The 576,716-nt window shown below is 36.6% G+C and overlaps 1 long non-coding RNA gene and 1 pseudogene across 1 annotated transcript; one reads left to right on the top strand and one right to left on the bottom strand.

The window, feature by feature from the left end:
• Positions 1-418,911: 418,911 nt before the first annotated feature.
• LOC138845217 (uncharacterized) lies at positions 418,912-424,529 on the bottom strand. The gene is made up of 2 exons (XR_011382105.1): positions 424,328-424,529; positions 418,912-419,460 (listed from the first exon to the last, which is right to left on the bottom strand). It is a non-coding gene; the product is annotated as an uncharacterized lncRNA (long non-coding RNA).
• A 104,407-nt stretch (positions 424,530-528,936) lies between these two features.
• Positions 528,937-529,974, top strand: LOC100347322 (eukaryotic initiation factor 4A-I-like; annotated as a pseudogene).
• Positions 529,975-576,716: the final 46,742 nt, after the last annotated feature.

Raw genomic sequence — 576,716 nt, 5'->3', positions numbered from 1 at the left:
TTCAAATGACCAACAGATACTTGAGCAAATGCTCAGGATCACAGAAATGCCATCCAAAACCATCACAGAAATGCAAACCAAAACCACTGTGAGGTTCCACCTCACTCCAGTTACCATGGCCCTCATATAGAAATTAACAAGCAACTAATGCTGGCGAGGATGTGAGGAAAAAAGGACCCTAATCCACTGCTGATGGGAATGTAAACTGGTGTATTCTCTGTGGAACATAGAGTGGAGATGCCTCAGAAATCTGAATAAAGACTTATCATATGATGTAGCCATCCCACTCCCAGAAATTTACCCAACTCAAAGAATTCAGCATATAAATGAGTTACCTGTACTCTCATGTTCATTGAAGCACAATTCACAATAGCTAAGATATGGGATCAACCAAGATGCCCATCAACTGTTGACTGGATAAAAAGATTATTGTATCTATACATTATGGAGGACTACTCAGCTGTAAAATATATTAATGAAATCCTTTCTTTTGTTACAAAATGGAGAAAACTGGAAACCATTACACTTAGAGAAATAAGTCAGTCACAAAAAGACAGATATCATATGTTTTCCCTGATCCAAGAAAACTGAGTGCCTAAAATGTTATATATTGAGTGAAATAGATATTTTGAGATGTGGTGATTATTTATAGTCCTGTTCTCTTACACTGAGGAATAGTTTTTTCTTCTTAATACTATTTGTTGGACTCTTTTTCTTAATGTAGGGTTAACTTATGGTAATCAAGTAAACTGAAAATAGATCTTTGTAAAAATTACTAGTGGAGAGATCAGCTCTGTGGCACAGGGGGTAAAGCTGCCACCTGCAGTGCCAGGATCCCATAGGATACCAGTTTGAGTCCTAGCTGTTCCACTTCTGATCCAGGCATTTGATGTGGCCTGGGAAAGCAGTAGAAGATGGCCCAAGTCCTTGGGCCCCTATACCCACATGGGGGACCTGAAAGAAGCTCCTGGAGCTTGGCTTCAGATCAGCAGAGCTCCAGCCATTGTGGCCAACTGGGGAGTGAACCAGCAGATGGAAGACCTCTCTCTCTCTCTGCCTCTCCTTCTCTCTCTGTGTAACTTTGATTTTTAAATAAATAAATAAATCTTAAAAAAATAGTAGGAATGGGAAAGTGTGGACAAAGAAAGATGGGAGAGTTTGGACAAAGAAAGATTGGAGTATGGGTGGGAGGTAGGGTAGTATCACTATGTTCCTAAATATATATATATATATATATATATATATATATATATATATAATATATGTAATGTGTATAACTTAAAAAATTACAAATTAAAAAAAAGTATCTTCTCTTATTAATTTCAAAGAGGAAAAAGGGTGCCAGAGTATAGCAGATTGAGCTATAGTTTAGAGTCCAGGCTTCCCCTCTGGACGTGCCATCTTGAGTCCAGGATGCCGCTAACATACCTAGAAAGGCAGCAGATGATAGCAAAGTAGCTGGTCCCTGCCACCAACATGGGAGACCAGGATGGAGTTCCTAGCTCCTGGCTTTGGCCTGGCTCAGCTCTGACTGTTGAGGTCATTTGGGAACTGAACCAGAAGAGGAAGGATCTCTCTCTCTCTCTCTCTCTCTGTCTTTTAAATAAGTAAATAAATAAATAAATAAATAAATAAAAATCTTTTTTAAAAACAAGGAATTTTCTTTCTTTTGATGTATTACTTGCTTTTCTTTGTTGAAATATAGGTATCCAGTTCAATTCAAAGGAGCTGAAAAGCTTGTTACTGAAAAATGTAAAACACCAACAAAAGAAGTCAATCAGACAGAAATAAGTGAAAAGATATTCCACTTTAATGAGCTATAAAAATTAATACTGTCAAAATGAATGTCCATAATGCTCAAAATGATATACAGATTAAATGTAATCCCAAAAAAACTCAATGACATTTTTCAATAAATCAAAAAAGCATAGTAAAATTCATATAGAACCATGGAAGATCACAAACAGCCAACACATTATTTTTTAAAATTATGTTTAGTTATTTGAAAGGGAGAGACAGAGTTAGAACTCCAATCCATTGGTTCACTCATCTCATAACAGTCCCAAACTTCTAGGACTTTGCTGGGACCAAAGTCATGTGCTAATAATGCTATCCAGGTCTCAGGTTTCAGGAGACCAATTTCTGGAGTCTTTGCAGCCACCTCCTAGAATTGGCATTGGTGGGGATTTTGAGTCAGGAGCTAGAGTCAGGAATCAAACTCAGGAAATTCAATGTGGGATGAAGCATTTTAACTTTTAAGCGAAAACATTATCTTTGTCAAAGGATTCCTGACCATGAGCACAAGACCAGAGACATTAAACTTTCTGATTTCAAAATATATCATAAAATGACAGCAATTAAAATGTTATAATATTGGGAGAGAAACACACATTGACCATGAAATCTATAAAGAACTCAGAATAAAACTCACACATTTACTACAAAGGTAATTACAAGGGATATGAGGATATATAATGGAGGGAAATAGCATTTTTAATTACTGATGTTGGAAAAACAAGATATCTACATGTAAAAGAATAAAATTATACACCATTAAACTCTACATAGTAATCAACTGAAGATTGATGAATATTTTTAATGCTAAACCTGAAGAGGTAAAATTCCTTAAAAAAAAAAAAGAGAGTGCAAAGCTCCTATACATTGGCACTGGAAATGTTATATTTTGCGCAGAAGGCAATAAATATGTGGGACTATGTCAAACCTAGTATCTTTGTACAGCAAAGGAAATCATCAGAAAAGTGAAAAGACAGCACAGAAGAAAATATTTATAAATCATATTCATTAAAAGGGTTAAATATCAAAAATCTTTAGAGTCCATATAACTCCTTAGAAGAAAGTAAAATAAAATAGACAAAGCATCTGAATAGCCATTTCTCCAAAAACACATGTAATTCATAGGTATATGAAAAAGTGCCCATTAACATTAAAAATCAAGCAAAAGTAACCACAAATCACAACGAGTTCACCTCAGACCTCTTAGGATGGCAGTTAAACAGCAAACAATAACCTGTGTTTATAAAGGTATGGAGAAACGATAACTTATGTACACAATTGGTAAGAATGTAAACTGGGACAATAAGGAAAGTGACATGGAGGTTCCTCAAACATTTACACATTGAATTACTGTTTAACAATCACAATTCTGGTTTAAACTACTAAGAAGCAACATCAAGATTTGGATCTGGAAGAGCTATACACAGTCACGTGTTCAATATAGCATTATTTACAATAGCAAAGGCAGGGAAATTTTCTAAATTTCCACTTTTAGATGAATGGGTAAACAATTGCCATGTACATCAACATCCACTAAATCATGGGTGTATTTGAGAAATATTATGTTAAATAAAATTAGTCACATAGAGAACAGTTACAACGTGGTCTCAATTATATTAGGAATTTAGAATATCCAAACCCACAGAAGGAGAGAGTAGGATGGTAGGTACCAGTGATATCGGAGATGACCCCCTAAAGTCTATACGAAAATGTGGCCCCTTAAAGTTCCCCAGAAGTGCCATCTGGGCTGCTGCATACGCTATCAAAATTCAGGGTACCAGACAATATCACCACATGCTTATTAATAAATCCCTGATATTATTAAGCCCAAGATGTTCTTGCCTAATATTTAGAGGAGAATTCTAAATACTGGCATCAATAAACGAGGCAGCATGGTACATTTTAGACTTTTATTTAGATGCATAGGAGAGTGAGAGCTTTATTTAAGAGAGGTAAATCTGGGTTTATACCAAGCACCAGGAACCAGCCACATGGAAGAGCATCTAGGCCAGGAAGCCTAGGGCGGGTGACCCAAAGGCCACACACCCTGGAAGCACAGGGCTACAGCCAGTCCCCACCTGGCAAGAGGCCAGGGAAAAGAGAAGGGCAGAACACACCTAGTCCCAGGCTTTTAACCCACTTCCAAAGGGGAATGGTTAATTAAACTGATTGGCTGGTGGGCACTCAGGTGTGGCCAGGTAGAGGCATGAGGTCACACAGGGGCGTGGTGAAGGCATGGTCTTCCAGCTCACAAACCTAATCGTTTTTTTTTTAACTTTTATTTAATGAATATAAAAACCTAATCGATTTTAACCTGTATGCTTGCCTACTTCACCAGGAACTAAGAGGGGGGTGTTTTAGCAAGGTGTTGGCCAAAGGGAATGTGGTTCTATTTGTCAAGATGCAAATGTTTTGGAGATCTACTCTACAGCATAATGAATACAGTTAAATCATAAGATATTGTAAACATAAATTTTTAAGATGATAGATCTTTTTATAAAGATTCCTGTAAAAACACAAAGGAGGAAAGAGTCTTTTAAAGATCATGTTCATGTTACTTATACTTTTTTTGTGATTACTTCCCTGGTGTATACTTATCTTTAATTTATCAAGATATAAATATATACAGCTTAATACGCATGCCAATCTGTGTAACTTTTTAAATTTATTTTTTGAAATACAGAGACAGAGACACACCCATAGAAACAGAGAAGAGACAGAGATCTCCTATCTGTTGATTTACTTCCCAAATGCCCACAATAGCCAATCATACTTAAAAAATAAATAGATGTATAAATAAATAACTAGAAGTCATGAGGTAAGTAAAAAAAATTATAGGAACAAAAACTGTTTTTGTTTTCAGGAGAACAGATTTTTGAGAAAATTTAAAATGTATCCATTCATCTTGATAGCATGGAATCCTTATTCTTAACTAGAAAATACGTCAATGACTTATTGAACAATAGAAAAACTACACAACTTTCCCTAACACTGTCAGCTAACAGAACAGTCACTTTATGTTTTCATGGATTAGAAAGCTCAATCTTGACTAAATAAATTTTTGACCCTGTATTTTCTTGCAAGCATTCCATTCCTGCTCAAAGACTAATCTCTCCTGAGGTTACTGACCTCCATTGGGATGGAAATCTTTCTTTGCTCACAATCTTTATCTATTGCACAACCCACTGTAACCTTGTTTTATAAGAATTATGAAAAGAAATCAGAAAAATAATAAAGAATATGGCAAATATAAGAGATATGTACCAACTATTTAAAGATATGCATTTATAGAACTATATCTAAATCAGACATCATATTTTTATGCTTGTAAAAAATATAAATTATATTAATATCACTGAAAATGGGAATGGCAATTATTTCAGGAGAATTTTTTGAGTTTCATAATTTCAGGTTAACACACAAACAGAACTTCATTTTGTGAAGAGTTTGAGAAAATATCTAGTAGACAATCTTTAATAAAGAATTTATTTTTTCTCTTGAAAAATGGACATTTAATTTTACCACATTTGAGATTGCTTTCCCTGTCATAAAATGAATTGTAGAAATGCGCATATGTAAGAATTTGATCACTTTATTATACTGTGAATTGATTTTAAATGAAGTTTAATAGTTTGATTACATTCAATTAAGGACTTTTGCTTTTTAAAAATGTGTCTGTGAAGGATATGATTACTAAAATATGAGTTCAGAACTCATATACTGTTAATTATAGTATATGATGCTTTCCAAAAATCACTGTACAAATTCAAAATTGATTTTTATTTATATACCTTTTTCCAAATACGTTAATGAAAGTAAATTTACATTATCATTTTTAATTCAGCATAAATTAAGCTTTTACCTTTAAATACAGAAGTATACTCTGTTTTAGGTCCTTGTCGATGTTACAGCCACATGGTAAAACTCACTTTTTGTCTTTGTTCAATACAAACATTATAGCATATTTCTCCTATTATTTATATGAATTTATGTGCACCACCAACAAAATCAGAATACAAGCATATGCAAAAACATAGTAGATTAGAAATAAACCCAAAGAGAACACCAAGTTTTAGAAGATAACAAGTCCAAACTTCTTGTTTGTAAAAGGTTTCTTTTCTTAAAAATAAAATCTTGTGTTTACGAGCTTGTTTCTGCTCCAGTTCATGGTGTTCAGATATTATTTGTTTGGGTATCAAGAGTAAGCATTTAGCCTGGTGATTAAGACACTTGCCTCCCACTTTGTAGAGCATGGGTACGATTCTTGCCTCCGGCTCCTAACTCCAGCTTCCTGCTAATGCAGACCCTGGGAACCAGCAGTGATGGTTGAAATAACTGAGTCTATGACACCTTGTTGGAGATCTTGGTTGAATTCCCGGTTGCAGCCTCAGCCCCAGGCGAGTCCCTACTATTATGAGCATTAGATAAGTGAACCAATGGATGGGTGCTTTCTTCTCTCTGTCTTTCCCACACATACATCCTCCTCTGCCTCTGCCTCTGCCTCTGCCTCTGCCTCTGCCTCTGCCTCTGCCTCTGCCTCTGCCACTGTCTCTTCCTCTCCCTCTCCCTCTCCCTCATTTTCCCTACCTGTCCACATAATAATTAAAAGCTTGAATGTTACATATACAAGGTCTATCAACAAATGACAACCTTGGTAGTTAAAGTTACTTTTCTTGTGTTCTCTAATTCTGTGTAGAGATTAGATACATACATAAATAATTTCAAGAAAAAACTATCCTGTGATTTGATTATTAGATAACATTTTTGTGGAGATCTGGACAATTTTGTAGTTATGAGTCAATGACTATTATTAAAATATTCATAATATTTTAATTAGATACATTATCTATGTCTAAAGTGCATGTATAACCCATGAAATCAATTTAATTCAATCTAAAATATGTTGTGTATGTGTGTATTCTTACTTAAACTTTATATTTCCTGGAAATCTGTTCATAATGTCCTGAGGTGATAAGTTTTGTATTTCTAAATACTTTATTTTTAATTAGAAATAGCCTTTATTTTTATTTTCTTTAATATTTATTGATGTATAGATTTATTTGAGACAGGGTGGGGGGAATTCCCATTCTCTGGTTCATTCCCCAAATGCCCACACAGGCAGGGTAGGGTCAGGTACAAGCCAGGAGGCTTGAATCCAATTCATGTCACCCATGTGGGTGAAAGGGCACATGTGCTTGAGCCATAATCTGCTGCTTCCCAGAGTGAACATTAGCAGGAAGCTGGAACTGGGAGTTAAGCAGAATTTGAATCCAGGTACTGCATGATGGCAATGCAGGCATTCCAAGCATCATCTTAACCCCTGGATCACATTCCCACCCCTTTTAGCTACTTTAATTTGAGCAAAAGAAAGGAAATCAGCTAATATATAAAATGTACTGTTTGCTTCTTAAGAACCAGAAACTCTTTTCATGTTTTGTTGCTGTTATTGACACACCGTCTCATTTAAACCTCATAGCAACTATTCAGAGGGCTATAATATAAAAAATGGAAAAGCATGCTACTTTTTAACTTTCCTAACATTAAAATTTTCCACTAGACCAACTATTAATAAGCAATAATAAGAAAGTTGTTTGGAATAATTGACTATAAATTTACAGAGTTTATAAACAGAAATATGTGTTCGTGACAATCATTCTTACCTAGGAGGAAAATATCTCATCATAATAATGTTTGAGACACTTATAGAAAATTTGTTTCTTTAGCATCTTAACACCACAGTCAATGAACAGCCCCCAAAGGCTCATTAACAATGTCAGGAATGGCAACGCATTTATCTGACATTTACTCTCAGATCAAGAGTCTATCTGGATTTTTCAAATTGATGTACCAACAGAGAGGGCACAGTCAGATCTATTTAACAGTGAGATGGGATTTGAGTCATTTGCAATTGTTTTTCTCATTATATTTAGAAGCAACCTAAGAAACACTCCTATTTTCAACTCCATGGTGATACAAAGGGAAAGGGGGAGAAAGCAGTGATTTTTTCATGAGGCAAAGGTTTCTTTTATTCTCTAGTGTAAACCTAATGAGAGAATAGCTTTCTCTGCAGTTCCATGAACTGAAGGTCACCATCAATTCTGTTTACTCCTGTTGCAAGTGACTCCAGCGCTGGTAAATAATTCATGATGCTATGTTATAAATAACATTTTATGTAAAAGAAAGCCATGCCTGGGTTTGCTAAGTGTTTCTTTAATCTTTCCAAATATATCAACGAAAACAGATCCACCTTAGTACATAGCCATAGCTTAGTCTCATAAGAATTGCTTTCAGGATCTTTATGTGAAAAACATGAGTTACCTTTCTGTTAAAACATAGAAGAATTTGTTGAATCAAAGTCAATTGTCATTAATTCTGCCTTAATATATTTTCACATTGTAATGTACATGGTGTATTTAACTGAATAACAGAAATATTCTATGGGCTTAAGAAAAAATATTATAAGTTAAATTTCATAAACAAAAAGTCATACAAAAACAAACCTTCACAGTTCTGAAAAGAAAACTTTTTCATGCATTTGAAGACATCAAATAAAAATATTTTTAAATAATTGTCTTGGGACTGGCACTGTGGATTAGCAGGTAAAGGCCCTCCTGAAGTGCATGCATCCCATCTGGGTGCTGGTTTGAGTCTCAGTTGCTCCTCTTCCATTCCAGCTCTCTGCTATGGCCTGAGAAAGCAAAAGATGGCCCAAGTCCTTGGGTCCCTGCACCCGCATCTCAGACCTAGAAGAAGCTCTTGGCTCCTGACTTTGGATCAGACCGGCTCTGGATGTTGCGGCCATTTGTGGAGTGAACCAGTGGATGGAAGACCTCTCTCTCTCTCTCTCTCTCTCTCTCTCTCTGCCTCTGCATCCCTGTAACTCTACCTTTGAAATTAATAAATAAATCTTTTTTAAAAAACTGCCTCTTGCCATTTTTCTACTAAAATTAATTTTTGCAAGCCCTCTTAAAATTTACATAATAAAGTATTTTCCATAAACTTATATCTAGTTTTAATAGATGAATATATGTTGTTATTCATTCATAAATAGTGGCAGCATTTATAAATATTTTCCTTATGAGAAACATCTTGGAAAGACCTCTATAAATATTAAATGAAGTACATCAGTTTTCAAATAATTTCACTGGCTTTTCTCAATTAAAGTAATCAAAATTTGGGATTAAGATATTTCTGAACTATCAAGATAAAAAGAATATTTGAAGAAATAGTTGTCCTTACCACCAAATGAAATGATTGTTTTACTACATGTAAAATTTTAAAATTTAAATGTGTGATTGTATACATATCTCTCAGTTACAAAATTTGACATCTTAAATGCATGTCTCTCAAGAAACCATGCTCCATGACCATTTCCACATTTATAGAAAATCACAGCTTTCTGAGGAAGAAAGATCATTTAAATTGACAATGTGGGTTAAGAGATGTTGAACATCAGCCTTTCCTTGGAGGTTAGAGATTGCGTATCTCCATAGAGACACTGATTTTATTCTGACCATGATAGACCCAGGGCAATTTGCTCTATTCCAAGGGTGATACCACTTTTCTCCCTAAACCAAACGACCACTTTAAAGAATTTTGAAGGTCACCATCTTTCTCTCCAGATATGTATTGTGCAAGAAGCTCCTCTATAAGCATCAAGATTCATAGTTTCATTTTTCCTTTCCTGTAATAGAGAACTCTTGATTTCCTCTCATAAAATCAGAAGTCATTTACCCAATTAAGATTTATTCTGTTAGTCTGTGAGGGTTTAGAACTTGTGAAACAAACACTACAATGATCTGTGAGGGGACAGCATTGTGGCACACTGGGTTAAGACACTGCCTGCAATGTCAGCAGCCTGTATGTATTGGTATGTAATGTATGTAATGGGTGTCATTTCATGATATCCCTGCTCCACTTCAGATGCAGCTCCATGCTAGTGCGCCTGGGAAAGCAGCAGAGGATTGTCCAAGTCCTTGCACCCCTGTACCCACTTGGGAGATCTGGAAGAAACTCCTGGTTTGGGACTGGTCTAGTCCTATTTGTTGCTACATCTTGGGGAGTGAACCATCAGATAGAAGATGACTTTCAAATAAATAAGTGAACCTTTTTAAAAATAAATAAAATTATCTGAGAATAAAATATATTTTCCTATTCCAGCAATCTGGTTTTCTAGGGATACAGGTGAATTATGGAGTTAAAAAATAGGTTTATTTTTCTACCAAAAACTCTGTAGTCCATTCATAGTTTGTTAATAATACACATTTACATGGATTTTTGAAGCCTTCTTGTTATTATCTATATAAGTAATATCTCATATTCTTCACAATTTCAAATATAACACTATAATGAGCATGACTTTCCTTTTCATAATAAAAATGTAACAGTAAAAATAATTAAAATTTAAGATATGGATTTCTTCAAATATAAATGCATATTTTATCCATTTTCCTAGACTCCATTTTGATCAACTATATGGAAGTAGCCATTGATAATCACAAATATATTATTCACATATATATTAAATGTATTTTCAAGACTCATATATGTTAAAAAATAGATTAGCCTATCAGTCATCTTAGTAACAAGTCCTTAAGGTAAGAAGCAGTCGTTCTCAGCAAGGTCTGGTTTTATAAGCAGTGCAGGTTACCTGAAGCCTTATAACTTTGGAACAATGAAGTCAGGTCTGTACACCTTATTGTGTTTCTTCCAGCAGAGGGAGGAACTGCAAATCCTTCGGGTCTCAGAACTCAAAGTGAGCTCCAAGAGTCTGAAGAAGACAGGCATAACCCAAGCTTTGCCACTTCGATTTTAACCATGTGGATTTGCTCAACTTATATCTAAAAAATTTAAATTATCTTATTTTTAATTGGATGTCAATAAAACTTTGGTTTATGTACATGTACTATTTTAGTTTATAGATACTTAAGTTATTATTGATGATGGACATAATTTATTTGTATTTAGCTAAAAATTCTTTGATTTTTATAGGAAGGGAGCAAATTTCACATATGTCATATATACAGTTTTTGTTTTTTTTTTGTTTGTTTTTTTGACAAGCAGAGTGGAGAGAGAGAGAGAGAGAGAGAGAGAAAGGTCTTCCTTTGCCGTTGGTTCACCCTCCAATGGCCGCCGCGGCTGGAGCGCTGATCCAAAACCAGGAGCCTGGTCTCCCATGCAGGTGCAGGGCCCAAGGACTTGGGCCACCCTCTATTGCCTTCCCTGGCCATAGCAGAGAGCTGGCCTGGAAGAGGGGCAACTGGGACACAATCCGACACCCTGACCAGGACTAGAACCCGGTGTGCCGGCGCCACAGGTGGAGGATTAGCCTATTGAGCCGCGGTGCCAGTCTCATATATACAGTTCTAAGAACAATATGATACTTCCCACTCTCCCCCATCCCTCCATTGCTCCTACCCTCCTTCCTTTCTTATCTTCTTTTATGTTTGCTTTGGCAAACCTTCAATTTACTTTATAATCACAAACTTAATCCTGCACAAAATAGAGAATTCAACAGGCAGTAAGCAGAGAGATCACTGTTCCTCAGGAGCATAGACAAGGGCTATAAACAATAATCAAATTTGAAGATGTCAACTTCACTCATAATCATTAATTTTTTTGTACTCCATATATTGCCACAAATCAGAGAAAACATGTTTGTCTTTTTGAGACTGACTTATTTCACTAAGCATATTGGTCCTTAATTACATACCATGTACATATTTTGATAGTCTCTACTTGGAAAATTTGTATTTCCAAATAAAAACTGAAAATCTAAAAAATAAATGTTAAAAATTATGTAAGACAAAAAATTATGTAAGACAAAATAAAATGGCTGCTGAAACTTTTAGGTGATGTTCATCTTTTTTAATCAGTTATAATCATTTTATTTCAAAAATGCAATAATCTGCCATATCTTTTCATTCTTGCCCTAATTTGTAGGGTTCTTTAAATGATCTATGAGTGAAAATTATTATCAAAACTTTTCATTTCAGCCAAAATCTTTAACCTACAAAAGAAAAATAATATTGTTTCTACATCCCAAAAAACATCATTATAGTTGACCTATGATGAAAAAAATACATAATATTCTTGAAGAATACAAATCCTTGATTTACCTAATGATATATTTCCTTTCCAGTTTTATAGTCATACTTTAAATTCAATTTATTCTTATTTTAATGTAATTTATATGTTAATAAATGTATACAGATACATAATATTTATATTACAGAATTATATGTAAGGACTTAATACATTTGTCTTGAATATGGAACATTTAAATTTAATATAAACAAAGGAGCAGAAAATCATAAGTCAGCTAAAAAATCTATGAAGAGTAGATTGGCTCAAATAGTGAAAATATTATCCAAAAATAATTTTTAAGATTTTATTTATTTATTTGTGAAGCACAGTTACAGACAGAGAGGGAAAGACACAGAGAAAGGTCTTCCATTTGATGTTTCACTCCCCAAATGTCCGTGATGGCTGGAGCTGGTTTGATCTGAAGCCAGAAGCCATGAGCTTCTCCTAGATCTCCCATGTGGATCCAGGGGCCCAAAAACTTGGGCTATCTTCTACTGCATTTCCAGGCCATATGTAGAGAGTTGGATCAAAAGTTGATCATCCAGGACAGAACAGGCACTTGTATGAAATTTAGGTGCTGTAGGCAGAGGCCCAGGAGTGCTGGCCTCAAAAAATAATTAAAAATAAAGTTAAGGCAGAGAAGATATTATTTTTCCTGAGACAAGACCAGTAGGTTTTAACTTTGGCTATATAAAGAGAGTCATCAGGAAGTTTTAAATATTGTCAATTTCTAGATCAATCCTATACAAATTAAAACAGAAGGATCAACAGTATGAACTAGGTATTCATAATCTTCAAAGATCCACCTGCAAATTTTATATATTATTAAGTATTAGAAACAATAGAAAGATAAAGTTCTGGAAAGACAATCAAGAGGAAATCCTGTGAGCTGCTCTTCAGTGAAACTGGTGAAAATGGTATAAAATTAATAAATCACTATTTATATCAAAAAGTTATTTTAGATGACAGAAAAATTGGTAAAATGATGAATGCTTATGGATTGAACCAATATGGTCTCTCTCTCTGAGCTCAGTGAGGCTGACTTCATTCCAAATGCTGTAGCTAAAAATATAAGGTTACCTCTCCACTCTGCTTGTATCTAGAAGTCTTTCTTCCAAAATGAGTAGGACCTCAGCAGTTTTTACCCATCACCCATAATGACAAAGGTTAAGTCCCAAATTATCCCCACTTGCATAGAAGAGGCTCTATAGTGAATGTGTTGTGCCCAGAAGCCCTCCTGGAATTCCCTGCTTTTGCAATGATAATTGTGCAGTCTGACTGGCAAGCAGAAGGGACTCCTGGCTGCTGGATCCCAGCCTCTTCCACTGAGCATTCAGCACCTGGATAAAACTTTATCATCGCCTGCACTGCAGCTCAGTAGGCTAACCCTCCGCCTGCGGCGCCGGCACCCCAGGGTTCTAGCCCCGGTGCTGTCCCGGTGGGTGGTTGCTCCTCTTCCAGTCCAGCTCTCTGCTGTGGCCCAGGAGTGCAGTGGAGGATGGCCCAAGTGCCTGGGCCCTGCAACTGCATGGGAGACCAGGAGAAGCACCTGGCTCCTGGCTTCGGATCAGTGCAATTCGCCCACCGCAGCGCGCTGGCCGCAGCGGCCATTGGGGGTGAACCAACGGAAAAGGAAGACCTTTCTCTCTGTCTCTCTCTGTCTCTCTCTCTCTCACTGTCCACTCTGCCTGTCATAAAAAAAAAAAAAAAAAAAAAAAAAAAAAGGCAGCTTTATCATCAACCCCAGAGCCAGAGATCAGAAGTGTGGCTTAGGGTAGAATCAACAGTCATACAAACATTTCCTGCTTTATTCCTAGACGACAGCAGTGAGTGGACACAGAGCATAGAAAAATTTAAAAACTTAAACATCCTCTCAAATTCACTGGAGTTGTGGTGAAATGTGGGATGAAAATTATGGACAGAGTTATATATAGAGAGATCTTCTATCCACTGGTTCACTCACCACATGGATGCAACAGTTAAAAGCTGGGCCCATCCAAAGGCAGGAGCCAGGAGCTTTTTCTGGGTCTCCCACGTGAGTGCAGGGGCTCAGGCACTTGGGCCATCCTCTACTGCTCTCCCAGGCACATTAGCAGGGAGTTAAATTGGAGGTAGAACAGCCAAGATGCAAACCAGCACATGCATGGGATGCTGCCATTGCAGGCAGTGGCTTATCCCATTATACTACAATGCAGAATCCTTAAAATTTAATTTGAACACTTTGTCAACGTTTTCTTTTTTTCTGTATAAAGCATTGAAAGATTGTATTCTAAAACTATGCATTAACACTTTATTTATTAAAAACTGTCATCTTATTCACCAGTATTGGTTACAAATCCTAGCAGTGCATAAATGGATCTAAGTTAAATTAAAGTAAAATTTATTAATCAGTTAATAAAGAAATGTTTATTGTTAGGAGTTATTTTCAACATTTGATCATTGAAATATCCTAGTTGATCAAAAAAGTTATGTTAGTATTTACATCTATATATGATAGGTAGATGGAAAGATATATTTATGTCATTACAAGAAGTTTTGCTGTGTGTAAAGGTTGTACTACCTAGTTGTTAAGTACACATAACATAACTTTGACCTGAAGTAAAACCTAGCATGCCAATGTCGTTTTCTTTCTGTTCAATTAATATATTGAATAGTTTCCTGACTGCTATTAGCATTGGTATTACTGACTTTGAATGCCAAGAAGCTACTATCTTCAGGATTATCTATTAGCTCCAAAGCAGAAACCTTACCCTCCTTGAAGGATAACGTTTTATTAATGAAGAGAAATATTTTTATACTCAGAGCATAGGCCCAGCACTGAGAGATAGAAGATAAGATGAAAGGTATGTGCAAAACTTCAGAAGCTTTTTTTTTCTTCTTTTAATTTACTGCTTTAATGCTGATCCTCAAAGAATTTTTCATATCTCATTAAGGAGTATTAGTGAAGGTATTTCAGAAATGGTGTAATTGGGAAAACATTTGAGTGAGCCTTTGACATTTAAAAAAACATTCTAATTTGGTGTAGGATTTTGGGAAATCTTGGATCTAGTCATGTTTTACCCCTAATTATCTGTTAGAAGAAGCATTTCGGTTGCAATTTTCCTCTGACATATTCTTCGATTCTGTTTCTTAATTGCAGGCTGCAGCACACTGGGACAAAAGCGCCTAACAAAGCTAGCATGTGTCACAAGAACTGGAGCAACTCTGCTGGAAGAGCCCTGAACTACCAAGAAAAGTGGGACTCTACCATGTCTGTGCAGCAAAGACACTCACTGCAGTTTCATTCAGGTGCAAGAATTCCTGTTGCACAATTCCTTACACTTCTCTATGCCAGAATCCTTAGAGGTTACATTACCTGCACAGTGTTTACTCAGATCCCTTTATTTAAAATGACAAGCTGGAGAATTTTGTCAATGAAACAGTACAGAAAAAAGGCATTCTGTTTTTTCACTTTATTTCTCATAATTGATAGAAAAAGAAAGTCAAATCAAAAGAAATTGCCTTCAAAATATGAACAACTTCAGAAATAATAAAAGTTGCTTTGCCTAATTAACTATGGATATGAAATAGTATGGTATGCCCACATTGATTAATTATAAGGCTAGGTGGAGATTATTGAATTCCATGAGTTTATGGAAAAGAAAAACACCACATAATTTTGTTGGAGAATTTTAATAATTTCCAATTTTGTACATTCAGACATAAGTACAAACCTTACCCCTAATATATATGCAAATTGGAAATTTTACTTATTTTATTTTATGAAAATAACATCCTTATGTTAAGGCTTTTATTTGATTAATTTTGACAATTTTATAGTTTTCTATGCTAATTATTAGGTATGCTTTATTTTTAAAGCTCTTCTTTCTGAAACTGATAAACATTCAGACTTGCCAACCTTATATTTAAACTTAACTATTTCATTTAAATATTATAATTGTAATATTGTTTTATTTTAAATGATACTTTAATATCTAAACATAGTTATATTGGTTTCTGAATAATCCTGTATTCAAAATATTGAAACTTTTTATCATATATGTAGACCCAAATAATTTGTAAAGTAATAAGTTGCACACCACAAGATTTCTGAAGAGATTATATTTTTCAATTTGTGTTTACTTTAATGAGCACCATATTCTTTTAATGATTAACCTATATATTCTGAATTCTAGTTGAAAATATGTTTGTATTTTATGGATGTAACTGTCTTATGGTATGGTGGCAACTACTATGGTCATTTAAGAAAGAAAATGTATTCAGAATTACTATGCTAATTATTAACTTGAAAAATTATTTGAACATTAATTCTTACCCAAAAATGCATGCTAATATTATTTAAACATTAGATGAAAAAAGTATAATTCATTTAAAATCTACTAATATTGTGTATATCATTTATTTATATTTTTCATTCATGTTTAGCTCTAGAAATGAATTTCACTTGAGTCTGTAGTGATTTCAATGAAAATCATAATAATTTTTTTATTTCAAAAGAGGCATTGCATTTCTCTTGAATCCTCTTTCCCTATCTTTTCCAGTTAATTTTTCAGTCAAATATTAGCTACCATTTCTAACTGTTATATTGATCCCCCAGGAACTGTGATGTGTATATCACATGAATACTTTTTATGATAGACATAATAACTTGATAATACATTACATACCACACAGTGTAAAGTATACCTTATTAATCAATTCATTTATTTGCTTTTGAAGACATCCAAAGATAAATTCTTTACTCTGAATTAATTTCTGTTGACAAAAATCATGATACCAGTGAAGATCAATCTACAATGAGAAGATTGCTGTTTCACATTGTCAAACACAATAAACTTCTTCGTTCATTTATCTATTCATGAAATCCATTTAATAAATATGTATTAAACCCCTGAAATACGCAAGATGATAAGAACTTATACAAAATCAAATCAAGGAGTAACATTTGAAATAAATTTTGAAGGATCAACAAAATTTAAAATGTGGAGATACAAGAAAACAAATATGAGGAATTTGAAAGGCAAAAAATCGTGATGCAAAACCAGGGAACAGAAAGTATTCAAACTTGGCCTCATAGTCTGGGTTTTAACAAATATTTGCCACTATATGTCCAGAGAGAAACTGAGAGTAAGGCACTGGTTATGCCATCAAAGTAAACATTCGGAAGCCTGCTCCGGTTTGCTCACAAATTTCTTTCACCAGTGGGAAGAAAATTGATTGAATATATACTACTTTGCATATATTATAATCATTCCTCCATCTTTTCAAAGTCTTTACTATGTTGTACAACTCTCAGAAGTGACTTATTATTAGTGGAGCACTTATAAAAAATACCTGGCACATAATAAATACTATATTAATAGTAAATAAATAAAATATATAAATTAAACATTGAGCAACTCTTTTGCTTACAGACATATATCAGCAACAATCAGAAATCACGCAACCGTTTATGTTGGAAAATTTCCCCATGGAACAGATTTTGTTAAAGAATTCAATTTCTTAAATAAATCCATCACTATTCGGGTTATTTACTTTTGTGTCAGTTTGTTATTTTATGCCTTTAAAGAACTTTGTATATTTTTTGTGGATTTTAATGCATTTGTATAAATTGGCACTTCCCACATTTTTTATGACTTCTGATCTGTAGTCCTAATCTTTTCAGTTTTAATTATTTAAATGACAAAAAGAGTTTTTCAAAGCTTTAAAGGCTAGAAAGTTCACCATCATGGTGCTAGTAAGATAGATTTTATTATTTTTTAACCAGTATACATACATTGTAGATTAAGTCCAGCTAATGAGCATATACATCCCCTAATAGAGTTTTCATTTTTCTGAGAACATAGTATCTATCTCAGGATTTTACAAGAATAAAATGTATGTTAAGTATGTTGTTATTTAGGCATCAAGGCAGCCTTGCAAGCAGTGGAGAGCATGTGTTGTACCTCTATTTTCCAGGTAAAGAAAATGTTAAAATGTTTCAAAGATGTTAATCAACTTCAACTATTCACATGGTAAGAAAATAGGTGGTAATACCAGATCTTGAGTTCAAGGCTCAAGCACCTGGTAAAACAAAAAAACCTCACAATGTGTATTTGAATAACTGATTTTTATAACAAGCTTGTTTATGTCATTTTATGTCATATAAGTTTTCCAGCAGACAGTCATGAGCTCATATAATGGAACTCAGAGGAAGAGAAAAACAACAAGCCAGAAGCAGCAGGACAAAATATATATTTAAATACCAGACTTTCATCCTCTTAAATACTTTAAGCATATGAGAAGAAATCGATGTTTTACTCAGCAGCAGGATCCAAATTTCAAATTGCAGTTCAAGAATTAGGTTATGGTAGGGTCAAGCATAATACATTCTTAGCAAGACACTGAGGGGCATAGCAGGTAAAGCCACCACCTGCAGTGCCGGCATTCCATTTGGGCACCAGTTCAATTCCCAACTGCTCTACTTCTGATCAAGCTCTCTGCTATGCCTGGGAAAGCAGTACAAGATGGCCTAAGTCCTTGGGCCCCTGTACCCATGTGGGAGACCCGGAAGAAGCTCTTGGCTCCTGATTTGGGTCAGTGCAGCTCTCGCCATTGCAGCTACTTGGAGAATGAACCAGTGGATGGAAGATTTCTCTTTCTCTCACTCTCTCTCTCCCCTCCTTCTGCCTTTCAAATAAATAAATACATCTTAAAAAAAATCCCTTTAATAAAAAGACATTGCTGAACTTTGTGGAGATATAACAAAGGATGTATCTTTGAAAAATAAATATCCTAATTCAAATCAAAAAGAGTAAGATTTATAAATGGAGAGGAAGAGGGAAAGAGAAGAGAGAATGAGAAGGAGGGGGAGAAAAAGGAGATGGGGAAGAGGAATGGGAGGCAGAAGGGGAAGAGAGGGAGAGAGGGAGAGGGAGGAAGCAAGGCTAATTGGTTGTTTTACTGGTTTGCTAGAGCTTAACAAAGTACCGTGGATTTGGTGGTTTAAGCAAATGAAATAGAATGCTGATAAAATATCTGCTGGGGATTAATCCTGAATTGTTGTGGTCAAAACTGTCAACTATCATAGTTCAGTTCTTAGGAAACAGAGCTTGAGACACAATTTGGAGTGCAACAATTTATATTACACCAGTGTAATAATGAAATGTAGTGCTAGGCAGAGAGAGAAGTCAGTCAATGTCAGCTTGACACACAGCCTAGGGAGCAGGTAGCACTAGAGCCTGTCCGAGTTACGCTGCATCAGGAGAAATGGACAGGCGTTTATAGCCGTGTTTCACTCAGTCATTTGTCCAAGCTCCTCTGCAAAAAGAATAACTTTTGGCAAGGGTCTCTTTGCAGCTACGCCAGACCTTTAGAGAGCTGACAGAAGGCTGGAGGCTGCCTGCTGACTCTACTACCTACCCACATTTATATGGGCAGCCAAATTCTTCTCTAGAGGGATGTAGTTCTACCAGATGTCAAAGCAGAGCTGCAATTTGAAGATTAAGTATTCGGCATTATCATTGCAATTTGGAACTATTTAAGTGCATATAATTTAAAAATTTTCTCTGGCAATAGGGGGAGAATCAACTAAGAAAAATATACATATTGCAAAAAATATTGATTCTTTTGATAAAATGTTTATAAAAATTTTGATAAATATAGTAGAGAAAATCAACTACCCAGTAATGGAAAGAAAAAGCAAAAAACAGGAGCAGGTATTATGGTCCAGAAGTTTAAAACACTGGTTGGAACACCAGCTTTCCATATCAGAGTGCCAGTTCAAGTACTGGCTACTCAGATTCCATTCCAGCTTCCTGGGAAGGTGGTAGCTTATGGCCACCTACATAGGATAATGAAGTGGAATTTCTGGCTACTGGCCTTGGCCTGGCCAGACCTGGCTGCTGTGACCATTTAGAGCATGAACCAGTGGGTGGAACATCTTTATCTGTCTCTGTTTCTGTGTGTGTGTTTGTGTGTGTGGGTGACCCTACATTTCAAATAAATAATTTTATTCAAAACAGAAAAAAAAAAAAAAACAGCAGCAAAGAAGTAAATAGACAGTGTTTGCAAAAATGAAGTAAAAAAGTCTCAAACTCCACTGAAATCATACCAAACTCATTATAAAACAAACACATATTAAACTTTAATGAGATGCCAATTTTAGCAATCAGTTTTGTGATTTGTGAAATATTTATAAAATGCACAGGATCAGAAAAATTTAGAAAAAATATAATCTTCTACATTATTGAATCACATGATAGATTAGATAAATTGTCCTTGCAGGACATTTGGCAATAGCTTACAAAATTAAAAAAATGTACTTTTTGATATTCCCAGAATTTCTACTTCTTTTCAGCATTTATTCCAGTAGCGTACTTGAATTTGGACATAAAATAACAACACTGGGAACTATTGACCATTGGTAATAAATGATTTTAACTATAGTATTTTCAAATCATAAAATATGACATCATCAATATTAAAAGATAATAAAAGAACAATGCATATATGCAGTGATAGGAAATGAACTCAAAGATTTATCATCATTTGTAAAATGGCACAACTCATTAACAGAATAGGGTATATAAGTGTGTAGGTATATGTACTGTTATGCTAAATAGATGTACATAAAGGGGGCCAGCACTGTGGTGCAAGGGCTTAGACCCAGCATCCCATAAGGGTACTGGTTCAAGTCCTGGCTGCTCCACTTCCATCTAGCTCCCTGCAAATGTGCCTGGGAAAGAAAAAGAGGATGGCCCAAGTCTTTAAGCCCCTGCACCCACACAGGAGACCTGATAAAGCCCAGGCTTCTGTTCCAGCTTTGCCCATTGAGGGCATCTGGGGAGTAAACCAGCTGATGGAAGATCTCTGTCTCTCCATCACTGTAATTCTGACTTTCAAATAAATAAAAAATGTTTATAAAAAATGTTTATAAGGCATATGTGAATAAAAAACAGACATTTACTCTTTGAGAAAGTTGTATTTTCTCTGTTCTTAAACTTATTTCTTAAAATAAGCTCTGTTTCCATTAACAGCATAAAAGTTCATCTTATTACAAATGAAAACATTTGCTCCTATTAAAACAAATGTTATTTTCTACTATTTATTGTTCTATTATTTTTAAACTATAAATAAATACTTTTATTTAAAAGGCGGGGAGAGACACACACAAACAGGGAGCTCTCAACCTCTGGTTCAGTCTTCGGATCCCTGCAGTGGCTAGGAAGGGGCCAGGCTGAAGCCAGCAGCCTGTAACTCACACCAGATGTCCATTATGAATGGCAAGTACCTAACTAACTGAACCTTCACCTGTCCCTCCAAGGTTGTACATTAGCAGGAAACTAGAATTGGGAGTGAAGTAGGACTTTCAGGCACTTTGATGTAGTACACACAAAGCCCATCCATCCATGTGCTGATTCCTTTTCCTTTCTTTTTTTTTTTTTTTTTTTTTTGACAGGCAGAGAGGACAGTGAGAGAGACAGACAGAAAGGTCTTCCTTTTCCGTTGGTTCACCCTCCAACGGCCACTACGGCTGGTGCGCTGTGGCCAGCGCACCGCGCCAATCTGAAGCCAGAAGCTAGGTGTCTCCCATGCGGTTATAGGGCCCAAGCACTTGGGCCATCCTCCACAGCACTCCTGGGCCACAGCAGAGAGCTGGACTGGAAGAGGAACAACTGGGACAGAAGCCGGCACCCCGACTGAGACTAGAACCCGGGGTGCTGGCGCCACAGGTGGAGGATTAGCCAAGTGAGCCATGGCGCCGGCTGTGCTGATTTCTTATGCATATTTTGCCAAATTCTGCTTCTGCATATGCTTAGCAATTTTTACCCTGAATCACAATTATATCCACCTCTTCGTATTCATGTTTTATAAAATCCCTCCTTACTGTGTTGACTGGGCCTATTAACTTGCTCAGACTAAAAGAATTTGGCAGATGTGATAGGATGTCATTTTTAAGATTAAATTTTAAAACAACATGGCTTCCATCTTGTTTACATTCTCTTTCTGGAGTTTTTGTGTTTTATTTGTCAGGAACCTATTGGAAGCATCTAGCTGACAGCTAGTAGGAAGTGGAGGCCCTCAGACCAATAGTCCACAAGGAACTGAATCCTGTCAATTTGAAGGTATCTTTCCTAAGCCAAGGCTTTTTACATGAGATCACAGAACCTGGAGAGACACTGTATTTTGGGGAGACCCTGAAGCAGAGAATCTAGCTAGGTTGGTTCCAAATTCTTCACTCCCAGGAACTATAAGATAATAAATACCACTGTGATAAAATAGATTTTTCAGGTATTTAAGCACATTTGAAATTTTAATAAAAATGAATTGTGATTGCACTGTTGAGAAAGTTATTGGATATTTAAAAGTCTGACATTAGGAGTAGGTGTTTAGCCTAACAATTAAGACGCTGATTAAGGCATGCATGTTCCACATCATACTAACTGAATTCAGTTGCCAGCTTTGACTTCTAACTCCAGCTTCCTATTTAACAGAGGATCTGGGATGTAGTGGTGATGGTTTCAAGTAACTGGGTCTGTGCTACCCATGTGGGAGACCTGAAGTGAGTTCACAGCTTCTGACTTTGGCTCCAGCCCAGTCACCCTGTTATGGGTATTTGAGGAGTGAATGAAAGTATGTAGAACAAGATTAAGATCTCTCTCTCTCTCTCTCTTTAAAAAATAAATAAATAAAATTCAAAAATAAAGTAATTATTTACTACAGAAATATTAGCATTAGCTTCAAATAGAAATCTTTGAAATTTATGTTTTATATTAGTTAATGTAGATTCATTTACATTGCATGTGTCCCAGCCCCTGAGTGACTACCTAATATTTAATAGTTTGACCTCAGCATTTTTCCACAGTATCTGGATTAGGAAAGAACAGCAGAAGAACCTAGGACTATTATATATTAGTCCTGAAACTGTCACAGAATTATTTTAACTGTGTTATATTGGAAAAGAAAGATACAAAACTGTTGCTCCCCCTCTTCGTGGAGGAACGACACAGGACCCTGCATTGTTCTTTTGCCTGTTCGGCCCTCCCCGGGTTTGCTGCTGGTTCTTCCCGGGTTGGCTACCGTCCCTTCCACCTCCGTGGAAGGGCGGTTCCCCCTGCCACTTTCCCCACTTCCGCAGGGGAGTGGCACACCGCCGGCCGGCTCTCTCGGGGGCTGCACAGGTGTTCCTTCAGATAGATGTTCCTGGTGCATGTTGTCTCTCTCCTTCTTTATAGTCCTCTTCCACCAATCCCAACTCTGCTACCCACACGCCGAGTACACTGCTCTCCTGCAATCAGGAGCAGGTCCTGCTGCTTATTGGTTGAACTGGAGGCAGCTGTGTAGAAGCTGTTTCCTCCTCTCCCAGCGCCATATTGTGGGAGAGCAGATGCATAGAATAAGTCTTAATTCCAGTAACTTAGTCTAGTCCGAGTTGCTCCCAGTTGCTCCCCACACAAAACCTCTCAAATTCTAGGGGACAAGAAATAAATATTATCCACTGCTGGATCAGGGGAGTGGTGAGTGCATGCAAGGATGAGGGAATTGCTAGCCTGCCATATTAAAAAGCAATCTAATAAGGAATTTATTGTAACAGAGGATGAGTGTCACATACTCACTTACACGTTTTGGCCCAGTAATCACACACATCATGTCCCTCAAATTTTATTACCTAGAACCCTTGCAGGAACATGAAATCCTTGAGGTGTCCTGAAGAATGACCAGGTTGCTGAATGTTAACAATCTTCATTCCATAAAGAGTCACTTTCATCAGAGATGGGTAATGTTGATTATAATGATATGGTTATAAAGTCATTTTTTTCCCTTTAATACTAAGACAATGTCATATCTACTCTTTAATTCCCAGAACTGAAGATTTAGCTGTTGGTGAAGTTATTTGTGTTTGATGTTTTATAAACCAATGCAGTGGTGCTAGTTATTGGAGATTCATAAAGTGATATTTGGTGCACTTATTTAAAATGTCATTTGTCAACTTTTGAGCCATCTTAAAATAATCACTATTTTCCCCTAGTACTTTTGCATGCACTTTGTGATTTGTAAAACCTCTTAAATAAAGTTTGTCCTGAAGTACTGGATATGAAAATTACAATATAGCAATATAATTGGCTACGAAAAAAAAAAAAAAACCTCTGACTTTCCATCTTCTTTTCAGATTTCCTTTTGTGTTCACCAACAATAGCAGCTGAAGGATGGGATAGAGAGGAGAATCTTTACAGGAGATGTCATATGAGAAACACATACATTCTCAAAGCATCATTTGGTTTCTTGCCCAGTTTGAAGAAAACAAACTAGTTTTATTGAAAACAATTATTAGAATGGCTACCTATGGGATTTTTAATATATAGTAGATGCTACTTCATCCTGTTTTAATCCTTGCAAAAATACATAAAAAAGAAATTTGTAAGTCTTTAGACACCATATGCTTTGTCTTTGATCTACTACTAAGGAAACAAGCTTGTCATCTTTCCACTCATGGATGATAACATTGCATTGTTATTTATTTATTTTTTTACAGGTAGAGTGGACAGTAAGAGAGAGAGACAGAGAGAAAGGTCTTCCTTTTGCCGTTGGTTCACCCTCCAGTGGCCACTGCGGCCGGCACGTTGCGGCCAGCACGTTGCGGCCGGCACGCCGCGCTGATCCGAAGGAGGAGCCAGGTGCTTCTCCTGGTCTCCCATGCGGGTGCAGGACCCAAGCACTTGGGCCATCCTCCACTGCACTCCCGGGCCACAGCAGAGAGCTGGCCTGGAAGAGGGGCAACCGGGACAGAATCCGGCGCCCCGACCGGAACTAGAACCTGGTGTGCCGGCACCGCAAGGTGGAGGATTAGCCTATTGAGCTGTGGCGCAGGCTACACTGCATTGTTTTTTATATATTTTCTGAAAGTCAATTGCGAAGAATAAACAAACCATTACAAAATTATGCTTCTAACTTCACACATCTGTCATGCTTGTCCACTGTCAAGGACAACTGCATGTCACTTCCCATTATTGATTTTTCATTCTATCAATAATTGTTCAATTCGATTTAACATTCTGATAGCTGTTCACAATCTAGAAATCCCTTAGCAAGCATGTACAGTTGAAGGAGATGGCCTATTAATCTAGTAAATTGTTAAATGAAGAAAAAAATCATGGTAATTTATGCATGTTCCGCTGATGAACACAGTATGACAAATACTTTTGTTTTTAAAGATTTAGTTATTTATTTGAAAGTCAGAATTAAAGAGAGAGAAGGAAAGACAGACACATGCACACGTACACGCACACACACACACACACACACACACACACAGATCTTCCAACCTCCGGTTTACTCCCCAGATGGTCACAATGTCCAGGAATGGGCCAGGCCAAAGCCAGAAGCTGAGAGCTTCTTCCAGGTTTCCCAGGGACTTGGGCCATCCTCTTCTGCCTTTCCCAGATCAAAAGCAGAGAGCTGGGTTAGAAGTACAGCAGCTGAGACACAAAACAGCGCTCACATGGGATGCTGAGGTTGCAGGCAGCGACTTTTTCTGCTATACCACTACACTGGACCCTACTAATTTTTATATTACTTTTTAAAATTTTTATTTACTAATTTGAAAGTCAGGGAGACAAAGAGAAAGAGAGACAGAAAGAGATTGTGCATCTGCTCTTTCACTCTTCAAATGCTATAAGATTTCAGGCTAAAGCAGGCCTATCCAGGAGCCAGAAATCAATCCAGGCCTCCCAGGTGGGTGGCAGGGGCACAGTTACTTGAGTCATCACCTACTGCATCATCAGAAGGAAGCTGGATCAGAAGCAAAGGTGAGCATCTAATCTAAGCTCTACAATACTGAATACTTAAGTAGCATTTTTTTTAAAGATTTATTTTATTTATTTGAAAAACAGTTACAGAGAGAGGTAGAGCTTAAGCAGCATCTTAACTGCTGCACCAAACGTCCACTTCAGTTGTTTTGAAAAGCTTAAATATATATATATAAAAGTTTAAATATATATATGTATATAAAAGTTCCAGCATAAAAATATATTTTTCCATTTTTGTGGAATTATGGGTTTCTGGGAGTATACAAGAATATAATAATACTGGGAGTTTATGTCCCTCTCTTTTTTTTATGATAGTATTGCACTTTCTCTTAAAATACTTTGCTTATTACTCATTTTCTTTCATTCCTCTTTATTTCAAAATTCCTTTATTTCTTTTCCTTATTTCCCTGAAGAATAAAAATAGATTATGTGCTTTTTGAAGGGGAGAAGGAGACTTTAAGATAGACTATATAGTAAAACACATTAAGTTTATCCATTAGTTTACTCATGGAAGAAGTAGACTGAAAGAAGATTAAATAAAAGCCCCAAGGAACTGGAAATGGAAGTCAAAAATAGAATCTAGGACTGGAACTTGAAAGCTTTATTGAGGAATAAGTAGAAGAGGCACCTTAAAACTATTTGATCAAAATACAGTAGAGAAAAATCACAAAGAAGAATAGGTTTTTTATTTTTTTCCTTCTTATTTTACAGTCATCAGTGTAGAAAGGCAAGTATAGTATTGAAGAACAAGCAGTAAAGAGCAAATTATTTCTGTAAATATAGGTTGGAAAATTATGTGGGGAGTAAAAATAAAGTATGAAAACCAATTTGTAACAGAAATCCACATGGTGGATGGACTGAACATATCAGTTAAAACTTTCATTATTTATTAACCTTTGGTTTTTATGTATTTTATTTATATTAAAATTAATGAAAATTATCCATAATTTTAAAGTAATCTCCATGCAATTATCAGGGAAGTGTGGGTTTTTGATTTAGTTATGTTATTGATTTCTTATCCATTTAAAAATAGAATGATCTACAATTATACTTTTTTTTAAAAAGATCTCTTTATTTGAAAGGCAGAGTTACACAGAGAGAGAAGGAGAGGCAGGGCGGAGAGAGGTCTTCCATCCGCTAGTTTACTCCCAATTGTCCACAAGGGCCAGAGTTGCGCCGATCCGAAGCCAGAAGCCAGAAGCCAGGAGCTTCTTCCAGATCTCCCAGTGGGACTTGAGCCATCTTCCACTGCTCTCCCAGGCCATAGCAGAGAACTGGATTGGAAGTGGAGCAGCTGGGACTAGAACCGGCGCCATATGGGATGCCGGCACTGCAGGAGGTGGCTTTATCTGCTAAGTCATAGTGTTGGTCCCTACAATTATACTTTTATAAGGTAGTTTACATTCTGAATTTTGCCAAGATGTCAATTATCAGTTATATATTTTAGATAATACAAAATAAATATGAAGGAATTATTTTTTAATTTTCTATTGTTGAAGAGGTCATTTAGAATTTCCTTGATTTCTAAAGAGCATTATGTAATTAGATCAGTACCTATAAATATAATTAACAAAACATTGTTTTTAGTGTCTAGAAATGTTAGTGCAGCAGGTAGCACAGATAGGATTCAGTGAGGTAAGCAGATGTTCCCTGAGTGGTACTCAAGACCAGATCTATTCTACCTTACACAATTGTTGGAACAAGTGCAGAATTGTCCACAGGTCAGCAGTTTAGGCACTCAGGCAGAAACCCAGCAAGAGAAAAGGACAGCCAGAAAACCACGAAACTGAAATGACAATCTAAATTCTGTAAGTTTAATTTTCAAGGAGTGACAGTTGCAGTTTCACACTCATAGACAAATATCTTTTGTGTCAAATCTTAATATATTTCAAGCATGATAATAATCTTGGAAAATAGCCCAGCCTGGGTAAATTGATGCAATAAAAAACACAAAAAGGCTTTTGACAACAGGTGACGTAGATTCAACTGTCACATGTAATACTATACATGACTTATGCAAAATATAAATTACAAAGTGTTGGATCTCCTGTTTAACATTCAAAAGTTGTACAACTCCTTTTTCCTCATCCTAATGAATGATCTAAGCCAAATCTATTGATTTTTATAAGAATATGAATATTTAAATACTTTAATGGGAAAAATAAAGATTCTAAATACTAAAGAGAAAACAAAGAAATCTTGAAACATGAGAAAGCACATATTTACGGTTTTGTTTATTAAATACATGAATGTATTCTCATAGAAATATAAAACATATCTTTGGCCGGCGCCGCGGCTCAATAGGCTAATCCTCCGCCTTGCGGTGCCGGCACACCGGGTTCTCATCCTGGTCGGGGTGCCGGATTCTGTCCCGGTTGCCCCTCTTCCAGGCCAGCTCTCTGCTGTGGCCCGGGAGTGCAGTGGAGGATGGCCCAAGTGCTTGGGCCCTGCACCCCATGGGAGACCAGGAGAAGTACCTGGCTCTTGCCATTGGATCAGCGTGGCGTGCTGGCCGCAGCGCTCCGGCCGCAGCGGCCATTGGAGAGTGAACCAACAGCAAAGGAAGATCTTTCTCTGTCTCTCTCTCACTGTCCACTCTGCCTGTCAAAAAAACAAAACAAAACAAAACAAAACAAAACAAAACAACATATCTTTGTCAAGTGATGTGTTTATTTTTATTTGTTGAATTATTTGTTACCTTTTTTTATTAAGTGAGCCTAAAATTATGATTCATTTGTCTTTAATAACATCTCAAGAAACTAGCAACTAAAGAAAGCAGGTGAAGATTAAATCTTGAGATGTATGTAGTTAGTGAATGCTACTTGCATTAGTAAATGAAAGTCTATGAAAAAAAAACTGTAATTATGGTAAATATGTTCCATTTTCAAAATAGTTTACTACACCATGGAATATACAGTGTATGCTGTCATGTGCATAAGCATATAAGGTACAGATTTCTTATTGTCAAACAGAAAGTTTGAATTTTAACATAAATCTCACATAAAAATTGATTGCTCTCATATCCTTGTTTTCATTTTTAAATATTTTATTCTTGGACATTTAAGTAGCTCATGTCAGCAAGCATTCAAGTAAGCACTACACTTCCATTGTATTAGAAGAGTTGTTTTCCTTACCTACTGCTACAAATTCTTATACAGAAACACAGAAATGTCATTTACAACCAGGGAAAGTTTAACTCACAATGCCCAGAGATGAGAAGAACTATGAAATATTTTTAACATTATTATTTTTTTATTTTATTAAGGAGAGGAAAAAGTACCTAAATAATTTTTAAAATATCTAAGTGTCTTGGCATTAACAAATTAATTGTTGTAATATGGGTTGGATGTTGTGGCATAGCAAGTTAAACTGCATCTTGGAACATCAGCATCTCATAGTGGAGTGATGGTTCGAGTCCTGCCAACTCTGCTTCTAATTCAGGGTCCTAATAATGCATACTAGGGGACTGCAGATGATGATTTAAATGATTGGACCCATGCCACCCATATGGGAGGCAAGGTTGAAGTTTTAGTCTAGTGGCTTTAGCCTGGCCCAGCAACCATATTTTTCTCTCTCTCTCTCTGTCTCCCTCTCTGTTTCCTTCTCCCTCTCCCCTTTCTCTCTCTCTCTCTCTCTCTCTCTCAGAAAATTTGAGGGAAGAATTGAACAACCAGGCTCTCACAAGAGTGATGGCCAGTAGTTGGCCATCACCCCATCCTTCCCAGGCTCATTAGCAGGACGCTAGATCAGAAGGGCAGTGAGGCCTCAAATCAGCACTCCAGTACAGGATGCAAGTGTCCTAATGGCAGCTTAACAAATTAAGCCTTGTTATCATCTGCTTTTATGTATATCAACTAGTAAGTTGAAAGTGAAATAATACACGCTTAATTTGCAAATTCACACATTCCTAAAAGAAGTCAGAAATTTCTGTACAAGTGAGTAAACTTGTTTGGGCATATTCAAACATTTCTGTGATTATTACTTTGGTAAGGCTATGGTTCCCAGTTGTTTTCTCAAACACCCTCTAGATGTTTCAATGACAATCTTTTTAGGTGAACTTAGCATTTAAATCAGTAGTCTGTAAGCGGAGCAGCTTACCCTCTGAAATAGAAAACCTGAGCTTCTCTCCTGTGAGCATGTTCCACAGTTTCCTAAAGCAAACTTCCTTCTGCGTTTCTGTCTCCTGGATGAACTTTCCTCTTATTATTTCACGAACCTTCAGGATGTTCAAGATTAATATGTAGGCTCAAGGCAATTTTGTTTAATAAACACAAGTCTTATATCTTCAGTAACTTATTAAGTCTAGACAATCAACAAAACAAATAAAATCCTAAGTTGTATCATTTGTTCATGTCTGTAGTGTGGAAGCTTCCCTCATGGCTAATTTCAAAAAAAAAATTTTTTTTTTGTTTTGACAGGCAGAGTGGACAGTGAGAGAGAGAGACAGAGAGAAAGGTCTTCCTTTGCCGTTGGTTCACCCTCCAATGGTCGCCGCGCCTGGAGCGCTGCAGCCGGTGCATCGCGCTGATCTGAAGCCAGGAGCCAGGTGCTTCTCCTGGTCTCCCATGCGGGTGCAGGGCCCAAGCACTTGGGCCATCCTCCACTGCACTCACGGGCCACAGCAGAGAGCTGGCCTGGAAGAGGGGCGACCAGGACAGAATCCGGCACCCCGACCGTGATTAGAACCCTGTGTGCTGGCGCGGCAGGCGGAGGATTAGCCTATTGAGCTGCGGCGCTGGCCTTAATTTCAAACTTCTAATCTGACTTAGTTAATGCAGAGCTGGGAAGATATTTTAGTGGAGCACCCTTCCACAATATCTCCACTCTAAACATACAATCAATGGAATTAATCCCAACCTTGTAGACCATAGCAAAAGGTAATAATAAGAATTTCTTATTGCCAAGTATGTATCACAATTGTTTTAAATATAATTTATTAAATTGTAAGTTTTATGATTTAATTGTTAATACTTACTTTGCTGATAACAAACCCACAAAATTCAAGAAACTATAATAAATAGTTCTGATAGGTTATGTTCCAGCTCCAGAAAGACACTGGAGCCACCTGTTTGACTGCAGTGTGGTCTGTTTTTCTTAATTTTCTTAATTAAGAAATTTCTTAATGATGCTAAAAGCATTTCCTGTTCTCACCTATGCTAATTTTTATATGGTAAATCTGAAGAAATGGAAAATAGAGGTCAAAAGACGAAAAAGGAAGAGAAGGAAAAGAAAAATAAATAAATAAAAGTAAATTAAATAAATAAATTCAACTCCAAACAGGGCATTCTACAAAGCTTTCCTCTACACAAGTATACACAAGTTATATGAATAATATAATTTATTATATTATAATAGGGAGGGAGGGAGGGAGATTAAATTCCATTTTTGATTCATTTTCATTTAAAACATTCACCAAGGAATGAAATGGTTATATCCCAGTAAAATAAGACATTGTACAATGGAAGAAATATATCATTTTAATTTAACTCCTTCTATTATCATTACTGAGACTGTTCCCTAAAGTCATTTATCTTCAATATGAGCACCATGCACTTCTAACAATCCCATCATTACCATCCTATTTCAAAAATTGATTGGCTCTTTCAGTGCTTCTTATATTTTAGCTGAATCTCAAGTTAACAAAGTCAAATCATGTTATATCTTATGAAAATTATGAGAGAATATCCTTTTAACAGTCTAGAAAGTCATGATATAATTATATGCTCCCTCCCTTAAATAAAAGACCTTAATACTGTAAGTTTATAAACTTTCTACTTGGCATTTAGAGTTCGTTATCATACTCTAGTTTCTCTTCAAATCGTATAAATCTAGAGTTCGTTATCAAACACTCATGAGAAAATTCAAGTGTACTAAACTATAGAAGACATAGCCACTAAAAAAAAACAGTGATCATAAATTATTTTACCATAGATAGAATTATTATTTTTCTAAAATCCAGCAACTAATTTCTTCTAACTTTTCAGTTTCCAATATAAATTCATCTGTTTCCAAGAATATAATTCTTTTAAAACATTTTACTAACTATTAGGAAAATAGTTGCAGATTGGTGCCTCCTCACACCGGGCACCAGAATGTTAGGAAAAGAGGCACATTAGAGATAATGTGATGTATGAATTTACGGCCAGACCGAATTTATTCAGAGAAAATAAATTCATAGACCAACTGCCCGCATTCACACTGATGGAACACTTGGCAAAAGGCCCCGACCCCCGGGGGCTGAGCATTTTTATATTTTAGGAACTAGGGATGGGGAGGGGTAGGGAGCAGCAGGTGGAGGGGAATTCCTGGAACTGGTCTTTCAAGTGTTCTGAGCAACTGGTCTTTCTGGTGGCCTTGCTGAGTGGGTTATGAAGGCAATAAGATGTAAGGCACAACTGAGGGTCAAAGGCAAGGAATACCGTCTAATGTGTATCTCTTTTGGGCAATGAGCAAGAATGGCTGAGGCTTATGTCCTTGTTCCATCACTAACAATAATTGTACACATTTATGTAACATTTCAGTACACGTATACAATTGTACTGACCAAATTAGAATAGTTAACATTTACCCTTCATTAACATCAAGATTGAAGCCTTGGGAGTCTATTATTCTATGGAAGCTAACTATTTTTTGACTATTGCAATCAAACTCATGGCAGTATTTCTTTTTTCATTTTATACCTCAGTAAAGTACTGAAATAACATGATGATGGTCTATGTGATGCATATCTACAGGGAGTATTAAATAATCTTATTATAAGTAATTGCAAACTGATAAAAAACTAAGAACCAACTTTAAGGAAACATATGTGTTACCATTTTTGTCTCTAAAGACTGTGCTATAATAATCTCTAAGTATGACTGTAGTAAGAGAATGAAATGAGATAAGAACTTATTGACTTGATTATGTGTAAAGATATTGATCTTTGTTTACGTTAAGGTATCAATTTTCAATAGATTTTCCTTGTACAGTCCCAGTGCAGGTTAGTTAAACTCTCTATTATATTTTATAATATGCAAAGTATAAGCTTTATTAGGCTGATTTCAACAGTCATTTGAACTTCTCTGTTTGAGCCACTAGAAAGAAGCCTGTAAAACAGCAGATATTGTTTTTTCTTTACCTATTATATTCTCAATATCTGGAAGTTTGTGGTTTATGATAAATAATTACATTTATTTGAGTGTGTGAAACTATTCTAACTATATTTATTGTTTAATAAAAATTATTTTAATAAATTTTAATATAATAAATAAATTAAAAAATGTTTCAGATAACAGGATAGTTAAAATAAGTTTGTAAATGTGAAGAAACTGTAATATAAGCCACAGTGACTTTAACACATTTAATTATTTATTCCTTTTTTTCTGTCTTTTTAGTTGAGTAGCAGAGAAAGAGAGATTTAGGCAGACAGACAGACAAAGATTTTTCCGTCTTTTGATTAAATCTGCACTTGCCTGCAATAGCCAGACTGGGTCAGGTCAAAGCAGGAGTCAGGAACTAAGTCTGGAACTCCCTCAAGGGTGGCAGGGAGTCAGTTACAGGAGTCATCACCTGGTGCCTCCAAAGATAGGCATTAGCAGAAAGCTGGAATTGTGGGCAGAGTCAGGACTCCAATCCAGCAATTCCAGCATGGGCTGAGGGAGTCCCAAACAGTAGCTTAACCACTGCACAAGCACCACAACCCCTGATTCCTTTTTCTTCGTCTGTAAAATAATATGGCATTTCATTTATATAAGGTTATTATATTACACTATATAGTAAGACAGCTTATAAGCTCCCAAATAAATCTGTATATTCTTTCATTAAAATGAATTTCCCTTAAACTAATTTTGGATGACTTTGAAATTTTATTAAAATAAAAATTCTGATACTGTTCCAATCCACTTTTATAAAATAGAGTTAAAATGAGTGTTATTTATTTGAAATGTAACTGTATAAAAATAATCATCTTTTGGCTTTGTTCTTCTACATCAGTCTCTTGACTCTTAAATCACAGTATTCAAATTCATCAGTGAAAATTTGTGCTGTTGGAAATTAGAATTCTCTTCTTTACCTAAGCAAAATAGGGAAATGTCCCTTATGCTAAATCTCTAGAATAAGCTTTTTGATTGCAAATGATTAACAGGTTTCAGAGATGTATGAGTCATTAGAAACTACAGAAGTAGCCTTGTGTGAAGCTTGTAGATTGGTATAGAGACAAGAGATACCATCAAATTATTAAAGGATTTCAGAACACTCTTAAATTTAAGAAGTAATGCTGCAGCAACATTATCCTATTTTGTAGGATTATGGGCATCCTTTTTCCAATAACCAAGGTATCAGAGTGAATAGAAATTTCCAGCTCAATGTGCCTCTGGGAAGAGATAATTTGTCAAAGGTCAGGGACACAAATGTCTGAGTGCATTTCAATGCATTCAGCCATCATTGCCTTTGTTTGGCTCAGTGTGGATACCTTTCCTTAGCTTGTTGTGGATATCGAAAAGTCCTGTAGTAGTGGACTAATTTGTTTGTTTGATCATGCAACTCTTGGTCAGGCTATTGCTTGGAGGAGCACAAAGAAACAATTAACAATTCTTGAGGTGCAGAGTACCCTGTACATTAAAGCATGCTATCATTTTAATGTATTGAACAGACACATAACTTCTCCAGGATCACTACTCAGTAGTTCTGATCAAGTATCGGTAGGTAACAGGGAAGGATTTTGGTGAAGCAGCTAAGAAGTTGCTTATGATGATCTCATTCTCACATGGGAGTACCTGGGTCAGAGACCTGACTAATTCCAATTCCAGGTTCCTGTTAATGTGTACTCTGGGACACAACAGATAATGGCTGAGGTAGTTGGTTCTATCACACTCACATAGGTAACTTGGATAGATTGTGAGCACCTGGATTCCGCCTGATCCAGTCCTGTCTCATGCAAGTATTTGATGAGTTAACTCTCTCTCTCTCTCTTCCCCTCCCTCCCTCTGCCTTTCAAGTAAATGAAACTTTCTGAAAAAAAAAAAAAGGAAGGTAATATATACAGATCATTTATATTAAGCATCATTCTAGTGCTTTATATCATGTATCTCATTTAATCTTTCTTATGGTTTGAATCTGTCCTCAAATCTCATCTGTTGGAAAGTTGGTTCCCAATGATGCAGAGCTGAGAAGTGCAGGCTTTAGGAAGTCCTGAGAGTTCTGAGGGTTTTGCCATCATGAATTGATTCATGCAAGGACTAATGGGTTGACATGGCAGTAGTATTACTATAAAAGTGCCTCTCTCTGGCATGCAAACTCTATCATGTCATGTGATATCCTCTTATGATGCAGCCAAAGCCCTCAGCAGGTATTAGTGCCATGAGTTTGAACTTCCTAGTTTCTAAAACTGTGAGTTAAGTAAATTTCTATGCTGTTGTAGCAACATAAAACAGATCAAAATAATCCTAATAAGAATTAGGACAGCTATCATGAACAATGCTATGGAGTTCCTCAATGCACAAATACGTAGATCTTCCATATCAACAGCTATTCCTCTTCTGGGTATGTATCTGAAGGGAATGAAATTATTGTATGGGTGATACCTGCATGATATATCCATGGTTCCACTGGTTTTAAATATTATTAGCTGGATATCGCCGTCTTCTCCCTCTTGGATTATACCTTTGTTCTTCTGAATAAAATCATATATACATTTCTGAAATTTGGATGCCAGGTGGGATAAATGTGCAGTGTGCTTAGTTGTATAAAAATGTGTTGATGCCCTGTATGGATTGTTAGGTTGTATATAATAAAGTCTTAAAATATTTGCATTTAAATAATTCAAAACATTATATTATTATTTTCTACTAGTTGTTGATTTTTAATAAGGTTTTAATGTTTTTAAAATTTATTTATTTATTTGAGAAGCATAATGATGAGGGGAGAGAGAGAGATAATATCTTCCACTAATTGGCTCACTTCCCAGATGGATGTAACATCTAGTGTTGGGCTGGGCTGAATCTAGGAATCCATGCTCCCATCCACGCTCCCTCCCACATGGGTGATAGAGGCATATGTATTTGAGTCATTGTCTTCTGCTTCTCAGGCCCATTAGTCGGAAGCTGGACTAGAAGTGGAGTAGCCAGGACTCCAACCAAAACTTCCATATAGGATGAGGGAATTCCAAGTAGTTGTCTAACCTGCTTTACCACAATGCCAGTTCCTGATTTTTTTTAAAGATGCTTTTATTTATTTGAAAGTCAGAGTTACACAGAGAGAGGAGAGGCAGAGAGAGATAATGGTCTTCTATCCAATGGTTTACTCCCCAGATGGCCACAACCTGCCAGAACTGGGCTGATCATAAGCCAGGAGCCAGGAGCTTCCTCCAGGTCTTCCCACGCTGGTGCAGGGGCCCAGGACTTGCCATCTTCTGCTGATTTCCCAAGCCACAGCGGAGACCTGGATCAGAAGTAGAGCAGCCAGGTCTTGGACCTATGCCCAGATGGGATCTAGCACTACAGGCAGCGGCTGTACTTGCTACACCACAGCTGCTCTAACCCCAGTCCCTGCTATTTATTACTGATATTTCAAGCTACAGTGCTATCCTGGTTCTCTTTGTGGTTTGCCTTATTTATGTTCTGTTCTTTTTTTTTTTTTTTTTTGCTTTATTTGCCTCTGGAATTATGAAATAATATTGATTGATTTTGTCTCTGAAAGTGAATCACCGTAAATTTTCATGATTAGGTTGGCAGTTTGGATGAGAAATTAAGAAATGAGTTCAGACACCTGCAGCTCATATTGCAATTGTTGAAGTCCTGGCTCCACTTCCATTTCCGGCTTCTTTCTAATGTGAACCCTGGGAGACAGCAGATGATGGCTCAAGAACTATTCTACCATCTCCATTGAAGACCTGGATTGAGTTTTGGGTTCCTGGCTTTGGCCTTTCCCAATCCCTGCTCTTGCACTTATTCGGGGAGTGAATCAATGAATGGAAGATCTCTCACTTTCTCTTTTCTCTCTCCTCCCCACATTTCTCTCTCTCTCTCTTCTGCTTTTCAAATATAATGACAATAAATAAAAATTTTAAATATAGTTTTATGATATCCCCTAATTCTCCTTTTCTATTGATAATATTTAGCATACTATTCCCTTATACTATACATTTTCCTTATACTATTAGACATCTTAAATCTCCTGTGTATGTCTTGTAATTTTCCTGTGTTTCCATATGCTTCTTTTTAGTTGTTTTTAATTTTTCAGTAGAGACTGCTTCACATTTTCAATCTTCATTCAATTTTATTTTGGGGTTCAAGAATATACCACTTACAAAACATTATTATTATAAAATAATACATTAGATTACTTAAGTTATGAGTAAAATATCTTCCTGACACTCTGAATATCTTTATTCAAAATTTTACAATTTTGCAATCTTTATGTGCTTTAATGTTTCTCAATTGTCTATACTCTGGTCAGTTTATTGTTACTATTTTTTATTTGGCTTTTCTCTTGTGCTTTATTTTTCTTAATTGCTTGATCATAAAGTCTCAAAAAATTTAGAGTTCTGTGAATTTACTTTGCTGCTATATATCCAAGCTAATAACATTAGATTTTCTAGATAGTCATTCAATTTATTAAGAGAACACCTCCATTTCCTCCCAGAGGCTTATGCTGCTTCACTTAATAGATAAAAACAGTCCCTAGGTGGAATAGTAGTCCATTTAGGGACCATCAATAAAAATGGTTTTTATTGCTTTTATTCTAGACATTTTTTTTCACATTCATCTGCTGTGAACTCAGTGTCTCTCTGTTATACTATCTTAAATTTTAACTATCACATCTCCTTCATTAAAGGCTGTTACAGAAATACCACTCCAGCACTCCAGCACTTTTTCCATCTCCCATAAACCCAAGACAAAATGCTATAAATGTTTTGTCTTATCAAATTTTTGAAAAATTTAAATCATGAAAATTTCTAAGAAAACTTCCAAAGGTAAAATGTTGATTCTCATAATATCTGAAAGAAGGACTTTAAAAATCTGTAAACTTTACAGTAAAATGTCTGTGCACAGATTTTTCTGCATATTCATCCTTATGGAATTTTTGATCATTCAATGACCTCAAGGGAGAATTATAACTTTTCATCCAATCTTAGAGACTAATGAACTAGGATGTAGTTGTATTTCTAAATGAATCTACTTAAAATAAATTATCTATTTAATATAACTTAAACTTTACTTATATTGTGTATTAAGTATTAATGCCCAAAAGATGCAGAAAAGGGAGATTATTTCCTTAATAAAGGAGAAAAAATCTATACATTGGACAAAAGAGTAATTGTATGGAACAAAAAGCAAACTGTTTTCATTGACACACAGTTGATCCTTTGTCAGCAATCTCACGATGGTTTACAGCAGTGAATTGTTACTTCCAGAACATTATCCTTCAAAATATTTCAACTATAATTTTTTCTTTCACTTCAGAAAAGTGTATGACCCAACTGACAGTAATAAAACAAAATCTGCTAAATGATCACTGCCTATTTGATCTTAAACAAAGATTATATTAGCTGAATAGTGACTTGGTTCACTGGGAGATACAATTTATCATTCATCTTGAAAGGTTAAAAACAAGCAACTAGATATAAAGGTGAGTGAAGAAATATTTTGTTGAAAATTCATAACAAAATTCAACTCTTAGGGCTTTGCACTTACTGCCAAAGGAAAAAGAGAGATATGCTATACTTAAATGTCAGAAGCGTTAAAATCAGTCCTAGACTAAACATTAACAGATTTGAATATTTTTGGTCTGGTTTTTTTTTTTTTTTTTTTTTTTTTTTGACAGGCAGAGTGGACAGTGAGAGAGAGAGACAGAGAGAAAGGTCTTCCTTTGCCGTTGGTTCACCCTCCAATGGCTGCCGCAGCCGGCGCACCGCGCTGAAACGATGGCAGGAGCCAGGAGCCAGGTGCTTTTCCTGGTCTCCCATGGGGCGCAGGGCCCAAGCACTTGGGCCATCTTCCACTGCACTCCCTGGCCACAGCAGAGAGCTGGCCTGGAAGAGGGGCAACCGGGACAGAATCTGGCACCCCGACCGGGACTAGAACCCGGTGTGCCGGCGCCGGTAGGCAGAGGATTAGCCTAGTGAGCCGCGGTGCCGGCCTGGTCTGCTTTTTTGCACAAAACAATGTGTTCTTATGAACCAGATAATCTTTTTATTTGGATTTTAAGAAGTAGGGATATGGTAAGCATTTAAAAACCAGGTTCTTTTGCTTTGCAGGGGTGGAAAGAAATCTTGATTATAGTATTATATTATTATAAATATATAGTATTATATAGTATTATGTCACATTTCATGATACAAATAATACATGGATGATTTAGCCTCCAACGTATCCTCTCTGAATGTGGACTAAGATTCTTTCAAGCTTTCTGTTAGCCAGCATATGCTGTCTTCAGTACATTACTGCTTAAAAGTTGCTATGTAAAATTGCTTAAGATTATATAATCTCTTCTACATATAATCAATCATTATTTTATTGATAAATGTGTAATACCTTTGAATATGTAATTGTTACTACTGTATCATTAGTTAGTTCCATGGACAGCTTCATAATCACAAATAATTATGTAGGACTCATAAATGTATGACAGTTTTGTTCAGATTGAATAAATAAGAGAAAATGTGATTAGTAGTCAACTCTATATTCTGCTGCAATTTTTCAAAATTAATGGATTACTTCAATTCTACCTCTGGAGGACATTTTGAAAGATTTATTTACTTAGATGAAGTTCATTGAGAGATTTTATTTTCTCATTAAATTTTACCTAATTTCCAGGAGAGTAGTAATTACTTATTACTGACATAATAATATATCTTTAGGATCATTACGGGTATTATGGCTATGAAATGTACATGGGGTTAAAATAAAAATATTAATTTTGAGAGATAGAGAAGGAAGAAGGAGAAAATAGTGTACTTCCAATTTCTTTTTACTACCACTTAGAATACCACTATTTGTATGTATTTAGAAACATATGCAATATGTTCAGGTTTAACAATGTCGACTTTGAGGGTTGCAAACCCCAGAAAATTGCCAAAAGTATAATTCAAAAGCCATTTATCTATCATCTATGCAATCCTGCATGCAACCATAAATTAGTATCAAAAGATAAATTAAGGCTGGTGCCGCGGCTCAATAGGCTAATCCTCCACCTAGCGGCGCCGGCATACTGGGTTCTAGTCCCAGTCGGGGCACCGGATTCCTTCCTGGTTGCCCCTCTTCCAGGTCAGCTCTCTGCTGTGGCCAGGGAGTGCAGTGGAGGATGGCCCATTGCTTGGGCCCTGCACCCCATGGGAGACCAGGAGAAGCACCTGGCTCCTGCCTTCAGATCAGCGCAGTGCTCCGGCCACAGCGTGCCAGCAGTGGTGGCCATTGGAGGGTGAACCAATGGCAAAGGAAGACCTTTCTCTCTGTCTTTCTCTCTCACTATCCACTCTGCCTGTCAAAAAAAAAAAAAAAGATAAATTAATATCTTTGATGTTTATGTGGCAGTTGTAAAAATATGCAAAAACATACAGAGTAATAGGAGATTTTAAAAGTAAAATATGCTGAAATATCTTCTTGTGAAAAAACAGAGTTGTTTGAATCATTAGTGAATAAGTATATTCTACTGAAATTTCAATACACCTAGCACAAAACCCAGAAAACATTAAAAGTTTTCTTAGAGATAAATAGAAGATAGCCTACAAATGAATACAAGACATCAGCAATAGAATATTTTTTGTAGGGCAGGTCTCTTGCCCGCTGGAAGAAAATATCTGAACAAAATTCTCGATTTATTATGGTAAATTCCGAGGACAGCATTGATTTTTTTTTTTTTTTTTTTTTGGACAGGCAAAGTGGACAGTGAGAGAGAGAGACAGAGAGAAAGGTCTTCCTTTGCCGTTGGTTCACCCTCCAATGGCCGCCGCAGCTGGTGCTCTGCTGCCGGCACACTGCGCTGATCCGATGGCAGGAGCCAGGTACTTATCCTGGTCTCCCAAGGGGTGCAGGGCCCAAGTACTCAGGCCATCCTCCACTGCACTCCCTGGCCACAGCAGAGAGCTGGCCTGGAAGAGAGGCAACCGGGACAGAATCCGGCACCCCGACTGGGACTAGAACCCGGTGTGCCAGCGCCGCAAGGTGGAAGATTAGCCTAGTGAGCCACGGCGCCGGCCAGCATTGATGTTTTTATCAATATTTTGTATTAGTAACTCCTGGGTCTCCCTCTGTATGCTTCTTTGTCATATTCTATTGGAGTAGCTATGAAATATGGTATCTTTGTGGCAGATATTAGGAACTGGTCACATATGTACTACTCTTTCCTGTCTTTGCAGATCAGGATGATAGATGTTGTCACCACTCTCACTTTTATGTGTTAAGTGGATGTAGATGGATGTCTGGAACAAAGGCATCCTTTTAGGATCATATCCAGAAGCCGTTTCTATCATAAATAATGTGAGTAGAGGAGCATGAGTCAACAAGACTTGATTCGTCTTCTCCACAAAGTCAAGCGCTCCTGACAGCCCACCATTCAAAGTCAAGAGTTAGGAGTAAATTAAATTAGTATGATTTGTTCAGAAATCCACACTGTGATTCTGTGGTCCTTTGGATTAAAAATAATGATACCTTCATATTCTTCAAACAATTTTATAACTTGTTTGATACTCAGGATGTAATGAGGATATTATTTGATGGTTTTGTTTGCTTGTTTTTTAATTGTCAGTAATGCAGGCCAGTGCAGCAGGTTAAGCGGTCACTTGCAATGCTAGCATTCTCTTTTGAAGCACTAGTGCAGATCCTGACTACTCTGCTTCTGATTCGGCTTCCTGATACTATGCTTGGCATGGCAACAGAAGACGGCACAGACACTCATCCTCTTCCACCAGTGTGGGAGACCAGTATGGAGCTCCTGGCTCCTGGCTTTGGCCTTGCTGAGACCTGGTTCTTGAACCTATTTAGAGATCAAACCAGCAGAGAGATCTTTCTCTCTCTCTTTCTCAAATAAACAAATACATTAATCTTCACAAAACAGAATTCTATAATGGTTTTGACCAAATTTGAATACTCATTTACACTATTGATTTTCTTTTTTTTATTCCCCAGAAACCTTTTATTTAAGGTATACAGACTTCATGCATTTCAAAAATACAAATTTAGGAACATAGTGATTCTTCCCACCCACGGGCACACTATTAGTTTTCTTGAATTCAGGAAACATGGAAGATATCAGACTGAATAGATGATATACACCACTACATACTATAAAAGACTGCATTGGTCCTGAATTCATTCATTGATTCAGGTACAGTTTCTCCAAATATGTCACATGAGAAATTTTTTCATCCAATATATTTGAATGGTCCAATATGACATCTCACAGAACTTCCATCATTCCATGATAAATAAGCACAGAAAGAGTCATTCTGATGCTCAAACAACAAGAAGCATCCTGGATGAAAATTGTGTTACAGATACATGTCAAAATCCAAGCGCATATTTCAACAAACATACTGATAATAGTTTCAAGGCCCTATAACACTATAAAATAGAAGTCCTATGTAAATAATTTTCAATATTGCAGAAAAAAATAGTAGTTTTTTTCTAACACTCCTATCATCAAACAATTAAAGACATTCCAAAAACTTCAACCTATTCTTTAAAAAATGCACTCACATTTTACTTGGATAAAACAGTACTTACTTTCTGCATGGATGATATTTTATAAACTGAAAGAACAAAATCCATTGCATAGTAATTAAGTACATCTTAAGTAATACACTTACAGTGAATGGTAAATATATCTATGAAATAAAACATAGGTATGAGACCAAGTAAAATATAAAGACTTTAAAATTATTTTAAACACACCTAGGTTTCAATATGCACCCCAAATTTTAAACAAATTTACAAAAGCACATTTTTATCCCATCGCATAAATTATTCATGGAATGTAAATGGAGTGTTGTCAGGCAACATTTTATGGGTATGTAGTATTTTTTTGGAGGGGTATGTAATATTTTATATCACAGGAATAAACAACATGTAGGCATCCTCTTGGACACATAAAGACTGAGAGCTCCTTTTCTGCATGTATTTTGTATATGTTTACCCTACCTCACACATCTAACTGGAGTATCATAGTTGACATTATCTAGAATATCATCATTTCTGATGTAGTACAGATACAGAATTTAGTGCATAATAATAAACATTCTACTGCTAAAATAAATTTGGGTGTACTCCCCTGGTATAAATACAAAAACTCATACAATCATATTGCAGTTCTGTCTGTACTTAAAAGGTGAAAAACAAAGATGATGGAATGCCTACTGAATGCCACTTTAGGTGATGTTTTCGCTCATAGTGTTTTTGTTATGGGGAAACAAGCTGTGAACAGATAGAACTTCAAATAAAACTGAGTTATTGACTACAAACTTATTGATTGTCTTTGACAATCATATCAAGTACTATCTCTGTCATAGTTTCTATAGGATAATTTAATCTTATGGTTCTCTGGCTCAGCAGAAGCATTTTCCTATAGAAATGACAGTTGGTTATGTTCTTCCACCTTGGCTAGCACTCCCCAGTCAGATTCATCTTCATCATTCTGTTAGGCACACAGCCAGCAAGGCCCATCTACCAGGATTTGAGACCACTTCCAACCTTCTTCCTCTGTCCCCCTCCATGTCCCAGTTCCCCATTGCTGTTTCTGAACTCCATTATATTCCTTTCTGTGCTGCATTCCAAAGGGTGGTAACTGGTTCCTGGCAATCTTTAATTTAATTCCTGGTTTAAAGTTTTGTAGCTCAGCTCTCCAAGATTTATGAAAAAAATCCCCACATTAAATTCTCATTGTTGAAAGCGGTGATTAGCTTTAGATATAAAAATTTTGGTTGATTTATTAACTTTGAACCTTCCAAAGGACATTCATGTCCTTAACCACACCTGCCGTAAGGGAATCTCCAAAGAACTCTTCTTCTTATTTTTTGACTTAAATGATTTTATACTTATGAATTAAATTTTCTAATAGCTAAGATTTTCTCTAAATCTTGCTCTTTTTTATAACTTTCCGGAACTAATTATATTTTTCCATTTTAAACATTCATGATGCCATCTTGCTATACACACTCTGGTATGAGAAATTAAAAGTATTTTATGAACACATATACTTCCAACACATTTACAAGAACCTGAATCAGAAATGCAGCAGCTGGAACTCAATCAAACTCTCTACTCTATGGGCTACAGGCATCCCAAGAAGCTTATTAAGTGCTTCAGGAAGCAGTGAAACTAACACTGGTTTGTATCTAGGAACCATAATTTAGAAAGAAGACATGGCACCTGAGCTATTTATTGCAAAAACAGCTAAGTAGAAATATCAAAGAATAGTATTCTTGTTCTTCAAAAACACTCTGTGCCTAAGGCATTTCCTATAGTCCTTTAAAAATTTGTTGTCTTTATATTAATAAAAAAATTTAAAATGAGACATTGTTTAAAAATTTTAAGCAACTCCTTTCCAAAATTATTTTTAAATAAAACTCTCTCGCCTTATATAATGAAAAAATTCTTTGTAAAGTAGACTCATGTCTGAGCAGTATCTACAGCTGAAAATCTTAAGCCTTTGCTTTACTTAAACACATAACATAATATTTAATGCATTCCTACAATGATTCCTTGCACTTTGTTAGCTCTGATTAACTTCCTTAAAATTTCTAAAACTTTTCCTATTTGCATTTTAGAATAAGAATTCAATAAACACAGTGTTCTGAATATTATAATTGTGCATTACTATCTCAAACATCAAAAGTAAAAATAGAAAGTGTTTTTTCCTCTTAGCAATTCATGTGTAAGTTAGATATTTAGAGATGCAATTTCCATGCAATAACTTTAACACATAATTTATCCTCAACAATTATTCATCTGTCATAGAATTAAACCTGCATATATAAAAAACTGGTACAGAAATGGGTCTTTCTCTAGATGGCTAGAAATATTCTCAGAGACCTTCATTAAAGAGCAAATTATGGTGCATATATAGCCATTCCTTAATTCATATTTGCATTTCCTGTAATGTGGGAGATTCTCTGCCAACCTCTAAGGCAATTATCAAATAAGATAAACTATAAGACCTCCTGATTTGACAGAAAAAGGAGAAAATTACATGCATGCAAACACAATTACATATATAAATATACATAACAAAATGTGATGAACGCTTATAATAGATGCAAAAGGGGAAAGTAGAGCCAGTTTTAGAGAGTATATCAACCAAGGCAAAACTTACTTAGGATGGGGCCAGCTCTGTGGCAAAGCAGGTAAATCCACCGCCGGTGGTGCCAGCATCCCATAAGGGCACCGATTCAAGCCCTGGCTGCTCCACTTCTGATCCAGCTCTCTGCTATGGCTAGGAAAGCAGTGGAAGTTGTCTGAAGTCCTTGGGCCCGTGCACCCATGTGAGAGACCTAGAAGAATCTCCTGGTTCCTGATTTCGGATCAGCTAAACTCCAGCCATTGCAGCCATTTGGGGAGTGAATCAGTGGATGGAAGACCTCTCTCTCTTTATCTTTACCTCTCCCTGTAATTCTTTCAAATAAGTGAAATAAATCTTAAAAAAAAAAAGAAAGAACAAAAGAAAAAATATGGAAAGAGAAAGAGGAAGGGAGGCAGGAAGTATTGTTTTATTCTTAGAATTTTATCTATGAACTACACTGAATCTGTTCTGTTTTCTGCTTGAATATCACATTAGCCCAAGGATTGATAAAAAAAAAAAAAAAAGAAATTTTATTGATGATAAAATAATGGATTTTATATAATTCTCATGTGTGATAAAACTTATTTTTCTTCTGAGTTTTTTCAACCATCTGTAATGTAAAGCTTATTTCTTTGTGGCACATAGTCATACAACAACAAATATAGGCTATATTTTGTCCATGTGCAGTGATTTCCTGAAAACTATTCTATGTATTACTCATAAAGACAAAGAGAATAGCTTTTTATAAAGGCACATATAAAAAGATGAAGGAATCTAGAGGAAGAAAACGATCCAGTAGGCAAGTTAAGTGAAAACTAATACAGTACCTCACATGTTCTGGAATATGAAATTCATTAATATATTCATTTATTCAATCAAGAATGTCATACTTGAGGAACCATGGAACTGTAACTATCATACCCACAGGGGTTAGAGCAGCAGAAACAAAAACAACAAAAAACAGGCAAGAAGTATTATTCTTAAGGAACTTGTACTACTTTACCGAGCTGCTTAGTCATCAAACAATTCTCAGCTCCTGGATTCTACAGCAGAATGATATAGAATAGCCATGGAGAGTGCAGTTGAAAACATATCCACTGTATTGTTTGTTTTATTACTCCCTTGTGTGAAAGATCCTTTAATCAAATGCATTAAAGGAAAAACATAGCAACCATCCATAACATGCACTCTACTCAGAATTAGCTTATGTACAATTTCCATTTTTTACATTGTTATTTATGACAAAAGTTAAAATAAGCTTTGTTTGTCTTCACTAACTTGAAATTTCCTTCTGTAGCAGCCATGATCGTGACTTTCTATTGTATCACATGATGATATATGTCATGTGTATGTAGTTTAATCATTTCCCTAGATGTCATCAATATTTATGTTATAAATAAAGGTTAAATATTGATGTTTTAATACTTGAATTAATCACCCCTACATGTTTTCATAAAAAGCACACTATTACATAGTTGTGAATAAAAAGAAAGAAAAATAGAACACTCGTAGATTCTCATGCTGTTCTCTGGACCCTTGTCTAGTGAAGCACAGTAAAAATTCTCTTTGATTCTTTTTTTTTATTATTATTTGACAGGTAGAGTTATTGACAGTGAGAGAGGGAGACAGACAGAAAGAAAGGTCTTCCTTCCATTGGTTCACTCATCAAATGGCCACTATGGCCAGCGTCATGGCTCACTAGGCTAATCCTCCGCCTGCGGCACCTGCACACCTGCGCCAGATTCTGTTCCGGTTGCCCCTCTTCAAGGCCAGCTCTCTGCTGTGGCCAGGGAAGGCAGTGGAGGATGGCCCAAGTCCTTGGGCCCGGCACCCACATGGGAGACCAGGAGAAGCACCTGGCTCCTGCCTTTGGATAAGCGCGATGCGCTAGCCCCAGCGTGCTGGCTGCAGCGGCCATTGAGGGGTGAACCAACGGCAAAGGAAGACCTTTCTCTCTGTCTCTCTCTCTCTCACTGTCCACTCTGCCTGTCCAAAAAAAAAAAAAAAAAAAAAAAGGCCGCTATGGCAGGCGCTGTGTTGATCCGAAGCCAGGAGCCAGGTACTTTCTTCTGGTCTCCCATGAGGGCATAGGGGGCCCAAGCACTTGGGCCATCCTCCACTGCCTCCCAAGCCACAGCAGAGAGCTGGACTGGAAGAGGAACAACCAGGACTAGAACCCGGTGCCCATATGGGATGCCGGTGCCACAGGCAGAGGATTAACCAAGTGAGCCAAGATGCTGGCCCCGGACTCTCTTTGATTCTCAAAACACCCTTACTGGGAGTTATATCTCATTTGCATACATTTCTCACCATTGAAATTTTGAGTACAGACACTTCTAGATTGATAAAAATACCCCTTACAAGTTTTTGGATTTTACACATTAGAAATTGTGTTTCAGATTTTTTTTTTTTTGACAGGCAGAGTTAGGCAGTGAGAAAGAGAAAGAGACAGAGAAAAAGGTCTTCCTTCCATTAGTTCACCCCACAAATGGCCACTAAGGATGGTGCGCTGCTCTGATCCGAAGCCAGGAGCCAGGTGCTTCCTCCTTGTCTCCCACGCAGGTGAAGGCCCAAGCACTTGGGCCATCCTCCACTGCCTTTCCAGGCTGTAGTAGAGAGCTGGACTGGAAGAGGAGCAACAGGGACAGAATCCAGCACCCCAACCGGGACTAGAACTCAGGGTGCCAGTGCCGCAGGTGGAGGATTAGCCAAGTGAGCCACAGCTCAGGCCTGTGTTTCAGATTTTGAATTTGGTATCCCATGGGTAACACCAGGTGTGTATGATGATAGTATCTCATGTTGCTAGTGAGTATCAGTGACACAATTCTCAGCCAGCCGTGCAATCATGTGTGTGTCTACATTTGTGTGTCTAAATCATTTGTATTTATCCTATAATAGTGTATTCAATATGTTTTCAATGCATGATGTAATCAACTTACCATGTGTTTTTTACAACATTACCCTATTATAAGTCAAGGGAAATCTGTATTCTCTCCTTGCTGATATCTCCTTTGCATTTCCTTTAATCTGTTACTTTGGTACCCCTTTCCTCATGGAGTTTTTTACTATGTGCTCCATTACCCTCTGCGGCATCTGTCCATTTCCTTTCTAATGTTGTGATATCAATATGGAAATTTAGGAACTTCATTGACTTCTTAAGTAAGCATGAGATCTTCCAAAAACGTTTCATCTATAACTCCTCCCTTTCACTCTTATTACCTTTTAACTTCCATAAGTCATTTTATTTCTCCTTGAAAAAGATGGTTATCTGTCTTTGTCCTACCTTTCCCTTCTAACAAGAGCCCTTCAAAATCCCTGTGATACTGGAACAATGAGTACTTTACATCAATCCAGATTCTCTTGTGGGCTCAGTGAGCCCGAAAAATGACCACTTAAAACTCAAAACAACTACCTGAGACTGCAAAAGGTACTAGAAATGGACTGGAGTTTTTAAACCTGGGCTGGCTTTTGCTGAAACGACTGTGCAGATTGCCATTGCAAGCTGCGTTATTTGCAAACTATGCTACAGATAAAGGATTAATAACCAGAATCTACAAAGACATCAAGAAACTCCACAACAACAAAACAAACAACCCACTTAAGAGATGGGCCAAGGACCTCATAGACACTTTTCAAAAGAGGAAATCCAAATGGCCAACAGGCACATGAAAAAATGTTCAAGATCACTAGCAATCAGGGAAATGCAAATCAAAACCACAATGAGGTTTCACCTTACCCCGGTTAGAATGGCTCACATTCAGAAATGTACTAACAACAGATGCTGGTGAGGATGTGGGGAAAAAGGGACACTAACCCACTGTTGGTGGGAATGCAAACTGGTTAAGCCACTATGGAAGTCAGTCTGGAGATTCCTCAGAAACCTGAATATAACCCTACCATTCAACCCAGCCATTGCATTCCTTGGAATTTACCCAAAGGAAATTAAATTGCCAAACAAAAAAGCTGTCTGCACATTAATGTTTATTGCAGCTCAATTCACAATGGCTAAGACCTGGAATCAACCTAAATGCCCATCAACAGTAGACTGGATAAAGAAATTATGGGATATGTACTCTATAGAACACTATACAGCAGTAAAAAACAATGAAATCTGGTCATTTGCAACAAAATGAAGGAATCTGGAAAACATTATGCAGAGTGAAATAAGCCAGTCCCGAAGGGACAAATATCTTATGTTCTCCCTGATCAGTGACAACTAACCAAGCACCAAAAAGGAAACCTGTTAAAGTGAAATGGACACTATGAGAAATGGTGACTTGATCAGCCCTTGCCCTGACTATTGATGAACAACTTAATACGTTATCTCTCTTAGTATTTTTTTGTCTGTTCTACTTAATACTATTGGTTTAATTCTGTAATTAATACACAGTTATTCTTAAGTGTTGAAACTTAACTGAAAAGTGATCCCTGTTATATATAAGAGTGGGAATAAGAGAGGGAGGAAATGTACAATTTGGGACATGCTCAAGCTGACTTGCCCCAAGCAGTAGAGTTAGAAACATGCCAGGGGATTCCAATTCATGTACCAATGCCATCTCACTAGTCCATTTGATCAATTTCTGTTCACAATTGATCGTAATGATAGGACTAAGAATCAAAGGGATCACATAAACAAGACTAGTATCTGAAAATATTAACTGATAGAACTAAAAAGGGAGAGAACGATCCAACATGGGAAGCGAGATACACAGCAGACTCATAGAATGGAGGATGTCCTAAACAGCACTCTGGCCTCAGAATCAGCCCTTAAGGCATGCGGATCCGGCTGAAAAGCCTGGGAGAGTATTTCAGACATGGAAAGCCAAGACACTATGGCAAAAAAAAAAAAAAAAAATGACCTAAATGAAAGATCTCTGTGAGTGAGATCCCAGTGGAAAGAACAGGTAATCAAAGAAGGAGGTGCCTTTCTCTGAAGGGAGGAGAGAACTTCCACTTTGACTATGACCTTGTCTAAATATGATAAGAGTCGGTGAACTCAAAAGGCTTCCATAGCTATGGCAACTCATGACAAGAGCCTATGCTGATTACTGATGCCATAAACAAGAGTGTCAATTTGTTAGGTCAACAACAGGAGTCACTGTGCACTTACTCCTCATGTAGAATCTTTGTCCTTAATATGCTGTACATTGTGATTTAATGCTATAACTAGTACTCAAACAGTATTTTTCACTTTGTGTTGCGCTGTGTGTGTAAACTGTTGAAATCTTAATGTATGCTAAACTGATCTTCTGTATATAAAGAGAATTGAAAATGAATCTTGATATGAATGGAAGAGGAGAGGGAGCGAGAAAGGGGAGGGTTGCGGGTGGGAGGGAAGTTATGGGGGGGGGTATGCCATTGTAGTCCATAAGCTGTACTTTGGAAATTTATATTCATTAAATAAAAGTTAAAAAAAAGAAACAACTGTGCAGATTGCCATTGCAAACTGCGTTCCACCTTCTAGAGACTTTGAGCCTCAAAACTAGTAATCTCAACTGGCCAACATTTGGATTCAGAAACTGAGTTTTCAGTCTTCTCCAAAACTGATATAAGGCTATTTTTATTCTCATAGGAATTTTCTATATTAGGTGCCTAATTGTCAGCATTATCTAGCAAGTATCCTACACCTTGAGACAGATGATTCAATTAAACCTTCAACAACAGAAATCTGAATCAAAAACATGTGGACCAGGTTTCCTACATTGTTCAGTGGGTTGCAAGGAAAACTTGGCTTTCATTGAACAAAAGGAGATACTTGTCAAGATAGACTTAACTTTTCCCTCAGCCTATCAACTTCAGACTCTTCTTCCTGCCTCAAGGTGCTCCCCTCCATATTCGAGATAATTGTCTTTAGAAACACTGTAATTGTACTTTTTCTGTTCTCTGGAATATAAATCTTTTTAAAATCCTCTTTTCAGTTTCACAGCCAAGAAGACCCTTTCTCAAGGACCCTGAGAACATTTCTTTGCAGTGAGCTGAGGAAGCAAACTTAGATATGTTTTTTACTCTAAGCAATAGACCTCTTATTGTAACGATAGTAATGAGTTTACTTTTCCTTGGGGTAAATTCAGTTAGGAAACTGAGGACCCAGGATCTCCCTCTAACCACACCTTCAATAACCTTCCTCCTTGCCCTTTGTTCTTGTTGGTCAGTGTTGATATCAAACTGTGCTCTGGCCTTTCTCCTTTGCCATGGTTAAAATATTCTACCTAGTAAATTAAATGCTCAAGTGGCAATGATTTTTCTTCCCCTCACTGCTTATTTGGAGCTCACATATGTAATAATTTTCTGATATTAAATTAATATATTAATACTAATATTTTTAGATTTATAGGACTACATGTAACTAAATCAGTAACTATATACACATATTTGATTTATTATAGTAATATAGAGTTTGAAAATCTATTCCCATACAGCTAAGACTATCAGTAATAGAATATCCTATAAATATTTTAAAAAACTAAATTTTCTCTTACAGAAGTATGTATTTTATACTGTAAAATATCAATGTTAATTTATATTCTTAGAAAAAGAGTGAATTTCCTTACCACTAGATCAGAATTATCAACACTGTGAATAATTATCCAAATATAGACTAATATATGTAATTTCTCTTTATATCCTAAAAGTTTAAGTTGTTATTGGATTTTGAATAATTTCTCTTGGATGATCTACAGTTTTCTTGATAATTGTATGCAAATATTTGTTAATGCTTATTATATGCATTTCAAACATTTCCTTTTTTATTTGTAGTACACAAAAATGTTGACATATTTGTATTTTAAACCATATATATTGCATTAAAATAATTTACCAACATTTTTACACTAACATTTTTAAATGTTTAATTTTTTATGAATTGAGTATGGAATTGCTTTTACTGAGAATACTATAGGACAGACTTATTTTCTTAACAGATTCTTCACATCTTCAAACAACATTTATACAACTATCTATCCTTTCAGTAGCCATTTGTAAGGCCAAACATTCATACTACATTCTGTAAGGACAGCAATCCCTGGGAATTCAGGGGGTTTCATTTTGGGACCTCTTAAAGTTACCACTCTCTGCAAATGACCAAATACCTTGTATAAAATATTGTAGAATTTATACATAGCCTATACACATCCTCACATATATTTTTTTAAATTGTGTTGATTGCATTTATTTTTTAAATTTTTGTTTAATAAATATAAATTTCCAAAGTACAACTTTTGGATTATAGCGGCTTTCCCCCCCAGTAACCTCCCTCCCACCAACAACCATCTCATCTCCCATTCCCTCTCCCATCCCATTCTTCAAGATTCATTTTCAATTATCTTTATATACAGAAGATCAACTTAGTATATACTTAACGATTTCAATAGACTATTCACACAGACACACAAAGTATAGAGTACTGTTTGGGTAGTAGTTTTACCGTTAATTATCATACTACAACACATTTAGGACAGAGGTCCTACATGGGCAATAGGTGCACAGTGACTCCCGCTGTTGATTTAACAATTGACACTCTTATTTATGAATTCAGTAATCACCTGAGGCTCTTGCCAAGAGCTGTCAAGGCTATGGAAGCCTCTTGAGTTCACAAACTCTGATCTTATTTAGACATAATCAAAGTGGAAGTTCTCTCCTCCCTTCAGAGAAAGGTACTTCCTTCTTTGATGGCCCGTTCTTTCCTCTGGGATCTCACTTACGGAGATGTTTCATTTAGGTCATTTTGTTGTTGTTGTTGTTGCCACAGTGTCTTGGCTTTCCAGGCCTGAGAAATTCTCATGGGCTTTTTAGCAGGATTTGAATGCCTTAAGGGCTGATTCTGAGGCCAGACCCTCACATATATTTTAAATCATCTGTATAATATTTACAATGGCTAATACAATGTAAATGTTATGTAAATGTTATTGTTGCTTTATTGCGTTGTTTAGGGCATATACTCAAGAAGAAAAATATCTGTATGTGTTTGGTGCCACTGAAATCATTGTAAATGACCTCATAGTACAGGAAAATGCACCAGCAATGCTCATGTGACAGTGCCAAAGATAGAAAGATCAGCATAGAAGTTAGAGCATGGTATTGTTACTTATCATTTCATTCACATGCATTCAGCATGGAGCTCAATGTGCAGCTAATTCAAATTTTGAAATATTCTGGAAAATTTTTAAATGTTTTTGTTACATGATTGCTTGATTCTGTGGATATGGCACACTTGGATGTGACAATCTAAATCTGTTCAATCTATTTCTGGACCTTGTTCCTTGTTCATTCATTTGTTGTTTTTTTCTATGTGTGTGTGTGTGTGTGTGTGTGTGTGAGAGAGAGTGTGTGTAACAGTAATATCTAAAATGATAAAAATATGTCAATTTTAAGGTTCAGATAGTATTTATTTTGTAATATTTATTTTTCTATATGCAGTGTTTTTACAGTATATATTTGCATAACATAATACATTATAAATTATTTTTTAAAAACAAAGTTAACAGTGCTGATGGTAACAGTCATCCATGCCTAGCTTCTGTCTTGCGTTTAATTTGTGTCCTTGCTAAGCATAACAAGTTATATATTTATTTGTTTATCCCAGAAATCTTTTATTTAAGGTATAAAACCTTTGTGCATTTCATAAAGGGTAATATATGATATCTACCTTTTTGTGACTGACTTATTTCACTAAGTATGTTTTCCAGTAGCATCCATTTTGTTGCAAAAGACAGGATTTCATTATTTTTACCAGGGTGTGGTATTTCATAGTGTGTATATGCCATAATTTCTTCATCCAATCTTTATCCAGTCTTCAGGGCATTTGGGTTGATTCCATAACATGGGTATTGTGAATTGAGATGCAAAAATATAGGAGTACAGATAACTCTTTCATATGCTGATGTCATTTCCTTTGGGTAAGTTCCCAGGAGTGTGATGGCTGGGCCATGTAGTAGGCCTATATTCAGATTTCTGAGGTATCTACTATTTTTACAGTGGCTGCACCAGTTTACATTCCCACAAACAGTGGATATTGGGGTACTTTTTTCCTCATATCCTCACTGGCATTTGTTTCATGTTGATTTCTATATGAAAGCCATTCTAAAGGGAGTGAGGTGAAACCTCGTTGTGGTTTTGATTTGCATTTCCCTGATGATAATGATCCAGAGCATTTTTCCCATTAGGAAAAAAAAAAAAAGAAAGAAAGAAAGAAATCAAAATGATGCAAATTGGGACAGAGGAAGTCAAACTATCCCTATTTGCAGAGGACATGATTTTATATATCAGGGATCCGAAAGTCTCTGCTAAGAGACTATTGGAACTCATAAAAGAGTTTGGTAAAGTGGCAGGAAATAAAATTAACACACAAAAATCAATAGCCTTTGTATACACATACAATGCTATGGCTGAGAAAGAACTTTTAAAATTCATTCACAATTGCTACAAAAAATTAAATACCTTAAAATAAATTTAACCAAGGACTTCAAAGATCTCGATGCTGAAAATTACAAAACATTAAAGAAATAGAAGGAGACATGCAGAAAAATAAAAAAAATCTTCCATGTTCACAGGTTGGAAGGACCAATATTATCAAAATGTCCATACTACCAAAAACAATTCACAGATTCAATGCAACCCCAATCAAAATGCCAAGAGTATTTTTTCAGATATAGAAAAAACAATGTTGAAATTCATATGGAAATACAGGAGACCATGAATAGCTAAAGCAATTTTATACAAAAAAAAAAAAAATGCCAGAGGCATCACAACACCAGATATCAAGACAAACTACAGGGCAGTTGTAATCAAAACAGACTGGTAACTGATGCAAAAACAGATGGACAGAACAATGGAACAGAATAGCAACTCCAGAAATCAACCCGTTAATCTACAACCAATTTGACAAAGGAGATAACATCAATCTCTGGAGCAAGGACAGTGTCTTCAATAATAGTGTTGGGAAAACTGAAACTCCATATGCAAAGTATGAAGCAGGACCCCTACGTTACACTTTACACAAAAATCCACTCAAAATGGATCAAAGACCTAAATCCATGACCCAATACCATCAAGTGATTAGAGACCATTGGGAAACCCTGCAGGTCACTGGCATAGGCTAAGAGTTCTTGGAACAGAACCCAGAAGTTCAAGAAATCAAAATCTCAATTGACAAATAAGATTACACCAAATTGAGAACCTTCAGCACTGCAAAAGAAACACTCAGCATACTGAAGAGGCAACCAACAGAATGGGAGAGATTATTTGCAAACTATGCAACTGGTAAAGGATTAATATCCAGAATATATAAAGAACTCTAGAAACTCAACAACAACAGCAACAAAAATCCAGTTAAGAAATGCGCAAAGGAATTGATAAGACGTTTTTCAAAAGAGGAAATCCAAATGGCTGATAGATACATAAAGAAATAACAAGTTTTGATTTGAGTTACTTTCACCTTATCAGAGTTATGTAGATGGAATTAGTGTTTGATTTTACTTATCAAAATATTATTTAAACTTTTCATCTAATACTAGTACATTGTATTACTTATTTCTTAATGTTTTAGCTTCCATGCATGCTTAGAATGACATTTATTTTGTCAGTGAGTTATAATTTTGTACTGCTAATTCTAATTGCTAACATTTTATTATAGATTTTATTACTAACTTTAATAGAATATTTTGTCAATTGTTTTCTCTCTCTATTTGTAAAGGTTTAATTGTGTTGATGTGCTAAACCTACAAAATCAATAAGGATCTTTTATTTTCTCTTAATAGAGAAAGTAGCACAATTATTGGGATATTTTATAATATTTAAATGAAATAAGCATAAAATACATGCAAATTATATATAAAATTTAAAAATGGTCTACATCATTGTACACACTTATAACATTCACAAGTGAGCATTTAAACTTAGAAAATTAATCTAAATTCTTGTTGTAGTTCTTTGTCAGAAATGCATTCAAGAATGAGTAAGTCTAAATGAATGAGAGGTGGGGAGAAAATTTGTAGCAAAGATAGTCTCTCTCTCTCTGTCTCTTTCTGGATTTCTGTCTCTTTTCCTCTCTTTCTCTCTAAATAGTCTTTTGTCTACATAGATTGAAAGAGAGACACGTATCAGGCTGGCTCTGTAGCATAGAAGGTTAAGCCTCCACCTGTGACACTGGCATCACAAACTAGTGCAGGTTGGAATCCTGGTTTCTCCACTTCCAATCCACTTCCCTGCTAATGAGCCTGGGAAAAACAGCAGGAGATGGTCCAAGTACCTGGGCCCCTACACCCACATGGGAAACCAGAGGAGGCTCCTGGTTTCGAGCTGGCCTGGCCTGGCCCATTGTGGCCATTTGGGAGTGAACGAGCACATGGAAGATATCTCTCTTTCTCTCTCCCCCTTATCTCTGTATTTCTGCCTTTCAAATACATAAAGAAATCTTTAAAAAATAAAAAAATAGAAAGAGGGCATACATCGAGAGAGAAACATATACACTCTTATCACAAAGATTTTTTCATAATTGAATCTGAGAGCCATCAGGGTAAATGGCCCTAGAACCAAGAGGTATTGTGTATGAGGGACACATATGTGTATGTGTATGTGTTTGTGTATTGTGTATGAGGAACCACAGATGCCATTGCAAAACTGGACTTCAGATGCCATTATTATCCAAATCTGCCCTGTCTCACTGCTCACCCACATGTTACCACATTGTGCAATTTACAAGCTACAGTGTGCATGAAATTATAGTTTCTGTTTATTGTTTGAGTCCAATGTGTATTGAAATAAACCAAAAAAATGATCTCATTCATTTAGGAGTTGGTCATTGAATGTGATCATGTTCAAGAGCAAAATGAGAACACTCATCCTCCTGTTCAGGGGTCTACATTCTAATTATTATGGTGCTTGCCATAGCAGTTGAAAGGACCTTTCAGAGGACACCCTCAGAGGTATCCCTGATGATATGTAAGAGTCAGACTTGCCTGTATTGGACAACCGATAAAGGTATGGGAGTTGGAAACAGCTGAAATCCAATTCAATCTTTTTCATTCAATTTTTTCACCATTTTCATCTTGTCAGTACAGTTGGAAAATCTATTAGCTATTTTTATTAATAACCTTCTCTTCAGCAAAATGATGTACTCAAGTAATTGCAAAACTTCATAGATGTTAAAATATTTGATGAAAGAAGTAATAAATTCCTCCAGTTCATTGCCTTCATAACAATATTGTCTTAAAATTTTCATATTTCTAGAGTCACTTTTCTTTGTATAAACTGAGTATACCAATTAAAATAAGGTAAGTTTTTAATGGGTATAATTAATTAATTTTACCTGTAGTTTAAAATAACAAGTATAAAACTTGAGCAGGTTTGTTTTCTATTACAAATAGTATTTTGATAAAATATAGGATTTAGTTATTTCTGCTTGTCTCATTTGCCTATATCCTTCTGAGGATTAAGCAGAAATTTAATAAATTTATAAGAACATATTATTTCTAGAAGTATCCCATTGTTATCTGAAATACATTTGTGATAGGCAATTTGGAATAGTGATAAAGATTTTTTTTCTCTCTGTCCCCCTGAATAAAGAAACAACTTGATCTCTATATCAAGAATCAGATCATTGCCATTATGGCCTAAAATATAATGTACTCAATCTGATTTTTTAAAAATCTTGGTTAATAAAATCAATGTGTTCTTCACAAAATTTCTGCTTTTGTTTAAAAATAATGACACTATGTGGTCTAATCTCATAAGTCAGCCAATTGTACCTTGCAGGGAATCCAAGATTTATGGGATTCTTGTAAAACATTGCTATGTTTGTGCTCTTGAACCTATAATGACACATATTTCCATTTGTATTTCATTGGCTGAAATTTAGTAACATGGCTATGTAACTGATATTTCTCTATGTGAAACAAATAGAAGAAATAAAAATTCTGTTAACAGTCACAAACCTATGTTATATTAAAATATTCATATAAAATATTAAAATATTAAGAAAAACTGAAAAATAGTTATAACCACATGTTGAGAAAGACTAACAGAAAAAAAAAACAAAAAGAGTAGGATTAATCCATGTAATTGAAAGAAGTTCAATAAGAATTTAAGAAGAATGAGATTATCAACAGTGTACAAAACTTTAAACAATTAAAAAAATGAAAAGTAGCAAGATTGTTCAGAACAAAACAAAAATGAAACATATAGAAATAATTGTCATTAATGGTAAAAGTATTTGATACAACAGATTAAATTGTAATTTCCAGAAAAATAATTATAACATACTAATTCAAAGTAAGTATAATTGCAAATGGGCTAAGAATTATTATGCATACATATAGATTTATTAACAAAATTTACCAACTTAATGTAATGACATTCAAGATACAGAAATGTTTATTAACAAGATCATTATATGTTTTACTGAAAAAAATGGATAATAGTTTATAAAAATTTCAACTGTAAACTATGAATGCAGTCATAAGCATTTTCAGTGTAAATTGAAGTTTCTCTGGCAGTTGAAAAATACTGGATATTTCTGCTGAAAATGTTCACAATTTGCTACACAGGCCCAGTTTTCTCTGGACATTTCCTTTTCTCTGCTCCAAGAACAGAAGTCTGCTAGAATGTATTTTTACCTATCATGCTCAGTATTTTATGTGATTTCACTGAAGGGCATTTGGGTTTAGTTTTAAATGTCCACGTTGCTGACTTGGCCACATCGCTAAGGTGACTGTTATATTTCTTAAAATATAGATTTTATGCATATTGCTTCCATAAAGTCTCATTCTTCATGGCTCAGGATTGTTTGTATTTTAATATTTGATATTAACTCTATCTCTATAGATACATTTATTAGAAATATGTCATCTCTCATTCCAATTCAAGACCACAGAAGCCAGAACTAAGTTTCATCATTTGTCAAAAATGTTCACTCACAGAAAATATTAAAGTAGGTAAAACCCTACCTTCATTTCCTAGAACTGCTGCTGGTCAGCCCCACTGGAGTTTCGAATATTAGCTCTGGGACTCATTATTGCTGAATGACTGATTTCCTGTCTTTAGGCAGATGGCAGGAGGCCAATCAACCAACCATTGAGCTGGTTTATGTACATATTCTAGATAATTTTTTTCAAAATCAGCCATTTTAAAACAATCTATTTCTGTTTTTGGCTCTCCAAGTGTATCAAATCAGGAACACTGGATTTTCAAAAGGACCTTTTAGAAAGATAAGAGATGAAAATAATGAAAGCAGAAATGGATATTAAGGTACTCATGAAATAGCAACATGGGAAGTCATCAACACTACGGACATGGACAGACAAAAGGAGCTGGTGGCATTACATGGGCTCCACATTCTAGAACCCCGGAAGATTGTCTAAGAGTTGTCGGATGAACACAGCATCTTCTTGCACTGAAAAAGTCAAGGATGGAGATGGGAAGAATAACCAGACTTTGCTCCTAATGGTCTGCTGTTGCTTTGAAGTCCCACATAGCTGATTCTGTAAATGTCTTCATCTAGCGGGAATTATGGAAAGCGAAGAAGGTAGAGAACAAATCCTGGGATCAAAATGTGATAGACTTGCTTAATTCTCACAATGTGATAATCTTATTATGTGGAAGCTTAAGTTAATTGCTTAACAATTTATGAAGTCTGGAGTTTTCTCTTTTTAAAGCTATATTACACTAGGGTATCTGTTCCAGTGCAGCACTGGCAAAAAGTAGAACTAAAGATCACCGAAATACAGAAGGTAATTTATAAATAGTCCTCACACATAAGTGGTCAATTGATTTTGAACAAAAATTCTAAAGCAATTCAACAGGGAAGGGATGGCACTGTCAAGAAACAGGCTGGGACAAATTACCAGTCAAATGAAAAAATAAATCTTAAAACTCATATCATGGGGCTGACACTGTGGCATAGTGGGTAAAGCTTCCGCCTGCAGTGCCGGCATCCCATATGGGTGCCGGTTCAAATCCCAACTCCACTGCCGATCCAGCTCTCTGCTGCGGCCTGGGAAAGCAGTAGAAGATGGTCCAAGTGCTCAGGCCCCTTCACCTAAGTGGAAGACCTGGAGGAGGCTCGAGGCTCCTGGCTCCTGGCTTCAGATTGGCATAGCTCCCGCCATTGTGGCCATCTGAAGAGTGTACCAGTGGATGGAAGATCTCTTTGTCTTTCTCTCTCTCTGCCTCTCCTCTCTCTGTATAATTCTGCCTTTCAAATAAATAAATAAATCTTAAAAAACTCATATCATACAAAAATTATATTTATGCAATCATTGTCCTAAATATAATCAGCTAACAATGTAAAACATCATAGAAAAACACAGCATAAAATCCTGGTTATCTTGGGTTGCACAAATATTTCTCAAATGACAGTCAAAAACACCAACCACAGTGAGATAACAATACACATCTGTTGTAATACCTATGATTAAAACAACAAAAGATAAGTATTGGCAAGGATATGGAGAAATGAACCTCATACATACTTTGAATAGGCACATAAATTAGTACAGCCACTATGAAACACGGTATGAAAGTTCCTCAAAAAATTAAAAATAGCACTCCATATGATCAAGTGACACCTATGTTAGGTACATATCCAAAAAAAAAATGAAATGAGTATGTCTAAGAGATATCTGGATTCCCCATTTATTGCAGCATTATTCACAACAGGCAAGATATGGAAGCAACTTATGTTTCTATGCTTAAGGGGTGAATGAATAAACGAATGTGGAATATAATATACATATTATAGGCCATACAATATTATTCAGCCTTAAAAGGAAGTGATTTTCTGTGATTTGTGATAACCTTGATGAACCTGGAGAACACTTTAATGACTGAAATCAGTCATTAAAAAAAGACAAATGCAAGACCACAATGGAATGAAGCTGGAAATCAGCAACTCAGGAATCTCTAGACTATACCAAGACTTGTAAGTAAATGTTTTTAAAATCTCTACTCATTAAGTAAAAAACAGAAACTCCCTAATGTGCATCAACTTATATATATAATATATAATATATATTGATATAACTTATATATAAATATAATGTATATTATATAACATATATTATATACACATATAAATTATATAAATATATATAATATAGAAATATATTTATATATAAATTCATAAATTATATAATTTGTATATAATATATAATATATATAACTTATATATAAAGGTATTTTACAGGCAATAGAAAATCACTCAGTAGAGCAAAATATTGGTTTAATACAGGCACAAACACATATAAGCCTCAAATACATATTCCCACGAAGAGGGTTTAGTCACAGTAAATTCTAGATGCGTGGATTCATTTAATTAACATTCTAAAAAGGCAAAAACTATAATGATGAAAAAGCACTTATCTCCAAGGTGCAGTTGGGGATGGGAGAACTGATTTCAAATGGGTTTATAGAAACTCATTTGCAATGTTGAAAACTGTATCATAACAGCGGTGATGTGTAATGGTTTGTCAGAAATAGTTAATTGCTTTACAATACCTATATTTAATAACTTTATTAAAAACTGTTAACTTTTAGCTTTGCATGCGACCATCAATATATAGATTCTCTATCATAACCTGGTTTGTACCAAGTTTGACCAATGAAATGTGAAACAAAATAAATGCTTTCGTTTCCTATGTTATATTCTTAAAATAACACTGCTTTCCCTCCATTTGTCCAAATACTCTGGTTATGGATACAAGAATAATATCCTAGTTTATGACAGCATGATAGGGTAGATGGGACCAAACCCAGTAATGACCCTGCAGAATTACATGAGTATCTTGCATTGCTCACTTTCATTTTCACTACTACATAAAAATGTATGAGAACTGGAATAGCATGCTTTTATCTAAGCACTTATGTCACCTTATGTCAAGCTCATAGTTTTATCACAGTGCTTTTTTGTACACCATAATAACATTGAGTATCTTCTGTGCTTCTTCCTCATACTATATTGAAATGATTTGTGTTTCATATTCAAATATAAAATAAAAGAACAATAGTACCTGAGGATTGAGGTTTTCTTGAGGATTCAGGAAATCTAAGGTGCTACATTAGAACTTTTTTTTAACATTTGGGTACTTTCTGCTTCAAGATAGTCATAATTGTTTTGTTTTTCTCTGGGAAACACTTGCACATTCTTCTTAGCTTACTTTTCATAAATTCATAGATGTATAAGCTAAAAGATCTGATATTGTAATATTCTTCATTTCCATATAAGCTTTCAAAATTTTTCATTCACCCGTTTTTTGTTCTTTTAAAAACTTTAGAGTACAAAAGAAATGAGTGCTGTACACTTGCTCAGCATTAGGATTCTGTTAATTTAAATGATGTTTTGCTTCTTATTGATAGTTGAACTCATTTATGGAATGACAGCCTAAAGATTAGAAATTGAATGACCTATGTCTACGAGACTACATCACTCATTTATGTTTTCATTAAATTCTTGATAAATTAGTATGTGCACAGAGCAGAAAAATTCCACTTTTGTGGAAGTTGAATTCTATGAGTAAAGACTGAAGAGTCACAGATAAAATAATATTTATTTTACCTATGGTGATTATGGATATAACAACAAAACTGTTGCTACTGGAGACAATTATGCTTCATGAAATAAGCCAATCCCAAGTACAGAAAAAACAAAGACATATTGATAATTTGGAGGGCTGTACTGCTATTCATAGGTGATTAAGCTGAACTAAAAAGCTTATGTTGGAGTAGAGAATGAAGAGATGTATGGGAGAGTAGTGCAGACACCAAATATGAAATGTCATTAAAAGTTTTTAATTTAATTATTAACATGTTCAAGGAATAGTAATGAGGTTGATGTCTACACAGTATCATGATGGAAGTGAAAGACTTTAGAGAAAGGGATGGAGAACTGGAAGTAGCAAAATAATTTATAGTGTCTTAACTCACTATATATTTTTATTATATTACATGATATTTATCAATTTTGATGTTAATTGATCTGTATATTATAAATAAATGTTTAAATCTAGGTTGAGATTGGTTTTAATAGTGGCAAGTGGTTTGCAGGGAGAGTGTTTAAGAAACTATTTTAACAATAATTTGGATAACAGTTTGAGCCTGGAGCAAGATGTTGGCCATAAAGGTAACTAGAAGTGGTACAATTCAGAACAGAACTTATTAATGTACTATATTGCAAATTAATATAAGACAAACAACAATGTTTCTATATTTTCCTATAGACTATGGAGAACCATACATAGATGATCAGGGCATGCATTTACTGAAATACAGTAACCTGCAAATAATATGTTTAGTATGGAAGAGAAATCAAGTTTTGTGCCTGATGTGCAGATTTGAGGTGTCTTTTACAAACTAAAATGAAGTTGTAGTATTATTGGTTTTGGTTTTGAAAAAATTTCTTATACTTGAGTGTTAAATCCAAGAGCACTATGATAAAACAACACTTATCAGCATAGATGGATCATTTAAAGCCATGATATAACATACAATAACTGAGGATTGAGTAAACTTTTCTGTATCTCTCAGGCATTAGACATTAGAGAAATGAAGATTTATATGAGATATTGGAATATAACATGGTTAGGAGTAAATCTTGAACAAATGTCATCTTGTTCCAATTAAAAGGGGTAGAAATCTGAGAAATTTTTTCCACTGTGCCTCGGTATTAGAGTATCCACAGAATGCACAACATATTCAAGAGTTCAGTGCAACAGTGCTTTACCCACAGAGATAGGAAACTGAACAAGATTAGCTCTGAGAGTGGGCAGAGTCCCCAAATTTGGACCATCTTCTGCTTCCCCTGGCGGGGAGCTGGTTGTGAAGCAGGACATCCAGGACTCAAGCTGGCTCTCCAGTATGGAACAGGAACATTGCAAGTCACAACTTAACCTGCTGCATCTCAACTGCAGCCACTAAACCCATTATTTAAAAAATTATCTATACCATACTACCTAGAAGTGTTTGCCTATATTATAAAAGTCAGACTTAAATTATACCCAGTCTCATCCCAATGTTATGACTTTTTACTTCTATAGCAAAGAAACCAGATGTAGTTATAGGTATATCAGATTAATTTTGTTCCTTTGTGTATCTTTGATTTTATTATACTGTAAGAAACACCAAAATAGGAAGAATATAGATTAATTTTTTATGCAGTGTGTGTGTGTTTGCTGTCTTTTTAATAGATTTCTAGGGAACAGTCTGTTCAGATTGGAACATTTTGACTTTAGTGTCTTTATAGTAGTTTTGTCTGAATGTTTTGGACACACAACTGCTTACACATATATGCAAATACAAACATGTGGAAACATATACACAGATATACATATATATGTTCATATAACTAAACAAATATACATATATGCATTACTTAAATATGGCAGGACTTACTACCCTTTGTTGACATCAGGCAGTGAAATGTGAAGTAAAAACAAAAAAAGAAAGAGTAAAGAATAACTTGGAAAATGATCATGAAACTTTCTGTTCTTTCCCACAGCCCTATAAAATGCCAACAGTATTTCAGATACTACTTTATCAACTTATTTACTTTTCCAACCCATTTTGTACATTTAACCTCCTATGAGATACATTTTCCTATGTATTTTATTTGTGGATGACAAGAATTATATCTGTTTTGATTTTTGCTCCTAGTTAGCATCATAGGATTATTATTGAAAGTATTGGGCTGGTGCCTTGGCTCACTTGGTTAATCCTCCGCCTGCGGTGCCAGCATCCCATCTGGGCTCCAGGTTCTAGTGCCAGTTGCTCCTCTTCCAGTCCAGCTCTCTGCTGTGGCCGGGGAAGGCACTGGAGGATGGCCCAAGTGCTTGGGCGCCTGCACCCACATGGGAGACAAGGAAGAAGCACCTGGCTCCTGGCTTCCGATCAGCTTAGTTCTGGCTGTAGCAGCCATTTTGGGAGTGAACCAATGGAAGGAAGACCTTTCTCTCTGTCTCTCTTTTTTACTAACTTTATTTGTCAAATAAATAAAAAAATTAAAAAAAAGTATAATGCCTTTATGATGAATAGATGACGTTAGCAGTATATTATTATATAAATGATGAACATAGGTTCAGGAGATACCAAAATTTTGAATTTGTTCAAAATATGAGCACAAATGTGATATTTGAAATAATTTACAACATAGATTTATTATAATATTAAATTAAAAATAGAAAATTATTAATAGGAAAACATAGTTGTCTAAACTTAAAATGAATTTTAGATTTAAATATAAGGTAAAACAATTTCCATTCAACATGATCTATTTTTCCAACACCTCCCTTGGTGGTCATTTTATTTTTCTGTAAAGAGTAATGATGACTTTTTGAAATTTTAAGTAACTTTTCCTAAAAAAGTTTCTAAAGTAATATTGAATGTACAATGTACATCATTGCCAATGTTGAAATAAGAAATGCAAAAAAAATAAAAATAATATATATACACACACATATAAGAATTGGCAACTACAAAAATAGAGTGAAAATTGTACAGTTGAAAATGTTTTTATAGATAAATGAAGTACAATACTTGAGTTCTTTCTTTTGATCTCTGTGTTAGTAAAGGTTGTAATGAAAATTGTCAAATGACTGCATTTTCTTTCTTGTTAAAAGCTTTCTCATGTGGAAAGTTGTCTTACATTGTGTCAAAAGAATAAGCTGTCGGATTGCTAATGTTTAATACATTCTGTGAATAACTGCCATGTACTAGACTAATTTGACCTTTTCAGAACTCTGAATTTGATTGGATAGACATTTCTCTCCCATTTAAAACCTCAAACCCCTGTTGAGAAGAGCTAGAATGACCATCTGTTGAAATTCAGAATACTAAAAAGGTTAAAGTACACAACCAAATGCCTCAGAGTATATTTCATAATTACATTTTAACATTGTATTTCCTGTCAAAAATTATGAAAACCTGAGATGATGGCATGAATTCAATTTTTTGTTATCCAGAAAGCAAGGAATAAAATAAATGAACATGGTTTACTGTTAGGTGTGACATTGGAGGTCCACATAAAATCATATCTTAGATTTTGTTTTTGCTGAGGTGTCAAGAATTAGTCTGAAGATGGCCACCTTCTCACAGCACAATGTGTCAGTCCAGTTCAGGATTGTATTGTGATAAAGAAAAAAGATTAATGCCTGTCCTTCATTCATTCTTAAAAGTTAAACTGTTTAGGGGGCTGGCACCATGGCTCACTTGGTTAATCTTGTGGCATAGCAGCACCAGCTTGTGTTGTCTGTCGTCTGCAACACTGACATTTCATGGGTGTGCTGTTTTGTGTCCTGAATGCGCTACTAGCAGTCTGGCTCCCTGGTAATTGCCTGAGAAAAGCATTGGAAGATGACCCAAGTGTTTGGGCCGCTGCCACCAATATGGGAGACCTGAATGAATCTCCTGACTTCTGGCTTTGGCCTGGCCCTGCTCTGGCTGTTGTGGCCATCTGGGTACTGAACCAGCAAATGGAAGATCCCTTTTTCTCCTTCTTTCTCTCTCTCTCTCTCTCTCTCTCTCTCTCTCTCTCTCACTGTCCCTTTCTCTGTGTCACTCTGCATTTCAAATAAACAAAGCAATAAGCCTTTAAAAAATAAATAAAATGAACTGCTTGAGTAGGTAGTTGGAAATTTAGAACTGATTTCTAAGCTATAGTTCTGCATTTTTTTAGAAACCTTTTATTTAATGAGTATAAATCTCATAATACATCTTTAGGAATATAATGATTCTTTCCACCATACCCACCCTCCCACCCCCACTCCCTCCCCACTTCCTCCATTCTCCCATTCCTAGTCCTATTCTCTATTAAGATTCATTTTCGGGGCCAGCACCATGGGTCACTTGGTTAATCCTATGCCTGCAGCACTGGCATCCCATATGGGTGCTGGGTTCTAGTCCCGGCTGCTCCTCTTCCAGTCCAGCTCTCTGCTGTGGCCCAGGAAGGCAGTGGAGGATGGCCGAAGTGCTTTGGTGCCTGCACCCGCATGGAAGACAAGGAAGAAGCACCTGGTGCCTGGATTCAGCTTGGCGAAGCTTCAGCCACAGCAGCCATTTTGGGAGTGAACCAACAGAAGGAAGACCTTTCTCTCTGTCTCTCCCTCTCACTGTTTGTAACTCTACCTCTCAAATAAATACATAAAATCTTTAAAAAAATAAAGTTAATTAAAAATGAATTTTTTTTTACAGAGTTATAGACAGTGAGAGAGAGAGAGACAGAGAGAAAGGTCTTCCTTCTGTTGGTTCACTCCCCAAATGGCTGCTACTGCCGGAGCTGCACAGATCTGAAGCCAGGAGCCAGGAGCTTCTTCTTGGTCTCCCATGCCAGTGCAGGGGCCCAAGCACTTGGGCCATCTTCTGCTGCTTTCCCAGGCCACAGCATAGAGCTGGATTGGAAGAGCAGAATCCAGGACAACAACCGGAACCCATATGGGATGCTGGTGCTGCAGGCGGAGGATTAACCTACTGTGCCATGGTGCTGGCCCCTTCAATTAACTTTATACGCAGAAGACCAACTCTATACTAAGTAAAGCTTTCAACTATTTGCACACACACACACACACACACAAAATATATAAAAAAAAATGTTTTTAGAACAAATTTTACAGTTAAATCCCATAGTACAACTCATTTAGGACAGAGATCTTGCATGGGGAGTAAGTGCACAGAGACTCCTGCTGTTAATTAATAATTAATAGTCTTATGTATGGTGTCACTGATCACCCGAGGCTCTTGACATGAGCTTCCAAGGCTATGGAAGCTTTATGAGTCCACAGTTTGTCATTATTTAAGCAAAGCCATAGGCAAAGTGGAAGTTCTCTCCTCCCTTCAGAATACAGTACATCCTTTTTTGATGGCCCCTTCTTTCCACTGGGATCCTTCATTCTACATTTTGTTTTGCTCTGCATTTGTACTGCATTCAAATTCCGGTAGGGATGAACATCAAGTGAATGAGTATTTAAAAGGAAATCAAACATTAAATATGGAGCCCTGAAGCACCCAACAGTAAGAGAATAGGAACTCAAGAGGAACTAAAAAAGGGATTTGTTAAGGGTCTACCCATAAAATAGGAGAGAAAGAAGGTTGTGTGGTGTCATGGAAGCTAGGATGGAGCAATATTTCCAAATGAAACTAACAATCATCTAAGGCAAATGCTCATTTGACAAATAAGATGGCACAAGAATATTAGTGTAGACTGACATCTTAGCAGGTATTAGTGACACTATTGAGAGAAAATGTGATGCAGTGTTGAATATGAAGATGATACTGAAATGTTAGAAAGAACAAGAGATAAAAAGCAGCAGAGAAGTAATAAACATTTCCATATGTTCACTTTCATAGACACACACACATTTTATTCTCACTTATATGATAGGACTTCAAATAGTATATAGAAAAATAGAACTCAAAGAAGTTTATTTTTTTGCAAAATTTTTTATATTCTTATACAGCTTTCAGAGAATACACATTTTCCATTAAGTTTTTAAAGAACGAAAAATTGGTCAATTTTTGCAGCAAAATAAACTTATCTTTTAAATCCATTTCTACAACTTTTCAAAGTATATACAGACACATATCTACATCCACACACACTTTGCTTATTTTACATATTTTGGAAAGAAAGTATATATTTGACAGAACAATGGCACTCAAAACATCTGGAATTCTAGTCTGTCAAAATTTGGCTGGGATCTGGATGCCATATTTGGAAATACTTTCTGAGTAAAACCAAGTGATTTGCAGTCATGATATGTACAGGCATATCTTCACTTATCTGAACACAAGATTATTGCTCTCATGTCACTATGTGGACTATGCTTGAACTATTTAAGTCAATTCAGCTTTCTCTGGTAGAATTGTTTTTATAATATCTGTAATAAAGCAAATACTTTTAATTGTCATTTAAGATTGTGTTTCTGATTCTAACACATATATATTCCAAGAAATATTTTCCAGGTGTTTATTAAATAACATGAATTTGATCTATTTTTAACCAAGAAATGTTTGGCAAATTCCTAAAACAATTATCTTAGCCCTGAAAATATTTGGGGGCAACTATATAGTTGAAATATTATAAGAAAAATTAAATTTTAGGGAAAATTCTTTAAAATAAAATAATGTTTTAATTATTTTATTCATTTACAGAAAGTATATTTCTAAATTACAAAAAGATCAATGTGCATGTTTCTTTACTGATGTGTTACCATGAAAAAATCATTCTGGTGATTTACATTTAAATTTCTAATTGCGTCTAAATTTGTATGTTAAGTAAGTGTATTTTAAATGCATAAAATATGCTTTGAATACATAAATTTGAAATTTTGATTCAAGGTTTTTAATAACAATGCATCACTACATTAAAGGTGAATGTATATAGAATTAAAATGAGTATTAAGAAACATCTCTGGGCCAGCGCCACGGCTCACTAGGCTAATCCTCCGCCTTGTGGCGCCGGCACACTGGGTTCTAGTCCGGGTCGGGGCGCCGGATTCTGTCCTGGTTGCCCCTCTTCCAGGCCAGCTCTCTGCTGTGGCCAGGGAGTGCAGTGGAAGATGGCCCAGGTGCTTGGGCCCTGCACCCCATGGGAGACCAGGAGAAGTACCTGGCTCCTGCCATCGGATCAGCTCATTGCGCCGGCCGCAGCACACTGGCCGCGGCAGCCATTGGAAGGTGAACCAATGGCAAAGGAAGACCTTTCTCTCTGTCTCTCTCTCTCTCTCTCACTGTCCACTCCGCCTGTCAAAAAAAAAAAAAATTAAAAAAAAAGAAACATCTCTGAAGCTGTTTGATATGTTAGAAATTTATATTCTGTATGACAAAGAGAATGATTTTTTTCTACTTTTAATAACTATTCCTCTGACATTGATCTTCATGCTTATGAAGCTTGGCCCTTTGATCAGTTATTGGCATCATCAAAAGTGCATAAGACACTATCAAAAAAATCCAGGAACAATTTCATGTGTTCTGTTACATATTTCTTCCTAAGTTGGTAACTTGAGAAACAGATATAATAAAAAATAAACTTTAAAAATATAGGATTTCCCCTTATTTTTAAATTGGAAATTCCTAGAATTCATACCATATGTAACCAGTGATAGACAAGAATTAAATATTTTTCAGCTAATTAATTTTATAGAAAAATATCAAAGGTCCATTGAGTTGGTTGACTCTAATTGTTCAGATGACTGTAAATGTTACATATAGGAGTACTTACACAGAATTTGAATAGCTTGTAATTGTCAACATCACATAAAAACCAGGAACATTTCCCATATTAGAGAGAAAAGTTTAATAAATGTCTGCAAATATTTTTATATGTGACAGCTTATTTTCTTTGGACAGAAGCTTTCCTGAAACCTCAAGTTAAACATTACATAAATTTGAAGTGCTCTATTATTATCTTAAGCAAGAATTCATTACTGAAAGAAAAATTAAATATTAAAATTGTGCATATTCACTTATTAACTGTATTACTTGGCCCTGTATATTTTTGTTATATATATATTCTGATGGGCTAGACAACTTGAGAATGTAATTCAAAATGTAATGCCAAAGTAAATATTTTGTGAAAATCTTCTTTGATTAAGACAACTATACTCTGTTATTGAACTGTTGAAAGTTGATGCATACATGCCAAAAATATGTAATGTATATGAATGAAATTGACATTTTGAGATTTAATTATAGTTACAGTCCCTGTTGGTATTGTTGAGGAACAGTGCTTTCTTCTTCTTACTATTCGTTGAATTTGTTATTTGGTGGAGGGTTATGCTTAAGACTGTAAAATAAACTGAAAGTGTATATCATTTAAAAATTAAAAGAAAAAATAAGAAAGGAAGGAAGAGGAAAGATGGAAACCTTGGCAGGAGTGACAGTAAAGTGAGAAATATCACTATGCTTCTAAGTCTGTATATGTGCATTACATGAAATTTGTTCAGCTTATATAAATAAAAAATTAATAAAAATTTTTTAAAAAAGTTCCTTTTGACGTTCCTAGGTGTGTTTGATATCTCCCCAGTGCTTTTAAGACATAACAATTCATTTCTTCATATTTTCTTGTTCCTCTCTGTAGGAAGACTATGTTATTACCAGGTGGTTCATTAACGATGGAGGTGAAAGACAATCTGAAAAATCGTAAAAGATATCAATACACACAATTAAAGAGTGGATTCAGCTGCCATGGTTTTTCAATTGAGTACATCAAATAACAAGATCAAACCATTTATTTTATTTTATTTTATTTTATTTTTTGACAGGCAGAGTGGACAGTGAGAGAGAGAGACAGAGAGACAGAGAGAGAAAGTGAATGAGAGAGAGCACTTCTGTCAGGACCCTGCCAGAGGAGAGCCAGAAGTTGGCAGTGCAACCGAGATCTCCCACGTGGGTGATAGCAACATAACCATGTGAACCATCACTGCTGCATGAGTCTGTACTAATAGAGAGCTGGAATTGGGCCCCAGAGTTAGACATCAAACCCAGGCTTTCTGATATGGGACTGGGGTATCTTAACTTCAAGATCTGATGTCCATCCCAATTTTTCTATAATCATCATTAACTAAATTTGTACAATCAGATCTTTAGTAAACTGTTGTTGCCTGAATTCATATTCATCAGGTTGAGTTCCAAGTTTGATTGCTTACTCAATATTTTTTGTTTTTGTGTTTTCTCACTAAATAATGAGAGGAAAAAACATGGCTTATTCCTATGCTAATGAATCTTCTCACTTCATTTGCCCATTTGATATGTAATACCGTACTTGCAAATTTTTCCCTGAGAAAAATAATACAATGTTTCTAAGGCTTTTAATTTATTCAGCGAATTTTACATACAGTAAATGCTATGAGAACTTAGAAAACCAAGGTTTTCCAGTATTAATGTTGCGGTCTCATACCATTTTTTTAAAGCCATGATTTTTATCTTATTAAGTAATCTGACTGTATACTTTAGCATGAATTGTTCCACCTTATCTGAAATATTAACGTGATCTTTTGGAGTAGCCTCTCCAATTTTTCACTCAATAAGATTGTTACATTTTGGATTTAAAATTTATAATTACATTCATTTAAAATTACAAAATACCTTTAATTTTCATGTATTTTATTTATGAGTGTCAAAGCAAGTTTGTTCTTTATTAAGTATATAATATCAAGTCTATATATCAATGACACTACAATTGATATTAACATTCTGCTTCAACAGAATAAATTATATATAAATGTTGTTTTGTATATGCCACTCATAACATCTTTAGTGTTTTATGAGCTCTGATATAAAATGTATAGATGTTTACAATTGTTATAACTTCTTGATGGAATAGCTGTATTTGTTATCAGATTTCCTTCTCCCTACATATTGGTAAAGTTTTCTTACTGTATGTTTTGTATGATGTTAATATAGTCACTCTAGATCTCTTTTGGTTCCTATTTGCATGATACAATTTTCCCCGTTTGTTTACTTTCAGAGTATTTGTGTCTTCGCATACAAAGTGTGCCTTTTTAGACAGTATGTAGATTGGACTCTTGTTTTTCTGTAACCAGTTCTGTCAAAATCTGTTTGGATTGCAGACTTCATTTACAGTTATTATTCTCACTGATAGAAATATACATATAAATATATGTATCTGTGAGAATGCTGTTTTTCAATTTAAATATGCTGTTTTGCTATTTGTTTTCTACATGTCTTTTAAAATATTTATGTATTTCAAAGGCAGAGTGACAAAAAAAAAAGTAGAGGCAGGCAGAGAAAGAGAGATATTTCATCCACTGGTTCACTTCCCAAATGTCTATAGTAGACACATCTGGCTTGTATGAAGCCAAGAACTCCATTCTCGTTTCATACATGGGTGGCAGAGAGCAAAGTGCTTGTGCCGTCTTCTGCTGCCTTCCCAGTCATATTAGCAGGAAGCCAGATTGGAAGTAGAGTAGCCAGGGCTGGAACTGAAACTCCAATGTAGGATGCAAGGATTGCAAGTATGGCTTAACTCACTATCACAATGCTAGGCACTTTCAATACGTCTTACATTTCGGTTTTCATTTTTGTTTGTCTATTACTTTCATTCTTGACTTAAATATTTTCTATAAATAATTTTAATTTTGTTTGTACTTTTTCTGTATTTTGAGCAATTTTTAGCAGATACTGTGGATATTTAAATCAGCATCTTAATACAATCTAGTTGGAATTAATACCAACAATTGAGGATATGTTTTACTCCCATATACCTCCATTTTCTCCTTTTCCTCCTATTTGTATTCAAGTTATGTCATTATGCAATATTGGCCCATCAATCCAGGGTTATAATCCATAAACTCTTATCTTTCAAAATAGATACATGAAGAGTTATAGAAGGAAATATAATTATAGCCTTTATAAATTTGGTTAATTCTACTGGAGACCTTCATTTTTATGTAGATTATGGCTACTGTTTTGTGTTCTTTATACTAACCTGAAAAATTCTCTTTTGTACTTTTTGGACTTATTTAGTTTTTGAAAAAGTGACAGAGGAAGAGAGAGATCTTCCATTTGCTGGTTCACTCCTCAAATGTCTGCACTGGGCAGACATGGGCCAGACCAACATCATTTGCTAGATAGTCCATCTGGGTCCTAATAATGAACAGGGAACCAACCAATTAAGCACCATCTGCTGTTTTCCTATGCATATTATCAGGTAGCTGGATCATAAGAGCAACATTAAGAATTCTAATCAGCACTCCAACATGGCGTGCCACCCTGGCAAGTGGTGGCTAAACACATTGGCCACAACTGTGATCCTACTTCTGTATTATATGACATATATGCTAGTGAATATGCTAAGTTTTATTTATTTGAGAATCTTATTTATTTTAAATAGCATAGTGTAACAACTTTAGTATCAGATGCAACTATATTTTACTGTTATTGCTGCTTTTTACTGTTGTTGTCTTTTCCTGTTGATGATAATTTGTTAATGATTTATTTAGGCCAATTGTGTAGATGTAGTGATCTTCAGACACTTAGTTCTCTGATAATTTGTGTAGGTGGGTGGCGTCATGAGGGGAGATAGGGTATGCTTCATTTGTATTTTTTTTATTTTTAAATCTAGTTTCCTAGGATTAATCTCTAACTCAGTACATTTCAGTGGACTGGGAATTATTGGTCAGACATTTTTACTTAATTGTCTCATCTGTATTCTTTATTGTTGCCAAGGAAATTTCTGTGAAGAAATAAAATGTCAAATGTCAAGCAATTCACGTGACAAACCGACCTTTCACTCTTAGCTTCTGCAAGTCTTACAAGCACCTAGGTGTGAATTACTGAGACTTCCTCATGTTGTTCTTTCCTGGAAATATAAGCAAGTATTCCTTATGAACCCAGTCATTTAAATCCCTACAGACATACAGAAGTTTACAAAGTTCCTTGTTGCTGTTAAAAGAAGATCTGTTTATTTATTTATCTGATAAACATTCATGAGTCAGGAGTATGAGAACAAAACACCACCTTTTATATCTTAATTGGCTCTCTCACATATTTCAATACCACCTACTTTTCTTTACTGTTTATATAAATTATGGTTTGTATAATTATTCCATAGAACAGGCCCACTCTCCCCTTTTTTAGATTATCCAAACTGAAAAAATAGGTAGCATGTGATTGAGTCTCATTTAAACTCTCATCTCTTTGTTCTATGGAGAATTAATTCTCTTTCCACACGACTGTAATATCTGCCAAAACAGATACAGGATCAGATCTGCATGACCACCAGAAAATGAAGCAGGAGGGAAACTCCGTTAGTCCATTTTCTCCCCATCTTTCTTTCTCCTTCATCTTCCTCCTGACTCTCCACCCATTCCTTCCAACCGCTCACCAACCCCAAGATGGAACACAAATCAATCACTTCAGTTTAACCATTAGGTTGTGAACCTTGTCGGGCTACTTCTACAAGTCATTGCTCATCCCTGGTACACTTCCATCACACGGTCTCGCCCATAAGTGATTTCTGCATTTGGCTTTAACTGGGAGGACCCCAAGCTGTCTAAGAAATGATATAGAAGAGTAACTCTTCCCTAATGTTATCTATGGATGGGCATATTAACTCAGGAAGCAGTTAACATCCAGTGGTTCAGGGAAACAGATAAATGAGGGCTCCATTTACAGAACTCTGGACAGGACTGAGGGACAGGAAGGGGATAATTAGGCAGCCAGAATGTCAAGATTGGGGAATTACTGCCACTACCAGGCTTGACAGAGCAAAAGGAGAAACCAAATGTTATTTGAGCTGATAAGAGTTGAGCTGCAAAGGAAGGACTCCCAGGGATCTACAATGGTACTTCAAGGGTTTCACGGAAAATAAAACTAACAAATAAATTTATTTTGATGAAAAAACTGGTTTGGAATTCATTCTTTTTTAAAAATATCCATTTCCATGAGCTTTTGAAGACTCTCTCGTATGCATGGATATCAATTTAATTGCACTGAAATTCCCATACCTTTTAATTCCATTTTCCATGAACTTGTTGAGATCACCCTGAATAATCCTGGATGGGCACAGCTAGTGTGGAGTAGGCTCAAAAGCAAAGAGAGGGAAAGAATTATCCCAGCTCTCTCTTTTTCGGGTCTTGACCTTAGTCAGAGCTTTCATTGGTGGAACCCAGCCAGCAACCAGAAAGCAAACAAGCACTCCTAGATGGCTTCCACTGGGCTCTGTCTGCTGGGCAACCGAGCAGGGCAGGGAAGGGAAGAAACACTAATAAGCAGTTCATAGGAGAGATTGGCTAAGTGATCTGACGGTGGGATAGAGAGAGAAAGCCGGTAATGAATCACGACAGCAGGACTTCTTTCTACTTCTCTGGGCTCAGCTTGCAGAAGAGAAGGGCTTACACTGTGAGAATTTGGTGGTGACTTCAGGAAACAGCTGCCATTTACGCTAAAGCTCCTGCCTTGTGCTATGTTGGTTGCAATGTGTCTGAGTCTCCTCAAAGAATTCTCTTGAATATTTACATTCATCTTCACTCAGTCACTAGAGATTTACTTAGTGTTTACTAACTCTCTAGGATCTTTTAAATATTTGACAAAGCCCTTGGCTATCCAAGGTATCAAGACGTTAGGCAGCTTGGTGGTTGCCAAAAGATTTCTGGTAGTTTTCTTGACACTCTGTGAGTGTTTCTTGTTTCTTTCTTTGTTTTTGACCTGACATAGAAATAGTGTTTTGAGAGTGGTACCTTCACAAGGGTAAAAATTAACTCATTTCTTGATGATTTTAAGGCTGGAGATGTTGTAGCCCTCCCACAACACAGAGTTTAGGATACAAAGATAGGAATAGCTTTGAATCAAGCATCAGAGATTCTTTTTTTTTTTTTCCTAATTGAATTGTAGAAGTTTTCCCTCAACAGATGATTTCCAGTTCTATCTGTGATTTGATTATTTCCAATTCTCAAATGGCTACAATTAACTGAATTTCCACCAGTTTCACTGGTTTTTGGGAAAATTAATCTACCAAAGTCATCCTCTACCATTCTAAAGGTCAATCTCTTCCCTTTGTTATATTTTCCCTTTGTTATTAACAACTAGGTTTGCTAATTTTTTCCATACACAGTACTGGCTTACTTGATGATAAAAATCCAAAGAAACATTAATTAAAAGTTTAAAAAAGGGTGCTAAGAAGAAGAGCTTTCCAAGTATGTCTCTGAATTTCACAATTCTCCTTTCTTTTATCCATATGTATAGAGATCAAAATTTGTATGAAAATGACCACATATCAGGTGTTAATTTGAAAGGTAGAAAGGAGAAAAAAAGCAATAAATTCACTTTTGAATACAAAATTTAGGACGATCAGTCACTCACTTACAAAGATGAGGCCACTTTCATGGAAAAATTTCAACTAATTACAGACTATCAAAAATTCCAATTTTTCAGTGTGTGTGGGCAAGTGTTTTCCAGTGATCATGAGTATAATAGGCTCTTTAGCTGCTGCAGTTACTGAATCATTCACTCCATCCGATTACTGACATAAACAAATGGTTTCAGTTATATAAGCCAGGTGTTAATTTTGTATAACTGAAGATAATGAATTGAAAATTCTTACTCGTAAATAAAATCTGTATATATTATGAGTTGGTTGGTCCCAAACACATATTCTTAACACATACTTGAATATACAGTCTTATATACCATTTTGTTAGCTGTCCAGTTTTGGTTTATGTTTATTGAACCTCAATACTACAGAATATATAATAGTAATGGTTCCTAGAGATTTATCTACAAACATAAGATTCAAGGATTTGTTGTTTTGGTCATGGTATTTGCCTTGAGTGTACTGCTAATCTGCATTCCAATATGAGATGAATGCTAACAATCCATTATGCCATAATTAATCGAGTTATTCTTCATGCTTTTTGTTGTTGTTGTTGTTGTGATAAAGTGCCAACTAAGGAGAGATTCTTTCAGGATACAGCACAATCCTATTAATTTGGGAGATGTAATCTCGCCATTACCAGGTCCTTACGTCAGTGATTGATTCTACTTCCTAAATGGAACGTGGGCTAAAGAACACCGGGGTATCCTCTTGGTACCTTTTTTTTTTTTTTTTTTTTTGACAGGCAGAGTTAGACAGAGAGAGAGAGAGAGACGGAAAGAAAGGTCTTCCTTCCGTTGGTTCACCCCCCAAAATGGTTGCTGTGGCGGGCGTGCAGCGCCGATCCGAAGCCAGGAGCCAGGTGCTTCCTCCTGGTCTCCCATACAGGTGCAGGGCCCAAGCACTTGGGCCATCCTCCACTGCACTCCTGGGCCACAGCAGAGAGCTGGCCTGGAAGAGGAGCAACCGGGACAGAATTCAGCACCCCAATTGGGACCAGAACCTGGGGTACCAGCGCCACAAATGGAGGATTAGCCTAGTGAGCTGCAGCGCTGCCACCTCTTAATTTTGTCATGTCCAGTAGTGCATGAAAAAGGAAAATTACAGCAACCTATTTGTTGCTTTGAGTTAACTCTGTTTAGTAAAGAACCTCAACCAGTTCATGTTTTGAGGAATGTAGGGAAAATATAGAATGGACAGTAGGAGAGGCAGAACTATGTATTCATTTGCAGTGAAGAAAATAGACTATAATAATTTTTAAATGAAGTTGCACAAATTTTTCCTCTCTAAATAGCTCTATCCTTTGCCTGAATAAATAAGAGGAAGATGAATGTGATTTTTTAAACCAGTTGGTCAGCAAATTAATTTTCCACACTTGTTATAACTGAAAATTTTTAGACTCATGATACATCTTGCTGTTCAGTATAATCACCACTCCATGCTTTTTCTAAAATGATTGGGAAAATAACTTACTTTGAATTTTATTTAGAATAATGAACAATGGAAAAATCTTTAAACGTTACATTAGTTTCCGCAAAATAGAAAAAATTTAAGCATTTTAAACAACTTTAGGAGCTGGTGTTTAGCCAAGTTGTTAAGACATCTGCATCCCAGACTGGAGAACATGGGTTCAATTCCCAGCTCCAGCTGCTTTTTCATACTTTCTTTCAATGAGACCCTGGGAAAAAGTGGTGATTACTCGAGCAATCAGGTTCCTGATATCCATGTGGGACTCCTGGACTAGGTTCCTAGCTCCTTGGTTTGGTCCTGACCCTGTTCCAGTTATTGTGAAACAAACCAGCAGTGTTTCTCTGTCTCTTAAGTAATTTTAAAACTTAAAAATTAAAGAAAATTTAAAAATAATAGAATAATTTTAGTACATGAGCAATAAACCTTTATACTCTTAATCTATTAACCATTCAATTTTGGCTTTACCAGTAAGTACACATCCCCTTGGTCAAAGTGAGCCATCTCCAAGGATGCTCTCATAGGAGAATGCAGGGGGAAGCCTGTCTTCAGAAAACACTCCTAGAATCTGGAGCAGAAAGTACACATTCCTAAAGTAATTTGTCTGAGCAACCCCACAATGACTGAAGGTTGAGGGATGCTGCTGCAGTTGCTAATTAAGTCGACTTTTGCTCTGGGATGGGTCTCTCCTTCTTATAGATGGTCCTGGCCACACACAGAACCATTCTCTTTCCCAATTTCTTGAGTTACAGCTTTTGATATTAAGTCTACACTTTGGACTTTCTCCAGCCAAATATGCTTGGATATGTCTTTTTGCACATGTCATGAACACATGCATTATTTGGCCTGTGAAAAAGGCCTTGCTGTTATGATCACTCTGTTGTTTTGTGTCACTTAGGTGTCATCTCTCAGTGTGGATACAGCTCTCTGCTTTAGCAGATATATTATTCCAAGGATCTTTCAGAATCTGCTTTTAGTCTTCCATGTAATGTTACCTGTTTTCCATCATTTAATGATTCCATGTATCTGTCCCTCATATTTTCCAGAACTATTTTTTAATTATTTAATATTTATTTATGCTATATTATTAGGCTCTAACTACTTTATCTCTCAGAATTTTTAGTAAAACAAGCTGACAGGCTGCAACATGTAGTATCTTACACTGGAGGGTGTGGCTGATACTTTTACATGATTGTGTTTACAACATTAATTATGAACTCAAATATTTTAAGGTATGCATTGTGGTGCAGTGGGTTAAGCCACTGCTTCGGGTGCCTATACCTCTTATGGGCAAGTTCTGCCTGCACTTCCACCTCAACTCCCTGCTAATGCACCTGGGAACCAGCAAATGATGGCTCATGTACTTGAATTCCAGATACAGTTACAGACTCCTGCCTTTGCCATGCTGTGGCTCTCACTGATTTGGGTACCAGAAGAGTGAACCAATAGATGTAAAACTTCCTCTTTCTCTCTCCAGCTATCATTCTGTCCTAATACACTGTGTGATGAGTGTTCTTGTGTTACCGAAGTTTTGGGTCTCACTGGGTCACCTTGATCAGATGATTTATGATAAAAATATAACATGGTGAGTGCAAAAAAAGAATAAATTAATTAATATTTGAAAATATTAAAAATAAACATATTTTTGAAAATTCTCAATTGTAATTTATAGAAGGTTAAGAATTTATATCCTGTAGTTATTTCCATATTCCATGTTAGTTCACAAGTTTTATAATTCAGCAAATTTCATTGATAGGCATGATTTTTTTGAAACTAAGTAAATATTTTTATAAAAAGTCAATTTGTCTAGAATTAATTGACATTTTGCATCAATATACTTCTCTTTCATCATGTATTATTGTTCTCCACAAGTAGCATTTATTTCTTCATTATTCTCTTAATACTTAATGATTATTATATAGCTTTTTTTGCTTTTATATAGTATTTAGATAAATCGATGCTTTTTTTTTGTACAAAAAGAAATTTTGTCATTGCTTAACTATTTTGCCTTTGCATTTGTTTGGTATCTTATCTCTATACTTATTATCCTCCTCCTTGGGTCAGAGGATTGGGATTATTCAGTTTGAAAACCTTATTTCTGTATAAATTGTCCATAAATGGCTCATAGATCTTGTTATTTGTAGCATTTTGCTTCTATTCTGTGAACTTTGAAGTAGGAGATATTAAAAATATCTATATAACTCTTTATGCTGCAATATCTTTGTTAAACTGAAACTTTTAGAGAGTTTTATATAATCATGAAATCTTTGTTATACTTCCAATTGACTATTAGGAAGTAGCAGTTAAGACAGAGACTCTATTAATAATAAGGGAGTTAAAAATAGAGTACCTACTATTGTTGATTATACTAAGGAGAATATCATTATCTTGTCAATCTTTTTCATGATAGTTAATGATATTCTAATTTTAAGAAGTATCCTTATGATCACTTTGCTTACTTTTTTTTCAATGGAGGCATTTCTTTTCATAAAATAAATTCATTCATTCTATGATGTACCGTGTTCTCAATACAGAAAGGATCAGACTAAAAGTGTGCGACATAAAAATAATAAGGCATAGTGACTTCAGGTAGTGTACAGGTAACATGGAAACAAAAGTGTATTATTGATAAGTTCAATAAGATGTAGAGAAAGTTAGGCGCCTGCATTGTGGTACAGTAGGCTAGGCCACTTCCTGAAGCGCAAGCATCCCATATGGTTGCTAGTTCAAGTTCTAGCGGCTCTTCTTCCCATCCAGCTCCCTGCTAATGCACCTCAGAAAGCAGCGAAAGATGGCCCAAGTACCTGAGCCCCTATACCCCCATTGGAGACCCAGATAACCTTTCTGACTCCTGGCTTCTGCCTGGCCCAGCGCCTACCTATGTGGTCTTTTGGAGAGAGCACCAGTAGATGGAAGATCTCTCTCTCCCTGTCTCTTCTTCTATCTCTGGAACTCTGCCTTTCAAATAAACAAATAAATCTTAAAAGAGAGAAGTAAATAAAACTAGAAGCTCAAGAATTGATTTCATTTTAAAGAATAAAAGCAATTTTAAAATGACCATTCTTTACATAGATCAGAGGGTAATGGAGATATTGATAATAAGAACAACCTGCCTGGGGCTGGTGTTGTGATGCAGTGGGTAAAGCCACTACTTGCCATGCCAGCATCCTACGGGGCACCAGTTTGAGTCCTGGCTGTTCTAATTCATATCCAGCTCCCTGCTTGTGAACCTGGGAATGCAATGGAAGATGTTCAAAGTGTTTGGGTGCCTGCAGCCATGTGGGAGACCCAGAAGAAGCACCTGGCTCCTAGTTTTGAACTGGCCCAGCCCCAGCCATTGCAAACATCTGGGGAGTAAACCAGGGGACTGAAGATCTTTCTGTCTCTGTCTCTCACTCTCTCTTGTAACTCTGGCTTTCAAATAAATGAATCTAAAATAAATAATAAATAAATAAATAAATAAGCAAGCAATTTAAAGCAGTGGAATATGACCCTATCCGGCTTGCAGAGAGAACAGTGATCAAAAAGTAATGTACATAGTTCTCTGTACTGCTGACACAGGTCAGATAAAATTTGACTCTGAACGTTATCCTGCTAATCAAACAAACAGCATAGGCTCCCATTGGCAAACAGGAATTCTTGTGAACAGGGTTTGTCTGCTTTGAAATCTGTGGAGTAACCAAAGCATACTGGAATCAGGTACAGATGATGGCTTTTCGAAGTTGTGAGTATACTAAATGACTTGTACACTTTAAGATGATTATTGGTTTGTTTTATGTTTTGTAAATTTGATTCGCATTTAAAAAATTAGGAGTAGCATACCATAAAGCTTTTATCCTTGGATTCAGCACAGTTGTGCAGAAGGCTAAGCCTCTGCCTGCAGTGCAGGCATCCCATATGGGCACAGGTTCGTGTCCTGGCTCCTCGTCTTCCAGTTCTCTGTTATGGCCTGGGAAGGTAGTAGCGGATGGCCCAAATACATGGGCCCTGAACTCATGTCGCAGACCTGGAGGAAGCTCCTGGCTTTGGACAGGCCCAGCTCCAGCCATTTGGGGAGTAAGCCAGCAAATGGAAGACCTCTCGCTCTCTCTCTCGCTCTCTCTCTCTCTGTCTCTCCCTCTCGCTGTCTATAACTCTACCTCTCAAATAAATAAATAAAATATTTAAAACAAAAATCTTATCCTCTGGCTTTAGGTAAGGTTTTCAGACTCCACTAGCTGATAGTATTCTTTTTTTTTTTTAAAGAAGATTTATTTATTTATTTGAAAGTCAGAGTTACATAAAGAGAGAAGGAGAGGCAGAGAAAGAGAGAAAGAGAGGTCTCTTATCTGCTGGTTCACTTCCCAACTGGCCACAACGGCCGGAGCTTCACTGATCCAAAGCCAGAAGCCAGGAGCTTCTTCTGAGTCTCCCACATGGGTGCAGGGCCCCAAGGACTTGGGCCATCATCTACTACTTTCCCAGGCCACAGCAGAGAGCTGGATCAGAAGTGGAGCAGCCAGGACTCAAACTGGCACCTGTATGGGATACCAGCAATGCAGGCGGCAGCCTTACCCGCTATGCCGCAATGTCGGCCCAGAGAGTTTTCTTTTCATGCTGTATTATTTTTTCAGGCTATTGTGCTGAACTTTTCAACAAGAATCCCCTTCATGAATGACTTTCATTGGAAAAGCAAATCGCTAAAGGAAACTTTGTTGGGAAATTGCTGGTGCTTCAGATACTCAAAAGATCTCCTCACTCCTCTTTGCAATAAGAATAATAAACTACTTAAAGAAAAAAATAAATTTTAGTTTGCTTTTTTTCCCCAAGGTATTTCTTTCTTTCAAAGAAACCACAGGATAAATTAGATTGTTACAGGGCAAATAAATGAAAGATGAAGAGTTAATGTTCTGATTTAGTACACAGATGGTTCATTTCAATCTCTAAAATAGAATATTCCAAATTTAATTTATTGTTTACCATATGAATAATTTTAAATTGTCTGGAAGGTATAAGTTTTAAAGCAAATGGAAACATTAAACTAATTGTATTGAACCAAATGTATATAAAATTAAATATTAATTATATTATTTTTGTAATTATATTTTCAACAAAAATCTGTACAATATGGTGTATATTCTACTGACTGCACATCTGATTTTTAGCAATACATATTTCAGTTCCGAAAAGTCACTTGTGATGGGAAACTGTTTAATTACAAAACACTCTAGCAAGCATATGAAGTGCCAGTAATAATGAACTGCTGAAAAAAGCAAGTTAAAATTATTTAAAATAATATTTCAACTCCTAAGCCTGAATATTGAGTGTTCAGTGTTATCAGACACCATAGATTGAATGTCCTCAATTCCTTTTTTGTTTAAGGATTTATTTATTTATTTGAAAGTCAGAGTTACAGAAAGGCAGAGGCAGAGAGAGAGAGAGAAAGGTCTTCCATCTGCTGGTTCACTTCCCAGATGGCTGCCATGGCCAGAGCTGGATCAGAAGTGGAGCAGCTGGTTCTCGAATGGGCACCCACATGGGATCCGGCGCTGCATACCAGGCCTTTAACCCACTGCACCACAGTACCAGCCCGGATGTCTTCAATTTCTAATGGAAAGAATAATCTCTATTCTAGAAATCAAGAAAAGCATGTTCCTTTACTTCTTTTTTTACTTCTTTTTTTATTTTTCTTTGTTCCTTTACTTCTAAGATTTGGAAAGGCAGGAGAAATCATGAAACGCTTTGTATCTTGGCTACAGATTGCAAACTTAAGTTATGAAGAGGATGACTTTTATATAGATTTGCTCTAAATCCAAAAAAAAAGTTTTGTTGTTGCCAATCAAGATGGTCTATACCTAACACATAGTTATAGCAAAGTAAGATTAACCATACTAGCTGAGTGACTAAGAAAAAATAATGAATCAATAAACCTAAATATTATCATTTTTAAAAATCTGTCAAATTCACTACTGTTAGTTTAATTTAAAAGACATAGAAACAGGGACACACAAACAAAGATCTTCCAATCTTAGCATACTTCTTGAATGCCTGCAATAGAGCTAGTTCTGGCTGAAGCTAGGAGCCTAGAATTCCATCTGGGTGCCAAATACAGGTGATAAGGATTCAATTTCTTGAGCTATCACCTGCTGAGTTCTAGACAATGCATTAGCAAGAAGTAGAATTGGAATGGGAGGAGCCAAAACCATTTCAGGCAGTCCAATATGGGATGTAGGCATTCCCAGCAGTACCTTAACCACTGCACCACATGCCAGCCCCTATACATTTTAAATAAATAATTAGGTAGCATATAGTGAATATAGAAGCCACTTTTTCTCTGAGTGACACAGAGGAAAACTGAGTTGAGGGCCAGTATCTACCACTTACAGCCTTCTGGAAAGATGTAATGGAAACTGACAGTCAAGGTTCCTATGTGCACAGTCCTTATGCAAAGGCAACTGAAAAGTGTGCATGCCAAGGACTGCAGGTTGATCATGCTACCACAGGAAGACCAAAGGACAAGCCTAAATCAAATTACAACAGCAAATTAACTTTTTCTTTCTTAGAGGACAAGAATGCATATCATATATTACCTATCCAGTCTATCCTCATGCTGAGATTCATTACTGTATAGAAGACAAAATAGACAGGAAAATCTGAGCTCAAAGATAAACATTACAGGTGCAGTGAGGCAATCTTTCTGTTATTTATGTTGGATTTTCCAAAAGTTCGAGGAAAATGTATTTTATTAGAAAACTATGTATAAAATTTAAATTTTTGCACCAAAATAACTTATTCTAATTCCATTTTTCCACAAAAAATTTTAATCACCTCCTATATGGACCTTGAAAATAAAACAAAACAGAAACAAAATCTAAAGTACATTTTCTAATGGCAGGTGTTGTGTCTCATTGGGATAAGCCTCTCATTAGAACACAGGCTTTCCATATGAGTACCAGTGTGAAATTCCACTATTCTGAGCTTCCAATCCAGTTTCCTGTTAATGTGCTTGGGGGCAGTGAATAATGGTCCAAGTGTTTGGGTTCATGCTGCTCACTTGAGAGACTTGAATGGACATACTGGATCTTGTGTTTGACCGGACCAGCTCTGGTTTTTGAGAGCATCTGGGGAGTGAATCAGATAGAAGCTATCTCTCTCTTTCTCTCCCACTTTCTTTCTCCTTCCCTCTTACCCTGCCTTTCAATTCTTTAAAGACAGTCAATGTTCATTAAAATAGGTTTATACTGAAGACGGGTGGAGACAGACTTTTTAAATACTCTAAGACACTATAATAACTTAGTTGAAGTGTTCTATTACAACCTCTGGTGCTCCATGCTCAAAGGAATTAAATGAAAATGTATGAATTGAAACTTTTCTTCAAATTTTTGTGTATTATTGTCCCCATGTGATGTCTCTATACCATTATTTAGCAAAATGAATGTGCTTCTTCCTCAAATAGGGAGGGCTTAAGTCAAGCCCTCTTGCATAAACTCTTTTTAAAAAGGGAAAGAAAAAGTTATTCATTGTCATAGAAATTCCAATTCCAGAATTTGATCTTGGTTCCTTATTCTGAGTGTGTAATGAAAATTAACTCAGTTCCCACTTGCTTCAGTTTCACAACATTTGATCTCCACAAGCAAAGTGTGAACTCTTCCTGAAAAGGTCACTGCTAGCAGCCCACCGCTATGCAGGACACTGGTCTTCAAATGAGTGGATTGCTAGCAAGAATGATAAAGTGTCCGTTGACCCTAGAGCCACCCATTGCCATAATCTCATAAGCCTTTTTCCCCCTCACTTGCAAGGAATTAGTATTCAATAGATAGCATGCCCCAAGACACTTATAGGACGAAAGCTTCTGTAGTGTACTTCTTTAAATGATTTGTTTTTGTAGTTATTTGCACTCGAATTCATATTGAACAATTTCAACAATACAGAAACAGTAAATGATGTCTGGTGCTGAGTGCATACCAACTCAGGCACTGTTCAGAGGAATTTATAAACAATGGTTTCATGAATCTCCAAAGCAATTCCTTGTGAAACTTAACATTATCCCTTACATTTTATTGGAATACTTGGAAGTTAAGTAGAGATTAACATAGAATTCTAGGTACATGGAATCCCATACCGTGATTCACAGCTTTCCTTGGGGTACTACAAGCTATGCTGTTTATGCATGAAGACATATCTATCCTATATTCTAATCCAGATATAATTGATTCTCTAAAATTACTAAAGTAGTTCTAGACATTCTCAAAATACAGTTATGTGTCACTTAAGGACAAGGAAATTTCTCAGAAGTGCATTGTTAAGCAAATCCTTCACTGTGCAAACCTTATACAGTGTACTTGCTCAAACCTAGATGGAATAACATTAATTCTTAATCACTTTTGATTTCATATTCAGGTAAATCGTTCAACAAGTACTCATTTTTAAAGGACTCATTTTATTTATTTGAAAGAGTTATGCAGAGAGGTAGGGACACAGAGAGAGGTCTTCACTCCACTGGTCCACTCCCCAAATGGTCCCAATGACTGGGGCTGAATCCAAAGCCATAAGCTTCTTCCAGGTCTTCCACATGGGTGCAGGGGCCCAAGGACTTGAGCAATCATCCACTGCTTTCTCAGGTGAATTATCAGTCAGTTGGATCATAAGCGAGCCGCCAGGACTGAAACCGGCACCCATATGGGATGCTGACGCTGCAGACTGGGGCTTTAACCCACTGCATCAGAGAGTCATTCTCTCATCAGGTACGCTTACTGGAAAAAATAGTCATGGGTTTTGTATGCTTAGGAACCACAATGAATAAGAGAATGAGATTAAAACTAGCAGAAGGAAAATAATTCAATCAAAAGATGTAGTAAACAGGAAATGTATGAGGTTACTGCTAGCATAACACAGTGCACAGTTCTACAGTAAACTTTAAAAAATAATTTGAAGGAGTACACTCTAAAATAATGATAAAAATCTAGTCTAGTCTAGTAAATATATGCACCAATTGCGTAGTCATTTATTATCATCAAGTATGATGTACTAGGTATTACTGTTTGTGCTATACTATTTTTATGACTAGCAGCACAGTAAATTTGTTTGCATCAGCATCACTACATACAAATGAAAATATGGGAAAGAGTGCAAAGCTGTCAAGCTTACCTTCAGAGGGAACACAGGAGGCCCTTCTGTATTAACAGGAGAGAAGGCTGTGCCTGGCCCAGGTGTGTAGATACAAGCAGTACCACACGCATGTGGCAGTTCTCTTTGAATTTCTCATTAGTCTCAATGGAAAGGGAAGTCACGATGCCAGCTGGCAGTCAAGATAGAGAGATGTTGGATATTTAAGTAGACATATAAGGATTCAAGTGAATTCGGAAATTATACAATTTGTAGACATAGAAAATACAGTGAGTTAGTACTGTGGGTTAGTGGATTACTGGTCAGTAATTTGAAACAAAAGTAGTACGCTTATGCATTTTTCTCTATTAGGAGCCCAAGGTCTAGAGAAGGAGAGAATTAAATTCCTGAAAACCTTTAACCTAATTGTGCTTTAATCTGAGTCTTGACCTTTTTTAAATACGTAATTCGAATTCCACTGTTTCTTCTCCATCCTCCCCCTTATTACCTTGCATTCTGTAAAGACTCTTTAAGGCATTTTCTTTAAAAATGTAGGTTTTAGGCCCGCACCGCGACTCACTAGGCTAATCCTCCGCCTTGCGGCACCGGCACACCGGGTTCTAGTCTCAGTCAGGGAGCCGGATTCTGTCCCGGTTGCCCCTCTTCCAGGCCAGCTCTCTGCTGTGGCCAGGGAGTGCAGTGGAGGATGGCCCAAGTGCTTGGGCCCTGCACTGCATGGGAGACCAGGAGAAACACCTGGCTCCTGCCATCGGATCAGTGCAGTGCGCCAGCTGCAGCACACCGGCCGCGGCGGCCATTGGAGGGTGAACCAACAGCAAAGGAAGACCTTTCTGTCTCTCTCACTGTCCACTCTGCCTGTCAAAAATATTAAAAAAATAAAATAAATAATAATAAAAATGTTGGTTTTCAGATCGGTGTCTTTCTGATGTTTCTTTTTTTAATTTTTTTTAACTTTTATTTAATGAATATAAATTTCCAAAGTACAGCTTATGGACTACATTGGCTTTCCCCCCATAACATCCCTCCCACCCGCAGCCCTCCCCTTTCTGACTTCCTCTCCCCTTCCATTCACATCAAGATTCATTTTCAATTCTCTTTATATACAGAAGATCAGTCTAGCATACATTAAGTAAAGATTTCAACAGTTTGCTCCAAAAACAGAAACATAAAGTGAAAAATACTGTATGGGTACTAGTTATAGCATTAAATCTCAATGTACAGCACACTAAGGACAGAGATCCTACATGAGGAGTAAGTGCACAGTGACTCCTGTTGTTGACTTAACAAATTGACACTCTTGTTTATGGCATCAGTAATCACCCTAGGCTCTAGTCATGATCTGCCAAGGCAATGGAAGTCCCCTGAGTTCACCGATTCTGATCATATTTAGACAAGGTCGTAGTCAAAGTTGAAGTTCTCTCCTCTGATGTTTCTTTGCATCTCTATTCAGCAATATTTTTATTATAAAACTGCATTATAAAAAACTTACAAAACCAAGGTAGGAAAATCAAGAATCATTCATAGTTTTGGATAGTTCCCACATATGATGAGCTTGACTTTGAATCTTAAGGGTGAACAAAGTCATACTAATACATCTTCCTTCCTTCCTTCCTTCCTTCCTTCCTTTCTTTCTTTCTTTCTTTCTTTCTTTCTTTCTTTCTTTCTTTCTTTCTTTCTTTCTTTCTTTCCAGCAACTGTATTTTTGGTTGTGAAAACTTTTATGTTTTATTTTATTTTTAACTTTTATTTAATAAATATTAATTTCGAAAGTACAATTTTCAGGTTATAGAAGTGTCCCCCCATAACCTCCCTCCCACTCACAAACCATCCTATCTCTTATTCCCTCTCCCATTCCCTTCTTCATCAAGATTAATTTTTAACTATCTTTACCTACAGAAGATAAACTTAGTATACACTAAGTAAAGATTGCACCTACACAGACACACAATGGATAAAGTACTGTTTGAAGACTAGTTTTATCGTTAATGTTCATAGTACAACTCATTAAGGACAGAGATCTGTCAAAAGAAATTTTCTCAGGGCTGATTCTGTGGTGTAGCAAATAAAGCCTCAACCTGTGACACCAACATCCCATGTGGGCACTGGCCCCAACTGCTCCACTTCTGATCCACCTCCATGCTAATAGACTGGGACAGCAGCAGAAGTTGGCCCAAGTACCTAGACCCTTGCACCTATGTGGGAGACCTGAAAGAAGCTCTGGGCTCCTGGTTTTAAATTGGCACAGCTTTGGCCGATTTGGAAAGTGAATCAGCAAATGGAAGTTCTCTCTCTCTCTGTGTCTCTCTGCAACTCTGCCTTCCAAATAAATAAATAAATAATTTTTTAAAGACAGAAAGTTTCTATTTTGACTAGGTAAAAATGAAATCCAAATATTCTACAACAATTGTGTACATTTAATATATTTTTTGACTAATTGCAATTCTAAAACACTTAATGTCTATTTTTCATACACACACACAAGCAAACACATATACATAAATATACACTATATTCAGTTCTTAGTGCCATAGGATCTACACTGAGACAGAATTACCAGAGTGTTATTATCCTTGTATGTTTCTGGATAGCACAATGATAAAAATTATGAAAATTCTAGGAGACCATTACTCCAGCAAGACAGGTAAGAAAAACATAAATATAGACAGACGTGATTATGGACCACATAATTATATTCCACTAAACTCACAAGAAATGCATCTTCAACTTAATGTATTCTTTGTATGTTATCAAAAATACTGTTGGTCATGTCATACCATGGACATATTAGGAAGTATCACCAAGGGGAGTGGAAAGAGGCTAAAGTTTTAACTGAATAAAATTAGTACAGCTTATATTTTTAAAATCAGTAACAAAAACAAAACAAAAATCAAAATCCAAATATTTTAGATTTTCCAACATAAAAGTCAAATCATTGTGCTAAGCTGTTATGTATACACAAAATCAATCACAGATGAACTGTGATTTTTTTCATTTTTAAAATCCTGTCCTCTTGCCTCCCAATCATATAATTTCATGGTCATTTGTATCAGTCTAACTAATTTATGTTTGTCTAAACTTGATCTTTCTGAAGCTTAAATATCATCATTTCTGTCATGTTTTATTCATTCATTGTAACTTTGCTTTTTGATTTTTTTGCTGAGTCTCTTTATTACTGTTTTAAAGATTCATTTTATTTATTTCAAAGAGTTAGAGAGAAAGGGAGAGACACAGAGAGATCATCCATCTGCTGGTTCACTCTGCAAATGTTCACAGTGACCACGGGCTAGACCAGGCTGAAGCCAAGAGCCTGGAATGCCATCCCTATCTCCCATGTGGGCAGAAGGGGCTGAAGCACTTGGGCATCCTCCTTTGCTTTCTCAGGGACATTAGCAAGGAGCTGGATGGGAAGTGTCCTGGGCAGCCAAGACTCTCAGGGCACTCATAGGATGCTGGCATCACAGGCCATGGATAAACCCACTGAGCCAAATGCTGGCCTCAAGTGCATGTTTTAATGCCTTCTTTTATAAATATTTTATGTACAAAGATCACCTGTGTTAGCACTGTCACATCTGTAAGCATATAAATCCCTACTATTAATGCTAGAGACTTAGCAAAAGATATTTTATTTAATTAAAAAACTAAATTCATTGAAAAAAGGATTTACATCAATTTCCTCCTTGCACTACTTATAAAATTAAATAGGATGTTCTGCATAGTTTTAGCATATATTTTAAATAAATGAAAGAATGAATGCAGACACAATTATAATTTTATGTCTAGATTTAACTTATTACCTTAAAAAGAGTTTTGTGATTAATTCTTGTTCTTAGCTAATCTAATATGAAAACTTGATTAAACCATTTAGTTAAACTTGAATTATATGGAATCTTTAAGAAATTAAAGTAGCTTTTTAACCATGTTTTCTGAAAGCTTTATTAATTAAAAGCTAAACAGTTAGCTAAAATGTTTCATTATAAGCATCTTCTTTTTCGTAAATTAACAAATTTGGAGAGATACTTTTGGGAAATGGATTCTACAGTGTATTGCTCAAACAAACAATGCACATAAACCATAAGCATTTATTCTCCTGATCAATCAGTTTTCATCATGAATGTCAGTTTTTATAATTCAGTGTTGCCTGAGTGATCTTCAGAAATCTGTTTTTGTGTGCTAAAGTGGCCTCAGAAACTTGTATTTTTAATAATCTGATCAAGTAACTATGTTTTTGTATTCTCCGTCAGTAACTGATAGTATCAAATTATTTTGCTTTTGTTTGTATTCTGAAGTCAAAATGAAAATTAAATACAAAGACTTGATATAATGAAGTTTTAATAAGAGTGAATAATTTCTGAAAGAAAGTATTAGATAAGGTCTGCAGAACACACGATCATTACCTCTGGTTATTTACAAGATTCTGTCTGTTGGTCTATCTCAATCAATTCTTATTTTGGATTTTTAACTCTTTATCACATCTGTTCATTTCTTCAATAGTCTAGTCTTAGATAATTATGATATTATTATGCTTTTATGCACCTAAATGATCAGAATTGCTTAACTTCTGGGCTTTCTTTACTGCATTGTTACTCTAATTAATACCATCAAAGACATTGACCAAACATTTACCCTTTTATTTTCCTAAAAGCCCTGCTGAAAATGTACCAGAGTAAAACTTGTTTGTTTTATTTTGTTATGGTGGTTCGGTTTTTTTTAGTTCTTTGATAGTCACCTTATCTTTGGTGCTGTATTGAAGGCTATTTCTGTAAATAAATTTAGGGAAGAATTAAAATACAGTTCATTAAGGAACACTCCAATAATTTGTATTACAGTTGTAAAGATGCAAAACAAAGCAATATCCATCAAACATATAGAAACACCATTATATACATTTTAAGTCACTGTAAACACAATTCCTAGGACAACCGTTTGACTACTAAATGTTCAAGAATCCACAATTCTTTTGAGTAGACGCATGATTGAGTTGAGTACCTGTACAGTGTAAAGCAATATATTGGCTGCTGAGAGTAATTTACTAATAATATGTACAATGTTTCTTTTTATTTATTGATTGATTTTGTAAATGGGCACTTTAAAAATTACTTTATCTATCTGAAAAGCAGAGAGAGATAGACGGGCAGTTAAGCAGAGATCTTCCATGAACTGGTTCACTCCCCAAATGATTCCAACAGCCAGGTCTGGGCCATGCCAGAGCCAGGAGTCAGAAACCCAATTGAGGTATCCCATATTGGAATCAAGGGCTAAATCATTTAAACCATGTATTCTGCTTGTTCTCAGAATGCTCATTAGCAAGAAGCTGGAATCAGGACTGAAACTATGATTCAAAAGGAGGCACTCCAGTAGGGAAATGTGGGAGTCCCAAGCCACAGCTTAACCACTATGCCAAACATCTGCCCTAAGGTTTACCTTTTAAAATGAAAGTTAACCTATGGAGGGAATCAAAAACCAAAAAAAGATTTAAATACGAATATTAAAAATGATTTCAGGGTTTTCAATTTTACTGCAGTATAAAAAAAGCAATGGAACTAAGTCAGTCCTAAGTTTCACTAAAGGTTTCCAATGAGAATGTTAGAGAAAATATAGGAAAATAGTGACAGGGAGAGAAAGAGCTCTTTCATCTTCTGGTTCACTCCGCAAATGACTACAATGGGCAGAGCTGGGCAAAGCCAAAGCTAGGAGCCTGGGAATCCATCCAGGTCTCTCATGTGGGTGGCAGGGGCTCAGATACTTGGGCCATCATCTGTTACTTTTTCACATTAGCAGGGATCTGGATGGGAAATTGAGCAGCTGGAACTGGAACCTGCACTCTGCTATGGGATGCTGTGTCACAGGTGGTAGCTTAAACAGCTGTGCCATAATGACAAACCCATGAAGAAGATTCTTAAATTCTTCTGGCTCTGAATGGACTTTATAATGCAGCCAGAATGAATAGTACATGCCTATATCTCTGAATTGGGAGAAAACCTGCTGAGTTTAAGAAACTTAGCGGAAAAATAAGAGTGGAGAAAATTATGGCATATGGTGAGATGCCGTCAGGAGCCTCACAGTGAAATATTTTAAATTATTTTATGAAATTTGTAATGTTTTCAAAAGACAATTGAAAGATTAATTGAAAAATTTTAAAAGATTTAAAAGCCTATTATTTTCATATTTAGAAGTTTTTTTTTTTTTCCCTGAAAGTATAGGTTATAGTTTGGAGGGAGACTGAGAATGTGCACTGGAAGATAAATTAGAAATATTTAATAGTATTGCAATTGAAAGATGATGATAGGCAGGAGGATGGTAACTTAGCGAGAATTTTCAATCCATTAATATATTTTCCAGGTTATACTATTTAGGAAGCTAATGTTTGATTTTTTCAGAGGAAAAAAATCACATTTCATAATGCGTTCTTTTAATAGGTTAGCAAGTCTGAAATAGCAAAGCTTCACTTTATTTTTGAAGAACTTAGAAGGTGATTACAATTAGGTGTCCCCATGAAATCAATTGTATATTGTCCTCTGCAATTTAAACGATAAAATTAATCCATAAAGAATTACAGAAGAGGTAAAATTACCTTACACTGAAGTAATAGCTTCTAGAACAATAAAGCTTAAACCATAAAAGAATTGCAATCATTAACATCTGTAAAGAAAATGTGCACAATTGATTACTACAGAAGCCAAGTGCCAGTGCAGTGTCAGAATACTTATCAGAATGTGCATTTTTGTAGCAACTATGTCATCTATTAACTATGTGAACTGAGGCAAGTCTCTTGAACTCATGAATGAATTTCTTCATCTGTAAAATGTCAATAGTAAGGGACCTATGCAATGCCAGCATCCCATGTAGGTGTCAGTTTGTCCTGGTAGCTCCACTTCTGATGTAGCTCCTTACTAATACACCTGGGAAAGCAGCAGCAGAAGACCCAAGTTCTTGTGCCCCTGCATCCACATGGGAGGCTTGGAAGGAGATCCTGGCTCCTGGCTTCAGATCAATGCCCTATCAGAGTGGGAATTCAATCTGATTATGATGTTTAGAAGAAAGTGGGCCTAGTGGGAGTCCTTAGATCATTAGGGGTGGGCCCTCAGAAGACAGTACTTATAAGAGTGTTGGTTATAAAGGCTGAGCTATCCCCTTGCCATTCATTCTGCTTCTTGAACAATCATGTGGTCTTTCCTCCATGCATAACCACCCCATTACCTTATATCATCCTCACAGGATGGAAAATCAATGAATCTGACCCTCCCAAACTGTAAACCAAATAAACATTTTTTTTTTCCTCTTCATGGAGTTAGTTGTCTCAGATAATTTGTGGTTTTAATGAAAAGCTAACTAGTGCACTATCATTCTAACAGTCAAGGTAAAAGTGCAAACAATTCTGGAGTGTTCCTTTTGGACTTAACAATTTAAATCATCTTGTTTTAACATAAATGACTCTGATCGTTCCTGAATTTTTTTATATGCAAAGATGAAGAAAGTTAGTATAATATATATTTATGTTGAGGTGAAAAGAATGATTCTATAATTGTGTGTTAACTGCAGAAATACTAGACATTTATACTGTAGACTAAGAGGCAATGGGATACAATGAAAACAGAACATTTTTATGATTACTATTCCAGCAAAACACTTTTAAAAGGCTAATCCCATATGCTCTGTGATGAGTCATGTCTAACACAATAGATTTTGCTCAAACTGCACTCAAAACCAATTATCTATTATTGTTGCATTTAAGACAAATACCTATGAATTTTTAAAGTTTTCATTGAATTAAGACCAGCATACTGTTTTGTTATAGTCAAATATTACAAAATGGTAGCAAGATTCATATATGCAATCTTGACCTTTCAGCTGTAGAAATCTGTACTGCTCATAGAATTTCCTTTTAAGCAATTTTATACACTGCTCAATTCTTATTTGATCTTCCCTATGTAAAAATATCAATTAAGCCATTGGATTTTCCTTAATGAATACTCTAGCCATGACAATCTGCCAAACTATGAATTTTACTTATATCTTATTCTTTCATTGTTATATAAACTATTTGATGCTTAATCAACAGTAATTATTTCAATCTTGCTTATACTTGCTTATTATAGTTTTATGTTTCCAACATAAATTGCAGTATTTTTGGTGGGAATCCTACCTCTCCTGAATATGTTGGATATTTCCTGGAATTTGGGTTTTACCAACATCTAAGTACAGAGTAATTTTGAATTCATGAGTTACTCAGGCAGTGAGGGCATTGCTAAAATAATAGCACCATGGCAGTGATAATAAACTTATTTCAGAGTTCTGAAGAGTAAGAAGGTATATTCTTTATTGAATCTGACAAATTTTGTCACATTGGGTAACTCTCAAATCTTGCAGACTGGGAATAGGACTTTAGAAAAGAAATCAATATTATTCATCCTTGCAATTTGTTTAAATCATCAGTCCTTTTACTTTCATTTTCTATTATATATTGGCTACACCTGTATATAAATTATAGTGTGAATGTCCTTAGTAAATTTGTTTCCTCAAATATTTAAAATAATTTTCAATAAATGGCAGTATGTTTTTATCAACATTCCAAAGCTAATTTTCCCTTATCTTGGACTGAATACATTACATTATTGATGACATCATATACAATCTATAGTTGCATTTATCTTTATTTTTTCTTTTATACAAGAACAGATTGCAAGAGAATTTATGATTTCATTGTTCATGCTCAAGGCTTTTCTTCACAATTGATTGCTCTCACACATCAAGGCATATTGAAATTCATTTTCATGATGACCCTCGTCTTTTGTAATAAGCCATATCACCTTTAGCTTACACTGCAAAGATAAAAATGATTGGCAGAAAAAAACAGCCATTTACTGTTTATGTGAAGGACAAAGTCATACTTTCAAAATGTTAGCTACCACTAGAGAACAGTGTTTGCTTTTTTAAATAAAGTGGTAGAAAAATTGGAGCGTATTACAGTTGAAGTACAACTCACTATTTATACAGTAATCCTCAACACCAGAAATGTAAAGACATACAAAATAATTATACAGAGAAAATTTACATCTAATTTTAAAGTTCACCATTGTTTGTTAAAGTACAAACTAAATGCAATAGACTTCTTTAATTTGTTTAGAATCAGTGGCTTCAAACTATGCAATAATAAGAAACATCTAGTCTCACATGATTTTTTTTGTCTTAAAATTAATTTTAAATTTTATCAATGTCCTCATCCATTTAAAAAAGGGAGCTAACAGTGCCAGTGTTATAAAGGTGATGTATGTGTTCAATTAGCTTATTCCTGAAGATTCTTTAAGCATTGATTAACACATAAGTACTTAATAAATGCCCACAGTAATAAATTTTACCATCTCGGAAGAAAGATATACTGTAAACCCACATCCATCTATATTATTGAAAAGACATCCTAATCACATCTAAAAGCTTAATTAGAAACAGACATTTAAAATCATGCAACCAAATTGTTTCACTTGATGTCCCATTAACATCTCCTGGAAGCTATTTTTAAAATACATACTTAAAGGCAAAACAATGCAGACTTTCCTACTCAAGGAAAATTGAACTTGATATTAAGAGTCAAAAATAAAGGCATTCTTTTTTATTTTAAGATTTATTTATTTATTTGTAAGGCAGAGTTACAGAAAGAGAGAAGAAGAGACACAGAGAAAGTAATCATCCCTCTGCAGTTCACTCCCCAGATGGCCGCAGCAATTGGTGTTGGGCCAGTCCGAAGACAGGAGCCAGGAGCTTCCTCTGGGTCTCTGACATGGGCCATCCTCTGATGCTTTCCCTGGCTTATTGGCAGGGAGCTGGATCAGAAGTGGAGCAGCTGGGCCTCAAACCAGCATCCATATAGGATGCCTGTGCTGCAGGCCATGACTTAATCCACAGAGCCACAGTCCCAGCCCCCAGGCATTCTTAATGTAGTGATATGATAGACACTTGGCAAAGAAAAAAAAAAAAAAAGACAAGAAAAACTCACTGTTTCAGCCATAACATTATGCCTTCATTTACTTAAAACCAGAGACTCTCCCGAGGCAATTCCAAAATTAGTACTCATTGTACTTTGCTCATCAGTTGTTTGTTGTGTTCTAGAATGAAAAATAAATGCAATCAATTTTCTGAACAATTTATATACTATAAGGTACGTTGGTAGTTTCTCTTATTGAAATGCACTCTTGCCAATTGTAGCATAAATAGAAATAGTGGCTTTACTTCTGGTTGTATAAACACAAAATGGTTTCTTTACTTGCCAAAGACATTTTTACTTTTATAGGCTATTAACAGTGCATAGAAGCATATTATTTGGGATTTTCTTGCCTTTGAGTTAACACTGCAAAAATCTTGCATTTAAAAACAGTGATAAATCAATCAATTTAAATGTTTTCTTTCTCTGGATCACAAATGTCTCCATATTCAGAGAATTCATGGTGTTTCTCATGACAATGAAGCACTTTGTAATCCAAAATTATTTATAATCATGAAGCAAGGAAATTTTGCCAACATTGGTAGGTGTAGGTCATTAAAAATTCATGTGTTTAGCACACATTTCTGAAAGGTATTTAATCACAGGCCCTTTACTCATCCCTATCTTTTATTCCCTCTCTTCTATTATTCCTCATCTTCTACTTTTCTTATATAACAACTAAATTGCATTGCAGGGAACACTTTATGGAACTAGAGATATTGGTTGTTGATTTAACTGTTACAGAAATAGTGGCTTTATTCCTTAATTTCAGGTAATTCTTTTTAAGTTCATAATAAGGGAAATAAATTAAAAATTGTACATTTAATTTCAGAAATGCCAGATATTTAACATAGATATATATATACACACAACATATCATATCACAACAAAGGATAAGTTTCTATATCAATAGAAAGCAAAATTTTGGACAATTTAAAGTAGACAATCATTGAATAATTGTAATTATTGTATAATATTCAAACATTTCCTTCCTGATGTTAGAGATCCATTTTGCTTAAAATGATAAATTTCAGGGCTCAGTGCTGTGGCATAGTGGCTAAAGATGCTACAAGCAATGCCAGCATCCCATATGGGTGCTGGTTTGAGTCCTGGATGCTCCACTTCTGATTCAGCTCCCTGTTAATGAGCCTGGAAGGGCAGCAGAGGATGGCCTAAGTTCTTGGGTCCCTGCCACACATGTGAGAGACCCGGAGGAAACCCCTGACTCCTGGCTTTGGACTTGCCCAGCTTTGGCTGTTGCAGCCATTTGCGAAGTAAAACAGCAAATGGAAGATTCTCTCTCTCTCTGTCTCTCTCTCTCTGTTTCCCTCTCTCTCTTTCTGTCTGTCTCTCCTTGTCTCTGCTTCCCTGTAACTATTCCTTTCAAATAAACCAATAAATTGAAATCTGTAACAATAACAAAAAAGACAATGCACTTCAATAAGATGATGTAAAAGAAAATAAGACAGCAAATTTCTAAGTAATATGGCATAACATTAATCATAATTCAATTGAACTCCTTACAAACAAGATTGAACTGTGAGCAAACTTCAAGATACGTGAATTAAATGTCATAAAACCTGTCCTTGTGTGACTGCTTTATTTAACACCTACTTCAGAATCATATGAGGTACTCGTTAAAAATATCTATACTTCCATTCTTTGTTTTTTTTTTTTTTAAAGATTTATCATTTTTTATTTGAAGGCAGAGTTACAGAGGAAAGGAGAGAAAAACAGAGATGTCTCCCTTCTCCCCAGATGACCACAAGGGCCAGGGCTGGGCCAGGTTGAAGCCAGGAGCCAGGAGATTTTTTCCAGGGTTCCCACTTGGGTGCAGGGGCCTAAGCACTTGGGCCATTTTCCACTGCTTTCCCAGGTGCATTAACAGGGAGCTGGTTTGAAAGTGGAGCAGCCAGGTCTTGAACCAGTGCATATATGGGATGCCAACATTATAGGTGGCAGATTAATCCACAGCACCAGTGCCCTATACTTCCCTTCTAGTCTGCCCTGTGAAAATTAGTGAAGGCAGGTTGAGGCTCAGCTACCTTTGTTTCAAATTGTTTTATCAGATGATTCATATGAATATAATATAATATGATTCAATATCATATATTGAATACTGCTGCTCTTAGGAAAAAAAACACACCAATTTAGTTTAAACATTTGCTCTGAATTTATATTTACATTTGTATAGTCTAGTGGGCTCCAAAAGGACTGTATTTTATACTTTTGAAGTTAGGCAATGTTGTCAGGTAATATATCTTCATTTAACTACAATAAAGTTTGCATACAAATTATTGCTATTATATATGAAGATACTTTAAAATGTACAGAGTATTTTTGAATTATTTAATTTACCTAAATATTCTAAAGGTAGGCTCTAAGAAGAAAAGGTTATTTTGAGAATCTCAAATTCTTATCTTAAACTTATGTTTATTTTCTGCTTTTGTTTTTGTGTGTGTAAGTGTGTGTATTGCTTTAGGTGGGGTCTATTCAGAATTCAGTGAGTTGTAAATGACTAATTAATTTCATTCTAGTAGCCAGGATTAAGAATTAAGAAAACAAAAAATACATAAAATTATGACAGTCTTCTAGTTTGGGCAATAGAAAATGCAAGTACAAGATAAAGTTGGGTACCCTGCGCCCTACTGTAGTGGGTAAAGCCACTGCCTCTCTACGTGGGCACCTGTTTGTGTGCTGGCTGCTCTACTTCTGATCCATCACCCTGCTTATGACCTGAGAAAGCAGAAGATGGCCCAAGTGCTTGGGCCCCTGAACCCATATAGAAGACCTTGAAGAATCTCCTGGCTCCTGGCTCTTGGCTTCAGCTTGGCCCAGCCCTGGCAGTTGTGGCCCTCTGGAGAGTGAACCAAAGATGAAAGATCCCTCTCTATCTGTCTCACCCTCTCTCTGTAACTCTTTCAGAATAATTAATATTTTTTAAAGATAAAGCTGGGCATAATGAGATAAATTCAGCTGTTTAAATCTAACATGAAAGAATCATTTAAATTTTTTGTCATATTACCATAAATATTCAGCTTAAAGTTAACTTAATTAAGCATTTGAGGAAATGAATAGAGATATGAATAAAATTGTGGACATAGTTAATATGTGTGAAAATTGTATGTGTAAAATTACTGGGGAACAATATTTTAGTGATATCTCAGCAAAGAATATGAATCTTATTAAAAATGGATGTGAACATTTAAAAAAAGCCAAATACCCCTTTCAATGATTGGTAGATGGCCAGGCATATAGAATGATATGCTGGGGATGACGGGTGAAGGGGGACTGAAGTGCAATGACTTTGGAAGCATCTGCTCTGAACTGTAGTGAGGAACATGTGAAAAATTATATGAGGAGTCACCGCTGTGGAGTTTAAACTGAAGACTCCATTTGCTTTTTCATTTGGGCTGGCAAAATGTCCTCAGGAAAACTTGCCTAAGGGAAAAAAATCTAAGATTAACATATATGTGGTAGTATCTGTACTCTCAGAAAATACACAAAAGAATTTCCATAAATGAAATCTAAGTAGAGCAAAAGAAAAATTGTTTCAGGTCAAGTTTTTTTGCTGTTTCAAAAAGATCTAATGTGTCTGTATAATGACAGGGTTTTTTAAATGTTTTATTAGATTATTTGTATTTATTGACAAATACTAATTGTACATATTTATGAGGGACAGTGTAATATTTCAATACATTAATGTATTTTAATAATAAAATTAGGATAATTAGCATCCATTACTTCATATATTCAAGATTTCTTTGTAGTGTCAACATTCAAAAGTCTTTCTTCTAGTTATTTAGGAAAATACAGTATGTTATTGTTAACTGTTGTTACCCTACTGTGCAATACAACACCAAAGCATTATTTTTACAATAGAAAAAAAGTACTTATTAATTCAATAAAATAAAACTCTCTGAGGTTTAATTTTCATATATATATTTAAAAGATTTATTTATTTGAGAGAGAGTTAGAGAGGCAGAAGCAAAGGGAAAGAGAGAAAGAAAGAGAGAGAGAGAGAGGTCTTCCATCCACTGGTTCACACCTCAAATGGGGGCAATGGCCAGAACTGAGCCAATCTGAAACCAGGAGCCAGGAGCTTCTTTTGAGTCTCTCACATGGATACAGGGGCCCAACGATTGGAACCATCTTCTACTTCTTTCCCAGGCCATAGCAGAGAGCTGGACTGGAAGTGGAGCTGCTGGGATGGAATGTACAGCTAAAGTTCAAATCCAGGCACTAAAAATTATAATTTGGAGTGCCATCGTCCCAAGAGGTATCCTAATGGCTGCACTGATCACTTGCCTGCTGTATAGTGCTTTCTGAAGCTGCATACAAGAATAAAGTTGGCAGAGAATTAAAATTGGTATAGTTGCGAATATAGATAATTTTTTACAACAGAAATTCTCTGGTAGAGACCAAGTACGTGTAAGACATTGTACTGTACAGATCACACGGAAACTACTCCAGCAAATTTGAAATTAAATGGCAGAAGTATATTATATATGCAAACACACCAACACTACCATAATTCAGAGATGGTTAAATCTATATAGTTGGCAAAGCAGAGATGAATTGAGGTATTTCAATTAAGAACAACTTAATTTGAAAAGAAGGTATCAGAGAGTCAGAAATCAATGCAAATTACCATTTCAGCTACAAAACCTGAATGGATCTTAGACCTATTAATACAAGTGAAAGAAAGATGAGAATAAGGAATCCTTTTAGAATGATACTTTCTTCATGTTGCTGAGACTGTCATTGTCACCCAGTTATGCTAAATAACGGGATTTAAGCACATTATACTAGAGTTACTCACATTTCAATCGTATTTATAGTTGATTCTATTGCTCATTTTAGCATCAAATTTGGAAATGTCAATAATCTCTCTCGTCACAACTTCTAATCTTAAAGATAAAGATCAAATCTACTTCCAAGCTAAAACCATAGTTATCTATCATTGAAAATCTCCCTGCTGTTATTATTTGCATATGACATTGATATATTTTTGATATATTGCTTATGTGTATGATAAAATTGTGATATATATTCTATTTCCCTCTAAATTAATAACAATAAAGAATAAAAGACATAATTGTCACATTTATTCATTGTGTTAGAAGTCTAGCGTTGAGGCTGACGCTGTGGCATAGCAGGTAAACCCGCTGCCTGCAGTCCCAGCTTCTGTATGGGTACCAGTTCAAGTCCTGGCTGCTCAACTTCCAATCCAGCTCTCTGCTATGGCCTGAGAAAGCAGTGTAAGATGGCTCAAGTACTTGGGCCCCTACACCCACGTGTGAGACCTGGGAGAAACTCCTGGCTCCTGGCTTTGGATGGAAGTAGCTCTGGCCTTTGCAGCTGTCTGAGGAGTGAACCAGTGGATGGAATACCTCTCTCTCTCTGCCTCTCCTTCTATCTCTGTATAACTCTGACTTTCAAAAAAATAAACAAAAACCTTAAAAAAAGAAGCCTAGTGTTATTTATAAAGTAACAAACTGGGATGCTTGAAAACAATAGAAACTAATTCTTCACAATTCAAGTGCCCAAAATTCTTAAAATCAATGTGTAGTTATGGTTATTTCCTCTGGAAACAGTGAGGGAAGTCTTCTCTATTCCTGTCATGGTGGTTGCCAGGCGGGCATAGCATTCCTGGGCTAGCAGGTGCATCATTGCAATCTCTCCCTCTGTCTTCATTTGGTCTTCCTGGGGTGGCTCTGTCTTGCACGTCTTTACCTCTTAATGGTCACCAGTCATTGTATATAGTGTAACCCCTTACAGCATTTCAAGTCACTCTACTTTTCACTGCTAATCCGATATGAACTCAGTTTAACATAATAAGTTGGGTCTTTAAGGATATTATTCCTAAATGAAATCACCTTCAAAGTTCTCTATGGACTTGAATTTTGGGGAGAAAGTACTTAACCTGTAACAAATACCTAATTATTCCAGAATTATTTGACTTCTGCCTAGCATGTAACAACATTGAGTTCATATTTCCACTTGCTTATCTGTAGCCTCAATAACAAAACAGTAAAATATGGCTTTCATTTGATTTTTTAAAACAACTTACTTTCCATATGTTAAATTGCAGTTCAAATTAAAGTACTTTATTAAACTACATTCTGTGTTCAATTACAGTAATAGTAAATCCACATGTTCCAAAATAAAGATTATTTTTAAATTACTGAATGAACTGTTTAATTCTTAGACTTCCTATAAATTATATTTCCAGTAGTAATTATCTGTCATATTCTAATTTGGAGCGAAAAGTGTTTCCTTAGTTTTATTTTAAAACAAAGACAAGAAGTACTGATATAAGACTAAGTATAAAAAGCATATTAATATGAAAAGGGAAAAATTACATAAAACCCTTCTTATATTTCTGTATTGTATCTTTCAGTTTGGCGGCTTGACTCCCACTAATGCATGTTAGCATTGTATTTCATGCATAAATTTGTGATTTTTCCTGATGCACAAGGCCATAAAACCATAATCTTAGAAAGAAACAGGATAAAAAAACATGTAATAAAATGTCCTACTGAGACATTGAAAGTTGAAATTGTGGCTATAGAGGATTAACATAAAAATGGTCACAGGCAAACCACACTTCTGGGACATTATACAGCCAGCACACCATCATTCATATGGAACACGTAAAGATAATGGGTGATAAAGCAATCATTATATGATATTAAACACAGAAATTAGTCTGTGTGCATCACTGGTGTTGACTTGGAAGTCAATCAAGAAACTCTAGGGACTGCTCTGTGGCACAGGAGAGTAAAGCCACCCTTGCAGTGCCAGCATCCCATAGGGACACCAGTTCATGTCCTGGCTGCTCCACTTCTGATCCAACTCTCTGTTATGGCCTGAGAAAGCAGTGGAAGATGGCTCAATCCTTGGGACACTGCACCCACAGGGGAGACCCCGAGGGAACTCCTGGCTCCTGGCATTGGATTGGTTCAACTCCGGCCATCGTGGCTATTCAAGAAGTGAACCAACAGATGGAAAACCTCTCTCTCTCTCTCCCTCCCTCTCTGCCTCTCTTTAATCCTGCCTTTCAAATAAATAAATTAATCTTAAAAAAAAAAGAAACTCTAACATTAAGAACATCGAAATAATATTTTTGTCTATTCTCACTTCAGCACTGGAACATGGAATCCCAGCTTTCTTAGACTGACTTCATGCAACTAATGAGTTTCATGGAACATTTTTTTCTCTGTTTGACAAACTAAATAATCTAAAATACAATCTCATTTAGCATTGGCAATTTTTTAAATTCTGCAATTTTATCCTTTTATTCATCTTCATTTTATCTCTGAAATAAATTTAAATTGTCAGACTGCTTAGAAAGTGTGAATAAGCACCCCAGCATCTTCATTTAATTCTTAATGCAATAGTTCTGTGAAATGAGATGGCTATGCCAGGAAAGCCCTGCTCTCATTAGTTGACTAAGTTCACTATTGCAAGAATTCATTTGTTACAAAATTTTGAATTAGACTCTATTTTATTTTTTCTTTCTCTTGCCTTCCTTGTCCCTCTTCCATGGGATGATTCAGCAAGAAGGCATTTGCCAAATGCATCCCTTTCATGTTGGACTTCCTAGACTCCAAAATATTGCCTGCTCTTTGGAAGTCTGTTACAGCAGCAGAAAACAGACTAAGACATTAGGGCACGAGAAGTTTGAGAAAGGAAAGATAAGCACCCCCCCAGTTTGGTTACTTTCACTTCCAATAGAGAAGAGATTCCTTCCAGATAAGAATTCCAGAGATCTGAAGACTACTCAGCCATAAAAATAACTGAAATTTGTAACAAAATGTATGCAACTGGAAACCACTTTAATTAATTAAATAAGCCAGTGCAAATATATATTTTCCCTAATCTGTGATAACTAATAGAGTACCAAAAATGTATAGGAATGAAATTATTTTGAAATTCTATGATTGTTTATATCCCTTATCGGTACTGTTGAGGAGTAGTGTTGTTTTTTTTTTTTTTTTTTCTCACAATTTGTTGAACTCTTTACTTACTGTAGGGTTAACCTTGTGAGTACAAAGTAAAATGAAAATAGATCATTATAAAAATTAAGAAAGGGAATAAAAGAGGAATGAGAAGGAAGGGTGGGAGCCTAGGCTGGAGGGAGGGTATTTTGGGAAGTATGAAATTTGTTTACTTTAAAAAACAAAAAAATAGCTACAAGAAAGACAAATGAATTCACATCTCTGAATATAGAGATCTGAAATGTGACTAGTGGGGAAAGAAAGGCACTAGCTTACCAGAGAAGTACACCCCCAAAGTCCTGTGAATATATGTATAAAACTTCATCCATGTATATGTGTATCTGTATAGAATGGGGAACAGAGAGAGGGAGGGAAGGAGAGAGGGAGGAGGGAGACAGGGAGGAGGGAGAGAGAGGAGTCTGAAGATTGAAACAAGAATGGAATGACACTTTTAGAGCAATGTTATTTTAAATCATTGCTTTTCCATATCTAATTAACATCAGGACTCCGATTACCAATTGGATGCAATTCTTAGTTCAGCACATTTCTAATTACAAAATAAATTTGTTAATTAATTAAAGCTCTGTCCTATTGCCACGTTGCAATAAATATTGTACAAACTCTCTATGATGCTTAAGGATTGTAGTTCCCCTTTAAGGTGAGTTGAAGTTGGCTTACTGTGACATAATTCTTCTGTTTTGTGGTTATAGCTTCATTCAATTTGTCGAATAAGAGAATACTGTAAAAATCTCCTGTACCCTCAATTGTCACTACCATGGCATCTTGCTTTATTTTTTTCTTAGCACTGTACTTTACTTTGGCCTTTATATGATCCTCAAGTCATCTTAGGGCTTCTCCCATATGTGCAAAAATATACCAAAGTCAGTTTTCATAGATAAGAGGAGATGAATGAAATTTAATGTATGAAGTAACAACTTTAATTAAACAAGCAAATTAACCTCTAGAATTATTGCAAGCAGTGAATACTCATGATCCAGAATGAACTCCTAAATGTCTATTAGTCAATCGGTATTGACCAATCTTCAAGGGTCAGTTTTGTTCAATTAAAATATATGCTGCTTGCCAGCACCGCAGCTCAATAGGCTAATCCTTTGCCTGCGGCGCCGGCACACCAGGTTCTAGTCCCAGTTGGGGCACCAGATTCTGTCCTGGTTGCTCCTCTTCCAGTCCAGCTCTCTGCTGTGGCCAGGGAGTGCAGTGGAGGATGGCTCATGTCCTTGGGTCCTGCACCCACATGGGAGACCAGAAGCACCTGGCTCCTGGCTTCGGATCAGCGCGGCGTGCCGGCCGCACCAACGGCAAAGGAAGATCTTTCTCTCTGTCTCTCTCTCACTGTCCACTCTGCCTGTCAAAATATATATATATACATATATATATATGCTGAGTCCATTAGTCCTTCATGAAAACTATTCTTTCAATGAAATACCTAGATCAATACTACATATGAGTGAAGAAACAAAGTCATAAACAACTGGAATTTAAATTACATGTAATAGGATACTTCAGAAAACTATAATTATGCTTGAATTATATTCTTAAGAACTGAGCATCAGTGATGACTTTTTAATTCTCATGATATAATCATCATTTTTGTTTTTTCTTACTAACTATGAGGAAATTACACCTCAGCAGCTGTTTCTTTTGTTTTCCCAAATACACATTGAAAAACTATGAAGCAGGTATTCAAATACAAACAACCTTATTCTGATGTCTGATAATTGCTAATGGACATAATATTCAAAATAATTTTTGTCATTACTGTTAATATATTAATTCATAAAAATAATGCAGAACTGTGAGGTGTATTTGATTTAACATTTGATTGGAATATTGAAGAAAGGACTTTATAAATCTATATTACAAAATTGTTTAATGTTTAGAAACTCTTTTTTCAAAGAATCTCTTTGTAGGCTCAATTTATTATAAAATACAAATATATAATATCATAACCATTTCAAGACTAAAATATTCCAGAACATTATTTATTTATTCAACTCCAAAAGGTGTGCATTTATGTATTTAAAATAAAAATGTTAGCATGGTATTGTTTTTGAAATATGGAATCTCTAATTAGCGTAATTCCATTATCTAGAAAGAGAACCACAGAGGTAACTCTGGATATCATGCAATGGATTATCTGATTTTACATCTTGTGCCCCCCCTAATGTATTTCAAATAAATATTTCACTTTTCAAATGTATGCTCCTCATCAGAGAATAAAACATAGTACAATATTTGCAAATATTAGTGATGCATTAATAATGTATCTTCACATATTACTTTGTTTTATAATTGTTACATAGCTTCAACCAAAGCAACTGAATAGAAAATAGTTTGAGATACTTCAAAAATGATCTAAACAAATAGTCTTATAAAAACCCCGTGCATAAACACATTGCTACAAGTTCTGAATAGTAGTGATTATAATGAGGCAGGTGGCTGATGCTATCACTTTCCAGACAGCTGGTAGGGCTGAAGTAAAAATCATTATTCAATTTGGCGTCTAAATTTTTATTTGTTTATTCTGGCATATCATGGCATTTTCTTTCCCATCTGGATTGGGTAAATTCCTTGAATAAGTGGGAGAGTTAAATCAACCCACAAAATTTTCATTTAAACCTCATTATTTCTGCAGAGATGGATTTTGCTTTGTATGATTTTTCTAACAAGTAGATGTAAAAAAGCACCTGGGTAGTTGTGCAATTTTGGATTTCATATGATATTATCATGTGTTGTTCATAATGAAAAATTTGTTGTGTATGATCAGCAATAAAAGTTCCAACAGGTTACATAATGAACTTCATGAACTAATGACAATATAGATGAACATATAAAAGTTTACAAAGTATTGTCAGTGTTTTTAATTGAATTTCAAAAGAAACAGAACAATAAACACTACCATAACATATAAATAAAATATTGTGACATTTTCCTTGAAATAAATTAATGAAGAATGGAAGTGAATGAAGGGTAGATGTAGATTTGTAATGCACTTTCTTTTTAAATTTTATTTATTTAGATGATAGGTAGAGTGTTGCAGAAAGTGAGAGAGAGAAAGAGAGAGAGAGATTGAGATTCTATTTATTTAGTTATTCCCCCAAATACCTGCGACAGTAGACAGGGCAGGGTCAGGCCAAAGCCAAGAACCTGGAGAACCTGGAGCCCCATCTAGACTCCTGCTTGGGCTTTTGGGATCCAAGTATTTGGGCCATTATCTTCCAGGTCTCAGGATGTGCATAAACAGGAATCTGAATTGGAAGTGGAGGCAGTACTTGACCCTCAACACTCTGATACATTATGTGGATGCCCAAATGACAGTTTAACCCATGGTGCCACAATACCTGCACCAAGTAGTATACTTTTAAATAATTTTTTGTAGTTGATACACACAGAAAACATGGCCAAAAAGGATCTATGAAATAGTCAACAAGATAGATAATACTCAGAGTCAAGGACCACAAAGATTGAAATCATACAATGTATGTTTTGGAAAATCAACATTAAAATGAAAAGGGGAGGACATTGTGATGCACGGGTTAAACCACGGCTTGGAATCCCTGTGTCCCATATCAGAGAGCTGGTTCAAGTACTAACTGCTCTGCTTCTGATTCAGCTCTCTGTTAATGCACCTGTGAAGCAGCAGATGAGAGCTGTAGAATTTGAATCTCTGCCACCTGAGTGGGAGATCACCATGGCGTTCCTGGCTCTGAGTTTCAGCCTGGTCCAGACCTGGCTATCTTAGCCACCTGCATAGTGAATCAGTGATCGGAAGATCTGTTTTCTCTCGCTCCCTCTCCCTCGATTAGTCTGCCTATCAAATAAATAAACAAATATTTTCTTAAAAAAACAAAACACAGATTAATAGCAGGAGGATATTTAGAAGTTAGCAACATATTTAGAAACTAAAAAGACACATTTCTTAGTAGCAAATATTTCAATCAAATGATTACATTACTAATTAATTTGTCTTGGTACATTTGTTATACTATAAGAAAATATCATAGACTGGATAATTAATAAGGAAACATTTTCTTATAGGACTGAATGCTGGAATGTTCGAAGTCAAGACAATGCCATCTGGTAGGAGCCATCATGATGCTTACTCACAAGGCAGATGGTAGAAGGGCGAGAGTGAATCCTGAACAAAGACTCTTTTATTTTTAAAGATTTATGTATTTATTTGAAAGTCATAGTTAGACACACAGAGAAAGGAGAGACAGAGAGAGAGAGAGAGAGGTCTTCCATCCACTGGTTCACTCCCCAGATGGCTGCAAAGGCTGGAGCAAAGCAGATCTGAAGCCAAGAGCCAGGAGCTTCTTCTGGATCTCCCACACAGGGTCAGGGAACCAAGGACTTGGGCTATCTTTTACTGCTTTCCTAGGCCATAGCAGGGAGCTAGAACAGAAATGGAACAGCTGAGATTCAAACCAGCGCCCATATGGGATGCTGGCACCGCAAGCGGGGGCTTTACCCACTAAAAGCCACAATGCCTGCCCCACAAAGCCTCTTTAGTTGGAGCCTTAATCCCATTCATGAGGGAGAAACCCTTAAAGCCTAATCACATCTTAAATAACCCTGAAAACTATTATCACATTGACAATACTTGAATTTTTAGAGAATAAGTTCAAGTCATAGCTACTTCTAAATTCAGAACATTTTAAAACCTATTTGAGAGAAACATGGATTATCAACATTAGAAAACACAAATGATTTAACATTACTATTTACATTTCACCTTAAAAAGTTAGAAACAGTGAACAAAACTGGTAAACTGGAGTGAATCCTGCACCAATAAAATAATAAACATGGAAGAACAGGGTAATACTAAATGGTGTGTGGAGTTTGGCTACTAGTGATGTCCCTATGTTTGTTTCTTGTTTTTGATGTTGAGATGTTAACATTAGGAAAACCTGGGTGAAATACATGTAGAAACTGTACATACTGTTTGTGTTCCTGGAAATGTTTCATAATAGTGAAACAGTGACAGAGACAGAGACAATGAAGTTAGTAGCAGAGAAGATAAACTGAAAATAAGTGTTTATAAATACAAAATACCAGAGCAAAAGTAAAAACAAAAAAAAAAAATAGAAGACCAATTTACAATGGAGAAAATAAAAAAAAAGTCATAATTAGTTTTTGGAGAAGGCTTTTAAATTTGATCAATACCCAACAAGATTAATAAAGAATAAGAAAGAAGGAGCTGGTGCTATGGCGCAGCGGGTTAAAGCTCTGGCCTGAAGCGCCTGCATCCCACATGGGCGCTGGTTCGAGTCCTGGCTACTCCTTTTCCAATCCAGCTCTCTGCTATGGCCTGGGAAAGCAGAAGACAGCCCAAGTCCTTGGGCCCCTAAACCCATGTGGGAGACTTGGAAGAAGCTCCTGCCTCCTGGCTTTGGATCAGCTCAGCTCCAACTGTTGCGGCCATCTGGGGAGTGAACCAGAGGATGGAAGACCTCTCTCTCTGTCTCTACCTCTCTCTGTAACTCTTTCAAATAAATAAAATAAATCTTAATAAAAGAATAAGAAAGAAAAAATGCATTTTAAGGGTCCATCCTACATTGTAAGATCCCCAGTGGATGCCTGAAGCCATTGATATTACCAAACTCACAGATCATCCATTCCCTATTTTCCTTTTGTAGCCATCACTGTATTCTCTGTTGCTATGAGTCTATTTTAGATACCTCTGATAAGCAGCAGCATGTGGTAATTTGTCCTTCTGTGACTGTCTTCTTGTTTGGTCCATTTAGTCACAGCCTTCTTTTTAAAGGTTGAATGATATTCACACTCATGTATTCATAGTCATGTATCACATAATGACATACCTATTAATGGTGGATACATATATGTTGTAGTCCTATTAGATTATAAGGTAATCTTGGTGTGTAGTATGCTATATTATCTAGGTTTGATCAAGTACTTTTTATGATATTCACAGAAGGGCAAAATCATCTAATGATGAATTTCTCAGAAAGTATACCTGTCTTTAAATAAAACATGTTCTCCATTTTATGTGTATTTGAATGCTAAACAAGCCTTGAATACATAGGTAAATTCCAGTTACCATGATATAATACTACTTTTATGCATTGCTGCATTTAATTTTCTAAGTTTCCAAAGGCTTTTTTATCTACATTGTAAAGGATATTGGTCAGTGACATTTTTTCTTATAATATTCTTGACAGATTTTCTATCAGGGTTATACTTGTTCATAAAATGAGTAAGGAAATGTGACATCTTCCTCTCTTTTATAAAAGCATTCCCTTAAGGTTGATATTATTTAACTGTGTGGTAGTTTTATTGTTGACAAGCCATTTCAAACCAGACACTATTCTCAGCATTTCTGTCTAATATCACAGTCTCCAATCTTCATCAGAATTTTAGCCTGCCCCTCTTACCCCAGCCCATTGGTGGGTCTAGGTGACTTGATGATGGATTTGGACAGAGGCAGTGAGTGTAGATGATGTGTTTGTTGGAGTGACCTGTTTTCTGTGCCTTCATTGACATGTTGTTGCCAAGCAATTATTACTGCATGTGCTCATTTATATTTAAAACTAAGCATGGGGAAACAAAGGGTGTTCTATAGAACCACCAAGGTTTGAGACAAGCCCTGCCCTGTGGAGGACATGCACTTTCTCCTTGTGAAGAGCTGTATTGACTAGATGGACTGTCATTTTGTATCCACAAGTCACCAGTGTAAGGTGTTTACTAAGTAAATGCTTGAAGTCTGCTTTATAATACCTGGCATGCAGTATGCATACTGGCATAATTACAGTAGGCAACAGGCATAGGGAATGGAAGCAAGGAAGGCTGTGTTCTATGATGAAACAAATTGTCACACCCTCTACTCTTCTAAACTACTTGTGCTTAGTAGTTAAGTACATACTACTAATAATTAATATTATTAATTATTTATAGATAAAAGCTTAACGTTATTTGAATGGAAAAACCTTCACCTAGCACCATAATTTTGCCCAAAAACTATGTCCATAAGTTCAGGAGAAGATTTTTTTCTGATATTCACATGAAGTTAATGAAATAATCAGAGCAAGTCTCAGCAGTTAGCTGGCCATGAGTTCTGTGGGCTTAGGCTCTGGAGAGAATTAAAGGCTATATTACTTCTGAATTTATTTTGTGGTGTGATTTGTTAGAAAGGATTATTATGATATTTTTTGATCCATTTTTATAAGAAGTATACAAAATGTGCTTTGATTGAAAAAAATCTGTGGCAAAATCTGAATTCCTTCTCCTTATGATCTGAAAAAAAGAAAGATTTCTGGTCCCATCTCTTCTGTTAAATATATACTTCTAGATATAACTAATTAAATGATGCAAGAATTAAATTATAGGCATACATTTTACAAGGAAGTTTTTAACTATTAGAAGATATGAGTCTATAAAGATCATTGCAAGGGATCTAGAGATATTTATTTATAATAGGCAAATAAATTTTACAGCGATGTAAGCCAAGGTTATGTACAAAACTGATGATATATCTTTAATAGCAGAAAATAATAACATACTTTTATTTTTATCATGTTTTAAAAAAACTTTAAAATATTGTATAAGTAATAATTATACATATATATGTGTATATATTTAAAGTACATAGTATGGCATTGTGTATGTGTGTGTTCCTAGAAGCATTTGTTTAAAATTTAGATTTAACAATTTCTATTTTTTTTAACTTTTATTTAATGAATATAAATTTCCAAAGTACAGCTTATGCATTACAATGGCTTCCCCCCATAACCTCCCTCCCACCCGCAACCCTCCCCTTTCCCACTCCCTCTCCCCTTCCGTTCACATCGATTCATTTTCGTTTCTCTTTATATACAGAAGATCAGCTTAGCATACATTAAGTAAAGATTTCAACAGTTTGCTCCCACACAGAAACATAAAGTGAAAAATACTGTTTGAGTACTAGTTATAGCATTGAATCTCAATGTACAGCACACTAAGGACAAAGATCCTACATGAGGAGTAAGTGCACAGTGACTCCTGTTGTTGACTTAACAAATTGACACTCTTGTTTATGGCATCAGTAATCACCCTAGGCTCTTGTCATGAGCTGCCAAGGCTATGGAAGCCCCCTGAGTTCACTGACTCATAATTTTTAGACAAGGCCATGGTCAAAGTGGAATTTCTTTCCTCCCTTCAGAGAAAGGTACCTCCTTCTTTGATGACCCATTCTTTCCACTGGGATCTCACTCACGGAGATCTTTCATTTAGGTTTTTTTTTTTTTTTTTTTTTTTCGAGAGTGTCCTGGCTTTCCATGCCTGAAATACTCTCATGGGCTTTTCAGCCAGATCCGTATGCCTTAAGGGCTGATTCTGAGGCCAGAGTGCTGTTAGGACATCTGCCATTCTATGGGTCTGCTGTGTATCTAACTTCCCATGTTGGATCATTCTCTCCCTTTTTTATTATTTTTTTTAACTTTTATTTAATGAATATAAATTTCCAAAGTACGGCTTATGGATTACAATGGCTTCCTCCCCATAATGTCCCTCCCACCCGCAACCCTCCCCTTTCCCACTCCCTCTCCTCTTCCATTCACATGAGGATTCATTTTTGATTATCTTTATATACAGAAGATCAGTTTAGCATACATTAAGTAAAGATTTCAACAGTTTGCTCCCACACAGAAACATAAAGTGAAAAATAATAGATGATTTTTTAAATGATGATGAAATCAGATCAGACCTATTGTCATTTTTAATCCCAGTGAGAATCAAGTTGGGAATTGATAATTTCTTCTTTTTTTTTTAACAGGAGATCAGTTTAGTATACATTAAGTAAAGATTTCAACAGTTTGCACCCCCATAGAAACACAAAGTGAAATAAACTGTTTGAGTACTAGTTATAGCATTAAGTCTCAATGTACAGCACATTAAGGACAGAGATCCTACATGAGGAGTAAGTGCACAGTGACTCCTGTTGTTGACTTTACAAATTGACACTCCTGTTTATGGCATCAGTAATCTCCCTATGCACCAGTCATGAGTTTCCAAGGCTAAGGAAGCCCCTTGAGTTCTCTGACTCTTATCTTGTTTAGACAAGGCCATGGTCAAAGTGGAATTTCTTTCCTCCCTTCAGAGAAAGGTACCTCCTTCTTTGAAGACCTGTTCTTTCCACTGGGATCTCACTCACAGAGATCTTTCATTTAGGGTTTTTTTTTTTTTTTTTTTTTTTCCCAGAGTGTCTTGGCTTTCCATACCTGAAATACTCTCATGGGCTTTTCAGCCAGATCGGAATGCCTTTAGGGCTGATTCTGAGGCCAGAGTGCTATTTAGGACATCCACCATTCTATGAGTCTGCTGAGTATCTCGCTTCCCATGTTGGATCACTCTCCCCTTTATTTATTCTATCGGTTAGTGTTAGCAGGTACTAGACTTGTTTATGTGCTCCCTTTGACTCTTAGTCCTTTCATTAGGATCAATTGTGAACTGAGATTGATCACTTGGACTAGTGAGATGGCATTGGTACATGCCACCTTGATGGGATTAAATTGGAGTCCCCTGGTATGTTTCTAACTCTACCATTTGGGATAATTTCTATTATTTTGAGATATTTACTTCATATTATTTTTATTAATGGCATGGATATTAATGTCACGTAATGGAGAAAATATTTTTAAATCAATATCCTTTATAAAAAGTATCTAATAAAAGATGTTAAAGAACTATATTAAAGTAGTACCAGATTTTAAGAGATCTAAATAAATGCAGAGATAGTCAGTGTTCATTAACTGATAGATTCAATTATTGTTATGACATCCTCTAGGTTAACTTTGTCGACATATTTAGTATAATCAAAATTAAATCCAATTGAGATTGCTGTTGTTGTTTCTAATGTTAGAAATTAAAGGCTCATTCTAAAATATTTAGGTTTCTTCTAATAATTTTATTGATTTGCATTTTACTTCTCAGTCATTAAAACACTTTGATGTTAATACTCTAAGTTGACTCTTTTCAGTTGACTTTTTTCAAAATAGTTTTGGCTAGGGACCAGGGTTGTAGTGTAGTGGGTTAAGGCACTATGTGGGACATTGGATCCCGTAGGGATTTGTGTCCCACCTGCTCCACTTCTGATTCAGCTCCCACTAATACTCCTGAGTTAATAACGGAGGATGGTCCAAATGTTTGGACACCTGCACCCATGTGGGAGACCTGGAAGAAGCTCCTGGCTTCTGACTTCGGCCTGGCTCCACCTCAGCCATTTATGCCATCTGATGAGTGAAACCAAGCTATGGAAGATCTCTCCCTTTCTCTCTCTCTCTCTCTTTCTCTCTCTTCCTGTAATTCTGACTACTTTTAAATAAATAAATAAATCTTAAAAAAAGTAGTTTTGGTTATCTTAGATTCTTTGTTTTTCCATATATACTTTTACAGGGTTATTTTTAATTGAAGCATAATATAATATAATGCATGCAGGGTACAGTAATATTTCTATACATGTACACATTGTGATCAAATCAGGATATTTAGCATATAAATCACTTCAAATATCCCTCACTTCTTTGTGAGGACAGCATTCAAAATCTTTTTCCATAGTTATTTTGAAATGCACAATAGATTATTTTTGATTACAGTTCCCTACAGTGCAAGAGAAGACCAGAAGTCATTCATCCTACCTGACTGTAGCTTTGTACCCACCAGCTGATTTTTCTGCCACAGCCTCTGGTAACCACTACTCTTCTCTCTACTTCTATCAAGTCACCTTTCTGATATGAAAAATGAATGAGAAAATAGATTTTTGTTTTTCTGAGCCTGGCTTACTTTATTAATACACTTTTCTTAAGGTTCATCCATGTTGCTACATAGAGCAGGGTTTTGTTTCCTTTGTAGCTGAATGGAATTTCAGCATGTTTATAAGTCATACTTTTTCACCCACTCATTATTTTATGGATACTTAGGTTGATTCCATATCTTAACATATTGGTACGGGGGCCTGGCTAATCCTCCACCTGTGGCACTGGCATCCCATATGGGCACCAGGTTCTAGTCCCGGTTGCTCCTCTTCCAGTCCAGCTCTCTGCTGTGGCCCGGGAAGGCAGTGGAGGATAGCCCAAGTGCTTGGGCCCCTGCACCTACATGGGAGACCAGGAGGAAGCACCTGGCTCCTGGCTTCGGATCGGCACAGCATCAGCCGCAGCAGCCATTTTGGGGGATGAACCAATGGAAGGAAGACCTTTCTCTCTGTCTTTCTCTCTCACTGTCTGGAACTCTACCTGTCAAAAAAAATGTTGGTAATGGTGCTACAATGAACATGAATACTCAAATATCTCTTTGGCAAGTTGATTTAATTAATTTTGGATAGATACATATCATAGAAGAATTAATGAATCATATTATAATTTTATTTATTTTTTTAAGATTTTATTTATTTATTTGAGAGGTAGAGTTACAGACAGTGAGAGGAAGAGACAGAGAGAAAGGTCTTCCTTCTGTTGGTTCACTCCGCAGTTGGCCGCAATGGCCGGAGCTGCTCTGACCCAAATCCAGGAGCCAGGTGCTTCTTCCTGGTCTCCCATGCGAGTGCAGGGGCCCAAGAACTTGGGCCATCCTCCATTGCTTTCCCAGGCCACAGCAGAGAGCTGGACTGGAAGAGGAGCAGCCGGGACAAGAACTCGCACCCATATGGGATGCTGGCACTGCAGGTGGAGGATTAACCTGTTTGTAATTTTTGAAAAGACTTCACACTGTTTTCCATTAATAATTCCGTAATATTTTAATTCCCACAATGAGTGTGTAAGAGTTTTTTTCTCAAGGCCAGTGCCGTAGCACACTAGGTTAATCCTCTGCCTGTGGGAGACTGGGAAGAGGCTCCTGGCTCCGTAGCGGCCATTTGGGGAGTAAACCAACGGAAATAAGACATTTCTCTCTGTCTCTGTCACTCACTGTCTGTAACTCTATCTGTGAAATAAATAAAAATCTAAAAAAAAATAAAAAAAGAGTTCTTTTTTTTCTCCACATCTACGTTACTACTTGCTATTTTTTGTCTTCTCAGTAACAACCATTCTAAATGGAGTGAGATGATAAAGTAATGACATTGTTATTCTCAAGGACTGAATTACTTTTTACATATATTTCATCTCTGTATCCACGTAAAAATGAAACCGGTAATTTTTAAAACATTGATTTTTAGCATTTCTACTAAGTATAAGAAAGGAGTGAATATTTACAATTATCAGTATGAAAGCACACCAATTTTAGTATTTCTATTCAAAGCATATTTATAGAAGATAATTGATACCCAATGATAAAGTTTCTATGACAGCCAAGTGAATTCACACTGAGTACTTAATTAGGTTAGGAATTAGGTATTAAAATATCAGTCATCACACTATAATTCCATGAATCCAATGAAGTTATATGCTTTTAAATTATAACACATTTTGCATTATTTTCTTGTACTATGGGCTAATAAAATAGACTATTCTAGTTAATAGATTATTTTGGGGTCTGGCATTGTGGCACAGCAGGTTTAGCCACCATCTGCAAAGCTGGTGGCCTATTGAGTGCCAATTTGTGCCCCCCCTGCTCTACTTCAAACCCAACTTTCTGCTAGTGTACTTTGAAAGGTAGTGGAAGATAACCTAAGTGCTTAATTAATAATTAATTTAATTTAATTTCCAATAAGTTTCTCAATATTTAGTTTAGACTTATATAAAAGATTTTCTTTATTAAAAATGTAGAACACAAGATATTTTGATGCTTAAATAGAATTTCAGAGAATAACTCAAATTTAAAGAGATTTATATACTTATTTACTTGAAATTCAAAGCATCCTTCATCCACTGGTTCACTTCTCAAATGGCTGTAACAGAGCCGGGCCAAGCTGAAACCAGGAACCATGATGTTCATCTAGTTCTCCAACATGGTGGCTGTGCCCCAAGTACTTGGACCTTTTTCTACTTCCTTCCCATGTGTATTAGCAGGAAGATCAATCTCAAACAGAGCAGCCAGGACGTAATCTTGCACTGTGACATAAGATGCAAACATCACAAGCAGTGTCTTAGCCTACTGTGTCACAACGCCATTCTCAGAACAACCCAACTGAAGAAAATTACTTGCATTTCTTCTATATCCCCATTATAAAAATAAGGATTTTTCTATTTCTAATTTAACTGTTGGTTATGGGCAAGTATAAATATCAGGAATAAAATCAAAACCACAGTTTGAGCTTTAAGTAATCAAATTAAAAGTTATAGTAATAATATTGTATTCTTAATAACAATATTGCACTTTTTCATATTTTGAAACAATTTAAAGAGAGCTTGAGATAAATCAAACATCTTACCAAAGGGAAATTGCAAACCAGTGACAACTGAGAATCAAGTTTCAGTAATGTATTTTTAGAACTTCTAACTAATAAAATAGATTGTGGGATACCTTGTTAGGGAAATGGTGCAGTTTTATCTATGGCACGAGCTACACCCTGATTTACATCCTAGGCTCTAGCCCTGACCACCATTGCTGGAAGCCAGGTGGCCACGTGGCCCAACCACTGTTGTCAAGCTCCACCCCCATCCTAATGGGATTCCCTGCTCCTACTTCCCTGCCCGCCCTCCAGCAGTTTTAAAAGGGCCTGTTCCTGAACACGTGGCTCTCTTGGCTCCTCTTTTCTGCTCCCCTCTCCTCCTCTCGTTTCTCTTCTTTCATCTCTCTCTTCTCTCCTCGCCAGCTCCTCTCCTCTCTGTCTCTCCCTTATACTCTCCTTCTCCCCATTTTTCCCTCTTCACCCCTTCCCTCTGTCTGCTGGATTTTCCTCAGTAAACCCTTTCCCTTACTCCGGTGTCTGCTGTTTTTTGTGACGGCCTAACACACCTCCCTTCTGCCTCCCATGTAAGCCTCCTATCACTCACTTTCCAACATCATTGTCAATTACAAATTTGAATAATTCAAACTTGAAAAATTCCTGGCAAATTTGCCTTGATAATGAAAAATATCCTACATGAAAATTATCGCTGTAGTGTTTTTTATAAATTTAGTTTAAAGAAAGGTTCATTAAAGTGGGGGAAAATTTGAAATCATAGTCTCAAATGTAATGTTACAATATAAGAAAATAGTACTCGAAGTCAAAATATTCTTTCTTGCCCCATAACTAATCAACCAGGTACTTAGTTTCTATTTATCACAGGTTAATGATTTTCAAACTTTTGTTAAAGCTATAGTTTTCCTGTGCACTTACTCCTCATGTAGGATCTCTGTCCTTAATGTGCTGTGCATTGAGATTTAATGCTATAACGAGTACTCAAACAATATATTTCACTTTGTGTTTCTATGGGGGTGCAAACTGTTGAAATCTTTATTTAATGCATACTAAACTGATCTTCTGTAAAAAAAAAAAATTATCAATTCCCAACTTGACTCTCACTGGGATTAAACATGACAATAGGTCTGATCTGATTTCATCATCATTTAAAAAATCATCTATTATTTTTCACTTTATGTTTCTGTGTGGGAGCAAACTGTTGAAATCCTTACTTAATGTATACTAAGCTGATCTTCTGTATATTAAGATAATCGAAAATGAATCTTGATGTGAATGGAAGGGGAGAGGGAGTGGGAAAGGGGAGGGGAGTGGGTGGGAGGGACGGTATGTGGGGGAAGCCATTGTAATCCATAAGTCGTACTTTGGAAATTTATATTCATTAAATAAAAGGAAAAAAAAAAAGCTATAGTTTTCATTTACAATGCATTAGGCTTAAGTGGTTGCATCTATTCAATACCTCGGAAGTTTTTTTACTATAGACAATTAATTTAAATCTTTATGAAATTAATAAATATATATCTATGCCAGTGTTGAATTCCACATAGTTTTATATTCCTCCATCAAATATCACCATTAAGATCCATACTAATATAATGAAATGAGGAATAATGTCAATAAGCTATCAAATAAATAAAGCATGCTTTGTTTTTATCCTATACTTATAAAAAGTATCTAAAACTTTATAATTGCTGCATAAAATATATTAAATAGAAAAGGAATACTTTCTTGAAAATAATGATTTAGTAATTGTATAGATAAGGAATCTGAATAAGATTGAGAAAATCAGTAAATGCATTTTGTGGATAACATTTTATTCCTAAACTGAACATGGAGAAAAAGTCCTTTTTTTATTTTTGCTTATTCTGTTTTAGTAAAATAATCAGGGTATTTATATATGAGACTATCTAGAAAAAATGGAAAGTCAGCCACAAGCCTGCAGCAATGAATTTAGCATGTGCATTAATAGAAAACTGAATTAGAACTGGAACTAGGATTTGAACCGAGGCATTCCAATATGGGATGCAATGATCACAACTGGCAGGCTAATGCTGTGCCAAATGCCCATGCCCAAATACAACTTTTTCCATATAGTACATAAAAACATTAATACACTAGTGAGTTGAATGGGAATCCCCACAGATATTTCAGCCCACAACTTATGGATGTGACTTCATTTGGAAAAGGGGGCTTTGAAAATGTAATTAAGTTAATTATCTCCAGAGGAAATCATCCCAGATTATCTGCATGGACCTTTGGTTTGAAGACCAATGCCTTTACAAAAGAACAAAGAAAAGAAAAGAAAAAAAAAATAAGGAAAGAGAAAAGGAGACATACAAAGAAAACCTTAAGTAGAAACAGAGATTGGAGTGACACATCACAGTCAGGAATATCAAGGATCCCTGACAGGTTGCAGAAACTGGAAGAAAGAGAGATGTGAGCAGTCACCTAATTTTTGGATTTTTTTTCTCCAACGAGTGTTTAATCCATCCAGTTCACAGCATTTTGCTATTGAAGTGATAGGAAACAAATATATATAGTTTTTCACAAAATATGTTGAAATCAGTAATAATATTTTTGGAAATTGTTGTTACTAATCAATTCTCAAACATTGATTACTCTTCTGTTGTCCTCTTCTACAATGTGTCTTCATAATTTCCTGACCTTAAAAGAGTTTGATGTACTTGAACCCAGCCTAAAAGGATACTATGTTCTCTTTGAACAAAACATGCTCAAGGGTAACATATCATACCATGTACTCTACACACTTTAACAAAAAAAAAAAAAAAAAACCATTGTATTTGTATAATTTAGATAATTTTCCAATTTTACCCATCTATATTACTCCTGTCATTTTTTTTTTTTTTTGACAGGCAGAGTGGACAGTGAGAGAGAGAGACAGAGAGAAAGGTCTTCCTTTTGCCGTTGGTTCACCCTCCAATGGCCACCACGGCTGGCACGCTGCAGCCGGCGCACTGCACTGATCTGAAGGCAGGAGCCAGGTGCTTCTCCTGGTCTCCCATGGGGTGCAGGGCCCAAGCACTCAGGCCATCCTCCACTGCCTTCCTGGGCCACAGCAGAGAGCTGGCCTGGAAGAGGGGCAACCGGGAAAGAATCTGGTGCCCCGACCGGGACTAGAACCCCGTGTGCTGGCGCTGCTAGGTGGAGGATTAGCCTATTGAGCCGCGGCGCCGACCTCCTGTCATTTATTTTTAACATAAAGAAATATATAATTTTTATTTATTTACTTTTAATTTTTTAAAGATTTATTTATTTTTTGAAAGTCAGAGTTACATAGAGAGAAGGAGCGGCACAGAGAGAGAGAGATCTTCCATCCACTGTTTCACTCCCCACATGACCGCAATGGCAGGAGCTGTGCTGATCCAAAACCAGGAGGCAGGATCTTCCTCTAGGTCTCCCACATTGATGCAGCGGCCCAAGGACTTGGGCCGTCTTCTACTGCCTTCCCAGGCCATAGCAGAGAGTTGGACAAGAAGTGGAGCAACCGGGACTGGAACTGGTGCCCATATGGGATGCTGGCAGTGCAGGCGGTGGCTTTACCTGATACGCCACAGCGCCAACCCCAACATAAAGAAATATGTAATTTTTATTTATTTACTTTTAAATTTCATTTAAATTTTATTTTCTAAGCAGTGAGAATGAGACATAAAGAGAAATCTTCCATCCAGTGGTTCACTCTCTAAATGCCTACAAGAGTCCAAATAGGGCCAAGCTGATCACAGAAGCACAGAACTCAGTTGAAGACTTCCACTTGGTTGGTAGAGATCTATGTATTTGAGCCATCATCTGCTACCTCCCAAGGTGTACATTATCAGGAAGCTGGATTGCAAGTTCAGCATGATTCGAACCAAATACTCCCCTGTGGGACATGTGCATCACAAGAGACCTTTTAATCATTGCTCCAAATTACCACTTCTATGAATAATAAGAAGCATAAAAATTGTATAAAATATAAAATAAATAAGTACCCCAGGCCAGAATCCTTAAGATGACCACATTTCAGTTTTTAATACAGAGGTGGAATGTTTTCCAAGTGTTCACAATACTTTTACTCTCATACACCTTTCCAAGCCTGTCCACTTTTCTCTAAGTGCTGGGATAAATTTTCTTTCACTTGAATCTAGGATAAGGGAATTTGTGATTTTTCTACACAGTGTGTATAAGAGAAGAGATATTATTTGACTTCTGTGATTATGTCAGTAAAATAATTTATTCTCTCTTTTTCTCTCTCCCTCTTTCTCACAGTCAACCCTGTAACCTAGCCACCATGCATGCAGAAGCCCTAATCACATGGCTAAGCCCCATGTAGGTGTCCCAGTGAAAGTCTCAGTTGAGGTCTTAGCCAATAGCCAACATCAATTGCCAACTAAGTGAACAAGTCTTCAAATTTCCCATCCTTCAAGTGTTCTACAGAAGGCCCTATTCTTTGGGGAATTGAAATAAGCAGTATTTCCTCAGTAACGTTCAGTGATTATCACAGTGTTAGGAACAAAAGCAAATGCTCGTAATATTGATAAAACTTCTCTAATGAGAATAGCATATCAGCTGAGTAAGATAAAAGAAAGTACAATATTGCATACTGAAATGAGACTCAGCAAATTCTTCTTGAAATCAAAAAGCAAAGTTTTAAGCCAGTAATAATCCACTCAGACTCTTGTATCTAAGGTTATATTTAAGTATTGTCTTATTTAAAGATTTATGGTAAAACTGGTTCCATACAAGTTGAAATAATAAATTATGGTATTCTTGACCTACTAAAATTATGGCCTACTTCTAAATTAAAAATTAATCAAGATTTATATTCATTTCAAAAATTGCTAATTAAAAATATTCCTTCATCCTTTTGAGTGTGAATAAAGCTGATTTAACTATAGTAAGCTATAAGTTATGTATAAACCCCCCAAAATATATTTGACCTTAGTATAATCACCTATTTTTCACATTTTAAAATCAATTGTAAACCAATTTCCAGCAATTCGTAGGAATGGAATCATAACCTAAAAATATGGTCTTGGAGACAAAACACATAAGAAGAAATAAAGAGTTGTGAGCAAATGCTGCCAATTTTACATAAAGCAATTAATGTTATAAATAAACCTAAGAAAAAAGAAAACAGGAAAACATTATTTATAGAGTATTCTTGCACATGTTATATTCCCAACTATTCAGCTGTTTCTAAGTTATAGAAAGCAACAACACTGAATTATTGTTCAAAATCATACTTTTAGTGAAGAATAGCAAAATTTATGTTACAAATTGTGTGTTACTTAGGTTTATTTTGATATGCAGAAATACGATGCGGTGGACCTGTGATGCAGTGGGTTAAGCCACATTGAAATGGGGACATTTCATTCGGGAATGCCTGGTTCAAATCCCAGCTCCCTGTGCTTCTGACCCAGCTTTCTACTAGTGCACTCCACAGGGAGGCAGTAGATGATGGCTCAAGCTCTTTGATCCCTGTCAACCAGGTGTGAGACCCACATGGAGTTCCCATCTCCTGGTTTGTCTTGACCTAGCTGTTTTGGGCATTTGGGGATTGAATCAGCAAATGGAAGAGCTCTCTCTCACACTCTGTCTATTTCTGTTTCTATCTCTTCTCTGTCACTCTGCTTTTCAAAAACATAAATCTTTGAAGAACTATGAGTGCAATAATTTCTTTTTTAAAAAAGATTTATTTATTTATTTGAAAGTCAGAGTTACACAGAGAGAGGAGAGGCAAAAAGAAAGGTCTTCCATCCGATGGTTCACTCCCCAGATGGCCACGACAGCTGGAGATGCGCTGATCCAAAGCCAGGAGCAAGGAACCTCTTCCAGGTCTCTCATGTGGGTGCAAGGGCCCAAGGACTTGGACCATCTTCCACTGCTTTCCCAGGCCATAGCAGAGAGCTGGATGGGAAGAGGATCAGCCGGGACTAGAACCGGTGCCAAGATGGATAGCCAGTGCCTCAGGTCAGGGCATTAACCCACTGTGCCACAGTGCCAGCCCCTAGTGCAATAATTTCAATCAGCACTTATGGCATTTACCGATGGAGTTTGAAGTTACTAAGCATTTTACATATGCAATTGTTCTCTGATTTGATATTTTGGCAAAAATGTATAAACAACAAATTTTCTTATAAATTGACATAAACAAAGGGGTTGATTTCTATTCAAATGTATACCAGTCATACTAAGCTGTTGAGAAAAGTAATTTGTGTAATCAATTTTTAATTATCTCAGTCTGGTAAAATCATCTGAATTTTATTATTTATTTAAAATTAGAAACTGTAAAGCAATAAATAATATTATTAACTTCAACTCCATGATCATTAATGAACTCCTGCTTGTCAGATCTAATTGCTCTTTGTCCATCTTTACCTCACTGTTATTCTCATCTTTAATCCATGCCTGCCTCTTCTCTTCGTGTGCTCTCTGTTCCACTGTGTTCTGATTCTCTCTAGGTTTCAGGCAAGTCCTTTGCAGTCTCCAAGATCTTCCTTTATTCTAGTTACCCCTTAAATGTTGCATTATCGTGAAATAGTTCTTTTCACTGCTCACTGGTGTCAAGAAGAAACATCAATTCACCTAGCTTTAATGGGGGCCCTGAGTTAGCTTAAGGAATTAATGTTGGAATAAATATTAATACCTTCTTACATAGGTTTTTCAGAGTTAGTTTGCAATAAATAAGTTTAAATAGTTTGCTTGTTTTCCTGTTCATACTTAGTCCTTTCCATGTCTCTCCCAATAGGAAATGACATGTTTTGAATAAGGATTTTGACATTTTCATCTATTAGCTCTGGATTCTAAAATAACACTGGTTTTAAATCATTCTGATTATTTTTTGTAGTGAGTAGAAATAATAAGAAAATATGAAATACCACATAAGTATGAGCTACTATAATGATCTTGATATGCTACTTCAAACTTTGTTTTTCTTTTTAGTGAGTCAAACATTTAATGTTTTATATTCTGGCTGAGAAGGTCTGTGGGACAGCGTGGGAAGAGCTTCAGATATGTGTGTGGCCGTTAACTTTACAAAACCTCACTTTTGAAAATGCTTTTGTCAGGAAAATATAATAAAGGCAATAGAAATTGAAAAGTAAAGTATAACTTTTAAAGAAGGGAGAGGTAGAATAAAAAGTATTGGAAAATACAGTGACACATAGTGAGAATTTTTATATAGTGAGATGAAGTTTCTCTCCCTGCTTTGGTCTCTATGTATTGCAAGGCTTTTGAAAAGGATCTTACAGCATAAATTAGTTTATACAAGCTCTTTTATACAGATCTTGAAGATATGTCTCAGCAAGAAATAAATAACCCAGGTATATTTTTTCCTGCAGATTTCTTTCTCCTTTGAAGGGAAGATAAATTAACTTTAATACCTCCATTTGCTTTAGTTCTGAAGTAACCATAGTTGTAAGTGCATTTTTCCATAGACTATTTCTGCTCTTTAAATTCAAATCAGTAACAGACCTCAGCATCTTCTCCATTTCTGATAGGTGATGGCAACAGCAGTTTCATATTTCAAAATGACTGATTAACAAATGATCAAGTATTACTTTGAATTGTATCACCAGTACTTCAGAAAGTATAAACGATGAACATGTGTCAACACATGCATGAAGACACACAATGTGTATGGGAGTTTCTGATGTCAAGGATGATATATTTGTATTCATACTTCAGAAAATTCATGGAGAAGTTGGGGTTTTGCCTGGCAGTTTTGATGTGGGCTGACACATCTTCAACCCACATTGGAGTGCTTAGGTTCAATGCTTGCCCTCTGTTTGTGAAGCTAGCTTCTTGTTAACATGCACTCTGGGAGGCAGAAGGTAATAGCTCACAAAATTGCGTTCCTGTCACCCATCTCGGAAATGTGGATTGAGTTCCAAGCTACCAGCTTCAACCTGGCCCAGCCCAGCCCTGGCTGTTGCAGGCAATTGGGGAGTGATCCAGTAGATATAAACACTCTTTCTGTCATTCTCTATGCCTTTTAAAAAAAAAATGCTTGTTTTGGTGTATAACATTTTGAAGCCCATACATATATAGAGGTCCTCAAGAATTAATTAGAGGGGCTGGTGCGGTGACGCACTAGGTTAATCCTCCACCTACAGTGCCAGCATCCCATATGGGCACCGGGTTCTAGTCCCAGTTGCTCCTCTTCCAGTCCAGCTCTCTGCTGTGGCCTGGGAAGGCAGTGGAGGATGGCCCAAGTGCTTGGGCGCCTGTACCCATGTGGGAGACCAGGTAAGAAGCTCCTGGCTCCTGGCTTTGGATCAGCATAGTTCCAGCCGTGACAGCCATTTGGGGAGTGAACCAACGGAAGGAAGACCTTTCTCTTTGTCTCTCTCTCTCACTGTCTGTGACTCTACCTGTCAAATAACTAAATAAAAAATCTTAAAAAAGAATTAATTAGAAATTTGTTTTTATGAAAAAAAAGCTAGGCAAAAATTTCAAAATCTAGCTGCACTGAGATAAATATATCTTTTAATTCAATTTTCCATGAACATTTTTATGTTCCCTCAAATATATTTGCTCATTGAAGAGTATGCCCCATATCTGAATACATAATAACCTAGCTAAAATGCATTTGTTGGAATAGGCGCCAGAAAAAGATGCTGCTCATTGGTTACAAAGATGGCTGCTACACGTACTACATAAGGTAGCCTAGACTACTATAAAGGCCTGGAATCTACCAAGTGGTTATAGATGTTTGCAAAAGCTGTCCTGTGTGTTCCCAGGAACATCTCCACCAAATGCCAGTGAGCACTGGACCCATGCTACAGGAGTCAATGCCCCTTGAAAGATGGCAAAAAGACTTTATCCGACCTTTGCCCCAGTGATAGACAGATGTGCACTGTCACCTGTGGAGACGCTGTTATGGTACTGTATTTTACTGCTTCTGACAGGCAGCCTGCCTAGTGGGCAGATCTGCTTGCCTTGAAAAGCCTATGTCATGTATGGACAACCACATATTATTGAGAGTGACTACTGGACCAATTTTGCAGGCTCTGGAGTGTATATTTTTGTTAAGCACCAAACATTGACTGGAAGACATATGCACCTTATCATCCTCAAGGAACCAGGCTGACTAAATGGTATAATGTCCTACTAAACAAGGCCTCAGAAAGGGAGCCAATTCACATTCCTTTCTGCAATGGACCAGGTTTCAGTTGTTGAGCAAATGGTCCTGGGCAGAAGCACTGTCTCCAGTGAAGGCTTTGCCCATTTAATTGTAGATGCAAATAACTGACCTCCTGTTGAAACCAGGATTTGGAAGAAAAAGGAATGTCCTAAACCTTGTCACCTGGCAGTGGCCAAGGAAAATAAAAAAGCTGGTAAGCCGTGGTCTACCTTGCAGTTGCTGTGGGGAACAGGAATAGAACATGACCTGGAAATGACACCCTGTGTGATGGCCACTTGGCCTCCTAGAATGAATGTACATTATCCACACAACGAAGTGACCATTACCTTACTCCAGAGTATAGTTATCAGAGCTTTGTGGCCGATGCTAACCTCTCCAGTTTGCCTGTAAGTAGGGGAGTACTCAGTGAAAGCTATGCTGCATCCCATCTGGTGTAAGAGACCAGGGCAACCCTTTTGCCTCCTGTAGTATTACCTCAAGATAAATCCATTGCTTGTGTTTCACCCAGTGGGTTTGCTATTGTGAGGAGTCAGATTGATTAATAGGCAGTCGGTGGAATTTGGGGTATAAAATGCTTGCTTCCCCCCAAAAGGCTATCATTAGCAAGAATAAAATGTCCTCCCTCCTGCCTTAGGAATATCCAAATTTACCGTGAGAATAGCAAGGGAGTAGTGATCACTGTTTATTATGAAAACAAGTTACCTATCCCACCTGCCTGGATGGTTTTTTATTTTGTCATGTGCAAGCCAGATAAGAGAGATAATTATAAATCAGGCATTTTGATGGGTTTTGTCCCCTCCTGCTAACTAAATGTCAATCTGATTGTCAAGTCCCCCTCCCCCACCCCACTCCGCCTTGGAGATTGTATTTAAAAACTCCAGTGCCACTGGGTCCTTTGGGTTTTGCTTCTCTTTCAGCCCCTCTCCATGCCACTCTGGCTAGAGGTCTTTAACTCTAATAAATCTTGCTTCTAAATCTTTAAATCTCATTTTTCTCTTTGCCTTGGCTGCTTGGACATTCTTCTTCCATATGAGATAAAGAACCACAGCCATTTTCCCATAACACAATTGTTGGTACCACTAAATTTATCTTATAACCCTTAGCCTGGTAGCTACAAACATCCTGTTGAACTGGACACATGTGACAGCCACAGTAACCAGCTGATTGACTTGCTGGTATACACTGAGCTGCCTGTCAGCTCTGCAACTGACTAACTTGAAAGATAACTGCAGCCACTGACCCAAACTGGATTTGACTGAAAGAATGGAGTTCTGTGATCTAACACCTAGTCCAAGAGCAGTGTAATAAAATGTGGCCAGGATTGTGGCTGCAGAGGCTGTAGAGTTTCCATTGAAGTGCCAAAGTCTATAGAATAAGCAAGAAATGAGTCCCAGGTAGGATGGACTCCGGCATCTTTATGTATAACTGTACAAAAATTACTAAAGACACCAAGTGAGGAAGAAAGAATCCCCAAATTAGTTATGTAATATCATATACCCTAGCCTTATTTACTTTAGAGTTCAGTGGGATACTGCACGTATGGATGATTCTATCTACCTGGGTGATGGACCACCATATTTTCACAGTTACCATCTTAGGAAGACTTTAAGGTCACAGACTGTGTAAAACAAACACCAAAGTGGTGTTATTCACTGGCTCTGTTCTCCCTCAACATGTCTACAATAGTCATTCAAATTGAAGATACTGCTTTGGCCCTACATATAGCCAGGGTGTTTAAGACAAGTAACAAGGTTCTAGGCCTTTTAAATAAAGAAGTGTAGAAATGAGAAAGCTTGTGTAACAGAATCACATGACATTAAACAGCCTTAGAGCAACCCAAGGTGGTGCACTCCATGCTGTGTCTATATACCAGATGTCCATCATAGCGTAACCCAAGTGCTTGCTGAATAAAAGCGAGAAATATTGCACATGAAGCAGCTGACCAGGAATCCTCTCTGAGACAGGTGCATATCCCTATCAGATGAATGGTGAACAGCCTTTGCTCATTATATTTGGTGTTGCTTGCTCCCTCATGTTGCTGTAGCTTATATGGCTGTTGTGGAATTTGAGTGCAATATTCAAAACTCCTCCTACACTCCTCACACAAGGTGCTCTCCAGGAAGATAACTGACATATAGATAGTGAGGCAAAGAACCCTGAAGGAACGGAGGAGAGTCAGAGACATGGAGTCAGTCAGCCTCCCTTGCTGCCAGGTCAGCTGGCAGGCCCAAAAGCTGATGCATTTTCTGCTAGGCAGAAGACCCCAAAGGCTGATGCATCCCTGCAGTCACTTGGCCTGGGAATCTGATGCATTCTCTGATATGTAACTCCTTGGCTGCCTGCCACTGTTGTCAGCAAGCATATAAAAGAACCTGAGGGAGAGCTGTGTGCAGACTTTGCTGCAGCTCACCTGCCACTGCAAGCAAGGAGATGTGTTTCTTGTGTAGACTCACCCACTGCTGTGAGAATAAAGAGGTAAGAATCTACAGAAAACTCAGCAGTTTTTCTTTGGCCTGTCCAAATCTGGACCTAGTTTTCCTGGATCTGAGCTCCTGCATTGCTCTGAGCATTAACAGGAAGACAGGAGACAGTGTTGGGACTGAATGGAGGCACTCTGCTATGGGCTGCAGGCAGGAACTGTTTAACTTGCTGCACCGTAATGCCTATTCCCAGTTTATAATTCCCCGATTTATCCATGCAAAACTGATGTTTATGTTTTCTGCTAAATCAGTATACTCAGAGAGAACCAGTTATCTGAAAAATATTACAGTCATTGTAGGATGTCTTTCTCATCGCTTGCAGGTGCTTGCAGTTTCCTGCACTGGTGAAGTAAACAATGTCCTGTGAAGCCTGCAGTGATGGAGTCATCTATTGATTTCTTTAATTCACATTGGCTGATCTGGACAGCAGAGCTGCTGCTTTGTGCTGATGTTGTCCAGTCTGCTTCCTTGTACTTATAAGGATGAAGCTGGCCTTCTCTGAAGTTAATTGTGGAACAACAAGAGTTCTACCTTCCTTGAAAAGGAAGGTCTTTTCCATTCCCACATATAAACATGGACTTTCCTTAGTTGTTTGTGTCTTAAAGTGACCAAGTCCTTGTTGCTTTTCTCCACTGTTCTGAACATGTTGTGCCCATGCATACAGCTTAGTGTCCATACTGAATGTTGGTGTTCTGGAATTTTCTAAAATGTAGAGTAAAACTATTTCCAGTAGGAGACCTTAGGTTTTGCCACCAAAGTCCATGTAACTGTGTATCTGATGAAATACAACACCTATGATTATGTTACATTACATGGCAAAAGGAATTGGCATATATAATTAAGAGTAATAATCAATTGATTTGTTTAAAAGTATATTGTCCAGTTGATGTACTATAAGTATGAGTCATTTAAATACAAAGTGTTTTCCCAGAGGGATTTGAAGCCTTAGAAGGATTTATGGAATTATTGCTAGTCTGAAGATGGGAAAGAGATTTAAAATAGAGAATAGCATAGCCTAGAAGCTGAGAGCATGCCCTAGCTTAAGCCAAAAGGGAAACAGCAGCCATGTCCTACATCTTTCGACAACTCAATTCTGTCAACAACCTGCATGAGCTTAGAGGCAAATTCTTATCCAAAGCCACTAGTGAAAAGCTGCACACTGGCAACACTTTAATTTCAGCCATGTGATGCATTAAGCCAAGGACATACCCAATTCAGTACAGGGTTTGATTTATAGAACCAGGAAGAAAGAAACCAGTAATTTTTCTGTAATTGTGAATTGTTTGGTTTGTATTATTTTGAGGTAATTGTTACATAGCAATAGAAAACTCATACATTAATTTTCCTATGTGAGAGTTTCCTAGAATAGTAAAACCACATGCATGAAGACAGTGCGACAGAAAGTTCACATTAACGTAGACAGCAAACTGAGCAAATGTCCCTGATCTCAGTCTCACTGGGATTGTTTCTTCAATTGCTGTGAACAGGAAGCCCACAAGTAAATATCAGTTAAAAAATACATAAAAGAAAGATGCTATTCATGGCACTAAAATATTCATTAAAGGGGGAGGTAAACTTATGAAATGGACACAAATGTGTTAGATTGTGTGTACATATATATGTATATATAGTAGACTTTTTAAAGAATGACAGATTATTATTAAATATTTTCCACAGTGTGACAATATGATGGATGATCTGTACAAATCAAATTCTTTGCATTACATTTTCTTTTTCCTTACTTTATACCTGAACTAAATTTAGCTATGATAATGTATTAATGCCATTTATTTCACTTTTGATATGGAAGTCAGACAAGACAATGTCTACAGAAGGGAAATGTTTTACAAGTTATTTATACTATCCATTGTAAATTTACATTTATTTTATTTGTACTCCAAAAGGATTATATAATTTGAAAGAATAAAAATTTTCCTAAACAATATTGAGCATACATCTAAGAATTAGAATAATATTTGAGGGACTGGTGCTATAGCCCAGTGGGTTAGGCCACTGCCTGTGATGCCAGCATCCCATAGGAGTACCCGTTCCTCCTCTGATCCAGCTCCCTGCTGGGCACCTGGGAAGGCAACTGAGGATGGCCCAAGTTCTTGCACTCCTGCTGCCCACGTGGTAGAATTTGATGGAGTTCCAGGCTCCTGGCATTGGCCTGGTCCAAGCCCAGCTGTTCTGTTTCTGATCCAGCTCTCTGCTAATACATCTGGGAAAGCAATGGAAGGTGGCCCAAGTGGTTGGGCCCCTGCCACCCATGTGAGAGACCCTGCTGGTGTGGCCATTTGGGTAGTGTTTCAGTGGATGGAAGATCTCTGTCTCTTTCCCTTTCTCTGTAATGCTGCCTTTCAAGTAAATAAATAATCTTTGGAAAGAAAAAAAAAATAAATAAATAAGATTTAATGGTGAGCTTAATGATTTAGAAATTAATCATTTCAGTCTTGGAATTTGATTTTTTATAATATTACATTTTATATTATAAATAATTTATATTTATTATAAAAGCATGGTTTGCATTGAAAATTATTTAAAAAAATCAAAATTATCTGTGAAACTTGCATCCATGATAATCATATTAATTTACAGGAGTACATGCTGGGGTATTTAATTCAATTTGATAAGATTTTTAATGATGGAGATTTGAGTCTATGATGAATTTTTAAATTTCATTTGATATATTTGACCTACATTTATAAAATGTATACACATACACATATACACACACATTACACTTTGGCAAGTCTCTGCAGGAAATCCATCAGTGATTTGGAATTACACTAGATCAGACATCAATACTTGCATTTGAACCTTATCTGTATTTTGTGTTGGTTATTGTGTACTTCGTGTCAAAAGGAACAATTATTTCATCAAAGGCTTTTTTGAACAAATCCTTTCCAATGGATTTGATATTTAAGATGTTATATTTTTAAAATTTACTAATATGGTTAATAATTTAATTAAATGATTTTATTGTGCTGCTTCTCTCATGTTAAATATTTATATTTTGACTTGAATTTTAAATGTTACATTTTTTTAAAAATTTTTAAAAAACATATATTACATTGTACAGTTTAAAGAACATAGATATGCCAGTGCCGCGGCTCACTAGGCTAATCCTCCTCCTTGCGGCGCTGGCACACCGGGTTCTAGTCCCAGTCGGGGTGCCGGATTCTGTCCCGGTTACCCCTCTTCCAGGCCAGCTCTCTGCTGTGACCCGGGAGTGCAGTGGAAGATGGCCCAAGTCCTTGGGCCCTGCACCCCATGGGAGACCAGGATAAGTACCTGGCTCCTGCCATCGGATCAGCGCGGTGCGCTGGCTGCATGCAGCATGCTGGCCGTGGCGGCCATTGGAGGGTAAACCAACGGCAAAAAGGAAGACCTTTCTCTCTGTCTCTCTCTCTCACTGTCCACTCTGCCTGTCAAAAAAAAAAAAAAAAAAAAGAACATAGATGATACTTCCCATATTACCTTCCATCCCTCTTGATCTCACCCTTCCTCCTTCTTTCTTTCAGATTTGTTTTTTCACTTTTTTCTATAACATAGTTATTTTATAATCACAAGTTTAACCCTCCAAGAAAGAAATAATTCAACAAGTAAGTAGAAGTAAAACCACTGTTCCTCAGGAATATAAAAAAGAGATATAAACAGTAATCAAATCTAAAAATGTCAGTTTCACTTGTGTGCTTAAATGTTTTTGTTCTCTGTATAATAGTTTCCACGAATCATGGAAAACATATGCTATTTGTCTTTCCTGGTCTGGCTTTCTGCACTAGCATAATGGTCTCTAAATGCATTCATTTTGTTGTGGAAGACATCACTTCCTTTTTTTACAGCTGGCTAATATTCCTTCTTGTATGTTTGCTGCAATCGCTTTTTCCAGTGATCAGTTAATGGACATCTGGGTTGAATCCATATCTTAGCTACTGTGAATTGAGCTGCTATGAACATGGGGGTTACAGATAACTCTTTTGTATGCTGATTTCATTTCCTTTGGGTAAATTCCCAAGAGTGGTATGGCTGGGTCATATGGTATATCTATTTTCAGATTTGTGAAGGATCTCCATATTGTCATCCGTAATGGTTACACTATTTAACATTCCCACCAACAGTGTATTCGGGTACCTTTTTCTCCACATCCTCACCAGCATTTGTTAATTTTTTTTTTTTTTAAGATGGTAGTCATTATGACTGGAGTGAGGTAAAACCTCACTGTGGTTTTGATTGACAATTCCCTGATGGCTAGTGATCCTGAGCATCTTTTCAGGATTCTGTTGGCCATTTGTGTTTTATTCTTTGATATCTGTTCATATCCTTATCCCATTTCTTAACTGAATTTTTTGTTATGTTGTTGTTGAGTTTCTTGAGTTACTTATACATTCTGGATATTAATCCTTTATCTGATGTATAGTTTACAAATATTTTTCCCATTCTTTCAGTTGTCTCTTAACTTTGTTGGTTGTTTCCTTTGCTGTGAAGAAGTTTCTTGGCTTGATATAATCCCATTTGTCTATTTTTTGCCTTTCTTGTGTATGCTTTTGGGGTCTTTTCCAAGAAGTCTCTGCCTATGTCTTACAGTGTTTCCCCTGTTTCCTTTAATAATGTGATGGTTTCAGGTCTTAAGTTTAGATCTCTGGTTCATTATGAGTTGCTTTTTCTATAGGGTGTAAAGTAAGGGTCTTGTTTCATACTTCTTCATGCAAAGATCCAATTTTCCCAACTGCATTTTTTTTGAAGAGACTGTCTTTTCTCTAGGGAATTTTATAAAATTGTCCAATATTAGTAGGTTGCAGATTCAGGGATAAATTTATGGGGTCTTTAATCAGTTTCATTCGTCCACATGTCTATTCTTGTGTCAGTACCAGGGTGTTTTGATCATAACTGCCCTGTAATATGTCTTAAAAGTTGGTAATGTGAAGTACCAAGTTTATTTGTATGCTTATGATTTCTTCAGCTATTTGAGGTCTCTTATGGTTCCATGTGATGTTCAGGGTAGTTTATTCTAGATCTGAGAATATCTTTTATATTTTGATTGGGATCACATTGCATCTATAATTGCTTTTGTGCTGAATGGACATTTTAATGTCATTAAATCTTACAGTTCATTAAAGTGATTTTTTCATTTTTTTATGTGTGTGTCTTCTTCTTTTTAGTTAATGTTTTGTAGTTCTTATTGTAGATATATTTTACGTCCTTGGTTAAATTTAAACCAAGTTACTTAATTTTTTTTTTTTTTTGTAGCTACTCTGAATGGGACTGATCTTACAAGTTCTTTCCCAGCCATGGCTTTGATTGTGTATACAAATTCTATTTATTTTTTGTCTTGGCTATATCCTACAACTTTGCCAAACTCTCTTCTGTATTCCAATAATCACTTAGTGGAGTCTTCGGATTCCCCTTTGTATAGGATCATATAATCTGCAAAAAGGAATAATTTAACATCTTTCCCCATTTGTATGCTTTTAATTATTTTTTTTTCTTGTTTAATAGCACTGGATAAAACTACCAGAACTATATTGAATAGTAATGGTGAGAATGAGAATCCTTGTCTTGTTCCATTTCTTAGTGGAATGCTTCTGGAGTAACTGGTCCTCAGTTTTAATTTGTATCATGACAGGATATTGTGTTTTATAAAATACTTTCTCTGCATCTATAGAGATGATCTCTTTTTTAGATTTATTTATTTATTTTAAAGGCAGAGTTATAGAGGCAGAGTCAGAGAGAGAGAGTGAGGTATTCCCTCTACAGGTTCACTCCCCAAATGGCCACAATGGTCAGAGCTGGGCTGGTCCAAAGCCAGGAACCAGGAGCTTCCTCCAGCTCTCTGATATTGCTACAGGAGTCCAAGTACTTGAGCCATCTCCAACTGATTTCCCAGGCCATAGCAGAAAGCTGGCTTGGAAATAGAGCAGCTGGGACTTGCAGTGGTACCCATATAGGATGCTGGCACTGCAGGTGGTGGTGCTATCTACTACACCACAAAGCCAGCCTTGATCATATGGTTTTTATTCCTCATCTTGTTAATGTGATGTGTCATGTTTATTGATTTGCTTATATTGAACCATCCCTGCATATCAGAGATAAATCCAAGTTGATCCAGGTGAATGATTCTTTTGATGTGCTGTTGGAATGTTAGCTAGTATTTTGTTAAGGATTCTTGCATTTATATTCATTAGGGATATTGGTCTATAGTTTTCTTTATTGTACCTTTTTCAGTTTTTGGAATTAAGGTGATACTGAACACATAGGATTTGGGAGTATTGTTGTATATGAAAATGCTCCATGTATTAAGTGAAATTGAGAATGCAGAATATTAAAATGTCCAAACAGAATTGCTTTTCCATTAAAATCTGCTCTTGGTAATTAGCAGTAAACATAACTTGACTATGAAAAATATTTAATTCTTTCTCTATCTCCCATTCTCAATAGTAATCAGGCAATTTATAGATATCGTCAGTAACATGAAAACCTAGAGAAATAATGCAGTGTGTCTCATATTGACAGTTTGTCTTAACCTCCCACATCAAGGAAACTAAAACATTTTCTCAAAGCTAAATATGGTGAAATTAATATTTAATATTTGATCTAATAACTATTATTGTATATGTTTATGCTATAAGTTTTATGCATGGGTTGTATTTTTATTTTTAAAGATTTATTTATTATTTATTTAAAAGGCAGAGTCACAGAGAGAGAGGAGAGACATATATATGGAGAGAGAGAGAGAGAGAGGAAGAGAGAGAGAAAGAGATAAAGAAGGAGATTTAACCTCCATCAGCTGGTTCACTCCCCAGATGGCCACAATGGCTGGTGCTGGGTCAGACAGAAACCAGGAGCCTGGAGCCTCTTCCAGGTCTCCCATGTGGGTTCAGGATCCCAAGAACTTTGGTCATATTCTGTTTTCCCAAGAACATTACCAGGGAGCTGGAGCAACTGGTCCTCAAACCAGATCCTACATGGAATGCCAGCATTGCAGGAAGCAGCTTTACCTGCTATACCACAACTCTGGACTCTGAATTGTGTTTTTTAAACTTTCTCTATTATTTCAAATATGTTGTCACATCATTAAGACAATCCTTTTTATATTATCACTGTGATTGCAGCTTTTACTATCTACCTACAGTACCAATAATGTTAGCTCATATATAAGAAACATATGCTTTAATATCTACGTAAAACAGATATTAACTTTCTAATTATTATTTTGGAGATAGATTTCACACTACATAGAACTGTTAGGCTGTAGTTGAATTATTCTGGTTACTCTATTTAGGTCACCTTAAGTGTTCCCTCATAATTTGTCAACATTTCAAGTTTGAACATGTTGTACAATACATGAGTCAAAGAAAAAAAGGGAGGAAGGAAAGAAGAGAGAAGAGAGGAAGAAAGAAAAAGAGAGTGAGAAGGAAAGAAAAACACATTTATTAATGGCTTCAACTAAACCATCTTAATTTTTTGAAAATTTTATATTGATAATTGTATGATCTGAATTATGAATATGATGCATACAAAATATAAAAAAGCATGCAAGCATCCTTAAACCACACCCAAAATAACACTTCAAAATCACAGGCATTTGTGTATCACATGAATCTAGTGTACAGAACTTCCCTTCATTTTCTAAAACACAAGGAAATTAGAGAAGATATCAACTAGTGTAGATAATAGATACCAGAAAGAACATGACAGGGAATTTTGCTTCCAGCTAAACTTCTGGAAATGTCTTAGTGTTGAAAGTTTTACCAAGCTGACTGCATGATATGTTCTTTAAATGTTATTTTTAAAATTCATATGAAACTCTTATGAGAAATTTTTAAATATTTTCTCATACAGAGTATCTATGTTTTAAAAAAGGGTTCACTTGAGGGTCTAGTATTGTGGTACAGTAGATTAAATGACCATCTGCATTGCCAGCCTCCTGTGTCAGAGGGTTTGAATGAAAATAAACTTAGATTAGTCAAGCCTCTGCATTTGTTTTGTGTTTTGACGAGTATGCACGAAGATGTCCTTGACAGAGAACTTCTTTATTTTTCTGGCGATTCTTGTTCTTTGCTGACAAAATTGACCCCCAGAAGTAGATCATTTGTATTGACTAAGAAGGATTACCTGTTATTAACATTTTCTGTTATTATTAGAAAACACAGTGGACTTTATAAACTTTATTTGAAACACAGAAAGTAGCAGGGAGAAGGTAGAAAAAAACGTATCAATTGGTTCATTCCTCACTGCAGTAACAGCAGCCAAGGTGAGTCAAAGCATGGAAACAGGAACTCAATTCACAGAGATTCCACAGGAGTGACAGGAACCCAACTATCTGAGTCAGTACCACTGCTCCCAGCAGCTGCATTAGCAGGAAGCGGGAGTCAGGAGCTGGAACCAAATATTGAACTTCAATGTAGGTTACAGATATCTTAACTAACATCTTAATTACAGGGAAAATTCCTCCTCCCAAAAAGTTAGTTTTGACTCATCTCTAACCCAACACTTCCAGTGTTGGCATCCTATGTTTTTGCAATGACAAGACTAATTCTGCTTGATTGTTTTCTCACTTAATTACAAATTATCACTATGCTTCTTTTCACAACTTCAAATATAATCACTTTACATCCGAAAGGTAAATCGCTTCTTGTTGCACTCTTGTTTTCAGTTGGCAGTCTGTCAAAGAATCATGCTGGTTATATATTTTTACCTAGTACAGCTATTTATACAAAATGTGTGCATATCTTAAAAATAATTCCTGTTGACAAGCACCGCGGCTCACTAGGCTAATCCTCCGCCTTGTGGTGCCGGCACACCGGGTTCTAGTCCGGGTCGGGGTGCCGGATTCTGTCCCGGTTGCCCCTCTTCCAGGCCAGCTCTCTGCTGTGGCCAGGGAGTACAGTGCAGGATGGCCCAAGTGCTTGGGCCCTGCACCCCATGGGAGACCAGGATAAGTAGCTGGCTCCTGCCATCAGATCAGCGCAGTGCGCCGGCCGCAGTGTGCCGGCCGTGGCAGCTATTGGAGGGTGAATCAACGGCAAAAAGGAAGACCCTTTTCTCTCTCTCTCTCACTGTCCACTCTGCCTGCCAAAAAAAAAAAAAAAATTCCTGTTATCAAATGGCAGTTTGTAAACAAAATCATGCATTTTCATATATACTGAGAAGCTTAAAAATCCGCATTTTAATTGGTTTATTGTTAGAAAACCATGAAAAAAGCTGCCTTCTGATAAGGAAAAACCAACGCTCATCCCAATAGATTCTTTTTTTTATAAAAAAGATTTATATATTTATTTGAAAGGCAGAGTTACAGAGATACAGAAGGAGAGACAGAGAGAGAAAGAGGTCTTCCTTCCACTGGTTTACTCCTCTACAGCTGCAATATTTGGGGCCTTACCAGACTAAGATCAGGAGCTTGGAACTCCATCGATGTCTCTTACTTGCCTGGTAGGGACCCAAGCACTTGGGCCATATTCTATTGTTTTTCTAGGAACATTAGCAGGGAGCTTGATCAGAAGCAATGCAACCAGATATAAACCACACTTCTAAGGGATGCTGGCATTACAGATGGCAGCTTGACTTGCTGCATCACAACGATGGTCCCATCCATTGAGTTCTTTATTTTATGGTGTGGTATCTGAATAAGCATTGCAAGCTGGAAAAAACACTGTACATTATTTAAAATGTGTAACTTTTATATGTAAATATATAGTTTTCTATTATATGCAAGTGTGCATTATATATATATACATACAGTGTTTTTTCTTAAAGTTATTTGTGTAGCATGTTGTAAAATGTGTCTCAGAACTTGAAATCTCCTCCTAGCAATTTTAGCCTCCTGAGGTACCAAGATAATCTAGAAAAAGTAATGACAAAGGGAGTTTGTAAAAACTTGGGGAATTTATTATCTGTCTGAAGAGAGAAAACTCTCAGTAGAGAGCAATTTGATTTCTCAAGTGTTTCCCAGTTGAGTACAAATCACATAAAACACTTCTTCCTAAGGTACTCTGTTAGGGATTTTTTAAATACTCATGTTTTTTAGATTCTAATAATCTGTATGATATCAAAGCAAATAGAAAGAATTTCTTGAAGCTCACATTTTGTTTAACATTTATATACTATGTTTCTTTGTTGATTAAAGATGTAAAGGATATATACAAGAAGAATATTGTGAATTTGCTTGCAGCTTTTAAAATGGATATCTCAGCGATGGTCTCAAAACAGAAAGCGTATCAACCAAGGGACTTATGGGAAAATTCATTGTGATTGTACTGCAAAATTCATGTATTAGGAATTTATATACTTGTTTTCATATATGTGTGTGCACAGATACAGTCTTACCATTTCATGTCTATTTTATATATGAATTAAAATGTAAAAATATGTGTATCATTTCAATCTCATAAATTAATATACAAATATTGGGATTTAACAGTCCAATTTTATTTTAATATAAGTATATGATACAAAGTTTTTGTGATCATTGTTTTAGTCAAATGCAAATATAAAATAAATGTGTATATACTATGAATTGGATGATAAACATCTCAGGTTGAATTAGAAATATAGTTATGGGAAAGCATTGGTTTGCCAGTCCCATTTCCAGGAAATAAGGCATCAACTTTATATTCCAGTTTACAGTCTGGCAAATGAGGTGTTTGGGAGTCATTTCTCTGTCCTAACAAGAAATAAAATCATGGTAGTAGCATCTAAGGCACATAGATTAAGACACCTGCATCCGGTAACTCAAGAAGTTCACTTAGACTGCAATTTTACATAAATGAAGAGAGGAAGAGCAAGCTAGCAAGCTATGGGAACATTGTGGAAATCACCTTATCTAAGGGTCTTAATCCCATTAATGAGGAAGGTGCTGTCACCATCTAATCACTTCTTATTACTATCACATTGGCAGCATCTGATTTTTGAAGGGGTTACATTCAAACCATAGCAAACACTAAAATGAAATGAGATTTCAAGCCATAAAAAGGCATAGAGGAAACTTAAAAACATATTGCTAATAAATGGAGACAATTTGTAAGTGTTATTTCTGGATGACTCCAATTATATGAGACTATACAAAAGGCAAAACTATAGAGACAGAGGATAAGTGGTGGACAGGAGGTAGAGGCAGGGAGGGAAAAATAAGTAAAACATAGAATATTTTTAAAGTAAAAATATCCTGTATGATATTACAGTGGGGGTAAATGTTTTGCATTTTCACTAACCTAGTAAATGTACAACACCAAGAGTATACCTTAATGTCAACTATGGACTTTAGGTGATAGTGCTGTGTTAATATCAATTAATTAGTTCTATAAAAGCATCATTCTGTGCAGAATTTTGCAAGGGGAGGAAGCTGTGCATATTTGGAGCCAAAGAGACTATGGAAAATTTTTACCATTCCATTCAATTTTGTGTATACCTAAAATAGCTATAAAAATGAATTCCACTTAAATATATATAGATGAGATAGATAGATGATAGATAGATAGATAGATAGATAGATAATATTTATAAACTGAAAGGTGCTGTAGGGATTACACATTTTAGTCTATGCTATTTAACTAGTAACAATCTTTAGATGTAAGTAATTATTAATGTCATTTGATTTAAAACAAAACTTACTTAAGCATGTTAATTCAATAGCTTAAGGAAAAATAACTACTAACTTATGACTTGCAAATTGAACCCAAATTTTTTAAGAGTCACATCCCATCCCTCATGGAATTAATTCACTGTGCCAAGGATGGTGGGAAACAATTGATGACTAGAGATATTAAAGATTAAATGTTCTACTCTAGTCTATTATGAAAGGAATAACTCATTCCAGTTTGATCCTCCATGTTTGATAGAACCAGGCTCTGTACACTGCTGTCTACTCTCTTCATTCCTGAACAACAAATTCTGTTTTAAAAGTCTCCTGCATGGATGTCCCCAGATATTATGCCAACACATAACATTTGAGGATTGTGCTTACCAATCCCAAGCAGCTGACTTCTACTTTGATTTAGTTGCAAATTTGATATTTTTGTCAGCATTTCCTGAAAGAAAAGAAACAATAGAAAATCTTCCTACTGAATCCTCTCAGTTTAACAATGCATCAAACCAAAAAGTAGGAAAATGACATTATTTTTAAAGACTTCCATCTTTTGTGTATCATTATTTTCTCATCTTGAGATAATGAAAGAACTGGTTTACCAATTGATTACTCTGATCATTTTATAATACGTGCGTGTGTCATGTAAAAACATGTAATTTCTAACCCTGGTCACAAAGAAGGTTAGTGTTTTAAAGCTTTGTCTTATGCAAAGTGGTTGAACTATTATTATTCTGATTTTGAGTCTAGAATATGGGAGGACTAATAATCTCCAGTAGGATCTCACTTAGCCTTGAATTCACATATAAGAAAATCAACTGCCTTGGAGATCTGATGCTGAGAGATTCTTAGAGTATGTAAGTAGGAGAGTGGCCCAAATAACCAAGACTTAACAATCATCTATACACATCCTGAGGTTTTGGTGACGACAGCTAGGGCCATTCAGACAAACCACTTTTTGAATGACAGTCCATGCTACTTTGAACAGCAGAGTATCTCACAAAGACCAAATCTAATTCCTGACTCACTGAACTATGGGATAGAATAGAATAGTAGCTGCAAGCCACTGATCCTGGGTTATACTTTCATATGCAGCAAGAGATAGTGAAAACAAAATTTTTACTTGAATATTCCTACAAAACTTGCTATTTTGTTAAGATAATGTGAAGCCTTTCCTTTAATAAAAGCCTATTCTCTCATGTCATCATGCTGATAGGGGAACAAGGACAAATATAGATTTTTTTCAGTTAATAACTAATGGCTATTCTGACTCAGCTTTGAGGATCTGAGGACCTAATTACAAGTGTGTAATGCCCATACCTTGGTTCCACTGTGATATGGACTTAGGTGAAGCAATCTAACAACTGAATTGATGCACCGTGCTAATATATTGCAGCTATCAGTATTAGCATTATTTCATAGGCTCTTAATAGTATTTCTCCCATGTAACACGGCCAGAGGTATTTACAGGGACATTTTTAGAATTATATGTTTGTGATCACATTGAAAGATCATTGCCTACCCATACTTATATGCCTCTACCCTCTTTTTTCTTCCAACCAATTCAAATGTAAGAGCACTGGATTATTGGAACTGAATTGAGATCAATGATTGCAGCTCCAGGAAATACAGAGAATATCATTTTTAGCTGGATATGACTATTTTCCCATACAGAAAAGGAAGTGTAATGAAGGTTGAAGAAGTTAAACTTCACCATAACAGGGTATTTTCAATTTTAATATTGATAGTTCAAATTTTTAAAAGAAATGTTCATTAAAGTCTTTGGTATTTTATTTTTAATTTACCTTGCATTGCTGAAAACTAACTCTTATCATTCCATTGCTTTAACATACCTTCAATTTTAAAATCTTTTTCGGCGGCTTTCATTTCTGTAATTTACAAAAGATTTTCACCTCTGCATTACCAACATATATATTCACATGTCTACTTTAAAACATTCTTCAAAATTCTTAAACAATTGGTATAAACCAACTCTTCTGTTGTATCTATCTACCTCATCTTCATCTAACTCCTTTATATTAAACTATCATCACTCCTTTTATATTAACTGTTGCTAGGCTTCCTGAATAAAGATTTTTCCTTCAAGGTTCCATACTATTTTCAATTCAATAACATTTTATACTTCTTGATAGCCACATGAAGTTATCTCTGTCTTAAGTTTTATAAGTGTCATGGAATAATGGGTTAATCCATCTGCTGCGATGCTGGCAGCCTACATAAGCAGTTTAAATCCTGGTTGCTCCACTTCCAGTCCAGCTCCCTGCTGATGCATCTGGGGAAGCAGCAGAAGATGGCCCAAATGGTTGGGCTTCTAATATCCTAGGCTCCTGGTTTCAGCCTGACCCAGCCCCAGTTATTGCAGCTATTTGGAAAGGGATCCAGCGGATAGAAAAACCTCTCTCTCTCTCTCTTTCTCTCTTTGCTTCTCTCACTCACTTGCTCTAGTTCTCTCCCTTTCTTGCTCTCTCACTTTCTTTCTCTCTTATTTTACCTTTCAAATAAATAATATAAATATTTTTAAAAATTTACTGTTACAAAATGGAATCTGAAACTGATATTATTCTTATTGAGCACAGGCTTGTCTAATCATTTCCTAGTCCATGTTTTAAAGAATTGTCTGTTTCCATTTGTCTCTTTAACTGAAGTACATTTAGTATCTAAAGTAATTATTTTGTCTGTCATAAAATATCTAATTCCTCTATTTCAAACAAAGAATTCTAAAACCAAGAATTCTTTATAGTTCCTCAAATAGCCTTTGTTATGCTAATCTGCACTTCAGCCTTTGGTAGAAAAGGAATATCTGTATAAAGTTTAATGAATATATTTTATGAGAAACTACATTGGCTGATAGTCAGAAACACTGAGCGGTAATAAAGTTGTCTTTATCTATCTTCGTCAACCTGAGCAAAAACTTTAACCATTATAAATTTCAGTTTCTCCACAAGTTAAATACAATCTTTCAATTTACTTAAATAAATGAATTTAGAAAATAAGTATGTATATCCATTCTTGTAGAGTACTTGCATTTTAATCTAAGAATTGAGCACTTATAAATGTTTATTTTAAATTTTATGCTTCATCTTGCAACAAATCTAAAGGGACGCAGTAAAAGAATATTTCTTCTATTCATGAACCTCTTAATTCAGCTTCTTAAATGTTTACATGCTTAATTTCATCAATCAGACATTTAGAAAGAAATGAAAACCAACTCTCCAGAAAATTTTACTTCCCAGGTGGTGTTGGCATTTAATGTGCTGGAAGTAATATAAATTACTCATTTAAGAATCATTGAATAGGACAATGTCTTTCACAGAAAACACTAAAATTAACCAATATATTTAAGGTAGCATTTAAAATGTATATATGACTAATTTTAAAGATCAAATACTGAAGGAAAGAAAATATAAATGATAATAAACATTCTGAATTGTAACCTACATAAAAATCATGCAAAGATGGAAATAGTTTAAAACATGGTGCTACTGGCTGAAAAGCCCATGAGAGTATTTCAGGCATGGAAAGCCAAGACACTCTGGCAAAAGATCTCTGTGAGTGAGATCTCAGTGAAAAGAACAGGTCTTCAAAGAAGGAGGTACCTTTCTCTGAAGGGAGGAGAGAACCTCCACTTTGACTATGACCTTGTCTAAACAAGATAAGAGTCGGAGAACTCAAGGGGCTTCCATAGCCTTGGAAACTCATGACTGGAGCATAGGGAGATTACTGATGTCATAGACAGGAGTGTCAATTGGTAAAGTCAACAACAGGAGTCACTGTGCACTTACTCCTCATGTAGGATCTCTGTCTTAATGTGCTGTGCATTGAGATTTAATGCTATAACGAGTACTCAAATAATATATTTCACTTTGTGTTTCTATGGGGGTGCAAACTGTTGAAATCTTTACTTAATGCATACTAAACTGATCCTCTGTAAAAAAAAAAAAAAAAAAAAAAAAAAAGAATAGAAACTATCAACTCCCAACTTGACTCTCACTGGGATTAAACATGACAATAGGTCTGATCTGATTTCATCATCATTAAAAAAAATCATCTATTATTTTTCACTTTATGTTTCTGTGTGGGAGCAAACTGTTGAAATCCTTACTTAATGTATACTAAGCTGATCTTCTGTATATTAAGATAATCGAAAATGAATCTTGATGTGAATGGAAGGGGAGAGGGAGTGGGAAAGGGGAGGGTTGTGGGTGGGAGGGACGGTATGGGGGGGAAGCCATAGTAATCCATTATTCGTACTTTGGAAACGTATATTCATTAAATAAAAGTTAAAAAAAAAAAAAAAAAAAAAAAAAAAAAAAAAAAAACATGGTGCTACACAAATATTAAATATATGTACTTACATAAGCCTAGGGTAGTAAATTAAATTTCGAGTTTTCTGTAGTAGGCTTTTCTATTAAAAAAGAAATAGCAACTTTCAATATAAGGAAGTTATATAAAGGGGAGTCATTTTCTTGAAAGTAATAGCAAAATAAAATAGTTTTATATTTGACTCACAAGTGGAACACTTTAAAATTTTAACTTATGGAAAAGTAAATAGGCATTACTTATTTTTTCTCATAGAATTTTATTGCATTTTTTCATTTTATTACTTAAACATGAAAACAAATAGTTGAAAAAGATAAATACATAGAATGAATTATATCATTGAGGATTTTTTAAAAAGTATACAACTGATTAACACCTTACTGAAACTGGGCCTTCTACCTGAAAATATAATTACTTTGTCCTTTTTTCCTCTTCTTCATTTTATGGTTTATTGGGCGATTTCAACTTGTGCTGTCCAGGTTTCATAAGTGACTATTCAAGCATGTCTCTCAAGAAGTGGCATATTCAGTACTGGATCTGTGGTCATTTTATGGAAGGATAATTTGTATAAAAGAAGGATAATTTGTATAAAATAGATTATTTTCAGTTATTCAGTGTTCACAGTTTAGTCAGTTTATCTACTGGATACTGATTTTTTTAAAAAAATATTCACTTACCTATTTATTTGAAAGGCAGAGTTGAGAGAGAGAGAGAGAGAGAGAGAGAGAAATCTATAGGTGCAGGGTCCCAAGACTAGGGCCATGCTCTGCAGCTTTCCCAATCACGTTAGCAGGGAATTGGATCAGAAGTGGAGCAGCTGTGACTCCAATTTGTGCTCATATGGGATTCTGACTTCACAGGTGGAGGCTTAGTCCACTGCACCACACAAGCCCTGAGTAGTGATATTTGAGTTAAGCCCTGAACCTTCAATTTATTAGTGATGATGGATTTTTTTCTGTTATATAAATATTTAATATAGATACTTAGAATGCATTCCATATTACATATTCCAATGATATAAATACAAAAAATATACCAGTGAGAATGAAGTCATTTGGATAGGCCCTGGTCCTATATAAAAAGGAGAAATTTGGAGACGTAACACAGGAAGAATGCATGCTGCACACCAAGGTAGAGACTGAAGTGAGGCAACCATGAGCCAAGGAATGTCAAAGATAGCCTGCAAATCACCAGTCTGGTTCTTTCCCTAACAGCTGCAACAGCCAGGGCAAGGTCAGGCCAAAGGATTCAGGAACTCCATGCTATTTCCCACATGGGTAGTAGAGACCCAGGCACTTTGACCACCCTCCATTGTCTTTCCAGGCACATTAGAAGAAGCTGGATCAGAAGCTGAAGAGCACCGGCAGCTTAAACAACTGTTCCCCTACTCTGGCCTCAATAAATAAATAAAAAAAGTAACAATTGCATACTGTTAACCCTAGAACACCTATGTGCAAAATTAAAAAGGAAGCTGAGCTAAATACCAAGTGAATACATTGAAATTGAAAACTAATACATACACACACATGCATACATACATACACACACACAAAGGAATAAAGAAAGTAAGGAAAGCAGTAAGAGACGAATAGAAAAATAGAAAAGGCAAATGAGACACATGCAGCAAGATGACAGACAAGTCTTTTGATAGTAATTGCCTTAAATGTAAATAGAATGAACAATTTGATTTATCAACCGAAATCGCTGAACTGGAAAAGAAAACAGCACTGAACAATTTGTTCCATAAAAGATATATGAAAGATAAAGATGTTGCATGAATGCTGATTGTAGGCATAAATTATCTCAGCTTTTCTTTGTCTGAATGTGTATTTAGTTTACTCTCACTTTTTTTTGTTGCTCCAGGATCTCAAATAGGTCAGGTCTCACTATATATATGACAAAAATATTTTCAAGTGTGCCTTTCAATAAAGGAAAATGTCACTTATATCCTGTGCCATTTGACTTGTTAGAATCTATTATTTGTGTTTTCTTAGTTCTTAAAATTTGATGTCTGTAATTTATTTCTTTCATAATAACAATGACACTGGAATGAGCTTCCACAATCTGAATGTTTATTCTTAACTTTATTCTCAAATGCAACACTAACATTTTTTAAACTAGGCTCTGCATTTGACTCAACTAGTAATTTTTGGAAAATAATTTTATGTGGTTTTTCTTGGTGTGTTGTATTTACACCTTTATTTGAAGGGCAGAGAGACAGAGAGACACAGGCAGAGAAAGAGACAAAGAAAACTTCTTGTTGATTCACTCCCCAAATGCTACAACAGTCAGGGGTGGGCCAGGCTGAAGTCAGAGCCCGGATAACCTACAGGTCTCCCATGTTAGTGGCAAGGACTCAACCACTTATGTCATCACCTGCTACATCCAAGGTTGTAAATTAGTAGGAATCTGGAATAGTAATCAGAGCTCGAGTGCACTCCCATACGTAACCTAAATATACCAAATGGCATTTTAACAGTTAGGCCAAATGCTTGCTCCCTAAATATGGAGTTTTAAATGCTGCTTAGATAATACTTTTTCTAATTCTTGTAATTTGTGTACAAACATTGTTTACTTCAATTATGAAATAAATATTAAAAGTTAAATGAGATAGTGTTATATATACTTTATTGAAAACTGACCTGATGAAAGATTGTGCATTTTTAACAGAGTATATAAAGTGTATGCAATAGAATGCAGGAGTCCTTCAAAACGTTAATGGAAAAATGGAATTAAATATGTTTACTTTGGCACAAAAGTTTTTGAGACCCACATTTAAGGGGGTTCTTTAAAACATTCATTTGTGAATTTAAATTTTTTGATCCCAATAGACATGTTTTAATTTTTATTGTGAACTTTTAAAATTTCTTTCTATTATTTATTCTAGATCAGGGAAAACGTATTATATCTGTCTTTTTGGGACTAGCTTACTTCACTATGTATAATGGTACCTAAAATATAATGTATTGGAGTGAAATGGACGTTTTAAGAATCAATGACTCTTTACAGTCCTTGTCTCTTCTGTTGAGGAACACTGTTTTTTTTTCTTCAAACTCTGTATTGAACTTTTTATGATCGATCATTAAGTAAAGCAAAAATAGATCTTTGTAAAAACTGAGTGGGAATGGGAGAGGAAGGAGGAAGCAAATGGGAGTGTGGTCAGGAGGGAGGTAGGGTGGAAGTATCACTATGTTTCTGAATCTGTACATATGAAATACATGAAACGTATAATTTAAACAAAATTTTAAAAATTCCTTTGTAATATAGAAGCAATGTAGCAGAGTCCAAAGTAATGTTTAATATTGTATGATTTTCAGAAATCCACATGTTCAATCAGTGTGGAAAAAGTATTTTGAAACTGTAATGAAAATAAAATATTGGGCTTGCTTTTCATAAAAATGCTTGAAATTGCTCAAAACAGGTTTTTTCCCTTTATAAAATGAAAGAATCCTTTGTGATTAGAATGAACCAGATAGAAATTGTTCTCAGAAATTAGAAATCTATGTAGTTGTCAGATAGAATAAATGCAATTCCTGATGGAATGACTATGTGACAGAAGCCACCTTTAGTTCATTACATTACCAGGAGATAACCAGTGAATGACAATTGTCACAATCCTGAGATTGCATTGTTATTAAGAAAAATGAAGAATGACTTAGGAAGCTCTTAGCAGTAATATGATCCTTGTCCCTGCAGATGAGAGAAAAAAAGTAAGCAGTTGCAAAATGCTGTTTGATGAGGAGGATTATGATTAAAGATGGAACACATCAGAGCTTTTATGAGCCTGATAGGGGATTACTCCAACTACAGACACTAATGGAGTGTTAACCATCACAATGCCTCTACCTCTTGATTTACTGAGATGTAGAGGGGTTAATAAAATGATTCCTAACATATTCCATTTCAAGTTAAATCATAGTCTCCATTGAGATTTGTAGTATTAAAGAATCTAAAATATCAAATGGCAATGAGATGTGGTTTGCAAAAATGAAGATCTTTTGAAATGTGATAGTTATGCATGCAGTATGCTATAACTCAATTTATAGCCTATTAATAAATTTAATAACAAATACCAAATAATAGAGCTGTGCAGAGGAGTAATAATGTTCTGATTGCATCAATGTTGTGAGGCAGCTGGATAAGCCGCCAGTTGGGGAACAGTCATCGAATCTGGGAGTGTAAGTTTGATTCCCAGCAACTCTGCTTCTGATCCAGCTTCCTTCTCACAAAACTGGGAAGGCAGTGGAAGATCGCCCAAGTTCCTGGGCCCCTGCCACCCATGTGGAATATTCAGATAGAGTTCCTGACACTTGGCTTCTGCTATGCCCAGTCCTGATTTTTCTGGCTATTTGGGGAGTGAACCAGTGAACGAAAGATCTGTTTCTGTCTGTCTTTTGCTCTCGCTGTGTCATGCTGACTTTCAAACAAATAAACTACAAAAATTAAATCTAAAAAAGCCTGAAGCCATTTTAAATACATTTTAAGATGTATTTTTTAAAAAGAATAAATTCAAGAATTTCCCTGTGAATCAGAGAATCTCAAGCAATATAGATGCTTAAATCTGTTATTCTGTTTCATTATTTTCATCTATAGATAGGTAGACAGACAGATAGATATAAGATGGACAGATAGGTAGATATTCATGTGTCCATTAGAGTAGTGGGCAGATTTAAGTTGCTCTCTAAGTAGCAAATCCAAACATTGTTCAAAAAATCTTATGATCATGGAATAGCTCTGTTAAAGGGCAACTTAAATGTTCCTCAGGAAAAACGCTTCTAGAGATTACTTCTGAGTTGGTGTACACAAGTCACGCAATTTAATAATGAAAAAAGTAAAAATGAATTGAGTTAGTTATCGACATTATTTTGTAAAGATTTACATAGGCTAATGACAAGAATTATAGAATGAAATAGCATTTCAGAAAACTTTGTTCTTTACTTTAAGGAAATTTATATAGGTAAAGAGGATGACATAATTTGGAAAGGATCAGTTTTAGAAAGTTTGTTTATAGTAGCTTTAACTCCTTATCTCTAAACTGTGTTATTTTTCTAAACTAGCTAATAAGTTGCCTGGCAATAAATATACAGTCAACAAATTAGTGTTTTCATTATTTTAAATGGATTTACAATCAATATTTCATTATTCATTATTTTTAAAAATAAATTTATTGCTATTGGTCAATTTGAAAAATGTTATTTAACAACAGGGAGAATTTAGAGGCTGAATAATTAAAGTCAATTCTAAAATTCATCAGTCTGCTTACAATGTGCCAGAATTTCACAAGCTGCAGAAAACATAGGATAATGTAATGCCACGTAAACCAAATTCAAGTTCCAAATTTCTTAAGTTTTCTTGTGCTTGCAGCATACACCTTAAGTACACAGTCTAAAACAGAGACTGACCTGTTTCACTGTAGTCATATCATTGAAATTCTCTGTGTTGAAAACGTGTTATATATGAAAGGTGAATGATAGTATAGACTTGAGATTATACATTATATTTATTACATCTATATTATATTATATATTATATCTATATTTTATATTATATCTATATTATATCTAATATTATATATTAGAAAAAATTAAATCTTTATTAATATAAGCTTTAATCATTTTTTGGATAGTTAACATTTAATGAGCCTTATAGGTTAAGAAGCCACTAATTTCGTAAAGTTGTTTAATTTTTAACTTTGTGGAGTCCCATTAGATGGATGTGACCACAAAATATTTAGCTAAATTGTTAAATGCTCTCTCATATATATCACCAATACATTGAATTATACATTAAGAAACCAACAGTAGCATTGTGAATGTATTATGTGGTTTAATTCATTTAAAAGAAAACTCCTTTGTTTAAAGGATGCTTAAATATCATCATTGTAGAGTTAGATCACAAGAGAGAGTAAGCTGTGATAATAAAGATTCTTTAACTTCATAACTTCAATTAAATTAAACCAGCTCTATCATCTTATTTATTTTACTTCAATATTAATTTTTACATATATTAGAATTTATGTCTATAATATTAGATAGTAAAAAACGTTTAACATTATCAGAGCTATACATTTCATTACAAGAGAATGATCTGAATACATTGACAGCATTTATGCAAAGCATATGTTGGAAGTCACATAATTTAAATTAGTATATATTTGAGGAAACACTTATCAATTGATATTTTACATCCAATAACACAACACTGGTAGGCATATGTACAAATACATTGCACTCCAATGTATATTGAACAGGAAGACCAAAGTTGGTGTTAATGAGCAAACCTGGAGAACTATCATGACAGAGAACATAAACTTGTTCTTGGTTTCTTTTATTAAAGACAGAAAATAATCATTAATAATAGTTGTTGCCAAACTTGGCTTGACTTTGAAGTTCCTAGTGCTGTTTTAGAAAGAGTTTTATAAAGGCAGCAAACTTTCTAAGTGCTTTAAACAATTCTTTATAAATGAAATATTCTAGGGAGAAAAATTATATGGGTTGACTCAAAAACTGTGTCATATAAATTGTGATCAATGCTACCTTAACCTTCTCACTTCATTGCTAGATGCCTTCATATTTTACTCATATTTGCTCTGAAACTTTTTTTTGAAGATTTTATTTACTTATTTTAGAAGTAGAGTTACAAACAGTGAGAGGGAGAGACAGAGAGAAAGATCTTCCTTCCATTGGTTCACTCCCCAAATGGCCACAAAGGCTGGAGCTGCGCTGATCCAAAGACAGGAGCCAAATGCTTCTTTCTGGTTTCCCATGTGAGTGCAGGGGCCCCAAGCACTTGGGCCATCTTCTACTGCTTTCCCAGGCCACAGCAGAGAGCTGGATTAGAAGAGGAGCAGCCAGGCCGGCGCCGCGGCTCACTAGGCTAATCCTCCGCCTAGCGGCGCCGGCACACCGGGTTCTAGTCCCGGTCGGGGCGCCGGATTCTGTCCCGGTTGCCCCTCTTCCAGGCCAGCCCTCTGCTGTGGCCCGGGAGTGCAGTGGAGGATGGCCCAGGTGCTTGGGCCCTGCACCCCATGGGAGACCGGGAAAAGCACCTGGCTCCTGGCTCCTGCCATCGGATCAGCGTGGTGCGCTGGCCGCAGCACGCTGGCCGCGGCGGCCATTGGAGGGTGAACCAACGGCAAAGGAAGACCTTTCTCTCTGTCTCTCTCTCTCACTGTCCACTCTGCCTGTCAAAAAAAAAAAAAAAAAAAAAAAAAAGAAGAGGAGCAGCCAGGATTAGAACCAGCGTCCATATGGGATGCCAGCGTCTCAGGCTGAGGATTAACCTACTGAGCCACAGTGCAGGGCCCTGCTCTGAAACTTTAAGAATGTCATGAGACATTGATTATGTTTCATTTCTAATTTTGAGACAACCAGCAATGCAACCATATAAATGATTCTAATATAATCACTGTGCCTTTAATGTACAATGCACTGAAAATGACCTCACCATTAGCTTCAACATTTAAGAACCTTCATACCACGTTGGTTTTATGACTTTTCTGAAAATTCTAAATCTTTACAATTAAGCTGACACAAGTGAAAGCATAAATTTTTCATTAAAATTGTGTGAATGAATTTCATTTTACTTTGCTTCATAGGAAATATGACAGGAATTCTCTATCATACTTTATAAACTTTACTAAAAAATTTGTAAATAAATATGCCTACACAGTTTACACAGACGAGACTAAAATTACTTGAAAATTGAACTCTCTATATGATGGTGTTTCCAAGATTTTTTGAAAACAATATTGAAGCTAATTCATATTATACTTTATATCATTTCTTATAATTATATTTTACAGCTAATTCTCTTTTTATGGTAGATTTAATTTTCTTTTATTGGGGCAAGATAAGTAAAGGAAATATAGATATTTCCCCCTCCCACTTACCTTATTTCTATGTTTTCCTCCTGATTTTCAATAAGGCATCTCTTATGCTTTGTGAATATTTTTCTTTAAGAATCTAATATAGCAAATCTATTTTAGGATGACACTTGCCAAGAGAAGTCCTTATACAATTTCAAAGATAATAGAGTGTTTGTCAAGCTAAGTGGTAACAAGGAAGAGGGTGTCCATTTATAATCCTTTTCAGGTGTATTTGTTGACCCTAGTGACTCAAAGCAGATACAAATCACAATTCCGGACAGCTGGGCTATTGGGCAGCTTTTTCTGAAATGCCAAGCGCAAGAAGGCTATAGTTTGGGGATTTATTTGTATTTTCCCTGAGGAATGAGGTCACATTTTAAATCAAGATAAAAACACTGAGTTTCAATGCGTTCCAACAGCAAAAGAAAACAAAAATTATCTAAAGAGGATTGTATTCCCAAGCAATAAACTGCTGGTTGCTAATAAATAAATAACTAAGCATTATAGAAAAACATAAGAAATATTTAAATATTTTTATTTAACTTAAATCTTCAAAATATGTCATGGATGTTCTATATTAATATCAATGTGGAAGATCTTATTTTATTTAAAATAAAATGTGAAATTTGAATGGACTAGTGACATTTGACATGCTAGATCAAGTTTGGCAAGAATCTGACTCTCACAAATATGATAAATCACACCTTAATCTCCTCAACCAGGAGCCCCATTTTTATGCAGCTGGTTCCAATTAAATCACAGTTTTTATTTTTGCAGAATATATAAGAAGGCTTAGATACCTTTCTTTGTTCAAGGCCACTTATCATTTCGAAACCAAATTGGAATGCTTTGATGCACCAAGGCAGGATTAGTCTTTCTACTGTTAACAGTAAAGATGGACATGATCATGTATTGTATGATAAAGGACTGACAGCACAAGGCTTCCTTTGTTAATCAAGCTTCACAGTCTTTAGGGGATGAATGCATGATAAGATTTGCAATGAAGGCAAGCAGTATTTCTCCATGTATCTCAATGTTAATACAGGGGGTTAATAAAAACATTGAGAGTTATTATTGAAATGTATGCTTCTGTAAAACATTTAACATTTCACATATATGCTTATTTACTTTTAAATAAATACTGGCATGATGAGTGGATTTCTTAAAATAATTATCAAATGCTTTTCTATATGATTCACTTATATTTCTTTCTACGAAATGTCAAATTAGCAGCTGTTCAAAAAAATCAAAATTAGTACAAAATGCATGTAGATTGAATTAGCCATCTCTTACCAGCTGCGCTAATTCAATCAACAGGATAACTTTATTGAATAAAAAGAAAATAGATTTGTTTTGACATATCATTAAAAACAATAAAGTAAATTGGTAATAAATGGAAATGTACATTTATAATTTAAATGGCTATTAATTTCATTTGACTTGATCATAACACTAACTCTGTGTCTAAACATATATACATATACACACAAATCATATACCAATCATTAATCTAATATATATTAATAATAGCAGATACACAGATCTATAAAAAGATTATCTATATTGATATTTATGCTGTATTATATATAGGCTTTCTTATAAATGGTTTAAAAGGATGGTCTCCAAGTTGTGATTGGGAAATAAAAAATATGAATTGGGGATGTGATGATTTCAATATAAGGGGCACTTGAAGTCCATTACTTGTTATTTTTCACCAGGTAATATTAATTCCTCTTTAAAACTCAATGATAGCCACCATCTTATATTTTCTTAAGTATTTTCATGCTACATATAGCGGACATGAGAGAGAAGCTTAGAAACAATTATAACCTATAAGTCAGAACTGCAATAATCAGTCCCTTTGCAGCTGACCTTGAACTTAAACTGGAAATTTTAGCTGCATTTGATATAGGCAGGCAGATAGGATTTAATCGATTAGATTTGTGAGCTGGAATACCATGCCCCCTCTATTATCTCATGCCTCTACTTGACCCCACCTGTATACCCACCTGCCAATCAGACTATGTAACCACTCCCTTTTGGGAGTAAATAAAAGGCCTGGAACAAGGTGGGCCCCTCCGTTTGTTGCTGTGTGCCTTCTAGGGCAAGGCCTTTTGGCCTCCGCTCTGCCTCTGCTTTCCTGCCTGCATGCTTGCTCCATGTGGCACCAGGCCAGCATTCTACCTGGTATGGACCCTGCTTGTGTTTCTTTCTCCTCTTTAGGGAGAGAAAAAAAAAAGCCCTCGCTTTCCTGTGCATTTCTCTCACTGAATAAAACCTTAAAACTTACCATGTCACCTGGTTCATTTTGAGCCAATATTCAGAACTCTTATCTGAATTGATGGCAAGACCCCACCAGAATTATTAATAAGGCTAGTTGATATCAGATTCAACAGGCATCAAGTACATTTTCTCTTTTGAGTTCTCTTTTGAGTTCTATTCTAGTGATCCAACTGATCTAGGTTCTTGGTGGGAAAATACGGATTCTTCTTCTTATTGGATATGAGTTCTCATTTGTGTTGCCATTAACTGGTTGATTTGCCTTTAAATAGATTAATTACCCACTCAGCTTTTAGCTAGAGGGCAGTTTCAATTCCATGTAATGTCAGTTTGTGCTTTTCCTGATGGATGCCTTCATTCCTTAGTAACTTGGTTCTCCAATCCTTCTCAGAACCGAGATAAAACATATTTACTATGTCATTAAGATCATAGACGGTGAGACGTCAAGCAATTCTATTCCATGTTCTCATATCTAGGCCTCTTAATATACCATGGGATGTAGATGTTCCATTTGTCGGATCACATCTCCCAATTCATATCATGTTAGCTGTCAACGGGACATTTCATTTTTCTGTCAAGTTACTGTTCTTGTTGACAGGGATATATTAATATTAGTAAATTTGGGATGGGCATTTGACCTAACAGTTGACACTCCAACTCAACCCGAGTGCCTAGAACTGAGTTCCAGTTTGGCAGCCTATTGTAGCTTCTTGCTGATGAGTACTCTGGGAGGCAGCAAATGATGGCTCAAGCATTTGGGTCCCTTGCATCTACGTGAGAGAACTAGATTGAGTTTCTGGCATCTGGCTTCACCCTGGCCTAGCTCTGGTCTGTCCAGGCATTTGGAGAATGAATAAGCAGATGAGAACTCTGTCTAATCCTTATCTCTCTCTCTCTCCATCTTTATATCTCCTTAAATAAAAAATAAGTAGACAAATAAAAACTCATGTGGTACTCTTTTAAACCATGATCCACAAATTCAGTGGACTTAGGCATTTTTGGCTTTCTTTTGAAAATGCCTTTATTTTTTTTTTACCTTTTATTTAATGAATATAAATTTCCAAAGTATGACTTATGGATTACAATGGCTTCCCCCCCATACCGTCCCTCCCACCCACAACCCTCCCCTTTCCCACACCCTCTCCCCTTCCATTCACATCAAGATTCATTTTCGATTATCTTAATAATGCCTTTATTGAGGTATGATTGTTACACAATAAACTGCACATATCTAAGATACATTTTTGATAACTTGTGTATATGTATACACCCACAAGCATCTCCACAATCAAGGTAGTGAATATGCCCAATTGTGGCCAACTCTGTTTTCACATTTTGGTGAAATCCCTTCCTCATGTCTCTTCCTGTCCCATGCTCATCAGGCAATGACTCCTCTGCCCTTTTGCATCTTAATTTTAATTTTTTGCTTAAATATTTCAGGTTGGAGGATAAATCTAGTCTCTTGCACTATCCTGATCAGAAGTAAAAGTTCTGCATTTCTTTCTTTCTTTCTTTCTTTCTTTCTTTCTTTCTTTCTTTCTTTCTTTTTCATTTTCGATTCTCTTTATATACAGAAGATCAGTTTAGCATACATTAAGTAAAGGTTTCAACAGTTTGCTCCCACACAGAAACATAAAGTGAAAAATAATAGATGATTTTTTCAATGATGATGAAATCAGATCAGAACTATTGTTATGTTTAATCCCAGTGAGAGTCAAGTTGGGAATTGATCATTTCTTCTTCTTCTTTTTTTTTTTTTTTTTTTTTTTACAGAAGATCAGTTTAGTATACATTAAGTAAAGATTTCAACAGTTTGCACCCCCATAGAAACACAAAGTGAAATATGTGTGAGTACTCGTTATAGCATTAAGCCTCAATGTAGAGCACATTAAGGACAGAGATCCTACATGAGGAGTAAGTGCACAGTGACTCCTGTTGTTGACTTTACAAATTGACACTCCTGTTTATGGCATCAGTAGTCTCCCTATGCTCCAGTCATGAGTTTCCAAGGCTATGGAAGCCCCTTGAGTTCTCCAACTCTTATCTTGTTTAGACAAGGTCATAGTCAATGTGGAGGTTCTCTCCTCCCTTCAGAGAAAGGTACCTCCTTCTTTGAAGACCTGTTCTTTCCACTGGGATCTCACTCACAGAGATCTTTCATTTAGTTGTTTTTTTTTGTTTGTTTTTTTTTTTTTTGTTTTTTTGCCAGAGTGTCTTGGCTTTCCATGCCTGAAATACTCTCATGGGCTTTTCAGCCAGATCAGAATGCCTCTAGGGCTGATTCTGAGGCCAGAGTGCTGTTTAGGACATCTGCCATTCTATGAGTCTGCTGAGTATCTCGCTTCCCATGTTGGATCACTCTCCCCTTTATTTATTCTATCGGTTAGTATTAGCAGGCACTAGACTTGTTTATGTGCTCCCTATGACTCTTAGTCCTTTCATTAGGACCAATTGTGAACTGAAATTGATCACTTGGACTAGTGAGATGACATTGGTACATGCCACCTTGATGGGATTAAATTGGAGTCCCCTGGTATGTTTCTAACTCTGCCATTTGGGGCAAGTCAGCTTGAGCATGTCCCAAATTGTATATCTCTTCCCTCTCTTATCCCCACTCTTATGTTTAATAGGGATCACATTTCAGTTAAATTTCAACACTTAAGAATAACTGTGTTATTATTAATTACAGAATTAACTGTGTTATTATTAATTACAGAATTACACCAGTCATATTAAGTAGAACAGACAAAAAAAAAATACTATGAGGGATAATGTATTAAGTTGTCCATTAGCAGTCAGGGCTATGCTGATCAAGTCACCATTTCTCATAGTGTCCATTTCACTTCAGGAGGTTTCCTTTTTGGTGTTCAGTCAGTTGTCACCGATCAGGGAGAACATACGGTATTTGTCCCTTTGGGACTGGCTTACTTCACTCAGCATGATGTGTTCCAGATTCCTCCATTTTGTTGCAAATGACTGGATTTCATTGTTTCTTACTGCGGTATAGTATTCTAAAGAATACATATCCCATAATTTCTTTATCCAGTCTACCGTTGATGGGCATTTAGGTTGGTTCCAGGTCTTGGCTATTGTGAATTGTGCTGTGATAAACATTAGGGTGCAGACCGCTTTTTTGTTTGCCAATTTAAATTCCTTTGGGTAAATTCCAAGGAGTGGGATGGCTGGGTCGAACTGTAGGGTTATATTCAGGTTTCTGAGGAATCTCCAGACTGCCTTCCATAGTGGCTTGACCAGTTTGCATTCCCACCAACAGTGGGTTAGTGTCCCTTTTTCCCCACATCCTCGCCAGCATCTGTTGTTGGTAGATTTGTGAATATGAGCCATTCTAACTGGGGTGAGGTGAAACCTCATTGTGGTTTGATTTGCATTTCCCTGATTGCTAGTGACCTTGAACATTTTTTCATCTGCCTGTTGGCCATTTGGATTTCCTCTTTTGAAAAATGTCTATTGAGGTCCTTGGCCCATCTCTTAAGTGGGTTGTTGGTTTTGTTTTTGTGGAGTTTCTTGATCTCTTTGTAGATTCTGGTTATTAACCCTTTATCTGTTGCATAGTTTGCAAAGATTTTTTCCCATTCTGTCGGTTGTCTCTTCACTCTCCTGACTGTTTCTTTTGCAGTACAGAAACTTCTCAATTTGAGGCAATCCCAATAGCTGATTTTGGCTTTGACTGTCTGTGCCTCCTGGGTCTTTTCCAGAAATTCTTTGCCTGTGCCAATATCTTGAAGGGTTTCTCCAATGTTCTCTAATAACTTGATGGTGTCAGGTCATAGATTTAGGTCTTTAATCCATGTTGAGTGGATTTTTGTGTAAGGTTAAGGTAGGGGTCTTGCTTCATGCTTCTGCACATGGAAATCCAGTTTTCCCAGCACCATTTATTGAATAGACTGTCCTTGCTCCAGGAATTGGTTTTAGATCCTTGATCAAATATAAGTTGGCTGTAGATGTTTGGGTTGATTTCTGGTGTTTCAATTCTGTTCCATTGGTCTATCCATCTGTTTCTGTACCAGTATCATGCTGTTTTGATTACAACTGCCCTGTAGTATGTCCTGAAATCTGGTATTGTGATGCCTCCGGCTTTGTTTTTGTTGTACAAGATTGCTTTAGCTATTCGAGGTCTCTTGTGCCTCCATATGAATTTCAGCATCATTTTTTCTAGATCTGAGAAGAATGTCTTTGGTATCTTGATTGGGATTGCATTGAATGTATAAATTGCTTTTGGGAGAATGGACATTTTGATGATGTTGATTCTTCCAATCCATGAGCATGGCAGATTTTTCAATTTTTTGGTTCCTCTTCTATTTCTTTCTTTAAGATTTTGTAATTCTCATTGTAGAGATCTTTAACATCCTTGGTTAAGTTTATTCCAAGGTATTTGATTGTTTTTGTAGCTATTGTGAATGGGATTGATCTTAGCAGTTCTTTCTCAGCCATGGCATTGCTTGTGTATACAAAGGCTGTTGATTTTTGTGCATTGATTTTATACCCTGCCACTTTGCCAAACTCCTCTATGAGTTCTAATAGTCTCTTAGTAGAGTTCTTTGGATCCTCTAGGTAAAGAATCATATCGTCTGTAAAGAGGGATAGTTTGACTTCTTCCTTCTCAATTTGTATTCCTTTAATTTCTTTTTCTTGTCTGATGGCTCTGGCTAAAACTTCCAGAACTATGTTAAATAGCAGTGGTGATAGTGGGTATCCCTGTCTGGTACCAGATCTCAGTGGAAATGCTTCCAACTTTTCCCCATTCAATAGGATGCTGGCCGTGGGTTTTTCATAAATTGCTTTGATTATATTGAGGAATGTTCCTTCTATACCCAATTTGCTTAGAGTTTTCATCATGAAAGGGTGTTGATTTTTATCAAATGCTTTCTCTGCATCTATTGAGATAATCATATGGTTTTTCTTCTGCAGTCTGTTAATGTGGTGAATCACATTGATTGATTTGCAAATGTTGAACCATCCCTGCATACCAGGGATGAATCCCACTTGGTCTGGGTGGATGATTTTCCTGATGTGTTGTTGCATTCTATTGGCGAGAATTTTATTGAGGATTTTTGCGTCTATGTTCATCAGGGATATTGGTCTATAATTTTCTTTCAGTGCTGCATCTTTCTCTGGCTTAGGGATTAAGGTGATGCTGGCTTCATAGAAAGATGATTGTTCGGAATAGTTTGAGAAGAAATGGGATTAGTTCTTCTTTAAATGTCTGGTAGAATTCAGCAGTGAATCCATCTGGTCCTGGGCTTTTCTTTGTTGTGAGGGCCTTTATTACTGTTTCAATTTCTGTTTCAGTTATGGGTCTATTTAGGTTTTCTATGTCTTCATGGTTCAATTTTGGTAGATTGCATGTGTCCAGGAATCTATCCATTTGTGATAGATTTTCTTGTTTGCTGGCGTACAAGTCCTTGTAGTAATTTCTGATGATTCTTTTTATTTCTGTGGTGTCTGTTGTTACGTTTCCTTTTTCATCTCTGATTTTATTGATTTGGGTCTTTTCCCTTCTTTTTTTAGTTGGTTGGGCCAATGGGGTGTCAATTTTGTTTATTTTTTCAAAAAACCAGCTCTTCGCTTGGCTGATTTTTTGTAATTTTTTTTGGATTCAATCCTGTTAATTTCTTCTCTGATTTTAATTATTTCTCTTCTCCTACTAGATTTGGGTCTGGTTTGCTGCAGTTTTTCTAGGTCCTTGAGATGTGCTGAAAGGTCATTTATTTGGTGTCTTTCCAATTTCTTGGTATAGGCCCCTATTGCTATAAACTTGCCTCTCAATACTGCTTTTGCTGTATCCCATAAGTTTTGATATGTTGTGTTGTTATCCTCATTTACTTTCAGAAAGTTTCTGATTTCTCTTTTGATTTCTTGAATGACCCAGTGTTCATTCAGGGCATGTTGTTCAGTCTCCATGTGTTTGCATACTTTCTGGGGTTTCCTGAGTTGCTAATTTCCAGCTTCATTCCACTGTGGTCTGAGAAGCTGCATGGTATGATTCTAATTCTTTTAAATTTGCTGAGACTTGCTTTATGACCTAGTATGTGATCAATCCTAGAGAAGGTTCCATTCACTGCTGAGAAGAATGTAAAGTCTTTAGATGTAGGATTGAAAGTTCTGTAGATATCTGTTAGATCCATTTGGGCAATAGTGTCAATTAAATCTGTTGTTTCCTTGTTGATCTTCTGTCCGGATGATCTATCTATTTCTGAGAGTGGAGTATTAAAGTCCCCCAGTACTATTGTATTGGAATCTAAGTCTCCCTTTAAGTCCCTTAACATATCTTTTAAATAGACCGGTGCCCTGTAATTAGGTGCATATACATTTATAATAGTTACATCTTCCTGTTGAATTGAACCCTTAATCATTATATAGTGCCCCTCTTTGTCTCTCTTAACAGTTTTTGTATTAAAGTTTATTTTGTCTGATATTAATATGGCTACACCTGCTTTTTTTTGGTTTCTGTTGGCATGGAATATCTTTTTCCAACCTTTCACTTTCAGTCTGCATGCCTCTTTGTTAGAGAGATGTGTTTCTTGTAGGCAACAAATAGTTGGGTTGTGTTCTTTGAGCCAGTCATCCAAACGGTGTCTTTTAACTGAAGAATTCAGACCATTAATGTTCAATGTGACTATTGATACATAGTGACTTTGCCCTGCCATTTTCCCGGAAATATTTTCTAGTATATGCTTTGAGCCCCCCATGCTCTTTTACTGGTAGATGTTCTTCCTTTCCCTTCTTTCATATTGATGGCCGTGTTTCTGTGTTTCTGAGTGTAGCACATCTTTAAGTATCTTTTGCAGGGCCGGACGAGTGGCCACAAAGTCTTTCAATTTCTGTTTGCTATGAAAGGTCTTTATTTCACCTTCATTCACAAATGAGAGCTTGGCAGGATATAATATTCTGGGCTGGCAATTTTTCTCTCTTAGCTCCTGTGCTATGTCTCGCCATTCCCTCCTAGCCTGTAGGGTTTCTGATGAGAAGTCTGCTGTGAGTCTGATTGGAGATCCTCTGAGAGTAATCTGACGTTTCTCTCTTGCACATTTTAGGATCTTTTCTTTATGTTTCACTGTGGTGAGTTTAATTACCACGTGTCATGGTAAGGATCTCTTTTGGTCATGTTTACTGGGGGTTCTATGAGCTTCCTGTACTAGGATGTCTCTGTCCTTCTCCAAACCCAGAAAGTTCTCTGCTAGTATCTCACTAAAAAGGCCTTCTAATCCTTTCTCTCTCTCCATGCCTTCAGGAACTCCTAGAACTCGAATGTTGGTTTTTTTAATAGTATCCTGTAGATTCTCAACAATATTTTTTAGATTTCTAATTTCCTCTTCTTTTCTTTGGTTTGACTGTATCCTTTCCTGTTCTCTGTCTTCTAAGTCCGATATTCTCTCTTCTGCTTCACCCATTCTGTTTTTAAGGCTCTCTAATGTGTTTGTCATTTGATCTATTGAGCTCTTCATTTCATTTTGATTTCTCTTCACTATCACACTTTCCTGTTCTACTAGTTTCTGTGTTTCATTTTGATTCTTCCTTAAAATTTCATTTTCACGAGAGATTTTCAATCCTGTCCAATAAGGATTTCTGTAGTTCAAGGATTTGCTTTTGAAAACTTCTAAATGTTCTTATCATAAATTTTTTGAAATCCGTATCTTGCATTTCTTCTATCTCATCATCTTCATAATCTTGGCTTGGGGTGTTTTGTTTATTTGGAGTTGTCATAGTGTCATCGTTGATCTTGTTCCCTTGATTTCTGTGTTTATTGCTTGGCATGGTTAATTCTTTTTCTCTCACTGTGAGGTGTTTTTTTTTTATATATATATACTATGTCTGTGTTAAGTGGACTGCCTGCTGTTGGAGGAGCCTTGGAGGCTTGAGATGGGTGTGGCCTGAGAGCTCTGCTTGGTTCTTCAGGGTTACAGGTGTGCAAAGGTTATGCGTGGTGAATCTCTATTTATTTATTTATTTATTTATTCATTTATTTTATTTTATTTTTTATTCAGGAGGTAAGTAATACTGCAAGGCTGAGCAGAATGGATGGTATTTAGCCTCAGATCTCTGGCTTCTACCCAAAGAGTCTGTGCAGGCTCGGTTTCTCCTGCAGACTCCCTCTGGGTTGCCTAGGCTACTGAATTGTAGCCTTAACTCTCCCCTTTTATTATGTATATCCCAGCTCTTTGTCTCTTGCTCGGGGCAAGAGAGAGGAACTTGTCTGTACCCGTATGCCCTTACCTTTTTTATTTATTTATTTATTTATTTTTTCCCTTCTCTCCTGTAGTCTGTTGAACTTTCCTGCTTCACAGCCTGCTTCCCTCTAAAATTCTGTCTGCCGTTTCCCCGCCAATGTCTCCGGTTACTGAGCTCACCTCCGCTTCCAGCACCGATGTGTGGACTCGGAGCCCTGGGCGTCCCTCCTCTCCCCGCTGGTGTCTGTGTCACATCGACTCCCCTTCTCGCACTGGCGCTCAGACTCTGCGGCTCCCGTGGTTCGGCTTCCACGCGGTGGGTGACCCTGCTCTCCCAGTAGGTCCTCTGAGTCACCGCCACTAGCTCCGGAAGAGTTACCTCTGCAATTTTTTTTCCTGAACCTTTTTCTGAGGCTACCGTAACTCCACTTTTATTAAACTAAATTTTCCCGGACTATCGGTGCGCGCCCTCACTATTCCGCCATCTTGGCTCCACCCTTTCTTTCTTTCTTTCTTTCTTTCTTTCTTTCTTGTCAAGTTACAGAGAGAGAGGGAGAGACAGAGAGAGAGAGAGACAGAGAGAGAGAGAGGGAGAGAGAGATCTTCCATCAGCTGGTTCACTCCCCAGATGGCCTCATTAACTAAATCTGGGCCAGGCAAAAGCCAGGAGGGGGAGTTTCTTTTGTCTTTCACTTGGGTCACAGTGTCCTCAAACATTTGGGCTGTCTTCCTCTGCTTTCCCTAGCCATTAGCAGGGAGCTTGATTGAAAGTGGAGCACAAACAAGTGCCAATATGTGATGCTGGTGATATAGGCCCTGACTTTACCTACTATGCCACAATACTGGACCCATGTTCTGCATCTCTGAAGCTGAAGATGTGTGTCCAGAGTGGAAACTTTACAAATTCATGTAATATTGCACCAGATAAGATTTTTTACAAGAACTTAACTACTCATGCTGGTAGAAGTGCTGTAGTCAAAGACCACAAATCTATACCCATAATATGTATCTATTCTTATGAGAAAAAAATCACTATACAATGAAAGATAAAAAAATTAATCAGCCTACCACTAGGTAGCCAACTGGTGGCTCCTTGGTAAGTGTTTCATATCAGGATTACATCAGTAACCTCTAATATTAGCAGTTTTTGCACTCAGCTGTATTATCATCGAGATAAAGCATGGTGAAAAGGCAACGTACTTGAGTTTATGGTCTTTCACTTTACTTGTCACCAGGAAGGAATATTTATGGAGCATTAATAACTCTACACAATATTCCCAGAGAATACCAGCGATATACTTATATCCTCAGATCTCCTTGCCACCTTAATTTTTCAATTTTAAGTTTTTATCCCCAGTCTAACTGGAAAACTAACTGGTCACTATCTAATAAGACACTATCCATATTTGGGTATATCCATATGTGAGGTCATCTATACTTACACATAATGTGGATACAATATTTAACCCAAATATTCACTGACTGGAAGGATTTTTACATAGATGACCCCATACAAGACCTTCCATATGGGCTGTGAGATAGGTGGCAGAGTAGTCAGAGCAGGGACCATGAGATGTCTAAGCCAGCTTCTCATGTATATTTTTCATGCTCTCAGGACCTATATTGGCAAAGTCATGTTTAAAGTAAAATATAGACTATATTTTATTTGACTTTAAATTTAAATATACAAATTTTTAGTTTAGTGTGTCTTACACAATAAGCTTATGAGAAGTCATCAGAGATTCATAATCACATGATGTCCAGAGTCAAGAGTCTAGTTTCTACCAGGGCTTATTATCAAGGCAAGCCCTGGCATTTCTCCAAACCCTACTCGTCTATGCTGTGATTCTCCGTATGGGGCTCACTAGAGACTTTGTTCAGAATTTATCAACACCACAGACACTTCTAATATCCTTTGATGTGATGGATCACAAAACAGGACAGCTTGCATCACAGCTTGAGCCTGATACAGAGATGTCTTTTGTGCTAAGACCCACTCAAACTGGCAGCCTTATGGGTTGCCTGATAAATGGGTTAAGTAGCAGAACAAAATTTGGTATACATTATCCTGAATCCAAGGAAACACAGCACAATTTTTTATCATTTTTTATCTTAGATAGTGTACGATGTCTCTTATCTAAAATGGACAGCATATCAACCCTTTGAATTCAGGTGTTCTGGGTGATCAACTTTTTTCTCCAATGTACTATGACAAAGCTAAAGAAAACTGCTGTATACCTGGGACAGAATGTCATATACAATTTGAGCTTCCATGTTATCATTTTTTTTACTATTGGATTTTTTAAAATAGCTGCATACTAGGTGTCAAGATTGCATTCTTTCAATAAGGACATCACATCTGGAAGAGAGTTATGATTGGCATTACCACCTAAGGATGGCATCATGATATCACAGTAAGTCTCTTTGACTCATCTAGATTCAGCACTGATTCAAAGACTTAAATATAGATAATGTAGTAAATATCAACTCTGTAAGGCTTTGAAGGTAACAGAAATCTGTACAATTCCACTCAGACTGCAATATTGGTATTGCTTACCCACTTTCTGTGATGTGGATTGTTTAATAGCTCTAGGTAGCTTGTATATTCCTTCCTGGAACATCACGACAAAAGTAACTGCACCAATGTGAAGCTTCTGGATGTTGTTAGCTTTATGTAATCTGCCTACTTCTCAGGTAGAGCAATCAATTAAGGGACCGGTCAGTCATCACATTGGACCCACTGTTAGAAGATTTTGGGCGAGCATCTCATCTGAACCTACTCTGACTGGTAGACCAGTATGAAATTTTGGATTTTGAACTTCAGTGAAATCTCAGAGAAGTATACAGTATTTTCAATTTATAATCTATATAAATATAGCATTTATATTATTTTTCAGTGCACAGTCATCTGGTAAATAACTGCAATTCTCTTCTACGAAGACTTCAGAAACAGTCTTAGGATTTCCATGTAGCCTTAATAGTGGTGTCTCCTCATCAAAGACATCCTATTTCCTCCTCAGCAGAAGAAATAATAGGATATTTCCCCAGTTGTGTGTGCTGTTTTAGTTTCCAAGGATCACCATAGAAATTCACCACAATTAAACGTCCTAAAGCAAAAATTATTCTCTGACAGCTCTGCAACATAGACACATGAATAAAAGTATCAGCAGGGTTGACTCCTTCTTCACTCTTGAATAGAGAACCTCTCAGGCCTCTCTCCTACCTTCTAATAATTACTTGAAATCTGTCGTATTGCTTGGCATATAGCTGCATCACTCCAATCTCTACTTCTGTGAGCACATACTATTTTCACTTTGTCTCCTTTGTTTCTCAGAATTATCTTACTCCTTGTAAGGCCTCAGATATATTTTCCTCTCTAAAAAGTCATTTTATTTGAAGACCACCCTATTGTGGACATGACCTCATTTTAAACTGATTACTTTAGAAAGATACTATTTCAAAACAGAGTCACATTTTGGACTTCAATGTATCTTTTGGTGGGATACTGTATAACACACAAGTGTATTGGCATTGTGGTTAATATAGTAATGTTGAACTCAGTACAACAGGAAATGGAGTGGCAAATGTGTAATGAATCATGAGGGGCAAATAGGAGATGTAAGTGCAAATACCAGTTGGAGAGAATGACCCAGGGAGGATATCTGAGAACAAATCTCTGAGCTGTCAACTGGTCTGATCAAGAAAATAAATTCACTGTAACATCAGCTTGTACTTGTAGTAACTGTGCATTATAAAATGGGGCATATTTTGGTACAAAACTACTGCTCAACTTTTAATTTTCCAAATAGAAAGTTTTATTGTAGTATTTTATTTTCAGTTCTTACACTGTGCATCATTCGTTTTGGTCAGATGATATTAATCTTATTTATGAGTCTCTGAAAAAAACCATGACGAATGTACACACTTTTCACTAACAGTTGAGATTTACTTGTCTTGTTGATATTTTGTCAGCATGCCTTATGACCACATCTCTGTTTGTAAATAGTATCTTTCTCATTGTCCAGTGCCAATACCAAACTGGTTGTTAAATATTTTGACAGATTGTGTGGTAGTGTTTTTTTTTCAAGCTATGAATATGAGAAAATCCTGAATGTGTAACCTTCAAAGCCAAGGAGTCCATGAAGGTAGGCATTTGGTAGTTTTGTTGCTCAATCTCAGTTCTTTATTTCATTATGGAGGAAATCTTGAGAACTCAGTTCTAGTGTAGAACCTTTCTTCTCTGTAGTCATCAAATCATATTAAGTCACTTTTGAAGTAAGCAAGATTGTGACCCTGGGCATAGCTCTTATGGGCTTCAACATGTATAACTGTAAGTTTTGCAGTGGATAGTACCCATCAATGAATCCAAAATAAAAGATAAGTGAATCCCAAATTGAGGTGTCAGTCTGAACAAGAATGTGGTATTATGAACTTTAACTTCATTAGATCATAAATTGTGCTTATCAAACTAGAGAAATCAATTCAGATAGAAAACAGAAGGTAGAATGAAAATCTATTCTTTGAATCACTAGGTTTTAGCCTCAGAACTAATGTGAATTTAGCCATTAAAAGAGAAAAAAAATAGGTAAGGATTTTGAGCAATCTCAGACTAGACATTTAACCTTATCTGACTCTCTATAGCAAGAACCCTTGTTATACACTTGCTGCAGATTTTAAAACAGCATCAAATGTATGTGCAGTTTGATTTTCTACTGTAAGGTAATAAACTACTTTCAATATAATGGCTTAAAATATCATCAATTTATAAGTTCTATAGCTCAAATATCTTGTAAAATATGCTTGAGTTCTGCATTTAGGGTATCACAAATCTGAACTTAAGTCCAATTTCACATTCAGAAACTGGGTGGAGATAAGTTTCCAGGCTTATTCAACTAGCTAACACTATTCAATGCGTGTATTGATAGTCCTGAAACTTCTATGGCCTTTTTGGATGCCGCTCCTAGAAGCTAGATCACTCCTAGTAGGTGATACCCTCCAAGTTCAAGCCAGCAACAGCATGACAAATCCTTCCTGTGCTTTAATTTCTAATATTTAATGATACCATATACTTCAAATGGGTTCATGTATTCCAGTTGGGTCCACCACAATAATCCAATAATTTTCTCTTTTTTTTTTTCCACAGGCAGAGTGGACAGTGAGAGAGAGAGAGAGAGAGAGAGAGACAGAGAGAAAGGTCTTCCTTTGCCGTTGGTTCACCCTCCAATGCCCGTGCGACTGGCGTGCTGTGGCCGACACACCGCGCTGATCCGAAGCCAGGAGCCAGGTGCTTCTCCTGGACTCCCATGGGGTGCAGGGACCAAGTACTTGGGCCATCTTCCACTGCACTAACGGGCCATAGCAGAGAGCTGGTCTGGAAGAGGGGCAACCGGGACAGAATCCGACGCCCTGACCTGGACTAGAACCTGGTGTGCCGGTGCCGCTAGGTGGAAGATTAGTCTATTGAACCATGGCACCGGCCAATCCAATAATTCTCTAAGGTGCCACACAATATAATCTAGTCTTGAGTAAAATCCATCAAATTCAAAATTACAGGATAATTTGAGATGTATATTTAAATGTGGAAAACCGAGATTTTGAGGGAATTATTTTGTAATTCTGACTGGCATAACATGTAAGGAATAATTTTTTGAGGGCCACCATCTGGTGCAGTAGGTTATGCCACTGCCTGCAGTGTTGCCATCCCATTTGGACACTGGTTTGTGAAATAGCATATTTGGGTGATGGTATGTGGAGAATGTCTCAGGGTTCACAGCAAAATGGTATGAAAAAGAGATATTGAAAAGAGCTAGTCCACACATGAAAAAGAGACAGACTACTACTCACCAGGGTCATTCAAATTTGGAGCACTGTAGAGAGTAAAAAAGCATAATGCTTTTTTCTTTATAGTTAAGTAATAGAAGACTCTGTCCTTTTGCAAATTGCATATTCACTTTCAGATATGGAGATGAAGTGGCTGTTTCCCAGCCAAACCATTTTTTTCCTCAGCTAGTGGTAGACCAGGTAAGAGTAGTGTCAGCTTTCAGCAAGCAGAGGCGCAAAATTCTTATTATTTATACATCTTGGGACTAGATTCTTACAAAAACCTGAGTGAGCTAGGGAAACAGAGTCATCCCAACATCTCTTGACAAGAACCCAGCAAGTCAACACCTTGATTTTGACTTTGTGAAATTTGATAAGGAGCTTCTGTTCTGACCTCCTTAACCCTGTAGTATTAAATGGATTATGTTTTAAATCAACACTCTTGTGCTGATTTGTTAAAATAGAGAGCAAAAGCTAACAGAGATTGCTTCTGGGTCACTAGCATTGTATGAAGTGTAGATGACAAAATAAGAGAGGTATGGAAATAAGTCAGAAAAAGTAACAGAAATTTAGACTAAAACATTATCTGTGTCTACAAAGATCTGCTTACATGACAGCTTAACAAGACTTGTGTAAAAGGTCTAGCCAAGGAAATTCTGTTTTTGGAGAGAGATTGCACAGTTATTATAGAGAGTAATGACTGTATTCATCCATTCACTTCTCTAAATGTGACCTTAAAGTATCTATCTTGTTTGTACTGTTTTATATATAGTTTCAGAACAGGAATATATGAATTTCTTAGGAAGTATATATTGTTTTAAGAATTTTAAATTTTAATTAGTATTTCTATGTATATAAAGTTCAATAATTGATTTATGTATTAAATATCAATTAAGCAACTGCTATGTATCAAGTAGGATATATCAAGCTTATAGAAATATATAGCTTAATGGAAGACCCTCTAGGAATTTTGTGTGTAAGATGAATTCAGACTCTGATCAATAAATAATGACTATTTGTGTAGAAGTGTGATAACTAGAGAAAAATGAGGTGGGTCTTTAAACTTTGCTTTAAATTATTATTCTGCACTTACTTGATGTGAGCTACTAAAAATGTCTCTATGCTTCATTTTTATTTAAAATGAGTGGTGGCATTTCTCTGATTTATTGAAAGTTTTCACTGTAATAATGCTAAAGGACTTAACACACTGTTAGTTAAATTGTACAGATTATTAAATAAATTTCCAATTATCAGAATTATTTAGGGAGCAGGTAACGTGGCACAATGAGGTAGAGTACTACTTGGGACCCCAATATCCCATATCAGAATGGCCAGTGTAGTCCTGGGTGCTCCATTTCTAACCCAGCTTCCTGCAACTGCCCCTGGGAAGGCAGCAGAGGGTGGTCCAAGTGCTTGGACCCTGGCAACAAGTGTGGGAGACCGAGATAGGACTTCCTAGCTCTTGCCTTCTGCCTGGTCTTGATCCGGCTGTTGTAGCCATTTAGAGAGTGAACCAGTGGGTGTTAAGATCTCTCTTGCTCTTAATCTCTTTCCTTCTTTCTACGTTGCTCCTCCTAATAAATAAATAAGTAAATAAATAAATAAATAAATAAATCTTTTTGATAAAATAATTATTTGGTGGCTGGCGCCGTGGCTCACTAGGCTAATCCTCCCCCATGCGGCGCAGGCACACCGCGTTCTAGTCCCGATTGGGGCGCCGGATTCTGTCCCGGTTGCCCCTCTTCCAGGCCAGCTCTCTGCTGTGGCCAGGGAGTGCAGTGGAGGATGGCCCAAGTGCTTGGGCCCTGCACCCCATGGGAGACCAGGATAAGTACCTGGCTCCTGCCATCGGATCAGCGTGGTGCGCTGGCCGCAGCGCGCCAGCCGCAGAGGGCATTGGAGGGTGAACCAATGGCAAAGGAAGACCTTTCTCCCTTTCTCTTTGTCTCTCTCTCTCACTGTCCACTCTGCCTGTCAAAAAAAAAATAATTATTTGGTAGCAATAAAAACAAACTTTTTTCTATTTTTAGTTTTAAAATCACATGACCATGATGAGATATTTAGATCTTTTAACTATATTTCAAACCAAAGAGAAGTCCTTGAATTGGGATGGATTTATTAACTAAATGGAATCTTCTGGCTGTCTCCCTTAGGAGTTGGTGGCAAGAACATTCTACAAGTGAAAGAAATATAAAAACAGGTTTAGATGACCAAAGACGAAAATTCTGAAAACATGAGTTTTTACATCCTAACATAGGTTTTTAGTTGAGAATATGGTTTCCCATAATAAAGACTATATTCCTCCATATTATTACCTGGAACACCTGGAAGAGAGGCTATGAAACTTTGATTGAAATGATACTTTTTTGGAGATACCAGATAGTAGACTGGACCGTGACACATGAAATATTTATTCAGTTGTTGCATTGCATAGCCAGAGTTTAACATTAGAGCAAATCAAAGTTTTAGTTTACTCAATCTATTGTCATTCTAAGATGTTCCTCAATTAAAACTTATCTCAATAAGTGTGCTATTTAGGGATTTTGTCAGCTTGTCTAGGTTACAACTGAAAAAATAAATATGTGTAAGTGAATTCCTACAGGCAATAATAAGACAGGAAGAAAAAAGTTAAAATAGAAGACTTGCATTTTTTTTTAAAAAATCTAGCATTTTTTTAAAGATTCGTTTTATTTATTTGAAAGACAAAGTTACAGAAAGAGGTAGAGATACAGAGAGAGAGATTTATATGAAAGGAATAGAGACAGAAAGAAAAAGATAGACAGAGATCACTTGGTTCATTACCAAATTGTTTGCAACAGCCAGGGCTGAACAAGATAGAAACAAGAGCTTGGAACTCAAGCCTATGTAGATAGCAGGGACCCAGGTAACTGAACCATCATAGGAAGCCTTGCAAGGTATGCATTAGCAGGAAGTTGGAAACAGAATCAGAGCTAGGACTTGAACTTAGGTACTCCAACGTGCAGTACCAGTATTCTAAATGACTTAGTCACAGCTGTACCAAATGTCTGACATACCAATAGAATTTGATGCTTGAAAAGACCACTTATTATGATTAGATACACATGCATAAATCTGTAATTAGTTTCTTTGAAGATTAATTGATTAATTTGTTTGAAAGGAAGAGTTACAGAGAGGCAGAGGCAGAGAGATTGAGAGAGAGAAAATGAGAGAGAGAGAGAGAGAGAGAGATATCATCCATCCACTGGTTCATTCTCCAAATGGCCACATCAGCCTGGGATGGAACAGGCCAAAGCCAGGAACCAGGAGATTTCACACACTCTCCCCCATGGGTACAGGGGCACAAGGACTTGGGCCATTCTCCCCTGCTTTCAGAGGTGCATTAGCAGGGAAGTGGATCGGAAATAGAGCAGCCCACACAGGAACTGGTGCCCATATGGGATTGCGGCACTGAGGATAGAGGCTTCAATTGGCTACACTACAGCACCAGTTGGAGACTGCATTCTTATTGATTCTCTGAATGTCCTATATCTTTCCATTACATTGACTGTCTTCCCAACTTAGATTTGATTTCTGCTTTCGTTTCATAAATCTCGTTTTGTAGAGACCTCTCTAATTAGATTCCATGCCACTCCCTCCTCTTTCCCATCATTCAGCATCACTGGCCTATTTTCTGCTTCTTTCACACAGCAGACTTCTGGCAGCCACAGAAACCTGGAAAGCAGCTCCCAGCTGCTGCATCTCTTTTCCCACAGAACTCTGCACCACTGCTCACATCCAGACCACCCCCTCAAAGACACACGTTTCCTGCTCCCTTTTACATTGATCAATAATCATACGGAACTTATCCTTATATGTTTATATTTTTATTTTTTTAATTTGCTTATTGTTGCTTCTACTAAAATATATGCACTCTGAGAGCTAGGGCATAGCATTTCCGGATCATGATTCTACTCATGTAAACAAGGAATTTTTAATGTAGTGCTTTCTACCCCCAAAAGTAAATGAAGTAAATAAGTGAAGTCGATGAATACAAAGTTATACCAGAGTAATCTGTTTAAATTGTTAAAAATAGATAATGTGTTCACCTCTGAATTTTCTACATGTTGTTCTTTTATGTCAATATAAAATCTCTTATAGATTTCATCATTTTGCTTTATTTACATGTACTAATTGTCATTTTATTGTCTTATCCAATGTGCAGTCAGATTCTTTAACGATTTACTCAATGCAGTATAGAATGTTGTGGGGATGCAAATGGACTAGATCAAGGAGTTTGCTGGTGATAACAGGGAGTGAGTCAGAGGATGTATTTAGAGGACAAAGTGAATAAAACCCCAAGGCCCTGAATGTACTCTCAGAGGAGGAGAAAAAATAGAATGTTTTCAGCTGGAGAGAAAGGCTTATTGAACCTTTAATGGAAACTGCTCGCGCCTGGGAAATTGTGTCCCTCTCTCTCCGTTGTTAGCATACTTTTTTGTTGTAAATTACTAGGCCAGACTTCAACAATTCCGGTCCACCAGCAGAGTTGTTGAGTATTTTAACAAGATAGTACTATCCCCAACTTCATGAAGTCATTCCTTTAATCCAAATTACTATGCATTTGAGGAGAGTACCCACACTCAGTTCAAAAAGTTAACCTGGAAAGATCACAGGTGTTTAGTAGAGTATGTTTGGGAATCAAATTCAAGAATATTCTGCACTCAAGAATGCAAACTCTTATTTTATTTTCTTTTAAAATTATATTTCATTACTTGTAGAAACTAAATACATCAGATATTCTTTAATGAGAATGCATGATAGCAATAAATAAAATTCATTTATTGTGTAATATAAAAATAAAATATAATTCATCCAAATTATGAAACATGAGAAATTCAAAACCAAGTAAGCACGTCCAGTGACTCAATCCCAAATTTACAAATCAGCTCTCGCTTTATCTCCTCCAGTGTCTACAGAGTAAGGGACTAGGCAACATTTAAACCATGCCTAAGGTCAGTAGTTCTAACATTCATACTGGAAGATGGAGAAATGATTTTCTTATTAGAAAAGCATCCTATCACTTGTCGGCCTTTTGGCTAAGATCAAGTGTAGAATGCATCCTGTTCCAACTCAGCTTTGGGCATGGAAGAAACATCTCTAATAACTCAGATAATACTGCTGCTAGCTCCAAACCACAACAATACATGATAAAGGATATAAATCTGTAAGGCAATATTTAGCTGGAGTTACATAAAAATCATGTATAAACATATGTAACTACACATGAATTATTTATCACAATAGCATAAGCTATGCTAGGTGTTTCCAAAAGATACAAAAATTTAGTAACTGATAAGAATATTTAATATGAAAATAATCATGTTAAAGTGTACATTGAAACTGTTCACATATAAACATACAAATAAGATATACAAGAGAATACTCCAAAAAGTTTGTGAGAAAATGAAACTGAAAGACGTTTATTTTGTTAAAAGATTTCTGAAATTAATGCATAATTTTGTCATAATATACATTTTTCATGAAATGCTTAAAGAGCCCTCACTGGATATAAATACGTATTGACAGACATTTACATATATATATATATATATAAACATGTAAAAACACCACACACACATATATACACACATGCACAGTCTCAGTGTGTTCCATGCACTAATACATACGTTTATTTTATTTCGTTAACATCCTGTGAATTATCTATTCCATGCACATTAAAAAGATGTTTCACTCAATAATATCCTTACCTTAATTTGGTCGATGCAGTTGGATAATTTCTAGTTTGTTCTGTTCCATTTGGTTGTTTTTAATTACTTAGTTTAATTCATGAGCCTGTAATAGCTCACATGCATTGCTGGAAATCTGTCATTAGGAATACAGATATACATGTAATTGTTATCTTCAAAATTAACATCTAAATTACAAATATTCTTTCTACATATTTCAATTTCTTTGTACTTTTAAAACTAATTAATTAACACAAAAATAACAAATTTCATATATACTACTTTAAGCCCATAATATATAAGCCCATAATTTCATAAATAATATTTTAAGCCCATAATGATACTTCCCACCTGTGGGGAGCAAACCGGACTAGACTGAGTTGCTGGAATTAAGACTTATTCTATGCATCTGCTCTCCCACAATATGGCGCTGGGAGAGAAGTAAACAGCTTCCGCACAGCTGCCTCCAGTTCAACCAATTAACTGTAGGACTTGCTCCTGATTGGAGAGCAGTGTACTCGGCGTGTGGGCAGCCGAGTTAGGATTGGCGGAGGAGGACTATAAAGGAGGAGAGAGACAGCATGCACCAGGAACATCTATGGGGAACATCTAAGGGAACCCGTGCAGCCCCCGAGAGAACCGGCCGGCGGTGTGCCGCTCCCCTGCGGAAGTGGGGAATGCGGCCAGGGGGAACTGCCCTTCCACAGAGGTGGAAGGGATAGTAGCCAACCCGGGAAGAACCAGCAGCAAACCCGGGGAGGGCCAAGCAGATGAAAGAACAGCGCAGGGTTCAGTGTCGTTCCCCCACGAAGAGGGGGAGCGACACCCACCCACCTTCCCTCCATGAACAGAGGGAGAGAGATCACCTATCCACTAGTTCACTCCACAAATGACAGCAACAACCAGGATTGTACCAGATTGAAGCCAGGATCCAGAATGGGGTGGCAGGAGCCTTGGTACATGGCCCATCTTCTGCTGCCTTCCCAGGTATTAGCAGAAAGCTGGACCAGAAGTATGGTGGCCAAATTCAAACGGACATTCCAATATGAGATACCAGCATTGAAAGCATCAGCTAAATCCACTGTGTAAAACACTGGCCCCTTTTTTGCACTTCCTTATTTTTAAAATATTTACATATGTGGGTGTTCAAGTAATAATATTTATATGTTAATATTTTATTTATTTCACTCAATAATTAATGAGATCATCCTTCTCAATATTTGAAATTTTTTTTTAAATTTTTTTAAAGATTTTTATTTATTTATTTGACAGGTAGAGTTCCAGACAGTGAGAGAGAGAGACAGAGAGAAAGATCTTCCTTCCATTGGTTCACTCCCCAAATGGTTGCAACAGCCGGAGCTGCGCTGATCCGAAGCCAGGAGCCAGGAGCTTCCTCCTGGTCTCCCATGCGGGTGCAGGGGCCCAAGCACTTAGGCCATCCTCCACTGCCCTCCCTGGCCACAGCAGAGAGCTGGATTGGAAGAGGAGCAACCGGGACTAGAACCCAGCACCCATATGGGATGCCAGCGCTGCAGGTGGAGGAATAACCTAGTGCACCACTGCGCCGGCCCCTGAAAATCTTTTAAAAATGGATTTTAAAGTCAAATTTAACACAACTGATTTCCTACTACATAAATACATATATAGTAAGTGTTGTATGAAATCTGCATATCCTCATTGTTTTCCTTTTCTTGTGAAGTATAACTGCAATTTTTATTTTCTAAAAATCTAGTATTGATGAAAATGTTCAAATAAAATGCTTTTATATAAGAATATACACTCCTATGTGCTTTACATAAAATTAGGGATAATGTATACTTTTAAGAGAATTTTTAATTTTCATTAATGCTAAATTAATTTATAAGTAGCTAATAATGTAGAACTAAAAGTGAAGTTAGGAATAAAATAACATGCAAGTCTGGCTCTTAACAGATATGCCTTAATAAAATTGGAAATTATTTATAGACAAACAACTGTAAAACAAACTCTACTGAAATCATTTAAATAACATAAAACTCTGCAGCTGAGAGATGCAAATGTAATAATGAAGTTTAGATGGAAAAATAAATAACCAAAATATGATTTAGTTATTGTCATGAACATAATTTGTAACAGTTTGACAAATGCAATTCTGATAAATATATAAAGACGGGTTGAAAAATATTGGTCATAGATTCACTGCAGAAATTGCAATAGTGTTCTGTATTTATTTGTTTACATATCTCAATTTAAGAAGACAGGCGTGTTTCTTTGAATTTAAAAGCTAACCTTTCACAAATGGACTGCTGGTTCAAGTTAATTTATAATCTTTTTTATACCGATGTTATCACAGTGATATATAAGGTAAAAAGTAAATTCACTGAAATTGAATCTGTACTGGAAGGGATGATAGAACTGATTTAAGTTTCTAGTTTCTACTTTTAAGTGAATGTGGCTGGCTACACAGAAAAAATAATGTCAGCTCATTTTTGTTCCTGATTCTCAATGTACAACTAATAGTCAATAACACCCAGGTTGATACCTCAACATTTTGCTCTGTTTAAATTTCCTTCATATAGTCCATTTCTATCCGCATATTCCATCTCTAAGGTCAACCTCCCATAGAGTCTCAGAACATGGACACATGCAAAAAAAATCGGAGTTTTTACTGCCATGATTTGAGGGGAGAGGGGAGACTAATCGTACTCAAACTTTAACACCCACTTTTATTGTGTTGGAGCTGATTTCTCCCTTTATTTCTAGAAATGTTTGTCTTACAAAATTGGTTGCTTTAATATGGCATTCATATATATTTAAAATAGTGGCATTTTCTTGTAGAATTAATCCCTTGTTCATTATGTTGTGATCTTCTTATGCCTTTTACAGTTATTGCCTTAAAAACTATTTTGTCTGATAGAAGTACAGGTACTCCTTCCTCCTTTTAGTTTCTGTTCACATGCGTTGTCTATTTTTGGACTCAATCTGTGTGGGTTTTCAGATGAAGTGAGTTTCTTGTAGATATAATATTGTTTGGCCTTTTTTCATGCATTCAGCCAGTCTGTGTACCTTTCTGATTGGTAAGTTAGACTATTTATATTCAAAGCCATTCTTCATAAGTGGAGCCTGTCCTATCCTCAAAATGACCTGCCATCTTTCTGTTGCAGAACTTAGAATTCTCTGTGTTGTACTTTTGAGAGTTTGACTGTGTGTTGCAGTGAGAACAATATCTAATAATGTTTGTTTGGGATCTATGGGCTTCTTGTATTTATATGTTCATATCTACCTCCAGATTGGAGAAGCTCTCAGCTATTATTTTGTTGAATAGTTTTCTACATCTTTACACTGCTCCTCTACCTAAGGAATTCTGATAAATTGAGTATTTGTTTAATGGTGCCCAAAAGTCTCAGAAACTATCTTCATCCTTTTTGTTATGTGTTTCTCTCTCTCTCTCTCTCTCCTCTCTTTTTTTTTTTTTTTTTTTTTTTTTTTTTTTTTTTTTTTGGTCTGAGTGCAATATATCAAAAGAACTGTCTTCATGTTCAGATATTACATATTCTTCTTGATCTGGTTTGTTGTTGAGATTTTCAAGTATATTTTTTGACATATTGAATTCTTCATTTCTCAGATTTCTCTCTGGTTCATTTTCCATACATTGATTCTTTGCCAAATTTCTCATTCAGATCGTGCATTGATTTCCTAATTTCTTTTTAACTGTCTATCCATATTGTCGTGTATTTTGTTGAGTATCTTTTAATTATTCTGTTTGAAAGGAGTGACTCATTTATTTATTTACTTTTAAGACAGAATGAAAGAGAGAAGAACAGTAAGAGAGAGAATAAGAGAGAGTGCTTCCATCCACTGGTTAACTCCCCAAATAACCACAACATCTAAGGCTTAGCCAGACTGAAGCCAGGAAGCAGGAACTATATCTAGTGAATATTAATTATTGTAATATAAACATTTTTTCGACAAAAGACTTGTTTGTTTATCTGGAAGACAGGACTACAGAGAGAGGGAGATACACACACAATACACATACATACACACACAGAGAGAGAGAGAGAGAGAGAGAGAGAGAATCTTCACTCCCCAGATGGCCAAATGGCCAGTGTTAAGACAGGCTGAAGCCAGGAACCAGGGACTTCATTTGATTCTCCTACACGGGTGTAGGGACCCAAACACTTGGGCCATCTTCTGCTGTTTTTCTCAGGCCATTAGCAGGAGGCTGGATCAGAAGCGGAACAGCTAGGACATGAACCAGTGCTTATATGGGATTCCAACATCGCATGTAGCAATTTAACTGGCTACACCAAATTCCAGCTCCTAAACATTCTTACAAAATATAGATGATTTCTCCAATGATAATTTATTGAGTATATAAGAATTCACTGGCAGTTACAAAGAGTATTCAAATCATTAAGTATTTCCATAAAATAATTATGTTAGATGACAGCTTCTGATTTAGAGGGTAGAAAGAATTTGTGTTAAAATAAGTGAAAGCTAGGTGTGGTTTATGCATTGTTGAAAACATACTGAAATAAGATGTTAACAATATGGGAAGCTGGGTATATGGAAACTATCTGTACTATTTCACATTTTTTTTCCAAATTTAACACTATCCTGAAATAAAAAGTCTAGATAAAGAGTCCTACTAAAAAGTTTTTGCAAAATTGGTATTTGAAATAATCTGAAAAACTTGTTATTTTGAAATAAAAATCACATAGAAAAAATAATCGCTAGAAAAAATGTGCATTTTTATGTGTCTACCATCAGAATTAAAATATTGCCATCATAACAATTATCCACAAAAGCTTAAAGCAGTGGGCTCATTTATACAGACCTTCAATAAAATCATCAGAAACAATAAAATTAATTTTTAAAAGATTATTTATTTGAAAAGCAGTGTTACAGGTAGAGACAGAGAGATAGACATTCCATCTGCTGCTTCACTTTCCAAATGGGCACAATACCCCGGACTACGCCAGATGAAAGCCAGGAGTCAGAGCTTCTTCTGGGTCTCCCAAGTGGATTCAAGGGCCCAAGGACTTGGACCACTTTTGCTGCTTTCAGGAACATTAACGGGGAGCTGGATGGGAAATGGAGAAGCCAGTACTCGAACTGACACCCATATGGGATGCCAGAGTCGCAGGCAGCAACTTTACCTGCTATTGCATAGCGCCAACATCCTTGAAGATTTTAAAGATGAAATGCAAGTTGATGGATGTCTTGTTTTATAGATCATGTTAATCTCTACACTTGCACTGTCAAAGCTCTCTCAGTTATGTCAAACTTTATAATGAATTTATCATTGAGAATTGAGTCTTCAAGTTGATATAAATATATAATATTTTAGTTTTCAAGGTGAATTTCTATATAATATAAAACATTCTTTTTTAATTTTTAAGAAAGCTTCCTAGTGATATTTTTGGAAAGGATTTAAATCTTAGAATTACTTTCTGTGTTTTAAGCTATACTGTCATCAATTTGTATAGATCTTCTTTAATTTAACTCATTGACGTTTTATTGGTTTCTCTGAGAGGACTGGCACATCATTGACTGTGTTTAATTGTGCTTTTTTGTACTGTTGATGACAAAATTTGTTGATTTCATTCACCTTGACTGGAAGCACTTTTAGGAAACATGATACCTTAATCCTCTTGTTTCTCCAACTTGCAGAGGGATGCCAAAGATGCTGTAAAATCTCCAGGTGTCTCTATTCAGAAAAAACAGTGGGTGGGAATACTGGCTCAAATTCCTGGTCCTTCACCCTACACCAGAATCTGGTCCAGTTCTATGTTTTGCTAACTCTCCAGTGTTTCTACACAGATTCATTTTTCTTAATTATCTAATTCTACAACATACAGAGGAGTTCTAAAGTTAGACAGGTATAGGGGCAAATGAATAATTTAAAAACTAATATGGCATGCTTAATTCAACTAAATTTTCAGACATTGACACATTTATTGTGATAATAAATGAAAGCTGATCAATTTTTTGTTTATTTTCACAAAGAGATCTAAAATTATAGAATATTTAAAAGACCTAAACCAAAAGCAATAGCTGTGCATTTTTCCAGACTCCCTATCTTGATAATATACATTTGTTTTATTTTTATTCTATTTTCACAAAGCAAATACATTTCCTGGAAGGAAAATAAATTCAAAGTATACAACCAAATCACTAGTGGCCATAACTATAAATATATACATGATTTCCCTTTTTATGTTTATAAACTCTATTTGAATTATTTAAACTGTATAAAATTTTAAAAAATTAATGACCTACACAATTTCCTTTTCTTAATATAATTTTACAATCATATTTCAAAGGACAAAGTCTCATTGTTGTGATCAAAAACAAAGTTTTGATTCTGAAGTATCAGAAGTAGTTATTACTCAAATTACCACAGTGGCTCTATGTGAGTGTGTGTGTGTGTGTGTGTATGCAAGTCTCCTTTCTATAATAACAATGTTATTCTCTTTTGAGCTCAATATAATGTAATATTCCCAGGTTGTATTAGTCTTAAACCGAATTCATAGAGCTGTTTACCAGTGATGTGTAGTGAGCTCTCTTCCTAATTTAGAGTATATGGGCATTGCTATTAATTGGAAAGATCTCTGGTTTTATCTACATTACTAAAAAAGAGAGAACTATGCCTAAAAAATTATGAGGCATTCTCTTTTATTTTCTCAGACATAGATATTAAGATTAATTAAGCATGATGTTATGTAATGGTAAGGCACAACAATAAATTATCTTTGATACATGTTGGCTAAAAAAATAATTATCTATGATCTTCATTTCTAATGAAGAATTTAGTATTTTCAATCATTTACCGCCTTAAATCCCATGAGGTACTGCTTTTCTCAATTTATGAAATGGATTATACAAACTAAAAATTTTTACTGATAGCAGGGATTTGATTGTAAAGCCATGAGAGACAAAATCAAATTTTCTCAGAGAGTTACAAGCTCTATTTTTGACACATATTCATCATGAAAGGATTTTTGGAAATCCACATCATTATCTTTTATTGTATTTAACTTCTCGGATATATAACTAAATCTTGAGATTCAGGGTTTAGGGAGAATAGGCAGTTTACCACAGGTTTGAACTGACAGAAAAGTTTTATGATTTAATGCAAATATTCTTTTTAGAGCTATGTTTAATGGTGATAATTATGGTAAATAATATTTAGTAACAAAACATAATGAAATAAATAGCATTTAAAATTATATATTAAGTATACATAAAAATCGTGTTTATTATTTCAATAAGAAAATGAATATATTTTATGGTATGGAAAGAAACAAAGTGGTAATTTCTCAGGTCTGTTTTCTGTGAGAAGATAAATATGTACTTCTTATTTTTTTTTGGTTTAGGAACTCAATTGCCTAAAGATTTATGAATCACAGAGCAGAGCAAGAGGTCTCTGCAGACCTACTAATAATAACACACACATAAATCTAGATTCTGACATCTATGTGGAACTTTTTATAAAAAATTCTGGTAGGAAATCAGAAAATTTAATAGCACTAACTCCATCTTTAAGCAATTTGAAATCCAAAAGAATACTTTATTCTCATGGATTATTTTATCATAATGATAGCATGAAAATAAATCTAGACAATATTCACTGTGGGAAATATATAAGGCATTTGGAAGTTCAATTCTATGTTTCTCATAAATCTTCCCTTCTATCATCACACTGACTATCCTGAATTCATTTGAATTAAAGAGGAACTCTAAATATTTTAACATTTCAAAGCTCTATATCATTCTTAAAAATCTCAAATGTAATGAGTTTAATGATTTTCCAGAGCACAAAATATGGTGAAAACCTTCTTGAACATTTAGGTAACATGAACATTCTATTTCAATTTTTCTCATATGCTCAGACTAGTACATAAATTAGGAATAACATATAATTCTTTAAGGGGACTCAAAATTTTAGTGCCCATAATTTTTACACTAATAGCAGTTAATACTATTATAATATTCTAAAAGATATCTTTTAAAAACAGTAAATAATGATACCATAACTTTCCATATGCTTAATTTGTTTTTCCTGGTGGCACCTGTCTACAACTTATGGCTGCTATTGCTTCCAATATATCAACTACTGTTCTTACAGCAACTCCAACATATCAAGCTTCACATGATACATTAGAATGCTTAACTCAAAATAATATTTTCACTGAGTGTTATTTCTTATGTACAGCTTCCACATTAGATGGTTGTAATTTTCATCTATTTTGTGATCAATGTGAAACAAATTGAAATTTTTAATGACTTTCTTAAAGCAAATTATTTAACAGAGAGCTTATCTGGCATTTCTCTTTAGAATTTCATACATCAAATCCTACACCTGTGACATGGAACTACTTGCCCAGAGTTCCAGAAGTTCAACTACTATTTCAATGGAAGAAAGCTATTGGAACTGAGACCAATTGTATAGCATAAAAATATGTTTGACTGCTTCATTCAATTGTCAAAGATCATATCCATTTCTTCACTTGTCGTGATGTTCCATAAAGAACAACATAAGGTCATTTATGAAGTGTAGATGTTGAACATTTAGAATGACATGCAGTCAATGGAAGTATTTAGAGCAAGTCACTAATTTAATAATACATCACTCTGTTACTAAAGTAAGAGTTAATACATTAAGAATAAATCATGTAGAACTGCTTGTCACATATGATGGAGTCCATTTAGAAAATGTATTTGAATTTCTGATACTATGACTCCATTAATTTTATTTTACATGCTTTCAATTTTTAAAAGAAGTGTTAAAGTAACTCGAAATCACTGAAGTGATTTTCAGAGGAAGAAGGATTTTTTTAATAGTCTCAATCTATTTTCCCTACATAAAGACATCTCTCTTCACCTTGTCATAAGCCCCCAAAATCGCATGATCAGTTCCTCCAAGTATTCATGATTCACCAGTTGGAAAATATTTTACAGATTCATTAGTTTTTTTTTTTTTCTTTGAAGTCACTACATACAGTTTCAAAAATTGCTGCCCTGGTGTGCTAAATTAATCATGCAATAAGACTTAGAATACTATATGTAAGGTATAATGCCATAAGCTTTTATAAGCAACTACTATATAAACAATTTATCTGTTTGAAAACCAAATATTCATCTATTAATTTTACCTGTAGGAATATTCATATAATGGAGGAAATTGACAACCAAGAAAGTATAATGTGCTGTAATAATGACTTCTGTACAATAAAGAAATAAATTTGCTGGGGCCAGTGTTGTTGTACAGTAGATTAATCCTCTGCTGTGGCACCCGCATCCCATATGGGTGCCGATTCTAGTTCTGGCTGCTCCTCTTCCCATCCAGCTTGCTGCTATGGCCTGAGAAAGCAGTAGAAGATGGTCGAAGTCCTTAGGCCTCTGCACCCGTATGGGAGACCCAGAAGAAGCTCCTGGCTCCTGGCTTCAGATCAGCGCATTTCCGGCCATTGCGGCCATTTTGGGCGGGGGGGGACCAGCAGACAGAAGATCTTTCTTTCTGTCTCTCCCTCTCACTGTCTGTAACTCTACCTCTCAAATAAATAAATAAAATCTTTAAAAAAATAGAATTGCTTTAATGAATGGGGATTTGATGGACACCTATATAAATATCTATACATAAAGTTCAAATGTGAACATTTGACAAACAATGTATATTTGTTATTAACTCTTTTTTTTATGTTTTTTTTATTTTTATTTTTTTTGACAGGCAGAGTGGACAGTGAGAGAGAGACAGAGAGAAAGGTCTTCCTTTGCCGTTGGTTTACCCTCCAATGGCCGCTGCGGCCGGCGCGCTGCGGCCGGCGCACCGCGCTGATCCGATGGCAGGAGCCAGGAGCCAGGTGCTTTTCCTGGTCTCCCATGGGGTGCAGGGCCCAAGCACCTGGGCCATCCTCCACTGCACTCCCTGGCCACAGCAGAGAGCTGGCCTGGAAGAGGGGCAACCGGGACAGAATCCGGCGCCCCGACCGGGACTAGAACCCGGTGTGCCGGCGTCGCTAGGCGGAGGATTAGCCTAGTGAGCCGCGGCGCCGGCCCTGTTATTAACTCTTAAAAGTTCAATTTTATACTAGTTATTATCTCATTCATTTAAACTGTGATGGTGGGTATTTGCTTCAAAGTTAAGAACTTCTTGGTGTACCTGCATCCCTTATTGGAGTGTGTAATTCAAGTTCCAGATTCTTGGATTCCAATCAATCTTCCTGCTGTCGTGAAACCTGGAAAGTATCAAATGATGGCTCAATTTATTGTGTCCTTAATACATACATGAGAAACCAACACTCATATCAAGAGTTCTGGCATCAGTTTGGCTTATTTGCCCCGGCTATTGAGGACATGTAGGGAGTGAGCAATAGGCTAGAAAATCCATTAAACCGGTGGCTCCTGTCTTTATTTCTCTTTGTCTCTCTGCCCTTTCAAATAAATTTTAGGGGCTGGGGCTGTGCCGTAGAAGGCTAAGCCCTCACCAGTGATGCTTGCATCCTATGTGGGCGCTGGTTCCTGTCCTGGCTTCTCCTTTTCCTGTTCAGCTCTTTGCTATGGCTGGAAGAGCAATGGATGATGACCCAAGTGCTTATGCTCCTGTACCACCATGGAAGCCTGGAAGAGGCTCCTGACACCTGGCTTCAGATGGGCCCAGCTCTGGCACTTGCAGCCATTGGATGAGTGAACCAGTAGATATAGTACCTTTCTCTCTATCTCTCCCTCTCTCTGTAACTTTACCTCTTAAAGTAAATAAATAAAAATATTTTAAAAATAAATTTTAAAAAGTTAAGATATAAAGTGTTAACATAAAGCAATTCAAAACAATGAAAATATAAATTATTAATAATATGGATATTTAATGAAGATTTTCTTATAAGACATCTACACTATTAATTTTTTTAGATTTTTTGAGATGTTTTGAATCCTGGCACATGGTACTCCCATGTACTTAAGCTCTTGACCATATTCTTGGGGGAAGTTACTTGGTCTGTGAACTACTTGCCATACCCAGAGTTCCCTCCCCCATTTCCTAAACCTGGCTGTTCAACTTTATTCATTGAATCATTTTAGTATACTTTATGTTGTAGAAGATGCATTTTGGTATTAATTTTTGTCATAATTAGTTTGCTAATTTTTAGTTCCATCACTTGGGTAAAATCAATTGGATAGGTTGGAATTTCTCCATAAATAATGTCATATGTATTTAGATACTATGTTATATAGCAGTATTCATTATGTACTGTAAGAAAGATCAGCCTGCAGATTTCCTAGATTGTAATTTTTTGATATCAGCATGATGCCTGTTTTACAAAATGGTTTTAAAATGTTCCCCTCTTTTGTAATACTTAATGTGATTTTTATACATTTGGGATAAAGTATTTAATTTTAGGTAAAACTCAGATTTCTTAGAAAAATATTATCTCTAAGTATCTCTAAATACATATGAAGCTTGTTTTTTTTTTTTTTTAAAGATGTTTTAAAGATTTATTTATCTGTTTGAAAATCACTAATAGAAAGAAGAAAGGGAGAGATCTTCCTTCCGCTGGTTAATTTCCGAAATGGTTGCAATAGCCGAGGCTGGGCCAGGCCAAAGCCAGGAACCTGGAGCCTCACGTGCGTCTCACACATGGGTGGCCAGGGCCCAAGCACTTGGGCCGTGTTCTGCTGCCTTCCCAGGTGCAATACTAAGAAGCTGGATCCAAAGCGCAGCAGACGAGACTTGAGCTTGCACTCTGATATGGTATGCAAACAGCAGTTTAATCTATCATGCTACAACACCAGCCTCAAGTCTGTATTTTCTTATTCAGAAGAATAGGTTTCTCTATGCATATTGAACTTGTTCAAATATTTATGATCGTTAGTTAATTTTTGATTGACCTATTTAATCTTCTGAGAGATTTATTAATGTGCATCAGATACTAACTTGTGTTCATCAGTGAACATTTTTGTTTCCTATGAATCCTCTCTCCACTGTTCCCCCACACATGTAGATTTGTTTGTCATGTCAGCTGTGCAGCTGTCAACTGGGTGGATTGTATTCTGCTTCTATGAGCCACTGAAAGGGCCATATCCTCATGTTTATAACAGCTCAATTCACAATAACTACAATCTACATGTCCATCAAATGTTGACTAGATAAGAAAATATGTGGAATTTATAATGGAATACTATTGTGCCATAAAAATGAACAAAGTTCTGTATTTTGCAACAAAATTGATGCAGATGGAGAATATTATGCTTCGTGAAATAAACCATTATTAAAAAGACAAAAGTTTTCTCTGATTTGTAGTAACTAATCTATAGAATACTAAAAAGTAATGTATATGCGGGCTGGTGCTCTTAGGTAGCGGGTAAAAGCCGCCTGCAGTACTTGCGTCCCATATGGGCAATGGTTCAAGTCCCGACTGCTCCACTTCTGTTCCAATTCTGTGCTATTGCCTGGAAAGCAGTATAATATGGCTCAAGTACTTAGGCCCCTGCATGTGGGAGACCCTGAAGAAGCTCCTGGCTCTTGACTTCAGATGGCTGCAGCTCTGGCCTTTGTAGCCAATTAGGGAGTGAACCAGTAGATGGAAGACCGACCTTTCTCTCTGCCTCTCCTTCTCTCTCTGTGTAACTCTTTCAAATAAATAAAGCTTTAGGGGTCGGCACCGCGGCACAGCGGATTAAGGCCCTGACCTAAAGTGCCATCATCCCATATGGGCACCGGTTCTAGTCCCTGCTGCTCCTCTTCCAATCTAGCTCTCTGCTATGGCCTTGGAAAGCAGCAGAAGATGGTCCAACATCTTGGGCCCCTGTACCCACATGGGAGACCCAGAAGAAGCTCCTGGCTCCTGGCTACGGCCGTTGTGCCATCTAGGAAGTGAGCCAGAGGACAGAACACCTTTATCTCTGTCTCTACCTCTTTCTGTAAATCTGTCTTCAAATAAATGAAATAAATCTTTAAAAAATAAATAAATAAATAAATAAAGCTTTAAAAACAGCATCAGCAACAAAAGAAAACCACAAAAATAGTCAATAAAATAGACAATTCTAGGAAATTTAATTTCAACTAAATATCCAAATTGTGTATAATTCTAGAATTATTCTTTGTTGTAAGGTTTCCTCTTAAGAAATGCCCAATGAATTTTGGAATGGCAGGGAAATGTCGACCTAAAATGGATAATTTTCCACATTTGTGTCCCATCATATGATCCAATACATAATGCATTTTTTCCTCATTAACATCTGTTTTACTACCCGAGCATATATTTTTCTTGATAGTTTCGAGTGTTTTGTTGTTATTCTTGGGAATATTTTTTGTTCTTTGTCATCTGATAAAATTCTATTGATAAGGGGCCGGCACTGTAGTGCATTAGGTTAATCCTCGGTCTGCAATGCTGGCATCCCATATGGGTACCTGTTCCAGTCCAAGCTGCTCCACTTCTGTTCCAGCTCTCTGCTGTGGCCTGGGAAAGCAATAGAAGATGGCCCAAGTCCTCGGGCCCCTTCACCTGTGTGGGAGCCGAGGAAGAAGCTCCTGGATTCAGATCTGCACAGCTCTGGCCATTGTGGCCATTTTGGAAACAAATCAGCAGATGGAAGACATTTCTCTCTGTTTCTTCCTTTCAATATATGTCACTCTACTTCTCAGATAAATAAATAAAATCTTTTAAAAAATTCTATTCATTCTTGCTTCCAGTTCAAATCTCTTTCACTGTGAATGTATATTGCTATTCTTCTACTCATTCGAGTAAGCTCTACTTTGTCCTCCTGATATAGCTGTATTACATTAAATATGTAATAGAATAAATTATAATATATAATATATATAATAATTATAATGTAATAAATTAAATATGCAATAGAATAAATTTTAAAATAAAATTTTAAAAAAAAATGAATGCTTGTATATGAAGGTATTTCATAAAGTGGAAAGTGAAATTAAAAAATGAGTTTACCTTAGTGACTGTTACAGCAGTTTAAAAAATCCTCCAGAGAGGGGCCAGCACTGTGGAATAGTGAGCAAGGCCATTGCCTGCAGTGCCGGCATCCCATATGGGCACCAGTTTGAATTCCAGCTGCTCCACTTCCGATCCAGCGCTCTGCTGTGGCCTGGGAAATCAGTAGAAGACAACCCAAGTCCTTTGGCCCCTGCACCCACATGGGAGACCCCGAAGAAGTTCCTGGCCCCGGCTTCAGATTGGCTCAGCTCCAACTGTTGCAGCCATTTGGAGAGTGAACCAGTAGATAGAAGACCTATTTCTTTGCCTCTGTCTCTCAGAGATGTACTATTCACTATTGGTCAGTTTTGTTGCCATAACAAACAGCCCAAGTACTCTGTAGGTATATATCTATTCTGGATCTGTGTGGCCAATCTGCTCTGCAATTTTAATGCCCATATACACTTCATCTTAATCTATATTTTCAGTATGGAAAGGGAAAGCATGATTTTAAAACCTTGTGATGGCACATAAAGAATGTGAATCTTCAGGACAATATCTAAGAATATATGGGCTAGATTTGATTATGGAAAATTAGAATCAAGATGTCCTTTTGTACATTTTAGTGTGCATATCTATATGTTAAAGGATAATGTGCAGAGATTGACAGGTTTTGGAAGAAATGGTAAATAAAAATAGTTTATTCTCATGGACATAGCTTCATAAGATAATACGATGCTTTGGACAAAAGAGAGATCTTTATTTAATTTTTATTTCACTATTACATTCTCTATCAATCCATTTCTTTACCAAGCAGTAAGATGCATATATTCTTTTTATCTTTTAAAATTATTTATTCTTAATGAATGAATGCATCTTTCCTAGTGTATTCAAAACCAAATAGTAGCCGATATTATAATTGATTTAACATGAGGAAAATGTTCAATTTATGAATTTATTAGCATTGAGTATAAGTGTGGCACACAGAAATTACTCTGATAGTTACAAATAAAGACTAGCAATAATGTGTGTGGATCTACTAGTCTATTCCCAAAATTGCAAATGACTGACACTGATTGATAAAATGATGGAAGTGTAAACCTTAAAATAATGATTTCTATGGCTTTGTCATTATATGTACTATAAAAAAAAGAGTAAATTCTAATACTGAGGTCAATTTTTAACATTGGAATGGCTGCAATAACACAATGACAGCATATGACATGAAGTATTGTAAAAACTAAGGCAAGAGAAATTCTAGTTCAAATATTTACACTTCAACTAGAATAGCTAGATTATCTTCTAGTCTAGCTTATTATAGGGTTTTAATTTCTGAATAGAATGTCAAAGTTCATCTGTTACTACAGGAAAATACTACACACTGAATGAATTATAAACAATAACCATTTATCGCTCACAACTTCGGAAGCAAGAAAGTTTAAATGAAACTGCCAGGCAGATTCAGCAAATGTTTAATACATAATTTCTCTACTTCCTCTCTGTCCACTCATGGCAAAAAGGGACAAACTTCCTTAGGACTCTTTTGAAAAGGCCCATATGGCATTCATGAGTGCTCTATCATCATCTTCAAACTAATACCCTCACCTCTTAATATCATTACATTGAAGGTTAGTTATAATGCGCTTGTGTTGTGATGCCACAAATATTCACACTATAGTGAGAGAAACACATGGCATTATTTGTAAGCTAACAGACTAATACACAAGTAAGGCAGAAATAATATCTATGCAGCCTTTGAACACTAAATCACTTGAAAACACACCTAAATTTAAACCTTCAAGACACCAAAATGTAGTGAGCTCATGTTTCTAAAGTAGTTACAAGTTATTGATGTGTTACTTGCACAATAGATTTTTAAGAGACTGAGCTCCTAAAAATATAATACAAGTGTGAAGTCTCATTCCAATTCAGATATCATAAATTTTACTCCTAGATCAAGTATAGAGTGTAGCAATATAGAATTTCTGGAAACAGATCACCTAGATTTCAGCTCCATAAATTTTAACTGTAAATATATGTAGCTATACATTAAAAAAATCAATGTTTAATTACCTGAATTTTAAGTTAACAAAAATATGAGAAATAATAAGCATGAAAATAGAAAAAGCATTTACTAACAACAGTAAATATGTAAGGGAAATTGTTGAATTAATTGGACTTCTCAGAGAAACAGAATGATAAAATGTATGTATGAGAGACGGAGTAAGAGAAAATTTTCTTAAAAGACATTGGCCCCCAGGAGCCAATGAAGTCTGAAGATCTGCAGTTGGCAGATGGAAGACTCAGAAAACCAACTCTGCAGGGCCAGCCTGAGGTTGGAGATTCAGTTTGAATACCAGCAGGCTCAATACTCAGCAAACTACATTCCAATTTGAGCCCCGAAGCAGGTGAAAATCCATGTTTCACTTCAAAGGTAGTTATGCAGAAGCAGTTCCTTTTACTCAGAGGAGGGTAAATTCTTCATCTCTTCAGGCCTCAGCTGAAGGTATGAGGCTCTCACCTACCTAAGGGGCAAGAGGCACCATCTGCTTGACTCTGTCTACAAGTTTAAATATTACTCTCACCCAGAAAAGATACACCCAAGGTGGTGTTTGTCCAAATTGTCTGGGGACTCTCATTCTATTCAGTTTGTCAATTAAAAATAAGCCATCACAGTTATTCAGTGATAAAATTAAGACTAGGTATATTAGCATAAGTTTTTTTTTTTTATTACAGTCTAGTTAATGAATCTGTCAAAATATGGAAAACACAGGGCAGGCACTGTGGCATAGCAGGTAAAGCAGCAGCCTGCAGTGCCAGCATCCCATATGGGCACCATTTCAAGTCCTGGCTGCCCCATTTCCGATCCTGCCCTCTGTTATGGCCTAGGAAAGCAGTAGAAGACGGTCCGGTCCCTGAGTTTTGCACCTGTGTGAGAGACCCAGAAGAAGCTGCTGATTCCAGGCTTCAGAGTGGCCTGGCTCCAGCCATTGTGGCCATTACGGGAGTGAGCCATCAGATGGAAAATTCTCTCTTTCTCTCTCCCTCCCTCTCCCCTTGCCTCTGCCTCTCTGTAACTCTGCCTTTCAAGTAAGTAAATAAATCTTTAAAATTTTGGAAAACATAGAATTAGCAAATACCAAGTTATATATATAACAATTAAGGGTGCTTTGCCTAAGTGAAAAATAAATAAATAAATAAACAAATAAATAACTAACAATACTCTTCTTAGCAAACAAAGGAATGCTTTTCAAACAACACCTACAGTTGATGGGAATTAAGGTAAAGTTGACTGAGCGTTTCTTAGGGAAAACATGTAATGGGGCAAGTCCAATGTCACATGAAGTTGTAAGTCACAAATGTATCAGTCTATGCTGTGTTGTGGCACACAGAGTAAAGAACAGATTCACCAAAATTCATTTCAAACCACGAAGGTGCAAAAGTTCTTCACTCACCTAACAAAGCTTTTGAGTATAGCTGAACAAAGCTCCAAAGCTGGGCTTGAAAAACTTGAGAATGTGAAGAAAGGAAATTGGCCTTGGTCTTTACAATGTATATCTGCATTGAGGTTTCCTACTCTAAAACAAGTGCATTGTGGTTTTGAAAGTATCACTTGTGTGCAACAAGCATCCATGCTTTCTTATCAGCTTTCTCAAATATGGCTCAAAAGGGAACTGGGAGAGCTGAGGTCTACAAGCTGTCATTAGTAAAACATAAAAAAATTGGATCTCTTATGATACACTTGATCTAGTTAAATTTCATGAGCTCACTGCTGGTAAAACATTCTTCCAAAAGGATGAGCTTCCTGGATTATCACTGATGTGCTCCCATGCTTGCAACAGCATCCATAGAATAAGATCCATAACTTGTGATTCATTTAACAAACACTCAGGTGACTGCCACTTACAAAACAATGTGTTCATTTAGGTACTTCCAGTCACTGAGCCTGTTCCAGAATCTTAATGACTGAACAGGAACATCAAGGAGGCTGTGGACAGTAATGCAAAAAAGAACAGCCTATTAAGTTGCCCTATATTCTCGAAGTGTTGAGTCTCTTAATGGACCTTGTGGTTGTTTTACTGCTAATATACCCTTAAGTGATGTTTATTGTTGTTCTGTGTTAGCATTTTCGTTCCATTTTAGACTACTGACAGCACTGAAAACAGAAAAAAATGAAAAGTATTATTATATTGACAGATACAATATATCTACTGTAAATTTTCAAAACTAATCATTAAAGAAAAACTTATAGAGAAAGCAATGGTACTGTTTAGTTCAACTATTTAGAACTCAGTATTTAAAAATGTTCTAAAATTTTTCCATCCTTTTTCTAGGCAAGAAATATCATCCAGACAATGATACTTACCTATTTTTTTTTGTAACATAGGCTTTATGGTATGATGATTTTCTTTATTTTATCTTTATGTCTCAGATAATAGTGTGTGTGTGTGTGTGTGTGTGTGTGTAGGTGTGAGACAGAGAGAGAGAAGGAGACAATCCATATGAATCCATATAACATGTTTCTACTCTGGTCCCATTGAATGAAAATAGCAATAAAATGTGGAGTTAGAAGACAGCGGTATGACTTCAGATCTGCACTTGTTACCTGGTTATTCTGAAATAAAACACTTAATAAAAAAGCCAGAGAGCAATATCTGTTCTGCATGATGCATCTGGCCTTTCTTTGCTGACCTATGGTGTCTTCATGTAAAGAATGAAAACCTGAGTTTAGCTAACCTTTAAGGCAAGATCTAGAGGCTTAGCTTGAAATTCTATAAATCATTTAGGCAACATGTTGGTAGGAATGGAGGTTTATGTAAGAAAGGGAATAATAAGTGGCCGGTGCCACTGCTCACTAGGCTAATCCTCCACCTGTGGCGCCAGACCCTGGGTTCTAGTCCCAGTTGGGGTGCCGGATTCTGTCCTGGTCGCTCCTCTTCCAGGCCAGCTCTCTGCTGTGGCCCGGGAGTGCAGTGGAGGATGGCCGAAGTGCTTGGGCCCTGCACCCGCATGGGAGACCAGGAGAAGCACCTGGCTCCTGGCTTTGGATCGGTGCAGTGCGACAGCCATAATGGCCATTTGGGGGGTGAACTAACGGAAAAGGAAGACCTTTCTCTCTGTCTCTCTCTCTCTGTCTAACTCTGCCTGTCAAAAAAAATAAAGATGAGGAATAATTGATTTCTTATTTTTTTTTAGCTACTTGAAATAGGCAATCACTAACTAGACTTAGAGTGTAGAAATAGTACATAGCACAAATCCATTTTTTTATTTTAATTTATTGTCCTTGAATAAATAATATTGATATACAATTTCCTAGATTTATCAATTCTATTTGGAACTTGAGATACTGGGAGGCTATCATTGTTGACAAAACATAGTAATATATGGATTAAATATTAAGCTAAAAAAAGCATATTTTCATACCAGATGACTTGATTGTAAATCATTGAAAATGCATCAAATTTAATACACTTTAATACATTTTAGTTCATAAAATAATACATTCCTACAATCTAATTGAAATTATAATCCAAAAAAGGAGCTTAATTTTTAATTACTGGCTCATTGCTTTTTAATGAATTACAATCTAGGAAGTATTTATTTGCATGTTGTAGTATTGGGTACATATCTTTTGTCAGGGTCACAATTTAGTGTAGGTTTCTGAAAAGATACTGTTTTATTAAGTAATGCATAATTTAAATGGTATAGCATTACAGTGACCTTAAATAATGGTAGCATTGAATCAAGAATCTGATTTTGATTACTCAGTTATATAGAAAATCAAAGTACGGCCGGTGCCGCAGCGCAATAGGCTAATCCTCTGCCTGTGGCACCAGCAAACCGGGTTCTGGTCCCGGTCGGGGCGCTGGATTCTGTCGCGGTTGCCCCTGTTCCAGGCCAGCTCTCTGCTGTGGCCTGGGAAGGCAGTGGAGGATGGCCCAAGTGCTTGGGCCCTGCACCACATGGGAGACCAGGAGAAGCACCTGGCTCCTGGCTTTGGATCAGCGCAGTGCTCCAGCTGCAGCGTGCCGGCCACGGCGACCATTGGAGGGTGAACCAATGGCAAAGGAAAACCTTTCTCTGTGTCTCTCTCTCTCACTGTCCACTCTGCCTGTAAAAAAGAAAGAAAGAAAGAAAGAAAGAAAGAAAGAAAGAAAGAAAGAAAGAAAGAAAGAAAGAAAGAAAGAAAGAAAGAAAATCAAAGTACGTTAGAGTATAATAAAAAATGTAGGTCATGAATTTGTGCTAACATTTGCTAAAACCTAAGTTGGTATAATATCTCCTAAAATTAACGAGTTTTTAAAATAAATTACACACCTTCTCAAAAAAACATTAAAAACAATAAATCAAAGAAAATATTTTTATCTAATACTCATGGTTTTAAATCTTTAGTGCCCAATTGCCCAAAGCTCTCACCCTGAGTATTCCAAAGTAAACATCTTTTATATTGTTGTTAAATATCCAACTTTGGTAAGAAAGTTGGGGTTGGGAAAATGTGGACTAGAAATAGAAATATTTTTGAGAATATATCTTTTCCTAAAAGAAAGTAGAAATGAATTGTATATATTAAAACATTTTCATAATCATGCTTTACACACAGACACACATATACACATATTTGTACATACATTCACATAATTCACACAGTGGATGCAACCTTTATTCCTATATCTTTTATTATAAGTTTAAATGTTATGAGCATTATATGTAATATAAATTTCAATGGAAAAATGATTGCTAATTATTACCCTTAATATTGATTATCATGAACTATTAAAAGATGTCTATTATATTAAAATGTTTTATTAAAAAAACATTAAGAGGTCCACTTAAGAGAAAAAAGATAGTGATTTCTATATGTGTAATTTTCATATAAGAGTGTCTGAAACATTTACTTGAATTTGAAAACTGAATTTGAGTTTTTACAATTTTTTAAAAAGATTTTATTTATTATTTGATAGGTAGAGTTACAGACAGTGAGAGAGACAGTGAAAAAAGTCTTCTTTCCATTGGTTCACTGCCCAAATGGCTGCAATGGCCAGAACTGCACCGATCCCAAGCCAGGAGCCAGGTGATTCTTCCTGGTCTCCCACACTGATGCAGGGGCCAAGCATTTGTGCCATCCCCTACTGCTATCCCAGGCCATAGCAGGGAGCTGGACTGGAAGAGGAGCAACCAGGACTAGAACCAGTGCCTACACGGGATGCCGGTGCTGCAGGTGGAGGATTAACTCAGTGCACCATGGCGCCAGCCCCAAGTTTTTACAATTTTTAATAACCTAGATATTGCAAACACACCTAATATACATATATATATATATATATATATAAAAACATCAAATGAAGAGGAACAAATGAAGTTTACATTGAAGGAGGAAGGTATTATGAGAATAGTCTAAATTAGTGCTGATGCCCTGGTTCAGCTCACTGAAGTGCTGAATGAGGTTTTGGAATTAATTTATGGACCTACCTCCTCTAGTAACCATGAAGGGCTTGCAAAAAGTTGTTGAACAGCAAACTTAAAAAATTATGTACATTTTCAATGAATGTTCTGAAGCCTCCACATATAAGGCTTAATGAACATGAGCAACTCTGCCCAAGATAGCATATTACCACCAAAACCTGTGCAGGAAATCATTCTTCACATACTTGTTGTGTGCCAAATGTGAGAATTCCAGTTATGCCTTGAGGTTTTAATAAATATCAGTGACAGCAAAGCAAGTGTGGAACATTTTTAAGCTAGCACCCTACACTGACCTCAATTTTATCAAGTTGGATATTTGTCTATGAGAACCAAGTTTTTATGAGTGTTGCAAAAATAAAAATAGCGGCCGGCGCCATGGCTCAATAGGGTAATCCTCCACTTGCAGGGCTGGCACACTGGGTTCTAGTCCCGGTCAGGGTGCCGAATTCTGTCCTAATTGCTCCTCTTCCAGTCCAGCTCTCTGCTGTGGCCTGGGAAGGCAGTGGAGGATGGCCCAAGTGCTTGGGCCCTGCACCTGCATGGGAGACCAGGAGAAGCACCTGGTTCCTGGCTTCAGATCAGTGCAGTGTACTGGCCGCAGCAGCCTTTGAGGGGTGAACCAACAGATAAGGAAGACCTTTCTCTCTGTCTCTCTCTCTCACTGTCCAGTATGCCTGTCAAAAAAAAAAAAAAAATAGCATGAAAGACTTCAAATAACAGCAAACAAGACACATTGAGTGCCTAGATATACCTCAAAATAATTAGAAGTTTGTGTGGGTGTGTTGGTGTGTGTTTGTGTTGGGGTGTGCATTGGTGTGATTGAGTGAGAGAGAAGATTTTGAAACAGTTTATGAGGATAAGTACCAGTGAAATTAAAACTAGGACGTTAATCAATATAAACCAATGGCAAAGTCTCAGCAGGTAGGCTTCTGAAAGCAATGTTCACAAATAAAACATTGATCTAGTTAAATTTTGTCTTGAAATATAAATGTTCCTCTTATTATGAAATATTCATGTTCGATAAAAAAGAGAAAGAAAGTGAATTCCTTTACATGTTCAACAAACTCTTGTGTTCACTGTGTACCTGGCATTTCTCTGCCTAACTGTGATAGTTATTCCTTTATTGAATTAAAGATTATCAAAAATTTGAATTTCTACAAACTGTTCAACTTTGGAATATAGTGAATCCATAGTTGATAGAACTTTTTATTAGGATTGATGCTATTAGACTTGTGGTTGGCAATAATTTTATGCTATTTGCCTTGCCATGTCAGGATGGAGTGAACAGACAGGCTAGGTGCTCTACAGATTGCAAAAGAATTGTATCTCATGGCAGAATGCAATCAAGTCTGGTGGCTCAGGAAATGCTCCCTGCACAGTTGGCTTTGCAGCTAATATGATGTAGAGTGGGCATTTGAGCAAGGAGAAGAGTATTCCAGCCAAAGGAACTGCCATTCTGGAAACACAAAGAATCCCCCAAATTTGTAAAGTAGAGGATAGAGGAAGTGGTGACAAGGGAGAGGCAGATTGGATTATTGAGACCATTTGGAGTTTTTGGCCTGCATCATAAAAGCAAAGTGAAAATCTTGAAGGGGGTAAACATGTATACATGTGTATTTGTGTAACATACTAATATATATATATATATATATACACATTACATAATATATTGTATATATTCAACTGTAATTTTTCCAGACACCTATTCAATCAAGTGGGGAAAACACATAAGAAAAATCACCCTGAGAGATGAAACTTCCTACTGAAAGAATGGTATTCATTAAAAAAAGCCACAAATGCATCATATATAGAGTAACGTTATATGTAAATATATATATACACACACAAAATATATATAAAAACATTCTCTCCCTTTTTGATTCTATCAGCTAGTATTTGCAGACACTATTCTTGTTTATGTGATCCCTTTGGTTCTTAGTCCTATCATTATGATCAATTGTGAACAGAAATTGATCACTGGGACTAGTGAGATGGCATTGGTACATGCCACCTCGATGGGATTGAATTCAAATCCCCTGGTATGTTTCTAACTCTACTGTTTGAGGTAAGTCAGCTTGAGCATGTCCCGAATTGCACATCTCTTCCCTCTCTTATTCCCACTCTTATATTTAACAGCGATCACTTTTCAGTTAAGTTTCAGCACTTAAGAAGAATTGTGTATTGATTACAGTATTCAACCAAAAGTATTAAGTAGAACAAACAAAAAAAAATACTAAGAGGGATAACATATTAAGCTGCTCATCAACAGTCAGGGTGAGGGCTGATCAAGTCACCGTTTCTCATAGTGTTCATTTCACTTTAACAGGTTTCCTTTTGGTGCTCAGTTAGAGAGAATGATCCAACATGGGAAGTGAGATACACAGCAGACCCATAGAATGGCAAATGTCCTAACAGCACTCTGGCCTCAGAATCAGTCCTTAAGGCATGCGGATCCAGCTTAAATGCCCATGAGAGTATTTCAGGCATGGAAAGCCAAGACACTCTGGGGGGAAAAAAACCTAAATGAAAGATCTCTGTGAGTGAGATCCCAGTGGAAAGAATGGGTCATCAAAGGAGGTACCTTTCTCTGAAGGGAGGAGAGAACTTCCACTTTGACCATGGCCTGTCTAAAAATGATCAGAGTCAGTGAACTCAGGGGGCTTCCATAGCCTTGGCAGCTCATGACAAGAGCCTAGGGTGATTACTGAGGCCATAAACAAGAGTGTCAATTTGTTAAGTCAACAACAGGAGTCACTGTGCACTTACTCCTCATGTAGGATCTTTGTCCTTAGTGTGCTGTACATTGATATTTAATGCTATAACTAGTACTAAACAGTATTTTTCACTTTATGTTTCTGTGTGGGAGCAAACTGTTGAAATCTTTACTTAATGTATGCTAAACTGATCTTCTGCATATAAAGAGAAAGGAAAATGAATCTTGATGTGAATGGAAGGGGAGAGGGAGTGGGAAAGGGGAGGGTTGCGGGTGGGAGGGACGTTATGGGGGGGAAGCCATTGTAATCAATATTCTGTACTTTGGAAATTTATATTCATTAAATAAAAGTTAAATATATATATATATATACGAAGACAAAGAGATAACAGGAAACAAAGGAAATTATTCTGCACAAGATCATCAAATAAAATGTTATATGTTTTACTTATGCTTTTGTGGCTTAAAGCAAATTACCAAATTGAGATTTCACTCTCAGATTAACAGTATATATTTGTAAATTTGATTTGATACCTAGATATATTTTAAGTAAAATCCAAGTTATTCATTGTCATTTTAAATTTGTTGGCTGTTTTTATTATTTCTTAAAAGTTTTAAAATGATATTTTCTCAATGTGGCATTTGTATGTATTTCGACATGAAAAGAAAATGTTGCATAGTTGTTATGACTCTATTTCATTTTATTTCCTTACATTTTTATTAATTTTTATTTCATAGTTTTAATGTTTAAGTACATTTTATCAATGTGATTCCTAACATAGATATTTAAACCACAGTGTAATGACTCAAATGTCACATTGTTCTTCAGTGTGCCTACATTTTACAAAGTAGCCAAAGAATATATTAAGCTCTTCTGTTTGAGTGGAAACATGTATATTGGATGACATGTCATGAACATGACTAGAGTACCATAAAATTATAAAGTAAAAAATGCATTTAACTTGTAGTATTGTTTTACATACAACATAGTAAATACAAGAAAGTGCTTAAATAAATTCTTTTTTTAGATGTATTTGTTTGAAAGGTAGAATTAAAGAGGGAGAGGTAGAAAGAGAGAGAGAGAGAGAGAGAGAGAGATTTTCCATCTGCTGATTCACTCCCCAAATGTCTGCAAGGGCTGAGCTGGTCTAAAGGCAGGAGCCAGGAACTTCATCCATGTCTCCCACGTGGATGCAGGGGCCAAAAGCACTTGCACCATCTTCCGCTACTTTTCAGGCCCATTAGCAGGAAGGTGGATTGGAAATGGAGCAGCCAGATACAAACAGCACCCATATGGGATGCTGGCAATGCAGGGAGCAATATTACTGCCTGCGTCACAGTGGCGGTCCCAGAATCTTCCAGTTGATAACATTGACACATCACAAAATTTAGTTTCCCTTGCTATGAATTAGGAAATTATTCAAAATTTTAAATTAATAGAAATCAAAGCTGCATTATTTTGTATTAATTTATCAATTTAAAATTATAAAAAATTTCCTAACTCATATTGTCACTTGATCTTACACAAAATGCCTAGAAGCAATAGGTTGGCTATTATCAAAACACCAAAGATAACAGATTTTGGTGAGGAACACCTTCCTATTGTTGACACAGATGTCAATTAGTACAGCTTGTGTGGAAGACAGTGTGGCCCCTCCTCGAAAAGACTGAACATAAAGCTACCATATCATTCAGAAATTGCACTACTGGGTATATATCCAGGAGAAATGAAATCACTCTATCAAAAAGAGATCTACTCTCCAAGGTTAATGCAGCAATATCATTAGTTGAGAAATGGAAACAAGCTAAGTGTCAATCCACTGATGAATATATGGAGGGAGTGTGGGACACATAAAACAGAATACTAGACAACCGTTAAAGGGTAAAATCTTACTCACAGCTGGAGTGTCTTAGTCCACCCGAACGAGGATGGACTGGGTCCAGAGAAATGTAAGTGTACTGCTCACTCGTTTCCCAGCCTCCCAATCCTGGAGACAGACATGGTGGGGAGTCAAATCAAGCAAGAATTTGTTTATTGCGCATGTAGCAAAGCCTTTTAAAGTACAAGACTCCAGGATTATTGGAGCAGGGCATAAGGAACAACCAATTACTTAAAAGGTCATTTTATGGGGCGATTTTTTACAGGACCCGCCATATGTCTGTACACTCATCATCAGTTGTCGTCACCTCCCCGATGCTGTGCAGCCAATCAGCTTTGTTGGTAAACAACTTTGGGTACCGCCCACCTTACTTCCTTTGGGCGCCATCTTTGAATTGCTTCATGTGCCTAATTTCCTTCCCCACAGATTCCCCTTTTTTGTTTTATATTAAAGAGAGAGAAAGAGGAACTGAGCAGAGAGTGTGCCTGTCTTAGGTTGTCCCCTCTGACTGGGATCAGCCCTTTAGGGAGCATGTCTGTCTTAGGTTGTCCCCCTCTTGGGATCTTACCCGTCTTTGACTACTACTCCAGCTATTAAGGGCTGCCCCAGGGGATCTACCACCTTAGCAACTCATGGTATTATGTATTATACCTCTACATCTTGGCAGTGGCTGTATGCATAGGGTTCCCAATCTGGCGCTTGAAGAGTGACATAACCCGGTTCTTGAAGAGTGGCACCTTTAACAAACATTCTGAAAATCAAAGTTCTAAATTCTGTAAACTTTTGGTATCTCCAAAGGGCCCCTGGAGATGTCAAAAGATATATCTCTCATCTTGCAGAGATAATAACCAATCAGGATGTTTAGATTAAAAGTGCTGCCAAGATATAAAATGATTCGACACTCTACTAAAATTTCTCACAACCCATAAGGACAAACAATCATCAAAGAAACAAAATAAAATTTTAAAAAACCAACTTATAAAACAAAAAGGGGGAATCATACCCCCATAGGACCAGCTACAAATGGCCATGCTCACCTTATATGGCAAATTTAGAGTCTCATCCTTTGAGATTTCCAGGGATCTGACTGGAAGCCTCAAAGTTGGAAGACTCAATTTAGAATTTAAACTGTAAGAGAGTCAAACCGCTTAGCCAACAATTAGTACGTTTAACCTGAACATTTTAACCAAGGCTGTGGGCTAGATCTGATTAGATTTAAGGTAATCACTTAAACATTGAAAACAGGCAAATAGACATAATATAGACCAAGTCTGATCATTGTTACAAGGTGATTAAAATTAAAATTGCATTTATCTAAAACAAGTACTAATTACCCATTGCTGTTTCATTGAGTACTGATTACTCGAAAACCTGTTAAATAAATTGCAAAATAAGTTCAGCAAGTTACAAAGCAATATTTTTAAGGGTAGTGAACTTCCTAGATTCAAAGAAAAATTAGTTACAATTACCTTTTTTTTTTTTCCTAAGAATACCTTAGGCCCCATGACATCACAGTCTATCAGCCAAGTGGGGCTGCTTCTGAAGCAAAGGTTCAGGCAGCTTTGATAGTTCTCAAACCTGATTTTCCAGTCTTCTTTGCTCAAGATAAAACAAAAGAGCCATCAGAAGGGTGGGATACCTAATTTGTTTCTCAATAAGCAGGGAGCCCAAAAGGATGGGATTACCACTCCCTTGCTATTCTTATGGTAAAACTGGAACAAGAGAGGGACAAATGACCAGTTGGAAACCATGGAGACAGCCATTCCCAAACTTGTTTTGGAGAGGATCATTGATAAGACAAGGAGAGTAGACTTTGGACCAGGCCTGGTTCTAAGATAAAGTCCCAATTCCTAGGCAGGAAGGGGAGGTATAGTGAACTGAGATAGTGAAGTTGGGGCTGCAAACATGGAAGGCTGAGGTTTTGCTTAAACTTTGGAGGCCAATACGACCTTGACCAGAGATCAGTACACATAGAAAGTTTAGATCAAAGACAGAAAAGCTTGAGCATATGGGATCTCCTTCCATTTTCCTGAAGGCTCAAAGAAGTGATAAAGTTCTTGAATGTTATCAGGGTCAAACTACTCCGACTTTGAGCGGATCCCTCAGGGCCAAACATATTACCATGGAGGGGCCACTCTAAAGATGAGTCATTGGTGTTTCAGGGCTGGTCATCAGCGTAGGAGCCCATTGCTTAGGACAGGGAAACACATCTTGAAACAAAGCAGCAGAGAATGAGAGACTCCTGTAGGGCTGGAGGAAAAGTTTCATTAACTGCAAAGAGAAAGACCCATCAGGTTGGAAAGAGTTAATGGTTTAAGATTCTCACTACCTTAGGTAAGACCAGCAGTAGCCAGAGGCATTTCTCTAAAATGAGGAAAAAAAAAAAAAAAAAGAAGAAGCTCTAGGGAATACTCTCCCTAGAGATATCTGGCCATGTCTGCATGTGTGTGGCAGGCTACGTTGACTGGAAGAGAGTACAAAGAAAGACTGTGGTCCCCCATTTACAGGAAAGATTGCACACGTTGGGGCCTAGCAGGACTGGCCATGGGGTTGGGTAGGTGTGCTGTTTACAAGATGGAAGTGGGCTATCCAAGAGAGGGCAATATCCATAAAGGGGTGGCCACATGGGTAGAATTTGAGGTGGGGTGGGTTGAGGCAGTGCTGGGCCTTTAGGGGTGCTGCCACACCTGAAGGCTCCACCTTAGTTTTAACTGCCTCTGGGGATTTATGAGCCTCCCTCAGGCCAGCACAGGCTGTCTGATGATCAGCATTCATTCCTTCCCAAACAAGCTTCTTAACAAACTGATCCCGAAGGTCCCCAGCCAGCAACTTATGATGGAGACTGTGTTGGACCCTGACTATAAAATCCAGCAATGACTCTCCCAGTTTTTGTCGCACCCCTGTGATGGGAGATTTAGTGGACCCCTCATCCAGCTTGTACCAAGCATTAAGTCCTGCCTGCCTCACTTGTTCACAGTATGGAGCAGGTAGCACAGCTTGCTGGATCCCAGTAGAGAATCCCTCCCTTGTCCCAGCCAGCATAGCATATGTAATAGGGATAACTGGCTGGGCTGCTCAGTTAGCTTCAGCCCTCACTTGGCACTCCTCCTTAAAGAAGGTGCACCATTTTATGAACTTGGAACTCATGAGGACTGCCTTGGCCACATCCAAACCGTCCTTGGGGAGGCATGGGTGATAAGCTATGTCTTGCAGCAGGGTTTGGGCCCAGGGGGAGTTTGGCCCATCTTCCACCACTGCTTTGCAAAGCTCCTTTAAGTCCTTTGCTTCCCAGGGATACCACTCCAGAGGTCCATTGTCCCCCAGAGCTAAATTAACAGGGTAGGCCTGAGGCAGCAGGTTCCTAGGCCCAGAGTTCACTTCCCTATGCTGTTTTATGTTTACTGGATAAGCTTTCGCATAGGTCACCTCATTTCTCTTCCCTTCTTCCGGGAAATTCCAAGGGTCCAGATCACACAGCTCCCTCTGCAGCTCCACATAGTGGGAGGCCGCCTCTGCCCCTGGGAGATACAGGGGGGTTCCAGTCTTTCTGGGGCAGATGGGCTAGAGGGGGTGATTTTTACCTTCATTTTTACTTCAATAGTTCACACCTCCACGGGGTCTCTGCATTACTGATCAAACTTAGCCCATTCTCTTTCCCCACTATCTTCCTCTGCATCTCTAGGCTCTCCCAAGTCCTGTAAGGCCTTTAAGGCTGGGTCCTTTTTGGACAAAACCACATTTCCCATTCTGAGGGTTTCACTTACCTGAGAGACTGCTTAGCCTTGGCCGACGTGCCCCTGTTGGAGCCCCACGTTGGGCGCCAGATGCAGGGTCTTAGACAACCCAAACGAGGATGGACTGGGTCTGAAGAAAAGCCGCTTGCCCATTTCCCAGCCTCCTGATCCTGGAGACAGACACAGCGGGGAGTCAAGTCAAGCAAGAACTCCTTTATTGTGGGCGTAGCAAAGCCTTTTAAAGTATAAAACCGCAGGATTATTGGGGCAGGGCATAAGGACCAACCAATTACTTAAACAATCATTTTATGGGGCGATTTGTTACAGGACCAGCCATATGTCTGTACACTCATCATCAGTTGTCGTCACCTCCCCTGATGATGTGCGGCCAATCAGCTTTGTTGGTAAACAACTTTGGGTACCGCCCACCTTACTTCCTTTGGGTGCCATCTTTCAATTGCCTCGTGTGCCTAATTTCCCCACACACAGCAGCATAAATGGACCTGGAAGTCATTATATTAAGTGAAATAGGCCACGATAAGTACCCCATGATCTCACCTATATCTGAAATTAAATAAAAGGTAATCTTATTGAAGATAATAATATAATGATGGTTTCTAGAGGCTAAAGAGGTAATCATGGAAGAAGGAATGAAGAAAGATGGATTAATGGGTACTAAGTTATAGTTAGATAAAAGTAAGAGACCAGGGATTCTATTGCATTGTATGGTGACTATGATACATAGGTAATATTAATGTACTCTGTATCTTCTCAATGAAAAATCTGAAATATAGTTTCCGGATTGTTGTCACCACAAATAAATGTTAAACATTTGAGGAGATAGATAATATTTACCCTAAATGAGTGCCACACAGTGTAAGCATGTATTGAAACATCACATAATAATCCTCACATTTTGTGTCTTCAGTCCTTAAAAATTAAAAACTTAAGAGATTATACTGATTTTGAGTTTGTATGTGGAAACATTGTCATAATCTTTAATAACATCCAGTAATTATTTTATTATTTGCTTTCAGAGGTATATTTGTAAATTACTCATGTAATTCATGGCATGGATACTATATTTATACTTATACATTGTTGTATAAGAAGCTATTTTATATCTTAGTTGCTTAAAAAAGTATTTTATTTTACTCCTTGTTTGTTAGCTATCAGCTCAATTCTGCTGGGCAGCTTCATTCTAGTTCCTGTCAGTAGGGCTGCTCTCCTGGGCATTAGGCTCTACTTCAAGGTTGCTATCCTGCATGACAACAATATTGTGCTGCCTTACTCCTCACGGAATTACATTGGCAGGGTTCCTCTCCATGTGCGGATCTCAAATGCTTGCTTGTCCTCTGCTTTCTCACAGCATGGTGGTTGGGCTCCAGAAACACAGAACATAGCTTGCAAATGAGCATAGAATGATTTCTGCCATATTGTGTTGTTCAAAATTATAAAAATCTCTGTTCAGATTCAAGGGGGAAGTGAATAGATCCTCTTCCAGGATAAAAGAGTGGTTAAAAAATGAATGCTTATGCTTAATCCACTACAAGTACAACGTACGCTCAGATGAGAATGATGTTTAGTGAATTAGAACAAATGTGCTTGATAGTATCAATTTAAAAATAAATATAAATTAACAAAACTTAAAGAACAGCAAAATTTTTTTCTTACAAACTATGTAATGATAACATTAAACTTGAATGTAGGAGTTATAGGAAGTGTTAAAATTCAAATAAATACATAAATAAATAAATATCCATTTTGTTAATGTCACATTCCTGTGAGTTTCCTTCGGAAGAGCTATCCTTTGCTGCTGAGAGCAGTAACATTGAATGTCAGAATATAGTCTGGAGTGTGTCAAAGTTTCAGACAAAGGTTTGTGTGAAATGTGTCTGTTAGGAAGGAGAAGGAAATAACACTTTAACAGGGGAAGGAGAAAGACAGTTAAATAAATGACTAATCAAAGGAGCATTATGAACAGGCACTACTGTGGGTCACTGTAGCTTAAACTTATTGAGAACCTTCTAATAGTAGGTTTAGCATAAACATCTCAGAGTTACTCCCTGCCTCAAGGGACAGCTACTGGGGTATTTTATACAGCTTCCATCACTAGTCCTCAGTTGAAGGCTGCTCCCCAGGGAAAGTATTTCCCTGGCACTTCCAGTCTAACTTTGGGTGTCAGAGGAGGCTACTGAAGCCAAAGAAATCTTCGCCAAAGAGACCAGATGTTCACAGTTATAAGTTAGTGCAGCATGCACTGAATACTACAAATAAGGAAATGTACTGAGGGGATTTTCAGCATCTGCTACAAAGCAACATGTAAAGACAGAAAGACATAAGTATGCTTAAAAGATATATAATTAACTCAGAGTTATTTCATGTTACACTTCTTTATACCTGTGAGAATAAACTGTATAGTTATAATTAGATGAAATTTTTGATCCACATATATTTAAAAACAAAAAGTTTCAGTATTATATATATTTATAATTTGATAATTTTATATTACATTGTGATAAAAATTCTCATATATACATTCTGGGTAGGAACTATAGTGTTGAAAATAATTTTAAGATATACAAAAATATATGGAAATTATCAAAAAATTTAAGTAATTTTTAAAAATATATATGGTTTAAAAACAAAGCTGATTGATTAATATATTGAATACAGTTAATAATTTATCATTAATATAGATATATTATAAAAACTAAAAGGCATACATTAATGAAAATATTTAATTTGATCTTCTAGAATATTTCTTATAATAATGAAGTATCCATAGCGACATTTCACAATAATTTTTTAGTTTGTTGTTTGCCTTCAAAGCTTTCAGTCCAAAACACAGCATTTTACACTTTGAGTTTAACTTATTATAACCTTTTCTTCCCAGTTCTAATTTCATTTTAAATAAAGTATGTAGATCAATATATTGCCCTGAATCATTTCAAAAGTAGAAATGTCATCTAACGCTGTCTGATTTCACAGATTTATTTTAAAGCTTTGAAAGAAAATACTGAATGTTTCTTGTGAATTTTCTCAGATTTTCACCTTTTTACACAAAAGATACATGGTTACATGAAGTTCTTCCAGTATTCATTAAAATTCTCCAGAAGCATTCTTCATTAGGACTAAAACCAGCAGTCATGGGTTGTATGCATAATAATCATTTCTCTGGGTTTATTTTTCAATATCCCTAGGGTATTAGTCTTTTGAAAACTCACTTACAGTTGAGATGATTCCTTTGTAAAATGTGTCTTCATTCCCAATAGTGCAATATAATAAGTACTAGTTCTACTTTCGTGGTGCATCAACTAATTTGCAATCACAGCAGATCTTAAGCTTTCTTGTTAAAAAATGTCTTAACCTGCCAGAGGTTATATTCACTCAATTAATGTTTGCTGAATGAATTAATTCCATTATAGTTTTTGTTAACCTCTGTTTTACTAATAGTCTCTCTGAACCAGATTGTAAGACTTCCATCCCAGTGGCTGTTTGTTTATTAGTATCCATCAGGAAGTGAAAGCTGTTCCTGAAGATACCTTTTTAACCTTTAAAAGTCCAACATGTCTCAAGAAGCAGCTTCAAATTAATTTTTAACAAGGTCCTAAAAAGAAAATATAAAATAATTATTATGAAAATACTTGATATTCATAAATCCTTTGGAAAATATAATGTTTTCAATGTTGTAATGAAAATAATTACATTTACAGTTTATTTAAAAAAGCACATGATCTGGCTCTCATTTACTTGTGAAATCTGGCAAATTACTGTAAATACTTTTGTTGCAGTTTCTGCATCAGTAAAAATGCTTTCATAAATGCACACACAATTGTGTGTGTATCTAAGTTCTTAAATTCATTTATATACTTATTTATCTAGTTTCATTAAAAGACTGCTAGACAGACAGACAGACACACACACACACACAAACAACTCCCATCTGCTGGTTCACTTCTCAAATTCCTGGAAGTCATGGCTGGGACATACCAAAGCCAGGAACCTATACTTAATCTGAATATTCTACAAAGTGTCAAGGACCCAAGTACTTGTTTGTCAGTAGTTCTTCCTGTTGATACAGGAATATATCACATTAGCATTTATATTGTCATCTTCTACAGTCCTCTACCTTTTCTTTCTTGTGTAATTTGTCTGATAATTATAATTAAAAAGCTACAGAGTGATCCGCTTTTCTCCTTGTCAACTCAGGACATATATAGCTTATGAATCTGTAAACTCATTTTACAAATGAGTTTATTAACTAAATTATTATAGAAGCAATCAAAATGTTAGTAAGTAGGTACTTCGTGGATCCTCTGAACAATTGTATATTATGAACACATCAAAAGTGATATTTTATTAAAATATTTAATACCATAAGTTAGAAGAAGACTAACTTACAGAAATAAAAATAACTATCTCAGAGGGTACAAAAACATGTACAGCAAGCTACTGCAGTATATATTATCAGGTGATTTTAACTTATATTCTTTGTTTATTCATGAATGCAACATTGAATATTAATTATTAAATATATTAAATGTTTTGTTTAACAATAATGATTTAAAATGTTACCAATAAAGTAACTGAAATCTTGATGTCAAGAATCTGTATATTTAGCAATGTGAAAGTCAAAGCTCCAAAGCTATGACATACATTTTTCTCAACGGATCATGGACCATTGTGTTGGATAGATTGAAATTAAGTCAAGAAAATTTTATTTTTTAAAAAAGATTTGTTTACTTTAAAGAGTTGAAGAAAGGGAGAGAAACAGAGAGATCCACTATTTCACTCCCTAAAGGCCTCAAAGGCTGGGGCTGGGCCAGTCTAAACCAAGAGCCCAGAACTGCATCTGGCTCTCCCAAATGGTGACAGGAACCCAAGCATTTAGTGCATCTTCTTCTGGCTTCCCAGGCACACTAACAGAGATCTGGATTCAGAAGCAGAGCATCCATGACTTGAACCTGTGCTCTTATGGGATGCCAGTGTTGCAGGTGATGGCCACAACACTGGTCCCAAGTCAAGTAACGTTTTTGTCCATAATGCTTTAAAACTAGAAATCAGAACTTCAGAAAGTTTAAAATCATATGGGAATTAATCAAAATGGTCTTGAGAAATAATTTAGTCAATGAAGATATTAAGAGATTTTAGGGGCCAGCGCTGTGGTGCAGTAAGTTAAAGCTCCAGCCTGTGGCGCCAGTGTCTCATATGGGTGCCAATTTGAGTCCCTGCTGCTTCACTTCTGATCCAGCTCCCTGTTAATGTGCCTGAGAAGGCAGCAGAGGATGGCCAAAGTCCTTGGGCCTCTGCACCCATGTGGGAGACCTGGAAGAAGCTCCTGGCTCCTGGCTTCAGAAAGGCTCAGCTCCAGCCGTTGTGGCCATTTGAAGAGTGAAGAAGTGGATGGAAAACCTCTTTGTCTCTACTACTCTTTCTTTAACTCTGTTTTTCAAATAAATAAAATAAATATTAAAAAAACTTAATAGTAATGATGATCAACCTTAGTATGCAGACCCATAGATCAAAGGACAGAATATAAATCCAAAAATAAAATAATAAATTTGCTGCTACTTCTTTTCTAAAAAGGTGTAAAGAAAACACATTAAGGAAAGGGAAATCTCTTCAATAATTCTAATTGTGAAAATTGGATATTCATAGAAAAAGGAACATGGACATTTATAGCTCACCATATACAAATATCAATTTAAAGGAGATTAGAGATTAAGCTTGAAACTATGAAACTACCAGATGAAAACACAAGAGAAACTTCATGGTATTAATCTGAACAAAGATTATGGATATGTTCCCAAAAGCAAAAGTGAAAAAAAAATAAAAAATTAGGTAAATGGAGTTGCCCAATATTAAATAACTTACATAATGAAAAATAAACAAAATTCCAACAATGGGAGCGTAGAGATAACCTTCAGAATGGGGTGGTAGATATTTAGAAATTGTGCATCAAAGTAATAATTTTCAACTTTCCTTTTATTTTCAATTTTTATTAATATAAATGAACATAGTCATATATTTCATAGGTACAATTCTAAGAAGATAACTATACTTCCCTCTCTATTCTCCCTCCCTCAATCCCACTCCTTCCTTTCTTTCTTCCTTTGTCTTTCATTAATTTTTGCAAAAATATAATTTCAGTGCACCCAATAATCACAGGCTTGATGCACCACCAACCATAATATTCAATAAGTAAAAAGTAGAAAGAGCACAGCTCCACAAAAGTATAAAAAAGGGCTAAAAACAACAATCAAGGTTCAAGATGTCCGTTTCATTCCTATTCATTGTTATATTCTATATTAACTACATAACAACTCTCATGAAAGTAAATAATCCCTTCATCATAAATGAGAACTTTCAGGAAACAGTATTCTGAGTTGACAGTCTTTTTTTTTTTTTATTTATTTTTCTCTTAAGACTTGAACTATGTTTCTCCATTCTCTCCTGGCCTGTAGGATTTCTGATGAGAAGTCAGCTGTGAGTATAATTGGAGATACTCTAAAAGTAATCTGACGTTTCTCTCATGCACATTTTAGACAGTAGGGAGACAACTCAGAAACCTGAAAAAGACCTACCGTATGACCAGCCATCCCACTCCTGGGAATTTACCCAAACAAAAAGAAAACAGCATATAAAAGAGTGATCTTTACCCCCATGTTTATTGTAGCTCAATTCAAATTCACAATGGCTAAGATGTGGAATCAACCCAGATGTCCATCAATTGAAGACTGGATAAATAAATTATGGTATATATTCACTATGAAATACTACACAATGGTAAAACATATATATATGTGAAATCCTGTCATTTGCAAGAAAATGGATGCAACTGGAAACCATTATACTTAATGAAATAAGCTGGTCCCATAAAGACAAATACCATACGTTCTCTCAGATCTGTGGTAACTAATAGAGTTGCTAAAAGGTAATCTATAAGGTGAAATTGACACTTTGGAATGCATTGATTTTGAACAGAACCTGTCTGTTGAGGAAGAGTGTTTTTTTTTTTTTTTTTTTTCATACTACTTGTTGAACCTTTTACTTAGTGGAGGGTTAATCTTATGAGTATAAAGTCAAGTGAAAATAGATTTTTGCAAAATACTAAGAAAGGGAATAGGAGAGTGAGGCGTGAGAAGGGTGGAAGTGTGGGCAGGAGGGATGGTAGACTAGGAAGAAATGCTATTTTCCTAAATTTCTGTATATGAAATGCATGAAGTAGTATTCCTTAAATAAAATATTTTTAAGAAGTAAGTAAATAATCCCATTTAAAAAATGGGCAAATATCTGGGGGCCTGCACTGTGGCATAGTGGGTAAAGCTGCTGCCTGCAGTCCCAGCTGCTCCACTTCTGATCCAGCTCTCTGCTGTGGCCTTGGAAAGCAGGGAAGATGGCCAAAGTCCTTGGGCCCCTGTACCTGCATGGGAGACTTGGAGGAAGCTCCTGGCTCCTGGCTTCAGATTGGCACAGCTCTGGCCATTGTGGCCATCTGTGGATGGTTCTCTCTCTCTGTATCTCTCTCTGTATCTCTCTCTCTCTGCTTTTCTGTAATTCTGCCTTTCAAATAAATAAATAAATCATTTTTTAAAAAATGGGCAAACATCTGAATACACATTTCCCCAAAAAGACACATAAATGATCAATAAATAGGTATAAGAAAAAAAAATCGGTATCAGTAATCCTTAGGGAATTGCAAATCAAAACTATAATAAAGTAAGAATTAAAATCTGCTAGAATAGCTATTATCAAAAAGGTAAAAGCAAGTGTTAGTAAGGATTTGAAGACATGGAACTCATGTTCATTGTTGGTAGAAATGTAAATTTCCTGTGAATTTTCCTGAATACATTATAATTTGAATTACTATATGAGTTATAGATATATGGATGCTGTATATAAATATAGATCGATAGATGGCTATATACAGATAGTATATAAATAGACAGAATAGATGCAATGAAAGCAACATGCTGAGGAGATATCTGCAGTCCCATATTTATTGCTGCCTTGTTCATAATAGACAAAATATGGAACCAACTGATGTGTCCACCGTGAGATGAATAGTTACATAAAATGTGATATATACACAATTTAATACCCCCACACCCTTAAAATAATTAAATCCTATCGTTTGTGAAAACCTGAACAGAACTCTAGAATGTTATATTAGGTGAAATAAGCCAGGAACAGAAAGACATACATGATATTCACATGGAGTATTTTAAGAAATTGAGCTTATAGTCATTATATTCTTAGAATTGTATCTACAAAGCATATTGAGTCTGCTAAAACAATTAGCTTATAGCAGCAGATCTTTTGAGAAGAATTTAATTGAACAAGAGATTTGTTTCTCATTTTTACCATGATCTTGCTCTGTCTCTGATTTTAATGTCATTGATTTAAATTCTCATATTGGTAAATGGTCAATTACTTTGGTAGACTTCCATGTCCCAAATGTTGTCTTGAAGCAGAAAATACAGGCTTTCTGTTTGTACCAGTTCTATAAAAAATCACCTATAAGAGTATAATGCTGGCATATGTGGAAAACATGAGCTAGAAATTAATAATAGACAAATTCTATCAAGAGATTAGAATACAGATGCTAAGGTGGTTCCACCAAGGTGGCCCCCATCTCTAGCTACAAATCACTCCATTTCAGGTTTCTCACTATGTACCATTACCACTGTCAAGCTGCCTGGACACATACTCGATTTTAGCAATGATTTACAAACAACTTTTCCATTATATCATGCAAAAAGGTGCAAAAATTATAATATCAAACACATGCAATAATGAAAAAAAGGGAAGCAACCTCACTGTTACTTGAACCTAAATGAAGGCACCCTGAGTAGTCTATGTCTGTTAAACAATATCATTGAAAACAAATGAAATACAATATTAGGAAAATGCATTAATTCACTGACCAGTTATTATAATTTGAATGTTTTTTAAAAATTTATTTCAAAGGCAAAGAGACATAAGGAAGAGACACCAAGACAGAGATCTTCCACCGACTGATTCATTTTTCAAATTCCTGCAATAGCCGAGGTTGAGCCAGGTAAAACTAGGAGCTAATAACTCTACCCAAGTCTCCAGTATGCATGGCAGAAATCCAAGGACATGGGCATCATTTTCTGCCTCCCAGGTGCATTAGTAGAAAGATGGATCAGAAGCACCAAGTAGCCAGGACTCCCAAATGGTATTCAGTCACCCGAAACAGTTTCTTAACATGTTGTACCATAACACTTACCCCCAAAACTGAATATTTCAGCATAATAAAATATGTTTGCTATTTTTCTAGAAATTATATATAACTTGTATTGTTAACAGGGGGGCGGCGGGCCGGTGCCATGGCTCAATAGACTAATCCTCCGCCTGCAGCACCGGCACACCGGGTTCTAGTCCTGGTCAGGGCGCCGGATTCTGTCCCAGTTGCCCCTCTTCCAGGCCAGCTCTCTGCTGTGGCCTGGGAGAGTAGTGGAGGATGGCCCAAGTCCTTGGGCCCTGCACCCACATGGGAGACCAGGAGAAGCACCTGGCTCCTGCTTTCAGATCAGCGCGGTGCTCTGGCTGCAGCGTGCCGGCCACAGCAGCCATTGGAGGGTGAACCAACGGAAAAGGAAGACTTTTCTCTCCGTCTCTCTCTCTCACTATCCACTCTGCTGTTCAAAAAAAAAGTGGGGGGGCGGAGGTACTGTGACGTAATGGGTAAAACCTCTGCCTGAAGTGCCAGCATCTTATATGGGCACTGGTTTGTGTCCCAGTTGCTCCAAGTCCGATCCAACTCTGCGTTGTGGCATGGGAAAGCAGTGGAGGATGGCCCAAGTCCTTGGGCCCCTGCACCCGTGTAGGAGACCTAGAAGAAGCCCCAAGCTCCTGGCTTCAGATCAGCACATATCTGGCTATTGTGGCCAGCTGGGGAGTGAACCAGCAGATGGAAGACCTCTCTCTCGCTCTCTCTGCCTCTCCTCTCTCTGTGTAACCCTGGCTTTCAAGTAAATAAATAAATCTTAAAAAATAAAAAAATACTCACTTAAAAGAGTTATCTAGGCATCATGGGAATCAGCAAAATTAAGCGACTAGACATACTTAATTACCAGATAAAATAGAAGAGACATCAATAAGTTGTAATTTCAGAGAATCAATAGATCAATGGGAAAATGGAATTAAAAAATATGTCTGGAGTAGGCATTCTGCTTAGTGTTTAGGCTGTCAGTAGGGACACATACCTCCCATTTTGGAGTACCTATTACAAGTCCCAGCTAATCTACTTCCAATCCAGCTTCCGAAGATTGCATATCTTGGAGGAATGCAGGTGATGGTTCAATAATCTGTTTTCTTCCCACTTGTGTGAGAGACATGGGTTGAGCTTTCAGCTCTCAGCTTTGATTTGGCCAGCTCGTATCATTGGAAGGAGTGAAATAGTTGATGGGAGCTTACTTTCTGTGTCTCTACTTCTCTCTTTCTCTGTCTTTCATTTTTTGTGTCTCTCTTTGTCTGAAATGCATGAAAAATTTTTAAAAGTGATTTTTGTTGCAAATTTTAAAATCCATGTATAGTTTTTCATAAGATGTAATTTCTGTGAACTTTTTGTTGACTCTTCTTACTTTCTTAGAACACTTTATTCCTGTAATAAATATAAGTATGCATCAAATATTGTAACCAATCATCAATATTTCAGTATTCTTTACTAGAAAATTATTACTTGTCACTCTCCGTCTTCGTGGAGGAACGACACAGGACCCTGCGCTGTTCTTTTGTCTGCTCGGCCCTCCCCGGGTTTGCTGCTGGTTCTTCCCGGGTTGGCTACCGTCCCTTCCACCTCCGTGGAAGGGCGGTTCCCCCTAGCCACTTTCCCCACTTCCAAGGGGGAGCGGCACACCGCCAGCCGGCTCTCTCGGGGGCTGCACAAGTGTTCCTTCAGATGTTCCTGGTGCATGTTGTCTCTCTCCTCCTTTATAGTCCTCTTCCACCAATCCCAACTCTGCTACCCACACGCCGAGTACGCTGCTCTCCTCCAATCAGGAGCAGGTCCTACAGTTTATTGGTTGAACTGGAGGCAGCTGTGTAGAAGCTGTTTCCTCCTCTCCCAGCGCCATATTGTGGGGGAGCAGATGCATAGAATAAGTCTTAATTCCAGTAACTTAGTCTAGTCCAAGTTGCTCCCAGTTGCTCCCCACAATTACTTATTCATCTGAAATTAAATGCGAGTAGCAATGATTAGGAGAATCATTTTACCATGTGTGCATATGTCATAACATCAGGTTGTGTTTCTTAAATATATACAATACCAATTTGTCAATATCTCAAATACTTTGTTTAGACCTCTTTAAAATAGTTAAAAAGTATAGTTTTTGATATTTATTTATTTCAAAGGTATATGACACAGAAAGAGGGAGAAACAAAGAGAGATATTCCATCTGCTATTTCAGTATTCGAATGGCCACAGGAGCCAGGACTGAACCAAAGCCTGGAGTCAGGAACTACATCTAAGTCTCTCACCTGAGAGGCAAGGGTCTACACATTTGGGCCAATCTCCACTGTTTTTCTAGGCACATTAACAGGAAGCTGTATCAGAAGTGGAGTAGCCAGGACTTGAACTGTCAATCCAATATGGGATGCTGTTGTCACAAGCAGTACACCACACTGGTGGCTCAGATTAAATAGGCTTAATTGGAGATCTTGTTTCTGTTTATTAAATCTGGCAACTCTACTTCTAGTGCAGCTACTGTGTTACTGTTTCTGTTGGCAAATATTTCTTGCTGATTTCACATGTAACATGGTTTTTCTCAAGTATTCTATATTTATTATTTCACTAAAACCCCATATGGTGGATATTATTATTACATCCAGCTTTATAATAAAAATCTAAAGCAAAATGACTTGCCAGAGGCTTGCACACCAGGTAAATGGTATGGTTGGTTTCAAAAGCAGTAGTCTTAAGTCTTAAGTTCATAGACCATATTATTATCATCTATGGTTTACTGCTTATAAGATTTTGGCTTTTCCTATTTGAAGTTTGAAGTAAAGATTTCCATCCTGTAAAAGACACTTTACTCAAGTGTGATTAAATTCAGTGCTGTGAGATAGATTGCTTCCGTCAGGGAGTTTACCTGGCTGCCAGGATGGAGAAGAACAGTTGATGGAAGAATGAAAGAGAATCCAGTAGCCTGGGTGATTTACAGCACAAAGAGAATTTTCTCATTCAAATTAAGAAAGGAAAATACGTAGAAATGTTTTCAATTATGTGTTTTTTGTTGACCTGTACAAATTTCAAACTTGCAAAAACAAGGATATCATCTGTCTTAACCAAGCATCTTTTTTGCCACAAAAGCATTGCCAGTTTATTTCAAGATAAGAAAATACTAATATAACACCTTCATCTCAAAATGATTTTTTCTCTGTTTCTTCTTTCATTTGTTGGATTTCCCATTCACCTCTCCATGTGGAACCAGATGACATTAATCTGCAAGATAAACCCAATTGAGTTTCTAAACCAATTTTGATGAATATGAGCTTCTGAGTCAGATTATTTCTACTAGAATTTACTGCAAGTGGAGTGATATATTGGCCCAAACTAACTCTAAGAAGGCAATTAACACACACACACACACACACACACACACGCAGGTTGAATGAAAGGACATCAATAAAGAAGTCTATCAAGTATCCCTGAGTATTTTATGGAACATATTTGTGTGTCCCCGATATGACCTCTAGAGTTTCTGAGCTCAAACCTTACTATGTTTTCTTCCTCCTTTTTTTCCCTCTACCTGCATTTACCATAGTGACAGCTGTTCCTCGCTGTACTTGTTTTGGCTTCTGCTTCTGGATTCACTCCTAGTACATGGTCACACATCCCTGGTTTTCAGGAAGTTTAATTCTTGATTTCTGGCATCAATCCTGCATTCATTCAGGTCCTACCATAGGTTCCCAGCAGGACTTAATTCTTCATCCTTTTTTCAAATCAGCTTACATCTATTCAGACAAGCCATTCCAGTCAATTACTCAGTTATAGCCATGGAATCTACCCCTGCTTGGCCTCATGGATTATGGTTCATGCAAATCTTCTTCCAGTCAAATTCCTTATTCAGAGTTCTGCTTTCATACCAGAACTGGATTTGTGCCATAACAACAATCTATGTGACTGAGACCTTAATATTCGTTCCAGCTCCTGACAGTTGTGAAAATGATAGTTAATATATTACAGTGTCTCAGATCAACAGACCAACCATCCGAATTAAGTCTACCATATCCACTGCAGTGTATTGGAATTATGTGGATATCATCATGGAACCAGAGCAATTCTGTTAGACTACTGTGCAATGGAAAGTTGAGCCCTGTCTATTTCTTTTAACTACTCCCATTCTCACATACCTCAAAAAGAAGATGGTGGTTGGATCATTCATCCCAACTACCCCAGATTTATTTCCTATCTATCTTATATTATATTTATGCTTTTTTTAAAAAAAGATTTATTTATTTATTTGAGAAGTAGAGTTACAGACAGAAAGAAGGAGAGAAAGAGAGAGAGAGAGAGGTCCTCCATCCACTGGCCTACCCCAAAAATAGACACAATGCTGGAACTGATTCAATCCAAACCCAGGAACCAGGAGCTTCTTCCAGGTCTCCAATATGGGTGCAGGAACCCAAGCACGAGGGCCATCTTTCAGTACCTTCTCAGGCCACTAACAGAGAACAGGATCAGAAGAGGAGGAGCCAGGACACAAACCAGTACTTATATGGGATGCTGGCACCACAGATGGAGGCTTAACCTACCATACCACAGCATCAGCCCCATGCTTAAACTTTTAAGTAGTTCTAATAGATGTTTCTCTTGAGCAATTCTTGTAATTTTTTGGGGGGGGGGGTTTGTCTTTCTTTTTTTTTTTTTTCTTTAAGCTTTAGTAGAGATGTTTAAATAGAAGGAGTATCACAAACAAAAGTTTCAGTCAAAATGTACTTATTTATGAATATATTTTAAAGACCTGTAGGTATAATGAGACTGCTACTCTTAAATATTTTCTATTTTCAGTTTTTCTTGGAGGGGCAAACTGACATTTTGTTAAGTTTGGTTGCTTTTTTTTGGTTTTGATTTCACTCTTAACTAATGGTGTCTGCACTAAATTTAAAATAAATTTTGCTTTCTCACTTGCTCACTTTTTCTGTTTAGACACAAAGTATTCCATAATTTTGACCAACATGCTTGTTAAATGCCTATGTTTATACTGAGGTTTGCCACTTTCGGCCTTAATTGCTTTATTTTTGTCTTTTATTCTTATCCAAATAAACACATGCTTATTATATCCAATCAAACACATTCTGAAGTTTAGTTAATCATATAGAATCCCCAGAAAGAAACATTTTCTAAAATATTGAGAATGACCTCTTCTTTGTATGGAGGTCTTGAATCACATAAACCAGATATTGCTGAAATCTGAGAAATGTGTAATTTCATTCTGCTCCCTTTGCTGTGAAATATAGAACCATTGGTGTCATGAAATCGAAGAAGGATAAAAATGAAGGTCTTTACTGACAGAAGCATGTGCAGTTTATATTAGATTAAGAAGGATGGAAACAGATCTGTAGCTTTTGAAGTACATGAAAAACTACAGTAGCACTGAAGATACTGGCAGGTCAGGGGTGTAAATGGAAATAACTACTTTAGGGACAGACTGTTCAAGACTCATATTGAGAACCTGTGTGTCGCATATTTCCAGAAAATCAATTTATTTTCAGTAACTTGGGAGTGCTATGGTTTATGAAATATAGTTATAGTTCAACTGTCAGCACAAAGCAAGATTTTAAAGTGAATTCACTAGTGATGGTTTGCTCCTTTAGGAAAAAAAAAAACACATACACATACACACAAGATATTGTACTTCTCTATGTACTTTTCAGTTTTCCTCCTAAATGTACCCCTCAAGATGCCTGAATAGATGAGTTCATTACTTACAAATTAAAACAGTGTGACCCACTTGTGAGTTTTTTCACAAGATAGATATGAATTATATGCAAACCTACAAAGTAGAATAAATATTTTGACAAATTATGATAAAAGCAATTTGTTACTTGTCGTTGACTAATAACTTGAGTTAAGACTCTTCCTACTTAACACATTCACCTGCAGATGCCTTTAAACTGCAGCAGATAATAGTAGATTTCCTCTTTAGAGTGATATCTCTCTCAAAATAAAGTCAGTTTCCAAATACCCTACAGTATCTCATTCAATAGTTTACAGTACACAGTTGTAATGAGAAACAGTTGGCAAGTTCCATTAGTTGTGATATTGAAAAATTAATCCACTTCCAAGAATTGTATGCAGTATTTTTAATTAATAGCTGAACAACTATAAATATGTTATTAAATCAAATGATCATTTAAAATTTAATCACTTTTCACTATGGGAGAAAATTTTTTAAAAACTTATTAAACATGTATAGAAGGTTATAACCTTTAAAGTAGATTTGATGAAGAATACTCTTCCTATTTGTATTAGAATCAGAATTTATATTTCACGTATTAAGTATCTGAATAGTATTTGTTTTTTTCCCCCAGTAACACTAATCAAATGTTCTCTTATTGATGTCCCAACATCTGATGATCTTTGCTTTCTCTTGGAGACAACACTTGACATCATTGAGCTAAATATTTGAGAAACTCTAAAGAAACAAAAATGTGAATTCATATATATATATATATATATAAATGCTATAGAAGTACATGGACTATCTATGGCTCAAAACTTCAAATGTTACCAACAAGCTTTCTTTGGAGTACCATTCCTGCCTCACAAATTCCTTTACTGGAGTTCCTTTATTCCTTTATTATTACTTGTAATAAACAAAAAGCAGATTTTACTGTGAGGTGAAGTTAGAAAATGTCTTTGAAAAATCAGTTAAGGACTATAGTCATTTTAAAAAAAAATCTATAACCTTGTTTTGAACCTGACCTTGCCAGGAATATAGCATTGTATCTCTCTAACAGCTTCCATAAAAGGACTATGCTGCTGTTTAGGCCTTATGGTGAGTGAAAAATATGACAATATATTTAATTTATAAAAAAGGGGGAAAGTGGTATCTGGGAAGCTGAGCCTTCACAAAGAAAAAGAAGAGCAAAAAAAAAAAAAAACAGAGCTTAGAGTAAAAGATTTAACTTTGAGTATATAGGTGGTTTGCATTCATTATCAACAGCAGTAGTCTGAGAACTTTTTAAAAATACCAATCAAGATACCGAAGACCTTCTTCTCAGATCTGGAAAAATGGTGCTGAAATTTATATGGAGGCACAAGAGACCTCGAATAGCAAAAGCAATCTTGTACAACAAAAACAAAGCCGGAGGCATCACAATACCAGATTTCAGGACATACTACAGGGCAGTTGTAATCAAAACAGCATGGTACTGGTACAGAAACAGATGGATAGACCAATGGAACAGAATTGAAACACCAGGAAACAACCCAAACATCTACAGCCAACTTATATTTGATCAAGGATCTAAAACTAATTCCTAGAGCAAGGACAGTCTATTCAATAAATGGTGCTGGGAAAATTGGATTTCCACATGCAGAATCATGAAGCAAGACCCCTACCTTACACCTTACACAAAAATCCACTCAACATGGATTAAAGACCTAAATCTACGACCTGACACCATCAAGTTACTAGAGAACATTGGAGAAACCCTTCAAGATATTGGCACAGGCAAAGAGTTTCTGGAAAAGACCCGGGAGGCACAGGCAGTCAAAGCCAAAGTCAACTATTGGGATTGCATCAAATTGAGAAGTTTCTGTACTGCAAAAGAAACAGTCAGGAGAGTGAAGAGACAACCGACAGAATGGGAAAAAATATTTGCAAACTATGCAACAGATAAAGGGTTAATAACCAGAATCTACAAAGAAATCAAGAAACTCCACAAAAACAAAACCAACAACCCACTTAAGAGATGGGCCAAGGACCTCAATAGACATTTTTCAAAAGAGGAAATCCAAATGGCCAACAGGCACATGAAAAAATGTTCAAGGTCATTAGCAATCAGGGAAATGCAAATCAAAACCACAATGAGGTTTCACCTCACCCCGGTTAGAATGGCTCACATGCAGAAATCTACCAACAACAGATGCTGGAGAGGATGTGGGGAAAAAGGGACACTAACCCACTGTTGGTGGGAATGCAAACTGGTTAAGCAACTATGGAAGTCAGTCTGGAGATTCCTCAGAAACCTGAAGATAACTCCTTGGAATTTACCCAAAGGAATTTAAATTGGCAAACAAAAAAGCGGTCTGCACCCTAATGTTTATTGCAGCTCAATTCACAATAGCTAAGACCTGGAACCAACCTAAATGCCCAATAACGGTAGACTGGATAAAGAAATTATGGGATATGTACTCTTTAGAATACTATACCGCAGTAAGAAACAACGAAATCCAGTCATTTGCAACAAAATGGAGGAATCTGGAACACATCATGCTGAGTGAAATAAGCCAGTCCCAAAGGGACAAATACCATATGTTCTCCCTGATCGGTGACAACTGACTGAACACCAAAAAGGAAACCTGTTGAAGTGAAATGGACACTATGGGAAACGGTGACTTGATCAGCATAGCCCTGACTGTTAATGAACAACTTAATTCGTTATCCCTCTTAGTAGTTTTTTTTGTCTGTTCTACTTAATATGACTGGTTTAATTCTGTAATTAATACACAGTTATTCTTAAGTGTTGAAATTTAACTGAAATGTGATCCCTGTTAAACATAAGAGTAGGAATAAGAGAGGGAAGAGATGTACAATTTGGGACATGCTCAAGCTGACTTGCCCCAAATGGTAGAGTTAGAAACATACCAGGGGACTCCAATTTAATCCCATCAAGGTGGCATGTACCAATGCCATCTCACTAGTCCAAGTGATCAATTTCAGTTCACAATTGATCATAATGAAAGGACTAAGAGTCAAAGGAAGCACATAAACAAGTCTAGTACCTGCTAATACTAACTGATAGAATAAATAAAGGGGAGAGTGGTCCAACATGGGAAGCAAGATACTCAGCAGACTCATAGAATGGTGGATGTCCTAAACAGCACTCTGGCCTCAGAATCAGCCCTAAAGGCATTCGGATCTGGCTGAAAAGCCCATGAGAGTATTTCAGGCATGGAAAGCCAAAAGCCCATGAGAGTATTTCAGGCATGGAAAGCCAAGACACTCTGGCAAAAAAAAAAAAAAAAAAAAAAAAAAAACCTTAAATGAAGGATCTCTGTGAGTGAGATCCCAGTGAGTGGAAGGAACAGGTCATCAAAGAAGGAGGTACCTTTCTCTGAAGGGAGGAGAGAACCTCCACTTTGACTATGACCTTGTCTAAACAAGATAAGAGTCGGTGAACTCAAAAGGCTTCCATAGCCTTGGAAACTCATGACTGGTGCATAGGGAGATTACTGATGCCATAAACAGGAGTGTCAATTTGTAAAGTCAACAACAGGAGTCACTGTGCACTTACTCCTCATGTAGGATCTCTGTCCTTAATGTGCTGTACATTGAGACTTAATGCTATAATGAGTACTCAAACAGTATATTTCGCTTTGTGTTTCTATGGGAGTGCAAACTGTTGAAATCTTTACTTAATGTATACTAAACTGATCTTCTGTAAAAAAAAAAAAGAAGAAGAAATTATCAATTCCCAACTTGACTCTCACTGGGATTAAACATGACAATAGGTCTGATCTGATTTCATCATCATTTAAAAAATCATCTATTATTTTTCACTTTATGTTTGTGTGGGAGCAAACTGTTGAAATCTTTACCTAATATATGCTAAACTGATCTTCTGTATATAAAGAGAATCGAAAATGAATCCTCATGTGAATGGAAGGGGAGAGGGAGTAGGAAAGGGGAGGGATGCGGGTGGGAGAGACGGTATGGGGGGGAAGCCATTGTAATTCATAAGCCGTACTTTGGAAATTTATATTCATTAAATAAAAGTTAAAAAAATGTAAAAAAAAAAAATAAACCATTACAGCATTAAAAAAAAAATCTTTAAAAACATAAAAAAAAAATGTTCAACCTCACATTGAGTACAGGACACCATATTTAATTTGCATATGTGCAGAACATGTTAAAATATCGATCAAAAAATAGTGTACACATGTTTTTAAAAGGAAGAAGACCTAAAAAATCATAAATAGCTTTCTTTGGTGATGGCAGTAATGTCTAAACAGTTGTTTTAATGTTACCTGATGCAGGACAAATGTATTCTGGGTAATGCTTTTTTTTTTTCCCCAAGTGTCCCAAGGGTATAATGCTTGTAATATAAGGCTTGGTACATCTAACCACACAGCAATATTGTAAAGATCTATGAAAAGTGTTTTAATAACACACAGTCGGGATCCCATTCTGTTACTCAAGCACTTGCTTTCTTAAATTTTACTACTTTTGCATGTCCGTTATCTTAATCTCTTTCATTTCTAAAGTGTAGTCTCCCAAAATACATTACTTGAGTCAAAGGAAGATATGCCAACAGCAGTGGTCATCCCAATTGATAGATCCATGTTTCAAATTTACCTATTTGTTCATCTTGTGCACTCGAAATTTTTTTTTAGTTTATTTCATTTTACAATTATTTCCACTAAGGTGTTACAATATATATCATTGGAACCTTGTACTTCCATTTCATTTTTTAAAAAGACAATTATTTATTTGAAATTCAGAGTCACAGAGCAATAGGGAGAGACAGATCCAGAAAGAGATCTTCCATCCACTGGTTCACTCTCCAGATCACTGTAATGGCCAGTGCTGGACAAGCCCAAAACTAGGATCTAGGAGCCTTGTCCAGTTTTACTGCATGGGTGGCATGGACCAAGCTCCTGGGCCACATTCTGCTGCCTTTTTCAGGTCATTAGCAAGCAGCTAGATAGGAAGCAAGCAGCAGGGATGCGAACCTGTGCTCACATGGAATGCTGGTGTTGCAGGCAGCAGCTTCACCTCCCAAGCCACAACGCCAGTCCCTACTTTAATTTTTTAAGTTTGTCATTGAATATGGCTAAGGAGATACTCAGTCTCTCAGAAATGCACTTCATTAGTGAACTGAATAATCCTAATAGCAATCTTGGATCACGTTTGATACAGAACTCATTCTGTATTTAAGGATGAAGAAGACAAGTTTATTGACCAAAGAAAATGGTCTATTTGGAGACAAGAACAGACAATCTAGGATTTCTTCTTATGATTATAAAATCTGTGGTAGAATAACTTGAAATTGTCTTTTGTATATTTTGTTTACATATTTGGCTTATGTAATATTTGAGTGGCACTCCAGATACCCATAAGACAAATTCTCTAATACATGCTTTTTCTGAAAATTAAAATATCATTAATATTTTATGGTACCTTTTTATGGAAGCATAATTGTCACATACAGAAATGAACAGACAGTAAATGTGCACAAATTAATGAGTCTGCACAAAGGGATAGATGTATAATCCACCTTCTAATCATGATGTAGAATGTTTCTAACACTACAGAAAGTACTTTCCTGTTCTCTTTTCAATTTGCATTCCCAGAGGAAACCACTACTCTACTTTCTATTGCTACAGTTAATTGTTTATGGTTTTGAACTTCATATTAGTTAAATAGGTAACTATTCATTTCAATTAAGTATATAACTATTTATTATGTAATTATTTTGATATATATTAGCTGACTCAATATAACGCTATGCTTTTGAATGTATCAAAAGTGTTTTTTTTTTTTTTAACAGGCAGAGTAGAGTGGACAGTGGGAGAGAGAGACAGAGATAAAGGTCTTCCTTTTCCGTTGGTTCACCCTCCAGTGGCCACTGCGGCTGGCATGCTGCATCCAGCACACTGCGCTGATCCGAAGCCAGGAGCCAGGTGCTTCTCCTGGTCTCCCATGGGGTGCAGGGCCCAAGCACTTGGGCCATCCTCCACTGCACTCCTGGGCCACAGCAGAGAGCTGGAAAGGAAGAGGAGCGCCTGGGACAGAATCCAGCGCCCCAACCAGGACTAAAACCCAGTGTGCAGGCGCCGCAGGTAGAGGATTAGCCTATTGAGCCGCAGTGTCGGCCAAAAGTTTATTGTTTTAAGAATTTTCTATTTTATTTGAAAGGCAGGGTTATGGAGAGGCAGAGATAAAGAGAGAAGTCTTCCATCCAGTGGTTCACTTCCTAAATGGCCCCAATGACTGAAGCTGAGCCAATGCTAAACCAGGTGCCAGGAACTTCCTTTAGGACTCCCACATGGGTACAGAGGCCCAACGACTTGGGCCATCTTCCACTGTTTTCTCAGGCCACAGCAGAGAACTGTATTGGAAGTGGAGCAGCCAGGACCCAAATCCATGCCCATATGGGATGTCGACACTGTAGGCTATGGCTCTACCTGCCATGTCATAGCACTGGCCCCAGTAGTTTATTTTTATTTATTTATTTTTATTTATTTGACAGATAGAGTTAGACAGTGAGAGAGAGAGATAGAGAGAGAGAGAAAGGTCTTCCCTCCATTGGTTCACCCCCCAAATGGCTGCCATGGCCAGAGCTATTGCTGATCCAAAGCCAGGAGCCAGTTGCTTCCTCCTGGTCTCCCATGCAAGTGTAGGGGCCCAAGCACTTGGGCCATCCTCCACTGCCCTACCGGGCCACAGCAGAGAGCTGGACTGGAAGAGGAGCAACCAGGAGTAGAACCTGGCGCCCAAATGGGATGCCGGCACAGCAGGCAGAGGATTAACCAAGTGAGCCACAGCACTGCCCTGACCAATAGTTTATTTTTAATATTATTTTATTCAGTACAATAATGTACTTTTAATTGATGGTTATTGGGATATTACATACTACCAGAGATTAAAATTACAAATAGTAATTGACAGTCACTTGGCCTAAATGAACTCATTTCCCTTCCTTATACATCACGAATGAAATACTTGAAAAGCCATTCAAGTAACCCTTCAGGGTCAAATACAGGCTTCCCTTTTCTTCCTCTTTTGCCACATGAGCCTCCCAAGTGGTCTATATTCTGTACTATTGTTTCCATTGTTGCTATTTATTTCCAGGTATGAAGTGAATGGTCAGAAGAATTTAAGACAAATAGGGAGGAGAACAGGCACTTTTTTCTAGAAAGGTTTTATTATGGGAGGAGGGAGATTAATGTGGTCTTTCAGTAAAAAAGCCAGAATTTCATTTTACCACACTTCCAATTTAGGATTAGCTACAAGAACAGACTGTATAGAATCTAGTGTAGGCAGGAGATCTAAGATTACTCAATAGTAAGAATCTACTGTGACCTCAACTGCAGAAAACTATCAGAGAAACAAAGGAAGGACCACATTCCCCAGAGACTTATTGATAGAAAATTTAGTGGAAAAATAGCAGAACAGAACAGAGATTCCTTGGGGTAGCAAGTGGTGAGGACAGATGTGCTACTGCTATCAGCACCATGCCACTAGCCACTCTTGCATCTATACAAGTGGCTACCAGCTGGGAAACACTGTTTTTAGCTAGGTAAGAAAGGAAGAAGGTGCTGCAGCCCCCACCATCAGCTGCCTTAACTGAGAGAGAATCCAACAATCCCCACTGACGTCAGGTCCAGCCTAAGGAGCTGACAGTGGTCAAAGTGCCTACTTTGTTCTGAAATGAGTAGCCACATTGCACTCCCCCCACCCAACCCTCTCTCCATTAAAGGGAAGACTCTATTTCCTGTGTCAGAGTTGCTGCTGATTTCTGACTCAGGGGACAGCAATCATTCTCAGTGCTACCAGAAGTGATGAGAACCAGAGAGTGGGCAATTTACAGGGAGGAATGCAGACCCCACACATACCCTGTGATTGTAGGAATCATGGACAAAAATCCCAGAGCTTAGGAAGTTCACAGATTGCAGGTGATGCCCCATGCACCCACCCAATTTGACTGCAACAACTCAGATTTCCTTGCACATGGAAGTGGATCTCACAGTTGGGTTAGGGGATAAACTATGGAGTGAGTTGGATCACTGGACAGTGTGCATGGCTGGTTGGGGAAGTGCACTGCCACTGCGAGTTCACTCTAAGCTGTGAATCAACTGGGTTACACTGGCACAGAGAAAAACTGGGACTTTGAACACATCAGTCCACTCCAACATCTCCTCCCCCCATGGACAGTAACCTGAGATGCTTGAACACACACACACACACACACACACACACACACACGGTGGTGGGAGCTCCTCATCCTAGCCAATACACTCCCTTGAAGCTCAAATGTGACTCAGGTGCTGCACCAAGACCCAGAGGCACATCTCCAAGAATAAAACCCTGGGAAAAAAGAAGATATAGAAACAAGAGAGATAAGTAATCCCTGAGATGCACAAAAATCAGTGTATCAACTTAAGAAACAAGAACAAGGAAGGCAACATAACTCCAAAAAGATACTACAATAATATTGGACCTTGAAGTTAGGGAGTATTGACAAAATGCCTGAAAACCAGTTAAAAAGAATGGTTGTAAAGTTATTTCAAAATACAAAGAATCAGTAAATTAAAATTAGGAAATCAGTGCAGGATACGGACAAGAAATTCAGCAAAGAGATAAAAAAAATTGAAGGAAAACACGCTACAAATATTGGAAATGAAGTATTCAATAAGCCAAATAAAAACAATAGTGGAAAGATTTAATAGCAGACTTCATGAGGAAGAAGAAAAAAAATGCTCTAGAAGGCAGATCTTTTGAAATATCTCAGACAGAGGAAGGAGACGGAGAAGGAAAAGAAGAAGAAATAAGAAAGATGAAAACAGTATTTGAGATCTATGGGGTACCATCAAATGATCAAATATAGAAATAGCAGCAGTTCCTGATGATATGGGTGAGAGAAGACTGGCTTAGAAAGCCTGCTTAGTGAAATAATAGAAAATTTCCACAATTTGGAGAAATGTATGGACTTCCAAATATAGGAAGTACATGGAACCTCAGATAAGCATGATCAGAAGAAGCCCTCACAACACTTTACAGTCAATATTTCAAATAAAAATATGCAGAGCCTCCTAAAGTTTGCAAGACAGAAGTTCCAGGTCACTTTTAAAGGAAGTCTTATCAGATTTATAGCAGATGTTTCAACAGAAACCTCACAGGACAAGAGAGAATGGCCAGATATAGGCCAAGTTCTAAAGGGAAAAAAAAAAAAACCTACTAACCCAGAATACTTTATCAAGCATACCACATAAAGCTATCATTCACAAATGAAGCTGAAATAAAGACCCTCTGAGATAAGCAAAAATTTACAGAATATGTCATCATCCAGCCAGTCTTACAAATTACACTTATGAATGCACTACCTACAAAAACAGAGAAAGAAAATGAGCATCATGAAAGAATGTAAAGGCAGAAAATCTCCTAGTAAAAAAATAAAGGAAATTCAAAGTACACAATAGAAATATTTATAGAAAAAATGTAAGGACAAAGTCATTATTTATTAATAATAACCTTGAATGAAAACAGAATGAGTTCCCAAATTAAAACATACAGACTGCCTGAATGTATAAAAGAAATATATATGCATCATACAAGAAGCACAATTTTCCAATGAAGATACACACAGACGGGAAGTGAAAGGATGAAAAAAGATGTCACATGCAAATGGAAATCAAAAGCAAGCAGAAATAACTATTCTTACATCAACAGAAAAACTCTAAAGCAAAATAGGTTATTAGGAGATGCATAGGAATCAATTCAACAAGAATATACCCTATAGTAAATGCATATGAACCTGATGTTAGGACACCTGATTTTATTAAAAAAAACTTTAATGGATCTAAAAGAATACATAAGCTGCAATACAATATTAATGGGGGAATTCACCACCCAACACTCATCAATGGACAAATAGGCCAGACAAAAAAATCAACAAAGGAATAACTGAGCTAATCTATACTAGTACCAAATGGACCAAATAGATACCTACAGAATATTATACTCCATAGATGCAGAACACACATTCTTTCTGTTAATGTGTGAAACATCAGTGCATGGAACATTCTCTAGGATATAACATATACTATGCCATAAAAAAAGACTCAACAAATTTAGAAAACTAAATCTTATCATTTATCTTTTCTAAACATGGTAGAATGAAGCTGGAAATTAACAACAAAGAGATTCTAGAAAATATACAAACACATGGAGACTGCAGAATATGCTCCTGAATGAACAGTGGCTCATAGATGAAACCACAATGGAAATAAAAAAATATATTTGAAACAAATGAAAAAGAAAACACAACATACCAAAACTTATGGAATGCAGCCAGGGTGGTATTAAAAGGAAAGTTTATAGAAATAATATCCTATCTAAAAAATTTAACAAATTTAAACAATAAAATTGAAAAAAAAATAAAATTAAAAGTGTTAACTCAGGGGACTGGAGCTGTGGCACACCAGGTTAACACCCTGGCCTGAAGCATCGGCATCCCATATGGGTGCCGGTTCGAGTCCCGGCTGCTCCTCTTCCAATCCAGCTCTCTGCTATGGCCTGGGAAATCAATAGAAGATGGCCCAAGTGCTTGTGCCCATGTTCCCACATGGGAGACCTGGAAGAAGCTCTTGGCTCCTGGCTTCGGATCAGTGCAGCTCTGGCCATTGCAGCCATCTGGGGAGTGAACCATCGGACGGAAGACCTCCCTCTCTCTCTGCCTCTCCTCTCTCTGTGTATCTCTGACTTTCAAATAAATAAATAAATCTTTAAAAAAGTATTAACTCAGGAAAAATATAGTGTATTGAAAGTCTAGTGGTAGCTTATACTCAGAATGTCATGATTAGATGGAGTGAGGGATATACACAAAGGTAAGAGAAGTTTCAAATAACAATAACAATGTATGCAACACTACATCTTTTTGGCTAACATATATTCAAATGTTCCTCTTGTACAAAATATACTCAGCCACTCTCCAGAAGAGAAGTTCTAAATCACATGCAATTACTGACTCCAGCTTATGGGCCAAACTCTTCGGGTGATGAATTTCATTCTCTATTACTCCTAATGTGACTACTCATCACCTTGCAATTTAAAATCACTGAAATACTGTTATCTACTTCCAACAAAATGAGCATAGTGTGAAGGAGAAATAGTTAATAACTGGCTAACGTGAGTTTCTAATAAGGAGAGAATGTGAAACTTACAGCAACTACTGGTCCATAACACCTACCAAATTCTGCTTGTTGGAAATTGAGAATACTACATGCTTCTGGAAGTGGAGAGTGTTGGTTAGTCAATCATACTGTCTCTACCTCATTTCTTTGGGAAGATTTCTATGGTTCATTTTACTTCATGTATTATGGATCTGTCTCTTGACTTCTGGGAAAATCATCAATGCTCATTACCCACAGTTTAAATCAACCTCTGAGAGATTACCCGTCCTGGGACTGTAGAATGTTTGTGCTAGAGGATGTTATTGATGACTCATGCGCTTTCTCTCTTCCTGTTCAGCCATCTATATCATGTGTGCATATAGATTTTTTTTGGCATTTTGGTTGCTCCACAATAAAGGAGTGGGATTGAATTTTAGGCAGGCAGTGGGGAAAGTGTTACATAAATCAAGGGAGAGGTTTCTCTCTGAAATGTTTTGCCATTTCATTTGTTATGGGCTACATTGCACAGAGACTTTTAGCACAATTGCATTGGGAAGAATTCTGTCACATTGATACCATTATCTGCATAGGACAATAAATAAGTGGTATTTATAGCTAGATATACCATATACAAAACTAGAACTCTAAGTGTAAGAAGGAGGGAATGACTGTTCTGAGATATACATCTACCAAAATCGCTATGCTTGTTTAAATTTGAATGCACCAAATGCTTTTTTTTCAAGTATCTCTAATAAAATGAAAAGGAATAAGGAGAGAAAGTGAAGGAGGGAAAGAGGGAGGGAGAAAGAGACAGAGAGAGAGAGATACTAAAGCAAATTTTAAAAGTATATCCCTATGTTCCTAAATTTGCATACATGAAACACATGAAACTTGCATAACAAATAATTTTTTTAAAAAAAGTGTATTCCGAATTGCACATCTCATCCATCTCTTATTCCCACTCTTATATTTAATAACAATCACTTTTCAGTTAAGTTTCAGCACTTAAGAATAATTGTGTATTGATTACAGTATTCAACCAAAAGTATTCGGAACATGCTCAAGCTGACTTACCTCAAACGGTAGAGTTAAAAACATACCAGGGGGCCGGCGCCGCAGCTCACTAGGCTAATCCTCCGCCTAGCAGCGCCGGCACACCGGGTTCTAGTCCCGGTCGGGGCACCGGATTCTGTCCCAGTTGCCCCTCTTCCAGGCCAGCTCTCTGCTGTGGCCAGGGAGTGCAGTGGAGGATGGCCCAAGTACCTGGGCCCTGCACCCCATGGGAGACCAGGATAAGTACCTGGCTCCTGCCATCGGATCAGCGCGGTTCGCCGGCCGCAGTGCGCCAGCTGCGGCGGCCATTGGAGGGTGAACCAACGGCAAAGGAAGACCTTTCTCTCTGTCTCTCTCTCTCACTGTCCACTCTGCCTGTCAAAAAAAAAAAAAAATACCAGGAGATTCCAATTCAATCCCATCAAAGTGGCATGTACCAATACCATCTCACTAGTCCAAGTGATCAATTTCTGTTCACAATTGATCATAATGATAGGACTAAGAAACTAAGGCATCATATAAACAAGAATAGTGTCTGCAAATACTAGCTGATAGAATCAAAAAGGGCGAGAACGATCCAACATGGGAAGTGAGATACACAGCAGACCCATAGAATGGCAGATGTCCTAAACAGCACTCTGGCCTCAGAATCAGCCCTTAAGGCATGCAGATCTGGCTGAAAAGCCCATGAGAGTATTTCAGACATGGAAAGCCAAGACACTCTGGAGGAAAAAAAAAAAAAAAAAAAAAAAAACCTAAATGAAAGATCTCCGCGAGTGAGATCCCAGTGGAAAGAATGGGTCATCAAAGAAGGAGGTACTTTTCTCTGAAGGGAGAAGAGAACTTTCACTTTGACCATGGCCTTGTCTAAATATGATCAGAGTCAGTGAACTCAGGGGGCTTCCATAGCCTTGGCAGCTCATGACAAGAGCCTAGGTTGATTACTGATGCCATAAACAAGAGTGTCAATTTGTTAAGTCAACAACAGGAGTCACTGTGCACTTACTCCTCATGTAGGATCTTTGTCCTTAGTGTGCTGTACATTGAGATTCAATGCTATAACTAGTACTCAAACAGTATTTTTCACTTTATGTTTCTGTGTGGGAGCAAACTGTTGAAATCTTTCCTTAATGTATGCTAAGCTGATCTTCTGTATATAAAGAGAAAGGAAAATGAATCTTGATGTGAATGGAAGGGGAGAGGGAGTGGGAAAGGGGAGGGTTGCCGTTTGGAGGGACGTTATGGGGGGGAAGCCATTGTAATCCATAAGCTGTACTTTGGAAATTTATGTTCATTAAATAAAAGTTAAAAAAAAAAGAAATAAAGAAAAATCATGGAAGAGCTCAAAAAAAAGTGTATCCCCATTTAAAGGAGTTGACAAGTAGTTGGAGCTTGTAATTTATAGCCTATGTAACAGTTTCAAATATAAACTATCTAATATGAGCATTAGTGAATTGATTAATTAAAGCCAGAAGAAAAGATTTAGCCATAATCAAAATTTCAAAAAAGGATTCATGAATTTCAACTTCAAACTTTGAGTTAGTTTTGGTAAGACGCCTAAATGAAAACATAAGTAGAGGAAATGGTTAAAAATATATCTAGGTTTGCAAGAGCTGTGCACAACCACAACACCATCTCCAAAAGTGGAGAAAAATTATTATAATATTACTTGAATAAACGATTTTATACAGAATTAGGAGGAGATATCAAAGGAAAACTGTATCAGACAAAATTAAATAAACGGAATATTTTTGAGACTATTGTAATAGAGAAAAAGGTACAACTCAGTGTGAACTAAACTTCTCTGAAAAATAAAAGTTCAGGAAACATTTTTAAAACTGTAGAGGAAGCATAATAGGTCCATATTTTCTAATTGGCTTTACTCAGAGAAAAAGTAAGCTTCCTTGTATCTCCTAACATGAAGGATAATTTTACAAGGAAGTGAATTTCTCAAGGTAACTCACTGAAATGAGACCTTTATCCATCTACAGAGACTGAGAAATAGGGGCACGATTTTCCCTGATGATTACATTAAGAAAGTATGACTCCCAGTACTGGACAAAGATATCTCCAGGTTACAAAATTGGCGAGAGGCTCATAAAAAAATTATGTCTTTGGTGACTTAAGTGCTTGGGCCACTGCACTCCACATGGTAGAATCAAATGGAAGTCCTGGGTCTTTGCTTCTGCATTATCCATTCGTTGGCTATTGTAGGCATAGTGAATCATTGGAGATCCTTCTCACTCTCCTCTCCTCTCCCTCCCTCCCCGCCTTCCCACCCTTTCTTCTCTTCTCTTCTCTGTCCCCCTCTTTCTCTGCCACACTGCCTTTAAAGTAGATGAAAATAAATAAATAAACATCTATAAATCTAGATTACTTCTATATGGGGGAGAGAAAGATTTTTACAATTATAATTTAATTAGCATAGATGCTGTAAAAAATGGAACTCTAGAGTTAGGAAGAAGCTTTTCTGGAGTTTAGTCAAACAAAGGAGAACTTTCAGACTATAATGATCAGAGATTTTACTGAGAAAAAAAATTTTGAGTTGGAAGATATTTCTGGGGAAATATTCCAGAATTTAATAGAGATTACTAAGAAGATACAATATTTGAAAAGAACTTGAATATATCAACAATTATTCATGAAGCCCCAACTATGCGGAATAGCAACAAGTGAAGGTGAGAAAATTTCTAAGAAAATTACATTTATTACCAAAAAGAGAGAGAAAATGAGCCTATAGATTGAAAACTTTACTGATGCAATGAACAGCACAGAAAAGAATCACACCTAAGCATATGGCACTACTTCAAAATATCAGACTCCCAAGAAAAATCTTTCACAGCTAATTGAGGATAGTTAAATAACTTCAATGAGAAGACAGCTATATCAATAGATATTACTTAATAGGCACAATGTACAACAGAGAACAACAGAATGAAGCAGTACAAAGTACTGAGAGAAAAGTTCTACTAAAATATCATTTAAGGATCTGGTATACACTCACAATGATCTTTAGGAAATTGTTACCTATTTCTGGTAAGCAACAGTATGCCTTGAAATTTTATATCCTTCCTGAACTTTGGGAAGTTAGTCCCTAACTCCAGAAGATGGAGATAGAGTCACTTAAGGCAATGAGATCAGATTCACTCCATTTGTCCAACAAGTGTGTAAAGTGTGAACATATTTTACAATTTGAAATCATAGGTCACAAAGCAAGTCTTTGTGTTTTAGGAATATGAGGAGGACAGACACATCCTTGGTCTCAATTCTAGATGTTGTTGTATAAGGACATGGCCTTTAAAGCTTCTAGTTATTTTTTTTTGGAGTAAAGGAAGACCCAATACTAAATTCAATTTCTTGGCATAGTGTGTGACTTGACAAAAAGGTGGAACAGTAGTGGGTTCCTGTTACAATCCCTGGTTTATCTCATAAATACCATACCATCAATATTCTTATTATTTAAGACAAGATACACTCTTAGTTAGTGAAGCAATTGAGTTGAGTTTTCCTTTTTAAGAAATTTATTAATATATTAGATTTTCAGTCACAGAAATGTATGACACTTACTATAACACAACTCTCATCAATTGTCATTTAATGTGATAATAAACAAAGAGAACAGATTCAATGCAGTTCATACATGCAATTCTAAGTCTGTAGTGATACTACCCTTCCTCCTTCCTGAGTTGAGTTTTCTGTTGTGCAACATTTAAAGAATTCTAAGTAATACAAAGAAGTGGACTCAGTTTTTAAACATTCGTAAACCACGCTTATGGAGGATTACTAAAATCATAATATCAACCAGAAACAAAGCAAGGAGATAGAAAAATGTGAAAAAATGAAAAAATATACAATGTTAACATTTACAAAAGACGAGCTTAAAATATATGACAGAAAAATATCTGGGATATGCACAGCACATTACAATGATAATTCCCTCCAGTTGAGCAGTCAGAGATTACTTTATTTGGCTCTGACAATTCTTTGTTTGTTTCACATGTTATAGTTTAAATATATATGTCAACTTTGAGACCAGAATATTGGTAATATTTTTAAAAAATCGCTAGTCCTATTGCTAAACTGCATTTTGAAAGTTAATTATGGAAATTCTGATGAATTATGTTAACTCTCTGGTGTTATATATTACTACACACATTTTTATCTCCATGTTTACCTTAGTCTCAAATCATCCCCCTTGATTTCCTTATCTTCTGCCTTAGAAACACACTGCAAAACTTGCCTGCCCTTTTCACACATTTTATGATGGCGTCATTTTATTATCTTTTTAAGTTGAAAAATATATATGCAGCATAGAATTATTTACTCAGCAAAAAAAAAAAAAAATCTCAGAAACTCTCAGTAGCATTTGGGAAAACAGCACTGCATTTTCCAAAATAGAGATAAAAATATGCTTGTAATAGGTGTTGCCAATGCTCCTACAAAAGGAACACTTTTCTTCCCATTTTATCGTTGTTTCCTTGGTGGCCTTCTGTTAGTTATAATTTTAAATAAATCTTTCAAAATACCATCTTTAACAAATTTACATAAATTTAGCATTCACTTAATTAACCTTTTTTGATAAACATTTTTATTCTAAGTTATTTGTTTCTTTCTGTTTTGCATTCTTTCCATATGAGACAGAACATCATTCTTTTAAATGCAGAGAGCTAAGTTTTAGCTTCTATAGAAAGTGTTGACAGTGTAAATGATGTGAATTACAGTCAAGGTAATGCCCAAAATGTACTATTATATATGAGGTGGACCTTGCTGGTGAAAACTACACAAGTTTCATATAGGAAAGAATGGCATATGCATAGGTCTTCACTGGGCCCGATACTAGTTGAAAATAATATATTCCTGTCTATAGATGATCCCACACAGACTATGTAAATGTAGACAGGGGGGCAAGACACCATAATCAGATGCAGTAGGTGGAAATAAATATGCTTGAAAAGTGTGAATTTATTTAAAACGACAGACAGCTCAAGAAGTTACACTTTTTAGAAAAGTGCATATTTTTAAAAATCATTTCTAGACAAACCAATTACCATATGCTGTGAGATTTAGAATTCATCATAAAATGAAAATGTGTTAAAAACTGTCAATTACTTTTTTTTTTTTACTGGTAATGCTTTTGAATCTTTCCTTTTGGATTCTATCAATTAATTCTTGTCATTTCTTTAAATTCTGTGAACCAAAGTAACTTCCAGGAGTCAGAGAGCCCAGGCAGCATTAGATGGAGAAACGAAACATCACACATGCAAAGTGTTCCAGGTTCGCGCTGATAATACTTTTATGTTCCAATGATTTATTTATTTATTTGAAAGTTAGAGAGTGATCAAGAGGGAGGGAGTGAGGAGGGAGAGAGAGAGAGAGAGAGAGAGAGAGAAATGTCTCATATTCACAGTTCACTCCTCAAATATCCATAGTATCCAGATTTGGGCCAGACTGGTCAAGAGATAGGAAGTCCATCAGAGTTTCCCACATGGGTGACAAGAATTTGATCACTTGAACCATCATCTGCTGCCTTCTCAGGTACCTTAGCAAAAAAGTGGATTGAAGCGGAGCAGTCTGATATGACACAAGCAATGGCCTAATGCACTGTGCTCCAGTGTTGGACCTGAAAATGCTTTGAACTAGAGAGGTCTGTTAAAATCCCAGGCTGTGTTTTTCACAGGTATATAATACAGGTTTGTTAGTTTCCCATTGCTACTAAAACACATTATCATAAAAGTTCTGGCTTAAAATGAAGCAAAGATATTGCCTTCAAGTTCTGCAAGTCAAGAGAACTGAAAGAGAATTTACAAGGCTGGAAGCCAGGCCTCTAGAGGGCTGTCTTCAATCTGAGGACCCAAACCATCATGGATTTTCTTTCTTTTTCCAAGGTTATTGAATTCCTTGGTCCATGTCCCTGCATCACCCTGACATCTGATTCTATTTTCCTTTCATTACATCCTCTTGTCTCACTTGGATATTCCTGACCTAAATAGAATAGGTCCACCCACAAAATACACAATGATCTCCAGAGCTCCTAAATGCCATTAAATCATAACTGCAATGTGTCATTTGCTATATAAAGTAGAATGGCTTCAGGTTTTATGAACAAAAACATGGGTCTTTAGGGTGCTAGTGTCAACCAGTCTACAATAGGGGATCTCTGTGATATGGTATAAAATACTCAAAGTCTTCCCCCTGCTTTTTAATCCTAGATTTTTTTTCTTGTATTCTCACCTAAACTGTTTTATCATTCCAAGATTTCTAAGATTCATATTTAAAAAATAGAATGCAAATGATTAAAATGCATTTCTACAAAAATTATGAAGCCAAATACGACAACTAAGTAAATAAAATCAGTTTTTTTTTTTTAAAGGTTTATTTATTTGAATGTCAGAGTTATATAGGGAGGGGGAAACACAGACAGAAAAATATCTTTCAGATGCTGGTTCACTCCCCAGGTGGCCTCAACAGCCAGCTGACTCAGTCCAAACACCAGTGCCAGGAGCTTCATCTGGATTCCCCACTTGTGTGGCAGAGACTCAAACACTTGGGCCGTATTCATTGCTTTTCCCAGTCCATTAGCAGAGAGCTGGATCTGAAGTGGAGCAGCCGAGACATGAACTGGCACCTGTATGGGCGCCTGGATAGCATGGCCGGATTCAGTTTTACCTGCTATGTCACTACACCACTCCCTCTTTGGTACTATTTTGAGGCTGTACACAGAATGTACATATTAAGAGAAAATATTAAAATAGAAAGTCCATGAGAACCTGAAAAAATATTGCTAATATAATAAACTCATCTTATTTTTAAAATTACTCATCTAAGACATACATTGTAATAAAGCTGAGCAATTCAGTTTTTCACACACATGGATTCAGATGCTGATTTTTAAAGTTTTTTATTCCTTAGTGGAAATTTATGCTTTTCATATAAATCTTTGAAATTGCAAGGAAAATAGTAATATCCATCTAAAAACAATCATTTCTAATATTGCTTCTCAATTCTTGTCCATGTAGATTTTTCCTCTCTAAAATTAACATTACTGTTATCAGACCTTATTTATTTCTATTTTGGTCGTATTTTTTCTACATAATTTTGAAGGAGATATTTGCATGATATTATGCCCTTAAAAGTTAGTCAAATCATGCTTAATTAACTTACAATGTGTCTAGATTTTCCACTGCTAGAAATTCTATAAACATAACTATATTTATTTATGTTTAAAAAAATATTAGGAAAATAAAAGTGTAAATAGCTTCATTTTTTTTAAAAAAAATTACTTATTTGAAAGGCAGAATGTCAAAGAGAGAGAGAGAGAAAACGAGAGAGCTTTCATCCTCTGCTTCACTCCCCGGTGCTGCAACAGCCAGGTCTGGGTCATGCCAAAGCCATGAGCCAGGAACTCCATCCTGGTCTCCCTCGTGGGTGACAGAGCACAATAATTGTGCCATCTTCCGTTGCTTTTCCAGTTGCTTTAGCAGGAAGCTGGATTAGAATCAAAGTATCCAAGACTGAAGCTGACCCTGTGACATGGGAGGCTGGCATTGCAAGTAGTATCTTAACCTTCCGTGCCTCAGTTCTGGTTCCTTGAAGTAGTTTCTTTCAGGTGTTTTTATGGAAAAAGCTAGGTAGATTTTATCTATAGAGGAACATAAACCTATATTTTAGCCCACCCAAATACATTGCAGATGAATTGCAGTAAATTAAATAACAAGAAAAGGCATGCAATTACAGAAAATATTAACTATTAACATGATATAAAGGCATACATTTTAGTTATTTTTCCAATCTCATTTTGTTACCAAAATATGTCAAAATATATATGAAATGTTGGAAAAATATCAAAAGAAATATGAGATGCACAGGTGTATCGAAAAATAATGTGGAAATTAAAAGCATTGACATCATTTTTTTATTAATACTGAAGATTAATTGTCATTAACTTGGCTAATTAGCATAAATCAGGATTTTCTTGGAAGAAAAAAGTAGCTATGAGGAGGTGGATTTGTTAATTTGCTTGATTGTAATAACCATTCACTCTTTTTTTTTTTTTTTTTTTGACAGGCAGAGTGGACAGTGAGAGAGAGAGACAGAGAGAAAGGTCTTCCTTTTGCTGTTGGTTCACCCTCCAATTGCCACCGCGGCCAGTGCACTGTGGCCAGTGCACCACGCTGATCCGAAGGCAGGAGCCAGGTGCTTCTCCTGGTCTCCCATGGGGTGCAGGGCCCAAGCACTTGGGCCATCCTCCACTGCACTCCCGGGCCACAGCAGAGAGCTGGCTTGAAAGAGGGGAGACCGGAGCCCCGACAGGGATTAGAACCCAGTGTGCCGGCGCTGCAGGCGGAGGATTTGCCTATTGAGCCGCGGCGCTGTCCTACCATTCACTCTTAAAACATCACGTTGTACAAAGTATATGTATACGTTTTTAAATGCTGAAAAGGATAGAAATTTAGAGAACATTTTCCAAGATTCTACTGTCAAGTTTTCATCTGCTATTTATTTGAATTGGAGTAAAAGTCTAACCTAAATGGCAATCCTCATGCTTCAGAGATTGTCAACCTACAGTGCTCTTGTAAAAACTGAGTATCATAACATAGAGAGTGAGATGTTCCGAGAAATGCTGTAGTTGTGGGGCGGAAACTGTAGTGACTGAGTGGAAAAGCACTCAAAGAAATGTTGTTCATTTTTGTTAATTCTAAGATAAATTCATGAATATTAGACTTTAAGAATAATTTCCATTGTACAAATAAGAAAAAATATTTTATACAAGCACTGTTGGATTAATATGCAAGACAATACATAATTCTCTCCTATCATATACTGGAATAAAAGTTAGATATGCTACCTAGTTTAAACCACAAAAACATAAGTTATATAAACTTTTTTTGTTGATGATTTCATTCAGTGGTTAAAAGAACAAATCAGGAAGAGGAAAAAATGCAGGGACATTATTAATACTGACATCTAATATTTTTACTTTTAGATAAGGATGAAGAACTTGAGTTATAATGCATATGATAAAAGGTGGACTATAATTTTCTGTTTACTTAAATACCTGTGGATATTTATTATATGTTTAATTATATTAATCATATATTTTACTTTTTAAGAAGGGTTTATTTAACTTTAATAGTTCCCACTGAAAGATTTAAATGAAAGACAATACAATCGTAAGTATATACAGGATGTTACACAAACCTCAAAATACCAGCAGGAACACAAATATTCTTCACAATAAATATTCCATCAGTATAAATATGATTATTGTTACATAGCAAACAAAAATGGTTCAAAATACAGATGATCACTAAGGCACACACTTCCCACCTGGAGAAACGTCCATGAACTCCTTGGGATTCCATATGATTCTTCTTCAAAATCAGATTTGTTGGGCTTGGTGCTGTGGTGCAGCTGGTTAAGCTGCTGCCTGCAATGCCAGTATCCCACATGAGCACCTGTGAGGCTACTCCACTTCTCAGCCAGCTCACTGCTAATGTAACTGGGAGTTCAACCCAAGATAGCCAGAGTATTTGGGCCTCTGACACCCATGTGGGGAATCTCCACAGAATTCCTGGCTTCTGGCTCAGCCTGGCCCAGCCCTGGCAGCTGTGACCATTTGGGGAGTCAACCAGATGATGGAAGATTTCTCTTTATGTCTCTTCCTCTATCTCTATAATTATGCCTTTCAAATAAATCAATATTTTTTTAAAAAAACAAATTTATTTTGACTATGATATAAAGTGTTTCCAGAAAGCACACAGTAGATTGGGTAGTCAAGTGCTTCCCAAATGAATAATAGAAATGGAATTGCATAAAATTTCTTGGACATTCAAACAAAACAGATTTAGGGACATCTATTGATACTGCACAAAATCTTGTCTTTTACAATTTTACTATTCATGAAATTTCTACTTTCTTAGACCTTATTTTAAAAAAATTACCTTAGCTTCATGTATGGAGTTAAAGTGTCCGAATTTCCAGGATAAAATAATGGTAATTTTTAAAAGTTTCTAATGAGAGGAAAGAGGGTGCGAGATGTAGAGTGAACTGGAATTCTAAAAATATATGCATGATCTGGAAACAGATGTTTCATCAAGGAGAAGCAGAGGAGGCAGGGCAGGGTCAGTACAGGTTAAATGTGGTCTGCTGGACAGCGACCCAACTGTCCCTGTGTCTCCACACAGCCCAAAACTAGGAGGAAGGAGGCTCTTCTTTGAGGACCATTTTCAGTTCCGCTGAGAGTCTTTTTTCTTCCACTTTTGCTTTTAACTGTTGAGGCTTTTTTTTTTTTTTTTTTTGTATTTGATTTTTTGTTTCTCCTTCACTTTTGTTTTCTTAAAAACCACTTCAGCTGTACCCAGGGCCTGGTGGAGAGCAGGAGCCTGCACGCACCAGAGCCTCCTGCAGCACCAGGACCCCATGGCCGCACAAGGTTCTGCACCAGGCTCCAGTGGCTTCTTCCCGTCCGATGTCCCCAGGGTCTGGCTAGGCCCAGGGCAGGTGACCAAGGAAGCAATGGAAGTAACCACATGACTTCCAGCGCTAGACCAGCAGATGGGATGCAGCTTCCACCTGCTGGGCTGGAGCACTTGGGCTGGGCGCCTAGAGCTGCCCTGTGAGCAAATTCACTATTCTGAGGCCTCCGTGCTGGCAGGAAGCCTAACAACCCTGTACAAGGAGATGGAGGGAGAGAGAGATGTGTGGCCACTAGGGCTTTCATCCCTGGCCTCCACCCGACCTGGACCTCAGGAGCTCCTCCCTCAGCCAGGACCTCCGTGGGCCTGTCCCGACTTCATGATCCACAGAAACCCTGCAACATCAGTGTGGTGCGGATGAGCTCTGTGCAAGAAGGGATGGAGTCAATGAGAAGGTCTCGCTCATGGACTTGCTATTTGCTCAAAGTAGCCCAGCAAATAAACGGCAGAGCTGGAATCCAACCCCCAACCTCACCCCCAGAAAAAAAAAAAAGGTATATTTTTATGTCAAATATGTCAAATAAAATAACAAATGTTATCAGACCATAAGGCATTTTGAAGAAAACAAATGAGAAATTTAGCAAGAAGGCAGAATAATCTTAATCCTTTTGATATGCTACATCTTAACTCTAAAATAAATGAAAACAATATTATAACATTACATGGGAAAAAAAAAAAGAACTCAGCTCTTTGGAAAATTTATATTACCTCTCCCTGCAACTGATATTTTCTCCCAAAAATACTTAAGAATTTGCAAAACACATATATATATATATAATGTGCCCCCTTTACCTCTTTATTTTCCTGTCTCCTCTCTACACCTACAATATTTATATTTGCAATATTCATTGTGCTTTTTTATCTTAAGGAATAATTGATTTTCATAATTTCTCTGTATAGTTAATTGTATCATATAAAATTATGAATTTGTATATTTAAAATTTGAGGTGCATTATTTATGTCTATACAAACTTTAAATAATATATCACTTGACAGAATGAACATATGTACATTTAACAAACATGGAAAGGTCTCTCTCCTCTCTCAAAAAAATAATAAAATAAATAAAGTGAAAAATTTTTTATGCTTGAGCTAACACTGTTTCCGGCCTTGTCTGTCTGATTTTTCAGGAACTGTGATAGACACCTGACAATGATGATGAAAAGGTTCCAAGAGAATTTCTGAAAACAATTGGTGGCCCTGTGCCACTAAGTAAATATCCACTGGTTAATGCCCCAAATGGCTTCAATGGCCAGGGCTGAGGTAGTTTGAAGCCAGATGCCTAGAATTACAATATGGAATTTCCTATATGGATGGCAGGGGTGCAAGCACTAGGGCTATCTTCTTCTGCTATCCCAGATGCATTAGTAGAGAGCTGGATCTGAACGGGAGCAACTGGGTTAGAACTGGTGCTCATGTTATTCCAATCTAAAAGCCCTCACAGAAATCTACTCCTTGTTTATAAGAACTATGAGAAATGTCTAATCATAGCTTCAAGAGAGAGGAAGAGTGAAAGAATTTTCTCATTCCTTGTAGGGCAGCCTGAAAGAGGAAAAAACTTGGGAATAGTATTGGGACAAAATACATCCATATTAATCAAATAAAAATATGTCCATTTCACTCATACACGCTGTTGTTTTCTTGTTGTTGAATGTCAAGAATTCTTTACCTATTTTGGATATCAATTCATTATCAGACATACATTTTGAGAAATTTTCTCCCAGTATGTGGTTTTTTTGTCACATTTTCTTGACACTGTCTTTTGAAAAGTAGACATTATTTCTTGTCTTTTCATAAAATCTTCTAATTTATCAATACTTTCTTTGATGGATCATTCCTTTTGCATTGTACCTAAAAAGTCACCATTACAAAGTCATCTTGATTTTCTCCCATACTGTATTTTAGGGGTTTTAAAGTTTTTTATTTTATATATAGACTATGATCCATTTTTTGTGTTAATTTCTATGAAGTATAATTTTCTTTCTAGATTTATCTATTTGCATGTAGGTGCTCAGCTGTTCCAGCATCATTTGTTGAAAAGAATATCTGTTGTTTGCTTTTGCAAAGTTCAATTGATAATATTTATGCGTGTATTTTTCTGGGATTGCATACATAATTTCTTATCAATTTCTAATATTATTGAAATTGTGAGTCAATTAGTTTGCTTTCTATTTTCACTTTACTTATTCTAGAATTATAATATATTTCCTATGAAAGAATTTTTGCTTCTAACATTTAAATCAAATTCTGTAGGATAAAATCTGCATAGGAATTTTCATATTTTGGTTTTTGAAGTTAATAAGTTCACATTTATTCTATTTATTTCTATTGCTAAACAGTGTTTACAATATGTACATAAAATAACATTGGTATCACCTTTTCTTAGCAAGAAAAACAGTTTATTGTCTTTATATTAAAACTATACTAAATAGAGCACTGGGAACAGAATTATAAAGGAAATTAAGATTTGGAAAATTGTATTACAAATTGTCCATATGACCAAGAAATTCTTATGTTTTACAAACTTTCAGATTAAGAAAATCATCATAAAGAAGAATTGGAGCAGATATAATGACACAGTAAATGAAGTATCCGAAAATGGATGAGAAATTGATCTCTTAAGTGATGATGTTTTATTACGATTATGATAATATTATAGACATTGTATATACCCAGCAAAATTAGCTTCACCAATTACAAAGAGCTTATGATGTTCCATGAATCTTAGTTTCTTTATAGATAAAATGTGTTTAATAATAATGCCTATCTCATATATTTAAATCTAAATTATGAAATAGTAAATAGTACATAAACCTCTCCCTCTCTCTCTCTCTCTCTCTCTCTCTATATATATATATATATACATATGCTTCAATCAGTCAATCAATATATGATTTAAAAATATTGCATCAATTATCCTTTAGCTATCATTTTTACATTTGTTAAGAGGTCTGATTTTGTCAGATATAACCAAGCTTTTGGGTTAAATTTCTATCAGGCAATTTTCTTTCCATCTAATACTGGAATTCAAGTCTGCAGGGGAGGAAGTCAAGAAAGGAAAGTGGATATTAGATGAGGGTGAGCAGCAAGAACCTGGACCCCACAGCAGGCCTGAAGCACATGATCATGGACTGAACACTCTGTTCATGACCTTTGTCCACGTTGGCATAGATGGCCTGCAGAAGCCAAACCCTTCATAACATATTATGCATAATATGAACATGGTCATTCATCAGAGTTTTAGAGAAGTTTGAAAGAGGAAAATGAAGCAATTGAAGAGTCAAGCAGTACCTCTTGCAAATAATGTGAGTAATCCTAATTTCACTGAAATGAAAGAGTTTAAAAACTGCGGCTTCACTTCTGCTTCCAAATCAAGGTCAATTTCTTTTGGATCCATCCTTTCCTGAGTCATCCAGGAAAGGAAATTCTTTGAAATGTACTCCAAATTAGCCAACCAGGCACATAGAAAGAATGTAAGTGCCACATTTGCACTTAAACACATATCCTTTAGGCATACCTAGCTTCCAGGTAAAGAAAGTCATTCTCCGCTGTTATTAAACTTTCCCAATAACCAAAAACACAGTATTCTTTTGGCTAGAACAAGCTACTAGCACACTTTTTTTCTTTGAGTGATGTTCTCTCTTTTCCTGACTGATTAACAGCTCCATTTGATATGATAAAATTTAAATAATGATATATAAATTACTTAAAATTAATACATCCCATGATAGATTACAAGGGGTTGGAAAAGGAGAAAAAAGCAAATATTTGGTATATCCATATGCATACATACATTCACATAAAAATTAGGATGAAATATGCATAATTATTACAGTCTGCATTTATACAACTAGTTACATGAAGAAAGTTTTTAAGTAACAAAAACAGTTAATATCTTTATTTTAAAACTTTTTCATGCAGACTTTGCATCAGCAATGTCAGACACTAAAACATCAAAAAATAATTAGGAAAAGAAATACATCTAAGTATTATTAATTTCTAATACTAGAGCATAGGTCCACTTTATTAATTTACTTTAAGTTGTTAATAATAAACAAAAATGAGCTGTATCTGAATAGGAAGTTAACAGAAAATGGTGCTTCACTTAAATAGGAAATTGTCACAGGATTATGCCTTCTTACAAGCTAAAGAATTTTTTCCTGGCAACTCTATCTTTTGTTACAAATCATTGAAAAAGGAATATTCATTCATGATGCAATACCTTATTGCAAACTGCAACATAAAATGAAATTGCAATAAAATCACTTCAATGGTCCTTGTTGAAATGGTAGCTTTCAAAGTTATATACTAAATAACAATAATAAATGGTGATGCTTGACAAGTAACAGTACTCATGATCTTAGTTATTTATGTTAAGCAATCCTAAATAGTCATATGATCTATATCCCCAAACTAGGCATGTAACCTCCAGGAAAGCACTGTGGCTTGGTTCATGCCACCAGTTCACTTTGGAACAATTTTCTGGTCAGAAATAGTTTGTTGACCAGGCCTCAGTGAAGTGCATCTCCATGCTCAGGATAATAGCATTTTTACTGAATAGAGAAAATCTCTCAAGAATGTTGTAGAGAAAATATTTCAAAAAGGATGGGTTTTCAATCAGACAGAAAAATAGATGCCCACTGTATAGGCATCTAGGTTAAAGAGTTTAAATTTTATTTTATTATCAGTTGTCTGGTGCACAGTATTACCTTCCAGAAATATCCTTAAGGTTCTTAATGCCTATCAATGAGATTTTCCTATAATGAGGCAGCATTTAAAAAGCTAAAAATCAATAGATGAACAATGACAGAAATCATCCAAAATGACACTGAAAGACTATTCCTAGTGCATATTTTCTTATGAATTACCCTGTCATAATTTCCTTGCTTATCATATTTACACATCATTATGTTGTAAGAAACCATAAAACTTTCAAAAAAGGCATTTATTTCATTTTTGCATTATAACAAAAATCCAAGAAAGCTCACACATTGCCCTCTCATGAAATTTGCTTCTCAGGCAATATTTTAAGGTTTTACACCTTTTTTTTTACATGCTTACAGCAATCACTTCGCTTGAATATCTGTTTCGAATAACAGAAGAGACTATAAAGCAGATTTTATTTTTCACACTTTTGGCTAGAGATTTATATATGGATATCTTTCTTCTTCCCAAAATAAAGTCCCATCTTTTGCCAGTATCTTTACAATTCTGCAGTGTGTTACTGCTTCATGGTGATGAAGTTCACTTCAAGATTAACTACTGCGTTTAAAACACCAGAAAAAGTCATGAAAAATTAATTCAACCTTAAATTTCAAACATATTTCTAAAAATGAACATGGTAATAAGCACATTGCAGTTAAAAGCTTACAGCACATTTTAGTTATTTTAGTTATTGTTTTAAGCACAGCCTATTGAATTAGAGAGGATAAGCTAACCTTAGTTCATTTGCTGCTTTAAGAGTCTTCCAAAAATTACCAATATCACTAATTATTGTTAAAGCATCATCGCAAACATTCTTGTCAACTCATACATGTCTCCCTAAGGGAGAAACCGTAGGAAGTGATCCATAAAAAGCACATTTAAAAGTGATGTCAACAATAGTGTATATAAACCACTATAGTCATATTTGCACAAAGACATCAAAATAAACCAGATGGTCTATTTTTCCTTCTTGAAGGTTAAATTGAGTGCATATTTACTTTTCCTTCAATTATAACCTTCATCCTACAGGGCGACTTTTAACAAAAGACATTGCTACATAATCCACATAAAATTTGTCAGATTAATGCAGAGATTTAAAGTAAACAGGAACCTATTGTTTGGATTACAAGTAATGCTAGGAGGCATTTCATTGTAATTACAATTATAGAGTATTTTTTAATTCAGTCAATGTGAAAGTTGTATGACTTTTTCCTCGGCTCTCATGAGACTTTCTTGAGTCCTAGGAGTTTTAAGACACTTCTGAGCTTTCCTTACCTCCTTGTAGCCTTATTTGTAAAGTAAATATAAAACCATTACAACATAGTTTCTTTGAGTATCAAATATGGCTACCTGAATTAAACAAGTATCTTAGATCAGAAGGGGAATCCGTTAACATTTTATAAGTATAATCATTAAAATGTTGAGATTAAATTCAGCAGGGTACATATGTTTTTGCCTCGTTGTTAAACTACTGGTTAGTACTCCCACATCCAAAATCAGAGTATATGGATTTGCTTCCTGGCTCAGGATTTCAAGTCTAGCCTCTCACCAAGGTAGACTCTAGAAGGGGGCAGGCTGGCACACAAAGATGAAATAATTGGGAAGAGGATGGACTGCTTTAAAGTGATGAATTTCTGACCATTTTGTTCTGGAAATTATAATAGATTTTGTATGTGGTGTGTGCAGATATGGTATTTTGCATAATGTTCATCCAAAGGGATCTTATTTCAAGTAGCCAAGGACTTGGGGGTTGAACATTTTCATTTGTCTCTTCCCTTAATAAAGTTAAGATGGTAGAGATCCAGAGACTTTTAGATGAGACCTGTGGTGAACAAAAGGTAATGGAAGGCTGGAATGAGGTTGTTCAGAGAGATACAAACTTTATACTCTGAGTTTGTTCCAAGGGTTGTCTGAAATATCATGATCAGGAGACTTCTTCAGCCTTCAAACACAGGCATCATGTGCATCGGTTTGCTTCTATTCTAACTCAAAGGCTTTGAGTGCAGCTTTGCAAGGATGAACTTTTTAAATAACTGGTTCTATTTGCTATGTAATGGATACACGGGTTCTTGCTTGGGATTAGTGAGAGAATCTTCCCACTTCATGGACTTAGAACCTTGGTTACTTGCTGACAAGGATAAAGGAGAATATAGAGGCCGGTGCTGCAGCTCACTAGGCTAATCCTCCACCTGTGGCGCTGGCACCCTAGGTTCTAGTCCCGGTTGGGGTGCCAGATTCTGTCCCGGTTGCAGCGCCGAATTATGTACCGGTTGCTCCTCTTCCAGTCCAGCTCTCTGCTGTGGAAGGCTGTGGAGGATGGCCCAAGTCGTTGGGCCCTGCACCCTCATGGGAGACCAGGAGGAAGCACCTGGCTCCTGGCTTCGGATCAGTGCAGCACACTGACCGTAGCAGCCATTTGGGGGGTGAACCAACGGAAGGAAAACCTTTCTCTCTGTCTCTCTCATTGCCTAACTCTGTCAAAAAAAAAAAAAAAAGTGAAAAAAAAAAAAAAAAAGACCACTAGTGATTTTAAGACCTCTTCCCAGGGCTCAATACTTCTAATAGACAATAGATTTAGTTATTTAATTATGATATTTACATCTGCCATGTCCTTTAACATATTTAGCAAATTCTAAAACCATACAAGAAAATTTGCATGTATAAATGTGGTTTAGGGGATACAATCAGCTCTGTACCAACACTGTCTTATATCTGGGATAATTTTTAGCAAGAATATTAATATGGAGCATATGATTGCTGAATTTGGAGTCAGTACAGCCTGAAATGTTTTCTAACCAGTCATTTATTTTGAATTTGTTTTCATAATTTTTGATATTCAGTTCCATTAGAAATAAATATTACATTATTAATTTAGTTAGGGAGATATTTATATTCTCTTTAAATATATAGTAGCATTATGTATAAAGTTTTGACTACCCTAATTTGAAATATATTTACTCTAAGGTTAGAGGGTATTGCCAAGAGGTAATAATAATAGAGGGAGATCTAGAAGTCAAACCACATAAGATTTCAACAACACTTACATGTTTTCACAGAAAAGAAATTTTACTCATGATGTATGAATTCCAGTGCTGGAATTATCTTTGAAGTTTTTTGTTTTTGGAAATAAAGGTTAATATTTAAGAAGAAAATTATTTCTCTACTAATTAATTACAAAAACAACTCTATCTTTAACAATAATGTATTTGGATTTGTCTATCTGAACATGATATTATAGCCACAGTGCAGACAAGGTGAAAGAGAAGAAAGAGAATGACACAAGCAATGAACTCAATATGGTGTAATGGAAAATGTTTCACATTAAATAGAAAGCGTGTGAACTCAGAGAGAAGGACTTTTAAGTTAATAATTATAGATGTACAGAAAACTTTGCAAGAATTATTCCTTTACCAGACCAATTTCCATTCCTTAAAGTATAGAGCAAGCTATTCTAGAAATAAACACATGCCAATTATAAAAATATGAGACAAGTATAAATATTCATGACCGTAAATGCAAAGGAATAAAAATTAACATAAATATTCTCATGGAAATAGGAATTGTTATGGTCTAAATCTAAATATTGTTCTGTGTGGATCATTAATTTGAACAAATCAACTCACAAATTTTATTTTCCTAAGCAGACTAGTAGAGAAATAGAGAAACAAAACATTCTTTGATAATAAGTGCAATGCACACTATTATGTCTCCAAAAATTCATGTTTAAAGCCTGAATGCCAGTGTTGGAGACAGGATCTTTAGGAGATAATTAAGGTTAAATGAGACACAATTAAGGTCTTAATCTCATAGAACTGTGGAGACAGACACTTCTCTTCCTGTGTGTGTTGGGGGAACAAAGTAAGAACAACCCTCAACTGACCTCTGCAAGAATCTTGAGCTTGGGCCGGCGCCGCGGCTCACTAGGCTAATCCTCCGCCTAGCGGCGCCGGCACACCGGGTTCTAGTACCGGTCGGGGCGCCGGATTCTGTCCCGGTTGCCCCTCTTCCAGGCCAGCCCTCTGCTGTGGCCCGGGAGTGCAGTGGAGGATGGCCCAGGTGCTTGGGCCCTGCACCCCATGGGAGACCAGGAAAAGCACCTGGCTCCTGGCTCCTGCCATCGGATCAGCGCGGTGCGCCGGCCGCAGCGCGCCGGCCGCGGCAGCCATTGGAGGGTGAACCAACGGCAAAGGAAGACCTTTCTCTCTGTCTCTCTCTCTCGCTGTCCACTCTGTCTGTCAAAAAAAAAAAAAAAAAAAGAATCTTGAGCTTGGACTTTCCAGTCTGGGGAACTCTAACAAACAAATGGCTGTGGTTTAGCCATCACTTTATGGTATTTGTTATGACAACCTTAGCAGATTAACGCAATGAGCTATCAGAATTAAATTCAGCAGGTATTTATGAGTATTTCATACAAAATATTCTGTGAATTCTAAGGCACTTAACATGCATTATTCTTTATTAAATAAAGATGCTAGATTAAATTGAACCTGATCTAATAAAAGAAAGGAATAGTTAAACCACAGAAATCTATATGAATGTAAATGTATAAAAACCAGAAACATAAATAAGTTTGCAATTTGTATTTGCTGCTGCTGCTGTGTGTGTGTGTGGGAGGGAGAGAGAGAGAGAGAGAGAGAGAGGACAGAGAAACATTCACAGGTTCAGAGAGGCAGACAGATGGAAACTAGCAAAGCAGATCTGAAAACATGTAGATAAAGAATTAGATTATAATCCTATTAATAACTGTCAATTTTAGCAAACAATAAATTAAGAATTAGTTATCAGTTTTCCTAATTATTGTAGACATGTCTCATGAAATTTAGGTCTTTTTAAATTGGAGATCATGAGTACAAACATCCAGGTGGAAAATATTGTGGGGAGCAAACCGGACTAGACTGTTACTGGAATTAAGACTTATTCTATGCATCTGCTCTCCCACAATATGGCGCTGGGAGAGAAGTAAACAGCTTCCGCACAGCTGCCTCCAGTTCAACCAATTAACTGTAGGACTTGCTCCTGATTGGAGAGCAGCGTACTCGGCGTGTGGGCAGCCGAGTTGGGATTGGCAGAGAAGGACTATAAAGGAGGAGAGAGACGGCATGCACCAGGAACATCTACGAGGAACATCTAAGGGGAACACCTGTGCAGCCCCCGTGCAGCCCCCGAGAGAGCCGGCCGGCGGTGTGCCGCTCCCCTGCGGAAGTGGGGAATGTGGCCAGGGGGAACTGCCCTTCCACGGAGGTGGAAGGGATAGTAGCCAACCCGGGAGGAACCAGCGGTAAACCCGGGGAGGGCCGAGCAGACGAAAGAACAGCGCAGGGTCCTGTGTCGTTCCTCCACGAAGAGGGGGAGCGACATAATGGTGCCGTGACTCGGATAGGAAACCTAGCTTGGATAGGAAACTTAGGACGGATATGAAACTTAGGAGGGAAGAAACGGGAAGAACTAGGGAAAATATCGGAGGGAGAGACTAGCAAACAGCCTAGGGAAAAGCCGGACGAAAAAGGAGCCGGAAGAAGCTATTGAAAGCCTAGGCATAGACTCGGATACGGACTACGGGGGGAAGCTGGGAGAAATCTCTAAGGTCGAAAGCGAAAGTGAAAGCTAGAACAAACAGATTCGGACGCGGACTGTGGGGAGAGGCCAGGAGAAATGAGGGAGGAGTATTGTTGGAGGAAAGTTTGGGGAAACATACCGGGTAGAGAAAAATGTTAGGGAAATTGAAGCCACGGGGGGCAGGCCGAGGCGGAAACGAAAGCCACTTTGGGGTTCTCAAGTTAGCCCGGGAATAGGGGGCGAAAAGTTGAAACCAGAAGCTGAGACGTAAGCCAGATTGGGATCCGTCTGATTAGCCCGGGGAGCAAAGGACGGGAAGCCAAATCGTGGGGCGGAGACGTACGCTGGGTTGAATTCGCCAGGCTAGCCCGGGGAACTTAGATTGAATCCTAGTGGTGGAGACGCAAGCTACGCTGTGTTACTCGCGGAAGCCGCCGCGTGCAGAGAGAGCACGGGGCGTGAATAGATAGGGAACGCTGGCGTAGGCCGTGGTTCAGACGCGAAAGGGTTAAGCGTGGAGACCGCGGAGCGCGCAAAGCCGAGCCGCGCAAAGCCGGGAAGCTGCGCAGATGAGAGAGGCGCGCGGGCTGAAGCGGCGAGGTGCCGGGAAGCTGCGGGGATAAGAGAAACAGAAGTTTGGAAGTGAAGTAAAAGAGAAATGGGAATGCTGGAAGATAGAAGTGAAATGGGAGAGGTAGGAATGCCCGGAGATAGAGAAATAGAGAAAAATAAGGCCTCCCCTCAACATGCAACAATTAGGAGGCTTGGATTCGGTCTGCCTGATTTAAGGCGGTAAGCGCCAGCAAAGCTCGACCAGAGTATGAGCTGCAGGTCACCGAAGATAGGCACAAACCAACACTAATAAGTCTCCCCCACAATACGGCAATGAGAAGGCTTGGATTCGGTTTGCCTGATAGGTTTTGTAAACACCTGCAGGCAGTTCTAGCAGAGCAGAGCATGCGCTGCAGGGCACCGAACACAGGCATGCATCAGCGCCTAAAAACCTCCTCACAATGGCGAAGAGAGGACCCGGATTCGGTTTTCCTGATTGATAGGACTTGTAAGAGCCTGTGGCAACTCTAGCAAGTACAGCAGAGTGTGTGCTGCGGGACACCGAAGACAGGCGCGTATCAACGCCAAAAAATAAAAAGAAAGGGGGATCTGTGGGGAGCAAACCGGACTAGACTGTTACTGGAATTAAGACTTATTCTATGCATCTGCTCTCCCACAATATGGCGCTGGGAGAGAAGTAAACAGCTTCCGCACAGCTGCCTCCAGTTCAACCAATTAACTGTAGGACTTGCTCCTGATTGGAGAGCAGCGTACTCGGCGTGTGGGCAGCCGAGTTGGGATTGGCAGAGAAGGACTATAAAGGAGGAGAGAGACGGCATGCACCAGGAACATCTATGGGGAACATCTAAGGGAACCCGTGCAGTCCCCGAGAGAGCCGGCCGGCGGTGTGCCGCTCCCCTGCGGAAGTGGGGAATGCGGCCAGGGGGAACTGCCCTTCCGCGGAGGTGGAGGGGATAGTAGCCAACCCGGGAGGAACCAGCGGTAAACCCGGGGAGGGCCGAGCAGACGAAAGAACAGCGCAGGGTCCTGTGTCGTTCCTCCACGAAGAGGGGGAGCGACAAATATCAACATTCTTTAGCAAGGAAGTGATGAAAATCATAGCTGTGCCATAAATGGCACTGAATTCCCAGATCATGTTGCAATGAAAAACTGCAGTAGTGAAGACACCACGTCTCAAACAGAACCTCAGCAAGTTTCTTTTGTTCCACTTAAAGTAACTGCCTAAGTTCTGCACATACGGACTCTTCTCTTTCAACCAGAAAGAAAACACAGAGGAATGAGGCAATTTCTTGGGTGATTATCACAATTCAATGCCTCACTTTTCTGCAGACTCTCTGTCAATTATTTTTATTTAATGGAAGTAGAGATTTTGGAAATGAACATATTTGAGTGACAGTAATTTTTCTAAAAAGTGCTGAACAAAAGCGAATATTACAGAAAGAAAAGCACATCAACTTCATGAAACCAGAAGCAGAGCTGTTGCCCTCTCTGGGGTGATCACGGTGCTATCACTCAAACAGAGCTTTATCTCTAAAAATAGCTTCATTCTCCAAATCAATAAGATGACACTCACTAGATAGTGATATTTAGAGGGAAGCAGATGAGATGATACATTTTATTTTTACACACATTTGTTTTTGCAGTTCATCAATAAATTATGGTCACATGTTACACTGGGATGATACAGTGAGGGACAGGCCCGTGAATTGTTTTCTTTGAGCAAAGAATGGAGGAGAGAACAATATTCAAACATCTAGAAAAATATTGACTAATGACGGCTTTGTAAAAATGGGAGGGCCTGAGGACACACACACACACACACACACACACTCACAGGAGCTTCCTATCCCAGGCCTTGTGATGCCCTGGGTCACCCCGTGACTCCACCACCATAAAGGCCAACACCAGATGCAGCCTCTCATCCTTGGACCAGAATCCTGAGCTAAAATAGACTTCTTTTGTGAACATTTACCCCATCTGTGGTGTTGTGTTACTGGCAACAGAAAATGAAGGCATACAAGGTACAAAAGAACTTGATGAGAAAATGGTAACATTTGTTCTTTGGTGTGCCAACGAATAAACAGTTTCAGCTTTGTTGTTCTGCATTACAAGAATTGTAGAAGATAAATAGCAATGAGGTTCAGTTGGTTAAACAGCAGAGCCAACATTTAAGACGGTCTGATTAAAAACTATGCTCTCAAACACTATGCTAATTTACTTTACAATGAGCATAGAAACCATACCTGTAAACAGCAGACAGGCATAAATTACACACCACATTTTCCTCCCCTGAGAGAATTCCTCAGGGCAGGCAATGCCCATGCAGAATGTAGATGACAATGCTCCATCGTTTCAATCTCTCACGTTTTAATCTATTTTGGTCTAGAATAAAAGGCATCTATCTTTTCTTCTGGTGAAGTCAATGAAATGCATATATCTTCAGTACTTTTGTTATGCCCAGCATTGTGCTAGGCCCCTTACAATGATGGCTATAAACGTGCAGTCACAGTCTAATGCCCTTGAGTGTGGCATTTCGGAGTGGCTGAAAGAACAGATCTTTTGAAGGCAGATTATACTGGGTTGAATTCCTCTTTGGCAATTTCTTTGGTTGTGTGACCTCAAGCTTATTATTACCTCACAACGCTGGTCTTGATACTCATTTTTATTTTAAAAGTTTAAATCACAAGTAACTCATAAGTTCCCAGTTTTAAAAAAGATAGCAAATATGACACTGTCATCACAATGTTTTGCATATACTCCCTTCATGTTATCCTCCAGCTTAAAAAAGTAAATAACATAGGCATATAACAAATGTATTAAAACAAGCATATTTTGGATTAAAATTTGTTGATATGTAAGTGTAAATATAGGTGGAAATAAAAGCAATAGAGGTGATATCTAAGGTTTCAGCGAAGCAGTAGAAGAATATTATGTCCCAACAGAAGAATCGTGTCCCCAATGTGAATGAAAAGAGTGAAAAACAGTGGCTAAAAACAAAAAACAAAGGAATCCAGAGGGGCAAAGATCAAAATTATAATGTTAACGCTCCCCCAGGCAGGATACCTTGACTTCTTAATTCAAGATTAGTAGTCTTAAATCTTTAGTCACTTAATTTTATTAGTAAAATATAAATAAAAATGTATGAATTACTTCTCTGCACATGATGTAACAAATCATTCAATCATAGTATCTTAAAACAATACTCAATTGTGACTTCATCCTCTTAATAATTCATAAATCTAGGCAGAAAATGGCTTTAGTAATTCCTCTGCCGTGTCTCTCAAGGCCAAATAGAGGTGCTGGGAGGCTATTTCTCTCTCTCTCTCTCTCTTTTTTTTGCTTTGCACTATTTCATTTTATTTCATTTTTAATTGACAGATTTGTGTATATTTGTTCTGTGCAATATGATGGTTTGAGTTAAATGTATATTGTACAGTGACTAATTGTTGGTCAAATGCTACTTTTCTTTCAGGGGGCCATGAAATAAAACAAAATTCATCCTTATGTGATGCTGGTTGTAGGTTTCTATTTAACCATTGGCATTAAGTTGGCTCTCACCCTTATCTGTTTGAGGCCGCTCCTGGGGATTTGTGCAGAAGTGGACACTCCATTCCAGGACAATAACCACATTTCCAGAGCTTCCGATGCTGCTGTGTCTTTCTGCCTCTGTTTTGAGCTGTATCCCTTTAACTGTCTGTTCTGCCTATTTCTTCTGTTTGTAAGAGTTCATTGCACTCAGCTCACATCATGATATCTAGGATAGTGTTTTAAAATCCTCAACTTTAATCACATCTGCAAAGTCCCTTTTGCTGAGTAGGGCAATATATACAGAGGTTCTGGGAACAGGACATGGAAATCTTTGGGTGAGCCATTATTCTGTCTATCACTAGCAGTGTAGTTGGTAGTAATAAAACTATATTTATACAAACACATATGTGTATTTTATAGAATTATAATCTCACACATGCTTTGGTATTAATAGCTTTAAATCGTGTTGGGTGGAGGATTGGTGGCATTTTTTTTAGAAAATGGCATTACCTTCTGAGTCCACCTTAGTTACATCACACAATAAAACACAGATAATTGAAGAGTGAAAGAAAATTACTGGAGAGATATTTTGTCATACTGGCTTACAACCCTAACACTAAATAAGCAAGAATGCCTTCCACTAGCCAATGAAACTGTTAGGAATGACCAAATCTAAATATAGTCTTCAGAGACTGAACCAGATAGAAGTTTACTCAAAATGGAAATTTATGTAATGTTTTAAATCATTTTACTTGAAGTGATAATTAGGTTGGGGAAAATATAAATTAGTTGTGAGAAGGAGGCAAAGGTAATTATATTTTCAATGTGATTTTTAAATATGAAAAACTCTTAATATCCTTTTTTCCTGTCTCACCGTTGACAGATGAAACCTGTAAAGGAAATTATAATAGCAACAGCTTGCTCTCTGTGTAAGTATGACTACTACTGACAGAGTGTGCTTCTCAGATTTTTGAATTTCAATAAGTGAGCTATGCCTGTCACAATCAGATGCATGTTAACCAAGCAATGATACACCAAAGTGACCACTTATGAGTCTATAAATGAGAAATCCATATACAAATTTTCTGATCCCAGTATGAGTTTGCAATGCAGCAGTGCCTTAACTGATACTGGCATATACTAGAAACACAAACCACAAAAATCCTTTGCACATAATGAATTGCTTTGGTGTCAAAAATCTACATGCAGCTTCTGTTCTTGGCAATTTTTCATTCTCTGGCAGGGAGGGAAAATTTTTCTTTTCATAGTTTTCTTTCAAATTCATCTTAAATATAATTCATTATTTTTCAAAATCACACAAAATAAGCTATCCTTCCCTTTAACATGGGATAAACATAGATAAAGTAAAGATCAGAGTCAATATTAACTTAATTGAATTTTAGTGCTATCTTCTATGATTAACAGGTCAAATGACTAATGAATTGCTAACTGGAGAATGTTACTTAAAATTTAATATCCCAGGAAGGAGAGCTTGAGTAGAAGAGATTTGAGAAATCCAAAAGGGAAACATTTTACTTTTTTTTTTTTGCATCTTCTCTATTTTACAAGTTCTCCTATTGTTTCTGAAAACAATGTAGCAAAATACTAAAACATTGATGACAAGAACACAATCTTTTGGAATCTGTGTTGGACTGGAAAAGCAGTAATCAGGATTTTTTTAAAGTATAGGTTTGGAATAAAAAAGTAAGGAACATATATTAATGAAATTGCTCTTTTATATTAATATAAACCAACGATTATATATACATACATGTTATATATATAATATCAAGCTTAAATATTTCATACAAATAACAATATTTCAATGTGATGAGGTTTCATTGTATCCAAGTTTTCAATGACAAAAAGTGTTAAAAACGCATTTTGATTAATATATAAATATACACACATATGAAATAAAGTACCTATGATATAGAGTGTTTTATTCAAGTAACTACAGAAATCGAATACTAGAGGGACAGGAATCATGGCACAGTGGGATAGGCTGCCACTTGGGGTACTCAAATTCCGTATCAAAGTGATGGCTTGAATTCCAGCTGGTTTGCTTCTCAGCTGGTTTCCTGATAGTGCCTGGGAAGGCAGCTGATGATGTCCCAAGTGCTTACATCCCCACTCAAATGACAAACCAGGATGGAATTCTGGACTCCCGATTTTGGTTTGGTCCAACTTTGGCTGTTGCGGGCATTTGAATCAGTGAATGGAAGAGTTCCTTCTTCTCCCTCTGTCTCTCTGTTTTTCTCTGTCTCTCTACCTTTCAAGTAAATGAATAAATAAAACTTTGGGAAAAACAGAAAATAAAACTAGACAAAATCAATCTGAACTAAAATGTAAACTGTTAAGGAAACTTACAGTTAAGAAAATAAGCAATGGGACTAGACAAATGACATGTAAATCTATAGAACCTGCTTAGTAGATAATGGTACACTGTTAGATTGTTTCTGTATTTATGTTTTTCTGGTTGTATCTGTATATGTGCACCTGTTCGTACACATCACAAGTTCTAGAAGAAACATATACTATTTTTTTTTAGATTTCAATTGGAAAGTACTTAGCATTTCCTTTCTAGGACCTGTACAAAGTCACCCTTGACTTTTATTCATTCCGCAGAAGTAAACCACAGCTAAGCCTCTCAGCTTTACCTTCAAAGTAGACCCAGGTTGCCTTTCCTGGAAACAGAACATGAGCCGGAAAATCTCATGGTGTCTTGAGGAAGGGCTGCTCTGGAGAAATCTGTATAGAATCAAGGCTAGCCGGATTGGAAAGAGAAAAGAATCAGAGTTGGATTCATTGTTAAGTAAAATCTGGGGTTGATCTGCTTGATGCGAAATCTGAATGGTATATTACACTGAAGAACTGCAGCATGGTGAGACACGTATTTCAGACTTTTGTATCCACATGTATGAAGATCCATGACTGACTCTGAGATGCGAGACTGCATCTCAGGAGACTTCTGTGGGTCTAGGACAATTTTCTGTAAACACTTATATGTCTAATCCAGCATCTTATCACTTACAGAAGTTACTGCAAAGGGAATCTGCATAAAATACCATGAATTTTCATAACAATCATTAAACCAAGGCTAACTGATAGGTAAACATATTTTTTTTTTTTTTTTTGACAGGCAGAGTGGACAGTGAGAGAGAGAGAAACAGAGAGAAAGGTCTTCCTTTTTGCCGTTGGTTCACCCTCCAATGGCCACCGTGGCTGGCGCACCGCGTTGATCCGATGGCAGGAGCCAGGTACTCATCCTGGTCTCCCATGGGATGCAGGGCCCAAGGACTTGGGCCATCCTCCAGTGCACTCCCTGGCCACAGCAGAGAACTGGCCTGGAAGAGGGGCAACCCGGACAGAATCCGGTGCCCCGAGCGGGACTAGAACCTGGTGTGCCGGTGCCGCAAGGCGGAGGATTAGCCTAGTGAGCCGTGGCGCAGGCAGTAAACATTGCATTAAAACCTTTACTGATCGTGCCTGCATTCCCATTATTTATTTCTTTGTCATGTTGGCATGAAAGCAACCACACTTATTATGGTTTGTCATTCTTGGAGACCCAACTCTTTTTTTCTTATAACTTTTTCACTACCCTTTTTTTTTTTTCAATTTTTTCTCCTCTTTACTACTTTCTAGTAAGATCATAATATATTGAAGTCAATGAACTGAGGAAAGCTACAGCATCACCACCCAAATGGGCATGAAACAATGGTTAATATTGGTTTTAGATGTGAATAGTTTCAGTAGAGCTAAATGCAGTATTCTCCAGGTTTCTAATTTCTTTGCTCTTTTCTATACAATTTCATCTGATTCTGTGACTTTAAATATCATATATGTTCTACAAACTCCTGGTTTCATAATTCCACTCCAAAATGCACTCATGATCCCAGGTTCTAATATCCAATTCCTCCTAATTAACACATCCAATTGCAAATCAAAAGAAATCTCAGAATCTCCGTCTCACTTCTCTTCCTCACACACATGCTAATCCAACTCAGTTGTGTTTATCAGTGGACAACCATTTCCTGTTTCTGAATTCTCAACCTAAATATTTTGGAGTTACCATGAACCTGGAATCGGAATATATCACTGTTCCATTAAGATCCAATAAATGATCAACCACCTCCAAGAATACTCCACAGTTAATGATCAACCACCTCCAAGAATAACCCACAGTTTAATTGATTCCATACGGAAAACCTCCCCATTTTTTATTTTCTACACAGTGGATGGATCAATTAGTGTTGTGGAACAAGAAAGACTGTATCACCTTTCTACTGTGTAATCTACAATGATTCGCTACCACATTAAGAGTAAAACAAGGCCTCTTTTTCTTAGATTATTTATTTTTTGACACACAGTAATTGTACATGTTTTTGGGGTACAATATAATATTTCAATACATGCATACTTTCTATTTTTTTAAAGATTTATTTTATTTATTTGAAAGGCAGAGTTACAGAGAGAGGTAGAAACAGAGAGAGAGGTCTTCCATCCACTGGTTCACTCCCCAGATGGCCGCAACCTGGCTGGAGCCTTGCTGATCTGAAGCCAGAAGCCAGGAGCCTCCTCCAGGTCTCCTATGCTGGTGCAGGAACCCAAGGACTTAGGCCATCCTCCACTGCTTTTCCAGGCCATAGCAGAGAACTCGGAAGAGGAGCAGCTAGGACTAGAACCAGCGCCCATATGGGATGCAGGCACTTCAGGCCAGGGTGTTAACCCGCTGCACCACAGCACCCACCCCATTCATTTTAATGATCAAATTAGGATAATTAACATACAATCACTTCATATATTCAAGGTTTTTTTTGTAGTGTTAACATTCAAAGTATTTCTGGGGCTGGCAGTGCGGCTTAGTGGGTAAAGCCACCACCTGCGGTGCGAGAATCTCATATGGGCACTGGTTTGAGTTCTGGCTGCTCCACTTCTAATCCAGCTCTCTGCTAAGGCCTGGGAAAGCAGTAGAAGATAGACCAACTACTTGGGCCCCTGTGCCTGCATGGAAGACTCTGAGGAAGCTCCTGGCTTCTGGCTTCAGATCAGCTCAACTCCGGTCATTACGGCTAATTAGGGAGTGAGCCAGTGCATGAAAGACCTCTCTCTCTCTCTCTGCCTCTCCCTCTCTCTGTGTGTAACTTGACTTTCAAATAAATAAATAAATCTTTTAAAAAAGTATTTCTTCTAGCTATTTAGAAATATATATTATGTTATTGCTAACTATTGTTTAATTGAACATCAGAAGAATTATTTTTTACAATAGGAAAAAAAGACTTTAATTCAATAAAAGCAAGCTAAGTGCTTGCAAAAGATCCATCATTCTTGGGTTCTTCTTCAAAGTTAAGTTTCTCAAAAAAAAAAAAAAAAAAAAAAAAAAAAAAAGGAAGTCTTAAAAATCAAAAAGAGCCCATTTTTACCAGACTAAACATTTATGTGGCAAAATCTCTGTGATTAACAAATAAGAAACATATCTTCTTAATTTTCCTGTCAATTGCAACTCAATTTTTCAAAGATTTAGATTTTTTTAAAGAATTATTTATTTATCTGAGAGGCAGGGGCAGAGAGAGAGAGAGAGAGAGAGTGAGATTTTCCATCTGCTGGTTCACTCCCCAAATGGCCACAATGGCTGGAGCTGTGATGATCTTAAGCCAGGAGCCAGGAGCTTCTTCTACATCTCCTATGTAAATGCAGGGACCCATGCACTTGGGCCATCCTCCACTGCTCTCCCAGGCCACAGCTGAAAGCTAGATCAGAAGTGGTGCAAACAGGAATTGAACTGGCACCAATACGGGATGCTGGTGCTGCAGGCAGTGGCTTTGTCTGCTATGCACAGCATTGACCCCAGATTTACATTTTTCTTATCTCAAAATGTGAAACATGGAGTAAATGATCTTATGAGGCACACAGACTGTACTTAAATTAGTTATCTACGCATCTATTTATTTATATTTGTCGGAGGAGAGAGAGAAAGGCTTTCCATCCATTCTTCAAATGTCCCCCAACAACTAGGATTGGAGGAGACCAAAACAAGAAGTCAGGAATTTCATCCAGTGTGGGGAGCAACTGAGACTAGACTAAGTTACTGGATCTAGGACTAATTCTATGCATCTGCTCTCCCACAATATGGCGCTGGGGAGGAGCAAGCAACTACGCAGCCGCCTCATCAGTTTGATAAGCTGCAGGAGCTGATCCTGCTCCTGATTGGAGGAGAGCAGCGTGCTTGGCGTGTGGGTAGCAGAGCATGGATTGGTGGAGAGGACTATAAAGGAGGAGAGAGACAACATGCACCAGGAACATCTGAAGGAACACCTGAGCAGCCCCCGAGAGAGCCGGCCGGCGGTGTGCCGCTCCTCCACAGAAGCGGGGAAAGTGGCAGGGGGTGCCGCCCCTCCACGGAGGTGGAGGGATGGCAGCCAACCCGGGAAAGACCAGCAGCAAACCCGGGAAGTGCCGAGCAGACAAAAGAACAGCGCAGGGTCCTGTGTCATTCCTCTGCGAATGGGGGAGCGACAATCCAGGTCTCACATATGGGTGATAGGAATTTAACTACTTAAGTCATCACCACTGACTCCCAAAGTGTTCACTAGCAGGATGTTGGATTTTAAGTGAAGCAAGGGCTCACACCCAGGTCCTCTGATACAAGATGTGGGCTTCCTAATCAGTTGCTAAATAGCTGCACTGAACATCTGCACCCACCCCAGATTGCATTTAAAACCCTGTGACGTGGGTGGACATTTTGCCTGGTGCTTAAGATATCAATTAAAATGTTCACTTTCTGTATCGGTATGCCTGAGCTTGACAGCCAGCTCCACTTCTTGACTCCAGCTTCATACCAATGCAGACCAAGAAAAGCAGTGATATGGCTCAAGTTCCTGCTACCCACATGGATTTGGCATTTGGCTCTTGGTTTCCCCAGGCCCAGGTCCAACCTTTGTGACTATCTGGGCAATGATCCCAATAGATGGGAGAGCTCAGTCTCTCTCTCTCTCTCTCTCTCTCTCTCTTATAAGTAAATTTAGCATTTAAAAAAATAAATACATAGTGGCCCAAACTTAACCCTGAAATAACCTTAAAATGTTTGATAAATTATGTTCTCTAAAAATTATCAATTAATAAAAACAACCAAATAATTTATTGTTTTGTTCTACTTTGTTTATCTACTGTCTTTCTTCCTTCAGTGAACTGAAACTCAAAATCAGTTTTACCATTGTTGTTTTGGATTGCTAAGTACACTTGAGACCACATAAATATCTTCCTCAAATATACTTATCAGCCAGTATCCTTTCTCTCTCAGCATTTTTTATATCATCATTAAAAATTATCATGTTGTAACTTTTCAAAAATTTCCAAAGAAGTTAAGACTTACAAATATGCCAAAAATGGAGTGCTCATAAATAATAGAGTTGGAATTTTTAGCTTAAAATTTTGTCAGAATGTGTAGCTTTTAATATCCTTTCAGAAGCTGAAATGATGGATTGCCATTTTTGATAATACTGTTGAAGTATTTCTGTTTCTCTTATTTCATATAGGAAAATCACCAGCATTTGAAATTATTTTCTCATCTTTAGAGTGATATTTATTAGATCAACATGCTTAGAGAAGACCAGTAATTCCTGATGCAGGTGGCAAATTCTTCTGCAGAGAATTCTCACAAGCTATTTTAGATTGCACATAATATCAAATTCAAGTCCAACTGTTTCTTCAATTTTAAAAATAATTTATAATCCTGAATGTTGAAACAGTTTCAAAAGTAAGACATTTTGTGTCCTAATTTCAGGGTCAATACTTTTTTATTATTCTTGCTCATAATTCTATTTTGCCTTCTTTTGAATCTTCATTTTGTCTTCAGAGTAACTATCTTCATTGTCACATTATACTATCACAGAATTTTAGGAAAGTTATCCTCCCCAATCTGTGGAAAACTGAGGAAATCTCTTCTATTTTGGAAGCAATCTTTCCTTTCAGTTTAGGCCGGTTTAGGTCAGGCACACTTTCTGAATCAACAATAGTCATCAGAAGAATGCTATATATGTGAGATTTGGTTTAAGTGTTTTTTCATAAAACAAGGTAATGGGATTTGGATAGGTGGGTGGGTGAATGTTGTCATTCATTTAATCTGCTTTTATTTAGAGCTCACTGCATGCTAATGAATGTTTTACATGCTAGATATAAAACAAGAATCAAAATTGATAAAACCTATGTCCTCAGTAAGCTTACATTTCAGTAAATGAGGCATATAAACAATGAATATTTAATATAATTGAGCATGTGAATTTATATTAAAGATATGTTCAATATACTGTGAAATGTGCTGTAAACATATGCAGATGACCTCAAATCTATGTCGAAAAATAAAGCAGGTATGCATATTTAGATGGAGTGATTGGTGAGCAAGGATCTGAATAGTTTCTCACACTAATAGACAATGCTTCTAATTATTGAACACATTTTTAAAATACTGAAAAAGTTAAAGTTCTAAGTGTGACAAAGGGTGGCCTAAGAGTTATCAGCTAATTTTGAAGCTAAATAAATAGCTGTCTTCTTGGCTCAGGGATAAAGAAAGCAATGAAGGAGAATAGAGAAATCTAATTGGCATAATAAAAATGACAGTTTTGGCTTACAAATGAGTAACAGGAGAGATGGTTCAATAAGCAGTTCTCGAAGAAACGATTTCTAGGAGGAAATAAGAAAAATTAATCATCTATTTGATTTTGTAGAAAACACATTTTCCTTTGGATTAAATATGTAAAGAGTAAAAAATAAGTTTTAATTTTAAAAAGTATCAAATATCCCATAAAGAACTTGTGCATTCTCTTAGATTTGTTTCCTGGTACATCATTTTTTTTCTGTCCTTTGCATTCTATTTCAGCTTATTATATTTTCTTCTTAGCTTTTGCTTCTAAAGTGGAAACTACTTAATTCGTAAGATATATGGTATGTATATATGTATCTTGTTACAGTAATATACACCTTGTTTACAATTCTTCATGGAATACAAGATTAAGACTCACTAAATGCTTTGACAATTTTTTTTTCTGAATATAGGCTCCTAATTCCCAACCCCCCAATCTTTAGAACATCAACTTAGGAGAATTTGTTAATGTAAATTCTTTCTCTGCCTCATTTGTCATGTAAATATGTGTAACAGATTGTCCCCCATTTTACACCACAGGAATGTGTTTCTCAGACTTGGAAGCCATTCTTCCACAATAAAGTCATCAAGAAAGATAAAGCCCATACCTCTCAGTCTGTGAGAGAATGGGCAGCCAACTTCCCTAAGCACCAATTAGCAACCCCAGATGCCCAACGTGTCTACCCTACACTAGGTCCCCTAGGCATTTTCCACTAGCTCACTCCAATGCTGGAAAACTCTTCTGCTTGCCTTTTCAATGATCTGTAATAAAACCCTTGTGCTGGTTATTCTGTCCTATGAACCCTTTGTTTGATAGCATCCAGTATTAAATTGAGCAGATGTCCTTGCTGTCAGTGCAGACGATTTCTAGGTGCAAGGAATTATGTTTGAAAATTTTGGTTAAATTAACTTGTAAACATCCTTTGTAGTATAATTCTTCCTATCCGTTATATGTTTGAGAAGCTTTTGGTTACTATATTTTTAATGAATATTGGGCAATTTGATTTCCATACTGCAACTAATTGAAAAAGTGTGTATATATTGAGTCAGCACTTTGGCTGCAGTGCATATTTAGAAATTTTGTAAAAACTGATTTTATTTTTTCACAACAGAAAATTCAAATAGGGAGATCTTCTATCTGAGCAATTATAGATTTATTTTTAGGGACAGGTACTGTGAAATAGATGGTTAAGCCTCTGCTTGTAGACTCCTATCACCTATCAGAGTTCCAGTTACTCTGCTTAAAATCTAGCTTTGCACTAATGCATCCTGGGAAAGTATCAGATGATAGCTCCTGTGCCACCTATTTGAGAGACCCAGATAAAGTTATAAGTTCCTAGCTTCTGGCATCAGCCTGACCATCTGTAGTATTTGTGGGAACTTAATGGAGTAAACCATGAGATGGAAGATTCTCTCTGTCACTATTTCAAGCAGGTTGAAAATAAATAAATATTTATAAATAAATCAATAAAATATTTTCTACAATAATATTCAAACAAATCTGTATTTGAGGGATGGATTTTGGTGATGGGAATAGTTATTAGCACAGACTATTCAATTTAGGTTCAAGAATCCTGTGTGCTAGAGAAAAAAAGGGAGAAAAGGTCAAGTTTCTCCAGTATCATTTTCAATTGCTAAAGGAAATTAGATTATCAGCAGGAATATGAAAAGAAATATGCACATTCAGAGAATAAATTACATTATCTGTACTAGGACTGTCTTATGATAAAATGATTGACCCATGTATTATATTGCACTTGTAATGCCTCATGTACTGCATAAAATTATATATAGCTCTTCCTTACATTACTACATTGTAGGTGCTGTAATTTCCCTAACTGAAATATTAATAAAGCTGCTGCTACAATACTGGCATCCCATATGAGTGCCAGTTCATGTTCCAGCTGCTCCACTTTCAATCCAACTCTATATTAATGGCCTTGAGAAAAGCAATGGAAGATGGCCCAAGTGCTTGGGCACCTGCCACCCACATGAAAGACCTTGAAGAAGTTCCTGGCTCCTGGCTTTGATCTGGCCCAGTTCTGGACATTGTGGACATCTAGGGAGTGGACTAGGGGATCAACGAGATCCCTCTCTCTTTCTCTCTCTCATCTGCCTCTCTCTGTAACTCTGAGTTTCAAATAAATTAAAAAAAAAAAAAACAACAAGGTGCGCATGTCTTTGTCTTTTGGATATAAATTACACAGATGAAAAACTTTTGAAAACCATTTTTAAAAGTGAGGGAACATTGCATTTTAGTCCATCCCAAATTAATTCATCCCAAATTCTTACACATGGATTAAAACACAGACAATATATGTCAAATGTATACTGTGAATCAAGCTTAGATTTTAGACAAATAAAGATGGGAACACTACTACTTGCTTTCCAGGAATTTAAGTTAATGTCTCTGCTTCAGGGAAATAACAGCATATGTCTCTGTCCTCAAACATATACTGTAGAAAAACACTGGGACATCCCCAAGTGTCTCTAGTGATTGGACATATTTGAAATTCACTGCCACAAATCTCATTCCTCATTCTCATTATCATCTAAACAAACAATGAACTCAGAGAATAAAACAGAAAATTACAAGTATTCTTTAAATCTCTCCTTTTTAAAATTTTGATTTATTTATTTGAGAGGCAGAATTACAGACACAGACAGGGACACAGATAGAGATCTTCTATCCACTGGATCACTCACTCCCCAGATGGCTAAGCCGATAGGAAATCAAGAGCCAAAAGCTTCCTCTGGCTCTCCCATGTGGATTCAGGGGCCTAAGCACTTGGGCCATCTTCCAGTGCTTTCCCAGGCCATCAGCGGGGAGCTGGATTGGAAAGGGAGCAGCCAGGTCTCAAATGGCATCCTTGTGGGATGCTGGCTCCAGAAGCAAACGTTTAACCTACTATGCCACAGCACCAGCCCCCTCTATAATCTCTTATTCACAGAAATTTTTTTTTGGTCAATCACACAATAGAGAAACATGAAATATATTGCAGATGATTTATTTTTCATGTTTTATGGCTGTATTATCCATGTATGCTATTTGGGAATTTCTTGAAAGCCAGTCATGTGTTGAGTGACAAGGGAGATCAAAAGAGCTGCATAGTGGAGGAACTTGGACAAGGCCAACAAGGTATGAAGGAGTCTCAATAAAATTCTGTAGAATCTGAAAGACTAACATGACTTCAAATACAATATAAACTACTCAGAGACATTTTTAATTTTTATAAAATTTTTATTCGTTTGAAATGCAAAGCTAGAGAGAGGGAGAGACCAAGAGAGGAAGAGAGATCTCCTTTTCCCCAAATGGTGGCAATGGCCCAAGTTCAGCCAGGCCAAAACCAGTAGGCAGGAGCTTCATCTGAGTCTCCCAAGCGGATGCAGGGGCTCAAGTGCTTGGTCCATCCTCTGCTGCTTTCCCGTGTGTATTAGCAGTGAGCTGTATGGGAAGTGGAGCCGTCGAGGCTAGATGCAGGGATGAAGGCATCTCAAGGAGCAGCTTAACTGCTGAACCTGTTACACCACTTACTGTCCCCCAGAGAAATCTTATACAGAAACAGTTAACAAAATGCATGATTTAAGAAACTGAATCATCGTGGCCTGCGCCTCGGCTCACTAGGCTAATCCTCCGCCAGCGGCACCACCACCCTTGGTTCTAGTCCCGGTTGGGGCGCTGGATTCTGTCTCGGTTGTTCCTCTTCCAGGCCAGCTCTCTGCTGTGGCCCAGGAAGGCAGTGGAGGATGGCCCAAGTGCTTGGGCCCTGCACCCACATGGGAGACCAGGAGGAAGCTCCTGGCTCCTGGCTTCGGATCGGATTGGCACAGTGCGCCAGCCATATTGTCCATTTGGGGGTGAACCAACGGAAGGAAGACCTTTCTCTCTGTCTCTCTCTCTCTCACTAACTCTGCCTGACAAAAAAAAAAAAAAAAAAAAAAAAAAAAAACTGAATCATCTAAAGATATTGAAAGCTAATCTAAAAATAGTAAATGTACATGATTACACATAAATTTTTGCTCAAGTATCTGAAAGAAAAACTTTTCTATTAAACCTTCAAGAAGTACTGACTGCCCCCCTTTGAATATAGAAACTCATCACACATGAGTCTCTCTGAACCGCTCAGAATTTTTCCACTCCTTGAAGTTAAAGAAAAGTAACAACTGAAAGTGATTTTCCTTGATATCTTTCACTTTCACTAAGTGTTCCCACACTTCCTTTCCTTCATGGCTGTTCTGCTTTCTCACTGCTGAGCCTTTGGGAAAGTCACAAAGCATAATTTTCTACTCTAGCTTCTGATAGTAAACAGGACCCAAAGGCAGATATTATACCACTTTGTTTCTTCCTCCCCTTCCTGAAAGAGAAGTAACTCATGAGTACTCGACATGTAATAAATAAATAAGTAAAGAAAATCATTAGAAAGTACAAGCAACAATTGAAACTAAATCACTCTATCTCTAAGATTTAAAGCACTGAATGTTAATTTTTTTCAAATGTACATAAGTAAAAACCAATATATTAAAATGAAAGGAAAAGCCATGTCCAACATGCATTTTTTTCAATTTAATAATCTAATAAGAACTTTACTTTTTATACTTTCATAACTGATGCATTAAATAAGATTATAGAAATGTGAGAAGCAAGAGTAACAAGAACACTGCTTGTCTTCCTGATTGTAAGATTTTTATTTCTCTAATTGCTTATTATCACAGTTTTCTTTTAGGAAGAAATATATTTAATACATTACTTTTCATAATATGACTTGAAGACTATTTCTTTTAGTATGCACATACCAATATATCAAGGTTTTTTTGTTTTTTTAAAGATTTATTTGATTTATTTGAGAGGCAAAGTTATGCACAGAATGAGGGAGAAACAGAGAGAAGGCATCTTTCATCCCATGGTTCACTCCCCAAATGGCCGCAACGGCCAAAGCTAGGCTGATCCAAAGCCAGGAGCCCGGAGCTTTATACACGTCTCCCATGTGGGTGCTGGGGCCCAAGTGCCTAGGCCACCTTCCACTGATTTTCCAGGTTATTAGCAGGAAGCTGGATCACAAGTGGAGCAGTGAAGACTCAAACCGGAACCCATATGGGATGCCGGCACTGCAGGCAAAGGCTTAACCTAGTATGCCACAGTGTCAGCGCTGTGTTTGCTTTTTGTAAAGATCATTTCTTTGCACTAATAAAAGTACATGCCCTTTTCAAGTTTTCTGATAGAAAATAAACCTGCTCATCAAGCAAGAGTACACAACAACTGTGCAATTCCTTAGTGCTTCACAAGTTTGAACATCGTAATTAAAATATACATTATCCCTCTTGATTTTTTCCCTTCAGGTGCGTTGTTCCCAACATTGTGTATTTTCCTTTATTGTAGGAAACGGCTGTCACTCAAGGAGCCTCTATTGACAAATTCTGGTGGAGCGTGAAATGAATCATTCTGGAGTTGCAAAACATTTTCAGAAAAAAAAAAAGAAAAACAGAAAATCATCTGATAGGAATTTTAAATTCAAACAGGAGAGACCTCTGAAGAGAATAGATGAGACAGGGAAAAAGAGAATATAAGAAAGAGAGAAAAAGAGAAGAAAATACAAGGGGAGAAAGAAATAGGATGGGGGAGACAACAATGAGAATAATTAGATGCACATCTAAGTACATTCACAAATGTAGTTACAACTAAATTTCTATAGTAAGGATAAATAAAGCATATTATAAAATACTTGGACTAAAAGTTGTGTGATAACTTGAATTTTCTGTGAAGAAAATAAAAGCTACAGTTTTAAATATTTATAGTTTAAATTGTTTTGAGGAAGAGAAAAAAGTAAAATATACTGTTATGTGATCATCCACTTTATTTAAAAGGTGGAGAGAGAGAGAGAGAGAGAGAGAGACAGAGAGAGAGACAGAGAGCGCGCCAGAGGGACATCTTTCATCCTCTGGCTCATTCTCCAAATGATTCCAACAGCCAGGGATGGGCCAGCCTGAACTCATGAGCGAGGAACTCCATCTGGCTGTGCTACTGGAAGCCAAGGGCCCACGTGCTTGGGCCGTATTCCACTGCCTTCCCAGGTACATTAACAGGGAACAGAGAAAAGGTGCAGCTGGGACCTGAACCAGCTGCCAGCTGCCATTGCAAGCTGTCATTTAACCTGTTTTACCACAACTATTTTCAAATAAAATCTTGTCATACTTTCTAAATTAACACTTTTCCTAGATATTGATATTACCATATCTAAGAAATCATAACAATATTTAGGGATATCCAAGAATTCAGAGACTATTACAATTTTCTGTTAAAATGAATATTTTATTTTCCTTAAGGGATAACAAAGAAAAATTAAAAAGAAGTTTTGTATTTTAATGTGATATCAAAAATGTATTTCTTAAAAATTTATTATTCACCATCCCTGAATTATTTCTACTAAACCTATAATAAAGCATTATAAAAGGACTTTTAATTTCAAAGTTAAAATATTTAATAACTCAGTAAAAAATGTGCATATTTCCAAGATATTGTTCTTGATCTTACTACTAACTCCATATTGTTAAATAGGTCTTAACAGCATAAGGAAAATATACGTGTGTCCTGAATATTTTATTTATTTATGTTCTTACATGTGAGGCATTTTTATAATGGAATTTTTGAGGATTGTTGTGATTAATAAATAATGGAAAGACTATATCCTTGTGGTTAAAAACACAGGACCCAAGGCAGATTCTTTCAGATCCAATTTCTACTTCATGTGAAATGGCAGGGCTGTTGTATCTAAGTGCCTGAGATTCATTATTTCAAAAATTATTTCAGAAAGAATATTGAGCAACTGATTATCTATTAAACATTATATAAAATGCAATAATAGAAATCATCTCTATTTTCTGTTTGTCATGAGAGAATGGCAGAGCTACAAACATCTAATTTTCACTTTGGACAGTCATGCTTTCCTCAATATAGTCTTGAAAATATGCATCACTCACATTTCTAAAGCAACTTTCCAACTGTTAAAAATCAATCAGAAGAATAAAATTTCTAGCTCTGGTGTGAGAAAATATAAAATCCATATATATAATATTCTAAAGAAGAAGAAAATGTGAGATGATTTCCTTTAAATGCACAGTTGAATGCTATATATTGATAGAATCAATATTTTAAAAATTTTTGAAGAATCATATTTATTACTTCTATTTAGTCAGTTCAGAATTTTCATCTCTAGGTTACTTATTGAAAGAACAAATTCATAGAACACATTTAGTACAAAACAGAGGTAGATACAAATGAAATCCACTCCAGGAAATGATGAAAAACCAGTAGGAATTTTTAGACACAAAGCCATTGTGGAGTTAAGGCTGATGGAGACTGCAGGACCCAGAAGCCCTGTATCTTCAAAGGTCATTGGATTAAAAGTGATAGAAAAAAATTCAAACAGATTTCTTGTGATAAAAAACACTATCACAACAAATTTAGTTACAGATCTAATTTGCTGTATTTAGTGATTCATGAATCAGACCAGCTGTCATTCTGCAAAATGAAACGTGAGCTCCCAATAGGCAATGGCTGAACATTATGTTTTGTAATGTTGGAAGAAGGAACTAGAATAAAAGAAAAACAAGTGATCAACTAACAACTGTTTATTTAAAGTTACTTTTTTATGTTAAGGTTAAAGAAGAGAAGAAGATTTTCTTGTTACACTGACTCAAGTAGCCTGGAATCTCACTGTTTTAGAAAAAAAAAATGATCTGTTTTGAGATCTATCTGCTTCCTAAATTTTCAGTTTGACTATGTGACATTTAGCAAAGATGACTCACTTTTGGTTCAGTCTAGCCTGTTGGAGTCCGTGCAGGAACTTAGTCCAAAACAATGGCTTTCCATAATTTTGCTTACCACTTGTTTTCAGAAAAAATATTTTTCTATTTTATACTTGGAAAAATGATTTTTGTGTAATTTGTGGATTTCAATAGACAGTGACTACTTTTCCTACTGGAGAAACCTAGTATTTTAGAAGTAAAAAAATCTATTCAGTATATATAGAATTAAAATAATTTCATGTCCTTAAGGAAATCATCAAATATTGAGGTTTGTATTTGACACAGCAGTTAGGACGCTGCTTGAGATGCCCACTTCTGTGTAAGAGTAACTGGATTGAGCCCTGGCTCTGCTCCTGATTCCAGGTTGCTGCTAATATGCTTCCTGGGAGGCAGCATGTGAGTGCTCAAGTACTTGGTTCCTGGTTACTGCTGGGGAGACCAGGATTAAGTCCTTGGCTGCTTGCTTTGTCCTAGCCCAGATTCAGCTTTTGCTGGCATTTGGGGAGTGAACCAGCAAATGGAAGACTTCTCTCTCTCTCTCTCTCTCTCTCTCTCTCTCTCTCTCTCTCTCTTTCTCTCTCTCCCCCAAATACATCAAAATAAAGAAATACTATAAAAAGGAAAAAAAAAGTAATGAAAAATCACCCTTTTGTACTTGCATTTCACCCTCTTAACTGATGCGAATAACTGAAAATTTTGTTCTTATGAATAATAATGAAGGTCTTAATTCTTTGCTATATCTTAAATATGTTATTTTTTATTCCCTTAATTAGATTACAAGTTGTCCAAAGACACAGAAATTGTCACTTATGCTGTTTTCTTATTGACACTCTTGCTCATAATCTTTGTTGTTAGGAGTGGACAGGCTTCAGCATAGTCCTAGTAATGCCAAAAGCTCAGCCTTTTCCTGATATAAATATTTATTTTCAGAGTTCAAACTGATCCAGCTGGTAATGCAGGACTCTGGGTCCTTTGTCCTTTGGATAACATCATCTTCATCGTGTGCCTTCACAAGTCCTGGGAAGAGCGACAGAATGGGTGCACAGAGGCACATTTAGGGCCACACATGGCAGTGTGTTATTATTTCTGCCCACATCCCACCGGCTCAAATCCAATGAGAGTTTCAGAAAGACAGACATGGAAGCTAGGCAGTATGCAGCAGCCTGTGGGTGTTTGAAGATCACAATTCATTTGTGCCACAATTATCCTGATCAAAGAAACAGCAAATATTTGTATGACCTTAACTAATGTCAGGCTCTGTTCATAGTATTTTACATATATTGACCCACAAATCCCAACTTAACTGCAGAGGAGAGATACTATTTAAAACCTCATCCTGTGCTTAGAGAATGGTAATTCTATAACAAACAAAATCTCAATCCTCCATAGCTTACATAATGAAAATGCCTTGCTCTTGCACGCACTGCTTGGAAGCTCCTGCTGACAGTCATTTGGACTCATTGTCATCTTCTACCCTTTGGCCTCAGCCACTTATATCTATTTTTTATGTTCTTTTAAAAATTGCTTTAACTGACACATATAAATTATATACATGGGGTGTGAAGTTAGTGTATAAGTTAACAAACGGTGTCCCACATCGGAGTACCTAGGTTTGAATCCCAATTCTTATTTTTCGCTCTTGTTTCCTGCTAATGCAGACGCTGGGAGGCAATGATGATGGCTCAGGTAGTTGGATGCCTGCCATCCAATGGTAAATGTGAATTGAATTCCAGACTGTCAGCCTTGACGTGGCCAGAAGACATTGAGGACGAAAGCCCAGATGGAAGCTTTCTCTTTATCTGTATCTTAATTTTCATTGTACACATTTCTGGGGTTCCGTGCAGTGTTCCAATACATGGTCACAGTTTATAATATCCAATCAGAGCAAACATATCTATTGTATCAATCATTTCATCATGAATTAAAACATTCAAAAATATTTTCTCCTAATTGTATTATTAAAGAAATGTATAGTTCATTATCTATAGTTGTCTTTTCTTTTTACATATTGATTGGGAAAAACTTACTCAAGGTATGCTTCTGAAAAGTGACAGGAAAACACCCTGTATTCATGTGACTTGTGAACTATGTGAATTCATGTACTCACTATGTACACATGTTCCAGACATATTTTACAGATGAATGATTGCACAGTAGATAAATAAACCATTTTACCTATAACAGAAAACAAATTTTTGTTAATTCACTTTACTAAGTGGATGTAAAATTGATTTTACTCAGATTTGAAACAAAGCAATTTTTGTCTGCCATTTGCTGACACCTTAAAATCACTAGATAATAGAAAGTGTATTGTAATATCTAATAACTGCAAGACTTTTGTAGATATTCAACTTTATATCAATAAAAATTTCTGCCACAGTTTTGATGATAATCTATACATCCCTATATATGACCCTTTTGTGTAATTAATTTCACCTTCACTGTCCCAGCATGTACTCTTTAGGGTGCATGGGAGTGGGGAATCTTCTTTCTGCCAAGAACCATTTGTTTATTTATAACATCATACATGGACCATACAAAATTGTCAAATTAAATGCTAGGCTCCTGGGGCCAGCCCATGGCATACCAGGTTAAGCCTCCACCTGGAGCACCAGCATCCCACGTGGGCACTAATTTGAGTCTTGACTGCTCCACTTCTGATGCAGCTTTCTGTAAGATGGCCCAAGTGCTTGGGCCCCTGCACCCTGGAAGAAGCTCCTGATTCCTTGCTTTGGATCTGCCCAGCTCCTGCTGTGGCAGCCATTTAGGGAATGAAACAGTGGATGGAAGACCTCATGCTCTTGCTCTCTAACCCTATCTCTAAAATAAATAAATGAGTCTTAAAAAATAGTTAGCCTCCTATAGACTTATTAAATTTCAATTCCCATCTTTGGTTGTCTTGGCTGGCCCAGAACAATATTACAGGCCTTATGCAGGCCAATGACGGGACGTTCCTCACCCCGGCCTGGGTACGGATAGACAAACTTAGAACTAGCCCTCATTTGCTCTAATACATTTAGAACGTCCTTATAGAGCACAGAAACCAAGAAAGCTCTTCAAATAATTATCTTAAAAGACCTTAACTTCATCAAAAACCATTCTAGGGATATGTTCCTTTCATGGAGAACACGAAGGAAACCTGACCAAAGAGAAGTGAAATTTCACATGGAATGGAAATCATTTTTAATACATCCCATTCCTCTGCATTAACTGGCAGTGAAACTGCTATACTGTTAATGGCCTGTGAACCTTTAATTACAGATAAATGTTCATGTTAGTATCTGTCCTCAGGGCAAAAGTGCAGACACATTACACCACAAGAGGAGCGAAGAAATGAATTTATGCTTTAATGAGCTGTACAGTCTTATCATTCACTTAATATGATATGACACATTGACTTTGTATTGGAAACAAACTGGGAATATGAGGCCAAATGTGTATTTGTCAAATTGTTTACTCTGAAAATTTATTCAATGATTGTTTTTTCTTTCATATATTGAAGAATTCCTTTCATTGATATTCCTTTCTGTTTTTAATTAGTTAAGGTAATTATTTGAAAATTCAGCATTCATTTTTCCTCTAATCTAGAGGGAAATTATTCAAGGAAAAATCATATTAAGTTTGTCATTTCACTGTGACATTGCATGTTTTGTTATCCATATATGAACAAGCAAAACCAGACTTAAAAATTGCTCCAAACACTAATGGTCTGTCCAGTTAAGGAATACTTAGCATTATGTAGTATTACCAGATCTAATTGAGCATTTAATTCACACTTTGTCACTCGGCTGGTTACTTGATGATTTATATCCATTCCTTACTACAAAACTAGAAGGTAATGATGATTTAAGTGGCACCTAAACTTAAACATATTTTAAGAAAAAATTAAACATGTCCAGCAGGAATGTTATTGAAATCATTACTGTTATTATTGTTTTAATGTTCCCAGTGTGATGTGTATAGGAAAATAAGAAAAAAATAATAATAACCCCTGAACATATGGCTTGACAGATGACACTCAAATCAATTGCTATCATAAAATGAAAACTTAAATATCATTTTCCAAGCTATAAATAATGCATAGTCAATCAAAAATTATTATGTTACAAGGTAAAAGTTAAACTTCAAAGTTGTAGTAACAGTTATTTAATACATGATTATTTGTGGCTATAGGGAAAGGGGGATATTTTTACTCTTCCTGATATTTATTTGACAACAGTTACAGGGGTTTGAAGCTTCAAATCTAAGTACTGAAAGCACAGTGGTTGGCAGCATTGACAGAGAAAATCAAATCTGAGAGGCTAAAAATTAATACAAATAAGAGTGAATATGATAAAATTTCAGATGAGGCCATGGATATTTTGTACATTGTGCAGATATTATCATCTTCAGTTCAAAGTTGAGTGGAATGCAGCATAGTGAGTTTAAGGGATTTTGTATATTTTCCTTCCTTCCTTTCCTCCTTTTATTCTCTCCTTCTTTCTTTTTCTTTCCCTTCCTCTTTCTGTTTCTTTGTTTTTTTTTTTTTTAATTTTTTGAGGAAATTTTGATGTAAGTTTTGAGAAATATATTTTTAATTTAAATTACAATCAAAGGCTTAATGCGGGCCAGCGCTGTGGTTCAATAGGCTAATCCTCCGCCTGCAGCACTGGCACACCGGGTTCTAGTCCTGGTCAGGGCGCCGGATTCTGTCCCAGTTGCCCCTCTTCCAGGCCAGCTCTCTGCTGTGGCCCGGGAGTGCAGAGGAGGATGACCCAGGTCTTTGGGCCCTGCACCCGCATGGGAGACCAGGAGAAGCGCCTTGCTCCTGGCTTCGGATCAGCGTGGTGCACCGGCCGCAGCGGCCATTGGAGGGTGAACCAACGGCAAAGGAAGACCTTTCTCTCTGTCTCTCCCTTTCAGTGTCCACTTTGCCTGTCAAAAAAAAAAAAAAAAAAAAAGGCTTAATGCTTCACTAAATGGTTGAAAAAGCAAAAACTAAGAAGACTACACTATATAAGTTAGGGTGATAAACAATAATCAAAAGGAAATATGACCATTTCACTCATATACAGTAAATTTTAATATAATTACAGATCATTAAAATTATAAGTTCTCCCCTCTGCATGGCTAAGTGGAGAAATTGGCTTGGACCAGGCAAATATACTTCTGTCTCTGTCTCTTCATCCTAGAATTGTACTGTATAACTATATATTAAAGTATGAGGAAAAGATGTTGGGGTGTGTTTTGCAAGAAAAAGGGGTAACAGGACACAAGAGCTCTTCCTCTGAAAACTGCCACTGGCTGGTTCCCAGCCTGCTTCTTATTGACAAGGACTGCATCATCCATTTGTACAGTGCATGTGGGCGCTCTAATATTATTTGTAACATTACTTGATAATCCTTAGAACATGATGTTCAAAACATTGTTGCTGCACCTTATTACATGGTTTACTGGATAATCAAGCCTGGGAAAGCATTTCCTTGTGGGAGCCAATGTTCTAGGGGGACTTCCATGCTCTTTTTATAATAGGTCATTTGTTATCTCTAATCACTTCCTTATCTAATCAGCTCCTGTGGTCATACCCTATGGCCTGGAGGAGTGTATCCTCAACTGAGAATGCTTTGGCAGTAGCTTTGTTCCCTACAAAAAGGTTTGCAGATAAGCAATTCAATACTATATTTGTGAGAATACTCTATCAGTGCCCATGCGTATGATGAGTGAATTAGTCTATGAAGTAAAATTTTAGTTGAAGATATGTGAAAAGGGTTCTTAAGTGTTGACAGGAGCATATAAAATTCCTCATTTCATGACTGCTCCATTTGTTGTTTTTATAATGCTGTAGTGACCCACATTACTCCATCTACTTTCTAATCACTTCAAATAAACACCTTTTCTTTTCCTCACATTTTCTAGAATCATGTATTCTTCCTTCCCTTGTGTGAATGGTTACTAGCATCAGAGACTACTGACATTTTAACTTCCAGGATCCATCTCCTTTCATTTTAAACTATTTTAGATAAATTATTTCTGATATTATTTGTTCAAACATAGAATCTTAGCTAGGTGCCTAATCTGCCAGGGAAAGTAGCAGATTAACTGCCACTTGCAATGCCAGCATCCCAAATCCAGTTCAAGTCCCAGCTACTGCACACCCCATCCAACTTCTTGCTCATGCAGCTAGAAAAGCAGCAGGTAAGGGCACAGGAGCTTGAGGCCCTGCCACCCATGGTGGAAACCCAGGTGGAGTTATTGGCTCCTGACTTTCTCTGGCCCAGCCTTAACCATTACAGCCATTTAGGGAATGAACCAACAGAAGAAAAATCTCTTTTTCTGTCCCTTCCCCCCTCTGTCACTTGGCCTTTAAATAAATAAATAATTTAAAAAGAAATATTTATAAATAAATAAATATTAAAAATACCTATGTGATTGTCAAATGTTATTGATTTTCATCCATATACTAATTAACAGGCAATGTATTTTCCTTCAAATTTATAATTTATAGTCCCTTATGCTAATTTAACCATGGAATAGATGGTCCCTACAAGATACAGCTCAGTAGCCTAGACATCCTCTTGATGACATGTAAAATGATCATTCATCACTGAACAATCTCACAGCGTAAGTTCAAAATTTTATTGATAACAGAAGATAACAATTATAAATCATTGAATATATGCTGATGTTGTCATCCTCTGCCTCAGGTAAAGAAACATTATAAAATATTAGCAATAGAAGATGTCATAGAATTTCATGATGGTATAAGCAATTTCCAAATTTTAAAATGTTCAAGTAAAGTTGAACATATGAAAAAATGTATAGATTTAAAAACATGATGTTTTTATTTATTCTATTTCTATACCTACCTGTTGTATTTATATTATGCTTAATTTGCATTTATCTCCACTCTTTTTACACTACTTAAACTAAGGATTGGTTGTCAAATTAAGTAATCTGCTTTATATTTGTTTAAATATATATTTTATTTAATTAAAGATATGAACTTTTGTTGATCACTTATATTGTTGGATTTCCATATCATTAATTTCTGTTTTATTTTTTTCTCTTCAATTTGTTCTTTGTTTTAACTTTCCTAGGCATCTACTTCTGTTATTCCTTCTCAGTAACAATTTTTATGCCAGGAATGCTTAACCTTACGACATACTTATTTGTTTTCTGTCTTTATGAATAAAATTAGAGGTTTTGGCTTCCCATATTCAATTCCATTTCTGTCGTCATTTCCCACCAGTTATTGATTAATAATTCTTCCATCTGGATTTGTATTGCTACCCCTATCATATTATGTTTTGAAATAGCTACTTATAAATATATAGAACAATGTCTTATTTGTTTTATTCTATTAGACATAGCCATATAAAATTGCTTATTTGAAAATATGACCAGTAATGCTAATTTTATTTTTACACAAAATAATATGACTTGCTCTCTCCCTTTCTCCAAACTAGACTATGTTTATTTTATGTATTAAGTATGTTATCACTATAAGCCACTCCTTGTCATTTTCTGGTTTTAAAATATTTGAAATTATTGTTAGCAAAATATCCTGTAAGATATACACTGAATACTAAGGTCAGCTGTCATTCTTATTATTTTTTTTTCTTTTAACCAACTTAAAATGGAAGTTTTGCATTTGAAAATTATAACAAGCTTAGAGGAAGATGGCAGTTGTATAGATTTTCATTTGGAAAATACAAAATGTCTTTTTGTTTTGAAGCTAGGTATTAAACTGAAATAGCTATTACAACCCTGAGAATGGGGCACTTTTGCCCTTTCCTTGACATTCCTTTGTCATTTAATTCTCTAGACTCTTAATTGTTCTATTTTAATCCTGAAAGATAAAATAGTGGAGATTTTTAAAGATTTATTTTAGTATTAATTTGAAAGGCCAAGTTACAGAGAGGGAGAGGTGGAAGCAGAGAGAGAGAAAGAGAGAGAGAGAGAGAGAGAGAGAGAGAGAGAGAGTCTATTAACTGATGATTCCCTCTGCAAATGGCTGTAATAACTGTGGCTAGACCAGGCCAAAGCCAGGAGCCAGAAGTTTCATCTGCGTCTACCACGTTGGTGCAGGGGCCCAAAGATTTGGACTACTTTCTACTACTTTCCCAGGCCCATGAGCTGGGAGTTGGATTGAAGTAGAGGAGCTAGAATTCAAACTGGCTTCCATATGGGATGCTAGTGCTGCAGGTAGTGGCTTAACCCATTATGCCACAGCACTAGCCCTGACAGTAGTTGTGTTAAGAAAATGGAAAGGGAGAGGGAGTGGAAGATAGGAGGGTTGCGAGTGGGAGGGAGGTATAGGGGGGAAAAAGCCACTGTAATCCAAAAGCTGTAATTTGGAAATTTATATTTATTAAAGTTAAAAAAAGAAAAAGAAAAATGAACTCATAGCCAAATTTTAAAAAGTTTTTGAAAAATATTTAAAGCTATGTTTTAATATTCTTCCTCATAAATTTTTCCAAGTGAAAATCTTTCTATTGGAATATATTCATAAAATATTATATTTCCTGGCCATACTTTAAAAAGAGTAGCATCTTTAAAATAATTTGCTACTGGGGCCGGTGCCGTGGCTCACTTGGTTAATCCTCCACCTGCTGCACCGGCATCCCATATGGGCACAGGGTTCTAGTCCCAGTTGCTCCTCTTTCAGTCCCGTTCTCTGTTGTGGCCCGGGAAGGCAGTGGAGGATGATGGCCCAAGTGCTTGGGCCCCTATACCTGCATGGGAGACTAGAAAGAAGCACCTGGCTCTTGGCTTCAGATCAGCGCAGCGCCGGCCATGGCGGCCATTTGGGGAGTGAATCAACCGAAGGAAGACCTTTCTCTATGTCTCTCTTTCTCACTGTCTATAACTCTACCTGTCAAATAAAAAATAAAAAAAGTACCAGGCCTGTATCCTCAAAAAAATAATTTACTACTGAACATTATATATTTGTAAAAATACTCAAATATTTTAATCCATCTAAATATAATCTTATATTTGTCATTTGATATCCTTTCATATATTGTTGCATTTTCCTGCCAATATTTTGTTTGTTGATTTGAATACTCTTTGGATTTTTCAAAAATCAGAGTTGGGTTTCATTTTTGCATATCAGGAATTAGTGTTGAAACTATCAGGTGTTTTCTACTCACAGCCCTATTATTTTCTACTTCAAAGCTCTTACATTGTGATTTTTATTAGAAATATTTCTAGAGGCTGATGTTTCGTTGCAAGGGTTTGAGCCATGGACGCAACTCTGTCATCACATGTTGGAGTGCTATTTAGGTCCAGCTACTCTGCTTCTGGTCCAGCTTCCTGCTTATATCCCTGAGGATCAAGTGGATAATGGTTCAAGTACATGAGCATCTGCCACCCAAGTAGGAGACCAGGCTGGTATTCTTGGCTCCTGGCCCAGGCCTGGCTTTTACAGCCATTTGGGAGTATCCAGAAGATGGATGATTCTCTCTCTCTCTTTCTTTCTCTCTCTCCCTCTCCCTTTCTCTCTCTGTCACTCTACTTTTCTAATAAGTAGATAAATCATAAAAAAGAGCATTCTTTATACTTGGCTAATTTTCTCTCATGGGTGTGAAGGGTTAAAAAGTTAAAAGCCGCTTCCCCCCCAACCTCCTCTAGTGAACTTTCCTGACCTTGTTAGATTTGCTCTGCATAGCCATTAGTCAGTAAATTACCCCCAATGTGAGCGTAACCTCAGTTTCACCTAAGTGAGATAGAAGAAGTCACCATATATCTCTGCCTCCTGGACCCCTGACTCCACCATGTGTCCCTTATCGCCATTCGGCTGCATTCCTAGGTATCACTCCCTGTATTCATAAATCAACTGGTTGTAAAATCACTTAACTTGTATCAATTGTTTACTCTATACCACTGTCTGCTCTATGCAATGATTGATTTTCTTTGTTTCAATGTGTATAAAAACCCCAACCCAAGACTATTCGAGGCCGCTCGCCTGTACTGGGACGGGGGCCCCGACATGTCGGAACATCAATAAACTTTACCCTTTGTTAATTACATGAGAGAAGGTCTCTTGGAGCGTTTTTGGGGTGGCAAGAGCAATTCAACTCTAATTCGACTGTAACAGGTGCAGGGTCTTAGCTGGTTGGGGTTGATCTTAGGATGGGTTAGATGTGCTTGCTCAAGTGTCAGTGGATGACCAGATCACTTATATGTTGGCTACTTGGGCAGGTCTTTTCTTCGCTGGGCTTGCCTGGGGTAATTTTTCTGCTCTTCATGTCCTTTATCCTCCTCAGGCTCCACAAGTGAGCCCAGGTGTGTTATTCTCATACGAATGTCAGAAACTCAAGAGCTAAAAACTCCAAGCTTGTAAATGATTCTCAAGACTTGACTAGCATTTTTATGTAGTGAAGTAGATTTACATGCTAATTGCTCCCAATCCCATCTGAAATGTCAGTCTTTAGAAAAGGGAAAATGTTCATCAATGGCCAGCCAGGAAACAGAGAAAATGACTCAAATCTACATCCTTTACCCCCATGTGTCTGGGGAAAGCTTTTTGGATTAGGAAGGAGAAAAGTCAGTGACAGAAATGCCCAGCATGACAATTTGTGATTTGGGGGTTTGCAATCAAGGCAGGATAGTAGATGGACTTCTAATTTGGGATTTCTATATTTAGAAGAACTCACAATTCTGAAAGGCTCTAGTGTGTTTCTGGTGTTGCTATGGTTTCTTCTGTTGTACCAGTTAAGTTTTCCATCTTGTGCCCACAACCAGGTTTTTTGACACAATTCTGTGCTCTTGTTTCCCTCTGCATGTGTGTGGGCGTGTCCTTAAAAATAAGGGTCTTCTAAAAATTTGACCCAAACAATTGTTATAGCATACGACTGGGGACCTTTAGGAGGTTAATTGAGATTGGGATATCAGAGAAAAACCTCATAAAACAGTTTTGATCCATACAATTTGCAAATTGAACCACAGGACAAGGAATTCTAGTTGCCCAGGGTGGGAACACACTGAACATTTACAAAAAAAAAGGCATGGTTAGAGAGAGTGTTAAGGTGAAACCAGAATTTGGGGTGCCATACGAAATCAACTTGTGCTTATTAATAAATTCCCAATATTAATAAGCCTTGGTGGGTTCTTGCCTAATATTCAGAGAAGAATTCTGAATACTGGCATAAATGAATGAGGCAGCATGGTACATTTTTTAAGTTTTTATTCAGTGAGAGAAATAATAGGGGAGTGAGGGCTTTATCTAAAAGAGAGAGCTAAATCTGAGTTCATACCGAGTACCAGGAACCAGCCATATGGAGGAGCATCTAAGCCAGGAAGCATGGGGTGGCACAGAGGCCACAGGCCCTGGAGGCGTAGAGACCACAGAAAGCCCAATACTGGCAAAAGGCCAAAACAGGGAAGGGGTGGATGCAGCATGCCCCAGGCTTTTAACCCACTTCCAAAGGAGAGTGGTAAATTAACCTGATTGGCTGGTGAGTGCTTAGGTGTGGCCAGGTAGGGGCATGAGGTCACACAGGGGTGTGGTGAAAGCATGGGCTTCCAGCTCAAAACCCTAATCAATTTTAACCTGTATGCCTGCCTACATCAAAGGAACTTGGGTCATTAATGAAAATTTCACAAAGTCTATAAATTATGTTAATAATGTCTTCTGGGGCCGGCGCCATGGCTCACTTGGTTAATCCTCCTCCTGTGGCACCAGCATCCCTAGATCCTGGGCACCGGGTTCTAGTCTGGTTGCTCCTCTTCCAATCCAGCTCTCTGTTGTGGCCCGGGAATGTAGTGGAGGATGGCCCAAGTCCTTGGGCCCCTGCACCTGCATGGGAGACCAGGAAGAAGTACCTGGCTACTGGCTTCGGATCAGTGTAGCACCTGCCTTAGCGGCTATTTGGGAGGTGAACCAACGAAAGGAAGACCTTTCTTTCTGTCTCTCTCTCTCACTATCAAACTCTATCTGTCAAATAAAAAAAAAAAACTAATATCTTATGAATTTTCGCTATCCACACTGGTTCTGAACTGTTTGTGTTTCTCAATATAATTACATTATTCTTATATATACTACCAAATCTATATGTGAACACTAAGGTATAAATATTTCACAACAAATTCCCATACTGAACCATCAAAATTAATTTCATTTTAACAGTGATAAGTGTTTATTAAAATCTGAAAGCAATACTTGAAAATTAGCTAGTGAATTCTGAGGGTTTTAAGAATTACTGTGGTCTTATTAACCACTTTTAAATGCCTATGACTTACAGAAATCATGTCTTCTTTTTAAACACTGAGAAATAATATCTTGAAGTCAGGTTTTGTTGTTCCTGTTGATTAACCAAACTTGGTATGAAAAAGAACAAATGCAAGATAGTCATGATCTGTATTATTTTCACTAATTTTGTTATCAGGACAAAGCATGAGTATATGCAAAGTAAATAAATTTTTTATATTCTTTTTATTCTCATTTAGTAATTCTATCCATAAAAGTATGAGATTAATTAAAAATTTTATATAACCTAGAAAATTTGTGTGGCAAAACAAATTGAATCATAAAGAAATTCCTAGGATTTTCCATCTTCAATATAAATTATCACATATCAAATAACTGAAATGTAAATAATTATGTTACCCTCTAATTAGCATAATAATATTAATTTTCTAGATGTTAAATTGACATGAATGAGTAATGTATTTTCCATTTTTAGTGGACTATATGTCATTTTAAAGTGTTTTTCTAACAATAACAAAATATGATAGATTAACTCTGTTTTAAACTATTCACTAGATGTCTCTGAGGCATAGTTTAGAGATGCTTTGTGTACAATAGATGTATAAATGATTTGTTTACATTACTCTATATAAATGATTTGTTGGCTTAATGTCTTGGAAATTATTTGATGTATTATATTTGCTAGTCTGTTGTCATCAGATTACTATAATAATAAACAAGATATATGTCTAATTTTGTCAGCTTGTAACTTCCCTAAACCAAATGCAGGTGTTTTTCTCCAGTATATTTTATAATAATGGGCAATTATATCCATTTCATATAAATGTGCCACATTTATAATGTTTCAACTTTCATTTATCAAAAACATTTTCCTAATTGTGAGCTATTTTGAACAAACAAGTAAAACATAGTGTAAGAAATATGAATGCATACATTTCCAGGCCTAAACTTCAACTCTCATCCTATTGTATGGGAGACATAAAAGTGGGTATGTTTTCTTCTCAGATTGGGAAAGTAATTTGCACAGAGAATACTTTGGAACCAAGGAGTCCACATAGAAGTTTCTGTTGGGATTCCCAATACCTTGATAGTCACATGGAAATATCCCTCTTATGCAGCTATTGCATGTTTGTATCAACCAAATGCAATTTTATATAAAATAAGTCCCAAATCTTGGTATATTACAATTAAATTCAGTATCTTATTCAAGGTTTGTTTACATCAGGACATACTGAGTTACAATGGAATCTACAATGGAATGTTGTAATGACATGTCTCATTACAACAGTGACTCCACAAGCACCAAATTTGGTACAGTAAAATTTTCTTAAAAAGTAACACAAATTATTTCTTATGTTTGATTTGCTAAGGTTAGAAAAAATTGTACAATGTTGACCTCAAACAGTTCAAACAGGGGAAGTGGTTATGTCACAGCAGGTGAAGCCCTTCTGGGGACCCCTGCATCCCATATCAGAGGGGTGGTTTTAGTCCCAAGTGCTCTGATTCCAATCCAGCTTCCTGTTAAGCCCTGGCTTTTGAGGCATTTTCAAAGTGAACATAAACAAACAAACATTTTCTGAAACTTCAAGAAATGACATGTATACTCTGTGCTAAAGATAAACAAAATAGTTTTCAGCAGCCCTAGTGATTACCACAAATTTAGTTTGAAAAAATCAAAAGTTGTTACATTGGATTTTTAAGGATTTCATTTATTTTTATTTATTTTTATTAGACCACTCCAAATATTATCTTATCACATGCTTAATTAATATCTAAAATATATTTCCATCCTTACTTAGGTTTATTTTAATATTAATGTGATTCAGAAGTGAAATAATTTGTCAGCCTAAAATCATACAACTAGAGAAAAATTTATCAAATTGCCTTCCTTGGCTATAAATCAGAATACTTTGAGATCAATCATATTTTAAACTCTTGCAGAAGAATTTAAAAGAACCTCTAATAGAAATGATAGTATGATTACTAACATTTGCTTTATAAAATTTAAAGACTATTTCAAGCTAATCGCAATATATTCTTGTCTGAAAAAATAAATTAGAAAATAAAATTATTTGAAAATTAGTATCTAAAAGGTATATACCTAAAAGTGATGATTAGAATTTAAGAATGATGCATGTAAATTGCTACAGATATCTAGTTATATGTACACCTACCAATAAAGATATAGATACACAAAATCCATTTATCTAATTTAGCTCTATTCAATATTTATTAAGTTCATGTCAGACAGTGATGGCATTGTTTGAATACACCATTAAAGTAAACTGAAAACATCCTCAAGTATCTTGAAGTAAAATTACAGTAACATCAATTTCAATCCATTGATCTTATCGAATTAATATGCTTTTTATACATATTACTACATACATATTACCATACCCATTTCAGAAGTGTTTATATATGTATACTGTGAATTTAGCCACATTTGTTGTGAAGTGCTAATATCCATTAATATATAATTTTAAAATAATATAGGAATACAAGATTTCAAAAAGCCCATGGAAAATGGAATTGAAAGATAAGTTTATTTGAGTGCAAAAAATCTTGAAATTATGCCCACAAGAGTTCTTCAAAATGTTCATGGAAAATATATATTATGAGGGACATCATTGTGGCTCAGGATGCTAAATTGCTGTTTGTGACACTGGCATTTCATATCAGAGTGCCTGTTTGGTTTTTTTTAAAAGATTATCTTTTTGAAAGGCAGAATTACAGAGAAGGAGAGAAAGACCTTCCATTCAGTGGTTCACTTCCCAAATGGCTACAATAGTCTGTGCCAGACTGTAACCAGGAGCCAGGAATCCATCCTGGTCTCCCTCATGGGTGACACACAGAAATTCACAAAACATTTGAGGGAACTGTTGAAAAGACTAAGCCAGGGACCAGGATTGTAGTTATGATGGCCCAAGCACTTGGCCACATGTCACTCATGCTACTTAGGATACCAGCATTCCATATTAGAATGTTGTAGTCCCAGATGTTCCACTTCCAATCTTGCCCCCTGCTTCCTGCTATTGCACCTAGAAAAGCATCAGAAGGTGATCCAGGTATTGTTGGGCCATGGGCCATTCACCCATGTGGGAGAAAAGAATGGTGTTCCTGGCTCCAGACTTCAGCCTGGCCCAGAGCTAGTTGCTGTGGCCATTTAAGTAGTGAAACAATGGACAGAAGATCTGTTTCCTTGTTTCTACATGTCTTTGTCTGTGTAACTCTGAGTTTCAAATAAATATATTTTTAAAAAAGAGAGAAAATTAGGGGCGGTGCTGTGGCATAACTGGTAAAGCTGCTGCCTGTAATGCAGGCATCCCATATGAGCAAAGGTTTGAGTCCCAGCTGTTCCACTTCTGATCCAGCTCTCTGCTATGGCCTGAGACAGCAGTGTAAGATGGCCCAAGTACTTGGGCCCCCGCACCTGTGTAGGAGACCCAGAAGAAGCTCCTGGCTCCTGGCTTTGGATCGGTGTAGCTCTGGCCATTGAGGCCATCTGGACAGTGAACTAGGAAATGGAAGACTTTCTCTCTCTCTCTCTCTCTCTCTCTGCCTCTTCTGCTCAGTAGCTCTGCCTTTCAAAAAATAAACATTTTTAAAAAAGAGAGAGAACATTAACAAATATTGGAGTTAAGGTATTAAAAAAATCCTTTAAGTCTACAGTTTTAAATTATTTAGTCCCATCCAGAAACTAGTAGGATAAAAGGATAGGGTTAAGAATTACCAGGTGCGGGGCCGGTGCCATGGCTCACTTGGCTAATCCTCCACCTTTGGTGCCAGCATCCCATATGTGTGCCAGGTTCTAGTTCCAGATTGGCGCAGCACCAGCCGTAGCGGCCATTTGGGGAGTGAACCAATGGAAGGAAGACATTTCTCTCTGTCTCTCTCTCTCTCACTGTCTATAACTCTACCTGTCAAAAAAAAAAAAAAAAAAAGGAACCATCAGATGATTTGAGATCATGGACTCATTAAAAATACAGAGATCTTTTACAGGCCTCCCTTTCTGTTTACTTTTTGGACTCCCAGGTTTAGGGTGTTACAGGAACTATTGCATTGCTTTTAAGTTGTTGTGACATAAAGTTGTCTATTGTTACTTTTAACCTTTTCTGGGTCTCTTTAAGGGACATTGTTTTTGTTAGGGATATTGTTTTTATTGGAGAAAACAGGAAGGATCCTTAGGTTGAACCCATATTGGTTTGGAAGTTATTGCTCAAGAATCTTTTTCACTGGATAGCCCAAACCTTTGGATTAATATCAATCTCAATGAGTGGAAGGTTTAAGGATTTTCCTGCAGGCACGAACATGTTGATTCCCATGTGGAATGATATTCCTCTCCCTAGAAGTGATTTGGGCTCTCTGGTATTATCAAGAATTCATGTGTATAAAGCAACTTATCCCAACTGCAGCTTAGGGCTGGATAAAATATTTAACTAAGGGCTTCCCTGAGATGCCTCTCACAGTCATACTAAGGGAAGAAAAGACACGTGGATCTGGGAAAAGGACAGGAAAGGCTACTCCAGTGTCTAGGAGGAAGTAAATTTCCATTTGTGTTTTGGTTGGGACAACCAAGGGTTCCTGAGTGCTGGTTGGTTGGGTGCTGGGAGTCCATAGGAGTAGCTCCAGGCCCCATTGAGTTCTGTTGGATCATCTAAGGAAAGTATCCAGACCACCGTAGCCTTGGTCTTAACTATCCATTTATTCCCATTGCAAATAGGACAGGGCCATGCAGATTTTCTCTGGCAAGAGGAATGTGAACATTCCTCTTGAACTACCCTGTGTGACAATACCCATAGCACTTTGGAGACTTCTGGGGACCCTTAGATTGGTGTGATTATAAGGCCACCACCAGAACTGTGACCTTTTTCTTTTTTTTTTTTTTTTATTTTTTTTTTAATTTTTTTATTTTTTTGACAGGCAGAGTGGACAGTGAGAGAGAGAGACAGAGAGAAAGGTCTTCCTTTGCCGTTGGTTCACCCTCCAGTGGCCGCCGCGGCCGGCGCGCTGCGGCCGGCGCACCGCGCTGATCCGATGGCAGGAGCCAGGAGCCAGGTGCTTTTCCTGGTCTCCCATGGGGTGCAGGGCCCAAGCACCTGGGCCATCCTCCACTGCACTCCCTGGCCACAGCAGAGGGCTGGCCTGGAAGAGGGGCAACCGGGACAGAATCCGGCGCCCCGACCGGGACTAGAACCCGGTGTGCCGGCGCCGCTAGGCGGAGGATTAGCCTAGTGAGCCGCGGCGCCGGCCTGTGACCTTTTTCTTATCCCTTCTCTCTTGTTGTTGCATCTCCTCCTAGCTCCAATTGTAAAAGACTGAAGTGCTGACCTTCAAAAGGTGTTGCTGATTAAAAGATTATCTGTGTCATCAGTAACAACAAAAAGTAAATACTTCTAGAACAAATAATTGATTAGAACAGGGATCATAATGCTATGTTAATAAATTGATCCAAAATTGATCCAAAAAAAGTCAGTGGAATTTGAAATTAAAAACATATCACTATATTAGCATACAAACAAATGAAATATTTAGACATTAACCGAACAAAGTATGTGTAACATCTGTCTAAAGAAAACTACAAAATAAATTAGTGTCAAATAACACTTTATACTTTGTGTGTCTGTGTGGGTACAATCTGTTGAAATCTTTACATAGTATATACTAAGTTGATACTCTGTATATAAAGATAATTAAAAATGAATCTTAATGAAATATGTGATGGGGGAGTAGGAGATGGGATGGTTTGCAGGGGGGAGGGAGGTTATGTGGGGATAAACTGCAATAATCCAAAAGTTGCACTTTCAAAATTTATATTTATTAAATAAAAGTTCTCTTAAAAAAGGACTTATATAAAAAGAAAACTACAAAATTATAATGAATGATAACAAAATAGTGCCAAATAAATGGAATAATATTTCACATTCATGGATAAGTAGAATTCCTTTTTTTAAACTTTTATTTATCAAATATAAATTTCCAAAGTAACCTTATGGATTACAGTGGCTCCCCCCAATAACTTCCCTCCCACCCACAATCCTCCCATCTCCCACTCCCTCTCCCATTCCATTCACATGAAGATTCATTTCCAATTATCTTTATATATAGAAGATCAATTCAGTATATATTAAGTAAAGATTTCAACAGTTTGCACCCACACAGAAACACAGAGTGTAAAATACTGTTTGAGTACTAGTTATAGCATTAGTTCACATTGTACAACATATTAAGGGCAGAGATCCCACATGAGGAGTAAGTGCACAGTGACTCCTGTTATTGACTTAAAAAATTGACACTCTTGTTTATGGTGTCAGTAATCACCCTAGGCTCTTGTCATGAGTTTCCAGGGCTATGGAAGCCTTTTGAGTTCGCTGACTCCGATCTTATTTAGACAAGGTCATAGTCAAAGTAGAAGTTCTCTCCTCCCTTCAGAGAAAGGTACCTCCTTCTTTGATGGCCTGTTCTTTCCACTGGGATCTCACTTGCAGAGATCTTTTATTTAAGTCTTTTTATTTTTTTATTTTTTGACAGAGTGTCTTGGCTTTCCATGCCTAAAATACTCTCATGGGCTCTTCAGCCAGATCCGAATGCCTTAAGGGCTGATTCTGAGGCCAGAGTACTGTTTAGGACATCTGTCATTCTATGAGTCTGCTGTGTATCCCGCTTCCCAGGTTGGATCATTCCCTCCCTTTTTTATTCTATCAGTTAGTATTAGCAGACACTAGTCTTGTTTATGTGATCCCTTTGACTCTTAATCCTATCATTACGATAATTAAGAACTGACATTGATCACTTTGACTAGTAAGATGGCATTGGTACATACCATCTTGATGGGATTGAATTGGAATCCTCTGGCACATTTCTAACTCTACCATTTGGGACAAGTCAAATTGAGCATGTCCCAAGTTGCACATCTCCTCCCTCTCTTATTCCCACTCTTATATTTAACAGGGATCACTTTTCAGTTAAATTTAAAAACCCAAGAATAATTGTGTGTTAATTAAAGAGCCCAAGCAATAGTATTAAGTAGGAAAACAACAACAACAAAGTAAAAGTGATAAAGTAAGGATAAGTAGAATTCCTATGACAACATGTCAGTTCTTCTCAACTTAATCTATGGTTCAATGCAATCTCATTCAAAATTTCATCAAGTTATATTGTGGACATCAATAAATTGATCATGAAATTTCTATTGAAAGGCAAAAGGTCCAGAATTGCAAAAATGATATTGAAGAAGATTAAAGACTAATACTAACAAGCTTTAATATCTTTAAGGCTATAGTAATTGTGATAGTCTGATATGGATGAAAAAATAGAGAAATTGATCAATCAAATGGATAGAGAATCAACACAAAAGATCAAAGGAATAAAATGGGGCAAGGACTTATTTTTCAAAAAATGGTGATGCAAAAGTTTGTCATCTACATTAATTTAAAAAATTCTAGATGTATGTCTTATTTATCTTATAACCATCACAAAATAAATTAAAAATGGGCATTAGACCTAAATTTAAAAAGGCTATAAATTACTGGAAAAACAATAAGAGATTATCTAAAATGAGATTAAATATGATGAAAATTTTTTAAAAAATTGTTTTTATTGATTTATTTATTTGAAAGAACAACACAAAGAGAAGGAGAAACAAAGAGACAGAGAGAGAGAACAAATTTCTGTCTACTGGTTCACTTACCAAATTGCCATGATAGTTAGGGATGGCCAGCCCAAAGTCAGGAAGCAGGGTCTCCATCCTCTTTCCCATGTAAGTGTCAGGGACTGAAGTACTTGGGCCTTCAGCTATTTTCCCAGGTAAATTAGTAGTGATCTGGATTAGAAGCAGAGCAGATGGTACTTGAACTGGCACTTAAATATGGAATGCCAGTGTCACTTAACTCACTGTGCTACAAGGTGAGTACGAACTTTAGTTTAGAACGAATATTAGAGTCACAATATATAACAAAATAACTTATAACATGGAATTCATCAGAATCAAAACACTTGTTTTTCAAAATACAAAGTCAAGGAAATGAGAAGACATGCTACAACCTGGTGATTTGCAAAAAATACGTTTGCTAAAAGAATGCTATCCAAATTTATGTGATACTATTTGAAGACAATGACTACATAAGGAAATAAATAAAATAAATGAACAGACACTTTAAAAGAAAATATACATATAATAAATAAGTATTTAAAGAGATACTCCACAACATGTATCAAGAAAATGCCACATAACACATGCTGGTAAGGATATGGAACAATGAGAACATTCATTCATTGTGATTGAAAATTCAGTTATTTATTAATTTCAGACAATAGTTGCAAAGCTATGCATTACTTATAAGGACCAACAATCACATTCTTTGAAGTTACCCAAAGGTATTGAAAATTCACTTGTACAGCACCCTCCACATGGATGTGTATAGCAGTTTAATTTATAGTTGCAAACACTTGGCAGAATCCAAGAATGTCCTTCAGTAGATAAATGAATAAATAAATTTTGGTACAACCAGACTATGGAATGTTATTAAACAATAAAATAAATGTTTCCTCAGGCCACTGCATATTTGTTAAAACCCACAAAATATACAACATCAAGAAAGAACTCTAATGTAAACTATTAATTTTAGGAGATTATAATGTGTCAATGTAAGTCATCTGTTGTAGTCATTAAAACCTCTGGTGAAGAATTTTGATAATGGAAGCTGTGCATATGTAAGATCAATTGTTATATGGGAAATTCCTATATCTTCCCATCAATCAATAGAGCTACCTACAGAAATAAACTTTTAAAGAAAAATAGGGGCCAACATTGTGACCCAAGGGGTTAAATTTCCGCCTGCAATGTTGACATTCCATGTGGGCAACAGTTCAATCCTTAGTTGCTCCACTTCCAATCCAACTCCCTGCTAATGTGCCTGGAAAAGTAGCAGAAAATAGCCTAAGTACTTGGACCCCTGCAACCACGTGGGATACTCCAAAGAAACTCCTGTCTCCAGGCTTTGGTCTGGCCCAGTCCCAGCCATTGAAGCTACTGGGGGAGTAAACCACCAGATTTCTCTCTGTCTGTCTGTCTCTCTCTCTTTTTTTCTCTCCCTCTCTCCCTCTCTCTCTCTGTATGTGTGTGTGTGTATGTGTGTGTCTCCCTTTCTCTGTGACACTGCCTTTCAAATAAAATAGTCTATAAAAAATAAGAAAAAATAAGGAAAGAAACATGGAACAAAGTTACAAACAATGTCTTCAACAACAACAACAACAAAATCATAGAAAACAGGCTGGTTTAAACAGAACCACTTTGATCCAACATTCATTTAATGCACGTTACTTGATTAAATGACTTTAAACCTGTTGATCTATTTAGCAGCAAATAGAAAATACTAAAGACTGAATGAGAAGTGCAACTATTCAACCACTGTCCTTGAAGGTCATTTTTCCATAGACTTGGAGAAAGAGTTACATTATCAGTCAATCCAAGCTTAAACTCACAACATTGTTCTTTTGTTGCCTTTAAAAAGATTTTTTGTTGTTTTTTGAGAATAATTTTGCCACCAGCTATTATTAAATCCATAGAGGCTTTCCAATTCTTCTTGAGTTTGGAGTACTTCGCTGACGGTGAGGCCAACTGATGGTTCTGGGCAAGAACTATTTTTTTAATAAAAAAATTCCATATTTATGGGGATATGGTGAATGAATTCTGAATAGAAGTTCAATAACACACAACAATTTTCCTGAAAAATATCTAGACAAAATTTAAGCAACATCTATTTTTGTAGACTACCTAATTTGAAATTTTTGCCTCTCACCTCTACTCACCTACCTATAGAGCCATCAGCATAGATTTCTTGAGGAATAAAATTACATGGCTTATAATATCTCAAAAGTATTAAACCACTTCAAGTTTATTATTAAGATAGCGTGAAGTTTTTCTATCTGTTATAACATATGATAATTCAGGTAATCTCTACTTTTTGGTTTCAAATATGAGTTTAAAAGGATGAAAACAGTTTTCTCTAAGCTGTCTTGTTATGTTTGTTCTTTATAAAATAGTAAAGCAAAATGATACTTGCTTATTCTGTACAAATATTATTTCTAAAAAGCCTTTTAAGGAAGTTAGTATTATCGTAATTACTCCTAGTGTTTAGATGAAAGAATTAAAAAGAGGAATTTTATAACAAGGCATATTCTCTGAAATGATGGAGATAATACTGTGATTGCTGTTCTGACTGCCTTAGTTGTAATGAAAGAATTTGCTTTTCATACTCACAGAGATAGTAAATAACAAAATGAATACCAAACTAGTTCTTTTTAATTCCAAAATCAAAGCACAAATAATTTACATCATAATCCTTCCTCCATATTTGACAATATCATATTAATCAGGTCTATTTTAAGCTCATGTTATCTAAATCAGTGCTGGTTTTGGGTGTGACAAATAGTTATTGACTGTAATGTTATCAAAAGCTCTGTATCAATAGTCATTTAAAGATAATCTGCAATAGTATAGACAAACAAGATTATTAAATTAATTTTGATAATTTATTTTGGAATTTTCATCTAAATATTTCTCTGTATTAAAAATAATTGAACAATTATAAATGTTTCCTGTTATTTGTAATCTTCAGTATGAGTTTTGGACATTTTATAAATACAATATTAAACAATTAAAATTAAAAACTCAAAGCTTAACTGCCATTCATTAAAGGGTTAAATTTTTTCCATTGCCTATATATATCTCCCTAGGGTCGTTCATTCAATTTAAAGTATTTAATCAAATGAGAAAATGTAAAGTATTAAGCAAGCGGGGAAATTCTGGGGACATTTTTCCACCGAGGATGTACTCATGGTCATATTGACAGAGTTAATGAGATTTGGATACTTGGGTATAAAACCTCTTGTTAAAGGGGAAAATATGTCAGACCTCTGAAGGATCTTAATATACATTTGCAGAAGTCTAATTTACATTATCACTTATTTCTATGAGTAGTTAGCTTATTAGAAAAGAAAGCATGCGCACATGCTTGAACACGGGTGCAAACACACACACACACGCACACATCTTCCCAGGCAGACATTTTCATTTTAAGTGGTATTATAAGTTATAATAAAAAGCATTATGAAAATTACATAGAAAATGAAATAAGTAAGTTACTCAAGGTCACAGATATTCAGGACTAGATTTTTAAAATATTTATATATTTTTAATACAATACAAATATTAATATTATATAATTGTTACATTTAAATATTTATTTCTATCTTTTTTATTCATGTCAAGGAAACAAATTTCATGTGTTTCATATGTTTTTAAGGACACAATAGTACTTCCTAATGCCTTAGCTTTGATTCTCTACTTGTTTTAGTAAACAAATACTATTTACTTGGGCTTCATATTTTAATCTGAATACTTTCTCCTTTTGGATACAAATGAGCTAGGAAGTCAAATGAGAATCTCTAAAAATGATATAATAATGGACACACAATGTGAAATATTCATATTTAGCTCTTTTCTTTTTTTTTTTTTTTTTTTTTTTGACAGGTAGAGTTATAGACAGTGAGAGACAGAGACAGAGAGAAAGGTCTTCCTTCTGCTGGTTCTGTCCCCAAATGACCACTATGTGCCGGCGCTGCGTTGATCCAAAACCAGGAGCCAGGAGCTTCCTCCTGGTCTCCCATGCTGGCGCAGGGGCCCAAGAACCTGGGCCATCCTCCATTGCCCTCCCGGGCCTCAGCAGAGAGCTGGACTGGAAAAGGGGCAGCGAGGACTAGAACCTGGTGCCCATATGGTATACCGGCACCGCAAGGCAGAGGATCAACCAAGTGAGCCACGGCGCCGGCCCCAATTATCTGTTTTAAAGAGCATAAAATAGGTAACATACAATCACAGATATGATTAAAAATTTCATGTCAATGAATGTTATATGCAACTTTTCATAAATGCATTTGAAAAGCTAAGTAAATAGATACTTTTATGGTGAAACATAAATTAATAAAATGTACATAAAAAGAGTTTCAATTTCATTCAAAATGTTCCAGAATAAAGAAAATATAAAAACCTTACCCAATCATTTTGGAAAGCTAGCATAACTCAGCACAAAGAACACTACAGTCAAACTTTATTTTGAATATATGCCAAAAGAGATATTAAATATTACAAAATCTAACCATGCTGTAGTACTTAAATCAAAATGAATCAGGACAAATGGGGTTTATTCCAGGAATGTAGGGTAATCTATCATTACAGAAACCAGCATTATTTATTATTTTACTCTCTATCTTAGGGATGCTTTGTCTTGGTCAATAAGAACTCTAAGATTTATAAAGGAGAAAGATACATAATCCCAGTTTGGATAAGAAATAGATGGTCTTTGCATAATGCTGAAAGAATTAACTTCTCATTTGTAAAAGATTAAAATATTTGGAAACATGGCTGAAATCAGATAAATCTACATAAACTCAGTTTCCTCTGTAAAAAAAATTTCATGCTGGTAGCCTGAACATGACAGAATTTTAAAATTTGTCATTTCAAAACAATTTCTCTGTAATCTCAGACTATTTTTTCAGTTAAACATAGGCCCCTAGCTTTGATCTATTTCCTAATTTTTAAAAAATACCAAAACACTTTCAGAGTAGCTCATTTCAAGCTGATGTAGGAAATTTTCTTCAATACTAGTATATCTCTAAAGCCAAATCTGGCTCATACACCACTAATAATAAGGCAGAAAATTATGAATGCATGTTAAACATGTGTCATTTCATATTTGATTTTACTAAACAAAATGGATCCAAAATAGTGGTAGGAAAATTATAACGTTCAGGAAAAATATAATAACAAAAATAAGAATTTTGTTCAGGTGCTTATGGGCAGGGGTCCCTTCAGCTCTATTTAAGGAAAATTGGAAATGAGTCCCTATCCCCATCATATTCACCCCTGCATTGATCTATGTTCATGGCAGATTTTACTGGCCCTAGTGTTCAGAGCTCCTTTTCTGTCTGCATTGATTCAGTACCTCCCACAAGCCAGACTTTGTTCTTTATTGTTTTTGTGCAAGTTTAATATTCCCCCAGGCAGCCTCCTGACAACCTGCACTGCTTGCCTGGTCTGCCAAAGTTATTTCCCAAGACGCCAATTACTGGTTTTGTTAGTGCTCTGTTTACATAGCTGCATAGGTTTTGGCCAGTGCCATTTTCCTCATAAGCCTTGTGATTGTTAGTGGTGATTTTGCAGAATGCAAAGACTTTCAGTATTTGTGTATTTTATTCAAGCAGATTACGCCTAAGAATGCCACAAAAACACCTTGTTCCAAAAAGCAAAGATGGCTTCTGAAAGAGGAGAGAGAAATGTTAAAGGAAAAACACATTCTTTGGAAACCCATTGACTAGACAGTGATAGTATGCAGCAAGATAAGAAAAAAGCTAGAATTAGTATGAATCTATTCAATCAGTAAAATTATGTTGGGTCATAAGAATGCTTGAATGGAAAAATTGTTATTACAAAATGTCTAAAAAAATTAAGGCAGGTGACATTGTTAGTGATATTAGACATAATTACTGGGCTGTATTTATTTTTAAAATAATTAAATTCCATCTGACAGGATTATATGTGGCTCTCCTTATACCATAATATTTAGTATATGCCTGTATAAAGGCTATGGTTTATAAATACTTTCCCCCTTTGAAAAATAGACTAGGATAAACAAAGGGAACTGTGAATAAACCAAACCATCATGGAAAACATTAGGATAAGAACTAGAAAAAAAAAGTGCTTAAGTTTTGATTTCAGCAAAGGAGTCAGGTAGAAATCAGCCTCCAGATCTGATGGAAGGTAGTAGCTCACTTACGTTTCCCATTTCTAGGAGATGGAAGATTAAGCCTTGGACACTAGCTGGAACCAGCATACTATACAATATTACAAAGAAAGCATGCTCTGCTTTTTCAATGTTTCTAATCACTAAAGCTTCAATAAATTTCTTTTTTCTAAAGCTAATAGCATATATTTTACTTAAAAATCATGCTGAGTGACAGAGAGGACAGTTATTTTTAGAAATCCCCCAATTTGGGGCCCTGCTGTGGCTCGCTTGGTTAATCCTCAGCCTGCAGCGCCGGCATCCCATATGGGCACCGGGTTCTAGTCCCGGTTGCTCCTCTTCCAGTCCAGCTCTCTGCTGTGGCCCTGGAAGGCAGTGGAGGATGGCCCAAGTGCTTGGGCCCTGCACCCACATGGGAGACCAGGAGGAAGCACCTGGCTCCTGGCTTCGGATCGGCGCAGTTCCAGCTGTAGCGACTGTTAGTGGAGTGAACCAACAGAAGGAAGACCTTTCTCTCTGTCTCTCTCTCTCTCACTGTATGTCAAATAAAAAATAAAGAAATAAAACCTTTAAAAATAAAAGAAATCCCCCAGTTCCTCTGATTTTTAGTTTTAGTGTTTGATTCCTACATTGGTATGGGTTCTATTGAGTGAGGCACTGGTTAGTTTGTTGACAGCTGTTGGCATAATCTCTTGTGCTAGGTACATTCGTGGTTTGGAGTCTTGTTTTCCTCTATGTTGAAAGAGTCTGGTTTTCTGTATGGACTTTAATTAATTATCTAACTTGATCTGATTAAGGGATGTTTTGATCTACTTGGATTTCTTTCCATCTTAGTTTTGTTTTCCTCCAAAACAAGGCTGATACAGGAGCACATATGAGTGGCTTTTTTGAGATATGATACCAATAAAGAGTGAGGGCATAGTAAATGCAGTGAGTGGAAGCAAGTTCATAAAAGAAACTTGTGCTGAGTACGTGGTTAATGGGAGCCAGCTGGACTCCATATCACTTTGAACTCTATGGAGACAGGAAGTTGCTGTCAGCAGATCTGAGATTTGGAATCTGAGGCCATTGCGTATCACTGGATATTGTCTCTGATCTTGGTATAATCCTGTTAACTTGAGTGAATTTTGAGACTGGCATATTCAATCCAGATGAATGAAAGAGCTTTGTAGGTTTGTTATAGCAAAAGTGCCTGGCGATGAAGACCAGATCATACATGGCCACTCAGTAGAAACACAGTTGGTCACAAGACTGAAGGAATGGAACATTGTTATCAGCATTATATTATGGATACAGGTTTAAAGTTAGTTGAATTAGGGAAAGGTCTTTGGTTCAGTGCTTAATAAAGCACTTGGGATATCCATATCCCAGTCTGAATACTTTCATTTTTCACCTCTGATTCTAGCTTCCTGTTAATGCACATACTGGGAGGCAGCAGGTGATAGTATAAATATTTGGATCTTGCCATTCAAATGGGAAACCCAGATTGAGTTCTAGCCTCCTGGCTTTAAGCTGTCCTTGTCCAGCTGTTTTGAGCCTTAAGAGATTAGACCAGTAGATAGAAGGTCATTTCCTGCCTCTGAGTGCCTGTGCTTTCAAAATTAAAAAAGCTAAAGACTGTATTTTATTAATTCATATTCCCTTTAGGGTAAAGGATCTGTCCATGGTTTCTTTTGTGTCTGCACTATGGGCAGGTATACACTGGCTCAGTAGAGAGGGAGCAACAGAGAAGACATTCTGGGTGGGGTCAATCCTATCTTCTCAAGAATGGCAATGAATCACCATAAATACAGAGACTTGATAGTGAATAAACACAGCATTTAAAATGTGTATACAGTTTAAACCTTTAAATCTTTACATCTGATTTAGACTAGCACATTTGGCATATTTGAGTGGCCTCAAAATTAGGGCCTGCGCCGCAGCTCACTAGGCTAATCCTCTGCCTTGCGGCGCCGGCATACCGGGTTCTAGTCCCAGTCGGGGCGCCGGATTCTGTCCCAGTTTCCCCTCTTCCAGGCCAGCTCTCTGCTGTGGCCAGGGAGTGCAGTGGAGGATGGCCCAAGTGCTTGGGCCCTGCACCCCATGGGAGACCAGGATAAGTACCTGGCTCCTGCCTTAGGATCAGTGTGGTGCGCCGGCCTCAGCGTGCCGGCCGCGGCGGCCATTGGAGGGTGAACCAACGGCAAAGGAAGACCTTTCTCTCTGTTTCTCTCTCTCTCACTGTCCACTCTGCCTGTCAAAAAAAAAAAAAAAAAAAAAAAATTAGTACATAGCGGCTGACACTGTGGCGCAGTGAGTTAAAGCCCTGATCTGCAGCACAGGCATCCCCTATGGGCACTGGTTCAAGTCCTGGCTGCTCCACTTCCAGTCCAGCTCTTTGCTAAGGCTGGGAAAGTGGTAGAGGATGGTCCAAGTGCTTGGTCCCCTGTACCTGCATGGAAGACCTCGAAGAAATTCCTGGCTCCTGGCTTCAGATCAGCGCGGTTCCAGCCTTTGCAACCATGTGGGGAGTGAATCAGTGGATCGAAGACCTCTATCTCTCTGCCTCTGCCTCTTGGTAATTCTGCCTTTCAAATAAATATAAATATAAAAAAAGTAAAAGGACAAAGGAAACTAAAAAAAGTAATATTTGTCAATATGAGTGCACATTGCGAAGATATGCTTGAGATTGGAAAGTTCTTTTGCCACAGGACATAAACTCTCACAAATAATATCCAAGGGTAATGTTCATTTATTTTAAGATTATTTATTTATTTTTCTTTTTGGCAGGGTATCAGAGAGAGAGAGAGAGAGAGAGATTTTATCACCTGGTTCACTCTCTAAATGACGTTAACAGAGCTAGGTCATGCTGTAGCCAACATCCAGAAATGACACTCTGAGATACTTGCATCACACACAGGAATTTAACACACTGTGCCACAGTATTGGTCCCAAAGACAGTGAGTATTCAAAAACAAATTACTCAGAGAATCTATGAAGTGCAATCAGGTCTTATGCTTAAACTGGCATTAATTTGTTAACAATATGCACTTCATGACTTGAAAGAGAAAATGTGTTTTTTATCTGTACTTGTAGTGTTATTACTCTACATTTGGGAAGTATAGGAAAAGTATAATGATAATAAGGAAAAGAATAAAAATATAGTATGATGACTTTAAATATTATAGAAGTAGAAATAAATGCACAATCATTGAATAATAATACCATATATTATTTTAAGCATATAAGAAAAATTAATAAAATGGCTTTGGAAATAGTAAAATCAGTACACAAAATCTGAAATTACTTTTTAAGGATATTATTTTCAAAACAGTAAATTTTTTTATTAATCATACCTGTTAATGCAGGTTACCAAGCAGTTGGGCCATCTTCTACTGTTTTCCCAGTTCTTTACCAGGGAGCTGGATTGGAAGTGGAGAAGCTGGGACACAAATTTGCACCCATATGGGATGCTTATTGCAGGCAGTGGGTTTACCTGCACTGTGACACAATGCCGATTCTGAGAAAATTTCTAACAGGTATAAAGTTATTGTTAGATAAGACTATGAAGTTCTGGGGTACTATTGCACAGTGGGGTGACTAATATTTATAAACTGTATATTTCTCTCAATAAAAATAAAATTAGGAGATAGGATATTGGAAGTTTTCATCATAAAGAAATGTTAAGTGTTAGAAAGCACACGTATATTTACCCAGCTTGGGCACCACATAATGTACACAAATATTGAAACATCACAAAGTACCAGATATGTGTGTACAATTATAATGTGTCCGTTAAAAACTAAATACAAATAATATTCAAGTTAATGGAATTAATTGAAGGAGAGAAACAAAACAATAAACAATATTACAGGGGCTGCCTCTGTGGTGCAGTGGGTTAATGCCCTGGCCTGGGGTGCCAGCATCCAATGTGGGTGCCAGTTCGAGACCCAGCTGCTCCACTTCTGATCCAGCTCTCTGCTATGGCCTGAGAAGGCACTGGAGGGTGGCCTAAGTCCTTGGGACCCTGCACCCTAGTGGGAGACCCAGAAGAGGCTCCTGGTTCCCGGTTTGGAGCGGTGCAGCTCTGGCCATTGTGGCCAGCTGGTGAATGAACCATCGGCTGGAGGACCTCTTTCTCTCCCTGCCTCTCCTCTCTCTGTGTAACTCTGACTTTCAAATAAATAAATAAAATTTAAAAAACAATATTACAATGCATTCCTAGCATTGAATAATGTGTATGGATTGTGAGGGTAGAAGCAAATATGTACATATGTCCAAACTCACAAAATTGTTTACAGAATCAGCACTATTTCTTATAAATCAGTAAAAATGGCAAAGCATTTATTAGATATTGCCAATAAGTTTTGATACCAGCAAGGAAGAAAAAAGATTATATAATTTCCAAGGACATTAGAAAAGGAAAAAAAAGGAGGAATTATCCTCATGATATTAAAATCAGCCTTTAAGAGATTAGAATTAAGTTGACTTATTCAATGAAGTATGAATCCTTTAACCATGATATAAATTAAAATATATTTTCTCAAAATCATAAAATAATAAGTTGAAAAAAATCAAATAAACCATGAAGAGAAATAAGCAAATATATTTACAAACCACGTTTGTATAAACCACCAAAGAATATAAACCAGAAAATATTTCACTCTTTAAGAAGAAACTTCAAAATTGAAACACTGTCTTGTAGAAAAATTACAAATATACCCAAGATGCATTGCCTGGGTTAAAAGATAGTACTCTGGAGTCATAAATGAATTTCAGACACTTCACAGATGGATTTCAGAGACAGCACAATGCAAATTTGTTTATTCCATCATTCATAAACACCCAAGCCAAAATTAAAATTAGCCTTGCACGAAGTACATAGGGGGGGATAATCAGCATGATTAACTACATAAAAATAAATTTAAATCTACAATAAAACTCTAATGTTACAGTGCATGAAACTCTTCTGTACTCCAATATGACAGAGTGCTTATCTTAAAGATAATAAAGGAATTGGACTTTAAGAAAACAAGATAGTAGGAAGAATGCAGTTTTATATTGATTTTAAACCATCTAAATGTATCTCAAATGACCTAAAATAATCAATGAAAAAAATAAAACACTTCACTTATTTATGAATAGCATTTATCAATATAAAGACCCATTGTGAAGACAAGACTCACAGACTTTAATATTTAAATTTGTGTGTATGAGATTATACACATTTTAAAGCAGTGTAGAGTATGAATAAAGTAGATTGAGAAAAGTATTGTAATAATTATAATACAGAGAGGCATATACTCCCAAAAGAAAAAGCTTTTACCAATTCATAAGAAAAAATAGTAAAATATACTAAAGATAAAAATAGAAATGTCCAAAAATATTATTAGGTCACTTACGATTAAACATATTCAATTTAATATACTCTTTTAATTGTGTATTGGTTTATAAAGTGTAATTAATTAAGAACACTCAGTAAAGATGAGTATGTGAAGAAAACATAATTTTCATGTACTGCAGGTGGTTGTGAAAATTAGTATAACTTATAAAAACCAAACTTCTATTTTTGAAAGTAACGTGCATTTATCTTCATCGGAAAATGACACTACAAAATTTCTTAGAGCATGCACCAGATTTAAATTCAGTAATGAATACAAGATCAAAATTTTTTAGTTCATTTTCTCCTGAAACTATGTTAAATAATTATCTTTATAACATTGAATACATTATATTTAATATGTCTGAAGGCCATATAGTTTCATAGACTTGCTTCTTTATCTTGGAGGATAAAAGTTAATATTTTGTAAAGATAATTACTTTAGTATACATTTGGAGCAAGGATGGAAAAGCAATACATGATGAGACAGTAAAAGGAATACACTTTTGTTTGAATTCAGAGAGGAAAATAAATGCAATTTAGTGACCCACTGGCTTAGAAAGGCTGTGCTATTAGTGATGCAAGGGAGCTGAAGCAGACCGAGTGTTCAGACAGCAGTCAGAAACACGCAATCATGGAGGCAATGCAAGTAAAAATCCTTTGAATAAAGAAGTCACAAAATGAACAAGTCTTGTTTTTACAGCATTGAAATATATAGTTACTTCATCATCAGTGGTGTCATGTGCATTGTGACGTAGCAGTGTTTTTCTTGACTGATTTAAAGCATGGCATACGGTCTGCTCTCTGATGTGGAATAGAGTATTCAATGCTGAGGGGCAGATTGTCCTTCGGGGACAGGTTTACTTACCCCTGTGTGAGGTGGAAGTGAATCCATGCCAAGGGAGAAGAAAATCCTGGTTCAGTGTTGATAATTTTTTTAACCTATGCACATTTGAGGGTAAGAATATCATTATGCTCTTAAATATGCATATATGAATCGCATGAAATTTTTCGCCTTATATAAATAAAACAATTTAAAAGAATAAAAATATAATGAAATCTAAAAAATATATTTTAATGTGTGAGTTTTTTGTTTTAAAGATTTATTTATTTATTTGAAAGTCATAATTAGAGAGAGAGAGGGAGAGACAAAGAGCAAGAGAGATATCTTTCATCTATTGGTTCACTCCCTATGTGACCGCAATGGCTAGAGCTGAGCTTGGCCAAAACCATGAGCAAGGAACTCCATCCGAGTCTCCTAATTGGGTGGCAGTGGTACTTCAGCCATATTTTCCTCTTTTCCCAGGCCATTAGAAGGGGACCAGGTCAGAAGTGAAGAAGCCATGGCGCTAACCTGTACCTATATAGGATGCCTGTACCGTATGCAACAGCTTTACCCACTGCTCCACAACACTGGCCCCTAATGTGTGAGTTTTACTATAAATGCATCGGTAGAATTCTTTTGTGCTCCACATTACAGGGTATGGTTTTGTATCTTGAATTTATCATTTATTCACTTATTTTTTTTCCTTCCTACATTGTGGCATGACAAACAGGCAAAACATTGTAGCCAGTTTACATTTTGTTGCAGATATACTCTTGAAACATTTCTTCTATAAACATTCAATGAACAATTACTTTATGCAAATTAGTATGTTGGGCACAAAGAGTACTGAATGTATAATGAATAGGCACCAATTCAAACAACTTGCATTATTATATCCTCTTAACTATCTACCAATTTTATAACTGAAGGCATTTTCCTGTATGCTATATGGATAGAGATTTTAAGAAGATGATGAATGAGATTGGGAAGAGAACTTGGCAGGTATTCAACTAGATCAATATTTTCAGAAAGAAAGGTATGGGCAAAAATGCCAGGCTGGTAAGTGCTGACTGGTTTAGAGTCATAAAAAGATCAAGGACTAGCACAGTTAGAAACTTGGCACATGCTAGACTTTAGTATGATTCATGTCCCTTGATGGCTTGTAAATTCCAAAAGATCATTCAGGCTGAATAGATTACAGTAGAGTGGTATCAACAGCCTGAGGAATCTAGCCAAAGAACATGAGCTACAAAGTGCTTTTGGCATTTGTTGTTATTTAAACAATATTGCCATTATAGGGGAAATTTATAGGAAGCATTCTTAGAATCTAAGCAACGTATCCCTGAGGTAGGCATAACATGGTTTCTGGGTAAAGAAGGATAAACGTAAATTCTTTAAAGAGGAAAACAATTCTTGGAGTAATGTGATTAGATGCAAGTGCTTTTTTGGGGGTGGTATAAAAGGATAACAGCATCTGTAAAATATTATCCATGCGGCAAACACGTTGGACTGCTTAAATTCATTCTGGTGCTTACAAACTCAAGTTATTACTGAATTCCCCTACCCTGATTCAGAAGAAGTCAATGGTCTATAACCTAAATGCCAGTATTTCAGAACGCAGTGTTTTACAACTTCAGGTGGTTTTCAAGTATATGGAATCTTAAGCAAGATACTGCCTGTTGTTTCCCTTCTGTAACTCCTAATCAAGTTCATTGCACAGAGTTCAAATTAATGCAGCACTTTTGATCAACAAACAATTGCAGCAATGGGATTATAAACTATGCACTCTGTTGTTCTTTCATTCCCTCTCTTGCTACTGAACTGAAAAACTTTCCAAGACAAATATGATTTTATTTTCTCATAGCAGAAAATGATGCTGTGACACTTTTGCCTATACTTAGTTGGCAGGATCCAATTCTTAACAAAACTATCAGTATTGAAGGAAGGGGAATAAACAGTGCAACCTATCTTCTCTTAAGTCTCCAGCAATTGCAAAAATAAAACTAAAGTGTAAGTAGGACAGAAGACTAAATAAGACTATGTTCAGAAAAGTAACCATAAAATTAATTCATTTGAGGGCCAGCATTTGGTACAGTATGGAAGACACACATGTGCACATCCCATATCCGAGTGCCTGGATTGAGTCCTAGCTCTAATGCTAGTATGTATCAGAGGAGACAGCAGGTGGTGATATTTCAGCTTAACTTTATTTGTAAATTGTGTTTATTGCCTTTTCTCCAAATCCTCACTAAATGACCAAAGGAAATGAATATCATATCATCTGACTAAGGAACAATAATTAGTGAATTTGGTCCACACTTATGAGAGCACATAAACATTCTAATATATATATTAATACCTACTGAAATGTTACAGTATTTAAGATGATTGGTATTACAATAGCAATAAGCAGAAATTTGAAACACTTCCACAAATATAAATAAATGTACTAAATTATGGAGCTAGTATTTGGAATGAATAAGAGAATTAAATTATTCTTAGACAATTGGTTACCCAGGATGAAAAAAAAAGGTAGGCTCCTAGTTCATATCACACAACACAATTATTAAAGATATTTTCTATTTCAAAAGGAAAGGAAGATTTCAAGTGTATAGAAAATACAAAATAACAGTTTAATTAGGGAAGGGTTTCTTAAGATGTAAATAATGCAAAACTTGAAGAAAAGTTCAAATTTTCAATAAATTAATACTTAATAAATACCAAATTATGCTATGAACAAAATAAAATGACAAGCCATTGGCAAAGAAATATAATTAAAAATTATTCAGAATATAAAAATAAATCCAATAATTCAAGACACAAATAAAGTTACTGCAATGTGAGCAAATTTGGGCAAATGTAATCAGACATTTCATAGAAGATTCACATCTAGACAACATTCTCTTACCCAGTTTTCAAGAAAACTACAATAAAACTGTATGACTTACCCTTTTAAATTCTGATTATTGAAACAATTATAGACTTAACGCTGTTTATGATGTTGGTATTTTAAAAATTATTTTAGGTGGCAATTTGGAGAATTCATGAAGTTCTGGAGATGAGCAAATTTCATTTTGTCCTAATAGACTTAACAGAAATGAAAATCCCTGGGGCCGGTTCCATGGCACAGGTTAATCCTCCACCTGTGGCGCTGGCATCCCATATGAGCACTGGTTCTAGTCCTAGCTGCCCCTCTTCCAATCCAGCTCTCTGCTGACGCCTGGGAAAGCAGTAAAAGATGGCCCAAGTGCTTGGGCCCCTGCACCCGCATGGATGACTAGGAGGAAACACCTGGCTCCTGGCTTGGGATGGGTGCAGCTCCAGCCATTGTGGCCAACTGGGGACTGAACTAACAGAAAGAAGATCTTTCTGTCTCCCCCTCTCACTGTCTGACTCTACCTCTCAAATAAATAAATAAAATCTTTAAAAAAAAAAAAAAAGAAATGAAAATCCCAGACGGCTGCCTTCAATTCTCATAATGTGATCAATAGAATCTGTGCAAGATTCACACCCAAATTCATTCAAATAAAAAAAAAGTCAGACAGTAGTCTTAATACAAATCTAAAGACTGTATTTAAATCTTATAAGGAAGAGTAATAATCAAGTCAGAGTAAAGGCACTCACGGGGATACAGAACATATTTGGAGATGTGTTCTGTACTGTATTAAATAAGTTGAATATATATAGGAAAGACTTCCAAAATATTCATGGGAAAATGAGATTAAAGATAGGATTTATTGCTGTAAAATTTTTGAAAACATGCCTAATTTCAAAATGTATAATATGTATTTTCTGCAAACTTTTGATTTCAAAATTTTTGATATTAAAATAAATGTATATTTTAAATTTGTTTATGCATGAACTTTGCAAAGTACCCTCATATATCAGGAGATGTACAGTGACAGTATGTCAGTACCACCACTGCTGTTTATTAAAAAATTCCTATATAGAGGGGCTGGCACTGTGGCACAGCATGTTCAAACCTTCGCCTTCAGTGTAGGCATCCCATATGGGCAGCTATTTGAGTCCCAGCTTCTCCACTTCCCATCCAGCTCTCTGCTATGTCCTGGGAAAGCAGTAAAAGGTGGCTGATTTCATTTTGTTTGGGTAAGTTCCAAGTGGAGGGTAAGTCTTTATTCAAATTTCTGAGGTATCTCCATTCTGTCTTCCATAATGATTGTACTAGTTTACATTACCACCAACAGTATAGTAGGGCACATATTTCCCCACATTCTCACCAGTATTTATTATGTATTGATTTCTGTATGAGAGCCATTCAAACCAGGATGTGGTGAAACCTCATTTTGGTTTTGATTTGCATTTCCATGATGGTTCTATCAGAGCCTTCCTATGTATCTCATCCTATTTTTTTTTTTTTTTTTTAAGATTTACTTATTTATTTGAAAGGCAGTTACACAGAGAAGGAAAAGCAGAGAGGGAGAGGGAGAGGGAGAGAGAGAAAGAATCTTCCATTCATTGGTTCACTTCCCAGATGGCCGCAATGGCTGGAGCTGCACCAATCCGAAGCCAGGAGCCAGGAGATTCTTCCGGGACTCCCAGGGGATCAAGCACTTGGGCCATCTTCTAATGCTTTCCCAGGCCATAGCAGAGAGCTGGATCGGAAGTGGAGCAACCAGGACTCAAACCGGTGCCCACATGGGATGCTGGCATTGTAGGGGGCGGCTTTACCTGCTATGCCACAGCACCAGCCCCTCCCATCCCAATTTTAAGAATTCTATTCTGCCTGTGCTGTGGCTCAATAGGCTAATCCTCCGCCTACGGCACTGGCACACCGGGTTCTAGTCCCGGTTGGGGCGCCAGATTCTGTCCCAGTTGCCCCTCTTCCAGGCCAGCTCTCTGCTGTGGCCAGGGAGTGCAGTGGAGGATGGCCCAGGTCCTTGGGCCCTGCACTCGCATGGGAGACCAGGAGAAGCACCTGGCTCCTGGCTTCAGATCAGCATGGTGCACCAGCCTCAGCGCACTGGCCGCAGCGGCCATTGTGGGGGGGGGGGTGAAACAAAGAATTGTATCCTTCCCAATAAATTCCCCCATCTTTAACAATAGACTCCCTGGGAGGCTGAGAGTGCAATAAGAACCTTCTTTTGACTTTCAGCAGCTCCAGACTTGAAACTGCAGGAAATAAGGCTAACCTTCAGAGCACAGCAATAACCTCTTATGTCATGTATGGAACCCTTAAGTTGAGAGTTTGAGTACATGTACTTATTTTCTTTCATCACATTGTCTAGCAATATTAGAGCAACCAACCAAAGCCGTTATGTTCATTAGTTTTCCAGACATGTTCAAAAGTATATTTAAAGATGCTTAGTTCATGGATTCTTATAAGTGATTGAATAAGATTATTTAAGATATTCATCTAATATATTTTATTTATTTCCGGTACAGGATTACACAATGGACTATCAGTGCTCTCTCTTAGTATTGCAAATAAAGTCATTAGCATCTTTAAGTATAATAAGATTAGAAAGTCAAATCCTGTTACCCCTGTATCAATTCAGAAAACTCATCCAAAAATTCTATTCCTCTAGAATCATTTTTGATATCAAAATCAGTATTAGCCAGATTCTCAGTAAAACAGAATCAGTAGGAGATTATATACTACACAAACACACGCACGCACACACATACACACAAACACACACCACATATATTTGAATATTATAGGAATTGGCTAATGCAATTATGAGTGCTGAGAAGTCTCACCATCTCCTGTGTGTAAGCTGGATAAACAGGAAAGTTAGTAGTATAATTCATCATGAATCCATACTCACATGAGAGGCCAATGATCCAAATCCCATTCTGAATTTGAAGGCCTGAGGACTCAGGAAGAGGAATGCTAGTATAAGTCTCAAAGTGTAAAATCCTTAGAACCAGGAATCATGAACCACAATGGTAGAAGAGGAATGTTTCAGTCCAAATGAAGATAGAAACAGATTTTATGCTTTCTTTACCTTTCCTTTCTATTCAAAACCTCAATGTGTCCCTCCATTGCTGAAGGCAGATCTTTACTCAACCTACTGTTTCAAGTGATAATATCTTATAAGGAAACACTTGCAAACTCATCAAGAAATAATGTTTTCACCAGTTTTCTGGGCATTCCTTACATAACCCAGGGGATACAGAAATTAATGACCATAATAGCCATTACTAACTTCCCATATCATATTATGAGTCAGTTTGTAATTGACATATACAAGCATTGTTTCTATAATAATCAGAGTAAAATTTTCAGAGGATGGGATGAAATACAGTTACAAGCACCCTCTTGCGTTCCATTTGCCTTAGAAATGCAGCTGCAATTAGAATAATTTTGACATCAAAAGATATGCATTCTGATTTTAAAATCCAACCAATATCTCCCTTATCATTCCTGCATTCCAGCAAATGAAAAAATATATCATCTATTCCATATATATTCTTATCCTATAGCCACAGATTAAACAGGTTAAATTAAACAAGACCTAACAGTCAAGAACTTGCCTTATGGGGCCAGTGCTGTCATGTAGCGGTGAAGCCGTGGCTTGCAGTGCCGGCATCCCATATGGACGCTGGTTCAAGACCCAGTTGCTCCACTTCCAATCCAGATCTCTGCTATGGCCTGGGAGAGCAGTAGAAGGTGACCCAAATGCTTGGGCCCCTGTACTCATGTGGGAAGACCCGGAGGAAGCTCCTGGCTCCTGGCTTCGGATGGGCTCAGCTCCAGCCATTGTGGCCAACTGGGGAGTGAACCAGCGGATGAAAGACCTCTCTCTCTCTCTCTGCCTCTCCTTCTCTCTCTGTGTAACTCTGACTTTCAAATAAAAATAAAATAAATCTTTAAGAAAGAAGAACTTGTCATAATATCTTTTTCCAACTGAGTAATGAAAATCCTTATTTCATATTTCTTTATTTTAAGCTATCTCAGAATCATTAAATAAAAATAAATTGTCTAATTATTATGTTATACATTACAATTAATTACAAATTAGATATATTTTTTATTTTCTTACCATCATTTGTGGAATGAAATGGCAAAACATCTAGGATTGTATTGAGGCAAATTCTGAGCACCAACTACCTAAGATAAAAACTCAGTATATTTTGAATTCTATTAGGAAGGGTTAAACACAGGGTCAATTCTAGAGTAAGTATTGGAAGATGTTCCCATAAAACAACCATATAGAAAAAACTTAGCAGTGTTTTAATTGTCTAGACTTCAATGTGGTTTCAAAGAGAAGTACATAATATACTGGACAAAAGTTCCAAGACATAATTAAACTAAAACCTGCTCACTGAACATTATTTGTAGGGGATAGAAAATGAAAAGCTTGAGTCTCCTTGTTAAAAAATATAAAAACTTTTATTTTCTGACTTGAAACTATATAATATCTTTCTTTAAAACAATTTTGGTTTCTGAGTAGAACACTTAATACAATTCCAGCGGAGTCTAGATTGTTTCGTTATACTAATGGTCATATATTTATATATATATATATATATACACACACACATATAAAAAGATTTATGGAAGATTGGAATTAAAAGATGTTTATGTTGGTGGAAAAGCTTTTGAAATCCATGCATATGAAGCTTCTTTAAAAGGTCACAGAAATGCATATTATGAAAAAATAATGCACATATGTAAAAAAAATTGAACCAAAATGAACTTTACTTTAATTCCATTTGTCCTTGAAATTTTGAAATGCCCTCATATTACATTCCAAACTTAAGTAAAAGCTCAATTTGAATGTAGAGGGTATCCATAAACTCAACTGTGGAAAACTGCAAACTAGCAGAAATAGCAGAAAGCAAACAATGCTGACAGAGATAATTCACCTGTATTCTCTAAAGTGAATTACAAGAATGACTATTTATTGTATTGAGTATTGCATTCAATGTGTTTGGACAATCAACTGCTGAGTGTGCAGTATCATTTTATAATTAATGATATTACCATATAAATGAAGATATCATACACTCAAAGAAGAGAGGAAAATGGGAAGAATTCCCTGAATTAGGGGTCATGTATAACTATTACACAGTGACATGACACCAGAGCAACACAACAAATCTTGTTGATAATGAAAATAAGAGTAAAGAAATAATACCTCCTTACATAAATTTCTCACAGAATAGGTTTGCAAAATAGGTTTTTGTCAATGTGTGTGTGTGTGGGGGGGCACTAGGAGTAATTTAAAGGAAATTATATGAGTTTTCAAACCATAAAATCCTCTTTGTCATAAAGAAACTTATATCTTCAGTAAAGAAGTATGAAGTAATTCACAGCCCTAAAATCATCACTTTCATATTCTTATTGCCTTCAGTATTTTTATTTGGATACTTTGGCCTATACAAGAAAGCACAGTGAATCAAAAAAATTAAATGTAAAATGATCAGAATTATATTTGGGATATGATTGTACCATGCAAAGGAGTCATTCACTGAAGTTCATTTTAAAGGATTTCTCACCCGAAGTCTAATCTTCCATTGGATAACAAACTCCTGGAAGTTCCAATCTTTGTTTGGATTCTGAAAGTTTTTCATGATGCCCAACAGATAATAAAAAAACAAAATACCAACTGGTGTCAGTTTGAAGTTGTATACTGAGGCATTGCCATTTTCCAAGATAGAGCCTTCTTGGATGCAGGAAACTGAGTTCAGTGCTTTCAGATTCATTGCAGATTTTTTACACGTTTTGGTTAAAGACAGAAAAATTACCTTCTGGGATTATTGTCTCACTCCTCTTTTCACTGAATTTGGACCTAAGTTATTTCAGCTCATTGAGCCTGGATGATACTATTTTAAATACTGTGTTGATTGTAATCAGAGTAACTTTATTTTCAGTGCCCCTAAATGAGATAATTTCCTGAGTGATTGTCTTTTGCTTTTTGTCAGCAATATAAAATATTACCACAAATTCATCTCCTGTAAGCTGTGAAAATTATGCACTTGTTGATTGGACTTTATTTTCTTGCTTTATTGAGAAATCCAGGTCTGTATGGAATCAAATTGTGTTGGATGACTGCATATCAAAATATTTCCCTAAACAAGCATGTGCCACTCATAAGCTCTTCAAACTTTAGTTTTAATAGATTAAACATAAGAATGTTCTATTGCTTGACTTTAACCTTGCTGCTTTAGAGATTATGAACTTCATTTTTTTATTATTATTTTTTCAGAATAGTTTTGAAGTTACAGAACAAAAATCGTAGAGCTGTACAATTTCCATATATTCTATATTCAGCTTTCACTATTATTAACATTTTATATAGTATATTTTTCATAATCCACCAACTGACTTACCCATTTTAATGCTATGATTGTAAATATTTTTATTGTACTTCCTTTAAGTATGTATTTTTCTGTTGACATGAATAATTAAACATTAGAATGTTCTTTATATTTCACATGTTTTGGATAAATCTCAAATTTTCTGCATCTTTCCTACATTTCTTCCATGGCTTACATAGAAAGTGTTATAAACTTGACAGTGGAGGTGAGAGCTAAAAGACATCAATGGCATTTTTGGAAATATTTTTTTTCTGCATTTCAGTAAAGTGAAGGATGTCTCTTGACAAAAATATTTTCAGTCATCCCTGTATTAAACAATCTACCAGTCAGTCAATCAGAAGATGACATTGTGTCAAAGAATGTAGTACAGGAAACTGTGTTATAACCTCATATCCATTTTAAAAATACTTATTTTTAAATGTGAATTTCATTATATTGTATCTTAGAAAAACACAAATGAACAAACTGATGTGTGGCTTATCTTTGAAAAACAGAATAATAAATGCGAATGTGATGAACAATAGCTCCAAATGGGCCATTAAAATGTATATAATAGCACTTATTGAAAAAAGAGTATTTAATTTAGAAAGTCTTTGACCTATAATAGCAACATTTCAAAGTAGCTTACACATAGGGTCCAGTTAGGGCAGTATAAAAGGTTAAGCCTCCACCTGTAAGGTCCTTTCCATCCAGCTCCCTGCTATTGTGCCTGAGAAAGAAGTGAAAGATGACCCATGTGCTTGAGCCTCTCTGATGCACATGGGGAACTCAGAATGAACTCCTGGCTTCCGGCTTTGACCCAGCCAAGCCCTGGCTGCTTCAGCCTTTTAAGGGGTAAATCAGCAGGTGGAAGATCTTTCTCTCTGTCATTCCCCCACTCTGTCACTCTGTCTTTCAAATAAATAAATATTTTTTAAAAGTATCTTAGCTATAAAGCAAAATCTTTGGAACATTTGATGTATATGATAGATTTTAAAATAGTTTTTTTATATACATGTATTCACATATATAAGATCACATATACTATTCATTTAAATATATAGCATCTGCATTTATATATTTGTGTGCATGTATATTATTAAAAACAGAAAATGTTCAATACTACAAAATAAGATGACTATATATGTTGAATAGTCATGGTGGCAGTAGTATCATATATTAATGAGACTAAACCCAAGACCACTTGATATACCATCTTCATGTGCACATATTTGAACTTAATACACATGATTTATATTGTAATTACATAAGTTCATAGCTCTGTAAGCTAACAGATAACAATGCTGCTCTCCCATGACTTTTCAGATAAAACTGAGGTTCATATGTCTGTTTTGTTTTGGTCATAAACATCAAATTCCAAATTTCTTGGGTAATTTTCTTGTAATCATATATTAAAAATAAATGGGAAAATATAGCTAGAGAATAAATAAAATATTTTCTTGGTATTTGTTTTCTTTATTTTTTAATGTTTTTAAAAATTTATTAGGCAAAGAAAGAGACAAAAACAAGGAGCCCCCATCCATTGGTCTGTTATATCTTAATGTTAGCCATCGCAAAGCACACTGGACACCGGAGTAAGGGAAAAGGTTTATTGGGGAACACCCTACAGACCTACAGACCGAGTGAAGGGGCAGTGAAGGAAAAAGAGAGGGAGACTGTAACAGAGAGAGACACAGAGGAGAGGAGCTAACAAGGAAAGAAGATAGAGCAGAGAAGAGGAGAGAGGAGAGCAGAGCCAAGAGACCAGAGGAGGAAGCTAGAGAGAGGAACCAAAAGAGAGCAGGAGAGAAGGGCCAAGAGAGCACTGTGAAGGAACAGGCCCTTTTAAAACTTTGCCTGAGGGCGGGCAGGGAACTCGGAGCAGCGAATCCCATTAGGATGGGGGTGGAGCCTGGCTCAGGTAGCTGGGCCATGTGGCCACCTGGCTACAACTGCACCAGTTTCCTAACATCCCCCCCTTTTGTTTTTTATAAAGCAGGGTTTGTATGGGATTACATTAGTCCCAAAAGTCCAGGAGGAGTAGAGGGACGATGATCTGTCTTTAGAGCTACTTCCTGCTGACATGGGACGATGATGTACTCTTTGCTGGCATGGGGCGATGTCTCAAGCCACTGTCTCCTGGATGGGGAGCTGAGTATATCCCTTTAGCAGCATTTGGTTGACTGCCTGGTTGCTGAAGGCCTTCATTTGTTCCATTATCACCTGCTGTAAACACTTAGACACTGTAGTATTGAAGACAGGATGAGAATAGTAACCAATGATCCTAAGAGTAGCATTAACCAGGTAATAAGAGGATTTTATAGAGAGGAAATGGAGGGGGTCTCTGGACCCTTGTGGAGACAGTTTGATGGATGTAGCTTAAAGCTGATTCCAGCCAAGACTGGGAGAAAGGCCACTTGACTTTTGCAGGTAGCTGGGCTTGTGTGTAGAGAAATTCTGAACAATCATACAACGTTAAGTGGGGGAGAGGTCCATCAGTACACACAGGTTGGGAGTAGAGCCATTGGTGATAGAGTAGAGGTTATGATTACAAAGGAATGAGGCTCAAGTGGGCTAGATACAGAGGACAGAGTTGTTATTTTCTTGGTATTTGTTTTCTACAATGGTTTCTATTATCCATTTTATGTACTTAGTTCCATATTCTTTCCTCTTTAAATCTTTGCATTTTCAATTGGGTTTTTAGAAGACTATTAGGAATAAAAGGCAAGTTAACCGTTCATTGTGAAGTAATTTTTTTTCTATATGCTGAGAACTCTTCAATTTATTTCTGTCCAGATGCCTTTCTTTGCCCCCAAAACCCACCACCATCTTATTCTAAGACATCAGGAACTTTGGACTATAACAGGGTTATAAAATTCTACTTTTGTTTGACCCCAATCCCACTTACTTTTAAAATTATTTCTCTTTGTTTTTCACTTTTCAAATCTGTCATGCTTAATATGTGACCCTCTTAGATACAGTTTCTGTGTCATTGTCTTTATATTGTGCCTCATTTCATCATTCTCTATGTTCTAGATGTCTTGCATTTATTTGACTATTCAGACATGCTGTGTTCCATCTCAAGTCAAAGCAATTTTTCTTTTCCCTATCACCCCAAAAAAGAACAAATGATACATAACAGATGATTCTCCATTTGTTATGTGAATTAGATTTGCAGTCTCTCAAAGAAGTTCTTAAAATTATAGTTATCCTTGGTCTTTTGTACTATGAAACATGATTTTCTTACCATGTTTGACCTTTCCTTGTTACTGGGATTTCAAAGATGTAAGAATCTAAGTTGGACTTAGGAAAAAAGAAGGGAGAAAGGTCTTTCAGCTTGCTTTGAAGACCATCCTTGGCCTTTTCCAAGAATGACAGAAATTATTCTTAGACTAGCATAGTTTACCCATGCCCTTGCTCATTATGTTAAGACAAAAACTCAAAATATGTTTCTATTGTGCCTCTATTTAGCATATACCACCTTGAGAGCTTCCAAGGAAAGTAAAGTGTTATCAGGATCTACTATTTTGCGCATACTGTCCTTGCTATGTTTCCTTCTTTTTGTTTACTCCCAGGATATCTTTTCTGCGATGTTACATTAACAAGGCCTACTTCTGAGGAGGTATAGAATTATGGTTGAAATCCTTGGGATTTTTGTGATTCTAGTGGTTATATTCATTTCAATTGCCTCTATACAATGGTTTTTCACTTTTTTGTGTGTCTTTTCAAATCATTCTCTTACCTATATTGAAATTTCATTTTGCTGTGTTCTAAAATCTTTAGTTTCTGGTTCAGCATCCAGCTTACTACCTTTAACTTAAAAATCTCAATTCTATCTTTTGAAAATACAAGTAAGGAAAAACACTAGTCTGTCCCAGCAGATGTTATAAAATGGAAATTTAAAACAGAAGTGTGACATCCTGCAACTATGTAAATGCTACAACTCAAATGACCTTTAAGAGTGTGCACTTTTCTGAAGTGTTATTCTCCCAGAGGAGCTTAGGTCTGTGATTCAGATGCACTGAAATCAGACTGTGAGTCTATCTACCATTGTGCCTCACTAGGACCATGACCTGCCTATAATGCTAACTTGAAACATTTGCAGATGAGCAGCTCCTCATGACTTGGTAGATGGCTCTTTGGAAAGAGAGAGAAGTCAGGCTGCAAATGAGATAAGAAACTGGTAATGTCAAAACCAGCACCAGAATTAAAAACTTGTTTTTAAATTCAGGATGAAATGACATCCTACAAAGTCATGTATAGATAATGACCACAAATATGTACACACATTAGTATGCTGATTTTGAACAGCGAGTGCAGGGGCCCGCGCTGTGGCACGGCAGGTTAGTGCTCTGGCCTAGGGCACTGGCATCCCATATGAGCACTGGTTCTGGTCCCAGCTGCTCCAGTACAGGATGGCCCAGGTCCTTGGGCCCCTACACCCGTGTGGGAGACCCGGAAGGTGCTTCTGGCTCCTGGCTTCGGATCAGCACTGCTCCGGCCATTGTGGCCAATTGGGGAGTGAACCATCAGATGGAGAACCTCTCACTCTATCTGCCTCTCCTCTCTCTGTAACTCTGCCTTTCAAATAAATAAACAAATCTTAAAAAAGATAAATAGCGAGTGTATCAGAGAGATCCACAGTTTTGCTTCTTTTTTTACTTACTTTTCCAACATGAATTTGAGACTCTGCTTGGGTACAATAAATTATTACATGTAAAAGGCCAGACAAAATATCAATATTATATGTCAAAAGTTAATTATTCAAAGTTCTCCTAATATTAATTTTGCATCTATCTAACATTTACCATAAGCTAATATGCTTGCATAAGGCAAGAAATTTCCCAACTTACTCTCCTCTCTTTCAATATGCAGTGTAATTTAGCTGTAGGAAATTACACTCCATTTGTAAGTATCCCACAGACATCACCTCTTAACCAGTATTACTAAAGCAACTATGAACTTCACTTTTGGCATGAGTATTTAATCCCTTTACCAATATAGTGGCTATATCAATTGCTTTATAGATAACAAATAGATTTTTTATATTAATTCTCCTGATGTCATTTTCCAAATTGGGTACACATTTTTAACTAATTGGGTCAAAATATTGAGAAGATAACATTTTTTCACTTTATGAATATTATAGCCATAATTACAAAATGATTTTTAAAACTCATAGTGTAAATTAAAAATTATTTCTAAATCTAGCATAATAAAAACATTTACAAAATGCAGAAATATAACATCATATGAAATAGTTTTCAGGAAAAGTCATTTTTTATTCATTTCAATGAATACAAAATCATTTTCAGCACAAATTATTTAAGGAAGTCAAAGCTGCTTATTTAACATAGCTTGCACTCATGTGTAAGCAAGGTTAAATTTAGTAGCAATTCAGGTTAATCATAAGTAATTATATTGTGCATTTTCCCCCAAACTTTTAAACTTCTAAAATGACATTTTCAAAATCTACTTTCTTGTCACTGTAAGAAAACATATTGAAGATCATATTTTGCATTATTTGGCAGTTTATAACAGAAAATCCTGTTTGTTTACAAATGATTGAAAGAAACTTTTAAAACACATTCTGACTCATGCCCTTTTCCTACATTTTTAGATTTTCTGTGCTTCACTTTTTTTTGATGTAATGGTTCTCTTTATCTCCTTTGACTTCTAGCAAATTATTTTATCATTCTTTGTCTTTATCACTTAATAAGAATGTTTTGAACACCCTCTATACATAGCCTTATATTTATTTTTCTGTGATGTATAAAAGTTTACAGAAAATATGATTTCTTCACTTGCCTATAGAAGCAAATTAAAAAAAAAAAAAACCTAGCAAGGGAAACGATAGTATTTTCAATAGTTTTCTCTTTATGACTTATAGGCGTGGCTACCCTCCATTTCCACTATTATCGAATGCCTCCACAGCAGAACAGACTCTCTGGTTGTGCTCTATCTAATGCACGGTAGGATGATTAACAGTAGTCCTGGCTTCTCCCCACCAAATCTCAACAGCATCCTCTCCAGCAAACTGTTGCAACAACGAAAAATATCTCCTTTAGGGGGAAATCAAGCCCATCTGTGAACCATTGTTCTGCAACATATACTTCCATTATCCAAAGCTTTTCTCTAGTAAGCCACACTCTTTCCCATGATAAGTTAGTTGCATGCTTATCAGGAATCACATAGTTTCCATTGCAAACTTGCTCAGGTCAGTTTTATTGTTCTTTCTGGTCATACAAAATTATTCAATAAACATAAAATTCAGTCTTAAAAGAGAGTTTCTATTAATAAAATTGAGTGTTTTAGAAAGGACAAATAGAAGTTGGAATGATTACTATCAAGATATGATGAAACATTTATAAGATATGATTGAGAAAAAGGGCAATAAAATGCAAGATTATGAGTTCAACATGTTGCAGAAATTTGCTCACTACATTCAAAAATGAAATTGGATCCTAAAGTCCTCTGAGAATTCAAGAAAAATAACATGGAAATAGATCAAGTATGGGCCATCATTCTCCATATAAATGTTTTGGTCAATGTCAGGAGCATAGAAAAATTTCTGCACATCATTATGTGACTTACAATATATGCATCTTTTTTTTTATCAGGAAATATGCACATTAATTGACTTTTCCTACATCTAACCATGGTTCTCCATCAAAATTATAATACAGTATCGATGCTGTGGTACAGCAGGTTAGGCTTCTGCTTGTAGTGCCAAATCCCATATGGGCTCTGGTTAAAGTCCCGGTTACTCTATTTTTGACCCAGCTCCTTACTAATGCATCTGGGAAAGCAATGGAAGGTGTCCTAAATACTTGGGGACCTACATCCATGGGAGAGACCTAAAAGAAGCTCCTGGTGCCTGGCTTTGGCCTGACCCAGTCCCAGCCATCACAACCATTTGCAGAGTTAACTGGCAAAAATGGAAGCTCTCTGCCTCTCTCTCTCTCTCTCTCACTCTTTCTATAACTCTGACTTTCAAGTAAATAAAAAAATCTTTAAAAAAAGAGAAAGTTATTGTGGGAGGCAGAATCTATCTCCTGCGGGAGGCGAAGGCCGCCTCCCATAATATGGCACTGATAAGGAGTAACCAGCTTTTACACAGCTGATTCATCTTGACTACTAGAAGCCACAGGAGCCGATTCATTCTCTGAGTAGAAGAGAACGGCATGCTTGACACGTGGACAGGCGGAGCACGGATTGGTGGAGAGGACTATAAAGGAGAAGAGAGATGGCATGGTGGTGTGGGTTGGTTGGAGAGTGCGTTGGAGAGTTCGCGGGGAAGTTTGTTGCTTCGTTCTTTCTCATTTCTCTCTACTCATTCTTGCTTTGGGAGTTCACTGTTTGCTCATTCTTAGTGTGCGGAGGAGCAGCAAATGGTGCTGTGACTCGGATCCGGACGGGGGGGAAGAAGCTGGAAAATACCAGAGAGAGAATAGGGAGAGCCTAAGAAAAAAGCCGGACGGAAAGTGCCAGGGTGAAGCTAGCAAGAACCCAGGCAAAAAACCGCGGGGGAAGAAAAATAGAAGCTAGGAAAGAGGCATTTACTAGGGACGCCCGGGAGACTCGGTCTTCCACTACACCCGCCGCTCCAACATGTCGCGGACGGTACAGACAGTGGAGTTCTTTGGCTACTCTTTACCCACTGGCTACGTCTTCTTCCTCATGCTGGGCACCATCCTCTATTTCTCCCTAAAGATCATCCGTTATGGGCTGAATGTGGTTCCTCTCTCTCCCTGCTCCCCACCTCCTTGCAGCTTTTCTTCTAAGAGAAGGAAATGAGGGGGGAGGAAATTTTGCGCATTCATAAGAGCAGTCTCAGAGACGTCCCCCTGGTTTCCACAGCAGTGGAGACAGGTGGGATGGCAATTGCGCGCAGCTGGGGAATCGATAGACGTGCTAAGGCTGTGCCAACTCATTGATCAAGCGCTTTAGGACCCCACGGAAGGGATCAAATTATTGCTTAATGAGGGGAGTGAGTTGGAGGCAGAATCATGGCAGGGCAGCCAGGCGAGCAGCTATTGTAACGAACAAGTGAGAAAATAATCAAAGAAGGACTTAGAGAGCCAGGAAGCTTACGGGGGAGGGGGGGAGGAGGAAGCTGAAGAGGGAACCTCGCCCCCGAGAGAGATGCCAAGAATATATCCTGGCTCTACAGGGCTGGCAAATTCAACCATAAAGGATGAATCGCTGCCCCGGTATCGTCCATTAGTACTGCCAAAGTTTCCTCCTGTAAAGAAAAGCCCTTTTTTTCCACATGAGATTGAAGAAGAGTGGGAGGAGGAAGAAGGAATGATGGAGGGAGTAGGAATGCAGAAAGAGATACAAAGGCCAAGAACCGAAAGCAAGCAAAGGGGAGCTGTTTATAAAAAAAGCCTGCTTGGGAGCAATACCAGGAACCAAACCAGGTGTTCCCTGTAATTCAAGATCAGAAAGGAAATAGGGGTTGGACACCTCTTGATCACAAATTACTTAAAGAATTGCAACAATCAGTACAACTGTATGGTCCCCATGCAAGTTTTACACAGGCAATCCTTGATAACATAGGACAGCAAGGCCTGATACCTGAGGATTGGAGGAACTTAGTAAAGGCGGTGTTAGGCGGGGGTGAATTCCTCTTATGGTTAGCTGCTTATAGAGAATTTGCTCGGGAATATTCAAAGCAGAACTATAGAGCAGGGAATCAAACATGGGATGAGGAAATGTTAAATGGAGAAGGGTGATTTGCCAATCCCAGTGATCAGGCCCGACTACCAACAGCTGTCCTTTTACAAGTAACATAGCAAGAAGAGCCTGGAAGGTGGTACCCAGAAAAGGTGAGATAAGACATAGCTTGACTAAGATAGCGCAGGGCTCTACCGAACCTTATGCTGACTTCATGAACAGATTAATGGAAGCAGCGGGAAATATTTTTGAAACTGTGGGGGAAGCTATGCCCTTAGTCAGAAGATTGGCGTATGAACAAGCAAATAAAACATGTCGTGAAGCTCTTAGACCATAGCAGCATAAGGACATCCCTACCTTTTTGAAAATCTGTAGGGATGTCATGGATGATGTAGCTTCTGGATCACATGCTGCAGTAGCAATGACCCGACAATTTAGACGAGATATGAGGGGACGAAAATGCTTTAAATGTGGTAGAGAAGGGCATTTAATGAGGGAATGTAGGGCGAAATTTCCAGCCCGAGATCAGCAGGGCATGGAGAACTCAAAGACCAGGCCTTTGCCCACGCTGTAGAAGAGGGAACCATTGCATCAGTGAATGTTACTCTAAAATGCATAGGGCAGGCAATCCCCTGAGGGTGCCAAATGAGCCGGGCCCCATAAAAAGACCAGGTGTACATGGACAACAGCCAAAAAACGGAATGTGTGCCCCTGCACCCGGGGGCCAAAACAATCGGTGGGTGCTGCAGTCCCAACAATACAGAAACCAAGTATTTACTGCTCAGAGTTACGAGCCACCGGGTATTAGGTACTAATACCTCAAATGGGAGCACAAGCCATAGAGGTGATAGCAGAAACAATTTCGGCCGGGCAGAAGGGACTTGGAATAATTATAGGAAAGGCAACAAATGCTTTAAGAGGTCTAATGGTCATTACTGGAGTTGTCCAATTACCCTTTGATAAGTTAAAGGTGCTGCTACAATCCACAAAGGGCATTGTACAAATTAAGCCAGAAGAACCTGTGGCTCAGATGCTGATTATGACTGGAGAACAGGATGTTCGTGGACCCCAAGGGGAGAAATTTGCAGCCTTATCCATGTCTTTAGCAGATCGACCCCTATGGACCTTAACCATTAGAGGAAAGTCGATTCAGGGCCTGCTAGATACAGGCGCAGATGTAAGTATAATTTCGGAAAAAGATTGGCCGAAGTCATGGCCCCTTCAGCCAGGAGATAATACTTTAGTAGGCCTAGGTGCGGCCATGACACCATCAAGGAGTGCTCAGGTGCTTCGCTGGGAGGATCAAGAAGGGAACAAGGGAAATGTGCAACCTTATGTTAGTGCACTCCCCATCACATTATGGGAAAGAGACATTTTGGAACAAATGGGACTGACATTAACCAATGAGGACCAGTTGGAGTTCTCCAGGACGGTGTATTATGTATAAAAAGAGGTATCAGGAGAGAGGATTAGGCTCCAGAGAAGGCAGAAAGGATCTAGCCCAGCCCAAAGGTGACTTTAAAAGACAGGACATGGGTTTTTCGTGGGGGCCACTGAGATGCAGCCACTGCCATTGTCATGGCTGGACAACAAGCCAAAGTGGATACCACAGTGGCCCCTTACCCAGGAAAAGCTGGCTGCGGTAAATGATATAGTGTTACAACAATTAGAGGCAGGCCATTTGCAACCATCAACATCCCCATGGAATACGCCAATATTCGTGATAAAGAAAAAGTCGGGGAAATACCAGTTGTTGCGTGATTTACGGGCTGTTAATCAGCAGATGCAACCCATGGGGCATTACAACCCGGACTTCCGGTTCCTACTATGATCCCAAAGCATTGGCCATTAATAGTACTCGATCTGAGGGACTGCTTTTTTAGCATACCTTTACATGAACAAGACACTCAGAGATTTGCTTTCACCGTACCTTCCATTAATCATCAAGGTCGCGACAAAAGATATGAATGGAAAGTGCTTCCCCAAGGAATGACTAACAGTCCTGCCATATGTCAGCTATATGTTGACCAGGCGGTGGAGCCGGTTCGACAACAGTGCCCAGAAGTACAAATTTTACATTACATGGATGACCTGTTAATAACGGCTGAAAGTGAAAGTCACCTTATGGAAGCATATAAGCTGCTGCTATTATATTTGGAAAAAGTTGGGTTACAAGTAGCACCAGAGAAGATACAAAAAGGGGAAGTAGTACAGTACTTAGGGCTTAAAGTAACTTCTGAAAAGGTGACTCCATTAGAATTTGAAATTGCAATAGATGGGTTGCAGACCCTTAATGATTTCCAAAAATTATGTGGCAATTTAAATTGTTTGAGGCCCTATTGTAAATTAACCACCGAAGATATGATGCCATTATTTAATATTTTAGAGGGAGATGCCCAGCTTGATTCCCCTCATAGATTGACAAAAGAAGCCCGCTTGACGTTACAGAAAATCAAAAAAACAAATTAAAGCAATGCAGATGGAAAGATGTGATTTACAACAAGCCCTAGAAATATTAATTTTTATGGAACAGCTGTATCCCTTCATAGTCATTTGGCAAGGAGGACCCTTGCTGTTCGTATACCCCCATTCACATGCACCGTGTGTACTATACACCCAAGGCGTTGCAGTGGCTGATTTGATATTAACAGCAATGAAAAAGGCGACACAAATTGCAGGGAAGACTCCAAAGTGATGTGTAGTTCCCTTTGCTCAAGAGGCAGTAGAACCTTTGCAAGGGAATGCTGGCAGTGGGCATACATAGTTCTCATTTTACAAATAGAAATTGACAATCACTACCCTCGCCAGCCATTTGTTAACTTCTGCACACAGGTTTCAATAAAACAGGTGCAGGAGGTGCGAAGGGATCCAATTCAAGGGGCAGTTACCGTATTTACGGATGGAGCTAAAGGCGGAACAGGAGCAGCTATACTTGGCAATCAACGATATTTTGTTTTAACAGCATCCCCTTCTCCACAACATGCAGAATTAGCTATTATCGTGACAGTATTACGCAGAGAGTGCACACCCATGAATATTTTGTCTGATAGTGCATATGTGGTGAATGCAGTTCAGATGCTCGCTACACCGTGCCTTATTCTTAAATCCTCCTCAGTCTATTCTTATTTTAGCGAAATTCAGGGGTTATTAAATCAGAGAGAGTATGCTATTTACATAGGCCACATAAGAGCACATTCTAATTTACCAGGCCCACTCACTCGAGGTAACATGATGGCCGATCATTATTCAAGATTCTTGCTTGCATGCACCGCTTTGGAACAAGCTAAAGAATATCACTGTAAATGGCATGTTAACACCCACACTTTAAGTTTTAAATTTAATATTCCCCGCAAGCAAGCAGAAGGTATTACTAGGTCCTGTGAAAAGTGCGTTGTTGCCATAGTTCCAAAGATTCCTGCGGGAGCCAATCCCCGTGGCCTTAAACCAGGACATATCTGGCAGATGGACATTACACATATTCCTTCTTTTGGGTGACAAAGCTGTGTTCATGTCACTGTAGATACATATTCAGGCGTAGTTATGGCCACAGCCATGAATAAAGAAGGAGTACAACAAGTAATCCAACACTTCTTGCAGGCTTTTGCAGCCTGGGGAGTTCCTCATGTTATCAAAATGGATAACGGCCCAGCGTATACATCAGCTAGTTTTGCTGCATTTTTGAAAGAATTTGGAAGAATTTGCTCATTCTTACTCATATTACCGGTATTCCATATAATCCACAATGGCAAGCTGTGGTAGAATGCACTCACTTATATTTAAAAAATGTAATAATTAAACAAAAAGGGGGAATAGGGGAAATGGCCACATCCAATAAGGATGCTTTGGCCTTAGCTCTTCATACAATTTTTTGAACAAGAAGAACGGCAAAACACCTGCAGAAATGCATGCTCAATCAGCTGATAAGGAATCAATACAGTGGGTAATGTGGAAGGATTTACAGGATAACCAATGGAAAGGCCTGTTCCCCTTACTCAGAAGGGTACGAGGCGCCGTTTTTTTCCGCAGGGTGCGGCACAACCAATATGGACCCCTGAGAGAAGAATTCACTTGGTGAACCTACCAGCAGAGGAGCTAGAAGAAAAAACTCCATTTGAGGAAGGAAACAATGAATAACCAATCCCTGGGATCGTTGGAATATGGGACATTTTCAACGAACCCTGAAGTACCATGATAAACAAGACAGTCAATAGCATGAAGATCACGCCGAACTTTATACAGGCTGCGAACGTGTAATGTTGAAGCTGCTTCAACGACAACGGCAGTCAGAGGTTGTCATCAAACAGGCGATGAGCATGTTGAACCGATAGTCAAAAGACGGGTAAGCACCTGCGGGCAACTCGGGCAGCCTAAAACAGAGGACAGGACATGCTTCCTGTATCCTTGATGGTGGGTGAGCAGAGTGTGCGTCGCGGGCACACCGGACAGGCACGTATCCACGCCTTAAAAAATAAAAAGAAGGGGGATCTGTGGGAGGCAGAATCCATCTCCTGTGGGAGGCGAAGCCCGCCTCCCATAATATGGTGCTGATAAGGAGTAACCAGCTTTTACACAGCTGATTCATCTTGACTACTAGAAGCCACAGGAGCCGATTCATCCTCTGAGTGCTCTACACGTGGACAGGCGGAGCACGGATTGGTGGAGGGGACTATAAAGGAGAAGAGAGATGGCACTGTGGTGTGGGTTGGTTGGAGAGTGCGTTGGAGAGTTCACGGGGAAGTTCATTGCTTTGTTCTTTCTCATTTCTCTCTACTCATTCTTGCTTTGGGAGTTCATTGTTTGCTCATTCTTACTTTACTATAGAAAAGACTTGTAAAAAAAGGGAACAACAAGCGTCCGGTCCAGTGCGGCTCCTCCACGTGTGGAGGAGCAGCAGAGAAAGTTATAATCCTAGAAAACTCTGGACATTACTCAATTGAGAAAAAGAAGATGAAATATAGGATCAAGACAAAAAATTAAATTTTACAGTGAAATCTTAAGAAAGGATTGGGGTCGTTAAACATTTCCTCTGTAAAAGAGGCCAAGCCACAAGATCTTTTTCCTTTTTTCATATATTCTCATTTATAAATCTACTCTTATTGAAAGTCCAAATTGACCCAAGATTTATAGAAAAATGCACTTTTATTAGTGCATTCCAATATTATATATCCATATAGTATGCTATACTTACACTTCCAATATATAACTTTCTCAATCTTAATTTTTTCTCTCTGAGTTGCATATGAACATGTATCAGTGTGTGTATGTTGTGATAATTATGTATGTGTGGTAGTTTGTATGTATAATATATACAATTATAAAACAATTTTCGTGTGTATATATTTGTAACATTTCACTTGTATTATAATATGTAAAAGGCCTCCCTACCACTATAACACACCACACATACACACACACACACACACACACACACCACAATTTCACATTAGTGCATCTTTTCAATTCTTTTTATGCAGTTTAGTTGCCTATTACATGGATATTTCATACCTCTATATTCTATAATGTGATAATATTATATAATTTGAGTGTCATAGGTTGAACCTACAAACTCCCATTAAAGATTGTGTCATTGTTCACTTTTGAAAGCAATACTGAAATGTTCACACTTGAACATCAGTTGAATTGTTTCTTTTGTAAAGATTCCTAGAACTGTAATTATCACAATATTTCAGACTGCCTGCCTGTTTACAGCTCCATTCTTGTCAAATGCATGATCTTGCTTCTCTTTGAATGCCAGTCTTGCCAGAAGAATATAGCATAGGGAAAGAAATCCAGAATTAACATAAGAGATGATGGGCAAAAACAGGAATCCCAGCATTAGAGTACTCTCCATACTTCTGTTTCCCTCTTCTCCATTAACCTGTCTTTCATCACTTAAAAGGGTGCTAGAACATTCTGCTGCTAATTTCCTACCTTTCACCCTTAAGCTCCAAGTCTGGCCCATCAGCTGCAAAGGTCACATTCAGTTTCTGTCTGCATGTTCAATGCCCTCTGTGGCCTCCTAGTTCACAAATCTGACAAACAAATAGAAAATCACCCTCAGATCAAACAACTCCCAGTGCTATGATCCTTCTCAGTGGCCCTGCTATCTGGGAAGTGCACTGCCTTTGACTGATGCCTTAGACTACTTCCAAGACTCCTTTGATGTATCTGCCTCCAGGGAACAACCACCATTTGTAATGAAGCAGCATTACTTCACCCTGCCCTGCTCATGTGTGCCTTTTAATGAGCCCAGGGTCACACAGTCTGTTAAATAACACAGTGCATTTCTCACATTATGAGATGTAAAATCCCAAATTGTTGAATAAGGGAACTAATGATCTTTGAACTAAACAGGCTGGCATTTTTGTTTTGAGAGGGATATACCAGAAACCTTCTGGGGTTATTTTAAAGCTTTCATTTGTCTTCTCAGCAGCTTCAATTTAACAATATTAATGCTAGCTGGTTCTTATTTTAGTTTCATTCCTATCAAACCAAGAGCAAAGGTTAATTCCTTTTCTGGCCTTTGTGCTTTGGCAAGTGAACACACTGAATATTAAATGAATAAAAATGACTAATCATTGCCTTTCTTTATATATTTAGAGAGAGTTACCATGAGAACAAATATTATAACCTTTCTTTTCTGTTCTTTTAATAGAATCATTAATAACACTAGATAAAATGAAAGTATAAAACAATGCAGTGTTTTTCCTTCATGCTAATTATGTTGTCAGCTTTTTGTCTGAGTATATAATTGGCTCCGGCAGCAACTCATAAGGTAGTGTGTAAGTGCCCTCTGTCGGGGTTTTGTTATGGTGACTCCAAAAGGGACACAAATTTGGTAATTGGATTCATTATTTAGATAATTCCATGTAAAATGCATCATTGGAGACTTTCCTTAGTGTAACTAGATAGAAAATGGACAAGTACTAGTGACTCTGAAGTAGGGATACAATCCTGTAAGCTGGAAGTGATCATTTGTCATTGACCTAGTCCAGTGTTTTGCAAGTTTGATAACAGCTATGACTGAAAAAAACCTTTGTGTATGCAACACTGTGAAGCATTGGAGCAAGCATCCAATCACTGCTGGTGATTAATTAGTGCTCCAAACAGGAAGCCTGCAATTTCCTGGTAAAACCTCATTCTACAGGGTCATATCTGTAACACCACCGAATATAGTACTTGTGTGTGTGGGTGTATACATGAATATGTGTGTGTAATTACAAACCTGAAGACAGATATGATACTTAGTTTCCTTAGGTACTTATAAAAATAGCCATATAAGAGACACTGATAAAGACAGTCTTGGGAGTGGACATTTGGTACATCACTTTGGGATTCCCACTAGCCATGTCAAAGCGCCTGCCTCAAGTGCTGGCTACTGTGTTTCTGATCCAACTACCTGCTAGTGCACACCCAAGGTGGAAGCAGCTGATGCCTGAGATACTGGTTCCTTCCATCCATGTGAGAACTAGACTGAGTTCAAGGCCCAGCTCTGGCTTCTGGCTGTTGGGGGCATTAAGGAATGTGCAACAGCAGATGGGAAATTTCTCTCTCTTTCTCTTTCTCTTTCTCTTTCTCTTTCTCTTTCTCTTTCTCTTTCTCTTTCTCTTTCTCTTTCTTTCTCTTTCTCTCTCTCCTTCTCTCTCTCTCTCTGGCTCTCTCTCTCTCCCTGTATGTGTGTGTATGTCTTTCAAATAAAAATTAAAATCAATAAATACATATGTACTTCGGATGCTAACAGGGTCCTTTAGTTTGATGAAACTTTAGGTAGACTTCTTCTGACCGAAATCCCTAAGCTCTCTTTTCTTAGAGCACATACTTAAATCATTTGCAACTGTTGATTCTTTCTCTGTTCTTTTAGATGTAAATCTTCTACAATCCAGGATGACTTCCTCACAAATGGAGAGCCATTGCTTGACAAAAAATTATCAAGAAATTTAGGGTTCTATCTCCAAGTTTCTATGGAAGAGAAAGAGCCTAAATTCCCTAAGTGATTGTCAACAAGCACAGTTGGCCCAAACACATTGACAACTCCCTAAATATCAATTCTTCCAGGACTTTTTAAAGTTTACATGTTTAAAAATAGTCTTCATCCCTATTGCAACAGTTGTGTGTAAAGTCTTCCTTAGTGTTTTTAACAAGAGTCAGGTGCAATTTGGATTTTATAATAAGTATAATACCATAGCTCTGGGTCTCTGGAACACCACAGCATAATCAATAACCTAATTGTTAGTAACTGTCTTGAACAAAGACTCCAAGGTTATCTACGTGGTTGGATTGAAAAATAGAAAATCTTTAGTCTTATTGATCTTGAGAAATATTTCTTCAATGTAAATCATAAATTTTCTCTCCTAGTTGGTAAGCATCTTTCAGTCAAAGGAAATGACTCTAATGTGTGCATGTATTTTGGAAATTAGAATGAACATATTCTTGTTTAGGTACTCTCTATAATTTCCTTTTTCTTTAAGATAATTAAGGTATCAATTATAAAACAGCTAGGGGTACATCTGTTTCCAGAGTTTCCTTAGTAATTTGCTATTTTTTTATAAAATTAATATAATAACATAAGCTGCTTTAACGCGTATGAGAGTTTAGGAATATAGATATAATTTTTCAATACATTCATCTTGAATTAATGATTCAGTATTTAAATCTAGCTAGTTTATTCTATAAACACTTCCTACTTGGAAAATAAGCTTTAGTTCCACTAGATTATAAAGGAAACAATAATTATATTTATATATTCCTAGTATTGTGTTATTAGGAGGAAACTGGAATGCTGAAACGACAGTCATCAACTGGAAGGTTTATCTTTCTTAGGATTTACATCAGAAGCAGATACTAGGATAAGATTTGCATGTCATTAGATTATTTTATTGGTAACAGAAACATGGTTCAGGGAGTGGGAAAAATAGAGATGAAAAGGTAATGAATAAAGTTGTGAGTGGCTGAAGCCTAATCCTGCGGTGAAAAACCCGAGTCACAGTACCCACACAAACTAGTGATCCCCAAGGAGTAAGGGAACTGGAGGATTTATAAGCCTATTCTCACCCATCATTGGTTGGGTGCTGCAGAGTGGGGAGATGCTATAAATCACTTTCTATGTGTATGATGGGAAATGGAAATGCCCAAGCCCAGATACGACCTAAGACTTTCTCCCAGATCTGACATTTTTGTAGGCATATAAGCAAATCATATTTTAACTTATTCACACAAAATACATTGATTCAATACCCTATATTTCAAAGAATATTTTATTGGGATACCATATGAAAAATTACCTTAGTAATCTGAAAAAAAAAAAACTATTTTTCTGGCTACTTACATTATTTTAATATCACAAATACAAGTGGTAAAATCATACAGTTAAATAATGTTTTCTCTTAGTCTTGGGAATTTGATTTACAACATCCTGAATTTTTAAATATTTATTCTATTATATCATAAAACATTCTGATTTTTTAGTGTGGCATTTTGTTCCCCTTGTACAGGTGGTTGATGATGGAGGCAAATGTCATTTGTGAACTTAAATAATGGCTACCCTTTTTTTTTTCTAGCAATCACTTACAATTATATTTAGTAGGAAGAATCCCATCCCAGATGAAAAGTTTGAAGGAAGATTAAAACTATGTGAATTAGGGAAACCAAGGAAGAGTTTTTAAGAAGTGAAGAGTCAGCACTATCAAATGTCATAGAAAGGTCATATAAGAGAAAGGCTAGTAAGTTTCAGTTGCACTTAAAAGCCCCCCAGAGTCTCTAAGGCAGATTTCTTCTGTTCTCTTCCTAAGACACGACTCTCAAAGGATCTGGTGTCCTATTCCTGACCTCTAGTACAGCAGTTATCATAATGTTATCTGTTGGCAGATCTCCCCTTTGCCCAAACTCAGCCAGGCAGTTATTCACCACCTAGGAGGTTCTTGCTGTATATCTACAGTAGTTCTTAAATTCTATTAGCTGGTGATTAACAAAAGCCAAAAGAGTGCATATCCCATGCACAGAAAGTTTACAACTCAATTAACATAGAAGAGAAGGAGAAATCAATCAAACAGATTAAAGGAACACACACACACACACACACACACACACACAAGTATGTTTACATATTGGTAGAAGTACAGTAGAAAAGTACTAAAGTTTCCCATGTAAACATAATAGAGTTAAAATACCATCAACACTTGTTTAGTACAAACTTTCCTATGACTTTTAAGGGGTGATAAAAACTAAAGCATCAGGGAGCGAAGAAGAGAGAAAATTGCCTGATTTGAGCCCCAGCTGCTCTGTTTCCAATCCTGCTTCCTGATAATGCTCCTGGGAATCATCAGATGATAGTAAAGTGCTTGGGTCCCTGCCACCCACACAGGAGACCGGATGGAGTTCCTGGCTTGGGGATATTACCTGGTCCAGCTCCGACTGTTGGATGCAAGATCCCCCCCTCCTCCCCTTCTCCTCTTCCTCCTCTTTCTCCTCCTCCTCCTCTTCCTCCTCCTGCTCCTCTTACTTCTCCTCCCTTTTCTTCTTTCTATCTCTGCTTGGTTCTATGCCTTTTAAACAAATAAGTCTTTTTTTTTCTTTTTTTTTTTTTTACAATCTAGGTACATATTAGAAGATATTAAAATAGCAAAAACAAGACTATATAAGAAAGTTACTACTAAAAGGTGAGAGAAAGAGATCATCCATCCATCCACTGGGTCACTTCCCCAAATGTCCATAACATCAGGTGCTGGACCTGGATGAGGCCAGGATCCCAGTTTCCCATGTTGGTATTGAGGACTCAAATACCTCTGTCTCCTGGTGGATCAGAAGCAAAGTTCCTGGGACTTGAACTAAGTACTATGCTATGGTAAATTGGTATCCGAAGTGGTGGATTGATCTGCTGTGACACAATGTCTTCCCTTCATTTATATTGTTTTGCGTGTAGAGAGGTGCATGTTTACATATAAAGGCACAAATAAAATAATAATTATTGGTATTAATAAAGCTTTTAAAGCTAAATTTCCTGAGTGGAAGACTAAAGTCGTATAATCTGTCTTGACCTTACAATTATCAAAAACCACCAAAACAATGTATTTTCTTTTATGCTGTCATTCTAAATCTAGGGATTTTATTATGGCAAATAGTTGAGAATATGAGTACAGATATAGGTAGGAGGACAGAATATGGTTTGTTTATAGTAGCTTATGGGAAGAATAGAATCTGAATAAATTTAGATGATGATTATCCAACATTATTCAGGATCCAGATGAGTAAAAATTCCAAGAATTAAAAATTTTGTTGCAATAAATATTTAAAAAATGTTGTTGCAACCATACTCATATGATATGATCACAGAATAAGTTTGAATTTCATAGGATTTAAAATTTACAGAAATTGGATTACCAATTATTCTCATTGTACACCATATCAACATGTCTCATGATATGAGCATAAATGATATATTCCAGAATATAAAACTACATCTTGCTAGTGGACCATATGTAATTTTAGCTTGGTGAATGCCCTACTATTTTATAATGATCATCTGGAGAATTAGTTTAATAAAATAAATGGGAGCTTTATGTTTAATGATGGAGTAACAATTTTTTTTGAAATATTGAACAGCAATTTTCTTACTCTGAGAGTTCAATCCAGCCTGATTTATCATTAAATAATTTATTAGAGGTTACTTTCCCATGAATATGTTATTTTCATTTAACCATGTAGAGACTTTCTAGTGCTTAAATGTATAGCATGCTTGACAAATAAAGAAACATATTTGAACATACACAAACGTATAAGTCAACTGAAAAAGAGTTTATTTTCAATGTTTAGTCAAATATTGTGATGTCATTAAAGGGTTCATGGAATAGTTATAATTCTTGAAGATAAACAATTGTTACATTGGACTTAGTTACTTAAATCTATAAAAATCTGATGAAATATCACATAGTATACTTAAAAATCTTATCCAGGGAAAGGAACAAATGTTCTAAGAGGAAAAAATATGTACAAGAAACTAAAAAAATTAAAAAACCCACAACTGTCCTGGGAGAATTAGTATTATATCATTCTCATTTTCATGTCTTTGTACCCAAGTCAATTTTCTTTTACTTTGATAACTTTTCCCTTTTATGATCCAATTTATCTAATCAAAATAATTTAATCACTTATTATTACAAATGGGCTTAAATATGACTACACTTTCTAGAATTTATGATCCTCAGTCTTCAGACTGCAACCTTTGTGTCAAGCTTTAATGAGCAATTCCAGTCAACTGGTCAGAAAGTATAAAGCAAGTGACATCTATGCACCATCATGCATTCCTCCCCCCGATTTGCACTATATGTATCAGACTGTGTATAAGGATTGTCTATGTTCTAGGACTTAACTAAACCATAGTTTTGATGATAGCTCAAAGTAGTAATTCTTTAAGCAGATACCTACACTTAGAATAGGGCTTGTGTCTAGACTAATTCTCCTTTAAATATGGAAATAAATATCCATGACTTCTGTTTGTAAGTACGCTTTATATGATTTAGTTATCTAGGTAGCATGGAATCAGGAGAACAAAGTGGAAAAGAAATTTGTAATCTGAGATTCTTTGGTTCTTGGCTATGACTAAATGTTAGCTTTGTCTACAACTGAGGGTCTACTCAATTGGATAGATAAAGACACAACACAAACATATTTTAGAAATCAAATTTGAGAAGAAATAATATTATATAACCCCTAAGTATGAAAAAGATATCTTCAATTATAGAACTTCTTATAAAAAGGATTGGGATCCAAGCCATTCAACAACCAGCAACGTGTAGTCACTCAAGAATAAGGATAAACATTCATCCTGGGTCAGGAGGTCCGTGTTGTGCTCAGCATTGAGAGTTTGATTGCTGAACCTGGGGAGGGTACTGAAGATAAAAAGGCAGAGGTCAAGGCCATCTGTGTACTGATGGCAGACGCAGGATGTTTGGATTTGGGAACTTAAGGTAGTAACTATTACCACAAGAGGAAAAAAGTATTCAATAATTTTTGAAAACCAATATGTTTAAACTCTTGCTAGCTGGACAACACTGAATTCAGGGTTTTTTTTTAAGAATAATATTTCAGAGTGCTCCATGAAGATCTAAAATTGAATCTCAACAGACTGAATGCATTTGCCCACCTCTTGCTGTCAGGAGCACTTTGGATTCCTAGAAAAAGAGTTATTTTAGAATTCCATTAAATAAACTTGGGAAGTGGCTTCTCTGTTCAATGATGCAGCAGGAGAGAAGAGGATATACTTTCAGAAGGAAACAAAGACCCAACAGTACTTATCAGTTTTACTCTTTCCTATGAGTTTTCTCTCTCTTTCTCTCTCGCTCTCTCACTCTCCCCTTTTTGCTCAGATATACTTATCCCAATGAACTCTTAAAATAGAAAGCATAAAACTCCATCTATGCTGCTTCTAATATCCTAATCACTCATTTGCAGTGCATATATACTTCTGCTATATCTGGTTAATTCTGTTTTCTATAGATGAGTAAATCCTATTTAGGTAACTGGCGCTAAACTTTGTGTAAAACATTGGACATTCAATAGATGTTTATAAAATATGCTACCAAAATTATGCAAATATTTGTTGTATCTATTAGTAGATAGGTTAAACTATTCTATTTAGTTTATAGTGTATATTTTTGGTATATTTTATTTAAAGGAATAGTCACACAATGTAGCATAACAGCTTTTCTACTGAAAGGAAATAAGAAACGTTGTAAACTTGAAAAGTAGTCCAGAAAAGACATGTGCAGCTATGATATTATCAAAAAGTAATTTGTAAGACTTTGATGTCTTACCTGCTATATTCATGTACTTAACAATCATGTTTGTATGTGCAGGAATGAATATATTTGCACAAATGCACACATACACATTGCTGCAATTGTGATCTATCTGTTCTTATGTAATATTATGTCAATGCTACTGTAAATTAAAAAATAATAACATCTTATTAAGCAAGTAATAAATTTCTTTTATTGCAATAATTATCAAATTGTTTTCATAATACATTTTGACAGATATTTTGATTTTCCAAATATTTTTGACTGTAAATAATTTGTTTACAATTTTACTTTTGGTACTCATCATTTCTTTCATGATAGATTAGCAGTAATAGAATTACAGTGTTTGGAGAGTTCTTCTAAGATATTACATATTCTATTAAATTATTCACATTTATTTCAGAAACAGAAATCTAGCATAAGTCAAAGCAGCTGGCAGATGTTATTTGCGATCAGTTCAAAAGGCCTTAATTTCAAAAGAAGGGGAAATTTCATATCCTACCACTGGCATCCAGATTTGCCTGTGTTTATCTCTATGATTATAAAATGTCTTTGTATTGTTTCTTTTAAAATCTGTTTTTCTTTTTACTTTAGTAGATATATGCAGATGATATATTATAGATCAATCATATTAAATGCATTCTTTCAGAACATGCTTTTGGAACTTGTCATTTAATATATCCCAAACAATGTTGACTTACATTTCCATATTGTTTCCAATAATGATTTATTTCCTTTTGGCATTATCTGTGTGTTCTATGACACATCATATCAACAAAAAATATGAAATTGCTAATTAGAGAATACCCCTTCACAAGAGAAAGAAAGCCAAAATATCCCACAAATATAAGTGAAAAAGTACCTTAAATCCAGAGCAATTATCTTACAAGCTGAAATTTTAGGTAGAAATATCTATCTCAACATCTCATGATATTATTTTAACGTTGTGTCACAAATGGAGATGAGTCAGTGAATCTGTGAGGCAGTGCCAGGTAATCAGATTCCTATTCAGGGGCTGCTCCTCAATGACAAGGAAGTTAAATGGGTGTTCTGTTAAGGGAGGAGATGTTTCCTCCAAAATTTCTCTTGTTAAATTTCCAATCTTTTAATGTTGTTAAATGTGTTGATATTTGGAGATAAAGTCTTTCGTGAGGTAACTAATTTGAAATGATGTCATTATGAGTTACCTTGATCCAATGTGACAGATGTTTTGGTAAGAAGAAAAACTTGAACGCAGACAACATCATAGAGAAACGCGCAAATATGAAAACGACCATCTAACAGTTGAAGAGACCTCGGAAGGAACTGACCCTTCTCAAAGCTACATCTCTGTTAGACAGCCTAAAAAAAACTATGAGAAAATCACTTTTTGGGTAAAACAGTAAATATGTGACATTTTGTTATGGCTATCCCAGCAAACTATCACAACCTCTATGATGAGGCTTTGTTTTATGAGGAAAGAAAACTCCAGGCTATATATGACAAAAGTATGAAATTCAAATGCACTTATCCAAAGTACAGCGAAAGATGCCTACTTAAGTATTCAGATGACTGAGGTTCATGACAATAATTGAAATTGTCTTCTAGAAATTTCTCTATAATCTTTCAGAGAAAAAAATAATTTCTTCCTTAATTTTGATTATGGACAAAAAGTAGAGCCATCACTGGCTATACAACCTCCTTAGGACTCTTCAATAAAATAAACAGAGGAAACTATCACCCTCAACAATATAAAATAATGAATGTCAAGAGATGTTCAACAACCACTTTTTTCACTTTATATAGTGAAAGAAATGAAAAAGAAAGCTAAAATCAAATAAAATATTAAACAAAAAGAAGATTCTTGAATAGGTGTATTATCAATAAAGATAAAATTTAAGTGATTGAAATTAATCAATATGAGAAACTTCATGAGAAGGTTTGAGTGAAAATGTAATTTTGAATATATTCAGAATTAAATCAATAAGAAAGACAATCCCCTCAAATGGAATGAGAATCGAATCACAGAAATCTAACTATATAATTAGTTGTTTATCTAATCACTCTGAATTAGGAATTATTACAAGTATCTTTAGAATGTTGTACTGTTATAGTTTATTCTTATCTGAATATTTTATGATAAAATCCCTCCATAATTCTTAAGATTTATCCTGCCATCTTATTGTTCAAAGAAGTATAGTTAATATTGGTTTGAAACAAGATACGTGTTTATTTGTGTGTAGATAGATGTAGATACAGCAAATGAAGTATTATGTTATTTTTGGGTTCTCAGTATAAGAAAACAAAGAAATGCAAATTGAAAATCAAGGGAATATTGTAAGCATCCATTATACTAAATGTGAATTTGAAGCATCAACATAGATTCATGAATTTTAGAAACACTTTTCTCTCATGGTACAGTGAAATGGCATTATTAAAAATAATAGTTATTATAATCAAATAACTAAGAAGATATGGTGTCCAAGGTATGGACATAGAACTCCTGTGTATCAAAGCTGGTCTAGCAACTGTGTTTGTGAAAACTCAACCTGCCCTGACACAGATTGATGCTGACCCCTGGATACTGGATGCACTAGTGCTCAAAAAGACCGGCCACTTGGTAGCAATTAAGCGGCATACTCACCGACTGCCCCTCTCTTTTGCCCCTAGAAAGGCCAGTCATCATTAGCTATTGTTACAAATCTTTCTGGGTTAAGCCCCTTTTTCTTTCCTTTGACCTTGCCAGCCACACAGGCAGTTGCAGTCTCCTGGCAGTTCATTGCTGAATCCTGACCTCTATTACTTCTGGGCTCCTTCGTGCTCTATGGCTGCCTTCCTACATCAGCACTGGTCTGAGAGGAGGCCACTTAGCGATGTTACTGCCTCTTCATCTCAGGGTCCTGGTCGATGGTGAGTTCTGGGATATATTCCACAGAGTTTACATTTCTGATGGATCTTTGGGCCCTATTTACACTATGCATTCCAGAAGGCTCACTTCTCTCAACCCTTTCTACCATTTGCTTCGGTGACTCATAACCCTAACCTTCACTTATTTCACCCATTGCTTTCCCCAGGTTTCTAAAAGCCACTGCAATGTAAACATTTTCTAATCCCTTGAAGGCCCTGCTAGTGTTCCCTTATTCCAATAAACCTTAAATTACTCTCATATTTTTGCTGCCTTGAAAAAAACCCTCGAGACTCAGTCATACTGAATCCACTCCATAATAGCTGTTGCAACTCCTTTTGTATATTGCTCTTTCCTGTTAGGTTCAGCATGTCCCCAGCCAGGGCTTTCTGAGACTTATCACTACCCTACTTGTAATCAGAAAGGTAGCTCCCAGAGAGAAACTGCTTGCCTTGTGGTGCGGGTTCTTCTGCAGCAGGGATGGGGAACGTCTGGCGTAGGGCTGCACAAAGCCCTCAGAATCATTTGCTCTGGCCCTACAAAGCCAACTGCAGGAAGACTTGAAATTCAATCTATAGCAGGCTGATTTTTAAGTTGACAATTTTGTGTGGCCGATGAAGGATACTTTAAATATCCAAATAGCCTTTGGCAAGAAAAAGGTTCCTCAACCCACTGTTCTGCACCATCTTCCAGCACAACACCTAAGTCTTACTAGGAAAGTCTGGGCAACCACCACACGCCCAGAGGATCAAGTAGGACCTGAAGAATGGACACACCTGGTGCAATGTCCTTCCTCCATGTTTCAGGGTTCCTGTTTTTTCTCATAGGGGCTATGGTCTTCACATAACCAATCTTCCGCAGCTAAGCATACATTTCTAGAAGTCTCCAAATGTAGCAAATTGTCTGTAGCTTGCTGCAAATAGGTCTGTAGCCTGCTGCTCACCTTCATTCTGTGCTTCTGTAGGGCCCCATTTAAACTTCCACAGATACCCTTTGCATCTTATAATTAGCCTTTAAGTGTTGGTTAATGGCTCTTAATCTCTTAATAGCCCTCTGATGCCATCAGTGCAACTTAGCAGTAACTAGTCAGTCCTGCTTTTGTTATAGACACCGTCTCCACTGTCTTCCATATTTTCTGAATGCCTGAATCATCACATCTGCCACAGAAGTCCCGAACACTGGAACATTTCCAAAGTGATTTCCAGTGGAATATTTAGAAGTTGAGACCTACTGACTACACCACACTTGTGTTGGATGATACATGAGCCAGCTTCAAATTCCCTATTTGATCACTTTCTCAGAACACCTACCATCACCTGGATAAGTTTTGATCCTTTAAAAATCAGATGCCCAGGTTGAATTGGTTATGCATATGATTTATTAAAAGGTAAATACTTAGAAAGGAAAATGAGGACCAAACAAGGAACCATTGGAAGAGCTACCAGACTATGATGCAGATTTGACTCAAGATGAAGGTTATAGGGAAAGAAGAAAGACTGGATGAAAGGCTTGAGAATACAAAGCATGTCTTAGAGTTCAGCAAGGTCATTTTTAATCCAAAGTCATTTCTCAGTTAAATCCGTTGTCTCCCAGAAGCAGGTCTGACTTTATATCTCTATCTTTAAAGTCTTGTGAGAAATGTACCCTTGTGTGAATAGTGACAAATTATAGCGTACAGCAATTGGAACCATTATTCAACTCTATTATCTGTATTCTCAGACCTGAGAAGCACATAATCATATGTGTATATATTTACATATATTTAAATATCTGTGTAGCTTTGTCATATTCAGTATATTTAAATTTAGTGATCAGATATTGAATTATTTTGGTATATTATCTGCTACACTGGACACAAAGATATATACAACGTCTATTTATGATGACAAGAGAGCTTACTTTAGTAGTTAGTAAGTTAGTTACATAACAATCTATTAGAGGACTTATTATAGTATAATAAGTATTCACAGAATAGCCTAATCAGATTTATTTGGTAGGTTTTGAATGCATTTACAGAGGAAGAATATAATTAAGGTACTTACATGTTTCAAGATTAACATGAGTAGGGATCAACCATGGAAAAAAGTCTATAATCAAATACATTTGTCTAAATCAAGTCCAAAGTGTGTGGAAAAAGTAAGGGGTTATTAGTGTTTTGTCAAAGGAGTAGTACAAAGAATGAATAAGAGGAGTCTGTAAATATATGACACATCCAGAGACAAAATCTCTAGAATACTCCACAAATGGACCTGTAGCCATAGAAAGGAGTAGGTACTGAATTGTGTAAGTAATGGGGATACATAAATACAGAGTTCAAATATGGCAGTGTTATGATCAGTAATGGACATCTACCCCTTTAGTGAGCATGCGCTGAGCCTTATAAATATTCTAGCTCCTATAATAGGTACTTGTAAAATACAGCAATAAAATAAGCTAATTCTGAATGCATCGAAATTGAGAAACAAATACAAACTATGGTTATCTTCTTAGAATTGTATCTAGAAATGCATGAAATCTGTTTCTCTTTATATCAATAAAACATAAAAATTAAATTAGTCAATAAGTCCATACTCTTGAGTGACAACTGATATAGGAAAAATTTGTAGTTGGGAAAGGGTTATCAGAACTAAGAGCAGGGATAGAACTGAAGTCTGGCGATTCCAGGTGAGTTTTCTAAAAAGGGAATCAGAGAGATTAAGCACAGAAACGTGTTCCAGGAAAACAGTACAACAAAAGAAGGACATTTTTACTTAAATATTTACATGGAGGTGATCTTGTTGGGCTAGAAGAGAGGGTAGAAAATTATTATAGAGAAATTCCAGAGGAGGGTACAGTGACTGATAGCTAACCCCGACTTGTAAGGGTTACTTTTATCTATAGCAGCAGAATAAACGGCAGAGATTATGAATTCAAATGCAGATAGATGAGTAGAAATCTTGGAAACCATTCTAAATTTTTGTGTGAATACAGAATTTAAGAAGGGGAAATTTAGGATTCTATTACAATAACCAGTTAGATGATTGAAATACAAGTCAGGCGACGGCGCTGAAAAGTGTCACAGAAATAAATGTGTAGAAAAAGTAGCTCAATTGATGTAGGTGGAATAAATGCTATAAGTGTCGAGGATAAGTACTAGATTTTGACTTCTTTGCAAACAGTGGAGATGGTATTCTTTCTGATTGAAAAGAAGCAACAAGAACTATCTTGCTACTGCTGGTGAATACAGCATGTGGTATAATGACTTGCTGATATCTGGGGTTCATTCATATAGGATCGATTTAAGAGAATTCAGGAAAGAATACTCTGAAGCAAGGATACGGATTTTGTCTTGACATTATGTGTGCACATAGAATGAGAAGACATTGCTAGGGAGAGGGCAAGTGGGTACTTTCTGAGAATGTTTTAAAGTCATGGCAGAAAGAATAATAAGAAAAAGAAAGTTCATAATGTAACAGTAATGGTAGACAAATAAATTTGGGGGGGGGTCAAATGAGCTCAGCGTATCAATAATCAGGAAATCATTGAAGAATTCTCCCAGGATAGAGACAGTGTTGTGGAGAAAGTGAAATCCTGACCAAAGTATGTTGTGAAACAAATGAGAGGAAAAAAATGTGTCTCTACCAGTTTGACCCTGGTGTCAGTTGGAAGTCTAGCTGAATTTAGACAACTTCAAATTTTTAGTACAAAATCAAATTCTACTGACTCCATTGTTTTCCAGTGATTCCAGATGTGTGGTCTTTGTTTCAATGATGCCATGGGCAACTACTTTCCTTTCCTTTTTTTTTTTTTTTTTTGCTTTCTTTTTTTTTTAACTTTTATTTAATGAATATAATTTCCAAAGTACAGCTTATGGATTATAATGGCTTCCCCCCCACCGCCATAACTTCTCTCCCACCCTCACTCTCTCTCCCCTACCATTCACATCAAGATTAATTTTTAATTCTCTTTATATACAGAAGATCAGTTTAGTATATATTAATGAAGATTTCAACAGTTTGCACCCACACAGAAACACAAAGTGAAAAATACTTTTTGAGTGCTAGTTATAGCATTAAATCACAATGTTCACTGTCATTGAGAGTGTGCGCTTGGAATAATTCAAACCATCCAGGAAATTCACTCTTGGATGTGATGTAGAACTACAAGTTCAGGTATGTCCTGTCTCCTGTTCTTTCCATGTTCCTATGCTCTAATGCACTTACATTTCATCTCCATGTAATTAAACCTTTGTATACAGGTACAAAATCTCAATTTAAGTCTTATTGCTGCATTGCAATTAATGTGGATATCCAGGATTCACCACGTAAAAAAGCAGAGATAAAATACAAATTAAACTCTATCTCTTTCTCTTTTTAAAATATTTATTTATGTATCCATGTATTTATTTGAAAGGCAGAGTTGCAGATAAAGAGATCTTCCATCTTCTGTCTCATTGCCCAAATGGCTGCAATGACAGAGGCTGGGCCAGGCATAAGCCTTGATCTTGGAACTCCACCAGGTTTTCCCTTGTGAGTAGCAGACACCCAAGTACTTGGGCCACCTTCCACTGCTTTCCCAGGTGCAATAGCTGGAATCTTCAAAGAAAGTGACCCTGTCGGGACTTCAGCTGGCACCCTTATGGGATGCAGGCATTGCAGACAGAAGCTTAACCCACCATGTACAATGCCTGCCCCTTAAACAAAATTCTCTACTACAGATCTTACTGTTTCTTGAACTGTCTGTACTATGCACAGTTTTCTCTATACCCATGTTTTCCTACCTACACAAATAGAGGTATCTATTTCTATGTAGTTTAGAGCAGTATTTGCACTACACGTCCCTGGCTTCCAAAATACTGTGGAAAATGACAGCACTTAAAATTGCCATTTGTATTATATTATACTTTTGTTTTAAAACACTTTGTAAAATCATTAATAAAATTTTCTGTCATTTTATGTCTTTATATCATCTTATGTAAAGCAGTATTTCTAAATAGAATTATTAATACTATTGTCCTTTGTCACTTAAAATTTATAACAAAGGGCTGATAAACTAATAGTCAACCAAATCTTGTAGAGAAGATATATGAAGTAGGTTTATTATAATGTAATACTGAGGATGCTTTAATAGTTATGCATGATAAGAAAGTTCTATTTTTCTTTCCCTTATCTTCCCAATCTCCACTTACTATTTTAGCTGATGTGCCATTACATATGTGTGTATATAGTGTTGTATTTGGTATTATCACAATTTGGCAAATGTTATGCACATGAGTCCTCCTCAGGTGAATTCCTTTGTAGAATTTTATTTTTACATCAGTTCATATGTTAAATCTTTCTTTCCAAAAGGCAATTAAATATAATATATCTCTTGACTTTCTCTATATCAAGACCAACTTCCACTCCTCTCTGAAGAACTCTGGTTACATTGATTGGATAATGTGACTATTGGGGGACTGGTGGTGGGAGCGGGAGGTACTGAAATCATATGACATAGTAGAAGTATTTATAATATGATGTATTGACAGTTATAAGTAAGAAAAAAACCTGTCAGTTGCGATTGACATGATCTTCATTAGCTCATAATATTAGTAAGACCTTACTGTGAAGGATAGATACAATATAAACTAAAATGATCACTCTTGTGTTTTAAGTAGTCCAGATACTTGCTTCTGATCAAATTCCCTTCTAATATGCCTGTGAAAACAGTGGAAGATGGCCCAAGTGCTTGTAAATTAGGAGGAAGAGATTGTGAAATGTTGATTGGTGGGCAATAGGGTATTGATAGATAGGAGAGAGAAGTTCTAGGGTTTTATCGCACTGTATGTGTGTAGGCTGAAGATAAATAATGTTAATTTACTGTATATTTCTCAACTAAAAACTAGAAGATATCATTTTGAATGTTTTCAGTATAAAGAAATTTATGGTTTTTTTTTTTTAAGATTTATTTATTTGTTTGAAAGACAGAGTTACACAGAGAGGAGAGGCAGAGAGAGAGAGAGAGAGAGAGAGAGAGGTCTTCCATCTGGTGGTTCACTCCCTCGATGGCCACAACGGCCGGAGCTGCATCTATCCGAAGCCAGGAACCAGGAGCTTCTTCCAGGTCTCCCACGTGCAAAGTTCTAAGGACTTGGGCCATCTTCTACTGCTTTCCTGGGCCATAGCAGGGAGCTGGACAGGAAGTAGAGCATCTGGGTCTCGAACCGTCGCCCATTTGAGATGCTGGCGCTTCAGGCCAGGTGTTAACCCACTGTGCCACCTCGCCAGCCCCAGAAATTTATATTTTAAAAAGAATATATTGACCAGACTGGACCTTTTGTCATGTGTGTGTGTATATATATATATATATATATATATATATATAAACATCAACTAGCACCCTACAATTATGTACAATTTTCATGTCTATTATTTTTTAAATAAAATATTTTAAGAAGCATTTGGCCAAAACATAGCAAAATTAAGTTGTCGAAATATTTTATGTTCTAATATGTTTATGTCATCAAAATAATTTTAATAAATGTTTATAAATTATCACTCATGTTACAATTTAATTTTTAAATATATGTGTTATATTTGTGTATGACAGCGATTCTCTTTATTGATTCTTGAATGTTTTCTTAAATTTAACTTAAATTAATAGCAAAAGCAAAACAAAAAACAAAAATCAGATGTACATTTGGGAAATTGTTGGTGGAATATTATGTTGTAAGAGAAATTAAAAAAAAAAAACTGTTTCTTAAGTACCCAAATTACATATTGTTAATAAATTCTGATATTCATCTGAATAAACATTAATATGTCATGAATAATTCCTCAAGCTTTATACACACAGTGTACTAGTTTTTTTGCTAACCAGTGTAAAGAAAAAAGATTTTCTTCCAGAAGAATATAAATACATTATTTTATGACTTTGTTTACAAGTTCACTCAGCTATAGATGTTACAAATCTAATTCACTCATACACTTTTTTGAAATTAAATGTAATCAGGGTGACTACTCAAATTAATAAGGTGTAAAATGGTTACTTATGTTAGCCAAACTATTAGCTATTTGTACAATACAAATGAACATATAAGCACTGTACTTTATGCACTTACTTAAGTAGGTTAACAATTTTTTTGTCAGAAATAGCTTCCATAAAATTGATTTTTATATATGTGGGTGCTCTGTTATATAAATCAACATATTTTTGAGAATAAAAATTTCAATGACGAATGATGCCTTGTCACATGATATGACATATGTGTGTAGGTAGGCTATATAACTTGCACATTAATAAACTTTTCATTGATATTAACAGATGAGATCCCTGTTTATAGGGTGACTATGAAATATTTTCTTTTCTCATACAGGACTAAAAACAGGCATAAAAGGAAAGGGGGGCACAGACCCACAAAATATTCCATCAACTAATAGTTCATCCACAGCCAGAATTGGTCTCAAAAAATAGTCTCACTCTGGCACTTACTTTTTTTCTTACACTTTGTTATTTTTTTCTTTTCAAATCCCTTAACACACAGCAATAAGATTGTTGTTATTGTCTTTCATATTACTTTATTTTTTAAAATTATTTCTATTTATTCATTCATTTTCTAAAAAAAGTATCTTGTGAAAAAGAAGTGTTTCTGACACTGGGTTTTATCATTTAAAAGAGGACCAGATGGATTCACTGCTGAATTCTACCAGACATTTAAAGACGAACTAACTCCAATTCTTCTGAAACTATTCAGAACAATCAAAAAAGAGGGAATCCTCCCAAATTCTTTCTATGAAGCCAGCATCACCTTAATTCCTAAGCCGGAAAAAGATGCAGCATTGAAAGAGAATTACAGACCAATCTCCCTGATGAACATACATGCAAAAATCCTCAATAAAATTCTCGCCAATAGAATGCAGCAACACATCAGAAAGATCATCCACCCAGACCAAGTGGGATTTATCCCTGGTATGCAGGGATGATTCAATGTTTGCAAAACAATCAACGTGATACACCACATTAACAGACTGCAGAAGAAAAACCATATGATTATCTCAATAGACGCCGAGAAGGCATTCGATAAAATCAACACCCTTTCATGATGAAAACTCTAAGCAAATTGGGTATGGAAGGAACATTCCTCAATACAATCAAAGCAATTTATGAAAAACTCATGGCCAACATCCTATTGAATGGGGAAAAGTTGGAAGCATTTCCACTGAGATCTGGTACCAGACATGGATGCCCACTCTCACCATTGCTATTTAATATAGTTCTGGAAGTTTTAGTCAGAGCTCTTAGGCAAGAAAAAGAAATTAAAGGGATACGAATTGGGAAGGAAGAACTCAAACTATCCCTCTTTGCAGATGATGTGATTCTTTATTTAGGGGACCCAAAGAACTCTACTAAGAGACTATTGGAACTCATAGAAGAGTTTGGCAAAGTAGCAGGATATAAAATCAATGCACAAAAATCAACAGCCTTTGTATACACAGGCAATGCCATGGCTGAGGAAGAACTTCTAAGATCAATCCCATTCACAATAGCTACAAAAACAATCAAATACCTTGAAATAAACTTAACCAAGGACGTTAAAGAACTCTACGATGAGAATTACAAAACCTTATATTCATTAAATAAAAGTTAAAAAAATATTAAAAAAATAAAAAAATAAAAAAGAAACCTACAATAAAAAATTAATAAAACTAATAAAATTTTAAAATATTTAAATATTTAAAATATTAAATTAATTAATAAAATATTAATAACAAATTAAAGAAAGAAAATAGAAGAGGATACCAAAAAATGGAAAAATCTTCCATGCTCATGGATTGGAAGAATCAATATCATCAAAATGTCCATTCTCCCAAAAGCAATTTACAGATTCAATGTGATACCAATCAAGATACTGAAGACCTTCTTCTCAGATTGAAGAAATGATGCTGAAATTCATATGGAGACACAGGAGACCTTGAATAACTAAAGTGATCTTGTATATCAAAAACAAAGCCAGAGGCATCACAATATCAGATTTCAGGACATACTACAAGGCAGTTGTTATCAAAACAGCATGGTACCGGTACAGAAACAGATGGATAGACCAATGGAACAGAATTGAAACACCAGAAATCAATCCAAACTTCTACAGCCAACTTATATTTGATCAAGGATCCAAAACCAATCCCTGGAGCAAGGACAGTCTATTCAATAAATGGTGCCGGGAAAATTGGATTTTACGCGCAGAATCATGAAGCAAGACCCCTGCCTTTCACCTTACACAAAAATCCACTCAACGTGGATTAAAGACTTAAATCTACGACCCAACACCATCAAATTATTAGAGAGCATGGGAAAAACCCTGCAAGATATAGGTACCGGAAAAGACTTCTTGGAAAATACCCCAGAAGCACAGGCTGTCAAAGCCAAAATCAACTATTGGGATTGCATCAAATTGAGAAGTTTCTGTACTGCAAAAGAAACAGTCAGGAGAGTGAAGAGACAACCTACAGAATGGGAAAAAATATTTGCAAACTATGCAACAGATAAAGGGTTAATAACCAGAATCTACAAAGAGATCAAGAAACTCCACAACATCAAAACAAACAACCCACTTAAGAGATGGGCCAAGGACCTCAATGGACATTTTTCAAAAGAGGAAATCCAAATGGTCAACAGGCACATGAAAAAATGTTCAAGATCATTACAATCAGGGAAATGTAAATCAAAACCACAGTGAGGTTTCACCTCACCCCGGTTAGAATGACTCACATTCAGAAATCTCCCAACAATAGATGCTGGAGAGGATGTGGGGGAAAAGGGACACTAACCCACTGTTGGTGGGAATGCAACCTGGTTAAGCAACTATGGAAGTCAGTCTGGCGATTCCTCAGAAACCTGAATATTACCCTACCATTCAACCCAACCATCCCACTCCTTGGAATTTACCCAAAGGAAACTAAATTGGCAAACAAAAAAGCTGTCTGCACATTAATGTTTATTGCAGCTCAATTCACAATAGCTAAGACCTGGAACCAACCCACATGCCCATCAAGAGTAGACTGGATAAAGAAATTATGGGACATGTACTCTATAGAATACTATACAGCAGTCAAAAACAATGAAACCCGGTCATTTGCAACAAGATGGAGGAATCTGGAAAACATTATGCTGAGTGAATTAAGCCAGTCCCAAAGGGACAAATATCATATGTTCTCCCTGATTGGTGACAACTAACTGAGCACCAAAGAGGAAACCTGTTGAAGTGAAATGGACACTATGAAAAACAGTGACTTGATCAGCTCTTGTCCTGACTGTTGATGTACAATGTAATACTTTATCCATTTTAGTATTTTTCCTTTGTTCTAATACTATTGGTTGCACTGTGTGATTAACACACAATTATTCTTAGGTGTTTAAATTTTAACTGAAAAATGGTCCCTGTTAAATATAAGAGTGGGAATAAGAGAGGGAGGAGATGTACAATTTGGGATATGCTCAATCGGACTTGCCCCAAATGGTGGAGTTAGAAACGTGCCAGGGGATTCCAATACAATCCCATCAAGGTGGCATGTACCAATGCCATCTCACTAGTCCAAGTGATCAATTTCAGTTCACAATTCATCACACTTATAGGTCTAAGAGTCAAAGGGATCACACAAATAAGACTAGTGTCTGCTAAAACTAACTGATAAAATCAAAAAGGGAGAGAATGATCCAACATGGGAAGCAGGATACACAGCAGACTCATAGAATGGCAAATGTCCTAAATAGCACTCTGGCCTCAGAATCAGGCCTTAAGGCATTCGATCCGGCTGAAGAGCCCATGAGAGTTTTTTAGGCATGGAAAGCCAGGACACTCTGGCAAAAAAAAAAAAAAAAAAAAAAAAAAACCTAAATGAAAGATCTCTGCGAGAGTAAGATCCAGTGGAAAGAACGGGGTCATCAAAGGAGGAGGTACCTTTCTCTGAAGGGAGGAGAGAACTTCCACTTTGACTATGACCCTGTCTGAATAAGATCAAAGTCAGTGAACTCAAAAGGCTTCCATAGCCTTGGCAACTTATGACTAGAGCCTAGGGAGATTACTGACCCCATAAACAAGTGTGTCAAATTATCAAGTCAACAACAGGAGTCACTGTGTACTTACTCCTCATGTGGGATCTGCCTTAGTGTGTTGTCCAATGTGAAGTAATGCTATAACTAGTACTGAAACAGTATTTTACACTCTGTGTTTCATCAGTGGGTGCAAACTGATGAAATCTTTACTTAATATATACTGAATCGATCTTCTGTATATGAAGATAATTGAAAATGAATCTTGATGTGAATGGAATGGGAGGGGGAGCAGAGATGGAAGGGGTGTGACTGGGAGGGAAGTTATGGGATGGGATAGCCATTGTATTCCATAAACTGTACTTTGGAAATTTATATTTACTAAATAAAAGTTAAAAAAAAGAATGACCAAATTAAAAAAAGATAATTTTCTTTATCTATAACTGGAAACACCATTTCATCTTGGAAGAGTAACCACACAATTGCCCTCTATGTCAGGGAAGCAATGCACCTATATTCACAAAAGCATGCCTATGGTGATCACACTGGATATATTCTAGATATATATACCACCTTGTTACCTCTTAAAAAGGAACTTGGCCATTTCAGGATAGCAGTGGGTCAAATTTTTCTAGAAAGTCAAAGGTTTCATGCTTTGATCTCTTTAGAATTTATACAGTGTAGAAACAGCAAGGTTTTGGATAAGTTCAGCTCATAGTGGCCAGGAAGAATGAAAGAAAAAGGGCGAAGTAGTCCCTGATAAATAATTTGCCATAAAGGTGAGTGAGGACAGGGTCACTCTACCATGGTTACGTGAACACTGAAGAGTGGGTATTTGGTCACAGAATGGCCAGACATAACTCACAGAGCTGTTAACCTCATGTTGGGGGAGAAAAATGAATTTCTGCAGCCTATGTGTATCAGTGGATTGAAAGTATTGATAAATAAGATTGAAAGCCAAGTAGTTTTTGATCTAAGATGACCTTCACCATGTGTGACTTGGGAAAGGGTGACCTGCTTTCTGTTTTGAGAGCTAGTTTGGCTTGAATAAAACTGAAGAAAATTATGCTATATCTCAAGCCCCACAAACCACAAACTGTTGAGAACTGAGAGAAGTCTTAAACTGTATTGGCTATTGGAGGCATTTCTTCAAATCATCTCCTGCCAGAGGCAGTCACAAGATTGCTGCTTCGAAAAGTTTGAGCTGATTTTAAAGGCAGCAGTAAGCATCAAACAGGTCAGAAAGATTATCAAGGGCCATTTCTGTATGACATGAAAAGTCTATCTCGTTTTCTATGTCCTATGTGCAGCTGTGAACCTGAGCAAGATTGTTTCGGGTCCTTAGAGTGTTCCTGAAGGAGAAATTCAGGAAAAAATTGAACTAAAAACATGTTTGCAGTAGTAAAACGAAAAGTGGCACTACATTTTTAGTCCATGATTCTGAAGCCCCAAATTATAGAAGTTAAATTTCATTCAAGAGAGATGGAGCATATATGTTGTGCCAGACAATATGAATATATTAGGCTAGTTTCAAAATTATCTAGAAATTATGTGTTTTGTGTAGAAAGAATTAGGAACAACTATGATTTTATGTAAATTTACTTTTCACAGTCTTTCAATTGCACATGCTTTTTCAGAACTATTAATAACATATCCCATCTGGTATTCCAAATAATGTAAAAAACAACGCAATTATTTCCATCATAGGTTGCCACTATAACACAATTATTTTTAGAAGTACTTTAACAATGCATATCGAAATCACAATGATGGTTGTGAAATTAGAATCTAGGAATTAGTTTTAAGGGTACAATAAAGCATATGATAAAGAATTTACCTCTTTAATATAGAGAGTTTTTAAAAATATGGTAAATTTATAATCAAAGTTATTCAGTAAATTGTGTTGGCATAAAAGGGTAGATTATTGTATAAACATTAACATTCTATTTGATATGGAGATATTTGTATTTAAAAAGTTTTTTTAAAAATTGAAAAGGATAAAATGGTGTGATGCCGTAGCCAAATCTACATACATATGAGAGACTTCACAGGAGTAGGGATTTTATCTCCTGTCTTGTGATCACTCATTTATGTATATATTAACATGATTAACAGTTTAATTGTGTATTAACATATAATTGTTTTTGCATGAATCAAAAGTGAAAGTTATAAGGAAAAATGAACCTCATAGAATAGGTGGGATCAACTCCATGCTTTTCACTAATGACATCTAATTCCTGAGCTTCCTAACAATAAACTCAGAAGTACTCAGATAGATTTGGTAGACAAAACATAATTATTGTTAAAAGGAGAAACAAGAATTTTGCAATTGAGTTCTAAAGTCCTAATCCTCTAGAAAAGCACAGGTAATTTAATAATTTTAAAATTCTTAAATTTCAGCAACTACTACCATTGAAATATTCAGTTATGAAATGGATATCCATGAAACTAACATCTATACCTTAAACTTTTTATACCATAACACATTAAGGCCTTCAAAAAAAAGTTAAAGAAATTTTACCTATCTAAACTTAAGTGTAAGTGGAAAGTAATCAAATATAATAACAAAAACCAAAAAATTTCAAACTGATTCAACAGTTTTGAAAACAGAAAAACATAATCTTAGGCTGAAAATTTAACAGAATGCATAAAACTGAGATTAGAAGAATACACAAATATTGAACATGATAATTTTGTGGGTAATACAATAAAAGGCAAATACATTTGGCAATATTAAATGAATAAAGTTTTTATGTGGAAAAAATGTAGCAAAATTGGTAATTAGACATAGTTAATTGTGGAAATAAAAGAGAATGTGAAATAAAACAGATGTGAAGTAATGATGAATATAAAAAATGTTTCTACAAATCCACTCACAATGTTCATGTGGAACAAAAAGAAAAATATGAACTATTTGGTTCTCAAACATATTGAGAAGCCAGGAAGAGTAAAACTAGGAAATTTTATTATGAATACTGAAGAAGCAAAGAAAAAATGAAATATCATGAAACACCCTGTAGCCTGATGTCAGAAATGTAACATCCAGTGAATAGCTATCTTTTATATCTCTGGTTGAACCATGAATTGCTGAACCCATTCCAAACAAAAAATACAGTCTCAAAATTTTATTAAAATGAAAACCAAAAACAGTAAAACACAGCTCATGCCCCAAAGCCTACTCTAGGTAATTTATCCTATAGGAATGGAAGCACTGAAAAAGAAAATTATCTAGGAGACAGATTAATCGAGGTCTGAGGTGGCCAAACTTTCCCCTAAAACACACTGCCAAATCTAAAATAAAAATGGCAGTGAGAAGAGATTAATACCCAACACAAAATCACAAAGTATAGACATTAGGCAGCATTAAAATAAAGCAACTGGAAAAAAATTCAGGAGATATTTTGTTTGAAAAACATAGAGAAACTTATAAATCATAATGACAAACACATGCACACTCATTAACATGTATTTTATATGTATTTCACTTTGGTGCACTTGGGGAGGAGGGTTGGGAAATGAGTAGAGATAAACTTACCAGTCTACAACCACACAGTTCTGAATGCTCCCGGTCTCATCTGATCTCAGAGATATACTTCTCAGCATGTCTTGTCTGTGTCATCAAAAAATTGTAGTGATGAAAACCTGTTGGAAATTATCTATATATCTAATGCCCAATGCTGTTGCCAGAAGCCATATAAGATTTTAAAATTAATTATCAATAATTGTGCATAATTATGGATTAGAGTGTGATATTCCAATACATGTATACAACATACACTGATTAAAACATGTCAATATTTTCCCTTCTTTTAAAAAATATTTATTTGAAAGACAAGGAGAGAAAGAAAGAGAGAGAGAGAGAGAGAGAGAGACAGAGAGAGACAGAGAGAGATCCTACGTCTTTTGATTTACTTCTCAAATGTCTTCAACAGTTGGGGCTAGGCCAGGACAAATCCACTTAAACACTTGACTACTATATGTTATTTCCTAGGCTTATTAACAGAGATCTGGTTTGAAAGCAGAGAAGAACTCAAATAGATACTCTGAAATGGGATGCAGTTGACTAAAACAGCACTTTAAGCCAGTGTACCACAAGTTCTGCCTATCTTCTTTTTTGATATGACTTTATGATTGGAAATTTGGATCTTCTTTCTTCTATTAGTTCATACAATGTACACTAGGTGATGGTGAACTATAATCTCTCCACTATACTCGCTAGCAATAGGAGCTTATTCCTCCCATCTGACTCTGTTTTAATACCCCTTATCCAAGCCATCTCTATTCATAACATACTTACACTTAGTAATCATCAATTGTGTTCACATTTAGATGGCTTTTGCTGCCCCATATGAAGGAGAAGATGTGGTATTTGTCTTTCTATGTCTGGTTTATTTCCCTTAACATGATGCTGTTTCATTTTGGAACAAGAAATGGGATTCCATTCATTTGATAGATAAATAGTATGATGCTTCATTTACATACCAAAATTTTAATCCATTCATCTGAAGATGGACACCTTTGTTTATTCTGTGCCTCGGCCTTTGTGAACAATGCCAGCATAAACATGATGGAGGTAATATTTCTTTGGTACAATGATTTCACCACATGTAAATTTTAAGGTATTTGAAAATTGGCTCAAGTGCCCAAAGAACTAATTCTTAATTTAATTTTACTCATATTTTAAGTAATCTCAGGTGGTACTACCCAGTGCTACTTTGTGGTACTGAAAATAAAGTCATCCATGTCGGATTACTCCCTGTAACACCTTTCTGTTTCAGATGCCACATCTACTCAGTGAAATATGCAAGCTAAAGCAGCATCCCTTCTCTGGGTCAGTAGCATTCTAGCAAGGGGATACATTTTGAACATCTAATCAACTCTTGGGGGCATCTCTTCAAGGTTTAATAAATAGTTTCACATGTCATCTGCTTCCGTGTTATGTCTGCCAAAGCAAGAGTAGAAAGCTGACCTGTATTGTCACGCATCTAGAGAAGGACTTCTCTACTTTGGTGCTGTTGATATTTGGATCACATACTTCTTTGTTGCAGGGTATGCCCTTGACCTTATAGATTAATCAGCAGATACGTGATCTCACCACAGCATATTCCCATATTGCTCTCCTAGTCACAACAAAGTGTCTTGGGACTTTGCCAAATAATCCCTCAAAGGAAAGAGCGCTTTTTTAGAACAACTGGTCTAGAAATAATTTGTGAAAACACAAATAAATACTATAGAAGAGGTGGAATGGCAATAATAATGAAGTGTGGTATCCCTATTATAATATACTGGTTATATATGTGGTAAATTAAAAGACATGTAGATATATAGATTGATTAATGAGATACATACATAATAAAATCAGTTGGATCTTTAATGATCTCTGAAAATGTTTATCGTTTTCATATGTAAATGGAAAACAAAAAGAAAAAATTCTCACTTGGAAACACAATGATGGGACTGGCACATGACACAGTGCCCAGCCTCTACTGTGATATCTGTATCCCCTATCAGAGCACCTGGGCTTGAGTAGTGGCTCTGCTCTACATTCTAGCTTACTGCTAATGTGTACATTAAGAGATGGCTGGTGATGATTCAAGTACATGTGTCCCTGACACCTGCATGGGAGACGCAGATTGAACTCTTGGTTCCAGACTTCAGCCTGACCCAATCTTGTCTGTTATACTCATTTGGGTGAGTGAATCAGCAAATAAAACATCTTTCTCTGTATCTCTACATTTCAAATAAATTAAATTATAAAAATAACATTGAAAAGTAAAATAACATGCCATTAAATACATTTGTAAACAACCAGAAAGAAAAAAATTAAAGAAAAGTGCTACACAGTAGAAAAATTTTGAACCTTGTCAATATTGTCAGGTTTTTACTACATCATAGGAAATAAAAGATAAAGCCTTGGATCTACATAAGGTAGAGTTGAGTTTCCATGTAATACAATTTAATAGAATTGAACTGCCAAATGAGATAGGAATCAATAAATAACAAAGATATCAAAAATACAATGTTAAGAAATAAATATATAAAAAGCAATGGGAATAGATAAAAACTTTTGGCTTTGGTTACGATTAGAAAAACAAGCCTCAAAAAATCATAAACAGGCTTGCAGTAACACAGGTTTGATAATTTAAAATTTGTGATACTTAGGCGACAGGCGACATGGGATATCCCAATCCCTCAGCCTAGACTCTAATATGTAGTAAGTAGTCTGGCAAAAGTAAAAGTAAATGCAAATTCCACTGGAAAAGATTTCCACTCAATCTATGAGCTCATGATTATTGAGAGTATAGGCCATCAACTATGAGCTCATGTTTATGAGCGTAATTGAAAGAAAAAAGCAAAATTGAAAAAGAACTAAAAGTAGTTAATTGCAAAACTAAAATATATATAATAAATGAAATTAAATAATTAGTAATGTGAAAATTATACACACCACAGAATAAAGTAGATTTGATTTTTCACTTTCTCAAGTGTAAATGTAAGAAATATATATTGGAATAGTTGACTGTTATGGTTAATGCAACATAATTATCTATATTTTGTATATTGTACTTATTTATTTACTGATTTGTACTTTCATTTTATTCCTTAGAATAATTAAAGTGAAAACTTAAAGAGATTAAATGAGTTATGCTGTGTTCATAAAACAGCAAACACACATGAATCTGTTGATTTGAAATAATAAAATGTTAATTAAAACAAAATCTTATATTAATGCATTAATATTTTATGTATATCAACTCCTTTGGAAGGAAATTAAACACATCAAAATTTATATGAAAATTTGCAACTCTGGATTTCAGTTTATCCATAAAACCAAGTAAGAGGGAAGAGGCAGAGGTTTCACTGAGCAATTAAGATGCATGTTGGGATGGCTGCATTACATACTGGGTTGCCTTTATTTTAATTCCAGCCTGCTATTATACCCCCTGGAAGCAGGAGGTGATGGTTCAGGTGTTTGAGTCCTTGCCACTCACATGGAAACCTGGATTGAGTTCCTGGCTCCTGGCTTTGGAAAGTGAATCAGTAGTTGGGAACTCTATGTATGTATGTATGTATGTATGTATGTATCTATCTATCTATCTATCTATCATCTATCATCTTTCTATAACTTTCTCTCAAATAAATAAGAATGCATGCTACAATCCCTTTATTCTTTCACTGACTCAATCCAGCAAATTCCTAAATAGCACAAACAGAATTTTCACTGGAACAGTTAGTAGAGTGTTTCTTAATGTTCTGGTCAGAAGACAAAGGGAGACATAATTTTGTCCTTAGGGAATAATAATAATGTAAAAAAAATTTATGTCAAGAATTGCAAATAGAGTACGATTAAAAAGTCATTTACAAATATGTCTTCTTTCTATCATGAACTGCATATAAACTTGACAAACATTATCTCAGTCAAATAATATGATCAATATCAGTGGTAAAAACTCATGTTGATAGAATGTATCCTTGTTATGGGGTAATCTCCAGTCTAATCATAAAACAAATAAAAAAAAACCTAGACTAATTCCATCTAGGGACATTCTACCAAGTAACTTACCAGTGCCTCTGAAAATTGTCAAAGTCAACAAAAGCAGAACAAAGCAAAGAGAAATTGTTACAGACATTTCTAAGGAGACATGACAACTAATGCCATTATGCCATACCCTTGATAAAATTGTGGAACAGAAAGGGACACTAGGTAAAAAATAGAGAAACCTGAATAAAAGGAGTTTAGTTAATAATAATGTATCAAATTTTATTTATTAATTCAAATAAATTTACTATACTAATGTAAAATATTTAGTGGCAGGTGGAATTAGGGCAGATGTGGAGCATATTAGAACAGTCTATGCTCTCTTTCCTATTTTTCTATAAATATAAAAATCATTGTATAATATATATATATATATATATTTAATTTGTGTTAAAGAAGTCCCAAATACCGCCTTGGAAATGATCTGGTCATTAAGTCTTATAATCTTAGTGATTGAAGTTTGAATACAAACACACACATACACATTTTAGGAAAATTATGCCAAGCATTGTCATTTAATTTAATTTGAGAATTTTAGTATATTTGCTGCCAAAGGGAGTACATTTGGTCGAAATTTCAAAAAAACTTAACTGAAAGCAAACTAAGGCATTTGTGCAATGAACAGCTAATTCTTACCCACTCCCTAAGTGTACATGGATTTAAAAGAACAATAAAATATAACACCTTGATTGTAAAAAAATGGTATTTTGTGATTTGTACTTTAAAAAATAAGTATATATATATGTATATATATATATATATATATATAGCTCATATGGTAAGTAAAAATATATGAACTTTGATTCATTGTATATTTAGTATTTTTAATGTAAGTTCATTTATCTTTACATTATTATGATTCTCCAAAGACATTTATCTTCTGACAAGATCCTTATCAGATTTGTATTCATTGTTATGGAAGGAATTGGGTTTATCTTCTTTAAGAGTTTGCTGGAGTGAACCAGTAGAAGAATAAATGGATTTGTTTCTCCCCTAGCATTTTAACAGATGAATATTCTGAAAACCACTGTGATTAACTTCCATTGAAAATACTAGTTGAAACTGTGCATTTGCTCTTTGGGAATAGATATAAGGCTTAGAGACATAGCAAAATTTAATAAATGCCATTTAAATCTTTGCCTATTGAACCCAATGTAAATTTCTTATTATTTTTGATTCAGTGATTCAACATAAGCAGGTTAAGGATAATTGAGATCATTATTCTAATTAGTCATCTCTAAAGCAGAATATTATGTGTAGTAAAATTAGCACTATCTTCAAAATGAGACCATTAGTAACAGTGTAAAGATATTTGCAGCCCATAAAGTCATTATAATCTCGGAAACAATTAGTAACTCTTTTAATGTGCTAAAATGTTTCTTCACTATCCATCATCAAATAACATGTCTTCTGTGGTGGACATCCAAAACATTACATTTTGCCTAGTATATTAATGTTTAAAGAGAGAGAATGTAACTATCGAATTTATAAAAATGAAATCATGACTACGCTGTTTCATACAATGTAGTAGTGATAATGCATATCAAGATATTACAACTCAATTGTCCTATTACCTCTTACTTTAATTACACATTTTTATCAAAGACTTCATTATATTTCTTCTGAGGCATTGAAACATTTTGGTCAATTAGAAAATTCTAAACTTCTTGGGAAGAATGTCACCTCAAGCCATAGTCACACTGCTGCTGGATCCTGATAGCTAAGATTTTAGATTCTACTAGAGCAATTATATGTAAATAATGTGTTAGTTCAAAGTGTCTGCAAAGCATTTTAGACAAAGATAAGCTTGGAGTTGAAGGTTAAATATGAGATTGAACTTAATAATCTCAGTTTAGACTGAAATGCTGACTGTGGCAATACTGAGCTACCCTTGAGTTGACCTCAGCAACCTTGGCAGCCTGCAGGCTGATAGTAATCTAAGCACTTAGAATTATAAATATGTGCTAAAAACCTAGCAATAACTTTTTAATCAAAATCATATAATGTAGTGGCTATCACAAAAGAGCTTTGAGATATATAATATCTTTATAAGTGGTGAAATTGCATGGATATTTCCTGCATTTGTCTGTGAATTAGGTATTAAAATGTTCTGGGTCATTATCAGATGGAGCATTATTCTGCATGTATTAATAATTCTAGTGTATATTTGTTTAGTGGAAGACTGTGTATTAAGCAAGCATTATGTAATATACTCAGGTAATAATAAAAATACAGAAAAATTCAATAGTTATGATAAAACATAATAATATGTTACTATATTTTTAATTAGGTTAAAGTGATACTTCAGTTGAGGTTAATGATCAGCAGAAATTCTAAAACTAGGCATCAAATGATGAAAAATATGTTGTCCAGGCTCTCAGGCAATTTATATTAATTTGTGTGGGAAGCAGAAGCAGAAAAACAATACAGATTTACATATATTAATCTTAAGCTACCAGGAAACACTTTGTGTAGATAACTCAGATGTAGGAAGCATTCTGGCAGCTAAATCCCTTCCTGGGTCTCGGTTCTTTTCTACCTGGTTTAGGTAACTTGATAAGGCACAGTGTGACATTATAAAATTTCCAACCTGGCACAAGAAGTTGTTCCAGAGTGTCTTGAAACAAAGGGATTATTGCATAATCACAAAGAGATGCCTCATCAGGGTTTAATTTTTTATGGTTGATCTCTTTCCACAACTCATCTAAAGCTATTCATATACAACAGTGTTTTTCAGAATGTAGAAGAAACTGCAATATCAGCTAAGAAAATAAATTATGGTAAGAACAAAACTGGGGAAGAAAAATAAACATAAGATTCTGAGTCCCCAAGCACCAGTGTAAATGGTTGTAAACCAGGGAATCTTGGCTTCCCGAAAATAGCACCGGGATTGTGTTGAAAGGAAAGGTTTATAACTGAACAATCTGAAGTACCGAATGGAATTTTGACCAATGTCCTTATCTAGGTAGACAGGTGACCTGACACACTTCTCATCTGTAGTTGCATTTATTCCCCAAAACTATAGTTGTTTCAAAAGTAATTCACTTTTGGTTTTAAAGCTACACACTTTTCTGATTGCTTATAGTTTATATCATTCATCTTAAATGTGTGGATTTTGTGTTGCTTAGGGTGCTTGTTTTGTTGTTGTCTTTTATATTGAATTTCTTCTCTAACTGGAATATAACAAGCTCCAAGCCTTCTCCAAGACTACACCCTAACAATCAAAAAAATAGCTAAAGGTCCTACAAGTGGCTATAATATACTTTTAAAGTGCTCAAAATAATCATGAAATATTTATTAAAATGCAATAAGCAACCACCTCACATCTGTTAGAGTATCTATTAACATGAAGATGAAAGGTAGCAAGTATAGGCAAGGATGTGGAGAAAAGAGAACTCACACACTGTTGGTGGGTATGTAAATTAGTATAACCATTATGGAAAACAATAAAACTATTCCTCAGAAAATTTAAAAAATTAAGCTATCATGTGATTCAAAAATCTCACTACTGAATATCTATCCAAAGAAAATGAAATTAGTAAATTGGAGAGATATATTTGCACTCTCAAACTCATTGCAACATTGTTCAAAGTAACAAAGATACAAAATCAACTTAAGTGTCCCTCAATGGATAAAGAAAACTTGATGTCAAATAAAAAAATGAAGTAAATTTAAGGGTCACTGATGTTTCAGAGCTTACATGTGATATTGGCAAAGGCTGTCCCTGGGCATGCACTTTACTCCAATTTCTGCACAATACTATTTCCTTCCCCTGCTTGCTGCAGCTATTAATTCCAAGGTCTCTTCTTAGTAAATGTTCTGCACACTAAAAAAAAAAATAAGAAGGAAGGAAGGAAGGAAGGAAGGAAGGAAGGAAGGTAGGGAGGAAGGAAGAGGGGTGGTTTATACACAGAATGGACTATTATTTAGCCATGAAAAAATAAATTCTTATCATTTGCATCAATAAGAATGGACCTGGAGAATAGTTTGTTTAGTGATTTAAGTGAGGCACAGAAATACAAAAGTGCAAAATCTAATTTACATGAGGAATCTATAGAAATCAAACTTCTGAAAGTAGAGAGTAGAATGGTGGTTACCAGGGACTGGTGAGCAGACATGAGGGGGAAGATGTTGGTCAAAGGACACAAAATTTAGTTAGGTCATTGGAATGAGATCAGGAGACCTGGTGCAAAACATGGTGACTATTATCAATAATGGGGTGTTTTATTCTTAAAAATTCCTGATAATTTCTCTCACCACAAAATATATCTATATAGGGTCATGCACAGAGTTAGTAATTTCACAATGTATACACATGTCAAAGCACTATGCTGTGTATGAATAATATATACAATTTTAAAATTTTCCATTATAATTACAATAAAAAGATAAATAAAGCAACTGGGACAAAAATGGCCTAGAATGTGTCCTCTGGACCATATTATATCCATGTTCACTCTTTCAGTGTCCCTTGTCTTTCACATCCCATTACCCCTACATCATTAGGATTTGTGTACCACTTCTCCTAGAGCACATCTCTGCTCAGCATATTACTTTGAAGAATAACGAAAATAAGTATACTGTACTATTTGACCACTGTGTGTATCATATTATATTGCATCTTTAAGCTACTATAACAATTGTAAGTGCTTAGTATCTTTTTCCCAATGTGATAATTACTTTACTTAACTTCTAGATTCTGGACAATATATTTATTTTGTGAATTTGCAATGCTAATTTACTCTCTAATTTGTCAAATTTCAAGACTTTCCTACAGCATGCTACTAAAAATATTAACATAGCTGCTGATAATGTTCACATATTTTATTTAGCATTTCTATAGCTACATGGTAGTAATTAAAAGTTGAAAAAGCTTCTGACAGCAACTTTTAAAACACCTTAATATAAATTTCATGTATCAATATACATTAATTTACTTATGAATGACAAAAATAATTTTAGAGATATTGTGCTAAATTGGAAAAGACAAAAGTATGTCAAAACAGAAATGGGTGATCTTCGGCATTTTATAGATTAAAGGCAAGTGCGCATCAAATTTCCATTCATTTCAGAATTATTCTTTGATAATTCATGAAAATACATTTTTGTGTTTAAGCAAATCCAGACACTTGATACTGGAGGGTTTAATGCCAACCTATTCTTTTCTAAAATAAATCTATAATATAGTTGCATAATAAGGAAATGGGACCATACCATATAGCAAAATATGATGTCCTATCAGGAGCACTAACTGATACATAGATTAAGAAAATTTGCTTACAAATTATAGAGACTGAAATGGCCCAAGTTGGGCCATCTGCAAACCAGGGACCCTGAAATGCCAATAGCACAGCTCAGTTCAGTCCAAAAGGGTAACAACCATGAGTGCTGATGCTGCAATTCCCAGTTATGAATGAATGTCTAAGGACCTGAGCGGCATACCCAAGGCCAGAGAAACTGGAGTTTTGATATCTAAGGGCAGAGGAGTGTGGGCTCGTCCTATGAGGATCACAATATTGAGATAGTGGGGCAACAGTGTTCTTCTATGAGAAGCATCAGAGACAGTTTTGGTGAACAAAGTCTGTTTATTAGCAGTTAGGCATAGCTTTTATAGGGCAGGCAAAGTACCTAGCTCAGGGTGGCAGCGCTACTTCTATAGGATAAAGCCAATACTGGCGCCACTATTCGTCTCCTATCAGCTTGAAGGTCATGTAACCCACATAGCCTTCCAGGTGGTCTTTATGGGTCTGGGTCACAATCTGGATCTGTTTATCTAGTTGACAATTATAAGGCCCCTCAACAGGAAGCTGGGGTGGGGGAAATGTGCCTGGGGCTCCTGCCACCTGACAGTAGTCAGGTCATATATGGGTCTTGGTGTACCATGCCCTCTTGACCTCCTGCATAGACTAAGCAAGCAGCCTTCCAGCCAGGCACAAGATCACCCACAGAAGGAGAACATCTCACCTCAGGAGATGAGAAGAAAATTGGTTCCTCTGCCTGTTTTTCGATGTGGACCCTTAGCTTATTAGATAATGATTTCACACATTGAAGATACATCTGTCCCCACTTATTCAACTGACTCTTCTGCTAATCTCCCCTGAAGATATCTCCAAGGATACACTGAGAATTAACACTTCATCAGTTTTTTAGATATTCTTTCATCTAATAAAGTTTGCTGCTAAACAACCATCATAATCTATACCAACATAAGTTAAAAAATATGTAGATATAGATGTGTGCAGGTGTATGTGTGTTAGTGTGTATATATGTAAGAAACAGAAGTAGCTATGGACAATAATGAAGAGAACTGTTAGAATGTAGTTGTTGGCCGGAGCCGCAGCTCAAAAGGCTAATCCTCCGCGTGTGGCGCGGGCATACTGGGTTCTAGTCCCGGTCAGGGCGCCAGATTCTGTCCCAGTTGCTTCTCTTCCAGTCCAGCTCTCTGCTTTGGCCCGGGAGTGTAGTGGAGGATGGCCCAAATCCTTGGGCCCTGCACCCGCATGGGAGACTAGGAGAAGCACCTGGCTCCTGGCTTCGGATCAGCTTGGTGCGCCAGCTGCAGTGGCCACTGGGGGGTGAACCAACGGAAAAGGAAGACCTTTCTGTCTCTCTCTCTCTCTCTCACTGTCCACTCTGCCTGTCAAAAAAAAAAAAAAAAAAAAAAAAAAAAAGAATGTGGTTGTTTCTCTTGTCCTTGGAACCAAGCAGGGTCTTCCACTATCCACAGAAGACAGACAAACAGCTTTCCAAGGCGACTCCACCTACAATGAACAATGGATGCCAGCATAAACAATGAACTCCTTTATGAAACAACAACAAAGGGGGGATTGGGTAGGAAAGCATCACCACAACATTGCAACATGGCAAGAATAAAGATGGACTGAAGTAAAGTAGATCGTGTATTATAAGTAATTGGAACAAAGATATGTGAGTCCTCCATAAATCCTGGATTCAGTTGAGTTTGTGTTGCCTTCCTCAACAAAGTTGACTGCTAGAGAGGGGTATCTGGGAAGCATTTAGGATATAGGAGCTGAAGTGCTAGCTGAGAAGCAGTTTGGAAAGGATATACTAGAATACAGCTCTTACATCAGGGAACTAGAAGCTATAAAACGCCCTAATACTTCTACAGAACCCACTCTTAGAACAGTGGTACAACTGAAACAGCCTAATATTTAACCCGTGGCTTTTCTCAGAGCCCCAAATCAAGTGGAGAAAGACAGATGCAGAAAAGAAAGAAAGATTGCTTTTTAAATGACCTACATGGTCACGTGTGTACATACACACAAACACACACACACACACACACACACCACATTCAACTTCACCACAAGCTAGGGGCACTACATAAAGTGCAAATGGAGGAAAGCTGGGTGTAATTGTTTCTTTTAGGTATCAACTGGAACTAGAATATACAGGACATAGCTAAGTCACAAAGTGTTGAAATTCTGTCTGGATTTGAGGTTATGGAAGTTTTGCACAACAAGATTATAAGAAAATAAGACCATTTTCTACTAGATTAATATTATTAAATGAAGCGCTTACACAAGTGCTTCACAAAAAGTATGTCTTTTTTACAAAAATTTATTTAAAGTATACAAATTTCTATACAAACTATACAAGTTTAAAGTATACAAAGTATACAAATTTCATGTATTTCAAATATACAGATTAAGGAACACAGTGATTCTTCCCACCCTGTCCTTCCTCATACCCATACCCCCACCATTCTTCCTCCTCCATCTTCTATCCCCATTCTTAGTTTTTCACAAATACCCATTTTAAGTTAACTTTATACTCATAAGATTAACCCTACACTAAGTAAAGTGTTCAACAAATAGTATGAAGGAAAAACCAAACAAAACACTGTTCCTCAACAGTCTACACAAAGGCTGAAAACAATCTTCAATTCTCAAGTTGGCAATTTCACTCCAGTATATTACATTTTAGGTACTCTATTAGTTACCACAGATCAGGGAGAACATACAGTATCTGTCTTTTGAGGACTGGCTTATTTCATTAAGTATAATGGTTTCCAATTGCATATTCTTGCAAACAACATTATTGTATTTTTGTACCACTGTGTAGTATTCCATAGTGTATATACCATAATGTCTTTTCCAGTCTTCAGTTGATAGACATCTGAGCTGATTCCGTATCTTAGCTTATGCGAATTGAGCTGCAAGAAACATGCGGGTGCAGAATTACTTTATTTTCACAACCACATATACATTGCTTCCTAATCAACAGAAAAATTTTCCAGATTGCTTGAAAAAATTTATTACATCTTTCCATTCAGTAGAAAAAAAGACATTAATGCTATGTTGTAATGCCATCTGACACCAATAAGATATATTTTGATGAAGAGAATAGCAGCACTTGACATATAGGAACTCTTGTGACCTTCCTCAATTAGGATGAAGCGTTGAGAGTACACCTGGTCCCCTGTTGAGCATAAGTAATCTTATGGGACTCCAACATAAGGTCAGATCACTGTAGGACCGTGATAAAGGGAACTGAAAAACAGTCATATCATAATCGTAATGACAAAACTAGGTCATTGTGCAAACCTAATAATAAACATCCACCTCTCCAGTCAAAATGTATTACTGGGGCTCATTTACAAGTTACATTAGCTTCTCCTTATTTCATAGTTATTATCTTCTTCTAAACCCCACAGTTGCTCTTTGTAAACTTACCCATAAACTGTCTTCATGAAGAGTTAGGAAAGTCTGGATCATTTGTTTTACTCTGAATCTGCTCTGGCATACATTTCAAGAAGAGGAGGAAGCCTCTGTTTTCATAATCTGGCTTCAACCCCTCCGTTTCTCCCCTAATTCACATCTGCTCATACTGTTATGAACTCTAAATATCTTAGCCATACAAATGAGATGTGAGAGGTGAGTGTTTGGCACAGTGCTTAACACATCAATTGAGACATCGTGAATCCCATGTTGGAATACCTGGGTTCAAGTCCCATCTCCTCTTCTGATTCCAGCTTCCTGATAATGTGCTCCCCTGTAGACAAAACTGATGGCTCAAGTAGTTGAGTCTTTGCCATCATGTTGGAGATATGAATTTAACTCTAAAACTGTTGCCTTCAGTCTGACCAGCTCTGGCTGTTACAGACATTTGGTGAGTAAACTAGGGGATTTTAGCTCTCTGTCCAAGTCAATCTCTCTCTCTCTCTCTCTCTCTCTCTCTCTCTCTCTCTCTCTGTGTGTGTGTGTGTGCCTATCTCTCTTTTCCTCTCTCCTTCTCTTCCTCTCTGTCTTTAAAATATATTAAATGAATAAATAAAAAATTGAAAATATGCACATCATAGAGTAAGCTGATCAATCAAATAACTGAGATTAAAAAGTGAGCCTTGGAAACTCATGACTGGAGCATAGGGAGACTACTGATGCCATAGACAGGAGTGTCAATTGGTAAAGTCAACAACAGGAGTCACTGTGCACTTACTCCTCATGTAGGATCTCTGTCCTTAATGTGCTGTGTATTGAGATTTAATGCTATAACGAGTACTCAAACAATATATTTCACTTTGTGTTTCTACGGGGGTGCAAACTGTTGAAATCTTTACTTAATGTATACTAAACTGATCCTCTGTAAAAAAAAAAAAAAGAAAAAAAAAAAGAAATTATCAACTCCCAACTTGACTCTCACTGGGATTAAACATGACAATAGGTCTTATCTGATTTCATCATCATTTAAAAAAAAATCATCTATTATTTTTCACTTTATGTTTCTGTGTGGGAGCAAACTGTTGAAATCCTTACTTAATGTATACTAAGCTGATCTTCTGTATATTAAGATAATCGAAAATGAATCTTGATGTGAATGGAAGGGGAGAGGGAGTGGGAAAGGGGAGGGTAGTGGGTGGGAGGGACGGTATGTGGGGGAAGCCATTGTAATACATAAATCGTACTTTGGAAATTTATATTCATTAAATAAAAATTAAAAAAAAAACTAAAAAAAAAAGTGAGTATTATGGTAGGAGAAAGGCAAAATTCCTCATGTTATCAAAGGACCAATTGGGAAAAGTTAGTTTCCTGTGGCTGATGCTGTGGTGCAGTGGGTTAAAGCCCTGCCCTGAAGCGCTGGCATACCATATGGGTACCAGTTCAAGTCTCGGTTGCTCCAATTCCAATCCAGATGCATGCTAATGCACCTAGGAAAGCAGCAGAGAATGGCCTATGTCCTTGGGCCCCTGTACCCACATTGGAGGCCCAGAAGAAGCTCCTGGCTCCTGACTTCAGATCAGCTCAGCTCTGGCCATTGCAGCCATTGGGAAGTGAACCAGCAGATGGATGACCTCTGTCTCTACCTCTCTCTGTAACTGTCTTTCAAATATATAAAATATTTTTTAAAAAGTCAGTTTGAGTGTTGTTCCCAAAATTTTTATATTATAATTATTTCCATTACTTAGAATGTATAAACATTTCTGCATTATTTTGGTTATGGAACACCATAACCAGAAATACAGGGGTCTTTTGAGTCAATTGACATTTGGTAAGGGGGGGGGGGTGGAAAGAGAAGCTGGTGGCTAAGGTTTTACAAGGGCCATAGCAGGAAATTTTTAACTCCTTTAGGCTTTTCATTAAAGATAATTTTAGACTATTTGTTGAGTTCTTTACTAGGGCAGTATTAATCTCGTGAGTATAAAATAGACTGAGAGTAGATCATCATAAAAATTAAAGGAAGGAATGAGAAAGGAAGGTGGAGGGTGGGTAGGAGTATGGGTGGGAGTGAGGGTAGGACAGGAAGTATTACTATAGTCCTAAATCTGTATATATGAAATACATGACATCTGTTAACCTTAAAAATTAAAACATAAAAAATAAAGATGATTTTCATGATCTGTAACACCAACTTATACCAATGCAATAAGTACCTATCCCTGGCTCTTTTCAAACAGTGACCTTATGTTATGACTCCTTTTTTGTTTGTTTTTTAGCTTCTTTCTGGATTTGATGAACTCTAAAGGCAAAATGGATGGCCCAGATGAGCATTGTCATAAAACTATCCTAATTCATATCTTATCCATTATAGGGAAGATAGTCATTCTTTATGGTCATTTCCTCCACATTGGATACAAACAATCACTGTCTCCTTAAATATCTCTCATAATGTTTGGTTAGTATGCGCAAGGGATTCCATTACTGCATCCCCAGAACCAGGGTAGGCAGTAGACACCAGATGATGAGGTCTTGCTTTCCAATATTGTCAACATTTCCAAGTAGACATTTTGAACAAATATTCATTGAAAATTTGTTTTCTGTTTTTGTTTTGTTGCTGTTAATCCAGATTTGAAAATTCACTGAAATTTCATAAAGGGTTATCATCATTGATTCCATAGTCTTATAAAGCTTGGTTCTTGGTATCTTATTTACTTTTCTTTTCTTTTTTCTATTTTTTTATTTAGTAAATATAAATTTTCAAAGTACAGTTAATGGATTACAATGGCTTCCACCCCCCATAATTTCCCTTGCACTCACACCCCTCCCATCTCCCACTCCCTCTCCCATTCCATTCACATCAAGATTCATTTTCAATTATCTTTATATACAGAAGATCAATTCAGTATATATTAAGTAAAGATATCATCAGTTTGCACCCACACAGAAACACAAAGTGTAAAATACTGTTTCAGTACTAGTTACAGCATTACTTCACATTGGACAACACACTAAGGACAGATCCCACATGAGAAGTAAGTACACAGTGACTCCTGTTGTTGACTTAACAATTTAATACTCTTGTTTATGGTGTCAGTAATCTCTCTAGGCTCTAGTCATGAGTTGCCAAGGCTATGGAAGCCTTTTGAGTTCACTGACTTCGATCTTATTCCGACAGGGTCATAGTCAAAGTAGAAGTTCTCTCCTCCCTTCAGAGAAAGGTACCTCCTTCTTTGATGGCCTGTTCTTTCCACTGGGATCTCACTCGATGAGATCTTCCATTTAGGTTTTTTTTTTTTTTTTTTTTTTTTTCTCCAGGGTGTCTTGGCTTTCCATTTTAAAATACTCTCATGGGCTCTTCAGCCAGATCCAAATGCCTTAAAGGCTGATTCTGAGGCCAGAGTGCTATTTAGGACATCTGCCATTCTAAGAGTCTACTTTGTATCCCGCTTCCCATGTTGGATCATTCTCTCCCTTTTTGATTCTATCAGTTAGTATTAGCAGACACTAGTCTTGTTTGTGTGATCCCTTTGACTCTTAGACCTATCAGTGTGATCAATTGTGAACAGAAATTGATCACTTGGACTAGTGAGATGGCATTGGTACATGCCACCTTGAGGGGTTGTATTGGGATCCCCTGGCATGATTCTAACTCCACCATTTGGGGCAAGTCCGATTGAGCATGTCCCAAATTGTACATCTCTTCCCTCTCTTATTCCCACTCTTATATTTAACAGGGATCACTTTTCAGTTAATATTTAAACTCCTAAGAATAATTGTGTGTTAATCACAGAGTGCAACCAATAGTACTAGAACAAAACAAAGAGAAAATACTAAAATGGATGAAGTATTACATTGTACATCAACAGTCTGGACAAGAGCTGATCAAGTCACTGTTTCCCATAGTGTCCATTTCACTTCAACAGGTTTCCCCTTTACTACTCAGTTAGTTGTCACCAATCAGGGAGAACATATGATATTTGTGCCTTTGGCACTGACTTAATTTACTCAGCATAATGTTTTCCAGATTCCTCCATTTTGTTGCAAATGACCGGGTTTCACTGTTTTTGACTGCTGTATAGTATTCTATAGAGTCCATGTCCCATAATTTCTTTATCCAGTCTACTCTTGATGGGCATTTGGGTTGGTTCCAGGTCTTAGCTATTGTGAATTGAGCTGCAATAAACATTAATGTGCAGACCGCTTTTTTGTTTGCCAATTTAGTTTCCTTTGAGTAAATTCCATGGAGTGGGATGGCTGGGTTGAATGGTAGGGTTATATTTTCTTTCTTGTAATATTTAGACCCTGTCTGAATAAGATCAAAGTCAGCGAACTCAAAAGGCTTCCATAGCCTTGGCAACTCATGACTTGAGCCTAGGGAGATTACTGACACCATAAACAAGAGTGTCAAATTGTTAAGTCAACAACAGGAGTCACTGTGTACTTACTTCTCATGTGGGATCTGTCCTTAGTGTGTTGTCCAATGTGAAGTAATGCTGTAACTAGTACTGAAACAGTATTTTACACTTTGTGTTTCTGTGTGGGTGCAAACTGATGAAATCTTTACTTAATATATACTGAATTGATCTTCTGTATATAAAGATTCCTTTAGCTCTGCTGGAAAAAAAAAATAGAGCATAATCTAGACATCCCAAAGCAGGCTATTCTCATTATTTCATCGTTACTTCTTGTACTCCTTTTTTATCACCTATTCACTTCCAAATTTCAAATCTTTTCAATCTGATTATGTTATTCAATTCTCTAATACACACTTACTCAAACAATTCCATGTCTTTCAAAAATGCATACCAACACTGTATAATCACTCATTGAAAGTAAGACTTTCAATGGTTTGTTGAATATTAAATACTAAAGTAGTACATGCAGTGTTATTAAATGAGTAATGTGTATAATAGTTAAAAATGTAAAAACAAAAAGTGATTCCAGTACTCACATTGTACATGCTACCACAATCAAGTAAAACAAATTAGCTATATTATTTCATTGGATTCTACTGAACAAGCATCTCAATTTTTCTAGTATTAACATGTTGGACTTCAGGAACATATTTTTTGTGTTATAAAGCTCCATAATTTAGTTAGTTGAAGGTGATTTATTAAAGAAAATATGTCAGTTATTTGCCTCTTGAAAACATAGTTACAGGAACATGACTCATTTCTAATTTCAATTCACCATTATCATTCTTCCTCTGCCAAGGACTTTCCATTTGTTTCTCAGCAGCAGTGTAAGGTACTAATTTTAATTTAAAAACAGGTGTTGAGGGTCTAATTATTCTTTTTCTTTCATACAACATTATTAGCCTTTGAAAACTTCTGTGACAATCAACTTCTTTGAGAATATGAGTTGAAAATATCACTATTTGTATGTCCTTGAAGTATAGTTAATAACAATAGGTTGGAACATTAAAAAACACACAGTGATATCACTTTCATATTTTAATACATATACTCCTCTAAATATAATTCTATCACATAGTTTATATCTGTATGAATTTTAAAAATAATGTTAAGAAATTGAAATTAAATGAAAAAGAAATCTCACTCAAAAACTGTTTTAACAAAAACAAGCAAAGTAAATGTAATAAATTTTTTTGGAATGTATCACTTTTTGTAGCATAAAATAACACTTCTGAAAAATTAAAGATTTATATGCATATCAGTCCTGTAATTTATTTAAAACAGGGGCTGGGATTGTGGCATAACTGGTAAAGCTGCCTCCTGTGACTCCAGCATCCCATATGGGCACTGGTTCGAGTCCTGGCTATTCCACTTCTGATCCAGCTCCCTGCTAGTGTGCCTAGGAAAGCAGCAGGAGATGGCTCATGAGCTTGGGTCCCTGCACCCACGTGGGAGACCAGGAAGAAGATCCTGACTCCTGGCTTCGGCGTGGCCCAGCCCCAGCCTTTGCAGCCATTTGGGAAGTGAATCAGCAGACTGAAGCTTTCTCTGTCTCTTCCTTTCTCTGAGTAACTCTGACTTTCAAATAAGTAAATCAATCGTCAAAAAATTACTTAAAACAGTTCTGTAATTAAATTGACCAGATTTATTGCAGTTTTTATGACAATTTTAAAATATCCATAGACTTAAGGGCCAAAATATAAAGTTTCACAATTAGTAACACTAATTATGCACCATATATCATTTTAGAAGGGAATTGCCCATTCTCAGGAATAGCTGCTTGCAATTGCAGTAACTTTACCAAACACATTTAAAATATTTTCATTACCTTTATTTTCTACAACTCATTTTTATGTAGTTAAAAGTTTCTGCCTAATATAATTTTCTTCTTACTATAAACTTTCACATGAAGCATTAATTTCATTTTCTTTCATTGAATCAGTTAAAATAATATTCTTGAAATATAGTAGGGTACAAGACACACGGAAATTTTATAGTTAAATGGAATCAAATCAAACAGTATAGATTTCCCAAACTATAAAACTTGTGAAGAGAAGAGGCTACTGACTTAACTCCCAAGTTTGTAATTTGCAGATCTAACTATTTTTGTTTGATTTAAAAATTTTTTGAATAAACAGTATAAAGGGTTTTTGTAGGAAATTTTACACTGATCATAGTGAAGTATCTATCTTTCACCAAGATAATGTTACAAATTGAGTAGAACTTTGATTCTCAATGTCATGCACAATTTTAAATCCAAAATTCTTACATTAAGAATTAATGCTAATGGTTGATGAATTAAGGTGCAGACTTGATCTAATTATGGCTAGGATGTAGGTCAGTGGGTGTACTTAGCTCATTGTGGGCTTGCCCTCATCATGTAGTTCTCTTAATCATGTTGGCCATTTAAATTGAATTTGGTCTAGTGTCTCTTTCTGCTTTCTGTTTCACCATGTGACCCACCATCGTCAGCTTACACCAGATGCCAGACTAATGGTGCTGCCCAACCCTGAACTATGAACTTCCAAACTATAAGCAAAACAGCCCTCTTCCTTCCCAGGAAGTTCCTCTGAGTTATTTAACTTAAAGTAACTAAAGTTGACTAACACAATTTGATTATTCTTGCAGTCATCACATATTAATAATTATATAATTTATTTAATGGGTATCAATTTAGCTTTGTTTCATTTCATCATTTACAATGGATATTCATTATATGTCCTAAACCATACTTTAATAATATGAAAGATACAAGAAATAATAGAGTCATGGTAGCTTTGCTTCTGTAATATGGACCAAAATGGACATTCACTTTGTGATCTGTTTGTAAACTATTTTGGTGGAAAAAATAGTCACATAAGTTCCAGATAAAAGAATACTTACTCCTCATATTGGAAGAGTAATAACAGATAGCAATATTCTAAATTACTCTTTTGTGCATATTTCCCATTTGACAGTCCTATTCCCATTAAATTAACTAATCATCTTCCTGGGGTGAGAATTTCATGCTTCAAATATGGGTTGATTAAAGATTAGAGTTCCTAGTAGTTGGTCACCCGCTTCATCATTAGATTTCAAGAGCTATGGCTACACAGATGAATGAACATTGCAAAGAATTTAGAGCATTTTGAATGCATCAGTTGTTTTCCTGTTTTCCATGTGTCTGAATTTGCCAAGCATGTTTACAGAGCTTGTTTGGCTTATGCTATTCTTATATACTACAATTTAGTACACTTACAAAAATGTACTCAAAACTAATTTTGACTAAAGTTTAAGTTAAACTATAAACACTTATATTACTTTTATTTTCACAAATAAATATATTTTTAAAACTTATTTTCACATGGGCTAATAAAAACAAGAATTTTCATATGTGAAGAATTTGATTGTCTTGAAATGAATATGAGAAATAATTTGCTTTCACTCTTTTCCAATTGATGACTAAAAAATACTTAAATAATCTCGGAAACCATACTCTAAAACCTTCAGAAGGTCCAGGAACTGTGGTGTAGTGGATAAAGCTGCCGCCTGTGGTTCCAACATCCTATATGGGTGCCACTTTGAGTACTGGCCGATCCACTTTCGACCTGTCTCCCTGTTAATGGGCAACAGAAAGCAGTGGAAGATATCCCAAGTACTTGAACCACTGCTGCCACATGGGAGACCTAGAAGATGTTCCTGGCTTATGGCTTCATATCATCCCAGGTCCAGCTATTGTGGCCATGTGGAGAGTAAACCAGCAGATGGAAGATGCTTTCCCTGTCTCTCTGTCTCTCTGTTTCTCTGTATGTAATCCTCCCTTTCAAATAAATCAATAAATTTCAAAAAATGAAAACCTTCATAAAAGGAACTAGCAATCATAAATGCATTTATCTTTAGAATCGTTAATTATAATACAACTTGAGAATTGATATGAAAAAGCATTTTAGAATGTATAACATGATACTTTGATAAATATATGCATTGTGAAATGATAACTGTATACAATATAGCCATTGCTTCCTGTTATTACCATCATTTTACGTCTACAATGAGAACTCTTGATATCTATTCTCTTAGCAAATTTTAAGTATACAGCACTAAACTGTATATTAAGTCTCTAGTGCTTATCTTTCTTATTGTTAAAGATTTGTATGGGGCCAGCACTATGGCTCACTTGGTTAATCTTCTGCCTGCAGCACCGGCATCCCATATGGGCACCAGGTTCTAATCCTGGTTGCTTCTCTTCCAGTCCAGCTTTCTGCTGTGGCCTGGGAGTGCAGGTGGAGGATGGCCCAAGTGCATGGGCCCCTGCACTGGCATGGGAGACCGGGAGGAAGCACCTAGCTCCTGGCTTCAGATCAGCATAGCTCCGGCCGTAGCGGCCATTTGGGGAGTGAACCAATGTAAGGAAAAACTTTCTCTGTCACTCTTTCTCACTATCTAACTCATTTGTCAAACACATAAATAAATAAAATATTTGTACCTTTTGATCAATAGCTCCCCCTTTTCTACCAGTCCCCATTTTGGTAGCTATCATTCTATTCTGAGTGTAGCTTTTAAAAAAATCCTACATTCAATGAAATAATGCAGTAGTTGTCTTTCTGTGTGTGACTCCTTTCAGTAAGCAGAATGCCTTCAAAGTTCAACCATGTAGTTTCCAGTAGTCACATTTCCTTATTTTGTGTGGCTCAATACTATTCCATTGTTTGTTTGTATGTATGTGTGTGCGTGTATGTATGTGTGTGTGTGCAATGAGCCTATTGCATTTAGGTTAAAATGGAATATGATCTATTTTTAACATTTTGTGAAACATGCTTACTGTTCTCTATAGTGGCTGTACCATTTTGTATCCCCAGCAAAGTGTACAAGAAATACAATTTCTCCATATCCTCAACAACACTTGTCTTCTTTTCAAAAATAATAGCCATCTTGGCAATTGTAACCAATATCTAAGTAGTTTTGATTTACCTACAGTGCAATAAGGAAGAATGTTTAACATTTTTTCATGCATTTCTTGAATATTGAATACCGGATTAGTGAATGTGTTTGTGTATCCTTTCAGAGAAATATCTATTAAAACGCTTATTCCATTTTTTAATTTAGTTATTGATTTTCTTACTGTTGAGTTTTTAGGACTTTCCTATATATATCAGTGGCCTGAAAATGAAAGACATCAAGGTGCCATGTACACTAGTCTATCTTTTCAATCTTTCGTGGCTGAATATTGCTGTCTTGGACTATTTATTTGCTATAATTCAATACTAAAAACTGGGAAATCTACTATAATCAAAAATTTATTGAACTCAAGGTTATGGAAGCTGGGATGACAAGCACCACAGCACCAGCATCTGGCAAAGGCCTTCATTTGGCATCATCATGATTGATGGTGGAAAAACAAAAGAATGCAAGATAAAAGAGAAGTGAATGGAGCCAAATTCTTTTGTCAGAAAAACACTACGATAATAACAAATCCATTCCTAAGATAACAGGAGGAATACTAATGGATGGAAGACCTCTCTCTCTCTCCCCCTCTGATCTGTAACTCTGCCTTTTAAATAAAATAAATAAATAGTTAAAAAATATTTCCAGCCAGCACCCCAGCTCACTTGGCTAATCCTCTGCCTGTTCCACCAGCACCCCGGGTTCTAGTCCCAGTTGGGGTGCCAGATTCTGTCCTGGTTGCTCCTCTTCCAGTCCAGCTCTCTGCTGTGGCTCGGGAATGCAGTGGAGGATGGCCCAAGTGCTTGGGCCCTGCACTCCATGGGAGACCAGGAGGAAGCACCTGGCTCCTGGCTTCAGTTTGGTGCAGCACACCAGCCATAGCGGCCATTTGAGGGGTGAACCAACGGAAAAGGAAGACTTGTCTCTCTGTCTCTCTCTCTCTCATTGTCTAACTCTGCCTGTCAACAAAAAATATTTCCAAAGTGAAGAAAGAATGGATTATTAGTGAGTAGGAAGAATGAAAGAAAAAGGAATTCTTTCACCTGTCAAACTCTTTTGCAGATCCTTAGTTCCCATTCCATATAGTTACGAAAAGGATATTATTCTGGTTACTAGGAGAATATCACCAGAATGGAAGTAACAAATTTAGAAGTTCAGTAAAAGTGATAAATATTTTAGTTTAATAAATATTAAAAATACTATATAGTAAATACATAGCATGAAATATATAGCATATATATGATATATATAGCACATGCATTTTTAATATATGTAAAAGCATCCCTTTTCCTTGTACTCCCCACTGGTTTACTCCCCAAATGGCAACAATAGCTGGAGCTGGGCCAAATTGAAGTAAGGATCCATGAGCTTCTTCCGGGTCTCCCATATGGGTGCAGGGGCCCAAGGACTTGGAGCATCTTCAACTGTTTTCCCAGGCCATAACAGAGAGCTGGCTATGAAGTGGAGCAGCCGGGAATAGAATTAGTGCCCATATGGGATGCTGGCACTGTAGGCAGCAGCTTTACTTGCTATGCTACAGTGCCAGTCCCAATTTTGGAAATATTTAAACTGTGGATATCTATGTTACAATTCCATTATTTTATTGGGGAAAAAACTCTTGAGATACTGATATGTTCTACCTATGTTATTAAGGGAAGATTTCTGAAATTCTGTTAATAAAGATCACTTATTGGAAACTTCTGAAGAATGGGCCAAATGGTTGTGTAGTCTAAGGAAACAAGTGTCAGAAATCAGGATTACTCGGCTGACGCTGCGGCTCAACAGGCTAATCCTCTGCCTGTGGCACCGGCACCCCAGGTTCTAGTCCCAGTTGGAGCGCCAGATTCTGTCCCGGTTGCCCCTCTTCCAGGCCAGCTCTCTGCTGTGGCCCCAGAGTGCAGTGGAGGATGGCCCAAGTGCTTGGGCCCTGCACCCCATGGGAGACCAGGAGAAGCACCTGGCTCCTGCCATCGGATCAGCGCGGTGCGCCAGCCGCAGCAGCCATTGGGGAGTGAACCAACGGTAAAAGGAAGATCTTTCTCTCTGTCTCTCTCTCCTGTCCACTCTGCCTGTCAAAATAAAAATCAGGATTACTCAGCAGTAAGAAGAGCGTGGACAATAAATATACAATCCTCTTACTGAAATTCATGGGAACTGTGCTTTAGAAATAGAGGCAAAAATATGTTGACAGAGACCCACAATAGTTATAATCTAGGTTTGGATAGACTCTATTACCAATTGTATAAAGATAATTGGTTCTTATTCTATCTTTATAGTGGAAGAAAAATGTGAATAACTGTAATCTTTAGCATCTAATTTAAAATGATTACCAGGCATACTAAAAGAATCATACAGAAACATATCTTTGAAAAACAACAGGATAAAAAGAAAATGAAGGAGACTCACAGTTAATGTTGCCACAGGATTCAGCAGGTGATGTATAATTTATCTAATAAGGTACAGTTAAATGTCATAATAATAACAATCATCAAAAAGATGAAGAAAATATAATACTGAGAGAATAAGTTGTGTTGCATGGTTAGAACTGATATAAAATAAATAAATATGTAAATAAATAAGTGTAAAATTAAACTATAGCAATTAAAATTAAAGCTGAAATTAAACTATTTTAAAGCATATTGTAGCATATCATAAACAAAAAAGGTGCTCACAAGATAATGAACTACTGATGACACTTATGAAGGAAAGACCACAACAGGCTGGTCTGGGCCAAGCTGAAGCCAAGAGCCAGGAAATCCACCATATTTGGCCACATTGTGTGTTAGGGGCCCAAGCCCTGAGATCATTTTCCATTGCCTTCCTAGGCACATTAGTAGAATGCTGAATCAGAAGCAGAGCTCCTGGGATTCGAACAGCACTCTGATATGGGTTGCAGGGATTGCAAGTGGTGGTTTAACATGCTGTGCCACAACACTGGCCCCTCAAAATTCATTTTAAAAAAATGAAGGGGGCCAGCACTGTGGCATAGTGGGTAAAGCCACTGCCTGCAGTGCTGGCATCCCATATGGCGCCTGCTGAAGTCCCAGATGCTCCACTTCCAATGCAGCTCCCTGGTATGTCCTGAGAAAGCAGTAGAAGATGGACCAAGTCTTTGGGCCCCTGAACCCGTGTGGGAAACCTGGAAGAAACTTCTGGTTCCTGTCTTTGGATAGGGGCAACTCCAGTTGCTGCGGCCAACTTGGGAGTGAACCAGCAGACGGAAGACCTCCGTCTCTCTCATTCTCTCTTTGCCTCCCCTCCTACCTCTGTGTAACTGTGCCTTTTAAATAAATAAAGAAATCTTTAAAAAACACCATGAACAAATGGAATTATAGGATATATTTTATAGAGTGAATGGTAACATGACCAATAAATAAATCTAAGTTATGAGTTCATTCAATTCCAATAAATACTGGCAGTTTAACTCTTCAAAAGTGTAATTAGGAAACCCAGAAAAGCCATGTCGGGAAATTGATTTGGTCAAGTCTTTACACGTATCATAAAGTCTGTTGTGAGAGCAGCTTAGTTTCAACATACATAGGAATTCACAGGCATAGCAATGAAATAAAATCAAACATTAAGAATTATACAAAATAAACGTGAACATTCAGTTTGCAATAAGGAGGCATCACAAATTAATGAGGAAAAGATAACTTGTAAAAAATCATTTGTGGATAAGTACTTAGTTCAGTGGTGAAGATGCTGCTTGAACTCTCACATCCCATATCAGAGAACATAGATAAGAGCCTTGGCTGTTTCCAGTTCCAACTTTCTGCTAACGCACACCCTAGGAAGTAGCAATTGATGGCCCAAGTACTTGGGTGCCAGCTACCCACATGAAAGACACAGACTGAATTCTGCGATCTTGGTTTTGGATCCCAATAAATCCCAGCGGATCTGAGATCTCGGTCTTCATCTATCTCACTTTTAAATAAAATAATAGGGAGAAAAAAGAAAACTGGATCTAATTGTTGCCTCTCTATCAGCATGTATTGTAAGTAGATCAACACAAAAGCAAAATAATTCATTTATAAAATTATCAATAAAATTAAAGGATAATGAGTGGATTAGTAATAATATATTAATAGGAATATTTATCTTTAATAATAAAAATCTAGAGACAGTAGTGAAAAATATAAATTTGAGCATAGTACAAATTATATCTCAAACTACCATAAGGAGATCTAAAAGCTAAATGGAAAACTGCAAAATAAAATATCAAATTATCTAAATAAATTATTTTCTATATACCTAAAATTGCTTAGGAAAAATACAACATAAGGGAACAAAACTATCAATGAGAGGAAAGTGTTGTTGTGTAGCAGGTTACCCAACACTGGGACTCCTACATTCCATGTCAGTATGCAGGATCAAATGCTGGCTACTCTGCTTCTGCTCTAGTTCCCTGCTCATGTGCCTGGGGTGCACCAGATGATGGCTCAAGTACTTAGGTTTCTATCAGCCATATGGAAGACCTGGATGGAGTTCCTGGTTCCCGGCTTCAACACACACTAGCCCCAGCTGCTGTAGCCATTTCAGGTAGTGAACCAGCAGGTAGAAGATCTCTCTCTCTCTCTCTCTCTCTCTCTCTCTCTCTCTCAATCTGTGTGTGTGTCACTGTTTTTCAAATACTATTTTTTTAAAAATACAAATGATATGAATACTAAATACAGAAAAACAAGCATCAGAGCTTACATACAACAAGATTTTCGGCTTGAGTAATAATAGAAAAGCAAAACAATCAAGTGAGTACAAATCTGAAGATTGGTTTACATATTCACATAGCAAGCTTTGCTTCCTGGGGAGATTTGTATATGGTTTATAGGAATGCAAACTGGTACCATTCTTTGTGAGAGATGACTGTGTGTTTTTCAAAATTGCACATTCACTTACTCTTTGACCCAGCAAACGTGTTTCTGTGAATCTGTTCAAAGATATGTCAACAAAATTTATATGAAGTGACTTATGAGCAAGGTCATTCATTTCAGCATTATTTGAAATTGTCAAAGACCGGAAACAACCTAAATGCTATTTAAGTTGATTGGCTGGGTAAATTACATTGCTTAGGAAATTATTTGAATAAACTATAAAAAATCACCCAAAAGTATGCTGCTGTATCGAAAGTAGAATAAAAGCTCCAAAGAATATTGTTAAATGAAGAGTGCAATATGTATGTAAAACTGGCTACCTGTTGTGTATCAGAGAAAAAGGACAAAAGTAAATGAACGCTCATTTACATTTTAAATAGAAATAGTGGAAGAATAGATAAAAATCTCAATAAAATTATTACTTCTAGGAGCAGGGAGAAAATAGCTGGTAGGGAAGAATAATGTAAGCCCTACAGACAACTAGATTTTCCTGAAGCTCTTCTCTCTCATAGAAATAATCAAAATACACATAGATAACTGCACACCAAAGAAAATAACTAAAGGAGAGCACCATAGTGTAGCAGTGCTGTAGTAGCAACACCACAGAACACAGAAACTAGAACGGATACACAGAAATGTGAAGGGAATACTTAGCTTCTACTACTAAATCTCCCAATCAGATTCAGCTTGTGGCCGAGAAGAATTTACCCTACAACAGAAATGTAAGCAGGCAGTCCCCAGCAGCCCACATTAGCCCACAGACATCTGCAACCTTTGCCATTGGGTGCTCCTGTAGAAACTTTGCTCAGAGGAAGTTACTACCTGGAGTCCACATGACTGTATTCCCCTCAGGGAGCTGACTCTCATCCCCACCACAATGGTCCAAGCTGCCATTGTGCTGTGTGCCATCTGAAAACCAGACCAGTGGTTTTCATGCTGTGTCTCTAGTAGAGTAACCGTCGCATTTCTCCTTTTCCGGGACCTTGCTATCATTGCACCACAGAGCCCCATCTACCCAAATTGCTGCTGAGCCCTGTCTCCCTGGACAACACTGCCACAGGGCTTCTCCGTCTCTGAACCTCAGATACTGCTGTGCTCTAAACCTTATTCCCGATCTGACTCTGTGGCATGATTCCCCAGGAACCAGAACTGTGGTTACATTGTACAGTTCCAACTCATGGAGATGAGCTGACATAAAACTGCTCTCCCTTGCAGCCAAATCTGCAGCCATGCTCTTCAACTCAGTCTCCTGGATCCAGATTGATACTAGCTCCTAGAAACCAGAATCTGGGCTGATTAATAAAGCCATACTTCCTCCATCTGTGTGGAAGTATGATGATGCTAACCTCCCTTGGAAAAAGAGACAAAGTTAAAATATGCCACCCCACTCTTGAGAATGAACACCGTGGTGCTACACCTGAACAGAATTGGTCTCACCTGGAGCTGCTGACGAACTCTGCTTCCCAAGATTTTAGCTACACAGGTTTCCTTACATTCCATGGTTCTTGTTTCTTCTGTACTTTGCCTTCCAGAATGGGGCTGCAGTGATACCACACCATTCACTGTGTAGTGTCATATCACCTGGAGTCAGAGTTGCCCCTGTTCCTTGGGACAAGCATTGCTGCCGTGACCCAGTCTTTAGTGCCTAAACCTCTGAAGCTGTAGCCATCTTCCCCATGGCTCTGCAGGTGCTTCATTGTGTTCCCCATGGTCAGAGTCGTTGCAACACTCCTCATCCCTGGGCCAGGTTGCTGGGGTGCATCTCAGAGACTAAGACTGATTTTGTGAGCAATGCACAACCCACCCATGCAAAATATGAACATTAGCAGCAATTCAGAAGTTGATTACAACCTTACTGGACATCTTAGAGGGCTTTAAAACTTCAGCGGAGGTAGTGAATGCAAATGTGTTGGATATCATATTTAGAAAGAGAGTGAAAATTAGATGTTAAGTCTGAAAAAAATTATCTCCAAAAAATAGACTGTAAGGAAGTGTGTATACATAAATGAAGCTAAAATCCAGAATTAATGAGATGGAAATAAAACATTAAAATTGTTAAATAAATTCAAAAGCTAATCATTTGGAAAAATATTTTTAATTTTTTTTTGATAGGCAGAGTGGACAGTGAGAGAGAGAGACAGAGAGAAAGGTCTTCCTTTGCCGTTGGTTCACCCTCCAATGGCCAGCAGCATTGCGCTGATCCAAAGCCAGGAGCCAGGTGCTTCTCCTGGTCTCCCATGCAGGTGCAGGGCCCAGGGACTTGGGCCATCCTCCACTGCACTCCCTGGCCACAGCAGAGAGCTGGCCTGGAAGAGGGGCAACCGGGACAGAATCCGGCATCCCGACTGGGACTAGAACCCTGGGGTGCCGGCGCCACAGATGGAGGATTAGCCTATTGAGCAGCAGCGCCGGCCAAAATAATTTTTTTTTTTTTTTACCTCCACTGTAGAGGGCAGCTGTACTAACAACGCCACACAACTAGCCCCAAGTTCAGTGTATTTTGGTGGTATCTTCTCAGAATGGCATCCTTGCTTAGCAGAAGGCAGAGAATCAAAGGGGAAACCAAGTTAATTCCTGCTAACATTTTCATAAAACACTATTCAATTTATGGGTATAGAATGCTCCTGACATAATCACTTCCCAAATGATCACACCTTGTAATATCACCCCAATGGAGATGAAGTTCGACATCAGTTTTGAAAAACAGAGCAAGAGACTGGCATTACACTGATATCAAAGTCAGATAAGGAAATTATACCCATGCTGTTTTAGACCAATGTCCCAGATGAACATAGATGAAATAATCTTCAACAAATTATTATAAAATCAAATTTAACAGCACACTAAAGGGGCATTCGCCATGATCAAATGGGATTGCCCCAGGGATGAAAGGGTAGTTTAACATACAAAAAATCAGGGCCCACTAAATTGCATGGAAATATTAAAAAAATCAGAATTTTGAAAATGTCATCTGCACTTACAACAATGCACGATTTCTTAAACAAATGACATGGAAAAAGAAAGGGCTGTTGTAAATTTGTGAGCTCTAAGAGGCATTACACAACATGTGATTTTTCTGAAAACCTGTTTTGAATAAGCTGTGCTCATACATTTCAGGGATAGCTGGTACAGTTACAGTCCTAAGCCTCTTTAGGGTGGCAATTTTCATCCCTAAAGCTTTAGCTTCTTCATAGACATTTGCTAATTTGCTGGTGAGTTCGAGTATTTAAAGTATAGCTTGACTCTAAGGGAAATTTAGATTGTGTTCATTCCCTCAATCAACGATGTTGAATTCCTAGTTTTCTTCTCTCTGTATTCTCCATAGTGCTTGAAATTTCAGTTTTATTATGAAATAGAGTTCTCAAAACTGTGAACATGAGATATCTGGAATATTCTACAATGATTTATTCATCCACATGATTCAACTTTCATCAGAAATCTATCAACATCTTTGCTCCAATAACTCCCATTTTTGTCAAAGATTTAGAAAAATTATTCCTACGAAATTTTTTAAACCTGTCATTTTTGCATGAGCAAAGGCCAAAGAGAAATACGTTGTTATCTACCAGGTTTAAAATACCTCCATCTAATTTTATTTTTACTAAGCACATCCACAAACGTTTAATGTGTGTGTGTGTGTTTATCCAGTCACCCTAGAAGTGGTTATTCTTTTCATGTTTGCAATTTGTTTTCTAAAAAGCACTAATACAAATATACTTTCACTAACAATTTCTTGCAGACAATTTTCAAAGATAATTGCTTTCATTTCCTTTCTTCTCTTTTTAATTGCCATTCCCCACATCCAAAAGCAGTTGCTTTCTCTACTCTGGAAACCAACTGGCGGAAAGAGATCCAACTATGCTTCAGACCACCATTCCATGAGTTATGCCAATCTACCCACCACATGGAGATGTCAGTCACTGAGAGAGGAGAGAGACCCTAATAACAATCTGACTGTCTGCACACTTCCATCTGAAGCAAGCAACCAACTTGGGAGTAGAGGAGATATTTTAGATATTCCAGTCTAGAAGTCATGATGAAAAGCTACTGTACAACTCAGAATATAGAACACAGAAATAAGGCATTTTTGTTATCTAAATATGTAATTTTGAATACAGACTATAATTTAGTTTACTGAACAACAGGATTTTAAAAAATTGCTGTTTCTATTAATTCCAAAATAACATTAAAAATAGTGACATTTTTAAATCCTCTTCTGATGGTCTTTCCAGAAGCTTAAGTCAAGAGGCACAGGAAAGTGACGACCTATGTCCAACCTCCCATTTCTGGTAAAAAAAAAAAATTAAAAATTTCATCCACGCGTGCACACACACACACACATTTCATGTACCTTCCATGTCCTACCTCCAAGAAGGTGTAGCATCTTGTAGACATCTTCAGCTGTTGGGTGCGGTATGTTGAGCTTTCTGATGTATCTTTGAGTTCACAGGATATTTTCCAGCAAAAGTGTAGTTGTTACAAGAGATAACCTTAGAGCTGTGATATGGGCACTACATTTGCTCCTTTTTCTAGAAAATTAAAATCCAAAGAGCCATTATTATTCACTCACTTCTCACGTACAAAATACCTGATTTTATTGACTTTGTACTGTTTTTGAATTTGATTAAAATAGTCCTTTATAACTAAGAAGGTGATTATATACATTTTTCCTATAGGCTAGTGCTGTGGTACATTAAGTCACCATAATTTCTAATAGTAAAGTGAATTTACTAACTGAAAATCAAGTCAGTCTGATCATTTTGTACTATTTTTCAATAAAGTAAATTCTATTTGGGAAAATTTTTGAAGTTCTTTATTTTTAATATAATTTTTTGAGATTTAGCACAACTTTACTCTTTTGCTATTTTTGTGTGATTTTCCCTCATGGTTCTGGCTTTGGAAAAAAAAATGAGTATTTTTCACTTTGTTGGGTGGTGGTTGGTAAAGGCAAATATAAAATTCTCCAGCATGTTTTCTATCAGTCTCAATAGCTTTCTATTTGTCTTGATTATATTTTAATATTCTATAATTTTGTTGAAAGATATTAATTAAATTCACAGTGCAATATGTTGAAAAACTCAGTAAACAACTCATATCTATTTTGTTTTCCTAGGTGTTTGTGATTTACCTTTATTTCATTTTCTAATTAACTCTGTGTTTTCATTATATTTCATTTTGTATTGCCACGCTTTTTGTGCAGCAGGCAAAAATTTATTTTTCAGATGATAGCTTTTGTATTTATTTAACAATTTTAATGTTTTATTTCCATCTCATTAATTCCTAATTTAAGCTTCATTTATGTATACTCACTGCCTTACAATCTATTTTTCATCAATTTTAATCATTCAGTGAATTCAGGTGTGTGTTTTCATTTCTGCATATTCAGAAACTTAAAATATTATGCCTACATATTTTAAAGGAAATTCAGACTAATACATGGATAATATCTTGTGATCTGAAAGTTATTTTTTTTTTTAAATCTTACATTTTAGCCTTTAATTTCTTTTGAGTGAAAATTAAAAAACCGAAAATTTTGTGACTGGTATTGAAAATTACAATTTGAATGCTGCTTGAGATGCCTGTATTTCATATTTAGAGTGTCCAAGTTTTCGTCCTGGCTCACTTCTCTTTCTGGTTTCCTGGTAGCGCACATGCTTGTAAGCAAAAGTAAAGCTGAAGCAGTTGGGCTCCTACCACCCATGTGGGAGACCTGGGTTGAGTTCTGCATTCCCTGTTTTGAACTTCCCTAGTCACTGGCTGTTACAGGTTTCTGGGGAATGAACCAGTGAAAGAAAGCCCCCACCTCACACATGTACACACAAAACTCTTTCTTCCTCTCCCATCTCTCTGCCTGAATTTTTCTAAATTATGATATTTCTCTGTTTCTTCTTAAGCAAAACAGAACTGTTGTGCAAATTAGGTGCTAAGTATGATATTTCTCATATTGAATGTTTTATTGGTAACTTATTTGACTTAAAATGTAGATATTTTTGATAACCAATAGAGGAATATGATTGCTCATTTCATGTGATTGATTCCAATTTTAATGATCATATCAGCTTTACTGATTATAAAATGAACACTGTGAAAACCTTTAGTCTACTTTGCCTTTCATAAAAGCTGAGAGTTGAGTAAATTGCTTTTAGAATGTTTTTCTTTTTATTTTTATCTGTATTTGCCAGTGGGTTTATTATAAATATTTTGATCCTATATTACATGGTGTCAAAATATTCATGTTACATTATAATTTTTGCTATGGCTTTCTCTTTTCAAACAGGATAATTTATGATATTGAATATTTTGGTTTGGTAATTTTTAATCTACTCTTCAGATTATATTTATTATCTATTGCTTTCTGTTTATTCCTTCATGTTGAAATTTTCAAGATTGTATTGTCCAGTACACGTAAGATTTCAAACTTACATACGAACATTAAAGACACTTTTTACTGATACATGTACACTTTGACTGATATTGTTCATATCCAATATGTTGAACATTTCTGTATATTGAGGTATTCTTTTTAAAATTTTTCTTTCTGTGCCTTTCCTTTTTTTATTTTTCTAGGATTTTTTTCCTCTTGTAATTTGGAAAACAAACAATGTATTCCTGGTGTTAATAAATTTAATGTGCTGTACATTGTGATTTAATGCTATAACTAGTACTCAAACAGTATTTTTCACTTTGTGTTTCTATGTGGGTGCAAACTGTTGAAATCTTTACTTAATATATGCTAAACTTATCTTCTGTATATAAAGAGAATTGAAAATGAATCTTGATGTGAATGGAAGTGGGGAGGGAGAGGGAAAGGGGAGGGTTACGGGTGGGAGGGAAGTTATGGGGGGGAGCCATTGTAATCCATAAGCTGTACTTTGGAAATTTATATTCATTAAATAAAAGTTAAAAAAATTAAGTAATATATTTGAGCTCTTATTTTAGGACTAGAAATAAGAAATAAAATAATGCCTATTATTAGTAATTCTTAAGAATGATAAGTTCATTTAAATTGCCCCCTCTTAATAAGTAAAGAACATTAGTTATCATTCTCGTCTTGCTCTTGTCTTCTCAGATACATTTTTGTTTGTTTGTTTTTTAAATATTTGTTTATTGATTGATTTGAATGTCATAGCCACAGAGAGAAGGAGAGGCAGAGAGAGAGAGACAGAGAGAGAGAGACAGAGACAGAGAGAGAGGTCTTCCATCCGCTGTTTCACTCCTCAATTGGCTGCAATGGTTGGGACTGTGACCATTTGAAGCCAGGAGCCAGGAGATTCCTTCAGGTCTCCAATGTGGGAGCAGGGATCCAGGCACTTGGGCCATCTTCTACTGCTTTCCAAGGTCATAACAGAGAGCTGGATTGGAAGTGGAGCAGCCGTGACTTAAACCAGCACCCATATGGGATGCTGGCACTGCAAGTGGCAGCTTTAACCCACTACGCCACAACACTGGCCCCTCAGATACACTGTTAATGAATTATATCATTTCATGAAAATGTAGATTTATCTCCATTTATTTTCTTCTTATCTTTTATTCACTCAGGAAAAAAAAAATCTCACTCCTGTTTTCTGAGACTCTGTTACATACTCATGCCTGCATTAGCTGGATTTTTGAACAGTTTTTAGTATGTGGATGTGAATATTAATTGTTTTATTTTATGGATTAATATGTGCTTTATCCACTTAGTTGTTGAAGGTTTGAAAACACCTTCACCCCTCTGTGTTGTGGCAACAGCATACCTGACCATAGATAATACGTAAAGCAAATGGATTTATAAGGCTCACTTTTGCTGGCCGGAGACCCAAAGAGCATGGTGCCATTGTTTGGATTGTCACAACACAGGAGAGAAGAGGAAAGGAAGCCACCTGCAGAGGGGCACATGAGTAACCAAGGTAGCAAGTGACCAAGCAGGGACCAGGCTGACTCTCATAATAACCTGCTCATAAGGGAACAAATTCTCTCTTGTGAGACCCAATCCATTCTACAAAACCACCCTCAGTCCCCAGTCCCTTCATGAAGTCCATCATAACCCAATCTCTTCCCATTAGGTTCCACTTCCCAAAGCTCCCACTACTTTTTTTTTTTTTTTTTTTTTTTTTGACAGGCAGAGTGGACAGTGAGAGAGAGAGACAGAGAGAAAGGTCTTCCTTTGCCATTGGTTCACCCTCCAATGGCCGCCACGGCCGGCGCGCTGTGGCCGGCGCACTGCGCTGGTCCGAAGGCAGGAGCCAGGTGCTTCTCCTGGTCTCCCATGGGGTGCAGGGCACAAGGACTTGGGCCATCCTCCACTGCACTCCCTGGCCACAGCAGAAAGCTGGCCTGGAAGAGGGGCAACCAGGACAGAATCCGGCGCCCCGACCGAGACTAGAACCCGGTGTGCCAGTGCCGCAGGCGGAGGATTAGCCTAGTGAGCTGCGGCGCCGGCCTCCCACTGCTTTTTAATCTCATTATATTGGGCATTTGAGCTTCTACTTTAATTGTTTGGGGGACAAATCACATACAATCTAGCACGTACCATACATACGGCACTTTATGTGTGTGTCAGTTCATTTTCTGTTGTTTCAACAAAGTATCACAGATTAAGTAATTTATAATGAACAGAGATGTATTGGCTCATGCTTTGGGAGAATGTGAAGTCCCAGATCAGGTGCTAGCATCTGGTATGAGACTGCTTATTGCATTATTCCATGGTGGAAGGATAAGGAGAGGGCAAGCAAGAGAGAGAAGATGGGGAGAGGTACAAGCTCCTTTTACAAGAAACCCACATTCTTGTTAGCAAATTCACTCACTTTATTTATTCTGAAGGGCAGGACACTCATTACCTAATCACCTTTTAAGTCCATATCTTAATACTATTACAATGGTAATTCAGTTTCAGCATGCATTTGGAAGGGAACAAACCATTTAGATCACAGCAACATAAGATAAAAGCAATTTTATTGCAAAATTTCCACTTTGCTCTCTTGTCCTCCTCAGAATTTTGTGCACAGAATACTACTTTTCTTTTGTAAGAAAAGATGCTCTGTAGATTTTGAAGCCAGAGTGTTTGCTATGTTCCCTGACCTTTAAACTGTCACATTCTGAAAGTCCCTACACCCGCACATGCATAAGATACCTCTCTCACTCTTTCCTTTCGGGATATTTACCTGATTCTTTTGTCTTTAAGTTCCATTAATAAAATATTTGGACCACTGTTCACATACATCCTTTTTAGTTATTTCATATTAATGTTTTTAATTAGCCTGCTAAGCCAGAAAAAATTGGTTCTCATGATATTGCAAATATATTTATATTTGGTATGCATTGTAACTTATTTGTATATTTTATGTACAACCATAATATATTCTGACTCCATTTCCAATTCCCACAGCAATCAGCATACCTGTTAATCACTTTTATGTCTTTCTTCCTGCATATTTTAACTGCTTTTCACGCTATTGTATTTAATATTACTAATTTGGTGATATTATTTTTATTACCTTTTTATTATAGTGTTATTTTCATTAAATACTATTTTTTCTATTTCTAAATTAACAACATTTTGAGGATTATCCCATCTTTCATGATTATGTCAGAGATCAAATATATACATATACATATACGTATGTATATGTACATATGCATGTGCAGTTTCTCTGGTGATATGAAGCCTTTGTGCTTAAAATCTGAGGTTATTATCTCCCAAGGTTCAATGAATGTGATGGATTCTTAATCTTTCTTAAGTTACATTTCTTTGTACATTTTCTCCTTTACTATTTGTGAGTATGTGTCATGCTGTTTGTTCTCAGCCTCTTCATAAGGGATGCAAATGACTCTATCCAACCCTTCCCTGCAAATGTTAGGAGGCCAGATTTATTTATTTACTCACTAGACAAATATGTTTTTTTTGTGTATCATCTATGTGGAATTTCAGCTTTAACACTTGTTGCAGATGATGAAGATAATGCCCTTGTAATTGTTTCTTTTGATGTCTACTCTAGGAAGAAAAAATAAGATAGTTGGATCAAGATAATCAGAGGGTTCCAAGATGGCAGAATAGCCATAGGGTGGTCTAATTTAGGCTGAACAAAATTAATACAAAAAAAGTTGAGAAAATACATTCTCAGGGTAAAGCTTCAGGGGAAATTAAAGTGGGATATCCTGCAAAAGCAGTAGAAATGGCCCAGATCTGTACAGAAAGTGCAGACATGCAGCAAGGTACAACAAGAAAACAGAAGACCCAGGAGCTTGGATCAGAGAAGAATGCTCCCACCCTGAAAAACCAGTTAAGAATGGATTGCACAAACTTGCACAGCTGTTGATGTAGCAGGAGGGAGAGCTTAGTGAACTACACCTTTTTGAGTCTAGCCGAATCCATCAAGACAGGGCACTGTTCACCCAGAGTGGGGAAAAAAGTGGCACATCTCTCTCTCTCCCCTTCTCTGTGCTACAACAGCGACCTACAGCCAGCAGTGGGAGACCTGGAGCAATTTTTGGACACAGGCAGGTAGCAGCTACTCCAGCTCGTGTGCACCCACCCAGCAATTATTGGGCTCACTCTCCAGCCAGTGGATGGGGTAACTACAGCAGTTCCAGAGCAATCAATGGAGATGATCACCACACCAGCTGAACCTACCCAAAACAGGAGAGAAGGGGGAGCTATCCCTACAGAAGGGAAGTGCTGTCTGCAGAACTCTCCTACATTCTCAGCACAATTGTGAAGCAAGCAGGGCTGTGGCTGCTGAGTATTTACCATGCCTGTGCTCCAGAAATCTTAGCAGAAAGAAAAAACCGTTGTTTCTCACTGACATTAAATCTGGTTGGGAGGACAGGACTCAATCCAGTGGGCTGGAACACATGACAGAGGCTCTGGGAATGCCTTAGTCTCCTTGATAATGGGGCAGAGTGGCCCCACTGACACTCCTTGACCCTGAGGGACCTTGGAGCTGAGCCTGAGCAAACACTGTGACTTTGTGAGAGCAAACAGGATGTAACCGGGTTCTGGGCAATCGTAGAGTGCTGCTGCTCACTCTCAGAGCTCCTTGGTTGCCTAGAGCAGCTCATAGCAGAGGGAACTGTGCTCATAAGGAGGACTGCAAAGATTATATGTGCAGTTCATACAGCGGTGCAGATGAGTGTTGAACACACTAGGGGCTAACACTTGGACATTCCTCAGCTTGGAGATGGGGTGGTCGAACCAACACAGGTGACCATTCCTCTCCGTCCAGTTAACCAGAGGAGAGCTATCATGCCCAACTTGGGTATTATCCTGGATAACCACCCTATACTGGAGCACTGCCCAGAACTCCCTGGCCACACCCACCACACACCTCTTGATATTCACTGAAGGTGTATATATTCCACTAAACTGCAGAGGCATAGCTCAAAGATAAAAGCCACCAGAGAAAAAGAAAAAAAAATGTACAAATGCCTAAAATTAAATGCAGAAAATTAAGAAACAAGAATAAGGAAGAAACTATAACCCCCCACAAGGAACACATAATAATTCAATATTAGAATATGAAGATGAAGAAAGTGAAGAAATGCTGGAAATAGAATTCAAAAAAATTAATCATAAGATTACTCAAAATCTGTTAGATGCAAATCCCTGAACTAAAGAAGACCATATATGATATGAATGAGAAATTTTCCCATGAAATTGAGATTTTAAAGAGAAATCAAAATGAAATGCTAGAAATGAAGAATTCAATAGATCAAATAAGAGTGCAGTGGAAAGCCTTAACAACAGAGTTGGTGAGGCAAAAGAAATAATACCTGAGCTAGAAGAAAAACCTCTGGAAATTCTTGTCAGGCCAAAAACAACAAGAACAAATTGGAAAACTTAAAAATAGAGTTGGAGATATATGGGATACCATTAAGTGACCCAACATAGGAGTCTTAGTAGTGTCTGAAGGTGTGGAAAGAGAGGAGTCTAGAAGGCCTACTTAGTGAAATAATCACAGAAAACTTCCCTAACTGGAGAAAGAAAGGGATGTCCAAGCACAGGAAGAAAATAGAACTTCTAACAGATATGATCAGGTTGACTACAAGACATTGTAGTCAAACTTTCCACAGTAAAGTGTAAAAGAAATTCTAAAATATGCATGAGTGAAATGCAATATGCTTGAGTGAAATGCCAGATTACTTTCAGAGGATCTCAATTAGACTCACAGCTGACTTCTCATCAGAAATCCTACAGGCTAGAAGACAATGGAAAAATATAGCCCAAAACTTAAGAGAAAAAATAACTTTCAACCCAGAATACTGTACCCCACAAAGCTCTCATTTATGAACAAAGGTGAAATAAAAAATTTCCATAACAAACAGAAATTGAAAAGAATTTGTCATCATTTGTCCAGCCTTACAAAAGATGTTTAAGGATGTGTTGGACATAGAAATACAGAAAGAAAGCTATCATCATGAAAGAATGCAGAGACAGGAAAGCCTCTAAGTAAAAACACAAAAGAAATCCAAAGCAAACGATATTGATGAAAGTAGTTTCTTATCAATAATTACTTTGAATGTAAATGGCCTTTACTCTCTAGTTAAAAGATACAGGCTGACTAAATGGATGATAAAAAAAAAAAGATCCATCCTTTTGCTGCCTACAAGAAACACACCTCATCAAGAAAGATACAAATGGACTGAAAGTGAAAGGATGGAAAAAGAAATCCCATGCTAATGGAAGAAAATGCAGGGTAACCATCCTAATATCAGATAAAATAGACTTTAACACAAAACTGTTAAAAGAGACAAAGAAGGACACTTTGTAATGATTAAGGGATCAATACAAAAGGAAAATGTGACTATAATAAATGTATATGCACCCAATTACAGGGCACCTGGCTATTTAAAAGACTGTTAGGCCAGCGCCGCGGCTCAATAGGCTAATCCTCTGCCTAGCGGCGCCAGCACACCAGGTTCTAGTCCCAGTCGGGGCACCGGATTCTGTCCTGGTTGCCTTTTCTCCAGGCCAGCTCTCTGCTGTGGCCCAGGAGTGAAGTGGACGATGGCCCAAGTCCTTGGGCCCTGCACCCCATGGGAGACCAGGAGAAGCACCTGGCTCCTGCCTTCGGATCAGCGTGGTGCGCCGGCCGCAGCGCGCCGGCCACGGCAGCCATTGGAGGGTGAACCAATGGCAAGGGAAGAGTCTCTCTCTCTCTCCCTGTCTACTCTGCCTGTCAAAAAAAAAAAAAAAAAAAAAAAAAAAAAAAAAAAAGGACTGTTAACAGATCTGAAGGGAGACATAGACTCCATAGACTCCACTGCAATAGTAATGGGAGAACTTAAACACCACACTTTCATCAATAGATAGGTCAACCAGACAGAAAATCAACAAAAAAGCAACAGAGCTAATTGACACTATAGACCAAATAAACCAAAAGCACCCACATGGGAGACCCAGAAGAAGCTCCTGACTCCTGGCTCCTGGCTTTGGATAGGGCCAGCTCCAGATTTTGCAGCCATCTGGGGAGTGAACCAGTGAATGAAGACCTCTCTCTCTACTTCTGCCTCTTTGTAACTCACCTTTCAAATAAATAAATACTTTTATAAAATATATTTAAAATAGTCCCCATAGTTTTCAATGTTATAAAATGCATGATACATAGAAAATAAATGAGTGCTATAAATTCTATTTTGTTTAATTGATACAAAATACTATTTTCAATTTATGTGACATATTTAATGATTTGGAGAATTTAAAAATATATTTATTTGAAATGCAGAGAGATGAAGGCTGGGTGGGGGGAGAAAAGGGATTGAGAGAGGCTGAGAGAGAGAGAGAAAGAGGAGAGAGTTCTTCCAGTCTCTGGTTCACTACACAATACCTGCAGCAGCCAGGACTTTGTCAAGTCAAGGCCAGGAGCCTAGAATTCACTCCATGTCTCCCACAAGAACGGCAGGGACCCAACAACTTGATCTATCAGCTCTTGCTTCCCAGTGGGTGAACTGTCAGGAAAGTTAATTGCAAGCAAAGCCAGGACCCAACATAGAATGAAGGAGTTCCAAGCAGACATGAGACTGCTGCACCAAACTCCCACAATTTGGATTTTCTTTTTAAATATTTGCTATTTGTAACTAATTATGAAAATTAAGACAAAATAAATAATATAATGTTCATTGTCCAGTAGTTAGAATAAACTGTAACAGCAATTGACATTTCAGTTATATTTCTTTTTAATCAGATACTGAATACTTATCTTTTCTATTATATTCTGCTGGAAACTTTTAAACTTTTACATGTGGGAATCCTGTAAAAACTATAATAAAATTTAAAATATTCTTTTCACAACTGGGAATGAACATTAAATGGATAAATCGGTATTAAGGCAGAATGGGGAATAAAGAAAAGATGCTGTCCTAGAAGAATTGTCCTGGATTTATGTCTCCCACGTGGTAACATGTAATAAGACTTTCTCCTAAAAATACTCTTTTTTTGGCACTAATTCCTTAAATCTCATTTATATAGCAGAGAGAAATGGATGAACAAGAAATGAGGATAAATGATAGCTATTCTGATATTCAGTTGGGAAAAGAAAAACAGATTGAACCTAATTTTCTAACAATGTCTAATTGTGATTATATTTTCCTGAAAAGGTGCTTAACTATATAAACAAATTGTAATTACACAGAAAAATTAGGGGGGAGAATTAATGACAGAAATTATAGAATTTGTTATTCTCAACTTCAGTCATCTAGCAGAATCATCAGTTGTTTCCATTCCTTAACTTTTCTATGTTTTAGCAAAAGAAGAATAAAATTATTCATCCCACAGGGATGATTTTATTGTTCTTATAAACATGTCATTTCTTCCCTTAATCTCTAGAAAATAAACTTGGAAACTCAGGTATACAAGTACACACAAAGGAGTTATTTCCATATTTCTCCCTTGTAAGTTGATCCCTATGGAGAAAATGAGATTTTCCTGTTTATGCAGGTAGCTTCATGTTTGATATTTCAGCTTAATCAATTGTAATTAAATTGAAACTAATTAAAATGGGAAATCAAAAACAAATGAATTGACAAGGTGAATCATTCCCTTAAGATTAAGGAGAAACTTAGAGGTAATTTTCTCAGGCAAAGAGAAAATTATCATTATTATAGGTCAATTACCTAAGGCATTGTGAAAGAATTTTATTGTAAGAAATAATGAATATGAGGTTCCACATTGTTAAGATCATAAAAAGGAAAAAAAGTACTTGGCCAAGAAATTAATTTTGACATTTTGTTCCTGTAATTATAAGGATAGCACATATTTATTAAACAGCAGTGTATCCTTAAGGATGTGAAAGGTATCTGAAAATGGGGTAGATGTAAGGAATTGGTATTATAAATTCTTTGTAACTATTAAACATAATTTAGTTTGTAAAATTTTAGATATAACTGTATCAGTCACATTAAGAAAATATGAAAGCATTTTTGTTTTGTTTTCTATTGAGCACACAGATATGGGGTTCTGAGTTCTGGTTTTCTAACATGTTGAAAAACAGTATGCATTTTGTACTAAGAATTTAGGTGAAACCATATATACTTAGCAGTTTTATAAGCTGAAATTTGTCAAATATGGGCAATTTTATTTATTTATTTAACCTAAACTATCATGCAATTTGTCTAATCTCCCCATAAGGATAAGGAGGCCCAAATATGATTTGAATATCTTGTGAGATTACCAATAATTCAATAATAGAAGTAGAAGAAAGGCTTTTTTTTAAAACAAATTCCATTGCAAGGATTTTTTGCTTATTCCATAAATAAGTAAAAATATGTTTATAGAAATCAGAACTGAAATGAATATCTATTAGCTTTTGGACATAAAACATCTTGTGAATTTTCAGAAAGCTAGCCTTTTTCTATTCTCAGTGAATGTGTTTTAAGACTAAGTATGACAGTTCAGGTGGGGCCACCAGCCCTTTGCTAATCACAACAATGAAATAAATGGAACTACCTAGGCTTTCAGGTATCTTGACTGAGTTCTACTTGTCACCATTAATGCCAGAGCTACAATTGTGTCTTTCTCCTGGGTTAAAGTGAGGCCTCCTAACTTGAGTGTTTCTTTTATGGACAGCTTCATCAATAACTCCAAAATGTAAATTTTATCATCACCACTCTTTCCCCAAACACACACCACTTTTTTGGGCCATTAGCAATAGTTCCAAATTTCTTATCATGGCTTTCAAATCCTCATTGTCATATGGTTAAATTAATCCCCAGACCTTTGATATATAATTTTTTAATGTCTCTTGCTATTCTTCTATCCCCTAAGTGCACTGAATACAGCCATACTGAATTTATTTTTAGCTTTTCAAATGTGTAGTATTCTCTCTTCTATTTAGTTATCTGCACAGTTACTCATATTCTCTTCCTATAAATGCTTCCCTAATTCCCCTCTGGAAGCCTTACAATACTCAGCTGTCTGTTAAAATGACACTTTTTAGTATGTGTGTTTTCTGTTGCTACTGTGTAATCAAGGATAGTAGTCACATTTATAAGTGCAACATTTATTGCATCTGCAATCTTATATTTCCTTTGCTGTGGATGATAACATATTCAGAAGTCCAATAACTAGGGCCTGGGTATCTTCTAGGAGGGGTGGGGCATGTTTGCACACCATAACAGTGAACCCAGCTTCATCCTGGTACCTCCAATCTCAGATTCCCCTCCCATACTCCATAAGACAATTTAGCAAGCATCAGACAACTCATTCAGAAATTTTTTGATTTTTATTTATTTATTTGACAGGTAGAGTTATAGACAGTGATAGAGAGAAACAGAGAGAAAGGTCTTCCTTCCGTTGATTCACTCCCCAAATGGCTGCAACGGACAGAGCTGAGCTGATCCGAAGCCAGGAGCCAGGTGCTTCTTCCTGGTCTCCCATGCTGGTGCAGGGGCCCAAGCACCTGGGCCTTCCTCCACTGCTTTCCCAGGCCACAGCAGAGAGCTGGACTGGAAGAGGAGCAACCGGGACTAGAACCAGAGCCCATATGGGATGCTGCTGCCGCAGGCAGAGGATTAGCCTAGTGTACCACGGGACAGACCCCTCATTCAGAATTTTTACCTCTGTTCTTAGCACATGTCATTTTATACAAATACAATAGCTAAACCCATGTCCTGAATATTATCAATATCCCAGAGAGATATGTGCCTGGGACTGGAACTAAGGAACTGAGTAATCCTCTTCAGTATCTACATTTAGTCTCTGCTTAATTTCATTCTTGGTTCCCTCTTTCTGTAGCAGGGGTCACTCCTTTGTTATCAATACTTCACTTTCTATCAAAAAAAAAGTTACCAACAATCATTTATTTGAAATACTGCCCTTTGTCCTTTCTACCCAAGCTCTGAATCCCTTCATCTCTAATGATTCTTTTGCTTCCATTTTTAAGTATTTTGAGATTTGATAATACAAAATTAGGAGAAAAAAAGACACAATATGAAGAAATTGAAAGGAAGATTCTTTTAATAACTTTCCTGTAATCAATTGTATTGAGCTTGCAACTTAAACCTTTTCAAATTTGTCATGAGATCTTATTTAACTATAGAACTTTTTGCTCAATTTTTATTACAACATGAATATTGACATTTTAATTCATTGAGGTTAGCATGCTTTACCTAGGGACTATTTTTTTTTACAATTATATTTGTTTAATTAAAAGTAATACCAGTCACTATCTCATCTATTACCAAATGGGATATTATTCCCAAAGGATGACAATAAAGAAATCATATTTGTAGATTTGATTTTCAACCTAAACAATGGTAGGGCCCACAATTTAGTAAGAAAATAGCAATTATATTCATTTCTCTTTTATTTTAGTTACTTCATTTAGTCCATCCCATTCTCAGAGTTAATTTAGGTTTAATTTCACTGCCAAATAGCATTGGTTGGATGAACAGAGTAAAATATGCTTTAATCTCCCCATGCCATACACACGACCTTCCACTAATACACTAATCTATGGAATAGACAAGAGAAAAAACCCGAGTCTTTTGGTCAAGAAAAGTGAATTTTCTGTACCACTGCCCATCTTACCATCTCCAGAGTGGTGAGAACTGTGCATTTGAAATGACACCACAGCTTCTTGAAGAGAAGAATGCTGCTTCTACAAAAACATGGCCTCTTCCACCAGGAATGTTATCTTACTCTGTTCAGTTCTCATTCACTTCTTGTGTGTTTACTCAGAGGAACTTAACTTTGAGAAGATATTGGACATATGTTTGTTTCCTTTATTTCCAGAACCTATGGCCTGTCGCTCCCCCTCTTCGTGGAGGAACGACACAGGACCCTGCACTGTTCTTTTGTCTGCTCGGCCCTCCCCGGGTTTGCTGCTGGTTCTTCCCGGGTTGGCTACCGACCCTTCACCTCCGTGGAAGGGCAGTTCCCCCTAGCCACTTTCCCCACTTCCGCGGGGGAGCGGCACACCGCTGGCCGGCTCTCTCGGGGGCTGCACAGGTGTTCCTTCAGATAGATGTTCCTGGTGCATGTTGTCTCTCTCCTCCTTTATAGTCCTCTTCCACCAATCCCAACTCTGCTACCCACATGCCGAGTACGCTGCTCTCCTCCAATCAGGAGCAGCTCCTGCAGCTTGTCAAGTTGGTGAAAGGCAGCTGGGTAGAAGCTGTTTGCTCCTCTCCCAGAGCCATATTGTGGGAGAGCAGATGTATAGAATAAGTCTTAATTCCAGTAACAGTATAGTCCGAGTTGCTCCCAGTTGCTCCCCACAATGGCCCAAAGGAGAACTATGGAAATTGTGAAATGGATCCATGGGCAAGAAACATGCAATACTGGCAAACCGGTAACTGAAAGGGTCCAAATCAGAAAGCAGGATTGAGAACCGCTCATCTCACAGTGCAAGCTGCACTGCTGTTAGAGCTCTCCTTATCAGCTCAGTATTAACCTCAGAAAGGCTCCATTTCAAACCCAAGTGGGCACTGGGGATCGTAGCATATATGAGACAGTTGTTACCCTATTTTAAATAATTGCTGAAACATTTAAAAATCCAAGAGACTTTAGTAACTCATTGAGGGCGTCTAGGTTATACAAGAGGAAATACACTAATTCCATGTGTTGCCTTGGCTAATAATGAAGTATAACTTTATGGCTCCATGTTGTTTATCTGAATTCCAGCGTTGTTTTTTTTTTAAGATTTTTTTTTTTATTATTTAAAAGGCAGAATTACAGAGAGAGAGAGAAAGGGGGGGTCTTCCTTCTGCTGGTTCACTCCCCAGATGGCCACAATGGCTGGAGGTGTGTCGATCTGAAGCCAGGAGCCAGGAGCTTCTTCCTGGTCTCCCACATGCATGCAGGGGTCCAAGGACTTGGACCATCTTCTACTGCTTTCCCAGGCCATAGCAGAGTGCTGGACTGGAAGTGGAGCAGCTGGGACTTGAACCAGTGCCCATATTGGATGCCAGCACTGCAGGTGGCAGCTTTATCCACCACACTACAGTGCCAGCCCCAATCCATACAACTTCATCACTTCTTTCTGTCTATATTAATTATTAAAGTGTCAGAATTACAGAGTAGGTATCTATCCTGTTTCTGTGTTTTCATGAACACTAGCAAATCAAAACTTTTCATGATATACATAAGCACTTACTTGGAACACAGACTAGAACAATTGGGATAGGAGCCACCATAGTTTCTCAAAGTGAGGGGATAATATGCTTTATGTTTTAGTGGAGTTCATGAATGCCAATAGAAGCATAGTTGTTCTTCCAGCTCCTGAATATGTTAGACCACTATTCTCAGGCAGGAGACATTGCATATTTCCACCTTTGTGAATTGCTGGCCATCCTTCCTTCAACATACCCAAACTATGCTAGAGTTTTGGATGTTATTGGCAAGTTTCATCCCAGCTGAGGGCTTATCCCTGTTGTGATCCCTGACTGGATTGCCCTGGTTCCAGTTCTACGCAAGGTTATATCCTTTTGTTACTGAGATCTTAACTCTAACATCACCACTGAATCATCACCTTCCCTAACTACCCAATCTGATTTGACTTCTGTCTCCAGGAAACAATTCTTATTAGTTTTTATCACTATCTGAAATTACACCTCTTATGTGGACTTAACATGTATCTTGTCTCCCCGACCACTGACGATCCAGATAAAAGCAGGACATATCTCTCTTTAACACTACACTAATGTCCAGATTATATCACATTTATTAAGATGCATTCAAATACAGTTTTTTTTTTTTTTTTTTTTTTTTTTTTTTTTTTTTTTTACAGGCAGAGTGGACAGGGAGAGAAGAGAGAGAGAGAGACACAGAGGGAAAGGTCTTCCTTTGCCGTTGGTTCACCCTCCAATGGCCGCCGCAGCTGGTGCGCTGCGGCCAGCGCACTGCGCTGATCCAATGGCCAGAGCCAGGTACTTATCCTGGTCTCCCATATGGGTGCAGGGCCCAAGCACTTGGGCCATCCTACCTCTGCACTCCCGGGCCACAGCAAAGAGCTGGCCAGGAAGAGGGGCAACCGGGACAGAGTCCAGCGCCCCGACCGGGACTAGAACCCGGTGTGCTGGTGCTGCAAGGTGGAAGATTAGCCTATTGAGCCACGGCGCCGGCCTCAAATACAGTTTTAAAAATTAATTGATTTTAAACTCCAGAAGGTCAAATTTCAGTTCAGTTTTCTAAAGTGTCTGACTTTATCCCTCTAGGGAATGTTTTAAAATCTCCAAACCCTCTTCTTTCTCAGTATAGTCACAGTGACATACTTCTGAAACTGAAACCAAAGTAAGACCTGGATAGCCTATAACTATCTCGGAAAATTATCATTATTAAGCAACAATAATATTCTAGATTATAAACATTCTATTTATCCCCCTTAATGATACATCTTTTATTGACCAGAAATTGAAATTATGAAATTTAATCACCACTCCTAGCATCTGTCGTTACTGTATAATTAGAAACAAAGGACTGATTAGAACATGTGCTCATTTCTTTCAAGAGATTTTCCTGTGATCTTATCTGTCCCCATTTGCAGTATTTTAAAGGATTATGTGCAATATATGGCAATGTCTCTTACAATATTCAGCAGTTAACATAATCTTTTCAAAAATGTAAGGAGCACAGCCAGGTTTGCTTTCATGACATATTTTTCATTGGTTTTATGCTTCCTTGTACAACACACTTCATCCCCAAATGCACATTACCTCATTAGCTCTCTTCCCATTTTATAACTTTATTTTTTCTATCTACAAACACAGATAGCTAGCTCAAAAAATCCATGCCCACACTTCATAAATTTTCATAGCTATAGGTAATAAATTCTAGTAGCTTTTTCACATTCTTTATCATTTATTTGCTGTATCTTTCTACTGAAATTTTCTTACCACGATTTAAGTAAAGATATGTTCACAATTCCTTTTCTGTATACAAACATTTATTGTTAAAAATCTGTCTTGTATAGTCCTTAAAGAAAGTAGTATTTAGGTGTCTATTTCTATGAAAAGATATGTATCTACCTAAGAAAAGACATGCATTCCTCCTAAGAAAACCAAACAAAACTTTCTTGACATATATACAACTGTATAAACTATAAAATCATTTTTAAAATTGATTTTTATATTTATATAATGTAATTAATATTTAGATGTTATTAAAAATAATGGGAAGGGAAATAACATTAAATAAAATGTTCAACCTGTTGGGCAATTCATATTAATGAACAAGTTGTAGTAATAAAGATAATAAATTAAGCAAATGCATTTATGCATACATTTATGTATACATTTACTGTAGTATTGACAGCATATAATTAGCACACATTATATATTATTAATAATATATCTAAATAGACAGTGAATTGGATACTCTGTACAATAACACCAGGTTCAGTACTTCCTAAGTGTCTTAGTGGTTTACTCCATTACCATAGCAAGATAGGATTTTTGGATAAATTTATATTTAGAGTATTTTTATATGAAAATTTATATATATTTAAAATTCTGTAACAATTTCTAGCCATAAAAGGAAAGCATTTTATTATTTTATTAAAGAATTCCTATTGTTCGGCACCGCGGCTCACTAGGCTAATCCTCCACCTTGCAGCGCCGGCACTGTCCCGGTTGCCCCTCTTCCAGGCCAGCTCTCTGCTGTGGCCAGGGAGTGCAGTGGAGGATGGCCCAAGTACTTGGGCCCTGCAAGGGAGACCAGGAGAAGCACCTGGCTCCTGCCTTTGGATCAGGGCGGTGCGACGGCCACAGCGTGCCGGCCGCGGCGGCCATTGGAGGGTGAACCAATGACAAAAAGGAAGACCTTTCTCTCTGTCTCTCTCTCTCACTGTCCACTCTGCCTGTCAAAAAAAAAAAAAATCAAAATAATTCTTATTAATTTCAGCCTATAATTTTCTCTCTACAAATAAAAAAATAAAATTGTAAAATTTTATAATTGCTCACACTGAATGAATAATGTTATGGCATTTAAATATTTGAGGCTTACCCCTGTTAATTATAGCCCCATTTTCAAATCACATGGAAATACACTGCTGAACCGCTTAGTATGTATTGCCTGTTGCACCCAGGATTCATTAACAAAATTGATTCAAAAATAGTTATTACAAAACTATTCAATTTGGATCCAAGCTCTTTGCCAGGCTTTGGGATACAATAATGAACAAGATAGAAGAGTTTGCCTTGTCATTAATAAGATGATAGTTCAATACACAACTGCATTAAAATGTGATAAATGCAAAATTAGTCCCCTCAACATTTACTGGGAGTGTTATAAAAATTGTGAATACTGAAGATATTGAAGCTGAAACTTAAAATTTTTGACTGGACCAGTGTCAAAGCTATAGCAATTATTTCCATTTCACACCAATTTGTGGGTTCATCTTTCAGGTACTAATTTTATTGACATGGGGTAGGACCAAGTCATCTATAATTTTAAGAGTCTACAGTTTATTCTAATGTTGAATCTCTCCTTTCAGAAACACTTGCATATCAATGTAAATAATGTGTTCCCACTTCACCCCTCACTGGATTTCCTGCTAATGTGCATCCTGAGAGGCAGCAGGTGATGGCACAAATACTTGGTTTCTGGAAATAACTACTGGGTACTTGGCTTGACAGTACCAGCTGTTGCAGGCATTTGAAGAGTGAACCAGAGATGAATGATGTCTCCCCTCCCTTGCTTTCCTCTCCCCTGTTTTATCTAAATTCCCTCCCCTCCCCTCCCTTTCCCTTCCCCTCCCTCGTTCTCACTCTGTGGCTCTGCCTTTTGAATAAATATAAATAAATAAAAGTAAATAAATAAAATTTCTTTAAAAAACAAATGGAATGTTTCAAGAAAAGAAAATAAATTTAAGATAGATATCAAGATCCATGGTTTTATTTTGGAGAATAATGACAGGAGAGTGATAGTAGTGACCTAGTTTTGTTCTTAGAAATAAAAATGGAAGACAAAAAGTGGAAACACTAGTGTTTAAATTTTCATGTGTCTTTAAGTGCTTCGTATAAAGTTGCCTTAGGCTCATTAAAACAGCCATCAGGTATTCCACTTTAAGGTTTCTTCAATGCTGATTCCTATCAAAATAGTTTGCAGTGCACATACTCAACAAATATTGGGGCATTTATTGAAGTTGGTAAAATTAATAACTTGTGTAATGATACAATTTAGTAATTAGGAAATTTCTGCACTTATGTGTCAGTGCTAAAATTATGACGAGAAACACACGAGTCTGTAAAATATTCACAGTATTAAATTATTAGATTGATGAAAAAGTCATAGGTAAAATTAATATTTGATGCATTTACAAATAAATGGAAATAATTTCATACAGAATTGAATAGTGATCATGATAAACACACAAATCATATTTTTCTTGACATTTCTTGTATAGTATTTCAGAGAATGAGTGTAAGATTAAATTCCCATGTTTATGAGCAAATGTACCTACACCCTGTACCCCCAATACTGGCTGTGTTTCCATCAGATCACTTTACAGTAATAGGAAGCTAATAAAATAAAAATACCTTGTCAGAAGACAACACCATCTCTGTGACTGATATATGAAGACTGATAATGTGAGCAAAAGAATTAATTACATCTTGAAGGAACTTCACTCAAAACCCCCCCAAAAAAACATTTAGTCCAAGCTCTCTTGCTCTCCTTGGGTGACATGTCAAGGGATACTTAGCCTTTTGTGACTTTGTTTTCAGTTGTAAAGCATAGAAAAATGTCATTCACACCTCAATAGTATTATGAGGATTAGACGAACAAATATAAAAAAATTTATTGTAATACAATATTTCAAATAACTCTTTAAACATATACCTCTACAGACAGATCTATTTGTAAACTCAAATAATATAAAAGAAGAAAATAGTATTATTACAATCTAAGTGACAGAAATAAAGGAGAATCTCAGATGCTAAATTTGATAGTAGGTAGAATCTGACTGAATTTATTAGTGTGATTTTCTGTTAATATTTTTCTTAAATTTTGGAATTTAACATTTTTCATGCTTCACCACACTAAGAAGAAATAAGAAAATGAAATCTCAGGGGAAATTGCTCTTTGATTCCCTGCTTCAGATCTTTTTCTCTGTGTTTGGGTTCTATATTGCATATGCTCCCTTTGATCTCCATCTGAAAAGATCACTGACAACAAATATAAACTTCAGTATGAGAAATGATAGATGGACATACACAAAAGTTTAAGGTGAGCGTAATATAGATAATCTAAGTATACCAAAACTATGTAAAATCCAATTAATATATTTTTGAAGACTGCCCAGATGTTTATAATAAATCCACTTACAAATTCATATTTATTTCCAACTATTCATCAGTATATTAGATTTATAATTATATGAAAGTGTTGCTCAAAGACTAGATGACAAATGAAAACATGGAAAACAGTGAATTGACACTGAAAACACTTAAATATGACAGAAAAGAAAACAATGCAGTTCAGAATTGGTCAAAATCAAAATCTACAGAAGATGTTTCAAATACCCAATTAATATATGAAAAGTGTTTACAATCACATGTAACAAAACATGGTGGTGCCATTAGATTATGTCACCTAGTGATTTCATAGACATCTTAGTTTGTGTCAGTACCTTCTGTGACATTTACACAACAGGAAAGCCACCTGATTATTGATTTCTCAGGATTTATCCCCAACATTAAGGGGCATGTGTCTGTAATTAATTGTCAAAGAAAAATTACTGAAATATTTCCAATGCATAGATCATAAAATCATGTCTGTTAGAAACATAGGAATTCTCATATAATATTGATGGTATATAAAATGATACTCCTTATGAGCAACATGTGAACAGTTCAAGTATATTATGAGATTAAATATACTTACTATATGTTCAAGCAACAGTACTCTTGTATTCTGCAGAAATAAAATTAAATATACATAAATGTTTTAATTTCTTTAAATAGACACAAACTCCACATTTGGCATTCATGGAAAAATTAGAATGCTTACATATAGGAAAATTATTACAATTCATACAAGAGTATAATGAATTAGTGTCAGTAAAATATGAGCTAAATTTGAAATAACTCATATTTATTATATGACTCCCCTTTTGGGGCAGTGTTTAAGGCCTTGATGATAAACAGTGATGAGAACCAAGCCTGACAATGAATCCTAACAATGTACATGTTCCTGGCTGCTGTGAAAGCATAAACCTCTGATGGTCATCAGAGTTTACAACTACTATCAGGATGTGCTCCAGAGACCGCCAACAAATGCTCAGGAAAGGATTGTGGATCATGTTGTGAGACTAGAAAATTCCCCTCCTCCACTGAAGAACTGGCTGGTGGGGGTGGGGGGACAGCTGCTTCCACACACAAGAATAGTTTCCTTTAGATTATAGTTCTCCCAAGGAACAGCATTCTTCAATGCTGGGATGGGACAACATTCCTGCTATTCCTAGGGACCGGGAAAAGACTTACCATTGCTGGAGAAATAGGAAAGACAAAAAGATCTCTACTACTGGGGAGGGGAAAGAAACTCTTAGATTGACACTAGTAGAGGAATCTCACTGACGGGGAAGAAGGAGGATCCCTGAGAAAAACCTCCATCTGACACCTAGTGACATCAGGCCTAACAGACTGAGACATGAACAGGACGCCTGAGAAATTTCCCTTGCTCTGACCTTATAAGATAAATATTGGAGTAAACTTTGAACATTGCCATGGTCAAGACTTTGAGCATGTGTTTGTTTTTTTCATGGATTTTTTAATTATCTTTATTTCTTATGTAATTAAGGATCAGAAGAAGCTACTTTCACACAGAATATCAGAGCACAAACATAGTAAATCGGTAAATGTTAGAAAAAAGCCAACAGAGATGAGAGATTGGATTACACAGATGAATACTGACCAATAAGTCTATAAGTTGACATAAAACAAATAAAACAAAACAAAAAGCCTATTTTTAATGCCAGGGAATGGTTTATGGATAAGAATGGAAACAAGTAACTGTGGCCATAATTATGATGTGAATTTAAGTTGGATGTATTATAATGAAATCATGGTATAGAAAAAAACATGACTAATTATATGTGTGTATATACCATATAAATATCTATTTATTAAATACAAATGAGAGCTAAGGCTGGAAAATACCAAAGAGCACACTCAGTTCACTGACCATGGCTCTTGATTATTCCTGAGTTATTTCTGTATTGACCAGTTCTTGAATTAGTGACCATTTCTAATGGAAAGCAAATTTTAAAATGTGTTAAGGAAGCAAAAAGATAAGAAAAGTGAAGAATAAATTTGGCAGAAATTCCATCTAAAATGATGGAGACAGGGGGTTCCAATACAATCCCATCAAGGTGGCATGTACCAATGCCATCTCACTAGTCCAGGTGATCAACTTCAGTTCACAATGGATCACACTGATAGGTCTAAGAGTCAAAGGGATCACACAAACAAGACTAGTGTCTGCTAATACTAACTGATAGAATAAAAAAGGGAGAGAACGATCCAACATGGGAAGCGGGATACACAGCAGACTCATAGAATGGCAGATGTCCTAAACAGCACTCTGGCCTCAGAATTAGCACTTAAGGCATTCGATCTGGCTGAAGAGCCCATGAGAGTATTTTAGGCATGGAAACTCAAGACACTCTGGCAAAAAATAAAAAAAAAGACTTAAATAAAGGATCTCTGCGAGTGAGATCCTAGTGGAAAGAACAGGCCATCAAAGAAGGAGGTACCTTTCTCTGAAGGGAGGAGAGAACTTCCACTTTGACTACGACCTTGTCTAAATAAGATCGGAGTCAGCGAACTCAAAAGGCTTCCATAGCCTTGGCTACTCATGACTAGAGCCTAGGGAGATTACTGATGCCATAAACAAGAGTGTCAATTTGTTAAGTCAACAACAGGAGTCACTGTGTACTTACTCCTCATGTAGAATCTCTGTCCTTAATGTGTAGTTCAATGTGAATTAATGCTATAACTAGTACTCAAAGAGTATTTTACACTTTATGTTCTGTGTGGGTGCAAACTGATGAAATCTTTACTTAATATATACTGAATTGATCTTCTGTATATAAAGATAATTGAAAATGAATCTTGATGTGAATGGAATGGGAGAGGGAGCGGGAGATGGGAGGGGTGTGGGTGGGAAGGAAGTTATGGGGAAGGGAAGCCATTGTATTCCATAAGCTGTACTTTGGAAATTTATATTTACTAAATAAAAGTTTAAAAAAATGATGGAAAACTGAGTGATCTTATTGTCTGAGGAGTTAGGATGCACGTTTCTCAGATGGTTCATGTCCAGGGGCTGCCATGGGGATGGAAAAGCTTGTGCTCATCTATAGTGAAGAGCAAGGTGCACAGTTAAGTCTTTCCATTAAGCAACATCATAGGGGTTCACTGCTCTATACTGTTGGCTGCTTCTAGCTTCCAAAATCTTTCATTCCTTGTTTGTGATTGTTCTGTGCATAACTGAAGTAATAAAATGGATACAGTAAATTTATAAAATTTACACATAGTGATTTAAAGAACATGTATTATGCTCTTTAAAAACTTAAAAAATTTAAGTGTGCATTGCACTAAATGGTGATTCATACATGAAACTTACTACAATTAAGGCTAATGCATTTTATTCATATTGTCATGTCAGTGTGTATAATATTACTTAACATTTTAACATGATTATATTAATCTGTCATAATTGTTAAATTTGTAAAGATTTCAATATATTTAAGGACAATTATGTCTATTATATATGTTCTTACAATTTTATCTTAAAATTACCTGATAGCCTAAGTAGGAAGCAAAACCAATAATTAAAGTGTTTTTTTTTTTTTTTTTTTTGACAGGTAGAGTTAGACAATGAGAGAGAGACAGAGAGAAAGGTCTTCTTTTCCATTGGTTCACCCCGCAATGGCTGTTATAGCCAGCCCACTGCGGCAGACAGCACGCTGTGCCAATCCAAAGCCAGGGGCCAGGTGCTTCCTCCTGGTCTCCCATGCGGGTGCAGGGCCCAAGCACTTGGGCCATCCTCCACTGCCTTTCCGGGCCACAGCAGAGAGCTGGACTGGAAAAGGAGCAACCGGGACAGAATCTGGCCTACCAACGGAGACTAGAACCCAGGGTGCATCTCTGCAAGTGGAGGATTAGCCAAGTAAGCCGTGGTGCCAGCTTAAAGTGATCTTTTTAAACTTCAAATTTTATTTTTATATATATATTTAACTTTCAGCTCCCACATACAAGGGATGGCATATGATGTTTGTCTTTCTGAACCCTGCTTATTTAAATCAATGATATCCTCTAGTTGTGTTTATTTTGCTGCAAATGGTGGAATTACATTCTTTTTTAGTTGAATAAAATTCCATTGTGTATAAAGAAAGATCAGTATGTATCAATATTGCTGCAAATACAGTTTTGTAAAATGCTGTTTTATACCTTTGTCAAACCAGTGATTAAGAATGCTATATTACTATAGTTTTCATGATTTGTGATTACTTTAAAAATTACTGTATAAGGGTGAAATGGTCATTTTTCCATTCCATTTTATTGTTTAGTCATTATGTATATTCTCACTAAACTGTGTCTTTTTGCTTTTTATGCATTAATCTTCTTAGTGAAGTATTAAGCTTTTTTACTACAATATAAATTTAAATTATGATATCTCAAAAACTAAAAAAAGATAGAAAGGTTGAAGGAAAAAGGGAGGAAGAGAGTGGGAGGCAGAGAAGGTGAAAGGGTATATCATTATGTTCTTAGAATTGTGTCTACAAGGGGCTGGCACTGTGGCGCAGTGGGTTAACTCCCTGGCCTGAAGTCCGGCATCCCATATGGGTGCTGGTTCTAGTCCCAGCTGCTCTGCTTCTGATCCAGCTCTCTGCTATGGCCTGGGAAAGCAGCAGAAAATGGCTCAAGTCCTTGGGCCCCTGTACCCACGTAGGATACCCAGAAGAATTCCTGGCTCCTGGCTTTGGATCCACGCAGCTCCGGCCATTGCAGACAGTTGGGGAGTGAACCATCAGATGGAAGACTTTCTCTCTCTCTCTCTTTCTCTCCCTCTCTCTCTCTCTGTAACTCTGACTAATAGTAAAATAAATAAATCTTTCAGCTCTTGTCCTGACGGTTGATGTACAATGTAATACTTTATCCATTTTAGTATTTTGTTTTTGTTCTGGTACCATTGGTTGAACTCTGTAATTAACACACAATTGTTCTTAGGTGTTTAAATTTTAACTGAAAAGTGATCCCTGTTAGGAATTTGGAAAACATTATGTTGAGTGAAATAAGCCAATCCCAAAGGGACAAATACCACTTGTTCTCCTTGATAGGTGACAAGTAACTGAGCACCAAAAAGGAAACCTGTTAAAGTGAAATGAACACTATGAGAAACGGTGACTTGATCAGCCCTCACCCTGACTATTGATGAGCAGCTTAATACGTTATCCCTCTTAGTATTTTTTTTTTTGTTTGTTCTACTTAATGCTTTTGGTTGAATACTGTAATCAATACACAATTCTTCTTAAGTGCTGAAACTTAAAAAAAAAAAGAATTGTGTCTACAAATCAAACTGAATCTCTCAAAAACTAATTAAAATTAAAATAAAAAAGATGACAAGACAAAAAAAAATTAGAGTGCTCAAAGCAATGTCTAGTTCCTGAGTGGGTGCTATATTAGATGAGAAAATAAACATTTTTACTAGAAAAAATGCATTTTCAAAAAATATTTCCAGAATAATAAGAAGGAAGATATAATTTAAACATTAAATAATATGTTATAGGCATTCCAATATAACTGGGGTAGGGAAGAAGAAATGTTGTCAGTTGCTGTCCTTTGAAAAAACCTTGTATTTTAGCTCCCTCTTCCTACCCTTTCAATAACAGGACTTACTTGATCACTGATAGTCATGATTTAAGCTAATCCTCTCATCAATCAAAATTGAGCATAAATAGCATAATTGAAGATATGATATTGTCTCATGTAAATTCGGCAGTGTAATCAAACTAAAGTCATTTGTGGGGGCTGGCACTGTGTTGTAGCAGGTAATGCCGCCTCCTACAGGGCCATCATCCCATATGGGTGCCGGTTAGAGTCCTGGTTGCTCCACTTCTGATCCAGCTCTTTGATATGGCCTGGGAAAGCAGTAAAAGATGACTCAAATCTTTGGGCCCCTGCACCCTCGTGAGAAACCATGAAAAACTCTTGGCTCCTGGCTTCAGATAGTCTTTATGGCCAATTAAGGTGTGATAATTAGATATACCTGTACAAATTAAGTCCAAGTGCTTCTGGGCATTAGGAAATTTTTAAGTCCTCAGATGGTGGCAGTTACCTACCTACCTATCAATGTTCCAGAAATAAAAAAAAAAAATCATCACAAGCCTCAGGGAGAGTGGTATTAGTGGTTTTCAGTGTGTTTTGTAGAACTTTGATTTCAACCACTGGACCTGGAATATTGTATTAGATGGAACATCAGAAAAAGGAGAAGGAAATGGATCCATTCCATCCAAAATGTCCAAAGTCACTTGGGTGTGTGTTTTTCTGTCAAAAGAATTCTCCTGCTAAATATATTTTAAAAGCACTAATTTAATTCTTCCTCAAGAGATTTCCAGAGATGTGAAATATCTTGCCAATATCATGGAAATGATTTGAAGTGCTAAGAATAAATTCTGCTGGGAGTTATTCACAGAGTTATTTTTATACTTTCTTCTCTGAAATATGGTAATTATAATGATGTTAATTATTGGTGTTTTTGATTTTTTAAATTAAGTTTTTTTGTAAGTCAAAAATGATCAAATATTTGAGGAATAGTTGACTTGGGAAGCTTCAAGAATCCAAACACTTCTTACAAAAATGGTTACATCAACTGTTATTGCATTAACATACCCCCACCTACTGTTAATTTGCTGACACTGGTGTCACATAACACCTTGACTCTAGAAAGCTTGAAATCACATTAGGTAGGATTAAGATAGAATTCAAAATTACCTTTAAAATTCTTTAGTCTAATATTCTTAAATTATTTATGAAGCCAAAAAAGTTAAATGCTGTTTTTCTGCAATCACATAGGTAGGTAGCAGAGAGGCACACATTGAGATGTGCCATATTAGAGTACAGTTATACTTCTGAATACAGAAAAACTGTGGTGTGCATTATTAACTTCAGGATGCCCATCAATCACCATCCAGAAAATCATTCAGTGTAACACAGTCATTAAATTTATCTGCATTTGATCAATATATTGAGTTATTAGAAAAGAGTCTCCCATTTGTAATGATATATTTATTAAATTCTGAAACTCAGCATTTCAGGGACTTGTGTTCTTTTTAAATACATCAAGAAAATTCAGGGGCTGGAATTGTGTAGCAGCAGGTTAAGCCATCATCTGTGATATTGGCACCCCATGTGAGTGCTAGTTCGAGTCCCTGATTCTCTACTTTTTAATCAGACTCTCTGCTAAGACACTTCAGAAGGCAGCAGAAAACAGCCCAAGTCCTTGGTATCTGCCACCCACATGGGAGACCCAAATGGATTCCAGGCTTCAGGTTTCAGTGTGGCCCAGCCCCAGTGACTGCAGCCTTTCACAAAGTGAAGGAAGATTTCTGTCTCCCTCTCTGTAACTCTAACTTTACATAATCTTAAAAAAATGGAAATGCTAAACAAGATAAGAGTCGGAGAACTCAAAAGGCTTCCAATAGCCTTGGAAACTCATGACTGGAGCATAGGGAGATTACTGATGCCATAGACAGGAGTGTCAATTTGTAAAGTCAACAACAGGAGTCACTGTGCACTTACTCCTCATGTAGGATCTCTGTCCTTAATGTGCCGTACATTGAGACTTAATGCTATAACGAGTACTCAAACAATATATTTCACTTTGTGTTTCTATGGGGGTGCAAACTGTTGAAATCTTTACTTAATGTATACTAAACTGATCTTCTGTAAAAAAAAAAAAAAAAGAAATTATCAATTCCCAACTTGACTCTCACTGGGATTAAACATGACAATAGGTCTGATCTGATTTCATCATCATTTAAAAAATCATCTATTATTTTTCACTTTATGTTTCTGTGTGGGAGCAAACTGTTGAAATCTTTACTTAATGTATGCTAAACTGATCTTCTGTATATAAAGAGAATCGAAAATGAATCCTCATGTGAATGGAAGGGGAGAGGGAGTGGGAAAGGGGAGGGTTGCGGGTGGGAGGGACGTTATAGGGGAGAAGCCATTGTAATCCATAAGCCGTACTTTGGAAATTTATATTCATTAAATAAAAGTTAAAAAAAATGGAAATGTAAATGAAACCCATAGTAAGGTATCAATCACATGTTAGAATAGGTATTATCTCCATTAAGATGGCATGTACCAATGCCATTTTACTAGTAAAAGTGATCTGTTTAAGTTCATAATTGATCATAATGATAGGATTAAGTGTCAAAGGGATCACATAAATAAGACTAGTGCCTTTTAATAATAACTGATAGAATTAAAAACAAGAGAATAATCCAACATGGGAAGCAGGATACACAGCAAAGTCATAGAATGCCAGATGCCCTAAAAAGCACTCTGGACTCAGAATCAGCCCTTAAGGCATTTGGATCCAGCTAAAAAGCCCATGAGAGTTTCTCAGGCTAAAAAGCCCATGAGAGTTTTTCAGCCATGAAAAGCCAAGACACTGTGGCAAGAAAAAATGACTTAAATAAAGATCTCTAAGTGAGAGTTCAGAGGAAAGAACGGGCCATCAAAGAAGGAGGTACCTTTCTCTGAAGGGAGGAGAGAACTTCCACTTTGTTATAGCCTTGTCTAAATAAGGTCGGAGTTTCTGATCTCAAAAGGCTTCCATAGCCTTGGCAGCTCATGACAAGATCCTCAGGTGATTAATGATGTCATAAATAAGAGTGTTAATTGTTAAATCAACAATGGGATTCACTGTGTACTTACTCCTCCCATGTAGGATCTCTGTCCTTAATGTGTTGTACTATGTGAATTAATGGCACAACTAGTACTCAAACAGTACTTTATACTTTGTGTATCTGTGTGGGTTCAAACTGTTGAAATCTTTACTTAGTACATACTAAGTTGATCTTCTGTATATAATGATAATATAAAATGAATCTTGATGAAGGATGGGATGGGAGAGGGAGTGGGAGATGGGATGGTTGCGGGTGGGAGGGAAATTATAGGGGGAAAAGCCACTATCATCCAATGTTGTACTTTGGAAATTTATATTTATTAAATAAAAGTTTTTGAAAAAAGAATAGGTATTATCAAGAAGACAAAAAGTTGGGGCTGATGTTGTAGCTTAGTGAGTTAAGCCAGCACATGCAATACTAGTATCCCATATGGGTGCCCATTCAAATTCTGATTGCTTCACTTCCAATCCAACTCCCTGCTCATGTACCTGGTTAAGCAACAGAAGAGAATCCAAGTGCTTGGGTCCTGCACCCACATGGGAGACCTGGAAGAAGCTCCAGGTTCCTGGTTCTAGCTTGGCACAACTTTAGACATTGTGGCCATTTGGGTAGTGAACCAGCAGATGGAAGATCTCTTTTTCTCTCCATTTACCTCCTCCCCTCTCTCTCTGTAACTCTGCCTTTCAACAAAAATAAAATTAAAGAGAAGACAAAAAGTAGCAAATTCTGGAAAAGATGTGAAGAAAAGAGAAGTCCTACATAGTTTTAGTGGGAATATAAATTAATATAGCCACAACGGGAAGCAGCATTGTGATTTCTTTAAAAACTTGAAATAGAACTACCATATAATTTTGGTGATTCCACTACTAGATATATATCCAAAAGACATGCAGTTATTATAGCAAAAGATGGCCTGGAACACCACGTATGTAGCAGCACTATTCACAACAATTAAGGTATGGAATCAACCATGATGTCCATCAACCCATGATTAAAGCAAATATAGTACATATACATAATAGAAGGTTATTTAGCCATTTCCCACACAGGATTTATTTATTTATCAGAAAACATAACAGAGAGAGAGAGAGAGGGAGAGACAGTGTGAGAGAGTTCTTCCCTTTGCTGGTTCACTTCCCAGATGGCTGTAAGTCAGAGCCAAGAACTCCATCTGAGTCTTCCACGTTAGTGGCAGAGTCCCCAGTACTCTTGCCATCCTCTGCTCTTTTCTCAGGTGTACCAGCTGGATTGGAAACAAAGAAGTCACTGGGGTTGGACTCTGCTTTGACAGATGGATGATGACATCTCAAGTGGGGACTCCTAACCTCCTCTGCCACAACACTTCCCACTCCTCAACACACAAACTTTTTAAAGATCTCTTGTATGCATGCATTTCAAAAATAAATTTGCACCAAAATAAATGTACATTTTAAGTATTTTTCTTGGAACTATTTTGAAGTACTCTTTTATATTAATTACATGCAAGCTATTTTTGTACAAAAAAAGCAACAAACAGAGATGTACATTTGATGCAGTGGTCCCCAACTTGGGATGTCTACACCCCATCTTAGTGACTGCATTCAAGTCCTAGCTTTGCTTCCAACCCAGCTTCTGGCTAATACTTACCCAAAGAGGCAGTAGGTTAGAACTCAAGAAGTTGAGTCCCAATCATCCATGCTGCAGACCTACTGAGTTTTACGGCCCTGCCTTTGGGTTGGCATAATCCTAGATGTTGCAGGCATTTGGAGAATGAACCAGCAGATGGAAGATGTCTATCTCTTTCTCTTCCTGTCTTTCAAATACATACAATTAAATATATTTTAAAAGCAATAAGTAATACAAAAATAGTGTTGTATATCTGTGGGTGGTACAGATAGGAAGAAACATGAAGAAATGTTTTTCTCCTGTTATGTATGAGTCATTTGAGATCTGAGTGCCAAGAGAGATGGATTACACATTAACACATTAATTTATCCATCTCTGATGATAGAAATGAAATATTTGATTTACTCTTTCAATATTATCTATTCTTGAGCTTCCTTATACACACAATGGGAGGAAACAGGTTTGGAGATGATAATTTCATTATTTAAATATTTTCTACTATCTTTTAGGATCCAACATTTGCTGTTGAGAAATCAGCTGGCAAATGTGTTTTTATTATTTGAAGGAAATCAGTATTTTATATATAGTTTATTATTTTAATCTTGTCTCTGGTTTTCTGATGCTATATCAAGGCCAAAATGAAAGTGAGGCAAATGAGACATGGCACTGCCCTGTGAGGCCATGCAAGTAGACACATATATTTCTGTGAGCAGCGTGTATGTGTTGTACTTGCACACCTATGAATCTGGATTTTCTAGCTGTTTTCAACAAGAGGATTATTCTGAACCACCCAATCTGCTACCATGAGGTTAGAATTGGTATACCACCTAATACTCTTCTCTCGTCACCATTATTATCATCATATTTAATATTATTTTTATGTGTATTTATTTCCTTTATCATTTAATTTATTGTGACGGCACTTAAAATTGCCAAAAGTTATGTTTTGCAAAGTTTTTACATTTGGATGACTAGACTCCTACAGGAGGCATGTTACTCCACATGGTAAGTTGTTGCTAGTGCAGACTGAGACAATTTTTACTTTGCAGTCCGTAGACACAGGATGAACATACAGGAACAAGATTTATCTGTTCTAGTGCCGAGATAAGGGAAGTATAGGAAAGAATCAGACAACAAAGAAAGTCATCATGATGGGTGTTATTGGGATCCTTGTCACATGTTGTAACAAATTAAAAAAAAAAAACACTATTAAGTACCCTTATGCTCTGGTTTGACCACCTGATGAATAGGAAGCTGGTTCTAACCTGACCTTATGGACTAGGCACAAATTTAAGTACTTCGCTAAAGTTATTATTCTTATGACTTACTTTGATCTTTGTTTTTTATTCCAGCCTGATTGTCAGTCCTTACCATCTCATCACTCAGCCAGCAGATTATCATTCCCACTGTTTCACTCATAACCTGCCCTGCCCAATATGCAATTTTATGTGGATGCATATTCTCCTGTAATAGTAGTATTAAGAAGGTTCTGCAACATTTGACTTCATTCCTTGGTCCAAAATCCCCAAATCGGGTTATTTAATTGCTTCTGATTCCCCAGAGCAGAGTCTTAGCCTCCTACCAAATCATGTTTCACAGTTTCCTTATACCACCTGCTATTCAAGGCAACTTGGATACCACAATCACATTTTAATGAAATGCACATGCTAAAAGCATTACAAATAGTGCTGAGAATATCTTAGAATAAAATTATCTGAAAGACCTGAAGAAGACAGATCTGAGAACTGAAGAGAAGAAACAAAACAAAACAAAACAATAAATTGTGTCATGAGTCACTTCTAAAAATATTTTGAATCTCATTGTATGCCTAGTTTCTCCTTACACAGAAAAACTTAAGAAGTTCAAACAACATTGCTCCCTCTTTGTCTTCATCCAGGCTCTTTTCCTGTGCTGAATATTTTGCGTTTTCTGTCTCTTGGCATTATTCTGACACATGCTCTCTTTAGCCATTCCTTTCTCCTGGAAATGTTCTCTTGGTTGGCATTTCAGCTTTTCAAAACTGTTAAGTGATCTGAAGTTTACTCTAAGGATGCATTTATTTCTCCAGACTCCTTTGTGAAATGAGATCAGCACAGCCATGTAACTGGATTTGCTTTATCACTCAATCAATACTTCTTTCACGGCGAATTGGTGAGAGGAATCTCAGGGAAAGCAGTGACTGTAAGGGAAAATGAGTTTGAATAGAAATGGAGGCACAAGGGCATAGAGGAGATCTCTTTCTACAGTAATATAGAGAAAGAAAGATTTATAGGATGAGAAATATTGCCTCTGCAAAAATTATCTCTTCCCAATTTCTACAATCTTTTTTTCTTTCTTTTTCACTCTGTGTACCTTTCAATGCGCATTCCACATGTATCCTGAACTCCCCAACTTCCTTGTTTCACAGTTGTATTGGAGAGTTGTATAGGAGAGACTCCTATTTCCCTGCCTGTATTTTTCTTATGTCCTTTTAAGTTGACTCAAAGTTAACAGAAGCTGGGCCACAAATTAAAATTTTAAATTCTTTACATGATTGCCAAATACATCTTTGTTTTCATACATTTTTTTTACAATTTCTGTGAAAGCATTATTAGTAGTGTTATTTTGAATTACATTGTTAGTTCTATTTTATAAATAAGAAAACATATAAAAACATTGACAAAATGTAGTTCTTTCCAAAGTCGAAATACTTGAATGAAAAAGAGGTCAGCATGAAAATACGAACCATAAAGTTTTCTAAATTTATTAATTTCTTCAAAGTTTGCAGTGGAGTCATTTACCTTTGATTACAATGTGAAATAAAATAGTTTACGTCCAATTTTTTAAATAAATAAATGAAGAAGCAAATAAAATTTGCAAAAAATATTACATTTTAATATTAAAAGATAAATGTTAAAGTGAAAGAAAAGGAACAAAATTAATGGCCAGTAATTATGGCAGAAAAAAATGTATTTGCTTCTCATTAGTTCTATTTCATTATCCTCCAAATAACTATCCAAAAGTATTTGTATTTTCTCTAAAAACACAGTCATACTCTCATTTTCTCATTTTTTGTTCTAACAATGTTGGTGGCAGACTCCTACCTTGAACTTTAACTACAGTATCTTCATATAGATGTATAATTTCATGTGAATTTTTTAGAAAATTAAAATCTAGCAAGCATGAGCCATAGCAAAATTTTAAAAAATAAAATTATAGATGATTTTTTTATTATTGCCCTGGGTTTGTTATTTTGTTGTTTGTGTCTAAATATTTTCTATCTACATTGAAGCTCAAGTTACGTTATATATGCTTTTTATTCAGGTAATTCATTTATCATTCAAGTTAATATTTGTGATAGCAAAACAAAACACAATTATGCAATACTTCTATCACTTTTCATTATTCAACTTTTAAAGAATAGTCAACCATATCCTCTATTGCACACCAATTTTGCATTTGCTAAGAGATTTGTGTTTGTCGATTTTGTGTCAACCTGAGTTGGCTAAGGGATGCTCAGGTAACTCATAAAATAATCTCTCTGCATCTATCATGGAGAGTGTTTCTGGAAGAGATTATCATTTTAAGCAGTAAACTCGGTAATAATGATCTATTTTCACCAGTGAACTTCCTCCAATCTTTTTAGGAGCTGGACAGAACAACAGCAAAAAAAGAAGTAAAAGTGGATGCTCTCTCTCCTGAAGCTGGTATTTGTCTCCTGTCCTCACACACTGATGCTCTTTACTTTTGGCCCTACATACTCAGACTGAATTGCACCACTGGTTTTTCTGGTTCTCCAGCTTGAGGAGGTAAAGTCATGAGATTTCTTGGCCTCCATAGCTATAATCTAGAGGCAAATTCCCATAGCAAATCTTCACAGAATATCCCATTTCTGTGGAGAATTCCAACTAATACAATTATTTTAAAACTCAATTTAAAACAAGGAGTAACATAAGTATCACCAAAGGAGTCAACTGTGGGTACAGTATTGGCCTATGAGTTATCCAAGTACCTGGGTTCAGTCCCTGACTCCATTTCCTAATTTGATCACCTTGCTAATACATGCTTTGAGAGGCAGCAAACTCAAGAGTTAGGTACTGCCACCCATGTGGGAGATCTGAAATGCATTCCTGGCCCTGGACCTGGGGGTAGGAGACATTTGGGGAGTAAACCAGCAAGTGGAAGTTTTTTCTCTCTGTTTGTATCTCTCATTATTTTATCTCTGTATCTGTCTGTATTTTTTTATCTCCATCTCCATCTTTTGCCAAATTTCCTTTGGGTAGGAATACAGATGTGTGTTTGTGAGGGTATGTATGGTGTGTGTGTGTGTGTGTGTGCATGTGTGTGTATGTGTGTGAATGTAACTGACTTTTATGTTCTGTTCCCATTCCTCTCAGAGAGGACCAAATAGAAATCTGTAAAGAAAAACTGATTCTAATTTTGAAACATATTCATCTACATACACTTCTGACCATGATATTTGATGACACTATCTTGACAATCTCAAGAAAGGATAAATACATTTTAATTAGATTTGTAATAGATGTTATCAGTAGTGTAACTAAAAGTTATCTGTAGTAGTATTTAATATTTACTATTCAAATAAATTTGCCTGAACCTTCCTTAATCTGAGAAAAAAGTCATTTTTACATCTTACTAGGCATAGTGGTGATATTTTATTGTATAATTTCTCCCTTGCTGTATGTATATCTTGCCATCTCTGCTTCTAATATTTATTAATATTTTTCTCTGAGTCCTACTTTAGAAAATAAATTTTAATTCAAGCTTAGTAATTGGTTTTTGGTATTTATTTTTCACTTTTCTTTTTTATTGTTAGTTTTTTGTGTCTGTAAAGATTTTATCTTCATGTCAAGAAACACTCTATTATTCATTTATTTGTAGCAATCAATTGGCACATTATGAAAATAAAATGATTGTTTCTACATTTAAATAATTCCAGGGGCTAGTGCTGTGGCATAGTAGGTTAAGCTTTCTGCAGTGCCAGCATCCCATATGGGCACCAGTTTGGGTCCCTGCTGCTCCTGCTAACGGCCTGGGAAAGAGTGGGTGATGGTGCAAGTCTTTTGGCCCTTGCACCCATCTATGAGACCCTGAAGAAGCTCCTGTCTCCTGGCTTCATATAGCCCCAGTCCTAGCCATTGTGGCCATTTGGAGAGTGAACCAACGGATAGAAGAATCTTTTTCTCTGTTTCTCCCTCTCTCTGTAGCTCTGCCTCTCAAATAAATAAATAAATATTAAAGAAATAAATAATTTTATTAGAAATAATAATATATGTACATATAACATTGAACAGTAAACCCATTTTTTTAAAAGACATTTATTTGAATGGCATAATTACAGGGAGGCAGAGGCAGAGAGAGAGAAAGAGAGAGAGAGAGAGAGATCATCCTTCTGTTGGTTCACTCCCCAGATGGCTGCAAAGACCGGCGCTGCACCCAATCGAAGCCAGGAGCCAGGAACCAGGAGTTTCTTCTGGGTCTCCCAAGTGGGTACAGGGGCCCAAGCACTTGGGCCATCCTTTACTGCTTCCTCAAGCCATAGCAGTGAGCCGGATCAATAGTGGAGTAGCAGGCACTTGAACTGAAGACAACAAAGATCAAGCAGGCAATAACCTCATTCTATTTGAGAGTGTTGCAATTTAAAATATTCCATTATAATTATAATCACTCCTTTACCAGAATAAAAATTTGATGTTATGGAATTCTTCTATTTTCTGTCATTGTAATAAAATAATTAATTTGGGAATATCACTATCTGCGACTTCACTTGTTATGGATATGGGTGATACAATAAGCATAAGCCAATCTTTTGGCCTGCAGAGAGACTGTGGCAAGATAGAAACATGGATAAGGATAGTCAATAAGTAGAAAAAGGAATAACTCAAGTTCAAAATAATTGCTGTGTTATAGCATTCAAAAGAAAGATGTATCAATCCTTGATTCTGGGCCTGAAAGACTCCAACAGATTAGATAATGTAGATGTGATGGTAAGTGGTATACAAGGACATAGACATCCAACAAAGCAAAGCTAATGTACAACACAGAATATATATAGAAAAAATCTCTTCTCTCCATAATCAAACCAGAAAATTCGGATTTTAGCTCATAAGATAATCATTTGCAAAATAGGACCGACCATATAATGAAAGGGTTCCAGATTCAAATCTGCTTTGTAAATGTGATTGTCAGTTTCAGATGCCAGCTTGGCTAGACTACAGGACCCAGTTATTTATATGAACCCTAAAGCAGGTGTTTCCTTGGGAATACTGTTAATATCTGCAGTTGATTGATTTTATCTGAACTGATTACCTCCCAATGATCTGGGTTACTCTCATCTTATCAATTAAAAAGCTTTATACCGGAACTTAAATTATCCTGAGGGAAAGGAAATTCTGCCTCAGAACACAGCACCTGGGTAGTTTGCAGCTTCCCCTCCAAAGAAATGGACTTGCCAGTTCATCCAATTTTCTAAGCTAATTTGTTTAAATAAATCTATTTTATGCTTTTTTTCTCTATAGAAGCAGAAAAAGATTTGATAATAACCCATCATCTATCAGTGCAAAAAGAAAAAAATAAACTCAGCAAAACAGGAACACAACCAAAAACTTAGAAAACTAAAGATTACATTGTGCATAATGGTGCAACACTCAATGCTCTCTAAGTTTAGGAAAGGATGTCTTTTCTCATCAGTCCTTATACATTTTCCTAGAAGTTCTTGTTAGTGTGTTAAGACAAACAAAGAATAAAAAGATGCTTCCCTCTTAGGAAAGTAAAGTTGTTATTTGCAGGTGGCATGGTAATCTGGCAGACATTCTTACGAAATCTACCTAAAAAGTAACTTCATCAGAATTGCAGAATATATCTTAATATACAACAGTTCAAAATAAAAAAGAATTGTATTTCTATATATTAACAAACACTAAAATTGGAAATAAAAACAAGAATATAACAATGAAAGTAACATTAAAAATATTAAATGCTTAAAAATAATTCTGAAAAAAATATGCTCTAAACATTTGAAAACACGTATCCACACAAAGACTTACACTTTCACAGCAGTTCATCTCTAATGTCCCCAAATTGGGAACCCAGGTATTCATCAAGGTTAATGGAAACTCAAATTACTGGGTATCTGTACAAAAGGATACCATAATGCCACAAAAATAATTGTTGAGAGTGGGTGTCTGTCCTAGCAGCTAGGACAGTTGTATGCCCACACCAGAGTGCCTGAATTTGTTTTCGGCTGTGGTTTCTGACTCCAGATACTTTCCAGGGCAGATCTCGAGAAGCAGAGGACACGGCTCAAATTACTGAGTTCCTACCAAGCACATGATAGACCTGGATTGAATTCCAGTTATCAGCTCTACTCCCAGCCCAGCTCTAGCTGTTTTGTGTACACTGGGCAGTAATAGGAGCACTCTATCTCTCTATGCCTCTCTCTTCTCCAAATACATAATGTTTTTTTTTTTAAAGTCAAAATATTTGATTAATAATGCTTGCAAATATGGCTGAGTATCAATTTGAAAGAAGCCAGAGAATGCAAAAATGCACACAACATAATTTATTTAAAATTTCAGAAAATGAAAACCAATCTATAATGGTAGAAGATTATTCACTGGTTCTTGGGGAAATGCGAAAGTATCATAGGGGAAAAATGAGGTGTTATAAGGAGTATAAGAAAAAATTAAAGGATATGGATACAGGAATCATTTGACCGTGGTGATTATTTTACAGTCTTACCATTTTAAACCCAATTTCCACCCTTTTAAAGGTGTAATTTATCAATTATCTACTAATAAAGCTTAAAATTATCAATAGAACTAACAGAAGAATGAATAATAAAAATAGGAATGCTGAAATAGAAGTGCATGAATAAGAACTAAGTGGCTAGTTTTTCATTGTGATGACCACATTTTAAGCATATTTTTAAAATGGTGATAGAACTGGAAAATATTATTTTCTAAAGGTTTTTAGAGTCTTTTTATACTTTGTCATTTTTTACTAAAAAAACACATAAGTGTGTGTGTGTGTGTGTGTGTGTGTAGTGGGTAGGTGCCTAAATATATATACAGCTATGCCTCTGGGCCATGTAAACATGTATTTAAGTGAGCATATAAGTCACTGCTAATTGTCTGTTCATATAAATCATTTCTTTGAATTATTATTATTGACTTTTCCCAACATTTGTTGAATGCAACAACATGCAGCCCTAAAAATTTATGTTTGTGATAGTTCTTTTTGCTAATGACCACAGGACATAGCTCTAAAGAAGACATGTGGAAGGACTTATCTGAAAAGCAAGACCAGACTCAGAAAGCACATACCACTGAATTATTTGAGGCTTCCCTTTTTTCGTGGTTAGAGTCCTCTCAGTACCCTGACCCACTGAGGATGCCGGTTTCCATGGCAAAGGCACACTGTCCCTGTCAAGCCTCCTGCACACTTACATGAACAGAGAACAGAGAAAAAAATAATGCAATAAGAAATAATAAACATTTGTGTTATCAAAATCACCCTTATTTGCTTTCATTGTTACATTCAAAAGTGAGGAAATACTTCACATAAGCTCAAAGCACACATCTATATCATGCATATGTCACAACATGGAGTGCTGGTGTGAGGCAGGGCAGCGGGAGTGCAGCTCCAGCTCCCTAATTACTTACTTGTTGGGGTGTCCACTACTCTGTGCTTTCCTCTTTGTCAATCCCAGGTACTCATTTTCCAGCAACTGTAAGTGATTTCTGATGCAATTTCACAGATTCTCACCTTCTCCAGAAAATTAAATAACACTTTTTAATAGTGTGTATCTCTTACCAAAGAAACCAGAGTATTTTGCATCAGGTTTAATTAATTACTCAGTCCCTACATTGTGATATTCTGCAGAATATCCAAGTGATCTAGGTCTGCTGTAACATAAACTATCAAATTATTCAGGACTCTTCCAAAAAATGTGATGTTTTAGGATGGCCAGAGCTTTTGTGCTAGGCAAGATTGTACAACCTCTGTTTTCTGCCACTTAAAAGCACAGCACAGGATAGACCTTTGTGAGCTTTGGAGACAGTGTATTTAACACTTGGAAGACATCTCTGAAAGTAATGGTCCATTTGTCAGAATACATGAAAGGCTGCTTATTTTGAGTGTTGCTGTGAGTAAAAAAGGGCTCTGCTGCGAGTCCACCTGACAGTAAAAGCAGCCACTTGGGCCATATGAATTAGCTGATCCCATATTTCTGGAGGTTTCTGTGGTAAGGAGTGTGTGGTGGGAATGACAAGTCTTAATAGGAGAGTCACGTTGACTCCTAGGAGTTCTCGTACAAAGACCTGACATATCCCGTAGATATTTAAAGCTATTTGAAAAGCATGCTGTTGGATCCTCCTAGGAAGCTGCCATCAATTTACTACATAGTCAGGTCTACCTGCTAAAATTAAGTCCAGTGCACCCAAAAGACATTCATTGTAGAACAGAAATGATACATTGAGATTCAAGGGGGTGCAGTCCAGTTTAAGATGCCTGCCTTCCATATAGGAGTAGCTAGATTCAATGCCTGGCTATAGCTCCTGATTCCAGTTTCCTGATAATGTTTATTCTTGGAGGGAGCAGTGATTATGATATTATTGAGTTACAGCTACCCATATGAGAAACATGGAATGAGTTCTCAGCTCCCAGCTTTAGCCCTGGCCAGGCTGCAGCTATTGCAAGCATTTAAGGTATGCATGAATCAATTGTGGAGAAACTTAACTGTTGAAGGATGGAAAATTATAAGGATAATGCAAGGATGATTTAGCTCAGAATGTATATATGTGTTATGAACTGCTTCTGATCTATAATCCCAAGCATGCTTGGCTCTGAAGGACAATGGTAAGTGGCATATTCCCAGTCATCCCACTTTTTGTAGAAACAGAATTACCTACAGCATTTATAGATAATCTTATTAGAAGTCTGAGGAAGAGCAATGTGGATGAATCTACAAAATCTAAAGCATAGTGTGCAGGTAACTGCATCATAAATGAATGTCCATCAGAGAGTGCATAATGCATGAGACACTACATTATCTAGTACCTGACATACTTCAGGTGTTAAATGCTGGCAATTGTCTGTCCTTGGGCATCCCAGCATTTGTGTCATGAAATCCTGAGAGAAATGGTAATAGTGATACAGATAGAGCTTATACACAGCTCCAGTAGCAGGGCTCCCTCTCTCTGCAGTGTGATCTAGCTCTTGTTGCTGCTGAGAATCTGATCTGCCTGTAACATAGAATGATGCTCAGTGTATAATAATGTGCAACTAGAACAATGAGTCATGCGGTGGCAATTTGATTATAATGAACTCATTAGTGATTGGAAGGGGCAACGATGCATCTTTCTTCTTCTGCTTTTACTATAAAAAGAGAACGGATTTCATAGATAGAGTTTTAAGAAGATAACCCTACTTCTCTCGCTCCCCAATTCCCTCTTTTCCTCCCTTCCTATTTTTCCATTAACTCTTGCAAAGATATAATTTGAATCCACTCTATGAATGGTTCATCTTTATGGGATTGCTATAGTCCAGAAATGATTTTCTTAAACTTCCTTGTCATGGTTCTATTAGTTCCGCTATTTAAATACTTACAATGTGTCTGATAAGACAATGTGGGAGCCTCAAAAACATGCCCTCAAGCCAAGTACCTTTTATAGATAAAAGTACTACAAGAGTATGCTCATGGCCACAGTTCAGTCACAAACTCTACACTTGAAACTGCTTCTCTAACAAAGCACCCAGAAATGTTATTGAAAACAAAGGCCTGGGAAGCCAGCTTGAAGATGAAACTCTGAGAGGAAGAGATCCTCTCATTCAGAATGGGGTATGATCCTTAAACTGTTGACTGTGACGTTCAGCTTTTCCTTCAGATGTGGGGTTTATGTGTCTGGGAATGAAGGAGTGGAAGTATCAGTGGTCTCACTGTTGTTCCTAGGAACAACTTGAGGAATTTGAGCTGCTTGTCTCTTCATTGTGCTCTCTAAATCTAGAGTAGGTTACTTACAGAAAGAGATGCAATAAGAATACCACTAGTCTTAAAGCTGTGACAGCTGCCTGGGGATTTCAGATTCTTTATGCCAGCAGACCAACTGGTGCAGAAGCAAGTTATCATATTGACAAAGGTAAATGACTGTTAGACTCATGAAGGCTACTGTTATATTATGGAGCAAGAAAAAAAATTACCTATCCCTAAAGAGAATTTCTGGGTATCTCTTGATGCTCCTTTTGCCTAGATTTAACTGCAAATGGGCCAGTAAACTAACACAGCATGCTAGTACCTGATAAACCAGACTCAAAACCCCCAGGGAGGGAATCCCTCCCAGGCAATTACATAGCCCAGTAAAAGAGCTAGTTAGGGAGAATCTTTATTAATTGCAGAAGGGATAGATAATAAGCATTAATTATTGTTGTTGACTAAACTAACTCTTATATGGTAAGCTTTCCTAGAAATTGTGGCCAACTGATATCTTCAGGAAAGCATGCCTACATGCAACAAACTAAATGCAATAAGACAGGTGTGAGTAACACAATGTGCAGACATTGGTGGAGAATAATGGGATCTCTTTTATTGGTAGCAGTGAATCTCAGCATTTTTGGGGGGGGGTTACTGAGGTTTACTGGGGTAGGGATTTTTTCCAGAAAGTTTTACGTGTTCAGTTGTGTTTCCTACAATGACTGTTGACCTATTGCAGATGTCTCCCATTTGAACCTGATCATATGTAAAGGATACCCTTTTCCTGCTAAAGTCTTTCGTTTTCCACTGTGTTCAAACACTTGCTGAAAAGTCCGACTCTTGTGAGACTGACTAATAACTCCTAGCATCGATGGAGTTCCCAGGGATATTAGGATCGTCAAGTTTCTCTACTGCTTGCATTTCATCAGGACCCCTCAAAATTATATGTTGATTTTCTGGTTGGCTCCAAACTGGTCATCCTTCTGTGGGCAACCAACAGGCTCTGATTTAGAGGTTTAGCCACCCCCAATGGCCCTGCTCATTGCTCCAACTTGAAGATCACCTCAGGTTTTCCTACTGCAGTGTCCCAAGGACAGCAGGTTGCTGTAGTTCTCCAACGTCACATATCTCTACAGGTTCCCTGAGCCTTGTCTAGCTCCTGACACTCCTCCTGAGTAAATTCCACAGCCATGTCTTCAAGTGGCAGTGATACTGGAGATGTGTTAATTTCCTTTGTGGAGATGTGTAGAGGTCTCAATTATACCATTTTCCAGCTTCCAAAGAGTCTGGACACCCTCCTTAGGGCTCCTGCAGTGGGAGAGATTCAAAGGGCAGCAGAACCAGGAAGCTGAATATGGTGGTGCCAGAAAAAGCATCTCAGCTTTAAATGGCACACAGTTGCTCCCTCTCTCAAGATTTTCTGTTATCCAGATAGGAACACCACATTGCCTTAATCATTATACGCTCTACTGCAGAGAACAGACTACAGCCAATGACTAACTAACAAGGGTAATGAAGGCCTTCCATGTCCTCAGGCTGAGACCAATCTATCTGTAGGGCAATTCATACTGCCTAGCTTTTCATGGTATCATGAGACCAATCTATCTGTAGGGCAATTCATACTGCATAGCTTTTCATGTGATTTCGTCCCAGAATAGTTCTAACCTCTGCACTATTCTGCCCTTACACTCTTTCTCCTAAAAAGAACAGAGAACTTTTAAACAAGCCACATGTATCTGGATCCCTGTCTCAGGCTGTGCTATCAGGAGAGCCAACCTAGGAGATTTTAAGACCAGGAGCTCTTCAACTAGAAGCATAAAGTCTTAAGTTTTCTGTCAATACAATTTTAATGTAAGGACCCTCAAAATCACTAAATAATCTTGATATCTTGCTTTTAACTAGCTATTTCATTTAATGATGCAATTATGATGTCTTTAACATGTTAAAGATCTTCAAAAAACTCAAGAATCTATGCATAGATTTCAAAAATGTTTACACCAAAGCAAGCCTTTTTTACATTTATTTATTTTTAAGGCAGAATTACAGAGAGTCAGAGTGAGAGAGAGAGATCTTTCATCCACTGGTCCACTCCCCAAGTGGCTACAATAGCCAGAGCTGAGCTGATCTGAAGCCAGGAGCCAAGAGCTTCTTCTGGGTCTCCCATGCAGGTGCATGGGGCCCAAGCACTTGGGTCATCTTCTACTGATCTCCCAGGCCATAGCAGAGAACTGGATCAGAAGTGGAGTGGCCCAGACTTGAACCAGTGCCCATATGGGATGTGGGCACTGCAGATAGAGGCTTTACTCCCTATGCCACAGTGCTAACAAACTTCTTTAAATCTCATCTTTACATGAATGTTTTGAAGTCTACCTTTATTTTGTCGTAACTCAGTGTAGTTTCAAAATGTTATAAAGAGGGAACATATGCTTCCTTCAGCCCTGCCTGAACATCTTACCACCAGTTAAAGCATTCCTAAGATGAATGGATCCTGTGCTTGATTTTGAAGTTATCCCTGGGGACTACTTATTACCACAACAACGACCCCATATGAGGCTGGTGTTAACTTTGTCCTGAGCTCTACTATCTTGAAATAAGATCCTGCTACTGCTATGAATATTCCTTAGGAATGAGAATGAGAGAAGGTCATTAAGCTGTTTTGACCTGATCATTGGTAGGCTTAATTATTTGTGGGATGTTCACAAGGATGTTTCCAAGGCTTCTTGATGTGCTGGAAAGAATAAAGGTTCTAGCAGTCATCATACTAGCTTTCTTACTATTATCATGAAACATGACAGAATTCCTAAAGAATTTGAAACTTATACTTAACCTCTCAGATGACCATAAAGCCATGCAGTCAAGATAGGGAAAAAAAGACTATTGTTTAGTGGATTTGAGCTTATTTAAATAGTTTAAGTATTTAATCAAATGTATATGGTACTTAATTTTTATTATTGTTCCAGACCTTGGAAATGTTGGATTGGATTTACCATTTCATTCAATAATTTATTCCTAAGTTTCATAGTTGAATTTGGATACATCTTTGCATATAGCACAATAAACATTCCCTGTGCACAGCATTCTTTCCCTTTATTTCTCTTATTTGACTAAATTAGAAAAAAAACATTACAGATCTGTATATTAACTTACTGCTTCTGTGACACACCTCATTTTTTTTCTATACAATCTCTACTACTAACCTCATTGTGCTTATTTATATTATTTTTCTGGTTTTGATACAGTCAGTAACACCTCTCTATTTTTGTATCATATGAGAACCTTATTAATATTCCATTTACTTGCTCTTCTAAATTCTTAATTAAAATGCTAAGCAGGATATTAAATCGGATGAAGGCAAAGAGTGACCTCTGTGACAGACCATAAGACAAGCTCCTTTGTAGAATGTATTGCTATTTATCATGTTTCCTGATATATTACTTCAGATAGTTTTCTGTGGCTGTGAAATCAATTTCATATATTATTAGAATAGAGTTTTGCTTGAAGATATTATTTATGGATCTCAAGGTCAGTATTAGAAACTAAAAAATAAATGTCTCCCCTTTTATAAAAATCTTTAATTAAAGTATTATATGAGGAATAGTTGCATTAAAATAAAGTATAGAAAATGCACTGGTCTTGGTAACACCACCATGTGCCATCTATAATTAATACTGAAACCATACAAGTATCACTTAGGATATTTGGACAGTAGAGTTGTAAGGATGTATGAGTAACTTGTAAGGTTTGCCTTATTCTACACCTAGAGCATTCACTAAGCTTACCTTTCTCTGGCACAGAAGTTTCTACTTGAAAACTAAAATTACCTAGCATTTTCAAAATATTTGAATAAAACCCATTCACTTACTCAGAAAACATTTGAAAATTTATGACAATCTCTCAATATAATGTAGCTTTTACTCTAAAACAATCAAAATTAGAATAATCTTACAAATCAATATAACTGACTAGAATCACCCATTCTATTGAATAGACATGCTGTAAAAACTCCTCATTCTCCTCATTTAGAAATGGAGATATTATGTTTTCCTTTCTTTTTTTTTTTCACTAAAACCACAAGAGTAATAGTTACGAATGTGTTATTTTTCTAATTTTATCATTTTTCTTTAAGTAAACCTGGGACCTTAGAGCACCTACCAGAAATTGTGTACCCATTCTGGAGTTGATCTGTATTTTAATATTTCTAAAAACACCTGCTATGAGACCAAACATATACAAAATCAGTTTAAATGGACAGAGATGGAAATGAAAATATTGTAAAACATGCTTAAGTGTCAATATTTGTTTCCATTCAATTATTGTTTATAACGGTTGCCTATATTCCCACTAAACTAGGGTCTTTTTTGCTTTTTACTTGTTAAGCTTCATATTTGGTGAAGAATTAAGCCCTTTTACTGTAAATTTAAAATACATTATCTCAAAAACTTTAAAAATAAACAAAGAGAGATGGAGGAAGGGTGAGAGGGAGAGGATAAGAGGGAGGGAGGCAGAAGGGTATATCATTATACTAGAATTATATCTAAAATCTATCTGGAATGTGTTAAATTTCTAAAAGCTCAAATAATATTTTTGAAGTATAACCTCTTAATAAAAATGATACAATTAAAGCAAATTTTAAGTGAAGCATACAATTTATAAAATGTGGTAAATAATTATAAAACTATAGAACAAATGTTCTAGGTCACAAATATTGGAGACTATGAACACACATCTTTCCCAAAACTGATCTCTAATATTATTGAACGCATTAACACCTTGTCAAGTTGTGAAATATACCATCAACATTTATTTATTGAAAGTCTATGAGATGGTGGAATAGGAAGGGAACACACTGATAGTCCGGGAAGAGACAGTTTAATAAAAGTGGATACTACAGGTTCAAGGAAGAGTTGGGGAAGAAACAGCAGAGGAAACTCTTCCGGAACTAGTGGTTCATGGTGGACCTGCATGGAGGGCGTGGGAGCCCACAGCTCAGGACACCAGCCAAGGAATCTACCCACCATCACTGGAATGCGAGGTGAGCTGAACCTCAGTAGCCCGAGACACTGGAGGGAAAGTGGAAGGAGGAGCCTAGAAGGAACGAGGCTTGAAGCCCCGTGGGGGAAATTTCACCAGGCTAAATAGAGAAGAGAGGAAAAGAAAAAAAACAAAGGGACTGGTATGGACACAAGTTTCTGTCTCTCCACTCACATCTCAAAGGCAAGCAAGACAAAGATCAGGCACCATTTTGGACATACAAAAAAGCTGTGCAACCTTAAGTCTGTGCCCACCCTCAGCCAAGCAGAAAAACCTGACTCTGGTGGGGAGAGGTGAAATAACAGGAGGTTAGGACCTAGTGAACGTGTGGAGCTAATGAACTGAGACTATGAAAAAAGAGAAGGTGGATGAGAGAACTCACGGAACTCACGTGAGTACTCTCCAGAGACACTACAATTTGGTAACCTTGGCAACCCAGTGGGAGACTGCAGGAGAATTTAAGCCCACACTGAGGGCAGAACAGATTCCCTGTGTGGTCCTTGGAAAAGAGCAGGTGAATGTTATACCCACAGGAGCCAGAGATCAGAAGCTGACTACCTTCAATTCCACTCAGCTGTGCGGAATTACTTCCCTTCTGAATTAAAAAAGAGAGAGAGAGAGAGAGAGAGAGAGAGAGATTTACCACACCAAACCTGGGTGTGTCACCTTTGGCACACACTTAACCCTGAGGAACCAAACAAAGCTCTGTGGCCACACCCATCTCAAGCCTCTAAGGCTCCATCAAAAGCAGACAGTCCACTTAACACAGTCATAATATAACAAGAAAAAAAACACTGCAGCGAGGGAAGAAGAATCCAAAGAATATCTCCACAATGCCAAGCAACAAATGCAGAAACTGAGGAAACAAGAACAAGGAAGACATTATGACACCCCCAAATGAACAAAACACCCCAAGCCAAGATTATGAAGATGATGAGATAGAAGAAATGCAAGATACAGATTTCAAAAAAATTATGATAAGAACATTTAGAAGTTTTCAAAAACAAATGCTTGAACTACAGAAATCCTTGCTGGACAGGATAGAAAATCTCTCTCATGAAAATGAAATCTTAAGGAGGAATCAAAATGAAATGCATAAACTAGTAGAAGAGGAAAGTGTGATATTGAAGAGAAATCAAAATGAAATGAAGAACTCAATAGATTAAATGACAAACACATTAGAGAATCTTAAAAACAGAGTCGGTGAAACAGAAGAGAGAATATCAGACTTAGAAGACAGAGCACAGGAAAGGATACAGTCAAACCAAAGAAAAGAAGAGGAAATTAGAAATCTAAAAAATATTGTTGGGAATCTACAGGATACTATTAAAAAACCCAACATTCAGGTTCTATGAGTTCCTGAAGGCATGGAGAGAGAGAAAGGATTAGAAGGCCTTTTTAGTGAGAAACTTGCAGAGAACTTCCCGGGTTTGGAGAAGGACAGAGACATCCTAGTACAGGAAGCTCATAGATCCCCTAGTAAACATGACCAAAAGAGATCCTCACCATGACACGTTGTAATCAAACTCACCACAGTCAAACATAATGAAAAGATTCTAAAATGTGCAAGAGAGAAACGTCAGATTACTCTCAGAGGATCTCAATTAGACTCACAGCAGACTTCTCATCAGAAACCCTACAGGCTAGGAGGGAATGCGAGACATAGCCCAGGTACTAAGAGAAAAAAACTGCTAGCCCAGAATATTATATCCTGCAAAGCTCTCTTTTGTGAATGAAGGTGAAATAAAGACCTTTCACAGGAAACAGAAATTGAAAGAATTTGTCGCCACTCGTCCAGCCCTGCAAAAGATGCTTAAAGATGTGTTACACACAGAAACACAGAAACACAGCCATCAATATAAAAGAAGTTAAAGGAAGGAAACCTCACAGCAAAAGATCACAGGAAGTTCAAAGCATATATTAGAAAATATCTTTGGCAAATGGCAGGGCAAATTTACTACTTATCAATAGTCACATTGAACGTTAATGGCCTCAATTCTCCAGTTAAAAGACACAGATTGGCTGAATGGGTTAAGGAACAAACCCATCTATTTGCTGCTTACAAGAAACACATCTTGCCAACAACAACCCAGCATACAGACTGAAAGTGAAAGGCCGGAAAAAGATATACCATGCCCACAGAAATGAAAAAAGAGCAGGCGTAACCATCTTAATATTAGACAACATAAACTTTAACACAAAATCTGTTAAGAGAGACAAAGAGGGGCACTATATAATGATTAAGGGATCAATTCAACAGGAAGATATAATGATTATCAATGTATATGCACCTAATTACAGGGCACCGGTTTATTTAAAAGGTATGTTAAGGGACTTAAAGCGAGACTTAGACTCCAATACAATAGTACTGGGGGACTTCAATACTCTACTCTCAGAAATGGACAGATCAACCGGACAGAAGACCAACAAGGAAACAGTAGATTTAAATGACACTATAGCCCAAATGGATCTAACAGATATCTACAGAACTTTTCATCCTAAACTTAAAGAATTTACATTCTTCTCAGCAGTACGTGGAGCCTACTCTAGGATTGACCACATACTAGGCCATAAAGCAAGTCTCAGCAAATTCAAAAGAATTAGAATCATACCATGCAGCTTCTCAGACCATAAAGGAATAAAGTTGGAAATTAACAACTCAGGAATCCCTAGAGCATATGCAAACACTTGGAGATTGAACAACATGCTCCTGAATGAACACTGGGTCATAGAAGAAATCAAAAGAGAAATCAAAAACTTTCTGGAAGTAAATGAGGATAACAGCACAACATACCAAAACTTATGGAATACAGAAAAAGCAGTGTTAAGAGGAAAGTTTATAGCAATAGGTGCCTACATCAAGAAATTGGAAAGGCACCCAATAAATGAGCTTTCAATGCATCTCAAGGATCTAGAAAAACTGCAGTAAACCAGACCCAAATCTAGTAGGAGAAGAGAAATAATGGGAGAATAATGGGAATGGGAGAGGGAGCTGGAGATGGGAGGGTTGTGGGTGGGAGGGAAGTTATGGGGGGGAAATAACCACTGTAATCCATAAACTGTACTTTGGAAATTTATATTTACTAAATAAAAGTTAAAAAAAGAAAGTCTATGATACTTGAGACTTTTTCATGAGTAATAAACACAATATTGAATAATAAGGACATGATCCTTGCTCTCATAAATACTAAAATGAACAAAGTTTTCTGAAGTAATGACTGTTGTAAGAAGTTCAGAAAGTTAAAAATGTTAAAAAGTAAGCAGCATAATTAGGTAGGGAGTGAATGAGGGACTGAAGGAGGTTACTTATTTAAGCGGATTAAGGAAACAGATCCTTCATCGTAATTTTCACCAAACTTTCATAATTTAATGAGTTGCAAGTGTACGTCTTAAAATGGATGGCTCCATGAGTTTATGAAAAAATTCAAATTGTGTCCTCAAGACAGAGCAAGAGGCTGCAGAACTCTGCTGTGATTCATGCTTAAAATAATTCAACACTTGGCAGAGAGAAAAGCAACTGACTTGAGTTGTATTACAATCTTAAATTCTGGAAGAGCTTCTTACACAATGAAATATATGTATTACAATCGGACTACAAAGATAATTAGATTAATGTTGAAGTGAATGTTAAGATAATATCTTCCTATGTCTATAATTATAGGAAAGATAATAATGTATGTATCTTTAGTATTTCTTCCTGTATGTTTGATTATTATAAATGACATTTTCAATTGCATCACTGTTAAGTGTCTTAATTTAGGTTAAGTAAATATAGAAGTTTTTACATGTGAAAATACCTGTACTGAACACAAGCAGAAATTCAGTAAAAATATAATCTATATCCCAAAATTATTCACAAACTTCTTGTATTTTAAATTAATTTTGATTTATCTTTGTCTAAAGAATCAAACTATATAATGATGATTTACAGTTTTGGAGGTCAAAATATAGCTTTGAGAAAAGTAAAATCTCTGTATTTCAAACATATTGAGTCTAAAATACTATATCAACACTACAAAATTCTTTAAATCAAGTGGTTGGTTAAAGGTGCAAACATTTTATACAGGGCTTCAGAGAATTCCAGCTATTTCTCCAATTAGATGAGTCAATTGTAGAGTTATAGATCTGTACTGTGAAATTATATTTGTGGTGGTCATATATTTATTGACTTTACGTTTAAATGGAAGAGTAGAAGGCTATTATACATATTAAAGTGCAGTGGAAGAAACTACAGAACTTGGCCATTCTCTTTTGAAATCATTATTTACTTCAACTCTTTCCCATGTGAGAATAGCACCCCGACTCCATCCAGCAACTAAATGTCAATTTCACCTTCAGGCTTCATAAATTTCATTCACATTAAACTACATCTCATAAGTATGGAATGTCATTGACTTTAAATGCATGCTCTAGATCTTAAGTTATAATCACTCTGAAGTTAGAAAAAAAAATTTCAGGGTTTATATACTGGACATCAGGAACATAAATAAATTTTATTTCTTAGATGAGGTCACTTTAACAATGAGCATGTTCAGTGAATACTAGTTTTGAATATATGAAAAAAGTGATTGGAATGGAATCAGTGTATGGAAAGATCAAAATGAAAGTTCATACTAAATGATGCCTCTTTTCATGCAAGTAAATGTCAGATATCAGTTTCAGAACATTGTCCTGATTTTTAAGAAGTGAGCCATGGATAGAGTGTGTAACATGGTGAATGTAAAAATTATAGAACTTTGGAAATTAATAAAATTCTTCATTGCAGAAGAGAGGGTCATTACTTTTTGCACACAAGACATAGAGGTCATTTTCAAAAGCTGTCTTTGGAACTGTAGCCCTTTAAGTGGCATTTCAGTCTATAATATTAAAATGTAATTTTTATAGTCCAGTTTTCTTTAGCTGAACTCAAGCAGAATGTAGAAATAATTCTACCAAAAAATTAAGGAAAGAATTTACTCCTTACATTTTTGTTGTAGAAAGCTAAAGAGTGTTACTGATCTGAACCCCAGGAGCAACTGGATGGTTTCTAATCAGAGAAGTGCAATTGCCACAAATGGCCAATAAAAAAGACTACTAAGCTGCACTCCATTTCCAGCATGCTAACCATGTATCCTAGAGGTAATCTATATTACAAGCCATCAACATTAGAAAGTAAGTTGTGGGGGCTGGCGATGTGGCGCAGCAGGTTGCCACCCTAGCCTGCGGCACTGGCATCCCATGTGGGTGCCAGTTTGAAGCTCAGCTGCTCCACTTCTGGTCGAGCTCTCTGCTATGGCCTGGGACAGCAGTAGAGGATGGCCCAGGTCCTTGGGCCCTTGCACCTACATGGGAGACCCGGAAGAAGCTCCTGGCTCCTGGCTTTGGATCCACGCAGCTCCAGCCGTTGCGGCCAATTGGGAGTGGGCCATCAGATGGAATGCCCCTCTCTCTCTCTCTCTCTCTCTGCCTCTCCTCTCTCTGTGTAATTCTGACTTTCAAATGAATAAAAATAAATCTAAAAAAAAAGTAAATTGTACAGTCAACAGGTATTTAGGGAGCTACCCTCATGTGTTTGGATTTCATTCCTGCTACTTCTGGAAATTCATGTTATATTATTTACAATCTTCATAACATTATTGTTATTTTAGATTATTTTCTTTAATAAAAATTAAGTAGGCAGCTCATTTTAATTAGAGTAGATAGTCAAGGTTGTCTTGTTCATAACAGCAAACCAAACTTGAAGACTGACATGCACTTAATTATAAAGGATTATCCCAGAAAACACAGAAATTTTATAACTAAAATACCCAGAATAATGATTTTTACTAGAAGACATGTCTCAGGAGCAAATAAATGTGCTTTTTCTTTAATTTAAAATGCATTGCTCCATGCTTAAATTTAAAATAATAGAAATAATAGAAAATTTAATATAATTTTATATTAACTGCAGTTAGGGAACATAGTCCTATATAGGCCCAAATGTACACAACATTTCTGGGCTAATACTATCAGCTAGGATACTCCCTAATGCTAGTATTTGAATTCCAGCTCCAAGTGATTTGCTTACTTCAAAATCTGGATGTATGGTTACTTTAAATATGGTTAACTCAGAAACCCAAAAAAACTATTTAGTACATGGAATGGTTTTCACCCTTCAACTCTGCCTTCTTTCACCTGAGGTGGGGGTGCAAATCAGGGCTTTCCATGAATGAGATTTTCTGGGTTAATCAGATAATCAATTGTGTATGTCATACCCATGAATACTGGAAACAACTGGCTTATCAGGAGAAACTTTGTGAATCAATAAAACAGTTTACCCCTCCTACAAACCTGAGGGAAGGGAAAGAGAATTTTTCAAAATGAGGAGATTATATATATTTCCCACTGAAGAGATAGCCTAGCATTGATTTTTTTAAAGCTAGTTGGTCCCAGAAAGTAGGGCAGGATTTGAAGTTATTTTTAATAATATCCTGTCTGTCATGAATTTGAAATAAACAGCACTAAAATATATTTGAGTGATTTGAACAGTGCTGACATGCCTCCTACTTCAGACTTTAAATCATGACTATTATTTTTAACCTTTGATTGTAAGCCGTGAGAGAAACACTTTGTATTTACATAGCATATTCAACTTAGGGAACAGTCCATAAATTGATTTACCAACTATAGGCTGTGTTCTGCACTTACCTATTCACTATTCCCCTTTAGAGTCTAAGGACAAAAATTGTAAATTCTCCCAATACTGAAATAAATTCAGTCACGTCTGTTGGGCTATTTGGAAGCCATTCAATTGTATAAATTAACACTCAGTAACAGCTTAGAATTGCTCCTGAAAATTTTATAGAAAAACATCAGAAGTCTCTTGCTTATATCTAATTGGGAGAGAATAGAAAAGAGGCAAGGAGAGAAGAAAGGAAGGAAGCAGAAGAGAAAAGAACAAAAAACAAGTAGTAAACATAAAATGAATCAGAAATACTTTGTTACAAAATTAAAGCTCAATACAATTAAAATAACTACTGAGAAAAACAAGTTAATTTTTTATGTGAAATTAAGCCAATTATAGAGATTCAAAATGCACATTTAAAGGGAAAATTGTTGGGGTCAGAGCTATGGCTCAGCAAGTAAGGCCACTGCCTGCAGTGCCAGCATCCCATATGGGTGCCTGTTCAGGTCCAGGCTGCTCCACGTTTGGTCCAGCTCTCTGCTGTGGCCTGGGAAAGTAGTAGAAGATGGCCCAAGTCCTTGCACCCCTGCACCCATGTGGGAGACTTGCAGGGAGCGCCTGGCTCCTGCGTTCAGATAGGCCCAGCTCTAGCTGTTGCAGCCATTGGGAGAGTGAACCAGTAGGTGGGGGACCTCTCTTTCTCTGCCTCTGCTTACTCCTCTCTGTAACTCTGGTTTTCAAATAGATAAATAAATCTTAAAGAAAAAAGAAAACTGTTGATGTTTTCTTAAAACACACAATATCCATTATTGTACACTTCAGTCTTCATCTTCATGCATGCAATTTCCTGTGCATTGTAAGTGAACCACAAATTTCAATACACTGCCAATTTTACTCAGATAAAAATGAGATATTTCTTTTTCTTTCTTTTTTTTTTTTTTTTGAGAGGCAGAGTGGACAGTGAGAGAGAGAGACAGAGAGAAAGGTCTTCCTTTGCCGTTGGTTCACCCCCCAAATGGCCACTATGGCCGGTGCACCATGCTGATCCGAAGCCAGGAGCCAGGTGCTTCTCCAGGTCTCCCATGCAGGTGCAGGGCCCAAGCACTTGGGCCATCCTCCACTGCACTCCCTGGCCACAGCAGAGAGCTGGACTGGAAGAGGAGCAACCAGGACAGAATCCAGCGCTCTGATAGGAACTAGAACCCGGTGTGCCAGCACCTCAGGCGGAGAATTAGCCTATTGAGCCGCAGTGCCAGCAGAAATATTATTTCTTATTGTGTTTACACAGGTATTAATTAAGAGGAGACAAGGAGATATAGTAAAAAAACATAGGCATTCCCATCAAGCTTTGGTATCAAATTGCACAGTATTTTTAGATTTAGAGTTTTGGAAGAAACTATGATATTTTCTTATACACTGGGGTGACTAGAAAAAACAACCAGAAGAGCTGTTTAGTAACGGTCTCTTCATGTGGGAAAACTCCAGAAGAATCATAAGTTTGGTTCATGGCAACAAAAGGGGCAGGTATGTATCAGAGGAAAGATTCCAATATCTTCAGTACCTTGTATTCACGTTGTCAGCTTAAACAGCCTATAGTCATCATCAGACTAAGGGAATACAAATCAAAATTAGCTCTTTGAGTAAAACATTTTTGCAGCAGTGAAATAAAAAACAAAAATATCTGAGTGTCATCAGCAAAAGCTGCATCAATGTATGCAAACAGAAAAATCTACATTGAGGTGGAATTTTAAAGGAAATATGAGAGAATGAGTCATTTTATAGCAAATATGGCCTACACACTATGGCATTGGGAACAACAATCACTGGCAAAAGACTTGAATGGGAGTAATAGTTCGTAGGCCAAACCACAGTCAATAGGAAAGAGATTTTCCTTCAGACGTCAGCATCTCACAACCATCCTAAGAACTCACGGCTCTAGTTTCAAGCCCAGATTTGGTAGATGATGACTAGGCCTACATTCAAAATAATCAAAATAAATAAGACTTTTGGAATAATGTTTAAGTATGAATTTATCTTAACCATCAATGATGAAAAGTGCAACAGAATCAATATTTTTTATTTTATTTTGTACCTTTACCTAATTTTTTTTTTTTTTTTTGACAGGCAGAGTGGACAGTGAGAGAGAGAGACAGAGAGAAAGGTTTCCTTTGCCGTTGGTTCACCCTCCAATGGCTGCCGCGGCTGGGGCACTCCGGCCGGCGCACTAGCGCCGATCCGAAGGCAGGAACCAGGTGCTTCTCCTGGTCTCCCATGGGGTGCAGGGCCCAAGCACTTGGACCATCCTCCACTGCACTCTCGGGCCACAGCAGAGAGCTGGCCTGGAAGGGGGCAACCAGGACAGAATCTGGCACCCCGAGCGGGACTAGAACCCGGTGTGCCGGCGCTGCAGGCAGAGGATTAGCCTACTGAGCAGCGGGGCCGGCCCCTTTACTTATTTTAAAAGTAGGTTATATGACAAATGTCAAATATTAAAGTGACATTATGATTAACATAATTTTAAGAATAGACTCTGTATTTATGTTAGCTATTATCTAAGTAATATTTTCACTATTGTCAGTTGCAAGAGCATTTCCAGTGGTATATGAATAGGCGTATTTGGGTGTATATGCATTTTTATGTATGTTTCTTATTAAAGTTTCATCCTGAAACTATTCTTTGTGTATTAATAATCTTTTCTGTAATGATATTACAGTCTTTTAACTAAGACATTCTCTATATCCTTAATGGAGATACCACACAAAATACCTCTGATATGGATTATGTTATTACTAATGTTGCTTTAATGTTTCACACATACTATTCTTTAGGTTAATACATTCCTTTAAACCAGCAGTTCTGTAATGCCTGCAGTGGCCTGGAGTGGACTAGGGCCTGGAGCCAAGAACTGAGAACACAATTCAGGTCTCCCAAGTATGGTAACAGTAACCTAGTTGCACTGGGCTAAAGGTCCGGCTTTGATGAGAAGCTGCAATACGGAGCCAAAAGTGTGAACTCAATGCAGGCACACTGACGTCTGACGCAAGCATCTTAATAACATCTTCACCACTGAGCCAAACACTTCTTTCTTAGTAGTCTTAAAAAGGAGTAAAGATCCCGAGGCTGTATTTTTTAAAAAATTAATGGTAGGTAACCTATTTTTTAAAAGATTTATTTATTTATTTGAAAGTCAGAGTTACACAGAGAGGAGAGGCAGAGAGAGAGAAAGGTCTTCCATCCACTGGTTCACTCCCCAGTTGGCCACAACCGCTGGAGCTGCATAGAATTGAAGCCAGGATCCAGGATCTCCTCCGGGTCTCCCACGTGGGTGCTGGGGCCCAAGGACTTGGGCCATCTTCTACTGATTTCCCAGGCCATAGCAGAGAGCTGGATCAGAAGTGGAATGGCCAGGTCTTGAACCAGCACCCATAAGGGGTGCCGGTGCTCAAGGGCAGGGAGTTAACCTGATGCGCCACAGTACTGGCCCAATGTAACCTATTTTTATCTGGGATATACTAGAAATTAAAAAAGGATTTTTAAAATATTGGTTCACAGTTTGTTAAATACCAAAACAAATCCATTGTATACTAACATAAATAACCCATTTAAAAAATGCTTTCTAAAATAAGAACAAAAATTATTCAGAAAGATAATGATTTATAGTTTTGAAAATATATTTAAGATTTGGCTTAGTAGAGAACAGTTTGATTCTCCTTTTTAGAGATTTATTTTATTTATTTGAAAGAGAGAGAGAGAGAGTATTCCATTTACTGGTTCACTCCCCAAATGGCAGCTATGACTAGGACTGTGCCAGCTCGAAGCCAGGAGCTAGGAGCTTCTTCTGGGTCTCCCAAGCAGGTGCAGGGGCTCAAGCACTTGGACCACCTTCCACTACCCCTCTATGCACTTTAGCAGGGAGCTCGATCCAAACTGGAGCAGCCAGAGCTTGAACTGGTGCCCATATGCAATGTTAACTTCATGCAATGTTAAATTCACAGGCGGCAGGTTTACTGGCTGCTCCACAATGCTGGCCCTGACAGTTTGATTCTTACACTTGTTTCTGCATTCAGTCTGTTAAAAAATACGGTTTTATTTGAAAGATAAAAATAAATTCAGGAAAGGAGTGAGCAACTTAATATCTTTTTAGTTTATTATGTATATTTGTCTTTGTACAATTAAAACTGGAGAAATAGAATATGAATACACACCATTAAACTTAACATATTGATATCAATATGTCTATCTTACTCTTTAAATTGATCTATGTATTACCCATCTAAAATTTTGTCATTAGTCTTTTTGGAAAATACTGCTTCACTAAGTTACAGTTTTCCAAAACTTTATATCTTTTTTACATATTTTATTTGTTTGAAAGACAAAGAAAGAGGGAGACAGAAAGTGACAGACAAAGTTAAACAGATTGGTCTCCCATAAGCTGTTTTATTCAACAAATGCTCACATAAACCGGAAACGGGCCAGGCTGAAGCCAGGTTCCAAAAACTCATTCCAGGTCTTCCCTGTGGCTGACATGGATGCCAGGTTCTTATCCAACACCTGCTCCCTCCCTGGTGGACATTAGCAGAAAACTGGGATCAGGAACAGAGACAGGACTTGAACCCAGACACTGCATTATGGGATGTGGCTATGCCAAGTAGCATTTAATCACTATACCAAACTCCTGCCCCATGATATCACATTGTTAAATATCACTGTTAACCTCAAAGAAATGAATCAAAACTAATATACAAACATATTCTTTAAGTATTGAGAAACTAGAAGCTCATGTTTGAAAATCTTGAAATTTTGTTCAAAATATTCATTTTGTCATTAACAATAAGCATTGAGCATTATGTCCTTGAAGAGTGTGGCTTAATTTTTTATTTTTTGGGAAGTGCTAAACACTAAAAACTGAATTGCCATCTTTTGTCTTTGTGTTATTCTTTCAGTAAAAATGGTCTTCCTTGAAAACAATTTAACAACAGAATTAGTTACTAGTTCAGCTCACAGCTCAGAGATCCTCACATGTGTTTTTCCCAGGACAACCAGCAGAAGTCCCTGGTGTAGATTACTGAGTTCTAACAGAAAATTAAAAGGATGTGTCCTCAGGGTGAAGACAAAAATTAACCTGTGGTAAGATACTTCAGTGGCCTTTTTTTAAGATATAACAATATTTGATTTTTAAAGAGATTTCCATGTCTACATTTCTCCCATGTGGAAGCAGGGATTCCAGTACCTGAACTTTCACCTTACATGGCCTAGGATGAGTATTAACAGGAAACTGAAGTTGGGAGAGAGTCAGGACTCAAATCCATGCACTCTAATATGAAATGCAGGAGTCCCACGCTGTGTCGGAACCACTAGTCCAAGCACCCACCAGGCTGTGCCTGTTTAACAGAGAAAACTCTGATATATTTATTTTACCTTTTGTCAGTTTGTAACCACAGGGTGAAATTGTGGGTTGAGAAACAAGTCATCTAATCTCTCTTTTTAAACAAAATGATTATTAACTATATGAACATGTATTAAAATTCTAAAATAATTGTTTAGACACACAAACATTTTTAGATTTTTTTAAAAACATAACAAACAAGAAAATTATATGAATTGTGTTTCTATTTTTAAAAAGATTTAAAAGACAGAGTTACAGAGAGATGGAGAGAGAGAGAGAGAGAGAGATCCTCCATCTGCTGGTTCACTCCTCAAATGCATCCTATGGCTGGAGCTGAGCTAAGCCAAAGCCAGGAGCCAGGAGCTTCATCCAGGTCTCCCAGTTGGGTGCAGGGGCGCAAGCACTTGTGCAAATCCTCTGCTGCTTTCCCAGGCACATTAGCAGGGAGCTGGATTGAAAGTGGAGCAGCTGTTATTCCAACTGGCACCCATATGAGATCTGGTGTTGCAGGCGGTGACATAACCTGCCATGCCACAATGCTCGCCCGTATATGTTTTGTGCTTTTGTCCTGGCATATGGAAACTTGGGGATTTAAAAATAATGATCTGGCAGGGCCGATGCTTAGGCGCAGTGGGTTAAAACCCTGATCTGAAGCGCCAGCATCCCACATGGGTGCCGGTTCTAGTCCTGGCTGCTCCTCTTCGATCCAGCTCTCTGCTAAGGCCTGGGATAGCAGTAGAAGATGGCCCAAGTCCTTGAGCCCCTGCACCTGCGTGGGAAACCCAGAAGAAGCTCCTGGCTCCTGGCTTCGAATCAGTGCAGCTCCGGCAATTGCGGCCATCTGGGAAATGAACCGCGGATGGAAGACCTCTTTCTCTGTCTCTTCCTCTCTCCGTAACAGTCTCTCAAATAAATAAAATAAATTAAAAAAATAAAATAATGATCTGGGGCTGGTGCTGTGGTGCAGAGGGTTAAATACCCAGCCTGCAGTGCCAGCATCCCATATGGGCTCTGGTTCAAGTTCCAGCTTCTCCACTTCCAATTCAGCTCTCTGCTATGGCCTGGGAAAGCAGTGGAAGATGGCCCAAGTCCTTGGGCCCCTGCACCCACGTGGGAGACCCAGAAGACGCTCCTGGCTCCTGGGTTCAGATCAGCTCAGCTCTGGTCATTGCACTCATTTGGGTAGTGAATCAGCGGATGGAAGACTCCTCTCTCTCTCTCTCTCTCTCTCTGGCTCTACCTCTCCATGTAACTTTGTCTTTCAAATAAATAAAATAAATCTTTAAACAACAAAAAAGATTATTTCAGCAATAATAAATTACAGACATAATGGTAGTTAACAATTAAAAATGGCTAGTAAGAACTTTGAAAGCAAATTTAATTAATCTCTGGAAATTGTGTTTCTATCTGCTTCCTTATTCACCTACTATCTCAGAATTTCTAACTTAAGAATACACAACAAATTATACCACACGATTCCATAAAATGCAGAAATTCCATAAAATTGCATAAGCAATTACACCATCATATCATTTACTTTTCAGGAAGTTCCACTCTATATTTATGAGAGAATAATAATAAAAATAAAAATAAATATCTTGGTGTTACTGTGAAAATATTTAGATTTTGTCTCTCTGAAAGGATTCTACCACAGTATATGGAATGATTTCCATTCTCAGAATAGTTAAATTTATTTTATTTTCTAGGAAATTGTTCACTTTGCAGGCTCTTTTTCCTTACATAATATGCACATCTGTGATTCTTGCATAAGCAAAGGAAGAGATAACTATGTCACGTTCTCAAGCCAAGAAATCCTGCAAGCACGAAACACTTTCTGATTCAGGTGAAAAATCAATGGATACCTTCTTATTCTTCAAATACCTTCTTATTTTTTCTAATAATTAAGGAATTTATACTATGAATATTTCAAGTATTATTACTTTTCAGGTACAAGTGTTCTTATTTGAAAAAAAAAATGTGTTTAGCTGAAGGAAGTGTTAAATGTCCATTCCACTTATCAGAAAAAAAATGAAAAACAAAGAAAAGTATCAATAATAAGATTAAACTTATGTGAAGGCTCAGTGTGCACAAAAAATGATTTATAATGTGTTACTAATTTCCTTAACCTATCTCAAGGCATTATTATCTACATGAAATGCATGATTAACATCAATTTTAAAAAAACACCTCATCTAGGTTTATATATATTGTATGATAAATATGCACACTTTTAAAATATTTATTTATTTATTTATTTATTTGAAAGGCAGAGTTACAGAGAGAGAAGAGAGATAAATGGCCACAATGACCGGGGCTGAGCCAGGCCAAAGCCAGGAGCATCTTCCATGTTTTCCATGTGGGTGCAGGGTCCCAAGGACCTGGGTCATCCTCTCCTGCTTTCCCAGGAGTATCAGCAGGGAGCTGGATATGAAGTGGAGCGGCCGGACTTGAACCAGCGCCCATATAGGGTGTGGATGCTGTAGGCTGTTGCTTAATTCGCTGTGTCATAATGCTGGCCCCAACACACACTGAATTTTTAAATGCCCTGTTATTATACTTTCTGTTTAATTAATCTAATAAACTATTTTTTATTCTAGTGCAACATTGTTTTACAATAGTCTATGTAAAAATGGAAGCACGATTTTTCTGCATTTTTTTCAAATATATTTGGATCCTACTGTCTTTTTTGTGTGTTTTAAATAACTTCATATAGTTGATAAATATATTAGATTAATAGTGGCATATATTTAAATGGAAATTTGATTCAGAAATATTTAAAGTATCATGTATGCATATATTCAACCATAGAGTACTATTGCACTTTGATCAGTATTGCACACTCATAAGAGAATTAACTATTAAAAAAGTCTTTTTTTTGGGTTACTTTAATATATGAATTATGCACTCCATTTTAGTTTCTCACTTGTTGTAAACACGTATTAACTCCCATCTTGCCATTAGTGATATAAATGAAAATTATTGGCCTCTGTAATTTTGTGTTAGAGCAATGCACCAAGATATTATAATAGTGTGTATGTTATAATGATATTTTTGTATTTTTCCAAGCAATCATATTATCTAATAATTAGAGCAACTAGTAAACACTCATCCATCTTATTCATTGTTCTTTTAGTTCTTCCAAGCCATTATTAAATAATTGAAGTGGGCAATATCTTCTTTTTTGAGTTTTTATTAGACTTCTGCTAGTAGTTTGCCATTAAGTTTATTACTGTTTATTAAATTGATTTAAATCACTATCATATTAAACCCCCCCTTTTATTTCAAATTTCGTTTTTCTATTTTTCCCTAAAGTAATTCATTACTTTATGCTTGAATGGCTTTTTATAAGCATCTTGATGATATGTATCATGTTAGCAATTTTCTGGTAAAGTGATGTCATGACATTTAATTTTCCAGTGGATAGAATATGAAGGTTTCACCTGACTTAGGTTTAACTTTGACTATTACAATAGAATTCCTTATTAAAATATAAACGTTAGGTAACTTTAGATGTGGTCAATTAAATTTCTACTTTTAGCATACATTTGTATAATTCAGATATGCATTTGCAAGGTGAGGAATCCCTACACCCACTGGTTCATTTTCTAATTCTCCAAGTCGATGAAACACATAAGAAAATGCCATCCGTTGATATATTGCTTCTGCAAATCTTCCTCTCTGTGCTTCTACCTCTTAGTTTAATTAAGGGTTACATAAATCTCATGGTCCGTTAGCCATGCTTTGCAGTTCTTTCCTTGGATCTTGCTAATTTTTGAATTAGGTTGATTTAACAGGACTTTAGCCACTATTCACTGTGTGTTATCATGCAGTGGCTTCCAAGGAAGGAATCAGTGATTGAAAATCAACTTCCATTATAAAGCGATGGTCACTAAAAACTTTGGTGAGTCCAATTCATATCCTGTGGATTACAGGAGAGAATGCAAGATGTAAACTTTAATATTTCCCTTTATTTCAGTTGAATTTTATATATTGAAATTTTTATGCCATAATGTAATACATTAATAGTTAAGTTTTTCCTTGAATCAGATCTGTAGTAAATTGTTTTCCAAAATGGCTCGAATTATCCCATTTCCTGAGATCATGCTCCTTGCAATTCAATTTTGCAAAATTTTCTATTAGAAAAGACAACTGACTGAACACCAAAAAGGAAACCTGTTGAAGTGAAATGGACACTATGGGAAACGGTGACTTGATCAGCATAGCCCTGATTGTTAATGAACAACTTAATACATTATCCCTCTTAGTAGTTTTTTTGCCTGTTCTACTTAATATGACTGGTTTAATTCTGTAATTAATACACAGTTATTCTTAAGTGTTGAAAATTAACTGAAATGTGATCCCTGTTAAACATAAGAGTGGGAATAAGAGAGGGAAGAGATGAATAATTTGGGACATGCTCAAGCTGACTTGCCCCAAATGGTAGAGTTAGAAACATACCAGGGGATTCCAATTCAATCCCATCAAGGTGGCATGTACCAATGCCATCTCAGTAGTCCAAGTGATCAATTTCAGTTCACAATTGATCATAATGAAAGGACTAAGAGTCAAAGGGAGCACATAAACAAGTCTAGTACCTGCTAACACTAACCGATAGAATAAATAAAGGGGAGAGTGATCCAACATGGGAAGTGAGATACTCAGCAGACTCATAGAATGGCAGATGTCCTAAATAGCACTCTGGCCTCAGAATCAGCCCTAAAGGCATTCGGATCTGGCTGATAAGCCCATGAGAGTATTTCAGGCATGGAAAGCCAAGACACTCTGGCAAAAGATCTCTGTGAGTGAGATCCCAGTGGAAAGAACAGGTCTTCAAAGAAGGAGGTACCTTTCTCTGAAGGGAGGAGAGAACCTTCACTTTGACTATGACCTTGTCTAAACAAGATAAGAGTCGGAGAACTCAGAGGGCTTCCATAGCCTTGGAAACTCATGACTGGAGCATAGGGAGATTACTGATGCCATAGACAGGAGTGTCAATTGGTAAAGTCAACAACAGGAGTCACTGTGCACTTACTCTTCATGTAGGATCTCTGTCCTTAATGTGCTGTTCATTGAGATTTAATGCTATAACGAGTACTCAAACAATATATTTCACTTTGTGTTTCTATGGGGGTGCAAACTGTTGAAATCTTTACTTAATGCATACTAAACTGATCCTCTGTAAAAAAAAAAAAAAATTATCAACTCCCAACTTGACTCTCACTGGGATTAAACATGACAATAGGTCTGATCTGATTTCATCATCATTTAAAAAAATCATTTATTATTTTTCACTTTATGTTTCTGTGTGGGAGCAAACTGTTGAAATCCTTACTTAATGTATACTAAGCTGATCTTCTGTATATTAAGATAATCAAAAATGAATCTTGATGTGAATGGAAGGGGAGAGGGAGTGGGAAAGGGGAGGGTTGTGGGTGGGAGGGACGGTATGGGGGGGAAGCCATTGTAATCCATAAGCCGTACTTTGGAAATTTATATTCATTAAATAAAAGTTAAAAAAAAAGAAAAGCAATCTCCTACAGGTTTTGAATCTAAGCTGCCCTTATCATTTATTTTAGTTAATATACCATGAAGTGGCAGGGTTCCAGGTCCAGTCCTCAGATATTTGAGTGTTTCAACTCTTTCCTGGAATTCCTTCCATTACCATGGGAAAAATGTGAGAGGAGAGCTGATTCCCAGTTCTACACACACTAAATCAGCAGAGTAACCTACATGTGACTACAACCACAAAAGAGAGCAGAGTTGAAATAAGAAAAAATATCATTGTAATGAACAGGTGAGTCCACATTTTTGATAGTCAAGGACAAACTTTAAACCTTAACTCTTGTGTCTCAGATCTGAGAAAGCTGTTAAGATTATTTACACATTCCCACCTATGTTGCTATCAGGATTTCAGACCCATTAGTGCTTGTCCATACATGAGAACCTAATGCTGGGCCCACTATTCAACCCACGTGAAAATCCCAAGTCAGTCTTTTCTTTGTATGCTCTCTAGCTGTTGTTGACTAGGAAACTTCTCTCCAGCACAGATTCATTACCTTTTAACCTTTTAATGTCTGTCTGTTGTGTGTAGTTTATCATCGTTCTCAATATCTGAAATAAATTTTGGGTGTTGGAGAGTGGAACCATAGTGTTTCTGGAGAGTATTTAAACAGCTGTGGACTTATTAGCCACAAAAAGCATAATTTTAAACCATTGCACTTAAAGGTATGATTATGTTGTAGTTTTAGGAAATATTCTGTCTAGAAGCTTCCATATATTTCTGTTCTCATCTGCAATGTTCTAATATGCTTGTGTAAAGGAGTAGGAGACATCTTTTTCAGCAGCTTATACACATTTATAAACAAAAGATATGCTTATCTGGAAGGCAGAGTGGCAGAGAGGAGAGACAGTGAGGGTGTGGAGATACCTTCCACCTGCAGGTTTACTCCCCAAATGGCCATAACAGCCAGAGTGGGGCCAGCCCAAAGCCAGGACCCAGGAGCTCCATCCAAATCTCCCACATCGGGAGTACTTGGATCACTCACTGCTGCTTTTAGGGATATTATCAAGGATCTTGGTTAGAATTGAAGCAGCTGCTACTTGAACCAGCACCGAGATATGGGATGCTAACAGCGCAAGCAGTAGCTTAACCTGTTGTGCCACAATACTTGCCACTTACAAGACTTTTAAAATGACATTAATAGCCATAAGCTTATTGTCAATATTAAAAGAAATTCAAAAGTAGAAAAAAATAAGGAATTCTATTATCTATTACTACATAAGATTTTTATCATCACAAAGTTAGCAGCTTAAAAATAAAGCACACGTTGTTAGCTCAGTGTTTCAGAAACAGGATTCAGATATGTTTATCTGAGCCCTTTGTTTAGGATCTCCAAAGACTTCCACCAGGATAAGGCTGGGTATGCGGTTTTACTTGCTGCTCAACTGAGGATGGGTCCACTTTCCAGCTCACTCAGGTTGTCGACAGAATTCAGTTCTTTACAACTCCAGGATTCAGGTTTTGGGTTTCTTAGTACACCTTGTTCCTCCAAGGATTGGATATCAAATTGATCAAAATATGTTTGCTGACTGTTTGTTGGTAAGAGATGTCAGAACTTTTTCGCTTTTCCTTTCCACAAGAGTTTTACTTTATTAAAAATATTTCTGAAGGAGCCAGTGCTGTGGCAAAGAAGGTAAAGCAACTGCCTGCAGTGACAGCATCCCAAATGGGTGCCAGTTCGAGTCCCAGCAGCTCCACTTCTGATCCAGCTCTCTGCTACAGCCTGGAAAAACAGTAGAAGATGGCCCAAGTCCTTTGGCCCAAGTCCTTGAGCCCCTGCACGCGGGTGGGAGATCTGGAAGAAGCTCCTGGCTCCTGGCTTCGGATGGGCACAGCTCAGGCCATTGCAGCCATCTGGGGAGTGAATCAGCAGATGGAAGACCTCTCTCTCTCTGCCTCTGCCTCTCTGTAACTTTGCCTTTCAAATACACAAATAAATAAATAAATCTTTAAAAAAGTTACTGAAATGAAATGATATGTTGATTAAGTGTTTGAAAAGAATTTAGAGTGAGAAAGACATAGAAACCAGTGATCTAAATGACTATCCAAGTCTTAGGACACACATTTAGTTATTTTGCATGATCCATGGCATGTAATAAACATGACATGTTGCCGGCTCTTAGGAGAATGTCTTCCCCACCACAAAGAAAAGATTATCTCAGTAGACCAGAGTGGGAAACCAGAGGTGTCTTCCAATGTTAAATGGTAGTTTGCACCTGTGGTTTCAGCTCCCCTTGGGCTCCCTCAGGCTGGTTGGATCTTACTCAGCAGGCCATCCTTGTTCACTATTCTTTATTCATCTTATTCATTTATTCACTTATCATCTTGGAAACCTATTATTGGTCATCTTAATATGATGTTGTCTAAAATCTTTTTTCTGCAGGTAACACAATTGAGAAACCCCTTTTCTAGTCTTTACTAGAGCGGTTTGGATGGCTAAATACATTATTTTAATTCCCTTTTAAGAGAAAATACAGGTCGGCACCGCGGGTCACTACTAGGCTAATCCTCCATCTGTGGCGCCGGCACCCCGGATTCTAGTCCTGGTCAGGGCGCCAGATTCTGTCCCGGTTGCTCCTTTTCCAGTCCAGCTCTCTGCTGGAGTGCAGTGGAGGATGGCCCAGGTGCTTGGGCCCTGCACCTGCATGGGAGACCAGGAGAATCACCTGGCTCCTGGCTTCCGATTGGCTGGCTGGAGCAGCCATTTGAGGGGTGAACCAATGGCAAAGGAAGACCTTTCTCTCTGTCTGTTTCTCTCTGTCTAACTCTGCCTGTAAAAACAAAAAAAAATGAGAGAAAATACAATTTCTTCATTCACTTGGTGCTTTATTTTTTATCTTATAAGTCTATCAGTCAATACACAAATTTGTATATAAGTGTGTGGGACTTTTATTAATATATCCATAAAGCATTCCACTGAAAAGTGACCAATGAATGAATGGGTGGATGAATACTGAATAAGGTGATGGAACACAAGTGCTACATAAACACCGTGCATGTTCAAACTACAGTTTGATACTGAATAAGCAATAGGCAATTCAAAGACCAAAATGTTTCTCATTTTAATGGCATAAACCAAAATTCCTTTTTCATTCTTTTAGATTTTAATGGCATGCCACTGTGACTGTCTGACAGAAATTTGAGTTTTAAAGGAGTTGTGTTGTTCATAGTCTTTCTACCATTCAATTTATTCGAATGTTGATAATTTAATTTAAAGAATCAGAAATAGCAGAAATTGTCATTTCTTTCTGAATCAAAGGCAAAAATCGAAATGTATTCTGGAGATAATTTAAAATATTTTATGGATGGGGGCCAGTGCTGTGGTGCAGGGGGTTAAAGCCCTGGCCTGAAAAGTTGGCATTCCATGTGGGTGCAGGTTCTAGTCCTGGATGCTCCTATTCTGATCCAGCTCTCTGCTATGGCCTGGGAAAGCAGTGGAAGATGGCCTCAGTCCTTGGGCCCCTGCACCGTCATGGGAGACCTGGAAGAAGCTCCTAGCTCCTGGCTTCGGATTGGTGCAACTCTTGCTGTTGTGGTCATCTGGGTAGTGAACCAGTGGATGGAAGAGACCTCTCTCTCTGTAACTTTGTCTTTCAAATAAATAAAATAATTCTTTAAAAAATAATTTATGGATGGATTTTTGATTCATCTCATAATGTGTTCATTACTGATATTTTGATACATTAAATCAAAGTAAGTATATCTATGATACTAACCTATTGTACCTGTGTTATTTTACTGAACAGGATTCTAACATTTTTCTTCCTTATGGTAATCAAATTGCTTTTGTTATTATCAGAGTGTACTTTCTTCAGTTGTAAGATACATGATTGCACAATTTGTTATAACCATTTGATATTTTATAATCATATTGGTATATAATGAAACATTGATAATTATGTAATTTATAATGGTTAATCTTCATAGTATACTTGCTACTATTTTGAAAAGACAGAAATAATTTGCATAAATTATATTCATGTGATTCACTTCTATGTGTAGTATGATGCATAGCTCCCAGTTAATTAATTTTCTCTTGGTTTACTATCCACACTGTGGTCAAAGTTCTAGTGAATTAATTTGACCACCATTATGTGTAATGGGCTGAAGTTACATTAATCTATCTAGTGATATTCCTATCAGAGTTTATGAAGAACTAATTCATCTCAACGGGAACTAGCAAAACTGATTATACTTTCAACAAAAGGGAAGACTATTATTCATAGTTTTTTAACTAAAACTCAGCGTTAGCCTGTGTGTATATCTTTTTTTTTTTTAAGTTTTGAAATCCATGCCCAGTGTTCTCATTTTCCACGAGCAAGACCACTCACATACAGAGGTTTCAGTTTTGTACAACACAAACATTTTTTTTTTTTTCATTTGACAGGTAGAGTTATAGACAGTGAGAGAGAGAGAGACAGAGAGAAAGGTCTTCCTTCTGTTTATTCACTCCCCAAATGGCCACTATGGCCAGCGCTGCGCCGATCCGAAGCCAGGAACCAAGTGCTACCTCTTGGTCTCCCATGCAGGCGCAGGGGCCCAAACACTTGGGCCATCCTCCACTGCCCTCCCGGGCCACAGCAGAGAGCTGGAGTTGAAGAGGAGCAACCAGGACTAGAACCCAGAGCCCATATGGGATGCTGGTGCTGCAGGTGGAGGATTAACCAAGTGAGCCATGGCACCGGCCCCCGTGTGTGTGTATGTGTGTGTGTGTGTATGTGTGTGTATGTGTATCCTTTTTCAAAACACTAGCTAAGCTTTTCATCAGGTGATGGGAGTTGGAGGAAGGCAGTGGGTAGCTATTGTTTTACAGAGTACATAATTATATTAACCCAAGTATAACAAATGACTATAGTGCATTATTATTGATTCTGACACATAGTAAACTATGTTAAAAGTCTTTGAAGAAAATAGAAAAGATTATTTTAGATACAATACTATAACACTTTCAGATTCATTAATAATTCTCTGACTGACAAATCATAAGCATTGAGAGTATACTCTTTGTCAGAAAATTAAATTAAATATTTGCAATAGTTTTAAAATATCCTTTAATATAATCAAATGCACACACACACACTTTTTATTTAACATAAATGATTTTTAAATAATGTTAAAATTACATAAACAATTTTTAGATACTCTTAAAATAATCATGTTATACTATGCATTTTATTTCAACAGTTTAAATCTTCATCAGGACTTTAAAATCTAAGGCATATATTTGAAACACTATGATCAGTAGATGTATGGTTTAAGTTCGTGTATTTGATTGTTATGAAAAGACATTTATAATAATGTCACTTGAATGAGAGAATACAGAATTGATACAATTGTTTTTACTCAAATATTAGGAATGTACCTCAATTTATGTCAAACAAATTCAATTGTAAAATGTTAATACATGAAATAATTTGAAGACATTAAAACATATAACCCAGAAACAGGGTCATGTTCGACAGATTTAGTATAGAGAAATAGAAAGATTTTTATTGCAGAAATCATGAGTAGAGCTAAAAGCAAATAACAAAATAAGGAAGAGGCTTAATTTTTCACATTTTCACTTAATCTTTATTAAATTTTAAAGTAAACATTATTAATCTGGGATTGAACATGAATCTACATACACTTTCAAAGTGATTTGTCCATGTTCTCTTACTTTCCCAACAAGAAAATACACTTTCAAAGCTTAAATTATTTTCCAACATCTTTATCTCTTTTTATATCTCCTTTTGTAGTCACAATTTTTAATATTTTGCCAAAATGTAAAAACATAATTATATTATATACAAATAGTACTACTCTCTCAACTTGTTTCTTTTTGCCATAGGAGACAAAAATATAATAAACTTTTACTTGCATTGACAGAGGTGGATAAAAATTGCTATCTATGGCTATATAAGTCTCCATTATACTAATAATGCAGACAAAAACTTTATGGCTTTATAATCTTCCATGCACTGTAATTTATTCAAATGTCCTGTTGATAGACACTTTCTCCATGTTAGATATAAATTAATGACTATGAGGCCATAGGAGATACATACTTATTGCCTGCTTTCCTACAGAGAAGTTTGGGGGCCAGTTATTTGGCATAGCAGGCTAAGCTGATACGTGTGATGCTGGCATTCCATATGGGTACCTGTTTGTGATCCAGCTGCTTTATTTCTGATCCAGCTTCTTGCTAATGTCCATTGAAAAGCAGAGGAAATGGCCCAATGGGTTGAACCCCTGCCACCCACATGGGAAACTCAGATGAAGCTCCTTGCTGCTGGCTTTGGCCTGGCCCAGTCCTGGCTTTTGCATCCATTTGGGTAGTGGACCACAGTTTAGATGATCTCTCCCTGTGTGTCTCTCCCTGTTTATGACTTAAAAAAAGAGATATCTATTTATTGGAAATAAATAAATTTCAGTAAATAAATAAATTTAAATATTTTCAATAATTAATTAATTAATTTTAAGATGTATCAATTTATTTGAAAGAGTTACACAGAAAGAGGAGAGGCAGAGAGAGAGAGAGAGAGGTCTTCCATCTGCTGGTTCACTTTCCAATTGGCCACAACAGTTGGAGCTTGACCAAACCGAAGCCAGGGGCCAGTAGCTTCTTCTGGGTCTCCCATGTGAGTGCAGATGCTCAAATACTTGGACCACCTTCTACTGCTGTCCCTGGCCATATCTGCAAGCTGGATTGGAAGTGGAGCAGCCAGGACTCAAACCGGCTCCCATATGGGATTCTAGCACTGCAGGCAGTGGCTTTACCTGCTATGCCACAGCACCGGCCCCAGATACATCTTTAAAAAGGAGAGTTTCTTTTTTATTTCATTGTATATAACTGATGTGTGCCTCTATAGTAATTGGATGGTTTGGTCCAAGAATCTGTGAAATCAGTGGTCTTGTCCTATTTCTGATCTGTTTCTGCCACATTTCTATTTTAAACCCAACCAGGGAATGATTTTACCCCTTTGAGGCCCATATATCTTCCCCAATTGATTTCTTATTTGTACAACATACAATTTCAGAAATTTTGCTATACATTATTTGTATTAGAGAATCCCGGTATTCTGCTAATTGTTTGTACATTCTATTTTCCCTGACTGTAACATTCTGGCCCTTGATTATCTGAAAGATAAACCATGAAAATAATATGTAAGAAATAATAAGAACTGGATCCAAGAAACTAAGGCTGTTTTTCATCAAGAATGTATTTTTTTCTATAATTTCCCTTCCTTCTGGACACATTAATATTCAGAATAATTCAACCCACACAAACAGACCTACATACACAGAGTATCTTAGACAAGCTGGAAGAATGGATCTAATCAAAGTGGAGGGACAGAGGAAGAATGTGAACCATAATAAAGCTGCATTTGCAAAAGAAAGACTTTGTAGTAACTTAGATAAAATATTACAAAGTCATTAGCAAGCAACAGCATTTTTCAAAGGTATATGTGCTGGTGTTGAAAAACTGCATAAACCAATGGCTCATATTGAAAGCAATCCTATGAAATTATAAGTCATCTAAGCAATGACGTATTCCACACTCTGTCTGGGGTTCCATAGAATTATATAATACAAAATGCTGTATTCTTTTTACTTTCAAATGAAAGGCTGATGTTTAATATAAAATTTAAAGGGTATAAAACTTCTGGTATGATTGGGTACAAACGCAATGATGAAAACACTGACTTTTAGTATCTATCATTGTTACCAAAGCATTACTTGTTCATTTCTCACTATCACTGCTCCTCAAATATTTTGTATTTCACTGAGAATAAACAACGAAGATGAGTAAGGAAATAGATGGAAAAAGATTTTCAAAAGTACTGTCATAACCCTTTAGGAACAGACTATTTTAAATATAGTTCTCCTTGAGAAACTACCTTTTTGCAAAGATTTGTAGAAACAATGCTGAATTGATCCCCATCCAGGGGTTACGTAAGGCATTTGACTGCTGAAAATGCAATTCTACAAAAATGTGTTTTTTCCTTCCAAAACCTTTACCAAATCTTCTTACTGCTACACATCATCACAGCTTTTACTAATCATGTCTCCTGAGAAGCTATTAAACAAACAAAAAAGATCACTCCTATTTCACCTGTCTTGATTCTTGACCGCAAGGTAGTTTCCCAACTGAACAGCTTAGCAGTGAGAGTCCTCTGTGTATCACCAAACTCATTTAATTAATTTGAGAAGAGAAAACCCAATGGGAGAAACACAGGCAAAGCTCTAGCTGCTCTGCTGGACCAGCAGAGACTCCTCAGGGTGTTTAATTTGCCATCCACAGCTCAGCCAGCTGCAGATCACTGTAGGAAGGGAACCCAAGGGAACCGGCTGCCTGATCGAGTTAAAGATTTGAAGAAATATCAGGTAACACAGACTAATGAAAAGAAAAAAAAAACCACAGAGAAAGTTAAAGTTTACCAAGAAAATGTTTATTTGAAAGTCAACACAGAGAAATCTGTACTGATAGTTGAGGAAAGATGGAAGACTACAAGTTTCAGGAGCTACAGCCAGATTGGCTGCCATTGTACATGCATCACAGAAGCACATGTCCGTTGCAAACAAGGAAGAGTGAGAGCTGGGTTGTAACGTAAAATCTCTGAAATGACACCAGTTACAACAACTGCATCCAAGAAGAGTGTATAAAGAATAAATGGAATTCTAATGGCATTTCAAAAATTATGCATTTAATTTTACTGTTCTCTAAAGACAGAGCAAAAATAACACATTTAGACCCAAAGATGATCCAGGGTATGCTACAAATCATGGAAGAGAATTAAATGCATAAAGACAATCATCAAAAGGTACCCAGGATGGAAATAAATTCACTTTAAATTCATACCCTGACCTATTCTCACAATCAGTAAACATCATCTTCATAATCTCCATCATTGTTTAAAATTTTGTGTATAGTAAGTCAGCTGTCTATGAAAATACCTTTGAACTTTTTCTTATGAGATATCAGAAGTCCAAAGAATTCTAACATCAGTGGCTGCACAGTAAAAATTGAAACTTAAACTCAAGCTTCAGAGAGTATGCCCTTATACTTTGACTTTGAATGTTAAGTGGAAGTATGAGAGAGGATAAACACAAACATTCAAAACACTCCCCCTTGTTTCCTCAATTCTTAAATATATAAATATGTATTCACATTTTAATAGCATTGTTTTATTTAAATGTAGAACATTGAAAATAAATAAAATTTTATTTGTTTTCATAATTGAAGTATAATCTATCTAACTTTGGATTTATTGTACTTTCTTCCAGACATTTCGCCCACTATTCATTCAACTGATTTGGGAAAATCTTTTTTATTACTTTCAGAAAAATATCACCAAAAAAGACCTTTTGCTGTGTAAATCCAAAGCAAAAATGCATTTATTGGTTGAGAACAGGTACAGAAGTTATACTTAATCTGAATATAGACATTTGTATTGTGTTTTAATACTACTGTTAATGCTTATCAGATTATGTTCTAAGACTGAATGACATTTTTAACTTCACAAATTTTCTTTTCTTGGACTGGTGTTCAAATGTGTACACACACACATACACACACAGCTCAAATATCTTTGTCCTAGACCCAGGATATCACAAGGGACACCATTAGCGGTGACTTCTCAGAGGGTCCTTCGGGCAGCCTCTCAGAGGTGGTCATCAGCACAGAAGGTGTGAACCAGTCAAGATACTCTGGCAGCAACCACAGGGCTGCTGTTGAGGACATGCTGAATGCCCAGCTCACGTGGGTCATCCCAAGGGGACATCCAAAAGCTTTCAGATGTGTTGGTGCCAAGGAACAGAAATCATGCTTGTGGGAATTCCATTAAGTTTAAATTCAATAACATACGCTAAATTGATCTTCTGTATATAAAGATAATTGAAAATTAATTCTGATGTGAAGGGGAAGGGGAGAGGGAGTGGGAGAGGGGAGCGTTGTGGATGGGAGGGAAGACACGGGGGGGGAGGAGGCTATTGTGGTCCAGAAGCTGTACTTTGGAAATTTATGCTCATTAAATAAATTTAAAAAAAAATAATTCAATACAATTTGACTGAACCTTAAAATAAAACTGACTAATTTTACATGCATATATTTGTGGCACCAGGACATGTGCATTGAATGTATGTGGTATAACTGCAGGACTTTTAATATTTTTCTCTATAGCATTTCACCAACTCTTTGCTTTTACTCGGAAATATAATATGAATATTTTCCCAAGACATTAAATATGTGAATAGTCAAATGCAAAATTATACATTTTTAAAGAATTTTTTTTCTCTATTTGAAGACCTTTTATCATTTCCCTCCACTTAAAAAGAACGAGATATTGGAAAGGAATTTCAGTTTCCTCTTCTTACAAGATACATGGTACTAATATTCTTATTCTGAAATTTGCTGAGGTCATCTAAAATAGCAGGCAATTACCGCCCTGCCTCTCAGGGCTTCTCCTAGCTGTGGATAACTTTCTAAGGAAAGGGCAAGAAAAGCGTTAGCTCTCAGCAACTTAACATTACAACCTGGTATTTTTTCGTCTTAAGAGAGATTCATTTATTGAATTATTTCTTAAATGGTGAGTTTGTATATGTATGTGCCAGGGAATAATAGAAGTCACAGGTTAAAGTTGGTACATTTTCTTGGGGCATCCAGTATAATTTTGGTTGGTAATAAGAGGGCATCAAAAGTGTTCTTACAACCTTGCTGAACTGTTCCTTTGTTTTATGATCGATTGATATTTTTGAATATCTTTTTTTCTCTTTCAAGCACATTTATTAGGTACCTACTGTGTGCCATAAATGGAGAAAGGTCTTGAATATCTTTAACCTGAATATCAGTGAGATGCCAGATGTCTTTATTGAGACCATAGAGTCTAACCCATATTTTATGAACCAGAGAAGCAGCTCATTCATTGAGTGATCCTAAAGATGCCTGTACTTGTGTAGTGATTTTGGTATCACCTGTTTTGTCTTCCTTTGAGCCCCTAATCACTTTTTAAAATTAAAAGTTATGCTTTTGTGGACTGTGGAGTACTAAAAAAAATGACCATATCTACACTTAAGATGCTTTCATATAAAGAAATTAAGAAAGAAAACATATAAAATGTATTACTTAAATTTTGCTTTAAATTATCCTTTTCTGATGGATCATTCCTATAATATATATTACTACAGCTTAGTTTTCAATTTTTAATTTTTAAATTTTTTATATTTAGTTATTTATTTGTGTTGCAGATTTACAGACAGAGAGAGGGAGAGACAGAGAGAGAGAGAGAGGCCTTCCATCCTCTGGTTCACACCCCAAATAGCCTCAGCCAGACTGGGCTGATGCAAAGTCAGGAGCCAGTAGGTTCCTCTGGGTCTCCCAAGTGGGTGTATGGGTCCAAGCACTTGGACCATCTTCCGCTGCTTTTCCAGGCCACAGCAGAGAGCTGGATCAGAAGAGAAGCAGCTGGGACATGAACCTGCATCTATATAGGATGCCAGAGTTTAGCCTACTGTGCCACAGTGCCAGCCCCACCTTAGCTTGTATTAAATGCACCACTCTCATATCTTAGCAGATAACAAATTCAGTCATTAATTGCAAGGAATAATAGTAGAGTTATTGCTTTTATATAGATTTAGGGAAAATGAGAATATTAAGAACAAACTAGACAATACACACTTCTGAAAAACAGAAAATACTGAACTAAGAATGTTTTGAGTACTGTCCAACTAACTGAAATTTTGAACATTTATTTTTCCAGCCTAAATGGGAAGTTTATAGAGCTAGAACTTTTTTAGCTCCTGATAGACACAGCATGTCCATGCTAGTTGCAGTTAGGCAATCCTGTGCATTAATTAGAAAAGGTCAAGCTGTGCAAAGGAAATGAGTGCAGTTCATATGGGTGAGAGCTTAGAAAGTACAAGCTGTGACAATGAATTCCTAATCTTAACTAATTACCAGTAGTTTCCCCAAATAAAATGATACTGAGTGTTCAAGCATGTTTAAGAGGAGACTTTCTACCTCAATTAGAAGTTCAAAGCAGATGAGAATAAGTCTAAGAAAATTTTTTAACTTATATTACTCTTTTGTTAAAAAAATCTACTTTATGATTCTAATGCTTTGAAACAAGTAGGTCATTATTCTTGTTTTACTGATAAGGAAAATAAAAGTCCAAGAGAATTAGAAACTCAAAGTCACAGAGGTTGTTAGTGACAGAATACAAGAGGACTTAACTTTTACTTCTTTGAAATATTTTCAAAAAATGATCTATTTTAAAATCATGATGGTATTTGGTTGTGGTCCTACCACAATCATTCATGCACATTCTTATCTAAAGTTTCAGAATCACAGCCAGTGTTGTGGCGTAGCGGATTGAGCATCTGCCTGCCACACCAGCATTTCATTTGGAAACTGGTTTGAGTCCCAGTTGCTCCACTTCCAATCCAGCTCCCTGCTAAAATGCCTGGGAGGGCAGTGGAAGATGGCCCAAGTCCCTGGATCTCTGAACCCACATGTGAGACCCAGAAGAAGCTCCTGGCCCCTGTCTTCCATCTGGCACAACCTAAGCTGTTGTGGCCATTTAGGGAGTGAATCAGCAGATGCAAGATCTCTCTCCCCATCCACCCCAGTAACTCTGCCTTTCAAATACATAAAAATAAATCTTAAAATACAAAAATAAATAAGTAAATTTCAGAATGAAATTTAATCAAAGCTACAGATTGCTTCTGGATTGTGTTCGAATAACTTTTCAAGATTATTGTTTCAGAAATAGGAAGTCGATTAAAAGCTAATGTTTTTTCAGCAATTTCTGATCATCCTATATCTCCTTTATCAAAATGTGTTATGTTTTGGACTCAGGTCCAGAGACAAGGAGAGGAAAATATTACTCTGAAGTGATCAGTATACATTATTCATGTTACAGTATACCTATTAAATGGATGCAATTTTTTTTCTTTTTTTTAATTAATTTGACAGGTAGAGTTATAGACAGTGAGAGAGAGAGACAGAGAGAAAGGTCTTCCTTCCGTTGGTTCACCCCCAAAATGGGGGCTGTGCCGATCCAAAGCCAGGAGCCAGGTGCTTCTTCCTGGTCTCCCTTGCGGGTGTAGGGGCCCAAGCACCTGGGCCATCCTCCACTGCCCTCCCGGGCCACAGCAGAGAGATGGACTGGAAGAGGAGCAACTGGGACTAGAACACAACTCCCATATGGGATGCCAGCACCATAGGCGGAGGATTAACCAAGTGAACCACAGCTTGGGCCCAAATGGATACAATTTTGTTAACCGAAAACAATTGAAAATTTATAAAAGGAAGAGTGTCAATCAAAGAATAATGAATAAAAAGAAGCAATCATTTGGCCAAGTAGTTGTCTGCTACCCACATCAGAGTGCCTCTATTTGATACCCAGCTGGTGTCTCCTGACTGTGGTTTCCTGCTAATGCAGCAATTAGGAGCGGACTTAAGAGATCAGATTTCCAGCCACTTGCATGGAAGACCTGTATTGAGTTCTCAGCTCCCAGATACTGTCAAGCCCAGTACAGGACACTCTAGAGATTTCAGGAGTGAACCAGTAAATAGGGGCACTACCTAATTCCCCTTTTCCTCTCCCTGTTCCACAAAATGAAGGATGACAGAATAAGTAAGGGGCAGTGGTTCATTTCAGTGTTTCCTCCACCCCGTACCCAACTCTCAACTCTCAGGGTCGATATTTGGATGAATATGATGCTTTATCTTAAAGGATTCACCAGAAATCCAGAAATTCACAGAGAAGGAATCTTAATGTATTGAGCTGTCCATCATACATAATGGAAATCTCCTAGGCACTTTGCATAATACAATTTCCATCCTTGGAAGAACTGAGAGAACACCCGCTCAATTTTCTGTGTTCTCGGTTCTGAGGACTAACCCAAAGACTGATAGTCTATTCTCAAAGTAGGGAGTTGATTATCTGGATGAGAAAATGCCATTTCTGTCTGAGTTTGCTCTTATTGATCAGATTCCCAAAGGCTCTGATAAAGAGAGGAATGTGTGGTCAGTGTTGGTCATGTGCATGCCCAAAATCTTCAAGGACGGCCTACAAAGAGCAGAGCACCTGGCGACTGCTGGCTATGGGAGGAGAGGTGGTCACTGACAAAGAAAGACGTGAGTGCTAGTGTCTTCCTAGGGCTTTTGTTGGACAAGAAAGAAAACCACTAGGTTTATTGAAGACATAGAGCAATGCGCAACATAGCGGGCAGGGGATACCACAGCAGGAAACAGTGCAGTTTTTGAGGAACTAGTTTTCATTGTTCCTGACTTTCTCTGTTCTTATCATTGTTGCTCCTGCTCTTTTCACGCAAAGTGAATTCAGGCTTAAAAAACAACACGACTGTGAACAGATACAGAAGCTCAAGTTACCATAGAGTTTCAACATCTCTACTAACCCGTAAGGATATCCCATCATTATTATCAGGCAACTTATTTTCTGATTGAGTAATCTGCATCCCTTAAACTTAATACATATTTTATGATTTAATCATTTAGTTCTTGTAATTGTTTTCCTTTGTATTTGTCCAGTAGGTTTTGATTTATATGAAGTGATAGAAATAGTAACTGAAAGAGTTATTTGGTATATCTCTGATAATGATGCTCTAGTCTTCCCTGTGTATTTCTGTGTTTATATATATATATACACACACATATATATGTATATATATTTCTCTTTTTTTGCTAACTCATACACAAGTAATATTGATATCTCATTCTCAGTGACTTGTTTCTAGATATGAGATTGCCATATTTTTGTTTATTGTTTTTTTCTTCATTTCATATTTTTCTGTTAATTTCAATTTAAGAAGCCCTGACTATGTCTGGAGTTTCACAAAATCATTTTCAAATTTAAATTCTTTTCCATGAATAACACGAAAGTTTTCCATTCTGTGGTTATATAAAAATTCATCAAGAATGCTTCCTATTGTAAATAGCTAATGAAAAATTTAAGTAATGAATCAATAATTTTTTCCTCTGGGCATAATCAAATATATCCACATAGACACTTTACTCCAGTAATAAATATAAATGATAACTAACTTCTACCCTCATTATTTAGTGGCTACAATGCTTCTTAGATTTAAGCAATGCTTATCATAGGTCATACAAAATAAAATCAAATTTTTATAACTGTAATGCTTTTTCTGATTAATATAACCATATTTTAAAAAATAACTCAATGGTTTTAGGTTTTATTCCTATGAATTTTACAGTAATTTCAAGCCAATGTAGAACACTTATAGAGAAAATAAGGAAGTCAAGAATCAATGTCACACTAGTCCCACCTAAGGGAGTCTTGAAAGCTCTATGATTTAAAGAAGCATTATAAACTAAAACATAATGGTTATGGAACAATTGTTCTTACACTAGTTTTGCTGCTGCTATTCAATATCATTATTTATCCATGGGTGATGCTCAAATCATGGTAAAATTATTTGCAATGTGGCTGGTTGGTTATGTCAGAGAAAAAGGTGATAATTTAATTTTGTGTAGAGAGATAGCACATATTTGGAATAAATTTGCATTATGACTTGAGTATTGCTCATGTTCTTCAAAACACATGTTGAAGCTTTGTGCATTTGCTCACAGAACTGCATTTCACAATGACTGCTATTAAAAATAGTGTACAAACCTTCATGTCATCTCTCCATTATATTTAATATTTAATCTTTATCGCTATTAATGTCATTATGATATGCTTTATTTTTATGTGATAAATTTGATTTTTGCAGTGTTCTGACCATTTATTGATATTTATTTTACAAGTAGAAGCCATATAAGTAGTTAACAAATGAGTAATTTAATTTTAACCCTTTGATGAGAACAATATATATTTTTCTCTGAATGCCATAAATATAAACAATGAATACATTTTGAAATAGCAATATATAATATATTTAATTTATAAAGGTAACTTCCTTATAAAAATAAACAAAAGCACAATTTAGAATATTAAGAATAAAAGTATGAATAAATATAAATGAAAATGCATTGCTCTTCTGGTACATTCTCTGTTTTAAATGTCCATTTGTTTTATCTGAAATACCGAATTGCAGAGAGAGAGGTTGGGAAAGAGGGAGAGAGACATCTTCCATCCGCTGCTTCATTCCCCAGACGGCTGCGACAGCCAGGGCTGGGCTAAACCAAAGCCAAGAGCCCTGAACTCCCTCAAGGTCTCCCATGTAGGTGTCAGGGGCACAGGTATCGGAGACATCATCTGCTGCTTTCCCAGGAGCAGCTGGGTCTTTAGCTAACACTATGGTATGGGTTGCTGGTGTTTCAGGCAGCAGCTTTACCTGCTGCAACACAACGCCTGCTCTGTTTTTCTGATACATTCACTCCTGTCCACATTGCACTGTTACTACAAAACCTTGTTTAAGTCATCAAAATTAAAAGGATGTCATCAAAATCCCAAAGTAATTTTCTATCAGAGTATAACAATATCTCATTTTTATATACTAAAACACAGAATAATTTCAATCAGGGAACAAACTTTCTAACAGAAGAGTTCAACATTAATTCACACTTCAAAACTGATTGTAAAAAAAGTATGTCACAAGTATATTCAATCATTTGCCAAGGTAATGAGAAATACACAATCACCTTCCTGAGCAGGTGTTATGGTAGAGTGGGTTAAGCTACCACTTGGAACATTGAGTGTGAGAGTGTCTGAGATTCCGTCCTGCCTCCACATCTGATTTAGTCTTCTGCTAATGCACACCCTAGGAAGCAGCAGGTCATGTCTTAAGTACTTGGGTTTCTGACACCCACATAGGAGGTCTAGATGGAGTTCCTGATCCTGGTTTCACCCTGTCTGAGGGCTGGCTACTGCAGGCATTTGGGTAGTGAACCAGCACATGGAAGATATTCATTTTCTCTGTATCCCTCCCCCCACTTCTTCTCCCTCTCCCTCTACCTCTCCTCATTTACCTCTACCTCTACCTCTCTCCCTCTCAGTCTTCCTTTCAAATAAATAAATAGTCTTAACCAAAATCACATCCCGGCAGTGAACACATTATTGCATTAATGATGTAAAGTATACAAAGGCAGATAAATTATTTTGTATGTGCATGCAGAGTGTTGTTTCATTTTATGTGGCTAAAGGGACTGATTTACAGAGTTAGAGACTGTAGTATGCAACAATTATATATGATAATATATAAAGAACTAATGATTTGGGGAAATTAGTAATGTTTGTTGAATTTTTATTTGAGATTTCAGGAATTTCACTTTGCTAATGGTGAAGAAGGTAATATTCTTGAAGAGATCTCTATAAGAAATACACACATATACAAGGAAATCCCAATTAAGTATATTTTTAAAATACTTATGGCCCATGAGAGTGAAAAAATTTAAGAGGAATGGGAAGCACATGGAGGTAGAACATTATAAAACAAGAAAGCTGTCATTAATGATCATATGGCTAGGTGGCTCTTCGCTTAAGGGCAATCCTCACTCTTCTTGTTATATAGGAAGGCTGAAACTCCATCAGTTATATGTGAAGTTATTATTTGTAAAAATCAGAAGACAGAGACTAAGGCTCCAAGGATACTTCTAAATAGTGGGAAAAAATTTGGGAGGAAGTTGGTGTACAAGTATGAACTCTGCCCAAACCAATTCCTAAAATTCACATGGACTTATTACCCGGAAGACAGAGTACTCAGTGCTGCTCCTCCGCACGCGGAGGAGCCGCACCGGACCGGGCGCTTGTTGTTCCCTTTTTTTACAAGTCCTTTCTATAGTAAAGTAAGAATAAGTAAACAGCAAACTCCCAAAGCAAGAATGAGTAGAGAGAAATGAGAAAGAACGAAGTAACGAACTTCCCCGCGAACTCTCCAACGCACTCTCCAACCAACCCACACCACCATGCCGTCTCTCTCCTCCTATATAGTCCTCCTCCGCCAATCCCAACTCGGCTGCCCACACGCCGAGCACGCCGCTCTCCTCCAATCAGGAGCAGCTCCTGCAGCTTGTCAAGTTAGTGAGAGGCAGCTGGGTAGAAGCTGTTTACTCCTCTCCCAGCGCCATATTGTGGGAGAGCAGATGCATAGAATAAGTCTTAATTCCAGTAACAGTCTAGTCTGAGTTGCTCCCCACACTCAGTAAATAGTTCAACTACTTCCCACAGAAATGGAGTTGGATCAATGTAGTTTACTGTTTTGTTTGAAAAATTAAATTAAATTAAATAATAAAATATTGTCTTTGAAAAATAAAATAGAGAATTCTTACAGGGTATTATTTACATTATACTATACACAATCGAGATTTTTTTCCCTGTGAAGGAAAAATATATGGGAAAATAAGATCATAGGAAGTGTCATGAGATGAGATTTCATTTTAATTTTCAGACAAGAATTTTAGAGTAGTAATTATAAAGTTGTAAATAAAATGTATTCATAATAAAGAGCAGATAGGTAATTTCAGCAAGGAAACAAAAATTATACAAATAAACCAAATTGAATTTCTAGAAATGCACAGAATGCATTCAAAATAAAACTTACAAAATGGAAATGAGAATTTATTGTCAGAGATAGATGAAAAATTTAATGAATTGTGATATAGATTAGTGGAAATAATCAACTCTACAGATTAGTAAAAACCAAAATTACCTCACTGAACACTATGTTCATGTCAAGAAGTCACCAATATACTTTTGAAGCAGTAAAACATTTAAAGATATAGTGTCATGATGTCTCATATTCTGTGAAAAATATATTTAAATATACATGTATGCTGTAAAATGTCTGTTGGATCTACAGTGCTGCCCTACTTATGATGATGTTGTCTTAATTAAGCCATTTTAAGTTGAAAATGCTATAACTAGAAAATACTTGTAAAAATACACCTAACCTACCAAACACCGTAGCTTAGCAACATAGTACCCTGTAGAAGATTAGTTATTTGTACAATCGATCGATTATGTAGTTGATTGAACAATGATCACTGTCACCGCTCAGCATCACAGAAGAGTCTGCTATTCTAGGAGATGATTCAATTTGAAAGTGCAGAATATGGTTTCTACTGAATGCACATTGCTTTAACACTATCATAATGTTCAAAATTCATACATTGAACTATCATAAGGGGACTACCTGTAGTTGCTTTTTAGGGTTTTTCTAAATTCCCTGTTGTTATCTGCTCATGTGTTTGTTGTTGAAAGTCAGCTGTTGGAATCTACAACTATAATCACTGAATTTTCCATTTCTTCTTTCAATTCTGTCAGGTTTTGTGTTACATATTTGGGGGCCCAATTGTTAAGAGAATATATTTTTATAATTATTGCTTCTTTTTATTTCTTTTAGTTTATAATTATTTCAATTTCTCTCTTGTAACATAGTTTTGCTTAAGTAAATATTTTCTAAGATATGAATATAGTCACATGAGTTTTATCATGCTTCTTCTTTGCATGATAGATCTTTTTTTAATCTTTTAACTTTTAAGCTAATTGTCAAAAATCTTTAAATAAGAAGTGTGATTGTGGTATAGAGTATATAGTAGACCTTGTTTTGTTGATCCTATCTGGTAATCTCTGCCTTCTTGTTGGATTGTTTAAATCACGCACATTTAATGTACTTCTTGATATAGTTGGATTTATGTCTTCCATTTTACTTGTTTCTTTCTGTATATTCCTTGAAATTTTTCTCTATTCTTCTGTTAATGCCTTGATTTAATTGATTGAATATTTTATAATAACTTTTAAATGTCTTTAATATTTTATTTTTGAGTTACTATTTATTAGCAATCCTAGAGTATGCTATATTCATTTTAGTTTATCAGAATCAACTTTAGATTTACAAGCTAGTTACAGTAAGATACAAAAATATGCATAATTTTCTAAATAACTTTATTCCATTTTCTACATTTTTATGCTATGATTGCTATTCATATTGCACCTATGTGTGCCCCAAAGTCAAAAATACATTTGATGTGCACTACTTTATATAAACTTATGTCTTAAAGAATTTGAGAGAAAAATGTCTTAAATATATGTCTATAGATTTTTTATATTTTATATATTTTTATTGATCATTTCTAGTTTTCTTCATTTTCTCTTATGGATTCAGGGTATTACCTGGTTTAATTTCCTTATTTTCCTTCAGCTTTCTGCCATTCTAACCTTTATGCTGTTATTATCAAATATATTATTTTCTATGTATTATAAGCCCACCCATATACTAATATATATATATATATATACTGTTTAATTCATATTTTTATGTATGTCCTTTTAAAAAGATGTATTTAGGCCGGTGACGCTGCTCAATAGGCTAATTCTCCGCCTGCAGCGCCGGCACACCGGGTTCTAGTCCCAGTCGGGGCACCGGATTCTGTCCTGGTTGCTACTCTTCCAGGCCAGCTCTCTGCTGTAGCCCCGTAGTGCAGTGGAGGATGGCCCAAGTCCTTGGGCCCTGCACCCACATGGGAGACCAGGAGGGACACCTTGCCCCTGGCTTTGGATCAGCACTGTGGGCCGGCCTCAGAGCGCCAGCCACAGCGGTCTTTGGGGGTTGAACCAACAGGAAAGGAAGACCTTTCTTTCTGTCTCTCTCTCACTGTCCACTCTGCCTGTCAAAAAAATGTATTTATTTACTTGAAATATATATAATTCAATATACATTATATATATATATTAGAGAAAGAGAAAGAGAGAGAGAGAGAGAGAGAGAGAGAGAGAGAGAGAGAGATTCTATCCACTCTTTCATTTCCCAAATAGCTACAATGGCCAGAATCGTACAGACTAAAGCCAGTAGCCCCAACTCAATCTGGGTCTCTCAAATGGGTGACAGAGACCCAGGTACTTGGGTCCTCTGCTGCTTTCAAAGACATATTAGCAGGAAGTCGGATAGGAAGCACAGAAGCCAGGCAAGACTCAAATTGGCACTTTGGGATGAGATGCCAGTCTTGCAGGCATAGGCTTAATCCATTCTATCACAATACCAGCTCCTTATCTTATCTATGTTCAAAATCCCCCTTTTTTTCAGTTTGCAGTTCAATTCCATAGAACTCCTATAGCAAAATTTCCAAAATTTTGGTTATTCTATTTTTTCAATTTCAAAAATATTATTTGTTTTCTAACACTTGACTTTTGAGTTTACTTTTATATTCGTTGATACCTTATAACTTAATTTCTTCATAATGTTTTCCTTTGGCTCTTTGAACTTTTTTATAATAGCTTTTGTGAATTTTTGACTGCTAATCTACCATCTTAGTTCCATTAAATCCAGGTCTCTCACATAGGTGGCAGGAACCCAATTACTTGAGCCATCACCTGTGCCTTCCAGTGTCTGCAATGATAGGAAGCTGGAGTGAAGATCCAGAACTGAAAATTGAGTACAGGCATTCTGATAGGGAATGTGGGTATCTCTACTGCCAGCCTAAATATTTGCTCTATAGATCTGTCTTTGATTGTATCTTTATTGAATCTCTATGTTAGATTATTTTAGAACAAAAGCCAAGGGTTAGGCTCCATTATTTGACAACTGATAGTTCTTTTTTAATTCCACAGTGTCCTAGGCAATAATTTCTCTATAGCCTGATACAATTGTATTTGACTTATTTTGTGCAACTAATAGTCTTTGATGTCAGGCTTTGGGCTTTCTTCCAACACTAAGAGGATTCATCTTTACTGTCTTCATGATTCTGGTAAATTTCTATTCTATGATTTGGCTTCTTGTTCTTGTTGAACTGTGAACCTCCTTTCACTTGTTTACCAGTAAAATATTCGATTGCCTCAGAGGATTCTGTTAGGTTTGAATTTCTCCACACTCCACTACATTCAAAAAGTTCAGTTACTGGAGAGAGATTCAAACGTCTATTTTTGTATGAACCTGCTTTTTCTGCTATAACAAAGTGCCACAGACTGTAGTGTAGCTTTAAGAACAGAAATGTGGTTCTCACACTTCTGGAGGGTAGGGTCTACGAAGTCCAGGATCAAGGAATCAGCCAATTCAGACTCTAATGAGGAATGTTTCTGGCTTGCATACAGCTGCCTTCTCACTGCATCCTCATATATCAGAGAGGAGAAGGAAGTATGCTCAGGTACATTTTCTTCTGGATTTTTAGAACTTCATCTCCCTTATACCACATTCAACCCTTTATCATCCTCTTTATAACCTTTTGTCCAAATGCAGTCAAGTTATTGGTTAGGACATCAACATATGATGTTTAGAGGGGGCCACTACCATTCAGACCATACCACTATTCTTGTAGACTGATTATTTCACTGGGAAACATCTAGGAGCCAACTGTTCAAGAAGTGAGAAATGTGTAAACCACTCCTCATGGAATTATACCTTAGCCTCAGAAAATGAGAAATTGTTGGGAAACATAACCTCTGTTCTTCTCAGTTTCCCTATGATTCAGTGAATGCAGTCTGATTCTTTTCAGCTTGTCCAAGCAGTGCTGACATTATTGGATGAAGAATGAAGTCCAGATCTCTCAGCTGTTCTTGCTAGATATAGCAACTCTGCAACATGAAATTTGAGAGCTAAGAATTTCTGGCAGCCTATCTCTCCTGAGGAGAAAGAGTAGTCTTAAATAAGGAGTTTGAGACAGAAAAGCTTTGTTTCACTGTATATACTTTCCCAAGGTTGGACTTCCATCTGGATAAGCTTGTATAGGGTAGGAAAGAAGAGGATCATTGCTAGATTCCACAGACTCTTGCTGTTCCTATTTATATTGAATATATCTTGAAAAAAAATGTGTTTCTTCATTTGCTGTATGCCTTTGGGATAACACACCAGAATTCATCTCAGCATTAACACATGAAATTTAATATTCCTTTATGAAATTCTTATTACTAAACTCATTTTCATAAACTCAACTTTTTGTAGTTTTTTTGCCTAAGATGTATATCTCATGAATAGGCTCATTACATTGAAAAATTGTATGTTGTCCTCTAAAATAATATTTCAGAATATATAATCTTAAGAATGTAAAAAATTCACAAATTTTAGAATTTAAAGTTGTGGTTTTATGATTCCACCTAGGTAAATTTGTAATTTCCAAATACTTGTTTATTTTTTGGTTACTAAGGAAAAGTAGAATATGTACTGATGCTGAGATTATAAAATCTTAAACACTGTAGATGATTATGAAGAAATTATTTCTAGAAGCAAAGAAAAAAATGAAAGGGTTATTTATTTTCTCTAAGCAAGAATATACAAGATTATCATTTGAACATTGTATTTCATATTATATAGAGAAATTTGAAAGTTTATTAAGAGAAAATATCTTTCCATAATTTTTATGACCATGTTAAATTGTATATTTCAAACAACAAAAGCTACAAAACTCATATCATTTTGATGACCAATAATTCTAAATGAGTATTCTAAGATATATTAGGAATAAAAAAATTTAAAACTTTGATATGGTGGAAACTGATGTGGAATTTAAGAAAACCATCACTGACTTGACTGAAGATATGGTATAAGATTTCAATTAGAGAAGGGATTAAGAGGGTAGAGTAGGGAGGGAGCTGACTTCTCTGGTCTAGGAAAACATAGCTTTAAAAAAGTGGAAAGAGTGCAATATTAGGGAAGAGTTGGGGAGGAAGTGGCAGAGGAAACTCCATGCAAATTGGAGGGACATAGTGGACCTATATGGAGGGTGTGGACTCACACAATTCAGGACCCCAGCAGCCTTTGGCACCAGCTTTGGAGAGTGAGGTGAGACAGACTGCAGCAGCCCAAGCCACTGGCAATAAAGCTGCAGGACAAACCTGGAGGGAATCTGGCTTGGAGCTCTGTGGGAGATAGCGTACCTGCAGAAGTAGAGGAGAATAAAGGGGGGGGGCATGTTTCTATCTGATCACCCTGCAATGGCATCCTGTAACAAGCCCATAGAGAGTGGGTGCCATTTTGAACATATGTAACAGCTGCTCCAGCAACCAACCAAGTGGAAAATCCTGAGTCTGGTGGGGAGAACTGACAGGGGCTGGGTGCTTATGACTCTGGGAGGCTTGTGTGCTGAGCCTGTGAAAACACTGAGGCTGTATGACTGTGAAAGCATTGAGCTATTATACCCACTGGGACTAGCACCCAGGTACTGGTCTCCTTTGAGGAGAGGAGGTGAGCTGAGTCCATGCCAACAGAGCAGAAAAACCTTCCCTCTGATTAAAAAAAATAAGAAAAAAAAAAAAAGAAGAGATTTACAGCCCATAACCTGGGTGTCACATTGGACACTCTCTTCACCCTGGAGCACTTAACAGAGCTCCCTGGCCACATTGCTTAAGTGGAAAAAATTTTTTAAGGATGCCAAACATCACTACACTACATATAGTGTAAAGTTTTGTAAATGTCTTCTCTTAAGTTTATAAAAGGAAGACCTATTTTCTGTTGGTGATTTATCACCCAAGAATTGTGTCAGCTATTTAAGTTATTCTTCAACCTAATAAATGCTGTCATCTTATGTAGAATAGTTGCATATAAATGACAACTCAGACCAATAAAGTTAAACTATTTTAATGAAAACCAGGTAAAACTTCTGCTGAATTTCAATTGTAAATGTGTCTTTCTTACTTGTAGTTACCTATAGTTTTTATGAATACACTGAAAGATATATGTTAAGAGTGTTCAGACACAGGGCTAAAATACAGAACATGCTGTAGGGAAAAACATTTTTAAAGAAATTGTTTTTACTTGTAAAGTATGTAATTTCACTGTTATGGAAATTGCTTTATAGGGTAATGTAAGAGATTAGGATGTATGTTCAATATTCCAAGTAATAAGACAAAAATGTTGGCAGTTGAGATCAAGTGAGAAAGTGCAGACCATGTACAAATCCTTATGAATAGATTATTTTTGTGTTTTAAATGACAAGAAGGCCTGCAACCAAACTACTCAGTCATTTTTGTTTTGTTCATAATTGTACATCTCTAATTCTTTAAACACATAAATCAATGAATATCTTCTGCAAAAGAAACAATTGAAAAGTTAGTAACTAGATCATCCAAGTGAATCTATAAATATTGTCCCAAATTGAAAGATTATGAAATTTGCATAAATCTACAAAAATTCATTTTAAAAGCTTAACTGGCATGCAAATCTTGAGCTCACAAATGAATATGTTCTTTACAAAATCTAAAATGTTAAAGTGTTTTAAAAATATTATCCACATTTCATATTTCAAGAAATATCACATCTTGGATGGCAGGAAGTGTGGCATAGCTGGTAAAGCTGCCAGCTGCAGTGCCGGCATCACATATGGGTTCAGGTTCAAGTCCTGGCTGCTCCAATTCCAATCTGGCTCTCTGCTATGGCCTGGGAAAGCAGTGGAAGATGGCCCAAGTCCTTGGGCTCCTATACCCCATGGAAGACCCTGAGGAAGCTCCTGGCTCCTGGCTTCAGATTGGTGCAGATCCTGCTGTTCTGGCCAATTGGGGAGTGAACCAACAGATGTAGGACCTCTCTCTCTCTCTCTCTCTCTCTCTCTGCCTCTGCCTCTGCCTCTGCCTCTCTATAACTCTGCCTTTCAAATATATAAATAAATCTTTTTTTAAAAAAGAGAGATATCACTTCTTAAAATTTATCATTAGAAATCAGTTATATAAATCTGAGTTTTTCAAGAGGTAAACAAAACATATTGAAAATCATAAGATATTATTAAGACTTTAAGAAAACAAATGAGGGGCCAGCACTGCTACACAGTAGGCTAACCCTCCACCTGTCGTGCCAGCATCTCATATTGGCTCCAGTTCATGTCCCAGATAATCCAATTCCAATGTAGCTCTCTGCTTATAGCCTGGAAAATCAGTGGAAAATGGCCCAGTGCTTGGGCTCTTGCACCCACATGGGGGACCCAGAGGAAGCTCCTGGTTGTGGTCCTCAGATAGGTCCAGCTCAGGCCATTATGGCCATGTGGGGAGTGAACCAATGGATGGAAGACCTTTCTCTGTGTCTCTCCTTCTCTTTAACTGTAACTCTACCTCTCAAATAAATAAACAAAAATCTGAAAAAAAATGAGAAATTAAGGCAAATATCTATTGTACTCTCTTAAGTATTTCATATGAAAATTATGTTGTTTTTGTACATATCTCTGACATTTTCCAACTTTTCCCAGTGATTAAAAAGTCCTCATCTGTTAATTAAAAGATTTGGGTTAATGGACAATGCAATTCCTAAACGACATATGATACAGTCAGGAAAGCAAAGTCTGAGAAGTAGTACATAACCAAGAGATTTCCAGGGACGAAAATCAGTATCATCAATAGAGAACACACTGTTTTAGAACACTCAATGAGTATCTACGAGAAGGGTTTCTATTGCCTCTTTCAAAACAATTAATTTAACAAGACCCATTCACTTGAAAGTGCATTAACACAATAATTGTATAATTCTACAAAACAAATTTTCACTCTTGCTGATTAACAATCCTTGACGGTTTCTGGCAATTGCATAAACATTAATCCACAAAATCTTTGTTATGTTTCTCCTTTTCAGTGTTTCTTTGCCAAATCACAAGCATTATATACTCCTTTATATTTTGCCAACACATTAGAATAATTCTCTCATTAGAATAATAATTTAAAGTATAATGTTTATGCCTGATATTAACTTGAAATATTAAAGTGTTAAAATCAGTGAATACATATTTGTCTATACTTTAAAATACATGTATTTGTGTATGTGGTGATGATAATATATGTTTTCTTATGTGAAATAAATAATAACTAGTGAAATACCTACTGTGATCCATCTATTATCTAGTCAAACTACTTAAAGGTAATTTGAGGGGCTGGTGTTGTGGTGTAGTGACTGCAATACAGGATTCCATATGTGCACTGGTTCAAATCTCAACTGCTTCACTTCATATCCAGCTCCCTGCTAATGTGTGTGGGAAATCAGTGGAGGTTGGCCCAAATATTTGGGCTCCTGCACCCATAGCCATTGCAATCATTTGGTGGGTGAATATGTGGATGGAAGGTCTCCTTCTCTCTCTCTCTCTCTCTCTCTCTCTCTCTCTCTCTCTAACTCTGCTTTTCAAATAAATAAATACATATTTTTAAAAAGATAACCTGAGGCGCTAGCATTGTTACATAGAGGATAAAGCTGATGCCTGTGACAATGGAAACCCATATGGGCACCAGTTCCAGACCCAGATGCTCCACTTCTGATGCAGCTCGCTGCTAATGCATCTGGGAAAGCAGTGGAAGATGGCCCAAGTGCTTGAGCCCCTGCACTCATGTGGAACACGGGTGAAATACATTTTCCTTGTTCCTGGCTTTGACCTGGCCATTGCAGTCAATGGGGGAATGAAACACCAGATAGATTTTTTTCTAGATCATTGTCATCTTAATCCATTGGAATGTTGATTCAGATTAGCCATTTTTCTTTTTCTTTTGAGATATCTTTTTAAAATATTTTATTTATTTGAAAGGTAGAGTTACAGAGATGGAGAAGCAGAGAGAGGGAGAGAGAGTGAGTGAGCAATCTCCTATCTGCCCCCTGGTTTGTTTGTTTGTTTCTTTCTTTCTTTCTTTCTTTTTTTTTTTTTTTATTTAACAGGTAGAGCTGTAGACAGTGAGAAAGAGAGACAGAGAGGAAGGTCCTCCCTCCGTTGCTTCACTCTGCAAATGGCCGTCACAGCCAGCACCATGCCAATCCAAAGCCAAGAGCCAGGTGCTTCTTCCTGGTCTCCCACGTGGGTGCAGGGGCTTAAGCATTTGGGCCATCCTCCGCTGCCCTCCCGGGCCACAGCAAGGAGCTAGACTGGAAGAGGAGCAGCCGAGGACTAGAACTGGCATCCACATGGGATGCCGGCACCCCAGGTGGAGGATTAACCAAGTGAGCCACAGCGCCAGCCCCTGGACCTGGTTTCTTTCTTTTTTTTAAACTTTTATTTAATGAATATAAATTTCCAAAGTACAGCTTATGGATTACAATGGCTTTTTCCCCCCATAACTTACCTCCAACCCGCAATCCTCCCCTCTCCCACTCCTTCTCCCCTTCCATACACATCAAGATTCATTTTCAATTATCTTTATATACAGAAGATCAATTTAGTATATATTAAGTAAAGCTTTCAACAGTTTGCACCCACACAGAAACACAAAGTGTAAAATACTGTTTGAGTACTAGTTATAGCATTAAATCATGATGTATAGCACATTTAGGACAGAGATCCCACATGAGGAGTAAGTGCACAGTGACTCCTGTGGTTTCTTAAGAATATTGTTTTACTATTAAAAGTTTTCCTGATAAAAAAGTTCATTGCAACATTTTTACATGTAATATTAAAATTTAGATGCTATCAAAAATAGCAGTAAAACTACTGAAAACAAGCAGTAATATGTGGCACCTGAAACAGCATAACATTGCAATTTTAGTGGCCTAAATTTTAATCCTTATTCTATTTTGTATTGATCCTAGAATTTTTTTTTTTTTGACAAGTAGAGATACAGACAGTGAGAGAGAGACAGAAACAAAGGTCTTCCTTCCGCTGGTTTACTTCCCAAATGGCCACTACGGCTGGCGCTGTGCCAATCTGAAGCCAGGAGCCAGGTGCTTCTTCCTGGTCTCCTATGTGGGTGCAGGACCCAAGTACTTGGGCCATCCTCCACTGCTCTCCTGGGCCACAGCAGAGAGCTAGACTGAAACAGGAACAACTGGGACTAGAATCCAGCGCCCATATGGGATGCCGGCACCGCAGATGGAGGATTAACCAAGTGAGCCATGGTGCTGGCCCAGATCCTAGAAATTTTTATTAAACAACTTACAAAAATACTCTCCCTGCATATCAAAATTACATGTCATGCTCAATAGATCCCAATAAAAAATTAATGACTTTCTTCTATCATTTTTCCCTATTATTTTCTTTACAAGTGCAGCATTTAGGAGTCAGTAGTACATCTTACCCTTCCTCAAATCCACTTCTATTTATCACTGTGCTCTTTCTAAATTGAACTTACACAAACATGAAAAATCAAATCCATTTGGTTTACTCCATTTCCTGTACTATAAATTTTCTGCATCTTCATGGTTTGATTTCCATATACTGTATCCTGTAATAGGAAATGTGTCAATCGCATATGTCACTATATTACTGTTAAAGCTTCAGTATGTACAAACAATTAAATTTTATTCAGTCTTTATAAAGAAAGAAATCCTGAGGCCAGTACTGTGGCATAGCATCCCACTCAAGGCACCAGCATCCCATATAGGTGCCAGTTCAAATCCCAGCTGCTCCACTTCTGATCCAGCCCTCTGCTGTGGCCTGGGAAAGCATTGGAAGATGGCCCAAGTGCTTGGGCCCCTGAACCTATGTGGGAGACCTGGAAGAAGCTCCTGGCTCCTGGATTTGAATTGGCCAAGGTCCAGCCGTTGTGGCCAATTGCGGAGTGAATGAGTGGATAGAAGACTCTGTTTCTGTTTCTCCCTCTCTCTGTCTCTAACTTTACCTCTCAAACAAATAAATAAATCTTTAAAAAAAGAAGAAAAAGAAAAACCTGTGATGATGTGGATAAACCTGGAGGATGCTTTGCTGAGTGAAATAAGCCAGTCACAGAGGACAGATGTACAAGTGATAAGGCAAATACAATTAGTAATAAAATCAAAGCATACTTGTGACTTTTTAATAACTTAGGCTTTTGATGATCTTCTCCATTCTGGAACTTTTGTGTTACATAAAACTGTGTTATTAGACACAAGGAGTCCATTAACTTAGATATGGCCAAATAATCAGCCTCAAGTAGATATTGCCTGGAGAAAACCTTTATTCATTTGTGAAAGTAAAGGACATAGTGGAAAGGCACAGGCCTCTAAAGACACTACCTCCCTCAGAGCAGTTTGCTTTAATAGAAATGCTTACAGGAGTATCCAGAAGGCAGCAAAAGAGCAGCAGTAAAGCCCCTCTTGCTCATGCATGTAAGAAACATATCGGAATTCATTGCATGTTCATAAAATCACTGCAATTTCCACCAAATGATGGATTGAATTTCAGGCTCCCAGTTCTGGGCATGAACCAGCCAATGGAAGCTGTCTCTGACTCTCTCTCTCTCAATCTCTCTCTCTCTCACTCTCTCCTCCCTCCCTCAAATAAATAAATATTCTTTCAAAATTAGTATTCAACAGTTTATTAATCAGTGTTGATTTTCCAATTCCACTCTCCTCCACACAGAATATTAAATCAAAAACTTTGTTGAATGGATCTATTGGCCAACTAATCAGGTGAACTCTCAAACCAACATAGGCAGATGTAGTCAAAAGATAATTATTGTCTCCTTGTCTTTATTCATCATCAGAGATTTGTGAGGAAATACAATTACTTCCATTGCCATGGGAGACTGAAAGAGCAGGTGCTGCACCACCTTGGAAGTAGCCATTATCCAGAGCTGGAATGGAGTAAGGCTGTGGTCTCAGCCCTGCCCCAAAACCCATGTCCCTACAGCAACTGGAGGGGAGGTCAACATACTGAATTTTTATTTTTTTAATTATACCTCAGGTGCTGATACAGAAACACAAATAGGATATCTCTCTAATAAATGAAAGTTATGACAATTGAGGTAAAAGTAGAATAGTTGTTACCAAAACAAGGAAAAGGTGGAGGACAGGGGGATAAAAAGAGTGAATTCCTTGTAACATGCACAGACAGGAAAAACAAATTATAATGTTATACAGAATAATGGGTGACTATGATTGACGTATCCAATTATGTCTCATTTATTATAAAGAATTTGAGCAGAAGTGCTGGTAGTCTCCAAATGTAAAGAAATGATAAGGAGATAATGCCAATTACCCTATAGAAATATCAATTTATCTTTTAAATATGTACAATTATTATGTGTTAACAACAAAAAATAAATAATAAACCCATGTTCGTAGCTGTAAATTTGGAAGCTTACATAAAATCTGAACAAAATTGAAATAAAATATTATAAAACATCTCAAAGAAAGAAAATATCACTTGGATCACCAGAATCTTTGGATTCAATCTATTCTATTTCACTTTTAAGTAAATTTAATTTTCCAATTTTTATACCTAAGACGATGAGAGTTCTAACAATTACAAATCACTTGATAAATTTTTGCCTCTCTTTACTTTGGCCACTTAATTTTTATTTGCTTGTTCATTGTTGTTGTATTTTACGTATTTTACTTAAATGTAATAGTCACTGACCTGTGTTTAAAGCTTTGTATATCCTGTTCTTTCTGATTTATGTTTTATTCTCTTGGACTTATGTGTGGTTAATAGGGTATTTACATAGCTGGATTTTCTATAAAATTCCCTGAAATATTAATTAAATACTTCCAAAATATCCTGCTTTGCTATGCATTACAATAATCTATTCCTATGATTCTTTTCTGAGTATTTTATCTCTTTATCTTCATAATTTATATGCTAGCTTGTATCATAGAACTTTTCTCTTTTATTGAATTTTGTATCTCTACCATCTAGTATTGTTACTAACCCTCCCTTCACATTCATTAACTAGATTATGAGCAAATCAGCAGAAGAATAAATGTTTCCATATAAAGTATCCTGACATCTTACAAATGTTTTTAATCAGTCATTGTTTTCTTTTGACTTATAATTGTATACCTCCTCATTTATGAAAGTTTGCCAGATTAAAAAATAAATATAATAATGTGGTAAAGGTGAAAGCCCCCAGTGAAATGAAAGAAGGTACTAAACATATTGGGTAGTCAGAATCTTTTGGATTTCTGTCTGATGGCTTCTGACAGTTCATCATATTTTTAAGCAGAGTCATAAGGAGAGACTAACAGTAATGTTTATACTCTGAGGTGTGAGAGTTAATGGAGAATTACAGAGGTTCTTAGTAGAAAAGTAGATTTTTCTTTGCAGCGTTGAGGCAATTAGCAGCTTCTAAGCATAGATTTAAGGTTAACAATGTTTGAGGTTTCCTTAAATGATTCTCAGTAGCCTGAACAGTTCTCAGAGAAAGTAGACGATGATTATCTTACAGATTTAGGTTTTCCTCAGCCATAAGTAGATCACTGATACTGCAGAATGATTAAATGATAGGCCTCAGAATTTAAGCTGATTTTGAAGGGAATTATAGAGTTGTGGGATGACAGGTAATGAATAGGTAACAGAATGAGCAATCTCGGAATGCTGATGAGAACACCACATAAAGTGGGCTAAGTTGAAGAAGGGAAATGTTTGTTAGGTGACTGGCACACTTTCAAGTGATGATAAGATGTTGCATCAAGAAAGTGAGTGGCTTGAAAAGAGAAGTATTTAGGAAAATAATGAAATCAGATTGTAGAAGTTGAGTGCTCCTTCCACATGGGCATTGTGCTTATCTACTGTCATGCTTCACAGGGATGCCTATATGACTCATTGAATCTAGAACTTTTCAAAAAAGCATAATAGTAAAATTATGAAAGCATTATTAAATATCAGAGAAAATGCATTCTCTGTCTTTTAACCATGGGTAAGTATATAAGTACAAGGGGATTTTATTGATTATGTCCCTAGATACCAACAGGCACAGGATGGCAATGAGGGTACCATGATTAGTACTGAATACAAATGATCCAGCTTGCCTTGATTAAAACCCTTATTTCATCATTTACCATCTGGACATTTCTGTACAATAATTATACTCCTTCTGACTAAGGTAAATTTTAAAATAACAATTCATATAGTATCAATGAAAAACACACAAGCCATTAAAATCGCTGGGAAGGAGAGTAAGTTAAGATGCTCATGTACCATACTAAATGCCTGGGTTTAATTCATGGCTCTGGCTCCAGACTCTAGATCTCATGTTAATGCAGACAGAGGAGGGAGTGCAATTTGCCACCCATGTGGAGACCTGGATTGTGATCCTGGCTCCTGGCTTTGGCCTTGCTCAGCCATGACTACTGTGACTTTGGGGAGGAAAACCTGCGCATAGGAGCATTCCCTGTCTCTCCCTCCCTCTCCCTCTCTTCCCTCTCCCTCCCTCTCTCTCCCTCCCTCTCCCTCTCTCTCCCTCCCTCTCCCTCTCTCTCCCTCCCTCTCCCTCTCTCTCTTCCTCTCTCTCCCTCCCTTCCTCCCTCTGCTTCCCATATAAATACAAAAATTACAACAATTAAAAGCAATCCCTAAAGAACATTAATTATAAGGAGATTAGCCAGAGAGTTTGGATATAGAATGCTGTTTCAGAAAACATTATAGGTAATATCAGGAATTTCTACCTCATCAAATTGCGAAATTCATTGAAATGATTCTCTTTTTTTTGTTGTTGTTGTTATGAATTAACTACTTGAGGTTACAACTGTTCCAGATTTTAAAGACGTATGGGAGCATGCTGTGTTCAAAGAGTCAATTCTAATTACAAACAACTGGTAAAGAAAAGCCTGAATCCATCAATTATTTTACCAGCTTCCTTGGTCACACTAAATCCTCAAAATGGCTTATTTGAAACCAAGAAATCTTAGAATGGAAGAAAAAGATGAGCACCGCTTGCATATGAGTATAGGGGCCATAGTGGCTATCCATGCTTTAACTTCAAGTTTAGAATTGCTGTGTCTCGTATACACATATTCAGGTACTGCTCTGAAAGTTAAATACAGGATGCATGGCTGTACATGGTGCTCTATCTCAAGAAAATTACTGTGTGGGAACATCTATTATATTCATTAAGCTTCTGTTTTGAGTGAAAATTAGCACTTCAGACTTCTTAACTAATGAGAGAGCTTTCCTGGGGATGCTTGATGTCTGGCTGAGAGAAGAGGGTGGTTTTTCTACCAAGGATCTAGAATGATACAATCTTGGGATGCCAGCTAGAACCTCTTCTTCCACATGTTCAGACTCTGTGGGCTTGTCATCTAATCCTAATTCACAAGTCCTGTTTTGTGTCTAAAAAACTTACTATGGTCTTGCAATTTCACTATCTGTGCTAATGAATAACCTTTTAACTGAAATAGTTTGAATGGGATTCTTTTCAGCTCCTTCAAAAAATATAATGCCTTTCAAGTAAAAGCTAAAGTAACTTTTAATTTAATACTAGTTAAATCACTTTCAGGAAATGTATCTTAACATCTTCATAAGGGTTTTTATTCAACTTACAATTCATACAAGCATGCTTCCCTCCTCTTTCCAACATCTAATCACTGGAATGATTGTATTACTCACATCTCACTCAGGCATAATTTCTTCATTGAAATATTTAGATGCATTTTTTCTTTGCTAGATGAAATGTTGTTTAAAAATATTCTACTCCTGGGGCATGTTTTTGAGGAGCAGTTAAAACGCCAACATTCCACACTAGAGTGCCCTGGTTTCATTCCTCCAGACTCCAGTTTCCTGCTAGTGAAAACCCTGGGAGTCCGTGATGATGGCTCAATTAATTGGATCCCTGCTATCTGTGTAGGAACCATGGACTGCATGCCTAGCTGCCAGATCCAGTCCTAAATGGATAGTCAAAGTTTTATAGGCATTTGGGGAATGAACTAGTAAATGAGAGCTCGCTCTCTCTCTCTCTCTCTCTCTGACATATCCCTAGATACTACCTCAATAGAGTGTATCTTTCCCATCCTTTCGACTTCGACTTGGCTCTGTGACTTGAAGTATGGGCTTGGGGAAAGGGAAAGAAGGAAACTCCAGACGAGTTCGAGACTTGATGCTGTCTTTATTTAAAAGTTTGAAGCTTTATTCATTAGACAAAAATTCTTACACTTTTAAAATATATGCATTAAGGGGTGAGCATTTGGCACAGTGGTTGAGCTCCTGTTTAAAAATCCCACATCTCATAGCAGGGTCCCTGTGTTCCTGTGTGGATGCCACTTGCTATCCAGTTTTTTGCTAATGAATGCCCTTGGAAGCAGGAGGCAATGACTCAAGTACTTGGGTCACTGGCATCCATGTGGGAGACTGCAATTGAATTCCCAGGTCAGGACTTTGCCCTGGACTAGTAGTAGCTGTTTAGGAAGTCCTAGCATTTAGGAAGTAAATCAGTACATGTAATATATCTATTTCTCTCTCTTTCCTTCTCTGTCTCTCCTCCTTTCAAAAACAAAATAAATAGAAACTTTAGAAAATGGAATTACCTGATTTTTTGATTTTTTATAGATGCATTAAAACATTTTATTGTTTTCAATGAGTTTTTTGGCAGGATTTTAAATTGTGTGGCGAGATAGGTGCCTCACTCACATTCTCCTTGTCCTGGCCACAGTCTGAGCATCTGAATATTAATGGAGTTGGCAGTGGGCCGCGCTGAGCCTTGCCACAGACCTCCTGTGATTTTTATTGCCCTCTTGTTTTTCTGCCATCCGCATGAGAAGAGCATTTCCCAGACAGCCTGCTGGTGCCAGAAGGGTGGGAGACTTGTGAAGCAGATCTATCCCCATAGATCTGTAACATGAAATAGAGCTTTCCAGAAAGCCCCAACCCTGTGCTACCCTGTAAGCCAGCACTCTCAAGATTCATACTCACATATAAGTCTAATATGATTTCTGCTGCTAACCATTTTAGCTTGAACCTTATGTTCTAAGAGGTTTTCCATAATTTCATTTTCTTACATTTTCTGAGTCCATATTTCTCTCTCCATTTTTCTGTTTTTAAACCAATTACTCTGTGTCCCTCTCCCTCTCTCTCTCTTTTTCCCTCTTCCCCTCTCCCCCCCCCCAAAAAAAATCTCAGTCTTATGATGATTTTATTTTTAATGTTTTTGTTGTTATGGTGTAAAAGCGATGTGCATTCATAGAAATCAAATTTCAAATTTTGAGTTTTTATCTTTTCATGGAGTAGCAACACCTGTCATGATACTGTCTGTGACAGGGCAGTGACAGCACCACAATCTATAGCCAGCAATGTGATCACGAGGGTAGACAATGATACTCCACATTGTGCTGAGTTCTAAGCTATGATATATCAAAATCTGGGTGCATTAAACGTACTTTTGACTTGTGATTTTTTTCAATTTATTATGGACTTGCTATCACCTAACCCCACCGTACATCAATTAACATCTATAAACTGTTTTCTTCTACTGTGAAGAACATTACATCAGTGTTGTTAACCCAAAGTAATATGGAATACAATTTTACCTGCTTGCATTAAAAAAAAGTCTATTTCTGTTTGATAGTAAAATATTTATAGGTCTTGATTTGCCTCCTCAGATTGGATGTTGGTTGAATTGCTCAGTCATCAGAAAGGTATATACTCCAGTTTTCACTATGATGTGCCCAAAGGGGATAATGTAAACTGAAAGATTTCCTAGAAGCACAATCAAGAACCATGAAAAATAAAGAACTAGGAAACACAGAAAGCAAATCTGGGTTAGAGAAAGGAAGAATCCTAACCTCTGTATGTTGGGGAACTTATATTATCCCAGGACTTTTCAGAATTGCTTCATACAAGTGAACATTATATGCTTACCACCATAATATCTTCCTATCCCCTGCCATTCATAGTTGAGTATGTGAGAGGTAGTTAGGTTTTTTTTTATTTCATAGTAATTCAATAAATATTATCTTAATGCAAATTAAAGATTATAAGATCCTAGGCATCAAGTCTGATACATTATGCTTTTGTTGGTGTCCTATGATAGAAATAAGTTAATCTCCATATGTAATAAATGTGCAAAATCGTAACCAATGCAGCGTTTTGAGGCAGATTAGATTATTCATCTTGATTCTGCACAGTGAGAGTTATACCTTTGTGTTTGATTTCATCACATACCAATAGGCAAGATACAAACATATTAATGTTGAGCTATTGAAATGAGGATGATAGTTCAGTGAGTCAGTAATTAGCCAGAACCTGAAAACAATTTTTTTCATATACTCACTGTGCTCTATGGGAACGTATTATGTGAATATGCTCCAAACAGATGCTCATGCAAAAATAAAAGAAGTAAACATTGAAGAAACAGGATCCTATTTAAAAGATTAGTGCCAAGCTCAGCCAACCTCCAATGATTAGTGGGACCATCCAAGCTAAACTGTAAACCAGGGAGTGAGAAAAATAAATGATAATTTCTCTGAGACATTAAATTATGGAATGGTATGTTATATAGCATCTATGCAGCAATAGCTGACTCACACATGAGTTAATAGTAAAAGAATTTTCCATGAGGACTTTGTTAGTACCAATGGCTATAAGATTCTTGAAAAATTAGATAAGGAAGCAGAAGATAAATTTCAAAAGCAAAGTGGATAAAATTTCTATAATGCTCAACAAGGTGAATGAAATCAACTGTCCTTGGCATGTGGAGAGCATTGGTGGTGGGTGAGAGAACACAGTGATCCCAATGGTGACAGGTGGACAGCCAAAGGGGTTAGTGCTTCACTTATATAACCAAAAAATCAATAACCGTCAATGAGATAGCAGACACCATTGCCTTCATGGAAAATTATCTTTCACTCCATCTCTAGAACTGAACCATTGTCAGACTCAGACATCATTCATTAAGGAGGAGGCTCTTCCTCTTTGAGGAAAAAAACTGAACTGATCCAGGAAGAACAAACGATCAATTTTTCTTCATATATAAAATCACCTGAGCCAATGTGTACAAGATGTGCAGTAATCAGCAGGTGTCCAAGGATGAACAGACCCTGTGATAGATAGACCACATCATCTGTAAACTTCTGACCTGGTAGAACTTTGAAATGATCATTCAGGTATTTCCTTAGAACCTTTCAGCATGAATACGACCTGCCTTGTCTAACTAGATGAGTTATATTAAGTTGATTAACAGTCATTATTTAATCCTGTGCACTTGATGTATAAAACAAAGGTCTAGGAAATGTTAAGTAGGAATGTCCCTTTCTCTTACCAGCGCTGTGAATGACTATTATGCAAATCTTGTCATCCATGAACTTAAAACTTGAGGTTTTTGTGGAATTAGACATCTGTTTTATGAGAGTGAAACACTTCCATCAAGGACACAGGAAGAGTTGCAAAAAACCAAATACATGACCACTGCCTGGTCATTCTATCAGTAAGGGTCAAAGAAAAGGTACTGGGTAGTGTATTAATTTCGATGATCTTCATGGTGATCTTATATTAGTGCTTTATAATAGGAAGGTAAGGCATAATGAAGAGGGTTTACAACAATGATCCTTGAGTTGTCCATATACAGACATAAGACTGGCAATAATTGTGACAATCAGGGCCTCTTACAGAAAAATTAATCAAAATTCAAGCTTCTCAATAGTTAGTCTCAGGGCTGGGTTGTGGCACAGTGTATTAAATGCTGTCGCCTGCTACACTGGCATCTCATACGGGCAAACATTCCAGTCCTGGATGCTCCACTTCTGATCCATGCTCCATTTCTGATCCAGCTCCTTGCTGATGGCCTGGGGAAGCAGTGCAAGGTGATCCAAGTGCTTGTGCTCCTGTCCACTCATATGGGAGACTCTAGTTTCAACTTAGCCCATTCCTGACCAATCCCTCCCCACCTCGGGGTGTGTGTGTGTGTGTGTGTGTGTGTGTGTGTAACTCTACAATTCAAATAAATAAATCTTTTTTTTAAAAAAAAGTTAAAGTCTCAGTTATTTAACATGAAAAGCATACCAGATCAGCAGAAACATTGAATAAGAATGAGGGAAATTTTAGAATTGTGATAGAGCAGTAAAATGACAAATACTAATTAAGGCCTTGTGGATAGGCATTTGACACACAGGTTAACATGCCATTGGGATGCCTGCATCCCATATCAGAGTTCCTGAGTTCAGATAACAACTCTATCACCAATTCCAGCTTCCAACTAAAGTGCACCCTAGAAGGAAGCTGGTGACGGCTCTATTATTTGGGTATCTACCAAGCCTAGATTGAGTTTCAGGAATCTGGCTTTGCCCTCAGAAAAATTTCTCTATCTGCCTGACTTCCTGAATTTGCACATATTCTCTCTCTCTCTCTCTCTATCTCTCTCTCTCTCTCTTTCTCTCTCTCCCTCATTATAAAATAAATAAATACAAATCTAAATCTAAAAAATGAAATATAGGCAAATTGACACTCCATAATTTTTCCTCAAAAAATAAGGGCTAGGACTTCAAAATTGTCCCTGATTCCATGACCGAGAAGAGAAAATTTTGAAGAGAGTGCTCTGTAGTTTCTGAAAGGAACAAATGTTGGATTTACTGTCAAGTTCTAAAAGCAATAATCAATTCCTTAACACTTTTTTGCTACTTCTGTCTCATCCCTTTCTTCATTTCTTGCACATTTACCATGCCCCACCTGTGAAAGGAAGCGCCATGAAGCATGGTATTAAAGCCCCTAACACTGAAACATATCCTTCCACGAGTCTTTGATATTTCATGAGTTTGCACACTAGATAAAATATGTGTACTCAAATCCTCATTTCAAGATCTGCCTTTGAATACCTCAAAGTAAATATTGGGAGGCAGAAAGTTTACCTGGAAAACATAATAATTGTCATGAGCCAAATGCCATTCTTTTGATGTCTAAGACCATGAGAAATTAAGATCGTGGCTTTCATAGAAGTCTCTCTGGACAACTGTAGCATGTAGAGAAATTCCACTGATATGTGCTAAGATCATTAAAGAAAAAATAGGAGCCAGCAATATGCAATCTGTTAAACCTCTTGTGACCCTGGCATTACGTAGCTGAACTCTGGATCTGGCTATTCTGCTTCTGATCCAGCTTCTTGCTAATGTGCCTTGGAAGGTAAAAAAGACAGCACAAATGCATGGGCCCCTGTCACCTATGTGGGAAATCTGGATAGGGTTCTAGACTCCTGACTTTGGCCTCACACAGCTCTGGCTATTGCTATCATTTGGGGAGTGAACCATTACAAGAAAGATTCTCTCTCTCTCTCTCTCTCTCTCTCTCTCTCTTTCTCTCCCCTCCCCAAGTCACTCTGCCTTTCAAATAAATACATGAATAAATCTTTAAAAAAATAAAAGGAACCACTGAAGAGTCCTTCTAATTACTACAATGCAAATCATATCTATTTTTACCTATCACATTTGCAAAGAAAAAAGCTTTGATAATATACAATATTATAAAAACAATTTCATGTACTTTTAGTAAGAGAACAATCTGATATATTATGTCAGAATGCAATTTGATTGTCAGTTTGCAATCAACCAAAATTCTTTACTCCAAATCTATTCCACTGACTGCACATTTTCTGAAAATTTTGCCTACCTGTCCTTTGTGTATCAACCGTACTTCTACCTTTCTCTGCTCTGTTGGATACCTGAAAACTAGGTTCTTCCAAAGGAAGGTATTTAGAGGGTAGGGGAATTTGAGAAACAAAGAAGCCATATGCCCCTTTCTGGCCTTTGGATGCACCTTCAATGCAGTTTTGATAGCATGAACTTCGTTATTGAAGGCAACAATGTCAGTGAGGTATTTCAGATGTTCATGCTAATATAGCATAAAAGATTGGACCCTAGAATTTTAGAATGCAGTCACGGTGGTAGAGATGGTGAGGTTGTTCCAAAGCAGCCATGACATCTGAAAGATTTCTTCCCACCTCAGAAGCAGAAAAAATGCATAATCTCTTTCAATTTAGGAGTAATAGGGGGATTATTGAAATTATTAATCTCTTAGCAATCTCAGGGTTTTTATCTTTACCTTTAATTTTATTTGAAAAGTAGAGATATGCATGGAGATAAATCTACCATCTGCTGGTTCACTTCCCATATGCTTGTCACAGCCAGCCAGGATGAGGCCTGGCCAAAGGCAGGAGCCTGGACCTAAATCTGGGTTTTTCATATGAGTTGCAGTGATCCAAGTACTTGAGCCAACACCTGCTGCCTTCTAACGTGTTCATAAGCAGGAAGGTGTATTGAAAGCAGAATAATCAGGACTTGAACCAGGCATCCCAATATGGGATGTGGGCCTCCCACGGGAGACTCAACAACTCACCCTAAACTTAGTGTTTGATACTTGCTCTCCCAGTCCTTGAGATACATTTGCAATCCAGTCTATGTTTTAGATTCCCTCAATTCGAAATAACAACAGAATAGGCTCTGCTAGGCTTTCCCTCCCTGTTTTCACTTTTTCTTCCTTGGGTTGGCCCATTGTTTATTCTGCTTTACCTTCTATCACTGATCCTCAATGTTTACTTTCCTCAGGGATCAATTACTTGTTTACTTTTCTTTGTGTTATATACATACTCTCCAGGTGATGAAATTCACTCCCTTGCCTAAATACTGGGTAGTCCCCACATCTTTAACTCATGTCAAATCTCACTATGCTATCATCTACACAGTATGCTATCAGTGTGTTTGTTCTTCTATCTCAGCCAATGTTCATGTCTGTGTAGTTACCTAAGTCCTATATCGGATTTCTTTCTTGGTGGTTCTTTCCCCTCCTTCCCTCCCTCCCTCCCTCCGTCCCTTCCTTCCTTTACCTCTCTCTCTCTCTCTCTCTCTCATGTATCTACAGCTAGACTGAATTTATTCATTGAAAATAAATTCATGGAGGTGGGTGACACACCGCTGATGTGTGCATTGATGGAACACATGGCAGAAGGTCTCTTATACTCTCTCAGTGTTATCTTTCATCAAATTCCTTCACTTCTGGTTGACAGATATCTTTTGAATACTCTTCCCTGATGCTTTGCTGTTTTGTTCTCAATTTGCGGCAACTTGCCAAGCAGGTCAGTTTTTAACCATACTAACACCCTCAGTACTTCCAATGTAGTGATTTTATTAATTAGGGACTCAGTTGCACATCTTTCATTGTAATCAGTGCTGTTGAATTGCCAACGTCCTTAGGAAAGGCTCAAAGCTTTTTAGAGGACCAGTGAATATAATCAGGGGCACAGCATGTGCTGACCTTGTTGACTTTCATCACCAACTACTGTCCCCTTTGAATTTCTCAGGCCAGTTTCATTGAATGCTTTGCATTTTTGTTAATGTGCATTGACCCCCCTTCCTTAGTCCTCTCTCTCTCTCTCTCTCTCTTTCTCTCTCTCTCTCTTCTGCCTGGTATCTTTTTCACTTCATTTCCCAGATCATTTCAGGCATCCAGACCTCCAGGAAGCCATTCCTACGAGAGCCACCTGTAGCATCTGTGTGCTCAGTAGCTTTGGATACTTATGTTCTTTTTAGTCCTTGTTTTCTGCATTTTACTCACTAGTCTATTGCCCTTTCATTATAAACTTTAAGTTCATCAGGGAGTCTTCAGTCTCCAGCTTACATGGACTTTGTAATAGAAATGTAATAAAACTGCTCTTCTTGGTGTTATTTTAAATATTTTAGAAAATATAACTATATCTTACCTTTGAAATTATGATTATTTTATGTTGATTACTATCTGTCCTTTTAAATGGACATATTTTTTGTAAAGCAAATGTATGTGCCTTCAAAATCAGACTTAATAATTTTGTGTGTTTACCTATCATGGCATATAAATTTCTTAGTAAACATCTTAAATATTCTCGGAAAGAATATTCTGGAAAAGATAAACTCATGATTGCTTCCGTCTGAAAGTATACTCTTAGATACATAATTAATTCATGTGAAAATAGTAATGTGTTCCTATGTAAAACAGAACAATTTTTTATATTTGTTACATTGGGCCCAATTCAAGTCCTGTTAATTACTAGATATTATAACTAGGGGACATTATGAGAACTCTTTCTATCTATATTTTCTCTCCTGTACAATGGGCATAATTGATGTTCTCAGTGAATTTATGATGATTAAGTAACATACTGAACATAAACTGCTCAGCCCATTTTGGCACATAAGAAACATTCAGAATAAATCAAATTGTATTTTTATAGAAGGTGGGGCTTTAAAAATATGAAGATGAATTGATTAAGCTTAGAGAAGAGAGTAGAACCTGCAAGGAAGGAGACAGACATATGCAAATTAAAGATGTTAAGGATAGCTGCAAAGTAGTCAGAACTTCCAGTAGAGGGTGCAATTGGAGAGGAGTGGGAAATGAATGTGGGCAGAGGGATATCCCGGACACGGATACTCGAGAACTGAATCAGAAGGCTTACAGTGCACTAATTTGGTAAATGGTCACCAGCACAGATTTTTGGACAGGGAAGTAAATTCATTTTGTTTTCCTGGCATTAAAAAGGAATATGTGTACCGCTAAATTTAAGAAAAATGAAATAGTATAAGACTTGAATAATTGGCACAGATTATTTCTCCAAACAAGCAGCCACAGGGCTCACCCTGAATCATGAGACCCTTCATTCTGGGTTGTGACTTTGCAATAAAGAGAAGACTGTTGTGTTTACTCCTTAACTGTGAAATTCGTCACTTTTATTGTTTCTCACTTGCACTTTAAACCTTGCAAATGTTTTATTAGTGCACACTTATGCAACACAGTAGTTGTTATCTCTCACTTCTCTATGCTGATTCACACAAGGCACCTTCTGTCACCAAAGTCAGGACTTCTTCCCAGATGAGATCGGTTCATCAAAACTGCTGGTCTTTGTCATGATCATCATCTTCACAATGCATCAAAAAAGGCCATTAGCAGCCTTTAATTTACCAGGTTTGGTGCAGTTAACAACTTTATGTTTCACCTCTTTTCTTTGTAAAGAAATCAGTGATTTTAAAACTAAGCTACTCATGACAAATATGTTAGATTCATTAGCATCTACTATGGTCCTCTGTATGGAGGTTATATTGCAAACCCGATTTGCATTTTTATCTGCAAGGAGCACAAGGTTAGAATTAAGTAAATATTTACTTAATTATGACTCACATTCTCTTCCACACCCATTCACCTTAAACTCTCCACAAACAGAAAGCAAGACTAATTAGTGTCTAATTGACATTTTTCACTAGTGCAACGGAATCACTTCTAACACAAAAAAAGTAATTTCATTATGCACTGCAGAGAACACTTAATCAGTTAGAATAGCAAATATGGGAGTTTTTGTTAGGTTTTCAAAATGATATATTTTAAATAAGAAGCACCTGGGTGTCTCTATTAGCTTTTTATTTTTTTAAGTAGCAAGAAATTATAACAACTCATTTGTTTTTCACACATTTACTGGTAGATTATTGGGCTAGGTTTTGCAGATACAAAAATGAATAATATTTGTTTCAAGAAACTCATCAATTATGAGAGAAACAGAATCAGGGAAAAAAAGATGCTATAAGCTTTTGGGATGATAGCTTTGCACAGACTATCATGGAATCTCAGTAAAGAACAGATTCAGGGATAGATTCCTGGAGATGACACAGGAGTCGAAGAGCACACAGCCCATTAGCCTTCAAAGAGAAAGGAGAGTGGGAAAAGGCACTGCATCCAGGGAAAAAATCCGGGGCACAGGTAGCAATGTGAGAAAAATCCCAAAGTCCTGCAGCTGAGTGTAATACTAAATCATAGAATGCATTCCTAATAATTTTCCAGCGCATGCTAGCAAGCATAAAACTTTCCTATAACTTTTTATAAAATCACTTACATGTGATACAAAATTGTCAAAGAATGTATTTTGTATTTTAACAAACATGACACATGAACTTCATTCAGTAAAATTTAACTTCCTGTATATTCTGAAGGTCAGCCCCTGTTGTGTTCACCTCACATGTGTGGACTTAGGGTACTTGGACAAAACCTAGTAAGCAATAAGAATCCGTACTGATTCCAGTAAAGAGTAATATTGGTGAGAGGAGAAAAATAAATATGAAAAATTATAGGCATTATGGATATGGGCAATTTGTTAAAACTTCAGATTATTGTGTCTGATAAAATTGATATTGAGAACTCATTTTTGAGGTACATATTTATCCTAGTAAAGCTTAATGGTTTTGTCTCCAGTGATATATCATTACTTTCACGTACATATATTTCTCAAATAGTAAATGATAGAGTGATTAAAACAGAAAAATGCATTTAAAGACCTACACTATATGGGAGCCCATTAGTCAAAGACTACTACGAACAGTCTTGTATTCAAAAATAGGCTTATTTTGACTTCAGTAGTAAGGGGAATGTAAGTATCATTGGTGGTTGCAACATGATATACCAAAACATGGCATTTTAGCAGACTGAGGATTGAGAGAACTTCAGAAGGAAGAATTATGGACTTCTGTCTCTTCTTCTCATAACACAGACTGTAGGTACCGAACTCTCTCTCACTGCTTTCTCCCTGAAGCAGGCCATAAAGCTCTCTGACATTCTCTCTCCATTCTTGCCTAATAGGTGCCCTTTGCTCTATTGCAAGTGAAGGAATGGTCTCTAGAAATTCAAAAAAGAATCTGAACAACCAGGCCTTGCAGAGTAGTCCCTCAGATTGCTACCATTGGATCAAACCCTTTTGTCATACATTCATGCTTCTTCATAGATGTCTAAAAGTCGAAGTTTTCTCTGGATCCTTGTGTTTTCATTCTGTAGACTCTTATACCATGGAAAATTTACATTGGATGGGTTTACATGCTTTTTGTCCCAGTTCATATTGTGTTACTATAGCAACATACATACTATAACACAGTAGTACCTGAGTCTGGGCACCTGATAAAGAAAAGTTCACTGAACTCATAGTTATGGAATCCCATAATATGGTACCGGCATAGACTTGGCTTTGGTATCATAGCAGGAAGCAACACATGACAAGAACACGTGTGAGAGTAGCAAATAGTGTGTGCAAAAGAGATATTCAGGCTCAGTCCTAGGCTCACTTATAACAACCAAATCTCATAGGAAATTAATTTAGTCCCATGAGACCCGACCCATTCCCAGAAGACAACATGAATCCATCCAGGATAATGGAGAAACTATGACTTAAATAATTTCCATTAGACCTCACCTCAGAAGGTTACCATCACCTCAATACCACAACACAGAATATCAAGCTCCAAGCCCAGGAACACTCAGAAGATAATCATATTCAAACCTTAGGACTTTTCTCTGTTTTAGACTTTATTTTGATATAGGGGTTTCAACCAGGAACATTCTGACAAGTAAGAAATAGATACTATTATTTCTTGCATGAAAGTATCCAGACTATTTTAGGAAAATGAGGTTAGGAAGAACTTATGACAGGAGTTGGAAGTGAACTGAGCAATTCTAAGGGAGTTTCAGGAACCAAGGATACTCAATGGATTTAGTTCTGATTAGGAACATGGTAATTTGATATTGGTTGTCTCGTTATCTCAGAAGGAAGTTTGACTGGTATTGTCAATGAGAAAGGATTATAAGATTAAGATTATTTAGCCATTTTTTTTTTTGACAGACAGAGTTAGATAGTGAGAGAGAGAGAGAGAGACAGAGAGAGAGGTCCTCCTTCCGTTGGTTCACCCCCAAAATGGCTGCTACGGCCGGAGCTATGCCGATCCAAAGTTAGGAGCCAGGTGCCCCCTCCTGGTATCCCATATGGGTGAGGGCCCAAACACTTGGACCATCTTCCACTGCCCTCCCGGGCCCCAGAAGAGAGCTTTACTGGAAGAGGAGCAACCGAGACAGAATCCGGCACCCCAACCGGGGTGGCTTTATATGTGCCTTATTTTAGCAGTGGTTACATAGTAGTGAAAGAGGAACCTTGTGCTGGTAATAGGCTAGCAATTGGTGGCCAGTGCTTGGTCAGGTTATCATTTATTCTGAATGATGTAATTCCATAAATTTTCATGGTTGTGTTGATGAGAAGTTGAGCTGGAATCAATTCCTTTTGTGATTCTTGGTTGGTTATAATTTGCTTGGATTTTTATGTGTTTTGTTTTTGATTGCTAGATATATTCTTCAATCATCTTCTGCGCTGATTCCCGCATGGTAGCTGTTAATCTCTGGATGGAATACATTAACCAAATGCAGTACAATTTTTCGTGCCAAAGAAGGACTGAGTTTAGACTCTCATGGCAGAGTTACAGACCAACAAGAATGGATAAGGAAAGGGTATCACAAAGAACACCTAGGCAGTTATGGAGAGTAACTCCCATTTGAAAATTCATGAATTTCTCTACAAGATCAAAGTTTTCATCTATAGGTACAACAGAAGATATATGTTGTAGCACGAGTTCCCCTTGGGCTAGCTGAAGAAAGGGGTGAGAGGCCGTATAGCAGCACTGGGGCATGAGTATAAATTGCTCTCTGGAGCCTCCAGACCAGATCTATGCTCATCTGAAATGAAAAGAAATGTCAGAAACAAAATTCAGAACACTTTTTTGTTGATTACTCCATGATTAGATATACATCTCAAATAGAATACATAAAGAAGGAATAGAGTAATTTTTCCTAAGTAGCACATATTCTGTATTTCATTGCTCTTGGGTATCATTGAGCAGTGGATAATTTGAATAGTGCAATGTAATATAATATTCTACAATCATGGTACCAATAAAGTTTTTCCTTGATATTAAAGCTGTACATTAGAAATCCACAGTTTGCCGGCACCATGGCTCAATAGGCTAATCCTCCGCATGTGGCGCCAGCAAACCGGGTTCTAGTCTGGTCGGGGTGCCGGATTCTGTCTTGGTTGCCCCTCTTCCAGGCCAGCTATCTGCTGTGGCCAGGGAGTGCAGTGGAGGATGGCCCAAGTGCTTGGGCCCTGTACCCACATGGGAGATCAGGAGAAGCACCTGGCTCCTGGCTTTGGATCAGTGTGGTGCGCCTGCCGCGGCAGCCATTGGAGAGTGAACCAACGGCAAAGGAAGACCTTTCTCTCTGTCTTTCTCTTTCTGTCCACTCTGCCTGTACCAAAAAAAAAAAAAAAAAAAAAAAAAAAAAAAAAAAAAGAAATCCACAGTTTATAAACAGAAGAATTAAACACTTTCTGTTTTTTGTTGTTAAGAAAGTGGCCCTGTGGCAAGGAAAAGCTTCAGTCCACCCAGAGAATAAGCTAATAAACCTAGTCTTATTTATAGTTCATACTTGAGGGCAACTGGTTTGTTTAATGATGCTTTTCAGGATGGTGATCAACTAGGGCATTCTGAGATTCTCAGGCTATAGGCTTAAAATGAATTTCTACTTTTATTATGAATTCCTATACAACATAAAATCATTTAAACTGCATTTTAATTATTTTGCTCCATTTCATTGGAGATTCTATATAGGTAAGGATGCCTGTTTTCAACGCATTCAAAATGATCATGGTTTATCCCAAAAGCATGGATCGTGTGGTGGCACCTATACAAATATTTGTGTTTTTATTTTTTGTTAGCCAAAAATCTTGTATAAGGAAAGCAATCTAGTCATTTGGATTTATGTAACTTCTGGAAGAAGTTACATAAATATATATATATATATATATTTATGTATATATATATATACATATATATGTATATAAAATGATGAATTTATATCTATATATACACTATAGCCCTCTTGACACCCATTTGGCATGATTTATCAACAAGCAGCATTAAATAAGGATTATACAAATGATTTTTTATAAAGTCTGGACTGGACATGAATATTCCCTAACAGAGTTTCTGGGTTCAGGGTGTTGTAGCGATGGATTGTGACATGTGAGAGACAGTGACAAAAGGATATTAACAAATCTTCAGAGCCTTCATCCTGTAAAGTATATTAGGAATGCCAGTTGTTGACAAGGGTATGTCTCAATTGCTTTGTTCATTTAAAAATTCATTAACTGATGGTTATTGTTTCAATTATTTCAGAAAACTTGAGAATACTTCTTGCAACCTGAGAAATCTACAGTTGTTAAAACATACTGATATTAAAATATTTCAGTTGGACAGAATTAACAAAGAGCAACTTCATTTCTCTTGACACATTCACTTCTTTAACCCTAGATTTGGTAGACCAATGAGTTCTCAATAAATGGGTAATAAGTAAAACTCCAAAGTATGTCAAACAAACTAAAGCTTTGCATTATGCTTCTTTTATCTAAGAAAATGGAGCAAATGTTTGCTTTCTTTGTGACTGTAGAGACTTAACACCTTTATTTATCTTAACACCCAAACAACATTGTTAATCTTAAGTTCAAGCCTCACTCTAAGAAAGGCAAAATAAAAGAATAACTTGCAGAAAAGATAAGACATGACACAAATAATTAAGAAGTCTTTAAACTGACTTAATCAAGTTAAGGGCCAAAAAGAAAGAATTCAACCATTTTATGAAATATTGTTTATCTGTTTACATTTGTTTATCTGTTTACATTTATGAGCTTTTAAAATAAGCTTGAGTATTTTATGCATCTTATACATAAGTATTTGAACATAATATGCTGTAATAATTTTAAAGATCATATCTTAATTTTAAAACTAAAACTAACATCATAAGAGTAAGTAAAATTATATATACGTATGTTATTAAATATGCTATCTTAATGTCCTGCAAAAATTATCTTGAAAATTATGTAAGTATTACATATTATGAGCATAATTTTTAAAGATTTATTTATTTATTTGAAAGGCAGAGTTATAGAGAGGCAGAGGCAGAGAGAAAGAGAAATAGAGAGAGGTCTTCCATCACTGCTTCATTCCCCAGATAGCCGTAAAGGCCAGAGCTGCGCCAACCTAAAATCAGGAGCCAGGAGCTTCCTCCATGTCTCCCACATATGGGTTCAGGGGCCCAAGGACTTGGGCCATCTTCCATTGCTTTCCCAGGTGGTAGCAGAGAACTAGATCAGAAGTGGAGTGGCCAGGTCTTGAACCTACAACCATATGGGATACCAGTATTGGAGGTGGCGGCTTTACCCACTATGCCTCAGCACCAGCCCCATGAACTTAATTTTATGTTTGTTTTAAATTGTGCCGCATATATCTCTGTAATCTATTTTAATTAATATATTTAAACAAAGTAAAGCAAATTAATTTCCACTAGACACAGAGAAAAACAAACAAGAAGTCTAATAAGTGTTTACTTATTTTCCTCTGCTCACATATTATATAACTCCCACTAATTGTGAAGTAGTAAAAACAAATATGCCTTCATTTTAACCATTACATAAATAAGAAACAGAAAGTGTTTTATACATATTACTCAGCTATTTTATGACTTGAAGAAAACTAAGATAGTTTAAAAGAATTAGGCCACAAAAGGGAAAAGTGGGTTGTGAAAGAGCAACACAGAAACATGCCACTCTTGTTTCAGCTATGACAAGCGAAAGAGGACATGGTCTGGGTATTTAGGTGGGGAGTCACCATGTAATTAATGCAAACCACAGAGTTTTAAACTATCTTTGACTTTTGAAGTTATTTGTTTATTTAAAAGGCTGAAAGAGAGAGAGAAAAAGAGAGAGAGAACTTCCATCCTCTTGTTCTTTCTCTAAATGCCCAAAATCAAGCAGACTGGCCCAGTCCCAGTAAAGCCAAGAGCCAAGAACTTCCTCTGAGTCTCCCATGTGTATTTGGGGTCCTTATTACTTGAACTATCATCCAGTGCTTCCCAGGGTGCACACTAGTGGGAAGCTGGATCTGAAGGGGGCAGGAATGGACCCCAAGCACTCAGATACGGGATGTGGTCATCCCAAGTGGAGGTTCAACCACCAACCACTGCACCTCTGCACACATTTTTAAATTTGTAAGTCTAGAAGTTGTATTTTATACTTTTGCTAAAAGGAATTATTCACCACATGACATCTCAAGCAAAACATTTAGTTTCTTGCTTATTTAGCAAGAGAGACGTCTATTGTACAATACCATCTTGCTGACAAATTAAACTACTGCTAGGGCTTGAGGAAATATGGTGTTTGTGAACTGATGACTGTTTAGAAACGTGTTTTTTAGGAATCTCAGAAATAAACTGTGGAAGCACATTTGCAGGAGGTTGAATAGTGCTGGTTGTGTGTTCACTGGAGTGAAACTACTGCCACATAACTGATTTCCCAAAGAGTAGCTCTATTTCTATTTCATTGACATTCCAAAGCTGGTATTGATGACAATTGCCATTGATTTCCCAGTACTCTGGATTGAACTGTGTCCCAAGTTCATGTGCTGAACATCTAACACTCAATGTGACTATGGAGATAGAGCCTTCAAAGAGGTAGTTCCAGTCAGTTAAATGAGGTCAGAATATTGGGGACTTACTCCAAGGGATTAGTGTCTTTATAAGAAGAGATGCTGAGAGTGAGAGAGAGAGAGCTGTGTGAATAGTAGAGGTCTCATCAGAATCCATCCTGGCTATCACCTTGATCTTGGATTTCTAACCTCCAAAACTGTAAGATAATGAACTTTTGCCATTTAAGCCATACATTTTATGGTTTTCGGTTAGGGCAGCCCTACGTGACTAATACAACAAGTGTGGGCTTTAAATTTGTTTCTATGGTTACTCATTAGCATCGGCAAAAATTTTTCATGTATTTTCTAAAAACTTGATTTTCTTCTTTCTCTGTTATTCACAGGAGAATCAATTGTTTACATATTCAACTGTGTGTCAGTTCTTCATGAAGACAATGCTCATTTGTGCAAATCCTCTATTAGTTTGAAAGCTGATCAATATGATTTCATTATTTTTATTGTTATTTTTGAATTTTCTCAGCTGTCCAAAGACATTTAAAGATATGATTGATAAATAAGACAAAATTAAATATGAAAGCATGCAAAGTTACAGAATAATTTGCAAGTCACTCCCCAGATTTAGTCAAGGACACAAGTCTAATGATTCCATGCGTATCCCTGGCATAAATAAGTTTCTTCAAGTTATACTTTTAGGATAAAATGTGAGGTTTTAGCAGTGTTGTCTAAAAATTTAAACTGTTTTGTAATGTGTTAATTGTGTCACATAAAAATATAATTGTAAATAATAAGAAAAAAAGTAGGAGAAAAAAAGAGTTTACAAAAGTGTAAATCAGTGGTTCAGGTTTCTGGAGAATTTTTAGCAGTCTTTGGGAGAAGCCTCTTACTCAATTCAGTGGACTACTCATTTTGAAATGCTTAACTCTGTCTTCATCTTCTCACATTAAATAAGGAGCAATGAAGCTATGTCATCCAAGTCACACTAAGCAAACTTAAAAGAGAATAACGTATAAACCAAAATGCCAATTTAGCAATTTAAAAGGGCATGTGTCTAATGTGTTAAATTCTGCCCATCTCCAGTTCAAAGCACTCTGCGTATGTTAGGAGATGAAACAGTTAATTAAGAGATAAGTCAATAGCTCTAGATTGAAACTGATTAAAATATGTTTTAACTGACTCACAAAAATTTTAATGATTTTTGGGTTATGATGTGATATTTCCAGACATATACATACGCATAGTGTAATATTCAACCAGGATAAGTGTTACTATATCCTCAAACATTTATCATTTCTTTATGTTGAAAGTATTTAAAATCATTTCTTCTTATTTTTATCTTTCTTTTCATTTTTAGAAAAATATAGGTCTTTATCATTATGTTTAGTCACTTTGCTATGAAATATTTTGACATTCTCATCAAATGATAATGGGAAGTGAAAAATATAACTATTTATGAATCATATTTTGGATAGATTTTATTCTTAAAATCAGAGTATTGTGTATTGCTAGAAACGTACTAATATGTTCTAATATACGGACCCCGATTTTTTCTAAATTGCTGAACTCTAAAATATTCTTTTGAGAAATAAAATCGTGTTTATATTTGTGTTATAATAAATTACAAATTAATTTAAAATTCCAGAGTAAATGATCAAATACCTGTCATGTGATAGGAATTAAAGTTGAAAGATACAACCCTAACCCTAATTGGTTCATGGCTATGTGGACAGGTATGTTGTTTAATCCACTAACATGAAAATAGGAAAGAAATAAAATGAGAAACATAATGAAGGAACATTTTGTTAAGCTGAAGAAAATCTTCAGCCTTTAATTAAAGGAGTTTTCAAGTTAATGAAAACATTTACTCATTTATTCATTTTGCATTCAGATGAATACCTACGGGACTATTCCAGAGAGTGCTAGTATGATTTCTGAAAGTTGAGCTAAAACACACTTAATAGATAACAAAAAATTTTCAAAACAACACTTCGTCAGGGGCAGGAATTTTACTAAACACTATAATCTCCACTTGGAACATCCCAAACCCATATTGGAGTGCGTGATTCATACCCCAGTTCTGCTCCTGATACAGCTTCCTGATGATGCACACTGGAGGTAGCAAGTGATGATTCAGGTACTTGGGTCCCTGTCACCCACTTGGGAAACCCAGATGGAGTTCTGGGCTACCATTTTTGTCCTGTTCCAGGCCCTGCTTATGCAGGCATTTGGGGAGTAAACCTGAGGAAGAAAGAGCTCTTTTGGTCCGTGGCTGTTTCTCCCTCTCTCTCTTTCTCTGCATTTCAAATAAAATGAAAATAAATAAATTTCAAAATATCACTGTGTTAAGGGTGAGCATTTGGTTCAGTGGTTGAGATGCCCGTGGAACATCTGCCCATATCAGAGTACCTGGTTCAAGTTCCAGTTTCCTTGTAAGGTACACATTGGGTGGCAACAGGTGATGGCTCTACTAGCTGTGTCACTGCTGAGACATGGGAGACATAACTCCTGGCTTCATCACGTCCCAGTCTTGGCTGTTGTGGGCATTTGGGGAGTGAACTGGTAAATAGGATATCTCCATATCTGTCTGTCTGTCTGTCTGTCTCTGTCTATCTTTGCCTTTCAAGTAAATACTTACTTTTTAAAAGTCCACTATATTTAACATCATGGAATGGGTATAAAAAACAAGCACTGTATCTAATTTAAGAGCCATATCAAGATTTTTAAAAAAGCTCTTAGCATGCTTAAAATAATGGAGAAATAATAAAAAATGCTTTTGAAAATTATGAGGATCAGAGATGAATACTTACATGAAAATGTTCCATGAGCTGAAATTTAAAGAAATTCACATTGGATCATGAATGTAGTACATTTCATATTGAATATTATAGATAATGTTTCCAGTTCTGGCCATCATTATTTTTTTCCTACTGGTCTATATTTCTTCCTTCTTAAATATTTGAGTCCGCAACACTAACCTGTAAGTTCTAATCAATATACATCTCCCTAAAGGGCAAGTGTAGAAAATTCACTGAAGTTTGAAAAAAGAGAAACATGGGATTGGGTGCTTATTTCCCTGGCTCTGGTCTTGCAGGACCAGAATTTCTTGTTGAGTATTGTGGACTCATAGTGCAGACTGCCAACCAGACTAGGATACTGTTACATAATCAGAGCAGTTATGAATATATTCAGAAGTCAGGAACATAATTGGAATGTAATGTATGACTCCCATTAAATTCTTATCAATGGAAAACTGTACTTGGTAAATCCAGTGTATATGATAATCATGATTACAAAGAACTCAGCAGAGAACCACAGCAGCTCTTTCACACAGTTAGATGAAAAAATTCTCCCAATCAGCAGAATTGTCAGCCCAAGGTGCAGAACCAGCTACTGAAGCAGAGTGAAGCAATTTTGTTTTATCTGACTTGTTTATGTTTCCTTGTTGGTTGTGCACATGTTAGTGACATTTCTGTTAGATATCATTTGTAATCATGACCCAACTGGCACCACATCCAGACCTTAGAGAAGCTGCAAAGATTTTGTGTATCTTTTATCCACATAAGGAGCAAAATATATATTAAGTGGGGGTGGGGACACAGTGTACCTGCTTTCTCTGTGGCATATCTCTTTAGATCCACTCTGACACTGTTTTTGGCATCATATGGGTCTAGACTATGTGATCAAAACAAAATTGGCTGTTTACATTCTCCAGCTTCCTGTCGAGCAGTCACTCAGAACATCCATTCTGTCTCAGATTGACGTAGCCACCTCCCAGCTTCCTTTGGCTTCTCAGGCAGCAAGTGGTAGCAAGGAGCAATTATTACTGCTATGGTGTTCTCTCTAGTAGTTTCCTTACACGCTGCTGGCACCATTAGATTCTTTTAATAATTCCTTGGTATATTTTCCTAATATAAGCTTTCCATAATTTTCCTATGTGGGCAATAAATAATACACTACCATTACTTACAACTGTGCTGATTTGGTAATATTCCAAAGTACTGTTTTAGCTACATATTATTACAAAGCTCTCGGACAGGAGTTTTATCATGTGTATAAACGTTAAAAAAATTGGCCAGTGGAGGTAAAACTGTGGTAAAATATGCTAATATAAATTCTTCTAATCTATAATTTCCTTCTTTTTTGTGTCATCAACTGCTTTCATCAATGTTTTATGGTTTTCAGCATACAGTTCTTTCACTTCCACAGTTAAATTCATAGACAAATATTGTATTCTCTTTTGTGCTATTGTAATCAGGATTGTGGTACTTTGATTTATTTGTTTGGATAACATTGTTAGTATCTAGAAACATTTTAATTTAATATATTAATTCTGTAACCTACAACTTAAATTTTTATTAGCTCTAAACTTTTTTGGTCTTTAGGGTTTCTATGTAAGATCATGTCAACTGCAAGCAAACAGAGATGCGTTTTTCTTATTGTTTTTATTTGTCCTGAAGTTGATGTCTTTTATTTCTTTCTCTTGATTACTTAATCCAGGTAGGATATCTATTATGAGTGGGGTGAGTAGGAAACCTTGCCTTGTTCCTCCACTTCTTGCATAGGAAAAACTTTCAGATTTTCACCATAGACTATGATGCTAATTTTGGGTTTCTCATATACATGCTCTATTATGGTGCAGTACATGTCTCACATAATTAATTTATTGATAATTTATAAAAGCTACCAAAAAGGAAACATGAACAAATCAGATAAAATAGAATTGTTTTACTTTACTTCTATAGCTTGTTCTAGTGTAGGTTGTGGATTTCATGATGTTATGACAGAATCTTGGGTTTTTTTCAAATACTTCTCTGCATCTAATAAGCTTACCACAGTTTTTCCCCTTAATTCTGCAGTGTGATTTACCACATTTATAGATTTGTGAAAATAGAGCCATCTTTACATTCCTGGGATGAAACCTATTTGATCTTGAAGAATAAACCTTTTAAGGATCTGTTAATGTAGTTTGCTGTTTGTAGTGGAGGGTTTTTTTTATTATTATTTTTTACTGGCCTATAATTTTCTAGTGTCTTTCTCCAGTTTTGATATCAATGTAACATTGGTCTTTTTGAATGACTTTGAAAGTGCCTTTTCCTCTTTAGCTCTTATTAAAAAATTTGAGAGGGGCCAGCACTGTAAAGCTGCCACCTGCACTGCCAGCATCCCCTAGGGGTGCCAGTTAGAGTCCTAGCTGTTCCACTTTTGATCCAGCTCTCTGCTATGGCCTGGGAAAGCAGTAGAATATGGCTCAATTCCTTGAGCCTCTGCATCCATCTGGGAAACCTAGAGTAAGCTCCTGGATCCTGGCTTTGAATCGGCCCAGCTCTGGCCATTTCAGTTATTTGGGGAGTGAACCAATGGATGAAGTCTTTCTCTCGCTCTCTCTCTTTCTCTCTCTCTCTGCCTCAATCTCTCTGTAACTGTGATTTCAAATAAATAAATAAATAAATATTTAAAAAAACATTTTACAAGTGTTAATGTTATTCTTCTTTAACATTTGGTTAAATTCAGCCTTGCATACATCTAGTCTTGGATTTTTTTCTTTGTTGTTATGATTTTTAATTATCTATTCAATCTTTCAATTACTATTAATATATTCAGATTTTCAATTAGTTGTAGTTCAGTCATTAGGTTGTATGTTTTTAGGAATTTATCTACCTCTTCCAGGATATTCAAGTTGTTAACACAACTTTTTAAAGCTTTCTAATAAAATCTTTTTTTTTTATTTTATGACATTATTTCACACTACTCAAAGTTATTTATAAATTCAATGAAATCCCCATCAAAATCCAATGGATTTTTCACAGAATTATAAAAATGTTCTGCAATTTATATTCAGCCACAGAAGGCTTAAATTGCCAAGCAGTTATGAGCAATAAGAGCAAAACTAGAAGCGTCAGACTCCCTGATTTCAAATATTACAAAGCTATAATAGTTAAAAATAAACAATATGGCACTGTCATAAAATAGACAAACCAAAGGAACAGAATAGAGGACCAAAATATTGTCAAAAAGAACACTAAAATACAAATTTTAAAATAAATGATGTTAGGGAAATGAGAAATCTATCTGTAAACGTATGAAATTGGTCTCTCATATTACAACATATATAAAAATCAACTAACAGTACATAAAGGACTTAGAAGTAACAACTGAAACCGTATGAACGGGTGTTTTTCCTACTGACTCAGTGGCTGGTTAAAAGGGCCATATTGTTTATCAGGGACCTGAGTTCAAGTCTTGGCTCCAATCCTGATTCCAGCTTCCTGTAAATGCAGACTCTGGCAAACAGCATTTGATGTCTGAAGAACTGGGTTCCTGCTACCTTCATGAGACAATTGGATTGAATTTCTGGCTCCAAGCCTAGCTCATTTTTAGCCATTACAGGCATTTGTGCAATGAACAGCAATTTAGGAACATAGTATCTCCCTCTCTGTTTCTCCATTTCTACTTCTACAAATCAAATAATAAAAAATAAAATAAAGCAAAATAAAATAAAAATTAAAGTAAACGAACTTTTCAAAGAACTGAACCATGAAATTCCTCAAAGAATACACAGATAAAAAAGTTCTAAGACACTGGTTTCAGTCATTATTTTCGGATATTTCATTGAAAGCACAGACAAAATTAAACATATTTCATCAAACTAAAATCTTTCTTTACTGCCAAGGAAACAATTAACAAAATGATGAGAGCAAATAGTTGTAAACTATGTATCTGATAAGGGGTTAGTATGCAGAATATATAAGTGTCTCATACAACTGAATAACAAAGAGTAAAAGTCTATTTTTAAATGAGCAAAGAACTTTTTTATTAAGATTTTATTTATTTATTTATTTGAGAGGTGGAGTTACAGAAAGTGAGAGGGAAAGACAGAGAGAAAGGTCTTCTTTTCGCTGGTTCACTCTCCCAAATGGCTGCAAAGGCCAGAGCTGTGCCAATCCAAATCCAGGAGCCAGGTACTTCTTCCCGGTCTCCCAAATGGGTACAGGGGCCCAAGCACTTGGGCCATCTTCTACTGCTTTCCCAGGCCACAGCAGAGAGCTGGATTGGAAGAGGAGCAGCCAGGATTAGAACCAGCACCCATATGGGATGCCGGGACTGCAGGCAGAGGATTAACCTACTGTGTCACGGTGCCGGCCCCAAGCAAAGAAATTAAATATATATTTTTGCGAGAAAGTTACTTAAATAACTGGAATAGAGGAAGCTGGAATAGAGGAAGGGTGAAATTACTGGGACTTTCCAAAAAGTTGAATGGGAGTATGTCCCCAAAGGAATCAGCAACTTACAAACAAATACCTCATTTTAAGAATGGATGAGACTATTTTGAAGATGAAGCCTAGCAGCCGCAGGCTATCCATACCAATTTGCAAGGAAAAAAATTTCTCTACTCCATGCTGTAGTTGAAGAGGACTGAAAACTCAATTTAGAAACAATAGCCAACACTATCGACAATCTCAGCTGGTTCAGTAAAACCAGTCTGAACAAAAATTAAAATTAAAGTTTCTGCTTCATTGATCCCAAAACTGTTGCACCAAGATCAGATGCAAATGAGAATTGAATTTTGATGGACATTTTAAACAGGTATCATGGAGATCCTGAAGCATTTCTTTGAAAAACTAGCAGAAGATGAAACATGACTTTATCAGTGTATTCCAGAAGACAAAACACAATCAAAGCAATGGCTAAAAAGCGACAAAAATGGTACAGTCACATCAAAGGCACACTAGTCAAGAATAAAGGCATTGCAGGAGTTTTGGGGATGCTCTAGGCATGTTTGTTGATTTTCTCGAGGGACAAAGTATGATAAAACTGCTTATTATCAGAGCATTTTAAGAAAGCTACCTAAAGCCATAGCAGAATGCTCAGGTAAGCTTCATCAAAGAGCTCTTCCTCAGCACAACAGTGGTCCTGATCCTGCTCATCCTTCTGGTCCAAAAATGGACAATTTTGTGAGTTTCATTGTTAAGTCATTAGGTGTCCAACTTAGAGTCCTGATTTTGTTCCTTCTCATTTTTTAAAACTTTCTAATAGTTTTTTTTTTAAACTTTTGAGATAATGCATTTTTAATGTATATGATAGTCAAGGCTTAATGCTCCACTAAATAGAGTTCAACAAGTGAAAATAAAAAGACCATAGCTCAGCAGGAATATAGGCAAGGGCTATAAACAATAACCAAATAAAAAGATGTCTATACTCATAAGCAGTAAAATGTTCTAACAGCTCATTAAATCTATAGTTGTGTATCATTCTTAAACAATTTATTCGATATATTTAAAATAATGTTTGACAAAACATTTTATTTGCAAGAAAGCTAATACATACAGGCATTTCTCTTTTCTTTAGTTTGTTTTTGATTTTTTCATTTCCTTTTTTTTTTTAATTTTATCTCCAACATGTAATGAGAACATGTAGTATTTGTCTTTTTTGTGTCTGGCTTATTTCACTCAACGTGATTATCTTCAGTTAAAATATTTTGAAGCTGATGATAGAATTTCATCCTTTTTTAGCTAAATAATACACCATTCTTTATCCATTCACCTTATGATGGACACCTTGGTTGATTTCATGTTTTGATATAAGAGCAGTGCTGCTATAAACATGGTGGTGCTGGTATCTCTTTGATACAATGTGTTCATGTCTTTTGGGTGCATAATCAGTATTGAGAGTGCTGGGTCATATGACAGGTCTGTTTCTAGTTTCTTATGAAACTTCCATACGGTTTTCCACAGTGGCTGCACTAATTCACATTCCCACCAACAATGTATAAGAATTCCCCTTTGTCCACATTCTCACCAGTATTTCTTAATATCTTTTGGATAACAGTCATTCTGACAGGGGTGAGGCAATATCTCATTGTGCTTTTGATTAGCATTTCTCTGATGGCTAATGATGCTGAAGATTTTTTCAAATATTTGATAGCTATTTGTATTTCTTCTTTTGAGAGCTATCTGGTGAGGTCTTTTACCCATTGTTTAACTGGATTGATTGTGTTTTTGTTGCTAAGGTTCTTTTTAGTTGTTGATTTAATCTAAATATTAATCCATTGCTGGATAAGTAGCTTGCAAATATTTTTCCCATTTATTAGATGTCTGTTGGCTTTATTGGTTATTTCCTTTGAAGTGCAGAAGCTTCTGAGTTTAATGTAATCCTGTTTGTCTAGTTTTATTTTTGTTGCCTGTCCTTCAGAGGTCTTATCAAAGAGTTTCACCTATATCAATGTTTTGAACTGCTTCCCTTGCATTTCTGTCAGCAGATTCATATTTTCAGATCTTAAATTTAACTTTGATCCATTTGGGTTCACTTTTGCATAAGAGTTAGGAATCTAATTCCACTCTGCTCCATATATCCACCCAGTTTTGCCACGACCATTTAGTGAAGTGATTATCCTTTTTCCAATGTATGGTGTGGGCAGTTTCGTCAAAAAATCAGTGGCTTTATGTATGCAGATTAATTTCTGCTTTCTCTGTTCTGTTCCATTGATTTGTGTGTCACCATACTGTTTTAATTATTATATATTTGTAGCATGCTTGAAGTCTGGTATTATATCTCCAGCATTACTCCCTGCCTTTCCAGGATTAAAATGACTATTCTGGGTCTTTAGTGAATCTGTATGAATTTTACTATTGTTTTACTAATTCTGTAAAGAATGCCATTGGTATTCTGACATTGACTACATTGGCTTCGTGGACTGTTTTAAGTCGTATAGACACTTTAACAGTATTAATGTTTTCAAATCCATGAGAAAGAAATACCTTTGTGTCCTTGATGACTTCTTTCATTAAGGAAATTTTCTAATTTTTATTGTAGACATCTCTCACTTCTTTAGTTAAGTTATTTCCTAAGTAATTGATTGATTTGAGGCTATTGTCAATGGGATTCCTTCTTTATTTCTCTTTCAGAAAGTTCATCATAAGCATATAAACAAATGTTGGTCTCTCACTTCTTTTTGTTCCCTAATCTTAAATAATATTTAAAAGTAATCCATTCTTCTTCAGTTAATAGCATAAAAAGAGTGAATTTACATGGTTAAATTCCTAGGACATTAGTTAGTTAGTGATACACTATATATCTGGTACCATCTCTTACAAACATGCCTTGAATTGGATAAGGCTTACATTGAGAAATAGGTATAATTTTGTTGTTATTTTTTATGAACATGAAACATTTTGTAGATAAAACAAAAAAAAGAAGAAAAACCAAAGAAATCCTTCTACATTTATTTATTTATTTATTTATTTTTTGCTTATCTTTAGTTTTCCATTTAGCTTTTCCATCAGTTCTTTGAAACATGCATTTTAAAGACTTTAATAATACAACAACTTTTAAACCACTGGTCAAGTACAATAGGTGTTCTTTGTAACAACCTCTGCTATCCTCTAATTAAGTTGAGTAACATGTTTTTATCTTTTAATTCGATTTTATACAGAACCTTTTGAAGTCTCCTCATGTGTGAAACCTACAAGTGCCAAACTCATAGCAGCAGCAGAGAATAGTATGCTGTTTGTTAAGGGCTGGGGATAGGAGAAATGTAGATGTGATTGGTAAAAGGTGAAAAGTTCCAATTGTTCAACATAAAACACTTCTGGAGATCTACAATATACCATAGTGCCCATAACTAACAATGCATTACATTGGATATGTAACATTGTATACAAATAGCATATTAAGTGTTCTTACCAAAATAAGCAAAAATAAAAAGCCTATGACAATAATAGAGATGATGGGGGTTTGAAGCACATTTGGGAGACATATATATGGCCATGCCTTTTAAAGGTTGTGATGGTTCTGCAGCCCTGTCCTTACCCCTAAACTCTTTAAGATAAGTACATCACATATGCACAAATTTTATATGTTAATCACACCTCAATAAAGTGATTGCAAAAGGTAATCCAAAACATAGTTAATTAAACAATAGGAAGTTTGTTTCTCGTGTGAGAGACTTGGGCAAGTTTGCAAGCCATCCAGAAAACTTTCTGCTGTGTAGTCCAAACCAAAAAAAAAAAAAAAAAAAAAAAAATCAAACCAAAACAAAACAGAAAACAAAATAGCAGTCAATGAATTCAGTAAATGTTTTCACCCTTCTAGCCATCATGCCAGTCATTTGAGATGGAAGAAGAAAATGGGGTATCATACCTGGAAGGCTTTATAGGAAGAATCTAGGAATAGTTTCATAAATTCTACTAACCTTTGGGAGAAATTAGCCACATGACCATACTAATTATAATGGAGGAAAAATAATCCAATTTTATGCCCAGTAACGAGGGAACTATGTGAGTTTGTAGCAATCTGCTTTCAATTCAAGGAAGTTTCTACAAAGCAAAATTCAGAGAAGCACAAATATATGTGCACAAAATTACATATTATATACTATATTATTTGTTATAGGAAGTTGAAGACAAAGTACTTGTACTACTAATGATGATTGACTACTTGATTACAGATCATGCATTAATTGTTATGAGACCATCAGAATTACTCTTTAGAATATTTTATAACATTCTTTCTACTATATATATACATATAGATTTAAATACTTCAGCTTTTGAAAAATAGTAGTTTTTTTTTAAAGATTACAAAGAATAGAACAAATATGAACCCTGTTGATCTCTGTGCGTGGGTTATTGTGCTTCCTTAACTGTGACTGTATTTCTAAATAGTCCTACAATGATTATGTATAATTTTCATAAGTCAAAATGAAAAGCACAAAAATATTTATAAAAGTTAAGCATGTCATTTAAATTACTTTAAACACAAATTGGTAGCAAATTATTTATACAATGAAAATATATTTTTCCATATTCTCACTTGTTAAAAAAAGGGAACAGATTTTCCTCCCACATGTGAGAAAAAATCACCTTGGGAAAGAGGCAAAACATGCAAAACTTTAATACAAACCGAGACATTTTCAGAAGCATGTCAGATTCTGAAAACAGAAGTTTATAATAGAAGCTGTTTAGTAACATTTATCATAGCATTTGGTACAATCTTGCCCACAATGTCTAAACATTTATTTAAAGCTTTTGTAAGGTTATAAAACTACCTACATATAAAATATTTATTAAATTTCATGTTAAAATATCATAGCATTATATTTTATATCCAAACATTAAGGAACTATAAAGGAATTATATCAAGGGTTATATAAAATATATCTCAAAATATGTACACTTGTTATTAAAAATAGAGAATTCCTAAAACATATGAAAATTTAATTTTCTGCTGTTTTCTTTCTTTTTTCTTTCTTTCCTTCCTTCACTCCTTCTTTGCCTCCTTCCTTCCTTCCTTCCTTGCTTTTTTTTTCTAATGTGGGCTATATTTCTCCCAAGTCATATAAAATTAATTTTTTCTAAGCAGGAACAAAAGTCCAAAGTTCAGATTTCTCACTTAGAGACTGTGTACTAAAATTTCTTACACTTCAAAATGTTTTGGTTCTATTGTGATGTTTGAGAAATATCCAAGGTTAAAATAAAACTTCTCAATAGTGTATATGTCTATATGTATATAAAATATACCTGTATACAAATCTTCACTTATTCTGTATTTATGCATGAAAAGTATCCAGAACTACTAATGGTAACTAAACCAGTCATGCTCTTCTGATTAACACAGTGATGATGCTCCCAAAAATATTAAGTAGGTATACTCTTTTTTTTTAAAGATTCATTTTATTTTTGAAAGACAGAGTTACAAAGAGAGGTAGAGCCAGAGAGAGAGGTCTTCCTCCACTGGTTCACTCCCCAAATGACCACAACAGCCAGAGCTGAGCTGATCCAAAGCCAGGAGCCAGAAGCTGCTTCTGGGTCTTCCAAGCAGGTGCAGGGGCCAAGGACTTGGGCCATCTTCTACTGCTTCCCCAGGCCATAGCAGAGAGCTGGATCAGAAGTGGAGCAGCCAGGACTCGAATCTGCACCCATATGGGATGCCTGCACTAGAGGCCAGGGCTTTAACCCTCTTTGCCACAGCACTGGCCCCGTAAGTATACTTTTATAGCCTTCTCCTTTAGCTATTGTGACTCTGGCTTCTGCTACCTTAGAATGACATCATCATCATATATGAAGTCAAGAAACTCACTTAATAGCCACTGCTCTTAACTTTATCTTCAGCCCAGTGGGAATAATACTTTTTTCCTATAAAGACAGTATTATATGTCACAAAGAGACAAATATTTTATGTTAATCCTAAAAGTTTAAGATAAATTATTCTTATCATGTAGCCAAAATCCATTTTCATCTGAAGTATCAAAAATATATTTTTGCAGTTTGTTATTGTTGTTACTTTTCAATAAAAACCCAAATAATGCACACCACTTAATTACAGCCTCTTTCTCAACTTATTTTGTTCATGTCTTTTAATTACTCATTCATTATTTAAATGTGATCACTTATCCTATAGAATTCCCTACATCTGGATTTGGATTATTTCATGCCCTTGGTCTTATGTAACATACTTCTCTATTGCCTGAGTTTTCTTTGAATGGTTGACTTAGAGGCTTGGTAAATTCTGGGGAGGTCATTACGAGTTATTCATACAAAGAGAAAAGAGATAATAAGTTTACTACCTTACAGCAGTAAGCCAGAAAAGAAAGGGAAACTCAAAGGATATCCCTTGAAAAAGCTTAAATAGAATATGGATCGGTGGGAAGAGACGCTCAACACTCAGTTTTTTTGTATTTATTTAACCGAGGCTGCAGTAATTGACTGCACAGAGAACAAGTAAATGGAACATAAATTAGCTTGGCTTTTGCTGGCTTTCCCTTTTTCTCTAGGGACACTCTGTATGCAGGTAATGTCTTGTCAGAAACGGAAACACGGTGACATTATTGTTTTTCCATAATCTTTTTACAGTCCAGGTCGCAGTAACTTCCTAAAATATTTGCACTACTAATCTCTGCACTTCTGCTAAAATAAATATCTATAAATATTAATGTTCTCTGGTAACCAAAGCAGCCCAGCAACAGTCAGACACGTCCTCACAGCAAAGGTGGTGAGAGTCCTTCCTAGTCGTCCCTGCACAATCGTCATCCTTCCAGGATTTCAGATAGCCCATTTCAAAGGCAGGGGGCAGTGATAGCATCAGACACATCCACACTGAAGGTGGCTGCACATGTTTTCAATGTAAGCTCCTTGTGTAGTATTTTAAAGAACTAATGAGACTGTGATGGATTAGCAATTAATTTACATAATACATTAAGATGAAATTTTCTGAGGTAGAGACAGCAGATCAATTCAACTTAGTACTTGACGAATAGAATGGCAAGATAATACCTGAGAGGAATGAAACAATGACAACTTTGCATAGGAGATTTTTCAGAACCTCTGATTCCTGTCAGTACAATACATTCATTAGGTGACAACTGAACATTCTATTCATCTCACTGAAACTTTTGGGTGAAACTCAATTTTCATTAAAATCTGATAATAGTTTCTTGAAATAAATGTGGTAGTTATTAATATTTTAGTATATGGCTTAAATCTTTCTATAAAACAGATTGCAGTTACCAAATATTCAAGACATGCTACAAGGAGTCATAGACAAGGCATTCACACTTTATATTCCTGCTGAATTATATGACTCTGATGGCACTTTACTTTTCTGATTCAGAGATTAAATGAATACATTATTCCAGAAAAGTATCTAAATTTATCTCCAAAAATTGAGTATGTTTCAGTAACTTGGATTCCTCTTATCTCCTACTTAACAAGAGAAACCAATGGTACTTACTAGTAATCTACCCAATATGCACATCAAGTTGGTCTTTCAAAAATACACGGCACACTGATAAAATTTCTACCTTTATTATAGCTAGAAAAATATATCATTAAACAAAGCACTGATGCACTTTACATAATTATATTTTATTGATAATTTAGTATCAACTTAATTATGTTTTGTTGTAGAAGATGATGAAGAAAGAAATTAATATTTCAGGGGCAAAAACTGGCATTAATATTTGATAAAATGCTTATTTCTCTACTTCTGCATTATAAAGAACAACTGTTTGGGCAGTTTTGTTTTAGAGACTATCCACTATCTCTAACCATTCTCTCATTTTGATATAAAAGATACTCTGTATTCTTTTGAGAAATTACTCCCATTCTCACTGCAGTGTGGAAAGGGTGGGCCATGCTACCTTTCCCCAACTTCAGGATGGATGTAAAGGCTAAATCTTTGTCAAAAATGATTGGGAGGTGGGAGAAACGTATGCTGTTTAGTTTCCTCCTTCTTGGCATAAATGAAGATGTATTTGTCCAGTTCCATTGACATGGGCCCACAGATTGACTCTGTCAAGCCAGTTCAGGGTGATTCCCATGTATTTCCTCTCTTCCTTGCTTTGGAGACATTTAAGGGTTCTGTTTTTCAAAAAATGGCAAAACTGAATCAGACATGGCTTGATCAACATATGCAACTTTTTTGTGTGAATTTATTTTATGCTGGCTGTTTGTTTATGACTGCAGCCAGTTTTGTCAAGTCTGTGACAATAGAGATGACTGTTCAAACTTAGGTCAATGACTCTAAGTCTAAGCTTGTTGTTGGAACTTGTAAGTTATCTGTTTCTGTTGATCTTGCCAAAATAATGGAATGTAAGCTTAGTCCCACTAGATGTCAACTCGCACACTGAGGAAGACCCTGTCTGAATTTGGGAAGCACGACAGAATCTGCAGACAAAATCTGGAAGTTAGGGCATGTTTTAATTAGAGTATTTGAATAGCCAACTGTAGGTATATTGGGATATTTCAGTAACTTAAGCCAAGAAATTATTTTTTCTTAAACAAACATGTATTTTCTGCCCTTTGTATTTTGAAGAATGACGATGAATTATGGCAATAGACTTTTCAGTAACTTTTCTTGCTTTATCCACACCTTAATCCTCAAACGTTAGAATTCTCATCTGACTGCTTTCCTCTGTGAACACAGAAATAACAAGTCAAAAAGCTTCTCTTTAAATCTCCCTTATTCAATACCATACCAGAGAGTCAGCATCACTGTGATCCTACACTGATGTTATGTTTCTCTTCTCAATCCTCTTAACATAAATTAACCTCTGGATAACATGTGCATGACACATTTTTGAGCACACCTGAACACACACATACCTTATATTGTGTATGTTTTATTACCATTTATATCACCACTTTAACTGTGGTAAGTATAAACAAGTACTTAAATCCTTGTCCCGATGAAATCATAATATCCACTCACCCGTTTAAAGGATCTTCATATTTTGAATAACATTTTTAGCTATGAAGATATCCTAAGCCCACCACATAGCTGCAGAGGTCTACAAAATTTCTGCTCTTTAAAAAACAATTCTACAGGGCCAGAACTATGACTCGCTTGGTTAATCCTCTGCCTGCGGCGCCAGCATCCTATATGGGCGCCGGGTTCTAGTCCCGGTTGCTCCTCTTCCAGTCTAGCTCTCTGCTATGGCCCAGGAAGGCAGAGGAGGATGGCCCAAGTGCTTGGGCGCCTGCACCCGCCTCGGAGACCAGGAAGAAGCACCTGGCTCCTGGCTTTGGATTGGAGCGGCTATTTGGAGGTTGAACCAACAGAAGAAAGACCTTTCTCTCTGTCTCTCTCTCTCACTGTCTCACTCTATCTGTCAAATAAAAAAAAATTCTACAAACAAAATTTTCTTGTATTCTCTATCTTCCTAGGCTAAGTATTTTTTTTTCTTTTTTTCTTTTTTTCTTTTATTTTATTTTTTATTTTTTTACAGGCAGAGTGGACAGTGAGAGAGAGAGAGAGAGAGAGAAAAGTCTTCCTTTGCCATTGGTTCACCCTCCAATGGCTGCCGCGGCTGGCACACTGCGACCAGCGTACCACGCTGATCTGATGGCAGGAGCCAGGTGCTTCTCCTGGTCTCTCATGGGGTGCAGGGACCAAGGACTTGGGCCATCCTCCACTGCACTCCCTGGCCACAGCAGAGAGCTGGCCTGGAAGAGGGGCAACCGGGACAGAATCCGGCGCCCCAACCGGGACTAGAACCCGGTGTGCCGGCACCGCAAGGTGGAGGATTAGCCTAGGCTAAATCTTATAAGGTCTGAGTTCAAGTTAAACCATGAAAACTTCCTGAATCTTATTTTTATTGATTTTTCCAGACACAGCTTCAAAAATGGTTAGTACATTCACACTAGAGAAAAAGTTTGTCCTAGATATGAAGACTCTGACAGATTACTTACAATAGGACTTTCTGTGAATTTGAATCATAGATGTCTCATTATAGTTCAGTAAGCTTTTTTTTTTTTTTTTTTTTTTGGACAGGCAGAGTTAGACAATGAGAGAGAGAGACAGAGAAAGGTCTTCCTTCTGTTGGTTCACCCCCCAAATGGCTGCTATGGCCGGCGTGCTGCGCGGATCCGAAACCAGGAGCCAGGTGCTTCCTCCTGGTCTCCTGTGCCAGTGCAGGGCCCAAGCACTTGGGCCATCCTCCACTGCCTTCCCGGGCCACAGCAAAGACTGGACTGGAAGAGGAGCAACTGGGACAGAATCCGGCGCCCCAACTGGGACTAGAACTCAGGGTGCTAGCGCCGCAGGCAGAGGATTAGCTAAGTGAGCTGCAGTGCTGGCCCGTTCAGTAGGCTTTTAGACTTAAATTTCTACGTGTCTGGTGGCAAATTGGTGGAGAGCTAGACAGACTCTGGGTAGGTAGTTGGGGACCTGTGCCGCCACCCCCACCCCCAATCTGGAGAAGAGTCTCAGAGGACTGAGAAAAGTCTGTGGCATCTGTGAACATGGGTGTCATGCTTTCATCCTTGTAATCAAGGTCTGTCTAAGCTCCTGTCACTGACCTAGATGACAAGAACTCTATGCATCTTAGGGGAAAGTTTAATCTGTTTTCTTCTGCCTTTGTTGAGTCTCCATTGGAGCATTCATCCAATTAATTAATGTAAATCATCCCTCTTCTGAACCAATTGTGAGAATATTCCCCTTTTTGCAGCCTATAAAAACTCCTAGACAATCAGCCTTCAACAGCTCTCTCCTTCCAGGAGCCCTCTCAGCGGTGCCAGGAGCTTTTTTCTTTCATTTGGCTTTAACTGCTCTACTTTGTCTTTTTTTCCAATAAACCACTTCTGCTTTACACACTCTTCCTTGCCCATGCTCCTCAATCTTCATGGACATGAGACACAAACCTGGAAGAGAAAAAGAACCACAGATTCCAGCAACAAAATCAGTTTACCCCAATGTGATTGCACATTTATTCTATTTTCATTATTCTTGGTTCCAATTTTGGTTTATATGTAAAATAATAATATCTAGAAAACCATATAATTTATTTTAAAGACAACATATCTTTAAAATAGTCTGCACCTCTACAGCTATGTCTGCATTACTTTTAAAACACCAGATTTTTTTCTTGAATCCTGCTTTCTAGAGCTTTCTTAAATGGTTCTGCATTATAATATAGGGGCCAGCGCCATGGTTAATCCTCTGCCTGTGGCACCAGCATCCCATATGGGCACTGGCTCTAGTTCCGGCTGATCCTCTTTGAATCTAGCTCTCTGCTGTGGCCCAGGAGGGCAGTGCAGGATGGCCCAAGTGCGTGGGCCCCTGCAGTAGCATGGGAGACCAGAAAGAAGCACCTGGCTCCTGGCTTTGGATTGGCCTAGCTTGGACCTTTGCAGCCATTTGGGGAGTGAACCAACAGAAGGCAGACCTTTCTCTCTGTCTCTATCTATATCACTGTCTGTAGCTCTACCTCTAAAATAAAATAAATAAATAAAATCTTTAAAAAAACAAAAATAATAATTTTAATATAGACTGAATTTAATGTTATCTATCAATTCTAGTCATAAAATGTTGTTTCCAGACTTATTTCAATACTAGTGATATGAGATCACTAATATAAAATGAAGAGAATAATTAGAATTGTTCTTTCTTATCCTAGGTCTAAATACTCTCAGTTGAATAATATAAATGAATTTAATTTGGTGTTTCAAGAAGTAAAGCCACAATGTATACACAGTAGGTTAACTCAAATTTCTTTTTTTTTTTTTACTGTGATGTTGCTGTTATCTTTATTTTTTTCTTTTTTTTTTTAACTTTTATTTAATGAATATAAATTTTCAAAGTACAGCTTATGGATTACAATGGCTGCCCCCCATAATGTCCCTCCCACCCGCAACCCTCCCCTTTCCCACTCCCTCTCCCCTTCCATTCATATCAAGATTCATTTTCGATTCTCTTTATATACAGAAGATCAGTTTAGCATACATTAAGTAAAGATTTCAACAGTTTTCTCCCACACAGAAACATAAAGTGAAAAATACTATTTGAGTACTAGTTATAGCATTAAATCTCAATGTACAACACACTAAGGACAAAGATCCTACATGAGGAGTAAGTGCACAGTGACTCCTGTTGTTGACTTAACAAATTGACACTCTTGTTTATGGCCTCAGTAATCACCCTAGGGACTTCTTCATGGAGGAACGACACAGGACCCTGCACTGTTCTTTTGTCTGCTCGGCCCTCCCCGGGTTTGCTGCTGGTTCTTCCCGGGTTGGCTACCGACCCTTCACCTCCGTGGAAGGGCGGTTCCCCCTGCCACATTCCCCACTTCCGCGGGGGAGCGGCACACCACCGGCCGGCTCTCTCGGGGGCTGCGCAGGTGTTCCTTCAGATAGATGTTCCTGGTGCATGTTGTCTCTCTCCTCCTTTATAGTCCTCTTCCGCCAATCCCAACTCTGCTACCCACACGCCGAGTACACTGCTCTCCTCGAATCAGGAGCAGGTCCTGCTGTTTATTGGTTGAACTGGAGGCAGCTGTATAGAAGCTGTTTGCTCCTCTCCCAGCGCCATATTGTGGGAGAGCAGATGCATAAAATAAGTCTTAATTCCAGTAACTTAGTCTAGTCTGAGTTGCTCCCCACACCTAGGCTCTTGTCATGAGCTGCCAAGGCTATGGAAGCTCCCTGAGTTCACCAACTCTGATCATATTTAGACAAGGCCATGGTCAAAGTGGAAGTTCTCTCCTCCCTTCAGAGAAAGGTACCTCCTTCTTTGATGACCCATTCTTTCCACTGGGATCTCCCTCATGGAGAGCTTTCATTTAGTTTTTTTTTTTTTTTTTTTTTTTTTTTTTTCCCCAGTGTCTTGGCTTTCCATGCCTGAAATAGTCTCATGGGCATTTCAGCTGGATCCGCATGCCTTAAGGGCTGATTCTGAGGCCAGAGTGCTGTTTAGGACATCTGCCATTCTATGGCTCTGCTGTGTATCTCACTTCCCATGTTGGATCATTCTCTCCCTTTTTCATTCTATCAGCTAGTATTTGCAGACACTAGTCTTGTTTATGTGATCCCTTTGACTCTCAGTCCTATCATTATGATCAATTGTGAACAGAAATTGATCACTGGGACTAGTGAGATGGCATTGGTACATGCCACCTTGATGGGATTGAATTGGAATCCCCTGGTATGTTTCTAACTCTACCATTTGAGGTAAGTCAGCTTGAGCATGTCCAGAATTGCACATCTCTTCCCTCTCTTATTCCCTCTCTTATATTTAACAGCAATCACTTTTCTGTTAAGTTTCAACACTTAAGAAGAATTGTGCATTGATTAAAGTATTCACCCAAAAGTATTAAGTAGAACAAAAAAAATACTAAGAGGCATAACATATTAAATTGCTCATCAACAGTCAGGGCGAGGGCTGATCAAGTCACCGTTTCTCATAGTGTTCATTTCACTTTAACAGGTTTCCTTTTTGGTGCTCAGTTAGTTGTCACCTATCAGGGAGAACAAGTGGTATTTGTCCCTTTGGGATTGGCTTATTTCACTCAACATAATGTTTTCCAAATTCCTAACAGGGATCACTTTTAAGTTAAAATTTAAACACCTAAGAATAATTGTGTGTTAAGTACAGAGTTCAACCAATGGTACTAGAACAAAAAAAATACTAAAATGGATAAAGTATTACATTGTACATCAACTGTCAGGACAAGAGCTGATCAAGTCACTGTTTCTCATAGTGTCCATTTCACTTCAACAAGTTTCCCCTTTGGTGCTCAGTTAGTTGTCACTGATCAGGGAGAACATATGATATTTGTCTCTTTGGGACTGGCTTAATTCACTCAGCATGATGTTTTCCAAATTCCTCCATCTTGTCAAATTTCTATTTTTTAAATTTTTTAAAAATATATATATTTATTCATTTGGCAGATAGTGTTACAGAAAGAGAAAGAGACATAAACAAAGAGAGCTCCATTTACTGGTTCACTCCCTAAATGGCACTATTGGTCAGGGCTGTGCCAGGCCAAAGCCAGGAGCCAGGAGCTTCATCTAGGTCTCCCATTGAGTGGTAGGTACCAAATCCTTAGGCTATCTTCTGCTTTCTCAGGCACATTATCAGGGAGCTGAATCAGAAGTAGAGCAGCCAGGATTTGAACCTGCACTTACATGGGATGCCTATGTTGCAGGTGTCAGCTTAATCTGCTGTGCTACAATGCCAGGACTGAAATTCCCAAGACTTTAGTTGATGTGGACAATTCAGAATTCTAATTGATCACTTCAAATATACCATATTGATTTATATTGAACTTATATATTATTTTTGTATAAAAACTGAATGTAGCTATTAAAATTTCTCATCTCATCATTTGAAAATCATTCTCTTCCTAATATTATCTGCCCTTTTTTTGCTTATTTTATTAACAAAAATAGTAAATGTTTTTGCTCCATTATGTGACTTCCTATTGATACTTCAAAGATTTTATTGAGTGAAACATTTCTACTAAAGCAATAATTGCGGTCAATTGTTCTATGAACTCTTAGTAGCTTTAACACGTTTCTTATTTAAAACGTATTTCATTGCACTGTATTTGTTTATTTACTTGTTCACATGCAATTAAAAAGAAACTTCTTGAAAGTGAGAACTAGGACTCTTTTATCATTATTTCTGGAAGACCTATCATCTGTGTCTGACATATAACAGGTACTCAAAATAGAGTTGTTGATTGGCTGCTTGGCTAGCTGGCTAGGTAGTTTTTTTCAAATTTTGCTAGAAAGTCATAAAATATGAGGAATTTTTTAAAAATCACTTAAAAAGAAAGCAAAATAATGTTTAACTTCATATATTAAAATAATAAAATATATTTTATATGAATTACAAAAATATAGCAAAATAATTTTACTATAGTAATCTAACATCTTTGCTTATTACTAATGGTCTGACAGGTGCAAAAGAGAGACTGCATGTATAGTTACACATATGTGCTCATACTCTCACTACACCATTGTTTGACATGATTTATAATATTTGAATGATCCAAATGTTATAAAATTGAATGATTTGTCAGAAATATTATAAAGACATCTTTGTTTGGTTCCACAAATTATAGTTTACAAAGATAGAATGCTTCATGATTTTGAGGAGATACCAGAATGAATATCTTGAAAAATGCTAGCATTCGTTTTGTTATTTCTCTGTTCCAGCCTCTGGCTACATATTTTCCATTCCATTTAATCTACACATTAATCCTGTATAGCAATTACTATTAGCTTTTCAAATTTTTTTGAAAAGAAATATGTGATTAAAGACCAGCTATGCTCCCTCAGCTAACTTATAAAGTCTAGATTTGTGTTTGAGATCTATAAAGCCATAGCTCATGTTTTAAGTACTTATACTACTATGCTGATGGATTATAAAAAAAAATCTCAAGTCTCTTCATAACTATGCAATTTACTAACAGAGAACCTCAGTGAAAAAAAAATGAATGCTTTTCCATTATGTAATAACCTTTGTTTCAGCAATGTATTGAAAGGGAATGCATATAACTGGAGTATAGATTTTATTTTAAAATCTCATCTTGGTGCAAAAATTCTGTCTTTGATATTATTTAATACAGAGGAAGCCAAACCTAACAAACAATTCAGATTGAAAGAGAGAAAATAATAACTTTTTAACAGAAGCAAAAAGGATTGTAAATTTGTTGTATGTTAGACCTTGTAGACAGCCTATTTGCATAGACAATTCTTTGAACAAATACTTTCATTTTTAAATCTAATAGAGAATTTCATGACAATTCATTACTTTTCTAAAGCCGAGTTATTGAGATAAGCAGAGACTAAGAAGAGGAATTACATGGTACCCATTATGTTCTACCAAGTTAATGATGAAACTCCATTTTGTTTAATATTCCAAAAAATAATAAACATGGAATACAAATCACACCTTCTTAATTAGAACAAATTAATTACCAAAAATGATGAAAACAATTTGCAACAACTTCATTTTCCCTAAAATTACTTATAAGTTTCTATGTGCATTTCTAGCTGGAAGTACAAATCCTATTTATTAACCTTCATTGCCAAATACTGTATATCACCCATAATTCTGAGTTATTAAATTCCTGAAGCATGCAATACAGCAAACTTAATAGATTTTATGCAAATCATTATATAACAAAATAAGACCAGATGGTACCCATCATAGCAGAATCTTTTCACAACAGTTTCATATATTTGTTAAAATTAAACAAAACATAAAGATACCTCTATGGCTTTTAACCTACTTTAATTCATTATATATAATCATGTAGTGATTCTCCTAACCCTTTGACCATGTTCTGATAAATTCTGTATAAACCTTCTTTTGGTGCTAAGTTACTATCTTTGAATTCTTACAGGAAACATTTCACTGGAAATAAATATATAGAGGAAAAAAATCAGTTTGGGTTATAGCTTACCCATTGAAGTGCAAAGAATGTTAAATATTAAGTTTCTAGTTTTGCATTTAGATTTATTAATACATAAAATAAGTATGTGGGTATTTCAAGCAGTTTATGGAAAAATTGAATTAGAAGTTTTCAAAAGTTTTTGAAATCCATACCTAATTTGCTCATAAAATACCTTTTGCATAAGTATGTTAAGATCCCTTGTATATAAGCCTGTATACACACACATTGAATATCTACTTTTTTTCACTTATTTTCTCTTTCTATATGTTTGAAAGAATATATAAAGATAATTGTAATTATAAGTAATAGTATATTCAAATCCCATATATTTTATTTAATTCTATGATTTTGCAAATTCATTTATACACACAAGTAGAATACTGCATTTCATAATTGTATTAATTTTTATGAAATGACTTTATAAATTAGGATAATGCAAATAAGGTAATGATATAGTAAGAAATTCCATTGTGCTTTTATTTAAATTCAGAAAACTATATATGACAAATATTCTTTATGAAATTGGGAAGAAATACATATGTAACTTTCGATTGTTGAAGTAAGCCTAAGGAAGATCACATTGTCAGTCCATTGGTTTCCTAAAAGGGAGCTTTTCAATGGGGCTGAGCACATGTATATGCCAATATGAACATAGAGTGATTCTGTTCTTCATACGAGGAGGCGTTTAATTTTGAGATGTAAAGGAGAAACACAACAGAAAAGAATATGTATCCTTATTAACTCTAAAGAAGAGCTAAATGAATCTTCTTCCTTATTTTATTTCTCAGGGAGAGGAAAAAAGAAATTTTCCGCTGAGCCTGTTTTATGAGGTACAGTTCAGAGTGACTTTTTAAAAACTTAAGATCAGCATGTGAACTGAAAAACAAGCAAATATGTAAATAAACAGATGTCATTAATTAACAGGCAAAATAAAGCGACCAAAGTGATTTATAAAACACTTTGAAAAAATAATTTCTCTTTGATTGTTGATAAAAGTGACATTACTACAGTGAAATAAAACAATAATCCATGAAACGTTAAAAAATACTTAACCATTTGAATATTAAGTCATCTCCAAAATACTCATTTTATCAAATAAGAAATTACTTAATTTTGAGAGTTTTTAAAATATTATTTTACTCATTTGAAATGCAGGGTTACGGAGTGGGGGGAGAAGATAGAGAGAGAGAGAGATCTTCATCTGTTGGTTCATTCCCCAGATGGCCACAAAGGCCAGACTGATGCCAGGAGCCAGGAGCTTCTTCCAGGATTCCCACGTGGGTGCAGGGATCCAAGCACTAGTATCATTTTTCATTGCTTTCCCAGATACATTAAAAGGGAGCTGCATCAAATATGGAACAGTAGGGACTCTAACCCAGATGCATATGAAATATCTGTGTCACAAGTGGTGGCTTTACCTGCTATGCCACAGCTCTAGCCCTTGAGAGGCATTTTTGAAAATAATACTATAAAAATATATGTGTTATAACTCTTCTTCTAGAAAATATGATTTTTATAGCATGTTTTGTTTACTAGGAATAATTGAAAATAAGTGAATATTTGGCCATTAATGATGTCACCATTTAGAATGAAAAGAAGCCATCAACACTAAAAGAGTTATTTGAAAAAATAAACAAAATTGATAAACCATTGGTCCAACACAAAAAAGAGAAATAAGATCCAAATCAATAAACTCAGAGATGAAAAAGGAGATGTAACATAGATAGCACAGAATTAAAATCATCATCAGTAATTACTACAACCACAGTATGCCAAAAAAATCAGGAAGTCTAGAAGAAACAGATACCTGTACACATACAACCTAAAAAACTTAACTCATGAAGACATAGAACACCTAAACAGAATAATAACTAAAATTGAAATTGAATCAGTAATAAAGATCTTCCCAACAAAGAAAAGCCTGGGACCAGATGGCTTCACTGCTCAATTCTACCAGACTTTTAAAGAACTAACTCCAATTCTTCTCAGGTTATTCAAAACAATTGAAAGGGAGGGAATCCTCCCAATCTACTTCTCTGAAGCCAGCATCACCTTAATTTCAAAACCAGAAAAGAAACAACAGAGGGGTCTTCACTGTGGTGTAGTAAGTAAATCCATCACCTACAGTGGCAGCATCCCATATGGATGCCGGTTCAAGTCCCGGCTGCCCTACTTCCGATCGAGCTCTCTGCTATGGCTTGGGAAAGCAGTAGAAGAAGGATGAAGTCCTTGGAACCCTGTACTCCTGTAGCAGACACGGAAGAAGCTCTTGGCTCCTGGTTTCTGATTGGCCCAGCTCTGGCCTTTCCCAGAATGAACCAGCAGATGGAAGATCTCTCTCTGTCTCTCTCGCTTTCTGCCTCTGCAGAAAGATAGCTAAGATATGGAACCAACCCAGATGTTGTTGATTATATTGTGATAAGCATAAATATATATACATAATATGATATTTATTATGTTATATATATATATATACATATATATATATAGTATGGAATACTACTCAGTTGTAAAAAGAATTTAATCCTTTTTTTTTTTTTTTGCAACAAAATTGATGCAACTGGAAACCCTGTCACTTAGTGAAATAAACCAGTCCCCAAAAGCCAAAGACTGTTTTCCATGATCTGTGTTAATAGAGTACAAAAAATATAAAGCATGGGCCGGCGCCGTGGCTCAATAGGCTCATCTTCCGCTTTGCGGTGCCGGCACACCAGGTTCTAGCCCCAGTTGGGGCGCCGGATTCTGTCCCGGTTGCCCCTCTTCCAGGCCAGCTCTCTGCTGTGGCCAGGGAGTGCAGTGGAGGAGGGCCCAAGTCCTTGGGCCCTGCACCCCATGGGAGACCAAGAGAAGCACCTGGCTCCTACCATCGGATCAGTGTGGTGCACCGGCCGTGGTGGCCATTGGAGGGTGAACCAACGGCAAAGGACGACCTTTCTCTCTGTCTCTCTCTCTCTCACTGTCCACTCTCCTGTCAAAAAAAAAAAAAAAAGTTAAAAAGAAATATAAAGCATAGGAGTAAAATTCACATTTGAGATTAAATGATTGTTCATCCTTAGCCTCTACAGTAGAGGAACAGTGTTTTTTCTCTTAATATTTGCTGAACTCTTTACTTAGTGTAGGGTTAATCTTATGAGTATGAAGTAAACTGAAAGGAGATTATTGTAAAAATTAAGATAAAGAATAAGAAAGGAAGAAGGAGGAAGGGTAGAGTGTGGGTGGTAAGGAGGGTAGGTAGAAATATCACTCTGCTCCTTAATCTGTATATATGAATTACATGAAATTTGTTTACCTTCAAAAAATTAAAAGAAAACATTAAAAAGAATTCTCAGGAAAAAGTTAAAAATACTTTAAAAATAGCACTCAGAAGCAAATAATCACCATTTAAGAAATTAAGAAGAAATACGAAAGTCTTCTGGATTAAAAAAAATAAGGACTAAAACCCAAAATCTGTTTCAATAACTGGAGAATACTGTGCAATTTTTAAATTGTAAAAGAACAATCAAAAGGATTATATTTTCCTAATTCACATAATCACATTACACAATTTTATTTGAAATGCTATTAGTTTCTAAGGATCATGTCTGCCAGTCAGGATTCCCGATTCCAAGACAAGACAATGCCCTGATGAGATGGACCCTGAGTCCCTCCTTCATGGCATCTATGCCCGTGGTTTTGAGAAGCCTTCTGCCATCCAGCAGTGTGACAATCTTCCTCGTATCAAGGATTATGATGTGATCATTCAAGTCCAATCTGGAAGTGGAAAAAATGGCCACACTGGCCATATTAATTCTACTGCAGATTGAATTGGATCTGAAGGCCACTCAGGACTTAGTACTAGTAACTACTAGGAAATTGACTCAACAGGTACAAAAGGTGCTTATGGCATTAGGAGATTATATGCGTGACTCCTGTCTTGCCTGTTTTGCAGACCCCAACTTGCATGCTGTGGTACAGAAACTGCAAATGGAAGCTCCCCATGTCATCATGGGCACCACTCTCCACTTGTTTCATATGCTTAACCAGAGATAATTGTCTCCCAAATACTTGAAGACATTTGTACTGGACAAAACTGATGAAACATTAGGGCATGGATTCAAGGACCAGGTCTATGATATATTCTAAAAGCTGAACAGCAACACCTAGGTGGTTTTGGTGTGAGCCATAATGCCTTCCAATGTGCCTGAGGTGACCACGGAGTTCATGAAGGACCCCATCTGGATCCTTGCCAAGAAGGAAGAGTTGTCCCTGGAGGGTATCTGCCATCTCTACATCAATATAGAATGAGAAGAATAGAAGCTGGACACACTATGTGACTTGTATGAAACCTTGACCATAACCCAGGCTGTCAATTTCATCAATACCAGAAGGAAGGTTGATTGGCTCAGTGCGAGATGCATGAACAAGACTTCATTGTCTGCCATGCATGTAAATATGGACCAAAAGGTGATCATAAGGGAGTCCCATTCTGACTCTAGCAGAGTACTGATTACCGCTGAGCTGCTGGCTAGGAAAGACTGTATCCACAGAATTGGGTGTGGTGGACATTTTGGTCATAAAGGTATGGCTATTAACTTAGTGACAGAGAAGACAGGAGGACTCTGTGACACTGTGACTGCTACAACATCTCCATTGAGGAGATGCCTCTCAGTGTTGCTGACTTCGTCTGAGAGGAGCTGTCCTGCTGCCTAGTCCCAGCTGAGGTTCAGTAGTGGAGACTTGGGGGGCTGAGGAGCAGCAGGAGGAGGGCAGCAGAGGGAGCCAAGAGAAGGACATCCTGTCTTTTTAATTCTTTTTTTTTTTAAATTTGAATGAATACATTTTTGAGGCAAAAGAAGAAACTGAACATTTTAGAAACACTTTTGCTTAGGGTAGGCTCTTGCCCCAGGAGCTATCTCCTTACTGTCCCTTCACACACACCCCCCCCCCAATACTAATCGATTTCCCTAATCTAGTTACCTCCAAGTCCAAGAGGCTCTTCCATCCCATCTGACTTCTTCCAAACTGGATTCAGGGGCTGTAACAAGTCGTTCAACCTCAAGTGTTGGACCAAACATGCCTGCAGGAGCCCCGAGTGAGGTTGCCCAATGATTGAACCCAGCTGAGGCACCAGGAAACAGAAAAAAGTAGACATTTTTACATTGTTTTGTATAGTATTTATTTATTCAGGAAGCAAACATGAAATTCTGAATAAAATTACTTGGAAAATGCCAAAAAATTAACTATCTTTCCTGTAGAAGTCACTTTATAATTCAAATGGAAGATGAATGTCACAGAAATAGAATTATCTGTTTATATTCTCCCATAAATGATCTAAAATATTGTAAAAAGCATTATAAAAACTTATTGGTTGCATCATTGTTATGTCTCCCAGCCATAGATATGCAGGTCAATGAACAGAAGACAAGTTATTATTTAAAGCTTAGGGTTATTAGGTGAAACTGACACTTCAAACTAGAAGAAAGCAGTGTTGATTATATGGTGAATGTCACAAATTACAATTACTAATAACACAATTGCTATTTCTAATCTGCCAGAGTTCTTTTAGAATAAATGTATCTCCTACTCTAAATAGAATATTTATTTTCATTTTATTTGAAAGTCAGTGAGACAGAGACAGATAAAGATCTTTCATCTACTGGTTCACTTCCCCAGTTCTCATAACAGCTAGAACTGCCTAGCTGCAACCAAGAGCTCAAAACATTATCCAACTCTTTTACAGGTAGCAGGAACCAACTGATTTAAGCCATCGCCTATTGCATCCAAGGATTCACATCATCAGGAAACTGAAATCAGAAGATCTAGGTGGCTGGCATTGTGGTGTAGCGGGTAAAGCTGCTGCCTATGACACTAGCATCCTATGTGGGTGCCTGTTCAAGTCCCAGCTACACCATTCCCAACCAGTTCTCTGCCGATGACCTGAGAGAGTCAGTGGAAGGATGGCTCAAGTGTTTGAGTCCCTGTCACTTTCGTGGGAGTCCCAGATGAAGCTCCTGGCTCTTTGCTTTGGCTTGGCAGAGCCTTGGCCATTGTAGCCATCTGGGAAGTGAGCCAGTGGATAGAGGATCTGTGTGTGTGTGTGTGTGTGTGTGTGCTTGTCTCCCTCTCTTTCTCTGTAATTCTGACTTTCAAATAAATAAATAAATAAAGGAAAGGAAAGAAGCAGAGCAAGAACTGGGATCTAGAAATTTCAATAAATGTCACAGGCATCCCAAGAAGCACAGTGACCACTGCACCAAATGCCTAAGCCCACCTTTCTCTGCTCCTTTTTATGGTACACTATTTTTCATTGTATTGGAAATCTATTCTCTTGGAGTATTCTTTTGTATGTGTTAGCACAAATACCACTTAATTGCAGTGTATTTTGTTTGATTATTGTGATCCTTTTATCCAATTTGAACAGTGGAACAGATATTGTTGAATTATTTTAATATACTTTTAAAATATTAACAATCTTTAATGTCTCTATCTATGTTCCATATTAAGCTTAACTTTTTTTGCTTAGTGTGGGGAGCAATCCGGACTAGACTAAGTTGCTCGAATTAGGACTCATTCTATGCATCTGCTCTCCCACAATATGGCGCTGGGAGAGAAGTAAACAGCTTCCGCACAGCTGCCTCCAGTTCAACCAATTAACTGTAGGACTTGCTCCTGATTGGAGAGCAGCGTACTCAGCCGAGTTGGGATTGGCGGAGGAGGACTATAAAGGAGGAGAGAGACGGCATGCACCGGGAACATCTATGGAGAACATCTAAGGGAACCCGTGCAGCCCCCGAGAAGAGCCGGCCGGCGGTGTGCCGCTCCCCTGCGGAAGTGGGGAATGCGGCCAGGGGGAACTGCCCTTCCACGGAGGTGGAAGGGATAGTAGCCAACCCGGGAAGAACCAGCAGCAAACCCGGGGAGGGCCGAGCAGACGAAAGAACAGCGCAGGGTCCTGTGTCGTTCCTCCATGAAGAGGGGGAGCGACATAATGGTGCCGTGACTCGGATATGAAGCCTAGGCAGGGCTTAGTGTCGTTCCCCCATGAAGACGGGGAGCGACAGCTTAGGATTATTTTACATATTAAAACATGCTACAAAATTATAATATTTGTACACACACAAACACATAAACCTGTACATTATGTAAAACAGTAAGTTTTTATGATCTTGGCATTCATTCTACCTTCAAGATCCTAAAGAGATTCCCTTTTAAATTATTAAAATATAAACAAGTCACCAGGGAAGAAGAAAGTTTTGGGCTGAGACATAAGCAACCTTAATTGGCCACCACATTTTTAATGTATTACATAAATATGTTAATTCATTGTATTTATAAACAGTACTTAGAAATCCTACTAACATATATACAACCCTAGACCACTATAAAAACAAAACAGACCTTTAATCTTTGGGGTCAAGTTAAAGCGAACATCAGCCTGCAAGTGCTCAACCTATAACAAAATAAGACCCAGAAGTTCTGTTATTAAAGGTACTACCATAAATTGTTCAGTGAAGAGTATTTGATTTTTGAGAAACTAGATCATAATATCTTTTATTATTTATTATATCAAAAACTAGCACACCTTATGTAAGATTCATTTGGAGATTAAACATAAATTTTGCATCTAAAAAATTAGCCTTGAATAAGTCCTCATAAGTCCTCATACATGTATAAACATTAACATCAAATGGATTAGAGACCTAAATAGAAAAGATAAAAATACATAACTTCTAGAATAGATCATGTCAGAATATATTTGTAACCGTAATTAAGGCAAATATTTCTTAGGAAATGAAAGACTGACTTATAAAGATAAACAAGGTGATGGGTAGAATATTATCAAAGCAAATACCTTCTGCTTCACAAAAATAAGAAAATGAAAAGACAGCCATACTTTGGGAGAAAATATTTGATGAAATAATAATTGAATCTAAAACATTTGAAAAAGTCTCAAAATTCAATAAGAAATAAACAACCTAATAAAAAGAGGATCAGGGTAACAGGATTATATTGCTATAAGAAAGAAATACAGACAACAATAAACACATCAAAAATTCAACATCACCACACATTAAAGACATGGAAGTAGTACCAACATGAGGTATTACTTCACATTTATAACTGAACAAAATGGAAACAAACATGAACAAAAGTGACAATCCCTTTAGCTGGCAGGGATGAGAAAGCAATCGAAAATCCCACACATGATTGGAAGTAGTGCAAAATTGTATGGCTGCTCTAGAAAACAGTCTAGTGATTTCTTATAAATTTAAATATACACTTATCATATGAATGATAAATCCCGCTCCTTGGCATTTGCTCAAGAGAAATAAAAGCTCATGTTTATTCAAAACTTTTATGCAAATGTTAATAATAATTTTATTCATAGCCACTGCAATGTATAAATAATCCTAGTATTCCTCAACTAGGTTATAAGTTCTATTCATCTATATTGAGAAATAATAAAAGAGAGTCAACTAGGGACACATACAACAATAAGAATGAATCTCAATACATTACACAAAGAGAAAACAGACAAACTCAAAAGGCTATTCAAACATTCTTAATAAAATATTAGCAACTCACATCCAGCGACGTTTAAAAGAAGCTAAAATCCACTACCAATTGTTATTTGTTACAGGCATTTGAGGCTAGTTTCCTCATCTGAAAAAAATCAATCAATGTCATCTACAATATCAAAATGCCAAAGTAGATACACCATATGATTTTATAAATGAATGCAGGAAAAGGATTTTTAAAAGTTCACACCTGGGCCGGCGCCGCGGCTCACTAGGCTAATCCTCCGCCTAGCGGCGCCGGCACACCGGGTTCTAGTCCCGGTCGGGGCGCCGGATTCTGTCCCGGTTGCCCCTCTTCCAGGCCAGCCCTCTGCTGTGGCCAGGGAGTGCAGTGGAGGATGGCCCAGGTGCTTGGGCCCTGCACCCCATGGGAGACCAGGAAAAGCACCTGGCTCCTGGCTCCTGCCATCGGATCAGCGCGGTGCGCCGGCCGCAGCGCGCCGGCCGCGGCGGCCATTGGAGGGTGAACCAACGGCAAAGGAAGACCTTTCTCTCTGTCTCTCTCTCTCACTGTCCACTCTGCCTGTCAAAAAAAATAAAAATAAAAAAAAAAAAATAAAAAAAAATAAAAAAAAAAGTTCACACCTGTTCATAACAAATACTTTCAACAAACTATGAATAGAGGGAAACAGTCCCCACCTAATAAAAAAGACCTCCCAAAATCTAGTGTGATGCTTAGCAGTGAAAGACTGAAAGACTTTCCCTGTGAGAGTGGGAGCAACACAAAAATATCCACTCTTGCTGCATGTGGTACTAGAATTCATACCTAATGCAATGAGAAAGAAAAATAATAAAGGCCTTAGGATAAAAGGGAACCACTAAAGTGTCACTGTTTGATGACTGCACAATTTTCTATATCAAAAAGAACATAAATAAAAGCTTCTTAGGACTAAGAAATAAATTCAGAAAAGTTGCAAGTTAAATCCACCACACAAAATTCAAAAACATTTTTACAAACTAACAACAAAGATATGAAGACCAAAATTTAAAAACATATTTTACAATCATTCCCAACAAAAGTACATAGTCAGATATAAAATCCACTAAACATGAACAGACTCTATATGCTGAAAATTACAAATAGCTACTGAAAGAAATTTTAAAGAGTCATAAATAAGTGGAGATATCTTGTGTATTTATGGAAAAAAGATATTCAATGTAGTGAAAATGTCAATGTTTAATCAAATCATTACCAAACCCAATCAAGAATATTTTTTCTCATAAGTAATTTTATTTTAAACATTTCATGGAAATATACACACTGTAGAATAATTGTAACAGCATTAAAAAGTAAAAATAGTAGTGGGTGGGTGTTTGACCTAATGATGAAGATATCTAAGTCCCACATCTAAGTGCCTGGTTTCCATTCTTTCCTCTGACTCCTGATTCCAGCTTCATGCCAATGAAGACTCTGGAAGTCAATGGTGATGGCATAAGTAGTTGTGTTCCTGCCACTCATGTGGGAGACCCGGGCTGTGTTTCCAGCTGCAATCCCACCGTGGGAAGGGATGCAGGTCAGCATTTTGGGAGTAAACTAGCAGATGGTGGTTCTTTCTGTGGTTGTTTCTCTGCTTCTCAGCAGAAGTAGAAGGTAGGAAGAGAAGGAGGAGGAGGAGGAGGAGGAGGAGGAGGAGGAGGGGAAGAGGAACAGGGAGGGGGGAAGGGGAGGGAAAGGAAGGGGGAAGGAGGGGAGAGAAAGGAAGGGGGGAGAGAAGAGGGAAGGAGAGAAAAAGGAAGGCAGGAAGAATGAAAGAAAGGAAAGAATGAAGTGAGAGGAACATTCTATCTGATATGAAGGCCACTTACTCATCTATAGTAAAGAAGATAACACAGTACTAGTAAAGGGATAGATACATAAATTTAAAAAAAAATGAGATAGAGGAAATACTTTTCCACAAATAGGTCTAATTGCATCCTGATAAAGCTGCAGAAGCAGTTAATTCCCTTTTCAATAAATTGAACTGGAGCAATTAGACATCCACAAGAAAACCAATAATGAAATAAATAAAATAAACACCTTCAATCTAAACCTCAGATACTTCTTACAAAACTCAAAATACTTGCATAATGGCTGCTGATTTTGTGACACAGCTGGTTAGGCTGCTGCATGCTGTGTCCCCATCCCTCACTGGGGTAGCAGTTTGAGTCCCAGCTGCTCAGCTTCCTATCCAGCTTCTTGCTAATGCACCTGGGAAGCTAGCAGAAGATTCTCCAAGTAATTGGGCCCATTCCACTCACATGGAGACCAGGATTGAGTTCCTAGACCTGGTTGTTGCAGCCATTTGAGGAGTAAACCAGTGATTAAAACTATTTCTCTCCATCACTGTGTGCTTCAAGTAAATAAATATTTTTAAAAATACATAATGGGCTTAATTACAAAACTTATTGACAGAGAAGAAAATCTTTGGGATCTAAAGCTAGATAAGCAAATATTGTATTTGAAATTAAAATTGCAATTGAACAAAAATGGTAAATCAGACTCCATCAATATTTTTAAACTATTGCTATGTTATAAATTAATAGGAAGGACAAATAAGCTTCAGATTAGTAGGGAATATTTGCACACAACATGCCCAATAAAGGAATTGTATATAGAATATCTAAAGAACTCTCAAAACTTAACAATAAAAGAACAAATGGTAAAATAGGAAAATTATCTAAAGTTATGAGCTGATATTTTATTGAAAGGATATCTGTTGGAATATAAATTAACTACTACTAATAAATTTAACTAATAAAGATGTTGAATAAATGATCAAAAAACTTAGAACAAGGAAAAGCTCAGCACCAGATGTTTTTCCAGGGAACTCTATCAAACATCTAAAGCAGAATTAACATTATATTTCAGAATCTTCCAAAGAATAAGAGAGCCCTTGGAACCAACATTGTGGCATAGTGGGTTAAGCCGCTGCCTATGGGCCCCCAATGGGTTCCTGGATGCTCCACCTTCATCCAATCCCTGTTAATGCACCTAGGAAAGCAGAGGAATCTGGCCCAAGTACCTGGGCCCCTGCCACCCACGTAGGAAACCTAGATGAAACCAGAAGAAGCTCTTGGCTTCAGCAGGTTGTTTTACAGCCATTTAGGGAGTGAGCCAGCAAGTGGATGATTTCTCTCTCTCACTCTATAACGCTTGCTCCACCACTCTATAACTCTGCCTTTCAAATAAAATAAATAAATCTTAAAAACAAAACAACCATAACAAAAACAGTAAAAGTTCACTTCCATGGGCCAGTGCTGTGGCATAGCAAGTTAAACCACCATTGGCAGGGCTGGAATCCCATACAGCTGCTCTACTTCTGATCCAGCTCCCTGCTAATGCACCCAGGAAACCAGCAAAACATGGTCTAAGTGCTTGGGCCCCTGCACCCATGTGGGAGACTCAGATGAAAATCCTGGCTCCTGGCTTTGGACTGGCTCAGCCCTGGCCATTGCAGCCTTTTGGAGAATGAACCAGCAGATGAAAGATCTCTCTGTCTCTCCCTCTCTGTAATTATGACTTTCACATACGTAAATAAATATTTTAAAAGATAAGTTCATTTGGATACAACCAAAACCATTCGACTACCAAAAATTAGACAAAGATTTCACAAGTAAACAAAACAAGTAACCAAGTTTCCTTATGAATATGCATGCAAGAACTTTTAAGAGACGTACATATCCAACAACTTGTTAAAATGATTCTACACTATAAATTCATGACACCAGTTCTTAAGGAATTCTTCTAAAAAATGGAGAAAATGATTGTCAACTCACTGCATGAGGCTAGTATCAATATTATGATAATTTGTTTAAAAATCTTGTATGATTAGGTGGCACAAGAGTAAGATTATGCAAGTTTATTTATTTTTAAACTAATTGATAAGAATGTACCATTAGTTATTGTAATGCCATTTTGCATATATATTTAAAACTAGATACATACTAGATTTAATACCTTAATACCAAATGCTAGATTTTCTAATCAAAAATTTACTAGAAATTTAAAAAAAATTACCTTCTGGGAAATTACATGCAATTCATTAAACTTCAAAATATCCAGTTTCTAATTGATTCACTCTCCTCTATTATTTATACTACCTTGGCTAAATGCCTTAAATTTTCTCAATTTCCCATAACTTGTCTAGGAAACTTGGATTTAGTAAAAGCTGTGGTAGCATACAATAAAATATAAGAGTCAAAATATACTTTGTATAGGACTGGTAAACTTCACAGATGTAGTAATATTACTATAATTTTGACAGCTTTAAATAATAATTTCAATTTTTGCCAACAACTTCTCAAAACAGATCATCCAACATGTAAATAAGAACTCAAGGACAGAAAATGCTCAGCTTTGGTAGAAAAAACAAGGTGTATATGAAGCAAAGATGACAATTTTTATGTTTGTTTAGAAAAGCACAGAGAGGGAGAGAGAGAGATAGAGAGAGAGGGAAAGGGAGTTTTTGTTGCTTTTTCTCTCCCTATTTCCTGCAATAGCCAGGGCTAGAACAAGCCAAAGACAGGTGCCAGGAATGTATACAGGTCTCCCATGTGTGGGTCACCGGGGTCAACATCCTTGATCCATCACCTGCTGCTTCCCAGGATGCATTACAGGAAGCTGGATCTGATGTGGAGTAGTCAGGACACAAACCAGACACTCAGATATAGGACACCAGCATTCTATGACACTGCACCACAGTACCCACCCTATATGATAATTCTTAGAGCAACCAAAGAATTAGATTCTTTATCTGTGGTTCAAAGCACAAATAGGACAAAATGAGACACTGTAAAGTGTGGATGATTTTGGCTGAATATAAAAATACACACTCAATGCAAGTTGCCCTCCAAATGTTATGTGTAAATAACCCACCTCATTAAACAGACATAATAAAATACTGCACTAAGTCAGGTTGTATGCACCGATTGGAATAGACATCCCTTACACATCCCGTACCCTCTCTGCCACATAAGGACACAGCAAGAAGGCAGCCATCTCTCAACTAGGAAGCCAGCTTTCATTAAATCCCAAAAGTTTTTTTTGTTTTGTTTTGTTTTTTTTTGTTTGTTTTTTTTTTTGCAAACGTCTTGGACTCTCCAAGAGTTTGCAAACATTTCTAAATTTATTTGTGAAAAAGTAAATTTCTGCTGTTTCTAAGCCACCCAGTATATGGTATTGTGTTATGGCAATGTGAACAGACTAATTTAGTAGATATATTTATATAAAAACAAAAAACTGTTAAATTATAAAGTGATATTGGTTTATTTTTTATGAAGTTAGGATGGATTCTAATATTTGTTCCTGTCATACTGTTTTAGTTCAGTATCAGTATTGTTGCAGTATCAGTTATCTGTGGGACCTAGAAATCTCCACTTCCCTGTCTGAACAATAATCTTAGAGTAGTGTGTACACAATTAATTCAAAATAGATCTTAGCAAAAATTAAGAATGACAATAGAAGAGGGAGGAGGATTAAAGGTGGGAGTGTGGGTGGGAGGGTGGGAACAATCACTTTGTTCCTGAATTTGTATTTATGAAATGCATGAAGTTTGTATACCTTAAATAAAAGTTTTTTGGGGAAAGAAAGAGTAATGTGCTATTGCTAATATTCATCAGATATTGATTTGAAGATATTTTAACTTTTAGTGTCAGATATTTTTATTTGGGACTTTTGCTGTATTTTCTCCATAGCCAGTAATTCAGGATTATGGCCCAATTTCCATCACTTATCCAACAGCTAACTTGTGGTTTTTTTTTTTTTTTTCTTTCTTTAAACTGTGAAAAGTATGCTCTCTCTCTCAAAAAAAAAATCTCCATTTGAGTATACCTAATGGCATTACATATAGAGTCTTCCACTAGGAATTGGTAGTCCAAAAAAAAAAAAAAAAAAAAAAAAAAGGAAATGAAAAGGAGTTCAGATATTTGGGTAAGACAGAGTAAAAACAGAGACTAGTTACAGCCAAAAATCTAAAATTTTCAGGTCAGTGTGCCAGGATGAAAATGCAAGCACAATTTCTTTGTTATTTTCTTGAAGCAGAATTTTTTTTCTAGAGAAAACCTCAATTTCTGCTTTGAAGTGCTTCAAGTGATTGGATGAGGCCCTCCTACATTGCAGAAGGTGATGTTTTGTTAATCGCATCTGCAGAATACCCTAAGGACAACATTAAGATTAGCGATTCAACAAACAACTGGACACCATAGACTGGGAAAATTGATGTAGAAGATTAACTCTTTCAGCATGTTAAAATACACATTGCCCAGATTTTTACATCCACCATATAAATGTTTAAAGCTCATTGTATTGTTCCATTGGCATAATCTCATTTTCTTCTCTCACTTTTTATTCACCTTTGCTTATTTCAAGCGTTCATTTGTGGTTTACATGTACCAGAGCTTATAACAGAAAGGTGATATGGTTCAGGAAAAAGGAAAGATTAAAGAGGCATTAACATTGTACCAAGCTTTAGTGACTACTCTAAAGCAGTTTGTAAAAAGAAATATTCATGAGGTTGGCATTGTGGTATAGCAGGTAAAGCTGCTTCTTAATAACACTGGCATTCCTTACTGGGACTGGTTCATGTCCCAGCTGCTCCACTTAACATCCAGCCCTCTGATGATGGCCTGGGAAAAGTAGCGAGGATTAGTCAAATACTTGGGCCCCTGTCCACTCACATGGGAGACCCGGATGAGGCTCCTGGCTACTGGCTCCTGGCTTTGGTCTGGCTCAGTATTTGCTGTTGTGGCCATCTGGCAAGTGAGCCAATAGATGGAAGATGTCTCTTTCTCTCTAACTCTGACATTCAAAATAAATAAATAAATAAATCTCTTTTTTTAAAAAAAGAAGTATTCAATGTTATAACAAAAAAGATGCATGGAAGAAAGGACTAGAAATGTGCCTGTTATTATACAGGAGATAAAATGACAAAAATATACCTAGTCACAGGAAACAATTAAAAGGAATGCTTTGGTGTCATAACAAAACCAGTGATAATTATAATAATAGTTATTTTCTAGTATTAAATTACTTGAATATCTTATACATCTTTATACAAATAAAGCTGCTCTCAATATAAATAATTTAAAACTATTGTTTCTATTAAATATGTTGGCTTCATATTTTCTCATTTGTATGCAAACACTATATGTTATTTTTTACTTTCTGAGAAATAACAATTTTTCGTTAGTTAATTATGCCTCTCAGGAAGAAAATCCCAAGATTAAAATAAGGAAATAATTTAAAGCTAAAATGAAATTATAAAACTCAAAAAGTGTTATTTAGAAGTTAAATTAACGTGTACACCTGCAAGTTCTTTTATTAATACCCGAAGAGACAAGATACAATCTCACATGACTTATTTATGAGTCAATCTTTTTGACTTAGGAGATGCAGCTATTCCTACATATGAGACCAGTAACACGTGAACGATACACTTGATCTACATTCTGTAACTTAACTTGAATACTAACAGCAAACAAGTTGTTTGATTAAAAAAAAAAAACAGGCTAATATGAACTCACTATCTAATAAAAGCCATTTATTCATTCAATTTTACCCATTTAACCAAAATAATTGAATAAGTTTGTAGGTCACCCACGATGAACTACTTTTGTTCACATACTTCAGCAGCTCTTGTGATCTTATTTTAAAATAGCGTGGTAGTGAATTGACCTGGAAACAAAAATGTCAGCGAATTTGAATATGTAGTCTCAACTTGCCAGGATTTGATAAGAATAAATTATTTTTTTTTCTATTCTTGACTACCTTACCACAACCTGATCAATGTAGGCTTGATTGCCTTGGAAACTCCTAGTAATATTTGCAGTGATTTGCAATTTTTCTTATCATTTTTACAAACATTGTATAACTAGTCAAAGCAACTAAAGACACAAGAAGCAGCTTTTCAATGAGAAGTTAGTATAAAAATCAATTACATAAAAGACAAAATGCTGTTCTAAGTGCTGTTCAAATGGCTAAGGGATCACCTAAGTAGTGATTTTACTATTTCTTCAGGAATACTACTCTGTAATATCCTAAATGGAATATCGCTCTTAATTTCCTAAAGAATAGGGAATTGATTTTTGCTAAAATAATGTTTATATAAGTTACCAACAAGTTATATGGCTGAATTTACAAGGTAAAAAAAAGCATATAAAATAGCAATGTGACAGAATTTTTTCATAATTTAAACAATGATGGTTTCTATTATGGAAAAATAGGGTAAATTATATGCTTGCAAACATCAAGAATAATACTGTTGGTGGGAATATAAACTAACAGAACTGTTAAGAAAGATAATATGGAGAACCCCCAAAATCTGGAAATTGATCTTCTATATAATCCAGCCATTCCACTCCTAGAAATTTACCCAAAAGAAAATAAACCAGCATTTGAAAGAGTTATCTGTTAATGGCAGCTCAGTTCATAGTAGCAAAGATATGGAATCAACCCAGATGTCCATCAACTCATGATTGGCTGGAGAAAATGTGACACATGGGGCCAGTGTTGGGGCTTAGCAGGTAAAAACCACTGCCAGTAATGCTGGCATCCCATATGGGCACCCGTTCATATTCCTGCTTCTCTGCTTCCAAATCAGTTCCCTGCTAATGTGCCTGGGAAAGCAGCAGAAGATGGCACAAGTGCTTAGGCCCATGCTTCCCACATGGAAGACCTGGATGAAGCTGTTGGTTCCTGGCTTTGGTCTGGCCAAGCCCTGGCCATTGTGGACATCCTGGGAGTGAACCAGCAGATGGAGAATCAACTCTATCTGTCTTTCCTTCTCTGTAACTCTATTTTTCGAATAAATAAGTCTTAAAAAAGAAAGAAGACTTTATACATATACACAATGGAGTATTAGACAAAAAAATGACATCCTGTCTTTTGCAACAAAGTGGATGCAACTGAAGATCAATTTGCTTAGTAAAATATGTCAGTCCCAAAAAGACAAATATCATGTTTTCTTTGATGTGTGCTAGCTAAAATATAGAGGTAAAAAATAATGAAATAGGGGCCAGTACTGTGGCTTAGCAGGTAAAACTGCAACCTGCAGTCCCGGCATCCCACATGGGTGCTAGTTCAAGTCCCGGCTGCTCTATTTCCAATCCAGCTCTCTGCTATGGCTTAAGAAAGCAGTAGAAGATGGCCCTAGTCCTTGGGCCCCTGAACCTGTGTGGGAGACCCAGAAGAAGCTCCTAGCTCCTGGTTTCGGATTGGTGCAGCTCTGGCCTTTGCAGCCATCTGGGGAGTGAACCAGCAGATGGAAGACCTTTCTCTCTCTCTCTCTCTCTCTCTCTCTCTCTCTCTCTCCCTCTCTGCCTCTTTGTAACTCTGCCTTTCAAATAAATAAATAAATCTTTAAAAAATTAATATAATATATATGAATGAAACTGAAATCTTGTAACCCTTGTCTATACTGCAGAACAGTGGTCTGTTATCTACTTGTTGACTTCTTCTTTATCTAGTGGAAGATTAAGCCTGGGACTATAAAGGGAAAGTATATCACTGTAAAAATTAAAAGAAAAAAGAAAGAGAAAAAGGAGGCAGGAAGGAGGGAGAGTGAGAAGTATTATTATGGTCTCAAAACTGCATACACATGAAAATCATAAAATTTGTTCTCTTTATGTAAATAAAATAATCATAAAAATAGAAATACTTTAGAAAATAAATAATATTCCATATGCATTTGACAATGCTTTATTTATTTAACTGAGGTTGAGAATGAATATAAAATTTATTTTTCACTGTTAATCAAAAGCATAAGTCCAGTATATTTCTACATAAAATATTTCCTACTACCATTAAATACATTTAATTTATTTACTAGTATCAAAATCTATTCTGCCCCCCAAATCCTTTCAATGAAGTCATCAGTGCATTTTCCATATAATTTCAGTTAGTAAATATTTTAGGTTTTGTAGCCTCATTGCTCTATATGACAACTACCCGATTCTGTCATTCAAGAATGAAAGAAACTATAGACATCACAAAAAGAATGGATATGGGTGTGTTTTCATGAAACTTTAGTCATGAAATAAGTCTCAGGCCAAATGAGTTCTTTGGCTGAATTTGGACTTTCGGCTAGATTTGGTCCACAAAATGCTTGCTGACCTATTCTAATGCAATATGAAACACAGTATTAAATATTATTTCTATGGATAGCATATTAGCAATTCCCTACATAAAATCAACTATTACATTGCTAAGTGTAACTATATTATTTTTCTAATTTTACACAAACATTTTCCTATCATATCTTTACTAATCTCTATGAAATTGTACTTATTTTATTCAAATTATTGAAGTTCAGTGAAGAAATCAGAATATTCTTCAACTTTTATATATTTCATTGGGTATTAAAACCTGTGGAGAGAAACAGGAAATGTGTTTTTGAACAACAAAAAAATGTGGAAACAGATAATAAGTTTGAAGAATGGTTACAGGCCACTCTATGGCACTGAAATAATTAGAATCCAGGTTTATTATCTTCAAGTGTAAAACTAGTTCCTCATAAATGATTTCTTTTCTGTTTGAGATTTGATTTTGAAAATGATGTGCTGTAACCAATATTGGACTTAATTATCAGCCTCCCTTATGCATAGATATATGAGAATCTACTTTAGCATATTTTCCTCTGAATTACACATTTTATTATTGAAAAAGTCAAAATAGAATAAACTCTCAAATCTAAATGCCTTTTAGATTTTTTTTCACACTATAAGAATAGTGAATCAATTTCTGCTTTCTGTGAATAGAAAATCAAATTTGGTCAGCTCCCTCATTAGTCTGATCATTGGTTAATTAGAGTGAAAAAATCACCTAATAGTTAAAATTGTTTCACTGTATATCAAAGAAAGATGAAATATACTGCAGCTTATTATAGCCAAAAGTGTGCCTCAGAAGTGAGAATGTGACCTGTAGAAACTTTTTAGAATACAAAACTCGATATTGTCCCCCAGTTTGCCTTTTAATGTAATTTTTACACATTCTATGTAACACATTATTGTCAGAGCTACGGTGGAGTCTTCTTTCACCCTTATTCATGTATATATGCCAATTATCAATGGGAAAACAAATGAAAATTATTTTTTCTTAGAGAATTGAATTTGCAACTGCTGGGAAAAAATGGTGAGTTGTGCAGGTAAATCTATTTGTGTGCAGTTGGGAGAGGATGAAAAGGTGAACTGAGCTGAGGGAGGATGAGAGGACCTAGGACCTATTTTTGCACACAACAAAAGGAAAACTTACAAAAGGAAAACTGACAGGTTTTTCAAATTCAATTTGTTTGCCCTCTAAGAACCAGCTGGGGATAAAAAATGTGAGTAGGCTATGGCTGATCCCTTAAAGGATCTAGTAGGGGAGATGGATCATTGCCAGCCAATGGGATGAGGCAGAACATGAAGGATACAGGGGAGATAATTTTTTGTCTGTCACCTAGGTGTTAGCACCATATTTTGTTAGCTGTCAAGAATGAAGTCCATTGTGTAGTTTTGCACAGTAACATCTAGAGTGCATTACTGTGTAATGTGCAGCAGTTTTTCTATGATATATACATACACACACACACATATAAATATACACACACACACAGTAAGCAAGAAAAAATTAACAGGAAGCAATCTAGAATTTAGAAATCTTCTCCATGGGAGAAAGGAACAAAACAAAACAAAATAAAATGTTAAATGCAGCTCATTTTTGATGAGCAGAGATTGTTTTGTAGGATGTTCCTTAGTTTTACTCTATTTCATGTTTATTTTATCATTGATTTGGACTCATCCACTTTCGGCCAGACTACCACAAAACTGATGCTGCATTCTCCATGCCTTATATGTAAATATTTGACTTACCATTATTGGTGATATTAACTTTAACACCTACCTATAGCAGTGTCTATTACGATTTTCCATAATAAAATTACTGTTTCACTTGCTTTCATGCAATATAGGTCTGCAGGAAATAATTTGGGATCATGTAAATATGTATTACATTTTGAGAATTTCAGCATACATTGATGATAACTTTTAGAGACTTATTTTATTTATTTAAAGGCAGAGTTGCAGAGAGAGAGAGGGATAGAGAAAAAGACAGAGAGAGACTGAGCAAGATCTTCCATCCTCTGGTTTACTCCCTCAATGGTAGCAACAGCCAGGAGGGGTCAGGCCTAAGCCAGGAGCAAGGAGCTTCATCCAAATCTCCCAGGTGGGTACAGTGGTTCAAGCACTTGGGGTATCTTCCACTGCTTTCCCAGGCTCATTGGAGGGGTCTGGATCTGAAATTTAGGAACAGGGACTTGAAATGAAGCATATATGGAATACTGGTGTTCCCGGCCATGGCTTTACCAGCTACACCACAATGCTGGTCCCAATTGAAGGTTTTTATCAGCTTCTCTTGTGACTACTGTAGTTGACAGATGGTAATTCTCTGATTCCATCACTACTTCTGCTTCTTTAAGTTGGAATTATAAGAAGAAGTATGCACTTTCAATGACATTTATTTTCTCATTTATGTCAGGCTGACTTCTGTTTTCCCTTTGCACACCTTCCTTCTTTGATCACTTTCTTACTAGATGAACTCTTAGTCAAGATCATGAACTACAAAGACTTAAGGGGCTTTCCAGATTAAGTTAAAAAGGACAATTGAACAGAATATATGTTCAGGAGTTGAATCTGAGAAAATATTTCTTTTTCCTTTGCTTTAAAATAATTAAGAAAACAATCAATAACATTTGAATACTTCTAGAAGAAATGAAACTTATTATTTTTATTTCCTGATTTGAAATAATATAGAATAATAATAATATGGAAAAATAATGAGAATATTATTGCTTTTAGGATTTAAATGCTGACAGATAATTTTGTGACTTAAACGTTTCAATATTTAATACAGATATAATAGAAACAGGAAATTTGGGAATAATTAATATTTAGTGATTGTATATGTAGAGTATATGGGGAAAGTTTGTACAATTTTGAAACTTTTAATTGTCAAATTATTTCAATATAAACATTAATTATAATAATAAAATCACAGGTGAATCCCTATGTGTACAAGAGTATGTACATTCATATGCAAAAATGTTCCTCTTGAACACGAGGCTATATACTCTTTTTTTTAAAAAATGATTTATTTAATGATTTGAAAGGCAGAGAGAGAGAGAGAGAAAGAGAGGGAGGGAGGAAAGGAGGGAGAGAGAGGTCTTCCATCCACTGGTTCACTCCCCAGATAACTGCAACAGCCAGAGCTGTGCTGATCTGAAGCCAGGAGCCAGGAGCTTCTTCTGGGTCTCCCATGCTGGTGCACAGATCCAAGGAGGCATGGCTCCTGCAGCTACACTACTTGAAGACTGAATTGTTTTGTCCTAGGCTGTGACTTTATAGAGATTAACCACCTTAGACAAAGAAATATGTTTTTTAGTGTTTTATTTATTTATTTATTTATTAGTTTTTATTTACTCCAGGGTTTAGAAGGATTGAAATAGTGCCTCAACCCTTTCCTATTTTGGAAAAAAACAAGATGTACTATCTAGATAGTAACAATTAAACATTATATTATGTTTAACCTAGAACTACTATAGATAAGTAAATTAATATCTCTCAAAACCTATATAATATATTTTTTTTAATGAAGACTAAATTTTATTAGTGATGATCCAGAAAACACTGATCTCAGGTCTTTTTCTTCTAATGTTAAGTTTATATTTTCAAATGCATATTAAGTGAACAAATTTCATGTAATTTATATATACAGATTTTTTTCCTCTTTTTTAACTTTCATTTAATGAATATAAATTTCCAAAGTACAGAATATTGATTACAATGGCTTCCCCTCCATAACGTCCCTCCCACCTGCAACCCTCCCTTTCCCTCTCCCTCTCCCCTTCCGTTCACATCAAGATTCATTTTCGATCCTCTTTATATACAGAAGATCAGTTTAGCATACATTAAGTAAAGATTTCAACAGTTTTCTCCCACACAGAAACATAAAGTGAAAAATACTATTTGAGTACTAGTTATAGCATTAAATCTCAATGTACAGCACACTAAGGACAAAGATCCTACATGAGGAGTAAGTGCACAGTGACTCCTGTTGTTGACTTAACAAATTGACACTCTTGTTTATGGCATCAGTAATCACCCTAGGCTCTTGTCATGAGCTACCAAGGCTATGGAAGCCCCCTGAGTTCACTGACTCTGATCATTTTTAGACAAGGCCATGGTCAAAGTGGAAGATCTTTCCTCCCTTCAGAGAAAGGTACCTCCTTCTTTGATGACCCATTCTTTCCACTGGGATCTCAGTCGCGGAGATCTTTCATTTAGGGGTTTTTTTTTTTTTTTCCCCCCCAGTGTCTTGGCTTTCCATGCCTGAAATACTCTCAAGGGCTTTTCAGCCGGATCTGCATGCCTTAAGGGCTGATTCTGAGGCCAGAGTGCTGTTTAGGACATCTGCCATTCTATGGGTCTGCTGTGTATCTCACTTCCCATGTTGGATTGTTCTCTCCCTTTTTCATTCTATCACCTAGTATTTGCAGACACTATTCTTATTTATGTGATCCCTTTGGTTCTTAGTCCTATCATTATGATCAATTGTGAACAGAAATTGATTACTAAAACTAGTGAGATGTCATTGGTACATGCCACCTTGATGGGATTGAATTGGAATCCCCTGGTATGTTTCTAACTCTACCGTTTGAGGTAAGTCAGCTTGAGCATGTCCCGAATTGTACATCTCTTCCCTCTCTTATTCCCACTCTTATATTTAACAGCGATCACTTTTCAGTTAATTTTCAGCACTTAAGAATAATTGTGTATTGATTACAGTATTCAACCAAAAGTATTAAGTAGAACAAACAAACAAAAAATACTAAGAGGGATAACATATTAAGTTGCTCATCAACAGTCAGGGCGAGGGCTGATCAAGTCACCATTTCTCATAGTGTTCATTTCACTTTAACAGGTTTCCTTTTTGGTGCTCAGTTAGTTGTCACCTATCAGGGAGAACAAGTGGTATTTGTCCCTTTGGGATTGGCTTATTTCACTCAGCATAATGTTTTCCAAATTCCTAACAGGGATCACTTTTCAGTTAAAATTTAAACACCTAAGAATAATTGTGTGTTAATTACAGAGTTCAACCAATAATACTAGAACAAAAAAAATACTAAAATGGATAAAGTATTACATTGTACATCAATAGTCAGGACAAGAGCTGATCAAGTCACTGTTTCTCATAGTGTCCATTTCACTTCAACAAGTTTCCCCTTTGGTGCTCAGTTAGTTGTCGCCGATCAGGGAGAACATATGATATTTGTCCCTTTGGGACTGGTTGAATTCACTCAGCATGATGTTTTCCAAATTCCTTCATCTTGTTGCAAATGACCGGGTTTCATTGTTTTTGACTGCTGTATAGTATTCGATAGAGTCCATGTCCCATAATTTCTTTATCCAGTCGACTGTTGATGGGCATTTGGGTTGATTCCAGGTCTTAGCTATTGTGAATTGGGATGCAATGAACATTAATGTACAGACAGCTTGTTTGTTTGCCATTTTAAATTCCTTTGTGTAAATTCCAAGGAGTGGGATGGCTGGGTTGAATGGTAGGGTTATCTTCAGGTTTCTGAGGAATCTTGACTGACTTCCATAGTGGCTTAACCAATTTGCATTCCCACCAACAGTGGGTTAGTGTCCCTTTTTCCCCACATCCTCTCCAGCATCTGTTGTTGGTAGATTTCTGAATGTGAGCCATTCTAACTGGGGTGAGGTGAAACCTCATCGTGGTTTTGATTTGCATTTCCCTGATTGCTAGTGATCTTGAACATTTTTTCATGTGTCTGTTGGCCATTTGGATTTCCTCTTTTGTAAAATGTCTATTGAGGTCCTTGGCCCATCTCTTAAGTGGGTTGTTTGTTTTGTTGTTGTTCAGTTTCTTGATTTCTTTGTAGATTCTGGTGATCAACTCTTTATCAGTTGCATAGTTTGCAAATATATTTTCCCATTCTGTCGGTTGTCTCTTCACTCTCCTGACTGTTTCTTTTGCAGTACAGAAACTTCTCAATTTGATGCAATCCCAAATGTTAATTTTGCCTTTGACTGCCTGTTTCTGGGGTGTTTTCCAAGAAGTCATTGCCGGTACCTATATCTTGCAGGGTTTTTCCAATGCTCTCTAATTTCCACGTGCAGAATCATGAAGCAAGACCCCTACCTTTCACCTTACACAAAAAATCACTCAACATGGATTAAAGACTTATATCTATGACCTGACACCATCAAAATTATTAGAGAGCATTGGAAAAACCCTGCAAGATATATAATGTATTAAAAGTATATTGTTTATTACTCATGAGCAACAAAATAATAGAGAATTATTCAGTTACAATTAAAATAGTCAACACTGGGAACGGTGCTCTGGTGTAGCGGGTAAAGCTGCCATGTGCAGTGCCGACATCCCATATGGGTGCTGGTTGGAGTCCCAGCTTCTCCACTTTCAATCCATCTCTCTGCTACGGCCTGGGAAAGCACTGGAAGATGACCCAAGTCCTTCGGCCCCTGCAGCCAGAAGTAGCTCCTGGCTCCTGGCTTCAGCGCAGCTCTGGCCATTGTGGCCAACTGGGGAGTGAACCAGTGGATGGAAGACCTCTCTCTCTCTCTCTCTGCTTCTCCTTCTCTCTCTGTGTAACTCCGACTGTTAAATAAATAAATCAATCTAAAAAAATAAAAGTCAATATCCTATATGTTGTAATATAAGTAAATAACAGATGAAATTAAATTGAAATATGATATATTTACTTTAATTATAATTTCCAAATTTTGAACACCATTGTATTCCCAGAATTCTTTGCTTTTCATAAATCAATTCCTCATTAAGAATTATTTTCCTAGACCAATTTTTAAGTATATCTATATGAACCTTAACAGAGACTTTTTTTTTTAAGGTTTAATCATTTTACTGAAAGTAAGAGTTACAGAGACAGAGGGGGTGAGACAGAGAGAGATGAGAGAGACCTTCCATCCTCTGATTCACTCCCCAAATGGCCGCAATGACCAGGTTGGGCCAAGAAGAAGCAAGGAGCCAGGAGCTTCATCCAGGTCTCTCACATGAGTAACCTGTGCCCAAGCATTTGAGCCATCTTCCATTGCCTTCCCAGGCACCTTAGCAGGGAGCTGGATTGAAAATGGATCAGGAGGACATGAACTGGGGTCCATACAGTTTGCTAGTACTGCAAACTTGGCTTAATCCACTGTGCCAAAGTTGCTGGCCCCTTAAGACAGGCATTTTGGCCAAAATGCAGATTGTTTAGCAACTATCTCCTTTTATGGTAAATATCAAAATTGTATTTCCTGATACTTAAAATTATTCTTATTAAGATAAAGGCAAGGTCATTTAACCCTGAAAATGGAGATGCACACATGTGAATAAATATGCAGAATAAATACCACTAAATCTTGACATAGAACTTACAGCTACCAATTGTTACATCTCCAAGTAATTAAGAAAGATGCTTTTCTAACAGTAGATGACAGCCCAGTTCCTTGGGCCCCTGCATTCTAGTGGGAGACCCAGAAGAAGCTCCTGGCTTCTAACTTTGGATTGGCCCAGCCCCAGGCACGGAAGCCATCTGGGAAATGAACCAGAGGATGGAAGACCTCTCTCTCCCTCTCTCTGCCTCTATCTCTTTGTAACTCTGCCTTTCAAATAAATCTTAAAAAAAGAAGTAGAAAAGAAAAAAAATGATGATTTTCTTTCAAAACATCATCTATGACCTAGAAATTTCCTTTCTTCAGTTATTCTTCAACATATTTATAAATATCATGCATTCGAATATAAAATATATTGATGTATATGTGATTTATACAATTAATTTGTTCTTTGGGTTGAACATCTATAGCTGTTATCGGACTGTCAAACAGGGACATGGTGAAGATGTATATTATATAGTCAATTCATATTTTTATCCTAACAGGTTCCTTAGAGCATTTTTGTGAAGGGTATTACATTAAAACTGATTGTATTATCCCATAGGAATTAAGCAATTGGGATTGCTTTCCTTACCAAAGATTTAATAATCACTAAAGCAATATACATTCAACCATCAGACTAGCATAAAATTCAAGATGCACCAAACATCGAAGTCTCTAAATTTTACAATTTACAAATCATGCTTCAAGGTCAATAAAATTTCTAATAAGATTTCTCTTTAACAACATCAAGATCATAGACTATGCAAAATATGCATATAGCACATAAATAATAACAATGCAACATAAAATTGTCCTGTAACATATGCTAACTCCAGCAGCATTTTGTTAGCCAAGTCAATTCATTGCAATAAGCTCTAATATCATAGGAATGAGCCCTCTGATAAACAATAAAAAATTTCATGTTATAAATAAGACCAAAAGGATGACTCCTTTGAATGTTATAAATCAAGAAAATAATGCAATTCAACCAGAAAATAAGAAGTGAAAGCTTGAGCTCCAACACAATCAAGAGAAAGGCTACACCAGTGCATACAAGAAAGAACTAGAGTGCAGCTGGTGTCCAATCACGTTTCAGAAAGATACCAAAGAGAGGATAATTTGAGGAACAAATCTCATGCCAAGCCAGAGAAGATCAATTCTTCAAAATAGATGGCACGTACTGAGAGGGAAACAACCAATAAACAACAACCTAAGAACAACAACAAAAACCTTCTTTGAGCCAAGAGCAAAGTCATATCTTCAATATTGTAGCAATGTAAAGTATCAATAATGTTCATCTTTGCTATTAGATGAAAAATACCTCCTGACTTAAATTTATTAATTCTTTATAATGAGTAATTTTGAACAATGTTTAGTATATCCCATGTCTTCGTCTATAGATTCTCTATGTATTCTGTTTCATAATTTTCTGTTCAGGTTTGTTTATTCATTTGTTGAAGCTCCTAATGTAACAGGTACTTTAACCCTGGAGAAATCATATGCTTCAAACATTTTCATTTATTTTTAATTTATACATCAGTGATAAAATGGTTTTCTCATGCACAAATATATCAGTCAAATATTTTGTGATTCATGGATTCTGATATAAAGCTTATTTTGTCAGATTCAAGCATAACTGCTAATTGTGTTTTGTTGTTAGTCTTCACATTTGGGTAATACTTAGAACATCTTTCAAATCTTTAAGGCTATTATACATATTTTAGACTCTTTCAAATGTTTTCTGATATTTTAGTGTTTTCTTTTTCTATATTTAAATATAATAACTTTAGTCTGTTTTGTTTTGGTTTAGTTCTCTATTTATTTATTTATTTGAAAAAAAAAAAAAGGATGGGGAAAGGGAAAGAGAGAGATAGTGAGAGAGACAGAAACAGAGAGAGAGATACTGATGCTCTGTTTCCTGGTTCACTCTCCAAATGTTGGCAACAGAAAAGAACGTGCCAGGCCAAAAAGAGGAACCTAAGGACTTAACATGAGTCTCCTGCATGTGTAGTAAAGACCCAACCACTGGAGCTATCTGATGCTGCCTCCTGCAGTGTACATTAGCAGGAACCTGGGAATGGTAGCAGAGCCTGGACTTGAGCCCAGGCAGTCTGATACGAGATACAGGCATCACAACTGGTATTCTAATTGCTATGCCAAAACCCCACTCTATAGTCTCTGCAATTTTAACTTGATTTTATAAATGAATCAGGGAGCTATCTGCATTTTTTAAAATAGTTGTCTGTATCTTGTGTATACATTAGTCCATTGTAAATTCAATGTTATGAATGCTCCATGTATCATACACTGTATATATTGAGAGCTTTCTCCAGGTCCTTGCACTTTTGTTGTATGTGTTTTATACTCACTTTAGCATCATGGTATCTTAATACTCACAGCTTTGTAATAGGTTTTCTTTTTTTTTTTTTTTTAAGATTTATTTGAAAGTCAGAGTTACACAGGGAAAGAAGGAGAGGCAGAGAGAGAGAGAAAGGTCTTCCATGCACTGGTTCACTCACCAATTGGCCCCAACGGCCAAAGCTGCACCGATCCAAAGCAAGGAGCCAGGAGCTTCTTCTGGGATTCCCATGTGGATGCAGAGGCCCAAGGACTTGAGCCATCTTCTACTGCTTCCCCAGGCCATAGAAGAGAGCTGGATTGGAAGTGGAACAGCCGGAACTCGAACCAGCGCCCACTGCAGGCAGCGGCTGTCAGGCGCCCCTAAAATAGGTTTTAGTACATGCTAGATCTTGTTCTAATGCATGCTATTTCTGTCACAATTGTCTATGCTTAATTCTTTACTTTTCAAATAGTTTAGAATCAACAGCTTGTTAATTTGTTTGTTTTGTTTTGCTTATTTTTTTTCTTCCCTTAATAGCAACTATTTCAATGTTTAACATGGAGTATTATCCTAGGTTTGGAGATGATAATGGAGATGATAAATGTAGATAGATATATAGATAGATGATAGATAGATAGATAGATAGATAGAAATATATAGAGAAGTCAATGTTATGCTCTATTTTTTATTTTATTAAGAATTCTTCTTGGGGCCAGCACTGTGGCAAAATGGGGAAAGCAAGGGTCGGCATTGTGGCGCAGTAGGTTATTCCTCTGCCTGCCATGCGGTATCCCATACGGGTGCTGGTTATAGTCCTGGCTACTCCTCTTCCAATCCAGTTCTCTGCTGTGGCCAGGGAGAGCAGTAGAAGATGGCCCAAGTGTTTGGGCCCCTGCACCCACATGGAAGACCAGTAAGAAGCACCTGGCTCCTGGCTTCAGATCGGCAAAGCTCTGGCCCTTGCAGCCAATTGGGGAGTGAACCAACATACGGAAGAGCTTTCTCTCTATTTCTTCCTCTTACTATCTGTAACTCTACCTCTCAAATAAATAAATAAAATCTTAAAAAAAGAAAAGGGGGGGGGAGCAGCTGCCTGCCACAGCGAACATCCCATATGGGTGCAGGTTCATGTCCGTGATGCTCCACTTCCTATCCAGCTTCCTGATAATTTGCCTGGTAAAGCAGCTCAAGATGGCCCAAGTACTTGGGGCCCTATACCCACATGGAAGACTTGGGAGAAGCTCCTGGCTCCTGGGTTCGTATCGGCCCAGCTGTTTGTTGCAGCCATTCGGGGGATGAACCGGTGAATGGAAGACTCTCTCTGTCTCTCCTTCTCTCTCAATCATTAACTCTGTCTTGCAAAAAATAAATAAGTTTTGAAAGTAAATTCTTATAAATGATTAGCATTCTGGTAATTTTTAGTGCATACAAATGTGATTATACTTTATTTTCATACAATAATGCCATAACTAGCTTTATGTAGTGTACCATATTTATAAATTGTGAATGTTTCAACATATTTGGAAAAGTCAAATCAGTTTAGGTTTCTTTTTTTGTGACTTTTTTTAAGAGAATGGACTTGGTATTAAAGGTAGGGAACTTCAGAACAAGATTTTTTTTTAATTTTTTTGACAGACAGAGTGGACAGTGAGAGAGAGAGACAGAGAGAAAGGTCTTCCTTTTGCCGTTGGTTACCCTCCAATGGTCACCGCGGCCAGCGCGCTGCGGCCGGCGCACTGCACTGATCCGATGGCAGGAGCCAGGTACTTATCCTGGTCTCCCATGGGGTGCAGGGCCCAAGCACTTGGGCCATCCTCCACTGCACTCCCTGGCCACAGCAGAGAATTGGCCTGGAAGAGGGGCAACCAGGACAGAATCTGGAGCCCTGACCGGGACTAGAACCCGGTGTGCCGGCGCCGCAAGGCGGAGGATTAGCCTAGTGAGCCGCGGCGCCGGCCCAGAACAAGATATTTGAAATTTTCTTTTGCTTTTTAACAATTTCAGCACTACTGAAATTTTGTAATAGAAAGCTATGCTTCTCTGTATTTAACCTCATAATACATACAGAAAATAATATTTATACACCATATCTGAGCAAACATTTCAGGCTTATTGAGTCTGGAAGCAAATAGCTTAAGTACTCAAAAAGCTACTTCAAGCCATGTCTGACCAATCCAAGTGGTGAAAGGATCAATTTGGAACACATATAGCCAATTTGCTGCACACAATTGTTCTAGGGCAAACATGTTTATACTGTGTGTTAGATATTTGGTAGTATTCCAAGATATTACAGACCATACTGACAAATTTTCTTATTGTCTGCTATTGTTTATTTATTCTTCCGGGGTTGTTTCGGACATGAATATTAACTTACCTAAAACATTTGGGGAAAAGTAACATATTTTATAATTTTAAATTTTATAATTTATAATTTTATAATTTAGCTAACAAATATATTATTATCCCTTAACCCAAATCTGATCTATGTTTATGATATATAATCTCTGCTTCTATTTCCTAGTTAACAGTATTTATTTAACATATTTTTAAATTCTCCTTTTTTTCCCTTCTGATTACACTGGTTAAAGTATTAGTCCATTTTTTAAAAATTAAAAAAAACAATTTCTTCAAAATATTTTAATTTCACATTGTATTGTTTATATTCATTGTTCATTAACTTATTAACTTTTGCTTTTATACTAATTACTGCTTTCTGATCTTAAATTTTATTTCTACACTTTTCTATTTTCATCAACAGATCTTAAATTAACATATGTACTGTATATTGTGTTTATTGGGCTATTTTTCTTAGTGAACCTAGTTACCTATAATCTTCAGGCTCCAAAATGCTAGTACTTTATGATTCTTTTTTTCAAACTATATTAAAATATCAATCCTGATTTCCTCTTGACAGAGGCTTAATTACACAAAATCTTGCTCAGTGTTTATTGCTATTTCAAAGTTAAAGTAAGTTTTCATTGCTGGTTTTGTAATTCTTAAATTTGTGTTGTATTGCAATTAGGAAGAGTTTCTATAAAATATCAGCCTTCACGATGATTCAATGTGGTTGTAATTTTGGACTGGTATATAGAAAATACTTAAGAATGAGTTCTTATCTTGTTAAATTGACATGGGAATTCTGGTGTCCTTCCATAGTGAGTTCTTCTGTCACACCAAAGACGACTTAAGGGTGTAGACAAGGAGAGTGAGTGAAGTGCAAGAAATTTTTATTGACAAGAGGAAGCAAGAGGAGGGGAAATTGAGCTCTTGCTAACCAGGAAAGGACCACAAAGAGGGGAGCTGCCAATTTAGCTCCATTACTAGGAGCTTTTAAATTCAGTAAAAGGGAAACTTCATTTCACTGACTGGCTAAGATGTTAATGAGACATTGAACTAAGATCTCTTGATTAGCTCCTGAAGATGGGATATTAATATTATTATAAATTAATTTATTCAATTTACTGAAAGACCAATTATCTTCCTAACAAAAATAAGATTGCCAGGTACAATGCAGTAGTTAAATTTTAAATTCTGATAAGTAATAGACAAAACACATTCATTGCTTTTATATATATATAGTATAAAAATGTCTCAAATATTGCATGGAATATACTTATAGTAAAATAATTATAATAACAACAATTATTATTTTAAAATAATACTTACCTGAAATTAACATTTTATGAAACATACACTTTTATTTGCTATATTAGGCAAGCCCTAAACAAATTAATTACCCATGGAAGATATAATTGAAGCTAGTTTCAACACCTATAATTTCTTTTTGTCAGTTGAGGAATTCGAAAGCATGTCTTTATCTTAGAAGTTAGTTAAATGTACTAAATCAGAAATCCATGATTTTTTTCTTTCATGATGATTTTGGTTTCTTCTACTGAAAATTAATTTTAAAAGTAAACATAAATTGATTGCTATCAGTTTGAATGTTCTAACTCATTTGATTTTATTTAATGTTTTGTATTCAATAAACTGACAAATGGTAACAAAGTATAAACTGAGATAATAATACAAAGACGTAGTTTGTAATCATATAGATTGCCTAAATTACAAACCTATCTCCTAATTATATAAAAGTACGAAGCAAATGTTTCTAATTAATCCTAATTAAGGAAAGCCTTCCTTAGGATCACTTGAGCAAGAAATGAGAATGACACTTCTTTCTTAGGTAGAAAAAATTAGATTATCCTTAATGAAGCCTACAGATCTGAGAATCTCAAGATAGTGTTTTAGATAATCACCATCATTTTATCAATGTTGACTTTATAATAAAAATATTAAACTACCCAGCACTGTTAGGACATTGATAATACGGAAAAGAACAAAAAGAAAATAGCCTTTGCTATCAGGGACCTTAAATTCTGATTACAAAAAAGAGAGATTGGTCAAATAAGGATGTAGCATTTTAGAGTGTGGAAAGGGCATGGACAAAAATGCATCATTTTTGAATGATGAAGTCATAGAAAGTGAGGATAAGAAAGCAATGCTATTTTTGACCAGACAGCCAAGATACAGTTCTGATGAGGTGCAATACAAACTAAAAATTGAGAGGGTCAGAAAGGAGCATGCAGTGGGGCTACATGGAGAAACAGATCCAGGTGACAAAACAAATCTGAGTTCCTGGAGTAGGAATGTGCTTGGGCATTCAAACAGCTATGAGTTGGTCACAGCAAACTGATGGGCAGGAGAGTCATGAAAGAGAGGCAGCAAGATGTCACATCCTACAGGGACTTCAGAAAGCAGTGGCAACAATTGGGATTTGATTTATTGATGTGAGAAGACGCTGAAGAATTCTGAGCCGTGACACAGGCTGCCTAACTTTGCATACTGAAGTAGGCATACACACATGTAGTTAGCAACACTATCCAGGACACAGACATTCTAGACAGCTAGTGTTGGCCACTGTAATCCCACACATTAGATATCTGGAGGCTTAATAAGAAAGCAATCCCAACTTTGTTACAGGTGCAATGGTTATTTTGCACTCCTGCTATATATTGATGTTCTCTCTTTCTCAGCCACCAAATCTTTTACAGATCTTTACAATGCTAAAAGCTAAAATGTCATTTATAGCAATGAAAAAAAGTTTCCTTTTGATTTTCTAAATATTATCTGATTATTTTCAGATAATTTGGCTTCAAGATCTGACAACAATCACACACATGCACTGTCTCCAGAACTAAGCAAACCACACCAACATATTGAAGCTAGAATTCTGCACTAGGACTAAATCTTAACTGTAGAGAGAGAAGTTCAAAACTCATCCCAAGTTTATTCTGCTGATGCTGCCTATATATAACACTATAATTGACATTTTTAACATATATCTTTCATAGGCTTTCAAAGCCTAAAATGTCTAAAATTGACCCACTTTTCCTTTTATTCGTCTTTCAATTTCAGACTTTCTGAGAGTTAAAGATTGCCTTTTCCTACTTCAATAAGTACTAATATTCAGTCATCCAACAAACCTTTATTACATTACTGCTAGACATTGAAAATGGCAAGTGAAAAGGTATGTAATCAATGCTTTTATCAGAATTAGTGAAAACAGAAAGAGAAATATTGCTAGTGGCCTTTATTACAGCTTTATCACTGAGATTAGGTTATTAAGAAAATATCTCTTAGAATGCGTTATGGAAGCCAAAGAAATCATTTAAAGGTAACAGGAAAATTAATGATTAAGAAAGACTCAATAGAATAGAATGAAACAGCTTCTAAGTGTTTTTGTTTTTTTATTTATTTGAGAGACAAAGAAAGAGAGACAGTCAGAGAGAGCTCCTATCTCCTGGCCCACAATAGCTGGTGTTGGGCCAGGTAGAAGCTATGATTGGGAAACTCAATCCACATAATCCCTGTTTCCAGTAATAATGACAGGGACCCAACCACTTGAACTCATTACCTATCTTGACAGCAGGAAACTGGAATCCAGTGTTGGAGCCAGAGCCTGAGTCCAGGTACTCCCATAAGGCATGCGGGCATCCCAAACGGAGTCAACATTTTCATGAAATGGCTTCTTTTAAGCTTACAATGTCTTGATAAACAAGAAAAATTAGGTAGAAATTTAAATAAAGGGCTCAAATATACTGGCAACTATTGATAGAAGACATGAGCTTGTGTGCATGAGGGGTCTACAAATGCTCATGGAGAATGCAGTTAAAAGGCAAGCTCATTTTCCATAAACATTTGGACTGCACTGGTATACAGACTCCCAACACAGTTACGTGTGCACACAAACACACACAGAGTTTTTAAAATTAGTGTGAAAGAGAATAATATGAAATTTATTGCAATGGAGCTACACTGTGAATATGACATAGGCAGGTGATCACAGATACTCTCCCAGACATATTATGCTAAATATGCCATTGAAGTAGCAAAGTGCAGATTTTGAATGAATTATCAATCTGGAACTTGGAAGTGGGAACTACATTTGAGTTAGGCTTTGTAACTCATTAATGTATGGAACATAATTGAAGAAGTCATTCACTCTGCTCATTATCATCCCAAATCCACTGAGGCTTTTTTTTTTTTTAACCAGATACTGTGTATAGAAATAGATATAGGGGCCGGAGCTGTGGTGCACTAGGTTAATCCTCTGCCTGTGGCACCAGCATCCCATCTGGGCACTGGTTCTAGTCCCAGTTGCTCCTCTTCCAGTCCAGCCCTCTGCTGTGGCCCGGGAAGGCAGTGGAGGATGGCCCAAGTGCTTGGGCCCTGCACCTGCATGGGAAACCAGGAGGAAGCACCTGGCTCCTGGCTTCGGATTTGCACAGCATGGCCGTTGCGGCCATTTGGGAGGTGAACCAACAGAGGGAAGACCTTTCTCTCTATTCTCTGTCTCACTGTCTGTAACTCTACCTGTCAAATAAATAAATAAAATCTTTTTTAAAAGAAATAAATAGATAGGTGTTAATATTTCTACATGTATAATATATACCTAGAATCTATTTACTCTTTCTCTCTTCTGCTTATCTTTCATCTGTCATCTCCGTGGCACCCATGCTGCCATAATCAGAGAACAATGATACTACATGTAGATTTGAAATTTGTGTGGTTTCAACAATACTGCAATGTATTTGCAGAAAACATGAACAACTCTATATGCATATCCTGAACATGGCTATTCCTAGTCTTCATTGTGTCAGTATTCTTTCAATAATATTTTATTCATCTTCCTTTTTTTCCTTTCTTGCCTCCATTCAACTTAATAGCAGGTAAAGTTATTATTTTATTTTATTTTATTTATATAAAAGCAAGATTTATTTAAATCAGAGACCTTCTGGCAGAGTGGCCAAGAGAGTCAAAAGTTACTTTAAGTTACTATTTCTAAACTCAGTTTCTACTCAAAATATTTCAATGGCTTCTCCTTTCAAATAATTTCTTTCAGAAATTTTGTTTCTCACCTTTATTTGGACACCAAAGTGATATCCACCTGTCACTCATTGATTAAGTACCAAGTTTGTTTTGAGAAACTAGGAGCATGCTGAAAAATACTAAGTCAGTCAATTTCAGAATATGGATTTCCCATTATTTCTCATTTGGTGAGTTGTCATTTTGACACTGTTTATGATGTTTTTGGTATCATACATAATTTATCTATTTTAATACAGTCAAATATTTTATTTTATAATTTCATGATTTCCTTCCTAGTGCAGAAATGTATTCTGCCTTTAAAATGTATACAAACATTTTTTTCTGTTTATTTTTTTACATTTTATGCAAATTAAACAAGTTTTGTGTATTTCATATATACAAATTTAGGAACATAGTAACATCCCCCCCCCCGACTCTCCCTCCTGACCGTACTCCAACCATTCCTCCTCCTCCTGCTCTCACAATCCTATTATTAATGTTTACAAAGATCTCTTTTTAATTTACTTAAAGATCATATAGTTAACCCTTCAGGAAGTAAAAGAGTTCAACAAATAGTATTAAGAAAAAAAAGAGAAGGCGGCACTGTGGCTCACTTGGCTAATGCTCCGCCTGCAGTGCCGGCATCCCATGTGGAAGCCAGGTTCTAGTCCTGGCTGCTCCTCTTCCAGTATAGCTCTCTGCTGTGGCCTGGAAAGGCAGTGGAGGATGGTCCAAGTGTTTGGGCCCTTGCACCCACATGGGAGACCAGGAGGAAGCACCGGGCTCCTGGTTTGGGATCAGCGTAGCTCCGGCCATAACGGTCATTTGGGGGTGAACCAATGGAAGGAAGACCTTTCCATCTGTCTCTCTTTCTCACTGTCTATAACTCTGTCAAAAAAAGAAAAAAAAAGAAAGAAAAGAAAAGAAAACAAACAAAAAATTGCTGTTCCTCAACAGAAGAGACAAGGGCTGTAAACATTCATCGAATCTCAAAATCTCTATTTCACTGCAATACATTATATTTTAGGTACTCTATTAGTTACCACAGATTGTGGAAAATATATGATATTTGTCTTTTTGAGATTGGCTTATTTCACTAAGTACAATGGTTTCCAGTTGTGCCCATCTTGTTGAAAGAGATAGGATTTCATGGTTTTTTTTTTTTTTTTTTTTTTTTTTTTACAGCTGAGTAGTACTCCATCGTGTATATATAGCTTAATTTTTTATCCAGTCAACAGTTGATGGACATCTGGGTTGATTCCTGCAATGAACATGGGGTTACAGATAACTCTTTCATTTGCTGATTTATTTTCCTTTGGGTAAATTCCCAGGAATGGGTTGGCTGGATCATATAGTAGGTCTAAACAAGCATTCATTATGTTTTTTTTTCTAATAGTGAGATGGTTAACCTAATTAAAATCTACAAGTTCACTCCCATAAAACATGTCTGATAACCAAGTTGATTTCCTTCTAGAACATCCTGGTATCCCCAAAGCATTTACTAAATTACTGTAGCTATTTGCCACTGAATTAGAAACATTATCTTTAATAAATTTCCTGGAGGCAGTTTTGTTATATTACTGTTCAGTAATCTGTGTATTATAAGACCAATATTATTTTTTCTTTTTTTTCTAAATATAATAACATTATTATAAACACTAGTGTCCAGTAGTGCTAATTTAACATGCAATTTTTTTTCCAAAATAGATCTCATAATTTTATTACAGTTTTTCCTACTGGATAATTAAGACTTGTTTTTGCTAGAAAAAATTATAAATCAAAGTTAGCAACAAAATCCATTATCATTAGATATCTAACGGATTTATATTACAAATATATAGTAATTTGAAATTGCTGTGTACACTGTGAGAACAATCATTTATCCAGTGTGTTCTTTAACCAAAAAGCTTGCTTTTGATACTAGAATTTTTATGTTCATTAAAATTTTACTTTTAGATATTATTATAAACAAAATCCATACTCATTTATATTAGTAATGTTAGGGAATATATATTGATGAAACAAATACATAAACCTCAGTCATTCTAGCTCATTGCCCAAAACATAGATAAACATTAGAATTTATTCCTTGCTCTTGAATCTCAATTGGGTCTCACACCCTATTGCCTTTATACCCCACACCTCAGGCCCACCTGAAAGTCCAGTTGCTCCAACCGGTTCCAGGAATTCACCATTGTCTGCTGCTCCCTAGCCCCAACCCCAGCCCCAACCCTCCTAAAATATAAAAAAGCCCCTGGGGGTCAGGGCCTTCTGCCACGTGTTTGGTCAATGTGCACACAGGCAGTTGGTTACCCACATCTATGAATTTATTTTCTCTGAATAAATTCAGTCTGGTTATAAATTTGTACACTGCCTCCTTTCTATTCTATGCCTCTTAACATATATATATGTATAATATGTATATTTATATACATATATTTTTTTTAAAGATTTATTTATTTATTTGAAAGAGCTACACACAGAGAGAGGAGAGGCAGAGAGAGAGAGAGAGAGAGGGGGGTCTTCCATCCGCTGGTTCACTCCCCAGTTGACTGCAACAGCTGAAATTCTGTCAATCCAAAGCCAGGAGCCAGGAGTTTCTTCAGGGTCTCCCACTTGGGTGCAGGAGCCCAAGGACTTGGGCCATCCTCCACTGCCTTCACAGGCCATAGCAGAAAGCTGGATCGGAAGTGGAGCACCTGGGACTGGAACCGGCTCCCATATGGGATGCAGGAACTGCAGACGGTGGCTTTACCTGGTATGCCACAGTGCTGGCCCCATAACAGCATCTTTAATTGATATTTTTTTTTTCTATTATTTCAATACTTATACTATTTACAAGGATTTTTTTGAAAACATAATTTATCAGTTCCGAAGCTCTGTAATATGGTTGAGTAATTAATGAAAGCCAAATGGCTTTACTTATTTGCTTTTTTTTTTTTAATTTTTTGACAGGCAGAGTGGACAGTGAGAGAGAGACAGAGAGAGAGGTCTTTCTTTGCTGTTGGTTTACCCTCCAATGGCCGCCACGGCTGGCCGCAGTGCGCCAGCGCGCCGCAATGATCGCTGATCCGATGGCAGGAGCCAGGTACTTATCCTTGTCTCCCATGGGGTGCAGGGCCCAAGGACCTGGGCCATCCTCCACTGCACTCCTTGGCCACAGCAGAGAGTTGGCCTGGAAGAGGGGCAACCGGGACAGAATCCGGTGCCCTGACCGGGACTAGAACCCAGGGTGCCAGCGCCGCAAGGCGGAGGATTAGCCTAGTGAGCTACTGCGCCAGCCCACTTATTTGCTTTTCTCTTGCATTTCTCTCCATGCTTTGGCAAATCAAAATTAGATGGACACTTCTTCTCATATCTAATTACACAGCTACCATTATTAGGTGTCTGCTTGGCAGTAACTCATCTGGTCATCTTTACCAACAGCAAACTGTTCTTGCTTGTTGTTTTGTTTTGTTTTTTTTTTTTTTTCCTTCTTATTTTTTTTTTTTTTTAATTACCACAAAAGCCTTCCACATAGGCATTGTGGAACCCTGAGCAATCATGCTCCCCTAACAGCATTTTATTCTCCACCTTCTCCATCTGCCTGCTGCCCAGAAATTCTGGATGATTTGTTAGTTGTAAGTGGAGAGGATGTCGCCCTAGTGCAGCAGGGAACTGTCACTTTTGAGTTGTCCTATTAGAAGACACAGTGACTTTGTTCTCATGATTTCTGCTTATCTGTGGTCCTTGCTTCCTGTCTAACAAACACAAGCTCCCATTTAGAATCTACAATGTCAATGACATTTTACTTAGCTTGTTTTTCAGGGGAAGTAAAAGCTACAGATAAGTATGAACAAGGTGCTTAGTGTATGCCACCAGTGAGTCTCTCAGTCTTCATTTTGCATACTCCATGACTACTTTATTCACTTCTTTTTATTCTCCTGTTCTTTCCTTTCTGCAAATAAAAGGTAAAACCTCAGCTTTGTTTCCAGAGGACATAAAGAATGTCTACAAACCAATCAGTGAAAAGCTGACTACCTAAAATAAAATATGCAGATGTTACCAGGGACTTCACAAAAGAGACCACTCAAAAGGCCAGTAGGCATAAAAAAAAAAAAAAAAAGTCTACAGAAATGTAAATTCACTCTATAAAGAGATACCAGATACAGCAAGAAAATGACTCACATTTTAAAAGATCAGAATTGACAGAGTGGTGCAGTGGTTAACCTGATTCTTGCCACTCTGGCATCTCATATTGAAGGGCCAGTTGGAGTCCCAGCTACTCCTCTTCTGATGCAGCTCCCTACTAATGTACCTGGGAAGGCACAGGCAACAGCCCAAGTGCTGGGTCCCCTGTCACCCATGTGGAAAACCAGCATGGAGTTCCTGGTTTCTAGCTTCAGCCTGACCCCAGACATGGCTGCTGCTGCCAGTAGAGGTGTGAACCAGTATATGGAAGGTCTCAACATTTCTTTTTTCTTTTTTTTTTTTGACAGGCAGAGTGGACAGTGAGAGAGAGAGACAGAGAGAAAGGTCTTCCTTTTGCCATTAGTTCACTCTCCAGTGGCTGCCGCGGCCGGGGCACTGCGGCCAACGCATTGCACTGATCTGAAGCCAGGAGCCAGGTGCTTCTCCTGGTCTCCCATGGGGTGCAGGGCCCAAGCACTTGGGCCACCCTCCACTGCACTCCTGGGCCATAGCAGAGAGCTGGCCTGGAAGAGGGGCTACCAGGACAGAATCCGGCGCCTCGACTGGGACTAGAACCCAGTGTGCTGGCGTCGCAGGCGGAGGATTAGCCTATTGAGCCCCTGCGCTGGCCAAATCTCATCATTTCTATCACTTCCTCTCTCTGTCACTCTGCCTTTCAAATAAATAAATAAATAAATATGTAAAATTTTAAAAAAATATATTAAAAGACTAATTAGTGTTGTCAAAGATGTAGAACAATCTATTTTTTCATACATTTCTGGTCAAAGTATAGCCATTCTAAAGGACTATATGATCATATCAAACAAAATTAAAGATACTCCTCTATGGTACATCAATCCTTGTTTTCTGCATACATTTGAAAGAAATGGATGCTAGTGTCATTCAAAAGACACCTATGAATATGCTCATCTATGCTATGATGTATTTTCATAGCACTTTCATTCACACAGTCAAAAATTGAAAACAATCAAGAGTGCAACAATGGTAGAATGAATAAATTAAATGCTGTTATATTGCAGCCCTATTTTACTACAGAGTAATAAAAAGAAAAAAACTGTGACAACATGGGTAGATTTCAGAAGCATGTTGGATGAAGAAAGTCAATTACAAAAAAGAACATATTTTATTATCATTTTATGTGAGTCTCTCTTCCCCCACAAAATGAAAGCAAGTAAACTACCTGAATAGATACAAAAATACTAAATGCCATGTGTTGGTAGGGAGCAATGGATGGACAGGATGCTTTTTTCTAAAATGGTTCATAAAGGAACTGTTGTGAGTACCATAAATGTTTTAAATCTTGATTTGGGCAGTGATTACATGGCATTTAGATATAAAAATTAATAGAATGGTAGAATTTAATTAGCATACTTATTCCCTGTAGTTGATACATCTCAATTTTAAACAATGCATGTACTGGAAACAATTCAAATAATGGTTGAGGACTATGGCTCCTGACCAAAATTTATTTGTGGCATTTCAGACTTGATCACTGGCAATTACAATGGCTTTGCATTACATGGAGAGCCTTGTCCAGGATAGCATTTGGTGCATAGCAAGTGCAGGGCAGTCTGTGAAGGGAGACAAAATTCAGGAGCTCAATAAATGAGTTCAATTAGAGATACAAAAGAAGGGCTCTAAAAAAGGCAGGGAAGCAACATTCTAGCTACTGCTGCTGCTCTCCAGTGTTGAGAGTCCTGGCACCCAAGGACAACCTGAAGTGAGTTTCTGAGATGTGTTTAAAAGGAATCTCTTAGCCCAATAACCTGAAGAGAATATGGAGGCATGGCTAATTCATCTCCATCATGAAGGAAAGGGTTTTCACCTATTTAGTAAGAGAGAGTGGCACCTTGTTGTATGTGAAATTATATATCTTCTATTCCAGAGAGCCTTGATGATAGCTGAATGGTAGGAGGGAGGGATAGAGAATGAAAAGGAACAAAAGAGGGAGGGTCTGCTGATTTAAGATTTTATTACTGGGGTCTACAGTGTGGCACAGTAGACTAAATCTCTGCCTGCGGCCCCAGCATCCCATGTGGACACTGGTTCTGCCTCGGCTGCTCCACTTCTGATCTAGCTCCCTGCTATGGCCTGGGAAAGCAGTAGAAGATCACACAAGTCCTTGGGCCCCTGCACCCATGTGGGAGACCTGGAAGATGCTCCTGGTAGTGAACCAGCGGAAGGAAGACCTCTTTCTCTAACTCTGTAACTCTCTCTTTCTCTGTAACTCTGCCTTTCAAATAAATACATAAATCTTTTTTTTTTTTTTTTTAAAGGAATCCTCTTCAGTTTCATCTTAGGATATTAGTTTTTGTTCAGAAAGACCTTTGTTCATAAGGACCATTATCCAGATTTGCAGAGACGTGGGTTATGTAATCGAGTTGGTTGCTAGTTTGTGAAGAACATTCTGAAATCTCACTCTAATTTCACGTCACGAAGAGAGGCATTCACAGGTATAGTAGTCTTTGGCTCTCTCGTGAGCCCAGTATAGTGATAATTCTCTCCTCCAGCATAAGCATCTCCATTCAATGGCATGCTTTGAGTAGCTTTAGTAGAGGTTATAGGGTACAAACAAGTCAACAATCACAAAGGAAATAAAAGGATAGAAAGTACAACATACTTGTGTTGTAGATGAAGTCTTCCACTAACCTTTGGTTTCATGACACCATTGTCTTTGCCTCTTGGCTTTTTCCTTCACTTATTTTTTTAAGATTTATTTATTTATTTGAAAGTCAGAGATACACAGAAAGAGAAGGAGAGGTAGAAAGAGAGAGAGAGAGACAGAGAGAGGTCTTCCATCCACTGGTTCACTTCCAGTTGGCTTCAATGTCTGGAGCTGCGCTTATCTAAAGCCAAGAGCCAGAGTTTCTTCCAGGTCTCCCAGGTGGCCCAAGTCCTTGGTCCATCTTCTACTGCCTTCCCAGGCCGTAGGAGAGAGCTGGAACAGAAGTGGAGGAGCCGAGACTCGAACCAGCACCCATATGGGATGTCGCCACTGCAGACAGTGGCTTTACCCACTACGCAACAGTGTTGGCCCCCTCCCTGTGTACTCGTAGAACTTACTGATGAGTTGGCCACTATTCTGAACACCTACAGCTATACAAATCAATTTTAAAGTGTCATTATGATTGATCAGTGGAAAGACAAGGAAGAGCACTGATAAGTTTAACGTGAAGATCTGAAATATAAATTTAATACTGCAGGGAATATTCCATCTTCTAAGGCATTTATGTACATATTCTCTAGCTTTATGCTTACATACACATTTGTTCACACACTTTTTAGTGCCTTACAAAACTGTTGATAAACCTCAAGACTGAAGTTAATTTATCCTATTTTTAAGTATGTGTTTGCATTTGGGAATACAATGTTCCATTTATCTTGTGTTTGTGTGTTTTATTAAACCACAGTAGGCATTGTAAACTATGATTCATCTATGAACGTATGTTATTCTCTGCGGTGGATATTAATTTTGATTCATTTTTAAGCTACTAATTTTTAAAAACAATATATATAGTTTGAATTACAAAAAAGTGCATATTTTTCAAAATGTCAAAACTGCTATCAACAATTTTATGTGATGCCAATGTGTACGAAAAAGTATGAAATAAAATTGTTTTACTTGAATTACCAGAAAAATAAAACTAAAAAGCTAAAATCCTATAAAATTTAAATATAATTTTATTTTTAAAAACATTTATTTTTATTTATTTGAAAGCAGAATTACAAGGAGGGAGAGACAGAGAGATCTTCCATCTGCTGGTTCACTGCCCAGATAGCTGCAACAACTGGGGTTGCACCAGGCTGAAGCTTCATCCAGATTTCCCAAGTATTTCTATTTCACTGTTGAATTTCTTTTAATTTTAAGCAACTGTAATTTTATCAAGGCCTCTCTTTATGTTATTAGTTCTGTTTTCCTCTTGGTGCCACTGATTTTATTATAAATTCAGTGGTGAGATTATTTAAATCCTCATTAATTTTTCCTTAAACATTCTATTTCTTGTCTCACTTATTTGTGTTTTGGTTTTACTGAATTAATATGCTTAGTGGATTGCTTCCTCTTGTTTCTTGGGTAAAGCTTATTTCTGACCTAGGTTCACTATCTCCTCCTGTTATGTCCCTCTATTTTTTCTTCCCCTCCAAAGTACATTTCTTTAATTTCTCTTTTTTAATCGTCTTCATATTCTGATAGCTTGGGGCTTTCATTTCTAGTCTACTGCACATTGCTTCACTTCTTGCCCATTTATAGAGAAAGTCCTTTTGCCTTACAGATAAGATGTAATCTTTTCTGCTTATTGCTTTTGCGTGATCTAAGAAAGTTGGTGCTCACTGAGACAGTGCTGTGTGTTTCTGAGGACATCTTTTGCTCTTAATTCTCAAACTGGTTTCATTCCCTCCATGCATAAGGACAATGTCACCCAATCCAAAGTGGAGGTGCTCTTGAGCTTCTCTGATCCCTTAACTACTTTGTGTGTATGACAAGGAAGCCTTGCTTGTGTCAGAAAAAGTGGCCTTGGTGTCTTTCTGTTTTTTATGGATCTCTCCAACAATTGGTACTACTCACCTTACCTTCACCTCTCACTGTAAGAGGAAAATGCTCCATCCAAATATCAATGAGAATGCTATGAATATTGAGACTGAACAAAGTTTTGTTTTGATGTGTGACATTTGTAAAGCCTCATTACGCTGTCCACATTCTAAAATTTTCTTTTTTTTAATATGTCTATACTCTAAGGATCATGGCTTTAGATCATTTCCTTTCTTTTCCTTCTCTGCAGAATGACTGACTAGACTTCATTGAAATGTAAGTCTAAATATTTAAAATACAATTGAATATCCATGCACCAAAAAATATACATTAAAAATGTTGCGGAGTGCCATTTTAATGCTATAGAAATTTAGGAAAGAAAACAAAAAAGTTATAGTTTATACATTTTTAGGAAAAATCATTCAAACATATTTGTTATCATTAAAACAAAGTCTTCAAAAATTATGTTTTTTAAGAGGCATTCCAGATCAAGCAGTTTATTACTTAGTAATTACATTTAAAACATGTGTCCCAAAAGACGCATTAGTTTTTAACCTAACTAGAATTTAATGTACCTTTAATATATTAGAATGCTATCATCCTTAAAATATTCAACCAAGTATTATGTATTTTACAACCTAACATACTGATTAAAGGAGAGACTTGAATGGCCAGTATGCAGTGTAGCAAGTTAAGCTTCTGCCTTCAACACCAGCAACCATTTGAGCACTGGTTCAAATCCCAGATGCTCCACTTCCTGTCCAGCTCCCTGCTAATGTGCATGGGAAAGCAACAAATGGTCCAAGCACTTGGATCCCTGCCACCTACATGAGAGATACAGATGGAAGTACAAGCTCCTGCATTCAGCCAAATCTAGCCCAGCTTTTTGTGTCCATTCGAAGAGTGAACAAGCAGATGGAAGCTCATTCTCTTTCTCTCTGTGTCTCTCCTGTCTGTAACTCTGCCTTTCAAATAAACAAATCAGCCTTTTAAAAAAATGTCAAGAGGTCCTTATATAATATCTGCAATACAATCTATGATTTAACTTTATAATGATATTTTCAAGTATAGTCATAATTAGAGCTGAACATAAGTGATGTGAGAGTTTAGAAATTATAAAGTTTGTTTTTTTAAAATATAAAAATCAATAATAATAGAAATTTTGTGTAAACCAAGAAGAGCAATTCCCTGAAATATACAAGATTTAGTTAATTAAAAAAATTCTTATATGGTTTCCTTGGATCAAGCAATTCTGTTTATCCTCATTTATCCAACCAACTCCTAATATGTGAGACTTTTGGCCTAGCTCCTTGAAAATAAGGAAGTCTCACATTTTATCAAGATGGTAAGGAGTTTCCTCAATTTTTTTATGCTACTAATAATTCATTTCTGAAGCAAATTCATTTTCGTAACAGAGACATTTCACAATATTAATGGCTTAGATAATGTGGCAAAATAAATCTCTGTCTATATTTTTAAATCATTAATTTTCTCAAGTATGTTAAATACATTTTAAGTAACTAAGAAGTATTTGGGATAGTAATTTGTGCTTTTTAAGACAATTAATTATGTCATATCCAAAATATGTTTTAAAGTGCAGACAACTTATCTAGAATTGGTATTAGGATTAAATTTTAGATTGCATTTTCATTTCAAAAATGACTTCTTTGCATATGTATGCCAGGATGTTAACAAAGAAGGAAAATACATTTAAAAATTCTGAATAAAAATCAAAAATAGATAACCACAGGATTACAGTAAAAACTACAAAGTTCATTTGGTGAAAATATTTGCATACAAGGAACTAGACTGCAATATGGGATACAAATAACAGGCAATCAATGGAAATAAAAATGTTTTTAAAATATAGGTATATATTATGTTTTCAGTTGACAATGCAGCTTATTCTTCCTTTATGAATATATTTTTATTATGAGTTACTTTGCATACTAGCATTACTTAATTGCTAAATAGAAAATCCCCCATGTGCAAAATATTTAGTGACTATGTTACTATTTAAATACATAATTTGCTTTTACACTGCTTGGCTTCAAATGTCATTATAGCCCTTATAGCCTAGTACTAGGTAAAAAATTTTACCTCTCTGATGTTCATATTTAAACAATGTAAACAAAGGCATTTAAGACAGAGATACCTTTGCATTGCTAGTCAAACAGGACTAAGGTTTTGTAAGCCTTTCTAGTCCTCATTCAGAGAACTCTTAAATTTCTACAATCACATGACTAATTTTATAAGTGATTTGTTTTCAGTTATTGTTTTCATTATCTTTGTGTTTGATGAAACCTAATTTGATGATATTTCAGCTATTTGCTCAATTTCCTCTTAAGCATGTCCACATTTTTCTTCAGTTTGAGAACAGTCTTTATTCTATAGGAATTAGAAACAATAGCACAGATATTGGTAAAGCATGAATATGAAAATAATGAGTTTCAATCTATAGTTCTGCAGTGATATCAAAAGCCAGAAGAACTTAATTTAGGAAGACACTGTTGAAATTTCTAGATAACAGAAAATGAATCCCTCACCCTATACTTTGCCATTCTCACCTTTCACCAACCCAACTGCTAACCAGGGACCTCTCTCAACTTCAGAGAGAGCACCAATGGCTGAAGGAAGGGAGGAGTGGAAACCTTCTTCCTGCTCCCATTTACATAACTGTTGTTCCTTAATGGCATTTTAAAATGTGCACTAACTTTGTCATCTTGCTTCTTCATTGACTGCTGGGTGGCCTCTGACTGGGTCCTACATGACTTCCTGTCCTTTGAGCAACAAGATTCTCATTGTGTCCCACAAAGTTCTTTGACACCTGTCACACTAGCATCTCAGTGGCATTCTTTCAGTCACAAGATGAAGGAAGTTTGTCATACAACAATAATCTCTAACTGCTCTAAGCCATTTAAAATAGAAGGAGAATTATGAAATAAACACGCTTATCTGACTTCTTATGTTTCTGATTTCTTAACATTTTCTCGGTTGACCTTTAAAAAACAATCAGAATATATTCTATAAAATATGAGCTGTTGACTTTTGAGTAAAAATGATTGGCTGTTATTTATCCTCTGGAGATCTGAAAAAGAATAAATGGAATAAGTAAAGCATGTCATGATATCAAAGAATACTGTCGAGAGATCTTCCTTTTTATTCACCAAGCATAAGCCAAGTCAAGCATATATAGCCAGCAAATTTGATAGAGTGAAGTGAAGGGTCCATAATCCTATGTTCAAATAGCTAGGAGATTGTTTTCTTTTGTATTAATTTAACTTGACATTACTACAGTTTTTTAGACTATCCTATATTATAGGATTTAGTACTCTACCCTGGGTAAGCAAGCTAGCCTACTTGTATAGATTAGTTGAAGTAGCCAAGCTCCCACAATAACATACCACAGAATGATAAGCAACCTTGTGAAATAAATGTTGAAGTGCTTTAAAGTCTGTGACATAATAACCCAGTGTAAAATTGTGAAATATACTCCACTGTTCTTTAATGAAGTGAATATCCCATATTTTTCTTTCTTCTCCCTGCTGTTACTGCTGTGTTGGTCCTGGGGTTAACTATGACTTGCTTTTCAGTCTGTCTTGGTATTTTCCCTGTCAAAAAGAGAGGAGAGCAAAAGCAAAGAACTAAACAAAAACCAGTAGTCAAATTTGTTTTCACATCTAACTGAACATTATGTAAGTTCCAAAAACATACACCAAGCCTCCTATTCATGGGTACTGTTTGTATTCTCACAGACATTTCTGGATTGGCAGGACAAATAGTCTTGAAACCCACTCCTCCTTCCCTTTATCACTTGGTTATGGTTACTTTTTGATATTAACTTGACAGGAGTAAGGGGTGCCAAGACAATTGATAAAACCTACTTCTGTGTATGTCTGGGAACATGTCTCCAGAGAAGATTGTCATGTGAGGAAAACACACCTTAATGTGTATGGATACTATCCAATTTGTTGACGAGACCTGCAGAATGGAAACAGGAGACCTTACTCCCTCTGATTCTTCCCTGTGGAGGGCCATTTTATCCTGCTGTTGCTCTTAAACAGAAGACTCCATACTTTTTGCCTTTGGTCTCTGAGACTTCACACCAGCAATCCTCCCAAGATCTCAGGCCTCCAGCCTCAGCCTCAGGGTTATTATGTTTTCAGCCTTCATGATTCTGAGTTTCTGGCTTCTTAAATTGAAGGTATTATTGCTACCATATTCCCTGGCTCTCCAACATACAGGAAGCCTTAATGTAACTCTTCAGCCACTGTAGTCATGTAAGCCAATTTCTTTATCAGTGTGTGTGTGTGTGTGTGTGTGTGAGTGTGGGTTCTATTGGCTCTGTTCCTCTGGAAACTGACTAAAACACTCTGTATCACCTCTTGCTCTCCCATCTGTACTACCATGCTTGTTAAAGGAAGAAATCTCATACCAATTTGCTTATCCTTAACTCAGCCTCACTCAAGATCCAGAACTAAACCTTATCAATCTTGAGAATTTTGCATCTAAAATGTTATAGTTCCTTCATTTACATTCCCTTCATTGCTTTTGACCTCATATAGGTATATCCTATTTATTTTCTGAACCCTGTAGATTATCCCAAATCGTGTTGCAAGCTCTGGAGTCCAGCAGCCTTATAGAGCTTCAGTGCTGAATCCGTGGGTTTGGGATTCTAGCCTTACGTATAAAGTAGCACTAAGCCAGGGTTGAAAAATAAAGAGCACCTAATGTATACACCCATTCACCTCAGCCTAGCATTTGATTCAGAGGTCCACATATACAATTATGGCTCCATAAGAGTAAAGCACTCAGTGGTATCACAGCCATCTCAGTTGAGCAGGTGCACTCCCTGATGATCCCACAATGATAGCATTGCCTGAGCATGCAATTCACAGAACCTATCTCTATAGAAAGTGATTCATGACTGTAGTACAGCCTTCTTGGGACAAGAGGCAACGAGAAGCACATTACAAAACTACTTCAGTAACGAAGGGACTTAAGGGCCCACCAACCCCACCGACCTGAGATTGGGGATCCAGGCCAGCACACTCGTGTGCCACTTTCCATCAGCTAGAGACCTTTTGAGTAGTGTAGAAGCACAAGTCTGAGGGTAGCTATAGAGAGAAATTGTAGTCCTTTTTACTTTCTGTCCAGTAACATGCTTGGCTTGCTGACCTCTTGGGGACCCAGGTTTTAGTCACCTGACTACTGGCCCAAGGTGCTGGAGATAGAGAAGAAACAGTTAGAAAGGGATGCTTTGCTGGGTGTCTGTACTTGTGAGTGCCAATGGCAGGATTTGACTAGCACACTACCTGCAGAACCCTGGATGACTGCTTACAACAGACATATTATAGTAGCTGGAACCCAGTAGCTTCTTAAAATTTTAATTCTAGTTGTTTATGACAGTAACACCGCCTTATAATTTCTCTTGGATCTACCATTCTATATGGAAAAATCACTAAAAGCTTAGCCTGACCTGCAAGAATTTTCATGATGTGATTTCTGCTCTGTCCTATGACCATGTACAGTACTCGCCCCTCCATCCATGGGGGATACATTCAAAACCCCTAGGGGTTGCCTGAAATCATAGATAGAACTGCACCCTGTATACTATGTTCTTCTTCTTATACTTACATACAAATCTAATGCCTTTTTTTATCTTAATTTAAGTACTAATGCTTCTAACTATTGCAGTTTGTGATGCAACTGAAAAACTAACAGAGCTCTATTTTTCTTCACAATTAAGCAGATATAAAATGGTTCTTCATATAAACTTCTTATACAATTTGTTCTTTTATTATTTAAGTAGTGAACTTTCACCTCTAGGTGCCGGTGCCATGGCTCACTTGGTTAATCCTCCACCTGCAGTGCCAGCATTCCATATGGGCGCTGGGTTCTAGTCCCGGTTGCTTCTCTTCTAGTTCAGCTCTCTGCTGTGGCCCAGGAAGGCAGTGGAGGATGGCCCAAGTGCCTGGGCACCTGCACCCACATCACCTAGTTTCTGGTTTTGGATCAGCGTAAATCCAGCCGTAGTGGCTATTTGGGGATAGAACCAATGGGAGGAAGACCTTTCTCTCTGTCTCTCTCTCTCTCACTGTCTAACTCTATCTGTCAAAAAAAAAAAAAATAAAATAAAATAAAGAAACACTCTACATCTTATCTTGGTGTATTCCAACCAGCATCACTACTCTTGCACTGTGGATCCATTGCTAGGTAAAATAAGGCTTCCTTGAGCAAAAGCACAGGAATTGTGCTATAGGGGATCTGGTAATTGGTATAACTGCTAGGGAGTGGGTAGTGTATACAGCATGGATACACTGGATAAGAGACTGCATCATGTTCTGTGTAGAACAGAACTGAAAAACATGAGGTTTATCATGCTTCTTGGAGTGATCTAAAACTTGAAACTCAGGAGTCATTTATTTCTGAATTTTTTATTTCTTATGAAAGTGAAAACAGACTTGTGGGGACTGTAGTGAGATCTTTTACCTCTTTTTCAACATAAGGCTCACTTGTTAATGATTTGTCTTAGCACTGCTTTTGTTTCATCCTTGCCTTTCAAAGCAATTACATTTACTATATCAAAGTATTTCTTCTCTTTGCTTTCCAGTCTCTTGGGATGGATTTTAACCTGCATGTGAGGAGAAATCACACATGTCTTATTCAGCATCACTTTCTCAAACCTGTAACAGTGACAGACATAGAAGAGTGATAAGTAATTTCTGGACTGTAAATATAGACAAAAAAGGGAATCATAATTGTCAGAGGTGGGGAATGTTCAACCTCAAGCTGAATAAGGCCCACAAAATCATAGCACCACAGGCAGAACTCAACCAGATAAATCAATAACAAGCTAATTTTTACATTAATAATTTTGTGTGACCTGTGAATGAAGTTATAAATATCTAATGTCCCTTTGTAGAAAAAATAGTACCCTGATTAAACCACATTCCCTACCTCTCAGTTGACATTGCGGAAAAGTGCAACTTTTGC

This window comes from Oryctolagus cuniculus, chromosome 14 (assembly GCF_964237555.1).
Source record: "Oryctolagus cuniculus chromosome 14, mOryCun1.1, whole genome shotgun sequence".
Classification (NCBI taxonomy): domain Eukaryota; kingdom Metazoa; phylum Chordata; class Mammalia; order Lagomorpha; family Leporidae; genus Oryctolagus; species Oryctolagus cuniculus.
The sequence above is the reverse complement of the archived record's forward strand: the minus strand, read 5'-3'. Positions and strand labels throughout refer to the sequence as shown.